The 576,716-nt window shown below is 42.6% G+C and overlaps 6 protein-coding genes, 3 non-coding genes and 2 pseudogenes across 34 annotated transcripts; 7 read left to right on the forward strand and 4 right to left on the reverse strand.

The window, feature by feature from the left end:
- Positions 1–13,269: 13,269 nt before the first annotated feature.
- On the forward strand, positions 13,270–66,684 carry BID (BH3 interacting domain death agonist). Of its 3 annotated transcripts, none has more exons than XM_047739576.1 (6): positions 13,270–13,362; positions 53,167–53,241; positions 57,669–57,879; positions 60,575–60,714; positions 64,138–64,350; positions 66,342–66,684. In XM_047739576.1, exons 2-6 carry the CDS (start codon positions 53,230–53,232, stop codon positions 66,351–66,353), a joined length of 588 nt encoding a protein of 195 aa, XP_047595532.1. In that variant the 5' UTR covers positions 13,270–13,362; positions 53,167–53,229; the 3' UTR covers positions 66,354–66,684. The 3 variants fall into 3 exon arrangements, with proteins under 3 accessions (XP_047595532.1, XP_047595531.1, XP_047595530.1); XM_047739575.1 differs by lacking the exon at positions 13,270–13,362 and adding an exon at positions 17,416–17,565; XM_047739574.1 differs by lacking the exon at positions 13,270–13,362 and adding an exon at positions 17,423–17,569.
- A 6,220-nt stretch (positions 66,685–72,904) lies between these two features.
- BCL2L13 (BCL2 like 13) lies at positions 72,905–158,835 on the reverse strand. 15 transcript variants are annotated; one of them, XM_047739568.1, is made up of 8 exons: positions 158,670–158,834; positions 147,510–147,696; positions 125,315–125,404; positions 121,735–121,891; positions 117,825–117,894; positions 110,333–110,476; positions 98,274–98,355; positions 75,155–75,286 (listed from the first exon to the last, which is right to left on the reverse strand). In XM_047739568.1, exons 2-7 carry the CDS (start codon positions 147,646–147,648, stop codon positions 98,275–98,277), a joined length of 681 nt encoding a protein of 226 aa, XP_047595524.1. In that variant the 5' UTR covers positions 147,649–147,696; positions 158,670–158,834; the 3' UTR covers positions 75,155–75,286; position 98,274. The 15 variants fall into 15 exon arrangements, 14 of the variants coding, with proteins under 14 accessions (XP_047595514.1, XP_047595516.1, XP_047595515.1 ...); XM_047739569.1 differs by having other exon boundaries at positions 110,341–110,476; positions 158,670–158,833; XM_047739558.1 differs by lacking the exon at positions 98,274–98,355 and having other exon boundaries at positions 72,905–75,286; positions 158,670–158,830.
- LOC125106268 (BCL2/adenovirus E1B 19 kDa protein-interacting protein 3-like) lies at positions 104,342–106,688 on the forward strand (annotated as a pseudogene).
- Positions 135,738–135,907, forward strand: LOC125106057 (40S ribosomal protein S29-like; annotated as a pseudogene).
- Positions 158,836–166,666: 7,831 nt separating the features above from the next.
- ATP6V1E1 (ATPase H+ transporting V1 subunit E1) lies at positions 166,667–208,151 on the forward strand. The gene is made up of 9 exons (XM_047741268.1): positions 166,667–166,873; positions 174,758–174,823; positions 181,327–181,436; positions 181,860–181,926; positions 199,237–199,326; positions 200,374–200,442; positions 203,045–203,139; positions 206,180–206,267; positions 207,558–208,151. Exons 1-9 carry the CDS (start codon positions 166,841–166,843, stop codon positions 207,618–207,620), a joined length of 681 nt encoding a protein of 226 aa, XP_047597224.1. The 5' UTR covers positions 166,667–166,840; the 3' UTR covers positions 207,621–208,151.
- On the forward strand, positions 178,343–178,545 carry LOC125108116 (small nucleolar RNA SNORA74). Its single transcript, XR_007129797.1, has one exon. It is a non-coding gene; the product is annotated as a small nucleolar RNA SNORA74 (small nucleolar RNA).
- On the reverse strand, positions 207,724–238,077 carry SLC25A18 (solute carrier family 25 member 18). Of its 3 annotated transcripts, none has more exons than XM_047741267.1 (10): positions 237,406–238,077; positions 222,170–222,300; positions 220,551–220,706; positions 220,262–220,317; positions 218,998–219,088; positions 214,370–214,488; positions 211,955–212,117; positions 210,986–211,140; positions 210,324–210,399; positions 207,724–209,021 (listed from the first exon to the last, which is right to left on the reverse strand). In XM_047741267.1, exons 2-10 carry the CDS (start codon positions 222,187–222,189, stop codon positions 208,925–208,927), a joined length of 933 nt encoding a protein of 310 aa, XP_047597223.1. In that variant the 5' UTR covers positions 222,190–222,300; positions 237,406–238,077; the 3' UTR covers positions 207,724–208,924. The 3 variants fall into 3 exon arrangements, with proteins under 3 accessions (XP_047597223.1, XP_047597222.1, XP_047597220.1); XM_047741266.1 differs by lacking the exon at positions 207,724–209,021 and adding an exon at positions 209,093–209,901 and having other exon boundaries at positions 220,551–220,703; positions 237,406–237,687; XM_047741264.1 differs by lacking the exon at positions 207,724–209,021 and adding an exon at positions 209,093–209,901 and having other exon boundaries at positions 237,406–237,685.
- A 2,037-nt stretch (positions 238,078–240,114) lies between these two features.
- Positions 240,115–420,261, reverse strand: LOC125107250 (cat eye syndrome critical region protein 2). Of its 5 annotated transcripts, none has more exons than XM_047742160.1 (19): positions 419,788–420,261; positions 309,389–309,483; positions 285,521–285,704; positions 284,200–284,339; positions 283,315–283,419; positions 281,019–281,068; positions 280,131–280,300; positions 274,440–274,523; positions 266,265–266,418; positions 262,201–262,330; positions 261,618–261,655; positions 261,439–261,530; positions 261,108–261,234; positions 259,106–259,410; positions 258,345–258,473; positions 257,325–258,171; positions 247,571–248,993; positions 246,059–246,170; positions 240,115–245,084 (listed from the first exon to the last, which is right to left on the reverse strand). In XM_047742160.1, exons 1-19 carry the CDS (start codon positions 419,911–419,913, stop codon positions 245,079–245,081), a joined length of 4,317 nt encoding a protein of 1,438 aa, XP_047598116.1. In that variant the 5' UTR covers positions 419,914–420,261; the 3' UTR covers positions 240,115–245,078. The 5 variants fall into 5 exon arrangements, with proteins under 5 accessions (XP_047598116.1, XP_047598117.1, XP_047598114.1 ...); XM_047742161.1 differs by having other exon boundaries at positions 257,490–258,171; positions 259,022–259,410; XM_047742158.1 differs by having other exon boundaries at positions 247,571–248,990; positions 259,022–259,410.
- LOC125108128 (U11 spliceosomal RNA) lies at positions 404,531–404,664 on the forward strand. The gene has a single exon (XR_007129808.1). It is a non-coding gene; the product is annotated as a U11 spliceosomal RNA (small nuclear RNA).
- A 32,961-nt stretch (positions 420,262–453,222) lies between the features above and the next one.
- On the reverse strand, positions 453,223–453,409 carry LOC125108156 (U2 spliceosomal RNA). The gene has a single exon (XR_007129828.1). It is a non-coding gene; the product is annotated as a U2 spliceosomal RNA (small nuclear RNA).
- An 81,567-nt stretch (positions 453,410–534,976) lies between these two features.
- Positions 534,977–569,658, forward strand: ADA2 (adenosine deaminase 2). Of its 4 annotated transcripts, none has more exons than XM_047742525.1 (12): positions 534,977–535,051; positions 535,661–535,836; positions 538,437–538,766; positions 539,717–539,942; positions 541,763–541,973; positions 552,053–552,180; positions 553,844–553,934; positions 555,082–555,190; positions 559,328–559,485; positions 560,063–560,265; positions 560,503–560,598; positions 569,605–569,658. In XM_047742525.1, the coding sequence occupies exons 3-12, from the start codon at positions 538,445–538,447 to the stop codon at positions 569,615–569,617; spliced, it is 1,557 nt and encodes a 518-aa protein (XP_047598481.1). In that variant the 5' UTR covers positions 534,977–535,051; positions 535,661–535,836; positions 538,437–538,444; the 3' UTR covers positions 569,618–569,658. The 4 variants fall into 4 exon arrangements, with proteins under 4 accessions (XP_047598481.1, XP_047598482.1, XP_047598480.1 ...); XM_047742526.1 differs by lacking the exon at positions 569,605–569,658 and adding an exon at positions 563,350–563,765; XM_047742524.1 differs by lacking the exons at positions 535,661–535,836; positions 569,605–569,658 and adding an exon at positions 567,222–567,535 and having other exon boundaries at positions 535,008–535,051.
- Positions 569,659–576,716: the final 7,058 nt, after the last annotated feature.

The following is a 576,716-nucleotide window of genomic DNA, read 5'->3' on the forward strand; positions in this document are numbered from 1 at the left end:
AGGGATTACTTTAAAATTTAAACAAAAAAAAAGTTGAAGCCAGTGAAGAACTTCTTGTATAAAGCAAGTGGAAGCAACAGAACTTTCAGGCCTCCTACCCCAAACTCCATACTTCCTTCTCCCTGGAGAGGAATTCTCCAAGGACCCTGTGGGAGAACAGAGACTCTCTGTGGATTGGGCCATGATAGCAGGAGCAGCTGCCTCCTCCTCTCCAGGGGGTGGTGGCTGAGAAGAATGCTGACAAGTCTCCAGCTGAGGTGAGGCCGTGCCCCTGGACCTGGCAACTGAGAAGGGCTTAAACATCAACAGATGTGTTTGGGCCTTCACGGGCCTAGGAACTGATCTTGACTTTGAGAGCCCATAACTGAGTTCAGCCGGGGAGAGTCTGCTGTAGTTTTCATCACAGCGAATAGTGTCTGCAGAGCCCCTCTGGGCAGCGCTATGGATATGCTTGGTCCCATAGATTTGGAGAGGTCTGCTGTTGAAAACATTTCCCATCCATTTTTCCCACCAAGCCAATACAGTGGTGTTCCCTGCCCCCTCCCTTTTCCCTTACGCTCCTCTAAAGGTGATCCCAAGAGTCTTATCCCCTTCTTTCCCCCACCTCCAACCAGGAGAAAGTTCTTGATTGGAGGCCATGTGGCTGTGTGAAACGAGCACTGGACCAGGAGTCAGTTCTGGTGTCTGGCTGAGCATGGCCACTGCCTAGCTGGTTGAACTTGGATGTGGCTCCCCAAACCTATTATCTACGCTTGTGAAACGAGAAACTCACCTTCACTCTCTGCCCCGTGAAGTGTTTGTGGGGCTGCGAAGAGATCGGAGATGCCGAGTGCTCAGAGCTTTGTGGGCCCTGTGCCTGTCCCTCTGTGGCTGCTGAGTCACAGTGGCACACCATTCACCGGAGCCACACGGAAGCGCTCCCCTCCACGTGTAACCCGGGCCCCCCACCACAAGCAGATGTGCTGGTGACCCAGGAGGTGGGGGAGGTGCTCCTAGCCTTGTGACAGGAGCCGGCTGGCAGCAGCTGCTCTAAGTCTGCTCTCCCGGAAGTGAGTGACGACAACTGAAGCTGAGTGTGGCATTGGCAGGAAAGGACATCACGGGGTTGGGTCGGATGCCAGAAAGCCAGCATAGGAATAAAGAACCAGAAACTTCTTGTGACGTGAGGCAGGTATCTCTTACCTTCGTGATTCCAAGCCCGGCTCCAGCTCCGGTGTGCTTGGATCCATCGCAGTGAGAGTCACGGCCCTCCTCTCAGACAACACCCGATTCCACATCCAGTGCTCACACGCTCTGCCACATGGCACTCTTCATCTGCATCTTTGAGCAGAATTCTGGACACTGATCTTCCCTCTTCCTCAACATCCCTCTCTCTGACAAACTGCCATGTAAAACGTTCAGACCAGTCATGGCCAGGCCCCTACTCCACTCTGGGGCCCCGACACCCTCCCATTGGCTTGGTGGGATTCAGCCAACAGTCAGTGAGCTAACTTCAGGAAGAGCAGCCGCAAGGCAAAGGAGAGTGTAAGGAGCACGTGACCTGGCCAGCCCTGGCGCTAAACGATGGAGGACCCAGCAGAGTCAGCCCACCTCCCCCAGGAAAATCCTGTCTGCCTCTTGCCCCTGGAGCCCATTCTGACCAGATCCAGACTCTGGAATGGGACATTCTGGGTTCTCTAGCCCCTTGGGCCTAAGGGCCTAAGTCAGCCCCCTTAAAGCCTGCTATGAGTCCCTAACTGGGAGCCTCAGTGGCAACGGTTGGTTGTTGACTCAAGAGAAAGGTCCAGGGGTAAGGCTGCTAAGGTAATACTGGAAATCCCAGACTGGTTGTTCAGCCCATTGCAGGCACTGAGTCGAAGCTGGATCAGAGCCAGCCTCTCACAGCTTCCGCTGGGCCGTATCTGCCAACACATACCAGGTGGGGCTGGGGTGGGGAAGCGCCTGACGTTTTCCAGTGCTGACAGTCCATGTGTACTAGACTGTGGGTATGAACACAAACTTGGCCCCACAGGCCGGGGTCCGGGAAGTAGCCACCTTTCCCCTCTCCTCCAGCAGTTGTTTGGTGTTCCTCCCTCTAGACCCTCCTGCCTTCCAAGCCCCATATCCTTTAGAGCCTAGACTCTGTGTTGGTGAGAAAGCACTTGGACACTTTCCCACCAGGCACGGGTCTGCAGCTCCTGTCCCCTGTATACACACATCCAAGGACAGGGGAGACATGCCTCGGTGGAAACCACTGTTCCCTGCCGCCTGGCACTTTCCTTCAGCTCCCCCTGGGTCTCACATGTTGGCCTCTCTTACAGCACCTTAACCCCACTCTCTGTCCCCACCTGTCAGCCCAGGGTCCAGCGTGGGTGGTGAGCCCCTGGCCTGACCTATGGTGGAGTCCCGAGTCGGGCACAGAGCAGAAGCTCTGAGCTACTTACTCACTTGGGTCTAGAAATAAGGAAATAAGCCAGCCATCATGTTCTTCTTGCCTCCATTAGCCGACTGTTGGTTTAGAAAGCCCTGGAGGGCTCAGGTGCACCCAGCCTCCAGTCCTATCCCAGAGTGGGGACTAATGGACAACTAGCTGTGTTCATGGTATGCTGAGCAGTGCCAGGGCACCTCCACCATCCCCGACGTCACACCCTCACCTCTCGTACACCACTCCAGACCTCTGCTATCAGATTCTCTTCCTGAGGTGAGGGCGATGGGGGTGTCTGGGATGGGAAGAGCCTTGACTTCATGGCTTCAGAGTCTGCTGGGTGCATCACAGCTGTGGGCTTTCATGAGCACTGGGAAAAGAGGAGGAAGTGGTATTTGTGGGCTTGTGGAACCCTGAGCCTCAGATTGGCACCTCTGGAGAGGCTAGGCTTGGGGTTGCTTGTGGGAAGTGGGCACCAGAAGGTAGAGCATGAGCCCATCTTGCCATCCAGACCCCCAATCCCATGTGGACTTGTCTCTGGGGGATGTCAAAGGTTCTGCCTCCTGCAGTTTGAGGGACAAGATCCCATCAAAGCAGGCACAAGAAATGATTCGGTCAACATGCACGTGCAACATGCCAGACACCAGGAATCAAATGCAACAAGGCAGCCACGGGCAAGTGCTCTCAGAGCTCAGTTGACAACGCCCAGGGGCACTGGCCTGCTACCCTCCTTCATCCCTTCAGTTTCCAGGGCCAGGCACCCGAGGTCTATTGAGAGCCGAGAGGCAATACTGAGCACCAACCCTGCTGGGAAATGAGAGATACCTAGAGAAAAAGTTCATTATCAAGTCCAGGTGTGTACAGAGCAAACCAGTGAGGGAGAGGCTGTGGAGGCAGCTCGGAAAGTGACAGAGGAAGGAAGGGGAAGGGGGTACAAGCAGGCAGTCCCTCTCCTCTCCTTCCTTCCTCTTCGTGCCCCTTCAGAAACCCCAGCAATAGAGCTCCTACTCCCTGAATCACATCCCTGATCCCCAGCCTCGGACTCCCAGCCAGGAGACTTCACCTGCACAGAGATGCTCCGGAGCCTCTGAAGGGACGGATGCCAAGTAACAGTGGCAATGGCAGCCATTTACTGAGACCTTCCTATTGTGCCAGACACCATGCCTGAGACTTTTTCACATTTCATATATTTAAAATGCAACTTTGAAATATGTGCTATCATTTTCTTTGATGCTTAGGAAATAGGAAATCAAGAAATTTGTCCTGGGGCCTCAGCTTTCTTGGGGGTAGCTGCTGGCCTCCTTGTTTGCAAACCCAGGAATGCCAACGACTTCACGCCAGATTTCTGTGTGTTCTGAGACCTTGCCTTGCTCATTCTGACTTAATGCCTAACACATAGCTCTTCCCCTTCCTTGCCATTTGACAGGCAATAATGAGAGCATAAACACAGTACCAGTCACTGTATTTAGAGGCATTATTATCCCCATTTTGTTGTTGAGCCTCAGAGCAATTAGGTATCATGCTAGGGCCCCAGATCTAGTAAAGAACAGAGCTGAGAAAGCAAACTGCAAAGGCTGAGCTCTTAACCACTATGCAAAAGACTTGCCAGCCTCCCTCTGAGCCTCCCTGGACAGTCTGCCCAGATCCCTCCAGTCCACATGCCGTCTCTACCCTCTAAATGCCCCAACACCTCTAGTCTGGGCCACATGCTGACTCTTCAATGCATCCATGTGTCTTGCAGAGTTCACTGCTGTCCCCTGTATCTCTGCTGTCCCCAGCCCAGCAAAGCTGATTACTAAACTAAGCTATGTTCCCTTCCAGCTTAGCAACTTTGTCTCTTCTCACTTTCCTCTTTCCAGCACTCTCCCCATCTAAACCTATCCTCTAGGATGGCTCATAAACTCTTTCATATGTTTACAAAGGATAAAAGTACATGGGCGCCTGGCTGGCTCCCTGGGTATACAGTGTGCGACTCTTGATCTTAAGGTCATGAGTTCGAGCCCCACATTGGGTGTAGATGTTGCTTAAAAATAAAATACTTGGGGCACCTGGGTGGCTCAGTTGGTTGAGAAGCTAACTCTTGGTTTTAGGTCAGGTCATGAATCTCAGGCTTGTGAGATTGAGCCCCAAGTTGGCCCCACACTCAGTGGAGAATCTACTTAAGTATTCTCCCTCTCCTTCTCCCTCTGCCCCTCCCCTGCACTAGCTTGCTAACTCGTTCACGCTCTCTCTCTTTCAAATGAATAAATAAATCTTTTAAAAAATAACAAAAAAATAAGGGGCACCTGGGTGGCTCAGTGGATTAAGCTTCTGCCTTTGGCTCAGGTCATGATCTCAGGGTCCTGGGATCAAGCCCCACATCAGGCGCCCTGCTCAGCGGGGAGCCTGCTCCCCCCCTCCTCTGCCTGCCTCTCTGCCTACTCGTGATCTCTGTCTGTCAAATAAATAAATAAAATCTTTAAAAAAATAAATAAATAAATAAAACCTTTAAAACAAAAAAGAGGGCACTTGGATGGCTCAGTCTGTTAAGTGTCTGCCTTCGGCTCAGGTCATGATCTCAGGGTCCTGGGGTCAAGTCCTGAATCTGGCTCCGGCTCAGGTGGAAGTCTGCTTCTCCCTCTCTCTTAGCCTCTCCCCTCTGCTTGTGTGCTGTTTCTCTCTCACTGGCTCACACTCTATCAAATAAATAAAATCTTCTTTTTAAAAAAAAGGAATAAAAACAGGGGCTCAGTCTGTTGGGCATCTGCCTTCAGCTTGGATCATGGTCCCAAGGTCCTGGGATTGAGCCCCAAGTAAGGCTCCCTGCTCCATGAGGAGTCTGCTTCTCCCTCTCCCTCTGCCTGCTGCTCCTCCTATTTATTCTCTCTCTCTGTCAAATAAATAGATAAAATCTTAAAAAAAAAAAAAACCAAAAACATATGAATAGTGAAAACAACTTTGAGAAAGAAGCATAGGAGGATTGCCTTAACTATAGTATGACCTAATGCAAAGCCATAATAGTAAAAACCATGGAGTGTGGCTAGAAGGACCAGCAGACTGATGGCATCCCAAAAGGAGCACTCAGAGGGACCATGGAAACTTGGGTTGTGATTAAGGAGGCCCCATGAATCAATAGGAAACATGAATTGTTTTGCAAAGGGTGTTTGGAAAGAAAATTGACTTACAATATAGAGAAAATGAAAAGTCTCCTGTGTAACACTACATATAAATATAAATTAGAATGAATCAAAGACATAAAACTGCAAATTTATAAGCTAGAAAAAAATGTAGGAGAAATCTTTGACCTATAGAGAAAGGACTTCTTTTTTTCCCACAGTTTTATTGAGATATAATTGTGGTGCCACAATATAACATTGTGGCGGTTTCACACTTGAAATAAGTGAATATATTCACATATGCATATATTGTGCAATGATCACTACACTAAATTTAGTTAACATCCATCACCTCACATAGTTACAACTTTTTTTTTAAGATTTTATTTATTATTCATTTGACAGAGATCACAAGTAGTCAGAGAGGCAGGCAGAGAGAGAGGAAGGGAAGCAAGCTCCCTGTTGAGCAAAGAACCCGACGCGGAGCTCGATCCCAGGATCCTGGGATCATGACCCGAGCTGAAGGCAGAGGCTTTAACCCACTGAGTCACCCAGGCACCCCCATAGTTACAACTTTTTAAAAAGATTTTATTTATTTATTTGAGAGACAGAGCAAGCATGATAGGGGGAGGGTCGGAGGGAGAATCAGACTCCCTGCTGAGCAGGGAGCCCAATGCGGGACTCAGTCCCAAGACTCCAGGATCATGACTTGAGCCGAAGGCAGACACTTCAGCAACTGAGCCACCTAGGCACCCAGTTACAATTTTTTTTGTTATGATGAGGACTAGATTTATTCCCCTAGCAACTTCCAAATATACAATACAATGTTGTTAACTAAAGTCCTCATGCTGTACCTGACATCCCCAGAACTTATTTATCTTGTAACTAGAAGTTGTACCTTTTGACATTCTTTGCCCACTTGACCCAACACTGACCCCCTGCCCCTGGAGGCCACCATCTATTCTGTTTCTGTGAGTTCAGCTTTGGGGTTTTTTAAGATTCCAGTTGTGAGATCATATGATATTTCTCTTTCTCTGTCTGATTTATCTCACTTAGCATAATAATCTCCAGGTCCATCCACGTTGTTGGAAACAGTAACATTTTCTTCTTTTTTATGGCTAATAGTTGTGTGTGTGTGTGTGTGTGTGACATTTTCTTTTTTTTTTTTTTTAAAGATTTTATTTATTTATTTGACAGAGAGAAATCACAAGTAGGCAGAGAGGCAGGCAGAGAGAGAGGAGGAAGCAGGCTCCCTGCTGAGCAGAAAGCCCGATGTGGGGCTCGAACCCAGGACCTGGGATCATGACCTGAGCCGAAGGCAGTGGCTTAACCCACTGAGCCACCCAGGCGCCCCAACATTTTCTTAATCCATTCATATGCCCATGGACGCTTCAAAGTTTTCATGTCCTGGCTATTGCATATGATGCTGCAGTGAACCCAGGGGTGCAGATATCTCTTTGTGATAGTGATTTCATTTCCTTCAAATAAATACCCAGAATTGGAATTGCTGGATCATATGATAACTCTATTTTTAATTTTTTCGAGGAACCTCCATACTGTTCCATATTCCCACCAACAGTGCGCAAGGGTTCCCTTTTTCCACGTTCTCAACAACATTTATCTCTTGTTTTTTTGATGATAGCCATTCTAACAGGTGGGAGATGATATTTCACTGTAGTTTTTATTTGTATTTCCCTGATGATTGGCAATGTTGAGCACCTTTTAATCTATCTCTTGGCCATTTGCATAACTTCTTTGGAAAAATGGCTGATAACTTCCTCTGCCTATTTTTTTTTTTTTATTTGACAGAGATCACAAGTAGACAGAGAGTCAGGCAGAGAGAGAGAGGAGGAGGCAGGTTCCCCGCTGAGCAGAGAGCCCGATGTGGGGCTCGATCCCAGGACACTGGGACCATGACCTGAGCTGAAGGCAGAGGCCTCAACCCACTGAGCCACCCAGGCGCCCCTCCTCTGCCTATTTTTAAATTGTATTCTTTGGGACGCCTGGGTGGCTCAGTCAGTTAAGCGGCTGCCTTCCTCTCGGGTCATGATCCCAGTGTCCTAGGACCGAGTCCCACATCGGGCTCCTTGCTCGGCAGGGAGCCTGCTTCTCCCTCTGCCTCTGCCTGCCACTCTGCCTGCCTGTGCGCTCTCTCTCTCTCTTCCTCTCTGACAAATAAATAAAAATAAAATCTTTTAAAAAAATGTATTCTTTATAGGTTTGTTTTTGTTTATTTGTTTGTTTTGCTATTGAGTTGTATGAATTCTTTATATATTTGGATATTAACCCCTTATCAGATATATGATTTGCAAATATTTTCTCTCATTCTGTAGGTTGCCTTTTCATTTTGTTGATGACTTCCTTTGCTGCGCAGAAGCTTTTCAGTTTGATGTAGTCCCACTTGCGTATTTTTTGCTTTTGTTGCCTTTGTTTTTGGTGTCAGACACAAAAAGTCATTGCCAGGATCAATGTGAAGGAGCTTATTCTTTATGTTTTCTTCCAATAATTTTATGGTTTCAAGTCTTAAATCCATTTTGAGTTGATTTCTGTGCATGGGGTAAGAGAGGGGTCCATTTTAATTCTCTTGTACGTGGAAATCCAGTTTTCCCTATATTTTTTATTCCCTACACTTTTTTTTAAAGATTTTATGTTTATTTATTTATCTCTCTCTCTCTCTCAATAAATAAGAGAGAGAGAGAGAGAGAGAGAAAACATGAGCGGGCAGGGGGGTGGCAGAGGGAGAAGCAGACTCCCCACCGAGCAGGGAGCTTGATGCCAGACTTGAAGCCAGGACGCTGAGATCACTACTTGAACTAAAGGCAGACGCTCAACTGACTGAACCACCCAGGCGCTCTTATTCCCCACACTTTTTAATTATCTTTTCCACATTGAGTATTCTTAGCTCCTTTGTTGAAAATTAATTGATCATTTATATGTGTATTTATTTCTGGGCTCACTATTCTGTTCCAATGATGTATGTATCTGTATTTATACAAATACCACACTGTTTTGATTACTGTAGCTTTGTAATATAGTTTGAAATCATTACACATGATGCTTCCAGCTTTGTTCTTCTTTCTCAAGATTGCTTTGGCTAATCTGGGTCTTTTGTAGATCCATACAGATTTTAGGATTGTTTTTTCTATTTCTATGAAAAATGTCATTGGAATTTTGATAGAGATTGCATTGAATTTGTAGATTGCTTTTGGGTAGTATGGCCATTTTTACAATACTAATTTTTCTAATCCATGACCATAGGCTATCTTTTCATTTATTTGTGCCTTCTTCAATGTTCTGTAGTTTCCAGTGTATCAATCTTCTAAACTCCTTGGTTAAATTTATTCCTAGGTGTTTTATCCCATGTTTTTACATTCTCAAAATGTAAAAGACAAAACTACAAATTTATAAAATAGAAAAAATATAGGAGACTGTCTTTGTGACCTGTGGAGAAAAGGATTTCTTAAATTATACTTCAAGAGCACAGATTATGAGGGAACAAATGGATGAATTTGAGAAGTGTGGTTAATGCAGGATACTATAGACAAAGTTAACAGGCCAAGAACAGATTGGAAGAAGATAATTTATAATGTCTAAGACCAATAAAGGTCTGGGAGCCCCTGGGTTGCTCAGTGACTTGGGCATCTGCCTTTGATCCTAGGGTCCTGGGATCAAGCCCCACGTCAGGCTCTCTGCTCTGCAGGGAGCCTTCTCCCTCTCTCTCTCTGCCTGCTGCTCCCCTGCTTGTGCTCTCTCTGTCTCAAATAAATAAAATATTTTTTAAACTATTCTTTTAAAGATTTTATTTATTTATTTAACAGGGAGAGAGAGAGAGCACAAGCAGGCAGAGCAGTAGGCAGAGGGAGAAGCGGGCTCCCTACAGAGCAGAGAGCCGGACACGGGGCTTGATCCCAGGACCCTGGGATCATGACCTGACCCGAAGGCAGATGTCCAACCAATTGAGCCACACAGGTGTCCCTCAAATAAATAAAATATTTTTTAAAAAATAAAAATAATAAAACCAATAAAGGTCTAGAATATCTGAGGAACTCCTGCAAACTAATAAGAAGAGGACAGGAACCACAATGGCTACATGGGCTAAGGAGCTAACCAGGTAAATGACCAAGGAGTGTGGCAGAGACAGTGGTGTCTGTTCCCAAGCCCCCATCGCCTCTCCTCTTCCTGGGCTTCCTGGCTTCGGCCTCTGAAGCTCTGTTGAGATCATGACAGGCACTCTCACAGGGGACGTGAATGGGAAGGCCATGTGGCCTCCGCTCTGAGTCCACTAGCAGTGAGCTCTGCACACTGGGCTTCTGCATCTACACAGCGAAGCACAGACCCTCGCTGGAAAGCTGCTTGGCTCCCAGCATCACCTCTGAGGAGAGTCTCCAAGGAGAACCACCTGACCTCTGTCAGACTGAGCATGAAATACACCTTTGCGATCTTAAGCTCTTGAGGTCTCCTATACACTATGGCTGTCATGGGGAAGTCCTCACCCTAGAACTCGCTGCTCCTTAGCTGTGGGGACAGCCGTTAGCTCACAACCTCCAGCTGCATGGCCTTTAGATGCTGCCACGGAGGCCAGGGGCTTCCTAAACAGGAATGAGTATGGTGGGACAGGGGGTTCTATCCATTTCTCCTCTAACAGGCATCCTTTGATCTGGATGGTAGCTACTGGCATGGCCACAACTCTCTCAGATCTGTTTCATGGTCCCTCTTGTTCTCCTTCTCCTCCTGTTTCCTTCTACAGGGCTCAGACCTGCTTCTGCTCAACCCTGCTTCTTCCTCTTATCCTCAGAGACATGAACTCCCCAGAAAACCTTCTTGCTGCCCCATTTCAGTATCTGCTCAGTAGAGGAGGCAGATAAATAATTCTATCCTGAGCAAGGATGCTCAAACTCATCGTTTCTCATGGAAATGCAAAAACATGGTAACAATGAGGTATTATTTTATATCTATTAGATTGGCAAAGTTAGCAACCTAGATCATGCTAAGTGTTGGTGAGGATGGAGGGAAACAGCAACAATGGGCCCTCCTGATGGGAATGTAGAGAAGAGTAAACACTGGGGAGAATGGCTGCTAGTACTTGGTCAATTTACCTGTACACCCACCCTATGACCAGTAACTCTGTTCTTGGGTAGCTGTCTCAGAGGGACCATATGTGAGGATGTTCACTGGAGTGTTATTCGTTATGACAGCAAGTTGGGAGCAATCTAGAGTTTTTATACATGGGGGAGCAGATGGGCAAAATGTGAGGGACGCCCCCAGTGGAGTACTCCGTGGCACTTGGAAGTAATACACATAGCAACACAGAGAATCCTGCAAATACAGTGCTGAGTGAGGAAGAAAATAAAATGAGAACTACCATAATATGTACAGAATAACAGTATACTCTTTTTTATGAGACTTTATACAAATAGATGTTAATATAATACATATATAATAAAAGCTGCCTCTGAAAGGCAGGTGAAAGAGATGGGAAAGGCAAAAAAAGAGAGAAAAAAATAAATGAGAAACAACACAGGAGAGGGGACTGATGATGACCATGTGCTAAGAATGAGGCAGCATGATTCATCCAAGGCAGTGCATTGGAGATTTTTTTAAAAAGAAGCATAAAAAGTATCCTTTATAAATAAATGTTCTTTAAAATTTAAATTCAATGTCATTAACACGTACTGTATTGTTAGTGTCAGAGATAGAATGTAGTGACTCATCAGTTACATATGACATCCAGTGCTCCTTCCATCACGTGCCCTCCTTCATGCCCATCACCCAGTTACCCTGTCCCCCACTCCCTTCCCCTCCAGCAGCCCTCCATTTGTTTTCTAGAGTTAAGAGTCTCTTATGGTTTGCCTCCCTCTCTGTCTTATTTTATTTTTCCTTCCCTTCCCCTATGCTCTTCTGTTTTCTTTCTTAAATTCCACACGTGAGTGAGAGTGTATGGTATTTGTCTTTCAAGCTTACATAATTGGTATTTCATCATCTGGAGATCTGCTTTGTTTGTTTGTTTGTTTGTTTAAGTAATCTCTGCACCCAAGGAGGGAACGTGGGGCTTGAACTCATGACCCCAAGATCAAGAGTCACTTGCGGGGCGCCTGGGTGGCTCAGTGGGTTAAAGCCTCTGCCTTCGGCTCAGGTCATGATCCCAGGGTCCTGGGATCGAGCCCCGCATCGGGCTCTCTGTTCAGCGGGAAGCCTGCTTCTCCCTCTCTCTCTCTGCCTGCCTCTCTGCCTACTTGTGATTTCTGTCTGTCAAATAAATAAATAAAATCTTTAAAAAAAAAAAAAAAAGTCACTTGCTACTGAGCCAGTCAGGCCCCCCTGGAGATCAGGATTTTAGCATTAATCAGAGCTGGGGGCAGGGGTGGGGGCGGGCCCGGGCTGGGGGAGGGGAAGCCAACAGGGCTTATCAAGTTGTGCCATAGGGAGAGTAGTTTGTCTTCCTTTCCGATTCCACATGAGATGGAGCAGATGTTATTTGGTTCATCTTCCCCAAAGCAATTTTCAGTCCCGAGTTGGCTTCACACAACAATACCTCAGGCATCAGGATGTCAGATAACCAGTAACCTCTATTTTCCAAACTCAGCTTTGAGCATGAAAGAGTGTGAAGGGGGCTCTAAAAGGAACTGTCACCAAGGCCCTCCCTCCCAGGGTTGTGGCTGCACACAGGCTCCTGCGGGTGTCTGAAGCTGGAGGGGTCCAGGCCTGCGTTTTCCTGTGAGTCTGGACCTAGACATGTGACTTGGGCCAGGGCCAGAGCCTGGGAAGTTCAGGCTATAGCAGAGTTCAGGGCCCAACAGTGTTCTGCCCTAGGCGGCTGTTACCTCAGCCTGTCAGAAACAGCCTGTGAGGGGGTTATGAAGGGAAGTGGGCCTGAGAAGGAGGGAAAGAGTTGGATTTTTCTAAAAAAGGGTAAGCTTTGCCCTTGATCTTGGAGCAGGATAATGATATAGTTTTGAATGTAGGGGTAAGGAAAAAGGGAGGTTTTCAAAAGAACTTTCATGCTAAAGAGGATATGGAGGATAGAAGATACCAGAGGCCTTGTTTTTCTCTCTAGTGAGGCATTACCATTAAGACAGTTGGCGGCTTCCTGGAGGAACTTTTTACTCTGCCTGCCTCAAGTATTTGTCAGTGGGCTGTGGGTTATAAGGACATTTAATTTTATCCACATTTAATTCTGGAAGTTAGGTTATTGATAAGAATGCTTTTTCCTGGGGCGCCTGGGTGGCTCAGTGTGTTAAGCCTCTACCTTCGGCTCAGGTCATGATCTCAGGGTCCTGGGATCGAGCCCTGCATTGAGCCCTGCATCGGGCTCTCTGCTCAGCAGGGAGCCTGCTTCCTCCTCTCTCTCTGCCTACCTCTCTGCCTACTTGTGATCTCTCTCTGTCAGATAAATAAATAAAATCTTTAAAAAAAAATGCTTTTTCCTTGTAAATAACTAAGACATTTATAAACTGAGGGAGACTCTGTCCTGCAGGACTGTGATCTCTATTAGTTAACCATTTGTTTGCCCTTCCCTTCGCTTTAGGGCAGCCAGAGGTGCCTGAGGAATCACACCTGTCCCACCTGCCCATGGGGGTGGGGGAGGGTTGCAGCTTGGGCTTTGTCCTCAGCTTGCCTTCTGCTCCCTCATCAGTAAGACAGGTCTAAGACCTCCCCAGGACCAGAAGAGGAAGATCACCTGGTAAGGAGCACAGGCAGTGAAAGGGAAAGAAACCCAGCTCCTTCTGACTGGGTACAAGTGACTCGTAGCTGGAAGTGGGTGTATGAGTTCCCTGGGGCTGCCGTAACAAGGTTCTGCAGACCTGGGGGCTTAACAGAAACCAGCTTTCTCCTGATTCTGGAGGCCGGAAGTCTAAGATCAAGGTATTGGCTGGGTTGGTTCTTCTGAGCCCTCTCTCCTCGGTTTGTAGACAGCTGCCATCTCTCTGTGTCTCCATATGGTCCCCCCTCTGTGGGCGTCCATGTCCTAATTTCTTCCCATAAGGATATCAGTCATATTGGATTAGGGCCTATACCACTGGCCTCGTTTAACCCTAACTACCTTTTTAAAGAGCCTGTCTCCAAAAACACTCACACTCTGAGGGACTAGGAGGTTAGAGCTTCAACATGGGAATTTGAGGACACAATTCAGCCCATAACAATGGGTTTCAGAAATAACCATTTCAAACAGCATTCCTTCAAGACGTCTTTGAAAATGTCATCCTCTTTCTGTGTAATAAAGGGAACTTAGGAAGGGGGTTGGGGGTTCGTACGTAGGAGGAGGGGCCCAGCAGCCGGAAGCAACAGTGAAAAACCTCAGGGAAAACGAAACTGAAGTCAGACTGCTTAGCTTCCTACACCCTTTCAGTCAAAACCTCACTGGGTGTTGTGTGTGGTTTGTTTGTTTGTTTTAAGTTTTATTTATCTTTTGAGAGCCAGGGAGAGAGCACAAGCAGGGGAGGGGCAAAGAGAGGGAAGGAAAGGCAAAAACAGGGGGAGCATCATTCTCTCTTGTTTATTTGTGAATTTACAGGTTCATTTTTTAATTAAGGTATCATTTTTTGTATGGTAAAATTCACCTGTTAGTGTGGAATTCTATGAATTTTGACAAAAGTATACAGTCGTGTAACAACCACCACAATGAGGACATAGAAATATTCCATCATTCCTGTCTTCCCTTAGAGTCCCTTCCCTTCCAGTGTCTGGCAGCCACTGCTATGTTTTCTGACCCTTTAGACTTGTCTTTGTGAGAAGCATCATATTCTCTTAATTACCAAACAATGCTGACAGACTTTATTTTTTTAAAAAAGACTTTATTTATTTATTTGACAGAGAGAGACACATCAAGAGAAGGAACAGAAGCAGGGGGAGTGGGAGAGGGTGAAGCAGGCTTCCTGCTGAGCAGGGGTGGCTCCATCCCAGGAACTTGGGATCATAACCAGAGCTGAAGGCAGACATCGAACGACTGAGCCACCCAGGTGCCCCAATGCTGACAGATTTTAAAGCCCAAAACATAACAGAAGCAGCAAATTAGAACTAGGGGATTGAAATAGAAGCTAGCCTGATTGCAAGAAGCTAAAAAGGAGACACAAAGAATTTGGGGGCTGATTGGCATAGATTCCCCCTGCAGGACAAAGTCAGTGACCCCCGCAGTGTTTAGGGTAAGACCCCCAACACCTCACCCAGCCTGCCCCCAAGCCTCCCTGCTGTTACCCTGTCCCTGCTGTGCAACAGCTACGTGGGGCTCCTTCCCACAGTGGCACGCCTACTGTAGATGCTTCCCGTGTGCACAGTGCTGTGCCTCCTTCTGTCACATCTGCTTCCCTTTTTTTGACACTCAGGCATCAGAGGACCTAGCTCATGAGCCACCCATCGCTCACCTGCCCTCGCCCTGTATAGTCTTCTACACAACACCTAATACCACCTGAGGTTTATCTTGTCGACATAGTTATTCCATTGTTGAGGACCCATGAGTACCAAGCACTGTTTTAGGGACCAAGGCAAGAGCATGAATAAAACAAGTCCCTGTCCTCCTTGTGGAGATTATTTCCCAGTGAGGGGAGACAGTCCAACACAAACAAATAACTATAGAATATTTCAGGTCGTGATAGGCGTTGGGGAGGAAAGGAAGCCAGGTCCAGGGAAAACACAGAGGCCACTGGGGCTGAGGCAGAATAATAAGGGGACAGTGGTAGGATTTGAGCTTAAAGAGGGTGCAGGTCATATAGGACTTTGTAGGCTATTGAAAAGGCTTTGGGAAACCATCGAGAACTTTAAAGTGACACCATCTGACCTTTTATAAGAGGAGGATGAATATAGGGAGCCCCTATTAGGAGGCTATTGCAATGATGGGGGAGAGGGTGGCATGGACCAGGGGGCTGGTGGTGCAGGGGTGAGCCACAGGGGTTCGTGGAGCTGCATGGATGTTCACAGGCTGCTGGTGGAAGTGCAACATGGTACAGCCACTTCAAAAAACTGGCTGTTGGTAGTAAAGTTGAACAGTCCTCCCCCTGTGACCCTGCAGTGCCGCCCCTGAGTATTATACTCAAGAGAAGTGAAAACATATGTACACAAAAAGATTTGAAGAAGAATGTTCATAGCAGCACTGCTATGGCCACCATATTTGGGGATGCATGGATCAGTGAGGAGACAAACATCTTCTGGAGAGGGAACACAGGAGTGCTGCCCAGAGCCAGAGCGGGGGTCTCACAGCATATGCTTGGGAAGGTGACTGGGGGCGTGGAAAAAATGAAATCATGTTTAGAGTCTGTTGAGGGAGACAGAGAAGTGTGTCATCCATTATTCAAAGTTTAGCTTTTAGAAGTGCTGATCAATCAAGAGAGTTGAGTAGTGTTGAGATGGGAAGGATTACTAGTTATTTGCATCTGTTTGAGCACCTCAAGAAGACATTTGAGCTTGGGAACTGCTCCTTGGGGAGCATTATCTAGCCTGGTTGGTCCACATACAGTACCAGAAACACATTTACAGTCCTAGAAATGTATTGGTGCCAGATGTGACTTATAGCTTGGGTTGGCCTGCCTCTGCTGCCTTAATGCAGAGTGTCTGTCCTGGGCGCGGCACACAGCCTCCGCCCCTTCTGACCCCAGCAGGCACTGTATCTACCTCATGTCTTTTGTACTCTGATCTCAGTCATCCTGTGCCCTCTTCAAAGAGGTCATTGTTGGAGGAAATATATTTATTGGAGTGAACCCGTTCTTGCTCAAAATTTCTCGATTGTCTACTTTGACACCTCCTCACAGCCTGGTTAAGCTGCACACAAAACCCAGAAATTTCATTTACAGGTAGGTGCAAGTTAAGGTTGGACATTCTTGAAGTGGGAATTGGTATGCTTCATCCTTCTTTTGTAGAATTGTGAAATTAACCTATTTTGCTTTGGCTGCCAGAAACCTCCCAGACCACCCATTTGCAAAATATTATTTGCTTTTTATACTCTAATCACTTGGAGATGTAGCTCTGATAAAGAAATAAACTTGAAATACAGATACTGTTGCTTAAATTTAACAAACCATTCCATGATGTGATTTTCATTATAATCGTTTTTAGTCATTGTAAAATTAATGCCGCCTTCCTTCTAGAACAATTGGAAAATACAAAAAAGTGAAAAGTAAAAAAAAAAACAAAACCCAAAACCACTGTGATTTTTATTATTTTAATATAAGCTTGTGATGATTTTTGGTTGTATTTCCTTCTAATCTTTTCCTTCTTTAAAATTCAGTTTCTAGGGACGCATGGATGGCTCAATCGGTTAAGCACCTGCCTTCAGTTCAGGTCGTTATCCCAGGGTCCTGGGTTTGAGCTCCATATGGGGCTCCCTCCCTGCTCAGCTGAGAACCTGCTTCTTCCCCTCCCCCTCCCGGTGCTTTTTCTTTCTCTCTCACGTGCTTTCTCTCTCTCTCAAATAATTAAATCTTAAAAAATAAAATTCAATTTATGCTACTCTGTTCAGGTGTAGCAACTTCCATGGTCTTATTTGTTTTCTCTTGATTTCCGTGAAGTTGTTTTCCTGATTGTTTCTCTTTTGTTGGAGTCACGTGTTTCTCCTCTGGCTGTGCAGTTGCGGGGCTCTCTGGACACAGGCACTGGGGAATGGCTTCGGAAGATTATTCCTGGAAATCACCACCCCAGGCTGTTCCAAGAACAGCTCGTGAGGATTCTGAAATCCCTTCCAAGCAAGGAACATTTGGAACAATTCCCTGCGTCGCCTGAATGGGCGACCAACCTCCCCAGATGGCCACCTTGATAGGGACTACGGTTTGTGGGTGGAAGTCCGCTGTATCCTCCGGGGCTCCGGCAGGTGGGGGTGGGGGTGTCGCGGCCGCTAGGCTGCTCCTGGTGGCTGGGCCCACCCACAGGAGCAGCCTGCTGTGCTGAGCCGGGAGTTTCCCGGTCGGCGCCGGCAACTGACGGGCCGGGGGCGGGGCTGGCCGCGGCGGGCGGGAAATAAAGGAAGTGCGAGCGCGGCGGCTGCGTACTCCGCGCGCCTCGGGGACTTTGCCTCCAGTCAGCCTAGCCCGGCTCCCGGCTCCCCTCGCTGCCGGTCTCTCGGCTTGCTGTCACGGCCGCTGGGTCGGTGAGTAGCCCCCAGCTGCCCGCGCGGCAGTCTGCGCTGAGCTGCAAGTTCAGGAGCTCCTGTCTGCCCGGCGCGGGGCTGGCTCAGCGCTCGCTGCCGGCCCCACCGTCCCAAACACAGCCCCGGACCGCCTATGCCTGTGGGGCCGGACGGCGGGCGGGGAGGCGCTGCTGCCAGGTGCCACCCAGCCCGGAGCACCCCGTGGGCCCCCAAGGCCGGCAGCCCGCGACCCCACGCTTGGAGCCTGCCGGCCCTCGGCGCCCGACGTCGAGGCAGCCTTTCACCCTGCCCCCCGTCCGCCTGGTCCGCTCCTTCGGTCTGTGCGGCCCACACACCGCCTGAAGGGCTCCCCCACTCGGAGGAAGGACACATGGGGACCCCGGGGAGCCGGAGCGGGCCGGCGCGCGGCTCCCGGATTCTCTTGGATAGGCTAGAGAAGGCTTTATAGTCCCCTCTCTGAGCGAGTCTAAGGGTTTGGCCGGCGGCTTGTGGGGCCTTGGCCGGGGTGCGGTGGAGGGGCTGGTGGGTGAGGACTTAAGACCTCCCCGGCCCGGGGATGGGTGGGCGGTTCGCAGTGCGATTTGCGGCTGCCAGGTCCAACCTCTGAGATGAGAAACCCGACGGGAAGGATCGGGTTCAGGTTACACATCTGTTTGTTCAGCACCAGGTCCGGAACCTAAATCCAGACGCAGACCTTGGTCTCTGGTCTCGGGCACTTTTCCCTGTTTTACCCCTGCCTCAGTGTGGCCAAAGAGCCTGTCTTAGAACTGTTAGAAATTACATGCATGTACTGGCTGGTGGTAGAAGTTAGTTTGTTGAATGACTTTGTAACCCCAGGGGACCCTGGGAGAGCCCTAAAGCCCTCAGCTACCAAGTGGCTGGTCTGGCAGGGGTTTTTCTGGAGTCAAGGAGGGACAGTGGTGGTGACAGTGAGGATGAGCTTGAGGAACACAGGTAAGGCCTTTTGGGATTGGATTGGTCTGGAAAGGATTGAGGAGCAGGAAACCCAGCACAGAGTGCACCCAGCTTTTCAGGCAACTACCTAATTCCACTGCCAAGCCTGCCTGCCCTTCCTGCAAATCTTATCTGGCTGCCCAAGCCTCACTTGGTGGCATCTCAGCTGGTCTCTTTCTATAGAAGGGAGCTGGGGGAAGCTGCTGAAGGATGTGGTTTGTCCACATTCCATCTCCACCCAACTGGGGCGAGTGGCAGGCTCTGAGTTGGGGAAGGCTGTCCTGGGCCTTAGTCTGTGCCATCTTTTTTTTTTTCTTTTTTTTTAAGATTTTATTTATTTATTTGACGGAGAGCTCGTGTGCAAGCACAGTCAGGGGGAGCGACAGAGGGAGAAGGAGAAGCAGGCTCCCCACAGAGCAGGGAGCCTAATGTGGGGCTCGATGATGCGGGGCTCAATCCCATGACCTGAACCGAAGGCAGACACTCAAAGGACTGAGCCACCTAGGCACCCCTGGTCTGTGCCATCTTGACCCAGACCTTGAACCGGGGCCCTGAGAGGCCACTGGAAGTCTTCAGTGACTGTTCCTGGTTTTGGAGCTAGAAGGAAAGTGGGAAGGGGACTTCTGGTTTTAAAAGTTTAGGTGGGGGACGCCTGGGTGGCTCAGTTGGTTAAGCTGCTGCCTTCAGCTCGGGTCATGATCCCAGAGTCCTGGGATTGAGTCCCACATCCGGCTCCTTGCTCAGCTGGGAGCCTGCTTCTCCCTCTCCCTCTGCCTGCTGCTCCCCCTGCTAGTGCTCTCTCTCTGTGTCAAATAAATAAATTTTAAAAATCGTAAAAAAGGGGCGCCTGGGTGGCTCAGTGGGTTGAAGCCTCTGCCTTCGGCTCAGGTCATGATTCCGGGGTCCTGGGATCGAGCCCCGCATTGGGCTTTCTGCTCGGCAGGGAGCCTGCTTCCTCCTCTCTCTCTGCTTGCCTCTCTGCCTACTTGTGATCTCTGTCTGTCTAATAAATAAATAAAATCTTTAAAAAAAAAATCGTAAAAAAAAAAAGTTTAGGTGGGCAGAGCTCTAGAGAGGCCTTGTTGGGAAGGGGGTAGGTGTCTAGCCTTTTACTGCTTCGGGGCATGTGTGTGTGTTCTGTCCCTCCCGCCCAGCGAGAGAAGAGGTGCAGGGTCGGCACCCTCAGGAGGCCTGGTGAAGGACTTCACAGGTGGGGTTTAAAGGCAGCCTTCTCACGGGCTTCTTTGAGTACTGAGGTGCCCAGTGCCCATGCTGTGCTGGGCATGGGGCAGTGTGGTTCATGAGGGACAAGGTGCTGTCTCATGGGAATGGAGACATAAACTGGCTACTGTCATACATCAGGATGCAGGCTTTGGTGTATTTGTTGCAAAGAGCTTTGGGAACATGGGGTGGATTGCTGTTAGCTTTGTCTGAAGAGGTTGGGCCATCTGAAGGGGACTCTGAAGAATAAATAGGATCTTGCCAGTTGAATAAGGTGGGAAAGTGCACTCAGGGCAGTGCAGGAATGCTGGGGTAGGGGTGCCTAGATGGGAAGGGGCATTGCATGCCCTCCTCTGAGGCCTTGCCTAGGGAAGCTCATAGCCTTAGCCAACCTGGGGAGACTCGTTGGAGGAACTGCTGGTTTTACTCATTGCAAATGAGAACGGCCTGTCAGGAGTGCTGAGGCCATATGGAGGAGCAAGTTGTTGGATGATGGAGCTTTCCAGGGCAGGAGTGTTGGCTTGCAGAAGGTCAGTGAATGACATTTGGGCTGTTTTCTTCTCTAGTGTAAGGGACTATGATAGGATGTTGCCATCATGATCAAGGACTGTGTGTTCCTTGGTGGGTAGTACCCAGCATGCTGGCTCTGGATTCTCAGCTTCTGAGAAAACTCACTCTAGAGCTGTGGCTGTTGGAAGTCCTTTCTGTGCTTGTACCTCTGGTGACCATTTATCAGTCTGGGGTTTTGGAGGGCAGTGCTGTTCTGGATGACCCCTGAGGCTAGCTACCCACCCTACTGGGACTCCTATGCATAGGATCCCATTAGCAGTACCTTGGCTGCCACACCTGGCTGGCCACCCCCAGGTGATACGTGTCCTTGCCCAAAGCCACTGAGGGGTCTGAAAAAGACAGCTAATTGAGGATGGTGATAACATATAGATAGAGTTCACTGTGGGCCTGATACACACTTGAATAACTTCATGTGTATTGGTTAGCTTATTTGGACATCACAGTAATCAGAAGCAAGGTTATCATCCTTACTCTTCAGTTGGGGAAACTGAGGCATGAAGTGATTAAGTAACTTGCCCAGGGTCACAGCCTAGGAAGTCAGACCCCAGAATCCCAGCTCTAAGTGTTACATTGCACTGCCTGGATTTACAGGCTACTCACTAACCCATTTTCCAAATTCAGCCCATCCACCTCCGCACCTCTACACCAGTTAGACGTGAAGGGGCAAGGAGCAGAGATAATGGCTTTGGCCTTTCTGTGGACTCCCCTCCCCTGCAGGCAGCTAGTGATGTGTGTGGGACAGGATGAAGCTTCAGGGAGCAGGGCCGTGGACCCGCTGGGTAGGATTTAGCCCCACAGGTTCCCCAGCCTCCCATCCCTGTGGCCCAGTCCTTTCCTTGCCTTCCCTCGCTCTTCTCTTCCTGCCTGCAGAGGTCAAAATGGGAGAGTTTCAGATGAAAGGCCGACTCCATGATCTGGATGAACCATAAAGCAACCTTCGAATGGAAATTGTGGTTGGCTTTTTGTGTCCAGAGTCCTAGAAGCCACCAACTTAGAAAATGAGGAAGTGGTTTGTTTTAAACTAACCTCTCCCCTTGGTAATCCTATCTGTTGGTGTTGGGTGTTGGAGACAGGTGCTAGATGGTGGAGTTTTTGAGCCCCTCTGAGTCATAGACCAGGTTTAAAAGGGGGCTGGTTGCATTCAGACACCCAGAGTGGTGGGACTGAAACTGCCCTGTGGGGCCTGGAAGACTGTCTGCCCTTGTGGAAGGATGTGGGAATGCCACCATAGGAAGAGTGGCATGCCTCCTGGGTCCAGGGTATCGGGATCACCATGGAGATCCTGGCAAAGCTTCGTGCTTGGGCTTCTGCCTGGTCTGAACGGGCTCTCAAGTCCGCGCTTAATAAGCTCCCGCCAAGCTGCTGGCTGTGAAGACCAGCAGGGCGGGTCAGCAGTTGCCTTACATGCTCCTGTGCTTAACAAAGTGCCTTTCTTCAGAGTTAGGAAAGTGAGTACTGTGTTCTGGTCTGGTGTGGGCCAGTCTTTGGAATGTGAATGTAGCCTAGTGTGGTGGGTGGGGGGTGTCTGAGCTTTTATCTGAGGCCAGCAATGATGATGCTGTTTTTCTGTCAGTGGGCATCTGTGTGTCTGTAGTTGGTTTCCTTTGCATAACGATCTCAATTCTCACTGGAATTCTGGGAAATGCTGCAGTTGTGAAACATCAGTGATGGGGTGTTTCTCACGTATATGCTCATATTTAGACAAATGTTCCAGTGGTCATGGCCCTGGGTCTAGGACTGGGCCATGTCCCAGGAGCTTGGGCTTGGATCTCCACACCCTCATGCACAGCCCTGCCCCCCCCAACACCCACTTCCCCACCAAGCTAGAATGAAGGGTAAGAATGTCACAAGGCTGGGAGTGCCCTTTTTACAAAAGGGAAAGTGAGGTCACATGGCAGGTTGAAAGCCAGCTGTGACCCGGGTCACGCACAGAGGTCACCAGAGAGGATCCCTCTGTGGTCTGGGAATGCATGAGCCTCTTTAATGCTGCCAGGCCCCAGGGACTTAGGGAGTTTGGGACTTTTCTGGGCTTTTCATTTGTCTTTCCAGGGAAAGCCAGCTGAAGTCAGGGGATTAGTGTTCAGTTAGGGCTTGGGAGATATGACAGCAGTAAGGGAGCAGAGGAGGAGGTAGTAGATGGGGGGTGGGGGAGAGGCCTGAGTCAGGAAGGCCTGTGCAACATGGTGTGGGGATCCCACTTGGGTGGGAGTAAGTACTGGAGAGTGACATGGAGCTCAGTAACTCTGGTCCTGTGAGCAGTAAACCAGGCCTGAGGTCACAGGCATATGTATGCCTCGGTTTGGGAGAAGGCCAGCTGGGTAAATGAGTCACAGCACCAGCAGCCCCTCTCAGCACTAGCGAGGGTGTTACTTATAATGGGTCACCATCTGGGAAGTCCGATCTGGATGGGAAGAGCTGGGAGGGGCTTCTGCACCAGCAGGCAGCTCCTTGGAGATAGAAAGGAGGAAGCCAACTCTGGGGAATCGTGAGCTGAGGGTGCTGACTTCTGGTGAGGGTGGGCACTGTGTTTGGGACTGTCCCTTCACCACCTTCTGGGCCCAGCCACCTCTGTATGTATGGTAGTGGGGGTGGGGAGGGAGCAGAGGACCAAGGTGAGGCTCAGCACCCCCCAGGGACCCTGGAAGGCAGGGTCTGCTATCATAGAGGAGGTAAAGTACCCTTGACTGGAACCTCTTCCAAACTTTCCAGCAGGTATGTCCCGCTCCCGTCCTGGAGAGAGGGTAGGGTTAGGGTTGTGAGGCCATTGGGTTGGTGGGCTGGCAGGCCCCTGGGTCTGGGTGACAGCAAGCCTTGAGGAAGATGCCTCTGTAGCCCATCATACTTTCGTTGTCCCCCAAATTCCCCACCGTTAGACCAGCTGGCCCCCAGGTGTCCATTGCTTCTCAAAAAGCCCAGTTTCTCCCTGGGTATCTCCTAGGAACCTTGGTAACATCCAACCTCCCACACTCTTTCCTGGCTGCCTGGGAAGCTGAGTCCAGGGCCATTGCTGGTCATGACATCTCACTGGGGTAGTGCTTATCCATGTGTAAAATGATTGTACTGACTATTTTCACGCCCTGCACCATTCCAAATACAGGATATCATCCCTTTGCCTAGATGAGGAAACGGAACCTGCTAGAACTTGGGAGGTGGGTGGGTTGTTATGAGTCCCCGCTGCACATACTTGCTGGCCCACAGTCCCTTTCTGCTCTGTTCAGCTGCCCTGCCTGCCAGCTTTGGCTGTGAAGGGCTGCATGATTTGGGGTCTGACATGGCTTTGGTAACATCCCTTTTCTTCCCCATGACAAAGCTCTCATAAGAAGGCAGTTAGGAGTGTAGAGGGGACCGGTGTATGACAAAGGCTGAGCTAGACATTTTAGAGTAGCCTCTGGGATGCCTGTCTTGCCCCCACCGAGTGTGCACAGATCTTTCCGAAGCCCGGGCCTAGGCAGAGGAGGGCAAGCAGGAGACTGTAGGATGGAGGCTTTTATCAGGATGGTGGACTTTTGCAGACCTGGGTAGAGCAGTGGACCTGTGTGAGAGGATGGCCTCAGGTACCTGGGAAAGAGTCTGCTGCCTTTTTAGAACATCCTTCCTCAGGCTGCCTTTTTTTTTTTTTTTTAACCACTTTATTGAGATATTTCACATACCATCATAGTCACCCATTTATTTATTTATTTATTTATTTATTTATAAAGATTTTATTTATTTATTTGACACAGAGAGAGATCACAAGTAAGCAGACAGGCAGGCAGAGAAAGAGGAGGAAGCAGGCTCCCTGCTGAGCAGAGAGCCTGATGCGGAGCTTGATCCCAGGACCCTGGGATCGTGACCTGAGCCAAAGGCAGAGGCTTTAACCCACTGAGCCACCCAGGCGCCCCCATAGTCACCCATTTAAAGTAGTTTTTATTATATTCACAGAGTTGTTTTAACCATCCCCACAATCTAATTTTATTTTATTTTTATTTTTTAAAGATTTTATTTATTTCACAGACAGAGATCACAAGTCAGAGATCACAAGTAGGCAGAGAGGCAGGCAGAGAGAGGGAAGCAGGCTCCCCGCCGAGCAGAGAGCCCGATGTGGGGCTTGATTCCAGGACCCCGGGATCATGACCTGAGCCGAAGGCAGAGGCCTTAACCACTAAGCCACCCAGGTGCCCCCACAATCTAATTTTAGAACATTTCAACAGCCCCAAAAGAAACTTCTTACACATTATTAATCCCACCCAAATCCCACTGTCTCCGAAGCTCTTGGCACCTAATTTACTCTCTGGTTATATGGATCTGTGCATTCTGAGAGGTTCTGATAAATGGAATCATATAAAATGTGGCCTTTTGTGCCCATCTCTTTCACTTTGCATGTTTTCACAGTCCATGCATGTTTTAACATGAATCAGACCTTCACTCCTTTTCACAGTCAGATAATATTCCACTGTCTTACAAGTACCATGTTTTGTTTATGGAGTCATTGATCATTTGGGTTATTTCTACTTTCTAACAATTATGGATAATTCTGCTATGAACATTTATGTACAAGTTTGTCTGTGGGCTTATGTTTTCATTTCTCTTAGGTGTATGCCTAGGAGTGGAATTGCTTGGTAACTGTGTTTTAATTGTTTGAGGAGCTGCCAAACTTTCTGAGAGAAGCTGCCTCATTTTACATTCCCACCAGCAACAGATGAGGCTTCCAGTTTCTCCACATTCTTTTTTTTTTTTTAAGATTTTATTTATTTATTTGACACAGAGAGATCACAAGTAGACAGAGAGGCAGGCAAAGAGAGAGAGGGAAGCAGGGTCCCTGCTGAGCAGAGAGCCCGATGCAAGACTCGATCTCAGGACCCTGAGATCATGACCTGAGCTGGAGGCAGCAGCTTAACCCACTGAGCCACCCCGGCGCCCCTCCACATTCTTGTTACCACTTGCTTTTATCCCTCTTTTAGTCTAGCCATTCTAGTGGGTTCACTGTGTGTGTGTTTTTTTTTTTTTAAGATTTTTATTTATTTATTTGACAGACCGAGACCACAGTAGGCAGAGAGGCGGGCAAAGGGAGAGGAGGAAGCAGGCTCCCCGCCTAGCAGAGAGCACTATGCGGAGCCCCATCCCAGGACCCCGGGATCGTGACCCAAGCAGAAGGCAGAGGCCCTAACCTACTGAGCCACCCAGTCGCCCCTCATTGTGGTTTTGATTAGTATTTTTGTAATGGCTAATCAGGTTGAGCATTTTTTCATGAGCTCATTGGCCATTTGTGTATCTTCTCTGGATCCTATTCAAATCTTTTGCCTAATTTTTAATCGGGTTGTCTTTTCATTGTTATAAGAATTCTTTATTGTCAGATTAATGATTTGCACATATTTTCCCCTACTCCATGGGCTGTCTTTCTTGATGGTACCTTTTTAAGCACAAGAGTTAGTTTTCTTTTCCTTTTTTTTTTTTTTTTTAAGATTTTATTTTTAAGTAGTCTCCACACCTAACGTGGTGCTTGGACATAAAACTCGAGGTCAAGAGTTGCATGCTCTACTGACTGAACCAACCAGTTCCTGAGAGTTAATTTTCAAGAAGTCCAGTTTATCTGTTTTTTTCTTACTTATTTTTTTTGGTGTCATGTTTTAGAAATCATTGTCTGACTCAAGGTCATGAAGTTTTATTCCTGTATTCTAAGAATTTTATAGTTTTAGCTCATGCATTGGTTCCATGATCTATTTTGAGTTAGTTTTTGTATATGACGTGAGGGTAGGGGCTTGTGGATACTCAGTTGGCCTAGCACCGTTTGTTGAAAAGACAACTTTTTACCGTGGACTTGCCCCCTTTGTCAACTGTCAATTAACCATAGGTCCAAACTGTCATTGCTGTTCCACTAATCTTATGTTTATCCTTTGCAATACCACACTGTCTTGATTACTCTAGCTTAGTAAGTTTTGAAATTGGGAAGTAACAATTTGAAATTGTTCTTCTTCAAGATTTCCTGTTCTGTGCCCCTTGCATTTCCATATGTATTATAGGAGCCATCTGTAACTTTCTGCAAAAAAATCCAGCTGGGAGTCAGAGAGGAATTGCACTGAATCTATAGGTGAAATGGGGGGGGGGGGGTAGTGCCATCTTAACCTTAATAATTCTCCCAATCTGTAAGCATTGTGTGAATTTTCATTTATTTAGCTCTTTACTTTCTTTCAACAGTATTTGTAGTTTTCAGCATACAGCTCTTATGCTACTTTTGTTAACTATTCCTAAGTGTTCTCTTTTTCTTGATGCTGTTATAAAGGTAATTGTTTTCTTAATTTCATTTTTGGAAGGCAGCTATGCTCACCACTATACCACCAACGCTCTTAATTTCATTTTTGGATTCTTGATTGCTAATCTATAGAAGTACAATCGATCTTGCAATCCTTATGTCCTACAGCCTTGCTGAACTCACTTATTAGTTCCAGTAGTTTTTGTTTTTTTTTTTTTTTTTTTTAAGATTTTATTTATTTATTTGACAGGGAGAGAGAGAGAGAGAGAGTACACACAAGCAGGCAGAGTGGCAGGCAGAGGCAGCGAGAGAAGCAGGCTCCCTGCCGAGCAAGGAGCTGGATGTGGGACTCGATTCCAGGACCCTGGGATCATGACCTGAGCCAAAGGCAGCAGCTTAACCAACTGAGCCACCCAGGCGTCCCCCAGTAGGTTTGTTTTCGTTTTTGTTTTTTTTAATGGACGTTGGCTCAGTGTGTTTTAAAGCTTTTTGTTGACTCTGGTGTGACAGGGTTGAAAACCATTGGGTTAGATCAGTAGTCCCCATGCCTCTGGGTTGGAGAGGTTAGGAAACAGAATCAGAGCACTTGAATTTCTAAGGAATTTTCCTCTGTGCCTGTGGAAAGAATGAGGGGCTGGGAGCTTAGACTCAACCTAAGCATAGAGGCAGAGGAACCAGTCTTCTCCACTCCAGCTTCCTCCATTCCTGGTAAACCCATTTGGGCCGGGTGAGTGAAAGTGTGCATTTTACAGAAATGTGTCCTTGGTGAGAGTGGCAACACCCTCCCTGCTGTGAGTTGTCAGAAAGAGCCAATGTGAAAACTGGTGAGAGTCAAAACCCAAAGGAAGAAGTCAGTGGCTTAGGGAAGCTGGTGAGGTCCTGTTGGGGACTGTGGAAAGGATGAAGTCTGGGTGGCTCTAGCCACCCAGGGTTGTCAGGACTGTCTTTCTGGCTCTGCCTTGATCCTATCCACCCCAGCAAACTGAACTTCACCCCACTTGAGGGGAAGGACGTTTTCCTTACAGCTCTAGACTTGGTTTTATTTTCATAAAAGCGGATGTGAGAACTGGCAGACACCTTAGAAATCCACATTGTCTAGAAACTGGTTGTATCCTCTTACTAGTCCCTTCATTAATTAGAAAGCTAGGGGCACCTGGGTGGCTCAGTCATTAAGCATCTGCCTTCGGCTCAGGTCATGATCCCAGGGTCCTGGGATCAAACCCTGCGTCTGGCTCCCTGCTCAGTGGGAAGCCTGCTTCTCCCTCTCCCTGGCTTGTGTTTACTTTCTGTCTCCCTCTCTGTCAAATAAATAAATAAAATCTTAAAAAAAAATTAGCTAAATGAAATCTTGGATATGGGTTCATGCTACCATTTTATATTTGTATGAAAGTCATAGTTTCACTTCTTTTTCTTTTAATTACATATTAGTGGTTTGGGAGGTCATCCACTGAAAAGTGGATGCCCAATGGATTCACATGGTCTTTTCTTAGCTACCAGAGGCACTAGCTAAGAAGGACTTGTTTCTTGACTTTGCCAACTGTGTGTGTGTCTCTCTTCCTCTCTCTCTCCCCTGACTTTATGTTGTGTTTTGATTTTTGGTTTGCACATGCAGATCAATTATCCCCATCACTGACAGGTGGCATCAGTGATCAAAAATTTGGCTTTGTGGTCTCACCATGTGCTGATCTTTATGGACAGATGGATTCTCTATTGAATGAGGGATGGCGGAGAGGCTGGGTTGTTGGACCTTACTGTGTCCTTAGTCTCTCACGTTCAGTTTGGTTCAGAATTTTGTGTCCACCAGGAAGAACAACTCTGACATCTGAGGCGGTATGTCTTTGTGTTTCTATGTTTACTCTCAACCTGGAGCTGATGTAGAATTGATGCCACAAGTTCTCTATGTGGGTAGTTCAGAAGGGCCTTTGCCTCTCATTGTGTAATTGTGAAACAAATTTCTTTAATTATTGGGGAGTTAGGCTGTAAAGTGTCTTAAGTTGGATCAACTTGTGGACGTAAACATCTACATAAATCAAGTATTAAAATTTCCAGAAAATAAGGAAATTGCACTCTTTTTTTAAAAAGATTTTTTATTTTATTTTTTTAGGTAATCTCTACCCCCAGTCTCTTACCCTACAATCCCAAGATCAAGAGTCTCGTGCCACACTGACTGAGCCAGTCAGGTGCCCTAAGGAAATTGCACTCCAAGTGACTGAAATGCACTAGACTTAAGAAAAATTCTTACAGAACAAATGTTTTTTTTTAGAGTGCAGATTTATATTAAGATAAGTTTTTGGCAAATGAGAATGAAGTAATAATTTGGTGTAAAAAAGGTGTCTTTTCTCTGATTTATTAGTATTAGATATAATACTGATTGTATTTAGTAACAACATACAGTAAATCAATAAAATAAATACAGTAAATTTTATTCTACCTTCCCGCCATGCCCAAACTTCTATAGGTAGACCATTACTCTTATGTAATATTTAAGGTTATAAAAAAATGTAAATTTGTTTTCAACTAAATTCAGTTAAATTCTGACAATGTTTTTATTTTAACAGTGTAGTATTCAAAGATAAAACTTAACCTAAAACCTGGGATAATATTAAATTGGCTTAGTTAATGGGTAGTAATTGTATGCATAGAATACTGAAAACATTGATTACTAGGTATAATTTTTTTTTTTAAGATTTTATTTATTTATTTGACAGACAGAGATCACAAGTAGGCAGAGAAGCAGGCAGAGAGAGAGGAGGAAGCAGGCTCCCCGCTGAGCAGAAAGCCTGATGCGGGGCGCGATCCCAGGACCCTGGGATCATGACCTGAGCGGAAAGCAGAGGCTTTAACCCACTGAGCCACCCAGGTGCCCCACTAGGTATAATTTTAAGCTTTTTTTTAAAAAATATACTGAAAAGCTTTACTGTGGCTAGTATTAATGAATGATGAATGTGTGAGAAAGTATAAAAGTTGTGTGTTTGTGGCTATAGAAAGTTGTGTTGTGTATTGTGTTCAGGAGTTGTCTGCTAAAATGTTCTAAAATATTTGTATATGACAGTTCTCAACCCCCTAGTTCTCTGGGAAGTATTAAGTAAAAGTTATACTTAATATGAATGGCATATGAATATGAATGGCAGATGAACACTTTGTGTATATGCTTTTAATTTTTAAGCAAAGGTTTTTTCTTTTCCCCTCAAAGCAGCATTTCTCAGACTTTTTGTTCTCTTGCTCTTTTACACATAAAAATTATTGAGGACCCCCAAAAGCTTTTGATTAAGTGGGGTTTCTTTATTATATTTTCCATGTTTGAAATTAAAACTGAAAAAATTTAAAAGTATTTATTCATTTGAAAATTTATCAGGTCATGAAGTCTTCTGCTCAGGTCATGGTCCCAGGGTCCTGGGTTTGAGCCCCACATCAGGCTCCCTGCTTATCAGGAAGCTAGCTTCTCCTTCTCCCACTCCCCCTGCTTGTGTTCCCTTTCTCGCTTTGTCTCTGTCAAATAAATAAAATAAAATAAATAATAAAACCTAAAAAAAAGAAAATATCAGTGCTTATTGCTTGTTAACATGAACTTTAAGAAATACTATAGTGGGCGCCTGGGTGGCTCAGTGGGTTAAACTGCTGCCTTCGGCTCAGGTCATGATCTCAGGGTCCTGGGATCAAGTCCCGTATCGGGCTCTCTGCTCAGCAGGGAGCCAGCTTCCCTCTCTCTCTCTCTCTCTCTCTGCCTGCCTCTCTGTCTACTTGTGCTCTCTCTCTGTCAAATAAATAAATAAAATCTTTAAAAAAAAACTTGTCTTTCCATTAACTTTATTTAAAAAAAAAATACTATAGTTTAAAAAATTAAAAAAATAAAAAACACTATAGTTTATAAAACACCACTTTTCATGAGAACAACATTGTTTCATGTTTTGTAAATCCATTAAATGACTGAGTTTGCAAAGAAGCTATGAAATATGTCATAGCTTTGGCAAAGTTTGCTTATTTTGATGGTTTTGCTTTCTTGATTTACTCATTGATGCCTTTACTGCCAAAATGAAAGATTATTCTTTACTTTCTGTGTAATCCAACTTGATAGCACAGATTCTGTAAAACAATAATTTTTGATACTTTATGGTTTTATTGATTGCTTGAAGGGGAAAAAACCCACAAAGAACAAAGGCTCATCACTCACGAAAGAACTAAGATTTTGTTAGTTTCACTAATAGACAACCAGCTCTGGTTTCTCAAGTGTCCCCTGATCCTAGTTTAAGTGTCCACTGATCCCTAGTTTAAATGCCAGGTGGCCTCTGACAACCGTTTTGGTGTTGCCTTCCAGAAATTGGACCCTAAATGTAGACAAAAAATTTTTTTCCGAACATCTGTTATTCTCAGCAGTCAGAGATTTCTCAGAGTGCCCCTGGAAAGCCACAAAGGTCATTCACCTAAAAAGAAATACTATAAAATTAATTAGATTTGTTTGAAGCGTCACTCCTGTGAGGGCTGCATGACAAAAGTAGCTGTCAGATCAGAGGAGGAGCTCGCTCAGGCTTTCCTTGCATACGTTTGTGCAGATAAAATGTTATGAATGCAAATATTTCAGAAAACGTTTGCTTTATGGGAAATGCCTTTCTGCCTAAAATATGTTTTTTTTTTTTAAAGATTTTATTTATTTGACAGACAGAGATCACAAGTAGGCAGAGAGGCAGGCAGAGAGAGAGGGGGAAGCAGGCTCCCCGCGGAGCAGAGAGCCCGATGTGGGGCTCGATCCCAGGACCCTGGGATCATGACCTGAGCTGAAGGCAGAGGCTTTAACCCACTGAGCCACCCAGGCGCCCCTGTTTTTTTTTTTTTTTAAAGATTTTATTGATTTATTTGACAGAGAGAGATCACAAGTAGGCGGAGAGGCAGGCAGAGAGAGAGAGAGGGAAGCAGGCCTCCTGCTGAGCAGAGAGCCCGATGTGGGACTCGATCCCAGGACCCTGAGATCATGACCCGAGCCGAAGGCAGCGGCTCAACCCACTGAGCCATCCAGGCGCCCCTAAAATATGTTTTTATTCTCAGGAGAAATGATGAAATTTGTTATAAAATAGTTATGTGCCATAACCCAAAAGAGAATCTGTCTCTCCTCCATTCTTTTTTTTTTTTTTTAAAGATTTTATTTATTTATTTGACAGACAGAGATCACAAGTAGGCAGAGAGGCAGGCAGAGAGAAAGGAAGAAGCAGGCTCCCTGTCAAGCAGACAGCCCGATGCGGGGCTCGATCCCAGGACCCTGGGATCATGACCTGAGCTGAAGGCAGAGGCTTTAACCCACTGAGCCACCCAGGCGCCCTTCTCCTCCATTCTTATATTACCACTTGGAGAAATGCCACCTGTACATAATCTTGGGGTTTCTGTGTGTGTTGTGTATGTGTGTGTATCTCCAACAAAGGACAGAATCAGCCTTGTGGAAAAGGATTATACCAAGTACCTTAAAATAGTAATACTTTAAAAAACAGGCTTTTGAGCTAGCACGGCTTCAGCAACTTCCAGGTGACACCAGTGCGTGGAGTCAGGATTTTCGGGCCACTTTTTCCTCTGGATACTGACTGACAGCTCCGTGGAAGTGGCCTGCTGGCCTCAGATGCTGCTGAGCATGATGTCTGTGGGACACAGCAAACCCATACGGGAAACGGTGCTATGGGGATTTGCTTGGAATACTGCTGAGGTTTCTATTTCCGTTTTCTAGGTACATGAGGAAACTCCTTAAGCTGTCCATACCGGTCTGTAACCCGTAACAACTTAGTAGACTCTGCTTTGGGAAACTGAAATGAAACATTTAAAAATGTTACCTAGTTCTCTGCTGCCCTCCTACCCGCCCCCACCTTACCCACCTACTCCTCTCCCCCATCCGGGAATTCCTGTGAAGTCTTCCTGTTTTGTGTGATGATATCTGCATAGGTTCACTATGAAGAATCTGTCCATTTTTTTTTTAAAGATTTTATTTATTTATTTGACAGAGAGAGATCACAAGTAGACAGAGAGGCAGGCAGAGAGAGAGAGAGAGAGGGAAGCAGGCTCCCTGCTGAACAGAGAGCCCGACGCGGGACTCGATCCCAGGACCCTGAGATCATGACCCGAGCCGAAGGCAGCGGCCCAGCCCACTGAGCCACCCAGGCGCCCAGAATCTGTCCATTTTTAAAAATCTGTGGTGGGGTGTCTGGTGGGCTCAGTCAGTAGACCATGCAACTCTTGGTCTTGGGGCTATAAGTTCAAGTCCCACACTGGGTGTAGAGATGACTCAAAATCTTTAAAAAAAATTTATAGTAAAACAGATATTACATAAAATTTACCATTTGAACCATTTTAAGTAGACAGTTCAGTGGCATTAATGAGGAATTAATAATTCTCTAAAACAACAGGAGTAATTCCTCAGGTAAGTGGAATTGTATAGTGTATTTGGCTTTCGTGTCTGGTTTATTTTATTCGTGTAATGTCTTCAGAGTTCATCCATGTGGGAGCCTGTGCCAGAATTTCATTCTTTTTTTGGTGCGTGGTAAAATACACATAACATAAAATTTACAGTTTTAGGGGCGCCTGGGTGGCTCAGTCGTCAAGCATCTGCCTTGGGCTCAGGTCATGATCCCAGAGTCCTGGGATCGAACCCTGCATCAGACTCCCCTGCTCAGTGGGAAGCCTGCTTCTCCCTCTCCCATTCCTCCTGCTTCGGTTCCCTCTCTTGCTGTGTCTCTCTCTGTCAAATAAATAAATAAAATCTTTTAAAAAATTTTTACAGTTTTAACCATTTTCTTTTTTTCTTTTTTTAATTTTTTTATTTTATTTTTTTTTTAAAGATTTTATTTATTTATTTGACAGAGATCACAAGTAGACAGAGAGGCAGGCAGAGAGAGAGAGGGAAGCAGGCTCCCTGCTGAGCAGAGAGCCCGCCCGATGTGGGACTCGATCCCAGGACCCTGAGATCATGACCTGAGCCGAAGGCAGCGGCTTAACCCACTGAGCCACCCAGGCGCGCCATTTTCTTTTTTTAAAAGGTTTTATTTATTTGTCAGAGAGAGCGAGTGCACAAGCATTGGGAATGGCAAGCAGAGGATGAGGGAGAAGCAGGCTCCCCGCTGAGCAAGGAGCCCAGTGCGGGACTCAATCCCAGGACTCTGGGATCCTGACCTGAGCCGAAGGCAGATGCTCAACCGACTGAGCCACCCAGGCGTCCCCCATTTTAACCATTTTCAAATGTGTAGTTCAGTGGCGTTAAGTACTTTTATATCGTGCAAACATCACTACCACCCATGTCCAGAATCTTTTCATCTTTCCAGCTGAAATTCTGTACCCCTTAAATAGTGATTCCCCACTTCCTCCTCCTAGCCCTTGGCAACCACCGTTCTACTTTCTGTGAATTTGACTACTCTAGGCACCTCATATAAGTGAAATTATTTAGTATCCGCCCTTTTGTATCTGGCTTATTTCACTTAGCATAATGTCCTCAAGGTTCATCCATGTTATGTCATGTGTCAGAGAGAGAGAGCATGAGCACAGGGGAGGGACAGAGTGGGTGGAAGAAGCAGACTCTTCACTGAGCAGGGAGCCCAGTGTGGGGCTGGATCCCAGGACTCGGGGATCATGACCTGAGCTGAAGGCAGACGCTTAACCAAAAGGGACACCCCCTTGTTCTTCCTTTTTGAAGCTGAATTAATATTCTACTTTATGGGTAGAACCGTGTTTTGTTGATCCATTCACCCATCTATGGACATTTGCCTGGCTTTTGTGAATAGTGCCACTAGAAATTGGGTGCAAATACTGTTTGAATCGCTTTTTCACTTTTTTTTGGTGTATATACCCAGAAGCAGAATAATTTAAATTAAATCCTATGGTAACTCTGTGTATAATTTTTTGAGAAACTGTTACCAAACTCAGACTGTGTACCAGATAGGATACACAGTACCTAATGTCTGAGATATTGGCTTTGAAGCAAAGTTTTATCATCAGACAGGCAATCCAAGGAGAAATCAGGGGATCATTTCCAAAGCGGAGTGACCCTGTTGAGACTAGGGACCGCTTATATATTCAAAAGAAAAGGAAGGGATTTCTTGAAACCATAAGAGGGTGGGGCTCAACAACCTGGAGGTAAGCATTCTTCAGAACAATGAGGCACTATCTGGGACCTGGTACATCAAGACAGATGTTACCATCTGGTCCCCATTAGGTTTAGTTTTATTTTATTCATTTATTTGTCAGAGAGAGCGTGAGCATGTGTGCACTGACTCAATCCCAGGATCCTGGGATCATGACCTAAGCCAAATCAGACTCATTTTTTTTTTTTTTAAGATTTTATTTATTTATTTGACAGACAGAGATCACAAGTAGTCAGAAAGGCAGACAGAGAGAGAGAGGAAGGGAAGCAGGCTCCCCGCAGAGAGCCCAACGCGGGGCTCGATCCCAGGACCCTGGGATCATGACCTGAGCTGAAGGCAGGCTTTAACCCACTGAGCCAAATCAGACTCTTAACCTACTGAGCCACCCAGGTGTCCCCCCCCCCCCCAGTTAGGTTTCTACAATGAACGAGTAAACAGGGAGTAGAGATAAAAAGGCAGTTAATGTTTGATCATGCATGGAACATAATTAGGGAACATAACAGAACGTGGAGCTGAGTTAATAATGTGATTAATAAAACTGTAGTTCTGTTTATGCTCTCAAAAGAGGTCCAGAAACCAGGGCGCCTGGGTGGCTCAGTGGGTTTTAAAGCCTCTGCCTTCGGCTCAGGTCATGATCCCAGGGTCCTGGGATCGAGCCCCGCGTTGGGCTCTCTGCTTGGCGGGGAGCCTGCTTCCTCCTCTCTGACTGCCTCTCTGCCTACTTGTGATCTCTGTCTGTCAAATAAATAAATAAAATCTTAAAAAAAAGAGGTCCAGAAACCAAGCATCTGGCCTCAAAACTGCCAAACTGTCTTTTTTTTTTAAACCGGGATGTAATTGGACAAGCTGATAAGTGTAACCATGTCCTTACTTGGAATGTCCTATTTCTGCAGGATGTGCATGCAGTCTGCTATGACCAACACTTTTCACTTTATGGAACCAGTGCCTGCAAAGCCTTGCCAGGAACCCTGCCCAGCCTCTGCCTCCTAGGGCCCTACCTGTACGGCAGGGGTGGGGGTGCACTAGGAAGGTCACTTGACAGGCCAGGGAATTTAAGATACTTGGTGGACCTGAATAAGAGAGGCAAGAGACTGACTATACAAATGGACTGTGGCCAGACCATACGTAAAAACAGAATCCACCTCCTGCAGCAACCTACCCGGGAAACTAACCCCTCCTTACATAATGACTAGCTCAAGAAGGCAGCCTGCTAGAAATCAGGTCTGTCTCTGGTGACAATCTAGAAAGCTAAAAATAACTTCTGTAATAATTGGCCCCTGCTGGCCTTCATTAATAACTGGTTTCCTACTCTTTGTCCCTGCTTCCAACTTAGGACATGCAGAAAAAGCCACATATGTACCCCTAACCAGTCATATACAGTGCCACCAGCCTCCAGTTGGGACACTCCTGAAGCCCCCTCCTTTTCTCACAGTAAATCTTTCCCAGTCCTCTGCCTGCCTTGAGAGTCTGCCAAATGCGAATGTCGGGATGAAAAACCTTTGTTCCCAAGTGGTTGGGCTTCCTTTATTTCCTTAGAGGAATTCACTCACATTGATAGGAACTGCCATGAAACCTGCTGCAATTGCTTAGGCTTGGTTTCCTGCCCTCAGGTCTCAAATAATAATGTGTTTAAAAGTCCAGTCCAAGATTCCTTATTCCTTACTGAAAGTCTCCGGTCCGAAGTTGATTTTTGTGGCCTTAGTAGTTCAATATTGCATGGCTCTAAATTTGCAAAAGAAACTTAGAGGTTTAAACTGGTTAATGAACACTCTTGCTGCACTGATGTAAATTACTAGGCTTATCTCTGAGAGCATCTTTGAGATGATTGTCATAGGCCGAAAACCGTCAGGAAAAATTTTGAAGGACTTTGAAATGCGAAATTAAAAAACCCAACCAGGATGTTCTGACTAGTACACCCTTTTATTTTCTTTGCCTTTTATTGTCTTTGAGTTATTTTACATCTTTGTAAGTTAAAGAAAACTGATACTAATGCAAATGATTGTTCATAGAAATGCAAATGAGCTGCCCAGTGGAATACCTTATGGATATTGACTAGCTTGGGGTGTGTTTTGTAAATTCATCTCCGCTTTCCCATTGCCTGTGGCTATGGATCTTTGATTCCTTTGAGTGGTTTTAACTTTTTTTTTTTTTTAAGATTTTATTTATTTATTTATTTATTTGAGAGAGGGAGGGGGAGAGGAAAAGAGCAGGGAGAGAGGGAGAAGCGGACTTCCTGCTGAGCAAGGAAGGGGGGAGCGGTGCAGGGCAGGGGGACTCTATCCTGGGACTCTGGGGTCATGACCCCAGCTGAAGGCAGGCAGTCGCTTAACCAACTGAGCCACCCAGGCACACTGAGTGGTTTTAACATTTTACTGTTTACCCCATTAAGTAAGTTAAATAAAATCTTTAATATGTGCTCATTTAAGAAGGAAAAGGAAAAGGAAATCCACCTTCTCTAAACCCATTTTTCTGAGGAAGACACACCAAGGCCCAGAAAAGTGAACTCCCTTCCCTGCCCCTGTCTTTTCTAGATAGCACTTTCTCTTCTGAATCCCCAGTCTGGAGAAAACATAAAAATATCTATATTTTTGTAGATATTTATATTTTATGGGGAAAACATAAAAACATATTTTCGTAGATATACAACTGACCTTTGAACAACTTGGGTTTGAATTCAGGTTCACTTATATGCAGATTTTTTTCCAAATATAAACTTGGGACATTGATAAATAGAGTGCAGTACTGTATCTTCCTGATGATTTTCTTTTTTTTTTTTTTTTTAAGATTTTATTTATTTATTTGACAGAGAGAAATCACAAGTAGGCAGAGAGGCAGGCAGAGAGAGAGGAGGAAGCAGGCTCCCTGCCGAGCAGAAAGCCCGATGCGGGGCTTGAACCCAGGACCTGGGATCATGACCTGAGCCGAAGGCAGTGGCTTAACTCACTGAGCCACCCAGGCGCCCCTCCTGATGATTTTCTTAATGACATTTTTTTTCTAGCTTACTTTAATGTTTAAAATTTTTAAAAGGTTTTATTTATTAATTTTAGAGCGCGAGAGAGCAGGGCAAGGAGCAGAGGGAGAAGAGAGAATCTCAGGCAGACTCCATGCTCAGCACAGAGCCTGATGTGGAGCTCAGTTTCAACCCTGAGATCGTGACCTGAGCTGAAATCAAGAGTTGGACGCTTAACCGACTGAGCCCCCCAGGCGCGCCTCTAGCTTACTTTATTATAGGAATACAACATATCCTACATTTAACATGCAAAGTGTATGTTAATCACTTGTTTATGTTATCAGGCTTCCAATCAACATTAGTAGTTGAGTTTTAGGGGAGTTAAAAGTTACACGTGGGGACGCCTGGGTGGCTCAGTGGGTTAAGCAGCTGCCTTCGGTTCAGGTCATGATCCCAGCGTCCTGGGATCGAGTCCCACATCGGGCTCCTTGCTCGTCAGGGAACCTGCTTCTTCCTCTGCCTCTGCCTGCCATTCTGTCTGCCTGTGCTCGCTCTCTCTCCCTCTCTCTCTCTGACAAATAAATAACATAAAATAAATAAAATAAATAAATAAAAGTTACACGTGCACTTTGACTACACATGCATCAGTGCCCCTAATCCCCATGTTGTTCAAGGGTCAACTGTATATAGAGCTTGGTCTATCTATAAAAATAGATCTATATCTTCCTAAATATTTAGCTGTAAGATATATATATATGGATATATATAGATACGGTGAAAATAAAGGACAACGTCACTAACATGGAGTCAGGGGGCCAGCAGCGGGCGCTCTAGTGCCCTACCACTCCTCCTTAAGCGCAGACCTAGCAGGAAGAGCGGGTGCCTTGTGAGCCCCCACTGCTGTACTGCCCCAGCGGGAGGACCAATAAGAGGACAAAGGAGCCCAGCCAAAGAGAGCCTGTCCTAATTCAGCCAGTGAGAAGCCACTATACTTGGAGCCCCAGTTTACCTCAGTGGACTTTTTGTTTATAGCAGCCCTCCAGGCTTCGCCCTTCCCTCTCCAAGTGTTTTCCTTGCTAAGGACTTGCCCATAGTTTTGCCTTAGCAGTTTAATTTTTTTAAGGTGAACATCTCACACACACAGTTGACCTTTGAACAACATGGGGGTAGAGGTGCTGATTCCCCCACTTCTAACCCCATGGTCAGAAATCTACATATCACTTTTTTAAAAAATTGTTTTTATTTATTTGACAGAGACACAGCTAGAGAAGGAACACAGCAGAGGGAGTGGGAGAGGGAGAAGCAGGCCCCCTGCGGAGCAGGGAGCCCGAGATGCAGGGCTCAGTCCTAGGAACCTGGGATCATGACCTGAGCTGAAGGGAGATGCTTAACGACTGAGCCACCCAGGGGCCCCAACATACCACTTTTTTTTTTTTTTAATTTGATAGAGATCACAAGTAGTCAGAGAGGCAGGCAGGAGGGAGAGGAGGAAGCAGGTTCCCCGCTAAGCGGAGAGCCCGATACAGGGCTCGATCCCAGGACGCTGGGATCATGACCTGAGCCAAAGGCAGAGGCTCTTAACCCACTGAGCCACTCAGGCGCCCCAACATACCACTTTTTTAAAAAAAGATTTTATTTGTTTATTTGGCAGACATACAGCGAGAGAGGGAACACAAGCAGGGGGAGAGGGAGCACCAGGCTCCCTGCCAGCCAGGGAGCCTGATATGGGGCTCAATCCCAGGACCCTGGGATCATGACCTGAGCTGAAGACAGATACTCAACCCACTGAACCACCCAGGCGCCCCTACATACCACTTTTGACACCTCAGAAACTTAACTGCTAATAGCCTACTGTTGACAAGAAGCCTTACTGATAACACGGTCAATTAACAGATATCTTTGTATATTCTATGTATTATACATTGTATATATATTTTTTTAAGATTTTATTTATTTGACAGAGACACAGTGAGAGAGCGAACACAGGCAGGGGGAGTGGAGTGTGAGAGGGAGAAACAGGCTTCCTGCTGAGCAGGGAGCCAATGCGGGACCCAGAACCCTGGGATCATGTCCTGAGCTGAAGGCAGACGCTTAATGACTGAGCCACCCAGGCAACCCTATACATTGTATTCTTATAATAAAGTAAGCTAGAATGGGGTGCTTGTGTGGCTCAGATGGTTAGGCATCTGCCTTGGGCTCAGGTCAGGATCTCCAGGTCCTGGGATCAAGCCCCACAGTCAGTCAGTAGATTGGTCAGTTGGTCATCTCCTGCCTTAGCAAGGAGTCTGCTTCTCCCTCTGCCTCTCCCTTCTGCTCGTGCTCTCTCTCTGTCTCTCGAATAAAAAAAATATTTAAAAAAAAAAGTAAGCTAGAGAGAGAAACGTTATTGAGAAAATACATTTACAGTACTGTACTGTAAAAAATCTGCGTGCAAGTGGACCACAAAGTTTAAACCCATTTTCAAGGGTCTATGGTATAAAGAGATATCTTTTCGCATGCATCTTTTTTTTTCTTTTAACATTTTATTTATTTGAGAGAGAGTGTGTGAGAGAAAGCACAAGTGGTAGAGAGGGAGAAGCAGGCTGCCCATCAAGCAGGGAGCCTGACGTGGGGCTCAGTCCCAGGACCCTGAGATCTGATCTGAACCAAAGGCAGACACTTAACTGACTGAGCCACCCAGGTGCCCCCCACCATGGTTCATTTTTTTACCGTTGTTCCTCGAGCTGCATGCACCATGCCTGCCCATTGAACGAGCTCAACCTGGGTTACTGAGTGATGAGAGCCATATTCACAGTCACGCAGCTGGTCCTGTGATGGGCTGGGGTCATGCAGAGTTGGGTTCTTCCAGCATAATTGTAGCATGCCCCCCTGTGCAACGTTGAGTGACCTTGAAGTCTGCTTGGTGGTTGGTGAGGAGTTCAGTGTGGCGGGGTGGATATAGGTGAATCTGTGTTGGGAAGGAGAGGCCTGACCTGCCAAGGTTTTGTGCTCATAAAATCTTTGTCCTTTTGGGGCATTTGTATATACTTGCTCCTGTATTGCTTTGGCCTAGGCCGCCCAAGTTGACTGACTTTATGGGATGGTGTTAGGCTGTTTTTGGTGAACTTTGGGGTTTTCAGTTATTACAGGGACATTTGACATCCAGGGTGAGGCTCTCGGGCCTCAGGAAAGGGGATTGGAGTCTGAGTAGACACATACCAGGTATCCACAGTCTGCTTATGTTACTTATGGAACACAGGCCCAGAGGTGGGCACTAGCTTGCCTCACATCCCCAGCTTGGGCAGCTCTGCAGGTGCTGAGGTGTTCCCTGCCCTCACTGGGCACCCTCCAGTCTGAGCCTTGACTCTGAAAATTGGGGTAGATGTGGCGCCTTCTTTACAGGGATGTCATGAAGAATAGAGAGGAACCACAAGCAGAGGTGAGCCTGGCCCTGTGGCTGGTGTATTTGGCTGTTGTCAGTACATGGTGGTTGTTGGGGTCTTGTTATGAGGAATAATATCTGCCTTCCCTGCACCTCAGGATCCTAGACTGATAAGGGTTGGGGAGAGAGGGTAGAAACCAGTCGTGCAGAATCTCAAGTCCCAGGCTGCGTCCATCACAGGTGTCTCGGGACTGGTGAAATCCTGGCTGTGAACATGCTAGGTAACTGGCGAGCCTTGTTCAGAGGGAAGCCAGTGGCTTACTGGTTCCCGTTCCCATCTACCTCGCCATTTTCCCACTGAATCTCAGGAGAGGACATCGGTTCTTGTCTGCTTGAGTTCTCCTCAACTTTGTCTAGGAATTGGGGTTCGGGGATAGAACCATTGTTGCCATGGAGCCATTGAGGTTTTCCCTGGGTCTTCACTTCTGTATGCCTGGTCCTGCTCACAGCTGGTGGTTGACTCATTGAGTTTCTTCTTGAGGAACCAAGCAGTGAAGCCAGAGGTAGACCAGATGCAGGCAGATACTCTGCCCTGAAGGTTTATGCATCCCCCCAGCTCTGCTTAGCCAGGCGTGGGAGTGCTACCCCTTTTCCTAAAGACCTCCATTGGGCCACACGTCCCTGGGGTACTGTGTCAGTGACCCTGAGGCCTATGTTTCCTGGGCACAGCCCAGCTGAGCTACAAGTCCCTGTTGTTCCTGACCACTGTGGTGCCTGTGCACATGCTCAATTTTCACATCTATCTCCTTTGATTCTGGACTTAGTAGGAAAACACTACACCTGGGTATTCATCACAGTCCTGTTTTTAATGGTGAAAAAGTGGAAACTATAAATGTTCAATAATAAGGCATTAATTGTATTTGAGGGTGTTTGTACAGTAGAACAGGGTTTTCAGCCTCTGCACTGCTGACACTTTGGGTTAGAGAATTCTTCATTCTGGGGCCTGCCCTGTTGCTCTGTAGGATGTTGAGCGACATCCCATTGGATGCCAGTAGCACACTCCCCAGACAACCAGAGATGTCTCCAGACACTGCCGCACGTTCCTTGGGGAGGCGAAGTCATCACTGTTTGAGAACAAACCTCTGCAAAATAAAACATGTTTTGAAAAATACCTATTGAAGTGGAAATATAATCACAATTTGAACGAAGAAGACAGTCTACCTGAGGATGTGGATGTGTGTATTTTTACCCTTAAAAACAAAACTGCCAGGGGCGCCTGGGTGGCTCAGTGGGTTAAAGCCTCTGCCTTCGGCTCAGGTCATGATCTCGGGGTCCTGGGATCGAGTTCTGCATCGGCCTCTCTGCTCAGCAGGGAGCCTGCTTCCCTCTCTCTCTCTCTCTCTGCCTGCCTGTCTACTGTGATCTCTGTCAAATAAATAAATTAATTAATTAATTAAGAAAAAAACCTGCCAGTTATTTTTACGGGCAAAAAAATAGGTTTATTGGGGCTCCTGGGTGGCTCAGTCGTTAAGCGCCCGCCTTTGGCTCAGGTCATGATCCAGGGTCCTGGGATGGAGCCCGGCATCGGCATCCGGCTCTCTGCTCATGGGAAGTCTGCTTCTTCCTCTCCCACTCCTCCTGCTTGTGTTTCCTTTCTCCCTTTGTCTCTCTATGTCAAATAATTGAATAAAATCTTTTTTAAAAACAGGTTTATTCATCAATAGCAAAGAATTGCAATTTGGGACAAGCTAGCCACACCAAAACCATAAGCAACTCCCCAGCGCAAAGGAGAGGAACACTCTTTTATGGAGGAAAGGGGACAGCTGGGAGGGCTGTTAGAAACAAAATTTTATTGGATGAAACTTGGGAGTTTGAAGTATAGTGACTTTCATTGGCTGGGCTGTTGGGGGAGCCTAACCTTCCTCCTGCTGCTGTAGTTAAGTAGTATCTGCTGGCAAGGTGCAAGAGCGCCCCCCGCTGGCTTCCCGACTCCATTCTAACCAAGGTTTCCTTTTATTAATTTTCACATTTTCCCCCCTTTTTTTTTTTTTTTTTAAGATTTTATTTATTTATTTGTCATAGAGAGAGAAGCGAGAGTGAGCACAGGCAGACAGAGTGGCAGGCAGAGGCAGAGGGAGAAGCAGGCTCCCTGCCAAGCAAGGAGCCCGATGCGGGACTCGATCCCAGGACGCTGGGATCATGACCTGAGCCGAAGGCAGCTGCTTAACCAACTGCGCCACCCAGGCGTCCCAACATTTTCCCCTTTTGATCAAGATCTTTTTTGAAAGCATTGCTGATCAAGAGTCAGGTTTTCCATATGTAGTGGTTTTGTTCCTCAGTGCCAAGAAGGACCTTCCCTGGTTGTCATGTCCTTCTTGGGAGGGAAAGTGCATAGCAGTTGGAAACCACTTAAGGCAGCATTTGATAGCAAGGAGGGTTAGGAGGGAGAACTCTCTGGCACTTCCCACCTATAGCCTATTTATAAAAATTTAAGCATTGGAGATCATCTTGAAGCACTGAGCCAGCATCGTGTGATTGGGTACATTGTTTTTAGAAAGTCTGACAGACAACAAAATACAAAACCTAAAATAATTCAATTTTAATTTTTGTTGAAGAAGTTACATGAATTCCAAATTGTATGATGGTTCTAAGCCAGGACTCTAACACTGAAAATAGCCAGCTGAAATATTTATTGGCCCTTAATTCCGACATGGGGGAGAAACGTTCTTCCTGCAAAGGCATGCCTCCTGGAAATCTCTGCTTGTGAAGGGACCAGGAAAGGTACTACAGGATACTGCAAGAGCACACTGAAAGATGTAACAGAGCACTCTTGGGAAGATTCAGGTGTGGGTGTAAAAATGCAGCCATAGCTGCTGGACTTTTTGCAGAACAGCAAAACTTAAAGTGAGGTTTTAAGTCAGTATTGTTATATCTCAAAGAGCTGTTTGGAATCAAATGTTTCATTGATGATATAGCCTGTGAAGTTGCAAGTTCAGAGACCATAAATTTGGATAGGAGTCCAGAATAAGTTAATAGGTTAGATGAAAGAAGGCTTTTGTGGGGTGCCTGGGTGGCTCAGTAGGTTAAGCCTCTGCCTTCAGCTTGGGTCATGATCTCAGGGTCCTGGGATGGAGCTCTGCATTGGGCTCTCTGCTCAGCAGGGAGACTGCTTCCCCCCGTCTCTCTGCCTGCCTCTGCCTACTTGTGATATCTCTCTCTGTCAAATAAATAAATACATCTTAAAAAAAGAAAAAGGCTTTTATGAATTCTGAGTCTTCTTAATCCTTCAGAAAAAGTAAGTGAGAAAGGAGTCCAGAATCATGAGGAGGTTGTTTCCAAAGGCCATAATCAAAAGAAGAGGTTTCCTCCTTTTGCAGGAGCTTGGGAGATGGAGATAAGGACATCATCTTTCCATGAAAGAGAGAAGCAGTAGTGAGAAAAAGACTGTATAGGCCTGCTCTAGACCTCCTGGAAAGCTGTCTCACCCGGTAGTGTCTGCTTCAGTTCCAGGCCTTTCTGTCCAGGTCAGCAGGCAGTGTGCAGGTTCAGCCAGGGTCTGGTGCTTTCTGTAGATGTGTTATGTGAATCCAGGAGTCCTTCCCCTGGAGTTTGATGGCTTCAGAGTTGACTAGCAGTCTCTGATAAGGTTGAGTCTTTCTGGAGGTGTCTTTTCCAAAAGACAAAATCTCCATGTTGCAGGATGTGATGCTTAAGGTTGTTGTCTCCTGGGAGTGCACTATGAGAAGACTGCTCTACCAAAGTGTGCTTATTTTTAATAGAAGCAATTAGGCCTTTATAATTTTTTAATTAACATATAATGTATTATTTGCCCTAGGGGTACAGGTCTATGAATCATCAGGCTTACGAATTTCACAGCCCTCACCATAACACATACCCTCCCCAATGTCCCTCACCCAGCCACTATTAGGCCTTTACAATTTTGAAGTAGGTCTCCTTGTATCAATTGTGGGTCAGAGGAGGCAGGTGCCAAGTGCACTGGATGTCCTGTGAGTATCTCAAAGGGTGCCAGTCTTAGGATTTCCCATAAGATAGATCTGAGATTTGGAAGGACTGGTGGCAGTGCTTTCTGCCAAGGTATTTGGAGGGTCTTTATGCATTTTGCCAACTGAGTTCTAATACTGCTGCTAGTGTATCTGACTAACCCTGAGGATTAAGGGAGGTATGGACAATGAAAGTACAAAACCAGTCAAACAGCACAGACTTGTCCAAGTTTGATCAGTAAATGGGTTCCCTGTTCACTCTGAAGTTTGAAAGGGTTCCTCAGATAGGGATAATTTTTTTTTTAAGATTTATTTCATTTTTGGGGCACCTGGGTGGCTCAGTGGGTTAAAGCCTCTGCCTTCGGCTCAGGTCATGATCCCAGGGTCCTGGGATCGAGCCCCACATCAGGCTCTCTGCTCAGCAGGGAGTCTGCTTCCCTTCCTCTCTCTGCCTGCCTCTCTGCCTACCTGTGATCTCTGTCTGTCAAATAAATAAATAAAATCTTAAAAAAAAAAAGATTTATTTCATTTTTTTAGAGAAAGAGCACTAGCAGAGGGAGGGGCAGAGGAAGAGAATCTCAAGCAGGCTCCATGCCGAGGGTGGAGCCTATTGTGGGGCTCAATCCCATGACCCTGAGATCACGATCTGAGCAGAAACCAAAAATCAGACAGTTAACGGACTGCACCACCCAGGCACCAGGGATAATCTTTTCTAACAGAATTTTAGCCACAGGAGAAGCATTTGCCAGTGTAAAAGGGAAAGCTTTGGTCAGAGAGAAAACATACCAAGTTATGACTAACTTTTTATTTTCAACATCCATGTTATGAGGAAACTATATAAAAGTCCATTTATCTGAACAGCTTTCCCTGGATTGTACTTTGGATGGGTGGGACAAGTGAGGTGGACAGTTTTTGTGGCCTTATTAATATTTCCCCACTAGTACTGCTTCATGAATGCTGTCGTTTTGTCAGTAGATCAACAGTGTAATGCATGTACAGTGATAAACAGCAGGAATTTTAGAACTTCTGGTAAGGCTGGGTTGTTATGGGTCCAAGCCAGAGTTCTCTTTTTATCAAACCACTGAACAATTATTATATTTCCATATTGTTTTCTCCTCTCTGGGGTCAGTTGGGTATCTCTGGTCAGTTTTAACAAGTTATCATTGGTGAGAATATCCCTTTGGAACATGACAGAGGTTTGGCTACTGGTTCCCTTGAAAGCATGGTGTGTGTGTGTGTTTGTGTGTGTGTGTGAGAGAGAGAGAGAGAGAGAGAAAGAGAAACTGTTGGCAGAGTGCTTTCCTTTGAGTTCTAGGGAGTTGAGTCTGGAATGCCCCGGAATCCTTAATAGCCAGAGGAGCCAGTAACAAAGTAGGGCATCCAGTAAATTATGGACATAGGAGCCTTTTTTTTTTTTTAAATTTTATTTTTTATAAACATATATTTTTATCCCTAGGGGTACACGTCTGCGAATCGCCAGGTTTACACACTTCACAGCACTCACCATAGCACATACCCTCCCCAATATCCATAACCCCACCCCCCTCTCCCAACCCCCCTCCCCCCATCAACCCTCAGTTTGTTTTGTGAGATTAAGAGTAACTTATGGTTTGTCTCCCTCCCAATCCCATCTTGTTTCATTTACTCTTCTCCTACCCCCTTAACCCCCCATGTTGCATCTCCTCTCCCTCATATCAGGGAGATCATAGGAGCCTTTTTAAATTGTATCCCAAATGGCAAGGACACATTGTTGTTTTCGTAATACTCCAAGGTCATGAGCTACACCTAAAGTATACGGACTGTTGGTATAAACATTTGCAGTTTTCCCCTGAGCTAAGGTACGCTTGAGTAAAGGTGTGTAACTCAGCCTGTGGGGCTGCCACGGCCGGGGGGTGGGGGTGACAGTGCTGCTCTATGCCTTCAGAAGGAGTTGCTTGCGGTAGCATACCCTGAATGGTATTTACCATTTCCTCTTTATCAATGGGAATACTAAGAATGCCCTGGATAAATCAATTCCAGTGGGAAAAAAAATCTGCTTTTAGTGGAAATGTATGTCAGTAGCATATGGGAGTTAGGGACAGCAGGATGCCCTGGGATAACAGTGTTATTTCATTGCTCAGAGGTCCTGGACTAACTTCCATCCTTGGCCACTGGGTTTTCTCACAGGTAAAACTGGGGCATTCCAGGGACTAATGTAGGAAGCAATGAGGCTTACATTACATACTCTTCTGTTTTGGGCTTAATACCTGGAAGTGCTTGGGTGTCTTTGTTTATATGTTGTTGATTAATGCTAAGGAGAAGTTTTGAGGAATCTCTTTGAATCTTGATGGGAGGTGCACTGTGGAATCTGCCAATGATCGACTGAAGATTTTGCCCATAAAGAGAAAAGCAACTGATCCGACAGGAGTAAATGATCAGTGTCTCCAGACACAGCTATAGTGCCATCAGAGAAGGAACAAATAAAAGATGTCAAAGGCTCATCTGATTTTTCTGGTTGGCTGTTTTGTTTTGTTTTTTTTTTAAGATTTTATTTATTTATTTGACAGAGAGAGATCACAAGTAGACAGAGAGGCAGGCAGAGAGAGAGAGAGAGAGGGAAGCAGGCTCCCTGCTGAGCAGAGAGCCCGATGCGGGACTCGATCCCAGGACCCTGAGATCATGACCTGAGCCGAAGGCAGTGGCTTAACCCACTGAGCCACCCAGGCGCCCCTGGTTGGCTGTTTTGATTACTACTAACAAATTCTAGAATTATTTATCCCTTTTGGGAGAAAGAAATTCCAGCCTGATACTTTTCTAAAAAAAAAAAAAAATCTCACCCCAGCAAATGAATAGCGGTGGAAGAACAGAGAAAAAGTTGTGTATCTCTGAAGGGGTCTAGACAAAGGGAATAGGTTCAGAGACAGGAACGTGTTGAGGTTTATGAGAGACCCCTACTATTTGAGCTGTTTAGTGCTCTGCAGCGGGGGCCGCATCATAGCAGGGGGGCTGAGCACCGAAGAGTATGGCTCTGGTGTCAGTATGGACACACAGAGATTAAGTCCTGATCTGGAGAGTGGTTTCTGCAAGCCAGTTCAGAGGGAGGATTGGGAAGAGCCCCTATAGTTTCTTGGAGCCTCATCATTGGGAAGTGCGATCCTGGAAAGGCTGGCTGTGGGGTTAAAGGCTCCTGAAGTGCTCAAGTTTGTAACGTTATTTATTGCAGTGCCCCGGCTCTTTGCAATAATAATAGCAGAGACTAGGAGGTCTTGGGTTTGTTTAGGAGCCTTCATTTGCCAAAGTTGAAAATTAAGAATTTTAGCGGTTTTTTAGGTGACTTACCTGGATGCGAGCCAGCTGCTGCTGTGGCAAATGAACTAAATCTGGAGTGGACATAGTTTCACATTCCGTCCTGGTCCTTTTTAACTTAAAGGAGAATAACTAGCCCATTATCAAACAGAAATAAATGCTACCCAGGTGGATCACATCTAAAGACCAGAACCTTGTTTAAAAACATTTTGGAGTTAATTGTAATAGTCATGAGCAGGTTCATCAGGCTTTATTTGCAAACCTGAATTTTATTCCAACCAGCAGGCTTAGGAAAAGCTACTGTAATTGCCAATGAACATTTCCCAATGAGTGTTCTAGAACCTTGCCCAAAATTAGGGATTTGGTTATCTAAATCCCCTTCAGGATGTTCCATTGGGCTAGTTTCTTCCAGTGTTTGGCCTGGCCCTCACCAAGGAGCATGTGGACTAATTGATAAAAATTTGAGAAACCAGGTTGGTAAGTTTGAGTATGTTAAATTCTTTAGCAACCTACTGGGCCCTCAGTTACTTTAAGAAACACTCTAACTATGGTTGGCAGTTTGGCCTTAGTCCAAGAAACATAAGAAACTTGGGGTTTATTGAGATCCTAAGAAGACTAATCTTTAAAGGGGCAAGGTTTAATAGGTTTAAGAGAGGAGAGAGTGGCAAGAGGTTTGGAGCTAAAGTAAGTGAAGTCTGGTAGAAAGAATAGAGGAAAATGGCATGGGAGCTGGGGCCTGAGGACAGGTGGCTGCCTCCTGTCTGGAAATAAGGGTGGGGGTGGGCGTGGGTGGGAGCTCCAGAAGCAGTTTTGACTTCTTTCAACTGTTTGCCTCAGTTAATTTCAAAATAGTATTTTGCAAAGAGGCAAACCTAGAATCCTGACATTTGGGAGCCTCAAGGTACCAATTAAAATAGACATCTGTGGCACCTGGGTGGCTCAGTGGGTTAAAGCCTCTCCCTTCGGCTCAGGTCATGATCCCAGAGTCCTGGGATAGAGCCCCGCATCAGGCTCTCTGCTCAGTTGGGAGCCTGCTTCCTCCTCCTCTCTCTCTCCGCCTGCCTCTCTGCATACTTGTGATCTGTCTGTCAAATAAATAAATAGAATCTTAAAAAAAAAATAGACATCCCCTTCAGTTTTTTACCCCTTTTAGGGTCTACAGCTTCCTAATTTAGAGTAAAACAAGTTTGGGGAGAAAAACTTCCTCATGGTCATTGACATTCTAAATTACTTTTAGTTAAGTCGGTCCACTAGTTAGAAATGTACATGAGAAGGAAATGTAGTTTTTATTTTTTATTTTTGGAGGGGAATGTAGTTTTTAAGCAGAAAAACCTGGCCAGGGTCTCAGAAGAAGGGCATTTGTATGACTGGAATCCCATTTCTTAGGTGTTTTTTGTTTCTCTAGAGCAAAAAGAAAAGTTCCTCAAAAGCAAAGTTTCAATAGGAATAGCCTGGTCCCAAAGCAGTCAGACTGAAAGCCATCACAATTCCAAAAGAACAATCAGTTCCTAAAAATGGAGTCAGACCAAAGGCCAAACAAGTACTCTCAGAAAGGACAGGACCTTAAAACAGGTTCCAAGTTTAAAGCCTGGAAAGGTCAAGCATAAAAAGCGCAGAACTCAAAATCCAGGAGAAAACTTACCCTTCAAAGACAGGGTCAGAAACCAGCAAGCCCGACTGACTCTGGATCCCAGCACCTGCTCACTGCCCAGCCTTGCAGCTGTTGGGGGTCCCACTTCTGATCACCAAATACTGTTAACCTGAGAAATAAAACTGCCACTGATTTCACCAGCAGCAGTGGGCTTTTCTTCCCGAATAGCAGAGAATTGTAATTCAGGACGAGCAAGTTAGGCAAAACCATAGGAAGTTCACAGAACAAGGACTGCTGGGAGGTTAAAAGCAAGAAGCCCATTGCAGTAAACCGGGAGTTCTGAGTATAGTGGCCTCTCATTGGCTGACTTTAAGAGTCTGTCATTGGCTGGGTTGTTGCTGGGGCAGGAGGAAAACCTTTCTTGCTCCTGCTGGGGTCCTGAGGTAGTAAAGTACTGTCAGGATTGTAGGGTATAGTTCTTCCTGTTGGGTCCGAAATTCATGAGCAGGCGTAGTGCAGGAGAGCGCCCCCTCTGGCCATGACTCCATTCTAAGCAAGGTGTCCTTTTATTCTCATTGTATCAAAGTCTGGAGGAAATCAAAGGGTTAATGTGAATTATTTCCCTTTTCTTAAAAAAAAAATTATTTGGGGCGCCTGGGTAGCTCAGTGGGTTAGGGCCTCTGCTTTCGGCTCAGGTCATGATCCCAGGGTCCTGGGATCCAGCCCCGCATCGGGCTCTCTGCTCAGCAGGAGGCCTGCTTCTCTTCCTCTCTCTGCCTGACTCTCTGCCTACTTGTGATCTCTGTCTGTCAAATAAATAAAATCTTTAAAAAAAAATTATTTATTTTAGAAAGAGAGCAAGCATGGGCATGAATGGGAGGAGGACAGAGGGAGAGAATCTTCAAGCGGATTCCCTTTTGAACCGGGAGCTAGCCGCAGGGGCTCCATCTCACAACCCTGAAATCATGACCTCAGGGGAAGCCCCGAGTTGGACACTTAACTGATGGAGCCACCCAGGAGCCCCACGTGTGAATTAGTTCTTGAGAGAACAAGCTGGAGGCCAGGGTTCTGTTCACAGCACCTTTGTATTGGCAGTGACTTGTGGACATGGTTTGGCTTCTGTGGCCCTTTTCCTGGGGGCGTGTTCTGTTTTATACTTTGTCCTGATTCTGATAATGGCTCCAGCTCTTGCCCTGTGGAGGGCCTGTAGATGGCCCATAACGTAGCATCCTTGTTGGTTCCCAGTTCAAATACATGTGAGTCCTTTGCTCTTTTTTTTTTTTTTAAAGATTTTATTTATTTATTTGACAGAGAAATCACAAGTAAGCAGAAGGGCAGGCAGAGAGAGAGGAGGAAGCAGGCTCCCCGCTGAGCAGAAAGCCCGATGTGGGGCTCGAACCCAGGACCTGGGATCATGACCTGAGCCGAAGGCAGCGGCTTAACCCACTGAGCCACCCAGGCGCCCTGAGTCCTTTGCTCTTGACACCCCCAGGCCATACCCAGCCATGGGGGTGGGCTCTTCCAGATTTCGCAGTGTGAGGGTTGGGGTGCAGCCTCTAGCTTTGCATGACCCCCAAAGGCTGACAGGAGCACCTGAGACCAGGAGATGGGCACATCTGAGAATAATTGTGTTCTACAAATGTGCGTGGCTGCCTGGTGTAGAAAGGCATGACTTCCATCGGTGCTGGTCTTGGCCTCCTTTTCACTTGCATGTGGGAGCCTCAACTTTGCTTCCTACAGAGGAGTTGGTTGTCTGTTCTTGTTTTTTTTTTTTTTTTTTTAAGATTTTATTTATTTATTTGACAGAGAGAAATCACAAGTAGGCAGAGAGGCAAGCAGAGAGAGAGGAGGAAGCAGGCTCCCCGCCGAGCGGAAAGCCTGACGTGGGGCTCGAACCCAGGACCTGGGACCATGACCGGAGCCGAAGGCAGCGGCCCAACCCACTGAGCCACCCAGGCGCCCCTGTTCTTGTTTTTTGTTTTTTTTTTTTTAATCTCCTCTACATTTAAGAACCAAGATAAAATTGCCAGATTTGGCTGCTTTTTACCCCACAAAATGACCGTTTCATTTGGTTCAACCTAATATTATATGTAAACACATACATACACAGGGAGATACATTTTAAGGTGGTATTATATTGTTGATACTGTTCTATAGAAACCATTGTTCAGGATCTCTCCTGAAGTTATGTATATTCCACTTCTTGGGCATAATCTCTTTGAACTCAATCCCCAGTTGCCTTTTGTCCAATCAGTTGTTTATGAGGGTTATTGTGTTTGGAATAAATGCCATAGAGGAGATTTAATCTTTTGTGTAATTGTCAAATATATATTCTCTTTCTTTCTTTCTTTCTTGGCCACCAAATGCTAAGAAGACATTTTATTTTCAAAGCTTCTTTTTCTTTACATTTTACAAGAGTTCTTTCTATATGAATGCCACTGAAACCATGTGGCCTGTGGGGAGAAGTGGTCTGCCTGGCTGTCTCTTACTCCCCACACCTTATTCTTCCATCCAGATAAGCCAGGATCAACCCAGTACACTACCTGCTTCTCAGCATGGTTGTGTGGAACAGAAGAGATAATGTGAAGGCTCTGAGAATGGTTGTACGCTAAAGGAAGGCTTGTGTAGTAGTTGTATTAGTGGTCATAGTAATCACAAGAGAGTCCCTGAAAGCTTCTAGGTATACTTTATTAGCTAACTTTCTTCTCTCCTTTTAAAAATATTTTATTTATTTATTTGCAAGAGTGTGCAGTTGGGGGGGGGTAGGGAGGGGCGGAGGGAAACCTAAGCAGACACCGCACTGAGTCAGAGCCAACTTGGGGTTCAACCTCATGACCCTGAAATTACAACCTGAGCTGAAAACAAGAGTCAGACACTTAACCAACTGTGCCACCCAGGTGCCCCAGCTAACTTTATTCTTGTAGGAAAAGCGCTAATATAAGTATTTGCTTAGAAAGAATTCATGAACTAGACTGCCCTATTTGCCTGATCAATGAGGTCTTGTGATCAGTGAGCTCTGAGTGGGAAAGCTGAACTCTGAGGTTGGAGGACTGACCCTGGAGAGCTCTCAGTGCCTTGGCAAGTCTCCATACTGAGGAAAATTTCACAGTCTGCTCACTCGGTTGCTGCCCAGGCTCCATGCTGAGAAAGGAGCATCCTGGGTGAGTATGGCTGGGATGGGCAAGGTGTGAGCTTGGCTTCTGTGGCTGGAGTGCGCCTTAGAGCCAGGGCCCAGGATGGCGCCCTTAATTCTCTCCTGAGGGTCCCGGAGGGGGTGTCCCTGCAGGAACAGCTGCCTACTCTGTGTGTATGTGTGTTCTCTTCCAGGCTGCTGACTTGGGACACCCACAAAGCCAGAAGCAAGTCGGAGCCTGCCAGACCACCTGTGCCATGGATTCTAAGGTCAGCTCTTGGGCTTCTCCTGGTGGAATGCTTTGGGAGGGGGAGTGAGTGTGGGAGCGAATGTGACCGGGGCCAGCTTGTTTGTCGTGTGTGTGCTGTCAGTGTGGACCCTGCTGACCCCTTCTCTGACAGTGCTGCGGGGAGGAGCCTCACATTCACAACTTACTGGAGCACAGTAAAGAAGAAGAAGGACCTTGTCTCCTCGTCCTCTTCCCTCTACCTTGTGCCTGGTTGCTCACTGGAAGGGCAAGGCAACTTTCTGATTCAGGACCATTTGGAAGCTCTAGAGTTCTTGGAAGCAATCCTCCCAAGGTCATATTGGCCATTCCCCTGGCTTCAGCAGGATGGTACCTAATTGCGTTCTCTGTACTCCCCTTTTAACTAGCTGGAAGAGAAAATCATGGCCTATCCAGTCAAAAGCTCTCTATTCATCTACTTCCTATATAGTTTTTCTATTTCCCTTCTTTGCCAACTTCTGTAGAGGCCCTCAGCCCCAGGGGCTCCTCTGTGTCCACGCTGTGTGCAGCAGCCTTTGTCCTCACCCGCTATTGGGGGAGGTATCTGCAAAAAGTCTAAGGATGGTAAATTGGTGGCCCACCGTTTCTGAATTCATAGCAACGCCTAGCCCCTGGCAGGTACTTGAGGTGTAGTTGGATGCTCTCCTGAAGAGCGGAGACCGCAGGCTTCTCAGCTGGGTATCCGGAGTGTCCGAGACATGGCAGGCTCAGCAGAGGTGGTAGCTGCTTGGCCAAAAGATTTCAGCAGCTCCTTTTGTCCAGATAAAGGTCTATTTCGGTATCCAGAATTCCCTTCCATTCGGCGCCTTTCCTGTCCATTCTTGTCTTCTCCGTGTATGTATATACGTATAAGGTTTCCTTTAGTTTTTCTTGTAGGGCAGGTCTACTGCTGTACTGTGGTCGATCTTACTTATTTAATTTTTTTTAAGTAGGCCTCACAGGGCTTGAACTCATGACCCTGAGAGCAAGACCTGAGCTGAGATCAAGAGTCAGTCACCAGGTGCCCCTATTTATTTATTTCTTTTAAGTAAATCCTACGCCTAAGTGGGGCTCGAACTCAGGATGCCGAGATCAAGAGCCGCGTGCTCTACCTGCTGAGTCAGCTGGGCGCCCCCATTCTTGTCCCTTTCAACTTGGCAACTGTTGTGTCCTTTCCTGTACTGCGGAGGTGTCTGCATTAGAACAGCATTGCTATGTCCTGCTGTGTGGCTCTTGAACTTCCACGAGTGCTTTTGTCCACCTTGTCCATCTCTCCTGAAAACCCTCCAGTGGAGGAAGGGGGATAGAATTACTCCCAGTGTTTTCTCTTTTTCAAGGTGAGAAAACAAAGATGTACAAGTTGCCCAGTGTCCCATGGAGCTGGGGTTCACAGTGAAACCCTGAGCAATTTCCTCTTACATTTCAGAGTTTGGCCCCCATCACAGTTTTCATCCTGTTGTAGATTTTTCTAACTTTTTTCTTTGGAGGTTTTTCTAGTTTTTAAAAAATTGTGGCAGAATACATAGCATAAATTTTACCATTTTAACCTTTTTTAAAAAGATTTTATTTATTTATTTGACAGACAGAGATCACAAGTAGGCAGAGAGGCAGGCAGAGAGAGAGGAGGAAGCAGGCTCCCTGCTGAGCAGAGAGCCCGATGCGGGGCTCCATCCCAGGACCCTGAGATCATGACCTGAGCCGAAGGCAGAGGCTTTAACCCACTGAGCCACCCAGGTGCCCCCATTTTAACCTGTTTTAAGAACACAGTTCACCAGCATGAAGCACATTAATGTTGTGGTGACACCATCACCACCATCCACCTCCAGAACTTTTCACCTGTTCAGCTGAAATTCTGTCCCTTTTAAATACTAACTTCCATCCTGCTGTCCCCGTTTGTGGCAGCTCCCTCCACTCTCTGTGAATCTGACTACTCTCAGTCCCTCAGAGAAGTGGAGTCGGGCAATATTTGTCCTATTGTGTGTCTGACTTACTGCACTGAACACCATGTCTTGTGTTGGTTTTGGTTTTTTTTTTTTTTTTTTAAACTGTTACGGTACCATTCATCCACATTTTAGCACTTTTTTAAAAATTTTTTTAAATTTTAAAAAGATTTTATTTATTTATTTGTTTATTTGACAGAGAGGAGAGAGCACAAGCAGGGGGAGCAGCAGAAGGAGAGGGAGAAGTAGGGTCACTGCCGAGGAAGGAGCCCAATCCAGGACCCTGGGATCATGACCTGAGCCGAAGGTGGACGCTCAACCGACTGAGCCACCGAGGCGCCCCCATTTTAGCATTCTTCTTTGATTTTTTTCCTTTATATTTAGAGAAACAAGATAAGTGCAATTGGTTTAGTTTTTTTTGTTTTTTTTAACTGTTTGTATGGTGCTGTTTTTACCAGGTTTAGGCACCTGGATTGTTCTAGTTTGTTAAAACACATTGGACAGCTTTCCATTTTTTTTCCTCTACTCTGAAACTGATTTTATAGCATGAGATTTACTTTTGCATATCTCCCTTTTTTTTTTTTAAAGATTTATTTATTTGAGAGCATGAGTGGGAACGGACAGAAGAGGGAGAGACTCTCAAGCAGACTCCCCACTGAGTGTGGAGCCCAACATGGGGCTTCATCCCATGACCCTGAGGTTCATGATTTGAGACAGAACCAAAAGCCGGTTGCTTAACTGAGCCACCTCGGTGTCCCTTGATCATTTGTCTTAACATGCTTTTTCCTGTGATTTAGAAGGATAGATGGCTATCAAATCTTATGTCTTTCGAGACATCCATTTCAACTTTTATCACTAGAAGATCAGAAAGAGTCACAGTTGGGCACCTGGGTAGCACAGTAAGTTGAGCATCCAACTCAGCTCGGGTGGGGAGATCCAGCCTCATGTCAGGCCCCACGCTCAGTGTGGAGTCTGCTTGAGATTCTCTCTTCCTCTTCCTCCGGCCCTCCTGCTCATTTGTTCATTCATTCTCTCTTTCTCTCTCTCTCTTAAATGAATACATAAATCTTTTTTTTTTTTTAAGGTCCCAGTTTCAAATTTGATTTCTCACAAGCTCTGTTTGTCTTTGGAATTAATACTATTAGCTCTAAGCCCACCAGGTTTAGTACAGCCTATTCTTGACCTGTGCCTATCTAACAGTGTCTATCAAGCTGCTTTTCAGTGGGGACTGAGCATTCACAATCCAGCCCCAGCCCTCCTTTCTTCTCTCCAGGCCAAGACTTCTCCTTCAGGTAGAAATGAAGGTGTTCTTGAGTTTCTGAGCTGTCTTGTGCCTCCTGGCCTCAACGTACCAAATTTAAGCATCTGATATAGTAGAGCTTTTATATGATATTTCCCCCCCTTTTAAGAAATAATTCTGGAGAAGGAAAGGCTGAATCACAATACATAAGCACCTTGTTTTATGTATTTCATTTTTTTAAAACAATCTGCCCTCTAAAAACTGTCCTAAAAGTTTTCTGAAATTTTTTAATGAAAATTTTTCAGGACTTAGAAGACAAATAAATGTTACCAGCACCTTCATCTTCTTCTACTGAGCTTCTCTTATAGCCAAGTATGTGCCTGTTACATTTTCCTGGGTGATCTCAGTATCCCCAGCCTTCTGGATGATTCCCTCGCTCATCCTAGGTCTTTGCTTGCTCCAAGCACAGCTGGCTGCTGGGGTAGAAGCACTCACCTTTGTTTGCCAAGAACACTGTCCCAGGACAGTCAGTACCCCAGAAACGACCCTCCTGGCTCCCAGAGCGCAGATGCTGAGCCGAGCTCCCACAGCAAGTGGTGCTAGCAGATGAGGGGCTGAGCCCCTTGTGTGAGAGCAGGAGCCATCCCCATACATCTAGATTGTGGTGAAGGGCCATATCCTCCTGAAGCAAACCAAGCCTGCCCAAAGGGAGGCATTATCTATAGTCATTACTGCCCAGGATTTATGGAAAATGGGCTGTCACACGATGCATCTTAGCCCACAAAGGAGACTGTGAAAAATAAAGAACTTCTAATTGCTGCTTGCGTAGCTGATAGGGTGGGCTGAAGGTGCTAAAAGATGCATGGGAGTTAGCCAAAGCATGCAGGTGTAAGGATGGCATCCAATTGCTATTTGCTGACTTCCCTAAAACAGCCTTTGGACCTTCTTCCTCCCAAAGCAAGCTTACCCCAGCTCAGTGTTTTCAGGATGTCATGTAAATGTCTGCAGAAGTAGAACTTTTTCTTTGGCACCTACGGGGGCACTGCTTAAAGCAAGCACTGACTGCAGACTTGGCCTCTGCCCACTGGGTCTCACTGCCTGTCGGGCCCACGGGGTCATTCGGACATCGTGGCCCAGTAAGCTATTTCAGGCCCAGCTGTCCCCAGAGCTCCTGCCAAGCTCAGCTGCAGGCAAGGCCTCTGGGCCTGGCCCGGGTTCCCACACATCTTCCTGACTCCCTTTTTATCTTAGGTCAGCAATGGTTCAGGCCTCCAGGATGAGCGCATCACGAACTTGCTGGTGTTTGGCTTCCTCCAAAGCTACTCCGACTCTAATTTCCACAAAGAGTTGGAGGTCCTGGGCCGGGAACTGCCCGTGCCAGCTCACCTGCAGGAGGAGCAAGACGATGGGCTGCAGACAGACGGCAACCGCTGCGGCCACTTCCTGGCAAGTGAGGAGAGAGGTAGGCATCTGGCGCAGCGGCCTCTGCCCCAGATCTTGGCTTGCTGTCTCCAGGAACCTGCAGGGAACCCAAGTTTTGGAAGGGAGCTTGGGGCGGTCTCCCATCTTGTGTCAGTCCCTCATAGATGTTTGTGTCATATGGTGGCTTGGTCTGGACCTGAAGACGCCAGTGACGCAGGCCTGACTTTCTACCTAGTTGATTTCCAGACTTCACCTCTCCTCACCCTCATCCCTGTGCTATCCCTTCCAAGTGTACTTTTTACCCTTCTCTGCCATTGGTGCAGCCTCCACAGATGGAGGCCATCCTGAGGTGAAGGCTGAGGGAGCAGGGCTGGGAAGCATGTTCAGAATCAGCCTCTCCTGGATTCTGAGCACATTAGAATTCCATGAGGAATATTTTCATAATGCATAGTCCTTGGGCCTGACTCCAGCTGCCCGAACCAGTGTGCTCTAGGGTGGTAAGACTCCCAGGTGTCTATGAGGTATATGCCCTGGTAAGAATCACTGCCCTAAAAGCCTAAGGTGACTCGTGAAGACCTGGACCCAGGCCTCCCAACCTAGCAGAGAGCGGAGTCAAATCCTTCTTCCTGCCGCCCAGCCTTCTCCCAGCATAGGAAATTGCACTGCCCTCTGGTGGCCATGGGGCAGACCGACAGCTGATTCAGCCTTTGGACCTCCAGCTCTATCTTAACTTGGGTGGATGGGATATGGCCTGAGTTACCCACGAGCCAGGACTTTCTGTGCCAAAGACTTTCTGTGGTTTAGAACCCAGGCAAGTTTAGGGGTGGCCCTAGACTTGAGTTAGAGCAACTGGTCCTCTCTGGGAAGGCTTAGGGAGGGCATGGGGGCAGGAACAGCTTAGTTCTCAGAAGCTGCTGCAGGGCTAAATGCAACCAGAGGCTGCCACCTGGGCTGTCCTTTGCTCTTCCATACCATTCCTTGCCCTTAGACTGCAAAGCCTGGCTTCACTCAAAGGGCATTTGTAAAAGTGATTATGGGGCTGTATACCATCCGTCACCTCTGGTAGAAAACTGGCCTGTGAGTTAAGTACCTGACAAGATTTGGAAGCAAAAGGCAGAATAGAGGCTCTGTTTACCACAGTTCCCTTGGTGAATTCATTTACTCAGCTGAATACTTATTGAATTTGCCAGGACTCCTGAAGTTTGCTGGAACAAAGTAGAAAAGCTCAGAGAGGTCAGTGAGGCCGTGAGTGCAGCGGGAGCTCTGGAGAGTCAGGAGAGACTGCTTGGCCGGAACTGCGGTTGAGCTGGCCTGTGGAGGAAGGGGTACATTTTGGTTCTTTGGAAACTGGCAAGCGGCGATGGTAACAGCATCAGCAGACGCTTGCAGGCGGAAAGACTTGAAAGGTTGTGTGAATAGTTGGGTTTGGCTAATGTGTTTGGAAGGAATAGTACAAGTTAAGGTCCAGGGTGCTTTGAGGCTGGGCTGCAGCTTGTCACTTCAGCAGCTGCGAGCCTGTGAAGGAGTAGAGAAGTGATGTCCTAGCCATGCTCCATGGGTCATGGTGAAGACCAGTGAGGGGCAGGTGAAATGCTGAGGGCTCAGGGTCCCAGCTGGGGCCCCGACTCCCTCAGAGCCTCTTTCACTCCTGCACCTCCATGCCCAGCTTGCCGCAGCATATCATGGAGAGTGGGCAAGGGCCTGGCAGGCAGCGAGAGGGGGCTCGGAGCTTGCCATCATGACCCAGGCGAGAGCTGGCAGAGAACCCATACCCGAGTGGGGGCGCTGGTGACAGAGGACGGACAGGGGTGTCTGTGCTCTGAGATAAGACGGGACACCTGCTTGCATCACGTGATGTGATAGCTGCAAGCACTGCAGAGGCTGAGATGTCCGTCCTGGGTAAATGAGAAGCCAGAGGGAAGATGCAGACACAGAGGAAATAGATTTCATGGGAGAAATAACCACAGCTGGCATTTATTGAGAACTTACTAGGAGCTAGGTACAGGATACGTTCATTGACTCATTAATTTGTGCAGTTTATTGAGCACCTCCTGTGTGCCTTGCCTTGTTTTCAGTGCTGTGTATTTGATAGTAAACAAAACATTTAAGAATCAGAGCTCTTAGGAAGTTTACCTTCTGGCAAGGGAGTCAGACCAAGAACATAGATAAATGGTGTAGTAGTGAATGCTGAGGGAGGGAAAGAAGGGGGGAGGGCAGATGGCAGGGCAAGCGGGGTTGGTCTCAGACAGAGAGAAGGAGCTGCTCTTTTTGGCAGATGAGCGGCTCTAACTCGGGTTGGCGGCAGAGCCTCGGCCCTAATGGAGGCTGACACCTGTTATATGATGGGGCAGAGAACTGGCAGCCAGGAAGGGTGCCGTCAGATTCATGCCTCAGCCTCCCATGGTCACAGATGCCCTGGTATCACTGTCCTTTTCACAAGCAAATGTTGACTCTGTGTGCAGGGAGGGGCCTGCTTCTCCAGTCTTTCTGCTCACTTAGGCCCTTTCCTGGCCCCAGCACCCTGCCCCGGCTGCCCTCAGGTGCAGGTTCCAGGTCTTCACACTGCAGCTCTTCTAGAATAGACCACATGCTCAGCAAGCCCACTGCGAGCCCCAGGCTCGCTGTCTTCCAAAGCAGAATCCCTTTCTATTTCTGGTACGGGGTGGAGTGGGAGGGGTCAGACAGGGCCGTTGTCTGAATCCGCTGTGTCTCTGTGCCCCTGCCTGAACATTTAGATTCTCAGGGTCAAGAGGAAATCATTCAGGATATCGCCAGGCAGCTCGCCAAAATAGGGGACGATATGGATCGCAGCATCCACCCAGGACTGGTGAATAACCTGGCAACACAGTTCACGAATAGGAGACTGTCGGAAGAAGTAAGTGAGAAAATCCACCACTGCCTTTTCTGGGTTAGTCAGGAAGTATGAGAACTTTTTTCAGTGGTCAGGTTTTTTAAAATTTTAATTCCAGTGTAGTTAACATAGACTTATATTAGTTTCAGGCATACAATATAGTGATTCGATAGTTCTATGTATGACTCAGTGAACATCAAGATAAGGGTGCTCTTAATCTCCTTCACCTATTTCACCCATCCCCCACCCACTTCCCCTGGTTGGTAACCAGTGGTTTGTTCTCTATAGTAAGAATCTGTTTTTCAGTTTGTCTCTTTTTCCCCTTTGTTTGTTTTGCTTCTTAAATTCTACATATAAGCCAAATCATGCGGTATTTGTTTTTCTTGACTGGGTTACTTCACAGCGTAATACTCTGTAGCTCCATCCATGTTTTTGCAAATATCAAGCATTCATTCTTTTTTGTGGCTGAATAATATTCCATGGTATATATACCACATCTTTTAAAAAAAAATTTATTGACATATAATGTATTATTTGCTTCAGGAGTACAGGTCTGTGAATCATCGGTCTTACACAATTCATAGCACTCACCATAGCACATACCCTCCGCAATGTCCATCACCCAGCCACCCTCTCCCTACCTTCCCACCCCCAGCACCCCTCTGTTTGTTTCCCGAGATTGAGTCTCATGGTTTGTCTCCCTTCCCCGTCACTTCTTGTCTTACTTTTTCTCTCCCTACCCCCACGATCCCCTGCCCTGCCTCTCAAATTCCTCATATTGGAGAGATCATATAATTGTCTTTCTCTGATTGACTTATTTCACTTAGCATAATAACCTCTAGTTCCATCCACGTCGTTGCACACGTCAAGATTTGGGGGGTTTTGATGGCTACATAGTATTCCACTGTATATATATACCACATCTTCTTTTTTTTTTTTAGATTTTATTTATTTGACAGACAGAGATCACAAGTAGGCAGAGAGGCAGGCAGAGAGAGAGGAGGAAGCAGGCTCCCTGCTGAGCAGAGAGCCCGACGCAGGGCTCGATCCCAAGACCCTGAGATCATGACCTGAGCCGAAGGCAGAGGCTTAACCCTCTGAGCCACCCAGGCGCCCCTATATACCACATCTTCTTTATCCATTCATCTGTTGATGGACATCTAGGTTCTTTCCATAGTTTGGCTATTGTGGACATTGCTGCTATAAACTTTCAGGTGCACGTGTCCCTTTGGATCTCTACATTTGTATTTTTAGGGTAAATACCCAGTAGTGCAATTGCTGGGCTGTAGGGTAGCTCTATTTTCAACTTTTTGAGGAACCTCCATCCTGTTTTCCAGAGTGGCTGCACCAGATTGCATTCCCACCAACAGCATAGGAGGGTTCCTCTTTCTCCACATCCTCGCCAATACCTGTCGTTTCCTTACTGGTTAATTTTAGCCATTCTGACTGGTGTGAGGTGGTATCTCACTGTATACCACATTTTCTTTATCCATTTACCAATTGATGGACACTTGGGCTGCTTCTATAATCTGGCTATTATAGATAATGCTGCTATAAAAATCCCTTCGATTAGTGTTTTTGTATTCTTTGGGTAAGTATCCAGTAGTGCAATTACTGGGGCACAGGGTAGCTCTATTTTTAATTTTTTGAGGAACCTCCATACTGTTTTCCAGAGTGGCTGCACCAGTTTGCGTTCCCACCAACTGTGCACAAGAGTTCCTTTTTCTCTGTATCCTCATCAACACCTGTTGTTTCCTTTGTTGCTGATTTTAGTCATTCTGGCAGGTGTGAGGTGATAATCTCATTGTAGTTTTGATTTACATTTCCCTGATGATAAGTGATGTTGAGCGTCTTTTCATGTGTCTGTTGGCCATCTGTAGGTCTTCTTTGGAAAAAATGTCTGTTTATGTCTTCTGCCCTTTTTTAATTGGATTCTTTGTTTTTTAGGGTTGTATAAGTTCTATATATATTTTGGATACTAACCCTATATCAGATATCTCATTTGCAAATATCTTCTCCCATTCAGTAGGTTGTCTTTTAATGTTCAGTTGTTAATTAAACCATCAAGGTCTGTCCTCGCTCTCCTCTCAGACAGACCAGTGTCCAGTGAGGTGTCTCAATTCATGACTGCCTACAAAACAACTGGAAATAGAATCATAGCGTGGGGGGCGCCTGGGTGGCTCAGTGGGTTAAGCCGCTGCCTTCGGCTCAGGTCATGATCCCAGGTCCTGGGTTCGAGCCCCGCATCGGGCTTTCTGCTCAGCAGGGAGCCTGCTTCCTCCTCTCTCTCTGCCTGCCTCTCTGCCTACTTGTGATTTCTCTCTGTCAAATGAATAAATAAAATCTTAAAAAAAAAAAAAAGAATCATAGCGTGGTTAATTGTCTTTCAGAAGAATCAACTTACTTGACATTTAGGAAACTTGAACCTTAAGTCAGAGTCAAGCAGATTAACAAATCTAAGCAGATTAACAAAATGTATATGACTCTTCCACAAATAACTTATTCTTTCTTCGGTTTCAGAGAGTTGAATAACAATGTAAGTAGAGAATGTCAAGACACAAGAAAAGTGACATTTTATTTAGCCTGCTACTCTTAACTTGATGGTTATAATCAATACACAGATACTAACAGAGCTTCCAACCCTTGCTGGGTCCCATAAAGTACTCTGCCTTTCCTAAAGAAACGTAGTGGGAGAGAGAACTGTTCCAAGGCTATTAAATCTATGTCTACAGGAGTTCAGAGGAGAGAAGGGTTCCATCCTTTGACTACCAGCTGAAAGTGCAAATGCTCCTCACTACACAGAAATGTATTTGTCCTCCAAGTTTCAGTCAGCCAGGTCAGCCTCTGCCTGCAAGCAGGTCTTCACTCCAGGGATCTCTCCTCTGGAGTTCTTCAGCAGCTGTCATAGACTTGGTAATGTTCTGCCTTAGGCCCTCTCCCACAGTGTTAACTGAACTTTGCATCTGAGTTGATGAGCTTGAAGGTCCTTTAGGGTCTAATGGTCTATGGGCCGCCCCTGCCACCTAGGCTAGGTGAGAATGGCACATTTAGGCCCTTTCATCCCCTTCCCTGAGTTAGGTCTGCACCAGTAAGATAGGTCTAAAACATCTTGGTAGTTAACTAATTCTTGACTTTAAGTGCCTTAGAGGTAGGGAAGAACTTGGGCTTCTTCAGTTCCATTGTCTAAATTTTACACACATGCCCCACAAAAATGAATTTGGTGAATGAGTGTCCAGCTGCAGGGAGTGTGCCCAGTCTCCCTTTTTCATTGTCTCTCAAAATTAAATCATTTCTCATTCTCTTCTCCAACCTCCTCAGCTGTTTAATACGTTCCTCCCTGTGAAATGAAAGCATGCTTCTTACTACTTAACATTGGAGGACTGTTTTCCTCTCATAGGCAGATATTAGTAAACTTGGTGCTGTGTGACCCTGTTTTCATCCCTGCAGGACAGAAGGCAGTGCCTCGCTGCTGCGCTGGAGCGGGTCATGCAGACTTACCCTACAGACATGGAGGACGAGAAGACCATGCTGATACTGGCCATGTTCTTGGCCAAAAAGGTGGCCGATCACACACCATCCTTGCTCCGTGAAGTCTTTCGCACAACAGTGAACTTTATTAACCAGAACCTGTTCACCTACGTGAGGAACTTAGTCAGAAATGTAAGAACCAGTGATGTCAGCTCGTTGGGATTTCACTAAATCCTCTTGGTTTCTGCCTGGTCCCTCTAAGGTTTGGAAACCCAACAGAACTCTGCTACAGGGCTCCTATCATCCTTTCTCCCTCTGTTCTGGTGACCAAACCACAAGAAAGGCTTCAGGATCTTCTTGCTTAGGTAGAAAGGCTTGGTTTTGCTTCTGTGAGAAAGTTGTGTTGTAGAGGGTGGTAATGAGCACCTAATGCCCTTTTGAGCTTCATCAATGTTATTTTTAAGACAAGCTACTATCAGAACATACTTCATAGGTATACTATGCTATGCTATTGCTCGAATCAGAATAGGATGGTATAGGTGGGAATGGAGCATGAAAGGTGTATCCTCAGCTGAGCTGAGCTGCTCATCTGCTCTCACCTTGTCACAAACATTAAGTATAATTTACTTTTTTAAAAAAAGATTTTATTTATTTGAGAGAGAGAGCACAAGCTGGGAGGGAGGGGCAGAGGGAGAAGCAGGCTCCCCGATGAGCAGAGAGCCTGAGGCTCGATCCCAGGATCCTGGGATTTTGACCTGAGCCACCAGGTGCCCATAATTTACATTACCAAACAGGATGTTGGGGAGAGACCAAAATAGTCAAAGGGGAGAAAAACTAGCTAAAATCTTCTCCATAAAACCTGTCCAAGGGGGCGCCTGGGTGGCTCAGTGGGTTAAGCCACTGCCTTCGGCTCAGGTCATGATCTCAGGGTCCTGGGATCGAGTCCCGCATCGGGTTCTCTGCTCGGCAGAGATCCTGCTTCCCTCTCTCTCTCTCTGCCTGCCTCTCCATCTACTTGTGATCTCTCTCTGTCAAATAAATAAATAAAATCTTTAAAAAAAAAAAAAAAAACCTGTCCAAGATATTAAAAATAAGTTATGATGCTGCCCAAGAAGGGCCAATTCTTAAAGTTTGTTGCTTCACTTTAACTGGAAATTAAGTAGATGTATCTTACTGTAAATTTGAAAATAATAGTGAATGTTTGGGATTTTGTGTGTCAGAAATATAACCCAGGTATCTAACCCTGTTAATATTTACTGATCAGTCTCAACGCCTTTTTTGTATCTGCCATGGCCTTCATACATGCCAGCATTTTTCTAAGCTTTTTTTTTTTTTTTTTTTTTTTTTTTGAGAGAGAGACTGCACACAAGTTGCGGGGAGGAGTGGAGGGAGAGGAAGACTAGTAAGCAGGCTCCATACCCAGTGCAGAGCCTGATGCAGGGCTCAATCTCATGGCCTGAGCCAAAATCAAGAGTTGGAAACAAGGGACTAAGCCACCCAGGTGCCCCTATGCCAGCATTTTAAAACAGGAGAATGAATATAAATCTTCACTCAAGTATATTAAGTCAAGCTGAATTATTAGAAGAAGGTAAGCCTGAGAAAGTTCCTGGACAGCTTTCAACAACAACCATCTAAAGGGGGAAAAAGTGAGCAAGATGTCATGGCAATCTGTATTAACAACTTACCAAATACTGAAGGGATAAGGGGCCCCTGGGTGATTCAGTCAGTTAAGCGCCTGCCTTCAGCTCTGGTCACGATCCCATCCCGGGGTCCTGGGACAGAGCCCCGCATCAGGCTCCCTGCTCAACGGGGAGTCCTCTGCCCCTCCCCCAATTCGTTCTCTCTCTCTCTCTCAAAAAAAAAAAAAAAAATCCTAAAACTACTGAAGGAATGAAACAATCTCCATTCCTCAGAACCACTAAGGTGCTTCTTGGTACTGTAAGTGACTCAACAGATGTGAAGATCCAGATCTCAGCATCTGGGAAGGCTGTTTCTGTGGTTGTTCCCATCTAGCAAGGAGGAGGATAAGGGCTCGAAGGATGACAGGACTCCAGAGACTCCACAGAATGTGTACAAAACTCAGCTTCACTTCTGTTGATTATGGCTCCAGAGTCCTTAAGAACTGAATCCTGGTTTGTGAATTAGACTGCTTAATTCTGGCTTTTTTTCCTTTCCTGCTGTAGGAGATGGACTGAATGGACACCTCTGCCGAAGCAAGACTGGTTAAAACTTGATATGATGACAACAAAGCAGCTCCCTCCAGCCAAGATGGAGCTATAGCCACTTAAACAAAGTTCTTAGAGAAGATACTCATGAGATAATATTTATTTCTATTTTAAAGATGTTTTAAGCTTGTGATCCATTTAGACATCTTTACATTAACATACTTGAATGGAAATATTGCACATTGTTGAATGAGTTTCATACCATCTTCTAAATCCACTACACATTGTGCATTTATCTCATTTCAGTTGTACTGTTCTTCACTTGAAAATTAAATTTAAGAACCGATTGTAAGACAGAAGAAAAAAAACACAATTTTTTTGTTGTTGTTGTTAAAAAAAAAACCCAACTTTACTGTTTGTTAAAGTGGAACCTTGGGACATGGTCTTACAGCAGGCAAGATTGGGTTTGAGGAGAGCAAGGACTGGAGACGGATGCATATACCCTCACAAATGAAAAATTCTTCTCAAAGTAGGAACATCGTAATACTAAGGAAATAACAATCTTCCCATTTAAAAACCAACCACTGTTGTTACCACGCATATGACCCTTTGGGGAAGCATATGAACAAGAGTAATTAGGTACTGAGAAATACTTTATTACCAAAAACACTTTTCTGTTCCTTGAGAGTTTAATCAGAGGGGAAAATGAGGGGCGCCTGGGTGGCTCAGTTGGGGAAGCAGCTGCCTTTGGCTCAGGTCATGATCTTGGGGTCCTGGGATCAAGTCTCACGTTGCACTTCCTGCTCAGCAGGGAGTCTCCTCCCTCTCCCTCTGTTCTCTCAAATAAAATCTTAAAAAAGATAAGAAAAAATGACTGCACTGTTCAGCATTAAATGCATACCACACTAGGGCTGGGTCGCAACCTGGTTATCTACAATGTGTAGCAAATACTAAAAGCTACGCAGTATGAAGGTCACCATTTGGAAATCAATCTTCTAATAACACTGTTACGAATGTTTTGGAGTGAAAAAAATTTTTTTTTAAGGATTCATAGTATGAGGGAAATCACACATACATACTCATCCATACATGTATCAAAGTGTTCAGATTCTCACTAGGGAGAGATACTTTCTTCCAAAAGGAACAACTTAAATACCAAGAGTCAATGCTAAGGGAAAAGGGCTCTAAAACAAATCATCCCAGACTTTCTCGTAGTACAACTTTTCATAACACCTTCACCTGCCATTGTTTTTGCTTAAATTAATAATAGGCCACCACTTAATACAGTTTATACACACTTCTTGGTGTATTTTTTTTTTCCAGGACAAGTTAGAGTTTTTCAGCCCATAAAGCAAAATTATCACCTCTTGTCCCCAAGCTGGCATTATGAAGAGTCCATTGTATCAAAAACAAGTGGTCCAGTCTTGGGCACATCTCAGCCACAATGACTCAGGCATATCCTGGAAGTTGGTGGATTTTACACTGGGGAAATAATCCTCTTGGATAGAAAATTTTGAGATGTTTCATCCTGTTTTTTTAAAATATTTGAATTAAGTGATGGACATTCCTTGGTTAAAGAGAAACAACTTTCTTCTCCAGGAGATGCTTGGTGTATTTGAAAATCAGATGGACTATTCAGAAGGTCCAATCATTCCTGATCTCACCAGACAGGATCCAGAACTGCGGAGATGCTCAGGGCTGCCTTAAAGGGTCACAGCACCAAAGCCTACTACTATTTCCCAGCAATTTCATTGCTCACTGGGAACCTGAATAGGGAGTGTCCTTTGGATGTTACGATCATGTTTTCAGAACCCGAGGGCAAAGCAAATAAGTGGGTACTTATGAAGACCACACGATTATCTGAATTGATCCCTCCGAAGTCAGGGCATAAGGTTACCATATGAATAGAAAGAGGAGTCCATCAGTTATCTTCAGATCTCACTTTATTTCAACTTCCAATGTGTTCTCCCCAACACACTGTCTAACAAAGCACAATTCATAGATCTGAATTTTGTTCCTTTCCCCTGATGAAGAGTTGACTGGCCAAAAGGCCAGGAGGGAAAAGGAGCCAGAATAACCCACATAAATGGAGCAAACCAGAGCTGTGAATGAGAAGAGCTAATGGAAATTCATACAGAAAAAGGAAATATGTGTACTTATGTGAAATGCTTATGTTAATTACCAAAATTACCATTTAATTCTAATAATTTTGAGGAGATGAGAGCATTAGAACCAATAATACATTGAACTCAGTCAAGGAATGAGGTAGGAAGAGGCACTTTTAATATGAAGAAAAAGAGAAATGGAAGATTGGGTAGGATAGCAGGAAAAACACAGGTCTAGGAAAAAAAATTCTATCTTTTCCTTTGGTGCTGGCCAAGGACCAATCTATGTAATAGGATTATCTAGCTAGAAATCAGGAACCAGGTTATTCCGGACTCTAATAGGGAAGATTGTACTTCAACTTCCTTTTATTCCTGGAACATAGTAAAATGTCAGAACTTTTGTTCATAATAGTACACCGATTAGCCAATTTCTCCTAGTGGTGCAAAGAGCACTCACTGAGCAAGATTACTATAAAATTTACCCTAAGAAGCTTAGAAGGGGGCAGGGATCACCTTAAGCCAGCTGTTGCTTTTTAACTTATTACAAGGCCTTGCAAATATCCCTGAGAACATTTCCAACCTGAGCTTACGACTGAAGCAACTGCCTGGCCAGAGCTATTGCAATGTAAACATAAACATGTAGAGAACCCTACTGGTTTCAGTTCACAGGAACATGGCAAGCCAGGCAGAGGCTAAATAGTCTTCTGTAAATAAAAGGAAGACACGCTATATTATTTTTAGTTAAATGACTGTTTCCACTCTATGGAGCTGTGTATATGAGGTAACTAAGAAATAGTGGCTAAATTTTAAGAAATGGGTGTTCTATACCCAAGGCTACTATTAACTTTACATTCCCTAGTGTGCTGTGGAACAGAACAGAAGATTTTTCATTGGAAAGTCCCCTACTGTCAGCTTCTGAGCAAGATGTGCCTGAGGTGGTGCCTGGCCAGCTCTCTCAAGCTGCTGACCTCTTGGGTGTTGAGAGCCCAAGCAATGCCCAGAGGTATCTCCCACTTCACAATTCCTGGCATAGGCAGGAGAAAAGGAAAAGAAGGAACAGATGAAGAGAGAGAAAGTGTCAAGGTGCTGCCTTCAAATCACTGGAAGATTCCCATGTCAGACTGGTTTACCCTTGTTGATGAGCAGAAAGATGTACTATCTGACATGTTAGCTGAAAAAGCTAACGAAAGATCTGTATCAGCAGTAACTACTAATTCTGTAGCCAGAAGACATCTCCTTCAGTATTTAAGGGGAAAATACCTGGTATAATTAGAAGTTGGGAATAACCCTGGACATAAACTTCGAACATGCTCAGTACTTAGGACTAAGCCATATGTTAACCATTGTACAAATCAAGAAAAGTCTCCCTTCAGTCTGGTGCGGTTGGCTGCCCTAGTGCAGTGTATGACTGGCACAACCATTTGTCAGGAGCCTACCAACCCTGCTTGACAGGGTCACAAAAATGGTAAAAAACAAGAAAAGCACTAGACTTGGAGTCAGAAATAATTCACACCCTCACCTTTGCCTCTCCTATGCTAGAAGACCTTTGAAAAGTCATTAAACTCTGAGGTTTCCTCACTCTGTAAACTGGGGATAAGGAATATGAATAGAATTCCAACTGTGAAGATGGACTAAGGTATGTGAGGGCGCTCCAGAGCAACCCCTGGCAAACTAAGTGTTCAACTATTTGTTAAAATGACCCACACTTTTTAAGGAAAAGGATAATACAGAAAAAATAGGTATCCTAAACTCAAACCCAACTCACAGCTGAACCTCCTAAATGATGAATGGTAAAACAGGAGGTGATCACTAACGCCAGATCTCATTCCTCCATTTAAGAAAACTTCCCATACTGTGTTGCCGAGTAGGGTAGCTCCCCCTTATCCTCGGTGGTGGATGCCTGAAACTGCAGGTCGTCCTGATCCCTATACATGATTTTTCCTACACGTCCATCCCTGTGGTAAAGTTTAATTTATAAATTAGGCACAGTAGAGAGTAAAACAACAAAATAGAACAATTATAATAATATACTGTAATGAGTTATGCGAATGTAGTCTCTGTCCCTCAGAGTATCTTACTGCACTGATACTCACTCTTGTCCTGGCGTAAGATGTTAAGGGGCCTATGTGATGAGATGAAGGGAGATGAATGACCAGGCACTGTGACGAGGCATTAGGCTACTACTGACCTTCTGAGGATACATCAGAAAGAGGATCGTCTGCTTCCGGACCGTATCGCCCGCATGTAACCGAGCCACGGGAAATGAAGCTGCAGACAAGGGGACTACTGTCATGCCTGTGAAGAAATTAGGTCAGAGGCCAGAAACTGTTTCTATAAGTAACCAAATAGTCAACAGGCTCTCTATGAAACATGATCACCACCTCAAGTTCTTTGATAAATTTGTGCAAAAAGACCTCAGAAATTAAAAGAAAGGACAAAATCTTACCTAGAATACCTTTTCATTTCTATAAAGCATCTCTTAAAATAATTTCAAAATTCTGTATGACACTTGTCCACATCATGCCTTTAGGGAAAAAAGGCAAGGAGCATTACTTTGTATTATTATTAGAGAGAATTAGCACAAAGGCTGTGGACATTAATTTCCACAAGAAATTAATGGTAGCTGTGGTTAAAAAAACCCCATCTCTGGGCTGTTAATTCCCCCCAGGACAAACCCAGGGAGCAGCTGCATTTGACAGCAGAGATGGTACAGAAATGCAAGCAACAGAAGGTATCAGAAGTGGTCAGTGTATGAACTAGATGGCTTTTCCATTTCAGTTGCTTTTCGGTTTCTAGAAAGCTTGCTAGAGAACAGTGATGATTGCAAGAGTCCCCCTAAGGCACACTGTAGATACTGATTTCTTTGGGCCCAGAATTATTATTTTAATACAGAGAGGATAAAATAGCATTCTTAAATTCTGGTATTTTTTCTCAAAAAAATCTTCACTGGCTTTTTGCCAAGTTTTCAGAAGTCATTACATTCAATAAAGCAATTAAGAATTCTAGAGGACTTAACACACACTTTTTCTGAGTAGTTCAAAGAATGAGGAACGATAAATGATTTTTTAATTCCACTTTTGAGCTCCGTAAATAAGCAAGTTGGATTTATTCTGAATCTGCCTTTTACATTAGATTCAGATGTAATATAAGTTAGGAGGGGGAGAAGAAATGGCCTACGACCAACCCCACCAAAAAGAGGGAAATGGGAGGTTGAGAATTTTTTTTTTTCATAGCAAAAAATGGGAGCTGCTGTAAGAAGCAGTCCTTATCAGGGTATTTCCCTAACACTGCCAGAGGCAGAGGATAAGGAAGTGAAGAAGGAATGGGGACGTGTCCTATTACTCAGGAAACGACATTGATCTACTCTAGAGAAAGCCACTGGAAAAGAGTATTAACCAGTAGCCAGGAAGATACAATGGACCAGATCACTTTGGGTTAATATTCAACAGATGGGGAGACAATCGGGGCGTGGCAGCATCCTGTCACACATCTTAGCTCCTTTTGTGGAGAACACACACACAAACATCCTTAGCCACAGATCACCTTTTAGTAGCTCCCAAATAAACCTGGCTTCTACTAGTACTTTAATGTGTCTGAGGGTTTGAGGATGGGTTTGAGGGTCCAGAGTTTAAAAGTGTGAACACTGGAAGGAAAACATTTTATTATGAAAGAGAAAAAAAAAAATCAAGATAACTCACCAGTTTGCTCTTACCCTATGCAAACACAAAAGTAGCAATTAGAGGGGCGCCTGGGTGGCTCAGTGGGTTAAAGCCTCTGCCTTCGGCTCAGGTCATGATCTCAGGGTCCTGGGATCGAGCCCCGCATCGGGCTCTCTGCTTGGCAGGGAGCCTGCTTCCCCCCTCTCTCTCTGCCTGCTTCTCTGCCTACTTGTGATCTCTCTCTCTCTCTGTGTCAAATAAATAAATAAAATCTTTAAGAAAAAAAAAAAAGTAGCAATTAGAATACAGAGTAACCCAATGTCAGAGCCAACTGTCAGAGTCCAAGGAAAACCATCTTTCCTAAATTAATTGCATTCCCCCCCCACCTCTAGCTACTCTAATCAAAGTGCATCAAAACCCTTAAGAATATCACTCCTTAAGACATGAAAACTCAGAATATAAAGACACACTGCAGGGGTGCCTGGGTGGCTCAGTGGGTTAAAGCCTCTGCCTTCGGCTCAGGTCACGATCCCAGGGTCCTGGGATCGAGCCCTGCATCGGGCTCTCTGCTCAGCAGGGAGCCTGCTTCCCCCCCTCTCTCTGCCTGCCTCTCTGCCTACTTGTGATCTCTCTTTCTGTGTGTCAAATAAACAAATAAAATCTAAAAAAAAAAAAAAAAGACACACTGCATAATAAAGCTGAACAGACAAACACACTTCAGACCTTTCCTCAACCAACTTTGACATAATATTGCTTTAAGGAGAAGATTTCATTTTAGAGTATAAATTTAAAAAAGAAAGCACATTTAAAACATAAGTTTTGGTGATCAGGATAGTAAAGTAATTTTATTACAAATTTCAGGATCTAAAAAGTAATTTGTTACATTTACTAAGATAAATCTGAGATGACCTGTACCAAGCGTGTGTGTCCTGCATAGTGACACTGATCCTCCCGCATGAAAAGACACAGTCCCACCCTCCTTTAGGGATGGAATCGGCCAGATGCAAGAAAGTTATGCTGATTCTCAACTATCACATACTGATTAGAATCATTTTGGTTTATCACTCTGGCATTTGGACCGTAAAGAGTTCAGGGAAGAAGTCTTATTCTTGAACTGTGAAAGCCAAACTAGAATCTCAAGGGTAGCCTCAAGAAATTCAAGCTTCTCTTTTGCTACTTTTTATTTCAGTAGTATTTAGGGAGACTTTCTGTATTTAATAAGAGTTATCATTCAATTGGTCTGTAAGACCAAGTACAAAATCTTTATCACAGAGCACAAGAGACCGCAGAGAAGCTAGCTGACCAGTAAGAAGACTGAGGCCAGATAAAGGGAAAACACAGAGCCCAGAGTATAGACTGTAACCATCCAGCAACAGAGATGCTGCCAGCAAGTAACCATAAGCTCCATATGGTGGCCGTATTTAAAAGGGCCAGAAGAGACCTCGATAGGCCATCTAAGTCATCCTGCTTGTAAATCCGACAAATACTGCTCTCTCACCAGTTACTTGCCCTTGCATTCAGGCAGGGAACCCTAGGTCTCTTTTATATTTGTGTTTTTTAAGATGACTAAAGGCAACATCTTTACAAGGTAGAGCTGTAGGAAGCATCAGGGACTTAGTGGGCCCGGAGCAAGCACTCTCCCATGGGGCCTTGTAAAGAACCTGGGGGTGAAGAGGAGCAGTGCAGTACCTGAGAGGCAGCTGAGACATAAGGGGAGAGCACCCTCCCGCTACAGGACTAAGAAGGTGGGGAAGAAAAGAAGAGCCACAAAGGAATGGCTGCAAAACACAGCAGGTTCATCAGGAAAGATGAAATTCCAAGGGCAGGAACAAGTCAGCAGCTGAAGAGCCCACAGCCAAGCCCTCTTGCCTGGGAACTTCTATCCCAGATTCTCCAAAATTAACCGTTTCCCTGTAGAGGTGTGGCTCTTCACGGGAACAATTTTGCCCCCAGGGGACATTTGGCAATGTCAGGAAACATTTCTGGTTATCACAACTGGGGGAAGGGTGCTACTTGCATTTAGTGGGTAGAGGCCAGGGACGCTGCTAAACATCCTACAGCGCACAGGACAGCCTCCTACAACAAGGAATTAATCACGATGTCATTAATGCCAAGGCTGAGAAACCCTGTTCTAGAGGGAGTGCTTGACATGTAAGATGCCGAATTTCGCAGAAGTCAAGGCCCTTGGAGCTTACAGTCAGACAAATGTGATTGCCCTCTACCTGAAGCCCTACTGTGCGGATCCATCACTGCCTTGTTGAGCAGAAGTCCCCCATTACCCCAGAGTGTTCCACAAATGTCCAAATCAGCTGTTGGCGGTTCAAATTCAGTCAGTACAGCTAAAACCTTACATCTTTTATGTCTTCTTTCTTTTCCGAAAAATCTGCTATTTCTTTCTCAGAGCCAGTGCTACCCCCACTGCCACAGCCAGGATGGCAATGGCGGCGGCCCCTCCAAACAGCAGTATAGATTTGCCCTCAAACAGGGGGCTGGCCTTCTCTTCAGCAGGGGAGGGGCCTTCTTGAAGACCCTCTCTCCTTACACGCTTCTCCTCTTCACTCAGCAGTGTTGCTGTGGGTTCCAGGGTGGGGATCACCTCAGCTTCCCGTTCAACAGATTCAACCATTGCTGCTTCTGTCTTCATTAAGCTCTCTTCTTCGAGTTCCACGAACAAAGATGTAGCAGGGCTGACTTTCTCCACTGTCATCCCTTCTGTGTCAGGCTCCCTCATCTCCAGCAAGGAAGTGGCAGTGATATGTGGAAGCAAGGGAGCTGGTGCTTCGGGGAGCACCTCCTGCAGCTCCTTGGTTGGCAAGATGACGGGTGCCACGGCAGCCTCTTCCACGCCTTCAGGAATTTCTTCTTTCTCCACATGCACAATGTCAGAATTAGAAGAGTTGTTCTCACTCTTCTCTCCAGCCCCATTGCTATCTAAGCTTTTGACTTCTTCAGGATCCATTGCAATCTGCTGCCAGGACTCAGGACCTAGGGACACTGGGAGGCTTTCTGTGTGCCAACTCTGGCTGGCTGACAGTGAAACAGGTAAGCTCTCTGACTGCCAGGAAGTGGTCACAGTAGGAGACTCTGGAGGACTGACTTGTCCAGAGTTGTCACTGGGCAGGATATAAATGTCATTGCTATCTTCTCCAACAATTCCAGGGTACTCCTCCTCCTCGGATTCAAGGTTAAAGACAGTGCCCTAGAAAAGAAGGAGGAGAGTCAATACAAAGAATGGTAAATACATTTAAATAAATGTGTATCTGACATGCCTAGGTGGCTCAGTCAGTTAAGCAGCTGCCTTCGGCCAAAGTCATGATCCCGGGTTCTGTGATCAAGTTCCACGTCAGGCTCCCTGCTCAGTGGGGAGCCTGCTTTTCTCTCTGTTGCTCCCCCTGCTTGTGCTCTCTCTCTCTCTCTCTGATTGATAAATGCACATATATAAGTGTCTGACTCTTGGTTTCAGTTCAGGTCATGATCTCATGGTGGTGGGCTTGGTCCCATTGGGCATCGGGCTCCACACTCAGCGCAGAGTCTGCTTGAGATTCTGTCCTTCTCCCTTGGGCCCTCCTGCTTGTGCGTGCACTCTCTCTCTCTCTCTCTAAAATAAATAAGCATTTTAAAAAATAAAACAAATATAAATCTGGAAAAAAATTCTTTCCTAAACTGAAGTTCTAGAAATAAATAAAAAATAAAATAAAGTTTCTGATTGAAGCATTTACCTACAGACCACTGCAGAGGAAGAATTTTTAACAACATGGTCCTTGGACCAGTTTCCTTGAAGCTAAAAAACCAAAATTTGATTTTTATATTTAACTCGATGTATATATATTTGAAGTGAGAATGCAAAACAGCACAGAAAAGAAAGGCAAGAATCTTGCTCTCAAGGAACTGATCATTTAGGCAATGCTATCCTACGGTACAAGTGCTAATAAGAGTTGAGATGGGGGGAAAAAAAAGAGTTGAGATGGGAAGATGCGGACTTCTTTTGGTGAGGACTGTAGCAGGCAGGGAAATGACAGAGCTTCCTGGAACATTTTAGGTATCTGAAGGACGGGTCAGGTTCCATGGTGAAAGCCATGTACAAGACACACCACCAGTAAAAGCACAGAAATATAAAAGAGGGGAACAGTAAGTAACCCAGTTTAAGTAGTGCACAGTGTACATGAAGAATAGAAAGTTCAGCTGGGAAAGGGACCCTGGGAAACCTGACAGGTAAGAAATATGGACTCGATTTCATAGGAAATGGTTAGTCGATGGAGTCTTTCAGCTCCACAAGGACAGCTCCACTTTAAAATTATGTGAGCAGTGGCCAGAGGGAAGCCAGAAATGCAGGACTCGTCCTTCTCTCTCTAGGAAGACTCTTCATGCCAAAGTAATAAAAATAAATAATGCCAGTCCTGGTTTTCACATTTAGCAGTTTAGTTTAATAGGACCCAGCAAGTGCTTATTGCCTCTTAGGCACCAGGTTAGGCACCAGCGTTACAAGAATGAGATGAGACTCGATTTTTGTTCTTAAAAAATTCACTGTCTAGATTTGAAAACTAACCTATGAATAACGAATTTCAATAGGATACAGAAAGCTTTAAGACAGGTATATGCACAGGACGGTAGGGGAACCCAGAGGTTACAATGTGATTAGGAAGGCATGAAGAGGGGCGCCTGGCTGGCTCAGTCAGTAAAGTATGTGAATCTTGATCTTGAGGTCATGAGTTCAAGCCACAACCTGGGTGTGGAAACTATGTTTAAAAAAATAAGTAAAATATAAATAAATAAATAAAAAAGGCAGGAAGAGAACCAACGGACTTCAACGTTCATAAAGACCTAATGAAAGCTTTACAGAATGTCTGGATGACACTCAGACATGCTACAGAGAGTCTGAATAGGATTATGTAAGGCAAGTTAATTCCTATTTTATTTTGATTATAGCTGCTATTCATATGAAGTAGAATAATTTCATTAGTCAATCAAGACTAAAAACTTCTTGCATAGGGGCGCCTGGGTGGCTCAGTGGGTTAAGGCTCTGCCTTTGGCTCAGGTCATGGTCCCAAGGTCCTGGGATTGAGCCCCGCATTGGGTTCTCTGCTCAGCGGGGAGCCTGCTTCCCTCTCTCTCTGCTTGCCTCTCTGCCTACTTGTGATCTCTGTCTGTCAAATAAATAAATAAAATCTTTAAAAAAAATTTAAAAAAAGATATTCCCAAATCTTGGGCTTCCATTATGGCACGACAACAATTAAATAAATAAATAAAGTAAAAAAGAAATTGGTGTTCGTTTAAAAAAATTTTATACTCTTTTTTTAGTATTGATATTTACATTCATAAAACTTACATAACCTAACACTGACCATTTTTAGGCGCACAATTCAATGGTTTTTAGTATATTCACAACGTATGCGAACACCACCACTCTTTAATTCCTGAACATTTCCATCATCTCAAAGAGTAAGCTTCTGCCCCCCACCCACTCTCAACCCCTTCCTCCTTCCCCTGGGAAGTTCGTATAAATGCAATCACGCAGTACACGGCCCTTTGTGTCTCGGCTCTTTCGCTGCACGTAATGTTTTCAAGGCTCGTCCACGTGGTAGTGTGTCTCGGCTCTTCTTTCTTTCTAAGGCTTTGCAGTATTTTGTTGTAGGGATAGACCACATTTTGCTTATTAATTCATCAGTTGGTTGACATTTGGGTTGTTTCTCAAATGTTCTGGTGATTGTGAATATCCACATAAAAGTTTTTGTTTGACCATCTACTTTCAGTTCTTTTGAGGATAGAGCTAGAAGTGAAATATAATATAATTCTATATTCATATAATTCTATGTTTAATTTATTGAGGAACTGCCAAACTATTTCCTAAAGCAACTGTACCACTTTATATTCCTCCCAGGAATGTAGAGGAATTCCAATTTCTCCACATCCTAACACCTGTTACTGTCTTTTTTTTTTTTTTTTTTTAAATTAAAACCATCCAACGGGGATGTGAAGTGATATCTCATTTTGGTCTTGATTTGCATTTCACTAATGACCAATGATACTGAACATCTTTTCATGAGCTTATTAGCCATTTATCTTCTTTGGAACAATGTCTATTTAAATCTTTTGCCCATTTAAAAATTTTATTGTTGGGGCACCTGGGTGGCTCATTTTGTTAAGCATCTGATTCCTGGTTTCGGCTCAGGTCACGAACTCAGGGTTGTGGGATTGGGCCCCTGTGCTTCGTGCGGAGTCGGCTTGAGATTCTTTCCCACTCCCCTTTCCTCTCCTTTTGCTCCTTCCCCTGCTCTCTACCTAAAATAAATAAAATATTAAAAAGAAAAAAAAATTCGGGGCGCCTGGGAGGCTCAGTGGGTTAAGCCTCTGCCTTCAGCTCAGGTCATAGTCTCAGGGTCCTGGGATCGGGCCCTGCATCAGGTTCTCTGCTCAGCAAGGAGCCTGCTTCCCTCTCTCTTTCTGCCTGCCTCTCTGCCTACTTGTGATCTCTGTCCGTCAAAGAAATAAAATAAAAATCTTTAAGAATTTAAAAAAATAAAAATTCTATTATCTTTTTATTATTGACTGTTAAGACTTTTATTCTTTTTTAACAATATTTTTCAGCATACTTTTTTTTAGATTTTGTTTATTTATTTGACAGAGATCACAAGTAGGCAGAGAGAGAGGGGAAGCAGGCTCCCTGCTGAGCAGAGAGCCTGGCACCCCCCCAGGACTTTTATTCTTAAACAAGACTACTACTGGGGCACCTGGGTGGCTCTGTCATTAACCATCTGCCTGCAGCTTAGGTCATGATCCCAGGGTCCTGGGATCAAGCCCCGCATCGGGCTCCCTGCTTGGCAGGAAGCCTGCTTCCGCCTCTCCCTCTGCTTCTGTTCCCTCTCTCGCTGTGTCTCTCTGTGTCAAATAAATAAAATCTTTAAAAAAAAAAAAAAGGGCACCTGGGTGGCTCAGTGGGTTAAAGCCTCTGCCTTCGGCTCAGGTCATGATCCTGGGTCCTGGGATGGAGCCCCGCATCGGGCTCTCTGCTCAGCGGGGAGCCTGCTTCCTCCTCTCTCTCTCTGCCTGCCTCTCTGCCTACTTGTGATCTCTGTCAAATAAATAAATAAATAAATCTTAAAATCTTTAAAAAAACAAAAACAAAAAACAAGACTACTACTTAGTTGGATATTAAAATAACCAATTGTTTGGGGGCAAGGATACTTGTAAAAAAGGTTGAGGTTAAAGGAAACAGAGGGGGTAAAGTACTAAAGTAACTACAAGTCTATGCCAGTTAATAATCTTTTTTTTTTTTTTTAAGATGTTATTTATTTATTTGTCAGGGACAGAGGGAGAGAGAGCAAGTGAGCACAGGCAGACAGAGAGGCAGGCAGAGGCAGAGGGAGAAGCAGTTTCCCTGCCGAGCAAGGAGCCCGATGTGGGACTCGATCCCGGGACACTGGGATCATGACCTGAGCCGAAGGCAGCCGCTTAACCAACTGAGCCACCCAGGCGTCCCATCCAGTTAATAATCTTATTTTTTATTTCATTTTGTATTTTTAAGATTTTATTTATTTATTTTTTGCGGGGAGAGAGAGCAAGCTTGTGTAGGTGGGGTGCGGGCGGAGCAGAGGGAGAGAGAGAATCTTAAGCAGGCTCCACGCCCAGCCTGCCCAATGCAGGGCTTGATCTCACCATCCTGACATCATGACCTGAGCCAAAATCAAGAGTCAGATGTTCAGCTGACTGAGCCACCAGGTGCCCCTTATTTTTTTGTTTTTAAAAAGATCTGCCATTAGTATTATTTCCTCAAATGGGCTCCTCTCCCAGGCTTCAAATTGCACATAAATGAGACCTTCAAGGCTATAATATTATGGGATTTGATCTCTTTTAAACTCTCATCTCTTCATCAGTTACAATGGTACTATAAGATCACTCAACAGTTCTGGGACTTGGTCACTAATGCATGATTATAGAGTCACTTCACAACCAAACACAGTGCATAAGGACTGCACACCCATCAACAGCTGAAATCATTAATTACAGATAGCCAGAAGATAACACTTATCCTACTGAAGACGACAAACTACAAACAGCACTTCTCCATCATTTCTCTATCTTATCCCAATTTTAAGTTTTTATTTTATAAACATATATTTTTATCCCCAGGGGTACAGGTCTGCGAATCGCCAGGTTTACACACTTCACAGCACTCACCATAGCACATACCCTCCCCAATATCCATAACCCCACCCCCCCTCCCCCCATCAACCCTCAGTTTGTTTTGTGAGGTTAAGAGTCACTTATGGTTTCTCTCCCTCCCAATCCCATCTTGTTTCATTTATTCTTCTCCTACCCCCTTAACCCCCCATGTTGCATCTCCTCTCCCTCATATCAGGAAGATCATATGGTAGTTGTCTTTCTCCGATTGACTTATTTTGCTAAGCATGATACCCTCTAGTTCCATCCACGTCGTCGCAAATGGCAAGATTTCATTTCTTTTGATGACTGCATAGTATTCCATTGTGTATATATACCACATCTTCTTTATCCATTCGTCTGTTGATGGACATCTAGGTTCTTTCCATAGTTTGGCTATTGTAGACATTGCTGCTATAAACATTCGGGTGCACGTGCCCCTTCGGATCACTACGTTTGTATCTTTAGGGTAAATACCCAGCAGTGCAATTGCTGGGTCATAGGGTAGTTCTATTTTCAACATTTTGAGGAACCTCCATGCTGTTTTCCAGAGTGGTTGCACCAGCTTGCATTCCCACCAACAGTGTAGGAGGGTTCCCCTTTCTCCGCATCCTCGCCAGCATCTGTCATTTCCTGACTTGTTCATTTTAGCCATTCTGACTGGTGTGAGGTGATATCTCATTGTGGTTTTGATTTGTATTTCCCTGATGCCGAGTGATGTGGAGCACTTTTTCATGTGTCTGTTGGCCATCTGGATGTCTTCTTTGCAGAAATGTCTGTTCGTGTCCTCTGCCCATTTCTTGGACTATTTGTTCTTTGGGTGTTGAGTTTGCTAACTTCTTTATAGATTTTGGACACTAGCCCTTTATCTGATATGTCCTTTGCAAATATCTTCTCCCATTCTGTCAGTTGTCTTTTGGTTTTGTTCACTGTTTCCTTTGCTGTGCAAAAGCTTTTGATCTTGATAAAATCCCAATAGTTCATTTTTGCCCTTGCTTCCCTTGCCTTTGGTGATGTTCCTAGGAAGATGTTGCTGCGGCTGAGGTCGAAGAGGTTGCTGCCTGTGTTCTCCTCGAGGATTTTGATGGATTCCTTTCTCACATTGAGATCCTTCATCCATTTTGAGTTTATTTTCGTGTGTGGTGTAAGGAAATGATCCAATTTCATTTTTCTGCATGTGGCTGTCCAATTTTCCCAACACCATTTATTGAAGAGGCTGTCTTTGTTCCATTGGACATTCTTTCCTGCTTTGTCGAAGATGAGTTGACCATAGGGTTGAGGGTCCATTTCTGGGCTCTCTATTCTGTTCCATTGATCTATGTGTTTGTTTTTGTGCCAGTACCATGCTGTCTTGATGATGACAGCTTTGTAATAGAGCTTGAAGTCCGGAATTGTGATGCCACCAACTTTGGCTTTCTTTTTCAATATTCCTTTGGCTATTCGAGGTCTTTTCTGGTTCCATATAAATTTTAGGATTATTTGTTCCATTTCTTTGAAAAAAAAAATGGATGGTACTTTGACAGGAATTGCATTAAATGTGTAGATTGCTTTAGGTAGCATAGACATTTTCACAATATTTATTCTTCCAATCCAGGAGCATGGAACATTTTTCCATTTCTTTGTGTCTTCCTCAATTTCTTTCATGAGTACTTTATAGTTTTCTGTGTATAGATTCTTAGTCTCTTTGGTTAGGTTTATTCCTAGGTATCTTATAGTTTTGGGTGCAATTGTAAATGGGATGGACTCCTTAATTTCTCTTTCTTCTGTCTTGTTGTTGGTGTAGAGAAATGCAACTGATTTCTGTGCACTGATTTTATATCCTGACACTTTACTGAATTCCTGTACAAGTTCTAGCAGTTTTGGAGTGGAGTCTTTTGGGTTTTCCACATATAGTATCATATCATCTGTGAAGAGTGATAGTTTGACTTCTTCTTTGCCGATTTGGATGCCTTTAATTTCCTTTTGTTGTCTGATCGCTGAGGCTAGGACTTCTAGTACCATGTTGAATAGCAGTGGTGATAACGGACATCCCTGCCGTGTTCCTGACCTTAGCGGAAAAGCTTTCAGTTTTTCTCCATTGAGAATGATATTTGCGGTGGGTTTTTCATAGATGGCTTTGATAATATTGAGGTATGTGCCCTCTATCCCTACACTTTGAAGAGTTTTGATCAGGAAGGGATGCTGTACTTTGTCAAATGCTTTTTCAGCATCTATGGAGAGTATCATATGGTTCTTGTCCTTTCTTTTATTAATGTGTTGTATCACATTGATTGATTTGCAGATGTTGAACCAACCTTGCAGCCCTGGAATAAATCCCACTTGGTCGTGGTGAATAATCCTTTTAATGTACTGTTGAATCCTACTGGCTAGTATTTTGGCGAGAATTTTGGCATCTGTGTTCATCAAGGATATTGGTCTGTAGTTCTCTTTTTTGATGGGATCCTTGTCTGGTTTTGGGATCAAGGTGATGCTGGCCTCATAAAATGAGTTTGGAAGTTTTCCTTCCATTTCTATTTTTTGGAACAGTTTCAGGAGAATAGGAATTAGTTCTACTTTAAATGTTTGGTTGGGGCGGCTGGGTGGCTCAGTGGGTTAAGCCGCTGCCTTCGGCTCGGGTCATGATCTCAGGGTCCTGGGATCGAGCCCCGCATCGGGCTCTCTGCTCGGCGGGGAGCCTGCTTCCTCCTCTCTCTCTGCCTGCCTCTCTACCCACTTTGCGATCTCTATCTGCCAAATAAATTAAAAAAAAAAAAAATCTTAAAAAAAAAAAAAATGTTTGGTAGAATTCCCCTGGTAAGCCATCTGGACCCGGGCTTTTGTTTGGAGATTTTTGATGACTGTTTCAATCTCCTTACTGGTTATGGGTCTGTTCAGGCTTTCCATTTCTTCCTGGTTCAGTTGTGGTAGTTTATATGTCTCTAGGAATGCATCCATTTCTTCCAGATTGTCAAATTTGTTGGCATAGAGTTGCTCATAGTATGTACTTATAATTGTCTGTATTTCTTTGGTGTTTGTTGTAATCTCTCCTCTTTCATTCATGATTTTATTTATTTGGGTCCTCTCTCTTTTCTTTTGGATAAGTCTGGCCAGGGGTTTATCAATCTTATTAATTCTTTCAAAGAACCAGCTCCTAGTTTCGTTGATTTGTTCTATTGTTTTTTTGGTTTCTATTTCATTGATTTCTGCTCTGATCTTTATGATTTCTCATGCGTTTAGGGTTTCTTTCTTGTTCTTTCTCCAGCTCCTTTAGGTGTAGGGTTAGGTTGTGTACCTGAGACCTTTCTTGTTTCTTGAGAAAGGCTTGTACCGCTATATATTTTCCTCTCAGGACTGCCTTTGTTGTGTCCCACAGATTCTGAACTGTTGTGTTTTCATTATCATTTGTTTCCATAAATTTTTTCAATTCTTCTTTAATTTCCTGGTTGACCCATTCATTCTTTAGAAGGATGCTGTTTAGTCTCCATGTATTTGGGTTCTTTCAAAATTTCCTCTTGTTATTGAGTTCTAGCCTTAGAGCACTGTGGTCTGAAAATATGCAGGGAATGATCCCAATCTTTTGATACCGGTTGAGACTTGATGTAGGACCAAGAATGTGATCTATTCTGGAGAATGTTCCATGTGCACTAGAGAAGAATGTATATTCTGTTGCTTTGGGATGAAATGTTCTGAATATATCTGTGATGTCCATCTGGTCCAGTGTGTCATTTAAGGCCTTGATTTCCTTGTTGATCTTTTGCTTGGATGATCTGTCCATTTCAGTGAGGGGAGTGTTAAAATCCCCTACTATTATTGTGTTCTTGTCGATGTGTTTCTTTGATTTTGTTATTAATTGGTTTATATAGTTGGCTGCTCCCACGTTAGGGGCATAGATATTTAAAATTGTTAGATCTTCTTGTTGGACAGTTCCTTTGAGTATGATATAGTGTCCTTCCTCATCTCTTATTATAGTCTTTGGCTTAAAATCTAATTGATCTGATATAAGGATTGCCACTCCTACTTTCTTCTGATGTCCATTAGCATGGTAAATTCTTTTCCACCCCCTCACTTTAAACCTGGAGGTGTCTTCGGGTTTAAGATGAGTTTCTTGTAGGCAACATATAGATGGGTTTTGTTTTTTTATCCATTCTGATACCCTGTGTCTTTTGATTGGGGCATTTAGCCCATTAACATTCAGGGTAAGTATTGAGAGATATGAATTTAGTGCCATTGTATTGCCTGTAAGGTGACTGTTATTGTATATTGTCTCTGTTTCTTTCTGATCTACTACTTTTAGGGTCTCTCTTTGCTTAGAGGACCCCTTTCAATATTTCCTGTAGAGTTTGTTTGGTATTTGCAAATTCTTTCAGTTTTTGTTTGTCCTGGAAGCTTTTAATCTCTCCTTCTATTTTCAATGATAGCCTAGCTGGATATAGTATTCTTGGCTGCATGTTTTTCTCATTTATTTATTTTTTTTAAAGATTTTATTTATTTATTTGACAGAGAGAGATCACAAGCAGGCACAGAGGCAGGCACAGAGAGAGGAGGAAGCAGGCTTCCTGCTGAGCAGAGAGCCGGATGCGGGGCTCGATCCCAGGACCCTGAGATCATGACCTGAGCCGAAGGCAGCGGCTTAACCCACTGAGCCACCCAGGCGCCCCTGTTTTTCTCATTTAGTGCTCTGAATATATCATGCCAGCTCTTTCTGGCCTGCCAGGTCTCTGTGGATAAGTCTGCTGCCAATCTAATATTTTTACCATTGTACGTAACCAACTTCTTTTCCCGGGCTGCTTTCAGGATCTTTTCTTTGTCACTAAGACTTGTAAATTTTACTATTAGGTGACGGGGTGTGGACCTATTCTTATTGATTTTGAGGGGGGTTCTCTGGCACCTCCTGGATTTTGATGCTTGTTCCCTTTGCCATATTGGGGAAATTCTCTCCAATAATTCTCTCCAACATACCTTCTGCTCCCCTCTCTGTTTCCTCTTCTTCTGGAATCCCAATTATTCTAATGTTGTTTCGTCATATGGTGTCACTTATCTCTCGAATTCTCCCCTCGTGGTCCAGTAGCTGTTTGTCCCTCTTTTGTTCAGCTTCTTTATTCTGTCATTTGGTCTTCTATATCGCTAATTCTTTCTTCTGCCTCATTTATCCTAGCAGTGAGAGCCTCCATTTTTGATTGCACCTCATTAATAGCTTTTTTTATTTCAACTTGGTTAGATTTTAGTTCTTTTATTTCTCCAGAAAGAGCTTTTATATCTCCTGAGAGGGTTGCTTTAATATCTTCCATGCCTTTTTCAAGCCCGGCTAGAACCTTGAGAATCATCATTCTGAACTCTATATCTGACATATTACCAATGTCTGTATTGATTAGGTCCCTAGCCTTTGGTACTGCTTCTTGTTCTTTTTTTTTGTTGTGAATTTTTCCGCCTTGTCATTTTGTCCAGATAAGAGTATATGAAGGAGCAAGTAAAATACTAAAAGGGTGGCAACAACCCCAGGAAAATATGCTTTAGCCAAATCAGAAGAGATCCCAAATCGTGAGGGGGGAGAAAGGGGATAAAAAGGGGTTCAGAAAGAAAAAAAAAAAACTATTAAAAAAAGAAAGCCAATAAAGAAAAAATATTAAAAGGAAAAAAAAAAAATATATATATATATATATTAGATAAACTATTTAAAAAACGTTAAAAAAGAAAACGGTAAAAGTTAAAAAAAATTAGCAGAAGAAGAGAAAAAAAATTGAAAAAGAAAAAAAAATTAAATTAACTGCAAGGCTAAAGAATCATGGGGAGAAAGCCATGAGTTCCATGCTTTGCTTTCTTCTCCTCTGGAATTCCGCCGCTCTCCTTGGTATAGAAACTGCACTCCTTGGTAGGTGAACTTGGTCCTGGCTGGGTTTCTCGTTGATCTTCTGGGGGAGGGGCCTGTTGTAGTGATTCTCAAGCGTCTTTGCCCCAGGCGGAGTTGCACCACCCTTACCCGGGGCCGGCTGAGTAATCCACTCGGGTTTGCTGGGTTTGCTTTTGGGAGCTTTTGTTCCCTGAGCGCTTTCCGTAGAGTTCTGGAAGACGGGAATGAAGATGGCGGCCTCCTGGACTCCGGCCCGGAGGAGCCGAGAGCCCGGGGCCCCACTCCTCAGTGCGCCCTCAGAGAACAGCGCCCAATTACTCCCGTCACCCTGCCTCTGGCCGCGCTCCGAGCTGACCGAGCCTGCGACCGGTTCAAGGTAACCCCGAGCTGAGAGCTCACTCCTCGGCTCTGTCTCTGTAGCCGGCTTCCCTGTTCTAATACCGGTAAGCTCTGTGACACTCAGACTCCCCCGATCCTTCTGTGACCCTGCGGGACCTGAGGCCACGCTGACCCCGCCTGGGCTTCACCCTGGTTAAGCCTCTGGAGCGATGTCCCTCAGCGGAACAGACTTTTAATCCCGATTTTGTGCTCCGTTGCTCCGCCGCTCGCCGGGAGCCGGCCCCTCCCCCCGCGGTCTATCTTCCCGTCGCTTTGGATTCACTTCTCCGCCAGTCCTACCTTTCAGATAGTGGTTGATTTTCTGTTTCTAGAATTGCTGTTCTTCTTCTCTTCAATCTCCCGTTGGATTTGTAGGTGTTTGCAATCTTTAGATAAGCTATTTAGCTGATCTCCCGCTACCTGAAGTAGTCTCAGCCTGCTACTTCTCCGCCATCTTGACTCCTCTCCCTTAAGTTTTTTTTTTTTTTTTTTTAAAGATTTTATTTATTTATCAGAGAGAGAGAGGGAGAGAGAGCAAGCACAGGCAGACAGAATGGCAGGCAGAGGCAGAGGGAGAAGCAGGCTCCCTGACGAGCAAGGAGCCCGACGTGGGACTCGATCCCAGGACGCTGGGATCATGACCTGAGCCGAAGGCAGCTGCTTAACCCACTGAGCCACCCAGGCGTCCCCCTTAAGTTTTTATTTTAGCTAAGCATCTACCTCATCATCATCCTCTCCTTCTGTTTCATCAGGAAATACTAAATATATCTCAAAATATTCTTACTATATCTTAATATAGCAAAATATAGTTTTCCCCTCCTCTCAACATTTTCTGCTACTACTCTAAAATAAGCAATCATGGGGCGCCTGGGTGGCTCAGTGGGTTAAGCCGCTGCCTTCGGCTCAGGTCATGATCCCAGGTCCTGGGTTCAAGCCCCACATCGGGCTTTCTGCTCAGCAGGGAGCCTGCTTCCTCCTCTCTCTCTGCCTGCCTCTCTGCCTACTTGTGATTTCTCTCTGTCAAATAAGTAAATAAAATCTTTAAAAAAAAAAAAAATAAATAAATAAAATAAGCAATCATTATCTTTCACCAAAACTAATGCCAAAGATCCTGTCTCCTTGATGTTACAATCCAATTTGGAGACCAAAAAAATATTTCACCGGTCAGCTAAGCCAAAATCCTGGGAGTCCTACTGGATTTCTCCTATTTTTGAAAGTAGTTTGCTTCTTATTGCTCTTTAGATGTCAGTGATAAAACACTAAAATCTCTGCCTCCTGCCAAGAGTTTAAAATATAGTTTAAAACCTAGAGAAGGAGGGGTACCTAGTTGGCATGGTCAGTGGATAATGTGACCCTTGATCTTGGGGTTCTAAGTTTGAGACCCACACTGGGTGTGGAGATTAGTTAAAAATAAAATCTTTAGGGGCGCCTGGATGGCTTAGTTGTTAAGTGTCTGCCTTCAGCTCAGGGCATGGTCCAAGGGTCCTGAGATCAAGCTCCGCATCAGGCTCCCTGTTCTGTGGGAAGCCTACTTCTCCCTCTCCCATTCCCCCTGCTTGTGTTCCGTCTCTCACTCTGTCTCTCTCTGTCAAATAAATAAATAACATCTTTAAAATAAATAAAATAAAATAAAGATAAAATAAAATCTTTTTTAAAAAATGAAATAAAATTAAAAAATATATAGTAAATTGTGTGTATCTGTCTTACATCCCTACTAAGTCCCTAGAGATTAAAGTATGTTTTTAAACATCTTCATTATACTGATTTTATTCTCAGCCCTATGCCAAGTGCCTTATAGAATCCCACACATATTATATTAATAGAATTATATATATTATATTAATAGAGTAATATTAATTTGGGGGGAACTTAGACAAGCCGATCCAGCTTATGAATCTGAGATCTTTTCCACAGAGGAACAGCTGTCATTTCTCTTTGTGCAGGACTGCTGCCTTGGAATCACAAAGACAGAACATAACATGTCTCATAACCTACTGTTCTAGACCTGCAAGCCTCTCTGAAGAGGAAACACATCTGTTAGCCAACTTTTTCTACTAAACACAGAGAAGACAGACACCCAGTGGAGGTCTGAGCAGGATCAAACAAGTTCAGGACTGTTTTTTGACTGTTTTTTTCATAACCAAAACTCAGTTTAGGATATATCACAAATGGGGGCGTCTGGGTGGCTCAGTGGGTTAAAGCCTCTGCCTTCAGCTCAGGTCATGATCTCAGGGTCCTGGGATCAAGCCCCGCATCAGGCTCTCTGCTCAGTAGGGAGCCTGCTTCTTCCTCTCTCTCTGCCACCTCTCTGCCTACTTGTGATCTCTGTCTGTCAAATAAATAAATAAATAAAATCTTAAAAAAAAAAAGGATATATCACAAATGGCTCAAATGCAAAAGATTGGAACATAACAAATAAACAAAGTCTTGCCTTTCTTAGTCACGGTCAGTCCAAATCACATAAGCCTGATCCCACAACACATCCAACCAACGCCCTGCTGCTTTCCAACATAAGTCTCTCACACTTCTTCAAGATGTGACTATACTTCTTCAAGAAGCATTTCCTGATTGAGCTCTACAACCATCATTCCCTTTCTTGGTATTCTACACTACTCACTAAAAAATTTGTAATTCACCATGGCTTTCGTGATATTTATTTCGAAAACTTAAACAACTGGCTTCTTTATTCTTTAGTTGTGTTTAACTAATAAACATATAATCAGCTATCTAATAAAGTTTAAGAATTTTAAGATTAAAATTTGTTTCAAGGGGTCTAAAATCTAGTTGGGGAGATTAGGTAACACAGCAGCCCTCAAACTCTGCTGCCTAATTAGAGACACCTGTGATTTTTTTTCCACCTGTGATTTTTTTAAGTCTACCTATGCTAAAGTTATAACCCATGACAATCAAATTAGAATCTTTGAAGGTGGGACCCAGGTTTATTTTTGTTTTGTTTTTAAAGATTTATTTATTTATTTATTTGACAGATGGAGATCACAAGTAGGCAGAGAGGCAGGCAGAGAGAGGGGGAAGCAGGCTCCCTACTGAGCAGAGAGCCTGATGCAGGGCTCGATCCCGGGATCCTGAGACCATGACCGGAGCCGAAGGAGGAGCTTAACCCACTGAGTCACCCAGGCGCCCCGGGACCCAGGTATTGTATCTTGCGAAACAAAAATGGGTATAATGGCTGTAATCAATTTGGCTCCCTCAATATCCTACCCAAAGCCCAATCATACTCTAGCACAATGAAAAGGAAGAAGTAAGATGATTAAGACTACAGAGTGGCTATAGGAACATTCTGAGTTTGCTGATTCTTGATGAACCACCAATAACAGAGAGTGACAGTAGTTAACACAATGAAAATAGCTACCCAGGGAACAATTTCTGTAACCTTTTTGGAGGAGTATACCTGGAGGCCCAAGAGTAAGGAAGACCCAATCACCAAAGCCAGATCAACAGCTAAACTCAGTTTTCCTGTGAAATTGTACTTACCTAGATCTTTGCCAGAACACAATTCTAATTAGTTACACAAATCCTCTAACACCTTGTTACAAAGGGATTTCTCTTTGCCACATCATTTATAGATTCAAGAGTTTATCTGCATCTCTTCAAGGAGCTTCATTGTGAAGACAGAAATAATGGCTCATATAAAGAATAATTTTACAGGGAGGGAAAAAAGGCAGTGAAAGAAGAGTAGTGATAGCATAAGGTAGCACGATGTACATAATTGCCCCTTACTGACTTGACTTTAGGACACTTGTTTCATTTATTTGCTTTCTCAAAATATCCACATGAGAAACTAAATATGGCTCAGCAACTTTGTAATCCTCTATCTTCAAACCTTGCAAAGTAGCTTAAAAAAAAAAAAAAGGGAAATGAGGCCCTACTTAAGATTACATTCTTTTTCTTCATTATTGAAACTCAACATCTAAAAACTTCTTTTTGTTAAGTGAAGAGGAAGAAGCTGGAAAAGTGTTAACAGAATTATGCCATTGAATGAACCGATCACGGTCTCTGACCCCAGAAGCAAGTAAAACTACCCTATTTGCTCAAAGAAAGTGTATTTCAGAGTTATGCAAAATAGTCAAAGAATGTCAGTTACTTCATTACAAGTAACTTCAAACCGTGTGTTTTTGTTAGCCTTCCCCCAATACTGTCAAATTTTCATATAAAAAAACAAACAGTGCTCCTAACTACCCTCACCTCCCAACTGAGTCATTAAGAGGTAAGGAATTTAACTTCTCATGCTGTTTATTCTTAGTCTTAGAATCACATCTGCTCTCACTCTTTTCACACTCTACAAGTTTTGTAATCTGTTTCCATGCCACTTCAAGAGACGTACAGTACAGCTGGACTCACAGAGCCGCCTTACAACTACAGAGCTCTTCAAACAGAAGGGTTATCCAAGGGTCAGAGCAGTCTGAAGTGCTCACTGATAAGAATTCTCAACAAGTCACTTATCTGCACTTCTAAAAACAGAAACTCTAATAGCAAGAACTGATTAAAAAAGAAACAACAAAAACAAAAGAACCATAAAACCAAAGGTAAAAATTTTAATTCTCAGAAAGGAGACCTTTGCTGCTTTTTCTTTAGGGCTGCAAACCAAAACAAATGAAACAGAAATTTCAAAAATTCCATCATGAAGAAATAAGGGAAAACTTAACAAACTGAAATAGAATTAACCGTAAAATGACATTTTGCTTTATTTTTAACAGCTTAAAGCTAACAAAAGGGTTATGAACACTCTTTGTTCCCTTTCTCAACTTTGCCAAATTACAACTTTGGAATAATAAATGGCTCAGAAGTCAATTCAGATTTAATTGCTTTTTTCCTTGCTGTCATGGCCTTCCCTGCCTTACAACTTATTTCTTACTTGGAACATCACATTTTAATGAAGATACACCAAAAATTTTGTGCTCTTATGTAAGAAGCATTAAAGAAAGAATAGATGCCCACTGAGACTTTTACTCCTGGGACCAATTCATATAAAGCAAAAATATAAAAATAGAGGTCTCTCTCTCAATTACTGCTATTAGTGAAGAGCAGGCTTTCACTAAAAGATAAAGAGCTTTTTTATTTTTTTATTTTTTTTTAAAGATTTTATTTATTTATTTGACAGAGAAATCACAAGTAGATGGAGAGGCAGGCAGAGAGAGAGAGAGAGGGAAGCAGGCTCCCTGCTGAGCAGAGAGCCCGATGCGGGACTCGATCCCAGGACCCTGAGATCATGACCTGAGCCGAAGGCAGCGGCTTAACCCACTGAGCCACCCAGGCGCCCTAAAGAGCTTTTTTAGATAATATCTTGGGTATTTGGGATTTGTGCTAAATCTTAGGATTTAGCACATTAGGGGTGCATGGGTGGCTCAGTTGGTTAGGTGTCTGCCTTCAGCTCAGGTCATGGTCCCAGGGTCCTGAATAGAGTTCCACATCAGGCTCCTTGCTCAGCAGAAGTCTGCTTCTCCCTTTCCCTTTGCCTGCTGCTCCCTCTGCTTTTGCTCTCTCTCTCTGCCAAATGGATAAGTAAAATCTTAAAAAAAAAAAATTTAGTACCTTAGGGGGAATAACATCTACAAGTAGTATTAGAGCCGGTCCAACAATCTAAAATCATTTTTAGCACAAAATATTTGTTGTTGGAAATATCTTTGTAGTCCCATTGATATAAAAAACACAAAGGAGTAACTTCCAGGACTCAAAAAAACATAAAACTAATTTAGACCAACTATCAGAGTTTAAGTATGCACGAACAATCAGAGAACTATATCTTTCTTTGAAAACAAAAATAAAAACAAAACCAGAGAAAGCCCAGAGAGATTAAGTAACTTGCCCCAGGGTCTCTGAGCCTGTTATGAGAACTTGCTTGTGTGATGAGCTCAGGGTGTTATACATAACTAGTAATGTTATACATAACTAGAATCACTGAACACTACAGCCACTACAGTGGCTAACTGAACATAATTTTAAAAATTTTAAAAATTTTAAAAAAAGAGAGACAAGTATGTAAACAACAACAAAAAAGAATAAACTACTGAGGAAAAAAAAAAAGAACTGCTTGTCAGTAACATGCATTAACTTGCACGCACTCCTACCACGTGTCCTTTTGAAGATTTTACTGATACTGACCTACTTAAACCTCACAAGGCTATGGGGTAAGCCTTATTATTATTTCCATTTTACAAACCAGGAAACTGAATCAACCAAAGAGGATTATCGTTCAAAGTCACTGAACTGGATTTAAGCTCAGGCAGTTTACCTACCAGGACCATGCTTTTATCAACTACATGAAACGAACTCTTAGGCTGTAGTCTCCTGATTACCTTACAGATGTTTTCCCCTGAGATTACGGCAAGAAGTAAATAGAGAAGGTTATTCTTGGTGTTTTCTTGAAGCAAGTACACAAAGTACACAAAGATATGTGCATGAAACCTTTCCAATAAAAAGGGAAAGAGAAGAAACTGAAATAGACAAGGGGAGTATTTTTAAATAAATGTAAGATAAAATATAATGTAACATTGGTTTTGGTGGTAGGAACAAAGTAAAAGGAGCTTGCAGATCATTAAAAGAACCATTTCAAAAATGTGCAGTGGCTGCTTTATTCTGCCTGTATTGACTGCATTTTGCTTCCTTTTTTTGGGTTCACATTGTTACAAATTATTCCGCCACTTCAAGCAGTATTTTACCTACAGGGTCATAGCTGCTGACAAACTGAGCTCCTTACAGACTTAACTTTTCCATCTGAAGATGCTTTGGCAGAACTCCAAAGACATATTCCCTGGTAAATTCATCTAGGGACTCACCTGCCCTAAGATGTACCAACAAACCATCAACGGTTACTTTTTGGCCATTATACAGTATCTATCCCTCAAGTAGTCCCCTTAAAAAATAGAAACAGTAATTATTCTTCTACATTCAGTCAAGCAGTATGCCATATGCCTCTCAGATCACTATTAAATTAAAATGAGAAAAATGCAAAGTGGGAAAGATATTCCCAGTAATTTTCCATCTATTCTAATAACCAAGACCCACAAAAAATATATTTTGGAAACACAGTGCAGTGAATACTCACACCTGCAAGTAAAATACATGGGTTTGATGAAACAGTACTTAACCTCATTACACTAAAATTAGTTCAGTTACAAAACCCACTTAGTGATTTTTAGATCACAAATTATGTGTTACCTCCCAGAGTATAAAAACTCTGTCTTCTGGGAACTTTTAGGTTAGAAACTGTTAGAACAGTCTTCAAATATCCTTGATTATAAACAAAAATACTTTCTCTGTCTTTCTATTCCTAAAATAGAAATAGGAAGCTTTAAGTCAAAGAGAAAAAAGGCAAAAATTAATTTTATTCAAACTACTTAAATATTAAATATTATGGTAGACATCAGATGACATTTTCACCAGTAAGCTTTTATGTAATTTAAAACTAAATCTTTCAGAGTAAGTATCTAGTTTAGTACATGACATAGGAGAAAATAAAAGAGAAGCCTTACCACGGTGGACTTGTACTGCCCTTTTCAGGAGACAGACTTACTTCTAACGTAGGAACACAATCCCAGGAAATGAAAGACAGTGAGAAAGCGGAGGGAGGGAACAAGGATGAGTCAGGGAAAATCATATTATGCCAACTAGTCTGTGCCCTAAGTGTGCTGCAGGGCAATGAAAAATCAGAATCAAAGCGCAAAGGAATCTTCAGACTCAGGAAGAGGAAAAAAATATACACTCTTAAAGACATATCTAAAAACCTGACATTTGTAAAAATGTAGCATTTTCACAAAATACTTTTATATCATTATTTTTGTGAGACAGAACTATTCTTCCCATTTTGTAATTGATAAAACTAAGGCTCAGAGAAGTTAAATGAATTTCTCCCAAACACAAGGCTAATATTTGGCAGAGCTGGGGGCCACAAATTAACCCTGTGATTTCCAATCTTTATTAACTCGCCACTCTCTGGCAGGGTTAAAAAAATAAGGTAAAAAGAGGGGCGCCTGGGTGGCTCAGTGGGTTAAGCCACTGCCTTCGGCTCAGGTCATGATCCCAGGTCCTGGGTTCGAGCCCCACATCGGGCTTTCTGCTCAGCGGGGAGCCTGCTTCCTCCTCTCTCTCTGCCTGCCTCTCTGCTTACTTGTGATTTCTCTCTGTCAAATAAATAAATAAAAATCTTAAAAAAAAAAATAAGGTAAAAAGAGAAAAAACCCAAAAGCCTTTTCTTATAATTCTAATGCCACATAAACAAAAATAAAAAATTATAATCTGGGGCGCCCGGGTGGCTCAGTCGTTAAGGGTCTGCCTTCGGCTCAGGTCATGATCCCAGGGTCCTGGGATCCAGCCCCAAGTTGGGCTCCCTGCTTAGTGGGAGTCCTGCTTCTCCCTCTCCCACTCCCCTTGTTTGTATTCCTTCTCTCACTCTCTCTCTCTCTAATAAATAAATAAAATCTTAAAAAAAAAAAAAAAGATGTGTTCCTAATTGAACTTTTATTTCTAACTGCACCCCAATTAATCACTCCCTCCTTTGTCTTCCTACTACACTTTGAACATACCTACCCCACAAGATATAACATGTTACACATATAACATGTTATACACATGTTATACAATGTTTTACATTTCTATCTCCTCAATCAGTTCTGAGCTCTGAAGTAGGGCCTATATTTTATTTAACTTTTGTATACTTATAATCTAGCATGATGCCTACCATAACATATGCAAACAAGCAAGGTTTACTGCACATTAAAAATTAATCCCTGAAGGCCTTAAACATGACAGAAATTAACTAATCTTCACAAACTCCTTGTAAAATGGGCAGACACTATTAATGACTTCCTTAGAACTGGAGTTTAGGGGTCCCTGGGTGGCTCAGGGGTTAAGCCTCTGCCTTTGGCTTGGGTCATGATCTCAGGGTCCTAGGATCGAGCCCCGCATCGGGCTCTCTGCTCAGTGAGAAGCCTACTTCCCCCTCTCTCTCTGCCTGCCTCTCTGCCTGCTTGTGATCTCTGTCTGCCAAATAAATAAATAAAATCTTTTAAAAAATGATTAAAAAAAAAGAAACTAGAGTTTATAAATAATCTGAAGAATATTCAGGAAAATGATTCATCTAAGGCCATACAATTAGACAGTAATAAACACTTCTAGGCCATTCTCCTTTTCAAGAAAAACCAAGAGAAAGAACATGAATTGGTGATGCCTATTGAGTACTGTGCCATGGAACAGGAGCCCTAGCTTCTAGATTCCATACAGACATTTCACAGGAATTATAGAAATATGTTTCACCCTCACGTGATGGTGAGCGTCAGTGAGAAGGAATGATCAGAAGTAGACTGAGACTCCTTCACGTCTAACGTATGGAAACTGTAACCATATGACTTATGTCCAAGTCTGGGGAATAATGTCTGTGGATAAAGTAACTAAAACCAAAATAAGATCCTTGTAAAGTCTCAGCTTGAGGTCATTTTAATTTCTGGTTTCTGGAAAGCACTTAAGAAGCTTGGAAGTTTGGGGCGCCTGGGTGGCTCAGTCATTAAGTGTCTGCCTTCGGTTCAGGTTATGATCCCAGGGTCCTGGGACTGAGCCCTGAATCGGGCTCTCTGCTCGGAGGGAAGCCTGCTTCTCCTTCTCCCACACCCCCTGCTTGTGCTCCCTCTGTCAAATAAATAAATAAAATCCAAAAAAAAAAAAAAAGAAAAGAAAGTTGGAAGGTGCCATTCCATCCTAACAACAAGCAATAAGGCTAAACAAACTGAGAAATCGGTAACTTCTTAGATCTCTAAGAGAAATGAGGTCACAGGGCCAAATGCTGCCCCTAAGACTGAAGTGACCAACAGGCAATAGAGGGGATCATAACTTACTGGAGCAGAAACTCCTAAGCAGTCACCTCCCCAGGAACCCGTGCCCAGGGAGGAGAACTGGAACTGAAACTGACGAACTGCTGGAGGCTCAGTGTGGACAAAACTGAGAGAGAAAACCTGAGAGTGACTTCCACACGTACAGAGCTTGAAGTCACCACGTTACCCTAACAAGTAAAAAGCTAAACAAACTGAAAAATCCACAACTACTCTAGGATCTGTAAGAGAGAGGTAATGGCCCAGGGCAAACCACTGCCCCCAAGACTGGAGAGAAAGACAGGTGAACACGGGGTCACAGCTTACCGGAGTGGAAATCACGCTAGGGACGAGCACTGATGGACAGCTGGAGGCTCAGCGTGGCCAACACAAAGTTAAACTCCAGGGGACTCAGTCATAGGAAGACCCTTACAATTCTGTGAGATTTACCTCTAGGAGCTCAACCAGGTGCTCTTAATAAATACCAAAGAAAATTCCCCTCATGCTTCTGACAGGGGGAGGAAAATGAACCATTTTGAAATACAATAGGTCACTCCGTTTTTCTTAACAAGGACTGCCCTTAAGAGAAACTAATCAGAGCCTAGCCAACACAAAGTTAGAGAAATACCCAACTCAGCCCACTCAAGCCATCTCATCCCACCTAACAAGGAAAGGAAAAACTGAGAAACACTTCAGAGTGCAGAGGCCATAGTTCAGTAAAAAGACTGACCTAATCATAGGGCTATAAAATCCCTCCCCTTCCCCCAAGGCTTCTTTACAGCAGTTCCTTTGACCCAGTGCACCAGGTCCGGCTATCAAGAAAAAATTACAAGGCAAGCCAAAAGGCAAAAGAACAAATTTGAAGAGATGGAGCAAGCATCAGAACCAGACACTGCAGATGTTGAAATTATCACAAGAATTTAAATCAATTATGATTAATAAGCAAAGGACTCTCATGGATAAAGCAGAAAGCATGCAAGAACAGATGGGCAATGTAAGCAGACAGAGAAATACTGGAAAAGAACCATAAGATCGAAAAGATCTTTAACGGAAATGAAGAATACCTTTGATGGGCCTATATAATATTAGACTAGACATGGGTAAGGGAAGAATCTCTGAGCCTGAGTATATAAAAGCAAAGACAACAAAGACAGGATAAAAAGAACAGGGTATCCAAGGACCGTGGAACAACTACAGTAACTGTAACATATACGTAACTGGAATACAAAAAGAAAAAGAGATAGGAACAGAAGAAATATTTAAAACAATAATGACTGAGAGCCTCTTCAAGTTAATATCAGACACCAAAAACAGTTTCAGGAAGCTCAAAGAATGTCAAGTAGAAAAAATGTAAAAACAAAACAAAACAAAAACCCTGCACCTAGGCATATCATTTTCAAACTATAGAAAGTCAAAGATAGAAAATTTTAAGACAAGCCAGAGTTAAAAACATTTTCCCTATAGAAGTACAAAGAAAAGAATTATATTGAACTTTTCCTCAGAAACCACGCAAGCAATAACAGAGTGAACTCAAATATTTCAAGTGTTGAGAGAAAAAAACCCACCAACTTAGCATTCTGTGCATGTGCAATTATCCCTCAGAAATGAAGGACACGTAAAAATCTCAGATAAGCAAAAATTGAGGAAACGTGTTGTTAGTAAACTTGTCTTTGCTTGCAATGTTAAAAGAGGCTCATTAGAAGGAAAACAATGTTAAGTCAGAAACTTGGATCTCCATTAGGAGAGGAAAAGCATCAGAAGAGTAAGTCAAGGTAAGGTAAAAATGTTTATTTTTCTTATTCTTAATTGATAAGAATTACCAATTATCAATTGGGAACAGTTTGTTCAAAAAAAATAATAGCAACTCAATCATGTATGCTTACATATATAGCATATATATGCATATACATACAGACACACATATGCATGCTTAGATTAGGGAAATGACAGCAGTGATACAGAGATGAGAAGGACTTAAGATTATTTTGTTATGATACTGTACTCACATTACTCATGAAGCAGCATAGTGTTATTTGAAAGTGAACTTGGACTAGTTGTAAATGTATATTGCAAACTCTGGGGCAAGCACTAAAAAAAGTAAAAAGAGAAATGTAATGGATATGTTAAGAAAGTAGAGAAGATGGAATCATGCAACATGCTTAATTAAAACCACAAAAGGCAGAAAAAGAGTGGAAGACAAAAAGAGGAACAAAGAATATGGGCAACAAGCAGAAAACAGTTTTAACAAATATGGTAGATATTAATTCAATTATTAATAATCCCTTTGAGGGGCGCCTGGGTGGCTCAGTGGGTTGAAGTCTCTGCCTTCGGCTCGGGTCATGATCCCAGGGTCCTGGGATCCAGCCCCACGTGGGGCTCTCTGCTCAGCGGGGAGCCTGATTCCCCTCCTCTCTCTCTCTGCCTGCCTCTCTGCCTACTTGTGATCTCTGTCAAATAAATAAATAAAATCTTAAAAAAAAAAAAAAAAACCCTTTGATAATCTAAAAGCACCAATTAAAAGACAGAATTTATCAGACTGGATCAAAAAATAAGACTCAACTATATGTTGTTTATAAGAAACTCCAAATATAGGGGCGCCTGGGTGGCTCAGTGGGTTAAGCCACTGCCTTTGGCTCGGGTCATGATCTCAGGGTCCTGGGATCGAGTCCCGCATCGGGCTCTCTGCTCAGCAGGGAGCCTGCTTCCCCCCCCCGCCTGCCTCTCTGTCTACTTGTGATCTCTCTCTGTCAAATCAATAAATAAAATCTTTAAAAAAAAAAACACTCCAAATATAAAGACACAAACATATTAAAAGTAAATGGCTAGAGAAAAATACACCACGATAACACTAATCAAAAGAAAATAGGGACCCCTGGCTGGCTCAGTAGGTAGAGTATGTAATTCTTGATCTCACGGTTGTTAAGTTTGAGCCCCACACTGGGTAGAGAGATTACTTAAAAAATAAAATCTTAAAAAAAAAAAAAAAAGTGGGAGTAGCTCTATTAATTTCAAACAGAGCAGACTTCAGAGCAAGAAAAGTTATCAGAAATAAAGAGGGGCAGGGGCCTGGGTGGCTCAGCTATTAAGTGTCTGCCTTTTGCTCAGGTCATGATCCCAGGGTCCTGGGATTGAGCCCCACATTGGGCTCCCTACTTGGCGGTAAACTGTTCTCCCCCTCCCACTCCCCGTTTACATTCCCTCTCTTGCAGTCTCTGTAAAAAAAAAGGGGGGGGGGCGCCTGGGTGGCTCAGTGGGTTAAAGCCTCTGCCTTTGGCTCAGGTAATGATCCCAGGGTCCTGGGATTGAGCCCCACATCCGGCTCTCTATTCAGCAGGGAGCCTGCTTCCTCCCTTATCTCTCTCTGCCTGCCTCTCTGCCTACTTGTGATATCTCTCTCTGTCAAATAAATAAAATCTTAAAAAAAAAATCTTAAGGGGCGCCTGGGTGGCTCAGTGGGTTAAGCCGCTGCCTTCGGCTCAGGTCATGATCTCAGGGTCCTGGGATCGAGCCCCGCATCGGGCTCTCTGCTCGGCAGGGAGCCTGCTTCCTCCTCTCTCTCTACCTGCCTCTCTGCCTGCTTGTGATCTCTCTCTGTCAAATAAATAAATAAAATCTTTAAAAAAAAAAAAAACTTAAAAAAAAAAAAGAGGGGTATTACATAATGATAAAAGGTTTAACATCCAAAAAGACACTTTAAGGTATATACATTAATGTGTATTTAATGTGTATTTAACAAGAGAGTGTTAAATTACAGGAGGCAAAAACTGATAGAAATACAAGGAGACATAAATGAATCCACTGTTATAATTGGAGACTTCAACACCCTTCCATTAGAAATGAATAGCTCCAACCAGCAGAAAGTCACTAATTACACAGCTAAATTCAACTATACCATCAATCAATTGGATATAATGGGCATCTATAAACTACCTCATCCAATAATAGCAGAGTACACATTCTTCCGAAACTCACATGCAATACTCACCTAGACCACATTCTGGCACATGAAACACAACCTTTACAAATTTAAAAGAATAGAGATCTTACAATGTCTGGTTTCTGACCACAATGGAGTACAAATAAAAATCAGTAACAAAGACAGCTAGGAAATTCCAAAATACTTAGTTATTAAATAGTATACTTCTGAATAATACAAGGGTCAGAGAATAAATCTCAAGACAAATTTTTAGAATATTGTGAACTAAATGAAAATGAAAACACAACTTACTAAATTTTGTACAAAGCAGAAAGAGCAGTGCTTAGAAGGAAATTTATAGCATTAAATACTAAATGCATATATCAGAAAAGAAGAAAGATCTAAAATCAATCATCAGGGGCACCTGGGTGGCTCAGTGGGTTAAAGCCTCTGCCTTCAGCTCCAGTCATGATCCTAGGGTCCTGGGATCGAGCCCCACATTGGGCTCTCTGCTAAGCAGGGAACCTGCTTTTCCCTCTCTCTGTCTCTGCCTGCTTCTCTGCCTACTTGTGATCTCTGTCAAATAAATTTTTAAAAATAAATAAATAAATAAAAATAAAATCAATCATCAAAGCTTCCAACTTAGGAAATTAGAAAAGAGGAAATTAAGTCCAAAGTAAACAGAAGAAAAAAATAATAAGGATAGAAATCAATGAAATTGGATATGGGAAATCATTAGAGGAAATCAGTAAAACCAAAAGCTAATTCTTTGAGAAGATCAATAAATTCAATAAGAAGAAAAGAAAAAACATAAATTACAGTATCAGAAATGAAAGATAGGACATCACTACAGATCCCATGGAATTAAAAGGATAATAAAGGAACTGTGTTCCATAACCACAGATTTGACAACCTAGATGAAAGGGACCCATTCTATAAAAGACATAATCTGCCAAAACTCACACAAGAAAAAACAATTATAAACTGAATAGGCCTATATCTATTAAAGAAATTGAATCAATAATCAATAACCTTCCAAAACAGTACAGGAATACCTGGGTGGCTCAGTCAGTTAAGCATCTGACTCTTGATCTCAGCTCAGGTACTGATCTCAGGGTCATGAGTTCAAGCCCCGCAAAAAAACAAAGAAACAAAAAAAAAACAGAAATTAGAGAAAAGCACCAGGCCCAGACAGGTTCTCTGGTGAATTATATAAAACATTTAAGAAAGAAATTATACCGGGGCGCCTGGGTGGCTCAGTGGGTTAAAGCCTCTGCCTTCGGCTCAGGTCATGATCTCAGGGTCCTGGGATCGAGCCCCGCATCGGGCTCTCTGCTCCGCAGGGAGCCTGCTTCCTCCCCTCTCTCTCTGCCTGCCTCTCTGCCTACTTGTGATCTCTCTCTCTCTCTGTCAAATAAATAAAATCTTAAAAAAAAAAAAAAAAAGAAAGAAAGAAATTATACCAATTCTCTACAATCTCTTTGAGATGACAGAACAAAGGAAATACGTCCTAACTCATTATATGAGGCCAGCATTATACTAATTCTAAAATCAGACATATATTATAAGAAAACTACAGACTAATATCGCTTATGAACATAGAGGCAAAATCCTCAACACAACATTACTAAATAGAGCCCAAAGATGTTATATTGAATTATATGGCATGACCAAATACAATTTATCCCAGATATACAAGGTTGGTTCAACATTCAAAAACCAATTAATGTAATCCCCCACATCAATAGGCTACAGACAAAAAAAAAAAAAAAAGATTATTATCAACAGATGCAGAAAAACTCCGACAAAATTTAATATCATGATAAAAACTTTCAGTAAATTAGGACTGAAAGGGAACTTCAACTTGACAAAGAGTTATCTACAAAAAAAAATACAGCTAACAAGTTTAATGGTTAGAACTATAAGGTCCCATTAAGATGAGGAACAAGGCAAGGATGTAATTTCTCATCACTGCTTTTCAAAAATGTACTGGAAGTCCTGGCTAATGCAGTCAGACAAGGAAATAAAATGTATACAGACTGGGAAGGAATTGTTAAAAAGAAGGCAACAGGCCCCAAATGGATTCACTTGAGCTAAACCCATGTCACCAACCAAGACTTAATGGCTAACCTAACTGCAATTTCAACCTCCTTCAGGAATGTGATCCTAACCAGTTAGTCTGGAATTTCCTAGTCAACACTGGTGAGGATATTCACGCAATAGATTCCTTTCATCCCCCTAAAAGAGGTGACCTTGCCTGAAATAATCCTTTCTTTTGTTTATGATTTCCTTGTCCCACTTCTTTCTACCTTTAAAAACTTCTCCTTTTCTGGGGGACCTGGGTGGCTCAGTGGGTTAAGGCCTCTGCCTTCAGCTCGGGTCATGATCCTGGGGTCCTGGGATCGAGCCCCACATTGGGCTCTCTGCTCGGTGGGGAGCCTGCTTCCTTCTCTCTCTCTGCCTGCCTCTCTGCCTACTTGTGATCTCTGTCCGTCAAATAAATAAATTAAAAAAAAATCTTAAAAATAAAACAAAACAAAACAAAAACTTCTCCTTTTCTGCAGCTTTTTGGAGCTCCTTCCTATTTGCTAGATGGGATGCTGCATGACTCATGAATCACTGAAGAAAGCCAATAGATCCTTGAATTTACTCTGTTGAATTTTTGTTATTTTACGTAAGAAATAAAACTGTCTTGTTCACAGATGACATGATCATCTACATTATGAAAATCTGAAAAAAATCCACAAAAATAGTCCTAAAACTAATAAGGAATGATAGCAAGATTGCAGAATACTAGGTTAATATACAAAGTCAATCGTTTTCCTATATACTAGAAATAAACAAGTGGAGCTTGAAATTAAAGATCTAATATTATTTACATAAGCATCCCCAAAAATGAAACGCTTAGGCATGAATATAACAAAATAGGTACAAGATCTATATGAGGGAAATTATAAAACTCTGATGAATGAAATAAAAAAAAGAACTAAATAAATGGAGATATTCCATGTTCATGGATATAAAGACTCAATAAGGTTAGGATGTAAATTCTTCCCAACTTCATCTATGATTCAGTGAAATCCCAATCAAAATCTCAGCAAATATTAACAAACTGATTCTGAAGTTTATATGGAGAAGCAAAAGACCAAAAACAGCCAACACAATACTGAACAACAAAGCTGGAGGGCTGACACTACCTGACTTCAAGACTTACTATAGGGGCGCCTGGGTGGCTCAGTGGGTTAAGCCGCTGCCTTCGGCTCAGGTCATGATCCCAGGTCCTGGGTTCAAGCCCCACATCAGGCTTTCTGCTCAGCAGGGAGCCTGCTTCCTCCTCTCTCTCTGCCTGCCTCTCTGCCTACTTGTGATTTCTCTCTGTCAAATAAATAAATAAAATCTTTAAAAAATAAAAAAAAAAAGACTTACTATAAAGCTGAGTATTCAAGACAGTGTGGTTTTGGTGAAAGAAAAAATAGATCAGTGGAACAGAAGAGAGAGCCCAGAAACAGACACAGACACATGTAAATATAGTCAATTTATCTTTGAGAAAGGAGCAAAGGCAATTATCCATTGTTTAATGGATAAAAAGTTTTTTCAAACAATGGTGCTGGGACAACTGGACAGGCACATGCACAAAACCAAAGCTAGACATAGACCTTACACCTTAAATAAGTTAACCCAAAATGGATCATAGACCTGAGTGTAAAATACAAACTATAGAACTCCTAGAAAATAACTTACGAGAAAACCTAGATGACCTTGGCCTTGGTGATGACTTTTTAGATATAACATTAAGACACAGTCAATGAAAGAAATGGCTGATAAGCTGGAATTTAAGATTATAAATGTCTGTCTATGACAATATTGAAAGAATGCAAAGACAAGCCACAGACTTGGAGAAAACAATTTCAAAAGATACATCTAATAAAGGATTATTATCCAAAATATACAAAGAACTCTTAAATAAGAAAACAATCAATCTGATTTTAAAAATGGGCCAAACACCTTAACAGATACCTCACCAAAGAAGTACAGATGGCAAATTAGCATACGAAAAGATATTCCATATCATATGTCATCAGAGAAATGCAAATTAAAACAATGAGCTACCACTACACATCTAGTAAAATAGCCAAAATCTAACACAAACACCACCAAATGCTGGTAAGTCTAAGGAGCAAAAGGAACTCTTATTCATTGCCGGTGGGGATGCAAAATGGTACAGCCACTTTGGAAGATAGCTTGGAAATGTCTTACAAGACTAAGCATACTCTTACCAGACCGCACTCCTTGGTTTTTATACAAAGAAGTTTAAAGCTCATGTCCACACAAAAACCTGCACATGGATGATTCTAACAGATTTATTCCTAATTGTCAAAACTTGGAAGCAACTGAGATCTCCCTCCATAGGTGAATGGGTAAATAAATGGTGGTACATCCAGACAAAGGAGTGCTAAAAATTTAGTGCTAAAAATGAGATGAGCTATCAAGCCATAAAAAGACATAGAGGAAACTTAAATGCATATTACTAAGAAAAAGAAGCCAATATGAAAAGGCTATAGATCGCACTGCCCCAACTATATATGTATATATCCCAACATATAAATATGACATTCTGGAAAAGGAAAAACTATGGAGACAGTAAAAAGATCAATGGTTGCCAGGGGTGAGGCAGGACAGAGGATCAAACATGTGGAACACAAGATTTTTAGGAAAGTGAAACTACTCTGTGTAATACTATAGTGATGGATATTTGCCATCATAAATTTGCCCAAATTACAGAATATACACCAAAAGTAAACTGTAACTATGGTCTTTGGGTGACAATGATGTATCCACAGAGGTTCATCGGTTGTAACAAATGTACAGATCTGATGGGAGATGCTGATAATGGGGAAGGCCATCCATGTGTGCAGGCGGGTAGTACACGAGAAATCTCTATACCTTTCTTTAACATTTCTATGAACGTAAAACTGCTCTACAGTCTATTAAAAAAAAAATCCACACCAGTCACAGTACTTATAAGCCTCAATAAAGTACTTTTCTCAATACCAGTACAGTGGAAAAATCATCTCAAATATAGTTAAGGCAAAAATGATCACAAAACATAAATCCTAGAAAAAACTATCTACAGAAATCCAAAAGGCATTTATCCCAGCCATTTCTTTTTCTAATTCAGAGAACAAAATATTATTTTCGTCTCTGCAAATCTATATGCCCAAACCCTTCCTCCAACATAATATAGCTGTCATCCCTCCTCCTTTCCTGTAGGTTTTCAAAACTAGCTCCACTTTGACAGGTAGGCAGTTTGCTTCACCCTGACCTTGTGTTCAGGTGGCTGAAGACAAACACTTTACTCCGGAAGTCATACTATAGACTTTATGTAACAGACATGCACCATCATGCAGCCCAATCATTCTTCTCTACAAGAATGACCATAATGGTTTTAAGACCTGTCAATGGAATGTTTAACACAAAGTGCCTTAAAGATGATTCATCTTGACACTTTGTATCATAGGAGACATTTTCACCAATTAGTCAAAAAAGGAATCTCTTGGTTTTAAACACATGAAAAAACACAGGGCTTAAACCTAACAATGTGAAATACAGATTGGGCATTCAAAATTAGAGATTAAAAACACATTAAAAAATTTAAATATCAATAAACTACTTATTCATTATTACTGCTCTTTTCTTTAGCAAACACATTTCAGTTGAATAAAAGAACTACTTTCTCTGTAACAAAGTATAATAACCAACAAACATCAACGTACTGTGTCATAATAAAACTGAAAATCAAGAAAGGAATGAATTACATTCCCTGTATTTAATTCTTCCCTTGTTGGAAAGCACCATTTAGGTGAGCAAGATTCCTGGGTGGAGCTACCACGAACAGCAGCAATGGCAATGATAATGGCAGTGGGGAAAATGGGGGGCTGGCCCAAGTGCCTTCCTCGCCCTCTATCTACACTGGAGACATGAAGAGATTCTTTTGAGTGCAAACATGAATCAGGACAGAGTAGTAGTTCAAGGGGAAGTCCTTACGTGACAGTCCTTCCCCACAGAAAGATGGGGAGATTATATATCTAATGAAGAAATGTACAGGAGCAAAGACCATAGGTCTCAGTCAGAAGTTAGAAAAGTTGATGCTCTGAAGGAAAGTACAGCCTATATGTCTGACTGGTTCATAAGGCCTGAAACCATTCCCCCAGGGAGTTCTACTTCAGTTTTCATTCTGTTTCTCTGAGCATGAGGAAAAGCGAAACCAGGAAGAACGGGGCTTTTTTCCCCCTTCAGACTCTTTTCATTCTATATCTCCTCCTTTCTTATGCTTGGCTTTGGGTCTAGGCATCTATATTGAAAATGACTGAGCACACTCTCTGCCAGCACCTACCGAGGGAAAGAAAAGCTCCTTAAAAAGTATGAGATATGTGAAGTGGTGTATTATCACAGCAGTTTACTTGAACACCCAAGCCCAATTCGAGTCAGATGTTCAACCAACTGAGCCACCGAGGCACCCCTAAAAAATTTTTTAAATTCCAGTATACTTAACATATAGTGTTATATTAGTTTAAGGTGTACAATACAGCGATTTAATTTTATATAGTACTCAGTACTCATAAGTGTACTCTTAATCCTCTTCACCTATTTCATGCCCCTCCCCCACATACTGAAATTTTTTAAAAGACTTTATTTGTGGGAGAGCAAGAGAGAGAGTGAGAGCTAGCATGAGCATGGGGAGAGGCAGAAGGAAAAGGAGAAGCAGGCTCCCTGCTGAGCAAGAACCCAATGTGGGACTTGATCTCAGGACCCTGGGATCAGGACCTGAGCCAAAGGCAGACACCCAGACTACTGAGCCACCCGGTGCCCCCATACGAAAATTTTTATAGATAAAATCATATAATGCCTGAATTTTGCTTCAAAATAATATTAAGAAGGGACAGGATTAGGGCGTGAATAAAGCATAAGTGGTAATGAGTTAGTGATTATTAGGGCTAAGTGATGGCAGTCATTATGCTATCTTATCTATTTTTGTGGACATTTAAAATTCTCCAAAATAAAATGCTTAAAAATGGATGCCTGGGTGGCTCAGTTGGTTAAGCAACTGCCTTTGGCTCAGGTCATGATCCTGGAGTTCCGGGATCGAGTCCCATATTGGGCACCCTACTCAGCAGGAAGTCTGATTCTCCCTCTGACCTCTCCCCTTTCACACTCTTTCACATTCTCTCTCTCAAATAAATAAATAAAATCTTTTTAAAAAAATGTTTAAAAGTACGTAGTAGGAGAGAATTAAGATACAAAAATCCATTGCACTCTCCTCCAAAAGAGTAAAAATAAAAGGGTATAATGAGTATCTCTATACCAACAACTCTGAAAATTCAGGGATAATATCCAGGAAAATTATCAAAAGTTGAAAAGAAAAGGGTGCCTGGGTGAATCAGTTAGTTAAGTGTCCAACTCTTGATTTCAGCTCAGGTCTCAAACTTAGGGTGGTGAGCTGAAGCCCCATGTTGGGGCCCACACTGGGCATGGAGCCTTCTTAAAAAAATAATTAATAAAGTTGACAGGAAAATCAGAAAACTTCCCTCAGAGAAAACACCAGGCTATTTTACATGCATGTTATAGAAAGCAAAACACACTAATTTAAACTTCATATAAACTATTCCAGAGTATAAAAAAAAAGGAAACACTCTTCCCACTCTGGATTCTTTTATGAAGCCAACATACCCTTACAACTGAAACCAAACAAGAAAAATTACAGGCCAACCTCACTCACTGAGACTGATACAACTAAATGATACAACTAAATGCTCTAATTAAGGACACTCATTTTAACATCAGGAAAAAGACAAGGATGCCTTCTAATGGATGCCTTCCATTAATATTGTACCAGAAGATCCTGATTAGTGAATAAATGTGTTAAAAAGGTAGTTACTGAGGAAAATTTTTACATTATTCACAGACAGTATGATTTTCTATGTAGAAAACCCAAAGCAGGGGCACCTGGATGGCTCAGTCAGTTGAGCAACCAACTCCTGGTTTCATCTCAGGTCATAATCTCATGGGCCATGAAACTGAGCCCTCTGTCAGGCTCAGCACTCAGGGGGTAGTCTTCTGGAATATTATCTCCCTCTGCTCACTCATATGCGTGCGCATTTCTCTCTAATACATTAAAAAAAAAAAATCTTTAAAGATGAGGGGCACCTAGGTGGCTTAGTCAGTTAAGCATCCAACTCTTGGTTTTGGCTCAGGTCATGATTTTAAGATCAAGCCCCCAATCGGGCCCTTAGTTGGTAAGGGAGAGTCTCTGTCTCTGAGGCCCACCTTCTTTCAGGATCATGCTCTCTCTCTCTCTCAAATAAATAAATTAGTAAATAAAATCTTTTTTTTTTAAAGATTTTATTTATTCACTTGACAGAGATCACAAGTAGAGATCTTTAAATCTTCAAAGGCAAGCAGAGAGAGAGAGAGAAGAGGAAGCAGGCTCCCCGCTGAGCAGAGAACCCGATGTGGGGCTCGATCCTAGGACCCTGAGATCATGACCTGAGCCGAAGGCAGAGGTTTAACCCACTGAGCCACCCTGGCACCCCAGTAAATAAAATTTAAAAAAATAATAATTAAAAAAAAAAACAGAGATAAATAATCCAGATAATAAGAGGGTTTAACAAATTTGCTGGATATGAAATCAATATGGAGAAGTCAATTTGATGAGGGTACCATAGTTGTGTAAGATGTTAACACCAGGAAAAACTGGGTGAACAGTATGCAAGAACTCTTTATGACATTTTTGTAAATCTAAACTTATTAAAATAATTTTAATAAATGATTTAAAAAATTAAGAAGTCTGATAATATTAAGTATTGGTGAAGATGAAGAGCAACAAAAATTTTTATATAATGCTGACAGAGTGTAAGTTGGAAAAAACCACTTTGGAAAACACTTTGGCATTATCTTGGACCCAGAAATTCTACTCCCAAGTATATAACCAGAGAAACTTACACATATATGTATAAAACTGTTCGTAACACCAATGTTTGTAATAGCAAAAAGCTGAAAATGTCTACTGATAAGATTATAGAGAAATAAATTGTTACTTATCAATATAACAGAATATCAAACACAAACCAATACATTAAACCAGATCACTAGATGATTTAGAGGGTAGAAATGGGTTTGGAAAGATGGGGGAAATCTGAGATATTACAATCACTTGTGGCCCTTCAAAAGGCAACAGTACATAAACAGACTTCTATCTGTAGTATCAAAATTTCATGGGGGAGGAAGGAGATGATTAGGATAAAAATATCTAAAAAGGATCCTAAAAAGTAAATAAATAAAAGGGATCCTTAGGGAACTGATAATTAAAAAAAAATTGAGAAACAATGACTAAGGACAGTCTCAAGAATACAACACTGAGTGAAAGAAAGCAAATTTAGAAAAATACATACAATATATTATTTACATAAAGTTCAAAACACACAAAATAATATACTTGTTTAGAGATACATATGTATATATGATTAAACTATAATTTTTAAAAATTCAGAATAGGAGTTATCCTTGTGAAGTAGATGGAATCTGGAATCTAGGAGGGCATATAAAAAATTCAAAAGTATTGGGGCGCCTGGGTGGCTCAGTGGGTTAAGCCGCTGCCTTCGGCTCAGGTCATGATCCCAGGTCCTGGGTTCGAGCCCCACATTGGGCTTTCTGCTCAGCGGGGAGCCTGCTTCCTCCTCTCTCTCTCTGCCTACTTGTGATTTCTCTCTGTCAAATAAATAAATAAAATCTTAAAAAAAAAAAAAATTCAAAAGTATTGTATGTGTTCTTTTCTTCAACTGGGATGGCAAATACATAGGCACTCATTTTATTATTCCTCATCCCTTATTATTTAAATATTATTTGTTAGTATAAAATGTTTCATAATTAGAAGTACTTAAAAAAACTATTTAAAAATATCACCTATCAATTTACTATAAGTAACATCTTAATAGCGAAACCATATGAATAGTTTGCCACTGATCATCATGCAATGTTAAATATTAAATTATAATATTCACATTAAACCTATGTTGCTAAAAACCACAATGAGAAGTCTGACCTTTTTTTAAAGATTTAAAACAAACAAACAAAACACGTAACAGCTCATACCCAGCCACCTTGCTGAATGATGTACTCTGCTGCATAGTCCTCCAGATACGTCACACCAAACTGTAGCAATGCACTCAGAGGCTCTTGACCACGTCTTGTCAACTCCAAAAGCATTTGTTGTAGCAAAATCAGAGGCACCAAAATCTTCAATGCAAAGATGACAGAGTAAAAAACAAACTGAAATTCTTATAATTCATTTTGTATGTTCAACTACTAAAAAATTATGACTCAGATGCATCATTATGGAATCTCATTTTTACTATAAAAAAGAAATAAGGGGCGCCTGGGTGGCTCAGTGGGTTAAGGCCTCTGCCTTCAGCTCAGGTCATGATCCCAGGGTCCTGGGATCGAGCCCCACGTAGGGCTCTCTGCTCCGGAGGGAACCTGCTTCCTCCCCTCTCTCTCTCTGCCTGCCTCTCTGCCTACTTGTGATCTCTGTCAAATAAATAAAATCTTTAAAAAAATAAATAAAACACAGACCCCTTACTACAATGTCTGTGAATGATGCCTGTAGATTTTATACCAGGGAGTGGTAGAAATAATTATTTTATGAAAATAATTGGGCTCATTTGTATGTGTGTATATGAAACATGCAGAGAAGATTCACTGAAGTATTATTTATAATAGCACAAACAACCCACCAGGGACTGGTTATATAAATTTTGGCAAAATATCATGTAGTTGTTAAAAAGAACTAGATTGTTCATTGCCCAATCACCAAGACTTATTTTCAGTGAGAAAAGTGACAGGACAGTGTATATAATAATGGCACAATTGTGCTTGAAATACACATACACACATACATATACATATACAAATATTTGTATAATCCCTATACTATCTCTGGAAAAATATACAAGAAACTGGTAATAGTGGTAACCTAGGAAGAGAACGAAGTAATGGCGATAGGGTGGGAAAACAGTTTTCAATGTATACATTTCTGTACTTATTGTATTTTGTACCATGTTTTTTTAATTTTATTTTTTATTAATTATTTTTATTAACATATATTATTTGCCCCAGGGGTACAGGTCTGTGAATCAGCAGGCCTGCACATTTCACAGCACTCACCATAGCACATACCCTCCCCAATGTCCATAACCCATCCACTCTACCATGTGCTTTTATTATCTATTTGAAAATAAGAACTTTCAAAATTATCAGCTATCTCATAAAAGTCATCAAAAACCTAAATGGGGGGGGCACCTGTCTGGCTCAGTTTGTTAAGTGTCTGACTTCCTCTCAGGTCATGATCTCAGGTCCTCTGATGGAGCTCCTCTTGGGCTCCCAGCTCAGCAGGGAGCCTGCTTGTCCCTCTCCCTCTGTTCCTCCCCCTGCTTGTGCTCTTTCTCTCAAATAAATAAATAAAATCTAAAAACAAAACAAAAACCCTAGAGAGGTATTATTATCATTCCTAATAACCTTGTGGCTTAATATTTAAAACTGTCAAAATTTATGACAGGCATATGAGAGTCCCTTGCCTTCCAAAAACAAATGCACATTGGAAAGAGCTAAGCATTTTCAATTAACCATCTGCATGCAATCTCTTTAGTCTAAAACATCAAGAGGGCTCCACATGCCTGGAAAAGGAATGCAAAAGGAAATGAATTGTTACTGAATTGCCAAGGTAATAACAAAGGCATTACAAAATATTTCTGCAGAAGAGGACAAACAGAAAAGACAATGGTTTATAATCTTATTAATATTCTTTGGCTTTTAAGTAAAAGCAGTCCTGAGGGAATCTACATCAAAGTCTGAAAGAAAGAATGCAACAAACACATCTTCCTTTTTTGATATTGTAAAAGAACTCCAGCCCAAAATTTATTTAAAAACCCCTTCCTAACACTAACGGAGGGGTCTAGGGCTATAAAGAAGAATCTATTAGGTTTTCTTCACAATTAGAAAACCTGTCATACTATTAAAAACAAAACAAAACAAAACCCCACCTCCAAAGCCTATTGTTCATCTAGCTCCAGTACTGAGTCTTAGCAGGAACAGTCAGGTACAGCTTGTTGATCAGTCCTGCTGACTCAGATCATAGTAACTTCAGAGGCCTGAGATGTTCTGTACTTCAAAACATTCTAATTTTCTATAATAATGTACTAATATGCAATATTTTAAAGTTATTCCTATTTAAGCTCTTAGGGAAAGGAGTTACAAACACTTTACACTTGCTATATAAAATAATACTTATTTTTATTTGTTCCAAATTTATCTTTCATGTATCAAAAAAGTAGATGCCCTAGTTTTACTATATAATCATCTAGAGATAAATCTGTAATCCTCTTTCACTACTGTCTTGAGTCCTTAATCATATTCCCTCTCATTCACTCTACTCTTTAGGCTGAAATTTACTAATCTTTTAGTCTGTTCTTCATCTGGCAATTCCTTCACTGCTTTGATCATTGAGATTACCCCTTCCCAGATCTCCATCCCAATTTTATCCATCTTGAAATGCAGTAACCAGAGTACAGAAACTTCACTGTACAGGACTAACAAATTCTAACTGTAATATTCTTGATGATATATGCTCTCTTTTACCTACTTGACATCCTATCTTCAGGGACCTACATGATGATTCCCAGGCCCACTATCTTTTAAATATAATTTAGACTGTCTTAATATAGTTAAAAAAAAAACACTTGCTCTCTAATTTTTGTGATCACACAAAAAACCTCAGAAGTTATTTCTACAACCGAGTCCATCAACTTGGCAGTGTACTACCCACAAGAAACTATCACCTTATACCTGATATTTTTTTTTGCACTCCCCCTCCCACAGTACTGAAAAAACAAACAAACAAAAAACAAAAAACCTGGATCCCCAAGAAGGTCCCACTATTCATATCTCTAAAGGCTAAGAAGGAATCAAATAGTCTTACTCTTTGAATTCCTGTAAGTCATTTCCTTACTGGATAATAGTAATCCCCACAACACCATACAAATTATTTTTCTCTCCAATAACTTCCAAAAAGGAATGCTAAGATAATTTTGGCCATCAAAAAGGAATACCATTCACAGTCTCACCATAGGTACCATGCTAACAATATTATCTTATAATTAAAGAAAGTATAGCTTACTGGGTACAGAAATGAAGTATATTAATTTATAGCTCCAAGGGTCTCTTCCAACAGATATTTATAATGATAAAAAACATATTTTGACCCATCAATTTACTATTTAGCAACCAATTTATAACTTAGCAACTCTAGTAAATATCATATCCCACAAATTTTACCTGTATTGATTGATTAGGTTTGAATGTTTGACCTATCTGCTTCAAAACAAAATTTAAGTGACAACCAGGCATTATGTAACACCCAGTGTGATGCAACAGGAAATAAGAAACATCACCAATAAGTACTCTTGCCAAAAAGATTAAACCCGAGTATGATTAGGCTTCTGAATTTACCTACTAATGGAAAGGAAATATAGATACAGAGGAATATGTTACGTGACATCTCAGTGATATAGTCAATAAAATCAGAAAGCAGGAAATTTTACAGAAGAAATAACTTGTAAGCAAGGAAAAAACGAGAGAGAGAGAGAAAGCCCACATATTAAAAGAGCTTTAGACACATATTACATGATTGCATTTATATGAAATGTCCAGAATAGGGAAATTTAAAGAGCCTGAGTAATGTCACTAGGGGCTGGGAGGGACAGAAAATGGAGTGACTACTAAAAATTGTGGGGTTTCTTTATGGGAAGATAAAAATGTTCTGGAATTAGACAATGGAAATGGCTGCATAACTATGTGAATGTACTAAAAAACCACTGAACTGTATACTTTAGGAAAGTAAATATAAATTTTATGGTATGGACTATATTTCAATTTTTTTTTTTAAAGTAAAGACAAGACTTATCAGCCAAATGCAATGCACGGACTTTGTCTGGATCATGGTTTAAACAAATCATCTTAGAAAACTACCTTTGTGAGAAAAATCTGAATACTAAACAGATTATGCGATGACAGAATTACTGTTAATTACTGTTAACATTCTGAGGTATAAGTATAATAGTGGTATTATCAGTTGGTTAAAAAGGATACTTCAAAAAAAAGGGCTTACATCATCCTTGGAAATACACACTAATCCATTTATGAATCAAATGATGTCTATGGCCTACTTCAAAATAATAAAAATAGATGAAAGAAGACTAGCCATATATTGATCATTATTGAAGCTGAATGACAAGATACATGAGATTTGCTATACTATCCGCTGTGCTTTTTTGTATGCTTGAAATTTCAATAAAGATTTAAAAATATTAGTGATTTAGTATGTCACTAAAAATTAACAAAGGCAAATAATTCATTTATTTTTGCTATTGTTTTTCTAAAGTTTATTTGTTACACTATGAACAGCATGTATTAACACTACAGCTGGCTCTCTTTTTATAGTTACAATATTTACTTTATTATTATTATTTTTTAAAGATTTTATTTATTATTTATTTATTTGTCAGAGAGAGGGGGAATATAAGCAGGCAGAGGCGGAGAGAGAAGCAGGCTCCCCGTTGAGCAAGGAGCCTGATGCAGGACTCGATCCCAGGACCCCGGGATCGTGACCTGAGCCGAAGGCAGCGGCTTAACCTACTGAGCCACCCAGGCATCCCTACTTTATTATTATTTTAAAAAAGATTTTATTTTAGGTAGTCTCTAAAATAAAATGGGGCCCAACATGGGGCCCAAACCCACAACCCTGAGATCAAGAGTCACATGTTCTACTGACTGAGCCAGCCAGGCACACTTAAAAACAGTATTTATTTTAACAAAAAGGATATAAAGAAGGTGAGGAAAAGAAGATAGTAAGATGTAAGCATGGTGTGTCTCTGCACACCATTTACAGTACCAGGACACCATCAAAATAATTGTTTCTATCAGGGTCAAAAAAAGACAGTGATCATTAATGTGTCATGAGCAGTTATGGAACTCTGCAGATAATGTAATTATAGTTAGCAGTCCAATGGCATGCACAGTGCCTTCAATTAGTGTATTTAAGCATAATTATATTTCTGGTAGGGTCTACATCCCCAAGAAAAGGCAAAGTTGAGCATTTCATGGCTTTTTCTCTTTGATCATTATTTTCTACTTTTCTTCTCAGGAGAGAATTACATAGGAAAAGACAATATCCATGTAGGGGCGGGGGAAGAAGGAAAAGACCCTGTAATTTAGAGATAATTACTATGTATTATTTAATGTTTTGGCACATATTTCAATTATTTTTCTAGGCATATACATACCTATACTTATACACGGACTTTTTAACTTCTTTTTTTAAAGGATCATACTATTAATACAGGATTGTGACTAGATTTTTCCTCCACTTCTTTTGATATGGAGTATTCTACCAAGATGCTTTTAGAATCCCTATACATATAAACAGATACTCAGTTTATCCCTAACATGGCATGCTCTGTGGACATTTTTCTTCCTCTTCTCTCTGATGCGTGTTTCATTTAAGCCTCATTTACCTACCAGACAGCCATATTATTTTCAGCCCTAGAGGACTCAGTAGGAGAGTAATACTGGATTCAACAGAGCAAGTAATAAATCTAACTGGCAGGCCTCATTTATATGAGGCATTTATTTAAGCCACAGCGTTGGCCTTTGGTTCAGTTGAGGGACTAAAATGAAGCAGACAATGGAAAAATCAGATGGGTGAAGAGAGATAGTGAAGTCTAGGGTTTAGTCGGATTTTTTTTAGGACAACCGTAGGATCGAGGGGAGGAGAACATACAAGAGTTGATTATTAACAGTCACTGGACAAAGTGAAAGGAAGAAAACATAAAATACGGGAAGAAGGCGAGTAACATTAGGTACTTAAACATGTGTTGTTTGACATACTAAGAAATATATCATAACCACGCTCACTCTTATTTATAAAATAAATAAGTGTATTTTAAATATCTAAGGGCTTTTTTTAATTCCAAAAAAGGAAATTAAACAAACTTTTAAAATAAGTTATTTACAGCTAAATAACATAGTAAAACCCCATAACAGTGACTATTTTGGAACAAATTCTCAGACCTTAAATCTAACTTAATATCCACTATATACTGAGTGCTTATTATGATGCCAGGCAATGTGCTAAATAAGCATTTAACCTACATTATATCATTTAAATCTAGTAAAATTTTTGAGGTTAGTATTAGATCCATTTCATATATGTGAAAATGAAGATTTAGAAGAGCACTTGGCTGCCTCAGTTGGAAGAGTGTGCTACTTCTGATCTCGGGGTCATGAGTTAGAGCCCCATGTTGGGTGTAGAGATTACTTAAACAAAACTTAAAAAAGAAAAGAAAATTTAGATTTAGAGAGCTTAATAAACTGTCCAAAGATATGCATCTAGTCTGTGGCAAAGCTGATACTTGAAACAAGTCCAATTACAAAGCCTATGATGCTAATTATTATGCTATAATGCTTCCAAGACCTGTATTATAAAGTGACTAAAAACAATATATATCACTTAGGTATGTAAATCACATGGTCTGGCTCACACTATTAACAGTTTTGAATAGAGGGCAAGGGGTGGGGGATGGTTTAAACAGGTGACGTGGATTAGGGAGTGCACTTGTGATGAGTACTGAGTGATGTGTGGAATTGTTGGATAAAATGAAAACTTAAAAAAAATCAATTCAGAGTAGAGGTGGCTATTCATAAAAATGATTCTACTGAATTTTTTTCATTTCTAGCACAAGATCACTAAGGGCCACACTTCTTCCTCATATTGAGGGGAGCCCCACTATACTGCATTTCCTTAGACTTTCTGCCTTTTCAAGGTGATAAATGGATAATACAGTCTGAGATCATGGCTAAGCGGTATGGTACAGCGGAAAAAAACACTAAAGCTGGAATCAGAAGATCTGAGATCTCAGCTCTAGTGTTGGTTCCAATATTTCCTAGTCAAAGGGTCCTGGAGAAGTCACTTAACTTTTTTCTCTGATTATTCACCTGATTTAACTAAATACATAACAAAACAAAAGCTAATAAAATCCATTCTGTCTTCTGTAAAGGATGGTTGTAATGATCCAATGAGATGTGACATTCAGATACCTTGCAAACTATAAAACACAAATGGTATTACTCATTTAAGAGAACTAGAAGAACAAAAAAAAAGGGGAGGGACAGGAAGAAGCGGTCTCGCAAATGAAGCTCTTACTCTTTTTCACCCCAAGACAGACACACAGGGTAACAAAAAACCATCTGGAGATAGTGTCATGTCTAATACAGAGAACTGAAGAAATGATAGAAAATTCAAGAACAGATAGGAAGGAAGAATGGCATGCTATGGGACACATATTTTTGGGCCAACCAGTCTCACAGTGTTAATCAAAAAACCGCTTTACTCAAAAACACCCATTAACACAATTGGATTTATGCATTAAATAATGAGCTCTAACAGTTTTCTCTTATATGATGTTAACAATTTCTCCTACACTTTAATCAACACACTAAAATCTTGTAAGAGAAAAGATAATTTGGTTAATACCTTATTCCAGCCGCTGGCATGAACTGTGGTCTCCAGTGTACATTCCCGATATGCCTGATATGTCACTGGCCTGTAGAGATTTTTTTTTAAAAGTCTGGGTCACAAAGAAGGAAAATTCTAGATTTCCAGATGAATAAATATACAGTCACTATTCTGTGTTGAATTTTCTCTAAAGTACCAAAAAATATTCAGTATACTGTTTTGTATGAGACATGGCTTTTAGCAGTTGGTATGCATTTACTTTAAGCATTCCCTATTGGCGGAGAGGCATGCTATCAGCTTGGGAAAACAGCTAATAACATAACAAGATAATAACAAGTAATAACACTTTAAAAATAATTGTTTGAAACTTATCCAAGAGGATTTCCATGTTGCAGATAAGCACACATTTGGGTTATTAAAGTAAGATAAAATAGTAACAAAAATGATCTCATCAGTGAAAGCACAATTTTAACTTTTTAAAAGGCAAAAAACCTCAAACACCTCAAAATCAAACATGTCACTGAAAGACCTCTCAAACTGAGGATATAAGGAGTTGTACTAAACAAGGCCAGTAAACGGAGCTCTATTTTTGACTTGGCGTCTTATGACATGAAATCCTGGAGGGCAGAGATAAGCCTTTCTGATTACTTCCACGTTAAGTTCTAGTCATACCAGAACTGAAATCACAGTGATGACAACACTCAGTAATTTACTGATAGACTTTAGGTACTATGTACAAGACTTGGTTTCATTTACAAATTAACAACCACCAACAAAAAAAAATACTTTGTACCAAGTAGCATATCACATTTAATAAAATTTACCCCTCACTTCTGTTGGCAAACTAATCACATATACATAAAAAAGGAAAGAATTCTTGCTTTTATAGGATTTTAAAATCCATTCCAAAGGCATGTTGTCATCTGACTCTGGTCTGTGATTTCCTCAGCCTATGAAATTTAATAATGGAGGACAGCTACAACTTATCAGTAGCCTACTGTTCAGTTTTATATTATTATATATTTATATTTTACATTACATACTATCCTTTTATACATTAGGAAACTGAAGTTCAGGAAAGCTAAGAAACTATCCCAAATGCGCACAGCTGGCAAGCAGCAATACAGGAATTCACACCCAACTAGATCTGGGTCCAAAGGCCACACTACTCCTATTTTAAATTAGGATTTGAAACATGCCACAATAATGTCTCAATGCCACATGTGGTTAATGGTCATCTGAAATGCGGCTAGTGATATGCTGAAAGCACAATATACACACTAGATTTCTAAGACTTAGTAAGGGAAAAAAAATGTAAAATAGCTTAGTGATATCTTTATATTGAATACCTGTTAAAACTGTAATATTTTGAATATACTGGGTTGAATAAAATAGATTAAAAATACGGTTGCTAGGAAATTTTAAATTGCATTTCATGACTTGCATTTTATCTGTTGTACAGTGCTGGTCTACATACTTCAGAAACCAGTTCTGTTGACACAGGTATCTTTCTTTCACACAAGTCAATATAAAATCAATACCACAGTTATGCTGAAAGGAGGTTAAGATATATGGATGACCTTTTTAGGAATATGTGTACTACCTTACTGATATTATATTACCATTAAAGTAAGCTTAGAATTTTTTAGAAGCCTTGGGCTTAAGTAGTACATAGTTATAAAACTTGAACTTCAGATACTATATAGTCTACCTACCTATATTCTCCCTGAAGTTTACTTGCGTCTATCAGTCCCTTCACTTCCTTTCCTGAACTGTTTGATGCTGCTGTGGGTCACAGTAGTCCTTATTGGTAGTCTGTCTATCAGGCTAAAGTACGTTAGCATCCTTCAGAATGAAACATGATTTGAATCATTATATGTACACACATACATGCACATAAAAGATCCAGCAGACTAAAATAAAACATTCAAAGGAAATCTAAAACATAGAAAAGCAACTAGCTGAAAAATCGGTTCTATCTAATGAGCTATCTGAACAGAGCAAAGAAGAAAAAGGGGCAGAGGGAACCTTTTCACACTGCTGGTGCTTGGCTATCCGATGAGTTCAGGATTAATTTCCCACCTGAACAAAATTGAAAGATTAGGTGGTATTTTCCATCTTACAAATTATTCCTATTAACCTGTATATAATACTTCTAGTTCATCATCAGTTAGATACTTTTAAGGTATTAGTAATAAAGCTTAACAACTTTCAAAAGTAGATTACTGAAAAAAAATTTATTCATAAAGAGGCCTGACTCTGATCTACAACCAGAGGTACCAGTTTAAAAAATAATTATGTCAGGAGTGCCTGGCTGTTTCAGTCCGTGGCGTGTGTGACTCTTGATCTCAGGGTTGTGAGTTTGAGTCCCACCCTGGGTGTAGAAATTACTTAAAAACGAAATCTTTAAATAAATACATAAAAATAAAAATAAGAAGTAGTCAGTATTCAGGGTTTGGAGGGTAAAAACACCAAGTATTCACCTAACTATATATTTTTTAATATAATTTACTTTACAGTGAGAAGCTATCAATTTTTCCTGCAGATTATGAAAAGGATGCCAAGAAAGTATTTTACCTATATGATACTGTTCTTCAGAGAGCTTATAATACCCCAGTAAAGTTAAAGTTAATAGATGGGGAAATTTCAATATAGAATGAAATGGTTAGCCACAAATAGTTTTTATCAAAGTTACAGGCAGAATTTTTTGTCTTCTACTTCTCTTATTTTACTCCCAATCCCAATAGCTTTTACAAGCTTTTTTGGTTTTGGCAAAACAGTACGTTTCTTTAAATCTTACATGAAACCTCAATTTAAAAAATGTATGAAAATATAGCTATTCTGGTTTAAGAAGCGTTAGCAAAGGCCTAACAAACCCCACCCATTCACCCTGTCCCTCACATTCTCAGGGCCCCTAAACTCCAGAGAACACTCTTTGAAGTCACCACTGTACAACCAAATTTCCTAAGTTTTATTTTCTGACACCCATAATCTTCTGTTCACATCTTTTAAAATTTTTCTATATATAAAGTTAAGAAAGTCCAAATATGATTTCATTTCAGTGTCTTATACATAACTTGGATTTTTTACATTTGCTATTGGCAGAAACAAAATGAATTCTCCTTAAACTCCCAACTGCTTCCTTCTAATAAATGGCAACATACAACCTTTGGTTATGTGAAAGTAAGGAATTACCTTACTACATCAGTAATCTGGCATCTCAATTTTGACCCTTTTAGTGAAGCAACAGTCTTCATCCTGTTTCACGTGTCATTCTTCATTAAAACAATTTTTTTCTAATTCGTATCAATTCTTTAATGATTCTCAGCAAAGAATTAAAGGAAAAATTTTTAAGATGTACAATAAATGACTTGGTTCTATTTTAATGTACTTTCACTGCAAGCTTCTTGCCTTGAGCTTTAACAGTCAAAACCATAGTTAGCAGAGAAGTTCCCACTCTAAGAATGTGGCAACAGTGTCATGGACAGATATACAACCGCAAAGTTTAGCAACATTTGGGATACCTAAAATACTGATACGATGTTAACCCTACATTACAATGCATAAAACCCTAACCATTATATTTATGTTGGCCCCCAGACAGAATCGTAGAGAAAAGTGGTCAGGACAAGTGAAATAGCTCATATTTACACTTACAAAGCAGTGAAAGCATCTGCTGAAACCTGACAGTTCAGGAAGTAAACATAAATGATCAAATCCATGTTAGAAAAGTTAAGTCACCCCTTTGATGTAAAAGTTGTCACTCAAAACACAAACAGATGCCTCAGGAAAGCAAAGACAGAAAAATGGAAGTGAGAAAAGAAGTAACACCGTTCACCTAAAACAAAGCCTTAACCAATCCAGTGCTACATGAGAGATCCAGAGACTATTTTAGAGAAGCATGTTCCCCTCAGCAATGGTAACTCACTGGCTGAGGAGCATTTGCAACGCCTTTTGTAGAGGTTCCTTCAGTTCCTGTAAGACCTTTTCCCCAAGATGAGCCAAGCAGTCTTCCACGGAGCTTTCTGGGTTAGCAGGGCTGAACACAGGAGAAGTATGACGGTCAAAGCCTGTGCTGGTGAATGCTGAAGACAGGGTAAAAACAAAACAAAACAAAACAAAAAAAACCCTATTTTAATAAATAATACCAAAGTTGTGCTGCAGGCATGCTTGGTTGGCTCAGTTGGAAGAGCTTGGGATCAGGAGTTCGAGCCCCACATTAGGTGCAGAAATTACTATAAAAAAACAAACAAACAAAAACCTAAAAACCCAAAAATTTAAAATTTGAGGAAAAAAAAGTTGTGCTATAAAAACTCAAGGGATTGGGGCGCCTGGGTGGCTCAGGGTTAAAGCCTCTGCCTTCAGCTCAGGTCATGGTCTCAGGTCCTGGGTTCAAGCCCCACATCGGGCTCTCTACTCAGCAGGGAGCCTGCTTTCCCCTCTCTGCCTGTCTCTCTGCCTATTTGTGAGCTCTCTCTCTGTCAAATAAATAAATAAAATCTTTAAAAAAAAAAACAAAACCTCTTTAAGACGACTACTACTGGAAACAAGCTAATGGTTATAAGCCACTTAAAAAGGTCAATCATTATGCAATATTAATCTTTCCAGAACACAAGGCTTAATATTTAGAGATTTTTTTTAAAGGAAAGATTTTTACAGAAAATCTTAGTTTTACAAGAAAAAAGACTAAACTGACTGCTAAAACACAGAAGCCAAGGAGCACCTGGGTGGCTCAGTCAGTTAAATGTCCAACTCTTAATTTCAGCTCAGGTCATAATCTCAGGGTTGTGAATTCCAGCCCCATGACAGGCTCCAATCTCAGAAAGGAATATGCTTAAGACTCTCTCTGCCTCCCTCTGCCCCAATACCCACTTTCGTGTGCCCATGTTCTCTCCCTCTCAAATAAATTGAATCTTTAAAAAAAATACACAGGAGCACCTGGGCTCAGTTGGTTGGGTATCTACCTTCAGTTCATGATCCCAGGGTCCTGGGGTTGAGCCCTATGACAGGCTCCCTGCTCAGTGGGGAGTCTGCTTCTCCCTTTCCTCTGCCCCTCCCCCCGACTTGTGTTCGCTCTCATGCACACTCTCTATCAAATAAATAAATTTCTAAAAATTACACAAGCCAATTTAGTATGTTAACATACCAGTTTCATGCAAGAATGATAAATGGAGGGCACCTGGGTAGCTCAGTGGGTTAAGCCTCTGCCTTTGGCTCAGGTCATGATCTCAAGGTCTCTCTCTCTGTAAAATAACTAAAATCTTAAAAAAAAAAAAAAGAATGATAAATGGAAAGCAACTTCTAGCTCTATCATCCCACTCTTAGTATTTTGGGGTTTTTTTTTGTTTTTTTTTTTTAGTATTTTGTTTTTAAGATTTCATTTTTACCTTTATAAATATGACACTTTTTTAAAGATTTTTATTTATTTATTAGACAGACAGAGATCACAAGTAGGCAGAGAGGCAGGCAGAGAGAGAGGGGGAAGCAGGCTCCCTGCTGTGCAGAGAGCCCAACACAGGGCTCCATCCCAGGACCCTGAGATCATGACCTGAGTCGAAGGCAAAAGCTTAACCCAATGAACCACCCAGGCACCCCTATAAATATGACACTTTTTTTTTTCCCAAAGATTTTATTTATTTATTTGACAGACAGAGACCACAGGTAGGCAGAGAGGCAGGCAGAGAGAGGAGGAAGCAGGCTCCCTGCCGCGAGCAGAGAGCCCGATGTGGGACTCGATCCCAGGACTCCGGGATCATGACCTGAACCGAAGGCAGAGGCTTTAACCCACTGAGCCACCCAGGTGCCCCAAATATGACACTTCTTAAGCTAGATTCTAATCAGTTTATTCCACCTGATGGGATGAGTCGATTACTCTCATTATTTTTTTTAAAGATTTTATTTATTTGACAGACAGAGATCACAAGTAGGCAGAGAGAGAGGGTGAAGCAGGCTCCCTGCTGAACAAAGAGCCTGAAGCGGGGCTCAATCCCAGAACCCTGGGATCATGACCTGAGCTGAAGGCAGAGGCTTTAACCCACTGAGCCACCCAGGCACCCCTCCTTATTTTTTTTAAAAGCTTTTTATTTAAGGGGCACCTCAGTGGCTCAGTTGGTTAAACACCTGCCTTCAGCTCAGGTCTTGATCTCAGGGTCCTAGAATCCAACCCTGCACTGGGCTCCCTGCACAGCGCGAGTCTGGCTTCTCCATCTCCCTCTCCCTCTGCCTGCCCACCCCTCCCAGTTCATGTGCACATACACTCTTTCTCTTTCTCTCAAATAAATAAATAAATATTTTTAAAAATAGTTTTTTAATTCCAGTATAGTTAACATACAGTGTTATATTAGTTCCACATGTACAATATAGTGATTCAACAATTCTGTATCTTTCATTCCCTTTTTTATTTATTTATTTATTTTTTAAAAGATTTTGTTTATTTGACAGACAGAAATCACAAGTAGGTAGAAAGGCAGGCAGAGAGAGGGGAGGGGAAGCAGGCTTCTCACTGAGCAGAGAGCCCGATGCGGGGCTCGATTCCCAGGACCCTGGGATCATGACCTGAGCTGAAGGCAGAGGCTTTAATTTAATCCACTGAGCCACCCAGGTGCCCCTCATTCCCTTTTTTATTTTTTATTTTCATTCCCTTTTTTAAATGAAACTTTGCATTCAACATTCCTGCGCATGGATATTTTATTTTTATTTTTTAAAGATTTTATTTCTTTATTTGAGAGACAGAGAAAGAGAGAACACAAGTGGTGGGGAGGGGCAGAGGGAAAAAGAGAAAAGCAGACTGTCAAGCAGGAAGCCTGATACAGGGCTTGATCCCAGGGCTCAGAGACCATGACCCAAGCTGAAGACAGACGCTTAATCGACTGAGCCATCAGGCGCCCCATGGATAAAGTTTAAAACTATGAAGGTGATGCGAGTATAAAATGTTGCACATGAAAGAAGCAATCACAGCTTCTCTCTTCTCAGCTCAAACTACCAACTTCTCATCTGCTTCCTTACTCCATGTTATACTGCCATGCTCTAACTGGGGGAAGAACAGGCAGAATCATTGTTGTTCCAAGGTACAAATGGGACACAGGGCACAGAATCCCAGTAAAGCAAGCAGCTAGCACCCACCCACCACAAAATTACATGTATATTACTCTTACAACTATCTATAGCATACATACATGCAAAAATGGAAACTTACTTACAATTTCCCCTTTAATGTTATTAATTTTAAAAACACCAATACAAATCAAATGACATTAAATGGAAAGTACCTGCACATGATTGTTTGGCCTATTACTTAACACCAGGAAAAGGCTGTCAGGTATGGTTTGGAAACATTTATAAACCTATTGCCCAGGAAAGAAAAAGATACCTTCTCTTTTCGCCCTTATAATCCTATACCAATGAAGCTGTGTAATGTTGAGAATGCTCTACTGTAAAATATCAAACCAAAGAGTAAACTACACCAAACGGAGTCCATTAATTACCTAGGAAAATAAGAATAAACAGACCTTCAGAAATTTCTTTGTCCAGGGATTCTAGCTCTTCTTCGATTTCGGTTTTAACTTTTAATAAAACTTCCTGATCCAGAGGTTGTGAAGCTATGAGAGAGAGAGAAGCCATTAGAATATAGGTAGTATTTTAACTATTTAAGTCAGAAAATACAAATCAAAACTCATTATCAAGGCTACTCGGCTCAGAGATACTTAAAGATGAGAAATTGAAGCTTGGGTAGGTTAGACCACCACAACGGAGGAGCTGTGAATTGAACTCAGATTCTGAATATAAAACCTGAAATTTTTATAAAATATAAAATCTGAATATCAAATCATTAATCCAGGGGTGCCTGGGTGGCTCAGTTGGTTGGCTGTCTGCCTTCAGCTCAGGTTGTGGTCCCAGGGTCCTGGTATTGAGCCTGGAGCTGGGCTCCCTGCTCAGCAGGGTCTGCTTCTCCCTCTCCCTCTGCCCCTCCCCTCCACTCATGCATGTTCTCTCTCTCTCAAATAAATAAACGAAATGTTTTTTAAAAAAAAAATCATTAATCCAGGTTGTGTCCTCCTCATCTTCTAATTGGGAAGCTAGGAAGGAAATATCTCAGAAACATTTTTGACATAATAATAGAAAAAGAAACCTGAAAAGTTGTTTCAATAAGTGATAAATGTCTTCAAAAATTGATATTCATGGTCCCTTATCTTCACATCTGCATGCAAACTGCAGCTCAAGGCCTATTATCCTTGAAAGATTTATATCTTCCAACTTAAGAGAACTATGAGTATACCAAAAATACTGACCACAAGTGATTATTATGCAGTAAAAGGAAAGGAAGGTCTTGGTCTGTGGCACAGAATGGAGAACAACTGGGAAGAGCAGCTCCAAAGGAGAAGATGAGACAAGATACTTTAAAATCTACTAATTTCCCCTGCCTCAACATTTCATCTAAAATACTGACTCCAAATATGACACCCTACACGTCTCACATTCAGAATCTATTTACAGACACATTTCCAGTGCTTTTTCAATGGTTTATATCACTGTTTTCTACCACTGATAAGTTTTAGAAAGAGATGGATTTATTATTTGCGTATTTCCATTTTCTGCAAGCAAATAAATGCAGAATTAAAAGATGAGCTTATTAATTTAGACCAAGTAACTTGATTTTTTTAAGACTTTATTTTTTTTTAATTTTATTAATTTTATTTTTTATAAACATATAATATATTTTTATCCCCAGGGGTACAGGTCTGTGAATCACCAGGGTTACACACTTCACAGCACTCACCATAGCACATACCCTCCCCAGTGTCCATAATCCCACCCCCCTCCCAACCCCCCTCCCCCCATCAACCCTCAGTTTGTTTTGTGAGATTAAGAGTCACTTATGGTTTGCCTCCTTCCCAATTCCATCTTGTTTCATATACTCTTCTCCTACCCCCTTAACCCCCCATGTTGCATCTCCTCTCCCTCATATCAGGAAGATCATATGATAGTTGTCTTTCTCCGATTGACTTATTTTGCTAAGCATGATACCCTCTAGTTCCATCCACGTCGTCGCAAATGGCAAGATTTCATTTCTTTTGATGGCTGCATAGTATTCCATTGTGTATATATACCACATCTTCTTTATCCATTCGTCTGTTGATGGACATCTAGGTTCTTTCCATAGTTTGGCTATTGTAGACATTGCTGCTATAAACATTCGGGTGCACGTGCCCCTTCGGATCACTACGTTTGTATCTTTAGGGTAAATACCCAGCAGTGCAATTGCTGGGTCATAGGGTAGTTCTATTTTCAACATTTTGAGGAACCTCCATGCTGTTTTCCAGAGTGGTTGCACCAGCTTGCATTCCCACCCACAGTGTAGGAGGGTTCCCCTTTCTCCGCATCCTCGCCAGCATCTGTCATTTCCTGACTTGTTCATTTTAGCCATTCTGACTGGTGTGAGGTGATATCTCATTGTGGTTTTGATTTGTATTTCCCTGATGCCGAGTGATGTGGAGCACTTTTTCATGTGTCTGTTGGCCATCTGGATGTCTTCTTTGCAGAAATGTCTGTTCATGTCCTCTGCCCATTTCTTGATTGGATTATTTGTTCTTTGGGTGTTGAGTTTGCTAAGTTCTTTATAGATTTTGGACACTAGCCCTTTATCTGATATGTCATTTGCAAATATCTTCTCCCATTCTGTCAGTTGTCTTTTGGTTTTGTTAACTGTTTCCTTTGCTGTGCAAAAGCTTTTGATCTTGATAAAATCCCAATAGTTCATTTTTGCCCTTGCTTCCTTTGCTTTGAACGATGTTCCTAGGAAGATGTTGCTTAAGACTTTATTTTTAGGGACGCCTGGGTGGCTCAGTTGGTTAAGCAGCTGCCATCGGCTCAGGTCATGATCCCAGCGTCCTGGGATCGAGTCCCACATCGGGTTCCTTGCTCGGCGGGGAGCCTGCTTCTCCCTCTGCCTCTGCCTGCCATTCTGTCTGCCTGTGCTTGCTCTCTCTCCCTCTCTCTCTGATAAATAAATTAAAAAAAAATCTTTAAGAAAAAAAAAAGGGGGGGCGCCTGGGTGGCTCAGTGGGTTAAGCCGCTGCCTTCGGCTCAGGTCATGATCTCAGAGTCCTGGGATCGAGCCCCGCGTCGGGCTCTCTGCTCAGCAGGGAGCCTGCTTCCTCCTCTCTCTCTGCCTGCCTCTCTGCCTGCTTGTGATCTCTCTGTCAAATAAATAAATAAAATCTTAAAAAAAAAAAAAAAAAAGACTTTATTTTTAAATAATCTCTACACCTGACATGGGGCTCAAATTCACAACCCCAAGATTGAGTCCCATGTTCTACCAACTGAGCCAGCCAGCACCCCTAGATGAAGAAAGTTGATTATTATAGCATCTCTATGTCTTTAAAAATACCTCTGAAAAACAAAAGGCTGAATATTTCAACATTTCACAGATTTTTTAAGATTTATTTATTTTACAGACAAAGATCACAAGTAGGCAGAAAGGCAGCAGAGAGAGAGAGGAAAGCAAGCTCCCTGCTGAGCAGAGGGCCCGACGTGGGGCTCGATCCCAGGACCCTGGAATCATGACCTGAGCCGAAGGCAGAGGCTTTAACCCACTGAGCCACCCGGGTGCCCCACATAAATTTTCCATCTTATCTAAGTGTGTAGTTCAGCTGTATTACTTACATTCATAATATGCTACATCACCACCATCCATCCCTAGAATTTTCTCCACCTTTTTAAAGGATTTATTCTTTTTTTTTTTTTTAAAGATTTTATTTATTTATTTGACAGAGAGAGAGATCACAAGTAGACGGAGAGGCAGGCAGAGAGAGAGAGAGGGAACCAGGCTTCCTGCTGAGCAGAGAGCCCGATGCGGGACTCGATCCCAGGACCCCGAGATCATGACCTGAGCCGAAGGCAGCAGCTTAACCCACTGAGCCACCCAGGCGCCCCTTAAGGATTTATTCTTTATAATTATTTGAGAGAGAGAGAGAGAGAACAAGCTCAGGGGAGGAGCAGAGGGAGAGGAGTAGAATACTCAGGCAGATTCCCCACTAAACACTGAGCCTGACACAGGGCTCAATCCCAGGACCCTATCTAAACTAAGATCATGAGCTAAGCTGAAACCAAGAGTTGGACACTTAATCAACTGAGCCACCCAGGGACCCCAAGAACTTTCTACATCTTGAAAAATGAAACTCTACACCCATTAAACAATAACTCCCCATTTCTTCCTTCCCCCTGCCCCAGCCCAGCTTCTGGCAACCACCATTCTACTTTCTGTTTCTCCAATTTGACTACTTTTAAGTACTTTATATGTGGAATCATACAGTATTTGTCTTTGGAGACTGGCTTATTTTGCTTACAGACAGACTTCTAATAAATCTCAAGTACTGTAATTGTAACAGGGTTTCCTTTTATTTTATTTCTTTTAAGATTTTATTTATTTATTTGAGAGAAAGAGAGACACAGCACAAGTGAGGGGAGGAACAGAGGGAGAAGGACAAGCAGACTAAGCTGAGTGCACAGCCCGACACAGGGCTCGATCCCACGACCCTGAGATCATGACCTGATGATCCAAAATCAAGAGTAAGGGCGTCTGGGTGGGTCAGTCATTAAGTGTCTGCCTTCGGCTCAGGTCATGATCCTGGGGTCCTGGGATCAAGCCCCACACCAGGCTCCTTGCCTCGTGGGAAACCTGCTTCTCCCTCTCCCACTCCCCCTTCTTGTGTTCCCTCTCTCGCTGTGTCTCTCTGTCAAATAAATAAATAAAATCTTTGAAAAAAAAAAATCAGGAATCATGCACTCAAAGAACTGTACCACCAAGGCGCCTCTAATACGGTTTCCTTTCAGAGATAATTAAAAAAAAAAAAAGAAAAAAGAAAAATACACACACACACACACACACACATTCTGACAGCTCTGAAACAGCACTGATTAATGTAACTATACTAGGTAAATTGACCCCCAAAATATATTGTGACATTATTAAAACAAGGCAAACACAGACTGGGAAATTAATTTCAGGTCAATCTTATTTCTTTCAATGAAATTATCTCTCTCCCTTCCGGCTTCCTGGAAGGAAGATTTATAAAGTGGAAGATAAGCTTTGGATTCAAGCATTCCAGCTCATCACTACATGTGACCTTAGGAAAATAATCTTCTTGAGCCTTTCCTCTTATGTAAATGGGAAAATAAAACCTACCTCAAAAGAATGTTGTAAAGGCTAATAAGATAAGCCCCGTTACATCGAAAATGCTCAATAGACAGTAGCTCTCACTCACCAGTCCTTTTGGTTCCCTAAAATGTTGTTACTATTTGACAGTGATCTTTCCCCAAATCTTGTCTCTGTAAACACAATCAGTTCATCATAGATTTCTAATCAATGATGCTTACACAGAATCTGTTTTCAGTACTATAAGAGTTTGAGTCAGCAGAACCAATCTTCTGATAGCCTACATAATGCCAAGTAATGTGAAACACAGGGTTATTATCTTATATTGTATATGGCTTAATATCAATTGATCTAAAAGTTATCTTTTTTCCCCTGAACACATATCCAACAAAGTTAATTTACATTAAAAAATTCAGAAGGAAGGTGAGATGCCTGGGTGGCTCAGATTGTTAAGCATCTGCCTTCCGCTGAGGTCATGATCCCAGGGTCCTGGGATCAAGTCCCACATCAGCCTCCCTGCTTAGCGGAGGGTCTGCTTCTCCCTCTCCCTCTGTCTCTCCCCCGCTTGTGCTCTCTCTCTCTCTCAAATGAATAAATACAATCTTAAAAAAAAAAATTCAGAAGGAAGGTTAAGTTTTTAAAATGTGAGGGCACATTTCACAATAAATTCATCTGGGAAGTTTTACTAAGAAGTTACCCTCCTGAATATAAGAAATTCCACGGTTTTCTGTTTTCCGGGTGTGACTGGTCTCTTGCCTTCAAACTTTTCCCAAGCTAAAATAATCTCTTACATTCAACAACGTAAGAATTTTGATCAGTCATTGAATTACAGTGAATGAGAGTGTTTTTAAGAGAAATCTTTCTTTTGGGGGTGCCTGGGTGGCTCAGTGGGTTAAAGCCTCTGCCTTTGGCTCAGGTCATGGTCCCAGAGTTCCGGGATCAAGCCCCGCATCAGACTCTCTGCTCGGAGGGGAGCCTGCTTCCTCCTCTTTCTCTGCTTGCCTCTCGCCTACTTGTGATCTCTGTTTGTCAAATAAATAAATGAAATTTTTAAAAACTAAATAAATAAATAAAACAATCAACAATCTGAGGCCCCTTAAATTTGACTTGTAGTCAGTGAAAAGATAAAAAAAAAAAAAAAGAGAGAGAGAGAGAGAGAGAGAAAGAAAGAAATCCTTCTTTTACCTGCTTGTGATCCTTCAATCATACTTCCAAGACAGAAGTAGGATAACAACCATGCTGAGGAAGTTTTGGTTAGCCCTTTAAGTTCCGTAAAAACATTTCAAACTTAACATCTGCTAGTTTGTTCTTCACTTGCCCTTAACTGGAAATGTAGAGCACCTAAACGTTTTGGACTCTTGCTAGAGAATACAACCTGTTGAATCTTTTCTTCTGATAGAGATTTATTTATTATCTATTTATTATTTATTATATATTAAATCTCTATTTTTTTTAAAAGATTTTATTTATTTATTTATTTTTTAAAGGTTTTATTTATTCACTTGACAGAGAGAAATCACAAGTAGGCAGAGAGGCAGGCAGAGAGAGAGGAGGAAGCAGGCTCCCCGCTGAGCAGAGAGCCCGACGCAGGGCTCGAACCCAGGACCTGGGATCATGACCCGAGCCGAAGGCAGCGGCTTAACCCACTGAGCCACCCAGGCGCCCCTTAAATCTCTATTTATTAATAGAGACTTATTTATTTATTTGGGGAGGAAGGAGCAGAGGTAGAGAGAGAATCTCAAGCAGACTCCCCACTGAGCGCAGAGCACCACCCAGGGCTCAATCTCACAACCTGAGCCAAAATGAAGTCAGCCCTTCAACCACTCAGCCACCCAGGTGCCCCAAATCTGTTTTTTAGTTGACATGAGAGGTAATCCCTCCATTCCTCTACATTCTAGATTTTATCCTCATAGTAAGCTGGATCATCAGAGAAGTGCATACATATAATCTAGGACCCCATATAGTGTTAATTAGTTGTTTTAACTCGGCTGCACTTTGGTGCCATTTCCTTAGCTTTTAGCCAGAATCACATTAAGAGACAGTGTTTTGAAAGCTAATACCATGTTTGATATTCACAACATCTTCTTCTACATTTCTCTGTGCCCTACATAATAAAGCTCCAAGTGAAAGAAATATCTTTTAAAGAATAATGTTCCACTTAAAAGAAACTAGTATAGCTTCTACTTATGGGGGAAAAAAAATCTGGAACTAAGTATATCTTCACTTGTTTTTGGCTTTTGCCTCAGAACCAAATAAACTGCTCAAAGCCAGTATTACCATATGGGACCTTAGGGACTAAGGATCTACTATTCCCACTGGAAATGTATAGTTTTCCTACTTTGATTTTATTTACTAGAATATTTTTATTTAATCAGTTCATTTAGATTTTTCCATTATGTGTTATTATAAGCCACATTAAGTTATATGTGGTAAGGAATTTTTAAAAAATTCATTCGTATTCTTGCTCTGTATGGACTCACTGCCAACTTCTTCACTAATAAAAAGGACATATTACCAAAATAAAGAAATAAATAAATAAAAATTTAAAAAAAAAAAGGACATATTACAACTACATTTTTACCTAACCTGGACTGCCCTTCCTTTTCCTGATTATTCAAATTCTGTCCATCACTTCAAGGACCAATTTAAGTCTCTCTACTACTCCACAGTATCTTCTTCACTACTACTGTATCACTGCTCTTTGAACATTCATATCATTCCTTCTGTGCCACTGAGTTTAACACTGAAGTATATCCTGTCTTATATTGTTCAATGATTTTATAATTTATTATCATTCTGACCATACTATTAACTATTGGAGCTACTCCCTTTGTCCTAGACTTGTGTCAAGCATGGACTAAACAAGTACTCAAATACTTGTTAGTGATAGCTCTCGCTGTCACTATGATGAAGACTCAAATGACTACAATGTATAGATATACATGTATAGATGACAACATTGCTGGTGAGAGAGGACACTTAAGGGGGGGAAAACAATAAAATTAAAGTTACTCATACATCACGGAATTTTAAGAAGTTATCAGTCTATTTTGAGGCTCGGTCAAATGACAAAAAGTGAGAAGTCATTTTACATAAGACAGTAAGAGTACAAACCAAAAACATACAGAATAGTAACTAGACTATTTATTGTGATAGAATTGTGATAGAGAATATTATAATAGAGGAATGGAAAGAATAAGACTTCAACTATTATCTCTATGCTTATGGGAGTTTTAGTCAGTGCCTGAATCACTCAATTTTAGATTTGGGAGGATCTGTAAAATAAAGGCCATCTAGTCCATCCTCCTTGTTACATGAAGAATATGGGACTTACAGAAGTTGAAATGATTCAGCCAGGCTCAAATAAATTATAGAAAAATAAGATTAGAAAGTAGATCTTCTGGGGGCTCCTGGCTGGCTCGGTCCATAGAGCATGTGACTCTTGATCTTGAGGTTGTATGCTGGATAAAGAGATTACTTAAAAATCTCTAAGAAAGTAGATGTTTTGAAAAATAAAATTATTACTGAATTCTAAAACACAGTAGTTTTTTATAAACAGTGAAAAATAAGGAATACACACATGTCTTACCTGCCATCTGTCTCTTTTTGGAAAATCTACATACCTAAAACATATACACACCCACACACCCAACACCACGACAGAAACACCACACCACCACAAATACTACCACCATGCCCCAAAGTAAATGACAATAATGTCTTGGTTACCATATGCCTCACCCACTAGATTAAAGAAAAGCAGCTGATTAAAGGAGAGTCTATTCTCATGAGACTAATGTGATGCTGATTACACAGGACAAGTTGTCATACTTGATAATAAGCCATGTGGAAAACCTAAACCAGAAAAAGTCTACTGCTGTCAGGACACAAAAGGCTATTTATTTAGCTAACCATTGACATAGACAGATTCAGTGATTTTCATTTAATCAACCCCCCCGAACCCAGACTTTCAAAAGCAAAGAGCTACACAGTAGACCAATGCAGCATAAATCCTCCACTATAAACCCAGAGAAAAATGATTCAAAGATAAACAGACTTTAGCACACCAAATCCCACCCACTTCAGTGTCAAACCAAGAGTCAAGTGAGTCAGCAATCATCATATTCCAGCCTGAAATACACTCAGGGCTTTCAAAATGAGTATCAGGATCAACAAGTTTAGAACAGTTGTCTGCGGGGCACCTGGGTGGGTCAGTGGGTTAAAGCCTCTGCCTTCGGCTCAGGTCGTGATCCCAGGGTCCTGGGATTGAGCCCCGCATCGGGCTCTCTGCTCAGCAGGGAGCCTGCTTCCCCCTCTCTCTCTCTCTCTGCCTGCCTCTCTGCCTACTTGTAATCTGTCAAATAAATAAAATCTTAAAAAAAAAAAAAAAAAAAAAAGAACAGCTGTCTGGGCAGAGCAAATACTTTCTAAATCTATGGGTCTCCAAACTGAACACACATTAAAATTACTGAGCAAATATATTACAAATACAGATTCCCAAACCCCATCATGGAACATCTGGTTTAACAGGTCTAGGGTAGGGCTCCATGATTTTTTTTTTTTAAAGATTTTTATTTATTTGACAGATAGAGATCACAAGTAGGCAGAGGCAGGCAGAGAGAGAGAGAGAGAGAGAGAGGAGGAAACAGGCTCCCTGGTGAGCAAAGAGCCCGATGTGGGGCTCGATCCCAGGACCCCAGGATCATGACCTGAGCCGTAGACAGAGGCTTTAACCCACTGAGCCACCCAGGCCCCCTCCATGATTTTTTTTAAAAGATTAAAAAAATCAAGTCTTTTTTTCTTTTTAACTAATCTCTATACCCAACCATGGAGCAGGAACTTACAACCCAAAGATGGAATCGCATGCTCTACCAACTGAACCAGCCAGGTGCACCCATGATCTTTTTTTTTTCAAGATTTTATTTATTGGGGATGCCTGGGTGACTTAGTCCGTTAAGTGGCTGCCTTCGGCTCAGGTCATGATCCCAGCATCCTGGGACTGAGTCCCATATCGGGCTCCTTGCTCTGTGGGGAGCCTGCTTCTCCCTCTGCCTCTGCCTGCCACTCTGCCTGCCTGTACTCTCTCTATCTCTCTGACAAATAAATAAATAAAATCTTAAAAAAAAAAAAAACTTTATAAAGATTTTATTTATTTGAGAGAGAGAGAGTGACAGCAATTGAGAGAGAAAGCACGAGCATGGGGAGGGGCAGAGGGAGAGAGAGAAGCACACTCCCCGTCAAGCAGGGAGCCCGATGTGGAGGAGGATCCCAGGACCCCATGATCATGGGGGAAGGCATGAGGGGAAGGCAGACGCCCAGTTGACGGAGCCATCCAAGTGGCCTCCCATGATCTTTTTAAAATAAGCATTCAGGCAGTTAGTCTTGACAAACACTGCTCTAGAAAACCCAGATAAGGGGCACATGAGTGGCTCTGTCAGTTAAGCATCTGCCTTCAGCTCAGGTAATGATCTCAGGATCCTGGAATCCAGACCAGCAACGGGTTCCGGCTTGGTGGGGAGTCCGCTTCTCCTTCTGACCAACCCCACATTCATGCTCTCTCTCTCTCGCTCTCTCTCTCTCAAATACATAAATAAAATCTTTAAAAAAAAGAAAACCCAAATAGTCATAATCAAATTAAAAACATCTACTGAACATACAGATAACATTGTTCAATCATTTACTCAATAGCAAAAACAAAAAACCCAAATGATACCATAGTAGACAGACTTTTAAAAGTACAAAATAGTCTTTTGCCTCATTGCATCTGAGAGAGCAAGATGGGTCACTAGCAGCTCTACTGGCGCCATCCCAGGAAATTTGGCCAGCATTCTCATTCTTGCTGCATCTGTCCAAACCTGCACGGTCTGATCCAGAAATCTGGCCTTAATATGTGCCCCAGTGTTTCCAGCAGTAGGGGAAGGATAAAGGCTTTATTAAGCTGGATTAAGTGAATTTCCTTGAATGGGTTATCCAAGAGACCTACCTTAACTGCAGAAATCCAACATACATATCTTCATGCTAACTCACTGCACATAAAAATACGAATTACAAAAAATGCACAAAAAATTACGAATGTTTAAAAAATAAAAGTACAAAATAGCCAATTATGATGGTAGTTTTCAGACTCAGTGCTCCTACACCCCAAGGTATCCTGTACATGGGGAGACAGATTTGAGAGATGACAGATTTGAAGGAAAAGAATGCAGGGAAATTTCATCATGCACCCACTCAAAGTCTGGTTTCAAGATCAAATATCTGTTCCTAATAGAAAAGCTGAGAAAAGAATGAAACAGTACACATCTCCAGAAATAATGAGCTCTGAATCAAAATCTGGGATGGGGTTATAAGAATCTGTCTTAAAAAGTTGATTTGAGGGGCACCTGAGTGGCTCAGTGGGTTAAGCCTCTGCCTTTGGCTCAGGTCATGATCTCGGGGTCCTGGGATCAAGCCCCGCATCCCGCTCTCTGCTCAGCGGGAAGCCCGCTTCCCCCTCTCTCTCTGCCTGCCTCTCAGCCTACTTGTGATCTCTCTGTCAAACAAATAAATAAATTCTTTAAAAAAAATGGGGCGCCTGGGTGGCTCAGTGGGTTAAGCCACTGCCTTCGGCTCGGGTCATGATCTCGGGGTCCTGGGATCGAGCCCCGCATTGGGCTCTCTGCTCAGCAGGGAGCCTGCTTCCTCCTCTCTCTCTGCCTGCCTCTCTGCCTGCTTGTGATCTCTCTCTGTCAAATAAATAAATAAAATCTTTAAAAAAAAAAAAAGTTGATTTGAGATGTTAATACCCTCCAAATTGATCTAGAGATTCAATGTAATCCCTATCAAAATTCCAACTGCAGGGTGCCTGGCTGGCTCAGGCCACAGAGCATAAGACTCTTGACTCTGAGTTCGAACCCCACTTTGAGTGGAAAGATTACTTAAAAATAATTTTATTTATTTATTTATTTATTTATTTTTTAAAAAGATTATTTATTTATTTATTTATTTGACAGAGAGAGAGAGAGAGAGAGACAGTGGGATCATGACCTGAGTGGAAGGCAGACGCTTAATGACTAACCCATCTAGGCACCCCTTAAAAATTATAATCTTAAAAAAAAAAATTCCAACTGCCTTTTTTTCAGAAATGGATGAAACAATCCTAAAATTCATACAGAATTGCAAGAGACTCAAAATAGTCAAAGCAATTTTAAAAAAGAAGAACAAAGTAGAAGGACTCAAACTTTATAATTTCAAGACTTACTACAAAACTAGAATAACATAATTATGGAATAAAGACAGACTAATAAACCAATGGAATCTAACTGAGAGGCCGGATATAAATCCATACATTTAAGGTCAACTGATTTTTTTTTAAAAGATTTTATTTATTTGAGAGAGAGAGAAAGAGCATGAGACAGGGAGAGTCAGAGGGAGAAGCAGACTCCCTGCTGAGCAGGGAGTCCAATGTGGAACTTGATCCTGGGACTCCAAAGGCAGTTGTCTAACAAAATGAGCCACCCAGGTGCCCCTAAGGTAAGTGATTTTTGAGAAGGGGACCAAGACCCTTCAACAGGGGAATGAAGAAATTTTTCAACAAATGGTGCTGGGATAACTGCATATTCCCATGCAAAATAATGACTCTATATGCCTACTTCATAGCATATACAAAAATTAGTTCAAATGGATCAAAGAGGGGCGCCTGGGTGGCTCAGTGGGTTGAGGCCTCTGCCTTCAGCTCAGGTCATGATCTCAGGGTCCTGGGATAGAGCCCCGCATCAGGCTCTCTGCTCAGTGGGGAGCCTGCTTCCTCCTCTCTTTCTCTCTCTCTGCCTGCCTCTCTGACTACTTGTAATCTCTACCAAATAAATAAATAAAATCTTAAAAAAAAAAAACAAAAAACAAATGGATCAAAGACCTAAATTTTTTTTAAGATTTTTAAAAAATAATCTCTATACCCAACACAAGACTTGAACCCACAACCCAAGATCAAGAGTTGCACACTCACCAACCAAGCCAGCCAGGCACCCCAAACACAGATCTAAGTTTAAAAGTTAAAACTATAAAACTCTTAAAAAGGAAACATAGGTGAAAATCTGCATGACTCTGGGTAAAGTAATGGCTTCTTAGGTGAAAATGTGCATGACTTCTGGATTAAGTAAGTGATGGCTTCTTAGATATGACACCAAAAACATAAGAAATCAAAGAAAACACAGAAAAACTGGACTTCATAAAAATTAAAAATGTTTGTACATCAAAGTACACTATCAATACAAACAACAGAATGGAAGAGAGTATCTGAAATCATGTGTCTGATAAAGGTCTGGTATCTAAAATATACAAAGAATGCTTAAGGGCACCTGGGTGCCTCAGTCAGTGAAGCATCTGCCTTTGGCTCAGGTCACGATCCCAGAGTCCTGGGATGTAGCCCTGTGTCTGGCTCCGAGCAGAGAGCCTGATTCTCTCTCTCCCTCCTGCTCCCACCCACCTTGTACTCTCTCTCTCGATCTGTGTCAAATAAAATAAATAAAATCTTAAAAATATATAAAAATAAAGAATTCTTATAGCTCAACAACAGACAGAAAACCCAATCAAAAAAGGGCAAAGGCGGGGCGCCTGGGTGGCTCAGTGGGTTAAGCCGCTGCCTTCGGCTCAGGTCATGATCTCAGGGTCCTGGGATCGAGCCCCGCATCGGGCTCTCTGCTCAGCAGGAAGCCTGCTTCCTCCTCTCTCTCTGCCTGCCTCTCTGCCTGCTTGTGATCTCTCTCTCTCTGTCAAAATAAATAAATAAATAAAATCTTAAAAAAAAAAAAAGGGGCAAAGGATAAGAACAGACATTTCTCCAAAGATATACAAATGACCAATAAGCACATGAAAAGGAGTTCATTAGCCATTAGGGAAATGCAAATTAAAACCATAGTGAGATACCACCACACACCCAAGAGAGCAGCTATAATCAAACCACTATGGAAAACAGCTTGGTAGTTTGTTACAAAACTGAAGATACTCTTACCATATGATCTAGCAATCATGCTCCTCGGTAGTTATCCAAATGAGATGAAAACTTCTATCTACACAGAAACTGGCACATGAATGCTTAAAACAACCTTATTCATGTCTGCCGAACTTGGGAGCAATCATGATGTTCTTCAATAGGCACATGGAGAAACAAACTATGGTACATCCATAAAGTGGAATATTACTCAACAATGAAAGAAATGAGCTGTCACAGTGAGACACCACACTTCACATCCATCTGGATGGCTATTACGAAACAAAAACAACACCAAAAAACAGAGAACATATATTGGTGAGGATGCAGAGAAACTGGAACCCTTGTGTATTACTGACAGGAATATAAAATGATGCAGCTACTGTGGAAAAGAGTAAGGCAGTTGTTCAAAAACTTAAACGTAGAATTACCATGTGATCCAGCAAATCTACACCTGAGTATATACCCATAAGAACTGAAACCAGAGACTCAAACAGATGTAACACCAACGTTTACAGCAGCCGTTATTCACAATAGCCAAAAGGGAGAAATAACCCAAATGTCCATCAGCAGATGAATGGATAAGCAAAATGTGTGATATGCATACATTAGACTATTATTCAGCCTTAAAAAAGGAATGAGGGGCACCTGGCTCACTCACTCAGTAGAGCATGTGACTCTTAATCTCAGGGTCATGAGTTTAAGCCCCATGCTGGGCACAGAGATTACTTAAAAAAAAAAAAAAAAGGAATGAAATTCCATCCATCCTATAGAATGGATGAATCCTGGTATCTAAGTGAAATAAGTCAGACCCAAAAGAACAAATATTATTTGGCTCCACTCAAATGAGATGCCTAGGAGAGTTAAAATCAGAGAGACAGAAAGTAGAATAGTGGTTGCCTAGGGCTGAAGGGAAGAGAAAAACGTGGGGAGTGACTGCTTAATTGCTAAGTGAATAACAAACCAGTAAGTAGCACAGGTGCCGTGGGGTGGCTCAGTCATTAAGCATCTGCCTTCGGCTCAGGTCATGATCCCAGGGTCATGGGATCGAGCCCCACATGAAGGCTCCCTGCTCAACGGAAAGCCTGCTTCTCCCTCTTCCACTCCCCCTACTTGTGTTCCCTCTCTCACTGTCCCCCCCCCCTCTCTGTCAAATAAATACATAAATAAAATCTTTAAAAAACGAAAAGCTGAGTAACAAACCAGTAGCACAGGTACATGTATTTGATAGTCACATTCCTAAGAGATGAACTTACTTTCCTTTCTAACTTAAGAAAGAAATGTCTTATTAACAAATCCATATTAATTACTTCAGCAATAAGGTGCTCTGTGTTAGTAAGTGCAAAATTGTACATAACAGAAGTTATTATTTAACATCAAATATGCAAGTCAGCAAGATTTCTACTAGTCATAATATGTAATCCAGAACAGGGTTTACTATATTCAGCACAAACTAACACTGTCTGGAAGAGTTGGCTGGTTCTGGAAAAGTATAGAGCTAACTATCTATGGAAAAGTCTATAATCAGCACATGACTTGGGAAAAAATGAAAAACATTCAATGTGACAAAAATCTTGTGTCATGAATCGGGTCACCTCCCTTAACCTCTCCTTCTCATGCTTACTGCTTCATGAACTTGAAACAAAACCCTACCCACATTACACCAATGGATGCTACCACATATCCTATTTATAATAACATGGCATGAGAATGAGTTCTACATCACATTTTAGATAACAAATGGGATAGCAAAGCAGCAAAGACAGCAGTAAGAACCTAATTTTTCCCTCTAAGAAGTTAGTCTTTTTTTTTTTTTTAAGATTTTATTTATTTATTTCAGAGAGAGAGAAAGAGATCACAAATAGGCAGAGAGGCAGGCAGAGCGAGGGGGAAGCAGGCTCCCTGCTGAGCAGACAGCCCGATGTGGGACTCGATCCCAGGACCTTGGGATCATGACCTGAGCTGAAGGCAGAGGCTTTAACCCACTGAGCCACCCAGGTGCCCAGAAGTTAGTCTTTCTTTTTAAATGCCACAACCTAGAAGGGACACAAATCACACCACTCATATTTCATTGGCTAGGACCAGACACATGGCCCTGTCTAAATGCAATTTTCCCATGCTCCCAACAAGGAGGTAAGAATTAGGTACAGGTGAACATTAGTAATTGCTATCACAGGAGTCTACCATTCTAGAGTGCCTCAGTTTGAGGAATAAGCATGGCTTGTTTAAAATACTGGACAGTAGAGGGGTCTGGGTAGTTCAGTTGTTTTAAGTGTCCAACTCTTTTTTTTTTTTTTAAAGATTTTATTTATTTATTGGACAGAGAACACAAGTAGGCAGAGAAGCAGGCAGCGAGAGAGGAGGAAGCAGGCTCCCTTCTGAGCAGAGAGCCCGATGCAGGGCTCGATCCCAGGACCCTGGGATCATGACCTGAGCTGAAGGCAGAGGCTTTAACCTTCTGAGCCACCCAGGCGCCCCTTAAGTGTCCAACTCTTGATTTTGGCTCAGGTCATGATCTCAGGGTCATGAGATCGAGACCTCTGTCAGCTCTGTGCTGCTCTGGGCATGGAGCCGGCTTAAGATTCTCTCTTCCTGGTTAAGATCCCCTCTGCCCCTCCCTCTTCGCTCTCAAGCTCTCTCCAAAAATTAAAATAAAGATAAAAATTAAAATAAAATACAAAACAGTAAGAGATGTCAGGGTGCCTGGGTGGCTCAGAGCATAGTTGAGCTCTGCCTTCAGAGCATGGTTGAGTGTCTGCCTTCAGCTCAGGTCATGATCCTGGAGTCCTGGGATCAAGTCCCACATTGGGCTCCCTGCTCAGTGGGGAACCTGCTACTCCCTCTGCCGCTGCTCTCCCCACTGCTTGTGCTCTCTCACTCTCTGTCAAATAAATAAATAAAATCTTAAAAACAAAACAAAACAGTAAGAGACATCAGATGCTATAACTACTGGGACCAGAGCAAAGAAACCAATGAAAGTTTTATAAAGCAGCCTTAGGGGAATGGAAAAACTGCGGGTTTCCAATGTAAAAGGCAATGTTAGGATGCTCAATATGCTTGCAGCAGTCAAAATGCAGGATGGAGGAGACATAAAATGAAGGAGAAAAATTAGGAGACACTTGCAGTAATTTGAGGCAGGACCTGTAGGATAATGGGAGAATCCTCACAAAATTGGGACAGTTGGTAATAGCTGACAAAGAGGATAAGAGGGGCCCCTGCTGGCTTAGTCAGTAGAGCCTGTGACTCTTGATTTTGGGGTTGTGAGTTCAAGCCCCAGGTGGAGTGTAGAGATTATTAAAAGAAGAAAAAGAAAAAGAAAGAGGGCAGGAAGCAGAGAAAAGGGCTAAAGAATGACTTCTATGTTTCAAGCCTGGGTAGCAGGTGGTATTGTGAACAAATTATTATAAACATAGGGGCTGGCTTAGAAGGGAAAATAAATACCTGACTTCTAGACCTGGGTGTCTAATACTGCACTAATCACTAGTCACATCAGCTTTTTAAAGTTTAAATAGAAATAAAGTTAAAAATTCAGTTCCTTACTCACACTAGTCATACTTCAAGTATTCAACTATCTCCTGTGACTTGTGACTACTACAATATTGGACAGAAAAGATAGAGAACATGTTCATCACTGCACAAAGTTCTATTACATAGTATTTTTCTAAACCTCAGGCTATAACTAACCGAAGAAGATTTTGGCAAAGTAAATGAAACTGGAAACTGAAAAGGAAAAGTTGTAAGGAATTTGCAAGCTCACTGAAGGGACTGTCATGTGCCCATTCCAAAGAAGGCTGATGAACACCCTGAATGTTCTAAGCAGGAGACTACAGAGATTTACTTACTGACATGGACAGATGTTCAAATATGTTGTTAATTTTTATTTATTTAAGAGAGAAGGAGAGTAAGGGAAAGCACAGAGGGAAAGTGACAGGGAGAAGTAAAATCCCCACTGAACAGAGAACCTGACATGGGGCTGGATCCCAGGACCCCGAGATCATGACCTGAGCTGAAGACAGATGCTTAACCAACTGAGTCACCCAGGCACCCCTAAATATGTTGTTAATTTTTAAAATGTTACCAAATGGCATATGTACCACCTCATTTTTATAAACCATAAATTCAAATTTGTATGTTCCTATATAAATGGAAAAAAGGTTAACATTTCATCATTTTAATTACTGGATTATAGAATTTTTCTTCTTTTTTTACTTTTCTAAATACTTTCATATATATTAAAAACATTATAATAGGGGCGCCTGGGTGGCTCAGTGGGTTAAGCCGCTGCCTTCGGCTCAGGTCATGATCTCAGGGTCCTGGGATCGAGTCCCGCATCGGGCTCTCTGCTCAGCAGGGAGTCTGCTTCCCTCTCTCTCTCTCTCTCTCTCTGCCTGCCTCTCTGTCTACTTGTGATCTCTGTCAAATAAATAAATAAAATCTTAAAAAAAAAAAAAGCATTATAATAAAAAAAGAAATATGATTAAAGAATAGAAGTGGGGGCACCTGTGTGGCTCAGTGGGTTAAGCCTCTGCCTTCGGCTCAGTGGGTTAAGCCTCTGCCTTCAGCTCAGGTCATGATCTCAGGGTCCTGGGATCGAGCCCCGCATCGGGCTCTCTGCTCAGTGGGGGAGCCTGCTTCCCCCTCTCTCTCTGCCTGCCTCTCTGCCTACTTGTGATCTCTGTCTGTCAAATGAATAAATAAAATCTTTAAAAAAAAAAAAAAAAGAATAGAAGTGACAAGGACATAGACCTGGGCTTAATATAAACAATTACAGCATTTAGTTTTATGCATAAACAGATTGTGCTCCTTGATAGTAATGAGAAAAATGAAGTACCCTGTACTGATAGCAGGTGTCAGCAAACTATAACCCGTGGCCACATCTGGCCCACTGCATGTTTTTCTAATAGCCCATGAGCCAAGAATGATTTTTACATTTTTTTTTTTTTAAAGATTTTATTTATTTATTTGACAGAGAGAGATCACAAGTAGGCAGAGAGGCAGGCAGAGAGAGAGGAAGGGAAGCAGGCTTCCCGCTGAGCAGCGAGCCCGATGCGGGACTCGATCCCAGGACCCTGGGATCATGACCCGAGCTGAAGGCAGCGGCCCAACCCACTGAGCCACCCAGGCGCCCTGATTTTTACATTTTTAAATGACTGAAAAAAAATAAAAATATTACTATTTCGTGACATAAAAATAATAGGAAATTCAGTCTCCATAAATGAAATGTCACTGGAATATAGCCCCACTCACTTATGTCTACAACGGCAGAAACCCATGGTTCGACAGAGCCTGTGTGTGGTGCTTTCATAGCTTCACGCTGTTGCCTAGCCTACCGCATACTGCAGTGGCGCAAGTATAACCCCACGGCATTTCAACTGCCACCCATATCGCTATACCACAACCTTTATTTACCTGCATATACTCATCATGTCAAAACAAGAGAAAAGCGGACTTTGAATATCCTGCTTTTAAGGATTATTCTCTTACAAATTAGATGACAAAGTATTCTACTTATTATGCAATGACATTATAGCTATGCCAGAAGCACGCAGTATACACTGATACTACCAGACTCATCAGAGTACTTCCAACTCACGGGAAAGCAAGTCAGAAAAATTAGAAAATTTAAAATAGAACTTCTTATCATAGAATTTCTTCATAAAAACAAAAAATGAAAATGAGGCTGCAACTGAAGTTTCTACATGGCTCAGCTGTCAGTCAAGTAAGGAAAGCCATTTCCTGATGTCAAGTTAATTAAAATGTATTCACCTAAAGCCATTAAAGAGATGTGTCATAAAAAAAAGTTTCAGATTATTAGTCTTTTGGAGAGAATAGCTGCTCAACGAGTTGAGGACAATGGGAACAACATCAGTAGTCAACTGAATATAAGGCAAATAATTCTGAGTGGTTTTCTTTGGCTCTTGATGCACTGACAGTTGTGTGAAACTGCTCAGCTGTTGTTTATTCAAGGAGTCCATGATGAGTGTGAAGTGACTAAAGAACCGGATGCCTACACAGAATAATTACGGGTGAGAAGATTTTCCAAAAAATTGAGAAAGCACTAATTCACTATAACCCAAAGTGGAATCTGCTAAGATGTGTTGCCAATAATGGCAAAATACATGTGGAGCATAAAAAGCCTTCTTCTTTTGACAAAATTAGTTTGACAGAGACCGTGAAAATGTAAAGTATTCAAGACTTATGGTTATTCACAGAAGTATTCATCAGTACATACTCTGGAAAATATCTGAATCTATCTCATAATAAGGAACCAAGAGTTTTTGGGTTTTTTTTTTTAAGATTTTATTTATTTATTTGAGAGAGAGAGGGAGGAGGGACAGAGGGAGAGAGAGCAGACCCCTGCTAAATAGGGAGCCCAATATGGAACTCGATCTCAGGATCCTGGGATCAATCATGACCTAAGCCGAAGGCAAACACTTAACCAACTGAGCCACCCACGTACCCCAGGAACCAGGAGTTTTAAAAGTGAAGTTCATTTGCTGTCATTAACTTAATTACTGGCAGTTCCATGAATTTTTGTCAGAAATAGAAGCTGAGGGGCACCTGCATGGCTCAGTTGTTAAGCTTCTGCCTTTGGCTCAGGTCATGATCCCAGGGTCCTGGGCTTCAGCCCTGCATGCTCAGAGGAAAGCCTGCTTCTCCCGCTCCCACTTCCCCTGCCTGTGTTCCCTCTCTCGCTGTGTCTGTCAAATAAGTAAATGAAATATTAAAAAAAAAGAAAGAAAGAAATAGAAGCTGAGGGTGCCTGGGTGGGTCAGTCGGTTAAGCGTCCACCTTCAGCTCAGGTCATGATCCCAGGGTCAGTCGGGAGCCTGCTTCTCCCTCTGCTTGCCATTCTCTGTGCTTGTGCTCTCTCTTTTTCTCTCTCTTTCTCCCTCTATCAAATAAGTAATATCTAAAAAAAAAAAAAAAAAGTTGACTATCTTTTTTTTTTTTTTTTTAAGATTTTATTTATTTGACAGAGAGAAAGCACAAACAGGCTAAGTGGCAGGCTGAGGCAGAGGGAAAGGGAGAAGGCTCCCCACTGAGCAGAGAGCCCAACATGGGGCTCAATCCCAGGACCCTGGGATCATGACCTAAGCCCACCACCCAGCCCAGGGTGGTGGGCTTGAGCCCTGCATCATCAGGCTCCTTGCTCAGCAGGGAGCCTGCTTCTCCCTCTCTCTCTGCCTGCCACTCCCCCTGCTTGTGTTCACTCTCGCTCTCTTTCAAATAAATACATAAAATCTTTAAAAATATATAAATTAATAATAATAAATAATTAGTATCTCTTATGAGTTTTTAAAGTTATTTTGCAGAAGTACCTCAGTCTGTTAAGCATCTGCCTTTGGCTCAGGCCATGATCTCTGGGTCCTGGGATCAAACTCCAAATCAGGCTCCTTGCTCAGCGGGGAGTCTGCCTCTCCCTCTGCCTCCTGCTCACCCTGCTTATGCTCTGACAAATAAACAAAATCTTTAAAAAATAATAACAAAATAAAACAATTACATAATTCTAATCTGTTTGTTAAGCATGAAATTTTTTTAAAAGATTCTATTTGTGGGGCACCTGGGTGGCTCAGTGGTTAAAGCCTCTGCCTTCGGCTCAGGTCATGATCGTGGGTCCTGGGATCGAGCCCCGCATCAGGCTCTCTGCTCAGCAGGGACCCCGCTTCCTCCTCTCTCTCTCTCTCTCTCTCTGCCAGCTTCTCTGCCTACTTGTGGTCTCTGTCAAATAAATAAATAAAATCTTAAAAAAAAAATTTATTTATTTGAGAGAAAAAGAGAGCTTGTGCACAAGTGGCGGGGAGGGGGAAAGGGAGAAGCAATCTCCCCTCAGAGCAGGGAGCTCAATGCAGAGTTCGATCCCAGGACCCACAGATCATGACCTGAGCCAAAGGCAGATGCTTAACAGACTGAGCCACCCAAGAGCCCCAAAGATAAAATTTCTAAAGAAAGATAGAATTCTGTTTATTTACGTGTACTTAATACATTTTTTTTACATGTACCATCAATAATCATTTAAATTACCACACTTTTTTTTTTTTTTTTTTTAAGATTTTATTTAAGCAGGGGGAGCAGCAGGCAGACAGAGAAACAGGCTCCCCACTGGGCAGGGAGCCCAATGCAGGACTCAAACCTAGGACCCTAGGAGCTTAAGGCAGATGCTTAACCAACTGACCCACCCAGGCATCCCAAATTGCCACAATTTTTTTATTTTTCTTAAGATTTTATTTATTTGACAGAGAGAGACACAGTGAGAGAGGGAACACAAGCACGGGGAGTGGGAGAAGCAGGTTTCCCGCTGAGCAGGGAGCCCGTTGTGGGGCTCAATCCCAGGACCCTGGGATCATGACCTGGGCCGAACAGACACTAAACGACTGAGCCATCCAGGAGCCCCAAATTACCACACTCTTAAAAAGCATTAAAATTCTTTTCTGGGAATGGATCAGGGGGTGGGAAAGGATGGGATGACTGGTTATTCCTTAAAAGATTATTAGTATTATTTAATCTCATGATCACAGATACAAATTATTTAGATATATGTATTTTTACATGTGAAGTAATGACTACTACTTAATATAATCACCTGAGCCAAAGACAATACCTTGGGATGAGGAAAGATGTTGCTCTTGTATCTTCTCCTGAGAGAGGAGTCCCAAGTAGCTGAGAACAACATACTTTGTTTCATAGTGAAATCCTAGAGGCACAGTAGTAGAGGACGCCATTGAGTTGGCTGGCAGAGCTCCAAAAGTCTACTTACAGATGTGTAAAACCTAAAAACATAAAAGTATTTTTTCAGTTTAAAGTTCGTTACATACCAGTACATTTCCCCATTGACTACAATTATTCAACTAAATACCAAAATAAATACTTGACTTTCCTTCCCAGTAATTTTTAAAAATTGAAACTTTAGTTTACTTACAAGTCAGAATTAATTCAGATTTCAGATCAAAAGCAAATTTCCCTTTCTAGCTCTCCTTAGTTTCTCTGTTTTCACCTATGTGGCAAAAACAGTGGCTATGCCCCCACCTTTCCCTCTACTCCAATATATATTCTCTTATTTCTTTTAATAATAAAGCCTCCTAGGGCACCTGACTGGCTCAGTCCGTAGAGCATACGACTCTTGATCTCGGGGCTGAGTTCAAGGCCCACGCTGGGTATGTAGATTACTTAAAAATAAAATATAAATAAATAAATAAATAAATAAAACCTCCTAAATTCTAGCTAGGTCAATAGCCACACAACTGCAAACCATATCTGCCAGTCCCTTAGCAGCTTAATGAGCCAAATGATTAGCCCGAGTCAGAGGAATACGAGCAGAAGTTACGTGTGCAATCTGTGGATCTCTCCCTAAAGATCTTCTCTTTCTTCCTTGCTATGGTTTGGAACGTGAATATGGCAGACAACCAGTTCTGACATGCAAACAAGATCACTTTAAGGGATGGTAAGGTAACAAGAGAGAAGGTACTGGGCCCCTGAATGACCACGTGCAGCAGAGCTGCCCTGCCAGCCATGACCTCTGGACTGACATTTAAGGCACTTCATTCTGAAATCTCTTCATTAGGCATCCTAACTTGTACCCTAATTAATATAACTACAACTTTTACCTCTTCCCATGGACTGAGTAGCTGTTTTACCTATCATGTGCCTTAACAGTTGTTTCACATAAAAAATTCTTATTAAAGAGTTTCCAGGGGCGCCTGGGTGGCTCAGTGGGTTAAGCCGCTGCCTTCGGCTCAGGTCATGATCCCAGGTCCTGGGTTCGAGCCCCACATCGGGCTTTCTGCTCAGCAGGGAGCCTGCTTCCTCCTCTCTCTCTGCCTGCCTCTCTGCTTACTTGTGATTTCTGTCAAATAAATAAATAAAAAAAATCTTTAAAAAAAAAAAGAGTTTCCAAATAACTGAGTTTTTTACTTAAACAATGATACCAATAGCTTTAAGATCTCAGGAAATATCCAGGAAGAGAAAAACAGGTTCAGATAACTAGCAACACGAAAAGGAGACAAGCAATGTTGACAAAATTTAAGATGTACAAGCAAACTAAGAGAAATGTCTAAAAGTGATAAACGATAATAAAATACACGTAGAATTTAAAATACACAACCGAAAACAGTGGCTATACAAAGAGACAGAAATGAAGAGTAACATAAAACTATGCTTTGAGGAGTGCCAGGGTGGATCAGTAGTTAAGCGTCTGCCTTTGGCTCAGGTCATGATCCCAGCGTCCTGGGATCGAGTCCCACATCAGGCTCCCTGCTTAGCAGGGAGTCTGCTTTTCCCTCTGACCCTCCCCCTTCTCATGCTCTCTCTCTCAAATAAATTTTTTTAAAAATCTTAAAAAAAAAAAATAGTACATTAAATAAAACAGTGGGCCTTAGACTGCCCTGTTAAAAGTTTATCAACTTCAGAAGGCATTTCAAAATTATTAATACATACTAAAACGTGTCACAGCTTACATCACAGGAATAAAAGGCACACCCACTGTGTAACTACAGGGTGCTTTACTCTTAAAAAGCTCAAAATAGGGGTGCCTGCGTTGCTTAGTCATTGGGCATCTGCCTTCGGCTCGGGTCATGATCCCAGCGTCCTGGGATCGAGCCCCCCATCAGGCTCCCTGCTCAGCAGAGAGCCTGCTCCTTCTCTCTCTCCCTCTGCTGCTCCCCCTCCTTGTGCTGTCTCTTTCTTTCTGTCAAATAAATAAATAAATAAAACCTAAAAAAAAAAGAAAACCTCAAAATAGTTGTTACATTTACAGTCACCATTTAATAGTGACAGAATTTCAAATTTACAAATATAAAAAGGGATATCCACACAGGAAAAATAAGTTTTCTGAGGCCTATCTGGTCAGGTACTAGCTAGCAGTGGCGTTGTAATGAACCTTCGCTTTTTTTTTTTTGCCTGCCTGCCATCTGAACCCAATTTCCTTTACAGGGAGCATCCAACATTGTGTCAATATCGATAGGAAACAGAAATCTCCCACCTCCACTATAAAAGCTAAAATTTTCAGCTAGATTTTTTCTTTCCTTTTCTCCTGTTCTGTGGCATGTAGCCAAGTGAGAGACTCCTACTAGGATCTAGAATGTGGAAAGACACTTAAAAGATAATTCATGGAGAAGTTTGTGGTACTAGGTCAGCAGATGCAAAGGTGCAGATCGGATTGCAGTGTCCTAACTCTTCTATTCCTTGGCCTGATCCCAGCTCAGTCTACGGCCAAATTTCCCTTGGTTCCTGCCTGTTTCCCAAACCTAATTTTCCAGCTTCTCATCCATTCTGTGAGCTACCCAATGCCCTTTTCGTAAGTTCCGTTTGTGCTTAAATAAGCTAGAATGACTTTCTGTTGTTGGCAACCAAGAGCTAACTGGAACAAGGGCCAAGACTGGAACCTAATTTTCTTAAAAGTTGGGAGACAGTTCCCCAACAACTGTAACACACTACTTTCATATGAAGATTACTAGACTCAATTTATAAGTTTAAAAAAATCTTTAAAGACCTCATATCAACCTAGTAATTGTATCTACTGAAACAGAAGGTGGGCAACCTAGGTGGCTTGGTGGGTTAAGCCTTTGCCTTCAGCTCAGATCATGGTCTCAGCGTCCTGGGGATCGAGCCCCACATCGGGCTCCCTGCTCAGCAGGAAGCCTGCTTCCCCCTCTCTGCCTGCCTCTCGCCTACTTGTGATCTCTGTCAAATAAATAAATAAAAATTAAAAAAAAAAAAAAAACAACAGAAGGCAATGCCTTCTGGTAATTTTGTGCTGTTCATTCAACTCAGATTTCTTAAGATACAAGGTACTACAAACATTAGGCACAAAGACCACAATTAAGATAAAGCACTGGCCTTCTGGAGTTTTTGACCAAGTAGAGACAAACAAAAATATGCAAATTAATCAGAACAATAAAGTTCTATGACACAAGTCAGTATCCAAAGAGTAGGAAAGGGCAATCCATAAGAGGAAGCAGGAAAGTCTCTCTGGGGAAGAGAAAAAGCAAAAATCAGGAAAGACTTTATAAAGTAAAATCTGAACCAATCCTGGAACATGAAGAGGTATTCACTAATTGAACCAGCTTAGGGGAATGAGACAGGGATGCACTTTAAATATGAAGAAGACCAGTAAAAAGCACAAAAGCACTCTTGAAACAGCATGGAACATAAATACTAAGAAATTTGACACGGCTGAATCCTAAGACATAAGGGTGATGAGGCTCAGCAGGAGCAAGCAGCGGTCAACACTTGGAGTGCTTTATATACCATGAGATTCTGGGAAGCTTAGGTTTTATGCTATATGCAAGGAATTATTTTAACCATGTTCATAAATGAACCCCCTAAAACTACCTGCAAATTCTCTGTGCATCAGCATTTTTTTCTGGACAGAAAAATCATTCCATTTCTTTCATTAGATCCTCAAATTAGATCACGACGTAAGACAGGCTAAAAACTACTAAAGAAAACTACCAGGAACTATCGAAAGATTTCAAGCAAGAAAAGTGTATCAACAGATTATATTCTAGAAAAATCATCCTGGAGGCGATATGGAAGAATAAGAATAGAGACTGGAGGCAAGGACACAGGGGAATATTGGAAAAATCTAAACAAGAGATGTATGAAGGCATAAATTAGAGCAAGAACACCAGAAAGAAGGGGATGAAAAGGTAAAATATTAAAAGCCTCAAAGATTTGTTAACTCAGTAAGAGTACTCAAGACAGCTGTAGGGAAAGTGATGTTATTCCTATTTCTCAAAAGATAATATAGGAAGAGCTATTTTAGGAGACGATAACAGGTTCACTTTGGGGCATACTGAATTTAGTACCTAGGAGCTGTCCAGGTGAAGATGTACAGCAAGTAACTGGACATTCTTATACTGAGAGCTCTCAACTAGAGATACAAAACTGTGCTCTGCACAGATACAAGCCGATGAAATTATCTAAGGAGACTGAATGGGGAGAGTTAGTGACTTCCAATGGATAGGAGTGTCAAAATTTGGGGTAGGAGTGAGAAAGGGGATAACAACAGAGAGCTTCACTCTGGAAAGGGAAACATTACCTACTGTTTTCAGTTCAAAGTATAGAAAATAAAGCTCAGCAGATCTTCAATCTTCTTTGTTTTCTCTTCAATCTTCTCTGTATCAATAACTCAGCGCACAGATGGGAGGGAAGAATAAATGCACCCATCATTCCCTACCCCAAGCACCACCACCAGAACAGGAGCCAGATAATTTTTTATTTTTTTATTTTTTTTAAGATTTTTTTTTTTTATTTATTCATTTGACAGTCAGAGATCACAAGTAGGCAGAGAGGCAGGCAGAGAGAGAAGGGGGAAGCAGGCTCCCGGTGGAGCAGAGAGCCCAATGCGGGGCTCGATCCCAGGACTCTGGGATCATGACCTGAGCCGAAGGCAGAGGCTTTAACCCACTGAGCCACCCAGGTGCCCCAGATAATTTTTTATTTATCAAAAGGAGACACATTTTAAAAAATATCTGTCAAGAAATACCAGTTTCATCTGAAAGAGAAACACCAACAGAATTCAGAGCAAAACTAATATTTCAGGGGTTGTCCAAAAATGAGAAGTTGGCAGAGGTGACCTCCAAGTCTGGATTGGGACAGTCAGAAAGGAAGAAAAACAGGAAAGAGTGTGTTTACAGAAGTCAGGGGAGGAATTTCAACAAGAAGGTAGTAAAGAAATATTGAAATATAGTAACACACCAAAAAGAATGAAAATGTCAGCGTAACGATCGCTGACCAGACAGTTCTATTTGTGGCCAGGGGCAATAGCAAAAAGGCAGGGAGTCGAAGGCTGAATGGTAAGTGAAAAGGGAGAGATCGGGGTTTTAGTCTATTCTTTAAAAGAAACAGCCTGGTTGGATGGGAAGAAAACAATAGAGGCCAGCGAGAGATAAGTTTGAGAGTTCATTTGTTTTGTTTTTGTGCACAACAAAAGAGTCTTAAGCATGTTTACACTCAGTGGAGAAGAAGCCAATGAGGTGTAATAAGTACAGAAAGCAAGAGATAAATTATGAAGTGAAGTTCGGAGAGGGGAGAACAGAGCAAATGATTAACAAAATTTCGGCTTTACCAAGTCTCAGAATTTTTGGGTAACTGGAATAAAGAAGTAGTCATATTTTGAATAATGCTTTAAATAAAAAATTGATGTTCTCAAATGTTATATTCAAATGCCTGTATTTATCAAAAAACTGAATCTGAAGACAATTTAGTCATATTCCAACCCAAATGCCATAGAAAAAGCATAGTTCACTGAACTTCCAAATTTGATTTTTAGCCTAGTGCTCTTAAGATTTTCTTACAAATCCCAATTGCCTAACCATAAATGCAATCTTAATCATGGATTTCATAATTTCCCATCCTCCACACTCACTTTACTATTTACACTGAAGTCGTCAGCTCTAGTATACAGGTTAACATCCATACAACCATATATTTGGTGGATGATTATATTCTATTCAATCGTTTTAACATTTTTCAATGATTCACACAAATGGAGAAGATGATAATACAAATTCCAATCATTTAACTTAAGTATACATTTTTTTAGGCTTTAAATGTGCATTGGATAAACTAGTTATAAACATACCAGACCTAAATATGATAGACTTATAGTATTAAATATCTATCCAACTTCTAATTTAGCTTGAGCTTCCTTCCAGGTGTAGAGCAACAAAGCAGCTCATTCACACCTGTGATTTGGTGGTAGGGCAGACAGACCCTAGGAACACTATTACACAATTAGTGTGTGCGTGTATTAAATTATAGAACAAAAGCATTGAAAATATGCAAAATGTAAACTGCACAGCACGACTACAGGGTCATGGACTCTTAAGTGTACTCTGGGAAGAGAGAGCATGCACTTCCTTTGCAACATTCTGTAGTGCAGAGTCAGCATACTGCACAATGAGCTCTTGCATTTTGAACAAATATAAATATATTACATCTGCCTGAGGCCTCTATTTCTGAAGCACTCTTTCATGTGTTGTCATAGTAATCCTCTATGCTAGAAGGAAAAGGTTAACAGTCTCAATTTTATTGATGGAGAAACAAGAATAGATAATTTGCACAAAATCACACAACTAGTTAATAGTGCAATCACTTGGTTAGGTATGTCGTCTTCAGTTCTGAACTCTTAGCCTTTAACTGCATACACTCGACGCATATTTACTTATGTCAGGCAATGTGCTGGGTGAGAAGAATGCAGAGGCGAAAAAACGAACAATAACAGCAGGAAGAAATGGTAGACGAACAAGGTGTTTTTTTCAAACAGACTACTGAAAGGAGCAAATCTGTCAATTTTAAGAATGGGGCCAGGGCAAAAAGGGAAAAGACAAATCAGATGAAAGGTAAATATGATCTAAGATCACCACTCAGAGCTTTCCTGTAAGCAGGGCACAACACTCAGGTCCCCCCTTATCAACAGAGTGCACTTCATATGTAAGACATCTCAAGCTTCTTTTTAAATGATAAGAAGGACATAGTTACTTTTACTCTAAATTTTGTCTAGTAGACTCTTTTGGAATTCAAATTAGGTATAAGTGCTCTTGGTATCCAGAAACTTAAATATAGTTTTAAATATAAAAACAACTGGGGATGGGACTACTGGGTGGCTCAGTTCGTTAAGCATTTGACTATAGCTCAGGTCACGATCCCGGGGTCCTGGGATGGAGTCCCACATCGGGCTCCCTGCTCTGTGGGGAGCCTGTTTCTCCCTCTCCCTCTGCCTCTCTGTCTCTCACCAATCAATCAATAAAGCCTTAAAAAAAAAAAAAAAAAAAAAACTACTGGGGTGCCTGGCTGGCTCAGTCAGTGATATATGCAACTCTTGATCTTGGTGTTGCCATGAGTTCAAACCCTGTGTCAGGCATAGAGCTTATTTTAAAATAATAAAAATTTAGAAAATAAGTAAATAAATATAAAAACTGTATTTTGCACAAATCTAACAAGCCACTGAATACATCTGTGTTACCCAGTTGTTTCTTTCTCTACCTTATTACCTTTAATATGCTCCTCTATTAAGTTACAAGTAGTTGTCAGCCAAATGGACAGCCTGAGGAAGCTTAGGGTAACTTAATCCTATGTTTATACATGCATTTGATGACATCTCCAAAACCAGGCACAAATAAAACATCCATGATCCTTCAGTAACAAATGTAACATCCACAATGTGCAATAAATAGATTGCTTTATTTTTTTTAAACCAGATTTCTATCATGAATACCAGTGGAAATTCCAGGATGCCAGCACTGATAGTACTATAGGAATTAAAGCACATTTTATGAACAATAACCAGAAGGTAGGCAGCACTATTAAATTCTACTTTAAATTCTTATGAAAAGCAACTCTGCAGCAACGTTAAGAGTTTTTTATAGTTGTTTCCCAAACTTGTCTGATCATAATCACCTTGGATGCTTGTGGAAAACAGAAATTTCTAATACCCACTTCAGCCATGCTATTTAGAATACCATACCTAAACTGTATTCCTTAACCCCACAGAGCCAAAACAGAAAAACATTACAACTTGTTTTAATAATTCAAGAAGCTTTGTTTTTAGACCATTTCCATCCACTAAAACTATAAAGTAATAAAACTGTTATATACTCCCATAATAAAAATGAACAGATCTATAATCCCAGTTTAAAAAAAGAAAAATAAAAATCCACAGATAACTCAATCACAAATCAAAATTCAAGAATTTCAAACATAAACAAAGTTTTGGGGTTACCAGGCTGCTACTCTTAACACTCACTGGTGGTTTGAGTATGGAATTTGTTTCAAGTTCCACAAATTACATTAAGTCCAGTAACTTACATTTTTTTAAGATCCATACTTTATTAGTCCATATAGAATTCTAGGACTTTCTCTAAAATAAGAGAAGTAAAATTAAGTAATCCCAACAAAAACTGTGAAATTTAAATTCACCCCACCCAGCTGCAAAATGCAACTGGGCAAGGGTGTCATTTTTAAAACTCAGCAGACACAAAATATTCTAGTATAGACAGTCCCTTTCATACTGAAACATGCTTAATTGAAATACTCTAGTTCAATCTTGTTTTAAGAGCTGCCCCAAAATGTTTTCACTCAGCAGCTGGCATTCAAAGATAAAGTACTTAGAAAGGAATGCCTCACCCTCACCCTCTCCCCACAGGCAGTGTCTGACTTTCACAATAATTGAGCTACCCACGTAGTGTAAACAGCTTTGTAAAAGGGAGACATAAAATTCAGTTGCTTTGTCCCACTCCCAAGTATATGCCAGAGACATGAAAACACATGTCTACACAAAAATTGGCACACTAATAGTTATCGCAGCGTAATATTCAACAGCCATATAGTGGAAATAACTAGCTGCCCATTAACTAATGAATAAAGAAAGCTGGTATATCCATACTATGGCATATTGTGGCCACATAAAAAGAAAGACTGAGGGAATGCCTTAGGCAGCTGCCTTCGACTCAGGTCCTGATCCCAGGGTTCTGGGATCAAGCCCCACATCAGGCTCCCTGCTCAGCGGGAAGCCTGCTTCTCCCTCTTCCACTCCCCCTGCTTGTGTTCCCTTTCTCTGCCAAATAAATAAATAAAATCTTAAAAAAACAAAAAACAAAAAACTGATACATGCTACATCATGCAAAGTAAACGAAGCCAGTCACAAAAGACCACATATTGCATAATTCTGTTTATATGAAATATCCAGAACTGGTCAATCTACAGAGACAGAAAGTCAGTCAGTGGTTGCCTAGGTAGGAGAGGGGAAGGTTTCTTTTGCGGGTGATGAAAACTGTGGTGGTGGTTGGGAATTCTGTGAATATACTAAAACCATTAAAAAAAAAATTAAATCCTGCAATTGGTGAGTTGCATGTTAGTTATATCTTAAGGCTTAAAAAGTCAGCTACTCTGAAAATAGCCCCCTTCCTTCAATGTTGTAATCTACATTAAGTAAGAAATTTTGGTGAGCATTTATTTGGAGTAAGATATAAATCAAAACGAAACTGAAAAACTGGTAAAAAGTAGGACAGTAAGACTGACTGTTTAAAACTTCTGTTTTCTATGTCTAAAATATTTTATAAGAGAAATATATTTTAAAGCAATGATTATGGTTGTAAATTACTTGTCCTAAAAGTTTAGTGTATGAGATATTTAATACTGATGAACTGATGTGCTAGAAAGCACCTTTTCTTTACAAAATTGGTTGGACTCAACTTTATACATCCTTCAACTAAATTCAACTACTGGGGTACAGGCCTCCATGAGAAAATGAATCATTAAGAAATATGGGGCGCCTGGGTGGCTCAGTGGGTTAAGCCGCTGCCTTCCGCTCAGGTCATGATCCCAGGTCTTGGGTTCGAGCCCCACATCGGGCTTTCTGCTCAGCAGGGAGCCTGCTTCCTCCTCTCTCTCTGCCTGCCTCTCTGCCTACTTGTGATTTCTCTCTGTCAAATAAATAAATAAAATCCTAAAAAAAAAAAAAAAAGAAATATATATATATATATATATATATATATATATATAGTGAAAATAGTACCTGGCTAATCAGAGTAAAAGGAATTTCAAACACCTATTGGCCTATTATCAAATAAAGAGTATTTCCTAAAGGCTTAGTTTCAATTTGCAGGTGCAAATATGCACTGTGCATTTATCCAACTATGTATATGAGGTATAAATAGTTTACTACCTACAAAAACGTTTGCTTAATTTTCTGGGAGATAAAAAAAGAAAGTACTAGAAGGGTGTGGCAACTCATCCAAGGTCACAACAAGTCAGGGCTGAGATCAACATTCTGGTTTATACCAAGCCTCCAGAGAAAATCTTAACAATTTCGCAAACGACTTTATGTTTGTTTTGTTTCACATCATAAAGCAAAAAAGGGGGAGGTTTACGTCGGTTCAGTTAAAAAATTCTAAATAGAGACAGTGAGATAGCTATCTTAAATAAACAAATAAATACTGGTGCGGGGAGTGGTTAAGACAAAAATCCCAGCGGGAGCGTGTGAACAATTGGACAGATCCACCCGATTTTCAACTCAGGTCAAAGCCTCAACTCAAAAAGTCTAGGAGTTTCCCCTCATAGCTAGTTATGAAGGAAAGAAACTTGGAATCTCCCTGGAATAGCGAGAGGATAAAAATCAAACGAAGAAACTCCTTAGTGTGAACTGTATTGCCTCCAAGAATAAGGCAGCAGATTTTTCTGAAAAAATAAATAATAGTAATGACGGGTGTCAGAACAGCAGTGAATAAAGAATAACAAATTTCTAACAATTTGTGAGAAAAAGCAACTAGGACTAGCAGAGGTACTCTAATCATTTTAAACGAATCGCATGAAACCTTTCCCTTAACCAAAAAGTCCAGGATCCCCAGCCTGCTCCTAAAAATGGACACGGGTTTTCCACGTGAAGGTCTTTGTGGGGAAGACCGGCGGTGCAGAGCAAGGGCCGAGTTCCTCTGAGCCTCTGGCAGCCCTCTCGGGAAGCCCCGCTCAACAAGCGTCCGCGGGGGGACCACGCGGCACAGGTCCGGTTACAAAGAAATGAACCCCTCAAACTTTGAGAACCCTCGGGCGAAGGAGCGCCGGTACACACACACACACACACACTCACTGTCACACACTCACTGACTCTCACTCACGCGTCGTCGGAACCACTGGGGAGGCGGTGGTTCGGCACAGTCTCTGGACAACTTCCTGCCCAGTGAAAACCGCCTGAGGAGCTGGATAAGGACCCAACTCTGCCTGCCCAGAACCCCACTCCCCTCACCTGGCCCTGGCCCCTTGCCCAAGAAGAGATGGAAGGGGAGGCGGCGGCGGCAGTCGTTTCCGACAGGGTCCCCCAGCGGCGGTGGCTGCTTCGACCCGCGGCCCTAATCTACCGCCGCCGCCATGTTGGAAGGTGAGGTCACCCCCGGCGCGCTTCCGTCACCGCCAGCGTCAGGGCGGGCCTGGGCCTCCTAGAAGCGCCGGAAGAGGGGTGGCTGTGTTCTCCTGAGCGGAAGCATGGATCATAGAGGCCGGGAGGTCTCTTCGCGCAGACATGACGCGGAAGAGCCGACCTCTCTTAATCCCCTCTTACCGGGAGTGGCTCACATCTATGATTCGCGGGGAGGGCGTGGGTTGCGGACGTATTTGATTACCGGAGGAAGGGAGATGGGATTCTGAGAAGTCAAGCTTGTGGGGAGAGAAGCTGGTGGTTCCCGCGGAAGGGAACATGGCTGCTTGCACAAAATGTGCTGTGGATGTATTGAACAAATATTGGGGTTTAAGTGTGTGCCAGCGAACGGGGTAGCGAAGTATCAGGAGAGTTCAAGGAAGCTGCCGAGTTCGCAGTCATTTGTCGACTTAAAAAGGTTATTGAAAGTTCGGAACATTTTCTAGCAGTTGAGGGTGAGGTGGGGGTTAAGAGCTCATTCTAGGCGGAGGGCCCTGCCTGAGCACAGGCACTGGAACGGTAAAGGAAGTCTTTAGTAGTACCCATTTTGTTCACAGCACCTGCCTAGCACAGTGCCTAGAACTGGATGTCTGCTAGTGGATGTTTGTTTACTTGAATCTAAGCGTCCTTTGGGAGAGTCACTGAATGTATCTTGTTAAGAAGTTGTATCTAGGGGCGCCTGGGTGGCTCAGTGGGTTAAAGCCTCTGCCTTCGGCTCAGGTCGTGATCCCAGAGTTCTGGGATGGAGCCCCGCATCGGGCTCTCTGCTCGGCGAGGAGCCTGCTTCCCTTCCTCTCTGCCTGCTTGTGATCTCTGTCTGTCAAATAAATAAATAAAATCTTAAAAAAAAAAAGTTGTATCTAAACCATGCTTTAGAGAAACTGAATTGTCTGTAATGTATATGAGATAAATTGAAAGGTGAAGATGATGAGTTGGAAGACTGTTGGAAGGAGCCAGATCAGAAGTGATAAAAACCTGATGAGGAGTGACTGCTAATGGGTACAAAGTTTTTTGGGGGAGGTGATGAAAATGTTATAATTGATTTTGATAAAAGTCGAACACCCTGTGAATATGCTTTTAAATCATTTAAGTGTATGCTTTAGGGACGCCTGGGTGGCTCAGTTGGTTGGACGACTGCTTTTGGCTCAGGTCATGATCCCAGAGTGCCACGATCGAGTCCCGCATCGGGCTCCCAACTCCACGGCGAGTCTGCTTCTCCCTCCCTCGCTCATGCTCTCTCTTACTGCCTCTCTTTCAAATAAATAAATAAAATCTTTTTTTTTTAAAGTGTATGCTTTAAATGGGTGAGTTGTATGGTATGTGAGTTATATCTCAATAAAGCTGTGGAAAAAAGTGCTGAAAACCTGAACTGATATGAGGTTGGGTGGGAGTGGAAGCAAAAAGGTTGGAGATGGCGTTACAAGAGCTTTAAGCCTGAGCTACTGAGAGAAGAGTAGTGCCATTAATAGAGAAATCGGGGGGGGGGGGGGGGGGGGGGGGGCGCCTGGGTGGCTCAGTGGGTTAAGCCGCTGCCTTCCGCTCAGGTCATGATCCCAGGTCCTGGGTTCCAGCCCCACATCGGGCTTTCTGCTCAGCAGGGAGCCTGCTTCCTCCTCTCTCTCTGCCTGCCTCTCTGCCTACTTGTGATTTCTCTCTGTCAAATAAATAAATAAAATCTTAAAAAAAAAGAGAAATCGGACAGAGATTTTGCAAATAAAGGCTCAGTGAGCTAATAAACCTATTAATTACCTAGTAGTACCTAATAACCTGTTGATAGTTAAATTTCCTCAATTGGCCAAGTAGTGACATATAGTTTTTGTTGTTGTTGTTGTTGTGTTTAAGTAGGCTCTATGCGCAACATGGGGTGTGAACTCAGGACCCTGAGATCAAGAATTGCATGCTTCACTGACTGAACCAGCCTGTTTTTTAAACCAGGATCAAGCATTTGGTCGTTACATCTTTTGTTAGTCTCCTAGTTTTTTTTAATAACGTTGACTTTTTCAAGCATGTTCACACAATGGAAATTATTCAGCAATAAAACAAAAAGGAATAACTGGTATTGTGAAAATTAATCAAAGGAAACATCATTTAAAATAGAGTCATTGGGTGCCTGGCTGACTCTGTTGGAAGAGCATGCAGCTCTCAATCTCAGGGTTATGAGTTGGAGCCCCAGGTTGGTGTAGAAATTGCAAAAAACAAACGAAAAAAACCTTTGAAAATAAATAGGCAGATAAAATAGAGTCAGAAGCCAGAAGGGGGAGCTCTCATGCCCTAGCAATATGTCAACTGCAGATCCAATAGGAAGTGGGTGGAGGATTGGACTCCTGAGGCATGGCTCGCTAAGTCCTTGGAGAATGCCTCTCTTGATATCCAGGTTGTCATTTCCATTCCCTCGTGGGGTATGGAGGTTACTTAAAATATAAAATTTTATTAAGAATTAAAAATAAGGGGTGCCTGGGTGGCTCACTTGGTTAAGCCTCTGACTTCGGCTCAGTCGTGATCTCAGGGTCCTGGGATCGAGCCCCGAATCAGTCTCTCTGCTCAGTGGGGAGCCTGCTTTCCCCCCTCTCTCTCTGCCTGCCTCTCTGCCTTCTTGTGATCTCTGTCAAATACATAAATAGAATCTTTTTTTTAAAGATTTTATTTATTTGAGAGAGGGAGAATGCAAGTGAGCACAAGCAGGGGTTGGGGGGAAGGGCAGAGGGAGAGGGAGAAGTAGGCTCCCCCCCTGAGGAGGAAGCCCCACATGGGGCTTGATCTCAGGCCTCCAGGATCATGACCTGAGCTGAAGGCAGGTGCCCAACTGACTGAGCTACCCAGGTCCTTTAGTCTATGCAGTTCATTGTATGTACATTTTTTTTTAATTTTAAGATTTTAAAAAAGATTTTATTTATTTATTTGACAGAGAGAGAGAAAGAGAGAGAGAGAGAGCCAGAGAGGGAACACAAGCAGGGTGCGTGGGAGAGGGAGAAGCAGGCTTCCAGCAGGGAGCCTGATGTGGGCTTGATCCTAGGACCCTGGGATCATGACCTGAGCCAAGGGCAGATGGTTAAAGACTGAGCCACCCAGGCACTTCTAATTTTAAGATTTTATTTATTTGTCAGAAAAAGAGAGAGCAGGCAGAGGGAGAAGCAGGCTCCCTGCTGAGCAGCGAGCCCAATGAAGGACTCCATCCCAGGACCTCGGAATTATGACTCAACTGACTGAGACACCCAGGTGTCCCATATGTAAATTTTTTTTAAAAGTTACATAAAAAAATTCTCTGTGGTTATGTTAACCAATCAGGTATGTGATTAAGTTAATTTCTTTCAAATTGTTTTCAGTTTTAATATTTCCTTTTGTATTTTATTTTTTGAATGCATACTATAAGGATAAAACAGAGGTCAATGGAGCAGAATAGGAAGTCCAGAATGGACAATTGATTTTTGACAGACGTGTCAAGACAATTTAATGGGGAAAGGAATAGTCTTTTCAGCAAATGGTGTAAAATAATATAATCCTTTTACAGAAATTATTTTACTTTAACCACACAGCAGTTTATGGGTTTGGGGACTTTTTTTTTTTTGACAGATCCTCTAAATTATACAGAATCCTAGCGTGAAGCCTGATGTGATTATAAAATCTAAAGCCAAAAAAAATTATAAATAAAATCTAAACTCTAGACACAAGTCATTTAATTCATTCTCCTTCATCAGTTAGTTACTGAAGCCCTACTATGTACCAGGCAATGTGCTAGATGCCAGCAAAAGAAAGTGGTAAGTAGGTCAGACACGGTCTCTGTTGTGAAACCAACATTTTCATTGGAAAACCAGGCAAAAACCAAAAAAAAAGAGAAAAAAAAAACCAAATAATTAAACATTATGGCATGTCCTAAGGTTAACAAGGGGCTGGGAGAGAAAGGAAGGCGAAAGATTGCTTATCAAAAGCACTCGCAGGGCGCCTGGGTGGCTCAGTGGGTTAAAGCCTCTGCCTTCAGCTCAGGTCATGATCCTGGGGTCCTGGGATTGAGTCCCGCATCGGGGCTAGGCAGGGAGCCTGCTTCCTCTTCTCTCTCTGCCTGCCTCTCTGCCTACTTGTGATCTCTGTCTGTCAAATAAATAAATAAAACCTGTAAAAAGGAAAAAAGAAAAAGAAAAGAAAAGCACTCTCTAAGGAGGTGATATTTTAAGTTGAGACCTTAAAGAATGAAAAGCTAAGTGATGGTGTTTGAAAAGAATTCAGGCAAAGAGCTTGGTGTTTTCCAGGAACTGAAAAGTAAAGCTATAGGGTGGTGAGCAAAGGGAAGAAGAGTAATGAGGTCAGACAAGTAAGCTAAGGACAGATCGGGCAGCACTCACACAAACCATGTGAGGTGTGAAGTGTTCAAAAGCAGACGGAAGCCATTTGAGGATTATAAATTATCTAGCCTCTGGCTAGATGCCAGCTGGGTTTTAAACCACTCTTTCTGTTGTGTGGAAAATTGGTTGTAAAAGGGTAGGAAGTGCAAGCACCTAAGTCAGAGTTTCACTATTTTCTGGTCTCATTTGTTTTTCTTCTTGAGATTAATTCTTCAAGTGGCGCCTGGTTGGCTCAGTCAGTAGAGCGTGTGAATCTTGGACTCAGCATTGTGAGTTGGAGCCCCACATTTGGTATAGAAATTACTTAAAATCTTAAACAAAAACAAAAACAACCCACCCAATTCTTCAGCATTCAAAGACACAGATGATTTACATTTTTTAAAATTTATTTTTAGTAAAATAAAGCCCGAGGGCCTTGAACCCCCGACCCTAAGATTGTTTAACTGACTGAGCCACCCAAGGAACCCCCACCCCCAGCTGCAACATCCCACCCCCAACCACAATCCACCCCCCACCGCACCCCACCTTACCCTCTTCAGGCAAAGAAGTTCAAGCCTTAGTTTATTCTGCTGATTCAATTTCTGAAGCCACAGACTGAAGTGTCAGCTTGGGAGCAGGTGAAGCAATCTACACAGAAAACATCTCTTTGTGACTAACCTGACAGGAATCTAGGACAGTGATTTTGTGAAGCCATAAGTAAATAGGCGCATCTAGGAGTGGGATTTTTGGAATTTATCTGAAAAACTGTTTTAATAAAGCTTCTTCACAAGACCTAAAATAATATAGGAGGAAATTGGATTTGGAAAACTACTAACTAGTTAATCTTTTATTGTACTTATAATAAGTTTTTCTCTCCAGAGACTGTCTCTATGAAGTTTATCATATTCTTATCAGACAGGACCTGGCCCATTCCTTGGTGAATCAGCAAAATAACTGCAGAAACCAGTTGTAAAGAGCATTAACATAGGGGAGGGGACAGCTGCACAAAAAGTAATGTTAATTATATCTGTAACACCATTTATTTTGCTTTAGAAATGAAGTCTTAAGGGGTGCTTGGGTGGCTCAGTGGGTTAAAGCCTCTGCTTTCTGCTCGGGTCATGATCTCAGGGTCCTGGGATCAAGCCCCGCATTGGGCTCTCTGTTCAGCAGGGAACCTGCTTCCCCCTTTCTGTCTGCCTGTCTCTCTGCCTGCTTGTGATCTCTGCCTGTCAAAATAAGTAAATATTTTTTATTTATTTTATTATTTTTTAAAGATTTTATTTATCTATTCGACAGAGAGAGATCACAAGCAGGCAGAGAGGCAGTCAGAGAGAGAGGAGGAAGCAGGCTCCCCGCGCAGAGAGCCCAACGCGGGGCTCGATCTCAGGACCCCGAGATCACGACCCGAGCCGAAGGCAGCGGCCCAACCCACTGAGCCACCCAGGCGCCCCAGTAAATATTTTTAAAAAAATGAAGTCTTAAAGCAAATGTTGCAAATGTTAATTGTTAATTCTGGGTGGTAGTACATGGTACATGAATATTTAAATTATTCTTTGTACTTTTCTATATTTTTTATTCTCTCAAAGTAATAATAAATAAATCATAAAAATCAGCACACTGTTTTCCAGAAACCAAAAGCACATTGATCTGGACAGTGCTATGTCTCTTCCAGACATTAATTTCACAATGATTAGACATGTGGCATTAGATTGCTGCTCCTACTCCCCCAGTTATTTGCAGAACACTGTAAAAATAAATGGGAGGAAGAATTATAATCCAAATGAGTGACCTAGGGATGCTAGAAGGAGGCATCCTGGAACTCTGTCTTCTGGAACGGCAAAAAATGAAGTTATCAATGCAGAAACTAACAAGATGAGAGAAATAAGCCTATCAACTTGTTTAGTTCAGTCGATAAGAATAGTGATCAAGGGGCACCTGGGTGGCTCAGTTGGTTGGGCATCTGTCTTCAGCTCTGGTCATGATCTCAGGGTCCTGGGATCAAGCCCCGAATCAGGCGGGGCTCAGCGGGGAGCCTGCTTCCCCCTCTCTCTGCCTGACTCTCTGCCTACTTGTGATCTCTCTTTCTCTATCAAATAAATAAATAAAATCTTAAAAAAAATGTCACTCTCAGGAAAGACAAAGTCTGAGGAACCATCCCGTATTAAAGGAGACTAAAAGGGGCATCTGGATGGCACAGCTGATTAAGCATCAGACTTTTGGTTTTGGCTCAGGTCATGATCTCCCGGTTGTGGGATTGAGCGCCGGAGTTTTGCACTCAATGAGGAGTCTGTTTAAGACTCTCTCTCCCTCTGCTTCTCCCCACTGCTCAAGCTCTCTCTCTCTCTCCCTCTCTCAAACAAATAAATCTTGGGGGGGGGAAAAGACTATAGAAAAGACATGACAATTACTACAACAGGTGACCCTGTACTGGGTTCAGGATGAGAAAAAAATTTCTACAAATGTTATCAGTAGGGCATATGGCAAAATCTGATTATAATCTTGTTTAATTTCCTGTATTTGATTAATGAAAAGTGATACAGCCAAATAGCAAAATGTTAACAATTGGTGAATCTAGGTGAATGCAGTTTATTGCACTATTCTTACAGCTCATTATATTTGAAATTTCTTCAAAATAAAAAGTTGGCAATAAAAATACATGTACCCTGACGCCTGGGTCGCTCAGTCCATTAAGCGTCTGTCTTCAGCTCAGGTCATGATCCCAGAGTCCTGGGATCCAGTCTGGCTTGGGGCTCCTTGCTCAGCGGGGAGCCTGCTTCTCCCTGTGCCTGCTGCCTGCTCTGCTCTGCTGCTCTCCCTGCTTGTGGGCGCTCTGACAAATTAATTAACTAATTAATTTTTTTAAAAAGGAAAGGTTGAGTAACTGTCACACCCAGGAAATTTAGGGGACATGACAATTAAATAAAACGCAGTATCCTAGATGGGATCCTGGAAAAGAAAATGAGCATTAGGTTAAAACTAAGGAAACTTGACTAATTATGGACTTAAGTCAATATTATTTATTTAATTATCAATATTATTTAATTAATTTTAACAAATGTGCCATACGAATATATTAATGATACGGGAATCTGTGTGTGCCGGGGAGAAAGATACATGAAAACTCTCTGCTCTATCTGCTTAATTTTTCTGTAAATCTGTAACTGTTCTAAAAATAAAATCTCTTAATAAATAAAATATTGGTGAATTTGTTTTCATTAAGGCCAGGAAAGCAAAAAAAAAAAAAATTGATTGGAAGTAAATAATTAAATTTTTAAAAATATGCAAGGGCTCTAAGGCTAGAAAAATACACAGAATTCGGCTAATTTCAGACGCTTGAATTCCCGAACCTTCACTCCTACTGAGGAATACATCGCTGAGGAAAACAACTCAGAAATCACGAGCCAGCTGTGAAACGGATTGGAACTGTGCTGGGAACAGGCCGCCAGAGCCGGCGCCCGGACACGGGGCGGGTCCAGGCCGAGACTTCCCCGGACTCGTTCTCTTCCCACTGGCTGAGAAAGGTCACATGGCTGGCTGCGCGGTCACCTGACAGGAACCGGAAGTAGGAGTTATAAAGCGAAGGAAGTCGATAGCCCCACTGCATTTTCTTTCTTCCTTTTCGTTCCGCTGCCCCCTTCCAGTGTAAGCTAGAGCCAGTGGGGCCTCCGGCCTAGCCCAGCTTTCGTTATGGCCCTCAGCGATGCTGACGTGCAAAAGCAGGTGAGGACTTGCGGTTGGGTCTGGCGAACTCGTAGCGCGGGTCCGGGGGTGGCGAACTGGAACCTGGCGGCTCAGGGAGGACGCCGGCCTAGGGCGGCCCAGATACCCGAGGAGGGTCCCCCAAGTCTCGGGGGCTTAGTGGGCTCTCTGCAGGAGAGGGATTTGACCCACAGCTCCTCTGTCTTCACTGGGGTTTTGTGCGCCGCTGCCATGAATGTGCTGGCTTTTTGGTTCGCACCTCGGCCTTCCCTATTTTCTCAGGGTACTAGCTGTGGCTGTTAGAGCTGAGAATTGAAAATAGGGTTGAGATGCAAAACGAGTGCAAGGATTGGGAACCTTGTTTTCACCTGTTTTTTTTAACCTTGAGGGAAGGGTTTACAGTACGATAGAGAATGCTGACGGGAGAGAGTTGCTTTCAATGTTGTTTTGAGGTCATTCATTGAATTCATTGTTAATCTTCATTTTGGAAGAAATTGTAATGGTTGGTCTCTCACTAGTGTGTACGTTAATGTTTATTAATAATCAGAATATCTTTCGTACATTTATGAACCGCAGCGCCAGTGTTTGGCATAAAGAAAGTCAAGGTTAATGGAAAAAAATACGGAAAGCGTAGACCTACATCATTTTTGCAAGTGTATCAGTCCTGGGGAGCTTTGGGGTTTTTGTTTCTTTGTTTTTTGTTTAATGTGCCATACCTTCAAGCTGTAGTCATTAATAAAGTTAGAACTCAAAAGACTCCCAGGATAATATATTGGCATTGATAGGCCTGTAACAAACATGGGAAAAAGTGGTTTCCATTTGCCCTGCCACAGATACTCTGAAACTAGGGTCCTTGAATTTAGTAGTTATATTGCCAATAGATTTTTCAGAGAAGGAATCTTTACGTAGTTTAGAGAACTAAGTCTATTTCTTTTTGAAGTACTAGGAAAATTTTCTGACTAAAGCTAGCTCCCTGGCTTATGAATCTTCTTAAATGAGCAATGGAATGTTTTTTTCCCTGGATATTTCTATTTCCTAGAAAATGAGTTGGCGGGGTGCCTGGGTGGCTGAGTGGGTTAAACCTCTGCTTTTGGCTCAGGTCATGATCTCAGGGTCCTGGGATGGAGCCCCCCATCGCATTGGGCTCTCTGCTCAGCAGGGAGCCTGCTTTCCCCTCTCTCTCTGCCTGCCTCTCTGCCTACTTGTGATCTCTCTCTGTGTCAAATAAATAAAATCTTTAAAAAAATTAAAAAAGAAAAAAAAATGAGTTGGCATTTTATTCTTAATCTGATGTGCATAAGAAAAGTGGAGTGTTTGTTCATCGGTGGTCTTGTGCTAATAATCACAGAGGGGAAATCGTGTGACAAAAATAGCATCTATGGAGAAGATTAAGAAATCTTACAGTAGTCTTACAAAACAATGGGGATTTTATGTTTATCACCGCTGCTTCTGATTTTTACTATAGGAAAAACTTGGTGCAGTGGAAAAAGTACAGTGTTCTCCACATCTTCTAGTAGAGTCACAGTTAAAATGCTGATTCTCTTTTTCCGCTTGTTCCTTCATCATCCCTCTTACCCGTTTGTTACAATATATTGAAGAATAGGGCTTCCCCAGGAAAAATATAAAGTGGTGTATTTCCTTGGAATCTAAACCAAAACCATTTTTCTTTCTATAAAATTTGAAAGATGAAGGAATCTGTGGTCTCTGCCCATCTACACTACACATAAGCTCTGAAAGGGCAGTGTGTTTTTGTTCCCTGTATACTCAGCAGTGAATAGACAAGGTACAAGCGCATAAGTGCTTATAAATTGTGGATTCCTTGACTTCTTCCCATTGTATTAAAATATTTATATTTGCCTTTTTGTCTGGGGAGTATGGTTATTTACTTTAGCCAGTATTTGAAGGAATCTGATTTCAAAAAACTTAAAATCCAGTAGGGTTAGCAGGAAGATGAAAAGTATCTTTTATTTATTTATTTATTTTTTAAGATTTTATTTATTTGACAGAGAGATCACAAGCAGGCAGAGAGGCAGGCAGAGAGAGAGGAGGAAGCAGACTCCCTGCTGAGCAGAGAGCCGGATGCGGGGCTCGATCCCAGGACTCCGAGATCATGACCTGAGCCGAAGGCAGCGGCTTAACCCACTGAGCCACCCAGGCGCCCCGAAAAGTATCTTTTAAAGGCCAGATTTTTCTGCCTTAGGGTTGGAGTTAAATGTCCTGAAGAGTTAACTATTTTTCTTATTGGAACTCTTGAAGACGGAATATGATCATGTTGGCTGTAAACAGGCTTCTCTGACCTGGGTTAAAATGACTGTTTTGCTTTAGGCTGTGCTGATCTAGTCAAATCCAGTAGTAGAGGGTCCAGCATGAGTGATAAAGGCAGATAATGCAGGTTTGAATCAGTGTTCACCTGTACAGGCCCAGTGTGCCTTGTAGCATTTATAAACACCTGTTTTGGTTACTGTATTTACTTTTAAAATTCCAAACTGAGTTCAGTAAGGCTTCACACTGAACTTGTGGAGATACCATTCCTTTTTTTTTTTTTTTTTTTTAATGTTCCAAAGATACTTCTTTTTAAAAATTTATTTATTAGAGAGAAAGAGTGTGCGCGCGCACATGAGAGGGGAGAAGGTCAGAGGGAGAACCAGACTCCCCATGGAGCTGGGAGGCTGATGGGGGACTTGATCTCCGGACTCTAGGATCATGACCTGAGCTGAAGGCAGTTGCTTAACCAACTGAGCCACCCAGGTACTCCTGGAGATACCGTTCCTTACCATGAACACACACACTCAATTGGGGGGGGGATGCTAATCCTTTTAGCAAGGTCACAGTGATTTTCTATACAAGATGCCTCTGGATTAGGTACCCCAAATATTTCAAGGCCTGAGATTTCATAAGTATTGTATTACCTATGAAATAGATTTTGATTATCATAATTATTTTGGGTCCTCAAGCATAGGGTAGTTGCTAAGAATTTTGACAAAAAAGAAATCTCTTTCAAACCATCCTGTTTTTTTTTTAAGACTTTGATGCCACGAGGTTTTATTATTAATGTTTTTTTATTTTTAAAAATATTTATTAGAGAGTATATGCATGTGAGAGAGCACAAGTTGGGGTGGGGGCAGAGGGGGAGGGAGAAGTAGACTCCCTGCTGAGCAGACACGAGGCTCCTCCCAAGACCTTGGGATTATGACCTGAGCGGAAGGCAGACACTTAACCAACTGAGCCACCAAAGTGCCCCATCAATGCCCTTTTTATTTTATTTAAGATTTTTATTCATTTGATAGAGAGCACAAGGAAGGGGAGTGGAAGAGGGAGAAGCAGACACCCCGCTGAGCAGGAAACCGCCCCCCCCCCATGCAGGGTTGATCCCACCTGAACCAAAGGCTGACACTTAACTGATTGAGCCACCCAGGTACCCCTATCAATGCCCTTTTAAAGAAAAATGTATAAAACACATAACAAAACTTACTCATCTTAACCATTTTTAACTGTACAGTTCAGTAGTGTTAAGTATGTTCACATTATTTTAAAACATCCTAACTCACTTTTGTACACCTGTGTGTACATTAGATTTATGATATCTTTGTAGTATGTGGAGAAGTGGGAATTGTTTCCAGATTGTTAAACTCTAGAAAGTACTTGGACTATCTCAGGAGGCTTAAAATACCAACAGGTTGTCATTCATTCACAAATGTTTCTTGAACACCCCCTTTAGGGGCAGTCGGTCCATGTTCTGGTGTTATGGTGATGTAAAAAATAAGATCTCAGGGGCGCCTGGGTGGCTCAGTAAGTTAAGCCTCTCTGCCTTCGGCTCCGGTCATGATCTCAGGGTTCTGGGATCGAGCCCCACATCGGGCTCTCTGCTCAGCAGGGAGCCTGCTCCCCCCTCCCCTGCCTGCCTCTGTGCCTACTTGTGTTCTCTCTCTGTCAAATAAATAAAATCTTTAAAAAAAAGTAAGATCTCAGTACTCATGAAGCTTACCTTAAGTGGAAGAATTAATAAACACAGTGAATTAGGGACTCCTGGGTGGTTCAGTCAGTTAAGCATCTGACTTTTGATTTTGGCTCAAGTCATCATCTCAGGGTCGTGAGATAGAGTCCTGCTTAGGGCTCCAAGCTCAGCTCAGAATCAGCTTGAGATTCTCTCTTTCCCTCTGCCCCCTCCCCCTTCATGTTCACTCTTTTTCTCTCAAATAAAGTTTGTTTTTTTTTTTAAAGATTTATTTATTTATTTATTTGACAGACAGTAGTAGGCAAGTAGGCAGAGAGAGAGAGGGAGAAGCAGGCTCCCCGCTGAGCAGAGAGCCCGATGCGGGGCTCGATCCCAGGACCCTGGGATCATGACCTGAGCCGAAGGCAGAGGCTTTAACCCACTGAGCCACCCAGGCACCCCAATCATCACTGCTTTTATTTTATTTTTTAAAAAAAGACTTTATTTGGGGCGCCTGGGTGGCTCAGTGGGTTAAAGCCTCTGCCTTCGGCTCAGGTCATGATCCCAGGGTCCTGGGATCGAGCCCCGCATCGGGCTCTCTGCTCAGCGGGGAGCCTGCTTCTCCCTCTCTCTCTCTGCCTGCCTCTCTGCCTACTTGTGATAAATAAAATCTTTAAAAAAAAAAAAACAGTGATGAATAACCTAGAGATTATTGGTATTTTTAAAAATCATCTTCCTTTTTTTTAATTTGTCATTTCTTTCAGATAGGGCCCTTATGAAATGAAACAACCAGAGAGTTTGGTTAGCTATAGTATTTGTATATTCACATGGGTGTATTTTACATCTTCCACTAAAGGTCATACTTCATTTGCTGGTCTAAAAACAAACAAACAAAAAAAAACCACTTCATTTATGAGTCCAAATTGGATCACTGTCCCTAGGCCCCAGAAGACTTCAGTGGACTTTATTCTCTGATTGTAGCCAGAGAAGCCTTTTAACAACTACCTTGCCTTATAGTCAAATAAAATAAATAAAATCTTAAAAAAAAAGTTTAGGAAGAGGAAGTGCAGGGTACCCTAGGTGCACATTGGTGAGAAGTTCAGAAGAGATTTTCCAAAGGAGGTGACAGTTAAGCAAGCTGAATCCCAAGAAGTTAGCCAGGTGAAGGGAGGGAGAAGAGTATTCTAAGTGGAAGGAGCAGCATGTTTGAAATCTTGGAAATGAGGAAGAGAGTGGTGAACTCAAGGAACAGAAAAACTGAAATAAGTTTAGTAGACAGGAACCAAGAGTCTGAAGAGTGGCAAATGGTGAAGATAATGTTTCATATGATGTTGGCAAGGTGAGCATTGACCAGATCACGTACCTTCTAAAATCTTTGCGCTTTATCATAAAGTGGGGGGGTGTGTGATACATGATGAAACAGGCATTTTTATTTTTATTTTTTTATTTTTATTTTTTTTTTAATATTTATTTATTTGACAGAGAGAGATCACAAGCAGGCAGAGAGGCAGGTAGAGAGAGAGGAGGAAGCAGGCTCCCTGCTGAGCAGAGAGCCCGATTCGGGACTCCATCCCAGGACCCTGAGATCATGACCTGAGCTGAAGGCAGCGGCTTAACCCACTGAGCCACCCAAGCGCCCCTTATTTTTATTTTTTTGAAGATTTTATTTATATGAGAGAGAGAGAGAATGCATGAGCAGCAGATAGGGGCCAAGGGAGAGGGGGAAACAGATTCCCTGCTGAGAAGGAAGCCCAATGCAGGACTCCCATCGCAGGACTTTGGGATCATGACCTGGGCCAAAGGCAGATGCTTAACAGACTGAGCACCCCCAGATTCCTGAAACAGGCATTTTTTTTTTTAAAGATTTTATTTATTTTATTTATTTGACAGAGAGAGAGATCACAAGTGGAGAGGCAGGCAGAGAGAGAGGAGGAAGCAGGCTCCCTACCAAGCAGAGAGCCCGATGCGGCTCAATCCCAGGACCCCGAGATCATGACCTGAGCCGAAGGCAGAGGCTTAACCCACTGAGCCACACAGGCACCCCTGAAACAGGCATTTTATTTTATTTTTTAAAAGATTTTATTTATTGGGCGCCTGGGTGGCTCAGTGGGTTAAGCCGCTGCCTTCGGCTCAGGTCATGATCTCAGGATCCTGGGATCGAGTCCCGCATCGGGCTCTCTGCTCAGCAAGAAGCCTGCTTCCCTCTCTCTCTCTGCCTGCCTCTCTGTCTACTTGTGATCTCTCTCTGTCAAATAAATAAATAAAATCTTTAAAAAAAAAAAAAAAAAGATTTTATTTATTTATTTTCAGAGAGAGCAAGAAAGAGACCATGAGAGGGGAGAGGTCAGAGGGAGAAGCAGACTCCCTGCTGAGCAGGGAGCCCGATGTGGGACTCGATTCTGGGACTCCAGAATCATGACCTGAGCCTAAGGCAGTTGTTGCTTAACCAACTGAGCCACCCAAGTGCCCCTGAAACAGGCATTTTAAAGGATCTTTCTGGTTGTCACGTAGAGTTGATTAGAAAGGAAACAAGGCTGAGGGCAGGGAGACACATTTGGAAGCTGTTGTAATAATTTAGTTGAGAGGGGCGCCTGGGTGGCTCAGTGGGTTGAGCCGCTGCCTTCAGCTCAGGTCATGATCTCAGGGTCCTGGGATCGAGTCCCGCGTCGGGCTCTCTGCTCAGCGGGAAGCCTGCTTCCCTCTCTCTCTCTCTCTCTCTCTGCCTTCCTCTCCGTCTACTTGTGATCTCTCTCTGTCAAATAAGTAAATAAAATCTTAAAAAAAAAAATTTAGTTGAGAGATGGTGGTAGCAAAGACTAGGAGACTAGGATAGTGGCTATGAAGGTGGAGAAATGTGGACAAATTAAAGAACTCTCAGGAGAGAGAATTGATAGCACTTGGTGGTTGATTGGGTGGGAGGACTGAGGTACAAGGAAGGGTCAAAGTCAGATGTTGGTACTAATCCTCAAGCTAGAAATCAAAGTGGGCAGAGGGGAAGTGATTAGCAGTTCATTGTTTATTTTTTTATAAAGATGTTATTTATTTGACAGAATGTGAGAAAAAGAACACAAGCAGGGGGAGTTGGAGAGGGAGACACAAGCTTCCCACCGAGCATGGAGCCCAGTGTGGTGCTCTTGACCTGAGCCCAAGGCAGACGCCTAACAACAGAGCCACCAGGCGCCCTTAGCGGTTCATTACTGAGTGTGTTGGATTTAGGTTGCTGTGAGTAGGCTGTCTAAAAAAGAGCAGTCCAGGAGGCAGAGGAAGAAGAGGGTGGTCTGGAAGGAGGACAAGGAAGTCCTGGAAGCAAAGGGAAGAGATTGTTCTTGTTCAAGAAGGGAGGGTTGACCAGCATATCAAGAGATGCTGAAAGATTGATTAAGGCCAAGATTTAAGGGCTAGGAGATTATTGCCATTTTATGAGAGTAATTCCAGTGAAGTGGAGGGGGTAGAAGTCAGATTGAAGTATGGTGAGAGTAGGAGGTAAGAAAGTTGAAAAGTGTGGAGCACCTGGCTGACTCTGTAGAGCGTGCAACTCTTGATCTTGGACTTGTGAGTTTGAGCTCCATGTTGTGTGTAGAGATGACTTAAAAATAAAAACTTAAAAATCTTAAAGTTTAAAAGGTAAATATAGATTCGTTTAATTATAGATGGAGAAGAGGAAAAGAAGATGCGGGCTGAAAGGAGTATGAGGTAAAGGAGGATATATATTCAGTCCTCCCTCCCCCATAGACTCCACATTCCTCGAGAGTAGGATAATGTTCTATGATATTGAATATTGTGTCTGGTCCATTTGCTAGAGTGAATTCGTACTGTAAGATATTATCTTATATATCTCATTTGTCTTTGTACAGAATGCCTGGCACATAACATGCATTCAATAAGCAATTGATTGTTAAATGAATCAGAAAAGATATATGTATTTTTTTGTTATAGTTAGAAATAAAATAACCTTTCCTTCTTCCTTCTAGATTAAGCACATGATGGCTTTTATTGAACAAGAAGCCAATGAGAAAGCAGAGGAAATTGATGCAAAGGTGAGATTCCATTTTCTAGATTTAGGAAGTTCTCAAAATTTCATAGTGTGGCTTTGCTAGGCGGTAATTAGTAAAATTATGTAACAACACATAGCATAGGACTGCTAAGAATGTGTCGTGTCTTTAATGTTAAAAATAAATTTTCCTGGGCAACCTTCTTGGGTCACCTCCCTCTTTGGGAACTTTGTACTATCGCTCAATAAACTTAGAAAATAAATGAATTAAATAAATATATAAATTTTCCTTTCTAAACATTCTGATTGCCAATAAGTGTCCTGAAATTTTATGGTAGGGAGTAGAAAGTAATGGATAAATTTTCTCATGGAATGTGGAATCCAGACATTTAGCATCTGTGGCTAATTATCATAGTTGATTAGGGGAGGTTATAGTATTTTTATGTTGTTATTTTTCTTTTTAATTAATTTGTGCTTGTTGCCAAAAAAAAAAAAGTTTGGAAGTGTATAAGGTATAAAATGAAAGCCCCTGTCCATTACAAAGGTGATACTTGGTCTGCATTTTGAAATTTTATAAATATTTCCAGTTTACTTTGTTTATACACAGTATATCAAGTTGTTCTTTTCCCTAGGTATAATCATAATGGGCCAGAACATATTGTTTAATGCATTATTTTCATTATCTTTTTTTTTTTTAACTCAACTTTGTTTCTTTCTCCCTCCCTTCCTTCCTTCCTTCCTCTCTTTCTTTCTTTCTTTTTTTCTTTCAACATTTCTTTGTTTGAGAGAGTGAGAGCAAGTGTGAGCAAGGGGAGAGGCAGATGGGGAGGGAGAAGCAGACTCCCTGCTAAGCAGGGAGCCTGCTGCGGGGCTCCATCCCAGGGCCCTGAGATCATGACTCAGCTGAATGCAGACGGACTATGAGCCACCCAGGCGCCCCTTTGTTTTTTTATTTTTATTTTTTTTTTTAAGATTTCATTTATTTGACAGACTGTGAGAGAGGGACCATAAGCAGGGGGAGTGGGAGAGGGAAAGCAGGCCTCCCGCAGAGCATGGAACCTGATGTGGGGCTCGATCTGAGGATCCTGGCATCATGACCTGAGCCGAAGGCAAACACTTAATTACTGAGCTACCCAGGTGCTCCTAGGCGCTCCTTTATTATCTTTTTTATTCATTCTACTGTAGTTATATTTGTTATTTATCAGTACAGCCTTAAAATTGTGTGTGTTTGGTACTCTAGGACTAAAATTCTGTGAAATTTTGAACTGTTTAAGTAATTTATCATTTAAGGGGGTGCCTGGCTGGCTCAGTCGGTAAAAGTATGCAACTTTTGTTCTCAGGGTTGGGAGTTTGACCCCCATGTTGGGTGTAGAGATTTCCTCTCTCCCTAACCTCCCTCTCCTTCCTTCCTTTCTTCCTCTCTTTCAGTAGACAAATACTTTTTTTTTTTTTTAAATTTTTTTTTTTTTAAGATTTTTTTTTATTTATTTGACAGAGAGAAATCACAAGTAGGCAGAGAGGCAGGCAGAGAGAGAGGAGGAAGCAGGCTCCCTGCTGAGCAGAAAGCCCGATGTGGGGCTCGAACCCAGGACCTGGGATCATGACCTGAGCCGAAGGCAGCGGCTTAACCCACTGAGCCACCCAGGCGCCCCAATACTTTTGTTTTTAAAACAAACTAAAGAACTGTGAAGCTAAATGACTGGCCTGGGATCACACAGCTGGTACTTGCAGAAATCCCTAGCTCAGCACTTCCTAGTTAGGCTGATACCTGAGTTATAATCTGTTAATGGCATCCAAAAGCCTTTGTAGCTTAAGTGTTTTTTTTTTGTTTTGTTTTGTTTTGTTTTTTAATAAAAAGAAAGGCCATCAGGTGAGAGTATGGAAGCAAGAACTTCATAGTTCCCTCAGTGACCTCAGAAGACAAGGAAAAGAGAGAAAAGTCATTTTTAAAAACCTACACTGAGAGGGGCACCTGGGTGGCTGAGTGTCTGCTTTTGGCTCGGGTTGTGGTCTCGGGGTCCTGGAATCGAGCCCCACATCGGCGGGTTCCCTGCTCAGAGGGGAGCCTGCTTCTTCCTCTCCCCCTGCTTGTGTGTGCTCACTCTCTCAAGTGAATAAAATCTTAAAAATATATACGTAAATTAAAAAAAAAAAACAAACAAACCTGTGCTGACAAGCCACGGTTATCTTGAAGATGGTGCCCTGGGAAGCAGGTGGTGCTGCCGGTGCCAAGTGGGACAGAATGAGGTTGGTGTCTCATGAGGTGTGGGAGTAGGGTCCTTTGTCCTGGCAGGTGCTGCAGGAGTGACATTGCTTTCAAGCTCCTCTCTTTGTGTTGCATCCAGAGGAGCCGTCAGGCACATGGTGGTCCCCCAGGAGCAGGTCCCAGGCATTCTGGCAGCTCAGACAGAGGCTGCTGGGGTTGTGGAAATGAGCACAGTCATCAGTACTATCAACATTTGCCCCCAAGAACTCTGAGAGCTCTGGCACGGCATGCCCCCATTCACAGTGCTCCTGAGCTCCAGCATAAAGATTCTTTAAAAAGAAAATCCTAAAAAAAAAAGTGTCACTTAAGGAAGAAAAGACTATTTTCTCTACCACTACTATATAACAGCTGATAGAGTATTGTTTTATTTTGTTTGGTGGTTGTAGGAGCACTTCGGTTTCTTGTATGACCAGATCCCTGTTTCCCTCTGGGGAAAATGTAGAAATTCTATTTCAGTTGATAAATGCATTACTGTTTGAAATATGTTATCTTGGGATACTTGAGTGGCTTAGTCGATTAAGCATCTGCTTTGGGCTCAGGTCATGATCCCAGCGTCCTGGAATCGAGCCCTGCATCAGGCTCCCTACTCGGGGAGTCTTCTCCCTCTGTCTGCCACTCCCCCTGCTTGTGCTATCTCTCATTCTCTCTCACTCTTTCTGGCCACTAAGTAAATTTAAAAAAAAAAAAAAAAGTCTTACCTAGTACAACACAATCATCTTTATTTCCCATAATAGGTATAGAAAAAGCTGTTAGGCATTTCTTTTTTTTTTTTTTTAAAGATTTTATTTATTTAGTTGACAGAGAGATCACAAGCAGGCAGAGAGGCAGGCAGAGAGAGAGGAGGAAGCAGGCTCCCTGCTGAGCAGAGAGCCTGATGTGGGGCTCGATCCCAGGACCCTGAGATCATGACCTGAGCTGAAGGCAGAGGCTTAACCCACTGAGCCACCCAGGTGCCCCTATTAGGCATTTCTTTTCATTTATTTATTTGAGAGATAGAGCACCAAAGAGGGAGATACAGAGGAAGAGGTAGAAGCAGACTCCCTGCCTAGCAGAAAGCCCAATGTGGGGCTTGATGCCAGGACCCTAAGATCATGACTTGAGCCAAAGTCAGTCAGATGCTTAACTGACTGAGGCACCCAGGCATTTCTTTTAGAACGTGAAATCTCGAGTACCAGTGCCAGCCATTAAACATTCAAGTGGACCACTCTAGCTAACTTTCCAAAATCATTTCATACTACTTAAAAACCATATACATCTGATACACTGGTAAGATCACCTTTTTAAAAAAATAACCACTCTTCCAGCAGTAGTCAGCTGTCCAGATAGACCATTCCTGTGATGGTGTTACACTGCTGGCAGAGGGCTGTCCTGTTGTCTTCCTCCAGGGCCTTTGGTCACTCTTCTGGTGGTGCCTGCTGTTGGTACAAGGCAGAACTGTGCTTCCTTGAGAGTGTGCTGAGTGTTCACTCTGGCTTCTTAGTTCTAGTCTGGGAGCAGACACAGTATGCTTTTCTCTGCGTCTTCTAGTTAAATGGCCTTTTCCTTCTCTTTGAGTATTTCCCTTTAATTCTACAATATTTCACACTTTGCTCTCCTAAGTATATTTGCTATCCTAAGTATATTCTCCCTCCAAAAAACTTAGGGCACCTGGTGGCTCAGCTGGCTAAGTGACTGCCTTAGGTTCAGGTCATGATCCTGGAGTTCCGGGATCGAGTCCCACATCAGGCTCCCAGCTCCATGAGTCTGCTTCTCCCTCTGACTTTCTCCCCTCTCATGCTCTCTCTCTCTTACTCTCTCCCTCAGATAAATAAATAAAATCTTAAAAAAAAAAAAAATTAGTCGTAGGGGTGCCTGGGTGGCTCAGTCGTTAAGTGTCTGCCTTCAGCTCAGGTCATGATCCCAGGGTCCTGGGGTCAAGCCCCGCATCAAGCTCCTTGCTCTGTGGAAAGCCTGCTTCTCCCTCTCCCACTCCCCCTGCTTGTGTTCCCTCTCTGGCTGTCTCTCTCTCTGTCAAATAAATCTTAAAAAAACAAAAAACAACAGACTTCGTTGTAAGCTAGTTTGTCTATTAAAATGGTATTTTGTTTAATGTAAACTTCTTTGTAAATTATATTCTAGGTTGTCAAAGTCTATGTTTAGTATATTTATATTTAATAAGATTTTAATATATTTAATAAGAATTTTTCTTACTGAGTGCCCAAAAATGTTGGATGTTTAACCTTCATTTATATTTATATAAAGTAAAAGCCATGCTTACTGAATTCTGGCAGAGTATTAAGGATTTTGAACGTGGTGACTAGTCAGGGGGCACTTTGGGCTAATACTCTAGGTTTCTGGCTTTTTCTGTAGCACATTTGGTGCCATCGTCGAGAAAACAAGAGTTGCAGAAGATGACTTTTTTTTTTTAAAGATTATTTATTTATTTGTCAGAGAGAGAGGGAGAGAGAGCGAGCACAGGCAGACAGAATGGCAGGCAGAGGCAGAGGGAGAAGCAGGCTCCCTGACGAGCAAGGAGCCCGATGCGGGACTCGATCCCAGGACGCTGGGATCATGACCTGAGCCGAAGGCAGCTGCTTAACCAACTGAGCCACCCAGGCGTCCCAGAAGATGACTTTTTAACACAGTAACAGCTGGCACCGTGACAGGCATGTTATATGTATGTGCAGGTGGTGTTCAAGGGGTAGTGCGAGGGGCTCTAGCAGGACTAATGCTTACTCACTTCTGCGCACTGTATAACTGGGAACACATGAAAGGCTCCTTGCTCCAACAGTCACTCTGAAGATCTTGACAACTTATGAGTGGAGGACACTTTGGTAGCCATCCAGATCATTTACACATCAGCCTGAGTTATTCTCTCTTCCTACAATTAGTTTGAAAAATTGGAGATTCCAGTTTGCTGTGATAAAGATTCATGGATGGGGGTGCCTGGCTGGCTGGCTCAGTCAGTAGAGCGTGTGACTGTTGATCTCAGGGTCATGAGTTCCTGCCTCATGATGAACATAGAGCTACTTAAAAAAAAAAAAGATTCATGGATGGTTGACCAGGACTGTCACTCCTTCCAGCCATTGAGTTAAAGCCCAAACCCTCTGGTAGCTGAGTAATGTGGTTCTCCCCTACCCTACCCTCAGAACTTACTCTCAGTATTCAGGTCAGTATTGTTTTCTTACTCTATCACCACATTTGTTTATTTAATGCACTGAAACTGTAATATTGTTTTGTATTCCTAGTAAAATAGAAAAAAATTAAAAAATTAAAAAAATTAAAGAGTAACTGTTCAATAATTTATACATAAAACAAACAACTTACATTTATATAACTTAAATTTTTAAAAGCACTGTTAGATTTATCTTACTTATTTGTCCTATGAGGAAAGAATACTGATTTATTTATATATTTTTAAAGGGAGGTGGGGTGGGAGAGGCAGAAGGAGAGACAGAATCCCAAGCCGACTGTACGCCCAGCCTAGAGCCCAGCATGGGACTCAGTCTTACAACCCTGAGATCATGACCTGAACTGAAAGCAAGAGCGAGACACTTAGCCAACCCAGGCACCCGAAGAATACTATTATAATTCTTTTACTTCATAAGGGTGCACCAAGACTGAGATTACTTGACCATATTTTTTAAGGCAGTAACCCAGATCTTCTAAACTCTAAATTCTGTAGTCAGATGGATTAAATTTAGAATACATAATGATTTTTTACTTTTTTTTTAAGATTTTATTTATTTGACAGAGAGAGACATGGCAAGAGAGGGAACACAAGCAGGGGGAGTGGGAGAGGGGGAAGCAGGCTCCCCACAGAGTAGGGAGCCCCATTGGGATCATAACCTGAGCAGAAGGCAGATGCTTAATGACTGAGCCACTCAGGCGTCTCTAGGATTTGTAATGATTTTTTTCACATACAGAATCTTCTATTTGAATATATCCTTTGTAACTCTGTGACTGGGTACTATTAGCTTTTTTATTTTATTTTTTTTTTTAAGTAAGCTCCACACCCAGCTTGGGGCTTAAACTCATGACCCTGAGATCGAGAGTGGTATGCTCTACCAACTAAGCCAGCCAGGCGCCCCTGGGTACTATTATCCTAGGTCAGATTTTTGGTTTTCTTGTTCATCATTTATGATGAAAATCACTGGTTATGATTTTGAGCAAATTAGAAATTTTGAAGACAAGTCAAATAAGCTTACTATTTTTGATATGGAATACAGTGCTGCTGGTTACCAGCTGCTTAAAATAAAACTCAAAAATCTGGTGTAATGAATTAACTATTGTTTCCTTGATAGGCCGAGGAAGAGTTCAACATTGAGAAAGGTCGTCTTGTGCAAACCCAAAGACTGAAGATTATGGAATACTACGAGAAGAAAGAAAAGCAGATTGAGCAGCAGAAGAAAATGTAAGTAGATCCTGGTCACAGTATTAGGTAAGGAAGCTTTAAAAAGTCAGTGGGACAAGAGGACAGAGCAGGTGCTTTGGAGTCAGGCAGGTAGGGGCTCTAGTGTTAATTGGACCACTTAACATACTTGTATGACCTTGAGCAAGTTGAGTAATTTCTTTTTCTTAATTTATGAAAATGGAAGCATGGCAGGATTATTGAAAGAAAGTTGCAATAACTGATATGAAAGTGCTTGCCACTTGGTAAGCTCTCAATAAATACTTCGAAAATAAGTTGGTAGAATCTACTACATGTATTTCAGTGGGGTTCTCTAGGGTATATACAAAGGGAAGTATTTGTACACACAAAGGAAGCTGTATATTTCTTTCTCTGCAGTTTTTTTTCTTATGCTCTACTGATAACTATTTTCCATACCTTTTGCAGTCAGATGTCTAATTTGATGAATCAAGCAAGGCTCAAAGTCCTCAGAGCAAGAGATGATCTTATTACAGTGAGTAATTTGCCCCTATTATAAGATTATAAAATGTTTATTCACTTACCTATTACAGAGAATTCACTAGTTAGCATGAGCTAACTAATTAAGGAGTTGAATGATTTTTAGAGAGAAAACATTTGGTCGGCAAATCATTATACTAGGTATTGTAATAAATACAAAGTGAAGGGCACCTGGGTGGCTCAGTCGTTTGAGCGTCCAACTCTTGATTTTGGCTCAGTCCAAGGTTTTCAGGGTCATGAGATTGAGTCCTAAGTTGGGCTCTGCCCTTAGCAAGAAGTCTTGGAATTCTCTGTCTCTCCCTCTGCCCTACCACCATGCACATGTGCACGAGTGCTCTCTTGTTCTCTCTTTCTCTCTAATAAGTAATCTTTTTTAAGAAGATTAAAAAAAAAAAAAAAAGAAGGCTCCTGGGTGCTCAGTCATTAAGCGTCTGCCTTCAGCTCAGGTCCTGATCCCGGGGTCCTGGGATCGAGCCCCACATGGGGCTCCCTGCTTGGCAGGAAGCCTGCTTCTTCCTCTCCCACTCCACTTGCCTGTGTTCCCTGCTGTGTCTGCCTCTGTCAGATAAATAAATAAAATCATAAAAAAAAAAAGTGAATGAGATATTGCCGTGTCTTCAAGGACCCTTTGATCCAACAGAGCATATAGACTCATAAGTCAAGCAGCAAATGGTGGGTGGACAATATAGTATGTGAGGGTTATAGGGACTAATAAAATTAGAAAGGTAGGATGGAATTAAGATAGGGCCATGAGTGCAAGGCTAAAGAGCTTCACCTGTTTTCAGTAAAAAACTATTGAAGTTTTTATTTTATAAGAATTACCATAAATAGGGTTCATGGTATGAGTATGTAGGCTGAATTTAAGAGGGAAGAGGTTAGACACAGAAGAACCATTTGGGAAGTGCTGTCTCCTAAGGAAGAAGACAGAAACCTACAGAATCATACCATTTAGTTGAGGAAGTTTAAAGGTATTCACATTAGCCTGGCTGGCTCAGTGGCTAGAACATGCAACTCTTGGTCTCGGGGTTGTGAGCTTGAGCCCCAATTGGGTGTGGAGCTTAGTTAAAAAAACGTTGTGTTCACATGAAGGCATTTGAATTATATTTTAGGAACCAACCAGGATGCCTGCTGTTTTCACTGTTCTTCATTGTTATAGTGGAGGCCCTAGATTCCTTTAAGATGGAGAAATAATTATATACAAATTGCGAAGGAATAAAGAATTATTTTTTGATTTTTTGCAGATATGATTTCCCACACATAAGATACAACATCTGAAAAACAGAACTAGTAATTAGTTCAAAATGGTGACTGGTGGGGCGCTTGCATGGCTCAGTTGATTAAGCATCTGCCTTTGGCTCAGATCATGATCCCAGGATCCTGGGATTGAGCTCCACATTGGACTCTTTGCTCAGTGGGAAGCCTGCGTCTCCCTTTCCCTCTGTCTGCTGCTCCCCCTGCTTGTGCGCTCTCTCTCTCTCTCTGTCAAATACATAAATAAAATCTTTGAAAAAAAAAAACAAACCCAAAATGGTGACTGGCAACAAAGAGACTATATAGAAATTAAGTTTTTCTGGATACCAATAATAACCAATTAGCATGTAGAATTAAAAATAGATTCTTTTATAATGGTTACAAAAGTGATTAAATTATTATGAATAAATGTTCGTAAATAAGACCTATGAGACATATTACATTCGTAATGTAATATGTCCATATTATGGACATTATTACGTTCATAAGACGTTCTTATGTCTTATATATATGTCTTATATATATATATGTCTTATATATAAGACATAAGAACGATGTCTTACGTTCATAAGACATATGAAAAAGCTATAAAATTAGAAGTATAAAACTCATAAATGGGGGCGCCTGGGTGGCTCAGTGGGTTAAAGCCTCTGCCTTCGGCTCAGGTCATGATCCCAGGGTCCTGGGATCGAGCCCCGCATCGGCCTCTCTGCTCAGCAGGGAGCCTGCTTCCTCCTCTCTCTCTGCCTGCCTCTCTGCCTACTTGTGATCTCTGTCAAATAAATAAATAAAATCTTAAAAAAAAAAAAGTTAAAAAAAACTAATAAATGGGAAGCATACCATTTCCTTAGAAGATTAAAGAAACACTAATATTATAAGCTGTCAATTCTTTTTTTTTTTTTTTTTAAAGAGATCATGACCTGAGATCATGACCTGAGCAGAAGGCAGAGGCTTAACCCACTGAGCCACCCAGGCGCCCCTAAGCTGTCAATTCTTTTTTTTTTTTTTTTTTTTTAATTTTTTTATTTTTTTCAGCATAACAATATTCATTATTTTTGCACCACACCCAGTGCTCCATGCAATCCATGCCCTCTACAATACCCACCACCTGGTGCCCCCAACCTCCCACCCCCCACCCCTTCAAAATTCTCAGATCGTTTTTCAGAGTCCATAGTCTCTCATGGTTCACCTCCCCTTCCAATTTCCCTCAACTCCCTTCTCCTCTCCATCTCCCCTTGTCCTCCATGTTATTTGTTATGCAACACAAATAAGTGAAACCATATGATAATTGACTCTCTCTCTAAGCTGTCAATTCTTAAGAGATGAATCTGGCGTGGCAGCAGCGAGAATGAACTTGGTGTATCAGTGTTGACACATTTTGCAGGGAGACTTTTCACACATTGACTAATGATTGACTTCTCCTCTTCCAAGTCCAGTGCTAAATATTGAATTTCGGACCTAACTAGGAGAATGGTGGTTCTGTTAATGAAATGGGAAGTTAGGAGGACAGACTCCTAACTTGGACATTCTTTAAGAGGCCGAGAAGCCTCCAGTTGTAAATGTCTGTCAGGATGGAAAGTAAAGGCCTGAAATTCAGGACAACAGAGATCACTTATTATCATAATTTATAATACTTCATATTGGAATGCTTTGATCTCAGGATCCTGGAATCCAGCCCTGTTAGGTTCCTTGCTCAGTGGGGAGTCTGCTTCTCTCTCTACCCCTCCCCCAGTTTATGCATGCAGAGTCTCTCAAATAAAAATCTTTTTTTTTTTTTAAAGATATTATTTATTTATTTGTCAGAGAGAGAGAATGCACACAAGCAGGGGGAGCGGCAGGCAGAGGGAGAAGCAGACTCCCTGCTTAACAGGGAGCCCAGTACAGGACTTGATCCCAGGACCCAGAGATCATGATCTGAGCAGAAGGCAGACGCTCAACCAACTGAGCCATCCAGGTGTCCTATAAATAAAAATCTTTAAAAAAAAAAAAAAGTAAAATATATAAATTCTAGCAATGTGGGAAAATAGGCAATCTGTTGCTACGTTATCTTCCCACATGGGAATGAGTAGTTCATCCTTTATAAAATACAAAAGGAAGACTGGACAGCTTTTTGTGGAAATGTTGACTACAAAATATCTCAGGACTGTTACCTAGGTCTTCCCTTAAATGTTGAGTTTCAGTAATCAGTGGTTGATTTCCTTCCACGGGATTCAGATTTCTTTAGCAACCTGATAGATTGACATAGTTTATAAGTTGCACTTAGAATAATAACCACCTTTCTGGAGAAGAACTTGGGTTTAAGAGTGTTTCAGCTTTGGAGTGCCTGGGTGGCTCAGTCAGTTAAGCATCTGACTCTTAATTTCAGGTCAGGTCATGATCTCAGGATCATGAAATCAAGCCCCATGTGGGGCTCTGCACTGGGCATGGAACCTGCTTGGGATTCTCTCTTCCTTTTCCTTTGCCCCTTCCTCCTCCCTCTTGGGGGGGGCGGGGGGCGGGTAATCTTTCAGCTTTGCCATGCTAGTTTGAGTAAATTATTGTTTCTGACCCTCAGTTTCCTCTTTGGTATGTATTAATTATGATACTTGGTTCAGAGGGCTGGGTTTTTTGTTTCTTTTTTTTATAGTGTTATAATTATTTAAAAATCAAATTTATTTTTGGGCTTCATGCTGGGCATGGAGCCTACTTAAAAAAAAATTATTTTTACACAAGTATTATATGCACAGTTTTAAGAATCAGATCCTTAAAGGTTTATGCCAACAAATGTCAGTTTCTTGGTCTAATTGAAACACAGCTCTTATGAGGATTGAATGCGAGAACGTGTTTAATTCCTCTAGCTTAACACTGTCATATGGTGTTTATTTAAGAAGTGTTACTTCCCTTTCCCCACCTCATCTCCTCCAGGTGGTAACCCTTCTTTTAATAGGTCTCGATAGTTGAAATACTCTCCTGGCCTCTTGGTGCCTTTGCTCAGAAAGTCCCTGGACCATAAGTTGCTACTGCATTTTTGATAAATGCCCAGAGTAAAAAATGACAACTGTGACAACTACTGGGTAGATGTTGTTTGTACAATTCAAGAGTTTAGAGACCTGTAACTTAAACATCTCAGCAGCATTTCTCAGGATAAACCCCACTGGTTATAGTAATAGTGTTTAGTGTTATCATTTGACCAGTTAGTAGGTTTTGCATTTGCTCTATTTTTATGCTGCCTTTTTTGAAGATTAGTGATTATTAAAAGTGGAAAAGATCCTGAGAAATGTCATCTCTAATGTACTATAGAAATGTTTTTGATATTATATTCTCTAATGGTATACTTGTCTCAGATGGCAAAAGGTTTTTTTTTTTTTTTTTTAAAGATTTTCTTTATTTGAGAGAGAGAGTAAGAGAGAGCATGAGAGGGGAGAAGGTCAGAGGGAGAAGCAGACTCCCCGTGGAGCTGGGAGGAGGATGTGGGACTTGATCCCGCAACTCTGGGATCATGACCTGAGCTGGAGGCAGTTGCTTAACCAACTGAGCCACCCAGGTGCCTGCAAACAGGTTTTATAACCCAAAGTAAACATCCCAGTGTTTTAGTAGATCTGACTTCACTTCAAATTAAAATCATTATTTTTTCTTGTCCTTACTGTTTGACCTGATTTTTTCTTTTTTTTTTTTTTTTTTAAGATTTAAAAAATTTTTTTGTCAGAGCACAGGTGGAGGGGAGGGGCAGGGGGAGAGGGAGAAGCAGACTCCACACTGAGCAGGGAAACTATCGCAGGGCTCGATCCCAGGACCCCAAGATCATGACCTGAGCCGAAGGCAGGCAGACAACTGATTGAGCCAGCCAGCCAAGCACCCCTGATTTTTTCTTTTTAAAAAAATTTTTTTAAAGATTTTATTTTTAGGGGCACCTGGGTGGCTCAGTTGCTTAAGCATCTGCCTTTGGCTTAGGTCATGATCCCAGGGTCCTGGATTGGGCTCCTTCCTCAGCAGTGACCCTGCTTCTCCCTCTCCTTCTGCTGCTTCCCCTGCTTGTGCTCTCTTGCTTTCTGTCAAATAAATAAATAAAATCTTCAGAAAATTTTTTTTGCTTTTATTTTTGAATAATATCTATATCCAGTCTGGGTGGGACTCAGGCTTATAACCCTGAGATCAAGTTGCATGCTCTACCAGCTGAGCCATTCAGGTGCCCTTGACCTGATTTTTCCACCTACATAGTTATATTTCATTTTATTGTATTTTATTATTTTTTTTTAAAGATTTTATTTAAGAAAGCACGCACAAGCAGAGGGGAGGGGCAGAGAGAGAAGCAGGCTCCCTGTGGAGAAGGGAGCCCGATGTGGGACTAGATCCCAAGCCCCTGGGATCATGACCTGAGCTGAAGGCAGATGCTTAACCAACTGACCCATCCAGGCGCCCCTATATTTTATTATTTTTCTAACTTTTTTAAAATAAGATTTATGTCCAATGTGGGACTTGAACTTTAGACACCAAGATTAAGAGTCGCATATTCTACTGGCTGAGCCAGCCAGCCCCCCTGGTTTTTTTTTAGCTCTTAAAAAATTTAATTTAGGGGCGCCTGGGTGGCTCAGTGGGTTAAAGCCTCTGCCTTCGGCTCAGGTCATGATCTCGGGGTCCTGGGATCGAGCCCCTCATCGGGCTCTCTGCTCAGCGGGGAGCCTGCTTCCTCCTCTCTCTCTGCCTGCCTCTCTGCCTACTTGAGATTTCTGTCTGTCAAATAAATAAATAAAATCTTTAAAAAATATTTTAATTTAAAATTTTTATTGGGGTGATCTGTGTGGCTAGTCAGTTAAGCATCTGCCTTCAGTTCAGGTCATAATCCCGGGATCTGGGATCTAGCCCTGCATGGGGCTCCCTGCTTAGCAGGGAGTCTGCTTTTCCCTCTCCTTCTGCCCATCCCCCAGCTTGTGCAAACCCACACAAGCACTGTCTCTCAAATAAATAAATAAAATCTTTTTTAAAAAACCCAAATTTTTATTAAATATACTCTTGTAAGCTGCTTTATGTCTTTTTTAAAAATTTTATTTATTTATTCGACAGAGATCACAAGTAGGCAGAGAGGCAGGCACAGAGAGAGGATGGGAATTCGGCTCCCTGCTGAGCAGAGAGCCCGATGCGGGGCTCGATCCCAGGACCCTGGGATCATGACCTGAGCTGAAGGCAGAGGCTTTAACCCACTGAGCCACCCAGGCACCCCTGCTTTATATCCTTTTAAAAATTTTTTTGGGGGGATGCCTGGGTGGCTCAGTGGGTTAAGCATCTGCCTTCAGCTCAGGTCATGATCCCAGGGCCCTGCGATAGAGTCCCACATCGGGCTCCCTGCTTAACAGGGAGTCTGCTTTTCCCTCTGCCTGAAGCTCTCCCTGCTTGTGGGCACTCACACTCTTTCTCTCTCTCTGAAAAATAAAAATATTTTTTAAATATATAAAAAATAATTTTTTTTATTTTATAAAAATTTTACTTTTTAAAGATTTTATTTATATAATTTTGCAAGGGAGATAGAGAGAGGGAGGGAGAAAACACAAGAGCAGGGATGAGGGAGGCAGGCAGAGGGAGAAGCAGACTCCCTACAGACCAGGGAGCCACATAAGGAGCTCGATCCCAGGACTCTGGGATCATGACCTGAGCTGAAGGCAGATGCTTAACTGGCTGAGCCACGCAGGTGCCCTAAATCCTTTTAAATGTAAAGAACTACAAGTTTGGCTTTTAGAAGGAAATTTAAGGTGTCATGAATAGGAAACTTAATATTTTTACATCAGTTATTTACTTAATGGCAAGCATGATTCTAATTACTAGAGATATAATAAAATGGAGTCCTTGCCTTTGTGAAACTTAATATCCTAGTAGGCTAAGTATGAATTCTGGTTTAAAAAAAAAATTGGGGTGTTTATTTTGTTTTTTTTCCTACTTCTCTGTATTTTCCACTCTTCAGTACTAGTGCTTCCTAACTTTTTTCACCCTCTAGAATATTCACATGATTATTTTATACTGAATAACCTCTTATACACAGTGATTTTCAAATTTTGAGTGAGAGGATATAGAGAGAAAGCACAGTTGTATGGAATGAACACATTTTGTAATTGGAAAAGAGCCAACTTCAAATCATTTTTCAAAATATAGTTATAATACCAGGGGGTACCTGGATGGCTCAGTCAGTTAACTGTCTCACTCTTCATTTCAGCTCAGGTCATGATCTCCGGATTGTGAGGTTGAGCCCCACGTTGGGCTCCCTCTCCTTCTCTCCCTCCCCACCCTCTCTCTCTCTCCCTCCCCCTCTCACAAAAAAACCCCAAAACCCAAAACACAGTTATCCACTGTTTTCTTTAAGAGATGGGTTAGGGGAAGAGGTTTACATTTTATAACTTTGAAACATAAAGCAGCAGTTTCAGGTCATATTACACATATCTTCCCCAAATTTTGTAGACCCTTCAGTAGCCAAAGAGTTTGTCTGTTTATTTCTGAAATTGTCACAAAATTCTCTTTCAGTACTAGCATAATCTTTTAGTTTTCACTGTTCTGTTTTCATTTTATAATTTCATAATTTATAATTTTACAATTTAGCTGGGTTGCCTTCGTAAGTTTTTGCATTTCAAATACACTTACACTTGGCTTATATCCTGCCGGGCTCCATAGTGGTCTGCGTCTAACTGGATGGAGACAAGAGGGTGTATCTGTGCTATAGCTTCTTGAGCGTGAACCTTAAAAAGAATATGGAACTTACCCTTTGGCCGGCTCTGTAATTTTAATGAGCATAAAAATTACTTGGAAGACCTTGTTAAAATGGGGATTCCCAACCCTATTTCCAGAGAATTTTATGTTCCAGTCAGGAATCAGCTTATATACGCAGCCCAGAGTAACTTTGATTTGGTGGTCTGAGAGCCACACTAAGAAATACTGCTTTAGGGTGCCTGGGTGGCTCAGTGGGTTGAGCTGCTGCCTTCGGCTCGGGTCATGGTCTCAGGGTCCTGGGATCGAGTCCCGCATCGGGCTCTCTGCTCAGCAGGGAGCCTGCTTCCCTCTCTCTCTCTCTCTCTGCCTGCCTCTCCATCTACTTGTGATCTCTCTGTCAAATAAATAAAATCTTTAAAAAAAAAAAAAAAGAAATACTGCTTTAGGCTTAGATTTGTGTTACAGAAGACGAACTGGTGACATCAGGCTTTTTGCTCGGCAGGGAGCCTGCTTCTCCCTCTACCCACTGTTCCCCTGCTTGTGCTCATTCTCTCTCATACACACACAAATAAATAAAAAATCTTTAAAAAAATTTATATTTAAGTAATCTCTACATCCAGTGTGGCATTCAAATGCATAACCTTGAGATCAGGAGTCACACGCTCCACCGGCTGAGCCAGCCAAGTGCCCCAGAAAGGTTGGAACCTCTTATATGGACAGCACACAGGTCCCAGGTAGAGCTGTGGGTATGGATGAGATCACCAAGGTTGTGGATGTCAGATTACAGGGCCAAGTAAACAAACTGAGAAGACATATGTGCTTACATACATACATGTGTGTAAGTGTATACACACATATATAGGTATTTTTTTAAATTAAGTATGCTGTACCCCCAGCATGGGGCTTGAACTCCCAACCCCACGATCAAGAATTGCATGCTCTACCAGTGGAGCCAGCCAGGTGTCCCAAGAATGCAGTATATTTAATAGACAGGAAATAAGAAATTGCTAAGGAAACATGAGGGAAAAGTAGTCATGTCAGTTGAAGCAGCAGCTAAGGGAACAAGGGAACAGAATACTTGAACAAAATGATAATCTAAAATGGCATCTAAAGCTTCTAAGAATCAGCGTAGGAAGAGCAAAGAGATTCGGCAATGGGGGTGTCATTTCTGACTTTGCCAGAGCGCTTTCATTGGATTAATGAAGGCAGAAACCCAGATTGTAAGGGCCTGAAAGATGAGAAATGTGGTGTGAGGAGCTGAAGGCAGGGTGCGAGGCCTCTTAAGCAGTGGAGCTGTTGGCGTTCTGATCTCTTTCTGGAACGCATGTGAAGTCCCAAGTCTTCTGGAGCATGCAGCTTGAGTTCAGCGTACAGCTGAGCTTTTATTTTTTTAATTTATAATGAGAATTGTGTGAAAATAAACATTGTATGATCTCAGCATCCTAAAGATGCTTATTTCCTTAGGCCTTTGCCAAGTCTAACTCCTCGCCATCAAGTACTTTACAGCGGAGCAGATACAGTAAGAGGTCTGGAGGGGTGAGGAAGCAGACTGATACAGCAGACAGGGTTATGTATACATCAGGGCCACACACATACTTTAAAGGGTTTTGCTATTTTAAAACATTTTATTTCTAGTTTTATCCACAGAGTAGGAAATTATGTTAGGGAAGTTGTCAAGCAGTTGGATAGAAAGGGATATTGACAAATGATAGAAGGAAGGGAAAAAAGAAAACCAGGGTAAAAATGAAATTGGCAGGCTATTTTACTACCAAATTTAGTTCCTTTTTTCTGCTATTTATCTTTTTGCCTTGCCTTCCCTGATGTTTTCTAGGTTTAAGAGCACAAGCTTTGGAATCCCTGTGAAATTTGAATTTCTGTTTCCTGGTATCAGCTGTTTGGTGGGCAGATTTTTTTTAGCCCCTTCTAATCTTCTGTTTCCTATAAAATGGAAAAAACATAACCCGAAGCTTATACAAAATTAGATAATCTAGGTAAAGTGGCTAGTATAATGCCTAACACAGAACAGATCTTTATTAACACTTCCTTAAACTTCACAACTTATTTAAAAGTTACTAGAAGAAATAATATACTAACATTTAAATTCTGATCCATCAATCCTGAAGTAGAGTTCTGGTGTTGTGGCTAAAGAGAGATGAAATACTTGTCTTCGAGGGAGGCCAGCTGACTCTTCAAATTAGGCAGGACTAGGGAGACAGGACTTTGAGGTTGACATCTTTTTTTTTTTTTTTTTAAATTTTATGTAATGCATTTCTGTTTGTTTCTTTCTTTTATTTATTTATTTATTTATTTATTTATTTATTTATTTGACAGAGAGAGAGAGAGAGAGACACAGTGAGAGAGGGAACACAAGCAGAGGGAGTGGGAGAGGGACAAGCAGGTTTCCCATGGAGCAGGGAGTTGATCCCAGTTGATCCCAGGACTCTGGGATCATACCTGAGCCGAAGGCAGACACTTAACGACTGAGCTGCCCAGGCGCCCGATGTTGACATCTTAATCAGGTTTCGGTTTACTACTTTCCAGGACTAGAATCCTAATATTTTCAGAATCCTTAGAGGCAGTTAGGTTGAAGTGGGCAGATAGGCCCTTCCGAAACCTGATACTGATAGGTGAGCTGGCCCGAGAACTGCAGTAAGACCTACATCTCTCCCTGGGAAAGCGGCGTGGGGAGCTGGATGGTAATCAGAGAGGTCGAACTTAGAATCTAAGATATTAGTGGTTTGTAACATTGTTGATTGTAATTTACCTTTTTTGCCTATGATGACTTACTAAGGGGATGGGAATACTTAAGGGACAGTACAATTTGTATCAGTTTTTAGCCTTCTTAGCTGGAGTTTGGTGTATTTCGACTTCCCTACATCCTTGATTGGAGTTGTAGGTGGTGGTAAAACTCCTCCTTTACCAGTTTCCAGATTTTGACAGTGGGTTACTTTTACAGATGGCTAGTAATGCTCTTTACAAGTTGACTTTCTTTAGTTTCATTCTCTTAGAGCAGACCAGCCCCCATAGTCCATTCCTCTTTGCTTAACCATTGTTTGATTAGTCCATTCCCCCATGAAGAGAAAAATGCTGGAGGGATTCCTTGTTGGGGAGGGGCTGAGATTTCTTTCAGCCAAATGTCTCATGCAGTATATGCTTTAAATCTTTGTGCCCATAAACTTCCCAGATTGTAAAGCCTTAAATGACTTCTTAACCAGGCTGTTAGGATTTAATTAATAACACTTCTAGGGGTTAGGTTGTTCTGATAGACACCTAAAATTAGAGGTTGATTTTTGAGCATCTTTTTTTTTTTTTTTAAATTTATTTATTTTTAGAGAGAGAGTGTGTGTATGCAAGTGGGGGATTGGCAGAGGGCGAGGGAGAGAGAATTTGCAGCAGACTTCCTGCTGAGTGGGGAGCCCAAGGGCTCAATCCCATGACCCTGGGCTCTCCACCCCAGCCGAAATCAAGAGTTAGTTGCTGAATCAGCTGAACCACCCATGCAACCCTAATTGGCTTTTAATAGTTCGCTATGTCCATACAGAAATTTTATTTTATTTATTTTTTATTTTTTTATTATTTTTTTAAGATTTTATTTATTTATTTGACAGAGAGAGATCACAAGCAGGCAGAGAGGCAGGCAGAGAGACAGGAGGAAGCAGGCTCCCTGCTGAGCAGACTCCATCCCAGGACTCGGAGATCATGACCTGAGCCGAAGGCAGCGGCTTAACCCACTGAGCCACCCAGGCGCCCTATTTTTTATTTTTTTAAAGATGTTTTTTTATTTGAGAGAGAGAGAAAGCATGAGTGAGGAGGGGACAGAGGGAGAAACAGACTCCCTGCTGAGCAGGGAACCAGATTCAGGACTCGATCCCAGGACTCTGGGATCATGACCTGAACTGAAGGCAGACGCTTAACCAGTTGAGCCACCCAGGCGCCCCCATAAATTTTCTCCTTTCCTTCCATTCTTCTCTCTTTCCTCCCTCCCTCCCCCTTTCTCTCCTTTTCTTTTCTTTTTTCTTTTCTTAACCCACTCTTTCTTTCTTTCAGATTTTATTAATTTATTTAACAGAGAGAGATACAGCGAGAGCGGGGTAATGGGAGAGGGAGAAGCAGGCTCCCCACTGAGCAGGGAGCTCCATGCGGGGCTTGATCCCAGGACCTGAACTGAAGGCAGTCACTTAACAACTGAGCCACGCAGGCGCCCCCAGAAATTTTATTTCTAAAAAATGCTCTTTTGGGGCCCCAGTGTGGCTCAGTCTTTTAAGTGTCGGACTCTTGGTTTCAGGTCAGGTCATGATCTCACAGTCCTGAGATCTAGCCCCACCTGTGCATGGAGCCTGTTTGAGATTCTCTCTCTCCCCTCCCTCTTCTCTCCCCACCCCCTTGTTCACATGCGTGTGTCTGCACTCTCTGTCTAAATAAATAAACTCTCAGGGCATCATGTTCTTTTCTTTTTTTTTTTTTAAGACTTTATTTATTTGACAGAGAGATAGAACACAAGTAGGCAAAGCAGCAGGCAGAGGGAGAGGCAGAAGCGGGCTCTCAGCTGAGCAGGGAGCCCAACGAGGGGCTCAATCCCAGGACCCTGGGATCATGACCTGAGCCGAAGGCAGACACTTAACTGACTGAGTCACTCAGGCGCCCCACGCAGGGCACCATGTTCTACCCAGTTTCTTTTTAACACCCCAAAATAAATTTTCCCACTCCCCCCCCCTTTTTTTTTAAAGATTTTATTTGTTTATTTGACAGATAGAGATCACAGGTAGGCAGAGAGGCAGGCAGAGAGAGAGAGAGGAGGAAGCAGGCTCCCTGCTTGAGCAGAGAGCCCGATGCGGGGCTTGATCCCAGGACCCTGGGATCATGACCTGAGCCGAAGACAGAGGCTTTAACCCACTGAGGCACCCAGGCGCCCCCCCTTTTTTTTTAAGATTTCTTTTTTAAAGTAACCTCTACACCAAATGTGGGGCTCAAACTCAATTGCAAAATCAAGAGTCCCATGCTATGCCGGTTGAGCCAGCCACATGCCTCTCCATTTTTTAAAAATATATACTCTTCCTGGGGTGCCTTGGTGGGCCCACTCAGTTGGGTGCTTGACTCTTGGTTTTGGGCTACGGCCTTTATTGCCAGGGTCTTGAGATTGAGCTCCACGTGGAGCCCCCGAGTTGGGCTCTGCACTCAGCATGGAGTCTGCTTAAGACTGTCTCTGCCTCTGCCGCTCCCTGCTATGCATACTCTCTCCCTCTCTCTCTCCCTGTGGCTCCTAAATAAACCTTAAAAATATGTGTATGTGTGTGTACACACCTTTATTTTAAAGAATGTTTTTCACATTATTAACATTTCTTTCATTGGGCTAACTCAGAATTATAACCCTGTCTTCAGACTCGGGATCTTTGTGAGGAGATGAATTACTGTTTAAATATTTCTTGCTGTGGAGCACCTGGGTGGCTCAGTCAGTTGACTGTCTTCGGGTCAGGTCATGATTCTTGGGTACTGGGATCGAGCCCCAAATTGGGCTCCTTGCTCCTCAGGGAGTCTGCTTCTCCGTCTGCCTGCTACTCCCCCTGCTTGTGCTCTCTCTTTCTGTCTCTGACAAATAAATAGATAAAATCTTTGAAAAAAATATATTTCTTGCTTTGATGCTTTATGCTGCTTTGTGAAGAGTATATTTGAGAATGTCTGTTGCTGTGGGGAGATTTTGAGGCTGCTACTTTCTCTTGAGCACTCAGGGACTAGAAACATCTTAAAGCTAATCAAACTCAATTTAGTGGAAACAGTAATGGCCCTACAGTTTTGTTTTTTTTTTTTTTTAAGATTTTATTTATTTATTTGACAGAGAGCACAAGTAGGCAGAGTCAGGCAGAGAGAGAGGAAGGGAAGCAGGCTCCCTACTGAGCAGAGAGCCCAACGGGGCTTGATCCCAGGACCCTGGGATCATGACCTGAGCCGAAGGCAGAGGCTTTAACCCACTGAGTCACCCAGGCGCCCCACCCTACAGTTTCTGTAGCAGATTCCTTTTTTAGGGGTTATCAGAGGAATGCCTCTGTCAGCTAAGGGCTTTAAAGCAGAAGCTGACTGAGGATCAGTAAATGGAAATAAAGCCAACCTGAGATGATCCCACAATGGGAAAAATGTTAAAAAAAAAAAAAAAAGTGACCATCATCTAATGATTACACATTTAGAAGAATAAAAATTATGTCTTTTTGGACATTTTGTTAACTTTTTTTTTTTTAAAGATTTTATTTTTAAGTAATCTCAACACCCAACGTGGGGCTTAACTCACAACCCCAAGATCAAAAGTCCGAAGCTCTACCAACTGAGCCAGCCAGGTGTCTTTGTTGTTAACTTTAAATGTATTTGGTTTTCATCAGTAAAATGAAAACAGAAACCTGCTGAGTGTGGAGCCTGAGGTGGGGTGGGGCTCGACCTGAGCAGAAACTGAGAGCCCAGCACTGGGTACTTAACCCACTGAGCCACGCAGGCTCCCCATAAGGATTTTTTTTTGGACAGATGTTGAGTTCAGTGAAGATAATCTTAAGGTATATAATAATACGTGAAGTAGAATATTTTTTAAACCATTTTATTTGCTTTTAAAAAGCATTTTAACTAGTTTCATTACAGTCTCTTAATGACATGGATTCTCAGAACACCTTCCTGTAGTTGTTGGGGGTGGTCAGCTACAGATTAGAAATATTCTACAGTAGAACATGATCATACTATTTAAAATTTTTCTTACCTTATTTATTAGTATGTTAGAAACCGTTTTTGTGTGAAAGTGTGTGTGTTTGGACTTTTATTCGTTGTCTAATGTCAGAATTGACAGAGTCAGTCTGTAGGGGTGGAGGGCCAGCATTCTTACATACCTGCTTTTGTAGCCTTGGAATCTATTTCACTTTTTATTAAAAAAAAAATTTTTTTTCGGGGCACCTGGGTGGCTCAGTGGGTTAAGCCTCTGTTAGCTCAGGTCATGATCTCAGGGTCCTGGGATCGAGCCCCATATCGGGCTCTCTGCTCGGCGGGAAGCCTCCTTTACCACCCCCCCACCGTCCGCTTGCCTCTATGTCTACTTGTGATTTCTCTTTCTCTCTTAAATAAATAAATAAATAAATAAATAAATAAATAAATAAATAAATAAATAAATTTTAAAATTGGCCCTAAAGTGAGTAATTCTGATTTTTTAAAAAAAATCTTGGTCTAGGGCGCCTGGGTGGGTCAGTGGGTTAAAGCCTCTGCCTTCAGCTCAGGTCATGATTCCGGAGTCCTGGGATCGAGCCCCGAATCAGGCTCTCTGGTCGGCAGGGAGCCTACTTCCCTTCCTCTCTGCCTGCCTCTCTGCCTGCTTGTGATCTCTGTCTGTCAGATAAATAAAATCTTAAAAAAAAAAAAAAATAATCTTGGTCTAATTGCACTTAGTAGACATCAAATGAAATAAATGTTTGCTTGACATTAGATGCATGAGTGAGAGTCTGGGTGCCTCACCTCTGCACAAATTGTGAAGTGAGAGCTCACTTCAGGTGTCTTGCAGGGCAGTGGGTTTCAGAGGTGCTGGCGATCAAGGGTAATTCTCAGAACCAGATAAAGGGCTTTTCAGCATAGAAGGCTACTTATTCCTCTGCACGTTCTCTCCCCAAATTCTGACTGACCTCTAGGTGAGCATGTGTCTCTCCTTCCTCGTTAAAGTATCAAGAAACAGCTTTCAGAAATCATAATAAGTAGAATAGGCCATGTAGAACAAATAGTCGCCTTTTTAAAGACTTGACTTCTCTTTTCACCGGTAAGCCAATAAATGCTTATTACTTAGTGAGTAATTTCCACTGTGTTCTCTCAACCATAAGTGATTTGTTTCCTGGTAATCCCTTTAAATTTTTATTTTAGTTTTTTTTTTTTTTCTTTTACAGATTTTATTTATTTGACAGAGGTCACAAGTAGGCAAAGAGGCAGGCAGAAAGAGAGAGGGAAACAGGCTCCTGAGACCTGAGACCTTAACCCACTGAGCCACCCAAACGCCCCTAGTTATTTTTATTATAGAAGGTCAATGTTTATTTATTTATTTATTTTAAAGATTTTATTTATTTATTTGACAGACAGAGATCACATGTAGGCAGAGAGGCAGGCAGAGAGAGAGAGGAGGAAGCAGGCTCTCCACTGAGCAGAGAGCCCGATGCGGGGCTCGATCCAAGGACCCTGAGATCATGACCTGAGCCGAAGGCAGAGGCTTTAACCCACTGAGACACCCAGGTGCCCCAGAAGGTCAATGTTTATTATAGACAAATTGGAAACTACAAACTAGCATAAAGAAAATTGAAATCAGGGGCACCTGGGTGGCTCAGTCAGGTTAAGCATCTGCCTTCCTCTCTCTCTGCCTGTCTCTCTGCCTACTTATGATCTCTGTCTGTCAAATAGGTTATGGGGATTAAGAAGTGCGCTTGTGATGAGCACCGGCTGATGTATGGAAGCGTTGAATCACCACATTGTGTGCCCAAAACTAATATACTATATGTTAACTAACTGGAATTTAAATAAAAATTTTAGGGGTACTTGGGTAGCTCAGTCAGTTAAGCATCTGATTCTTATTTTCAGCTCAGGTCATGACTCAGGGATGTGGGCTTGAGCCCCATGTCGAGTTCTACACTCAGCAAGGAGGCTGCTGATCTGTCTCCCTCTTCTACTTCCCCTGCTCTTTCTCTCTCGAATAGTAAATAAATAGAATCTTTTAAAAAAACTTAAAAGGAAAATTGAAATCATTGATAATCTAGCCTTGTATCTAGAACATACAACCAGGTACCAAGTGCTCCTGGATTTTTTACATACTTTGCTCTCTATCCAGATATTGTTTTTTTCCTAATAAAAAAATGGAATCAACTTGCACCAGTCTTTGTTTTTAAATATTTATTTGAGAGAGAAATGATGAGTGAGGGTAGGGGCAGAGGGAGAAGCAGACTCTCCACTGAGCATGGAGCTAGACGTGGGGCTTGATCCCAGGACACTGAGATCATGACGTGAGCTAAGGCAGACGCTTAACCAGCTGAGCCATCCAGGTGTCTCTGCACAACAGTCTTAATATTAATAGCTTGCTTTTTAAATCTGTATCCTGTAGCTTTTTCCATGTTAGTCAGTTTTGTAGTTTTCTGAACTGATTGATAATCTGGGCTACTCTGCTTGAGCATGAACTTCCTGGGAGCTGTGATGTTGCTTCCTGCTTCCTTGTATGAGGGTATAGTGATTAACACAGCATCTGGTTTATCATTTATCTTGGAATGTGTGTTGAATGAAAACAGTAATATAATGTGAAGCAAATGGGCATGGGCCAGGACCATCCTCGCGGTGAGTTCGGAGCTGACTGCCCTGACTACCTGTGGATAACTTTTTTCTTTTCTACTCTTCGTAGGACCTACTAAATGAAGCAAAACAGAGACTCAGCAAAGTGGTAAAAGATACAACCAGGTACCAAGTGTTGCTGGATGGACTGGTCCTCCAGGTAATTTATAGGTTCGACCTACCACTAGTAGCCAGAGTTCTTACAAAATTGACAAGATGTATTAGAGAGCAGCTCTGGTTTTTTGTTGTTATTGTTTGTTTTGTTTTGTTTTCCTATTTTGTCATCTTAGCTTTCTTCCTTGCTCTCTTCCTTCTCATGCATGAGGGGACAGTAATACTGGTTGGATCAGACTTTTCCTACCCTTTTATATAGTCTTATAAGTCCTTTAGAACTCAGTGGTCAAATTTGCTTGCAACCTCCAGCTTTAAACTTCCCTAATTTGGGGTACCTAAGCGGTTAGTCATTAAGCATCTGCCTTCAGCTCGGGTCATGATCCCAGGATCCTGGGATCAAGCGTGCATCGGGCTCCCTGCTCAGAGGGAAGCCTGATTCTCCCTCTCCTACTCTGCCTGCTTGTATTCCCTCTCTCACTGTATCTCTCTCTATCAAATAAATAAATAAAATCTTTAAAAAAAAATAAAAAAAAATAAACTTCCTTAATTTGAGGGGTGCCTGGGTGGCTCAGTTGGTTGAGTGTCCAACTTTTGATTTTTGGCTCAGGTCATGATCTCAGGGTAGTGAGATCAAGCCCCACATCAGTTTCTGCACTGGGCATGGAACCTACTTAAGATTCTCTCTCTCTCCCTCCCTTCTCTGTCTCACTGTGTCCCTCTTGAAGAACAAAACTTCTCTAATTTGATTTCACCTTTAAAATACTTGCTTTAGATTTTGGGTTCAGACCAAACACAATATACATTTTAAATGTTGGCAGCTTGCTTGTGAATTCTTATTTTACTTAGGTTAATTACAATAACATTTGGCTTCCACTTAGTTGATGTGAGAGAAGATTCCCGTATCAATTTTGTTTCTACCACTGGAGCCTTAGGTGTGTTTATCTGGTTTGTGATATTGAAAGCTTCTTTCCATGTTCTCATAGTGTGTATTCTGTCTATTTACAAACTACATGAAAGAATTATAAAAATATTTTATTTTGCTTCGGATTTTATAAATTGCATTTCTTGACAATTGCATCTGATTGTCTTACAGGGTTTGTACCAATTGTTGGAGCCCCGAATGATTGTTCGTTGCAGGAAGCAGGATTTCCCTCTGGTAAAGGTAAAGAGCTTAAAGAAGAAACCCATTTTTTAAAAAAATCAAAATGTTAGGGATGAAATGCATGCTTTAATAGAGGATAGCTCAGCCATAGAAATTAGAGGTATCTTAACACATTATAGATAGTAACTTAAGTGTACCTAAGCCTCTAATTTCTTTTCGTAAAGAAGATCAAGTTGCCCCTTCTGAGTTAGTACCTTCCTGCCTTTCTGGGAGCTCTGTAACACCATAATCTTCTGAAGATTCAGCAATAAAAGCAGCACACAGTATTGGAGCAAAGTTAGGCCATGCCATTTGAAAGTGACAGACTACTCCCAGAGTATGTATTCCTATAGTTGGGAGAAGAGTAGGGGTACAAGACAAAAGGGTTGCAGCAGTGAAAACATAGCTGCAGTTCCAGAGGCAAATGCCGAGGTGTTCCTTCATGTCCTGGCTGAGGGAGAAGCTGCCCCCCTTCTGGGGGACGGCCATTGGCTCCCTGGAGAGTCCAGACAGGCTGTAGAATTAGATGGGTGCTCTAGAATGAAGGACCCAGGAATCTGAATGAACTCCCCAGCTCTGATTCTGTGTCATCCAGTCGCTCTTCAGGTTAAAATTCTTCCTTGCAGGGCACCTGGCTGGCTCAGTCAGGAGAGCATGTGACTCTTGATCGTGGTGTTGTGAGTTTGAGCTCCATGTTGGCTGTAGAGAGTACTTAAATAAAAAACTTAAAAAAAATATGGGGCACCTGGGTGGCTCAGTGGGTTAAGCCTCTTCCTTTGGCTCAGGTCATGATCTCAGGGTCCTGGGATCGAGCCCCGCATCGGGCTCTCTGCTCGGCGGGGAGCCTGCTTCCCCCTCTCTCTCTGCCTGCCTCTCTGCCTACTTGTGATCTCTCTCTCTCTCTCTAAAACAAACAAACAAAAAATAACTTTAAAAAAATAATAATGAAATAAAATTCTTCATGCAGCTTGCTTTCGGAGAAGGATTGGGTGCTTAGTCCCTTAGCAATTACATTTCTTACTGTAAATTAATATACTTAGAATACATAATGTATTCGTACTCTTACTATAATTTTTCTCCCAAGTAACTTGTCATCTAGGAAAGAAAACATGCCAGCTGGGAAATACAAATGCTCATTCCCTTCACCTTGCACTGGAAATTAATAAATTGTGATACTCGTTTATGAACCATTTCAGTAACTTGGATCCATGTCTGTGTTGACAGCCTCATTTATGATCCTATGAAACAGAGAGCTACACATACTGGAAAGCTCCCCAAGGTGATGAGCATTCTGTGGAGGCGGGTCTGAGTTGCCAACTAAAGTTCCTTCAAGAAAATGTTATTTAGGGGCGCCTGGGTGGCTCAGTGGGTTAAGCCGCTGCCTTCGGCTCAGGTCATGATCCCAGGTCCTGGGTTCAAGCCCCACATCGGGCTCTCTGCAGGGAGCCTGCTTCCTCCTCTCTCTCTGCCTGCCTCTCTGCTTACTTGTGATTTCTCTCTGTCAAATAAATTAAAAAAAAAAAAAAAAATCTTAAAAAAAAAAAAAAAAGAAAATGTTATTTACATGTGTACTCATGCATAGTATTATTTAGATAGGACTTTCCACTAATTATATTTTATCACTCTGATTATACTATAGCATTTTTTTTCTAGTGTGCTCATTTGTTTTTAAAATTGTAAACTGTATATAGTACAGAGTACAAACTTGACCATTTTTTTTTTTTCAAGATTTTATTTATTTATTTGACAGAGATCACAAGTAGGCAGAGAGGCAGGCGGAGAGAGAGGAGGAAGCAGGCTCCCCGCCAAGCAGAGAGCCCGATGTGGGGCTCGATCCCAGGACCCCGGGACCATGACCTGAGCCGAAGGCAGAGGCTTTAACCCACTGAGCCACCCAGGCGCCCCCAAACTTGACCATTTTAGGTGTAGAGTGGCCTTAAGTAAATGCACATTGTGCAGTCGTGACCCCATCCCTCTCCAGAACATGTTCACTTTCCTGGACTGAAATTCTGTCCCCATTAAATACTAACTCCCCATTCCCTCGATCCCTGACAGCCACCACCCTCCTTCCTCTCCCTCTGAATTTGCCTGCACTGGGTACCTCGTACTGCTGGAATCCTACAACATCTGTCCTTCTGTGACGGGCTTATTTCACCTCGCGTGATGTCTTCAAGGTTCCTCATGTGGTAGCAGTGGTCCGAATTTCCTCCTTTTTAAGGCTGAATTGTATGCATATGAATTGTGTGCATATTTTTGCTTATCTGTTAGACACTTAGGTTGTTTCTACCGGCTTTTTGGCTGTTGTGAATGATGCTGCCATGAACATGGTTGTCCTGTTAGCCATTCAGGTCTCTGGTTTCACTTTTGGGCATATACCCAGAGGTAGAATTCTACCTGGATTGCTGGATCATATAGTAATTCAGTGTTTAATTTTTTTTGAGGAACTGCCATACCACTTCCACAATAGCTGCACCATTTTACATTTCCATCAACAATGCATCTATTCTTTTACTTGATAAATAGATAGGAATATGCCTTGCTTGTATAGTTGGCCGATTTTTTTGTATACTTGCTCCATAGTTTTCTGCTAAAACCTTGCACCGTTTTCTGTTTTTTTTTCCAGGCTGCAGTGCAGAAAGCGATTCCAATGTATAAAATTGCCACCAAAAAAGACGTTGATGTCCAAATTGATCAGGAGGCCTACCTGCCTGAGGAAATGTAAGGAGTGTTCCTGCCCTTAACGTCTAAGCTGCTTTCACTGTGAAAATGGCCTTTGTGCTGGGTCTTGTTCAAAGTGTTCTCTGAGGCACCCTTTACCACAAGAGTAAAGGTGTGGCCGTGTGCCACTTGTGAGTCTTGCTGTTTTTTCTTTCAGTACTTTGTTCTCTCTTATTAACCAACTAGACGTGCTCTAAAAGTCTAAAAGGAGCTAACTTCCTGTGGTCACTTAGTTTATTCTGCAGAGAGGAAGCACTAATTCTCTGCCCAGGACTCAAAGCTGAGTCCAGATCTCCATGTTAGATGCTGAGGATGATAATTGCTACCTCTAAATTTCTAAGAAATAAGGCAGGTGGTCATGTAGGATAGTGACTGCTATATAGACAGATAGAACCCAATAGTTAGGTTCCTCAGGTACAGAATTGCAAATACCAGTGGTACTTGTGCTGCGTGGAAATGACAGGACATTTCTTCAGCATCCCTGATAAGCTTGGTGCGGCTGAGCCAGGCAATAGGAGCTCCTGATAGGTCAGAGCCAATGTCCTTTCCTCGATTGTGCTTGTGGGTCTAATGCCACATAGGCACAAATAGACTAACATTGCAGAAAGTCCTTGGGATCTGCAAACCTAGTTGAAAAAGCACCAGACCTAGGTTTGAGTCCCGAGTTGGCCTTCTGTGAGCTATGGGATCTGGAGACTGAATTCCATCATTTGTTACATGGAAATGGTACTTTTTTGTTTCATGAAGTGAGGAAAAGAGAGGAGATTGTACATGTTAAAATGTTTTATAGGGGGTCGGGGTGGATAAGTCTTAAACAGCTGCCTTCGGGTCAGGTCATGGTCCCAGGGTCCTGGGATTAAGCCAGGCATCTTGCTCCCTGCTCAGCGGGAAGCCTGCTTTTCTCTCTCCCACTCCCCTTGCTTGTGTTCCCTCTCTTTCTGCGTCTCTCTGTCAAATAAATAAAATCTAAAAAAAAAAAAACCTTTATAAACTGAGAAGTTAGATAAGTTAGTGTAAAAAGCTTCAATATTAAATCTCACAGAACCTTGATTTCCGGGCCTCTAAATTGGGAGAATAGCACCTGTTTCACAGAATTCTTAGAAGCTTAAATGAGGTCCTGTTTATACAGCATTTAACACGGTGCCTGGTACCCGCAGTATACATCTTTATTGAGCTGTCAGATAATCATTGTTGTGATGATCAGGCAGATGGGACAGAAAGCACTTAGTTCAGGGTCTGTCTGGTAACTAATGCATTTCAGTCCTGAAATCTTTGGGGCCAGATGTTTTGAATCCCAGTGTTTAGAAAAGCAATAAAGAACATACACCACATGTGCCATCATATCCCCAGCAAGGTCTGAGGCGTCATCCCCCACACACCCTGTGATCATATATGCTAATATTTCTAAATGGGAACACTCACACTGCAAGGGATAAGTACCTAAAGATTTGCTAGGCATTTGCTGCCGGATGACTAGAGGTCATCTAGCTTTTGGAGAAACACAAATTAGACTTCAGTTCTGCTAGCTTATTGAATTTCAGAATTGTAGAGAAGGAATGGTGAGCTGATTCCAGTGCTCATTTAAAGTAGAATTTTAAATATTGTTTTATTCAATCAACTCGTTTTATTCAGTCTATTTAAACGTGTTTTCTTGTTTGTCAAATAGCAAGGATACCGACCAAGACTCATAGGGTTACTGGGAAGATTGAAGTCATGGGCAGCCCTGGGCTTTACACTCAGTGAGTGCCTGGCCCTCAGGCGACATCCTCCCACAGTGGTGGTCTTTTCTGCCCTCGCTCCCTCCATGAGAACAAAGAATTGTGGCACGAACAGTGGGGTCAGGATTTCAGCAGAGCCAACAACGTCCTTATGAAGGATATAGTCTGTTTAGAGAAATGAAGACAGATGAAACAAAGAAATGCCAGGGGGAGGGAGTAGAGAGTAAGAAGATAGTATTAACTTCATTGTCCATTAAAGTTTTCTGAAGACAATTTGCCAAACCTTTTCCCAGTCTTTGTCACATAACCTTATTTCAAGAAATATCTGGAGACACCTGGGTGGCACAGTCATTTGAACATCTGCCTTCCGCTCAGGAAGGAACCTGCTTCTCCCTCTCCCCTGCTTGTGCTCTGTCAAATAAACAAAATCTTAAAAAAAAAAAAAGATTTTATTTACTTAGTTGCTAGAGAGAGAGTACAAACAGGGGGAGTGGCAGGCAGAGGGAGAAGGAGACTCCCCGCTGAGCAGGGAGCCTGATGTGGGGCTCGATCCCAGGACTCTGGGATCATGACCTGAGCCAAAGGCAGCGGGTTAACTGACTGAGCCACCCAGGCACCCTAAATAAAATCTTTATTAAAAAAACAACGCCAAAGACAAAAAACAACAACAAAAAAAACCCATGTCTTTAAAAAAAAAAAAAAGAAGAAGAAGAAAAATATTTGACAAAATTCTAATGTACGAAAGAATTTCATTCCCCGGGGACTCCTTGTAATAGAATTTGACCTATCTGCCTTAAGCCTCTAAGTGCTAGAAACTTTGGAGAAAGGAACAACAGAAGTGAGGTGTGGCTAGAGGCAGGACTCCCTAAGGGCCAGTTTGGTGCAAGATTACAGTGGTCCCTTTCATCTGATACACAGTACAGTTAGAATATGGCCTTATCAGGACCCCTGGTAATTAGCAGGATTGGGTCTTAGGAAATATTCAGATGAGGATGCGATTGATTTGCAAGCTGAGACAAAATCCTTCCCCATTTCATTTTGTTGGGGAGGGCTGTTAGAATTAACTTAGGTGGCTAGAACATAGAATCAGATTGGTACATAGCAGTCACTTGGTAAATGACCGTTATTATCAACCTCCATGCCTTAAATCCTCAGAAGCTTTCTGAATTAATTTTAAGCTCTTTGCATGTGTCTATTGGTCCCTTACAGTATTTAGACACACCCCATGCAACAAAACACCTTTCTTAGGAAAGAAAGTAAATGTACCATGTGTCTGTTTTCCTCAAATCTATAAAAATTGTTACTTCCTGTGTTCTTTGTAGAGCTGGTGGAGTTGAGATCTATAATGGGGATCGTAAAATAAAAGTTTCCAATACTCTAGAAAGCCGGCTGGATCTCATAGCCCAGCAGGTGAGTGTGGCAATACATCTTATTAATTGGTCTGTTGTTACTTTGAAATGATGCAGAGAACATATGTGCATTTGGGGTTTGTCATTCTTTCTACACTTTGTGGCATTTTCTTGAATGGGCAGTAGGCAGGTGACATTTACTGAGGTGACACCATTTACATGAGTGGATTTGGGGTTGAATGAGGGTTTTGTTTATTTAGGATTCTGATGTACACATTTTACTGCTGCCTGGGTCCTTTCTCCAGTAAGAATGGCAGGAACTAAAGTAAATGTTGTTTAAAGGACTTGCCAGAGGGCTGCTGGCTCTTCAGGTGTTTCCAGGTTGGTACAGATAATCTCTAGGGAGTAAGAATTCAGGTGCCTCAGAATGCTGGGCCTCTTTTCAGCAGCGGTAGTCTGCTGCTGTGGCTGCTAGCTCGTCTTAGAGGAGAGCACTTTGACCTTGAGTATTATCTTCTGATAACTTAAACCCTACAGCTGTATTCACCATTAGAGTAGCCGCTATCCACACATGAATGAAGTAAAATTAAGTAAAATTAAAAACTGAGTCCCATGGTTGCACTAGGCACAATTCAGATGCACAGTAACCACACGTGGCTAGTGGTCTCTATTTGGACAACACAGCCTGTGAAGTTTGAGATTAAATCCTCTAAGGATTTTTCAGTTGCTGTAATGAATGAGTGCCTCAGCACAAACTTGCATTATGTGTTTTCTGTCTGGCACATACTAGGCACTCAGTGACTGTTTGCTGAAAGAAAGTAGATGATCCAGAATATTATGAGGTAATACTGTTAAGGGATCATCTCTTCCCCCTGCAGCACAGCTAACAGAAGCCTTAAACAATAATGCCTTTAGTTTTTTTTCTTTGTCCCCTTTAAGCAGTCAGTCAGTCATAATCACAAATTTGTGACCAGGGTAAGTTTCCCACCAAGGGTTCTGAAGAAAGGTACAGACTTGCTGCTTAGCTTTGTGTTCTCCTTCCCAGCCATGTAGGGGTCGCTGACCCTGCCACTTGCAGTTACGATGTGCCTCTTTGGGGCACCTGGGTGGCTCAGTGGGTTAAGTGTCTGACTCGTGACTTTGGCTCAGGTCATGATCTCAGGGTGGTGCGATTCAGCTGTTCAGTGGGGAGTTTGCTTGAGATTCTCTCTCTCTCTCTCTCTCCCCCCACCCACATACACACACTCTCTCTAAACTAAATAAGTAAAATCTTTAAAAAAAAAAAAGTGCCGAGCTTTCCAAATTTTCCATTTGACAGCGTTTACTTACTAAAGATCTTCTTTCTTCACAGATGATGCCAGAAGTACGGGGCGCCTTATTTGGTGCAAATGCCAACAGGAAGTTTTTGGACTAAACCTTTTGTCAAGGTGGAGTTCATCCACTGCTTTCCTGCCATGTGGAAGTTTCTGATATTTGAAGAAACAAGATATCTGTGTGACTTCCTCTTCGCTCTTCTAATATTCTGTATTTATCAGTGGATCCTCTCTGTAGCTAATGCCCTTGGCCTAATTGTTAACATGAGAGAAAGTTTCACTTATTATGATCAGGAAACCTCCTTAGCTTATCTAAAAGCATGACTTTCATTTGCTTTTGTAGCATGAAGGTGAGGGTATCAGATGGTGGTCACTGGAGCTTCACCGAGTCTCTGCTTTTCTCTCATCTTCTGCTGTCAGTTCTCGAGCCTAGAGGGTGAGGTGTGTGGTGTTTTCTGACATTCGGTCTCTGCTCTTTAGGCTGCAGATGCGTGGGGAGCATGCATTCCTGCCCGCAATAGTAGCTTCACTGTTAACCTGTTTGGGCCTAGAAGTGCTCCTTATCTGTAAATGTGATTTAAAATCTAAGCCATGAGTAGGTCTTATTTATTAAAACAAAATGTTTACATGGATTTCATGGTGACTCATTATGCAAGGTGCTACAAGTTTTATGATTTTCGAGGGAAAAGTTCTTCCCAAAGTATCTGGAAAGGAAGCATTCTCCTAATCCCTAAAGTTGCTGGTTGACAGCTGTCACTACTTGAAACCGTTAACTCTTTCTGTCCTCTGGCACTTCCTGCTCATTTTTACCAGACTCTTATCCAGAAGCGTTCCTTCCAGCCATTTAAAATCTTTCAGATGTACCACACACACAGGTGTGTTCACTATTACCTGTCCTCTGGAGGGTTTGACAGCTTTATTGAGGAAATCGTTTTATTAGCTTTGGCAGAGTCGGAAAAGCATCTGTGGGCTTACTGGGGGAGAAGGGTTACTGTGTGTCAGTCCTAAACTCTTTCACAAAGGTCCTTTTCTCTCCTCCTCCGGTTTCCCCCCATGACCACTAAGAACTGCCCGGGGCCTTGCAATGGGGTAGAGGTGGGGGTCTAATGGGTCTGTCTCTGCAGTCCGCACTCGTGCATGGTCCTCCCAGTAGAGAACTCGGCTACTGAGCCTGATCGTTTTTCATTAATGTCAGTGATTTTTTGAGACGAGGTGGGGACTAACATAAGTGCCAACTCCTGGCACAGGCATTGTTTACTGAGGACCTGAAGCCCCCGTGTTGCCGGCATCTCTCCGCAGCAGCCCTCTGGGGAAAGAATTAAGGCACATGGGGACTGTCACAGCGAACCCAAACCCGTTCCGCAAGGCGATGCAGTTATGCAGTGATGGAATCAAGACTGAAAACTCAGTGTGACCCAGCTGCTCTCCCCCAGCCTCCGAAGCAGTCATCTGAAGAGCCCGTGGAGGGACTGCTGTAGTACTCATTGGGATGTAGCCCACTTCTGAAATGGACAGGGACAATAGAGGGCAGGCCATTCACTGCAGCCCGTCTGCTTCTCCCACTATTGACAAGTTGAGATCTGAATCCATTTTATTTAAAACCATGTTCCATGGACAGGGTGGGAGAGCTGTGCCCTGGAGGGAGGACCTGCCAGGGTGGGGCAGCTGCCCTGCCTTTGGCCTCTGTGGCTTGGTTAGTCAGCCTAATCCTGCAGCCATCACGATTTGAAAAGATCTGCTTGGTTTCCAACTCTGTGCTGACTTTGAGGGCTTTCATGGTCCCCTTGAACTTCTGATCCTCCCCTTTCCCAAAATCAGTGCTAGAACTAACCATAAGTTATTTAATTCAGAATTAACACTAAATCCTCAAACTGACTCAAGTGTATGGAGTTTGAGTGTGAAGTAGAAAAGGAAAATGTAGAAAGGACCCTCCTATCTTTATTATGTGTTAAGGGTCTGCAGTTAATCCAACCCACACAAGTCCGGTTTCTCTTGTTGAAAAGTAGGTGGTTAGGGGCTGCTGGAGCTTGCTGGTAGTTGTAGCCCCAAAGAAAAGAAGGCAGATGTGAAGGGAGAAAGGGACCGTACCCAGCTTGCTTATTAGAATAAGAGTGTTTCTTCGGAGATTGAGGTAGCACTACAAGTTAGAGGACAAAATACAACCTGGATGGGCCATCTTGCTCGTCCCCATCTAGCTGAAGTTGAATGGAGATGGCAGGGGACTTGGGCTTCAGCTATCTCTACTCGAAACACTTTAAGATCCGCTCCCCAATACCAATGAAGTAGACCCCTTGGGCAATCCCAAAGAGAGGGGCTATGACAAGGGCCCGGCAGCCTGCTCCCTTCATGAGGGCAGATGGTCCCTCCTGAATCCAGAGTTTCCTGCAGAGAGAGAAGAGCCCCGTGAGCTGATTGGCAGGTGTGCACTGTGAATGGCCCCCTCTGATGGTTGTACATCTTCCCCTGGAGAGTAGGTGTCATTTTCCACAGCGGGCTCCCCTGGGTGTAGCAGCCTGGTCCCAGCCACCATGTGAGCACAGTTGGGTTACTGAGAAGCTGGGTCCGGGCCATGGGAAATCGGCTCAGTCTGACTAGACTCTGGGAGAAATGTTGTAGTGCGAAGGAGGAGAATGCTCCCAGTACGTTCTATTTTGTTGAGAGGTGAAGGGAAGGAACACGTATCAAAGAAAGCCAGAGCTCAGCCTAGTACAGTGATGAAATTGCCCTCTAGGTGGGGTGTAGGTAGACCGCAAGGCAGGGGGACCATCCCAGCCCCAGCCTCTGCAGGGCTGCAGCCTTCTCACCTGGCACAGTCAGTGATCCCGCTGTAGCTGTCCTCGCCCAGGCCTTTTTTGAGGGTTTGGATTCGCGTTTTCAAAACTAAAAGTGAAAATAAGTAGTGAACGTTTGGCTTTTGGCCCCCTCCTGCCAACATGAAGCGGTTTCCCATTGAGAGCCAGCATACACAATACTGAATCCTAAGGCCAATGCTGCCATTGTGTGATCTGTAGTAGAAGATCCTCCGCTCTTTGGGCCTCATTTATGAAATAAAATAATTAGAATGACACGATCCTTCAGGTTACTCATACTATAGAAAGGTCCACCTGGTGTGAGAGCAGCCGGGAGTAGCCCTGAAGATAGGAGAAGCGTGGTCTGACACTGTTAAACTCCTGTCTTTCGCTTCCGCTTCGAAAACTCGACTGGGGGATGAAAAGCTGATGAAATCAGCACCTAGAAGGTGAGTGTGTTTGTCAGGGATAAGAAGGGAGTGAAGGTCTCCTTGGCTCCACTTTATCTGGGGAGACCCTTGCTGAGTTTCTGCCGGTGGCCATAGGTTGTGATCCAAGAGTTCTCAGGTTGGAGCTGTTTATATACAAAAAGTAGCTGACTGCTTATCCTCTAGACGAATGTGCGGCTGTCTAACTTGTAAAGTGGGGCAGCCCTTGAAGACCCCCAACACACTTACCGTCCAGAGGTGTTACTGTGACGGCGGCTACAGAACCTGCAACACAGCCTGACACGAAGGAATGCGCGAAGGAAGCCTTCCCCGTGCTCTCGTTGAACCCGAGGTTGTTAAGGTTGGCGAACAGTGGAAAGTAGATGATGGAGAAGGGGATGTCTCTGCCGGAGAGCAAGAGCAGTGAGCTGCCTGCTGCTCAGGCAGGAAGCCTTTCCCTAAGCCCAGGGCCCGGCTGATGGTCAGAGACAAGCCCGCAGTTACCTCTTCCTTCCCTGGCCCCTGTGATAATGTGGAGCGATAGAGGTGGAAGGGGAACCATGGGTCAGCCTGCCCGCCCCATCCTCCCAGCACATCACTCTGCCCTCCCAGCACCTGCAGGGCTCCGCGAGGACCGGGCCACAGATACAGGGACCAGGAGCACACTCTGGGAGAATGCATGGACAGGCTGAGGTAAGCGTGAGCTGAGAGAGTGGTTGGTGAGGAGCTCTGTAAGCTACGTGTTAAGGGGGTGGGGTGGGCAGGAAGGTGAAGTTCATTTATCTGTTGCCCAGTGGTAGGAGAAAACTAGCCCTTTTCCTGGCACACTTCTGATCAACTCTAAGGATTTTGGTCAACTAGCAAGGTAAAATGAGGGGTCTCTCCCCATTTACTTATTAACGATCCGAAATCCTTTGTCCATAGGACATTTCTTAGGTGCTTGTGGGCCACAGAACATCTCATACTCGTGCGGTCTGGTTACTGGAGAAGGGCCTCAAATTAGTCTTCCAGGCGCCCATCCTGTGCAATTATGCTCAGTTCTCAGCAAACTACCTCCAGGTTTCCAAATAGGAAGCCTGGAGGTAGCTTGCTCTCTGGGCATTGAACTTCCAGGAAGAATGCAGCAACAGATTGGGGCCGAGGTCCCGCTGGCCTTCCGTGCCCTCTCCCTCCTCCCCGGGTCCCTTCTGGGTCCCAAGTTCAGGAAGAAAGCCTCACCTGAGGAGAGTGGCACCCAGACCCTTGTAGAGACCAGCCAGGCCCTGGGTGCGGAGTAGCTCCCAGGCAATAAGGGTGGCGGATGGGCGCTTGTGGGTGGAAGCCGAACCCGTACTATAGGACCTGGAGGAGGAAGGGGCTGAGGCCGAGCCCTGACGAGCTGCTGAAAGGGAGAGGACAGACCCCATCACAAGCCAGGCCCCAGCAGGGAGTGTACCTCCTGCCTCCTCACCCTGGGACAGCACAGAGGTGAGGCTCACAACCCTACTGGAGTTCTGAGGATAGTCCGATTTTATTTTAAGATTTTATTTTTAATGAAAATATCTACATCTAACGTGAGGCTCGAGCTCATGACCCTGAGGTCGAGAGTCGCACACTCCACTACCAAGACGGGTGCCCTGGATTACCTTCATTTTAGAACATTCATTTTTTGGCTCCAAGGAAATCTTTCTAAGATTGGTGTCATCTCCTGCGTCGTCCCCACTGCACGGGGCACTTCCCAAGAGCCACGGCCTGCCCAGCCTCCTCCGTAGGGAGTTAGAGCAGCACCTGTTCCAGCCCCAATTCCTTATCCTCCTGCCAAAGCTGTGCTTTAGATCTGGCTTCCGTTTCTAAACCATCTCTGAGCCTATTTACATAGTATCATCCTGCTGGCGCTTTGGGACCTCAGAGTCCCACTTCCTTCTGCCTCATGTGTAAAGCAGCAAATTCTTTTTGTCCAAAATCTATCTCCCTCAGGCCTCCAGAGGTGCCTCCCCACTCGAGTAGTCCAAGATCAGGTGAACACGGCCTTTACACCCTTCGCCATTTTATAGAATTTGATTCTTCGTTTTAGTTGAATAATTCAGAGCCCATAACTGGATGAGTTCAACATCTAAGAAATAGAAGGGAAATGGTTTTCTCCTGAGCATTGCAAGTACAGCATTTCAACCATGGGTGAGTCCCATCCCACCCGTGACCACAGGATTCAATGCGCTGAAATTGTGCGACTGTTCGTTTTCTTAATTCTCCCGTTGGAGCAGCTTTGTCTAGCCTCTGCACCCGTGCTCCAAGGAAGCGGTTTCTGGTCCCAGTTTCGTCTGACAGCCAGCAGGTGACACCTCACACTGAGGCACCACTGACTGCACATCTGCTCCTGGGGCAGCGAGCTGGGTGCAGTCTCAGACAAGGAGCATGAAGGAGGAGGTTCATCGGTGAGCCCAATATTCCCTGTTGTCCATTCACTCCTAGCCTGTCCTTCTCTTGAAGTGGTTTGGAAAACTGACACTCTCATCCAAGTTGAAAACTGAGAGTTTCAGAGCTTTTACTCTTTGTAGATCAAAACACGGGCTTTCCAGCGCCCAAACTTTATTCTTGCTGCAGTTTCATGAGCTTTAGGCTAGTCTGCTCCAACCTAGAAAGCTGGTTGGATCCAGCACAGCATGTGTGCACAGTGGGTTTGAGGAGGGGAAGAGCACCCACATTTATTGAGGGCCTTACCAGGTGCTAGGCTGGGCAGCTCACGTGCCCCCTTCTTTAATGCAGGCACGGCGGTTCACCCAGAGGAGAAGCCCTCCATCCCGCCTCACTGTGCATGGCCTTTCCTCCGCTGGACAGCGAACCCTGGTTCTTAATCTATGCTTTGGTACTTACTTATGCCACTTGGTATTTTTGAGAGGACCAGGATCTTGGAAAGGGACAAAATTCACTTCCAAGAAAACAAAAGAATAGGAATGGTTCTCTTATTCCTTATGATGCCTTCCCACCAAAGATCAGCTTCTATAGCATAATATAATAGAGCAGAACATGAGGTCTACTGACTGAAGTGTTTGTGATCAGGCTGTTGATCCTTCTTAAAATCTTTAGGAAGTCAAGCCTAAAGGTCATGGTGATCTGATAAGAGGTATTAGGTTACCTTCTGAACCAAGTTTCTCAGTTCTACTGTTTGTTTTAGAATTAGAAGTGTTGAGGGGCGCCTGGGTGGCTCAGTGTGTTAAGCCTCTGCCTTCGGCTCAGGTCATGATCTCAGGGTCCTGGGATCGAGTCCCGCATCGGGCTCTTTGCTCAGCGGGGAGCCTGCTTCCCCCTCTCTCTTTGCCTCTCTGCCTACTTGTGGTCTCTGTCAGATAAATAAATAAAATCTTCAGAATTAGAAATGTTGAAATCTTGAATGGTAGCCATTAGCTAAAGACATCTAGGGGCACCTGGGCAGGTCAGTCAGTAGAGCACGCGACTCTCGATGATCTCAGTGTTATGAGTTTGAGCCCCACGTTACTTAAAAAAATTTTAAAATCTTAAAAAAAAAAAAAAAAAGACCTCTACTGACCTGGAAAGCTGATTGAGTCACACAGTCTAGCCAATGAGTGCAGAATGTGGGGAAATCTATTCTGATCACAGCCCTTTGCTAATCCCACGTGGAATCAGGATAGGCCTCACCCAAGCGTCCAGCATCCTGCAGCTGAATCTTGAGCATTTCCATGGGACAGGTAACCACCACCTGGCATATTCCAGCTCCGCATCCAGCTAGCATCTCCATCTTCAGATTCCGCTGCATCCTGTGGGACCGTGAGTCGGGCTCCTTCAGTGACAGGCCAGCCTGGCCACCCATCCTTGCCCATCTGCCCAAGACCCTTTGTAGATGAGACTTTCTCTGCGTGGTACTCAGCCTTGTTCTGATCAGCTGCCACTCACCCAGCTGGGTAAATCATCACCTGGCCCTCGAACACAGTCTCCTTAAAACATGAAAGTAAATTTAAAATGGGCTGCCAGGGAGGTAGCACCTGCACAGAGGTTGAAATGAGTGCACTGAAACTACCCATTGCATGGATGTGATTGTCCCCAGTCCCTGAAGCAATATCATCAGGGTAGTGGGAGGTACAGATAGTACTAGAAAGTGTTTGGGGGTTCATTTTTAAAGATTTAAAAAAAATTTTTTTTTTTAAATTTATTCATTTGACGGACAGAGATCACAAGCAGGCTGAGAAGCAGGCAGAGAGAGAGGGGGAAGCAGGCTCCCAGCAGAGCAGAGAGCCTGACGCAGGGCTCGATCCCAGGACCTTAGGACCATGACCTGAGCTGAGGGCAGAGGCTTTAACCCACTGAGCCACCCAGGCCCTGGGGGTTCATTTTTAAAAATTCATCAGCAGAGGGGCACCTGGGTGGCTCAGTGGGTTAAAGCCTCTGCCTTCGGCTCGGGTCGTGATCCCAGGGTCCTGGGATTGAGCCCCGCATTGGGCTCTCTGCTCAGCGGGGAGCCTGCTTCCTTGTCTCTCCCTCTGCCTGCCTCTCTGCCTACTTGTGATCTCTGTCAAATAAATAAATAAACTCTTAAAAAAAATTCATCAGCATAGTAACAGACACATAGATCAATGGAACAGAATTGAAAACCCAGGGGCACCTGGGTGGCTCAGTGTGTTAAAGCCTCTGCCTTCGGCTCAGGTCATGATCCCAGGGTTGTGGGATTGAGTCCCGCATCGGGCTCTGTGCTTGGCAGGGAGCCTGCTTCCTCCTCTCTCTCTGCCTGCTTCTCTGACTACTTGTGATCTCCGTCTGTCAAATGAATAAATAAAATAATATAAAGAACTGAAAACCCAGAAATACAGTCTTTGCATATCCAGTGGCCAAGAGAGTACTCCGTGGAGAAATCACATTCTCAATAGATTGTGTTGACAAAAATCAGATATTCTCACGTAAAAGAATAAAACTGGACCTCTCTCTTACACCACTCACCAAAATTAACTCAAAATGAATTAAAGACTTATGTAAGACCTGAAATCATAAAACTCCTAGAAGAAAACACAGGGGAAAGCTCATTAATGTGGGTGACCTAAAGCACAAGAACACGAACAAAAACAGACAAGTGCAGCCACTTCAACCCTTGAAAGCTCATGCAGAGTGAAGGAAACCATCAACAAAATGAAAAGACAGCCTATGGAATGGGAAAAAAATACTGGTACATCACATATCGGACAGGGGGATAATATCCAAATATATAAAGAACTCATGGGGCACCTGGGTGGCTCAGTGGGTTAAGCCGCTGCCTTCGGCTCAGGTCATGATCTCAGAGTCCTGGGATCGAGCCCCGCATCGGGCTCTCTGCTCAGCGGGGAGCCTGCTTCCTCCTCTCTCTCTGCCTGCCTCTCTGCCTGCTTGTGATCTCTCTGTCAAATAAATAAAAATAAAATCTTTGAAAAAAAAAAAAAACTCATGCAACTCGATAATAAAAAAATAATAATAAATAATTCAGTTAAAAAATAGAAAAATATTTGAGGGGTGCCTGGGTGGCTCAGTGGGTTAAAGCCTCTGCCTTCAGCTCAGGTCATGATCCCAGGGTCCTGGGATCGAGCCCCACATTGGGCTGTCTGCTCAGCGGGGAGCCTGCTTCCTCCTCTCTCTCTGCCTGCCTTTCTGCCTACTTGTGATCTCTCTCTGTCAAATAAGTAAATAAATAAAATAAAATTTAAAAAAAAAAAGAAAAAGAAAAATATTCAAATGTCCAACAGGTATATAAAAGATGCTCAGCATCACCAATCGTTAGGGAAATGCACATCAAAACCACAATGAGGTATCACCTCACACCTGTTAGAATAGCTAATATCAAAAAGACAGATGATAAGGGGCACCTGGGTGGCGCAGTCGGTGAAGTACCTGATTCTTGATTTCGGATCAGGTCATGATCTCAAGGTCACTTGGGAGTCTGCTGAAGAGTATCTCTTTGCCTCTCTGTCTTTCCCCTACACACTGCTGTGTCTCTCAAATAAATAAACACATCTTAAAAAAAAAAAGTCAGGGGCGCCTGGGTGCCTCTGTGATCTTTCACTCTCTCAAATAAATAACATCTTTATTTTATTTATTTTTTTTTTAAAGATTTTATTTATTTGACAGAGAGAGATCACAAGCAGGCAGAACATCAGGCAGAGAGAGAGGAGGAAGCAGGCTCCCCGCCGAGCAGAGAGCCTGATGTGGGGCTCGATCCCAGGACCCTGGGATCACGACCCAAGCCGAAGGCAGAGGCCCCAACCCACTGAGCCACCCAGGTGCCCCAATAAATAACATCTTTAAAAAAATAAATGTCTGGTAGAATTCCGCTGGGAAGCCATCTGGCCCAGGAATTTTTTTTTTTTTAAGGTTTTTATTTATTCATTTGAGAGAGAGAGAGAGAGCACAAGCCAGGGGAAAGGTCAGAGGGAGAAGCAGATTCCCTGCCCAGAAGAAAGCTTGACTTGGGACTCAATCCCAGAACCTGGGAATCATGACCTGAGCTGGAGGCAGACACTTAGTTGAACCACCCAGGTACCCTGGGAGGGCCAGGACTGACTGACTGACTGACTTAATTAATTAATTAATTTTAAGATTTTATTTATTCATTTGAGACAGAGACAGAGACAGAAAGCACAAGCAGTGGAAGAGGCAGAGGGAGAAGCAGACTCTTTGCCGAGCAGGGAGGGAGCCCGATGTGGGGCTCGATCCCAGGATCTGGAGATCATGACCCGAGCCAAAGGCAGACGCTTAACCATCTGAGCCACCCAGATGCCCCGCTGCCTTTTTTTAAAATACCGGACCAGGGCTTAAAAAAAAAAAAAAAATGATAACTGCTGGCAAGGATATAGCATAGGGAGAAGACTGTGCACTGTCAGTGGGAATGCAAGCTGGTAGAGCCACTATGGGAAACAGTATGGTGGTTCCTCAAAAAATTACAAACAGAATAGCTCAGTGATTCCATTTCTGGGTATACATCCGGCGGGTAGATGCATCACTATGAGTCACTGCATTGGCGAGCTAGCTGCACTCCCACGTCCACTGCACTACCATTCACAACAGCCAAGATTTGAAAAAAACCTGTGTGTTTGTGGACAGATGGATACAGAAAATGCAGTGTATATACAATACAGTATTATTCGGCCATAAAAAAGAAGGCAAAGCTGCCATTTGAGACATGGATGGACTTCAAGGGCATTATGCTAAATGAAATAAGTCAAACTCAGAAAAAGAGATCCAATTTGTGGCTATCAGAGGACAGGAAGGTGAAGGCGCTCCATAGGCACAAACTTGCAGTTAAGAGCTAAGAAGTAGGGGCGCCTGGGTGGCTCAGTGGGTTAGGCCGCTGCCTTCAGCTCGGGTCATGATCTCAGGGTCCTGGGATCGAGTCCCGCATCGGGCTCTCTGCTCGGCGGGGAGCCTGCTTCCCTCTCTCTCTCTCTCTCTCTCTGCCTCTCCATCTACTTGTGATCTGTCAAATAAATAAATAAAATCTTTAAAAAAAAAAAAAAAGAGCTAAGAAGTACAGGGATGACGCAGCAAGACGACTATGGTTAACCCGCTCTACAGTGTGCTTGACAGCGGCTAAGGGACAGATCCTAAAAGTTCTCATCTTAAGGGAAAAAAACAACTTTTTTGGGTAGCTATAGGAAGTAATGGATGTTAACCAAACTTACTGTAGTCAACATTTCACAGTATATGTCTATCAAATCATTATACAGTGTATTTAATGTATACACATTATAATGTAGTGTATGATTATACAGTGTACAGGGTGCAAACTTACAGAGTTGTACTGCAGTTATAGCTCAATAAAAATGGAAAAAATGTTCATCAACTAGCTGATGAATATATGTATAGTCTATAATGGTCTGTCTATTGTCTAGAACTTTCAAATTACACCAGCTCATTTTCTCCTTTCACTTTCCTTTTTTTTTTTTTTTTAAGATTTTATTTATTTACTTGACAGAGAAAGAGAGAGAATGAGAACACACACAGGGGAACAGCAGGCAGAAGCAGAGGAATTATGGAGCAGGGAGTCCAATGTGGGGCTTGATCCCAGGACCCTGGGATCATGACCTGAGCTGAAGGCAGATGCTTCAGCTAACTGAACTGACTGAACCATCCAGGCAAGCCCTCCTTTAATTTTCCCACTTGCCAAAACATACACTAAATTTCTGCCATTTGTGTGCACGTACTCTCATCATGCAGACAGATAACCGATACGTTCCTTTCCGTTACCGTCCCCCCAAACTATAAACATGCAGTGAAGGATTTCCACCCCACAGCCCCCCACCCGGCCATACCCATCCTCCATTAGCAGCTGCCGGAAGAAGTCATTGGCAGCCAGCTTGATGGCCTTCTCTGGAGTGACCAAGGTTAAGTTCACTGCAGCTCCTGGAAGTAAAAACGAGGACAAGCTAAGGCCATCTCCAAGGGAAGACTTCTTGGGGCTCCTGGCTGGTGCAGTCAGTGGAGCATGCAATGCTTGATCTCAGGGTTGTGAGTTCAAAACCCATGTTGGGTGTAGAGATTACTTAAAAATAAATTACTTAAAAAAAAAAAAAGTCACAATCCTCTGAGTCTGTCACTCATATAGACAACCTACTATCACACCTAGCCAGGCAGGTTTCTGGGAACAATTGGGGTTTTGTTGGGGAGGATGTTGAAGAGGGTTCCTCTGTCTATTTTATAGAAACATGAAAGTTTTTTTCATCTCCTGACTTTGACCCTCTTCCCTCCACATTTCCCTTTTGGATACATGTGTTTCCTTTATGGGCTCATTGGTGCAGTTATTAGGAAGTCGTTTTCATCCTTGAGAGTGCTGCACATCTCGATGATAAATGAACAGCTCCCCAAATCAAGCCCCAGTAATAAGGTTCTAGGGGACAGGGGTCACTTTCCATAAAGTGTGCTTTACTAGCCCAGTCCCACTGGCAGTTTTGTTGAGTCACATCAGTTTTTATTTTATTTCTCAGGGGTACTACAATATCAACTCCTTCTTAACTCCAAATTTGTATCCATTTCCCAAGCCCTAATCATGGTGATGCGGCCCTGGGTAGGGTCACTACAGCGGACAGGGACAGCAAGAGCTTGTATCAGGGAAAAGGTACCCAGTAACACCCTATCAGGAACTTAAAATCCTTTCCATCTCTTCCCCCATCAGCCTTTTCCCCTTCTGCTTTCAGTAGCTGATGCCCTGACAGCCCTGAACGGGGGCGGAGGGGTCGGGGAGACCACTTGCTTCCAGCAACACACAGTGAGACAGCAGTGGTGCCTGGATGGAAACAGGGGCTCCTAGGCTCCTCAGTGTGCTCACTGGTACCCCCCCACCCCCGCTCCAAACCTTACCATAACTGCCTTTGTCTCCACCAAGGAACATATGTGAAAAGCAAATGTGGCTTAGGATCACCTGGCAGCCCAGGCCACCCCTACCCCCACCCCGCCACCCTCCAGAGCTCGCTGGGCAGAAATGTTCTCTAAAGCCACAGGGTCTGGTGCCCTGGGCTGCGCACTCTGTTCTCATTTGGGCCAAGCCAGGCCTCCCCCAGGGGTGCATGATAAGCCCACCTCGGTACATCCCCAAGAAGCCGTCTGCCCTGGCAGTTTTCATCAGGCAGTCTATCCTAGAAGCAGAAGCCAGAAAAGGAAGTCAGCGGGGAGCTTGACGCTGCTCCATCAGTCCCCCTTCGCCTAATAAGGTGCCCTAATCCTGCTGGGCACATCCCCCACCCCACTCCACTCCACCCCACAATGCACGCAACTCCCTAAATAAAGAGACTGGAAGGAATGAGTCCCCATATCCCTCCCCAGGAGTCCCACTCTCCCTACTCACTCCATTCCCCTCACCAATACCTACATTCCTTTGTAGATGTCTTTTCCATGCTGGTTCTGCAGCCTAGTCTTGGCCAAGTCAATGGGGAACACACAGGTGACCCCAACAAGCCCTGCCACACCTCCATTGATGAGTTTTGCTGTGACACTAGGCCGTGAGGAGGAGGGAGGCACGGAACTACTGAAGGAGGCAGAGAGACACAGGAGCTCAGAGGGAGGCACACAACCAGGACAGGTGGGGGTGGGGGTGGGGGACAGGAAGGGAAGGATGGGAGAGCAGGAACAGAAGGAAGAAAGGGTAGAACAGCAGCTCCTCTGGGAGCCTCAGCTCCATACCAGAGACCCTTCTCCTCAGCCTCCCACACAACAGAAGCACCTCTCATAGCCAACCTGGGGCTCCCTCCCCCAGGTCCATTTACAGAGACAGGTGAGGGCCCAGGGGCCAGGAGTGTCTGACCGCCCCCTCCAGGGGCACTCACCAGGGCTGAGGCATCTTGTCCTAACTCCACCCAGGGAAATGCTCCTCAAGCTAGGATGCTGCAAAGGCTTTTGGGAAGGAGGCCCAGAGTGCAAACTCTGCCCCCTAGGGCCCCACCAGGGTGCAGGAAGTCCTCAGCTCCTCTCAGAGCCAGCTCTCAGAGCTTCCACCAAGAGCCTGTTCTCCGGCTGGTCCCCACCTTTAGAGCCACATGTGGAGAAGTTTTCCAACAGACTGCAATTTTATTTTAGGCTTAATGTCAGTCAGGACAGCATTTGAATCCCCACTATGCTGTTTACTTAAACAAGTTACCTCGCTTCTCTGATCCTTTGTTTTTCCCTCTGTAAAACTGGCCTCAAGGGATTTTGTGAGGATTAAGTAAGTTAATGCACCTAGTAAATGACAGCTATTATTTATAATAAGAGAAAACACGTTTTTGACAATGAGGGCTTCTAGTCAGCACAAGATCACCAGGGCTGAAGTATTGAGACTATCTGATTCTAGCCAAAAGTCAAGTCACACTGGGACGCCTGGGTGGCTCAGTTGGTTGGGCAGCTGCCTTCGGCTCAGGTCATGATCCCAGCGTCCTGGGATCGAGTCCCACATCAGGCTCCTTGCTCATCAGGGAGCCTGCTTCTCCCTCTGCCTCTGCCTGCCATTCTGTCTGCCTGTGCTTGCTCTCTCTCCCTCTCTCTCTCTGACAAATAAATAAATAAAATCTTAAAAAAAAAAAAAAAGTCAAGTCACACTTTACATAACGTGAGCCTCTCATCCTGGAATTTTGGAAGACTGAAGATAAAAAATAAAGCTTCCTCAGTCTCCTTGAAACCTAGTAATTTTTTTCTTTTCTTTCAGGCCAGGGGTGGACTGTGAGCAAAATATTTGCAGGTAGATTATCTGGAAGCAGTAAGATAATAGATTCTCTCACACCTGAACCCTGATAAGCAAACAACTTTGTGAAAACAAATAGAATTGTGACTGAAATTTCACAATCTGAGAAGATGCAGTTCAAACAATTACAAATTTTACATACATATTTTGTATACTGTGGGAAAATGAGTCTCACTTGCTCCTCCCCTGGACTCAGGCATCGGGAAGAGAAGCTGAATGATGTGTTGTTACCACAGAAACCCAGCCCAGAGAGTCGGCTGGCTTGTCCAGTTTACCTCAAATCCTTTGTGGACATTCTGCTGGGGGCCAAGGACTGCTGGTGGGTCCCGGGACACAGGCAGTGGGCTCCTCACGGGAGATGGCTGGCTGAAGCAGATGTGGGGTCTGTACCCTTGACTCTGGCCCACCGCAGCAGAATGGATAGAACACGGGTGTCAGTGGAGACCGGCCTGCGCCACCTTCCTGGCAAGCCTCGGTGGGCTGGCTTCCTCCTCTACAAGGTGGTCAGAACAACATTCGCCTCACGAATATATGTCCCACATAAGTGCTGGGACAGAACATTATTGATATACTGATGCTGCCAACTTGCTCTGTTCCTTTTCCTTCCCAGACCTTTTGGACTTTGGGGATCGAGATCAGAAGAAAGGTGATGAGAGAGAAGGGCAGCCAGCCCAAACTAAGGCTCAGGGAGAGGAGCTCTGGGGCATCCAAAAGAAGCCTGTGGGAGTGGTGGTGAGGGAAGCTGATGGGTACCAAAGAGGAGTTTTTAAAAATTTTATTATTTTTTTTTAGATTTTATTTATTTATTTGACAGACAGAGATCACAAGTAAGCAGAGGCAGGCGGGGGTGGGGTGGGGAGGGGAAGCAGGCTCCCCGCTGAGCAGAGAGCCTGATGCGGGGCTCCATCCCAGGACCCTGAGATCATCAACCTGAGCCGAAGGCAGAGGCTTTAACCCACTGAGCCACCCAGGCACCACCCAAAGAGGATTTTAAGAAGAGTTGCTGTGGACTAGGAATCTCTCTCATGGTGTCCACGAACTATAATAAAACACCTGAAATGTTCTGAAGTTACATTTGGCTCTTAAAATGTGTTTTCTAAACTTAATATGATCCTGTTGAAAGACTAAGTAAGCTGCTTTAAGTCTCTGGACTTATTTGTAATTGATACACATGGAAAGCACCAGGGAAGATGTCATGAAGTCGAAGCTATAATCATAATAATAATGACAGCTTCTGGGGAGGGGTCCTGCTTGACCCCAAGGGGACAGGGTCAGGAAGAGTACTCCTGAGGCTCCAATGGAGCCAGGCTTGAGCTCTGAGATGCTTCTTACTTCCAGGCTCCCTTCAAACTGCTGTAGGGTTCCCTTCCTCTTCCAGGCTCCTCACAAATCCCTGAGGCTGCCAACAATTTTCTGTTGTCTCCAAGTATTTTGTTTTAAGGAAGAAAAGAGAGAGATCATTCTTTCTCTTGGTGTATATTGCTCCATCAGAAAAAAATTATTGAGTGCCAGGCACTGACTGTTCTAGGTCTGAGGATGTAGTAGTGAACTAAAGGTCACAATCCTAGTTCTCAGGGGTTCTCTCTCTTTTTTTTTTTTTTAAGATTTTTTATTTATTCATTTGAGAGAGAGATTGAGAGAGAAAAAGAGAGAGATTGAGAGTGCACAAGCAGAGGGGAGGGTCAGAGGGAGAGGGAGGAGCAGATTCCCCATTGAGCAAGGGGGGAGCAGAACTTGATCCCAGGACTCTGAGATCATGACCAGAGTTGAAGGCAGATGCTTAACTGACTGAGCCACCCAGGTGTCCCTCAGGGGCTTAAATTCTAAAGGAGGAAAGAGACAATAAATGAAATAAGAATAAGTAAACCCTAAGAAAACCAGATGGTTTTTTTTCTGGAGGAAAAAAAAATTTAGAAGGCAAGGAAGATAGGAACTGTCAGTGGGGTGGGAGTTTGATGGCTTGACCAAAAAAGTATTCAGTGACTTGACGATTCAAAGGAGGTGAGAGAGTGAGCCATGCAGGTATCTGGGAAAGAACACTCAGGGCAGAGCAAGTTCAAAGGCCCTGAAATCCAGAGGGAGGCTGGTGACGGGAAGGAACAGCAGGATGGCCAGTGAAGTGTGAATAAGGCGAGGGTAATGAAGACAAAGTCGTAGAGATAACGGGTGGGAGCATGACCCTGGAAGGCCTCAGAAGGTCTTTGGCTTTATTCTGAATGAAAAGAGAAACAACTGGAGAGTTGTTTTTTTTTTTTTTAAGATTTTATTTATTTATTTGACAGACAGAGATCACAAGTAGGCAGAGAGGCAGGCAGAGAGAGGGCAGGGAGGGGGAAGCAGGTTCCCTGCCCGATGCTGGCTGCGGGGCTCGATCCCAGGACTGTGGGATCATGACCGGGGCCGAAGGCAGAGGCTTAACCCACATAGCCACCCAGGCGCCTGCAACTGGGGAGTTTTGAGCAGAGAAATTACATGCTCTTGACAGGACCATTTGGCGGGTGTGTTCAGAATAGAGAGCAGAGGGTCCAAGATAAAAGCGGAAAGACTAATTAAATTACTGCAGGAATCTAGGCAAGAGGTCACAGCTGCTGGTCGGGGGTGGGGTGGGTGGGAGAGTGGTTTAATTATCGTTGTATATTGGGGCACCTGGGTGGCTCAGTTGGTTAAGTGGCTGCCTTAGGCTTAGGTCATGTCCCGGGGTCCTGGGATCGAGTGCTGCTTTGGGTTCCCTGCTTGGCAGGAGGTGGTAGTTGTGGGGGCCTGCTTCTCCCTCTCCCTCTGCCCCTGCTCATTCTCGCTATCTTTCTCAAACAAATAATGGATGTGTGCTGAAGGCCAGGCCCCCAGGATTGCCTGATGAGCCAGTTGTGAGACACAAAAGTAGTTAAGTTGTTGGTCTGAGAAACTGGAAGAATGGTTTTATAACACAGTGTATGGACCTAGAATAGGTAAAACTTGGATCTGTTTGAGAAATAGGAAGCTGATCTGCAGAGAAAGAAACAGAAAAGTGAAGCAAGCACATCTGGAAGAGAAAGAGAAGACGGAGATCATCCTAATGTTTTAAATCCCAGTTTCCAGTTCACCCCTGAAATGTCGGTCACATGCCCATCTTTGGATTCTGTGACACACTCAACTGTCTTGTCAACCAATTAGGTCATTATTGCTTAACTTGCTAGAATGTGTATCTGATACACACACCCAAGAGACTTAATTATCCCCAAAACTAGCAAAGAGAGGGAAGATTTGCAAATTACAGACTCTAAAGCATGGGCTCAGCTGAGAGAAAGCAGGGCCCAGGACTGAGGGGGTTGGCGGGCCTGGGGAGGAGCCCCCCCCCCTTCATCTCTGGAGGCTCCAACTATGTCCTCCGAGAGCTGGAGCTTTGGGGTACTTAGGGGAAAATGTCAGGAAATTCGCATGTACTCACTGGTCTTTGAGACACTTAGTAAGTTGTTAGGAGAGAGAGGTTATAATTCTAGGTAGCCACCTTAAAAATGAACAGGAAACAACAGGACAAGTATGAAACCCTGTCAGTCTGAAACCAGAGACTCAAATATTTGAGAATCTTGCAGCCATATTCCCTGCATTTTCTAGAACTAAATTACTAGTTTATAAATTGTGGTTTGCTGGCTTTTGGAGCAGGGGTATTTAAGAGAAGCCAGAGAAATTAGGGACACCCCAATCCCAGGGCCACTTGCCTTTCCATGCGGCAGGAGGGATAATGGGATGTGATAATGTCTCCAACCTCCAACGTCTCCAAACTTTACGCCTATTGGTATGTGATGAGCGTGCGAGTAATGGGGACCAGCCTCGCCCACCCAGCCTGACAGTGGGCCAGGCCACTGGAAATCCCAGGCCCACAGTTCCTTAGAACAGACTTAGTATTCAAAGGCTAGGCCTTGACAAGATTTCTGGCACCAGTGAACGCATTAGAAAACCAAGTCAACAAAGAGGAAACTGACAGCCAGCAAAGGTTTTAAAGGAGTCCTCACCACAAAAACCCCACGCTTGGCAATAGGGTCCATGTTTGCTCAATCCCTAAGGCAATCCATAGGCCCAAGTATTAGTCATTTTACAAATACTTGTGGAGGGCCCAGTGTGCGCCAGTCACAGTTCTAGGCAGCAGGGATATAGTTGAAAACAGTAACAAGGTTCCTGCTTCCTCAGAGTTTAGGGTTCTCCTGGTTCCAGCCCTGATGGGAATAGACTTGCGGAGTGATACAGTGCACCCTCCCACCAGCGCCCTCCTTGGCACTGTTCTCTTCATCTGGGACCTGAAGGATCCTTGGGTTGGCAAGGGAAATTCTTCCAGCAAGCCAGACCCTGAGGCAGCCATGTACCTGATCAAGGAGCTCCCTACATTGTCAAAGAATTTAGCAAACAAATGGATATTCATTAAATTATCTAGCCTTTTTAAAAAATTTTATTTATTTTTTAGTAATCTCTCACCCAGTGTGGGGCTCGAACTTGGGACCCCAAGGTCAGAGTCACGGGCTCCTCTGAGCCAGCCAGGTGTCCCTAAATTAGTCTTCTCACTTGAGGAGTGCTTTATGTATTAGACTACTGAACAATATATAGTATTTCTCCCTTTTTTTTTTTTTAAAGATTCTATTCATTTATTTGTCAGAGAGCGAGTAAGCAGGGGGACCAGCAGGCAGAGGGAGAAGCAGGCTCCCCCTGAGCAGGGAGCCCAAGGTGGCACTCGACCTCAGGACCCTGGGATCATGACCTGAGCCAAAGGCAGCCACTTAACTGACTGAGCCACTCAGGTGTCCCTCCTTTCTTTTAAAAATAGAATTTAGAAAAGTAGAGTATTTGGGGAGTGTTGGGGAAGTAATACTAATTATTTAAGTACTGGGACACAAAATTATAAGGATCTACATCTGTAACTCTCTGTGACCAAGGTGGGAAAGGACTGTTTTTAAAAAAAAGGGGAGGGGCGCCTGGGTGGCTCAGTGGGTTGGGCTCTGGTCATGATCCTTTGGCTCTGGTCATGATCCCAGGGTCCTGGGATTGAGCCCCGCGTGGGGCTCTCTGCTCGGGGGGAGCCTGCTTTCCCGTCTATCTCTGCCTGCCTCTCTGTCTACTTGTGATCTCTCTTTCTGTGTCAAATAAATAAATAAATAAAATCTTAAAAAAAAAAAAAAAGTCTTTAACTGGGTAACAGAGGCTCCCTGTGGTTGCTTCTGGATGCAGTACCTGGTCATGACTTTGAGTTATCACATTGGGAAGATAAATGCATTTATAATTTGACACATGATTATTGAACCCTATTAGAAGTAGGAAATTTAGGGGGGCCTGGCTGACTCAGTTGGTAGAGCATGTGACTCTTGATCTTGGAGTTACAAGTTCAAGCCCCAAGTTGGGGATAGAGATTACATAAAAAAATAAAATCTTAAAAAAAAAAAAGCAGGAAATCTGGATAGATGGGAAAAGATATGTGTTTGCATGTCCTTAGGCATCAGAGGATAGAATGTAATGCTACACATGTTGGATGTCTCCATTACCCCATTTCCAGGAACCCCCCTCCTCCCTCACCAGTCACTGGTGGGGACTGCCATAATTCTAAAATATGACAATATCCTCCCGGGAAATGTTGATTATCTGAGGATGGGCCCCTAAGTAAAGCTAGGTCATTCAGTCTCCTCCACAGGTATTTTAGGAAAGAGAGAGATTGTATAGCCTCTTTCAAGTTTTTGTCTGTAACATACAACCCTTGGGACCTATCGGCAGTCATGTTTACTACTGTCATGTGGTTTGGGAAACAGGGAGATAATTTTGTAGCAAGAGGTGAATAAAGCAGAACCACAGGAGAGAGAGCAGGGGGTTCTGGTGGGTCTGAAACCCTGATGATTAGTGACCCATTTCCTTCCTGACCTTAGGAACCGAAGGGGTATTCCACTATAGCTCTAATGAATTGTTGAACTTGTCTTTCTGTTGTTGTTTCAGGGATTTTTTATTTGTTTGTTATGAATTGACTTCTTGTCGTAAGCAAATTAGAATTTGTTTTTGTAATTGGGTAGCCAAAGAGTTCTCAGTAAATGAAACTTTTAAAGAACTCTCAAATTCCATTCCATTGCAATTGAGCTGCTTAGACAGTGAATACTGTAAGCATTCAGAGATGCACAAGGTCATTTTGGGCTGGCTTGGAGAAGGATCTAGAAGTAGACTTAAAAAAAATAGGGCAAGTTTATAAGGAGAAGAGGAAGAGGAGGTGGCCTGGATGGGAACACTGTGTGAGCACAGGGGGCCAAGCAAAGGGCTGAGGGACAGTGACTGCCCTGGCTCGCTCACCAGAAGAGCAGAAAAGGGCTGCAAAAGTAGGTTAGGCCAGTTGTGGAGAGCCCTGTGCTTCCCTGATAGTTTGTGTCTCCCAAATTAAGTATCTTTTCACATATCTGATCCTATAGGCAGTAAGTAAACACTGAATGCTTTAAAGGGGGAAACTACCATGTCGAATGTTGTATGAGGAGAGTAATTCAGGAAGAGGGGGTTGAGAAAAGGAAAATTCCTGTGAGAGACCAGTTAGGTGGCATCATGGCAAAGGAATGAAGTAGAGAGAAAAGGATAAGGGAGATGGAGGGTGCAAAGGACAAGGGATAGCTGGGAGAGGAATTTTTTTTTTAAGATTTTATTTATTTATTTGACATAGAGCGAGGGAGAGAGCAGGAGCAGGGGAACAGAGAGAGAGGGAGAAGCAGACTCCCCGCTGAGCAGGGAGCCCAATTCTGGGCTCGATCCTAGGACCCCAGGATCATGACCTGAGCAGAAGGCAGAGGCTTGACTGAGTCACCCAGGCGTCCCTGGGAGAAAACTTTTTAAAGAAAAAAGGGCCTAAGGGACGCCTGGGTGGCTCAGTGGGTTAAGCCGCTGCCTTCGGCTCAGGTCATGATCTCAGGGTCCTGGGATCGAGCCCTGCATCAGGCTCCTTGTTTGGTGGGGAGCCTGCTTCTCTCTGCCTCTGCCTGTCACTCTGCCTGCTTGTGCTCTCACTCTCTCTCTCTCTGACAAATAAATTAAAAAAAAAAAAAGAAAAGAAAAAAGGGCCTAGTTGGGGCAACTGTCCAGGGCTGAAGAACCATGGAGCTGGGGGAAGTCTGAGACCTGAGGCACTGAGGAACTGAAAGACAGGCCAGGAGAGGAAGCGGCCCAGAGGGAGGGAGAGGCACTTGGAGAGTAGCCAAGACTCTGGGAACTGTGTCCTCCTGCTCTGTGGGAAGTCGGTGAGAAGGCGCCCCTCACTTGGCAGGCAGACACCATTCTGCTAGTGAGTGGCACCAGACTAGTCTTTGACCCCTTAGATGCCCAATTCTGGGAGCATCTCTGCTGTGTGTGTGTGTGTGTGTGTGTGTGTGTGTGTGTGTGTGTGTGTACACAATGAGATGGTTTGTCCCTTCCCCACCACACTGCAGGCTCTGTTTTGCAAACAAGAAGCTGGCTAAGGATGGTCCTAGGCAACAGGTCGTGTTGGGGCTGGGAGGGAGTCCGGTGGCAGAGCCCAGACGCCTATCTTACCCTGTCTCATTTAGGGATCCTGTGCCTAACAGCATAACTGGGACCCATCCTGTGCGCTTCCCTAGGAGATAGCTAATTAACAGATGCTCAGGCGGTGATCAGTTTTTTTTTTGTTGTTGTTAATAATGAACCATTATTCTATTTCTTAAAGAATTTAAAGTACTAGAAAAGAATTAGAAAATTTGGGAAGCACAGAAAACTGCAAGGTAATTTTTTTTTTTTTTTTAAAGTAAGCTCTACATCCTGAGCTTGAACTCAAGACCCTGAGATCAAGAATTTCATGCTCTACCGATGAGCCAGCCAAGCACCCCTAAAGTAATTATTACATTGTTTCCCAGGATCATGTTTTGAATGAGGCTGTCCAGAGACACAACTATTCAGAGGGATGATTCTAGGTGGTGAGCTGCAGGGACCAGAGCAGGCCAGGGTTCACTGAGCTCCTGATTATACCGCTTTTCATTCTTCCCACGTTAAAACATTCTATTACCTTGACTTCTGTGGACTCCTTGGTTCTCTCCAGTGGCTCCCCAGCCTCCCATGACCAGTGTCCTTGCTCACTGATGCCCACAGAGTTCTGCCAAGGTTCTCAACTCCTTCCATTCCACACAGCTGTCCTGAAAGTCCATCTCCTCCTAGGCTTTGGTCATTGTCTACTTGCTCATGACTAATGGACTTGCAGCTCAGGCTCTCTGCCCCTCGCCCCTCGGCATCATCATAATCAGCTCCTGGGCCATCCCCGTCTCATGCAGAATGGTAATACCTCTTTTGACTCGTGTCCACCCATCTAAGCCTGCTTTTCCTCCTCCTGGTTCCCTAGCTCTGAACGCTGCATTGTCAGCCATTCAATTATTCAGGCCAAGAACAAGTGCCATCTTTGATTCATCCCTTCCCTCTTATTCCCCTACCACTAATCAGTCACTGTGTTCTGGCAGTTTTTCCTCCTAAATTCGGTGCTACTCAAGGTGTTGATTCAGTGCTGGTCTGTGACAAGTACAGAAATTGAGAGTAAAGGCTTAGAAATTTTTATGATATCTTAAGGAATTCCATATTTTAGAATTTACTAAGAAATATGTGAGCTTATATTTTATCATTTTTAAAAAATTCTATTTTTCTAGCAATTCATTTTTATTGCATTTTACAAAATTATTTGTCCATAATGGACGGGGTAACTAGGCCCTTCATCATGGGTAGAAAAAAGCTGTCGTAAGTCTCTTGTGGGCCCACCAGCTACTGCTTGATCACAAGGGTGTCACCCACTGCCTGGAGCACCTCTCCATTTTGCCCCCAGCCTTCAGCCTTGCTTCCCTCAAATGCAAGCTCTACAAATAATGGCCAAGTAAGTGATGCCTGGGGGGCTCAGTCCGTTGGGCGTCTGCCTTCAGCTCGGGTCATGGTCCCAAGGTCCTGGGATAGAGCCCCACATGGGCTCCCTGCTCAGTGGGGAGCCTGCTTCTCCCTCTCCCTCTGCCTGACGCTCCCCCTGGTTGTGCTCTCTCTCTCTCCCTCTGTCAAATAAATAAATAAAATGTTAAAAACAACAACAACAACAACAAAACATGGGCAAGTAAGCAAGCAAAAGTTCAAGTCTGGTCACAATTGCCAGTCTGCCTTTTAAGCACTTCCCCGCCTAAAGGGCACTGCTAACTTCCCACCGCTCTTAGGATAGTTTCCCTAGCCCTTTCCTTGACCTGGTCCCTACTTTCATACTTGACTGTGTTTTCCAACCCCCCACCCCAACCCCAATCTACTCTCCCTGCCAGCCATTGGGAACTTTCGCTTCTCAGAACACGTCACGGTCTCTTGCGTCTGAGCTTTGCACATATTGTCCTGGTGACTAGGACACTCTTTCCCCATCTCTACCTGGTGAATTACAAATTGTTTTTGGGCTTCAGCTTCTCCCACAAGCCCCTCTTAAGTCCCTCAAATCTTGGCTAGGAGTCCTCTGCTATGATCCCATTTAATACCCAGTTACGGCACTGCAGTATAGTGGTTTGTCTGCTGAACTCCACCTCTCATCAGAGTGGTAAGTTACTGGGAGAGGCAAGGCAGGCTTAGGGTTTTACCTAAGCAAAGAGGCATTCAACAGAGATGCTGGAATCAATGAACCACGAGGAGGACTATTGCCTTTAACTCTGCAGTCAGTCTTGTCACAAGACAGTCAGTTCTGCTTTTCAGCTGCCCTCATTTTGTCATGCTGTGGGAAGACACTCAAGCAAGTGGACCATTCTCTATCTCCTCTCAGCAGGGCAAGTGAGAGTTCTTCAGGGCTGAGCCCCTTACACTAGCAGTGCCAAGGAAATGACTTGCCTCTGAAATTAGATGTTGCCTGGGCTGACCTATTGTCAGGGGGTGGCCACTTCCTTTTGCCCACCTCCTTCCTACTCTGTGCAGCAAATGAAACAAGACCCTTTGCCACTGGGTGCTCTGACCTGTTTCCCAACTATTTGCTTGAAGTGGATCTTTCCCTACCAACTCTAAGCTTGATATAGATAAGACAAACACTTACCTCTTTCCGTGAGGAAACTTCTCCTTTTTCTGGATGCCAAGAAACAGGCCCAATCACTGATGAGCTGCAGGAAGGGCTGGTTTACAATCCTCTTTTGTTAGTGGCTTGCCCTCCTCATGCCCACACAGCCCTTTCACCCGGGCAGGAGGGGAAGGCAGGTGGTCACAAAACCATCCTCCTCTATTCCAGTCCCCAGCCCCTCTCCCTCCTCCCACACCTGCAGATTGGGTTTGAATGGAACCCCAAAGAGGCCACTATGCAGCCTAGCCAAGCCCAGTCCTACCTTCCTGGGTGGCGAGCAGATGGCTGTTTACTTGGTTGTAGAATGACTGGGACAAAACTTCAGGCTGGAAAGGGTGTAGTCAGGCAGTCTGGGAGTGGGGGTGAGGGGATATTCCACCCACTCAGAGACCTGGACGTCTGGGAGGAGCACAAACAATGGAAAATCGATGCAATGCAAACACTTCTGTCAGACTTTTGGGGCCAGAAGCTAACCTCTGCGTCTCAGATTCCCCCACTTTTGCAGTTGCAGGTGATGGCCTGCTCCAGTGCTTCTGTGTTTTCGGTGGTCTACTGTGTGCTCCGCTGGGGGCGTTGCAGTGAGAATGGGGCACACTCCCCACCCTCACGTCTGTCACAGCTGAGCTGGGAGCTCAGGGATGCAGCTGAGGAGTGCTTCCAGCTTGGAGAGCTGGAAAGGCTTCCGGAAGTAGGCACTGGTTAAAATTGAAACCCAGCTGCTCTTTAATGGCGAACTGTCTAATTTGGGGAAAGGGAAGATGAGACAGTGTGGGGAAAATAAAGCTGGCAACATGTTGGGTCCCAAAGGTACAGGACCTTGTTGTTTGGACAAGGATTTGGGAGAGATGAAGAATCAGCATGGGACAGACTTTGATGTCACAGACCCAGGGTCAAATTCCAGCTTCCAAGTTAATAACTACCTCACATTAGGCAAATTATTTAACTTAGTGCCTTTCTTCATCAAAGGGGAATTGAGACAACCACTTCATAGGACTGCTATGAGGCAGTAGAGCATCGTGGTTAAGAATCGGCTTTGGAATAAGACTACCTTTGGACTGGTTTGAATTCCAGTCTACCACTTACTTGCTGCGTGACCTTTAACAAATTACTTCTCTGTGCCTGCATCCTCATCTGTGAAATGAGACTCAGACTTAGATGTAGAGCAGTTAGTACATTTAGCACTTAACATCTGACACATAAAAGGTGTTCACTAGGGGCGCCTGGGTGGCTCAGTGGGTTAAACCTCTGCCTTTGGCTCAGGTCATGATCCCAAGGTCCTGGGATTGAGCCCTGCATTGGGCTCTCTGCTTGGCAGGGAACCTGCTTCTCCCTCTCTCTCTGCCTGCCTCCCTGTCTACTTGTGATCTCTGTCAAATAAATACATAAAATCTTTTAAAAAAAAAACAACGGTGTTCACTAAATGATAACTTTTTTCCCTCCTTTTTCCTGGTGGGCAATGGAAAGCTGATCTAGGACGTGGAGGAGGGGCCCATTGGGGACGGTTCAGGCTTATGGCAGCGCCAAGGGGTCTGGACAGGCCAGATTACAATAATCCAGGCAAGAAATAAAATGAGAATCTTCTTGCAGGAAGGAAGAGATGTGAGTGATTCTTGTGAAGAACTGAAGGGCCTGGCAGTGGCTTAAACATGCCAGGGACAAATAGTGTTTGAAACATGGATCAGCAGGAAAAGATATATATTGCTCCCACTAGGAACATCTGGAGTGGGTAGGTAAGAAGAGAGTGTAGAAGAAAAGTTTGTCTGGCTGTTGAGTTTAAAGTGGCAGCCACAAAGCAGGGGATGGCAATATGTACAAAAAAGAGTGCTACCACCTAACACCTGCTAGGATGGGACTATCAAAACAGAGAAAACATGGGGGCAAGGATGTGGAGAAATTCAAACTCTTGAGCACTGTTGATGAGAATGTAAAATGGAACAGCAACTGCAGAAATTGGTAAGGCAGTTTCTCAGAGTTAAAAATAGAATTACTGTATGATCCAGCAATTTCATTTCTGGGCACCCACCCAGAATTGAAAGCAGTGTCTCCAACACGTATCTGCACACTCATGTCCATTGCAACATTGTTCGCAATAGCCCAAAAGGGAAACAACTCAAATGTCCTCTGATGGACGAATGGATAAACAAAATGTGGTCTATACACACACACCATAGAATGCTCTTTAGCCTCAAAAAGGAATAAAATTCTGCTACATGCTACAACATGGATGAACCCTGAAAATATGCTAAGTGAAATAAGCCAGACAAAGAAGGACAAATACCGTGTGATTCCACTTATCTCAGATACCTGAAATAGTTAAAATTCATAGACACAAAAAGAAAAGAGATTCCTAGGGGTTTGGAGAGAAGGGAGATGGGGAGATAGTTTAATGGGGAAAAAAAAATCTTCACTATGGGATAAAAAAAGTTCTGGAAAAAAAAATTCTGGAGATGGATGGTAGTAATGGTTGCATAACGAGTGATGTACTTAATGCAACTGAAGTGTACACTAAAAAATGGTTAAAATAGTCTATGTGTACTTTGTCACAATTAAAAGGAAAAGAGAGAGGTGAACCATGAAGCCAGGGTATTATACTTAAACATAAATGGATGACATTGGAGGGATAGGGAAAGATGTTAGTTTTAATGTTTATTATAATAAAATGGTTAAGAAAGGATGTTAAAAATAAGCAGAGTATAGGAAATGAAACTGCCAGTCATTTGGGTAAAAAAAATTTGTAACAGTGGCAAATAAAAATCCCGGAACAATGGCAGCAGGGACACATGGTGTCCATGTCCAATAGGAACTTGGAAAGGGCAGCCAGAGCATGGCAAAAAATCTGACTCGAAGTTGGAAGTCGACTGCAGAGAGGGACAACTGAAGTTGCAGGTGATGATAGTAATCATCCAGAGGAAGGCGCATGAAGAGGAGGAGAACGGAGGCAAGTCTTAGGAAGGACACCTACACGAAGGGAGAAAACGTAACTGGGAGGACAGGCTGTGGAGACATGGGTGAACATGGGTCATGGTACCTGTGAGAACCAGTTCCAGAGGGGCTGAAGCCATGCAGAGGATGTAAGGGCGGCGAAAGGGATCTGGCGGAGGCTCCAAGACTAAGTCAGTAGTTCTAGAAATGTGGGGAGGAAGCCACATTGCCATAAAGACAAAAATGTCCGGATGTATTGGTAAAGAGTTTGGATGAAGGTATGGGGCGCCTGGCTGGCTCAGTCAGACCAGCATGCAACTCTTGATCTTGGGGTCCTGAGTTTGAGCCCCACTTTGGGTGTAGATGTTACTGAAAAAATAAACAAAGAAAAGTCTGGATGAAGGCGAAGAAAAATAAATAGCTGACATTTAAATAGAGGAAACTGGAACATTTATAGGGAGGGAAGAGAGGAGGAGAGTCTAATGGCATGTGGATGTAGGCAGGAGAGGTTGGAATGCAAAGCACAAGGGAAAGTCAGCTTTGGTGAGGGGACATGACTGGCAGGAAAGAAAAAAAGTGAAGATCTGGAAAAGCACAAAGTTAGAGGACCATGTGAGGTGGTCTCTCTAAGTAACAAGGTTGGTCAGGAGTGTTGGAAGGCAAGGATGGGTTTGAGGCCTTACAGCTCTCAAACAGCAGTGGGCTTGTTAAACATGCAGAATTGCGGGACCCAGCCCAGGGCCAGTAGCCAGAATCTGATCTTAACAAGATTCTCCATGTGTTAAAGTCTGCAAGCCACTGCTTTTGTAGAGTGCCTTGCAATGGTGGGTTTAAAATATATCTTTTATTTTTTAAAAAAGATTTTATGTATTTATTTGAGGTAGAGAGAGAGCGAGCCAGCAAGCATGTGCAGGGGTAGGAGCCGGACAGAGGAAGAAGCAGGTTCCCCAGTGAGCAGGAAGCCCAATGTGGGACTTGATCGTAGGACCCTGGGATCAAGACCTGAGCGTAAAGTAGTTGCTGAACAGACTGAGCCACCCAGGAGCGCTGAGAATGACTTACAATGTTGACTCTACCACAGAATTACCAGGAAAGCTTTGAAAAATTCTGATGCCCAGGCTGTAACCCAGACCAATGAAAAACTCTGAGGTAGTGTTCAAGCATCTGATTTTTTTTTTTTTTTTACGCCCAGGTGTTTTATTTTGCCTTGTTTTTTGAAAGATTTTAAGTAATCTCTATACCGAACATAGGGCTTGAACTCACAACTTGGAGATCAAGAGTTGCATGCTCCACCAACTGAGCCAGCAGGGACCCCAAAGGCCCAGGATTTTAAATCCCTAAATGGGCAGCCTAGATTGGCGACCATTGGTTAAGAGCATTGCAAAGCCAAACATAAACTCACTAAAATTTGTTAAGTAAATCAAAACAGCAGCTGTGGGAGAGGTCGCAGGGAATACACAGGAGACTGTTTAACAGCAGGGAGGGGCTTGACGTGAGTGCAGTGGTTGGATAGGTCTGGAGCCCCCCAACCACCCAATGCTGCAGATGAGCCAGAGGATGCGGACACTGGGAGTGAGGTCTGATCTGGAACGGAAGCCAGGGGTCATGGAGGGCAGGGCCAGGGTGGGGGCAGGGGGAACAATGAGGGAATTTCTCCAGTTTGCAGCCATTCTTGTTCTGCAGTCCTTTCCCAGGGTCGGATTAGAGGAACATCCATAACCTTTATCCGAGTTCACCAGCAGGGTGTGGGATGAATGCGACAGCCTGCTGGGATGAGGTGTGGCTAAGGATGGAAGTGTAAACCCCAGGACCTTTGCCATAAGTCAGTGTTATTAAACTTCAGTTTGCATCACGCCCTCCAGAGGGCTGATTACGACAGACAGCCCAGATGCACCCTCAGTCAGCATAAGCCAGAACTTGCATTTCTAACAAATTCCCAGGTGAGGCTGGCGGTCCAGAGTCTAGCCTCAGAACCAGCATAATAGATTACGTGCCCACAGGAAGATAGTGGAGACTCACTAAGGAAGGCTGAGGTAGTGGGGCCAGCCCCAAGCACGCTCATTTCCGCAGACCTATGCGGTCTGTAGGGAACGTTCTCTTCGAACTACACCAGAGAGCAGGATTGGGGGTAATCTGCCCTGTCTTCAGTACAGCGTACCCTAGTGGGAGCAGAACCATGGCAAGAGGAAAGAGAGGAATTCAAGCTGCAGCAAGGGTTCAGAGAAGACCATGGAGAGAGACTGCTGAATGGAAGGCCCCAGCTGACAAAAAGCCGGCTCTGTGGGCCTGGCCTGTGCCGCCAGGCCTGCCCAAATTATGGCTGACAGCACCCAGCCCTCCTGCAGTGACTACCTTGCAAAAAGGGAAGAAAAATCTTTCTACTACTTTAAGCAGTATGTTCTTTTTAACCCTCTACTGTAGTCCAATTCTTCTGAATGGTTTTTCTCCTTTTACTATGAACTCAGTGGCAGCAGCTATTTTTTCCTCTTTCCCACTATTAGTAATTAGGCAACGTAACTAGGCACACAGCTGGTATTTAATACTTACTGAGAACTTGCGAACGAGTCAGTCAATCTTCATCTTAGTTCTTGGGGCACACACAGACCAGGCTTCACTTGAAAGTCTCTGCCTTCCTACTGCAGACTCAACTCCTCCCAAAGCGAAAACCTTGAATCCAATCCAAGGAACTGACTCCACCGCTATAAAAAATTCTATCTAGTGTTTAACTGGGTAGAATAGAGCTACTCCTTCCTTGTCATTCGCTGTCCAGAATGAGGTTCAAATCCAAGATTCTAGGAGCAGGTAGTGCTTTTCCAAACCTGCAGACTTCTCAAAGGGATCTGAATTTATATGCAGGTCATGGAAGCAGAAGGGGGTTGGGATTTCAGTGCACAATTGCCAAATCTGGGGATTTTCCAGCTGCCTTGGTGGGTAGTTCACACTGAAGGTTTTTGCTATAACTGCCCAAGGAATTAGAGGAGTGAGCATTGGTAGCAGAAAGGGGACTAAAACAGACGTGCAGATGTCCTCCTTTAAAAAAACCCAAGGGAAAACCATGAGGCCAGGGAAACAGATCTGCAGGGCCCATCTACAGAGAACCCAAACCTCATTCCCAGTTGGCCTAGAATCCAGCCCCCCAGGAGAAAAGGTCCAATAGCATTTCTTTCAAAGGCAAGCCTTGCATAACATTTAATGACACAGGCCATTCACCTCACCAGGAAGATTACAGGGTGAAGGTCGACCTCCAGGAGTCCAACCCTGGGTTATTCTCTCAGTTCTTTTCTAATACCACTCTCACAGGATGTAGATAATGGCAAAACTGAACCCCCAGAGGGACTACTTGTTTATAAAATCAAGATCCCTTTCCTTCCTCAATGACAGGAATCGGTTCAGAGACAGAAGACTTTAATGTTTAAGAGAAGCGCTACAGATGTTTCCCAAATGTCAAAAAGAAAAGTTCCACAGTTTTGAGACTAATCCTCATTGACAATTTGTGACTTCCTTCCTTTTCCCTAAATCTTGCCCTGCCAGCTTTCTCTTTATGTAGCAATTTGAAGCAAGTGGCTGAGTAGGGGGATTGTTGTGTGAGCTGTTACCTGTGAGGCCTAACAAATGTTCACGTCAAATGGTTCCAAAAAAAGAGCTGGGTTAACAGCACCCGCCATACCAAGTTTTAAACAGGTTTGATCTGTGAAAGATACTTTGTTTTGGTCCCAAGGAGATAAATCGGGGAATGCCCTAAAGGGCGCTCAGCTAAGACCGAAGTTCCTACTACAAAATAAATCAAACCCGATCATTAGCTGAAACAGTCCCAAAATGCTGGCCTTTGTTTAGTGAGGAATTCATGTCACAGCAGGAGGGGTTGCAGCTGGGAATCCAGAAGTCAGGAATCAATCTCTTCATGCATTTTAAGGATGTTATACTAATACACACAGTGGGCAGAGCTGATGCTGAACAGGCCGGTGTCACAACTGGCATGACAATGAAGGGAGCCAGGCCAGAACAGAGGCCCCGTGGCCCAGGGCCTACCAGTGCAGAAAGAGGCACTGAAACACCATCTCACCAGCAGCCGATCAAATCTGGGGTTTACTAATATTTTCACTTGGAGTTGATTTTTTAATAAATATATTAGTCAATAATAATATATCAACAGGGACACTTCAGGGGCAACTGGGTGGCTCAGTCACTGAAGCATCTGATTCTGATTTCGGATCAGGTCATGATCTCATGGGTTGTGAGAGTGAGCTCTGTGCTCAGTGGGGAGTCTGCTTGAGATTCTTTCTTTCCCTTTCCCTCTGCCCTGTTCCCTACTAGCCAGCTCTCCCTCTCAAATAAATAAATCTTTAAAAAAAAAAAAAAAAATAGGGACAATCTAATACCAAACAACTGGAGGCCAAGAGGGATCTGTCACATTCCCAGAAAGTGATAAACCTACATGAACAGAGATTTGGAAATTGGTACTATTTGTGGTAGAATTTTTACAGAAGGGGATTATTTTCATAAGGCCAAATAAGCATAAAAAGGCCAGAAATTTTGGTGTCTTAGAACTACAACCAACTGATCGTAAGATAGCTACTTTGTCTTTTTTTCAAGTAAGCCCTACCACCTGAAGTGGGGCTCAAACCCACCACCCCAAGATCAAGAGAGTCACATGTTCCATGACTGAGCCAGTGAGGTGCCCCAAGATGGCCACTTTATCCATTCTCTTTCTCCCCTGTAACAAAAACCTTCCTAGGAACAGGAAATAAAAACTAAATAAATGAGGCAGGCAGAAAGCAGCTGCTTACGTAGCCTCGTAGCTCCCACTTCTGGCCACGTGTAATTCACACAAGGCCCCAGGCTCCAGCTGCCTGGTGTCCCCTTATAATAAGCTGAATTTTTTACCTCCTGGACCCTAGTCCATCCGAGATTTTGGAAGGAGAGAAAAAGTAGTGTATGCAGTGTGTAAAGGTATGTAACCAAGTGCTAGGGGTGTGTGGGTGGTACTGGGACGGGGCCAGCTGGGAGTACTTCATCCTAGACCTTTGTGGAACTGCCAGCCAGTTTTAGTACTGCTCTGAGGTTCCAGGCAAAGCACAGCCCAGCCTCACCTGCACAGGGCCCACCCCCACTGCCTGCCCCTACACCGCCCACCCGCCCTGAGGGGAAATGGGCTGGCATGTTTTAGGTGGTGGTGCTGGGGCCTAGTTCAAACCTTTGTCCCAAAGATAAAAGTGACACATGGACACACACAACTCACACATATCAGAGCCTTACTATTTTAAGAATGTACTTTATACAAAATAACCAGTTCATATGGAAATAAATCTACAGACCTCTGAGGATCAAAAAGCTTTTTAAAAAGTTCTTTTAAAAAATTATCCAAACACACAATATTGAACTAACTATTGAGGTAAGTGTCGCTCTCAGTGAAACAGGGAATCAGCAGACCACGACAAAATATACACAATATAAAAATAAATAGCATTCCCCTTTCCAGTACTGGCCAGGAAAGTTCACACGGCTTTTGCAGCAGGAGCAAAGAATCCCTGACACTGTGTGCCGCAGGCTGGTGGAGACTGGCCTGGGCTCCCAGGAGCTGTGTGCAAGGCAGGAGAGTGAGGTACCTGAGTCCCAGCTAGGGAAAAAGGGTCACACGAAGGATACTGAACGGGGTTCAGCATTTCAATAACTTACTCAACATCCACACCCCCTGTTCCCAACCCCATCCCACCCTTTCAAAAACACATGCAGGACAATTAGTTGGTTATCAGGCGTTTCTACTTAAAAGTTCAGTCAGTCCCCTGGTACACAGTGAGAGACAAAGACGAGCCGGGGAGACAGCCCCTCTAAATTTCTGGTTAGCAAAGACCTACAAAGCAGAGACACGTAAACACCCAACCTGGAGACAAAGCTTGTGTCACAGCTTCATATAAGAGATGACATGCAGAAATGTTCACTCAAGTTCTGTTTTCCCAAATGAAAAGCAGGGCAAGGCTTGGTGTCCTAAGGCTCCATATTACAGAGTCCAACCCACCAAAAAAGGAAAAAGGATTTCTTATCATGCAGCAAATCTCAATCACATTCTTAGTTCCTAGACAGTTATGTGAGCCCAGGAATAAAAGCCCCTGCCTGCTCAACCCAAATTCCCAGTATTCTCACTGGAGTGTTGAACAGAAAGCTATTAGCCAGGAATGCATTCCAGAACCCCCCCCCCCCCCTGCCCCGAGGTGGAACAATCATTAAACTCACACACACACACACACACACACACACACACACAGCTGACTTCCTCACTGGAGGTCCATGCAGAAGCTGGCAGGGGTGAGCGGACTGACAGTCACAAGGTGGGGGCGCTAGCAATAATGCTCAAAAACTCTAAGCCTTCATTTCTTTGAGAGCATGTCAGCATTCTGACACTATGTAACTGTCCTTGTCTTGGGACTGCTCAGGTCAGACTTGCTGTGAAATTTCAGATTAGGTAGGTCTTAAGAGCAGTATATTATTTATAGATTTGAATTTTCATTAAAGGAAAAAAGGGGAAGGAAAATCCAACCAAGTGGTATGGCTCGAGAGCTTGTTTCTGACATTGGTGATGACCACAACACTGGGATTTCGCATGTTCTGGACAGCACTTTGCATCCTCTTTGACTCTAGGAGTTACCATAAATGATAATACAGCAGACACGTGCCATGGGGTAATGACACCAATTACTAATGAGAAGCATTTCCAAGGTCTGAGCGCTAGGCCCGGGTGAATCGACACTGAAAGCTGTGGTCTGAGTGAACGAAGGTGCACACACCCCCTACAGATCTTCAGGTTTTCAATGAACATAAACATGAAGAGGAGCATGACAGTTTTGTCTTCTGAGAGCTTGGGCTCAGCAGGAATAAAAGATTCATGACTAAGAAGCTCATGTGCACTGACTGAACCAAACCAATGTGATTAAGGAGAGGAAGAGTGGCTTTCATTTTATTTTTAGAAGGTGGGATGGAAGAAGTTATATGAACAAGAATCTTCACATTTTGCCCTTACTCTTCACATGAATCTACCATAATAAATTTCAACCAACAACTACTTTTTAAAAGAACAGACTCTGAGGGAAAAACAAACAACAAACCCAAACCAGAAACCTTTCAAAAAGCTTTACTTTTCTTTCTGGGTTGTTTATTCCTCCTGGGTCTTAGGGAAAAAGATCCTAACTTATTAACAACGCTAATAAAGGCTAGCCAGGACTGTTCAATCAGACAGGTGTGCGAGTTTCCTCATTTCCCGTGGAGCCCAGTTCCCCGCTCCTGGGGACTCCTGAGAACTCCTGAGAGCTGACCTGAGGACACCATGTGAGAGTCCTCCTAGTCCGACAGCGGACCATTTTTAGGACCTCCTCACACACTACTTTCTAGTTATAACATATCACACACCACCACCCCCTCATGGAGAAGAGGGCAAATGGATCTGCATCTGTTTAAGACACTTGGGAAGAGAAGTGCCAGAGGAGAAAGATAGGAGAGAAGAATAAGTCCCGCTTAGGGGAGGAGTGCTCAGCAGGTCCCAGCAGCTCCATGGTCACATGTGCTCCTGCAGTCTTGCAGCTCCTGACTGCTGGTACCTGTAATGCACGACCCAGCTCCCACATGGGGCACAACCAGGTTGGCAAGTCTGCTGTTGCCCTTGCTCCCAGTGTTATGATACAGTAGTTCAATTCTTGATATTGTTCTTCCTTAACATTTTCTCACCTCTCTATATACTAAGAAGGCAGGCTCAGGATAAAAGAATTGACTGATTTCTTCCTATATTGTTCACAGCTTTTCTCTAGCAACAGGTAACGGGGGTAAGGGGCTGGGAGAGGAGAAAAGGTTACCTCGAATGGGGGCGGGGGGGGGATGGGCACAGATCAGCCCAACTATTGCTTATGGTCCACTCCTCCCCACACCCCAGGGTCCTCTAGCACAAAGCAATGCCTCCAACCTCAGCACCAGGGGAACAGGCCCTGTGGCTACTTGTGTCAGGCAGCAGCCAAAGGCCTCTCTCTCACACCAACGTTCACATGAGAAGATGAAGGCTGTTGGCGGCAGAACGCTCCGGGTCTAGACCGACTCTAACTAGACCTGAGCCAGCTATCAAGACCAGTTGGTCTTTCTCTCCTCCCTGCTTCTACACAGACACAAAAACAGGAGGAGTAATGCATCGGCCATGTGAACTAATCCTATGCTCAAGAGCTGAACCATGTTCTTCCTACAGGGACAGCACTGACCTCTTCATGCTTCCAAACCAGATCATGCCAGTGACCGCTTTCTAACCAGAATTAGGACCAAATGAGAACACAGCCTCAAAACTCATTCCACTTAAACGCACATCAAATTTAAAACTGGAGTCTATTACAGAAAAAAATCTATGTTTTTGCACATCACATCTTAAAGGCTCCTGTGTTCCCTACGCAACTCTCAATCCTGCCTGAGCCATGAGCCACAGTGCCAGCTCAATAATCATTCCCTTATTTGTATGAGTTTCCTTTACACTGGAGCTGGTGTCTTGGGTTCCATCTCTATAACATGGATGTTTGCAATTTGTTTCTTTTCCTAAATAGCATAGCACAGCAAACTTTAAAAATGATAGTTCCATGTTTCATCAAGGATGCTGGAATTGGAGGGAAAGATTCTAATGGCCCCTCACAAGGCTGAATTTGTAAGAAACTAGGGCAGATTAATATTATATGGGAGCTTTTCTACTATCCCAAAGGCATGCTTAAAAATATGCTATTCTTTACAAAAACCTGTTAACTTCAGGGAATTTTTCCTTAGGGTTTTTTTTTTCTTCCCCCCCCTTTGTGGGATATTCGAAGTTTAAAACATAGGAGTCCTAACTTTGGTGGCATCTCAGCTAAAATCAAATACAGAATGCTAAACAAGAACAATCCAGTGTAATTCACTTCTAAAACCATAACAAAGTAATTTAATACTGTAGAATTGTTTCCTATCACAGATATGACAAATGATTTCCAAGGACTTGTTCCTGAAAGCTATTTTAAATCACCATGACTTATTTTACTATGATTCACTTAACATGAATTAAAACTATATATACGGAGATATTCCTAAATTCAAACTGTAAATCTATAGAATACATTTTTCCTATTCAAAACTGTGCAATTTCTTTATTGATACTAACATATACAAACCTGAGTAGTCACTTCCACAAACTGTGATTCGTGCCAGAAAGCTTTGTGTGATGTCTACCAGATCACAGGCCCAGCAGGTCTGTGAAGAGGATGATTCATTTTATATTCTAATAAGCAAAACACTCTAGTGATCCCAATTCCTGATACTGGTTTACAGCTATCCGGTAGGGCTGGTGGCAAATCAGGAAGGGCAATGCTCTCTGAAATCCAGGCTCCGGGCCACTGGATGAGAGGCAGACTGTCTTCTAGGCTGACGCTTCTGGGAGGCCGTGCGTGAGCACTCCACCTCCAAACCGAGACACTCAACAGTTAGGGGGCAGTGCAACGGTACCCTCTCCGGCTGATTGGAAAGAAGGCCTTTAACGAACAAAGGACGGCTAGTTCCTGAAAAAACAGTGACGATTTACAAGAGTAAACTTTTTCTACCCTCTTCTCCAGCTCCCGAAAGTATTCAGTGTGACATGATTGTAAACAGATAAGGATCACTCTAGTGCTGCGTGCCCACCACAGTTAGGACTTCATTTCTTCCACATCCCCACCCACCCTTCCCACTTATGTACAATACATTCACCACCAACAACAAAAATTATTTTTAAAAGGCAACATGAAAATTCTGTAAACTGGACCCAGCTCCAAACACATTAATACTACGAGTAGTCCCTTCCCCAAATATATACCTGAGTTTAGCTGCTCATGAAAGTTCAGAAGCACCACTCCATTCTTAAGTGTGACCCCCTCCCCCAAGTTTAAGATGATTTTCCCTGAACGAGAGTCTCAGGACTTAGAACAGCCATCACTAATTTCAGTTCATTTGTTCTTGACCATCAGCCATACGAGAGATTCCCCAACCAAGGACCTTTACAAGCTGGTGTTAGTCTAAGGAGTATGCTTCTAAGGCTCCAGGAAAGGCTCCAGCTCTTGGACGGCGAGATGGGATGCCCTGTGAAGGGGTGTGGCAGGGTAACAGGAATAGAGATGGGCAGGGATCGTTTCCCTAAATTCTCCATGTTCCAGTCTTCATGTGCAGCTTTCTGTTTCCTTGGGGTTTATTTCCTCCTTGGACTAGCTCTGAGAGACAATTAAAGACAATTAAGCAAAATTAACAATTGTGTTGTTTAAAGTAATTCAATAAGCCAAAGAGCTGTACATGTTCCTCTCCATCAGGGAAAGTGGCTTGGTCTTGTTTTAGCCATCACAGTTTACTTCCAGAGGGTGGGCTATCAGGCTCCAGACCTCTGCACGCAGACCCCCAACCTCAGCTCTCAGGAGCAGTAGGACTCCCCCCATACTAGGGGATGAAACTGATGTTGCTGATGACAATCACTTCACAGTGGTCAAGGAAGAGGGGGAAGTGAGACAGTGCGTGGAGAGAGCCGGAACGCAGTGATTTGCACACAAGAAGCACTTGAAGGGAGCTACTTTTAAAAACCTGAGTGCGGGGGCACCTGGGTGGCTCGGTGGGTTGGGGCCTCTGCCTTCAGCTCAGGTCATGATCCCGGGATCCTGGGATCGAGCCCCGCATCGGGCTCTCTGCTCAGCAGGGAGCCTGCTTCCTCCTCTCTCTCTGTCTGCCTCTCTGCCTACTTTGTGATCTCTGTCTGTCAAATGAATAAATGGAATCTTAAAAAAAAAAAAAACAAAAAAACCTGAGTGTGTCATTTCTCTGATGAAATAGGTGGAAAGAGATAAAAAATATGAAGCTATCATATCAAAATAAATGCTAGTGGCCAATTTGGAAAAATGAGGCTTGAACAATCCCCAAACAGCTGGTTAACACAACAAGAGAAACACATGGAAACAATATAGAAGCTACTTCTGAGGTCATCTTCTCGTTTTTTCCCCACTGTGGAATCCATTGGGAGCACCCGGCCCGAGTGGCCCTTTCTCCTTGGCTGGCAGTAGGACATGATGCACTTTCCAGTTCAAGGTCCTCTATTAACAGGACACCTTAAAAGATTTTCTCAGAGTCACAATAAACTCACAATGAACATTTCCTACTCCCTGGAATCACAACATAAGTTCTAAGTTTCGATAATTTTTACCTGATCGAGAGGAAGTGTGGGGGGTTTATGTGGTGGTAGCTCTTCCTGGGACGCTGCTGGTGCTGGGGTCTTTGGGAACGAGGACTGTGACTGGCCTGGATGCATTTGCATTCTATAGCCACAAGAAAAGAGCAGTTAAGAATTAATGAAGACATACTAATCAGAAAGGAAAGAGTTACTTCAATTACGAAAATCTCAGGCAGATACTGCCTTTTTAGGAATCAATTATGGAATCGATAGGAGAAGAAAGCGACAATTTGTGCCTCCAGGTGTGATGCAGTCAGTACATGATACCACCTAGGAGGGCTCTTGACATGGGTTTAACTGGACTCCAAACAGGAGGGAACAATGAAAAGAATCCAAAATCTGGGACATCACACATGAGAACTAGCCTCAAATCTTTGAAAAGCAAAATGGAACAAAACAAAGACAGAATCCACGTTGTAAATTAAGAGACTAAATAGAGCAACCAAATGTAAAAACGTTGACCTTACATGTATCTTGGCTGGCGGAGGGGAGATAAAACAAACACAACTATAAAAGACATTTTGGGGACAACTGGAGAAATTAAATAAGGACTCTACATTAAAACACTATCAGTGCTATTTTCTGCGGGTAGAGTAACAGTTTGATATTGTGCTCCAGGAGAATGTCATTATCCCTAGCAAATGCATGGTCATGAAGTCTGCAACTTACTTCCCAATGGTTTAAAAGAAAAGACAAAGAAATAAAACAAACATATTTAGTGAGGTATAAAATTAATATAGCAAAATGTTAAATGTGGAAGAGGTCTTGGAGGTAAGCTTAGGCTGGCACTAAAAGGGGCACATTAGAGTTTAAGTTGGATGGTACTGGTTTTGAGATTAGGCTTCATAACCTTAATGTCAACAACTTCATTTAAACTTCTTTTATATATTACTAATTTGAAAATCTCCTAATTTTCAACCAGCACAGCTCAGATCACCTCACTGAGTCTTAAAAACATTATTTGGAAAATTCTCAAGGAGACTGTATTTGACTTGTTTTAATTCTGGATAAACCTGTTTCTTTATTCAGTGTTAGGGGGAGAAGTGAGAGGTAAGGGATAAAACCTGAACATTACAGATAACCTCCCTCAACCTCAAGGTTTGAGAGAGACCTATTTTATCTTGACCAGAGCATCTGAACTTAGCAGCAATGCGGACACCTCTGCCTATGGCTCTCCAACTGTGGCTCTGACGTTTCCAGTCTCAAAACTAACTGAACAGTCATTTACATGCCAGTTCACTTTCATGAGGGAAAAAAAATGCCAAAGATAAAATTGGACTCTAAGCCAGCAACATTTCTATTAAGTCTCCAGTTATCAAGGATTCCCACGCTTTCCTTGGACCCAGACCACTAAAGGTTATCACCTTCATTTCTAAGGCCATTTTTCTTTCTAAAACTGACATCTATTCTTTTCTCAGGAAAAAACCAAAACAAAACAACCCAACAAAAAACAAAAACCAAGGAAACCATTTAATGTACTCTTACCCTGATGGTCTGTACATTTCCTGGAAAGGTCCCCTTATTCCACTTCCAGTGCCAATTTGTTCCATCATTACAGCTTGAAAGTGACCCAGGCCCTCTTCTTGGCAGCGATAGATGGGGCCTTCCTGAGAGAGGCCGTTGGGCTGGGCAGCCACTGGATGGTGAGGCGGGTGAGCAGTCACGGGGGAAGAGTAAGCCCTGGGCTGGAAATGACTGGCGGGCCTCTGAGGTGTGTAAGGAGGCCCCGTCTGTAGCATCATGCCATGAGGCTGGAAAGTTGATGAACCAAATCCCATCCCTGAACTCAGAGGTGGAGGAGGAGTTCCATAAAGATACTCGCTTGCTGACAATGAGCTCTGCCGCTTGGTAGCTGCATTATGGTTGTCCAGGTCTAAAAACTCTTTGGGACTCTCTGGCCTCTCCATAGATTCATCCAGCTTGTCTTCCTCTGGACCAGGATTCTGCCCATCAGTTGAGACTACTTTAGCAGCCACCGCATCCATTTGGGTTGGGGAAGTTAAGGCAGCATTCAGTGTCTCACAGCCTTGCAGATTAGCCAAGGTGCTCTTATCTGAGAAGAGGGGCCTTGGTGGGGGGGCTGGATTAGGTGGGAGCCCACTTGGACTTCCTGGGGGATGAAGATGTCTCTGCCAGTCAGAAAAGCCCTGTGGACATGGATAATAAGGAGTTCGCTGATAGTGATGGTAGGAAGGCTGAGGTGGTGACTGGTAGGAATACCTCATTCCTTGGGGGGGGCGATACCGGGGAAAGACTCCAGAATGAGGGTTGTTAGACTGAAAGCCCCTAGGGGGGAAATGCTGAGGATGGGACACTGAGGGTTTACTTCCCATCACAGGGCCCAAACTTTGCAGGCCTGGACTGATGTGGTAATGTGTAGCTGAATTTGGGTATTCCAGGCCAGACATGTACAAGGGGGAAAACTGGCTTACAGCGCCTCCCATCAGATTGGGGTCTGTGTTGGGAGGTGTGGCTGGGTTCTGCCTTGTACATGGCATGGTTTCCGGTAGTGTTTTGCCTCTGGGGCAGAGTGGCTTTTCTGAACCACTACCACCAAGGCCTTTCCCTTCTGAGCCACAAGGGGATGCCTCAACAATCAGTCCGTTTTCGGGGAGAGCCCCTCTCTCTGCCAGAGTGGAGAGGTCTCGCATACACCCCTGGGAGGCTGGGCTGGTAGAGCCACTCTCCGTGGGCCATGTGTTCTTGCTCTTTGTTGCCTTCCAGTTGTCGCCAGATTCTGAGGAGTCGCTTTTGAGCTCTGGGCCCTCTGTTTCCCTTTCTTGTGGTGAGCTCTGCCTGGTACAGTCGGTCTGCAAGGGAGGTGTAGGGTGAGGTAGCTGTTTGAGGTACATCCCCTCTGAAGCACCCATGTTTGGTGGTTTCTCCTCAAGCCCAGGCAAGGGATCTGCTGTAATAAAAATGTAGAACAAAATAGTAATTCAGTAGCTGAAATGACAATACTGATGGGGATGGTAGTGAAAAGAACATGAAGGCAGTCAGGGACAGATGGGGCTGAGGTGGATATATGGCAGTTCAAGCATCAGCTAAAAATTTTGAATCCTTGAAAGGATTCATGATGTTGAGGCCTTTGCAAACTCCTCCTTATAGACCAAGAAGTAAGACCTAGCACCTCTATAGCTACTCATAAAGTCTGCCAAAGAATGGAGATGTCCCTACCTCTCTCTTGCTGTGCTCTGTGAGCGTGAGGTAATTCAGGTACATGCATGTCCTTTATGGAGATACAATAAGAACCAGAACATGATGGATCTATATCAAGAGGGCTGCATCCTGACGTCTGCCCCATCAGAACGTACGTTCCACAGCAGCACGGACTCTGTTTCCTTCCCCACCACTCTTAGTACTTGTACACAACAGAAATTTACTACACACAAATAAATTAATTTACTAGACTCAAATGCTTAATTACAAACTCAGGATTCTTTAGATTGCTATTGTGTCAGACCAGAAATATGGTATTATTTTTTATAATTTTTCAGGTATAACAGAGTTGTTGCTCAGGTGTGATCTAAATACAATTCTAAAAACGGATGTAAAAACAGATAATAAAGACAAGATTAAAGATTCATACATTACAACTTTTAAAGACCCACTAAAATCTCAGTCAACTAATGAACTAGTGCTGGTTGAAAAATCAAAGGTAAAAGTTATACAATTTAAATCTACACTTCTCATTATTTTATCAACATAAAACATGGAAACAAATAGACTTATTCACAGTTTCATCAGAGGGTGAATTCCAGACCCCATCTGAAATCAGTATTAGACTGATTAGCTAGAGCTGGTGGTCACAAAACAGGCCTTCCCTCAAAACGAACACTTTTAAAAAGTAAGTCTGAGGGGCACTGGGTGGCTCAGCTGGTAAAGCATCTGCCCTTGGCTTAGTTCCTGATCCCAGGGTCCTGGGGTTGAGTCCCAAATCGGGTTCCCTGCTGTGGGGAGCCTGCTTCTCATTCTCTCTCTCAAATGAATAAATTTTAAAAAATAAATAAATAAAAGGAAGACTAGGTTGGGGAAGATGGCAGGGTAGGAGGATCCTAAGCTCATCTCCTCTCATGGATACAACCAGATAACTAGGTAACACCCATATTAGTATAAATAACCCAGGAAAAGACTTGAAAACTGTCAAAACGGACTCTCCACAGCTAAATGTAGAGCAGAGGCCACATCACAGAGGGTGTGAAGGACAGAGATGTTGTCAGGAGCCAAGTGGATCTTTGGGACTGTCCTCTGTGCACCAGCACAGAGAAGAGGGCAGAGGAGATCCCAAACCAGGAACCCCAGGCATGGGGGACCTGAATGGGTAAAATCAATCCCTGTAACATTCGGCTTTGAAAACCAGAGGGGCCCAAGAATCTGGGGGCTTATTAACACCTTATTAAAACTCAGTGGGGGGGCCGCCTGTGTGGCTCAGTGGGTTAAAGCCTCTGCCTTCAGCTCAGGTCATGATCTCAGGGTCCTGGGATCAAACCCCAGGTCGGGCTCTCTGCCTGGCAGGGAGCCTGCTTCCTCCTCTCTCTCTGCCTGCCTCTCTGCCTACTTGTGATCTTTGTCTGTCAAATAAATAAATAAAATCTAAAAAAAAAAACCAAAAACAAAAAACAAAAAACCCAAAAAACTCAAGGGGCTCAGCTCTGCGAGAGCCAGGATGGTAGAGTCCCTGCCCTTAAAGAGACAATACAACAGTGCCACTGAGATTAAGCATAGAAGCAGCAGTGTGAAAAATACCTGACATATGTGGAAAGGAGATTTATTTACTAATGAGTGTATATTGGAGGGGCAGGGATCTTTGGGAGACCTCTTTAAGAACAAAAGAGGTGGCCAACACCATTTTCCTCCTCTGCTCCCAGCATAGATAGATGGGACACCTGCAGGAACCAGTGCAGGGCTAACACTGGTTACATAGCATAACAGTTTGCCCCTCCCCAACGTTCTCCTACAGAAATACCCCCTCCATCCAAGCCTGGGCAGCTGCAGTGCTCTTCTGCAGTGGACGGATGCAGAGCTTCCTGGCACTCCATGGGCCTGTTCCCGCATTTTCCTGTTGACCTGGCACCTCCAATATGCCCTTGGCTGGAGCCCACCCAAAGCGGTGTCGCAAGCCCGGAGAAGTGCAAGCAGCCAGGAAAAGGACCAGCACCCCTCCAGAGAGACTCCTTCCCTGGAGAGAGGGCAGACAGCTATTTTGACTGAAAGCCACCCCCACCAATGAAAGCTGCTCAGAGGACAACACAGGGAAAGCACCCAGCAGTTTGGTGCTACCTCACCTGTGGCAAATGCCTGGTCTGACTCAACTCAAGCCCAAGGTGGCACCAGACTGGCCCACTAACAACACAGGGATCAAACCCTGCCCACAAAAGGCAAACAGAGCCACTGCACATGACTGGACTGAAGGCAAATGTGGCTCAGTCACAATAGCAGGATGCACACAACACACACAGGAGAAACCCCTGAAGCGCCAGGTTCTGAACAGGGGATTGCACTGCAGGGCACTATAGTACCTCTTCTTCACAAGGCCATTACTTCTAAGAGCTGAGGACACAGCTAATTTTCCTAACACACAGAAACAGACACAGAGAGTCAGATAAAATGAAGAGATGAGGAGTATGTCCCAAAGGAAAGATCAGGACAAAAATCACAGCAAGAGAACGAAATGAAATGGAAGTAAGTAATATGCCTGATAGAGAATTTAAAGTAATGGTCACAGAGATCTTCACTGGACCTGAGAAAGGAGTGGAGGACCTCAAAGAGACCCTCAAGAAAGATAGAAAACAAAAAAGAACAAATCAGAGATAAAGAACACAATAATTGAAATGAAAAATACACTACAGTGGATTAACAGTACACTAGAGGAAGAAGAAAGAATCAGAAACTTGCAAGACAGAATGCGATTAAACTGAATAGGTGAAAAAAAAAAAAGAAAACAGACTTAGAGAACTCAGTGACAACCATCACATGTAATAATAATGACATTATATGGATCCAGGGAAGAAGGGGGGAATAAAATTATTTTGAAGAAATAATAGCTGAAAACTTCCCGAATCTGGGAAGGAAACAAAAATCCAGATCCAGGAGGCACAGAGATGCCCCAACAAAATCAACTCAAGGAGGTCAACATGAAAACACACAGGAATTAAAAAGATAAAAATGTAGTGAGAAAGTTTTTTAAAGTAAGAAAGACAAAAAGAAAATAGTTATATAAAAGAGAAACCCTGTAAGACCATAAGCTCAATTTTCAGCAGAAACTTTACAGGCTAGAAGGGAATGAGAGGATAGTGCTAAAAGTGCTGAAAGAAAAAAAAACACCAGCAGCAAAGAATTCTAGAGTTTCCCTGACAAAGAAAAGTTTGTCACCACTACACCACTACACCAAACCTATCAGAAATGTTAAAGGGAACTCTGAGTGGAAAGGAAAGACCATAAGCAGGAATAAGAAAAGTAGGAAGCACAAAAGCAGTAAAATGATCTACAAAAATCAGTCAAGTGATTCATAAAATAAAAGGATATGAAGTATGACTCCATATGCCTAAAACCTGGGGGAGTTGCGGAGGCATGGTGGCAATAAAGAACAGGTTCAAACTTAAGTGACCATCAGTTTAATACAGACTGCTATATGTAGAAGATGGTATATATATAACCTAATAGAAACCACAGATCAAAAACCAGTAATTGATATGCAACAAATACAGAGAAAGGAATCCAAGTATACTTGGATTCACTAGAGAACACCAGCAAACCATGACAGAAGATAGCAAGAGAAGAAAGGAACAGAGAACTACAAATATATCCATGAAAAAAGTAATAATATCAGTATGTACATACCGATCAATAACTACTCTAAATGTAAATGGACTAAATGTTACAATCAAAAGATACAGGGTGATGGAATGGATAAAAAAAAAAAAAAGACCCTTCTATATGGTGCCTATGAGAGACTCATTTCAGAGTGAAAAACATATGCGGACTGAAAGAAAAGGGATGGAGAATTTATCATGCAAATGGATGTCAAAAGAAACCTGATAGCAATATTTAAATCAGACAAATAGATTTTGTATTTTTTGAAGATTTTTATTTATTTATTTGACAGAGAGACAGCAAGAGAGGGAATACAAGCAGGGGGAGAGGGAGAGGGAGAAGCAGGCTTCCCGCTGAGCAGGGAGCCTGATGTGGGGCTTGATCCCAGGACCCTGGGATCATGACCTGAACCTAAGGCAGCTGCTTAATGACTAAGCCACCCAGGTACCTGACAAAAAAAACTTTACATAAAGACTGTAAAAAGAAAAAAAGAAGGACACTACAAAATCATAAAAGGAAGATTCAACAAGAAGATGTAGCAATAGTAAATATTTATGTACCAAACATGGGAGTACCCAAATTCATAAAGTAACTAATAGCAAACATATAGGAAGTAATTGATAGGAATACAGTAATAGCAGGGGAATTTCACACCCCACTTATATCAATGGACAGATCATGCAAACAGAAAATCAACAAGGAAGGAGTAGCTTTTATTTTGTTTTTTAGAGTTGGGGAGAGGCAGAGGGACGAAGAATTTTGGGTCTTTTTTTTTTTTTTTTTTTAAAGATTTTATTTATTTGAGAGAGAGAAAACAGAAACGAGTGGGGACAGAGGCTGAAGGGCAGGGAGAAGCAGACTCCTTGATGAGCAGAGAGCCTGATGCTGGGCTTGATCCCAGGAACCTGCAATCTTGACGAGTTAGAGGCTTAATTGACTGACCTACCAGGTGCTCCTTGACAGAGAAAATCTTAAGAAGGCACCATACCCAGCAGTGAGCCTAACACCAGGCTCAATCTCACTACTTGAGCTAAAATCAAGAGTCAGATGCTTAATTGACTTAGTCACCCAGGTGTCTGGCCAGTGGCTTTTTGAATGACATACCATCTGGATCTAACAGATACATTCTAAACATTCCATCCTAAAACATCAAAATACATACTCCTTTCAAGTGCATATGGAACATTCTCCAGAGGAGATCAAATGGTAGGTCACAAAACAAATCTCAACAAATTTGAAAAGACTGAAGTCATACCATGCATCTTTTCTGATCATAACGTTATCAAACTAGAAATCTACCACAAAAAGAAATCTGGAAAGAACAAAAGTACACGGAGGTTGGGACACCTGGGTGGCTCAGTTGGTTAAGGGTCTGCCTTCAGCTTGGGTCATGATCCCAGGGTTCTGGGATCAAGTCCCACACTGGGCTCCCTGCTCAGCTGGGAGCCTGCCTCTCCTCCTGTCCCTCCCCACACTCATCCTCTCTCTCTCAAATAAACAAATAAAATCTTAAAAAAAAAAAAAAAAAAAAAAAAAGAACAGATATTGTTAAGATGTCCACGTCACCCAAAGCAATCTATAAATTCAATACAATCTCTGTTTCAACACCAACAGCATTTTTCACAGAACTAGAATTAAAATTTGTATGGAACCACAAAAGACCCCAAATAGGCAAAGCAGTCAGGACAAAGAAAAACAAAGGTGGACTTGTCCCAGTCCCAGATATCAAGCTATACTACAAAGTGGTCATAACCAAAACAGAATCATAGTGGCACAAAAAAAGACACATAGATCAGGGGAACAAAACAGCCCAGAAATGAACCCACCATTATACGGTGAATTAATCCTTCACAAAGGAGGCAAGGATATGCAATGTGAAAAAGTCTCTTCAACAAACGGTGCTCAGAGAACTGAATAACCACTTACAAAAGAGGATAGACAGGTCTCCAGAGGCAATGGAAACAAAAGCAAAAATGAAGTACTGGGACTACCTGAAAACAGAAAGATTCTGCAGAGCAAAGAAAATAATCAATAAAACTAAAAGGAAATAGGGGAAGACATTTGCAAATGACATCTGATAAAGGGTTAGTATCCAAAATATATAAAGAACTGGTAGAACTCAACACCCCAAACCCAAATAATCCAATTAAAAATGGGCAGAAGACATGAACATGCATTTCTTCAAACAAGACATTTAGATAGCCAAAGGACACATGAAAAGATGCTCAACATCACTTATCATAAAGGAAATGCAAATTGAAACCACTTCATACCCATCAGAATGGCTAAAATAAAAAAAAAAAACCTAAGAAACTAAAAATGTTGGTGAGGATGTAGAGAAAAATGAACCCTTGGACACTGTGGGTGGGAATGCAAAGTGGTGCAGCCACTCTGGAAAAGAGTATGGATGTAACTCAAAAAAATAAAAATAGAATTAGCATTAATTCCACTACTGGGTATTTATCCAAAGAATATGAAACACTAATTTGAAAAGGTTTATATGCATCCCTATGTTTACTGTAGCTCTATCTACAATAGTCAAGATATGGAAGCCTGTGTCTACTGAAAGAGATGGATGAAAAGGTGGTATGTATACACAATGGAATATTACTCAGCCACAAAAATAATGAATATTGCTATTTGCATCAATGTGGATGAAAGGTATAGTGCTAAGTTGAAATAAATCAGAGAAAGACAAATACCATATGATTTCAGTCATATGTGAAATTTCAAAAACAAAACAAATGAACAAAGAAAAAGAGAGACAAATCAAAAAACAGACTCTTAACTACAGAGAACAAACTGATTGTTACCAGAGGGTAGGCAGTGGAAAGATGGGTGAAATAGGTGATGGAGATTAAGAGCACACTTATCACGAGGAGTACTGAGTAATGTATTGAAGTGCTGAATCACAGTAACTCTGTATGTTAACTATAGTGGAATTATAGTTTTTAAAAAAAGTATTAGTATATAGCTAAATAAATAAAAACTAAATCTGAGTTCTAGGCCTATCATCAATTTTAGGTGAACTATTCATATCTGATAAAAGATAAGTCTTCCTTTTTTAAAATGATTTTATTTACTGAGAGAGAGTATGAGTGCAAGTGGGGGGAGGGGCAGATGGAGAGATTCTAAAGCAGAGTCCATGCTGGGCACAGAGCCTGACACAGGGCTTGACCTCAAAACCCTGAGATCATGACCTGACCCTAAATCATGAGTCAGATGCTTAAGTGACTGAGCCACCCACATGCCCCTCTCTCTCTAGTCATATATTGAAAAAAATAATATACATGGTGGACATCTATCCTAGAAACAAGCACTCATTACAAATAGTATTCCTTTCATCTGCTCAATTTTCAGGTTAATCTCTCACCCTTTTTAAAGATTTTATTTGCTTATTTGAGAGACAACAAGAGAGTGAGAGAGAGAGCACGAGCAGCGGGGAGGAGCAAAGGGAGAAGCAGACTCCCAATGAGCAGGGAGTACGACATGGGGCTCGATCCCAGGACCTGGGGATCATGACCTGAGCCTAAGCTATTTCTAAGAAATCCCTTCAAACTTTGCTTCTTAGTAGCTATAAACATGTGTCCCAGGAATAGAAGAATGGAAATAATTAGACTTTAAATACTGAAAACTTATCCTATAATGATAATGTTTAAGAAGGTCATTTTTTAAATTAATTTTTTAATTTTTTAATAAACATATAATGTATTTTTATCCCTAGGGGTACAAGTCTGTGAATCGCCAGGTTTACACATTTCACAGCACTCACCATAGCACATACCCTCCCCAATGTCCATAACCCCCTCCTGACCCCCCTCCCAAGAGGGTCATTTTTAAAGGCACTTTGATGATGTAGTGGTTGAGAGCATGGATGCTGGATCCAGTGGGTCTGGATACAAATCTCAGCTCCATCCCTTACTAGTGAGTTGAAGGCAAATAGCTTTGTGCCTCGGATTTTCCATCTGTGTAAACAAGTGTAATATAACAGCAGCAAGGGGCGCCTGGGTGGCTCAGTAGGTTAAGCCTCTGCCTTCGGCTCGGGTCATGGTCTCAGGGTCTTCAGATTGAGCCCTACATTGGGCTCTGCTCAGCGGGGAGCCTGCCTCCCCCCCTTCTCTCTGTCTGCCTCTCTGCCTACTTGCAATCTCTCTCTGTTAAAAAAAAAAAAATGCAGCAAACTCAAAGCGCGTTCTGAGAACTGATTTACTCTATCTACAAGTCTCAAGAAGACTGCACAGTACAGTAAGGACTACATCACTACCAGAAATCCTTTCAGATCTCTGGACGAATACTATGATTTACTCAACCCTGAATGAGTAGTTCAAGAAGATAGAAAGAAGTTTGACGGTCTTGGTAAAAAAGATTCCTCATGAATTAATGGTTTAAATGTTAGACATCAGACAAAAATGATGGTGTAAATTACCTCGGTCATTCTCAGGCTCTTGTGTTTCACTGCTATCCTGTGTCCTCCCAGGGTTCCCCAAGATAGGCTTGGGGGCTGACACACTTACTGATGTCGAGTGAGCTACCTGTGAAAAAGGGCCAGATAAATGGGGGGGTGTAGGCTGCCGGGGGTGGTAAGGCACACCTGGTGGGCAAACTCGGGAAGAGAGCTGCTGCATGGCAATCATCTCTGGGCTGTCCATCATGGAGTCCCCTCCTTGCACCCCCCGCAGAGCATGGGAGGGTGCTCCAAAAAGAGAACTTGGTGTTGGGGCTGGAGGTGGCTGTAACCGATGTCCACCAGATTTACAGGGTGGTCGCATATACCCTGAAGAAGCAACTCCATGAGGTAGAAAACTTGATTGTTCAGTCCACTGGTTTGGGGGAAGAGCAGGTCTCATCACTCGGGAATCCATCATATGACCAAGAGCTCGAGGCTGGTGAGAGGGTCCTGGCCCCATGGGGGGCTTCTCATCTGTGCCCAAGGGTCCTGTGTTTGTAGCACCATGGTTTCCATTCCAGACAGCGGTGTGTACTCGATTCAGGTACTTGTACGATCGGTACATGTGGCTGGGAGGAATTTCTGAGCTTTCAGGAAAGTCTGGGGGTCGGGCTGGAGCCCCACCATGCCTGGGAGGAATAAATCCTGACTGGAATTGAGTCGGGGGATAAATATTTCCATCCTGACTAGTGCCACCCATCTGTCTAAGCTGCAAGGATCCAGAATGTGATCCCACATTACTGAGGTGTGTCAGCCCCCCACACACTTGCTTCTCTTCTGGAGTGCCTAGCCTGGGTCCTCGGTGGTTGTTAATTCCAACTGGAGGCTGCCAACAAGAAAACAGAAGGAGGCAGAGGTTAGATCCACAGAATAAAGTGCTTAATCTACAATAACAGACTCTAAATAATGGAAGATAATGAATTAAATTTAACCTGGCAAGAGACTGTATTTCTGAAGTATATCTGTGAAGCATTTGTGTATTCTGAGTAGGCTGCTTACCTGCATGGCAAAAGGCTGATGCTGCTGCATAGGTTCTCCAGGGTGTGGTTCTGGGACCCTAGAGGAGACATATAAATTGGCAGGATCTGATCCTCGAAGAGGGCCAAATGTTCCTGGTACTGCTGGCCTCTGGAGAGCGTTGAGTAAAGGCAGGAGGAGAGGGAAAAAAAGAGGAAGCACAGAAGATATTAGGTAGAAAACAAGGCCGTTCCTGCAGAATGCTAGCATATAAGCTCACCCAGATTGGGACTAGTTCTGGGGCCCAAAGCTATCTCTCACTGCAGGACAGAAAACAAACTGGTGTCTCTTAATCTCTTTTTCCTTAGTGCCTCTTGCCAAGAGCCTTGTAAGCCAATTTTTCCCCAACTGCCCCCTCCACATGAAATTTTAACTGCACAGATATGCTGTATATTTTATGTACTATGTGTATTTCTGTGCTTTGTACAGGAAAAGTTTTTAAAATCCCCACTTCTACCTACCTTGTGAGTGCATCAGACTGACTAAAAGAAGATTTAAAATAAGAGGAAGAATGAATAAAGAAAGGACAGGTGAGGAGAGACAAAATCATCCACATATGGAAAAATTACTTTGGAAAAGAAACTAATTAACAAGGCTTCACTTCTGTTTGAATTCACGAACTAGGGGAAACTACTGTTGAATTTTAAGCTATTCCTTACCATCTGGTTTAAAAGGGGTGCCTGGTTAGGCATCCCACCATAATGTAGGGGACGAGAAAAGCCTCGGCCATTTGAGGTGCCCACCTCCCGAGGGAGTTGTGTGGAACTGCTGCTTTGATTATCCCCAGAAGAGGAAGTTCTGCGGGCAGGCGGCAAGGACTTTCCTCCATTCTCCACTGGCTGCTGTTTCTTGCTGGGCCCTTCAGAGTCCCTGGAGCGGGTCCAAACATGGCTTCCACCGCTTCGTCCAGCCCGGCTCCGCCTCTTCTCCCGCTTTTCATCCTCTCTGATCCAAAATTCTTCATCTGTGTCTCCATCTTCACCAGGAAAATGCTTCATCATTGCCCGATGAAAACATCTCTCTAAATTATCAGACATCTTGGTATATTCTATGGGAAGATACAAGGATTGACTTCCAGATAGAGCTTTTGTAGGACATAAAAGACAATTCTCTTATCAACAAACAATAAAAGATACCTTTTGGGTAAACTCTGGAGCTTAATTCAACTCAAGTGATATTAGGTTGTACAGCTACAGACACAAGATGAAGATACTGTTTTTGCCTTAATAGGCTCTAGGCTGTACGGCTGGAATCAGATTCTTAACTTAAACCAAGACAGATTTAATTCTTCAAGGCTAAATCACAGCATTATTAAACACAGTCACTGAAGCTACTAAGTTTTATCTTTTTTTTTTAAAGACTTATTTATTTGAGAGGGAGAGTGAAACTAGGGGGAGGGAGCGGGAGAGAGAGAATCTTAAGCGGACTCTGCTGAATGCAGGGCTGCATGCATGATTTCTTAACTTAAACCAAGACAGATTTAATTCTTCAAGGCTAAATCACAGCATTATTAAACACAGTCACTGAAGCTACTAAGTTTTATCTTTTTTTTTTTTTTTTTAGATTTTATTTATTTATTTGAGAGAGAGACAGTGAGAGAGAGCATGAGCTAGGAGAAGGTCAGAGGGAGAAGCAGACTCCCCATGGAGCTGAGAGCCTGATGTGGGACTCGATCCCGGGATTCTGGGATCATGACCTGAGCCGAAGGCAGTCGTCCAACCAACTGAGCCACCCAGGCGTCCCAGTTTTATCTTTTTTTTTTAAAGACTTATTTATTTGAGAGGGAGAGTGAAACTAGGGGGAGGGAGCGGGAGAGAGAGAATCTTAAGCGGACTCTGCTGAATGCAGGGCTGCATGCATGATCTCTTGATCTCATGACCCCCCCCTTTTAAAAGATTTTATTTATTTGACAGAGATCACAAGCAGGCAGAGAGGCAGGCAGAGAGAGAGGAGGAAGCAGGCTCCCTGGTGACCCCTTAGATGATAACCCTAACCCTGACCCAGAATCCAGAGTCAGGTCCTTAACTGACAGAGACATCCATGTGTCCCAAAGCTGCTTAGTTTTTAAGCTAAAGCATTTGAGCTACTGTATAAAAGAGTACACGTTTCTACACTTGGAGCCATACATTCTTTGTAATTGGAGATCTACTCTGTGGACTTCTCAAGATGATTTAAGAATCCAGGGTCAGGGGACGCCTGGGTGGCTCAGTGGGTTAAAGCCTCTGCCTTCAGCTCAGGTCATGATCCCGGGGTCCTGGGATCGAGCCCCACTTCGGGCTCTCTGCTTGGTGGGGAGTCTGCTTCCTCCTCTCCCTCTCTCTGTCTGCCTTTCTGCCTGCTTGTGATCTCTGTCTGTCAAGTAAATAAAAAAATCTTAAAGAAAAAAAAAAAAGAATCTAGGGTCAGTCTGGTCAGTAGTTAGCAGTCTCTGTTTAAGGAAGTGCAGTACAATCTAAATCCAGCCTGGTCTCTACAATAATGAAAAATAACCTGAGCCCAGTTAGCCACTAGATACATTCATTTGTCACACAGGATAGACGTGGTTTTGGCACATGTTGTGTAAGTAGTCAGAGTGGCCAATCCCATGGCTTTAAATGTACATTTTGTTTACAGTCTCAGTGAAAGGTCAAAATATTTCTAAAAGAGATGCACTTCTGTTTTTGTGCATTTCTAAAAAAGGAGGTATTCTGTTCTTGGTTGAAATGGATAGTAAGTGTATCCATAGCAAACTCCTTCTCCACTTACCACTACTTTCCCCATTATATTTTCGACAATTCCTGAACATAGTCTTCATGTCATTTACAAATTCCTCCTTGGTACAGTATAAACCTCCGTTCAGTTTCTTCTCCATGCTTGAGATATCCATGGGGACCTAAAATAAGACACATTAAATTACAACATGTTGGAGGAAAAAACACCTCCTAGTCCTTATGAGGCAAGGGAATCATACCACTATGAGATGCTCAGGAGCCCAGCATATACCCAGCAACCCTGATTCTCAAGGAACAACAGGTGAGCTTTAAACAAAACCAGCAACAAAAATCAAGAAAGAAACAAACACCATGGTAGCCTCTACCTTAATAATCTGGTAATAGTTTGGGGCATATGATTCATCCACAGGTTCTAAAAAGGGCCAGGAATCCTTGTGAGCCTTTACCACATCTAGAACTGAAAGCCAAAGAAGAGAACTTAATTAACGCACTCACACAGGAGTACTTCTATCAGAGATAATAATAGTTGAGAATGGGAACTGACCTTTATACATGGCAGTGAAATCATCATCCAACTCAAAGCTGTGAATCACAAAATAAGAAAGAATAACTTTGACCACCTTCTCCTTAGCTCTCTTAATTCAGTCACAGACACAGAGCTGATTATACCAAGGTTTGGAATAGTTTCAATAAACTGTCTTTAACGTTAGTCTGTAACACTGATAATCTCTAGAAAATAATTATGAAGATGAAGGTTAGCAAGCCTAAGGGGAGAAGCATTTTCAATCGTCTGTAAAATGATGGAACTGATTTAGATAATCCACAACTTAATTTCTGATTCTATAATGTTGTTTATTTAGAAGCACATTATTTCCAGGGTTTTATTTTACCCTAATGAATATTTTTGTAATCTAAATAATAATAATATATCTATATTTTAAAGAATAATAAAATAGGCATAGAGAATAATAATAAAGGCATAGAGAAGAGTGAGAAGCTCATGAACACTGAATATTACCTGCCACACAGGGTTGTTTTAAGAATTCAATGAGAGAAGTGCTTAGCACAATGCCATAGTGCTTCACCAATGTTGCTGGTTACTACTGTTAGTATCATTAAATACTCACAGGTCTTTAGTCTTTTTTTCTTCTCTCATGGGGGAACTAGGGTCCAGATGGGAAAGTTCTGGGGGGAGCTCCTTCCCTTGGGCCAGCAGCCATGCCCTTTCTTCCCTGAGCTTTCTCCTCTTTGCTCGATCTACAATGAACACAGGGCATTATGGTACAAGTGAGGTTAAGCACTCTTTAGATGATAACATGTTTGTTAACCATTTTAGAGAAGAAAGAAATAAAGATCACCTGTATCATAAGATTATTTTTGTTTCTTTGGCCATCCTCTTGGTATTAAGGATGATTCTATAGATGGAATACATTATGAAAAAATATAAATTTGTGGGGAGCCTGGGTGTCTCAGTCATTAAGAGTCTGTCTTCAGTTCAGGTCATGATCCCAGGGTCCTGGGATCGAGCCCCACGTCATGCTCCCTGCTCAGCGGGAAGCCTGTGTCTCCCTCTCTCACTCCCCCTGCTTATGTTCACTTTCTCACTGTCTCTCTCTCTCTGTTAAATAAATAAATTAAATCTTTAAAAAATTATATATATATATAAACTTGTGGAACCCATTTCCTTTATGCATACTGAGCTCAAGGGCTGGGAAGGGATGAGGGTGGTCTGGGATGGAGAGGGAGAAAAGAGCAAGTCTGAAGAAAAATAGAATTAGAAGAAAAAGGAAAAAAAAATACAAGACTGAATGAAGATATCCTTCTCTGAATACCTGAGGCCTTTCCAATCTTTCTCTCAGAAAAACAACATCTGCTTTTTTAAGGACCAGACTCTCAATCCTAACATACATGGGATTTTATATGCGTATCTAAGCTTGCAAGGTTTGGTATTTACAAAGGCATCCTTGCACACCAATTGTCTTTGCTCTTCAATATACCCCACCACTGGCAGCTGGCCCTTACCAAGCAAGGGGTAATCATAAATTTGGCTGGGAACAAGGGAAAGATGCCAGCTGGAATTGGCAAGGAGCTGGAAGACAGGGATGATTTTTTTCTGGCTCATAGCCATAGCCATGAGAAACACACTTGGCATTCCACTACTAGCCTGATGGGACATTCAGTGCCAGCAGGGAACCGGAAGGTCAGGAGTAAAGAAAAGAGGCAGGGAGATAAAGAGCACTGTCAGACAGAAAGACATAAAAATGGAAGGGAGAAGCCAGGACACCTCTTCTATTTTCTTCCCTGAGGGACAGGCTCCACATATGTCCCCTGCTAGGAGCATGACATGACCCTGCTAACTATTCTCCGTCTAGTTCTGTTTGACTTGTGTTATTTTTACATTATTCACTTATAAACTTAAATCTATTTCTACTTTAATTAGTCAAATGCTATCAATGACTTACAATATTGTTTTTTTTAAAAAATGATTTCAGGATTAAAGAAAAGTATAACTAAATTAATGAATATCCATGAACCTAACAAACTGGCAGATTTTAACATTTTTGCTTTATTAACTTTAGTACAGTAGTTCTGTCTAGTTGGTTGCGATTTTTGCAACTTATAAATAGTATTATAGTACAAGTCTTTTGACATGCCTTCTTGTGCACATGTGTGAGTTCTCTGGGACGCCCACCCAGCAGTGGAACTGCCACAGTGCTTTCCAAAGGGGTACAGCTATTCTTTCACTAGTGGTGTGAGTTACACTCACTTAGTATGATAAAACTAGCAATTCTGCCAAATTGGGAAGTACTGATAAAGAATTTTGATGCTTTCATTTGCATTTTCCTGACTGGAGTGATACTAAACATATTTCCATGTTTACTGACCATTTAGCATCCTCTTGTGTGAATTTCTTGCTTATATACTTTGCCCTTTTCCTTTGGATTATTCCATTTCTAATGGATTTAGAGAAGTGCTTTAAAGAATCTGGAGAATATGTCTTTGTTGGTTATGTGTTAAAATTATCTTCTACGTTGACTTGTCTTTCCATTTTGATTACGGTGTTTATGTTATATGTAAGTTTTAAACAATTCATGTACTCAAACATATCAATCTCCCTCCCTTTGTAGCTTGTGCCTTTTGTACTTAACACATTATCAGTGCAGAGTATGCTCAAATTTCTATCTTCCTCTCCCTATGCTCCTCCCACCCAATAAATACAAATCCTAGGGGGGAAAAAAATCCATTATTGCTTCTGCCTTTTTTACTTACCTTCCAAAAATTCAGGAAAAATTTATTCCTGTAACTATTTTACAGTCTATAAAAACTCCCTCTACGTTTTCCCCATGATAACTATCATTTGTGAGCTTGCTGTGTGCTAGGGACTACCCGTTTTTATTTAACCTTTCTAACAAGGTGTGCATAGCCCTAAGTGATCTGATCCCTGGTTACCTCTACGAACTCATTTCCTGCCCGTTTTCCCCTTACTTTGCTTACTTTGGTCCATACTGGCCTCCCCCTGCATATTCCTTCCTCAGGGCCTGTGCACCTGCTATTTCCTCTCCATTCCCCCATCAGATGTTCATATGTTCATATGTTCACTTTATTATGAAATGTCACATATTCAGAAAGGGCTTTCTTGACAAGCTTATCTAAATGCCACCCATATCACGTCACTCTTTATCTCTAAACCTATTTTTCTTCCCATCTTTCACCACCAGCTGTGATTCTACAGTATTTGTTTCTTCTGTCTTCCCACCACTGGAATTTAAGCCCCATGAAAGGATTAGTTTCTTTTGTTTAATATCTATATTCCTAGAACAAAGCCTGGCACAGAATGGGTGCTCAAAAAATATTTGTTGACTTAAAGAACAATCTATAACACAGGTATTATTAATCTTCAAGGTAGAGAAACTAAACCATAAAAATAAATTTTGAATCTGTCAGTCTAAAAGTCAAATGAGAACAGTGCAGCAAATAAAAACCAGACTGAGAATACAGAATCCCCTTAAAAACTACAAAAATTAAAGCCATAGTTACTGTCCTGAGGATTTAAATCTAGCATTGGAAATGAAAGCCATGAAACACTTTATAAGTAGGATATACTACATATTGTCACACAGGCTAAATTTGTAGATTAAATGCACTAAGGGTTTTATAATGAAGAAGTGATCACAGTAGGAATGGGTTACCCTATGAAGAAACAGAAGGCATCACTTAGGAATGGGAGGCAAAAAAGCACTCAATAAGGCAGAATCCTTTAAGTTTTACAGCCAAAATTTATTTAAATTTTGCACTGAGACACTGCATTAAAAAGTCAAATTCAGGTTATGTGGTTTTATTCAATTTAAAACTTCAGGGGTGCCTGGGTGGCTCAGTGGGTTAAGCCGCTGCCTTCGGCTCAGGTCATGATCTCAGGTTCCTGGGATCGAGTCCCACATCGGGCTCTCTGCTCAGCAGGGAGCCTGCTTCCCCGTTCCTCTCTCTCTGCCTGCCTCTCTTCCTACTTGTGATCTCTCTCTGTCAAATAAATAAATAAAAATCTTAAAAAAAAAATTTAAAACTTCAGTAAATTTACTTAAAGAAATAAATACTGGTCTGTATTCAACTAAGCAGATGATCTGTTACCATATGATTTATTTATCAGGTTTAGCTTATAAACACAACTGCTATCTGATACATCTAGGGACAGTTATTATCCTTTGTACTAACTGCAAAGGAAAGAAAAATCTCATTACACCAAGACCAAAACCTAGACCCAAGTCTGAGAAAAATGATTTGCCCTAATAAAATTAATGGTAGTACTCTTGATACGTATAGTGCCATACTTAAAAAATTTTTTAAGATTTTTCTTTAGCACATTTCAATTGTGGTTAAAATTATTTCTATGAAACATGTCATTAATACCTCAATATTTTTTTTCCATTTCACATGCAGGATGTACACAGATGAGGGCAATAAGTAGTAAGACTGACAGGAACACCAAGAATAACAAATACAGGTGCTATAGAAGGACTGCATATACAATGAGATTGGATCCAGCAGAATACACAAGAAAGAGTGCAATTAACAAGTTATTTAAACAGAAATTGCCAGTAGCAGCTTAGATGTCGGAGAGAACCTAGTTTGATTTGGCTTTGGCCAGAGGAGGGCTATTCTCATACCACATGTACTGCTCAGAGAGCCCACATACCTTCTACGGCCTTGACCTTTTCCTCCAGCTCTCGTTTTCTCTCTTCCTTTAACATCTGCTCCTGCTCCTTCTTCTGCACTGCGAGAAGAATTTGACGTTCTTCTTCCTCCTCTTTGCGCTTCTGTTTTTCTATTCTGCTAAGCACAGGGGTCTCCTGTAAAGAGCCAATTAAATGTATAGAGTCAATACACAAGAATGTAAGATCAGTTTTTTGCTCTAAGATCCAATTTTTACTGAATTCAATCTATTCAACAAATAGTATTGGATAGGTAGGGAGTTTATATCATAACCTCAAGTCGATTTTATCATCTATAGAATAAAAGTATGGGAATATATAACTAACATTAAAACAATGGCAATTTGAAATAAGCTAAGAAGTTTTGGTCCCTATGATTTACATAATTTGTAGTCTTTGGGAGGTAATCCTATGAATATGTTGGACCAGAGAAGAGAAACTGAGGAAGTTGAGACACCGCTATTATAGATTTAATATTTAATAAAAGTGACATCTTAAAAAGTACTCTCATCTCAATAAATTTTAAAATGATACAAGAACCCAGGGTCACAATTCCAATGTGCAAGACTTTGAAACCTTAACATTTATACTTTACAAATAAAACAATGAATAAAACTGGGAGTTTGGTGGGAGGGGCCACGTTTTGCCTTAAGATACAGAAAAGAAAAAGGCAACTGCATAGAAATTTGTAAAATTATTCAAGACTGGCTAGCATTCTCCCTTGTTTTCCCACACAAATGACATTAACATAAAGATTTCAGTTGGTCACTGGGAAAGTGACTGCCCAAGAAATCTAACCAAAGATAAAGGACAACAGGACCATTACTATCATAACCTATTATTTTACTCTGCATACTTTCCAATATAACTGGTTCTGAGCCATTCTGTAAACCAGAATTGTGAAGCTAGGGCTGAAATTACTTATTTTCATTTCTTCCCTTGACTTTTGTGCTGATGTGAAAGCCACCTGACCTTTCAAATTCTATGAGCCTGAGTTTAAAAGTTTGTTACTACAAGGTAAAAACCTGAAATGAGATGAAAATGAAAAACAAACAAATAAAAAACACAAACCCAAAACACCCAAATAAACCATTAAACAAAAAACCATTATCACACATCTAACACTGTAAAACTAAAGAAAGTTCCCTAAGATCTTTATCCTACAAGCAGGGCAGGCAGTTTCGATATGCTAGATACTGTTTCTGAAATGGGGAGGCTACTGACATTAAGGAAAATTCTTCTAAAGAATGTATCTCTAGATTTGCCTCCTAAATACTAGTCAAGTATCTTCTCTCCATCACACAAGTAACCCCAACCCACAAATCCTTCATTATTCCAACTTTTTGGCAACACCTTTACTCAGCTCACAAGTTATGATGGAACTATGTAATAAACCAAAACAAACTGCCTTTGCCCCTTTCAGTTGTATAATGACTCCCAGCAGGATACGGGGAGGAGACAGAGGAAAGGTAGGCCTGGTCAAAGGTATTATTTCATCTGAATAAAATCGGAGTGTTTTCTACATATATGTCAGATGCAATCAAAAAAGAGAGAAAAAAACAGGTGTACAGGCCATAAGTCATTTACACATACATAGTAAGATAATGTACGTATATTTTGCCCCTCCCTCCAAAGGACAGCAGGTAAGAACATGTGGAATATTCTTCTTTCAACCAGTACAAGGGGATATTAAGTAGAGTCAACATTTTAATAAGGACTAAAGAAATTCAAGCTAATAACTTATAAATGGAAGTATTAAGTCACCAGAGTCATCTGTAAATAAACATGGGTGGTGTTTCATGTTTGAAGTCAATGGAAGGGGGGAAAGGAAAAAAAAAAGATAATTAAATAAATCTTAAGAATATCTATATAATTATTATTGCAACAAATATGACAATTTATTCTTTTTTTTAAAATTTTATTTATTTATTTGACACAGAGAGAGAGAGAGAGAGATCACAAGTAGGTAGAGAGGCAGTCAGAGAGGCACAGGGGGAAGCAGGCTCCCTGCTGAGCAGAGAGACTGATGCAGGGCTCCATCCCAGGACCCTGAGACCATGACCAGAGCCCAAGGCAGAGGCTTAACCTACTGAGCCACTCAGGCACCTGGACAATTTATTATTCTTAATATGTAAAGGTATCTTACAAATCAATTAACAATAGGGGCGCCTGGTCGGCTCAGTCAGTTAAGTGTCAGCTTAGGTCTTGATCTCAGGGTTGTGCTCCTGTGTTGGGTTCCCTGCTGGGCGTGAAGCCTGCATATGATTCTCCCTTTCCTTCTGTTCCCACCCCCCCATTTACACATGCTCACTCTCTCAAAACAAACAAACAAAACCAAAAAACAAAACAACAAAAACCAAAACCAACACAAATCAGTTAATAATAGCCACCCACAAAAGACTGAACATGAATACAAAATTCACAGAAGATAAAAACCACTGTTAATGAAACAGATGGGATCAAGGGAGACAAACCATAACAGACTCTTAATCTCATAAAACAAACTGAGGGTTGCGGGGTGGGGAGGGTGGGGAGGGGTGGGGGGGTAGGGAGAGGGTGGTGGGATTATGGACATTGGGGAAGGTATGTGCTATGGTGAGTGCTGTGAAGTGTGTAAACCTGGCGATTCACAGACCTGTACCCCTGGGGCTAATACATTGTATGTTTATAAAAAAATAAAAAAAATATTAAAACAAAAACAAAACCCATTGTTAATGTTCAAAAACAAAAGTAAAATACCCTTTTCACTTACAAACTAGAGAAAGATATGAAGTAATACATTTGTAAAGATGTGGTAAAAATGAATGCTATCAATTGGTTGCAGCACAGGTCCCCTGGAGGACAGAGAGAGAGAAAGAGTGAGAGCGAGAGCGAGAGTGTGTGTATAATATATATATAACCCTAAATAGAGTAATTACACTTCTATGATTTTATTGTAAAAATGAAATAGAAAGGCAAAGATACTTCTCTAAGTAGGTTCGAGTCAAATTATTTAAAATGGTGAAAATTTACAAATACACTAAATGTTTAATAATAGGTAAAATTATATAGTCATCATTATAAAACTAATAGAAGTCATTATTTTTTTAAAAGATTTATTTATTTTAGAAATACGGGGGGGGGGGGGGTTGTGAGTGTGCAAGCAAGTAGGAGGCGCAGATGGAGAGGGAGACAGAATCTCAGACCCCCACTGAGCACGGAGCCTGACCACAAAGAGATGGCGACCTGAGCCAAAACCAAGACCTGGATGCTCAACCAAATGATCCACCCAGGGGCCCCAACAGAAGTTGTAGTTCTGAGGAATTTTAATGAAATATGAAAATGCTCACAATGTTAAATGAAAAACACAGATGAAAAAATAATATTCAATAAGATGCCAGTTTTGTAATAAATGCATAGAGAGAGGGCCTGAAGCAAATAGGTAAAAATGGAGTAAGGATTTGTGAGTTGGGAGATTACTGTGTCTTCCACTGTATTCTAATATAGTCCCCCAAGTTTTCTATAAGAGCACATAAATTCTTCGGAACTTAGAACAGTTTCTTCCCAAGTTAAACTGGAGAAATGAACTAATATGGCATATTCTAAAATGATCTAGTTTTTTTTTTTTTTAAAGATTTTATTTACTTATTTGACAGGCAGAGATCAGAGATCACAAGTAGGCAGAGAGGCAGGCAGAGAGCAAGGGAGGAAGCAGGCTCCCTGCTGAGCAGAGAGGCCTATGTGGGGCTCAATCCCAGGACTCTGAGATCACGACCTGAACTGAATGCAGAGGACTTAATCCACTGAGCCACCCAGGTGCCCCTAAATTGATCTAGTTTTTATTAACTTTTTACATCCTCTGCTATATGTTCCCTGTTAAAAGTCTAAAATTAAAATATGATGTGTGAGCCTGGTGGTGGGTATTAAGGAGGGCACAAACTGCATGGAGCACTGGGTGTGGTACATAAACAACGAATCTTGGAACACTGAAAAAATAAAATAAAATAAAATAAAATAAAAATGTTAAAGTACCCAAAGGTTAGAACCTGCTGATTTTTAGGATGAAGTACTAAAAATTGATTACAAATAGTTTATTTTAGTAACAATGAAGCAGGAATCTTAAAGTTTAAGATAACTATAGATGTAAAAATTGCTGTAAAATCAGAGGCCCAACGCCATTAAAAAATATGTAAAACTTACTCTCATATAGTTTTTTGTTAAAACTTCACGTGAGATTCAAATAAAATTAACAACTTTGAAGTGTGTAACTCAGTGGCATTTGGTACATTCACAGTGTTGTGTAACCACCACCTACACTAGGTTGCAAAACATTTTTAGCACCCCAAAAGAAACTGCTGAACCCATTAACCAGCCAGTCCTTACTCCCCACTCCTCTAGCTCCTGGCAACCACCAATCTCCTCTCTGTGTGGACTTACTTGCTCTGGATACTTCACATAAATGGAGTCCTATAATATCTATTTAGTTGCTTTTTTCTCCCCCCAATACATTAATATTAACATTAAGATACAGTAATTGACTAACTTAAATTTACAGCATCTTAAAAAAACTAATCAATAGCAAAAAACCAATCTCGTTAAAAAAAAAATGGGCAGAGGACCAGAACAGACATTTTTCCAAAGACACACAGATGGTCAACAGGTACATGAAACGGTGCTCCACATTTCTAATCATCAGCGAAATGTAAACCAAAACCACAGTGAGAGGATATTGCTTCACACCAGTTAGATTGGGTATCATTAAAAAGACAAGAAATAACAAGTGTTGGCAAGGATGTGGACAAAAGGAAAACTTCATGCACTGTTGGTGGGAATGTAAATTGGTGTGTGGTTCTCTTTCATCATGTGTTATAATTTCAGCTGATTTTATCTGATGTGAATTCTCTAAATTGCATCAGATACATCTGGAAAAAAAAAAAGTCCACGCAGTGCATCAAGAGAGTGTTTCAAGTTACTATTCTCATTTCCAGCAGTACAACACCTTAGGTAAAGCCAGTGTCAAAGAACATATTATCACTAAAAGACAGGATTCACTGCCTGAGACACTTTTGGTGGTGTGTTAAACTTCAATAGTTTAAAGAACAAGTACAACCAAATGAACAAAAACAAAACAAAAAACTGAAGATAAAAAAATTCTTACACTGTTTGGCACTGCAATTTTTTTTCTTGCTGTAAAACGGGTGATATCTAAATCTTTTATAGATTAAGAAAGAGACCTGCTAGAATCAAGGAGGGTTTTTAATGAGAAGCTAATTAGAAACACTACTTTAGAAATCCTCTGAAGTATTATAAATAGAATCTGGTTGAAGTGGTGTCCAGGACTCCCCTTCCATGCTCCCTCCTCACCCAGGGCAGGTCACCAGACACCCTGGCACCCCTGCCAATGTTAGTAGCAAACTTGAGACTATACAACCACAAAGAGCTCCTTAGCAGCAGTAATGTCCAGAGTCTCCTGACAAAAATAGCCAATGCAGCCCTAATCCCGAGGTTCAAAAAGACTACCTACCTCCCTTCCCTCGTATTTTCCCCAGGAGTCACAATTAAAAGACTTTTTGAGGCAAAAAGGTTGGACCCCTGAGTGACCAATATACGTCAGGTACCCTGCCTATAAGGCTTTAATGGCCTGAAGATTTTCTGCTGCTTAAACAAATGCACAAAGCTCGTGCTGTATCTAAATTTTCTCTGGGATAACTGGGTATTAGAGTAGATACTCACGATCTCTGCAATACCATGGTTAGTTCTATCTAAAAATAAAGACAACAGAAAAAAAAAGAGAAACGCTGCTAAGAATAACGAAAAGGAGAAATTCTGGTGTCTGCGGCTAAGCTCTGCTTACAGCCATGAAGAACCTTTTGGTCTGTATTCAGATTACTATGCAGTTGAAATGGACACTAAGGCATTAAAGACTCAGTCCAGGGGAATGAACAGAAAATAGGAAAGAGAACTTTAAAGGAGGTGTTAACTGTCACGGTACTGAAGAAAAGTAGAGAGGATACAACCAAACAAAAGGAACTAGAAAACCATTTGAGAACTATGGCTGGATACCAATTACCAATAACTGTTATAGGAAACAAGAGACTGGGGAGACTAAAGTTAGTCATTACAGAATTGTCAATCCAAAGGTAATTAAGTGTTGGGCAAATTTATCTACTGGTAAGAACACACCTATTGGCTGAAAAAGAGAAATAAATGATAAATGCAAATGTATTTAAGTAAATAAAAACCTATAAACTAATTTTTTCTTTTCTTCAGGCTCAAGGTAGAATACACTGAACAATAAGATCCCTGTAATAAAGAGTCATGCTGTCACTTCAATTTTAGAGTCATGAAAACATCACTCCAAGGCACTAAGAAGGCACCATACTTCCTAAGATCACTAAACTATGTAAGAGTCAATGAAACATGAGGCTAAAAGGATTAAAAGGTTGAAAAGTATAGAGAATATGAGAACTGGCCAGCACGGAGTCTGGACTTGAAAGGGAGATAAACAGCAATAAATAAAACCTCTGGCAAAGGAGGAGTCAGGAAATGGAGGTCTTCAAAGACTGAGGGCCCTGAGCACGAGGTGCCTTCTAGAATCTTCACAGAATGGGAAGACGGATCTGGAGAGATTGTAGTGAGGCACTTCCACTGTCACCACCTCTCGCTTCTTCCTGGCTCCTTCCTTCAGTTCCCTCTCCTACCTGATTTCCAGCATCCAATATGGCACCACCTGCAATCCAGTTCCATAGGCCTCACTCCATTACAATCTTGCCCATTTTTCAATCTTAGTAAATCTAAGTATCAATTCTGCCCCTTCCTCCAAGTGTGTTGCTAATGTCATTTAACTACTCTAAACTAGTTACAAAATGAAAACACCCAAAATGAAAATATAAAATGAAAATGCTAGAAAACCCATTTTATAATACATTAGTTGTTGACCCAAATATTGTGTCTTCATTAGATCTCCACTCTCACCTGATGCCCTATTTACCTTAAGAGGACAGAGGAACATCCCACGTGAACACCTAATATTTTCCTGTCCCATCAAAAGTTTGTGTCTTTAACTTCGGAGAAATGGAAGCAACTTCACTCCCTAGCAAGGCCCTGTCTCTTAGGCACATCATCTTACAAGACTCAGCCACATGCATTCCCTTTCTCATTCACGGACATTGCTCAGGTCTATGTTACATCTCCAACTATAAAAAAAGAAACTGCCACAAGCTCTCCTCGATCCTGCTTCCTCTTTACTTTTTCATGATTTGCTTTCTTTCATTGTCATATTTCTCAAAACCACAACAGGATAATCTATGAGAACTTTTATTTACTACTCATCCTCTTGCAACCTGACTCTCACACCAACCATCTCTAATGACCTCTTCTGCCACAACCCTGCCCCATCCTCTCTTCCATTTTAGACCCACATTTCCAACAGCAGGGACTCTACTGCACTTTCCTGCTGCAAGTATACTGCTCACTAACTGATTTCTTACTTTCCAGTTTTTCCTTAAAAATCATTTATCATCGTATAACCAGAGAGGTACCTTCCTAAAACAAAGATCTAATGACATAAACTCACCCCCTACTGCCTGTTTATTGAAGATAAGCTTGATAGTCAGGGAACTCCAAAATCGGATTATTTCAGCATCTTATTCCACTATATATTACAACATATCTTATATACCAGACACAAATCCAAATATACACTGTTCTTTGACCATATGATATATTAACCTGGCTCTGTGCTTTGTTTATATTACTCTTGTATATTACTCTTCCACCACCAAAATCTTAGCCATCCTGCAAGGTTCGGGAGAAATATAGCTCTGCTTGTACCAACTCCCCTTTCTTTGCAAACCACTAGTATCTTCCATCTTTGCACTCATGAAGGTCTACTACATATATATCTATTATAGTATTTATCCTTCTCATTTATACTAGATTTAACATGGATATGCTTATCGTCCCAGGAGATTAACTGTAAGATCCAAAAGAGCAAAACCTCATGTTGTACTTTTTAATCCTTTCCCTTTCTAAAAATGCATCTTACATATAAGAATGCTCCATAAAGTTCTGGGATTTAAAAATTGAGGCAGAGTTAAATTAAAAAGTAGGAAAAAAAGGAATACCTGAAATAAAATGGAGCATCCTTTTGAACAATGAGAACTCCTCTCTACACTCACCTCTCTCTTGATGGATTTGACGGACAGGTGGTGAGACATCCACCTAGGTTGCAACTCTGCCTTTGTGCGCTGTGGACGCTTTCCCTACAGTTAGAAGTGAGGAAAAGAAAGGAAAAGACAGATTAGGGTGTTCTCAGCTACTGCTGCTGCTGCCAGAAGAGTGGCCTTTAAGGCACAGAGGTGATGGCTTTACCGAAGATGAGAGCCAAAGGCATCCTTTGGACAGTCAGTAAAAATGACTATTCCACTCCACAAGTAACAAGCCAGTTTATTCTCTTAAAAAAAAAAATAAAACAAAAACCCCCTGATAGACACGAAGGGTCTCCTCTGCCAATCTTTAACATTGGCAGGAAACTCCCTTAACTGTTTAAACATTTAAAAAAAAATGTTTTGTTTCAAATTATTAAGGGAAAGCCATGTTTTACCACCTTCTGATGAAGGGATGGGCTCTGAGAGAGGGCATTATGAGCAGCTGGAGGTAGAACTCCCTTTAAAAGGCAGTTCAGTGGCAGTAGTGAGAAGTGAGAGGAGCTGCCCAGACTGAGAACCAAATAGCAAGACAGAAGTGGGGAGAAAGACTCAGTGACTAGCAATCAGAGAGTTTGCCTGAGAAAATTTAAGAGCTTGAAGGCAATCACTATAGGACATTTCAAGAAAGGGTATTTTTTTTTGTTTTTGTTTTGTTTTTCCACGAAAGGAGTTTTACAAATTATCCAAGAGCAATTATTTAAGGTCAGTGTAAGTTTTGGAATTTTTGTGGAATAAGCCCCACAGCTTCACCACTGTGACCTGTATGGAGGTGGTCAGCAAAGGATTTGCTGTTGAGTAATTCTGTGCCTTCAGTACCAGTATCAGCAATACCCAGGCTTGGTTTTGGCACCACTCAATCCAAAGTCTTGAGACTTGAAGAATCAGTGAGGTAAAGACACAAAGCACAGAACAAACAAACAAACAAAGGCAACAACAAAATGGTGTGGTTTATACAACATAAAAACACTGCAAATCAACTGTGGTAGATTTAAAGAGAAGCTTTAGAAAGCACTCATGTTAGATTGACTTAGGCCTCCGTACAAACGCAAGCAATCCAACTGTCACAGTCTTTTTCACAAAAGCTACCACAGTAATTTCCTCAAATACGTCTATAAGCAACTCCTTTATGAACTTCATGTCCCCAAGAGGAAGAGCTCTTCAATTTTAAACAAATGTGAAAATTTACCATGGAACTCTCCAAAGTATTGTGGCAATTTACCATACGAGCAGTGAGAAAGGCCAATACCAACTTGACCCCAAACTTCACCAAATCAGACAAAAGTTACTAATGTGCAAAGTGGTATTCTTGCTATAGAAGGTGCATTTGTTTCCCTACAACTTTACTAAATACTCCTGTGCGAATTATCTGTACTCTTAGTCAATTCATTTGTTAAAGATCTAGTATTTGTAAGCCATCTAAATAATACAGTTTATAACATTAGCAACAAATACTTTTACTAGCTTACATCCTCGTTTGAAAAAACTTAACTTTTATATGGTCAGAACAGGTTTTCTGATTCTTTTATTATTTCAATGTTTAGGGGACTATTGCTACCTCTCAAGACTTATTTTTTCTGTTTTAACTTTCTTTGGACTTACATTTACTTTGGTAAGAAATATGGATGTAGTTTTCTACTGAGGTTATCAATTATCTACAGCCATAGTGTGAAGGACCAAGTACCTGTTGGTAACTAAGTACTGTGCCAGGTATACTGACAAGGTTTCTTTTGTTTAATTCCCATAAAAACTTCTGTGAAGTAAGAGCTTTCATTTTACTAATAAAAAGAAATTCAGAAAGGCACCTGGGTGACTCAGTTGGTTGTGTCGACTCCTGAGTTCAGCTCAGGTCATGATCTCAGAGTTGGGAGACTGAGTCCCCAGTAGGGCTCCCTGCTCAGCCAGAGCCTGCTTGTGCCTCTCCTTCTGCCCCTCCCCCCAACACACTCTCTCTAAACAAGTAAATCTTTCTCTTTTTAAAGAAATATTTAGGGGCGCCTGGGTGGCTCAGTGGGTTAAGCCGCTGCCTTCGGCTCAGGTCATGATCTCAGGGTCCTGGGATCAAGTCCCGCATCAGGCTCTCTGATCAGCAGGGAGCCTGCTTCCCTCTCCCTCTCTCTGCCTGCCTTTCCGTCTACTTGTGATCTCTCTCTGTCAAATAAATAAATAAAACCTAAAAAAAAAAAAAAATTTATGCTCATATTTTACTGGTTTCATAATATTTAATTCTGTAATTACTGTAACAAGTAAAACAGACACAAAGAAGTTTGTAAAAACATTACAACTTACTACTGATGAACATGTACCTTAAATGTTCTATGCCAAGTTCAGCAAAGACTGTGAAGAGCTAATACGTTTGTACTGCCTTAAGCACATCATTTATGATAAGCTGGTCTATTGAAATGAAGGTCCTGTCAGAATGCTTCCAATATACTGACTTAAGAAATAATACACAGGGCTAGTCCTCCAACTGCTCCTACCACTTCTACCTTATAATACTTGTAATAATACCTGAAATTTTGGAGGGAAAATTTTATTATCTTGGGATTTGGCTAAGGTTACAATAAATCTCAATTTATCCTGGTGAGTACTGACATCTAAACTTACTCTTTCCTTGCAGGAACAGAGAGATCTTAACATATTTATATGACATATAAAAATATGTATCTACTAACAGTTTTTTGCTTTTTCTTTCTTATCTGCTCTGCACAACTCGAGTTAGTTTTACAGAATGGAAAATTTGTTTTGCTACTACTGTAAATGGGATTATTTTCAGTGATCTTTAAATGTCAGTATGCAGAAGAATCACCTCAAGAGTTTTGCGACCACATATTAACAGGTAAGACTTCTAACAATTCTGACAGTTTGGGAGTGGTACACTGGCAAGAATCTGAGCTTTTAAAGTAAGTGCGCAAAGTGATTCTGAAGCAGGCAATCTAGTTACACAGCACTATTACTGACTTCTAACTGTTAGACTTCTCAGCAGATTCATCATAATTCTTCCAGGTAAAATATCAGTGTATTTGAAGTATTAGAAAATATTCTAATATCTTGCCTCTTACTCTTGTTGGCTGCATCTTTACTTTGGATAAAACTTCCAAGACAACGTTATCAGTAGTATGAGCTTAGGTTTAACTGTGATGGGTTATGAATTATTCTTTTGGCTTTTACTTGTTAGCATTAAGGACTTGACATTTACTTTACCAAATGAAGAAGGTATGTTTGTTTATGTGAGAACAGGAAGCTAAGATATCTGTATCTGAATGAGAAAGGGGAGCTACCTGTTTCTGTCTTCATTTTGGATACGTTTGGAAGTTCTTTCTTCTTAAAGGATTAGAAAATTTACCTACGAATAAATCCAAATGATTCTGAAGCTCTTGATGGGATCCTTTTGTGACAACTCTTTCCTCCTAATTACTGGTCTGTTAGGATTTCTACTGCACAATTTAGATTATCTTATTTTTATAATCAATACCTCATTTCAACGAGGTCTGCAAATTTAAAGCACTATACACCTTTGAAAATACCAAATCTGGGGCATCTGGGTGGCTCAGGCGGTTAGGTGACTGCCTTGGCTCAGGTCATGGTCCTAGGGTCTCAGGAATCAAGCCCCATGTTGGGCTCCCTACTCATCGGGGGAGTCTGCTTCTCCCACTCCCTCTGCCCCTGCTCTTGTGTGTACTTTCTCTGTTTCTCTCACTTTCAAATAAATAAATAACATTTAAAAAAGAAAAACAAAAACAAAATACCAAATCTTCTATAATTATTATTATTTGGCTTGTAATTTCATTTTCTTCAGAATTATGCTTAAGGTGTACCTTATTTTTAAATTTATTCTCTTGCAAAGAATCAAACCCTGGGGGCGCCTGGGTGGCTCAGTGGGTTAAGCCTCTGTCTTCGGCTCAGGTCATGATCTCTAGGTCCTGGGATCGAGCCCCGCATCAGGCTTTCTGCTTGGCAGGGAGCCTGCTTCCTCCTCTCTCTCTCTGCCTGCCTCTCTGCCTACTTGTGATCTCTGTCTGTCAAATAAATAAAATCTTTAAAAAAAAAAAAAAAAGAATCAAACCCTGAATTTTTTTTGCATCAAAACCATCAGTTTTATGCTAATAAGTCCCCCCGCCCCCCGGCCACCTAGTTCACCTATTCAAAAAACTCTTAGGTTGAATACCACGGTAAAAAAGTAGGGGCACATGGGTGGCTCAGTTGGTTAAGTGTCAAACTCTTGATTTCAGCTCAGGTCATGATCTCAGGGTCCTGGGATGGAGCCCTACATCAGGCTCCATACTCAGGGGGGAGCCTGCTTGGGACTTTTTCTCCCTGTCCCTTTGCTCTCCTCCCCACACTTGGGCACAGTCACTCTCTAAAATAAATCAATCAATCTTTAGGTTTAAGCAGATTGGGCATATGTCTTATAGATGATTTAATGTACCATATTAGTTGTATCAATAAAGTCATATACCATGTTATGCAAGTTAATTATAAAAACCGTCTCTATAAAATAGTTACTTTAAGAAAATCAGATTATGTGCTTTGATTCCTGGAAAAACTGACATGGTGGGTTGCAGATCACAAAAACTCGAGTATAATTATAGTATATGGAATTACTGCTAATGGGGAAATGCAGATTGTTTTTTTGCTCATCCATGGAAATGTAGTTCTTGAAGCACTATTTATAAGAGCCTACTATTAGAGCATGGTGACTTTCTACAATTTGTCCTTTCAAAGCATCAACCTACTTAAAAGTTGTAAGTATCACTGGATTCGCAACAAATCAATAAAGCTCTTATTTTGTTTCTCCATGGAGGTACTGCAGCAATTGATACTTTCTCTATAGATCTCATTGACAGGTGGTCAAATTTTTCTGTTTCTACTAACATGTACATCAGAAGTATTAGAATTATTGAAATGAAATAAGCAAGTGAATGAAAATTGAGCCTCCACCAAAGAAAAGACATTATATCAGGTGTTGTGGGGTTTCAAATGGTAAGACATGGTGCCTAATCCAAAAAGGCTTAAACAACTCAAAATGGAATTAAGTAATGAGAAAACATGTTAAGGAAGAAAATCTTAAAATTGGGAGAAACAGGATAGCTTGTGGAGAGCAGTATTCAAATGGGTTAGGAAGTAGAGAGGGAAAGATGCTCAAAAAAGGCATGCACAAGTGCGTATACAGGTAAAATATAGAACATGTGGTTTATGAAACTATCACCTGGAGAAAGCAGCACACAGAGCTCACATATGGAGCTGGCACTGGGACTAGAGAGACAAATAGTCTTCAGAGCTTGCTGCTTAGTGTGAGAGAGGACATCCCCCCCCCCACCGCCCCACTCCCAAAGGCTGCATATACAGAGAAGTATGCCAGGCTGATAGGAGACATACCTGGGGGGTCCCGGACCATTTCCTGGGGAATGCTGTGGGAGAAGGAAGGCTGGTTCCAGACTATGAAAAGCCATTTTAAGTGCTAGGGAGTGGGGGAGACAGAAGATTTCATGGGTAAGGAGAATATCCACAGTGAAGGAGAGTGCGTAGGATGAGGTCCCATTTTAATACTCCAGATGAGAGTGAAGGCTTGTACCATTTCCAGGAGACAGCAGAAATACACTCAAAAGCTCTAATGAATCATCCTTAAATAATGCAGAGGAGAGGGATCAACCGTTTGCATACCTTCTGGGCAATCATATTGCAGATCTCAGGCAGGAAGTCCTCACTGAGGAGCTTATAGAGCTGCCGTTCTCGAAGGGAGGTCCTCTCCCGAAAACTCTCAGTGACCTGTCTCCATTCTTCTTCTGTTTGGCACAGGAGCCACCAAGTGCCTTGACCTGGCCCTTGGGACCCTAGCAATGAAAAGGATGGGTTCATTAGATAAATCTCACTAGGACCTTTTTTCTTACTTACTCTCAATTTCATTTCTACCCTGGGTCATGGTGAAAATGAAGGAATCCAAAAAAAGGATTTTAAGGTTCATAATATATAATTTTGATTTTCCTGTTACTAACACCATTTACACCTAAAAATTAAGAATGCCTAATAGCAATACAACTATAACTACTGTGACCTTTGTAATTACAGATTTTAATATCCTAGAAATGCTTAAATACACTTACTTTTCAAATGATTTTGATTTGCACTTCTGTGGAGTCTTCCTTGTCTCATTTCTGTTGACATACTGTAATGTGATACTACCTCCCTCCCAGTTTTATGCAATTTGGATTACAGAACTGAAATCTAGGTGAGGAAACCAATACACTCCCTTGAACAGCACTTTACATTAGAAAGATAACTCTTTGAGAAGCTGCTCATTCATCCAAGGGTTTGGTGTCCATTCCACTGTGCCAAGGTCAGAGGGCACAAGGGAAGATCCCCAGTTATCAATGAGACGGAGAGAGGGGCACAGGTGAAGTGTGACCAAGAAAGAACTGAACAAGGCTAACAAGAAGACAATACTGCATTCATCTTAACTGCTTTGTAGGACTCTGGAAAGTGAACTGCCATCATGATATAAATCGATCATGTTTACTTAATCTTTTCTGAACTATTAACGAAAGTCATTACCATTTCTTGTCTGTGGTTCAGATGCCAAGGAGTTTTCTTCTTGTTTTTCACTGAAACACGAGATAAGGAGGCACCAATTAAAACAAAGACATGTTCAAATTTGTTCTGTGCTCTCCCCCCCAACCAAGTCAGACCCAATTAATATAATACATGGAGGGTGTTTGTTTCAAGGGGATGATGTTTGGAGGAGGAATGACTCTACTGAGTAAAGCAAAATCAGGAGGTATAATGGTATAGAGAGGGAACCCAATTAAATGCTAACTTCCTATGTAACAGGAAAATATTAGGTTTCATAACAGCTTTTTGGAAACCAAATAGAGGAGTTAAGTATTAACAGTTAAATACCCCTACTTCCCCCCAAACTATGGGACTCTAATGTCCTCCTCCCCGATAAAGGCTATAATGAATTTAAGCCATACTTAATTTAACCTCCTATAAAGTAGCAGCTAAGAACACAGACTCTAATGTCAGACTGCCCCTATTGAGACCTGCCTCTTACCATGTGACCTCGGAAAGTTAATTAACTTCCCTGTAAATGGGCTATAAATAATGCCTACCTATAGGGATGTTGAAGATTAAATTATTAAATACAAAAGTGTTCAGCACACTAGTGTTAAGCATCATTGCTGTTCGTATCGCTGAATCATGTAGGTGATCTGGACTTCTGTTTGTTTTCAATGATCTATAGCAGTACTGTTCCACAGAATGGCTCTGTGAGAATGAAAATGTCCTCACTGTCGCTGTCCAACATCACAGCTATGAACCACAGGTGGCTACTAAGTACTTGAAATGTGGTTGGTATGGCTGAGGAACTGAATGTTAAGTTTTATTTAATTAAAAAATATATAAATACTCTACTGGATACAGAGCTCTACAGAATAAAATCACCAGTAGAGGGTAGTACAAGTCCACATATGCTGAAAATGATTTTATATTCCAACACTAAGGTACCTTAATTGTTAGTACTTAACAGGGAAGTGGAAATGGGTCTAAAAAAACCAGCTTTCTAAATCTGTAAGAAAATGGAGATTGCTAACAAAATCCTGCAACAGATGTCATGTGCACAGAACATGATTATAGGACACTTCTCACAAAATGGATAGGAGGAAAGCCATACTCTGTAATCAAATTTTTGGAAAGTTAAGTGAACACTAATTCTTAGATTTAAAAGAAAAAAAAATCCTGACTCATGTATTTATAATCCAATTCCTAGAAACCAATACTTCTTAGTAATTAATAAGCAACAATAAGTAATCTGGCCTACTTCAAGCATTTAGATTTAGTAGTTCTACAATTTAGAGGGAAGAAGCGGTTTGTGCTCTGTTACTAGAAATTTTAAGAATATGACCTAACTTCCAGAAGGTATATTTATACACTGTAAGCCAGATCTTCAAAATAAATAAATAAATAAATAAATAAATTTATTTTTAAAAGATTTTATTTATTTGACAGAGACACACAGTGAGAGAGGGAACACAGCAGGGGGAGTGGGAGAGGGAGATGCAGGCTTCCCACTGAGCAGGAAGCCCAATGCGGGGCTCCATCCCAGGACCCTGGGACCATGACCTGAGACAAAGGCAGACGCTTAACAACCCAGGCGCCCCTCAAAATTCTTGTATTGAGATTCATGTAGTGGAATTTCCTAAAAGATCATGCATAATGTATAAAATAAAATTTCTCAAATGTAAAAGAATCTTCTTCCTTGCTGAAGTTAAGTATAAAATAAAGAGTATAAAATGTTTAAGATATTACCTATTCTTTACCGTAGGAAATTTTATTCTAAATTCTAAATACAATAAAGCAAATGTGCTACTAAATTCTGCTCATAGGGAAAGAATTAACTCTTAAACTTATATGTGATATATAATCCTATTAAAATGCTGATTATTAGTGAGTGTTAATCAGAATTAACTTGCTCTGTACTCCAATGGAAAAAAATGTGTGATACAACCAATTTTGAAAGTTAATATATATTGAGCACTTTCTGTGGGTCATCACAGTTTTCAGTCTGTTACACTGACACATTCATTATCCTGTTCAATCTAATCCTTATTATTAGTAGTATCCCTATTGTTCCCATAAAAGAATAGGCTTAGAGAGAGTAGGTCATGCAGATAGGGCTTCCTGAGTGCACATTTAGTAATTTCATGAGGATTCAGACCCCAGTCTCTATCATCTAAGTCCCATATCCTTCCCATGGCACAAGGGAAAATCAGGGATGAAAGAACAAGTGAAATTAAGGTGCCTTGTAAGCATGCAGGTTTATGAGTGGCACAGACCAACATGAATGTCTTACTTCACTAAAATTTCCTCCTGTAGTTTCTTCCGTTTTGGGGGTCTTCCTCTTCTTTTTCCTGTTTTCCCAGGAACAGCAGAGACATTTTTTTGTCCTTCACTTTCCCTAAGAAATAGTATATTAAATGAAAATGTTTTTTAATAGAATTTATGCATTACATATGTTTTATAAATTAACAACTACAGTTTTTCTGGTCATGAGTTCATTATAAAGGATTAAATGCACTGGTTATAGGGAAAGAGCAGAATGACTTCCTGTCTTCTCTTATTAGCATAAGAAAAACCAACATTTTACAATATTAAAATCTGAGTATAAACTAACACACTTCCCTAATAGTTAATGAAAATGAATGAAGCCAAAATAAAGTAAGACAGCATCATCATCCTGGGACACTGTGGAACCAAGGTCTCCTCAGTTAGAAGGCTCACATTTCAGGCATTCTTTAAGGGCCTTCTAGTCCTATACTGATGCAGCAGATCATTAATTCTAGTAGAAAAAAGGAGTCCTCAAGAACTGATTACAAAAGGACAACTGCCGCCGTGAGTGACTACACAGCTGGTGACTTACTGTAGACAATGGTCCGTGCTACGGGCAAAAAGGACTCCTCAGGTACCTCAAATCAAGCACCTAATTTCCAAACAACAAGATCTTTCATCACTCTGATAGCAGAGGCTGCGTTATGAATTATTTTTTATTTTTGTATGAAATAACTCCTTGCCAACTCTTTTTTTTTTATTTAATTTTTTTATTTTTTTCACTCCTTGCCAACTCTTGACAGGCATGCTGTTATTATCTAATTCCTTCGTAAGAAAAAAAATCTGTGCTGCAAAATTCTGATATATTTTTGTAGAGTAGCTATCACAACCCTGACCTCAAAGATTGTACCTGCTCAACGAGAGTTCTCCATTGGATTTTCCTTGCACCGGGTCCTCCTTATACATTCGTGTTCCATAGAAATACCAATAGAGTGCCCCTGAATTGTCTTCACCCAATGGTTCCACACGGAGACTGTCTGCATCCAAACCCTTGGTAGAAGAATAGGGAAAAGAGGTTTGGGGAAATAGGAAACAAAACAAAACAAAACAGGAGAAAAATAAATGAGGATTCAAAATTTATAGTCCTATGTACCTCATATTTTAAAATGCCTAAGCATCTTAGGCAGCATTCAATCAGGGCACATGAAACACAGAGAAAATGGGAAGATGGTACTTTCCTTGAAGAGCAGGATATGGAAATATTTCAAATACTTCCCATCCCCATCATTGCCCATATTTCACCAACAAAACAAAACAGGAAACAAAAAGGAGTTTTGAGGAACATATTACATATTTGGTTTGGACTTATGTGTGCATCAACAAAAGGAAAAGACAATACAACGGAGTAGAATCCAATGTTGTAAAAGCTTTGCCCCACGTGAATCTCTGTTACAGCACCATCGTAACCTTCAGTAAACTCTTATTCTAGCTGAGATCCAGCAATACAGCTCCCAAATTTACTGCAGGGTCTGACCTATTTTGGTCTTCCCACTGTTATTCAAGAACTTGAATTCTCAGCAAAGACTGTGCTTAAATTGCACAATGATTTTATACCGTGTCCATGAGAGGGCTGGACTGAGAAGCTGTCAACACATTTCATCATTTCTGACTGAACAGGATTAGACACTGACCTCCCTATGAGTAAAAAGCAATAGTCCACATCATCCCTCTGAAACAGACTTCTAAAAGAGACAACAGTAGAATCAGAGGGAAGATATCTACATCTTCCTTCTCCAACACATATTTTGTAATGCATTGAGTATGTACATAGGTATATACAGGGATAACCTTCACTCACACGTCGGATGAAGTCATTATAGTTTACAATAAATATTTCAATTATGCTAAATCCAATTTTAGACCTTAGGAAATAAAATTCAGTGGCTTAGTTGCAATTTTGGCCCATGACTGGGAGAATAAATAGGTACCTCTAACTGTTCCTTTGTCAGCTGGAACTCAGCCATGTAAAGAAAGAAAACCAAACTAGAAATTAAACCAAGATAACACACAATCATCTATCTAAATGTATGGCTTGGAATCCTTTGGCTACAGTGGTCATTGTATACATTTTTATTGTCAATGAATTCTGGCTTTTCTTATTATCTTCAGATTTTATATCCTGATTGCTGGCCTTTTGTTTGCTCTAGGAAAAGGGCTTATTTGTTAAGCACCTTGAGAAGATCGAAGACATCATCTGCATCTAGCCGATAATCACAGAGGCGGTGCAGGATTTCCACACGAGTACGAAGGGGCAGGTCTTGGAAACTGGCTTCTCTCAAAGGGTTAGGCTTCCCTTCTTCAAGCTCCCAGCGGTAGTTGATAATGTCCTCTAGGTAGCTGTGGAATGTCTGAGGCCTAAACAAATGGCCCCAAACACAAAAATACATTAATATAAAACACAGGGGATGAGTGGGAAAAGTGGAAAGAACTGGTAGTTTAACAGCTGACAAATCTTAAACAGAAAGCAGGAAATAAAAAAGCAATAATAGAAAGGGTCTGAAAGCCCCTATTGAAGTTCAATGCTATTGTACTATCTACTTGGACCAAATGCTGTCAAATACCAAAGATGATAAATATGTTAAGAGGGTTTCTCACAGAATAGATCGCTTTACTTTAAACCACAAACAGCATATTCTGGTCAATATGTAAAATAACCAATGGTATAGATTGTGAAACTAAGGCAAGTCTTACCTTTGCTCATGCAATTAAAGAGACTATACAGTTTGAATGGACAGCAGTTCAAAACTAGGTCCACAATGTTTGCCCAGCCTAATTAATTATATTTCAAGTTAAGAATTAGAGGTCAAAAAAAGTTGTCTAGATTACAAGCAGCTACTTCAATATGCAACTATAATCTTACATTCTGTTACATAATCTTTAAGATTTGTTAAAAAAATACTGTATTCTTGGGGCACCTGGGTGGCTCAGTGGGTTAAGCCTCTGCCTTTGGCTCAGGTCATGGTCTCAGGGTCTTGGGATCGAGCCCCAAGTTGGGCTCTCTGCTCAGCGGGGAGCCTGCTTCCCCCCACTTTCTGCCTGCCTCTCTGCCTATTTGTATAGCTCTCTCTGTCAAAAACAAAACAAAACAAAACAAAACAAAAACTGTATTCTAAATTTTGAAGATTTTTTTCTACAGGGAACATTTAAGACAGTTTGACGGCAACCTAAATTTTTCCTGATTAGTTTGACAGGCAATTTTATAACTTCATTTTGAGTAGTACCCAAATGTGCCTTGTATACAATATAATAAAGAGCTGTTTAGTTGTTAGATGATTATTCTCCCTCAACTTTTTTTTTTTTTGGAAGTTTTTATTTATTTATTTGAGAGAGTGAGCAATTGAGAGAAAGAGCATGAGCAGGGGAGGAGCAGAAGGAGAGGGAGAAGCAGACTCCCCACTGAGCAGGAAGCCCAATGTGGGGGCTTGATCCCTGGACTCCAGAAACATGACCTGAGACAAAGGTAGACAGTTAACTGACTGAGCCACTCAGGTGCCCCCCCCCATTAATGAATCTGGGTATAATCTCACCTATTCGTGACTTAAATTTTTTTTCCCTCACTAAGCAAGGAGCTCTAAAGAAGCTACATGTTAATGTAATTTTAAAAAGAGGCATGTACCATGCTGAATGACAATCTGTGGTAGTTACACTTGCAGAAGAAGTCAGAGGAAATATTCATGGCAAAAAAATCAAAGAGCCTTATGCAAACAATAAATTAAACATTTTGATTTTCAAAGAGAGAAGAAACTACTTCCTTACTACTGATCCTTCAACTGGGGGAAATGTGAACATGCTAGTTTACCAAGACGCAGCATAATGTCTCTAATATCAAGGCTCTCAGGCACCTGATTTGACTGCAGTATCTATATTCAAAGTCTGAGCACGGGCATGTGAATACCTGGCTTGAACCAGGTAGGGTATGCACCGGCTTCCTCTCTCTACTGCCTACAAAGCTGGGAAGCTGGTGCTGCCCCTTCAGGAGGGAGGAGCTGGGCAAAGAACATGCCAAACTGGGAGTCAAAACCAGTGTGACAATGGTGAATTTGAAAATAAAATGGGGTGTATTTTTTAAATTGCTTTTTAGTAGCAAGGAGTATGAAGACAATAACTCTTTGGTAATACATGCCTTTACCACATGCATGCTACACTCTGCTACACTTTCTAAAGCACACCAAATACCCCAAGTAACAAGGCATGTTTTTCCTGCAGTAAAATAAAATATGTAATCTATAATATTGAGACAATTTTCAGAATGGGAGCTTCGCTGGGGGATGTGGCAGGAGGCAGGCTGGGTCAGGCTAGGGATAGGGAAAGTTCTAATTCTAGTGTGAGGCAAAGGAAGCACCAGCATACCAGTCCTGCAACACTGAATGTGTATAAACAGTGTTGTTCTTTGTGCCTACAATCTGTCTGAAAGCCTCTACTTGTCTCAAAGTGCATGTTTGAGATTCCTTTCCAATAGCCCTATTATCCTACTCGGTTTCAATTACATGGCTTTTGCTAAAGGTTTTCTTAAGACATCTCCATACTACCTTACCAAGAGATACTTGAGGGCTTAGAATTCAAGATAATTCATTTTCCTTGTAAACCTCCTCATATAAATCTATATCCCTTTCTTCAAACATCAGAAATTCAAAGAGGGGAAAAAACTTCTAAGAGCATTTGAAACAAAAAGGCTGCAGGAAGCCAAAAATCAGGCTAACACTTTCTACTTGGTGGTTCTTAATCTTCTATATGACATAACACTCTTGGAATATTATGCCTCCATCAGAAAGGATGAATACCCAACTTTTGTATCCATATGAAGGAAACTGGAGGAGATTATGCTGAATGAAGTAAGTCGAGCAGGGAGAGTCAATTATCATATGGTTTCACTTACTTGTGGAGCATAAGGAATAACATGCAAGACATTAGGAGTAGGAAAGGAAAATGAATGGGGGAAATCGGAGTGGGGGACAAACCATGAGACTGGACTCTGAGAAACAAACAGGGTTTTGGAGGGGAGGGGTGCAGGGGGTTAGCTGAGCCTGGTGGTAGGTATTAAGGAAGGCACATACTACATGGAGAACTGGGTATGGTACACAAACAGTGAATCTGAGAACACTGAAAAAATAAAATTAAAAAAAAAAAAATCTGATGAGGACCATATACTCTCTCACCCGAAAAATGAGCACACACACAATTCTGTATGCACTTTCAGATTTTGCTACTCAAAGGAAGCAAAGGGCACTATGCTGTTGAAGACTACTGGAACATTCCTGACTTACTCATCTATACAGCTCAGTGCAATTCTCTCTTAATGACTAAAATACCTCTCATCTTTCCGAAATTATTTTGAATTATAATAAAATGTCTCAATAGAATATAGTTAACAGAAAGATCAAACTAACCAAAGGTTATGAACACATACAGGTTCACTTTGTTTCTTGTCTGAAAAAGTTCCAAATGCTTTAAAATTTAAAATTAAATGAAAAAAAAATTAAAATTAAATATTTTCCTTATCATAACTTGTGCGGGAGAGAGAGAGAATATGTGATTATCACCTTTCAAACTCCCAAAATTAGCTATTTCTCTTTTTTTTAAGATTTTATTTATTTATTTGACAGACAGAGATCACAGGTAGGCAGAGAGAGGAAGGGAAGCAGGCTCCCTGCTGAGCAGAGAGCCTGATGCGGGGCTTGATCCCAGGACCCTAGGATCATGACTTGAGCTGAAGGCAGAGGCTTTAACCCACTGAGCCACGCAGGTGCCCCCAAAATTAGCTATTTCTCAGAACTCAAGCACTATGCTTCTGAGAGTACATGCTTCTGCAGGTGGGACGAATGTTGACAAGGGTGGCAGGACCTCAGTAAAGTACGTAACACAAGTCTCAGCTGGCTGGAGCTGGCAGAACTCTTGACCACGTATCTTGTATTAACTGATCTCCAACCTACACTAAGTGATCACAGATGAAAAGAGGACTCTTGGGGCACCTGGGTGGCTCAGTCATTAATGGTCTGCCTTGGGCTCAAGTCATGATCCCAGAGACCTGGGATCGAGTCCTATGTTGGTCTCCCTGCTCAGCAGGAAGCCTGCTTCTCCCTCTCCCACTCTTCCTGCTTGTGTTTCTTCTCCTTCTTTCTCTGTCAAATAAATAAATAAAATCTCTTTTTACAATTCTTAAAAAAAAAAAAAAAAAAAAAAAGATTTGAAAATCTTTTAAAAAAAGATTTTCTTTGGGGCGCCTGGGTGGCTCAGTGGTTAAAAAGCCTCTGCCTTCGGCTCAGGTCATGATCCCAGGGTCTTGGGATCGAGCCCCGCATCAGGCTCTCTGCTCAGCAGGGAGCCTGCCTCCTCCTCCTCCTCTCTCTCTCTGCCTGCCTTTCTGCCTACTTGTGATCTGTCTGTCAAATAAATAAAAATCTTTAAAAAAAAAAAAAAAAAAGATTTTCTTTGACAGAGAGAGAGAGCACAAGTAGGCAGAGCGGCAGGCAGAGGGAGAGGGAGAAGCAGGCTCCCTGCTGAGCAGGGAGCCAGATGAGGGACTTGATCCCAGGACCCTGGGATCATGACTTGAGCTTAAGGCAGCTGCTTAACCAACTGAGCCACCCAGGCAACCAAGAAATAAAATCTTAGAAAGGAGAAAAAAAAAAAAAAAAAAAAAAAGAAAGAAAGAAAAGAAAAAGAAGAAGGAAAAGAGGACTCAAGTTCTTTGAGGCCTGTGTTGGTTCTTTGAGACATGAAAGGCAATCTGTAGTCTTTACATGCAGGGGAACAATTTAGACAGTCATCAGGGGTAGCACAATGGAGACCTAAATGAAAACAACAACAACAACAAAACAAAAAAAACCATTCCTTCCACTGCCTACAGCTCTCTGTGAAGTAGATAAAATATGTGTGAACAGTTAAGCTACATGAGTACATGAGCACTGGAGTGAGAGAAAGATTTTGGTTCCAAGTGAAGCAAGAACTAAAAGGCTTTATAAGAGTATCTGATAAAGTGTTTATTCTTAAAGATCATAAAAAGACCCAGAACAAAAAAATTTAAATAACTACTCTTCTCTAGGGCCATGTAATGGCTGCTGTACTCAACATATCCTAAAATCTTATTGAAAGCTGCAATCAGTTAAAAATCAGGGTAATATTAAATTAAAGGAAAATAGGACTAAAATACAAAATGTATCTCTTAGAAGAGAAACATATATATAATATAGATTTTATAAGACGTTTATGAATGCTTATTTCGGGTAACAGAAAAGCACTAAAAGTCAACCTGAAATCAAAATGTAACCATCCTTAAAAAAGATGAAATACGTTTTTGAATGGAAGCCACATGGGAACCTAAATACTACTGGTATTAATTGGGAAAACTGAAGTGTCACGTGTAAGTTGTGAAAAGGTACAAGAAGAATTCTGCATAGCTGGGGCACCTGAATGGCTTTATTGGTTAAGCAGCCAACTCTTGATTTCAGCTCAGGGCACGAGCTCAGGGTTGTGAGATCGAGACCTATGTGGGGCTCAGTGCTCAGCAGGGATCTGTTGGGAGATTCTCTCCCTTTCCCTCTGACCCTACCGGGCTAGTGCACACATGTTCTCTCTTTTTCAAATAAATATATCTTTTAAAAAATCTGAATAGCTTCTGATAATTTAAGGATTAAAATCTGTTAGCTCTAGAGCCACTAAAATATGCACAAACACAAAACCAACAGAGGAAATGAAGAAAAGTACTAACAAAAATAATAAAAAAAGAAAGCACTTAAGGGCCAAAAGAGGAACAAAAATCAGAACAAGATGCTCAACATCATCAGTCACTTGAAAATACAAACCAAACCCACAATGAGATATCACCTCACACCCACAAGGACAGCAAAAATTAAAAGACAGATAATAATAAGCCTGTGATGTGGAGAAATTGGAACCCCCATACACTGTTGGTGGGAGAGGGAAATGCTGTAGCTACCTCAGAAAAGTATGGCAAGCTACTCAAAAAATTAACAGAACTACTATATGACTCAACTATTCCACTTCTAGGTATATACTTAAGAGAAATGAAAACAGACATCCATACAAAAATATGTACACAAATGTGCATATACAGCAGCATAATTTACATGAGCCAAAAAGCTCAAACAATGCAAATGTCTATAAACTGATGGATAAAATATTTTTCAGCCTAAAAAGGAACGAAGTAGTTGATTCATGCTACAACACAGATAGCCCTGAAAACATTATGCTAAGTCAAAGCCAGACACAAAAAAGCAAATAGTGTATGACTACCCTTATAACAGATACCTAAAACAGGAAAAAATCTGCCTAGTATTAGAGGTTGGAGGAGATGGGGAGTGATAACCAACAGATATTAGGCATCTTTTGGGAGTGTTAAAAATGCTCTGGAATTAGTGGTGATGATTACAGAGTTTTGTGAATATACTAAAAACCAATAAATTGTACACTTAAAAAAAAAAAAAACGCCCAGAAGAATAAGTTAGAAAGCAATCGCACCAACTGCATTAACTATAAATGGATGAAACGTCCCAACTAAAAGTCAGAAATTCTCAGACTGAGTGAAAAAAAGCAAGACCAACTATAGGTTATCATCTGTAAGATACTATTTAACCATAAAAATACAAACAATAGGAGAGAAAATTAGGCAGAATGATAGGTATTAGGAGAATGAACATTAATAACAAAGTAGTTTGAAGAAGACAAAAGACCAATTCACCACGAATACATAACAAGACTACATGTATGTATCTTACAACAGTACCTCAAAATTCACGGAACAAAAAATGACAGAAGGAAAGGGAGAACAGACAAATCCACAAGTATAGGCAAATATTTTTAACATCTTTCTAATTAATATGCCAAGTAGACAAAAGAACCATTGAGGACAGAGATCTCAAAAATACTACAACATGACCTAACCGATATTTACAGAATACTATACATAAAAACTGCAATATATTCTTCTCAAGTGTGTATGAAATGCTCACTATGATAAACCAGATGCTGGGACATACAATAAGTTTCAATAATGTTAAGCGATTGAAATCTCATGGAGTAGATTATCAGAACACATGTAAATTAGGAATAAAAACACTAAGATATCCAGAAATTAAACAACACACACTTTTATAACCCAAGGATCATGGAAGAAATATGAAAATAAAGTAGAACATGTTTCAAATGATAATGAAACTACAGTATATCAAAGCAGCCAAGCACTGCTTAGAAGGAAAGTTACAGTTTTAAATACCTAAACTGAAAGGGTAAAAAGTCTCAAAAATAGTACTGTGACTAAAGAAAAGAAGAGCAAACTATAAAGTAAACAGAAGAAAATAATAAAAACAAGAAATCCATAAAGTAGAAAACAAGTGAACAGTAGGTCAAGTAAAAAGTTGATTCCTTAACAAATGTTTGAAAAGTTTGAAAAGTTTGAAAAGCCTGCAGAAAGAATGAAGAGGGAGAAACAACAAATTATGTATCAGGAATGAGAAGTGGAGCTATCGCTGCAAATCACACACATTAAAAGGAGAAGAGAACACTATGAACAGCATTATGGGAAAAATTTTACAACTTAGTTAGAGTAGACAAATTCCTTGAAAAATGCCAAATAACTTACAAAAAAGGACTTAAGAAATAGAATACCTAGACAGACTTCATCTATTCAAGAAAGTGAATCAATAATAATCAAAAGCTGGCACAAAGAAAACTACAAACTCAAAGGCTTTCAGTGGTCAATTCTTTCAAATATTCGAAGAAACATTTTTATTTTATTTTACTTGTCAGAGAGAGAGTGAGACAGAGAGAGTGAGCACAAACAGGGGGCATGGCAGTAGAGATAGAAGCAGGCAGGGAGTCTGATGCAGGACTGGATCCCAGAACCCTGAGAACATGACATGAGCTGAAGGCAAATGTTTAAGTAACTGAGCCACCCAGGCGTCCCTCAAGGAATATTTTTGAAAGAAATCACACAAACTGTTTCAGAAAACAGGGGAGAACACATCTCAATCCTTGCACCAAAATCTGACAGATACAGAACATAAAACTAGACCATTATTCCTCATGAACATACATGCAAAAATCCTCAATAAATTATCAAGCAAATCACATTCAGCAGTATACAAAGAAAGCAACACTTCCTATTTAATGGTGAAAGACTGAACACTTTCCCCCTATAATTAAAAGAATATATATTGAGGGACACATGGTGGCTCAGTCAGTTAGGCATCTGCCTTTGGCTCAAGTCATGATCCCATGGCCCTGGACTGAGCCCTGTCTCTGGCTCCCTGCTCAGCATGGGGGAAGTTGCTTCTTTCTCTCCCTCTGCTTCTCCCTCAGCTTGTGTTTTCTCTCTTTCACTGTTTCAAGTAAACAAATAAAATTTAAAAAAGTTTGTTTTAATTATTTATTTGAAAGAGAGGGCACAAGAGTGGGGTGAGGGCCAGAGGGAGAAGGAGACTCCCTGCTCAGCAGGGAGCCCGAAGCTGGGCTTGATCCTGACATTCCAGGATCATGACCTGAGCCAAAGGCAGACACCTAACCAGCTGAGCCACTCAGATGCCCCAATAAAGAAAATCTTGGGTGGGCGGGGAGAATATTTACTGGGTCTTTGCCAGTAGAGTAAGACAAATATAAGGGACATAGAATGGAGTGGAGGAAGCAAAGTTGTTTTTAACTGTAGACTACATAAAAATCATCAGAAAGCTACAACAAAACCAGTAAAACTAAACAGTGAATTCAGGAAGATTGTAAAAACATGGTTGGGGCACCTGGGTGGTGAGCGGGTTAGGTGTCCAACCCTTGGTTTCGGCTCAGGTCATTATCTCATGGGTGGTAATGGGCACCTGGGTGGCTCCGTAAGTTAACCATCTGCCTCTGGCTCAGGTCATGATGCTGGGGTCCTGGGATAAAGCCCCAGGTCAGGCTCTCTGCTCAGCAGGAGTCTGCCTCTCCCTCTCCTCCCTGCTTATGTTCTCTGTCTCAAATAAATAAATAAAATAGTCTTTAAAGGTATTTTATTTATTTATTTGACAGACAGAGAGCACAAGTAGGCAGAGAGGCAAGCAGAGAGAGAAGTGGGGAAGCAGGCTCCCCACTAAACAGAGAGCCTGATGTGGGGCTTGATCCCAGGACCCTGAGACCATGACCTGAGCCGAAGGCACAGGCTTTAACCCACTGAGCCACCCAGGCACCCCATCAAATAAATAAATAAAATCTTAAAAAAAAAAAAAAAAATCTCATGGATGGTGAGATCAAGCCCTGCAGCGGGCTCCATGTTTAGCAGAGAGACTGCCCGAGATTCTCTCTGTGCCTCTCTCCCCAGTCTCTTTCTAAAATAAGTAAATCTTATAAAAACATGGTCAATATACAAAAATCAACAGCATTATATGCATACTAGAAAAAAAATAGGAAAAAAAATTTGAGAGGCACTGGATGGCTTAGTTGGTTAAGCGACCAACTATTTCTTTTGGCTCAGGTCTTGATCTCATGGATGGAGACACAAGCGCCATGTTGGGCTCTGCACTGAATGCAAAGTATGCTTTAAGTTTCTCTTCCTCTGCCCCTTCCAACTCTGGTACCATGCACATATGTGCCCAGGCGCACTTGCTCTCAATAAACAAATGCACACAAAAGATAAAAATTTTAATGTAATTCCACTTACAGTATCATCAAAAATATCAACTACTTAGAAGCAAATGGAAAGCCGCTTCAAAGTTTTCAATGTGAAAACTAAAAAAAATTATTGAAATTAAAGAAAATAAACAAATAATGAAACATATATATCATGATTAAGGACAGGGAAATTCAATGTTGCTCAAAATGTCTACTGTCCTAGCAGGATGCTTCCTCCCCTCTCCGCCACCAAAATGTTGTTTTAAAATTTATATGGAGGGGCGCCTGGGTGGCTCAGTGGGTTAAGGCCTCTGCCTTCGGCTCGGGTCGTGGTCCTGGGGTCCTGGGATCAAGCCCCACGTGGGCTCTCTGCTCAGCAGAGAGCCTGCTTCCCCCTCTCTCTCTGCCTGCCTCTCTGCCTACTTGTGATCTCTGTCTGTCAAATAAATAAATAAAATCTTAAAAAATAAATAAATAAAATTTATATGGAAATGCACACGAACTTAGAATAGTAAAAACAATGAAAAAAAAAATTTCTGCCCAAAGTTGGAAAATTTACTAATACCAGACAATCTGGTATTTGTGTAAATATAAGACATACAGATCAATGGAATAGGGCAGAGTCCAGAAAGGTACCGAATATATACGATATCCATATGGAAAAAAAAAAAGAACACTGACCTTCTACTTCACACCCAGTATAAATATTAATTCAAAATGCATCATAAGGCCAACTGCTAAAACTGAAATAACATCTAGAAGAAAACTTTCTTGACATTATGGTAGGTCCTGATGTTGTTAGTAGGAATATAAATGACTCACAACTACTTAGAAAATAGTCTGGCAGTTTCTTTACTCTTAAAATTCCCAAGAAAAGTGAAAACATATGCCCACAAAAACATCTGTATGCAAATGTTCATAGCTGCTTTACGCATGACAGAAGCAAAATGTAAGTCCATCAACTAGTGGACATATAAATTGTGACATATTTCTCCAGTGGAATAAAATTCAGATTTCCTCTCCCCATAATGGAACAAACTACTGATACAAACAGCAGTATCGATGACTATCACACATTATGCTGACTGAAAGAAACAGGACACCAGAGGACAGCCATATAAAATTCCCAAATAAGGCAAAACTTACAGTGATAAAAATCAGATCACTGACTGCCTGGGGTACAATGTGGAGGGGTGGGGATATATTTAATGGCAAAGTGCACCTTCTGTAGAGATGAAAATGTCCTATTATCTTGAATAGGATGGTAACAACATGGTGTACTCTCTGTCCAAAAAAAAGCCTGTACCCTTGAATTGTACAAGTTTTATTGTATCTATATCTAAATTGCATCTTAATAAAGATGAGTTTACATTGACTCATTTCACAGAAGTACTGTAATTTTCAAAAAGATAAATAATATTTCTACAGAAGGGAGATGGGACCCCCAAGTACTAAATGGTTAAGAGTCTTTAAAGAATCTATTATAGAATCTTAGGTATATAATTAATGCTGAGAAGTAAAGTTTATGATTGTTATTGAGTTTCTATTTTGAATATTTTATTTATTTATTCGACAGAGATCACAAGTAGGCAGAAAGGCAGGCAGAGAGAGAGGAGGAAGCAGGCTCCCTGCTGAGCAGAGAGCCCGATGTGGGGCTCGATCCCAGGATGCTGGGATCATGACCTGAGCCGAAGGCAGAGGCTTTGACCCACTGAGCCACCCAGGCACCCCATGAGTATCTATCTTGAGTGGGAGCCACAAGACAGCGAAACAAAGACCACACTGAAGCACAGTTTAGTCTAGGTAATCAAAAGAGCACTCTCGTAAAAGTGATAATAGGGAAAAAAGATCTTTTGGTGTCAACTATCATCATAATGATCATTTAATGGAGGACATTTTTATAGGGCTTACTTAAACCATTGCTCAAGACATTGTTTGATGCAATCCTATCTTCACTTTGACAGCTAAGAGCAAACCAGACGTTCCTGATTTCCAGTCCCAGGCTCAATTAGGTCAGGGTACTTCTCAATGAAGAAAAAGAAATGCTACAGAGAGCAACCAGCTGATGAATCCCATTTAAGTGCCTACAGGATTTTTATTGATAGAGGTCCATAAAACCAACTCCTAGAATTGTAATTCCAGGGAGATAACAGGAGGAAAAGTACGGAGTGTTTCAACAGCAATAAAAAGTATGTTACTAACACAAAGTCTGTTACTCTCCTTTTTTTTTTTTTTTAAAGATTTCATTTATTTATTTGACATACAGAGATCACAAGCAGGCAGAGAGACAGTCACAGAGAGAGGAGGAAGCAGGCTCCCTGCTGAGCAGAGATGCTGATGTGGGGCTTGATCCCAGGACCCTGGGATCATGATCTGAGTCGAAGGCAGAGGCTTTAACCCACTGAGCCACCCAGGCGTCCCTGTTTCTCTCCTTTTAAGTTTATATACTGAGTGGGGAAATCAGCAAAGAAACTGCAAAGACAAAACAAAATAAACAAGAACCCATGTGTCTGCCATCAAGCTTAAAAAACAGAAAATTAGTCATTCCCTAGGTTAGTGGAACTTTAAGGATGGTACTGGACCAGCATCATCTAGAACCTATAAAGAATGTAAATTCTCAGCCCCATCTCAACCTATGGAATTAGACAGAATTACACAGCAGTAGGACCAGCAATCTGTCTTTAAACAAGCTGTCTGGTTGATTCTGATATTCCTTAAGGTTGAGACTCACTCCCTTAGATGTTATCATTTACACTTAACCCTAACTATGGTAGTCTCCCTTCCTACCAGGTAGAATCACTTTCTTGAACTGTGGTAATCAGTGCCTTGATTTTCTCTCTTTCTTTTTTTAAATGAGAGAGAATGTGCTAGCACAAGTTGAGGGGAGGGAGGGACAGAGTGAGAGGGAGAAGTAGACTCCCTTTTGAGCAAAGAACTTGACACAGGGCTGGATCTCAGGACCCTGAGATCATGGGCTGAGCCAAAACCAAGAGTTGGCTCCTTAACCCACTAAGCCACCCGGGCACCCTTCCCTTCATTTTCTTTATAAATTTCCCCACATATATTTATCCTCATTTAATTTCCTTGTTTTACATTTACAGAAACATATCACTGGTCCAATGCTTCTGTGAATTGCTTTATGTGCTCAACAATTTTTTCTGGCCTATTTATCCATGGTTATGTAGATAGCTGTGATATGGCTGACCCTTAGCTCCTAGAGGCCACTGCAGTCCCCAGCCAAGGGAGCTTTCCCAACATGGTTGCTTACTTCATCAAAGCAATTCTACAGCATCTGAAACGGAGTCGGAGTCCTATACAGTATAAAACAATCAGGGGAGTGATACCCCATCAGTGTTCCCAAATTTTACTGGTTAGGAACAGATCCTACAACAGTAGCCCAATGCTACATCACTCACCTCATTTCCTCATGTAGGCATCTCATCATCTCACATCATCCTAAGAAAGGTGCATACGGTACAGTGAGACATTCTGCATCGTGTTGTGTGTGCATATTCATGTTAACTTTAATCACAGCAGACTGTTACAATTGCTCTATTTTATTGTTACTGGGATCAGTCTTTTACTGTGCTTATTTAAGTATTTATTTAAATTTCAGTTTTTACTATGCCTAATTTATAAATTAAACTTTGTCATACACATGGTTCAACAGGTTCAATACTATCAACAGTTTCACGCATCCACTGGGGGTCTTGGAACATATCCTTTGCAGAGGAGGAAGGGTGACATGACCACTCTTCCTTGGTAATAAAACGAACAAATTCCTGAAAAACTTGAACTGCTATTTTATTCTAAACATCTCCCAGGCACAACAAATTCCTAAACAATATAAATAATACCAAGCCAAACCAAAGATTTGCACTGAATCCCACCGTGCTACCCGGACACTGTTTAGACATATGTGAGAGCAAATATCACAACAGCACACAATGGGGCATGTGTGGAAAAGAGGCTCCTATGACTTAGACACAGCTTTGCTGCTTAAGTTTCCTCACAAGTTAAAAAAAACAAATTGTACAAATGATAAAGTTCCTTTTACTTCAAAGACATTGATTCTGCATTGCAGATTAGTTTGAGATTTGAGCCCACAGATGTAAGTCAGGTGGTTGTGAACCTGGGTGAGAAAATAATTAACTTTTAACTAGCCTCTACCTGAAATTTTACATTCTGTTCAATTATGAAGGTAGGGGGGAAAACAGTAGCATTTTTTTTTTTTTTTTTTGTGAAAAGAAAATATTTTCACATCACATGACAGGTACCATAAATATCTCAATATAACCATTTAGAATCACGAATAGTTAAAAGATTAAGATACTAATCTTTTTTTTTGTTTGTTTTTGGATTTTGTTTATTTATTTGACAGAGAGAGAGACATCACAAGTAGGTAGACAGGCAGGCAGAGAGAGAGAAGGGGAAGCAGGATGTGGGGCTCGATCCCAGGACCCTGAGACCATGACCTGAGCTGAAGGCAGAGGCTTAACTCACTGAGCCTCCCAGGCACCCCAAGATTAAGATACTAATGTTAAGAAACAAAGTCTGTTGCTAGAGCATGTTAATGAATTAATAAAAAACACATTACTGTATCAAAAATTTGTTTTATTAAAATTTTACTAACCATATTTCAGTATAATTGGTCAAGCTGTAATCCTATGTCTTTTGCGGTTTCAAATCATATTCTCAGATGAGGTCAGGTCCACAGACTTTATTAGAATGCTAAAAAAGCATACAGCTCAAAAATAGTTAAAATTCCTTATTTTAGACGAAAACCTCTTTCTTTAACATTTTTCTTTTAAATCGTTTATAGCATAGGGCTGTGGGTAAGAGCTGGAGACCTAGGATTACATTGCTAGGGACAAATCTGTGCTATATCAATTACCATCTGTGTAAACGTAGACAAGTTATTTAACCTCTCTGTGCCTCAAATTCCTCATCCTCATTAGATGGATGAGAAAGGAATTTATATTAGACATTATAAGGATTAAATAAGAGTTACTCAAAAACATTTACAGCAGTGCCTAGGATAGTAAGGATAAGCAGACAAGTATTCTTTCCTATATATAAGGGGACAAAAAACTCAGTTTGGAGAGCACAATTAAGAACAAATTGCGGGGGGACGTTTGCGGTGGGCCTGGTTGGCTCAGTTGGTTAAGCGTCTGCCTTTGGCTCCGGTCTTGATCTCAGGATCCTGGGATCCAGCCCCACATTGGGCTCCCTGTTCAGCAGGGAGCTTGCTTCTCCCTCTCCCTCTGCCTGCCACTCCCTCTGCTAGTACACTCTCTGTCAAATAAATAACTAAAATCTTTTAAAAAAGAACAAATGGGGTTTTATGTGCCATTTAAAGGTTAGACTGAGTTAGTGCAAACTAGAATAGTACTCTTTTTAAAAAAGTGTTCTAAAAACAGGGGCTGGCAAACTATGAATTGTGGCCCTGAATGTCTTTTTTGTTGTTGTTTTTTTAAACAGCCTGTAAACTAAAAATTTAAAAAAATTTCTTTTTTCTTTAAATGACGGGGGGGGGGGGGGGGTGTCCAAACAACACTATTTTATTACTTGTGAAAATGTTATTAAATACAAATTTCAATGTACATAAAGTTCTAAAAAAAAATCCACAGGCATGATCAGCTATCAAAGTATTAATTGCTTTTGCACTAAGATGATGGAGTAGTTCTAACAGATCATATCATTTACACAAAGCATAAAATACTTATTCTCTATGCTTTTATAAAAAAAGTTTGCTGACCCCAGTTTCAAAATGTGCAGACCAAAGTAGGTAAGAGATGGAAAGCTGCTTGAATCAAAGTCTACCTTCCACCCAGCATATTCAGAAACTATGAGAATGTTTTTACATACACTGATATAATAAATTGATATTAGTGACTCCAGACTATTCTAAGGCTTCTCATAGATTATTTCATTTACTCTTCATGATAACTTTAGTGGGAACTTTTATCATCCTGAGATGAGGCAAGTTATGCACAAAGAAATTAAATAACTGTCTTAGCTCTCTACAATAGGTAAATCTCAGAACCAGAAAAGGCAAGCATTCAATGGTCCAAATTTCTCTCTTTTTATAGGATGAGATGATTCAGAAAGCATGCATCCACTTTAGCTCCAAGTGGATACCACTTGTGGGACAAAATGACTACCACCTTGGACAATTCCTTTCAATGGAAAAAGTAAAATCCATTATAGTGGTCTTTCTTGTCTGGGTGCTCATTATACAGATGTGTTCAGAAGGGGACTATTCAGTGAACTGTATAACTAGAGAACATAAAATTTTCTGTGTGTCTATTGTATACCAATAATAACAAGCTTTCTTAAAATTTTTTATTTACTTGATAGAGAGAGAAAGAGAGAGCATGAACAGGTGGGAAGAGCAGAGGGAGGGAAAGAGGCAGATTCCTCATTGAGTAGACAGCCTGATGCAGAGCTCCATTCCACACCCTGGGATCATGTCCTGAGCAGAAGGCAGACACCCAACTAAGCCACCCACACACCTCAATAACAACAAGTTTTTAAAAGGCTGAAGTGAGAGCAACACTCTAGAACAAGTAATTCTGAATCTCAGGACTGCCAGTTCCCAAATTTATTTGGCCATCCAGAAATATTTTTATTTCACCTGTAGTTTAAAAACAAACAAAAAATTACTGATTATGTTTTCCACAATACTCCACCATCTAAAGGTAAGTTTAGCAGAATGTGGTTTGAAAAATGCTGGAAAACTGCTTGCCTCGCTGCCCCAGTGCACAATAGCGGTTCTGCTTTTTAAGGAAGAACTCTTCATCACTACTGGTAGGACTGTACTACCACACCCTGTACCAAAGTGAGAACACTAAGCTCCCTGGGCTCTTCTTCCTTCTATCCACCTGAGACTCTTTTTCATATTTTCCTTCAATAGCAGGAAAGTCAAAGAAGGGGCACCTGGGTGGCTCAGTGGTTAAGCCTCTGCCTTCAGCTCAGATCATGATCTCAGGGTCCTGGGATTGAGTCCCACATCGGGCTCTCTGCTCTGCAGGGAGCCTGCTTCCTCCTCTCTCTCTCTCTGCTTGCCTGTCTGCCCACTTGTGATCTCTCTCTGTCAGATAAATAAAATCTTAAAAAAAAAAAAAATAAATAAAAAAGAAAAGTCAAAGAAGTAGCTGCTGGCAATAGGGAAGGGGAAAAACTGCTTTCTTGCTCATTACAACAAGTATTTGAAATTTTATGATATTCAAAGAGGTCTATTTTTTTTTTTAAAGAAATTAATCCCTCACTTCAAAATAAATCAGTTAGGAGTAACTGACACAATGTTGTGATAAGGAGGAAATCTATTTATAAAAGCTGCTATAATTCAGCACTGTGGAAGGGAAGCATGCAATGCTTGCACTTGTCCCAAATACTGGCCTCTGTGCAATCTACAAAGGTCGAAATTGTGGACAGGACACAGAAGGAATAGATGACAGAAGGAAACTGGACATTTGCATGTGACTGCTGAGCCAACACAACTTTGATGAGAAAAATACTTCTGAAATATATAAATGCTATTTTTACCTCTAGGTATACTTAAGTGGAAAACAAGACCTAGTCAGTACAGCTCAGCCTGTATGCCATCTCTCAGAAGGGGGTGGGGATGACCAATCTATACTGTATTTTATCATTAAAAAAAAACCAAACCTGTATTTTTGAAACTTTATTAAGTTTTTAATTTAAATTCCAGTATAGTTAACGTATAGTATAATAGTTTCAGGTGTAAAATACAGAGATTCAACAACTCTATACATGACTGAGGACTCATCAATATAAATGTACTCCCAACACCCTTTACCTATTTCACCCACTCCTAACCTACCTCCCGGCTCTAGAAACCATCAGTTTGTTCTCCATAGTTCAGTGTGCTTCTTGGTTTGTTTCTAAATTTTCTGTTTATTTTGTTGCTTAAATTCCACAGATAAGTGAGATCAAATGGTATCTGTCCTTCTCTGACGGACTTACTTAACATTATACTCTGGATTCATCCATGTCATTGCAAATGGCAAGACTTCATTCTTTTCTCCCCCCACTGAGGCATTTTACTTGCACGTTTGTTATTATATCCCTAGAAAAAGAACACCAGGATTTTCCCTCTTGTGTGTTTTCATCTTGCTTCTGCATGGTCCATGATGGCAGCTGAGATTGTCAGTACAGTGAAACCAAACTGGGGTGGAGGGGTGGGGGAGGGTGGGAGCAGGTTATTCTGCTGTTTTTCTAGGGCTTGCAGTTGTACATTAAATCTGGGGCTGATCACTCCACAAAATGTTTAACCTGCCTGTGAAGTTCACAATAATTTCCCCAGATCCGTGATCATCAATGATTTCAAATTCACCAACATAACATGCTTCATCATCATCGTGAGAAACTGGATGATGACTTTGGAGCATGGACTCGTTTCAGCATTGTTAAGGCTCTTGAGAGCATCTGCCAGGACATTCATGCACAACATTATGGTGGCATAGGAAGATGGCAGAAAGAGGGGTTTCATTCCTTTTTTATGGCTGAGTAATATTCCATTGTAGGTATATACACATCTCCTTTATTCGTTCACCGATTGATGAACACCTGGGCTGCTTCTGACATTTAGCTATTGTAGTGTTTATATCCTTTCCCATTAGTGTTTTTGTATTCTTTGGGTAAATACCCACTAGTGTGATTATTACATCATAGCATAGTTCTAATCTAATTTTTTGAGGAACCTCCATACTGTTTTCCAGAGTGGCTGCATCAGTCCTTATTCCCACCAACAGTGCATGAAGGTTCCTTTTTCCCTACATCCTAACACTTGATTATTGAAAAAATCCTTTTTATACTGTAAAAATTCCATAATTTTATATTAAGAAGAAAAAACACAAAAGGGTCTGGGTTACAGGCCTAAAATTCAGATTCTAATACTCAATCTCCTGTTCCTTCGATTCTTTGTACTTAATCTTGCTCATGCGGGAATTTTTCACCTTCTAACTAGCTACATGATCTGGTAAGTAAATTGGTATGTTTCCTTCCCTATAAAATGGCACCTTATTAATCTAAGAGATGACCTCATACCATCTCTTCTTTGCCTCACAATGAAAAAAAAAAAGAAATGAACACAAGTGAATGATGGGAAAAGTTGGCATCTATTTTAAAAATATTCTGCAGAATATCCATTATTTTCATACTAATTACTTCTATAGGAAACGTTATCAAAGTACATACTTTTTCTGTAATTTATGGTTGAAACGAATAGTAAATATGAGAGGAGTAAAATTAAATGAGGAACAAGTTGGTTACAGCCATTTACCCCCATTTGCAATGGGGAAAATCAAAACCTCTCATTGATAATATATGACTCTTATATTTTTATATAATTAATATATATATCATTCAAATACACACATATACTTATAGGATCCATTAAAACCAAATTATGATTATCCAAAAATGAATTAATTGTTCTGATTCACAAGAAAAAATCTATAAAAAGTACCTATACAATTTATGAAATATTAATAATTAAGTAAATGTTAATAAATGCAAACATAAATCTTACCATTATTATTTAGTTCTGTTTTGGGAGACACAGTCAATACAATAAAAGCATGTATAGCTGGCAGTCTTTAAGAAGCCCAACATGATTTCTGCCTCCTGGTATTCATACCCTTGTACAATCCCCTCCTTTAAGTATGACAGATGGTCTATACCTTGCTTTTAATCAACAGAATATGGCAAAGGATCTCATTCCCATGATTATATCATATAAGATCCTCTCCTGGCAGACAAGAGCTATTTTCCTGCCGGCCCTGAAGACACAAACAGCTAAGCAATAAGAGGCCATGTGGCTGGCAAAGGAATTGTGGGTGACCTGGGGGAGCAGATAGCAGCTCCCAGTCAACAGCCAGAAAGAAAATTAGGACCTCAGTCCTACAACCACACAGAGATGACTCTGTCATCAACCTGAATGAATTTGGGCTGCACCCCAGTTAAGCCTCCAGATTAGAACACAGCCTAGATGACAGGCTGATTATAGACCTGCAAGAAACTGAGCAGAGGATCCAGATGAGCCACATGTACACTCCTGACCTATAAAACTGTGAGATAATAAATGGATTTTTTAAGCTACTAAGTTTGGAGAAATTTGTTATGCATCAACAGAAAACAAATGAATGGATACTTGCCCCAGTCAAGCCTTGAGAGGACTGTAGTCCTTAGTCAAGGTCCTGGGTACTCTGATTGTAGTCTCTAAGTAAAACTGTTAGATGCACCCAGCTAAGCTGCAGCCAGATTCTTTTTTTTTTTTTTTTTTTTTTTTAAGGTTTTACTTATTATTTGTCTGGGGGCGGGGGCGGGGGAAGTGCACAAGCAGAGGGCAGCAGCAGGCAGAGGGAGAAGCAGGCTTCCTGCTGGGCAGGGAGTCTGATGTAGAACTCTATCCCAGGACCCCAGGATCATGACCTGAGCTGAAGGCCCATACTTAACCAACTGAGCCACCCAGGCGCCCCGCTAAAGCCAGATTCTTTAAAAAAATAAAATAAAATAAAAAATAAAATAAAATTTTTTTTTTAATTTACAAAGATCACAAGAGATCTTGTGATCAGGCGGTGGTGGGCGGAGAGGCAGGCGGTGGTGGGGGGGTGGGGAGCAGGCTCCCCGCTGAGCAGAGAACCCGATATGGGGCTCATGGAGCTCTATCCCAGGACTCTGAGATCATGACCTGAGCTGAAGGCAGAGGCCCAACCCACTGAGCCACCCAGGCGCCCCCTGAAGCCAGATCCTTAACAGAAATTATAATATAATAATTTTTTGTTGTTTTAAGTTGTTAAGTTTTAGAGTATTGTTACATAGCCGTGGATAACTAGTACAGCATGAAACAGACAATAATACAAATACCAAAAGGAAAGAGGGATGATAATCCTAGAAAATGAGAAGAATATCAAATTAAAAAATAATCAAGATCAATAAACTGTGTAGACTCAAGATCTATACAATCTATACAGAAGAATATATTTCCAAAGTACTTATGAGTGGGATTCAACTCCTAATAGTGACAAAAATTAAAATAGCCAAGAATGATTCTGACCTAAATGAATCAAACTATACATTTTTATTGAGTAATAAAAAGAGCTTGAATAAAAAAAATCTCAATATTGCGAAGAGGTCAACGCTGCCTAAATTTATCCATAGGTTCATTTGACTCTAATCAAAATAAGGGAATATCTTATCCATGTGATGGGGTAACATAATTATTTTCTGGAAGAATGAGGAAGGAAGATTAAGACAAATTTTAAATAGAAGGATTAATGAGCAGGACTATCCTTAAAACCTTCAAATACAGTATAAAGGAATAATCACTCAAATATTATTAGTGGTTGTGTTCCAGACAATATCCCTACTGTTTTGTATACACAATGTTACTTCAACCTTATGATAATCCAACAAGTAGAGATACTAACAATAAAATACTTTATAGATGAAAAACCTCAGGCACAGTGTCACAAAGCTAATGAATGTATTAGGGAGACATAGTGTGGTATCAGAGCCAAAAGAGACTGATAGGTACAATCGGAACCAAGTAGTTTCCAGCATAAGTAAAAAAAGAGCAAAAAGATGTATCACATGCCAACAGGAATGGGAAGATTTATTCCATAAATGATACAACTTTAGCTATTTAAATCTTCGACCACAGACTGTCCCCTCTATCTCCACTGTCACACACTGAAGATTGTAGATCCACAAGAGACAGGAAACTGTTTTATCCTACCAACACCCAGGGGCTGGCAAGTTATGGGCAATGTTCAGGGCTGACAAAGGTAAAGGAGCACTCTTGTGCAAGAGTGAAAGAGAAGAAACTGGAGAAGTCAGCCTTACAAATTTTAAATGGACATTTCTTTTCCCTGATCTTCAACATACCAGTAAAATGACCCAAGTATATTAACAAGAAGGTCACATACACAAAGATTACCAATGTGCCCAATAAACCTAAGATATTGAACATGTGAAGAACGATCAATGAAATTGCAAGTTAAAACAACTTTATACCTTCAGACTGGTCAAGATTAGAGACACCATGTCTCGTTACTTGCACCAACATAACAGTCCTTCACTCTGTCTATACCTCTCCTTTCTCCCCTGATTACTTTATTAGCCCCTAGTTTGTCTTCCTACTTTCCCTCTTGCCCAGGATGCTTACTTAAATACACAATCTGAGGACTCCCCTCCTCTCCTGGCTTTTATGTTGATACCCCCCAATTCTTACCTCAGCCTACAAACCTTATTAGGCTCCCAAGTCCTATTGTGTTTACTGAATTCCTTGAACTAAAATGTGTGCCGGAGACAGGTTTTTAAAAAAAAAAAAAAAAAAAAAGACAGGTAAGGTAGGCTATGTGAACATGACCGATGATGAGTGACAATCAGTCTCTGCAAGGGAGAGTAATCAGGAATGCTAAGTACTGAGGGAGACCAGACCCTACATGCCCTCTAGCCGATGGTTGTCTTCGTGGGTAGTAGCACACCAGTGGATATTTTCTAAAAGCTATAAATTGGGATATGAAGTGTGAAATCTCATTTTAGGTGTTGGCAACAAATCAAAATCTAACCTTCAGGGACCAAGACTGTACCACTCAGATCATGTTTCTGAACAACATGGGACCTTCTACTCTATAATCTCTAGGCTCAGCTCTAAGGTTATCACTCCTTATACCTGGATGTCTTTGGTGGTTTCCCTTATTCATTCATTCATTCATTCATTCATTCACTTATTTATTGTGCTTTATAAAATATAAGCACTGGCCCAAGGAAGCCCAAATACGAATGCTCAGTTCACATTTTCTCATCTAAGGTTATATGCTCTGTTGACACTCTATTTTTACTTTAGAACACTTATCACAGTAAGTGGTAAGTAGTATCATATTAAAGTGATAAGATATGTAATTCTTAGTGGGCCTTCCTCACCCCCACCTAGTACCTGTAAATGCCATGAAGGTCTAGAGAGTGTCTGACTGTTCCACCAGTACCTGCTACCCAGCAAAGAGTGGGCAAGGTCCAGATGGAAGTTCAGGCAGATACCCTCATGCTGTGAAGACTCAGGGCCCAAATGAAGCAACCTCTGTGGTGGGCAGCCTGGCAAATTTATTTAAAAAATCTTAAATGGACATTTCTTCTAAGTGATCACCATTCCAGAAATTTAAACTAAGGAGATTATTCACTAGGTGTACAAATCTTTATGTCTAAGGCAATGCATTATAGCCTGTTTACAACAGTTAAAAGCTAGACCAAATGTCCAGCTACCAAATTGGATTCTTTGACAATTACGTTTAAAGGAAAGATGGTTTAAGAAAAATAATGCAAGATATGAAAATGTAAGTTTGTATCACAGTGTGACTACAACTGTGCTTAAAAACCATATCCCAGTAAAAGAATGGAAGAACTTAATTATCATGCTCAAGCAGTAAAACAATAGATGGATTTTCCACCTTTTGTCTATTCTTTGTCTAGCATAACTATCTGGGTATTCTCGGACAAAAAGTCATTATATTAACACAGTGAGTCCAGGAACAATACCTCTCCCCCAAGGAATTCAAACTTCTACCCCGAAGAAAATGGTGTCTCATCAATCTCTTACTCATCTTCTAACGGCAAGTTTATTGCACATTACTATTGGGCCTAGCTTCCCAGCCCTAAGAGATACTAAGAGCAGAAGTATTTGGGATAGCATATTTAACTGTATGAAAAATACAAACCTTCACACCCCAAACCCCTGCCCTGCCCGGCACTGGAGGGCTGAAAACTAGAAAACCATTTATCTCAGCTTTTTAAGAGCTGGCTCTAAAAAGTTCCGCCCTGCGTAGAAATGTAGTAGCAAAGAAAATGTATTATCAAGTTAGGGTCAAAACAAGGAATGAGGCCCTATCAGGAAGATCCTTTATTTGTCTACACAGATAAAATTGTGCTCCAAACGTCTATACATGTTGAATGTACCAGAGAGCTGTTTACTTGGCAGTTGTGGTGTGAGTGAGCCTAGAAGCTGCATATTAAAAATTATGCTACTGGTTATGTGAACAATAGAAGATACTCAAGTGGTAGAAATGCTGCAAAATCTAGCTATGATTTGTTAGGCAACATTTTACCAATACTGCAAGAGGTTGTAATTTCTGTAAAAATCAACAAGAAAGGTATATACTGAGAAGAAATTCTACACTTGATTATGTTAACTGGCGGCTCCAGGAGTAAGGGATATAGATTTGTCAGAGTGAAATAAACTCAGGGATTATAATAAAATTAAAACTGAACTCCAGAATAAGCCAAACACAGAGCTGGGGAATCCATATGTAAATACCACTGGCAAATGATCAGTGATGGTTTGTTACAGGAGACAGGAAAATTCAGTGCACCTGGTTAATTAGTTCTTTCTACATGAAATGCGTAGTAAAATCAGGATTACTCACGTGATATCCCTTCGTTGATAGCAGCCCTGAAGCAGGCAGGCGATCAGGTCACTGATAAACTCTACATCATCTCTGTGAAGAGCTGCTTCTAACTCCTACAGAGCAGGAAGAGGAGAGAGAGACTGAGATCAAACACAGATTTCTTAAAATCCACCTTTCCCAGCTTCCTATCACCCACACCATCAACATCAGTGTAGCCAAACTGCTTGCAATGGATAAACTCTGCCTTTCTAATCCCAGTTACTGCTAGAAGAGCAACCAGTTCAACTTCTTGTTTTTCTAAGAAAAACTTTTGTTTTCCCCACTGCTCTATTCTATTTTTCTGCACACCAGAAGAAACATACATATATCTCTTTTTATAAGTCACTGCTAGCTACATAATTATCAAAGAGCTTAACTTACATAAATATGTTATAATGCCTTCTACTTTAATGGCAAGAGAATAAAGTAGCAAATAACATGATTGATTAGAAAGTATTCTTCATTCCTCTACAGTTTTAACAGGTAAACCACCCGCAACTGCTTTAAAGAACCACTCTATTTATTGAAAAAAAGCACTGGTGGTGAGCAATATAGCTAGCAATTCTTATTTTGAGGATGTTACACCTAAGTGACTAATGATAGGAGATTGCTAGAACTGAGATTAATCTTACATCATCCAGAGAGAAGTGAGGTAATGTCTATGTTAATGGTTTAATCCTAGGTGAGATGTATTTGTTTTCCTTGGGATTCAAGCAGACAATGCCAAAGATTTAGCTCATATTTAGCACAGTATTCTGAAAAAAGCCAAGTTGAGAAGGAGCTACTGGGACAAAAAGTGACAGTGGGAAATTTTAGGAGATCCTATTTCTTTTTTCAATCTCCCATTCTAAACCAGTATTTTCTAAGATGATGGAATCTTTTCCAAGTCATCAACTCTTGAGATATAAAGTCTGCCCACACTGTTTCAACCAGGATGCTATCTTCTGCATGTAAGCCATTTTCCAAGGGTCTGCTCTGCTTATTGTTTGAGTGGTTCATAACTGGATCTATAAACACAGAAAAACCAAACTTTGAAAGCTCGTATTAATGGTTCTAAAAGCATGAGGTGTGCATAAGAAACAATTTCTGACCTAAACACCAATGACACAGCAGTGCATCCTTAACAGAGGAGCCTGCTGCTACTATAAAAATATTAAAGTTTTTCTAGTGATAGTAAAAAACTAATTCTGTAAAATAATTTTGTAAGTTATTTTATTTTATTTTAAAGATTTTATTTATTTATTTGACAGAGAGAGATCACAAGTAGCAGAGAGGTAGGCAGAGAGAGAGAGAGAGAGGAGGAAGCAGGCTCCCTGCTGAACGGAGAGCCTGATGCGGGGGCTTGATCCCAGGACCCCGGGACCATAACCTGAGCCGAAGGCAGAGGCTTTAACCCACTGAGCCACCCAGGTGCCCCTGTAAGTTATTTTAATGGTTCCATTTGTTATTTTTTAAAACTCCAGAGTTGGTAAGCACTCACTCTAAAACCTGTTCAAAAATAGAGGCGCCTTGGCGGTGTGATCGGTGAGGTGTCATTGATTTGGACTCCAATAGGGATCTCAAGGTCGTGAGATGGCAGTGTGGCAGTGGGCTCTGTGCTCAGCAGGCAGTCTGCTTGTATTTCTCTTCCTCTGTCCGCTCCCCACCCCCTGCCCGCCTAACCTTGCACACTCTCTCTCTAAAATAAATAAATCTTAGGGGTGCCTGGGTGGCTCAGTCGTTAAGCGTGTTGCCTTTGGCTGAGAGCCCTGCACTGGGCTCCCTACTCAGCAGGAAGCCTGCTTCTCCCTCTCCCACTCCCCCTTGCTTGTGTTCCCTCTCTCACTGTGTCTCTGTCAAATAAATAAATGAAATCTTAAAATCAATCAATCTTAAAAGAATAATAAAACCTTCATAGGACAAAATACTGCTAAGCATACTAACTGACACAAATGAGCAAAATATAAATTACCCTCAGGTAGTTCACCTGAAAAGGTTCATACTGCCTTAAACGCCCAGGTGATGAAGCTCAAAATCCAAAGGGTAGGCTGAGGCTTGCAAACATTCTGCCTACCTTAACTACAAACTTGGGAATTAGAACACATCTTAGCAATAGTTCTTATTCTTCTATTAGTTTATTAATTCCTTTTGGCAGACTTCTTTTCTACATTTTAGTTAGTGATTATCCAGAAAAACAAGAAACTCTACCAACCAGAGATAACAAGGACCTGAACTATAATTAGCCAGAATTCATTCATTCAACCAATATTTACTGGGTACCCACACTACCTAAGATAATATAGTAGTTCCTAAAGGCTGAGGAGCTTAGTTTAGTTTGGAGAGATAAGAGTACAAAAAAAGATAGCCAAACCAACTAATCAGCACTGTTAGGTACAGAAAAGGTGCTATGCGGCAACGGGGATTGAGAAGAAAGGACTCCTCCTGGCTGTGGAAAGCCTGAGAGACTGCGTGAAGATGGTGGCACACGAGATAGGAAAATTGTGGCAATGGGGGGAGAACCAGGGCATAACAAGGTGCAGGAACAATGGGAGCAAGAGCACGGAGAGGATAAGAGCTTCAGTTTAACTCTTCTGTGGATACTATGAGGGGAGTAATGTGAGCTAAGATCAATAGCCGATATGAATACTGACCTAATGAGTTTGTCTCTGGAAGACAATGGAGATTCACTATAATTATTTTTACTGAGGAGAGGCACAGTGGTACCAACCTAGCTGCTGTGTATATAAGAGGAATTCTGGTGGTAGAGGGTGTGAGGTGGGGTTAAAAGCAAGAGCTGGGGAGAAGGATTCTGAAGAAGGACTCACCAGAGGAGAGAAATAGTAGCAATGGGGAAACATGAATTCCAGATGGGACAGAAGTAAATGTGATGCAAAGTAAGGGAAGGTTTGAATGGTTCATATTTTAAGCTTGGTCAGTGGCAAGACTCCAAAGCAAACTCCAATTATAACAGAAGGTGAACCCTTAGCACAAAGTCCCAGACCATCTTGTTTGATAGAGGAGCCATACTTACTGAATGGTGGCACTGGAAGGTATATTACAGATCGCAGTATTTCAGCATTCTCAATTTAAGGATAAATAAACTAGGCCCAGGAAGGTTAACTGACTTTTGTTGTACTCAGCCAAATAATGCCAGGACCAAGTGAAACTCAGACCACCCCGTCCACGGCCCTTCCCACAGAGTAAGCTGCTTCCTACTGGCCCATGTGTTCTAGGCTAGAAAGAGTGATGGCTTTAACATCTATAAAAACCCACCTCCATCACTCCCAACCAAGCCCTCCAATGTACCATTCTTCCTAAACATAAAGAAATTCCTTCCCTCCTCCCTTCTGCCAAGCCGTATTGTAGGTCCTTTACATGAAAAACTTGCATCTATAACATCTTCCTAGCCGATGGCTAGGAAGCTGATGCCCCCCCCTGCCCCCGCCCTGGGTGGCTTAGCCAGGTTAAACATCTGCCTTTGGCTCAGGTCATGATCCCAGGGTTCTGGGATGGAGTCTCACATTGGGTTCCCTGCTCGGCAGGGAGCCTGCTTCTGCTCTCTCTCTGACAAATAAATAATAAAATCTTCAAAAAATAAAATCTTCCTGACTTCTATTTTGCTCGTTCCTCCAGCAACTCCTTCAACACTGTGTATGTCCACATTCTGTTACACACTCCTGCTGGGGTTCCGTCCTCCTCATAAGTGTAAATTAAAGAGCACCATGTGACTCTTGATTAAAGGTACTAGAGCCAGATGCTTCCTAGTGTTTTTAAAGGACAGAAGTGCCAAATTAAACTACACAAAGGCCACAAGTGAAGAGATAAGAAATGGGAAGGCTTTACCAAGGACAAAGAGAAGTTCACCACATATCTCTGTGGAGGTATGCCAGGATTCCTAGAAGCCCCACGATACATGTGGATCACTTTTATTCCGTAGTAATTAATTTAAAACATTAATTTTATAAAACAGTCATATTACAGAGCAAAGTGTAAAATCTACATTAATTTTTATGCTGAGACTCCTCCCGCCCCGCCAAAAAAAAGAAAAGTGAAAGAAAAAAAATGTCACTCACACAGGAACAGTTAAAGCTCTACTATGAATACCCTTTCTTTTGCATCTCCTGATTCCCACCCACAGACATTCCCTTGTGGCTTAGGTGGAAATGCTTGAAACGAATGTCTCCCTTTCTATCAGGGTAACTTTCATTACAGTAAGGTTCTAGTTGTCCAGTTTAAACCTATGATCTTATCTTCTGAAGAGGCAACAATAAAATATAGCAATATTTAGCTGGCAGATGCACAGGCAGGCAGGCACAGCATGTGGAAGTTCATGGCATTTGTAGAGTACAAAGGCCTCTCCCCAAAACGGAGAGGGTGGTTAGAGAATCGAAGACTGGACAGGCCTGTTCCTTAAGGATCTTCACACGAAAGACTGTGGATTTACTTCCATATGCATTCAAGTCTGGAGAAGGAGAGTGGAATGATCAGATCTCCATCTCAGAAAAACAGTTCTGAGAGCCGAATGCAGAACAACCAGGAGGGGTAGCAGAGGTGAGGACCAGGGAGGCAGTGTCAGTATCACCTGGAAGCTTGCACCTCAGGAACGTGACAGATTTACAGACACCAGAATCTGCATTTTAACAAGAGCCCCATGATTCATATGCTTATACAGTCCGGGAGGTGCTCTGGAAGATAAAAGGTTAGAGTCTGAGGTAAATAAAACAGCAACTGTGGGAATAGAGAAAGGGAGGATTTGTGAACATGTGGAAGATGAATAAATGCTGGTTTAATGAATGAAAGACAGAAATGTAACTACCAAATGAAATAAAGCCATATACCTAAATGCTCTAAAACATAAAAGAAACATCAAAAACAAATTTCTGACATAAGGATGGAATTAAATCCTTATACTATAACCCTAAACACACTCAAATGATTTATCTCAAGAACAGGTAAAGCCCCTTGTTTACCTAAACACCCTAGCATTAATGAATCATCATAATCAAATCATGCAGATAAAGTGTGGTTATCAGTATCTATGGAATTTAGAGTTTCTTCCTCAAGCTCTGAAACCCAAAACTCTGAAGAATTAAATGTAGTTCAGATATCCAGGTAAACCACTAAACAAACTACCCTATATACAGGATTAGTCTTCACTGGTGGGAAGAGTGGGTTATTTGGTCCTTAGAGAAAAATGTCATTTCTGGCAATAAATCTATTTAGAATGTGAGGACATAACATGAAATTTCTAGTTAAAGTGTTCTCCAAACAATATCAACTGCCGACATCCTTTTATTACTGCTCCCCGAGAGTCATGAAATAGAATTATAAGTTAGAGTAAAGCAAGATGTTCAAGGACCAAATAAAAACAGACCTACAAAAGTTAAGACTGATGTGGCCAAAAGATGTCCTTCAACCCACATTCTACTTACATTAGATTATGAGTTTTCAAGTTTGAAGTTACTAACATCTTGCTAACCAGTTGGCAGTTAGCAGAAATCCAAATTCGGAAGTCAACCTACAACTAGTAAGTTTAAGAACTGTTTACCTTAAAATACATGCCCAATAGTTGAATTATTAACTTGTATAACAAATATATATTTTCTTCAGTAAGTCTAAGGTAAGTTTTTATTCCCTAACTGCATTTTAAAATTTCCCATAGGTGTTGGGAGGCAGAAGACTGGATGGGAGAGCGATATCAATAATGATGTTCTAACGGATGCTATTTTCAGAGGTGGTATCACTTTTAAATGAATAATGTGAAACATTCAGAGACCAATGATAAGAATGTGTCATGAACCAAAAACAATTATTAATAAAATCTGTGACTCTGAAATTTAAAAAAGAAAAAGAAGAAAAGACAAAACTGTTTCACTGTATTTTCTGCCTGCCTCAGTAACCAGGCTTCATTGGTGATTCAACCATAGTTTTCTTAACATTATCAGCAGAAACTAGGGAATTATCTTAATTTGAAAAAAAATATTAAATGCTCTTGTTCAATACTCAACTGTGATGGACAGGCTAAAGAGAACTGGTAAAAAAAACTTCTCCCCAGTGAACCTAAGTTGCTTTTCTTCACACAACCACAATCTAATGAGTTAGCAACTGGGGAAGTGGTTACACAGAAAGGTACAATATCAGGGATATTGGATCAGCTCTTTCAAAGAGAACTGAGCAGGCTTGAATTGCTCCTCAAATGACACAAGTATTGAAAGGAACTCTATTATTTCCAAATAAAATTCAACACCTTACGCTTGCCTCCCATTGTACCCCTGGCATATAGTAAAATTTGTACATCAGTAAGAAAATGGGCCTCAAAATATAAAACTGCTTTTCAAATGTATTTCTATGACATTATGCTTCATAAATCAGGGGCTATCTAGATAACCCACCAAAAAATAGGGAGGGCCATGGTAACTTGTAAATTGACAAAATTATCAGTTAACTTTTCCCCTCTAGCTCAGCAGAACTTAAAAATTCAGAATCAGTAAAGATTAGGATGAAGAATAGGTGATAAACCCCCTGGAGAGCAAAGCTCTCCACCCCCCCTCCCTTTAGTTACTGCTGATCCCAGCAGAGGGTACCAGCTACAAACCAAGGCACACGAATACTGCCCTCAGTTTTCACCCCATGGTGAAATAAAGATTAAGAATGTTGTGGAAAGATAGCAAAGAGGAAAGGTAACAGGAACGCAGTTTTCTGTTTCTCTTCTGCTGAAGAGAAGAACTGGCTTATCAGTTAAAGAATTTTCACTTTAATGGGTATAGTTTCACATTTGCAGGAAGAACAAGTTCTGGGGCTCTGTTTCACAACAATGTGAACATACTTAACACTACTGAACTGTGCCCTTAAAAATGGTTAAGATGATGAATTTTATGTTTCTTACCACAGTTTAGGAAAAAATTGTCCCATAAAAAGTATCTACCACCAAGGATTTTTTAATGATTACATGAGGCAATACTTATAAAAGCCAGTGGAGACTGGTGCACAGTCAATATTCTACAACATTCTAATTACAATTGTTTCATCTTCCTTACAATGAAAGTATGTGGAAAGTATGTGGAAAAAAGCGAAGACTGAAGAGATAGAAAATTTTCAAAATTCAGAGGTTTCTGAACAATAGAAATTAAAATCCTTTTAATACATGGCCTACCATATTCATAAGCCAATAAAAGCTAATAGTTCTTCAAGGAACTATTTGGAAACCCAGGTTATTCAAAGCTTTACTACTTAGGCCTTCAAACCCAGAGCTTAGAGTAAGTCTTAGAAGTAAGGCAATAAGGAATACCCTTCTAAAATCCCCCCTCCCCACCCCACCCCTGCACTTTCTCTCCTCCTCTTTTGTATTTCCTTTTCATTGTGGGCACTGAGCTGTGAGCATAGAAATCTGAACTTTGCCAAGATGCTCTGGGACAGAAGAGGAAGGGGTGGGTGGGGTGGGGGTAGGGAGGAGAAAACTCGGCAAATCAGCATAGAGAAGGGAGACCCAGTCCTACTGCTCCTCTGTAGCTTCAGAGAGTAGCTGGAGGGAGTAACAGGATTTGTCCTCTTTGCAGCTGGCGTCACAGCTCATTAGGGACAAGTCTGTTTAATATCTTTCCACCTCCTCCACTCTCAACAACAGGCAGTGGCTGTTCGGAAAAGAACTCAGGACCTAGCAAGGGGAATAGTTCCAAACTTTGACTGGCAATGAGGGAGACATGGGGCCTTTAGCATATGTCATGGGAAAACATTTATTTACAATTCTTTACAAAGTCCCACCTGCCTAGTAAACAAAGATAATTTCCAGACTGGAGACAGTCAAATGACACAGAAAGAATATTACTAATTCCTTTGTTGTGTAACAACACCTTTTCTTAAATAACACTGGCGGTAGCTTTTTATTGTTTGACATGCTTCTAATCTCCAGAAATTTTCTTTAATCTTTTGCTAAAGAAGGTGGTATAGAGAGACAAACCTTCTTTTTTTCAACTTCCAAGTAAGGATCAAGATCACAAATTTGTACTACTGCCATTCAGGCATAATAATTCCTTTGAGTTTATGTTAAGGAGGGGAAAAAGGCCTCAAGATAAAAGAATCATATATGCTGTATTTAATTTTGGAAGGTTACAAATCTTCCTGATTTGCACAAGGACTAACTGCAATGTAGTGACTCAGTAAAAGATCGGGGCTTCTGTATAGGACCCAGAACCTCGCTAGCACAAAAGAGATACAAAGCAGGCCTTCCTGAAGGACTACCCCAGCTGCTTTCCAAGAGAGAACGCCTGGAGTGTGAGCTTAGAATACATGAAGAAATAAGCACACCAGCCTCCAGAAGGCACCTCTGACTTTGGCAGCTGATGCTTTCTAACTTGGTATCAATTAATTTAATCCCAAAGGCCTGCCCCCATGCCAATTTAGACGGTAAAGTATAAATCAGCTCGAGTGGGTATAATGGTGAGGGACCTGAAACTGGCTATTATAATACTTTCAGTTGGCCAAGCGATTTATCCCAGGAGTCCCCAAAGGCCAGCAGGTCTGTATTGCTGCTTTGCTGCAACCACACCATTCCTCTCAACCATCCGAGAAACAGCTGTGTCACTGGCAATGCCGCTGGGCAAGAGAAAGGAAATCAAAACAGCTTCTCCCCTCAAATGACTGCTACCTTAGGCTAACTAGAAAATAACTAATTATACCAATAAATGTGTACCTCTAGAAGAACATGATTTTCTGCAAACACGTAAATTATCAAAACTGGCTCCAGCAGCTTAAAGAAAAGGCTCAGAAGTTTCACAGATATTCTCCCCCAACAAAACGCCCATTACTATATAAATAATTCCTGAGCACTGAAAAAGTTGGAAAGCTTCTCGGTATGGTCTATGAGGCTGGAATACTGGACAAGCATAGCCACGCAGACAAGAAATCTGGAAAAGGAGGTTCACAGACAACCTAAGATATCAGGTCAAGTAGTCTAGACTTCATCACTTAGAACAAGGCTTTCCAACTAGGGTATGTGTGTTCCTGAGGCTCCACAGCACGTGGCCAGAATAGAGAAAACTATCAGTTTTAAAATGGCACAGCTTCTAGAAAGTCAGTTTTACTCTTATTTCTTTGTTTGTTTTCATTGTTTTACTTGTTATTGAGAAGATATTTTTAACATAAACATTTGCATGAATTTAAGATGGGACTTCACTGGAGAATTTATGCTTGGAGTAACTTACGACCATAGCTCTATGTCCGTGAAATTAAACAGTCCTCTTTCTCTGTCATTAGAAGATCACTACTGGATTAGTTCAGAGTTATTTTAGGGGAGCCATTAAAGAACAGGGAATGCTTTTGTCGGGGGATGGAGTGTGGGGATCAAACTTGGAAGGTTATCTAGATGTGGTTTATTAGTAAGAGAGATTAGTGGGTGAAAAGCTTACTGATCTAGTCCAGGGAAGAAGGATGGGGCCAACACTAGAAAGATGTACAGGAGGTGACAGGAGAGGATTTCAGAAGCAGAGTGAGTAAGATTTTGCAACTAAATGTATGCGGCTAAAAAAAAGACAAAGCAATTTTAGGTTAACAAGTTCTAAACTCTCCCACCCCTGAAAAAACATTATGGTATTTTAAATTGGTAAACAGAATTAAGGACAATAAAGGCTGAAAAGTGACCGAAGAATGGGGGCAGTGGGGAGAAATAGCAAAGACTTAATATTCAAAATAAGGTCCTAGAAGCTTTAAAGTGGGCAATAACTTTGTAATGTCCTAAATCTTGTTGTTCGTATCTGACTGTATCCTAGTCTCCTATGTGAGAATGGCAAAAAAGTACATACACAGAAAATTTATAACTTTAATGTGTGCAGGGAAGTAGGGGTCCCTCTGAATTCAATCAGTTCAACATATTATGGACATATGACAGTGGGATGTCACATACTGGAAAGGCATCCCTAGCATCTGAAGACATGGTACGTGCCAGGCTCTATGTTAAGTGCTGGGGATGCAAAGAGGAAAGTAAGAACCCTACCTTCCAAATAGCATAAAATCTAGAAGCAGCTTTGGGAGGGTGGGGTGTGATGACTGGCAGAGCAGAGTGCTGTGGAGATAAGCAAGCAAAATGCTGCTGCAGAGATTAGCAAAGACTGAAAGATGAGCAGGACGCAGCCAGTGTACACGAGGGTAGGAGGAACAGTGAAGTTCTCTGTAAAATGCAGGTTACCTCTAAGAATGAAATGCTAAAAATGAAAACTTAATAAAGACCTGTGCCCAAACCACTGGTACTGCCTAGTGCCTCCACAGAGTAAGCAGTCGCAGAATGTTCACAGAGATAACGGAAAGAAATTAGTTACTGGGAGCAACTAGTCTAGAACATGAATGTGTGTGGGATGCCTGGGTGGCTCAGTTGATTAAGCATCTGCCTTCAGCTTAGGTCATGATCCCGGGGTCTCTTGTCTGGGGCTCCTTGCTCAGTGGGAAGCCTGCTTCTGCCTCTGCCTGCTACATTCTCTGACAAATACAGAAATATAGAAATATAAAAAAAAAAAAAAAAAAAAAAGATGAACGTGTGACTGAAGAGTTTCAGAAACACCTGAAAACCAATCAAGAAATCTGGAAAGGCAGGACAAAACTAGGAATGATGAGGGTGTGATTAAAACTTAAAAAATACAAATAATACATTATATGCTAATAAAAACAAAAACAAAAAAAAACCCTAAGAAAACTTGAAATCTTGTAGGGAAAAAAAAAAAGGATGTTACAACCAAAAGGGTTGTATCTAAAGGGTTGTATCTATAGGGTATCTATAGGGTTCCATCTATAATGGAAAAGATGTCCCAAGGTGAAGAATTTGGCGGTGTTTATCTAGCCCAACCCTGAGGGACAGACACTGATGATACTTGTTTGTGGGGCAGGTCTATTTCATCAGGTGTCTAAGAAATATCCCCTCAAGACTAACTCATTCTCAAGGGCACCTGGATGGTTCAGTCATAAAGCATCTGTCTTCGGTTCAGGTCATGGTTCCAGGGTCCTGGGATCGAGCCCTGCATAGGCTCCCTGCTCAGGGGGAGCCTGCTTCTCCCACTACCCCTTCTTGTATTGCCTCTCTTGCTGTGTCTCTCTCTGTCAAATAAATAAATAAAATCTTATATAAAAAAAAAGACTAATTCATTCTCTTTTGATTCTCAGCTCCTTGATTAGCAATAGCAAGTGGGTCTTGGTATTAGAAGGGTGGTATATGTCCAATGGCAGGTGTAAATATAATGACCATGGTAAGATACCTACAGAATTTTAAATAAACAAAATGCCATTCTGCAACTGGGGGCCTACTCAAATTGTTAAATTTTTGAACCTACAAAACTGAGGATCAGAACTGGTCATCTGAAAGCACTTACAATAGAGCAAGATATAGATTACATAGGAATGAGTGCACAGATTATGTTTAGAAAGGGAATACCTTAGAAGTCAAGTTGGCTAACAGTATGATTTTGCTGGGATGAGGCAAAGACTTTTCAGCAAAATTATCTCCAAAAAAAATTTATCTTGAATGCAAATACTAACCAAGTTTCTTCTATTAAAAGACACTCATTTTACTTTTGGGTAATAGAAATTAGGGAAGAGACAGGAGCCTGAAACAACCTCAATCAATGGCAGTTTGGATACTTACAGAGGTCATTTGATTGAATGTATTTTATAAGGAGGCAGAAAACCTTTACAATAATTCAGTAATGCTCCGGGGGCATGCTTTCAATTGCAAGTGTTAAGTGTAGTTATAAAAATCACTTTAAATAGAAATACATGTGTTTATGTTATAATCATCATGAGCAACTACAGAGCAACTGAAAAACCAAACTTTCCTACTATTAAGTGAGTACGTATTGTGACTTGGGATAAAATTTTCAGAAAACATATCAAAAGCTGATTCCGAAACATTAAGATAGAAGCAAGGCTAAATACTGTACTTTTGAGTTCTTTAGAAGTGGTTCTTTCTTTTAAAGTTCTTATTATTTATTATCCCAGTGAGCAGGGAGCCGGCCTTGGGGATTGATCCCAGGACCCTGAGATCATGATCTGAGCAGACACTTAAACAACTGAGCCACCCAGGTACCCCTCAAGAGTGTTTCAAATGATGATGAATTATTTCTGGAAATAACAATAGAAAAGGCCATTATTTCTAAATTTAAAGATTCACATGTTTATATAAAACCCGTAAGATAAATTTTCCAAATAGAACTTTGACTGTTTCACTGCTGTTATTAAAAATTTTATAAACAATATGATTATGATTAAGTCAATACCCAAAGTTTCACTGAATCATCTAACTGGGAAATGGGGTACTGCTTAGGTTGAAACACCTATGGCAAGTTATACATGTTAATACTACTATGAAAGTGACTGAACCAGAATCATTACTCATGCTCTTTCCATCCATCTATACCAAAGGGAATCACATCTCTCATAAAGGAAGAGACCGTGAAAGTCTACAAAAGGGAACAGGCATGGAAAATAATATTTTACAATGACCTATCTTTTCTAAAACATTGCCTAACTGGTTCATTATACTACTTATTCAACTTCTAAGCAGATAAGAATTACTACCTACACCCCATCCTATTAGCCACCTCCTAACCAATATCCCATTACAACCAAGTATGAATACATATCCTTCTAGTTCATTGGGCCCCAATCTAAAAGGCATCTTTATAACTTCCAGATGTATCCTCCTCATCCTCCACAGAAGAACTGTTGTCTTGTAAGTGATCAAGCTGCATAATAAAACAAACAATCCAATGTTTTCCAATTAGGTTTTATCAACGTCTGTAGTAGGAAATGTGAACTTTATGGCAGGAAGGAGTTGAAAGGTAACAAGAAAAAACTGGTAAGTGTCCTTGAGTATTAGGTAGAAGAGTTTCTTTCATTAAAGAATTTGATACAAACAATCTGGAGGATAGAGGAATAATACAGGTAGATTATGGATATAAAAAGGAAAAGAGAGAACAAAAATATAGGATTACCAAGTGGTTCTAACAAGAATATTAAATACGGGGCCCCTGGGTGGCTCAGAGGGTTAAAGCCTCTGCCTTCGGCTCAGGTCATGATCCCAGGGTTCTGGGATCGAGCCCCACATCGGGCTCTCTCCTTGGCAGGGAGCCTGCTTCCTCCTCTCTCTCTCTGCCTACTTGTGATCTCTGTTGGGGGGGGGGGGATATTAAATACACTGCAGAATATTACAAATGCTCATGGCATTTATATGGACAAGAGACTGGTAGGTCCAGGACAGACCAGGACATTAAAAAACAGAGTAAGACAAAAAACTATTGAGAAGCACTGGTTCACACACTGACATAAGACTTTTATTCCTCCAAAGTGTAATGAGCCTAAAATACATGTGATTACTGCCAAAATTAACTAAAATTGGACTATGGTAAAAAGGAGTCACAGAGTGAAGATACTCTCCATCAAAACTCAACTTTTCAAGTACACTGCAGCAGAGAGTTAACCAACTGCAGCATATTCACTTCTCTAACAACTTAAGACTTGGGAATTTTAAGGGACGCCTGGGTGGCTCAGTCGGATAAGCATCCAACTCTTGATTTCAGCTCAGGTTGTGATCTCAGGGTTGTAAAACTGAGCCCCAAAACTCTCTATGCAAAATATTATCACCAACATTTGTGGTGCAAACAAATCTTCATTCCCAACGTTCTACTGTTACCAAATCAAATCTAATGAATGGATTCTCAGCCCTCATTATACTGGATCTAAGAGCAGCATTTAAATTCGCTGATTATTTCCTCCATCTTATTAAAACTTTTTTCTCGTCTTCAAAATACTCCCTTCACTGGTATTCTTCCTTTTCAATCTTTGCTGATTTCCCCCTTTCTTGTCATATTCTAAATGTTGGCGAATCCATCTGGGGCTCGGCCTGTGAACCTCTTCTCTTCACTGTCATTTTGGCCTACATCCACTGCCTTCATGAGTTCAACCAACCATGACTTTACGTACCACCTATTATGTTAATCACTCTCATTTGTACTTCCATTCTGCTCTCCTAAGAATCCCCAAATTGGCTTATCCAACTTTGTACCTGTACCTAACCTCACCACCGAGAAGCAAACTGCCATAAGGAACTTAACATAAAAACTGAATCTTTGTTTCACCTCCTTAAACCTGCTTCTACTGACATTCCCAACCACAGTAAATGGAGTCGTCTTCTTAGTTGTTCCAGTTTTGGAAACTTTGTCATCCTTGACTCTTCTCTTTTCTCTCATTTCACATCCAATCCAATAACAAAATTTGTTGATTCTGCCTTCAACTCAGATTTAACTCTTCTTCATATAGCCTTCTGCCTTCAACTCTTCTCACTACCTTCTCCAGCTACCCTCTAAGCATCAATTCAACAGCCAACAAGCTCAACTACCAGCTTCTTTCCTTATGTGTTCATAATAGCCAGTGAGTTCACTAAACTTGAGTTGTAACATGTCACTTCTGTGCAAAAGCCTTCCTCAGAATAAAATCCAAAGTTCATACTAAGGCCTTCACAACGTTCCCTAGTAATACCTTCCTCCTGACCCTCTATCATTTCTTCCTGCTCTCATTCTTGCTCCCTCCCCTCAGCACACCAGCCTCTTAAGAGCTCCTCATAGATCCTTAGAATGCTCCTGCCTCAGGCCTTTGCACCTGGCTCCCTGACTGTACGACTGCTACCGCTAATATCTACATGTCTTACCCTCTTCCTTCCTGCACATTCTCAGCATTCTCTAGACCATTTATTATGCTTTATTTTTCTAATTCACTTACCACCTATTATATGCATTTATTATCTTTCTTCCACTGCTACTATGTAAGTCCCTTGAGGAACTTTGTGCCCATTTCCCCAAAACTGTTACCAGCCCGTAATACTTAGAAATATTTTTTGGAAGATGTTACCAGTATCCACAAGCCAAGATTCTAAACTTAAGGCTATAACCCAGTAAAAGAAGCCTTAAATTCTGGCTTTTATAAGGGATAATAACTAAAGATATGAATATTGAGAAGCATGTTATGAAAATAAGACATCTGAACATTTTACAATTACTCTGAAGTTTGATCTGAAGTCATTTAACAATTACCTAGCTCTGTCAAAACTATTACTCCAAAAATCAAATTTATAAGTATTCACTAGTCTCCCTCTTCCAACACAGACTGATCTACCATGCTGCCATATTAAATTTGCTTCAACTCAATTACTGTCATATCACTTGTTTAGAAGCCTCCCGACAATTCACCAAATTGAGCATGCACTCTAAGTCCCAAGCTTATCATTCAAAAAGATTCTGAAAGGATCTCAATAATACGTTTTCTTTTTAAAGATTTATTTATTTATTTGAGAGCAAGCAGGCGAGCACAATAGGAGAGGGAGTGGGAGAAGCAGACCCACTGCCAAGCAGAGAGCTTGACACAGGGCTTGATGCTAGGACACTGAGATCATGACCCAAGCCGAAAGCAGACGCTTACCTGACTTAGCCACCCAGGCGCCCCAATATACCTATATTTCAATATTCTCCCATTAAGCTAGATAAGTTTTGGAGAACTAGTTAAGTGTTTCAGAACACTTCTTACTTACCAGATGTATCCAGAAATTACTTGGATGGTGTATTAAGTACAGTCCTGTTTCAGGCAGTTAAGCACAAGGCCATTTATTCTTTGTGCTAAATAAATACCTGTTATATTTCAGAAATGACAGGCACTTCCCAATCTTTACTCCTGTCGTTTTTTTGTATGTTAGAGTAAATGTCTTTCCTTTGGGGCTACCCAATCTAGTCACAGGGGACAAACATGGCAAACATCTGGAAGGAAGGTTGCTTTTCTGCAGACTCTAGTACACAGAGGCTTGCCTGTGAGAAAGTCTGGCCTGAGTTATAAGTCTGCCGAAGTCCCTAACAGATTTCTACCGATTGGAGATTGCTAATTGCTTTCACCTGGACAAACTGGTCTACTGATAAGGCCCCAAACTCCTGTACAAAGGAGTTTCAAGATAGAGAGGCTATCTCTCTCAAAAATATGGTAAATTAAAATGAGACTTCTGACCAAAACAGAAAGTATGGAAGTACGGGAGAGGTGGAGAGTACAGGAAGTATGCTATATTTATTTTTCTGCTATGAGTGCTTAAAAAGGAAAGGGGATTGAAAAATACTATCTCAACACAGAATATTTAAAAGACGAACAAGGAAATCATGTTTATTCAAAAACTCAACATTGTTTTAGATTGGTGAGTGAGAATCAAAAGTAATGTCAGGAAGTTACCTGGCAAAATAAGTTGCTTTGGAAGAAAAGAATAAACTCTGAATCAACATAGAAAAGCTTTCCTCACTCATGCAGGATTAACTAAGACCTGCATGAACACAATTTTCTGCTTCTGCAGCTAAGCTACAAAGGGTATGGCGCAGCAGCTCCACTACTGAAACCAGTGGGGAAAGTCCATCATTGTTAATAGGTGTTTCTCTGATGTCAGGAATTAGGGAAGCAACAAACAGGTCTCCAGAATGGGGCAAAAAATATTTAGAATGTGAAAAAATATTTAGCTAAGACTAAACCTAACCTGTTAACCAGATCCTGCTAGTTTTTGTATTGATGAAAGAATGCTAATACCAGAAAAGACTTAGAAATGATGACATACTAGACAGAAATATTTGGTGCAAATGTGAGAGGCTTTTTCCCCCAAATGAAGTTATGGTTTCGGGGAGAGAAACATGGGATGTGAAATATAGGTGTAGCAATGCAGACAGTGTTTAAGACAGTGATTGAACTATCAGGCCACAGATTAAGATACTAGAAGTAGTGGGCATATGACTAGAGACCAAGAGACGCTCCATAAAATCTTAAGACTATCTCTGTCCAGACTTGTCAACCTAAAGCTTTAAAGTTAAATGAAAGGGGGCAAAAACTCACTGGGCAAGAAACCGAAGCCCCAAAATCAAAACACCTGATTGGGGAATACATGAATCATGCATGAACAACCTTCACTCCCTCTCAAGGGTCCAAAATGAGGGAAGAAGAAACATCAGAGGAGACTCTATGTTACAAGTATAAACAGGTCAGTGTTATAAATGAGGGGCTACTGAGGACACTAGATTGCCTTCTGAGCGGGGGGAAGCGGGAGTGTCTAAAACATAAACGAGTCTATAAAATAAATGCACGCTGACCTAAGTGACTTTGGAAATGAGTGGGATCTGTAAGATTAAAAGGCAAAAGACACTGCATGGAAGCACTATATTCTAGCTGATAAAGCTGTTTCCCATGAGGCTATGGGTTAACAATTCTTACACTTCTACATATGGATACTAGAATTGAACAATTAAACAAATGAACAGCAAATGGTGGGAACTGGGTTTCTCATTGTCAGAGTGGGAATTTACAGGTAAGCAAGGAAAGAAGCCAGAATAATCCCTGGAATAATGGCTTAGAGTTGGAGACTTCAATGTGAACTAATGTTTAGTCTTACTATAGAGATGGCTACATACCTAAATATTTATACATGTATGTATATGCACAGGTTAGTATACCCACACTGATCTCCTTGCTCTGTCAGCTGAGTGGGCCCAGAGCAAAAATAACCCAGTGGCAAAGAGCATATCTAATACTCAAATCTTGATTTTTTTTTAATATATATTTTTAAAAGATTTTATTTATTTATTTGACAGAGAGAGAGATCACAAGTAGGCAGAGAGGCAGGCAGAGAGAGGGGGAAGCAGGCTCCCTGCTGTGCAGAGAGCCCGATTCGGGGCTCGATATCATGACCTGAGCTGAAGGCAGAGCCTTAACCCTCTGAGCCACTCAGGCGCCCCTCAAATCTTGATTTCTAATACCCTTTTCCAACAAAAGAAATCAGAGTTCCCTGGATAAATGATAGGTTTTAGAACTGGGGTAGGAAATATACACAATGAGCCTAAACCAAACCAAACCAAACCAAAACCACCTCCAGCCAATGGAAAGAGCTTCCAGTGACCATTGCCACAATTTGAACAGCAAATTAATGAATCATAGTAGTATAAAAATAGATAAAATATATATGGGGTTCAAACTGATATAAATTTTAAAAATAATAAATGAACCAAATAAAAACCTGTATTGCTAGGGTATAATCTGTGGTTTAATGGAGTATAACATAGAGGAGGAAAAGTTATTCCCTTCTTTCCCCACTTGAGTGTATGAGAAGGCTGAATTTGAAGGGAGAAATGAGCAAGCAGAGTAATAGGGGTGGGGTGAGAACACAGCTTATAGAAAGAACATCTAAGGAGCAGTTCTTGGCAAGGCATGGGATACTGGGTATACAGCATGCAAACTATCCCGACAGGCAAGAACAATCTGGGGTGAAAGAGGGACTGATTTACCTGTGAACTGGTCCATGCACCTTCCTTGTATTAAATACGGAAATTATAAAGACACTGGGTCCTAGTGGCACAGGGTTTTCTTCCTTTGGGGAAAATCTCTTTCCTCATTGGTTTGTATTTGTGCCCCCAGATAAATACAGCCTGAGAAACAACTGAATAGCACACACTAAGTTGTTATTAGTGTAAATACAAGTGATCCTTCATAAGGGCAACTTCAACAATTGTACATGCTCTGCTTAATGAAAGTGTGAGATGCTTCTCAAGAATTCGCTTCAAGAAAAGAGTTCATTAGGTTGCATGTTTGGAAAACCCATACCAGAAGTTAGGTTTCCTACACTGAAGACTGAAAAGTGTGGAGGGTGCACATAGGACTTTAGTCCTGAAGATTATTAAGAGACTGAAAAGTCACTCTCAAGAGGCAGCTAGCTATAGGAACTCCCCTCTACTGCCACACTGGATGCTGCTTGATTAAGGAGTAGTTTAATTAAGCCAATTAGATGTTAATAAAAAAGGGGGGTGGGGAGAGGCAGCTATCATTTTTTTTTAAAGTAGGCTCCATACCCACTGTGGAGCCCAACAAAGGGCTCAAACTCATGACCCTGAGATCAAGAACTGGGACTAGATCAAGGGTCGGACATTTGAACTACCCAGGCACTCCAGCAACTATAATTATTGTGACTGTATGCGGTTTCCTTTTCTCTTTTCCCTAACTCCTCCATTTTCCCCCTGAATTTTTGGTAAGAAACTACATTCTTGCTCTGAATTCTTTTTCTAAAATATAAGCTCTAGACTGATGATGACCCTGGGGATTTTTAGGGGTCTAAAATCCACTCTAAGATCTACTCTGCTGGATCTTACCAATATTGGCAATATTCAACAGAAAAGTAAAATGAAAACTATACTTTTTAGAATCTGTGCTTAATTACTGTAAATTCTAGCCTGTCATATGACAAGGTTTAATGTAAAACCATCATCAGACCCCACTCCTTAGTGTAGGGAAACATGTTTTTTTTTTTTTAAGCAATAGCAATTATATTTTTAATAAAGATTATACATTTATTTGAGAGCGAGCGAGCACGCACGTGCATGAGCCCACGCGCATGAGCAGGGGAGGGGCCGAGGGAGAAGCACATTCTCTGCTGAGCAGGGAGCTGTAGTGGGGTTTGATCCCAGCACCCTGGGCTCCTGACCTGAGCTGGAGGCAGATGCTTAACTGAGTCACCCAGGGGCCCCAGGGAAACTTGTTTCTAAGACAGATAAAATGGTTAAGTCTAGTTAGCAACCCTGGTCAGATGATTCATCTTGTATACTAGATAACTAGCTATATCTTGTATACTAGATAACAGAGAAGTAATCATGCGTAAGGTGAGAGAGGGTTATTCTCTTTCTACTTTCTTCATGTTTACATTGGTTTCTTTTAAGATTGATGGATGGTAATACATAATTTATGATATTTTCACAAGGCTCCAAGTCACTATTATTCAAATACACTAGCTTTATCCAAAATTAAGAGCTTCTGAGAAGTGAGATGTTTTGTTCCTTTGAAAGGTGTTTTAAAACTAAGTACCAAAATTGGATTAGTCAGATAAAGAACAATATACCATAAACACAAGAAATCTGCTCCTTAATAAAACATATGCAAACTACTGTATCTTTTAAACGTGCTTTCAATGAGTATCTGGTAATAATAACCCTGTAGCTTTAATTCTGTGCATGATCAGAATGTGCCTAAGCACTAAGTAGGCTTTTCCGTTTTTCATAAGCTTCTTACTCTGAAATAATTATAGATCTATAGAAAGTTGCAAAAAAACTATACAGGGAGGTCCTGTGTATTCCTAACCCAGTTTCTTCCAATGGTAACATCTTGCATAACTACGTAAAATCAATCCAAACCAGGAAATAGACATTGGTACTTCAGGCACTACAATCAGTTCTTCAGTTTTATATGCATTCATTTGTGTATACAAATGTCCACACATAGTTCATGCCCTTTTCTCACTGCACAGTATTCCACAGTATTAGCTGACTTAACCACTTGACTGCTGAAGAACACTGGAATTACTTCCAGATGGAAGACTATAATAAAACTGCTCCATATGTTCATGTACAAATTTTCTCTGAAATAAATGTCCAAGAGTGCAATAATTGGGTCACACAGCAAATACATGTTTATACTCATTTTAAAGAAGTGTTTGTTGAGCACTCATGTGCAAACCACTTTTCTAGCTGATGAGGACAGAAGGAACAAAATCCCTGCCCTCATGGAACTTATGCTTCAGTGACTATGTCCTGGCCAAAAACAGGCTGCAGATTAAACACAAAAAAATTACAAAACTACAGAATTTTACAAATGAAATGGGAATACAAATGAATTACCCAAATATCACATGTAAGGAAAGAAAACTGGGCTAGATTCCAAGACCCAACAAGTATAAAAGGGGCTGGACAAAGCAAACAAGATCAAACTAAAAAAAAAAAAAAAAAAAAAAAAAAAAAAAAAAAATATTTATTTATTTATTTTTGAGAGAGAGAGAGAGAGAGCGGGAGCGAGCAAGAGAGCGAGCACCTGAGCACAAGTAGGCAGGAGGGGCAGAGGGAGAAGCAGACTCCCCGCTGAGCAGGGAGCCCAATGCAGGGCTTGATCCCAACCTGAACAAAAAGCAGACACAAAACCAACTGTGCCACCCAGGTGCCCCAAGATCAAACCAAAAATCAGTAATTATAAATTCTAATTAAATAACTCAATCAGATAGGGAGCAAATGGTATTACAATAAACACATAAACTTCTATGAACTGTTATATTACTCTTATCCCAACATTACATTAGAAAAATTCTTGCTTATTTGTTTTTTATGTGGAAAAGTAACACTTAAAATCTGCTTTCCATATTGTGATAACAGCATGGGTCTCAGATGTAGAAGAGTAAAATGTTATCTGTATCACAGCGGTATTTTTCTTAGTATTTATTGTAAGAGAAGAAAATCATTCAGCTCAAATCCATATTGCTGTTACTAATAAATGGACTTCTACCCCACAGCTAAGACAGAACGAGCTAGTTATCATTAGCTGAAGATATTACTTTGGAAAGTTGTTATTTTGGTTTTAACATGGGACATTTCAAAAACTTTCCTAAGGAAAACAGGAATTTCTCTATGTTTTTTGATGCACAAGTGCCGTATTTTCTGGAACTATAAAAGAGAAATTTGTAGTTTTCACTGGGAACAACCAATTATGAACACAACTAACTTGAAGGGCTCCTTGCAGATCAAAACTCAATCTGCACTATTTTACCTTAAGTTTTAAATATCAAAATATTAGGATATTGAAAAAATAAAACACTTTAAAAAAAGCAAATTGATTCCAACGAATTTAATGTTCTATAATGCCATGGTTCGCCACTTAGGAGAATTTGAAAAAGAGAAGAGTAACTAGAATGGTCAGATAATACAGCCTATTATAAAACCATAATAAAAGTGTGATTTTAAAAAGTATCACATTGGCATTAGATAAAATGGAAGAGAGTGGAAAATCTAAAAGCAAACTCAGCTAAAAATCTAAAAGCAAACTCAGCTATACATATGAATTTAGAGTTAAAGTGGTATCTTTATCCATGCTAAATGTTAGACAACTCAATGCAGTGCAATAACTGGTTAAAAATTTAGGGGGAAGGGTTTTGATTTCTACCATATATCATGGGGATTAAAGAGTTAAATACCTAAAATACAAACCATGAAAACTAGAAGGAAATATGGGTAATCACATGCATCATAAGGTAATGTAGGGAAATGCAATAAGATCGCTGAGCGATCCTAACACCTCACCCAAATTAGTGGTGACAAATTGAAGCAAGACCAGTTAAGTACGGTTAAATATATATATATATTTGTTGTTGTACGGTTATATATATATATATATATATATATATATATATATTTGTTGTTGTTGTTCAGTCACATTCAGTTTTGCAGCAAATCCAGAGTCCATATACAGAGTAAGAAGAGTTGGTTTTAACCAAGACTGGACAGAAGTGTCAGAGAAATAAACAAAAAAAACTTGTGGCATGCTGATTCTAACATGCACCCATTCCTCCCAAATTACCCCTGCCTCCTGGTACTTCAAAGCCCTGTATCACACTCTTCTTGAATGTGAACAGCACTTGTGACTTGCTCCTAATCAACAAAGCAATGGTCACAAAATGATACTTCTGTGACTACATTCACATTGTTCTGTCTGTCTTGTTGAGTGACTCTCTCTCTAGATGACCTGGATAAAGCAAGCAGCCATGGTGGAAGGCTCATGAGGTGGAGAACTGAGGGGCAGCTTCCAGCCAGCAAAAAACCGAGGCCTTCAGGGAGTTTGGCTGGCTCAGGTGGTAGAACGTCCAACTCTTGCTCTTGGGGTTGTAAGTTCGAGCCCCATGTTAGGCACAGAGTTAACCTAAAAAGGTGAAAAATCAGTGCACGTAAATCCTGGGGAGATGAAGATTGACAGGGTAAGCTGGTAATGGTCAGAGTTGGAGATTTTACCATTGCTGGCAAATGACCAGGTCAAGGCTTTTTCTCACTGTGTCCTACTTAGAAGTACTAATACATACTGTTGTACAGCTTTCTCAGGGACTACAGACCTATTTTTTCCTGCTGACTCAGGCCTACCCAGGTGTGTGGTGCTGGAGGGTCCATTTCTCAGTCCAACTGTTCGTTCACAAGATCCCATATGATAAGCTCTGGCCTGGGGGATGAACATGTAAATGAATGGCTAAAGCAGAAAAAAGTTCAATGGAAGAGTGGAAGGCTAGGAACAGAGAATCTAGAATATTACACGTAGTATGACATAACCAAGATTTAGATCAGGAATATCAGAGCATGACCATGAACTAAAACTTGGAGTAACAAGCAGGTTTATAACAAGGAAGGTATATAGAGGACTGTGACAAGAAAAATAAGCAGTGATCATGAGGGGCACCTGGGTGGCTCAGTCGGTTAAGAGGCTGACTCATGTTTTTGGCTCAGGTCAACAATCTCAGGGTTTTGAGATTGAGCCCTGTGTCAGGCTCTGCACTGGGCATAGAGCCTGCTTGGGACTCTCCCCCTCTCTCTCTCTGCCCTCTCCCCAACTCTTTCCCTCTCTTTAAAACAAACAAACAAACAAAAAACCTTTGTTTAAAAAAAAAAGCCAGTGATCATGGAATTAAAAACTTGGGGGGTTTTAAGGAGGAAGAAGGTAGAAAGGTCTGGAAGTGGCAATTGAGGAACATTCAAGTAGGATACCAACCCTAGTTCTAGGCTTAGGGGTAAGAGAACTAGAGTAGTGATGAAAACAGCCACCACTGTGACCTACAAGGAAGCAGTGTCCTCATGAGAGAACTAGTTTCAGAACTAAAAGTGTTGGAAACATTCGAAAGAAACTAATGATACAAGAAATCTTGTTTACGACTGATTATGAGCTATGGAGGGCACTATGGATGTTAAAGCACTTAGGAAGGATGTAAATCCTATTTCTTCACTGAAAAAGTTACTATGGAAAATAGCTGAACTAAAGCGTATGCTTAGTGACATAGTTGGTTTATATTCCAGTACAAGCTCCTTATCTTACTCTAGACAGGGACCATGCTTTGAGCAGTATTAGCCTAGGAGATGAGGGATGGCCTAGGAATCTTACAGTGACTGACACAAACATGAATAAAAGGTCAAACAGACCAGTTCAAATAAGCCAACTGTACAGAGAGCAAGAGAGTTTCTCCTCCTTTCTCCTTTCTCCTCCTTTCTCCTCCCAGTGTAGTACAGAAGACAGGAAAAAAGAGAGGACTATTCAGCATCCTTGGCTCTCTAAATGTCAGTAGCACTCACCAGTTGTTAAAACCAAATCATGTTCCCCAAGGGACAGCAGTACCATAGGCTTTTGAGAAATACTACCCTAGACGCCAAGGGTGTGGGGATCATCTTTCCTCTGCATTTAAGGATATACAGGTGAGTATAAAAAATTAAACATCAATAGAAAAGATCACCTTTAGCATGGAGATATTATAGAACTATAAATGACGAGGGGAATGGATAATATAACTAATTTTATTAAAGATAAATCATCAACATAGAGCTACAGGTAACAACTTATTTTTTTATTTTTTCAAAGATTTTATTTATATATATGAGAGAGGAAAAGAGAGAAAGAGATGAGCAGGCATAGGGGGAGGGAGAAGCAGACTCCCCACTGAGCAGGAAACCTGATGTGGGGCTCAATCTCAGGACATCTTGACCTGCTATGACCCAGGACATCATGACCCTGACATCATGACCTGAACCAAAGACAGACGCTTAACTGAATGAGCCACTCAGGCACCCCAGGTTACCATTTTTTAAAAATTTGTTATTTTTAAATTTAAACCACTGGGTGGCTCAGTTGGTTAAACACATGATGTCGGCCCTGGGATCAAGCCCCATGTAGTTGGGTTACCTACTCAGTGGGGAATCTGCTTCTCTCTCTCCTTCTGTGCTTTAAGCCACTCATGTACTCTCTCAAATAAATAAAATCTTTTTTTTTTTTTTTTTTTTTTTTAAGATTTCATTCATTCGAGACACAAAGCATGAAAAGGAGAGAGAGGCAGAGGGGAAAGCAGACTCCCGCTGAGAAGGGAGCTGAATGCAGGGCTCAATCCCAGGACCCTGGGATCATGACCTGAGCTGAAGGCAGGCACTTAACCATGTGAGCCACCCAGACACCCCTCAAATAAATAAAATCTTTAAAAATGTTTCTGGTATTTTCCAAAATTTAAAAACTAATCATAAATCATTCTGGACCAGCTATCTATTGCAGTTTAACACATTACCATAAAACTTAGTAGCTTAATGTAACAAGAAACATAAATTATCTCACACAGTTCTAAGGGATCAGGAATTTGGGGCAGTCTCGCATGGACTATTCTAGCTTAGTGTCCTTCATAAGCTTGTCATCAGCTGTTGGCTAGGGTTTCAGTCATCTGAAGGACTGACTGGGGCTGGGAAACCTGCATTTCCGAGGTGACTGGTAGGTTGATGGCAGGTGCTGGCTACAGTCAGTTCCTCTTCACAGGAGTCTCTCCACAAAGCTGCTTGAGCATTCTCATACTACGTGATCATCACTCACACCACATGACTCCAGAAACCAAGGAATAAGTCATAATGTCCTTTATTTCCTAGCCTCAGAAGTCCTTTCTGCAGAATTTTATATGTTATATAGATGGTCTTGATTTGGAGTGGGAGGGTTCAAGGACCATTGGGGAACATCTTGGTGCCTAGCTATTATGTATTTTTCTAAACAGAAGCTATTAAAAGCCACTAATAGTAATTTTGTCTCTCAAATCCAGCAGCAACAATGAATTTTCTGCCTCCCTGCTGAAATCACAGCTCAGCTCTGCTCAGATGGCTTGCAAACAAAGGGGAGGAAAGGGCCAATTTTCAGAAATTTCATAAGTTGCAGGTATCAATACTTTTCTTGTAGTTGATAAAAGTAGCCCTAGCCCCCCCCCACAAAAACAGTAAAAAAGAAAAATTAAACAAGTATATTATTATGCAAGTATATTACCTGTAGACAATATTTTCAGCATTCTTATTCTTCAAACTAAAAAGAAGCTAGGAATTCACTGAAATTCTTAATAACCTAGCAATAAGAGAGTTTGGCCTTTTCTTAGAGTATAAATTTAATTATAAACTTCCTATTTTTTTCCATTTAAAAAGTGCTTCACATATTGGTACAAAATATCAAAAGTATAGTGTTTCAATTGATGACAGTATTAGCAAACGCATATTGTGCTCTTACTATAGAGCAAACATGGTACTCAACTCTACATGCATTATCTCAACTTGTCCACTTCAGAAATAAGATAAAAGAAAAGAGAGATATCCTCCTGAGGTCACAGTGCTATTAAGTAGCAAAGTCAGAACTTAACAAGCCTGATGCCTGGTACCTACATGGGTGTACATAATGCCAACCCCTTATTTGTTCAGATTAGAGAACACCAGATAGATTTCTTAGATAGGCTCAGCTTCCACAATTCTGAGAATATAAAATTTCATGTAGACCAAAAAAGTTACCAAAATTTAGATTCATACCAAGCAAATGTTTCTAAAACCAAAATATAGTTCTTATGCCAGTCATGTCATTATCCTTTCTAGGAAGGAGAATGTAGAGTTGATGTATCTGGGTTTTTTAAAATAATTTTTAAAAAAGATTTTATTTATTTCTTTGACAGAGACAGATCACAAGTAGGCAGAGAGGCAGGCAGAGAGAGGAGGAAGCGGGGTCCCTGCTGAGCAGAGAGTCTGATGGGGGACTCCATCCCAGGACCCTGAGATCATGACCTGAGCTGAAGACAGAGGCTTTAACCCACTGAGCTACCCAGGCGCCCGATGTATCTGTTTTTTTATACAATAAACTATTCTAAATGAAAATCTGGATGATAGAGTACTTTTATGTAACAAGCATTCTCCCAAATAGTTCCAACTCTTTTTAAGATAAACTGGCAACATTTATTAAATTTTCATATGTACATATCGCTTTCATAAATATGTTCATACGTATTTTTACAATTTGCATGAAAAGACCTAAATATGCACCAAGAGCAAAATAATGGCATATCCATACAATGTACTATAAAATGTATTGTATGGAGATATTGGGAAGATTTCTATATTTAGTCTTTCAATAAACATTTGTGTCTACTCCACTTCATATACAGGAAACTGACATGGTGGCAAAAGGAAGAGACTACTCTGCTTTCATAAAACTAATGAACAACTGGAGTTTAAGACCAAAGATATAATTTTAGGAACCTTCAGAGAATAAGGTGTTTTTAAAGCTCTGAGAAAGGATGAGGGAGTGAAACACAAAAGAGATCCCTCACCACACCCTTGTAAATTCTTTTAAAAACTTAAGAATTTATATTCAACTTCCTATACAATAACCAATGTCTAAAAACATCTCAAATTTTATGTTTCCCAAAACAATACAGATAGCATCCGTCCCACAAGTATTCCTCCTCGAGTCTTGCTCATCTCAGGAAAGGCTACTTTAACCTCCATTCTCTCAGACGCTCAGGACAAAATCTTAAGTATCATCCTCAAACCTTCTCTCTCACATTCCACATCCAAACCACCAGGAATTTGTTGTCTTTAACTTTGAAAGATCAAACACCTCATCGATTCTCACTACCTCTATCTACCCACCTAGTTTTCTTCTTCCCCTCCCTCTTAGGCCTGAGATTTATACAAGGATCCTTATACCAGAGAGATAACCCTGGTACAGGCCAACCTGTATCCTTAAACTGAACATGTCTCTCTGGTGTAAGGGATCCATTTAAATGACTGCCATCATGGTCAGAATAAAATTCAAACTTACGTCCAAAAGGATCTCAGAAGATTGTGGCCCTCCCACAATTTCAGGTCTTAACTCCAACTATTACACCCCTTGGCTTACATCAGGCCCACCAGACTCACCTGTTCACTAACATTCCAAGCTTGCACCTGGCCTTATGGCCTTCGTGCTTGTTTCCTCATCCCCAAATCCTCCATTTTCTCCAGGTGTTTGCATTACCAACTCTCCCTCTTCCAGAAGGGATGGACTGCCACACTGTTATGTACATGAAGGGTAGGACCTCTACTTTATTGCTGTATCCATACTACGTATTTTTATGGAAATAAACAGGGTAACATGAGAATAACTGAAAAAGTCTCGATGAGATGACAGTCTGAAACCTAAGGCACGTGAAGCAGCCGGCATTTAAAAAAAGTATTACGAAGAGCTTTCCAGGCAAATGAAACCATAGCTGAAAAGCTCTAACTTTTAACAGTCTGAGGGAGTCCTGTGAGGAAGGAGTGAAGTCCAATGAAATGCCGTTTGATGGAAAAGGCAGGGGAGAGATCATGTAGGGCCTTATAACTAAGACAGGAAGTCTCTATCTTCTCTGACAAGAAATGGGAATTTTAAGCTGAAAAATGACAGGTTCTGAATGTGTTTTAAAACCACTCAGGCTGGGGGCGCCTGGGTGGCTCAGTGGGTTAAAGGTTAAAGCCTCTGCCTTCGGCTTGGGTCATGATCCCAGGGTCCTGGGATCGAGCCCCGCATCGGGCTCTCTGCTCAGCGGGGAGCCTGCTTCCTCCTCTCTCTCTCTCTGCCTGCCTCTCTGACTACTTGTGATCTCTGTCAAATTAAAAAAAAAAAAAAACAAAACACTCAGGCTGCTGGTGATACATGGATTAGATGGTACAAAGAAAAGCAAGGAGGTCTGTTAGAAGGAACTATAATAACCCAGTTATGGTATGATGGTTTGGACTAAAGTCATAGCAGGGCAAGCGATGAACAGAAGCGGACAGATTCCAGATTTTTTTTTTTAAAGATGTATTTATCTGAGAAAGAGAGCTCAAGCAAGGGATGGGGAGGGGCAGAGGGAGAGGGAAAGAGAGAGTCCCAAGCAGCCTGCATGGTGAGCATGGAGCGTGATGCAGGGCTCGATCTCATCACCCTGAAATCATGACCTGAGCCAAAACAATGAATCAGATGCTTAACTGACTGTGCCACCCAGGTGACCTCAGACTCCAGATTTACACTGATAGCAAAATCAAAAGAACTACTGTTAGGTAGAAAGGTATGAAGCAAAGGAAAAGCAAGAAGTGAAAAAGACTCAGGATTGTGGTGTGAGCAAAATTCCAGTGAATAATGATGCGATTTATTATAATAGATTAAATTGAATTAGAGATTGGGGAAATCAAGCTGACAGCAGGTAATTTACTAGAGAGAAGGAAATATATGCATACAGATGATAGTTATATATGCACTAAGTATTTCTGGAAAGATACATATGACCAGTGGCTTAACGAGGAAATTTCTCATTGTATATAGGCTTTTGTACTGTTTCAATGTTTTAAGATAGTCATTACTGTAATGCTTTTTATTAAAAACTCACTTTTTCAGCTTTGAGGTGTAACTGACAGAACTGTAAGATATTTAAAGTATACAATGTGATGATTTAATACACATATACACTGTGAAAGGATTTCCCCCACTGAGTCAATGAACACACCCATTCCTGCATTTGGTGGTAAGAACACTTAAGTTCTACTCTTGACAAATTTCAATCATACAACATAGTGTTATCAGCTATAGTCACTGTTACACATCATATCCTCAGAACTTATTTATCTTATAACTAAACATGTATGCCCTTTTTTTTTTTTTAAGATTTTATTTATTTATTTGACAGAGAGATCACAAGCAGGCAGAGAGGCAGGCAGAGAGAGAGGAGGAAGCAGGCTCCCCGCTGAGCAGAGAGCCCGATGCGGGGCTCGATCCCAGGACCCTGAGATCATGACCTGAGCCGAAGGCAGCGGCTTAACCCACTGAGCCACCCAGGGGCCCCCATGTATGCCCTTTTAACCCTCCTTATTCTCTCCATCTCTCAGCAGCTGTTTTTTTTTTTTTTTTTTTTTAAGATTTTTATTTATTTATTTGACAGAGATCACAAGCAGGCAGAGAGGCAGGCAGAGAGAGAGAGAGAGAGAGGAGGAAGCAGGCTCCCCGCTGAGCAGAGAGCCCGATGCGGGGCTGGATCCCAGGACCCTGGGATCATGACCCAAGCCGAAGGCAGAGGCTTTAACTTTTAACCCACTGAGCCACCCAGGCGCCCCTCAGCAGCTGCTTTTTTATTGGGTTTTGGTGAGTTCAACTTTTTTTTTTTTTTTTTTTTTTAAAGATTCCACATACAAGTGATACCATGCAGTATTTGTCTTTCTCTGTCTGGTTTATTTCATAATGCCCTCCAGGTTCATTCACTTTGTTCCAAATGACAGGATTTTCTTTTTCTTAAAGGCTGAACTGTGTTACAGTGTGTGTGTGTGTGTGTGTGTGTGTGTGTGTGTGTGAAAGAGAGAGAGAGAGAGAAATCCATTTTCTTGATCCATTCATCCATTGACAGATACTTGGGTTGTTTTCTACCTTGGCTATTGTAATAATGCAAGAAACATGGGAACACAGGCATCCTTTTGAGATAATGCTTTTGTTTCCTCTAGATATATCTAGATACTCAGGAGTGGGACTCCTGGATCACATGGTAGCTCTATTTTTAATTTCTTAAGGAATTTCTACCGTTTCTCATAGAGGCTGAATCAGTTTACATTCCCATCAATAGTGCACCAGGGTTCTCTTTCCACTACATCCTCCCTGGTACCTGTTATTCCTTGTCTCTGTTAACAGCCATCCTAACAGGGGTGAGGTCACTCCTCACTGTGTTTTACATTTACCTGATGATTAGTGACACTGAGCATGTTTTCATGTATCATGAAAATGGCCATTTTTAAATGCTTTTAAAAAAGATTTTATTCATTTGAGAGAGAGTGAGAGCAAGAAAGAGGGAGCATAGAGGGGAAAGCAAACTCCCCAGTGAGCAGAGTGCTTGTCCAGGGACGTAATCCCAGGACCCTGAGATCATGACCTGAGCTGAAGGCAAACATTTAACTGACTGAGCCACCCAGGTGCCACCCACCTATTTTTAAAGATTTATTTATTTGAGAGGGAGAAAGAGTGTGCATGCTGGGGGTGGGAGAGGGGGGGCACACTCCTGGCTCAATACAGAGCCTATGCTCACAGGACCTTGATTCCATGACCTTGAGATCACGACCTGAGCCAAAACCAAGAGTCAGACACCTAACCAACTGAGCCACCTAGGCACCCCATCCATTTTTATGTCTTTGGAAAAATATCTATTCAGGTCTGTTGCCCATTTTTTTAATTACTTAGGATTTTTTGCTATTAAGTTGTACTAGTTCTTTATATATTCTATATATTAACCACTCATCAAATAATGAAGTTTATATTTTCTCCCATTCAACAGGCTACCTTTTCATTTTGTTAATGATTTCCTTGCTGAGCAGAGCTTTTTAGTGTGATATAGTCCCACATATATATTTTTGCTTTTGTTGTCTTTCCAAATCCAAAAGAGCACTGCCAAGGCTGACATCAAGGAGCCTGCCTCTTCCATTTTCTTTTTAGGAGTTTTATAGCTTTAGGTCTTATGTTTAATCCATTTTTGGTTGATTTTTGTGTATGGTTAAAGATTGGTGTCCAGTTTCATTCTTTTCTTCCTTATGCCAATACAGTTTTCCCAAAATGATTTACTGAAGAAACTATCCTATCTCCTATGGTACATGCTAAGCTCCTTTGGTGAAAATAAATTAACCATATATGTGCGGACTTATTTTGGGGCTCTATATTCTGTTCCATTGATCTATGTGTCTATTTTTATGCCAATTCCAAACTCTTTTGACTATCATAAGCTTTATACTATAGTTCAAATCAGTCAGTATGATGCCTTCAGCTTTGTTCTTCTATCTCAAAATTGCTTTCGCTATTTTGTGGTTCCATACAACTTTTAGGACTGTTTGTTCAATTCCCGTGAAAAATGCCATTGGAATTTTGACAGGGATTGTACTGAATTTATATTTTCCTTTGGCTGGTATGGACATTTTAACAATATTAAATCCATGGGCATGGACTATCTTCCCATTTATTTGTGTCTTCTTCAGTTTCTTCTATCAGTGTCTTGTATTTTCAGTGTATACATCTTTCACTTCCTTGGTTAAATTTATTCTGATGTATCTTTTTTTTTTTTTAAATGCTATTGTAAGTGGGATTGTTTTCCTAATGTACAGAAATGCAGGGGCACCTGAGTGGCTCAGTTGGTTAAGTGTCTGCCTTCAGCTCAAGCCATGATCTCAGGATCCTGGTATCAAGCCCCTTGTCAGGCTCTCTTGCTTCTTCCTCTCCCGCTTCCACCCTCTGGAGAGCCCCCCACCCCTTCATTCTGTCTCTCCCTCTCTCTTACATAAATGAATAAAATCTTAAAAAAAAAAAAAGAAAAAGAAAAGAAAGAAATGCAACTGATTTTTGTACCCTGAGCTTTACTCAATTCATTTATTAGTTCTAACAGTTTTTCGGAGGTGGCCTTGGGGTTTTCTATTATTTGGTATCATGTCGTCTGAATACAGAGATAATTACTTCTTCCTTTCCGATTTGGATAGCTTTTCTTTCTCTTGCCTAACTGCTCTGGCTAGGACTTCTATTACTATGTTGAATTTTTTTTTTCCAAAACTGAATTTAAATATATATACATATTTTAAGATTTTATTTACTTGAGAGAGATCATGCACAAGTGAGGGTGGGGAGCAGACCCCTAGTGAGTTGGGAACCCCAGGTGGGGCTCCATCCCAGGGTCCCTGAGATCTGGACCTCAGCCAAAGGAAGCCTCTTAACCAACCGAGCCACCAGGTGCCTTTGGATATATTTTAATAAAAAAAAAAAAAAAAAAAACGTTATGTATTTTAAAAAAAAAACCCATTCCTTTCTACAAAGAATCTAAAATGCTTGTATATACATTTAAAACTTAAAACTATACAAATTCCATGTGAGAAAACAATAGGAAATAGGGCCACTAAGTCAGCAAGCTCAAAGAACCCTGCTTCCTTTGTGCTCATTTCTTTTTTTTTTTAAAGATTTTATTTATTTATTTGACAGAGAGAGATCACAAGTAGACAGAGAGGCAGGCAGAGAGAGAGAGAGAGAGAGGGAAGCAGGCTCCCCGCTGAGCAGAGAGCCCGATGCAGGCCTCGATCCCAGGACCCTGAGATCATGACCTGAGCCGAAGGCAGCGGCTTAACCCACTGAGCCACCCAGGTGCCCCTTTGTGCTCATTTCTTAAAAGTGGATTAATGCTTCTCACAACAAGTCCCAGCATTTGAAGGTAACCATCAATTTATTCATGTTCATTAACCCTGCATGGTACTGAAAATGCAGTACTGAGACACGATCCTTGTCTTCAAGGAACCTTGTCTAATAGCAATGTGGCTGTGTACATGAAATGAAGTACCACTGAGAGCACCATGGTGACTGCTGTCACCGTTCAGTCACTAGAGTGACTGATCCTACAGGGAAGGAAAACCTACCAAGACCACTGGCAACTGTCCAGACAAAAGATGCTTACGTCCTGAACAAGGAAAAGATCAAATGTTAGAAAATAAGAATGGGTTACTAACTAAATGTGGGTGACTGTGAAAAATGGAGAACTAAGGAAAATTCCTAACATTCTGTCTTAACTAGATAGATGGTGGTGCCAGTTCATTGCAAGGGAACAGGTAGAACAGGTAGAAGAGTAGAACAGTAGGGGCGCCTGGGTGGCTCAGTGGGTTAAGCCGCTGCCTTCGGCTCAGGTCATGATCCCAGGTCCTGGGTTCAAGCCCCATTTTGGGCTTTCTGCTCAGCAGGGAGCCTGCTTCCTCCTCTCTCTCTGCCTGCCTCTCTGCCTACTTGTGATTTCTCTCTGTCAAATAAATAAATAAAATCTTAAAAAAAAAAAAAAAAGAGTAGAACAGTAGGTTTCATGAATTCACTGGCTGAAGTCTGAAGTACCTGAGGAACCAGCAGGGTAAGGGCAGCTGTAAGGAGTGTAGAGCGCAAGAGAGGAGTTTGTCTTCAAACAGTAAGTACTCTTTTGTTACACTTTCAGAGATTTTACCGCCAAAGATAGGAAAGAGAATGTATTAACATTTAAATGCTGAGTGAAAGAAAAGGAATTTGAAAGGGAGAAAAGGCAGGCTGAAGTGATGTTAGTAGAGGAAGCCAGCCAGGATGGATGGACTTAAAAGTTTTACAGAGTTCAAAACCAGGAAAAGCAACTGATTTGGCATGAGGAGTCAAGGGTCTGAGGAAAGAGTTGACTCATGCTGCATAAAGGAAGATAGCAATGGATGCGGGCAAATCATCAACATTAGAATTACTTGGTTCCTAAGTATAAATATTAGTATTAATAACGCCAACTGTCCCTTATTGAAAACCTACTATGTACAAGGCACTTGTTTGGACCTTTACACTATATCATTTAATCCTCAGCAAGACTATGAGATAGGAAACCTTATTAGCTATATTTTATAGTTGCAAAATAGATATTCATCAGGACAAACCAAAGGTCACACAGCTAGCAAACGGAGAAACTGACCACTGTTTGACAACAAAGTTACCTTCCATTATACCACTTCCTTAAATGCATCATACACAATTATACTAATTACATTTATAAAAATTTAGTAAGAAGTTGGATACTGCATTAACTAGTTATATAATCTAACTTGATTTTTCGTACTAGTACACCTCAAGTGTTTACTCGCCAAAAGTAGTCATGTCTAACCAGTTTTCGTAGTCATGAATATGTACTAGCTCTTTTGACCTGATTACATAAAGCAAAAGTGTAATTATGAATTGATTTAATATGAAAATAAAGTTTCAACCAAAATATAAATGTTTTCGCACAACCTACTCATTGCCTTGTCTTTGAATGCCAGGAAATAATTTATAAGAATAGTATAAATCAACACCCTAAAATTAAAACTCTCAGAAAATAAGTTATCCAGAATGCCCTGAAAGTGTTAGGATATAATTTTTCCGATAATGGATCTGTATCTGTTCTCTAGTTGCACACGTGACTAATTAATCACTTGAAATGTGGCTACTGTGATGGAGGCACTAATTTTAAAACTGTATTTGATTTTAAGTAATGTAAATTTACCCAGCCACATGTGGCTAGTAGCTACTATACTGAATAGTATAGCTCTGGAACAATGGTTCTCAATCTTGCCTGTGCAATAAAACCACACAGGAGAACATTCTAAAATCGAATGCTTATCATTAGCCTATTTTTTCCTTAAGGTCTCCAGAAATGAGATCCAAATAAAAAAATATTTTTAAACTTGGGTAATTTTTATTTTTTACTTATTTTTTTAAAGATTTTATTTATGGGCGCCTGGGTGGCTCAGTGGGTTAAAGCCTCTGCCTTTGGCTCAGGTAATGATCCCAGGGTCCTGGGATGGAGCCCCACATCAGGCTCTCTGCTCAACAGGGAGCTTGCTTCCCTTCCTCTCTCTCTGCCTGCCTCTCTGCCTACTTGTGATTTCTCTCTGTCAAATAAATAAATAAAATCTTTAAAAAAAAAAAAAGATTTTATTTATTTACTTGACAGAGATCACAAGTAGGCAGAGAGGCAGGCAGAGAGAGAGGAAGGGAAGCAAGCTCCCTGTTGAGCAGAGAGCCTGATGTGGGGCTCCATCCCAGGACCCTGGGATCATTACCTGAGCCAAAGGCAGAGGCTTTAACCCACTGAGCCACCCAGGTGCACCATATTTTTTTATTTATAACATATAATGTATTATTTGCCCCAGGTGTACAGGTCTATGAATCATCAGAATTATACATTTCATAGAACTCACCATAGTACATACCCACCCCAATGTCCATGACCCAGCCACCCTATCCCTAACCCCCTACCGCCAAGCAACCCTCAGTTTGTTTTGTGAGATTAAGAGTCTCTTACAGTTTGTCTCCCTCCCAATCCCATCTTGTTTCATTTTTTCCTTCCCTACTGCCCATAACCCCCTGTCCTGCCTCTCAAATTCCTCATATCAGAGAGATCATACGATTATTGTCTTTCTCTGATTGACTTATTTTGCTCAGGATAATACCCTCTAGTTCCATCCACGTTGTTGCAAATGGCAAGATTTTATTTCTTTTGATGGCTGCATAGTATTCCATTGTATATATATACCACATCTTTATCCATTCATCTGTTGATGGACATCTAGGTTCTTTTGACAGTTTGGCTACTGTGGACATTGCTGCTATAAACATTTGGGTGCATGAGCCCCTTCAGATCACTACATTTGTACCCTTAGGGTAAATACAAACTTGGGTAATTTTTAAATGTAGCCGAAGTAGGGCACCTGGGTGGCTCAGTTGTTAAGACTCTGCCTTCGGCTCGGGTCATGATAACAGAGTCCTGGGATTGAGTTCAACATCGGGCTTCCTGCTCTGTGGGAAGCCCGCTTTTCCCTCTCCCACTCCCCCTGCTTATGCTCCCTCTCTCACTGTGTCTCTGTCAAATAAATAAAATCTTAAAACAAACAAACAAACAAAAACAGCCAAAGTAGAAACCCACTGCTCTAGAAGTTCTTAAACTTGAGTGCACACAGAAATTACCGGGAAACTTCTTAAAATGCAGATTGTGCGGTATCTGGGTGGCCCAGTCGGTTAAGTACGCCGTTTCTGATTTTGATTTTGGCTCAGGTCGTGAGATCGGAGCCCCTCCCACCCCCACCACTGAGTTGGCTCCCCTGCTTGGGATTCTCTCTGCCCCTCCTCTCTCACTCTCTCTAAAATAAATAAATAAATTTTTAAAAATCACTTTTTCGGGCGCCTGGGTGGCTCAGTGGGTTAAGCCACTGCCTTCGGCTCAGGTCATGATCTCAGGGTCCTGGGATCGAGTCCCGCATCGGGCTCTCTGCTCAGCAGGGAACCTGCTTCCCTCTCTCTCTCTGCCTGCCTCTCTGTCTACTTGTGATCTCTGTCAAATAAATAAATAAAATCTTTAAAAAAAATCACTTTTTCAACAAGAATCCTGACATAATCTTTTTCATTTTAGTAAGGATAATTAGGTATATTTACTGAATATTCTTTCAGTGTAGCTATCAGGTTACTGTCTGTATCATCTTCCTAGGAAGTACTGCTACTAACCTGACATTATTAATACAGTAAATTCAAGTGCCTCCTTACTCGAAGTTTTCACTAACTAATTTTGTGTAGAAGGATAAATTTCTCTTCCTAGTTAGACTATTTCAGAGAGTAGTTCTAAGCAGAGTTTAGAGGACATTATTACTATTTCTCATAGTATATAGCTTCTCTGGGAAATCTTACGGGTAGTGATGGTGGTAGTTCAAAGCTATTTTTAGGTACTCCTTACCAGCCTGACAACCTGAAAGACTTGCTTGTTCATGTATCACCTGGTAGTTTAGATGCCAGCTAAGAAATTAACACTATTTGTATTAGCCAGCAACAATTTCACTGCCCTCAACCAACTATGGAAGTAAACTGAGGAGGAACCACCACTGGGGCTTGAAGGAGAGAATGGTAACACAGGAATGAACTGGACTAAGTTCCATGGGAGAGGATCTCTTCAGAGGCAGGGGTGGTGCACTGTCGGTCCTTATAAGAACACCAGGAAAGTGTGTGTATGCGTGCTTGTGTATGCAAGCCAATGTTTTAGTAGATCGTAAGAGAAGCAGATGAATTACCTAAACCACCTTACCTTTAGTCATCAAATCTGACTTCTTTACATTATGGTTTTTTGTTCTCTTTTATTCCACATTTCAAAATGCTTTTCTAGTCTGTATCTTTGTGCCTCAATGGACTTAAGCATTTACTTATGTAATCAGCTTGTCAGCAAAGAGCCTCTTATTTAGGGTGCACCTAAATGGCACCAGGGGATGAGCAGGAACCCTAAAAAGGTGAAGCAGGCTAAACTAGGAAGACAATGGGATAAATGGGAAGTCAAGCAGAATCTCTGAAGGAACAGAGATGCAGAGAACTGCTAGGTAGAGCTGTGGCTCTGGGCGAAGACCTCCTTCACTGCTAAGCTAGGAAATGGAGCTGCTGAAAAGTCACTTCACCAATGATTTTTCCCCCTTCTCTTCTTCTGGGTCATAATTAGAAATACAGAACACCTGGGTTTTAATATGATCTTTCCTCCCCACTGGTACCTCTCTACCATCTGGGCTAAGGCTCTCAGGGAATCTTTGTAAGATTCCTGTTGGTTAAAGCGACTTTTCCCTTTCTTTCTTTCTGAATCTTCCAAGATTAATTTCAGAAATAATAAACCATTTAAAATAGGATTACAGGAGCATCAGGATTGGTCAGTCAGTAAGCATTCAACTCTTGATCTCAGGGTTGTGAGTTTGAGCCCCACAGTGGGTGCAGAGACTACTTAAAAATAAAATCTTTTCAAACAAACAAACAAACAAACAAACAAATAGGATAACAACTGCTAACAAGTTACAGCCAAGCAGAAATTTTTTAAAAGATTTTATTTATTTGAGGTAGAGAAAGTGCTGGAGCGGGATGAAAGACAGAGGGAGAAACAGGCTTCCCACTGAGCAGGGAGGCAGATGCGGGGCTCAATCCAGACAGCCTGGGATTCTGACCTGAGAGGAGGGCAGACACTTAAGGGACTGAGCCACCCAGTGCCCTAAGCAGAATTTTAAAAGGAAATTACCCAGTGAAATACTAACAAATGGTAAAACTCAGCATGTAAAAACTAACCTAAAAGCATACAGATTCTAACTTAATGTCCAACTTTCTACCTGCTCTTTTTTTCATGTATTAGAGATACCAGGATTAATAGAATGGCTGGTGCGAGGCTTTGTTTTTTAAAAAAGCAAGCTAGATTAGAGCTCAGAGGCAGAGAGTATTAAAAAAAGTACATAACACTAAGCAAGACTGGACAGCAATTAAATGTAGCCCAATTAAGGAATGCAAAAGAGGTTCTTTAATAGGAAAAAAGGAATTTCTCAAGTTAAAACACATAAACACACAAACACACCCCTGAAGAAAATATCAGCAAAATCCTAGAAGCAACTATGATACATTAAGTCATTAAGCAAAAATGTTAATGATTCTATGGAATCAAGTAAACTGCTGTTATTATTAGTATTTTAAACACACTCTAACTTCTATAAGCAAATTCATATATGAAGACATGACTATCCTATGCAAAGACTAATATCAGGTACTTACCACATGATATTAAAATCTCTTATCTAAAGTTTTACATCAATATAGTACCAGCCCAAGAACAGACAAAGATCAATGGAATTAATAGATATGTATGCACATCATGGTAGTATTTCAAATCAGTAGAAAAAGATTCATAAATGGTCTGGCACAATTGGTTAACTGTCTGGAAAATGTTAGGTTCCTATTTTATACCACATATCAGAACAAAATTCCTATGGATTAAAGAAATTAAATAAAATCATAAAAACTAGTAACGCTAAAATGAAAAAGGTCTTTTTCTAAGCCTTCCATCCAAAGAAATCTTGAAATGCCTGCTGCTAAACTGTAAGTCAAAAAACCACTAAGTAAAACATTACATGAGAGGACAAATGGTTATCTGATATATATAAAGGAGCTCTTTAAACCCAATATGAAAAAAATCCCATACCCAAAAGAAAAATACCTAGGACAGTCATTTAAAAAGGTGCTATGGGGGGCACCTGGGTGGCTCAGATGGTTATGTCTGCCTGCGGCTTAGGTCAGGATCCCAGGGTCCTGGGATCAAGCCCTGGATTGGGCTTCCTGCTCAGAGGAGAGCCTGCTTCCTCTTCTGCTACCCCTCCCCCTCTTCTGCTACCCCTACTTGTGCTCTCACTCTATCGAATAAATAAATAAAATATCTAAGAAAAAAAGATGCTATGATAAACATTGTTGCTACTCATCATTACAAGTATTAATTTCAGAAAAAAGTAGTTGTTTTTCTTTATTAAATGGCAAGATAGCAGCTATTATTTAGTTTCCCCCACATTTCTGAAATAAGAAAATGTTACTTTTATGAACAAAAATTATTAACATGAATACTGAGGTAGATTGCCTTAATATACTGAAAAGAAGACTGGAAGTATTATCAAAAAGTTTGGGTTTAGGGGCGCCTGGGTGGCTCAGTGGGTTAAGCCGCTGCCTTCGGCTCAGGTCATGATCTCAGGGTCCTGGGATCGAGTCCCACATCGGGCTCTCTGCTCGGCAGGAAGCCTGCTTCCCTCTCTCTCTCTCTCTGCCTGCCTCTCCGTCTGCTTGTGATCTCTCTCTGTCAAATAAATTTAAAAAAAAAAAAAAAATCTTAAAAAAAAAAAAAAAGTTTGGGTTTATCACCAAGTACTGTAGCGACCAGTGCTGTGACTTTATTAAGTCAGTTTTTCCTTTCTTATATATGTTATCATCCAAAGTCATGTCATTTAATTATCACTCTTCTTTTTAGAATGCTCATGACACCCACAAAGACAGCAATTAAACAATGTTTTAGAAAAATATACGTCAATTTGTGGCCTACGAACCTGATTCACCTTTCATGGGGTGCTTATTAAAAATGCAAATTTTAAAAAATGCAATAAAGATAAAAGAGAAGAAATGCAAACTGAAAGTGTCCTACTGGATATCTCATGTGAGGCCCAGTGACAAGTACTTTTAAGAAACTTCCCTCACCAGTGTTCACAAGAACAAAGTAGACAGCATTAAAGGGGGACCAAGTTCTGAAATTTTACATAGAACTCATTCAACTATAACATACTCTGAGGAGTTCTTTTTCCAACAGTCTTCCCTCCTGTGTACAGTTTTAAAGAGATCAGAGGAGTTTGATTCTAGGTAGAAGATTGCTCACTGAAACTAAGGCCAAAAGACCGGTCATCCTCTGTCTGCAGAAAAATAGGTTTAGAGCATCTCATCCTCTGTCTGCAGAAAAACAGGTTTAGAGCATCTAAAGTTTTCCTTTCCTTTTACTAGACAAAGCATAACATGTTTAATCACTACAGATGGTCTAATGTGATATCCTTTTAGAACTTTTATTTTATACTTAAATATATTCTATAAAGTTCTTACCTCAAGGTGAAATGCCAGTCACACCTCTGTAGTTTTGTTTCCTAAACCACTGTAATCAAACAATTATCCATCATCTATCCTCATCTTTTTTCCATGTACAATTAATTCTTCAACCTAGAAACAGATCATCTAGTATGACTGAAAAATAACCCATTCACAGAGCAGGGACTGAGGAATCTATCTAGCTTATCCTTTGGCAACATCCTCAAAAACAAGAACATTCACTCATTCAGAAAAGAGGGGGTGGTCACAGACTAAGACATAGGGACACCTTTAACCCTGGGTGAATCTCCCCAGGCAAATCTCCAAAAGAAAGATTTCATCGGTTTCAAGAAAGGATATATTTCTACTACAAATAGTGGTAATTGGTTTAAAATAACCATACCACAGCACAATCATTATTTAATGAATTAAAATAAAATTCAGTGGCTTTATGTATCAGGATTATATCTAAGTACACTATCATACTTGTGCTTACCACCACATTCCTCATCTTTTGCCAGCAGGAAATACCTAACTCATTGAGACTCCCAACAACAGCCAATACTTGTTCTCTCAATGCACACCACTTTCATGTTTTGACTTGATAACCTTCTGAATAACAATGGAAATAGAAACAGAATTATCAACAGATATGAGATATTAATTTCTTGGACACAGACTTGATGAATAAATATGTCAGAAAACAAAGGGAAAGCCTACAATAATCATGTAATTGTCATGTTGGGTGAGGTTATTTTTTCAAGGCTTATAGCAGAGCATGGCCAAAAAAGACAAGAAATGCATGAAAACCTACCCACTAAATCTTCTAACCACCGAAATTAATGTTTGAGGAATAAGAGAGGGTACAGCCACCCCTGGCTTCTTAATCCCAGACTCAGGGGGAAGTGGTAAAGATGGTAAAGAGATGTTATTATTCCACTCCTATTAAATCTGTTGAGAGCTGAAATAAAACTTCTCTTATTTTTCTTACAAATCTGCTATATAACGTTTCCTTTCACTGATCTTAAGTTACATTCTGTATAGGATCAGGTACCAAGTGAATAATCAACAAAGAAGGTCAAAGAAATCAGGAGACAAAGATTATCAGCATGGTATATATTGCAAAGTATAAGAACAGATCTGGATTCAATTCAAATGTCAGCTCCATCAATTGCTACTTGTATAACCTAGAGTCTTCATTTCTCTAAAGTACTTTCAGTCTTTTACTTGAAGTTTTTGTACAATAAAAACAGGGGGGAAAAGACTTCAACTTTTTTTAGCCAAGAGAGCAAATAGGACAAGAAATCAAAGATGCACAATAAAGGTGAGAATACCTTACGACATCAAGTTTGGGAGCTAGCAAGCCCATTGACAAACTGCTAGAGTTGTAAAGCCTGAATAACAGTGTCTGTTTTTCCTTTAAAAATAAATGTTGGGGGCGCCTGGGTGGCTCAGTGGGTTAAGACTCTGCCTTCAGCTCAGGTCATGATCTCAGGGTCCTGGAATCAAGCCCCACATCGGGCTCTCTGCTCACCAGGGAGCCTGCTTCCTCCTCTCTCTCTCTCTCTCTCTCTCTGCCTGCCTCTCTGCCTACTTGTGATCTGTCTGTCAAATAAATGAATAATATCTTTAAAAAAATAAATAAATAAAAATAAAAGTAAATGTTGTAGAGACACCTGGGTGGCTCAGTTGGTTAAGTGTCTGACTTTGGCCATGAACTCGGGGTCCTGTGATGAAGCCCCTTGGGGGGGGGGGGGACTCTATGCTGCTTCTCCCTTTCTTAAATAAAATCTTAAAAAAAATAAATTTAAAGATGTTGTAAATAAATATATCCATTTATAGGCATAAAAACACAGTTTACATAAATTCAAAAAGCAATCACACTATTCATTCTGGGAACTTTTTCCTTTCTTCTCAATCTTCTACATCAATAACTGATGTGTCCATGTTAACAATCAAGTACATATTCCTTTTTGTTTTTCTCAATGCACATATAATCACATACATGATTTATACATATGCATGGAGATATACACATAAATATGAGAATTAGTTTTATTTTAATAGATTGACATTACCCATATTTCTCTGCATATTGCTTTTTTCATTATCTTGTGAAAATCCTCCCAAGTCAAGTGATATCACTACAATTCATTCTTTTTTTTAATTCCCAATTCATTCTTTTAAAGGCTACCTAATAGTCCATGGTGTGGAGATAACATATTCTATTCATCTACTCCCTAAGGGGCTCTTGTTTTGCTTTCCATTTTTTGCCACATAAAACCATGCAAACTGAACTTCCATGGGCACAGGCCCTTGGTGTTGTTTGCATTTATGACCTAAAATTCCAGGAGTGGAAAAGACAAAGTTTTCCTTTAAGATTAAGAACAAGGCGGGGCGCCTGGGTGGCTCAGTGGGTTAAGCCGCTGCCTTCGGCTCAGGTCATGATCCCAGGTCCTGGGTTCAAGCCCCACATCGGGCTTTCTGCTCAGCAAGGAGCCTGCTTCCTCCTCTCTCTCTGCCTGCCTCTCTGCCTGCTTGTGATTTCTCTCTGTCAAATAAATAAATAAAAAATCTTAAAAAAAAAAAAAAAAGAACAAGGCAAGGATGTCTACTTTCACCGCTTCTTTTTTTTTACTATTTTTTTTTATTTTAAAGATTTTTATTTATTTATTTGACAGAGAGAGAGCACAAGCAGGCAGAGAGGCAGGCAGAGAGAGAGGAGGAAGCAGGCTCCCTGCTGAGCAGAGAGCCCAATGCGGGGCTCGATCCCAGGACCCTGAGACCAGGACCTGAGCCGAAGGCAGCGGCTTAACCCACTGAGCCACCCAGGCGCCCCTACTTTCACCACTTCTATTCAACACAGTACAGGAAGGTCTAGCCATAGCAATTACACAAAAACAAACAAAAGGCATTCATTCAAATTGTAAAGGAAGAAGAAATTATTTGTTTAAGATACATGAACTTCTAGGTAGAAAACTCTAAACACTGGGGTGCCTGGGTAGCTCAGGTGATCAGGCATCTGCCTTGGGCTCATGATTCCAGGGTCCTGGGAAAGAGCCCCATGCTGGGCTCATCGCTTAGCACAATGTATTCTTGTCCCTCTCCCTCCTCCCAACTTGGGTATGGTCTCTCTCTCAAATAAATACATAAATAAAAATAAATAAATCTTTTTTAAAATCCCCATTATGTTTTTCTGCTGAAAGAGGAAAACCCTAAATTAATCCTAAAAATCTTAAAGTTCATATGGAATCTCAGGGGATCCCAAAGAGACAAAACAATCTTGAAAAAGAACAAACCTGGAGGACTCGAACTTCCTTTTTTTTTTTTTTTAAAGATTTTATTTATTTATTTGAGAGACAGTGAGAGAGAGCATGAGCGAGGAGAAGGTCAGAGGGAGAAGCAGACTCCCCATGGAGCTGGGAGCCCGATGTGGGACTCGATCCCGGGACCCCGGGATCATGACCTGAGCCGAAGGCAGTCGTCCAACCAACTGAGCCACCCAGGAGTCCCTCGAACTTCCTTATATCAAAATTTACTACAAAGCTACAGTAATCAAAAACACTGTAGTACTAGTCTAAAGAAAGACATTATATGATTATCTGAATAGATGCAGAAAAAGCATTTGACAAACTACAACATCCATTTATGATTTAAAAACTCTCAACAACGTAGGATTAGAAGAACTATCCCTCAAAAACATAATAAAAGCCATATATGAAAAACCCAGAGCTAACATCATACCTTCGTGAAAAACAACTTTTCCTCTAAGATCAGGAACAGGACAAGGATATCCACCACTCTCACTACTTTTATTCACCCTAGTACTAGAAGTCCTAGTCCCAGCAGTCCCAGCAGTCAGATGAGAAAGGCATCGGAATTGGTAAAGAAGAAGTAACATTTTCACTACTATTTGTGGAGTACATGATACTACCATACAGAAAACATGAGACTCCACCCCAAAACTGCCAAAACTAATTTATAGCTTCAGTAACGTCTCAAAATACATAATTATATACAGAAATCTGTTAAATTCTATACACTAATAATGAAGCAGCAGAAAAAGAAATTAAGGAAAAAAAATCCCATCTACAATTACACAAAAATAATAAAGTACCTTGGAATAAATTTAACTAAGGAGGTGAAAGACCTATACCCTGAAAACTATAAAACATGTGATAAAAGAAAATGAGGATGATACAAACAAAAAGATATCCCATGTTCACTAACTGGAGAACCAATAATGTTAACATTTACATACCACCCAAAGCAATCTATAGATTTAATACAATTCCTATCAAAACACTAACATTTGGGGCGCCTGGGTGGCTCAGTGGGTTAAGCCGCTGCCTTTGGCTCAGGTCATGATCTCAGGGTCCTGGGATCGAGCCCCGCATCGGGCTCTCTGCTCAGCGGGGAGCCTGCTTCCTCCTCTCTCTCTGCCAGCCTCTCTGCCTGCTTGTGATCTCTGTCTGTCAAATAAATAAATAAATAAAATCTTTAAAAAAAAAAAAACCACTAACATTTTTCACAGAACCAGAACAAATAATAACATTTTTATGGAAACACAAAAGATCCTGAAGAGTCAAGCATCTTGACAATGAAGAACAAAACTGGAGGTATCACAATCTCGGATTTCAAGACAGACTGCAAAGCTGTAGTAACCAAAACAGTATGGTACTGGCACAAAAGCAGACACATAGATCAATGGGACAAAAGAGAGAGCCCACAAATAAACCCACACTAACATGGTCAATTAATCTATGACAAATGGGCAAGAATACACAAGGGGAAAAAGGCAGTCTCTGCTGGGAAAACTAGATAGCTACATGCAAAAAAGAATGAACCTAGGGGCACCTGGGTGGCTCAGTGGGTTAAGCCTCTGCCTTCGGCTCAGGTCATGATCTCAGGGTCCTGGGATCGAGTCCCGCATCGGGCTCTCTGCTCAGCAGGGAGCCTGCTTCTCTCTGTCTCTTTGCCTGCCTCTCTGTCTACTTGTGATCTCTGTCAAATAAATAAATAAAATATTAAAAAAAAAAAGAATGAACCTAGACCACTTCTGATACCTTACACAAAAATAAACTCAAAACAGACTGAAGATCTAAATGTGAGACCTGCAACCATAAAAATCCTGGAAGAAAAACATAGGCAGTGTTTTCTTTAACATCTGTTATAGAAATATTTTTCTAGCTAGGTCTCCTCAGACAAGGAAAACAAAAGAACAATTAAACTACTGGGACTACACCAAAATCAAAAGCTTTTGCAGAGCAAAGGAAACCATCAACAAAACCAAAAGTCAACCTACTGAATGGGAGAAGAAATTAGCAAATGACAACATCCGATAAGAGGTTAATATCCAAAATATATAAAGAGAGCTTACACAAATCAACACCAAAAAAACAAATAATCTGTTTGAAAAATGGGTAGGGGATCGGGGCGCCTGGGTGGCTCAGTGGGTTAAGCCGCTGCCTTCGGCTCAGGTCATGATCTCGGGGTCCTGGGATCAAGTCCCGCATCGGGCTCTCTGCTCGACAGGGAGCCTGCTTCCCTCTCTCTCTCTCTCTCTCTCGCCTGCCTGCCTGCCTCTCTGTCTACTTGTGATCTCTCTCTGTCAAAATAAATAATAAATAAAATCTTAAAAAAAAAAAAAAAGAAAAATGGGTAGGGGATCTGAGCAAACATTTTTCCAAAGAAGACATCCAGACAGCCAACAGACATATGACAAGATGCAAGATGCTCAACATCACTTATCATCAGGGAAATGCAAATCAAAACCACAGTGAGATATCACCTCACACCTGTCAGAATGGCTAAAATCAAAAACACAAGAAATAACAAATGTTGGTGGAGATGCAAACTGGTACAACAACCGTGGAAAACAGTAGGAAGGTTCCTCAAAAAATTACGAATAGAATTACTCATATAATCCAGTAATTCCATTACAGGATATCTACCCAAAGAAAATAAAAATATGTTTATTATGTTTATTGCAACATTATCTACAACAGCCAAGATATGGAAGTAACCTAAGTGTCCATCCATAGATGAATGTTTAAAGTTGTAGTATGTATATACATGGAATGCTACTTAACCATAAAAAAAATGGACCTAGAGGATACAATGCTAAGTGAAGTGAGACAAATACCTTATGATGTCACTCTTATGTAGAAGAAAAAAAAAAAAAAGATAACAACAAAAAGAGTCTTAAATACAGAGAACTAGTGGTTGCCAAAGAAGAGGTGGGGCGGGCAGGGGGTAGAATGAAGGGGATTAAGACTACACTTATTGTGATGAGACATGAGTAACGTATAGAATTGATGAATTATTTGTACACCTGAATCTAACATAACATTGTATGTTAATTACACTTAAAAAAAAAAAAAAAAAAAGATGGATATATAGACCAAAGGAATAGAACCAAGAATCCAGAAATAAATCTGCATTCAGTCAAGGGGGCCAAGACCACTCAGTAAGAAAAGGGCAGTCTGGGGCACCTGGGTGGCTCAGTGGGTTAAGCCTCTGCCTTCAACTCAGGTCATGATCTCAGGGTCCTGGGAATGAGGGTTCCCCCCACCCTGCCCCTGCTGACTGCCTCTCTGCCTACTTGTGATCTCTGTGTCAAATGAATAAAATCTTTAAAAAATAAAAATAAAAATTAAAGAAAAGGACAGTCTTTTCAACCAATGGTGCTGGGAAAACTGGATAACCACATGTAAAACAATGAACTTGAACCCTTACTTCACACCATTTAAAAATTAACTAAAAATGGATCAAAGATCTGGATGTAAAACCTAAAAGTATAAAACTCTTGAATGTAAATAGGGCAAAAATCTTCATAACAATGGTTTCTTGCATATAACATAAGGTACAGGCAACAAAAGAAAAAATAAACATGGACTTCATGAAAACCTAAAACTTTTATGGATCAAAGACACTGATCAACAGAGTAAAAAAAGTCAACCCACAAATGGGAGAAAATATTTGTAAATCATATATCTGACATGGGGTTAGTATCCAGAATATATATAGAACTCCTACAACTCAACCAACAAAAACCCAAGAATCTATTTTCAAAATGGGCAAAAAGAAGGGTGCCTGGCAGGCTCAGTTGGTAGAACATGTGACTCTGGATCCTGGGGTTGTGAGTCTGAGCCCACTTTGGGTGTAGAGATTCCCTAAAAATAAAATCTTTACAAATAAATAAACAGGCAAAAGACCTGAATAGACATTTCTTCAAAAAAAGATATACAAATAGTCAATAAGCACATGAAAAACTGCCTAATAGCACTAATCATTAGAAAAATGCAAATAAAAAAAAAACTACAATGAGATATCACCTCATAACCATTAAGATAACTCCTGCTAAAAAAAAAAAAAAAGAAAAAAGAAAAAGAATGAACACATTGGTAAAGATATGAAGAAAACAGAACCCTTGTACATCCTTGATCAGAATATCATATGAAAGAGACACCAAGAAATATAATGTGGCCCGTCCTCAAAAAGTTAGAAACAGAACCACCGTATGATCCAACAATTCCACTTCTGGGTATATACTCCAAAGACCTGAAAGCAGGGTCTCGATAAGATAGTTGTACACCCACATTCGTAGTGGCATTATTCACCATAGCTAAAATGAGGAAGCAACCCAAGTTGCCATTAATGGATGAGTGGATAAGCAAAATGTGAAATATACATACAACAGAATGTCACTGAGCCTTAAAAGGGAAGGAAATAATGACATATGCTACAACATGGATGAAACATGAGATCACTGTGCTAAGTGAAATAAGCCAGTCACAAAAAGACAAAGACTGTATGATTCCACTTATAGGAGGTACTTACCAGAGTCAAAATCTTAAAAGCAGAATGGTAGCTCTCAGGGGCTGAGGGGCTGGGGGGCTGGGGGCAGAGGGGAAGATGGAAAGTTACTGTTTAACAGGTATAGAGTTTCAAAATTACAAGATAATAAGAGTATTCTTGAGATAGATATGGTAGTGATGACTGCACACTATTATGAATGTATCTAATACCAATGCTATCTAGTATATATCCTATAGTCAATACTTTTAATACCAATGAACTGGGGGCACCTGGGTGGCTCAGTGGATTAAGCCTCTGCCTTTGGCTCGGGTCATGGTCTCAGGGTCCTGAGATCGAGCCCCGCATCAGGCTCCCTGCTCAGCAGGAAGCCTGCTCCCGCCCCCCCTCTGCCTGACTCTCTGCCTACTTGTGATCTGTCAAATAAATAAATAAAATCTTAAAAAAAAAAACAACCAATGAACTGTATTGGTAATACCAATGAACTATATAGTATATATACTAAAAAATGGTTAAGATGATACACTTTAGGGGTGCCTGGATGGCTCAGCTGGTTAAGGCATCTGCTTTCAGCTCAGGTCATGGTCCCAGGGTCCTGGGCTCCCTGCTCAGCGGAGGTCTGCTCTCCCTCTGCCCCTCACCCTGCTCATTCTCTCTCTCTCTCTCACTTGTGCTTCAACAATAAAATATTTTTTGATAAATTTTATGTTATATTTTTCCACAATAATAAAAGTAGAAAAAATAAAATAAAACCACAATGAAAAAGTACCACAGACACATACACACCATCCTAAGAGCTGCGTTTCTGGAACAAAGAAAGTATAATATTTATGTAGTTTTAATATTAGTAGATGTCAGTATATTTTTCAAAAAGGCAGCATCAATCTCATTTTCCACTGACAATGTATAAGACTCAATGCTAATCTTCCAATACAGTACTTTCCCCTTACTTAAGGGGTATACATTTCAAGCTCCCCAGTGGATACCTAAAACTAGAGTACCGAACCCTATATATACTATATTTTTCCTATACAAACAGGCCTATAATGTTTAATTTAGAAATTAGGCACAGTAAACAACTGATAAAAAATAAAATGGAAAAAATGGAAAAATTTTAACAATATACTGTAGTTAAGTTACCTGAATGGGGTCTCTTGTTCTCGCTTAAAATATCGTACTGTGCTGTACTCACCCTTCTTGTGATGATGTGAAATGATAAAATGCCTACATGATGACATGGAGAGAAGCGAATTACGTAGGCATTGTGACAAAGCATTAGGCTACTACCACACTCCTTTAAAAAAAAAAAAAAATTTACTTAAGTAATCCCTATACCCAACATGGGGCTTGAATTCATGACCCCAAGATCAAGAGATGCATGCTCTTCTGACTGAGCCAGCTGGGCACCAACCTTCTGAAGGTAGGAGGATCATCCACTTCTGGACATCTGATTTGACTGTGTGTAACTGAAACCACAGAAGGTTAAAGTGCAGATAAGGGAAGGCTACTTTAATAGATATTACCATCCTTCTAAGTTTTGCCAGTCAGATGAGCATCTTTTTAAGATATCTGCTGGCCATTTAAATTTGTTCTTCTATGACTTGTCTCTTCATATCCTTTGCTCATTATTCCCTCAGGATGTATGTGTATTAAAAGTACTGACTCCCTGGGGTGCCTAGGTGGCTCAGTTGGTTAAGCACCTGCCTTCCGCTCAGGTCATGATCCCAGGGTCCTAGGGTTGAGCCCCATATCAGGCTCCCAGCTCAGCAGGCAGCTCTGCCTGCTTGTGCACTCTCTCTCTGTCAAAAAAATGAATAAAATCCTTTAAAAAATTGTTTTAAAAAAAAAGTATTGATTCCTTGTAATCTACTTTGTCCATTTTTTCCCCTTAAATCTCATGAAATATATTTAAAAAAATTTTTATGATGGGGGCACCTGGGTGGCTCAGTCAGCTGAGCATCCTGCTCTTGGTCTTGGCTCAGTTCATGACCACATGGGTCCTGGGATCACCTTGCTGCAGGCTCAATTACTGGGGAGAGTCTGCTCAGAGATTCTCTCCCTCTGCTGCTGCCACACACCTGCTGTGCATGTGTGCTCTCTCAAGTAAATGGATTAATCTTTTTAAAAAGTCTTTCTTAACAATCTACTGTTTGTTCTTTTATAGCCTGGAATGGAGGATGGCAAACTATGGTCTGCTCCTTGTTACTATAAAAACTTATTGAAACACAGCCTTACACAACTACACAAAGTCAAGTAATTGTAACAAAAAGTGGCCCTTTACAGACCAAAACTCACTAATGCTTGCCATAGAACGAAGAGAAGAAAATGAAGTGCCTATGTTTCACTCCATAGAATATAAGCTCCAAGACGATCTTTTGTATTTTATTTACTGCTATACTATACTGTCTAGAACAGTATCTGGCAAAGAGTACATATTAAATTTTCAGAATATAAGGCCTCCATGCTTTCATATTCTTAACTTGAAATATAGCTAAATATTAGTGATATTTGAATAGTACTATTACATATAAAAACTTTTTATCAGTAATGTATGATTTTATAGTTTTATTGTGGAAATCAATGAGAAATAATACACTACGGTTTCACAGCTGAAAAATATTCTAATAAGAATAACTCCTACGGGAAATCATTTGGACTCACTTTGATGTTAAGTCATAGTACTCAAGACAATTTACCGTTCATTATAAACTATTTTTCAGATGACAAGTCTAATCAAAGTGACTACATTTGCAACATAAAATACCTAAAGAGAAGGGGCAACATTTCTCCTACTAAACTTGACGATTATAGTGTATAGTGACACTATACAACTTTGGGTTCTAGCCTCGGCTTGTCTACAGCAAATAGGCTCATTGCAGAATTCACGCTTTTTAATGCATGTCATCTGGGTTATTTTTTCTTATTGTTTTGCTTCCAGGAGTAACTTTACAATGCATTGTGAGGCTATTACATGTTTTATTCAGCTTGGTAAAGAAAAGAAAAAAATTTAAACCCAAAATATAACATATAATCCTTTCAACATTTCTGTTCATGTTTAAGTTTATAGTAAATTGCTGAGAAAATATTCCAGAATCAATAAAAAAAATTCTCATAAGCCTCATAACATTACAGTCTGACTACTATTACCCACAAAATAAACACTGTTCATTTAAGCTATTAAGTTACTGTAAGCAACATCCATCTTTCAAATTCACGGTAACTGGTTAACATTCACACTACAATCATATGTCTATTATTTTTCCTTTTACTTTTTAAGATACTTTTGATAACCTGCATAACTCCTAGTAACAAGCATCACCTTGCATTAAAGTTTGACAAACTTTAAAATCTTATTCCTACACTTTTTAGACATTTATAATGATAGTGAAGTGTGATGTCAGAAAAAAGGACACCTTGATAAGTTACAGCATTTCCATAAAGGTGTCTCATAAAAACAGGTACTCCACTTACTAAATCTATCTCTAGTAATCTACCACTTGGAAAGAGGCAGTGTAGTAATGAAGGAAGAACAGAAAATGGACAAGGAACAACAAAGAAAAGAAAAGAGACTAAAAATCTATTTCCATAGCTTCAGTGACTGGGATTATTAAAAAAAAAAAAAAAAAAAAAAAAAAGGTGGGGGGAAAAAAAGCCTCTCAGGATTACATACATGTCCAGAAAGTGTATGTGTGTGATTACAGTTGCAGTAAGCTGGAATTTAAAATAAAAGATTGAAGTAGCAGCAAGTAGATGAAAGGGGGCCCCTTTAACATTTGCTCCTGGAGTCCAGCAACTCTCAGCAGTTGGCTGGAGACTAAGCTGGACGATCCTGTGGAGCTCCAACAAAGGGACGAAACAAACTCGAGTCCCCAGGGCCCCCCTCCCGACAACGCGTGAAACAACTTGATAAATGATTGCTGTGTCAGGGGACGAAGAGATGGAGACGTCTGGGAGCAGAAGGGGGAATGTATCTAAATTAGAAGGCCAAGGGAGACAGAATGGCAGACGGGAACAAGACCACCTTATAACACAAACATCCAACCAGAGAACCTAGAAGCAAATACCACAAAACCCAGCAGAATCTCCAAGAACTGAAGTCACAAGCGTCTAAGAGACTGTTCACAATCTAAACCCTCCCAAGTCACTAGGATTGTAAGGGGACAGTTTTCACCTTCATACAGCCCATTTTCTACCCTCAAGTCCAAGCTTAAAAAAGCACTGCTCTCATGTTACTTCATTCATTCTGGGATGACATGAAATACAAACTCCACTTCCCCCACCCCCAGTCTATGCCTAAAGGATACAGACTCAGACCTGAAAGCCAGAAGCCGAAGTGCCCAAAGTTTAGCTCAATCTAAGGAAACATTAATTACCCTAAAACAAAAACAGGAGGAGTTCACATCTGGGGCCCAACACTTAAATTCTCCTCCTTCCCCTCCTCTGGAGTGTGCGCACAGCTATTTACACAACCTCTTTCTGACCGAGGGCTGATACTGGTCCCACAGGACATCCCTGTTTGGGGAAAACTCAGTGGTGACAAACTCAGTCAACAATGAGTAGGCATAGAAGGCATCTCAATTTGGAAAAAGGATTGTGAGAATCAGTAGCGATACAAATATAGGTTTTTCAAAATCAGTTACCCAAAGAGTAATTAATTAACTCAAAAGGGACATTATTCAAAAAGCACATAGCTTACACATCTGATGAAAGACCATTAAACACGTTTACTAAAACACATGTCAAAGGTAGGAACAAACAAGCAGCATGTAATGAATTCTTAAATGACTCAAGTCTTAAGCCACTCCAACTTTTTATGTGATAAACTAGAAATAGGTTACGTTGGTATACTCAAAGTACTGTACATTATATCATTGTATATAAAGCTTTACCTAAAGCCTGAAATCAGCTCTGATTGTAATTAAGCATAATTAAAATTAACTGCAAATTGTATTCTAAGAAAGTGAAGAAGTTGGGGAATTCAACTTTTCTAATGCCCTTGGAGGATTCATATTCTAAGGCCCAAAACAGAGTATTTTAGGACATCTGACATAATAATTAATGGTCAGAGAGACACTGTATAATCTACAGAGATAGGACAACCGTGAGAAAATAATCATTTAAGTGGGTTAAGCTGGAAGGTCTTGTTCCTATAAGTTTAATTTTTCTTGGGGGGTAGGGCAGGTAAAAGGAGCTCCAGTGAGCCTATTCTAGGCTAAATATATTTACTGCCTGTTTAGAATTTTCACTGGATTAAACAAAAATGGATGTTCTGTGATCAATCCCACTTGTTAATTCCTCCAAAACCTGCCTGTGTCAGGACGCCTAACTCTAATTGGGGTCCTTGGGCTTCCTAAATTTAGAGGAGAAGAGAAGGTACTACACCATGAATCTCACTCTGTGATAAACCAATTTTAACGAACAATTCACAGAACTATGCTCTTGAAGTTACACAGCCTCTCCAAATTCTACCTTGCTTTACAATCTTACTGCCAAGGTCTGGGTCTGGGTCTTATAAACAAGTAAATCCCTATCTGGGACTATCTTAATCTTCATCACAGAATTTGAAAAGATTTATGGGTCAAAATTCATCTGATATATGAGACTGCAAACTCACAGCACCCAGAAATGTTTGTTCTGCCCTGTAGTTTTGTTTTTATTCATTTGACTGTGTAATGTTAAAAAAAAATTCAGGAGAGTTTACCTAAAAGTCTGGATACCTCACTTCTGTTGAAAAATGAGATGTGGTTCTGATTCATAGCCCTTCATGACAAGATTCAGCTGGAGCTAATGAGTGGGGCTGCCCTCCTTTACAATGGACATGTACCCTCAGTTCATCAACTGTACGTCAGGCCGACCCCCTCACTAAATAATGGTCTGGCCCTGTAGGTATCTGTGTTTTGACGTCCAGTTCTACAACTTCAATAAATGACAATTTAGTCTATACGTGGACAATGCCTGTATGTGTTCTTTTCCAGGTTAAACATTCATAGTTCTTTTTTCCCCGTCAGTTCCAGATAATGCTCATCTCCTCTCCTCTTTAAGTCCCCCTTGACTTGACACTATTCTTTCACCTAAAACACCCAGGACTTAAGAAATATTCTTCTATTAGTTAAGAAAAGAGGACTAACATTGTCTTTATTCTGAAGCGGTAGGTAAAGGATCCCATCACCCTAAATGGCTACAAAAGATACTGATAATACATAAACAAGTAAAATATAAACAAGCCAGGAAAACAAGAAACAGTGACAGCTTAGCCAGGGGGGAAAAAAGTCCTAATCCATGGTTAGGAAATATTTATTTTCAGGCTGTTGGAATAGGTGATTGTTCATAAAACAAAGTTAGACCAGTATTTGCCCCTGAAAATCTTCTACCACCACCATTTAATGCAGTGTCCCATGCTACCAGCCCAACCCCTGGGGGCGGGGGGGGGGGGGGGGGGGGGGAAAGGCAGGGGATGCCTTAGGCTACTTGGATCACATTCTCTAGGACCCAACCCCAATCATATTATCAGGGGTGAGGCTTCAGAAGCTCCTTTTTTTTTTTTTTTTTTAAAGATTTTATTCATTCAAGAGAGGAGAGACAGAGCACAAGCAGGGGGAGGGGGAGAAGGAGAAGCAGGCTCCGTGCTGAGCAGGAAGCCCAACGTAGGGCTAGATCCCAGGACCTGGGATCATGAACTCAGCCCTAGGCAGACAAACTGACTGAGACACCCAGGTACCCCAGAAGCTGCATTTTAAACAAGCAATCTAGTAGTTGCTAAACACACTCAAGTTTAAAAAATAAATTCTACTATAGCGGCCTAGAAAGGGGAGTCAGGCTCAGCGTTTACATACCATAATCATTCTGGACCCTTCCCTATCTCTCTGACTTACATGGCTCTTCCTCTGTGCTCTCCCACTCACCTTGAATATAACTCCTTTAACGAAAACAATAATCACTCCATGTATATTAATATATAAGACTTCCTCCAAGAAAAGCAAAAGGTCTTTCCATTTTTGTCCTCCTGGATAGCAGAATGCCTAGCACACAGAAGGCACTCATTTTATTCAAAGAAGAAAGTTGTTCCACTTCAGTGCCTTATTCAAACACTGTACAGTGTGGTCCAACTAAAGATCTCTAATGATCAAATATTCTAGCATCTATTTTAAGCAGTAGGAAAGTGTTTCTTAACCTGTTCTTCATTACCACCCCCTTACATTAAGAAACACTTAGGTAGTATTTTCCTAATCACCCAAATCATAAAATTTTAGTTTCATAGATATATTATGTATCGGTTTTTGTACTGTGGCCCATTGGAGGGTCACACTATAACCACTGTAATAGCTAAGTTCTTTTTTTCACTCCATACCCAAAAGAAATAATTTTCAATGTCTTGGGGGAAATATCACCCCCTTGAGAATGATTTAATAGTGTTTGGATATTAACAGTGACAAAGCAGGGCACCTGGGTGGCTCAGTGGGAGGAACATGTGACTCTCAATCTCAGGGTCGATCTTAGGGTCGTGAGTTTGAGTCCCACATTTAGAGATTGCTTAAACAAACTTTAAAAAATTACAGTGCAATCGCAAGGGGAGAGAATCAGTCTAATGCTTATCAACAGCTAATTTAAACTTCTCTGACCAAATCACTGCATGATTCGAATTGATATGGGTTACTGACAAAGTTTAAAATATCTTCATGATGGGCGCCTGGGTGGCTCAGTGGGTTGGGCCGCTGCCTTCGGCTCGGGTCATGATCCCAGGTCCTGGGTTCGAGCCCCGCGTCGGTCTTTCTGCTCGGCAGGGAGCCTGCTTCCTCCTCTCTCTCTGCCTGCCTCTCTGCTTACTTGTGATTTCTCTCTGTCAAATAAATAAATAAAATCTTTTTAAAAAAAAATAAAATAAAATATCTTCATGAATTCCAAATATAAAATTTCCTCAAATATAAATATAAAATATAAATTTTCCTGAGGAAAATACTAATAGCATTCCTATTCCACTGACTGTTACTGAAATAAACTACTTGGGAAAAGTGTCTCTAAAGATTTTTAAGATACAGCAATACTGGGCCTTCGCACACATACTTACTTTAACCGGTAGTGATATCATTTGTATGAGGTCAAAGAATTAACCGGCCAGTTAGCCAATGACATAGGTGTTCCACTCCAAAGTCAGCACAGCACTCTGGCAATCAGAAGTACCAGAAAAACACTATGCAGTGTGTGTCACATTTACAGACGTCATTACGGGATCTGTCATTGAGGCCAATTTGAAAAGGTCTAGGAAAGATGTAACAAAAATATTAAAAAAAAAAATCAAGTGTTGGTGAGGATATGGACAGCCTGGAACCCTCATATACTGTTGGTGGGAATATTAAATAAATAAATTTAAATTTATTTATTATTATTTATTATTTATTATTGTTTATTAATATTAAATAAATATTAAATAAATAAATAAAAATTAAATCATTTAATTTGATCATTAAATATTAAATTAAATATTAAATTAATATTAAATATTAAACCACTTCGGAAAAGTCTGGGAGTTCTTCAAAATGAAACGAAATGAAAACCAATGTTTATACAAAACATAGGTTTATATGTTATACATACCTTATGTATGAATTATAAGGTAAGCAGCATTACTTCTAACAGCCAAAAGTGGGAACAACCTAAATGTCTATCAACTGATGAATGGACATACAAAATGTCATTAAGTCCACACAATGGAATATACCTGGAAATCAAAGAATGAAGTACGAATACTCGTACAACAAGGACAAATCTTAAAAACATTACGCTACGTGAAAGAAGTCAGTTATAGAGGGTTGTATTTTGAATGATTCCACTTATAGAAAATGTCCAGACCAGGCAAACCCAGAGACAGAAGGCAGATTCCTGGTTTCCAGATAATGGGGTGGGGAGGAGGGAAAAGTAGTAACTACCAAAGGTTTGGGCTTTTTTAAAGGAGTGACGAAAAATATTCTAAAATTGATTGTGGTGATTAATGGTTGCAAATCTCTGAGAATATACTAAAACCACTGAATCATATACCTTCAATGGGTAATTGCACAGGGTATGAATATCTCAGTGAACTGTTACAGAGCAGGAGGAGTAGCGTGGAAGGCTGTCTTTGAAAAAATATCAGGAAATGAGTTGTGGTTGTGTCTGTGGTTGTTTTTCACTTTGAAGTAACGCTCCAATGATACCATTCAAATGGATATGTGGTTTTTAATGCTCATATTTTAATTTATTGAGTTCAAGTTGAACAGTAGTATATAAAAGCAAAGCGCTGATGGCAGTTATTCAAAATCTATATACAAATAATTTCATGAACTACCTTTAGAGATGAACAAATTCAAACAAAGGCTAGGATGTTTTAAAAGATGTTCTAGACCGTATTTACCTGAGAACAGGAAACATGTCTGTATCAGGCACTACGTTTGATACTTTAAATATACACTATTTGCAATCTTCCCAACAAACCTTGCAAGGTAGGTATTATAGTCTTCATTTAAAGTAGCTTAAGAAACCAAATATCCTCAAGACCAGAACAGTTCAATTAATTAATAAACTAAGCTTCAGTTTCCTGATCTGTGAAAGAAATAACAATGCTATCTACATCAGAGTTGCTATAAAAACTGAAATAAGGTATATTAAGAGCCTGACATTAAACAGTCACTCAAATTTGTTTCTTTTACCCCAACATCACCAAAAAGAGATCTAGCATTCAGAAAGCTAGCAACATGTGTAATAATGATCAGGGTTATGATCAATACTCGAACATCATCAATTATTGTCATGTTTATCAGGGTTCTCTTTAAGTTGCTATAAGCACTTAACTGTGCAATATTAGCAACAAACCATGCAAGCAAAGCATTTACAAATAAAGGTCACTGTATTAGTCAAATAAATTAAGAGGCAATATGGCATATATTTAATGATGTTTGTGATCATAATTCTGCTAAATAATAATTACAGTGGGTAGTAATGGTGTATTAACTATTACAACTTATACAGGCCAAGTAATTGTTTCCAGGGTCATTTGAGAGTCAAGCAGTGAGCTGTTTTTAAAACCAGCAAAAGACCCGGTAGCCACAAGCCATAGGAATGATACAAGCTTGCTCTTCTCCCCACTGTATGTTTTCAAAGAAGCCTTGGCTGGATGTTGAGAAACAAGTCAGGCTGCGCAAAGTACAATTTAGGTTTAGGGCGGAACACTTCTTTCTCTAGCATTAAAATCTGACAGGCAGCCTAGACTAGAGAGGAAGCTGGCGGGAGAGGAAATCCATCACAGCTTGAGAGACAGGAGCATTGGGTGAGGGGAGCAGGGGGAGTGGGTTAGAGATAACAGAGTGTGATGAACTACAAAAGCTGATGGAAGATAAACTGGCTGAGAGAACACTGTAGAGAATTAGGGGGCAAAATAAGAGTGACACACAGAATGATGGCCAAAGGACACGGGGAAAGAGCAGCAGGGATAAGGGAGCAGGAAGGTTAGTCCACTTCCTGCAGACGCACAACTGCAATGTTTATCAGGAACCCGTGTTCACCATTTTGCTAAACAAACAGAAGCACAAATTATGTAGTTTGTCATGTACCGCCAAACTGCTCTTTAATAGAGCAGGACTATGAAAGTTAAAATGCAGATAAAATGTCAAGAACCATAGCAGTATCTAGTTTGACATAAAGTGAAGAGCCAGAAGCAATCTTTTAAAAAGCTAACACAGAACCCCTAACACCCAAACCTAAGTGTGGAGCTACATAAGGGAGCAAAGACACACAGCTCAACAGAAATGAGATTAATCATGGTACTACACTGCAGCCCAGGCATTAGGATGCACAATTACTGGGACTGAATAAAATATATCCCCATACACTATCTGAGGCTGGGAAGCACATAAAAGAATACAGACTGTATGATTCTATTTATTTTCTAAGACAGACAAATCTCATCTGTAGTGACAGAAATCAGATCAGTGATTGCATAGGGGAGGGTATGCGCATGAGTGTATAGGGGCAAATATGACTCAAAGGAGCATGAATGACTCTGGAGGAATGAAAATGATCTCTATTTTCTTTGAGGTGGTGGTTATACAGATGTATACTGTTGCCGAAACTCAACTGTATACTTAAAATCTGTGTAATGTATGTAAATTATACTTCAATAAAGTTTTTTTTTTTTTAAGGCTGGGAAGTATAACACTATCAAAATTTCTTCTCAAAATGCATAAATTAAAAGTTTAGGCCATAACGTGATAAACTGGAGTGAACTCTGCAACATACAGAAATCTCAGCTACCCCAAAGCTCTGCTTCCATGGAAATACCAGAGAGCCACAATTTTACCTTTCACTCTAAGCAAAGAGTATAACAAACACATTCTGAATCTTTATTTTTTGCAAGACTTGACCAGCGAATTCATCAATAATACTGCTTTCACTAATTACAACTTACTAAATTACTATAAAAACATCCATTCCATAGAAATAAAAAAGATTAAGTTACTGCCTCTCTAAGAAGCAAGTAAATTACAGAAAATATCCCATTTTTTTTGAGATTTTTAAAAAAGATTTTATTTTTTTTGACACACAGAGATCACAAGTAAGCAGAGAGGCAGGCAGAGAGAGAGGGGGAAGCAGGCTCCCTGCTGAGCAGAGAACCCGATGTGGGTCTCAATCCTAGGACCCTGGGATCATGACCTGAGCTGAAGGCAGAGGCTTAACCCACAGAGCCACCCAGGCACCCAGAAAATGTTCCATTTTATAAAGTAAAACTGAATTATCAAGAGATGACCTCTGGGCACCTGGCTGGCTCAGTCAGTAGAGCATGCAGATCTTGACCTCTGGGTTGTGAGTTCAAGCCTCATGTTGGGTGTAGAGATCACTTAAAAAAATAAAATTTTAAGGGCACCTGGGTGGCTCAGTCAGGTAAGCATCTGCCTTCAGCTCAAGTCATGATCCTGGGATCCTGGGATGGAGCCCTACGTCGGGCTTCCTGCTGTGCAGGGAGCCTGCTTCTCCTTCTCCCACTCCCCCTGCTTGTGCTCCATCTCTGGCTCTCTCTCTCTCTCAAATAAATAAATAAAATCTTAAAAAAAAAAAAAAAAAAAAAAGGAGGTGACCCTCAAAGAAAATACAATGCCAGTCAGTGGCTGTTGTTAGGTCTATATTTAATTTTACCTAAATACTATTTCTATTAAAACTCATGCAACACAAACTTGTTGAATGCATTTAATAAAGCACATCAAAAATTAAGTCTCTTCTCAATAATTAGCAAGAGGAAAACACTCACCAAACTGCTAGCTCTGTGATAAAGTTATTTTAAATTCTTTTTTTTTTTAAAGATTTTATTCATTTGTTTGACAGACAGAGACCACAAGTAGGCAGAGAGGCAGAGAGAGAGGGGGAAGCAGGCTGCCTGCTGAGCAGAGAGCCCAATGTGGGGCTCGATCCCAGGACCCTGAGATCATGACCCAAGCCGAAGGCAGAGGCTTAACCCACTGAGCCACCCAGGCGCCCCAAGTTATTTTAAATTCTTAAAGAATGTTATTCTGTTGTGAGAGAACACATCTGACAGCTATGCAAATGTGACATATGTATTTTAAAACTTTAAAAAGATTCATACCTTTCATACTTTTAGGAAATTTATTAATATGGAAATCATAAATGTGCACATAATATACATTGGTACTTTAGTTTTTAGAGAAAGGCATTGAAACAACCTAATGATGCAAACTGTAGAGCAGTAACTGCAGAAGTCACATTCCATTCACAGGACGACCAAAATTGGAATCCAAGCAGCACATGCTCTTAACTAACTGGCTCATACTATACTGGCTTTACTTATTTTATCATTCAGAGCATTAATAGAGAGGGGAATTTATCAATATTTAAAAGCCAAAGAAATAAAAACAAAAAATGGCAAGGGACAATAAAGGTCTAGGAAGAGAAAACAATTAAAAGGATACGTAGGTATTATACTTCCTGATTCAAAATTTTTAAAAATCCTAAATTCAGTATCAGTAATCATTTTGAAGCAGTACTAAAATAAAAATCACTATTCCTTTTACTGTATCTCTTTTATTTGACTCCACACTTAGGTGACACCATACTTAGATGCCTAGATGCAAGTGGGTTTTTTGTTTTGGTTGTGGGTTTAAGATTTTATTTACTTGAGAGAGAGAGAACACAAGAGAGCACAAGTGGAAGTTTGGACAGAAAAGGGGAGAAGACTCCTTGCTGAGCAGGGAGCCCCATCTGAGGCTCCATCCCATGACGCTGGGATCATGACCTGAGCCAAAGATAGACGCTTAACTGACTGAGCCACCCAGATGCCCCTGCAAGTGTTTTCCTATGAAATTAATTACTATTAAGGGAGCCATAATCCAAGCTATTTCAGTAAATACGGAACCCAACTCCCTAGCACTAACTGCTGGCTTTATAACATCACCATTTCAACTTCTCCAACACAGAATGGGAAGCATCTGGAACATTAAAAGCAAACGTAAAAACAGTTTTTCCCCCAAAATCATCATATATTGGAAAACTTGGACCTCTGAAAGTAAGTGATGAGGCCTCAAATCTCCAGTGAATCCTACACATGAGATGGATGGTAGATGAAGGATTCTGGTTGAAAGATTAAAAGCTTCAAATCATTTGCAGAATAAAGCAAAGAACAATTAAATAAATGAAATAGCGAAGACTAACATTCTCAAATTCCAAGTTCTGACTCACTTAGAACACAGCCTTCTATCTCCTGAAAATATGCTGCCAGGTATATTTACTTCCCAAGAATAACGAAGGCCTAAAGCAAAAGTCAGAGTAAGTGCTAATTCCACCACAGCCTAGCCTCAGATTTTTCAGACTGCTGGCAGCTATTCCACATTACCTTAAGAAAATGTGGTGGGGGGGCGCCTGGGTGGCTCAGTGGGTTAAGCCGCTGCCTTCGGCTCAGGTCGTGATCTCAGAGTCCAGGGATCGAGCCCCACATCAGGCTCTCTGCTCAGTAGGGAGCCTGCTTCCTCCTCTCTCTCTGCCTGCCTCTCTGCCTGCTTGTGATCTCTCTGTCAAATAAATAAATAAAATCTTAAAAAAAAAAAAGAAAAGAAAAGAAAAGAAAATGTGGTGGGGCGCCTGGGTGGCTCAGTGGGTTAAAGCCTCTGCTTTCGGCTCAGGTCATGATCACAGGGTCCTGGGATCGAGCCCCGCATCGGGTTCTCTGCTCAGTGGGGAGCCTGCTTCCTCCTCTTTCTCTGCCTGCCTCTCTGCCTACTTGTGATCTCTGTCTGTCAAATAAATAAATAAAATCTTAGAAAAAAAAAAAAGAAAGAAAATGTGGTGTGTATTATTTAGGAAGGAAGGAAGGAAATGTGGTGTGTACACAAACACACAAAGGAGTATTAGCCAGTCATGAAAAAAAAATGGAACCTTGTCATTTGCAGTGACATGGATGGAGCTAGTAAAATGCTAAGCAAAATAAGTCAGACAGAAAAACAGCATATGATTTCAGTCATATGTGGAATTTAAGTATCAAAACAAGGGCGCCTGGGTGGCTCAGTTGGTTAAGAATCTACCTTCAGCTCAGGTCATGATCTCAGCGTGCTGGGATCAACCATGCATCAGCAAAGTCTGCTTTTCTCCCTCAGTGATCTCTCTCACTTTCGCTCTCTCAAATAAAATAAAAATCTTAAAAAAAAAACAACAAAAAAACTAACAAAGAAAAAGAGAAACAAACTGAAGAACAGACCCTTAACTTTAGAGAACAAACTGATGGTGACCAAAGGAGAGGTGGGCAGGGGAATGGGCTAGAGAGGTGACGGGTAGTGTGGAGGGCACTCGCTGCGATGAGCACCAGTTGACATATGAAGTATGGAATGACTACACTGTACACCTGAAACTAATGTAACACTGCACAGTAACTAACTCGAATTAAAAACTAAACAGAATGGAAGGAAGGAAGGCCCACAAATATAGGCAGAAGTATGAATTCTTCAACGCTGCAGGAATGATTGGTAGAAAAGAATTTACTAAGCAAATTAACATGGAAGTCGTGCTGCATTCTAACAGGGACTGCAGACACTGAAAGGGATCTAGCAAATCTGAAATGTTTCTTTTCCTACTTAAAGTAAATAAACTTTAGCTTTACGTATAAAAATTAGTATTAGGCAATGCAGATGACCTATCCTGAAATTCTGAATGGTCATATTTCTGTTTTCATCTTGTTCAAGTCACTTTATTTGCACTATTTTCTGGTGGTATCACTAAGATTAACCCATACCACCATTATTATATCTTTGCTATTGTTTTGGGACCATCATAAATTATATACAAAATGAAAAGTGAAACTACTTTGAGATAATCACAACCAAATGTAATATTTGACTTTCAAACTGCATTGGATAAAATGGTAAATGTATCAAAAATGGTAAGAAGTACTCTTTCATTCAGTTAAGATGTACTACAACTTGGGGCACCTGGCTGGCTCAGTGGTACAGTATGCAACTCTTGATCTCAGGGGTGTGAGTTTGAGCTCCACACTGGGCACAGAGCTTACTTTGGGGAAAAAAAAAAAAAGAAAAAAAAAAAAAAAGAAATAAAAAAAGATGTACTACAGCTGGTTAGCATGATCAGCAAGCCAAACGGCTCTAATAAATGCACTCTACCAATCCACATAGTATAATAAAAATCTCTTTGTATTGCCTAATGGTTAGCACATAGATGTCATACCACCAGGAGTTTCTGGAATACAAAATGTTCAATTTCCAGATTTTTTTACATTTGGATATATTATAAATCCCATTGTTAACCAAGAGTTCAGATACACTTGGCCACTAAATTATCTCATTTCAACTACAGCCCCAGATATTTCACACATGGTACTAAATGGTAATACTCCTGTATACCACCACATTTTAAGGAGAAGACAAGACAATCTGACCCATCTTCTCTAATGTACAAACACTTCACCTTCTCTTCTCTCTAGAACTGACTGCAGATATTGTATAGTACCTTACATCTTTTTATATGGACTTATTTCCTAGGGTGAATTAAAATCTTATGTTGAGTGCCTGGAGTTTCACAGCACTGAAGTAACAAGAGAAACTAGGATTTTATAAAACTGGGTACTATAAATTACTACACTGGAGTCATCCAGAAAACATTGTGGTCTATCAGCATTTCTCTGGAGAAACATATAAAACATATTTCTTAAAAATTTTATTTATTTTAAAGAGAAACCACATGCACACAAGTGGGTGGGGAGGGGTATAGAGGGAGGGAGAAGCAGACTCCCGCTCAGCGGGGAACTGGAGTGGGGAAGGCTCAATCCCAGGACCTCAAGACTATGATAAGACAAAGTCAGACCCTTAACCAACTCAGCCACCCAGGTGCCCCAACACATAAAATATTAAAGAAACTATGGGCTATGTCATACTACCACTGCTCTAATGAATTATATCCAAAATAACAGTCATGTACCAATTTACATCTGAGTAACTGTTAATTATAAAAATCTTTTTTTTTTTTTTTAAGACTGTTTATTTGACAGAAAGAGAGCACAAGCAGGGGGAACGGCAGAGGGAAAAGGAAAAGCAGACACCTCCTGCTAAGCAGGGAGCTAGCCCAATGCAGGGCTCGATCCCAGCACCCTGGGATCATGATCTGAGCCAAAGGCAGATGCTTAACCAACTGAGCCACCCAAGCACCACAGTTGTAAAAGTCCTTAATTTAAAATATGTAGCAGGGCGCCTGGGTGGCTCAGTGGGTTAAAGTCTCTGCCTTCAGCTCAGGTCATGATCCCAGGGTCTTGGGATCGAGTCCCGCATCGGGCTCTCTGCTCAGCAGGGAGCCTGCTTCTCCGTCTCTCTCTGACTGCCTCTCTGCCTACTTGTGATCTCTGTCTGTCAAATAAATAAAGAAAATATTTTAAAAAAAATGTAGCAGAAAGCAGTTCACCCAATGTTCCTAAATTTAGTAGCATATTAAATGGGGAAAAAAAAAAGGGCCAAAAGGGCAGGGCAGAATGCTGAATAAAGAAGGGAAGAAAACAATACTAAAGCCAATTACTTGGACTAAAAGCTAAATAAATGTCTGTTAATAAGATTCCATAGTAAAAAGAAAATAATTCTCACTTATTCAAATATTTAGGGTGCCCACTGCTAGGCACTGTAGACACCAACACAAATGGCTTCTATGTGAACTAAGTCATTGTCTTAAACACATTTCCAACTTCCAAATAAGAGACAATTAAAAAAAAAAATTTAACACTGCGTAGAGGCAACGCTTACTTTGTAATCCACAGCTCAGGAATTAACTGTTGGTTAGAAATAGATGCCTCAAACATGGAAGCACTTCCCGCTAGGTATGTTAACTAAGAAAGGTGAAAGGTACATTATACTCAGAGTCTGGCCCACACAAGCTATAATCCATGCCAACAATTCTTCTCCCATCCTAGAAAGCTTGTGAAAGTAGTCCAAGAATAACCTTTTATCTACTCAAATTAATTTTTTACGTGTATCATTTGTCAATTACGGTAATTCACAATCAGTACAAATTACTTGTAATACACGTCGAAATTCTGTCATCACTGAGAACCTCTGTCTTCCTAGAGATCTAGAATGATTCTAGAATCCATCTTCCAAATCCGTATGAAATCTGGACTAGGCTTAAACCATACATCTAGCTTACAGAACTACCTGGATGTCCAAAATGGCAGACTGACAACCAAATGAAAAGCTGGACTTAAGGTCCTGCAACAAAGAAGATCCTCTGACACCAAATATTTTGCTTTTCCTGCTGCTCAGAGCCATGGATCTGAAAAATGCTAAAGGAGTAAACATGCTAAGCAAGTACAGGAGTAGCAAGCTTGACTAAATGGGGCAATCACAACCAAGACAGGCCAATATATTATTAAGAACAATTACAAGCAAAAACAGATACCATGGCCTTCAAAGTGTGACTAGATCTTAAAGGGTATTTGCCTGGAAACAAAGAAATCTTGCAAAAGAATAACTCATCTCCTCTGCTGCTATGTGTATACAACTTCTCACTATTTTCCTTCACACTCTAGCTCCCAAGGTCAAAACTATAAACTTGCTTTTTTGTTTTTCCCACAAGAATAATTTTCTGATTCTGATCCCTTTACAGAAGGAGTTCCACAATCATCACAGATATCCCTCCTCTTAAACCAGCCTTAAAACTAACTAGAAAGTCAGCAAAAGATCTAAGGCTCAGCAAAAGGTGTATTTTCAACAAGGTCAAAGGAAGGTCTGTGTGCCCCAAGAGAAGGTGTGGAGGCTGAGAGAGACATCTCCACCTCAGAGCAGTTGTTTAAGGGCTATCCGGCACTTCCCGAAGAAACTCTAACAATGGTAATCGCAAGTCAAACTGGAGCCTATCTGCAAAAAGAAAATATTCTCCTCAAAATAAAGACTGTAAATGCACACACAAATAGTTTGGCTATCCATAATGCCATGAGAAAGGGAGGCAGCTCTTGATGGGGTCTCCTGAGAGGGTGGATATGGCTCTACCATCTCTGGTACCAAGGAAGTCCACTGTCTTCTCATAAAGACATAGCATACCAGAAATGGAGATTCAAATCATGTTTGATCTTCATGAGTCACTTCAAAGAGCTTTAATAGTGAGGGACTCTCAAACACAATTTTCCAGTCTCCTAAGTCCTAATTTACCTTAAGCAGAACCTCCAGAAAAAAGGATTCTCCCACCTTTTCTCTGACTCCACAACTCTATCAGTTACTTTTGCGCTGAAGGTTGGAAAGAATTGAAATAACCCTCATATCCCTCCACTGATGTGAAAATTAGTAAATTAGTAAAAATTAGTAAATACAGAATTTTGAACTGGACGCCAGAGATTTCTTCAGTGCTAAGAATGGGATTTAAGTCAAACCCAACCCTGCTTTAGGCACATATGTGCATACGCACAAAAAAAAACCAGAAGTAGCTGAAGAGTGTGAAGGGTGGAGTGGAAATGGAAAGGAAACCTAGAAAGAATGAAGTATAGCTCTAAGAAATACTGGAATGACTTTATTAATTGGACTTAATCACATTACTAAGACTCAGTCAGTGGAGGGGTGCCTGGGTTGCTCAGTTAGCTAAGCATCTGCCTTTGGCTCAGTTCATGATCCCAGGGTCCTGGAATGGAGCTCCGCACTAGGCTCTCTGCTCAGCAGAGAGGTCTCTGCTTTTCCCTCTACCTCTGCCCCTCCTCCTGCTCATGCACTTACACGCGCTCTCTCTCTCTAATAAACAAAATCTTAAAAAAAAAGTTCACTGGTAACAAATGCCTACTACCTAATTTGGGGAAGCAGACTGAATAAAAAGATTACACTTCTCCAATCATAGCTAGTTATAATAAACAGATAAGAATACCAGAAATGGGGGGCGCCTGGGTGGCTCAGAGGGTTGAGCCTCTGCCTTTGGCTCAGGTCATGATCTCGGGGTCCTGGGATGGAGCCCTGCATCGGGCTCTCTGCTCAGCAGGGAGCCTGCTTCCTCCTCTCTCTGCCTACTTGTGATCTCTCTCTGTCAAATAAATAAATAAAATCTTAAAAAAAAAAAAAAAAGAATACCAGAAATGGGGTACCTGGGTAGCTCAGTCGGTTAAGTGTCTGACTCTTGGTTTCCGCTACGGTCATGATCTCATGGTCATGACACTGAGCCCCACTCAGGCTCCTTGCTCAGCACTGAGTCTACTGGAGATTCTCTCTCCCTCTAGTTCTCCCAGCTCATGCAGGCATGTGTATTTGCACACATTCTCTCTCTAAAATAAATTTAAAAAATTTTTTAAATGGCAGAACTACAACCACAGTTATAGATCATTTATCGGACATGCAGAAGAAATGAGGCAAGTTATCAGAATATTAGCCATGACAACCAAAAACATCACTTTATGGGGGGAAAAAAAACAATACAACTGTACATAAACTTGAGCACAGAAATTCCACTATAAATTTTATCCTAAGGAAAAGTCATATACACACATATACAAAGATGTCATCGTGGCACTGCTTAAAACTGGGAAAAACCTAGGCACCCAACATTAGGGGGTGATTAAATAAATGATGGCATAACCACATCTGATGATGACAGTATTACAAATCTGCATGTAACATAAAGAATGGTCGTTACTTTTATTTACTCATTTTTAAATTGAAGTATAGCTGACACACAATGTTACGTTACTTTTAGGTACACAATACACTGATTCAACAACTCTATCATTATGCTGTGCTCACAAGTATAGCTATGACCTGTCACATACAGGTCATACATAGCTACTATGATACCAGTTACATCATCATCATACATTACTTTTAAAAGGACATAGAACATTATTCTCATATAATAATGTTATATTTAAAAACTTATGTGTCTACATATATAGAAACCTACATAAGCTCAAAAGAACTATAATTTTTTTTCTTCTTTTTGCTAATCTCAATTTTCTAAAATTTTTACAATAAACTTTTTGGCAAAAAAGGTACTATTTTAAAGTCTGACATTTACTTAAGTTTTCTTTTTGATAAAAATTTAAAATAGGAACCAAGGTGCCAATGGTCTGGCTTTTACTAGATGAATGGAAAGAGAACACCTCTATCAGGACCTGTGTAATCCAAGTCTTCAATACTTCGTATCTTGTCTCTGTAGCTAACATTTCCAAGTCTATTCAACCTGACAATTACTTTCAACAAAACCCAGATTTTACATCCTAAGTCCATTACATCACATTCTTGTACTCAAGGGAGGCCCAGATGGATCTTTCACACTGGATTGGGCAGCAGGGACTGATGGCCTCGTTCCAAAGTGTGAAGCCACCATCTGTAGCCTTCTGTTAATCCTCTCCATCTCATCTGTCCCATCCCCGATTCTTGTTATATACCCATTGCACAAGTAATCAAGATCTGCCCTCCAGGTGTCTCTTTACATAAGTCTGGTAGAAATATAATATTAAATTAACTCTCAAAGCAATACCTTCACATTATTCCCTTAATCCAAAAATATTTTTCTGTGCCTTGTCCTAAATCCTCCTATGGAAGATACTAAGAGTATAATACAAAGAACCTGAGAGTTCAACTGATAAAACAGAACTCATAAATACAAAACAATGTGAAAATGTTTAAGTCTTGCCCTATTATTAAGTGCTAGGCGTGGCTATCTTGGTTCTAACCCCAACTCAACCCACTACCTCATTGTATGGACCTTTGAAAATATACTCATCTGTAAAACTATGAGTTTAAATTATCTCTCACATTCTTTCCAGCTCTTACCTTCTGTAGCTGTAGAAACAATAGATTGGGAAAAGGAAAGATAAATGTGGGCTTCCAGAATGTGTTACAAATTACCTATAAGCAGACAAGGAACATTAAAAACCAAGTGATTCTGGCACAGAAAAAAAAATCTTCAGTCAATAAGAAACCTGTTCTCATTACATAAGCAGGGTGATCAGAAAGTAAACAAAGTATATACTCTTCCCCTCCCATCCCAGAAATCCTGAAGGCTATTGTTAGTAAAGGGGGAACAACAGCTTAGAAAAACATTAAAATATTTACTCAATGTCTACTATGTGTAAAGAAGCTCTTTACTAGGCCCAGTTAAAAATACAAAGATGCATAAAACAGTCCCTACTCTTAGGAAGTTTATTTCTTTAATTCATTCAGTAAACATTTACTGAGCACCTACTATATACACAGACAATTCCAGGTACCGGGGATTCAAGAGTAAAGAGGAAAGATAAGATCCTTGTGCAAATGAACTCACAATTTTAGCAGGAAACAGTCAGTCAATAACGTACACAAAAAAACATTAACTGCATGCAGAAAAAGAAAACTGAAAAAAGCAGTATGACAGAAAGTGACAGGAGGAGATACAGGGGTACTACTTTTAATCAGTTGATCACAAACAACAGAATGTTACAGTTACTGAAGCTTGGTGATGAGAATTATTCTCTCTACAATATTTACTTTCAATTTCTAAAACAAGCCATATGAAAGTGAGAAAGTGTCTCACTGAGATGACACCTGAGCTAAGATTTGGAAACTAGTAATAGGGCATGTTCCCCCATGCCTTCCGGAGAGAGAAAACAGCTGGTGCAAAGGGCCTAAGCATCTCAAAGCCCTTATGAGGAAAAAAAAAAAAAAAAAGCTGATGGGACTAGAGCATGCACTAGAGGGAGAATGGCTCAAGGCAAGGCTGTGAAAGCAGAAAGACGTGGGGAACCTCCTAAGCAATGGTAAGGAAGCTACTGGAGGATTCTACACAGGAATGAGAATACAGGATATACCTGATTTTGGTTGTAAGTTCGGTGCTAAATCAGGTAACCCAAAACATATTTGTTCAATAATTCAATGAACTTAAATTTGAGGCCTCTTTACCTCTCTAATCACCTTATTTAAAGCTGAAACTGAAATTAGTTTCTAATTTCAAGCATGTCAATCCAGGGACACTTAATTCAGTACCTGGAAACAGTGGTCAGAAGCATCCTGGATGAGAAAGAAATTATGGAGGGCTGAAAATTCTGTCACCGATGTCCAACAAAAATTCTGATCAAACAAAATGTGGGCTAGAATTTCAGACTTTAAAGATCTCATTTAGGGATGCCTGGGTGGCTGCTGGTTAAGTGGCTGCCTTTGGCTCGGATCATGATTCTGGGGTTCGGAGATGGGGCCCCACATCCGGCTCCTTGTGCAGTGGAGGGCCTGTTTCTTTCTCGCCCTCTGCCTGCTGCTCTGCTTACTTGTGCTCTCTCTCTGTCAAATAAATATATAAACTCTTTTAAAAAATATATTTAAATATCTCATTTAAAGAAGAATGGCATTCTGGCTACTTTGACAGCTGTCACGTAAAGAGGAAACTGAGGCTTAAAGACAGATGAACGACTTGCCCAAATCATACACATAAGAGGAAAAACAGGGAAGATGGAATATGAAGTCCACTTCTTGATTTCTTGTCCAATGTTCTTTTCAAAGCACCATAAAAAAGCAAACATAAGGGGCGCCTGGGTGGCTCAGTGGGTTAAGCCTCTGCCTTCGGCTCAGGTCATGATCCCAGGGTTCTGGGATCGAGCCCCACATCGGGCTCTCTGCCCAGCAGGGAGCCTGCTTCTCCCTCTCTGCCTGCCTGCCTCTCTGCCTACTTCTGCCTACTTGTGATTTCTCTCTGTCAAATAAATAAATAAAAAATCTTTAAAAAAAGCAAACATAAAAGTAACTTAGAACCTATAAAGACAGAAAATAAAGTAGTGGTGGCTACCAGAGGCTGGGGGCAGAAGGAAACAAAAAGTGACTTTTTAATGGGTATAAGATTTCCTTTCAGAGTGACAAAAATGCCTTGGAACTAGACAGAGGTAATAGATGCACAACATATTAAATTTACTAAATGCCATTTACCTCTTCATTGGGGAGCCTGCATCTCCCCCTACTCCCCACTTGTGCCGTCACTATCTCAGTCTCTCTCTCAAATAAGTAAGTAAAATAAAAATGAACTTGGAAAGAACAAACATGACTTTTTAACAAAAAGAGGTGATTACCAACAGCTGGTGCCAAGACTGTGTAGTCATTAGAGTTTTGGAGACCCATGTTCTAATCAAAACTCAAAATAAGGTGGATTAAACCAGGGTTTCTTAAGCTTGGCAGCAATGACACTTTGAGCCAGATGATTATTTTGTTCTGGGGAGCTGTCCTGCATTGTACGATATCTGGCAATATTCCTGGGCTCGACCACTGGACACCAGTGGCCACCCTGCCCCAAGTTTTGACACCTAAAAATGTCTCCAGATACTGCCCTAGTCCTCTAAGGGGTACAGGGCCCTCTGCAGAGAGCACTGTTAGACAAGTGCTTAGCTTTTCTGTATCTTAATGTCCCCAAACATTAGTTTGCCCATCTGCAAAGAAAGACAGAAGTAGTCAATATCTTACTCAAGGTTTCTTCCAATTCTGAAATTCTAGTCCACATTTTAAAAAAAATTTTTGAAAAGATTTTTATTTATCTGACACAGAGACACAGCAAGGGAGGGAACAGAAGCAGGGAGAATGGAAGAGGGAAAGGCAGGCTTCCTGCTGAGCAGGGAGCCTGATGTGGGGGCTGGTTCCCCGACCCTGGGATCACGATCTGAGCCGAAGGCAGATGCTTATGACTGAGCCACCCAGGCACCCCTCTAGTCCACATTTTGTTCATCATCTATGATTTATAATCCAGTGTAGCCTTCTCTTTTACCAACCTTATTCTGTTTTACCAGACTGTTCCAAAGATATGAAATGACCAAGGAAATGCCTTTACACTGAAATTTCCTCAAAGACCGTAAACTTGGCTTTGAAGAGGGTTCATCCCAAATTTCTACCCAAAAGAAGTACTGGTATAAAAGCTTTTCCATTAAGACCCAAGAACACTGTTAATAAATGAATACTCAAGTTTTCAGAGGACTATAGTTTCTGAACCTATATTTTTGTTCATTTGTACTTGATATGCCTCCTAAATAAGTTACCCCCCCCTTTTAAAAAGATTTATTTACTTGAAAGAGAGAGAGTGTGAGAATGTAGGAATAGGGGAGGGACAGAGAGAGATGGAGAAGGAGACTCCCCGCTGAGCAGAGAGCCCAGTGTGGGGCTTGATCCCGGGACTCCAGTATCATGACCTGAGCTGTAGGACAATATCTAACTGACCAAGCCACACAGGCGCCCCTAAGTTACTTCCCTTGAACTTGACTGAAACATCTACTTCTTCATCCTACCAGAGTTTTCAAAGATTTTAGGTTTCTTCATTTTCAGACTACCCCAGGCTTACTGGGCAATAAAGGGTTAATTTAATTGGTTCTGTATATGCTCAAAGAATTACAAACAACGTCATTTAATTATTGAGCAGCCAATTGGGTAATCTCTGTGGCTGATTAGTGCACTAATGAAATAATGTCTTCCAGTACAAAGCTGTCATTCCAATCAGGAAAGGGCTCTGCAGCTAGGAGAAGGGGCTGACAGCATTTCCAAGGACTTATGCTATGAATTTGGGGAAAGGGAAATGAGCCCATTTCATATTTCGCTCCTTTTGTATTAAAAGATTTTAAAAAGTTCCTGTATTGACATTATAGAACACTTCAATCAACAACAGCAGAATACACATTCTTCTTAAGTGCACACAGAACATTTAGTAAGAGAAACCACATTCTGGGCCATAAAACAAGTCTCCATAAATATAAAGGATGCTAGTCATAGAAACCCAAACTGGAGTTAAACCAGATATCAACAGAAAGCACTGAAAAAAAATCTCAAATATCTGAAACTAAATAACATACTTCTAAATAAACCATTCAGGAAGAAATCAAAATGGAAACAATGAAAGTCAGAATGCTTTTCCCTAAAATGAGGAACAAGACCAAGGTGTCTGCTCTGGCTACTTCTATTACATTTTATTGGAAGTTCTAGACAGTGCAATAAGGCAAGAAAAAGAAATGAGAGGTATTCAGATCAGAAAAAAGAAGACTTACCTTATTCACAGGTAAAATGATCAGCTATATAAAAAATCCCAATGGGATCTACAAAAAAGCTGCTAAAAGAGGTGAGTTTAGAAAGGCTATAGGATGTTAGGAGTGCTTGGCTGGCTCAGTTGCTGGAGTGTGCATCTAATGATCTTGGGGCTTGGGATACAGAGATTACCTACAACACTGGGTATGGAGATTACTTAAAAATTACTTAAAGAGGGGCACCTGGGTGGCTCGGTGGGTTAAGCCTCTGCTTTCGGCTCGGGTCATGATCCTAGAGTCCTGGGATCGAGCCCCGCGTCGGGCTCTCTGCTCAGTGGAGAGCCTGCTTCCTCCTCTCTCTCTCTCTGCCTGCTTCTCTGCCTACTTGTGATCTCTGTCAAATAAATAAATAAAATCTTAAAAAAAAAAATTACTTAAAGATAAATTTTTAAAGAGGCGTGCCTGGGTGGCTCAGTCAGTTAAGCGTCTGCCTTAGGCTCAGGTGATCCCAGGGTCCTGGGATCCAGCCCCGCATCAGGCTCCCTGCTCCACAGGAATTCTTCCTCTGCCACTGTCCCTGCTTGTGTTCCTCTCTCACTGTCTCTCTCTCTGTGTCAAATAAATAAATAAATAATCTTTTTTTTTTTTTTAGTTGTTAAAGGAAGTTTACAGAATATAAAACCAATATACAAAACTCAGTAGTATTTTTATATATTAGCAAAGAACAATATAAAAATATACAAAAGCATAAAAAGGTATGACACATTTCAATATAAAATCTACCAAAAGATGAAAGAGACCTAATAATGAAAAATATTGTTTTTCTTTGAGAAATTAAAGAAAACCTAAACAAATGGAGAGAGATACATTTCATGGGCCAGAAGACTAAATACTATTACTGCTTCCACTTTCCACAAACTGATACATAAATTCAACACAATTCCAGTCAAAACTGAGGCAGGCTTTTTTTAACAGAAACTGATTAACTAATTCTCAAATTCATATGTAAATGAAAAGGATATAAAATAGCCAAAACAACTGAAAATGAACAGCAGAGTCAAAGCTACTAATGTTACTTATTAGAAAGCTAGTTACTATACCTTACCTTATTACAAAGCTATAGACAGTGTTGTTTTGGTCTACAAACTGAATGATAATATAGAGAGTCCAGAAATGAGTTCACATATATATATGCAACTGATTTTTCAGAAAAGTACAAAGACAGTTCAGTGGGTAAAGGATAGCCTTTTCAACAGTGCTAGAATACATGCACACACACACAAAAAAACAAAAACAAAAAATAAAAAAAACTCCCTCCAAAAACAAAAATCTCACACCATATGTAAAAAAATCAACTCAAAATCGTTCACAGACCTAAATATAAAATTTAAAACAATAAAACTTCTAAAAGGAAACAAGAGAAAACCTTATGACCCTGAATAAGGATGATTTCTTGCAGGGGCACCTGGGTGGCTCATATGGTTAAGCATCTGCCTTTGGTTCAGGTTCAGGTCACCATCTCCAGGTCCTGGGATCGAGCCTGCACGTCCGGCTCTCAGTTCAGTGTGGAGTCACTTCTCCCTTTCCCTCTGCCTCTGCCTCTCCCCCGCTTGTGCTCTCTCTCCCTCTCAAATGAATAAATAAAATCTTTTAAAAGAGGGGCGCCTGGGTGGCTCAGTGGGTTAAGCCGCTGCCTTCGGCTCAGGTCATGATCTCAGGGTCCTGGGATCGAGTCCCACATCGGGATCTCTGCTCAGCGGGGAGCCTGCTTCCCTCTCTCTCTCTGCCTGCCTCTCTGTCTACTTGTGATCTCTCTCTGTCAAATAAATAAATAAAATCTTTAAAAAAAAAATCTTTTAAAAGATAAATAAAAATGAAAGCACAACTATAAAAGAATAAATTGATCAATTAGAATTCATCAAAATTTTAAATTCTGAAAAGAAAACCTTCAGATGGAGAGAAAATGTATATAAAAATCCTATTTCTGATGGACTTATATCCACAATATATAAATAACTTAAAAAACTACTGAGCTTTTTAAATGGGCAAGAGATCTTAGAATTTTCATAAAAATATGTGAAGCTATTTTAATGTAAAAAGTTGCTGGACATCATTAGCATTAGAGAGATATAAATCAAAGCCACAATGAAATACAACTTCACACCTACTAGTTTGTGTAAAATCAAAATGACAGACAGTAACAAGTACTGATGATAACATGGAGAAACTGGAACTCATACATTGTTGAGAATACAAATTGGTGCAGCCACTTTAGTAAACAAGTTTGGCAGTTTATTAAAAAGTTACACATAACCCTAAAGAAAAGAAAATATATGACCACACAAACACCTATTAGCAAATACGCACAGCTATTATTCCTAACAGCCAAAAAGTGGAAATAACCAAATGTCCACCATCAGATAAACGGATCCATACAATGGAATCCTATTCAGCCATAAAGTATTAAAAAATGAAAAAATGAGGACTTATTTAAAGGGCACAGGAGTCAACCTAAAAAAACTTCCAATGGTCAAACGAAGAACAATTTGATCAAGGAAAAAAAAAATAGTATTAAATTAAAATCCACAGAATAAAACGAATACCCATGAGTCTATACTGATGACAATAACAGACTATGCAGACATAATAACTAAATGTAATGTGGTATGCAGGACTTAAACCTGAATCAAAAAGACACTTGAGGAATACCACTGGTGTCAGAATAAGTAGTTAATAATATTGTAACAAGTTAGTATCTTAGTTTTGACAAATATGTACCATGGTTGTATAGGATTAAACACCAGGAAGTTGGGTAAAGAGGGTCAGGGGTCAGCAAGCTAGAGCCCACAGGTCAACTTCAATCTGCCAACTGTTTTTATAAATAATGTTTTATTGGAACACAGCCATGCTCATTTACTTACTGTCTATGGCTATCCTGGAGGAGTTGAATACTTCCAAGAAAGATCGCCTGGTTTATGAAGCCTAAACTATTTACAATCTGGTTCTTTACAGGAAAAGTGTGCTGACCCCTAATTCATATGAACTCTCTGAACTGTCATGACAACTTTTCTGTAAATCTAAAACAATTCTAAAATTAAGTTTTGTTTTTTTTTTAAGATTATTTATTGGTTTATTTCAGAGAGAGAGACACAGCAAGAGAGGGAACACAAGCGGGGGGAGTGGGAGAGGGAGAAGCAGACTTCCCACTAAGCAGGGATCCCAACACAGGACCCTGGGATCATGACCCAAGCCGAAGGCAGTCGCTTAATGACTGAGCCACCCAGGTGCCCCAAGTTTTGTTTTGTTTTGGTTTGGTTTTTTAAGTTAAAAGTTCACCTACCACATTATCTAGCCATTCTACTTCTAGGCATTTACCCAAGAAAAATGAAAGCACTTATCCAAAAAATGGCACACAAATGTTAGTCAAAGGTGAACTGGATAAACAAATTATGGTATATCCACAAAGTCTACAATACTCAGCAATAAAAAGAAATAAGCTGTTGACACATTCTACAACATGGATGACTCTCTAACGAATCGCGCTGAGTGGATGAAGACCAACTCTAAACATACATACTGTATGATTCCATGTATATCAAACATCGGGAAATTCAAACTAATGTCCAGTGACAGGAAACAGATCTAGTGCTACCTGGGAAGAAAGCAGTAGAAAGGCACTGTAAAAAAAAAAAAAAGAAAGGCACTGTAAGTAAGGATTACAAAGGATCACAAGGAAACTCTTGGGGATCATGTATGGTCACTACTTTCATTGTGATGATGATGTGCAAGTGTCTACATGTCATAACTTATCAAACTGTACATATGTATATACATGCAATTTACTATATGTCAATTATACATCAATAAAGTGGTATTTTTAATAAATAAATTAAACTAATAAAATATTCTTCTGGTCTTCCTATCTCAAGCAGTGGTTAAGGAGAAACAGACCAATCCATCAACAAAATCTCTTTAGCTGCCAAATTCTGTAATATTTCATATCTAATAAATAGCATATTTAGAGAAAAGGGAGTTTTCTTGTTTTTATTTTTTCTTAAAGATTCATTTATTTATTTGAGAGAGAGAGAGCACACAAGCAGGCTCTATGACGAGGATGAAGCAGGACAGGGGACTCGTTCCCAGGAGCCTGACGTCATGACCTCAGCCAAAACCAAGAGTTGGAACACTTAACCAACTGAGCCACCCAGGCACCCCTGGTGAAGAGGAGGGTGAACAGTCACACTTGTTCTAGAAGTCTAAAGACAATCTTGCAAGAACAAGACACTCCTGGGGTTTTGCCAACAAATGCTGAATAGGCAAATGAGATTATAATCACCTACAAAACAAACTTCCTCCCCCTACCATCTGCCTTTAGAACACAACTGTTCTGTTTTTGTTTTTAAGATTTTATTTATTTGACGGAGAGAGACACAGCAAGAGAGGGAACACAAGCCAGGGGAACAGGGGGAACACAGGCAGGGGGAATGGGAGAGGGAGAAGAAGCAGGCTTCCTGCTGAGTAGGGAGCCCGATGAGGGGCTCTACCCCAGGACCCTAGGATCATGATATGATCTAAGACAAAGGCAGACGCTTAAAAACTGAGCCACCCAGGTGCCTCAACAACCACTTTTCTATCTCTGGCCTTCTCAGACTCCCTGTCCATACCCAGGAGAAAAGAAAATGGCAGCCAGCATAGAGTCAGAATGCAACTAGTTTTTGTTTATTGTTTTTTAGAATTTTATTTATTTATATGACAGAAATGGAGAGAGAGAGGACAAGCAGGGGAAGTGGGAGAGGGAGAAGCAGACTCCCCGCTGAGCAGAAAGCTCAGATGCAGGGTTCCATCCCAGGACTCTGGGATCATGACCTGAGCCAAAGTGGCTTAACCAACTGAGCCGCTCAGGTGCTCCCACAACTAGCTTTTATCCTAGAGAATAAAAAGAACTAAGAGTTGGGAGTTGGTACAGGCGTACCTCAGAGACATAGCAGGTTCAATCCCAGGCCCTCACAATTAAAGCATATACCACAATTAGGTGAGTCAGGTGAATTTTTTGATTTCGGGTACATGAAAAAGTTACGTTTACACCATACCCGAGTCTATTAAGTATACAACATTATGTCCTAAAAAACAACGTATATACTGTAATTTTAAAATATTTTATTGCTAAAAGATGTTAACTATCATCTGAGATTTCAGCAAGTTGTCACCTTTTCACTGGTGGAGGGTCTTGTCTCCATGATGGCTGCTGACTGATCAGGGTGGTAGCTGAAGGCTGAGGCAGCTGTGGCAATTTCTTAAAATAAAACAATAGTGAGGTCTGCCACATCAATGAACTCTCCGTTTCACAAGCTTATTTCTCTGTAGTTTAAGATGCTGTATGATAGCATTTTACCCACAGAACTTCTTTTGAAATTAGATCCTGCTGCTTTATCAAATAAGTTTATGAAATATTCTAAATCCTTGGTTGTCATTTCAACAATCTTCATGGCATCTTCACCAGAAGTAGATTCCATCTTAAGAAATCACTTTCTTGGGGCCCCTGGGTGGCTCAGTCATTAGCATCTGCCTTCAGCTCAGGTCATGATCCCAGGATCCTGGGACTGAGCCCCGCATCCGGCTCCCTGTTCAGTGGGAAGCCTGCTTCTCCCTCTCCCACTCCCCCTGCTTGTGTTCCCTCTCTCACTGTGTCTTTCTCTGTCAAATAAAGAAATAAAATCTTATAAAAGAAAGAAAGAAACCATTTTCTGTATTCATCCATAAGAAGCAACTTCTTACCGATTCCAGTTTATCCTGCAGCAATTCAGTCCCATCTTCAGGCTCCACTTCTAACTCTCGTTCTCCTGCTATTTCTACCACTACCTGCAGCTCTTCGTCCACTTAAGTCTTGAACCCCTCAGAGTCATCCATGAGAGTTGGAGTCAACTTTTTCCAAACTCCTGTTCATGTTGATATTCTGACCTCTTCTTATGAATCACAGATGTTCTTAACGGCATCTAGAATGGTGAATCCTTTCCAGAAGGTTTTTAACTTATTTTGGCTAGGCACATGAGAGGAACCGCTGTGTAGGGCAGCTATAGCCTTATGAAATATATTTCTTGGGGCACCTGGGTGGCTCAGTTGGTTAAGTGACTGCCTTCGGCTCAGGTCATGATCCCAAAGCCCTGAGATCAAGTACCACATCTGGCTGCCCTGGCTCTGCGAGGAGCCCACTTTCCCCTCTCCCTCTGCCTGCCACTCCCCATGCTTGTACTCTCTCTGTCAAATAAAATCTTTAAAAAAAAAAAAAAAAAAAGAAAAAGAAAAGAAACATATTTCTTAAATAAGAAGACTTAAAAGCTGAATTACTCCTTCATCCTCAGGCTGCAGAATGGATGTTGTATTAGCAGGCAGAAAAACAACACACCATCAGAGCTCTTAGACCACTGAGCAGCCCTATTTGAAAGGAATCTTTTTCCTGAGCAATATATCTCAACAGTGGGCTTCAAATATTTAGTAGACCACGTTGTACACAGGTGTGCTCTCATCCAGGGTTTGTTGTTCCATTTATAGAGCACAAGTAGAAAAGATATAGCATAATCTTAAGGGCCCTGGAACTTTGGGGATAGTAAATGAGCACCGGCTTCAAAACTTAAAAGTCACCAGCTTCATTAGCCCCTAACAAGAGTCAGCCTGTCCTTTGAAGCTTTGAGGCCAGGTACTGACTCCTCCTCTCCAGCTATCAAAGTCCTCCATGGCATCTTCCCAGAGAAGCCTATTTTGTCTGCACTGAGAAGCCACACTTGTTAATGATCTCAGCTAGATAAGATTCTGGACAACCTGCTGCAGCCTCTATGTTGCCCTTGCTCCTTTACCTTGCATTTTTATATAATGGAGATGGCTTCTTTCCATAAACCTTATAAACCAACCTCTGCAGTCTTCACACTCTTCTCCAGCTTCCTCAACTCAGCCTTCACATGGAACTGAAAGGTTAGGGCCGTGCCCAGGATGAGGCCTTGGCTTGAGGGAATGTTGTGGCTGATTTGATCCTCCAGCCAGACACGAAAATGTTCTCCCCATCACCAACAGGACTATTCTGCTTTCTTATCATTCATGTGTTCACTGGAGTAAGCACTTTTAATTTCTTTCAAGAACATTTCCTTTGCATTCAGAAACTGACTGTCTGGTACAAGAAGAGGCCTCGTTTTCATCCTATTTTGGCTTCAATTTCAATAGCCTTTCCTCACTAAACTTTATCATTTCTAGCTTTTGATTTTATATTTTTTTAATATTATTTATTTAAAAGAAAAAGAGTGCGTACAAGAGAGCACAAGCAGGGGGGTGGGGCAGAGGGAGAAGGAGATTGCCACCAAGCAGGGAGGGAGCCCAATGCTGGGCTCTGTCCCAGGACCCTAGGATCATGACCTGAGCCGAAGCAGACCATAACCCACTGAGCCACCAAGGTATTCTAGCTCTTTATTTTAAGTGAAAGACGTAAGATTCTTCCTTTTGCTTGAAACCTTAGAGTCCATGGTAGGGTCAGTAATTGGCCTAACTTCAATATTGTATCTCAAGAAACAGGGAGGCCTGAGGAGAGGTAGAGATGAGGGACCAACCAGTTAGCGGAGCAGTCAGAACACACACAATATTTATCCATTAAGTTTGCCATCTTACATGGGCACAGTTCACAGAACCTCAAAACAATTACAAAAGAAACATCTAAGATCACTGACCACAGATCACCATAACAAATAAAATAATGAAAAAGTCTGAAATATTGCAAAAATTACCAAAATATGACATAGAGACACAAAGTGAGCAAACAGTTTTGGGGAAATGGAGTTGCCCTGCTTAATCCATGACTACCACAAACCTTAAATTTCATAAAACACAGGATCTGCAAAGTGCAATAAAACAAGGTATGCCTGTAGTCTCTAGCTTCTTTCACCTCAATCAGCTCCTCACAAGCACCTATGCCACTAAGTTACTCTCCATGTTACTGTCCATCAGACACCACTCCTTACCTACTCCATCACACCTCAATAATGGTTACCTGTCATGAAGCTCTCTACTTCCCACTTAACTTTCTTTACTTTTTTTATATACAAAACCCCCCTTTCTCAGTCACTCAATCTGAGTTTGACAGAAAAATTAAGGATAATCCTAAAGATTTCTTTGAAATTATGTTCAAGGGGTAAAGATCTGGATTTTTCCATCTCCAAAGAGAGTAACACTTTTATGAAAAACTATATAAATCAAACACTATCTGATACCCAAGTCACTCTATAGCGTATTTATTTTAGACATCATCCCTGTACTATGAAATCACAGACACTGTTAATGCCTTCAGGAAGTTTAAAGGAAAATGAGGAAGTTCAGACAAATGGGCAAACCAAATCTGAATTTTATATTTTTAAAAAAATAGTATGTTACAGCTTAATATAAAATGTATCCAACTATGACCTGTTAACTTGAGAATTACAATAAACCTAATAATGAAAAAATAATTACCACATGGGCATTAGCATGCCAGCGTTTAATGTGAGGCCCCAAATTTGAAGACATGCTGGAAGAATGTATTTCTTAAAATTTTTAATTCAGAGAGGATGAAATTATATGAAAATTCACTTATTTCAGTAAAATCCAGAATTTTCCACTCATCATATGCTCATTCTTAAGTGCACTTATGCTGATCCTCCTACCCCAAATCATCACTTACCTCCTCCATCATCCAAACCCTAAGCATCCTTCAGAAACCCCTTCTTAATAGAAGACCTGGGCCTTAGAACCACAGAATGTTAGAGCTAAGTGACAACTTGCCTCATCTGAAGATGAGAAAACTGAGTTCCATATCAAAAAAGAGAGCTGCCAAGGTCACAAAGCTAAAACTGAGAGGCCCAGGATCCAAATCTGGTTTTCTACCTCTTGAGCCTTTTTAAGGCCTCCATGTTTTCTGAACTGGACCAGCTCAGATCTCTGGGCCCTGTGCTCATACTTTAATGTGCACAGAAATCACCTGGAAACATCATTAAATGCAGAGTTTGATTCAGCACATGACAGGTGAGGTCTGAGATGCTGCATTTCTAACAAGTTCCCAGATGATGCTGAAGCTGCTGGTCTGGGGATCACAGATGGGGAACAGTCTGATAGCATTTGATTCAATCCTATCCGATTTAGGCTTATTATTTACTATGTTAATTTATGACTCCCAAATCTCTTTAAATCTCCCTAAGCCCCACTTTTCTCATTAAAATATTGCTTGGTGAGGACCAAATGAGATAAATCACATATTAATCATAAGTCTTGACGCTTACTCAATGTTTGGGTAAATAATGGCTAATTTGAGTACAACTTTTCAGTCAGCACTATATGGGTATTTTACGTGTTTTACATTTAATTCTCACATTAACTCAATGGTAGCTACTCTCATCCCCATTTTTAAAGATAAGGAAACTGGGTGTTAGAGCATTTAAGTAGCTCATAAAATATACAAGTACTGAGTTTGGCTACAGGAAACAAACCCAGTCAGCTTCCACACTGTGTATTCTTCACATCATTTACTGAAAAATTTATTTATTGAAAATAAATGTTAACCATCCTCGATGTTAACTATCACTTTTCCCCAGCCAAGAACTCTCTCAACTCCAAATGCCCACTCATAATGTGTCCTATCCCACATAAACCTCAAACCAATATGTCCCACACTTACTACCTTCACCCCAGGCTCAATCCTCTTTCCATTCCCCCCATCTCAATGAAGAGTAACAACACATAGCCAGTCACCAAGCCAGAACCCTGGGACTCACACGAGAGAAAGGATTCATTAATTTTGTCAGACCAAATGTTCCCTTCTTTATAATATAAATTCTGTAACACCCCCCTCTTGTTATCCTGATGTGAAATTCATAGGTAATAAAACCTTCCAACATCCATACATATAAACAATATATTACCCAACTGTAATCAAAGGGAAATGTAAGATGAAATACATAATAAAACATATTTCAAAATGTAAATGTTTGACATGACCTCACTAGAAGCAATAACAGATGTTCTTTCTCTTTTTCTTTCTTTTTTTTTTTTAAAGTAAGCTCTATGCTCAATTGGTGCTCAAAATGATGACCCCAAGATCAAGAACCTCATGCTCTACCAACTGAACCAGCCAGGTGCCCCAAATGTCTGTTCTTTAACAGAGACCTAAAAATACAAATGTAGACCCAGACCGACACAGTGTTCTAGTATGAGCAACTCAAAGATGGCCAATGATCAACAAAATGATGCGGATATAGAATCTTTCAAAATGGTAAAAAACTCTAAGCAGTGTTTCAAACAAAACAGTAGATCTCTTGATTCACACAACAGTCACATTCTTAAAACTTTCAGTATATGTTAAAATACTGCAAAAACTACTTTGTGTTTATACATAAAACAGAAATTTGGATTTAGATTCAAATGCAAAATATTTCCCCACTTACATGATAGTTCTTAAGATGGGATGAATTCTTCATTATTGGCAATGTCTTGTGTTAACATCCAGCATGCCTGCCCCCATCCACTAAATGCCAGCACTGTCTTCCAATCTCTGTGACCAAAAATGGCTCCATAAATTCTCAAAACACTCCTGAGGGATGATACAGCCCTGTGGGTGGTACAACTGAGCTAGATTATTCCTCCCTTATAAGCCACTGCCAACCATGTCTAGTGAATTGTCTCCTTTTCTCACATACAGACTCTCTTCAATCTGTTATCCTTTGTCTAGTTCAGGTCCTGTCATTTCTCACCCAGGCTATTATAACAGCCTTCGAACTCGTCTTTCTGGTTCCCGTCCGCTCTACTAACAGTGAAGTGAACTTCCTACTCTCTGAAGATTATTTATCCATTCAATCAACAAATATTTATTGCACACTGATTATACACCAGACCCGTTCTAAATACTCAATCACATCACTCTCCCCTGCCCATACCTTTACAGCATCACCTACACAGATTTTCAAACATTGCTTCACTTTTATCTGTTTCATATATTGAGTTTCTGCATAAAGGAAATTTATGCAGAATCTTTGTTAAATCTTTGTTAAAAGGAAATCTGATTCAGAGCTTTGACAAAGTGATTCATAGCTTTAAAAGAAGGCTGAAGCCTCTAACCTTCAGGATAAAATCTAATCAAATACTCTTCATAGCTAATCATCACCTCATTACTGACATAGTCTCATCTCTAGCTACGCCCATCAACCTTGCAAATACACTCCTGCAACACCTGATATTCCCCAGTCTTTCTGGTACACTCACTCTCTTCCATGTTCCCACAGATGCTATTATCTCTGCCAAGTGACCTTTTCTTTCCACCTATCCAACTGCTGATTCATATTTAGCCCTCCAGGCTATGTTCAAGCCATGAAACCTTCCCCATTCCCCTAGACAGGCCTCACTGTATCTTCCACTGTAGTCTGCACACATCCTTTAAAAAAAAAAAAAATCTTTTGTACTACTATGTAGCACCACCATTTAAACATCTATCTCTATAATTTTTTCATTGATCTCCTAAAGTTTACAGGCAGTGACCATGTCTTTTCACCACATTTCTAGCACTGCTTAGTACACAAAACTATCCTCTCGGGGATAACCTTATGGAGGAGGAAAAAAACCTAGTAATGTCATTCACCCAAAAAGATAAATTTCCTGGGGCACCTGGGTGGCTCAATGAGTTAAGTGTCTGCCTTCAGCTTGGGTCATGATCCTAGGGTCCTAGGATCGAGCCCTGCATCGGGTTCCCCCCTCTCTCTCTCACTCCCCCTACTCATGCTCTGTCAAATTAATAAATATTTTAAGGATGAATTTACTTAAACAAGTAGTCAAAATAAGTATCACTCATAGTAAACCACTTGAAATTATAGAGCTTCCCATGTAAAAAGTAAGTAACCACCACCACCTACAAAGTAGTTTTACCAAAAATGTTTAACTTGAATCTATATAATTTTGAGGATACAGAAAAATCCAAAATGTGTAATATTCTATAAGACAACTGACCCAGACTCTTCAAGGAATTATAAAAAGCCAAGACTATTCTAGATAAAAAGAAATTAAATAACATCAAAGTGCAAAATATAAAACCTCGAACAGATCCTTGACAAAAAACCAACATAACGATGAAGACTATTTTTGTGATGTGGTATTAGATAATACTACAAAACTCATATAAAAGGGACACCTGGGTGGCTCAGTCGTCAAGCAGCTGCCTTCAGCTCAGATCATGCATGATCCCAGTATCCTGGGATAGAGCCCCGCATCAGTGTTAGTGAAATGTCATGATGTGTGAAGGACAAAAATTGAGTATCTGTGTTTATATACAAATGTATATATACACACGCACACACACACATATACAAAGAAAGAGAAGATAAACAGGGGGCACCTGGGTGGCTCAGTGGGTTAAAGCCTCTACCTTCAGCTCAGGTCACAATCCCAGAGTCCTGGGATTGAGCCCCGCATCAGGCTCTCTGCTCAGCAGGGAGCCTGCTTCCCTTCCTCTCTCTCTGCCTGCCTCTGCCTACTTGTGATCTCTGTCAAATGAATAAATAAAATCTTAAAAAAAAAGAAGAAGAAGAAGAAGAAAAAGATAAACAGATGTGGTAAAATGACAACTACTAAATCTCAATGAAGAATATGTGGTTGTTGTACCATGCTTTCAAATTTTCTGTAGGTTTGAAATCTGTAAGTAAAATAAAAACTAAGTAAAAAAAAATTCATATAATCAAATGATCTACGAAGTATCAAAGTAACTGATCTATTAGTTCCTCTTCTCCACTTAACAGATTTTTAAATATCATTCAGGCACACCGTAAACAGTTTTAGATCAAGTGGTCAATCCATATACTGCAAAAATCCAGTCACCCAATGAATAAAGGCTGTAAAGGCTGTAAAGCCAGGGAAAGTCTGCAGCTTACTATTCTCCATATCCAGAGCTCTCTAGGGCTGCGAGGCCTCTGCTTGCAATTTACTGTTTGTCTGCTTCAAGCTTCTGCTTCTCTTCTATATTATGTTCATGTGGTTACAAGAAGGCAGAACATAAACAACCTGGACAATCAGAAAGACTAGTCCTTTCATCTAGTTCTGCCATTAACTAGCCAAGTAATCTTGGGCAAGGCAGACTAAATTTGCTTGGCCTGCATAATTTAGATGAGGAATGATCACTAAAGTGCTTTCTAGCTCTGAAATTTTCTTTTTTTAAAGATTTTATTTATTCTTTTATCTCAAAGAGAGTACAAACAAGGGCAGAGGGAGAAGCAGGTCACCACTGAGCAGAGAGGCTGATGTGGGACTCAATCCTAGGACCCCTAGATCATGGCCTGAGCCAAACGCAGATGCTTCACTGACAAACACCCGGTGCCCCTAAAATCTTTTGAGTTTATGAATCCAGTCTTACTTTCTTAATTGAATTTTTCATTAATTATAGTTTCATATGCAGGTCTAAGAAATAAGAGAGGTATTTGTGGGGTTTTTAAAAGATTTTTTTTTAAGTAATCTCTACACCTAATGTGGGGGTTCAAACCTATAACCCCATATCAAAAGTCCTATTCTCAGGGCGCCTGGGTGGCTCAGTGGGTTAAAGCCTTTGCCTTCGGCTCAGGTCATGATCTCGGGGTCCCAGGATAGAGTCCCACATCAGGCTCTCTGCTCAGCAGGGAGCCTGCTTCCCCCTCTCTCTGTCTCTGCCTGCCTCTCTGCCTATTTGTGGTCTCTGTCTGTCAAATAAATAAATAAGATCTTAAAAAAAAAAGTCCTATTCTCCATTGACTGAAGCAACCAGGTGACCCCAGAAAGATATGTGTTTAATTTGCTCAGTTCCCCCAAAAGTAACAATTTGCAAAACTGTAACATTATAACCAAGATATTGACACTGATATCATCTACCAATCTTACCCACATTTCCCCAGTTTCTACTTGTACTAATTTACATATAAGTGTGCATTTGTAACTTTTTATCCCATTAATCTACAAAGTAAGCCATTAAATCCTAGAGGAATCAAAGATAAATGAAAAACTAATTGTGTTGGCTTTTCAAATTATCCTGTACCAGAACGCCTGGGTGACTCAGCTGGTTAAGCATCTGCCTTCATGGGGCACCTGGGTGGCTCTGTGGGTTAAAGCCTCTGCCTTCGGCTCTGGTCATGATCTCAGGGTCCTGGGATTGGGCCCCTCATCGGGCTCTCTGCTCAGCAGGGAGCCTGCTTCCTCCTCTCCCTCTGCCTGCCTCTCTGCCTACTTGAGATCTCTGTCAAATAAATAAATAAATAACATCTTTAAAAAAAAAAAAAAAGGCATCTGCCTTCAGCTCAGGTCATGATCCCGGGGTCTTGGGACAGAGTCCCATTTCGGCTCCCTGCTCAGCAGGAAGCCTGCTTCTCCCTCTCCCTCTCTCCCACTCCCCCTGCTTGTGTTCCCTCTCTCTCGCTGGGTCTCTGTCAAACAAGCAAATAAAATATTTTTAAATAAATAAATAAAGGAATGAATAAAATAAAATTTCCTGTTCTTCAAAAGACTGTTAAGGGAATGAAAAGAAAAGCTGCAGACTGGGAGAAAATATTTGCTCAGTATATCCATCTGATGAAGAACTTATACTGCTAGAAGGGTTGGGAGATGAGCAAAATAGGTGAAAGGGATTAAGAAGTCACAAGGATGAAAAGTACAGCACACTGGATATAGTTAAAATACTGTAATAATGTCTTACGGTGACCACACTTAGAGGGGAGAACACTGATTAATGTACAGAATTGTCAAATCAGTATGTTGTACACCTGAAGTTATTATAACATTGCAGGCCAACTATATTCCAATAATAAAAATAATTTTTAAAAAGAACATACTGAAAATAAATGAAAGACTCACAAAACTCACTATTAAGAGAACCCAATTTTTTTTTTAAGATTTTATTTATTTATTTGACAGAAATCACAAATAGGCAGAGAGGCAGGCAGAGAGAGAGGGAGAAGCAGGCTCTCTGCTGAGTAGAGGGCCCGATGCAGGCAGGGCTCAATCCCAGAACCCGGAGATCACGACCTGAGCTGAAGGCAGAGGCCTTAACCCACTGAGCCACCCAGGCGCCCCAAGAGAACCCAATTTTTTAATTGGGCATAAGATTTTAAGATATTTCTCTAAGTCTATGCATGGCAAATAAGCATATGAAAAGATACTCAGTATAATTAGTCATTAGGTAAATGTAAAATCAAACCACAATGAAACACCATCACACCTATTAGGACAGATTAAAAAACAATATTGACAGTAACAAACACTGAATACAGAGGAACTGAAATAGTGCTGGTGGGAATACCAGAACTACAAAAGTGTTTTCAGAAGGTAAACATACACTTACCATATGACTCAATAATCCTATTTCTACCTATGCACACAAATATCTGTATGTGAATTCTTAAGCAACTTTATTCATGACCACCAAAACTAGAATCAATTCAAACATTCTTCCACTGGTGAATGAATAAACAAATCAGATTATCTCCCCAAAACGGAACATTATTTGGCAACAAAAAATAATGAAGTGCTGGTAACATACAACAATGTGAATTAATCTTACACACATTATGCCAAGTAAAAGACACCAGACAACAGACTCTATACTGTAGGATGCCACTGATATGATACACCCAAAATTATAGGGATAGAAAATGATATGTGATCACCAAAGGCTAGAGGGAAGCTTAAGGAAAGGAAAGGAGCTTAAGGAAAATTTCCTGGGTGATGTAGTTATTCCATATCTTGATTGTGGCAGTGGTTATACAACTATGAAAAGTCACAGAAATGCATGCAAAGGTGAAAGGGGGAGGATTTTAATATACCTACATTATACATCAATCAAAAAATTAAAAAAGTAATCTGTTTGGAAAATAATTTGTTTTGTTTTGTTTTTATTTTTTTTATTTTTTTTTTAAAGATTTTATTTATTTATTTGACAGAGAGAGATCACAAGTAGACGGAGAGGCAGGCAGAGAGAGAGAGAGAGAGGGAAGCAGGCTCCCTGCTGAGCAGAGAGCCCGATGCGGGGCTCGATCCCAGGACCCTGAGATCATGACCTGAGCCGAAGGCAGCGGCTTAACCCACTGAGCCACCCAGGCGCCCCAATAATTTGGTTTTTTGGGGGGCGCCTGGGTAGCTCAGTGGGGTAAGCCTCTGCCTTCAGCTCAGGTCACGACCTCAGGGTCCTGGGATCAAACCCCATATCGGGCTCTCTCTGCTCAGCAGGGAGCTGGCTTCCCCCTCCCCTTCTGTCTGCCTCTGCCTACTTGTGATCTCTCTGTCAAATAAATAAATAAAATCTTAAAAAAAAAAATTTGGTTTTTTAAATAAAGTTAAACATACACTTACGTATGCACCAGCAATTTTATTACTAGGTATTTACTCAAGAGAATTAAAAACATGTCCACACAAAGACATGTATGTGAATATACTTAACACTTTCACTCATGAATTGCCAAAACCTGGAAACAACCTAAACGTCCATCAGTAGAAAAATGGATAAACTGAGGTACAGCTACATGATGGAATACTATTTAGCAATTAAAAAAACTAACCACTGCATCTTAAGAATCATGCTCACTCCAAGAAGCACAATAGAAAAGAACACAAACTGATGATTATTTATATGAAATTCTAGAAGAGGCAAACTAATCTATAGTAACAGAAAGCAGATCAGTAACTGTCTGACACCAGAGTGGAGGTGGGGGTCAATTGCCCAAGGCTACAAGAAAAAATCTGGAGATGATAAAAATGTTCTGCATCTTGACTGAAACAGTGGTAGTTACAAGATGGATACATTTATCAAAACTCAAACTACAGACTTAGAAAGGATGCCTTTTATTGTATTCAAATTCTAATTCAGTAAGATTGATTTAAAAATTTTGTCAATAACCAATCTGAATATAAAACAATCCCTTTCACAATAGCATAAAAAATACCCCAAAGATATTTCCACATAGATTTAACAAAAGAAGCACAAAACTTAAACTTGGAAAACTACAAACATTGGTCAAATAAATATATAAGTAATAGGGAAAGCATCCCATATTCATGGATTAGAAGACTTAATATCGATAATATGGTAATACCCCCCAAACTGATCTACTTATTCAAAGCAATACCTATTAGACTCTGATATCCCTATCCCTGCTGATGTCTTAGTAGAAACTGACCTAAAGGGACCCAAGCACAGCCAAAATGATCCTGAAAGAGAACAAAGGAAGAGGACTCACAGTTCCAGATTTCAACTCAAAGCATTATGAATTAAGATAGTGTAGTATGGGCACAAGGAGACATACAGTTCAGTGAAACACAATTAGAGTTTAGAAATAAACCCACATGTCCATGATCAACTTATTTTCAACAAGGGTGTCATGGCTATTCCACAGGGAAAGGATAGTCTTTTCAACAAACCATGCTAGGACAACTGGATAGCCACATGAGAAAGAATGAAGTTGGACCCTTAACCTCACATCATATATAAAAAGTAATACAAATTGGATCAATGACCTAAATATTATAATATACTACAGATTATAAAACTCTTAGAAGAAAGCATAGAGGAAAAAGTTCATGACCTTGGATTTGGCATAGGATTCTTATATATGACACCAATAGCACGATTTTCAACCTTCTGTTCTTCAAAGGACATCGTCAAGAAAGTGAAAAGGCAACCCACAAATGGGAGAAAATATCTGCATCTCACAGAACTAATAAAGAACTTCTATCTAAGATATATAAAGAACTCCAGGGCTCCTGGCTGGCTCAGTCAGCAGAGCATGCAACTCCTGGTCTCAGGGTCATGAGTCTGAGCCCCATGTTAGGAACAGAGGGAGTTTAAGTTATTAAAAAAAAAAAAAAAAAAAAAAAAAAAAGGGACAGAGCCCAAGGTGGGGCTTGTACTCATAAACCTGAGATAAAGACCTGAGCTGAGATCAAGTCAGACACTTAACTGACCAAGCCATCCAGGTGCCCCAACAACCCAATTTTAAAACGGGTAAAGGATCTGAATTGATATTTCTCCAAGAAAGATATTTAAATGGCCAATAAGCAAATAAAAGGATGCTCAACAGCATTAGTCATCAGGAAATGCGAAACAAGACCACACTGAGACTACATCATACTAACTAGATGGTAGACTAGAGTCCAATAACAAGATAATGAGTGTTGGCAAGGATGTGGAGCAACTGGAACCTTCACACATTGCTGGTGGGAACAGAAAATGATGCATCCTCTTTGATAGGCAGTTTCTCAAATGATCAAATACATGTACCACATGACTCAGCAATTCCACTCCTGGGTATATACCTCCCCCCCAAATGAAGACATATGATCACACAAAAACTTGTATACCACTGTTCATAGCAGCATATTCATAACTGCCAAAAGGTAGAAGTAACATAAATACCCACTAACAAGTAAATAGAATATAATATCTTCATACAATGGAATACTATTATTCAGCTATAAAAAGGAATGAACTACTGATACTTGCTACAACACTGATGAGACTTGAAAAAATTTGCTAAGTGGAAAAAACAGGTAACATTAGACCACATACCATATGATTCCATTCATCATGAAAACTAAGAAAAAGGGTGTCTATAGAAATCTACTGATAAGTGGTTGCTTAAGGCTGAGGAAGGGGGTAGACAGGAAGGTAGAAGTGGGATAGCAAAGGGAGGTTCTTTTTGAGGTTAAGAAAATGTTCTAAAATTGACTGGGGTGATAACAGCACCCGTCTGTAAACATAGTAAAAGCCACTATATTTTACACTTCAAATGGGTAAATTATGTGGTATTAATTATATCTAAATAAAGCTATTCAGTTGTATGTTCAGTAATCACATAAGCACAATACATTGATTTTTTTTATTAACAATTTTACTACCTTATAATTGACTTCAAAATAAATACGGAAGGGGCACCTGGGTGGTTCAGTCACTTAAGCGCCTGACTCTTGATATTGGCTCAGGTCACGATCTCAGGGTTGTGAGATCCACCCAGCATCTGACTCTGCACTGGGCATAGAGCCTGCTTAAGATTCTTTCTCCCTCTGTCCCGCCCCATCACCTCCCCACATTCATACTCTCTCTCTAAAAAGGGGGGGAAATCACAAACACATCTTTATTTCATTCCTTTCTCCCAAATGATTCTCAGTTATAATTCAAAAATCGAAATTGAGAAAATAATTTAATAATAATAATAATTTGTTGAAATCTACTGTGCCAGGCCCTCATATGCCTTAGATCATTCAAATCTCATAATAACCCTAAGGAATAAGTGTAGAACTTGCCAATAAAGAAATAGGCTCAAATAGGTTAAGTAGCTAGCTGTGCAGACCTTGAGCACAGCCTGGACTGGAGCCAGTGTTATTCCAATAAACTGCCTCTCTTTTTCTTAGGATTTCACCTAATACACTTTCAGCTTGAAATTTACATCATTTTAACAAATTTTCTTTTAAAAACTATTCCCTTAACAGCCAAACACAATGTGTGAACCAGGATAAAGGCAGGGATGACATATGTAAAAGTCATTGTGGGGATAAATGAAGATATTTGAATGTGGACTGTTTACTAGATACGATTATAGAATTGTTAATTTTGTTAAATGTGAACACACAAGGGGCACCTGGGTGGCTCAGTAGGTTAAGTGTTTGCCTTTGGCTCAGGTCATGATCCTGGGATCCTGGGATCAAGGGGTGCTGGACTCCCTGCTCTGCAGGGAATCTGCTTCTGCCTCTCCCCAACCCCGAATGGCACTTTCTCTTTCAGTCTTGCTCTCTCAGATACAGGGGTGAAATCTTTTAAAAAAATAAATAAAAATAAATAAATATGAACACACTACTGTGAGCATGCAGAAAAAGGTCCCTATTCTTCAAAAGTATACGCCAAAGTATTTTCTTGATAAAGTATCATCACCATGCCAACTTAAAACATAAAGCTGATGTGGTAAAATGTTAACAACTGGTGAATCTAGAGTAAACAGTGTGCAGGGGTTCACTTGTACTTACTTTTCTGAACTTCCCTCGAGATTGAAACTTTTCGAAGTAAAAAGAAAAAGCGAGATCTGAAGCTTTAAAAGACTATTTCATTCTGAATACTGTTATATCATTGTACACTCACTTTAGAAAATTCCCAAGAGAAAAAACATTTTATAAAATTGTATTCTTACCAGACACTAAAAACGGTTTTGAATCAAACACTTAGAATCCATGAATGAAAACTGAATGCCAACTTAATGTAAAAGGAATGATGGAGGGGTGCCTGGCTGGCTCAGTTGATAGAACATGAGACTCTTTGTATCAGGATATTGGGTTCATACTCCACATTGAGTGTACCACTTAACTTTATTTTTATTTATTTGAGGGAGAGAGCTCTCGTATGCGTGAGAGAGAGCACAAGGGGTGAGGGAAGGGCAGAGAGTAGTAGACTCCCTGCTAAACAGGGAACCCTACAACACAGGATCCTGGGATCATGAGCTGAAGGCAGACACTTAACCTACTGAGCCACCAGGTACCCTGTACCACTTACTTTAAAAAAAAAAAAAAAGGAATGATGGTTTTCAAAACACCTATTTGGCAGCTATGATGTAATCAATGAACCAAAGAATCCTGCATGGATTAAAATTACTAATGGGTGAAATTCTAATGAAAAACAGGATGTTTACATAGTATTCCCCACCAGGTACGTATTAATTACAAGGGAAAAACAGTAACTTCACAGTGGTGACACCTGGCAGATACCATCTTGAACCAAGTGATCAAAATAATAACAACCAGCAACAATAATGGGACCAAATGGCATCACCGTAACTCCTGATATGATGCACAAAGGACATCACACGCAGTTCCTCAGCATTCCTGCCAAAACCAGAGTACCTGAATCTAATCATGAGGGTACATTCAATGAACCCAAATTGAGCAGCAATCAATAAAATGTACTCTTCCCAGAAGGCCAAGCTTAAAACCCATTTCAGATTAAAGGAGCCTAAAGAAACCCAATAACTAAATACTATGCATGATTCTAGATTAAAAACCTGAACCACAAAAATAATTTCTAAAATAATACTATATTAAAAAAGGGCTTCTGTCGTGAGTGGCACACGTAGGGCAGCTCCATTGCTCTACGTGCGGAATCGACATCAAGAGATTTCGGAAGCATAATTTTTTGGTACTTGGGCAGCTGGTGATCGTTGGTCCCGGCGCCCTTATTTCAAGTAATTAAAGGTTAGATATCTGAAAAAAAAAAAAAAATAAATAAAATAAAATAAAATAAAATAAAATAATACTATATTAAACATGTGTAATAATATATGAATTATATATATTAATATTATTGGGTAATAGCTGATATATTACCTATAGATCTTATTTAGTATTAATTTCCTGATTCTGATAACTATACTATGATGTATATGAGAGAATGTGAAAGGGTATCAAGTCTGCACATTACTCTTAGAAAGTAAAGGGGATAAATTATTATATAGGTAGAAAGAGTGGATGAACAGATGAATGAATGAAAGGATAATGGATAGAGGAGGAATGGTGGGGAGAAGAGGGAGGTAATGATAGAGCAAATGGGGAACACAGGCCAAGGGGCTCAGGAATTCTTTGTACAAGTCATATATACCTTTTCTGTAAGTTTGACATTATTTAAATATTAAAGAATGTTTAAAAAGTGCCAGCCAGTTGTTAGAGGAGAATGAGAAAACAAAAGTAAATAATTCTTAAAAGATACTCTTTTAAGTATGTCTAAAAGACATACTCTGCATATAATTTAAGTAATAAGAGAAAAAATTGACTTCTCTCACTTCTAAAATGTCATCTTCCTAGGGTGCCTGGTGGGCTCAATAGGTAGAGCATGTGACTCTTGGTCTCAGGGTTTTGAGTTTGAGGCCCATGCTGAGTTTAGGAATTACTTAAAAAATAAATTTAGAAACGGTCTAATGTCATTTTTCCTAACTCTGTGCTCTCTACTGTTTTGCTTAAGACTCCTTTTTAATGCCTGATATTAACAAAAACATATTTTTCACCTACCTTCCAACAGGTCCCTAAAGAATGTGCACTGGCTATCAGTTTTCCTCTCTCATCAACACTACTGCTCAGTTCCTTTACCAATAAAGGTCTTGACATTTTACTGAAGTCAAACTTTCCAGGTTCAGTTCTGGGTTCTGCCACCTGCTGACTATGTGACCTTGGGCAAATCAGTTCAGGTCTGTGTGCCTCTGTTTCTTCATCTATAGGGTGAGATAAAGGTAATGTCTACCTTATGGGGAGTTCAAAACATAAATACAACACGATAGCAAAAAAAATGCACAATCTGATTTTAAAATGGCCAGGGGATATGAGTAGACATTTTTCTAAAGACACACAAAATGGCCAACAGGTACTTGAAAAGATGCGCAACATCACTAATCATCAGGGAAATGCAAATCAAAACTATAAGATGTTAACCTGATACCTGTTAGAATGGCTTTCATCAAAAAGACAACAAAAAACAAGAATTAGCAAGGATATGGAAAAAAGAAAACCTTTTTGCACTGTTGGTTATAATGTAAATTGGTCTAGCTACTACATAGTAAAACAGGATGGAGGTTCCTCAAATGGAACTACCGCATGATCCAGCAATTCTACTTCTGAGTCTATCCAAAGGAAATGAAAACACTACCTTGAAAAAAATATCTGCATCCCATGTTTACTGCAGCATTATTCACAACAGTCATGGCATAGAAGCAATCTAAGGATCCATCAATGAATGAATAGATAAAGAAAATGTGGTATACACAAAAATGAGAATATTATTCTGAAATTAAAAAAAAAAAGAAGGATCTTGCCATTTCCAAGAACATGAATAGAACTTGAGGGCATTATGCTCAATGAAATAAGTCAGACAAAGAAAGACAAATAGTGTATGATCTTATTTATGTGTGAAATCTTAAAAAAAGATAAAAACACAGATTAATAATGTTTAATAATTATTAAATCAATAATTTATAATAAATTTAATTTAAATTTAATTTAATCATAAATTTAACTTAGTTATGAGTTAAATTTAAATGATATTACTATTAATTTAATAATTATTATTAATAACTAATAATAATCTATCCACCAAACTCACGGATACAGAGAATGCATTGGTGGCTGCTAGAGGCAGAGTAGGGGTTGGGCAATATGGTAGTCAAAAGGTACAAATTTCCAGTTATAAAATAAATAAGTCCTGGGGATGTTATGTATGGCAGTGACCACAATATACAATACTGTACTGTATATCTGAAGGTTGGTATGAGAGTAGGTCTTTTTTTTAAATAGGCTCCATGCCCAATGTGGGGCTTGAACTCACAACCCTGAGATCGAGAGTTCCATGCTCTATTGACTAAGTCAGCCAGGCCCCCCTAAGAGAGTTGGTCTTTTAAAGTTCTCATCACGGGGTGCCTGGGGTGGCTCAGTCATTAAGCGGCTGCCTTAGGCTCAGGTCATGATCCCGGGGTCCTGGGATAGAGCCCTGCATCAGCTCCCTGCTCAGCGGGAAGTCTGTGCCCCTCTCCCACTCTCCCTGCTTGTGTTCCCTCTCTCACTGTGTGTCTCTCTCTCTGTCAATTAAATAAATAAAAAATCTTTAAAAAAATAAATAATAAAATTCTCATCACTAGAAAAAATATCTGTAACTATATGCGATGATGGATATTAACCAGACTTACTGTGATAATCACATCACAGTATAGACAGTATCAAATCATTATGTTGTATACCTGAAACTAATAACGTTATATGTCCACCATACCTCAATTTTAAAAAAGATATAAGCTGATGCATTAGAAACACGTGAAGCCTGCCTAGAGCACCCACTGCCAGCACCAAATTAATAAAATAGAAGATTTAAAAAATGAATGAAGAAAACTCAAAACTTATGACTTCCAATAGAAGGTAATAACAAAAGTCTAAACATTAGAAACACTAATCTGGGGCACGTGGCTAGCTCAGTCAGAAGTGCTTATGACTCTTGATCTCAGGTTCATGAGTTTGAGCCCCAAGCTGGGTGTGGAGATTATTTAAAAATAAAAAACAGCATTATATGTTAATTTTAAAAAATAAAAAAATATAAAACAAAAATTAAAAAAACAAAAACAAAAACACTAATCTTGGGGAAAAAGTTTCTGTTCATGTTTGTAATGACAGAAAACAACTAAAAATAACCTCAATGCCCCACAGAAAATTGGCTAAATGGATGAGAGTGCCAATACTTTGAAGCTATTAAAAGTCATAACGTAGAGATGAAAGGGCATATATCATGTAATATTGTTAACTAAGTAAAACAGGATCCTGTTGGGTATGTAAAAGTATGAGCCTACCTTTATAAATATTTAATGTATGCACATAAAGAGAAATAAGGAAGGTGTTAGGTTCTTTGGGGGGCAAGGAATGCAGACTCCCTCAGATGCTTGGAGGTTCCTACAGGATATATGCCAAGGGACTAGAGCTGGAACCTTCCCATTAATTCCTCTAATGCTGAGTGTTTGGCAGTTTCTGCTGCCTCATAAGCACAATTTTTTTGGCTTTTATCATGGCTTCTCACAGTGACCTTTCAGCTTCTTTTCCACACTAACTCGATAATCCTTACATTTCCTAGGTTACACTCTCAAGAATGGGAATTTGATTGACCCAGTTCATCTTTTCTTGCAAGATGTGTTAGATTACTAGCCAGGATATAGATTTACTCAACCCAGGAAGAGGGAGAAGTGGTAAGGGGCTACTAGAACTGCCAGATATCCTCCAAAAGGTTCTGTAGAGCCAACGGGGAGATAAGACAAATAAGCAAAAAATGCCTTCTGTTCTTCTGTAACTTCCATTGGACATGGGGAATGTGTTAGCAGAATACTTATCATTAATACCTGTCTTATTTGTAAATATATGCCCATTACAAAAGGATCACAGAGTTGCATTAAGTAGCAGTCTTACAGATCATTAAATACTTAACAACAGAAAAACTAAAAACTGAAGTATTCCAAACAATCAAGAGTTAATCAAGAGTAAATCTAAAATTCTAAAGATTAAAAGCATACATTTCTGTGTCTGGATTTTCAGTTTACTAAACAGGAAGCTAAAGCACTGAGCAACTAACAGTCTTGGGGTAACTAGCAGCCCCCTCCCAGTAATTGGAGGGAGAAAGGAAGGATTGCTGGTATAAAACACGGAGTAGAATTTGGAAACAGGCTGGCTTTTCTTTAAATAAACAAACAAAAACTATACTATTAATTGACTCCCTCCGTACAACATTAATGTTAACCATGTAAGAACTAAGATTTCTTTTTGGATTATTCTTGAAAAATCTTTTTAAGTTCCTTCTTTTCCATCATTTTCTTAAGCTTCCTAGAGAACTCTCTTCCTCTCTCATTCCAGGAGAATGCAGCTTTAGCCTCGCTCTTTCTCTTTCAAAGAGGCTTCTCTGAAGACATCTCAGACCTCTTCAAATCACCAACTCAATAGCTGTTTTCAATTGTAATTTTCTTGTACTTCTCTGCATCACTCAGCAATGCAGACCTGGGAGCTGCAGAATCCATCCTGTGACCATGAGAGCACCACTGCCAACTGCTGAACTGTACTCGTCAGAGCTGCCATATCTGCCAGAAACCACATTCCTCCAGACTATGTTCCAGGCTGGTCCAAAGTGTTTTATGCTGCTATTAGTATGACATGCTTTACTTGCAGCCAAAAACATCCTTAACTGATTCAACCTTCTTTATGAATCCAACATTATTAATCATCTAGTCCTACCCATTCTTCAATAACGCCAGTGATGAATGTCCTTTCCTATTACCACTACCTTCAGCATTTCACTCATTTCCACTCCAATACTTAAACTAGTCTTTCTTCCTTCACTCTGTTCTATCCCAGCTTCCAAGACCAGATTTAATCTAAAATCTTTAGTACACAGGACATTCTCAATCTAAAATTTTGTTGTCATTCTTGTCTTAAAGTTCAACGTCTGAATAAAAATGTTTAACACCAGTGAGCCTGGCATTCAAGGCTTGCTGCAATGTCTGCCTTACTATTTCTCAACCTCATTTTTTATTAGCCCTCTCTAAGAAAAGAACTCTCTGATCTAAGTAGATTTTTCTGACTTACTCAGTATGAACCTCCAAAGCCTGCCTTCTCTGGAAAGCACTTTGTTCATGATTACTGCCTGCCCCTGAATTCCTACAGAGTTCATACATTCTATAACTCGTCTGGCACATAACATATGTTTTCCACTATCACTGCTACCCACCCACTTTTTTTTTTTTTAAACATACTGTAATTCCGGAGGGCAGCAGAATAGCAATCTTGTCACGTACCTCTGAAACCTGAATATTAATAACAAAAACACAACACAGACTGATTGGGATTTGAGATTTTCCTTTTCCTTTTAATTCCGATATTACTTGAAAGAGTTGCAAATTACAGAAATCCACGTACAGTTATGATGGGCTCCATCACTGAAAGTGATGAAAATTTAGTGTTAGGAGGACATAAGTATCCTCCCCATCAATTAGAACATTCCACTCCCAATCCCCAAAGTCCTATAAAGAGGCCTGCTTTAACAACACAATGGCAAAAGAGGTGAGAGAAGTCTTTCAGAAGCAATGTGGGGGGAAAATAATAAATCTGTGTAGGATACTAAACCAAATCAATATCAGTCTAAGAATGGGGGGGGGGAAAGTTAGACCCTTTAATTATGCCAACAGGTGAAATTTTTCTTTAAATCACCTTTCCCCCATATAAGTGTCTCCTGAACAAAGAACTTCAGGACACTGATTATAAAAATTGTCTCCCACACCTAAAAGAATCTGCAAACACAACCTTTCAGGAAGACAGAGGAGACACAATAGGGAATGAGGGAGAGAAAAGATTTGCTAAAGAAGTAGATCTGTTAATTTAACACATTTTCTATCAAGCAAATCAACTGTCCTTAGGCCCATTGTTGCTGAAACAATGAACACTCAGGGAAGAGGTGTTCATCAAAAGGAACTGGTCAGGAGAAAAAACACTATTATAGCCAACCAGACTGCTTAACAGCATTCACAATTACAAGAACTCATTCCATTCCTAGGAATTATTAATTGGAGGTGATTTAAAGGTTCAACATTAAAAACATGAAGTGGTTAGGGCAATTGTAACCCTAACACTTCCTCTATTTTCATGTATTTTTAGAGGTTATGGGGGGGGAGGGACACAGAAGGATGCACACAGTCTGCTATGACAACCATTCACACATTTAATTCAGGTGGCCACATGCCTCAGTGACATATTGCCAAGTCAGGCAGTTACTCTAGCAAACCCACCCTTGGGAAAAAGTAGAACACTGCTCCTAAAGAGTCTGGGCTGTAGAATCAAAGCTAACAGCCTACCATTATAGTATGAAACTTACAAGAACATGACATCGCTTAAAGCCAATCCAATCATAAAGGTCACATGAGGTCAGGGACTTTAAACAGGAGAACAAAATACTGTATTTCATATATTTTTACACAAGCCATATTCCATTTTAAAGGGGTGTGTGAGTAATGAAGTGCTGAACAGAGCACCAAACAGAATTATTCTGAGGGGTCATTCGCCCTCCTGAAGGAGAAAACTGCCTTTGGCTGCAAAAGTGACTGACTTCACCTCAACCTATTTATACAGATTCTGGAATTTAATACCCTGATTCAGGCCAGAAATTCCACTTTCCTTCACCACAGCCCAAAATGAACCTAGGACGACAGCAGTAGATTAGCACAACAATGGAGTAGGGGAGAAAAAACATGTGGTCAGGCCTTAGGTCCCAGTCAAGAAAGATAAAGAACAAAAAATAAGATGCTGGATCCCTGCGGGGACCAAACACCACAAGATGGCAAGCAGGGATGCTGAGATGGACACTCGACATAAAAGATACCTTTGGAGGCCACAGACAATGATACCATCTCCCTTGAAGTTCTACAGTATCTTTCTTCCTAGACTTTTACCTCTAAGTCACCATCCATCACAATACAATTTTTGTTCCAAACCAAAACGAAAACCTACTTGATCCATAAACTGTTTCGCCATACTTGCCTACAAGGAAAATGCAGTGGGAGAAATCATGAAAAATACTTAGAGCAACCTCAAGAAAGGTTCTGTGATGGGTGTGTTTTAAGGCAAAAATTCTGATGGAGTAATAAACTTTGTATAACGACATACCTTTATGTCTCAGATATGTAAGCATACGCGTGTGCGCACATCCACTCCCTCAAGTTAGGGCTCACTGAACTTTCAACCTGGTCATAACTAACCACCCCCACTCTCCACAGTCCACCACTGTGCGAGGCTCAGGAGATTTGTCAAGAAGACCCTGTGCCCTGACGGGCAATGGCAGCTCAGAAGCCAGCCTGAGGCTAAATAGCCCAACACCCCTCTTCCCCAATAGTGCCAGGAAGCCAGGCCTTGCCTAAGGGAGGCCTTTCTTTCAGGGATCCAGTTAACCCCACAACACCCTCTCTATTGGTTTACTTCTCTCCTTAAATGACTCCCCAGGATAGAAAAATATTAAAACCTCTGCTTCCCAGTTTTCTGACATGTGCATTTACTACTGACATGCACATCTGCAAGCAACTTTAACTTCCTTCAGCTTTTATAAACCTAAAGCTTTGCATTTAAGAAAAAAAATTACTATTAGAAGGAAAAACTTATCTTCTTCACAGTGTACCTTTTATACAATGAACAACTGAAAAGTCTTCCCCACTTACACCTTACAGCAGTAAATCTCAAATGGAGGTGATCTTGGGCCCCCCCAGGAGATTATTTGGCAATGTCTGGAGATAATTTTATTTGTCATGACTGGGGATGCTACTGGCATGTAGAGGGTAGAGGCCAGAGATGCTTCTAGGCAGCTTAAAATGTGTATGACAGCTTTTCCACAACAAAGACTTATGTGATCCAAAATACCAATAATGCTGAGGCTAAGAAACCCCAAGCCTTAAAGAAACCCACAGAATTCTGAGCTCAATATTATTATCTAACAATTCTTAATTATAAGAATTACTCAAAGACCTTCCCCAAGTTTTTCAATATAAATTAATGTTAGAAGATAATGTAAAGAAGGTATAATAAAAGCACCTAAGGAACAGCATCTATTGAAATACGAAAATACAGAAAGACAACATGGCTTTCTAAAAAGACTCTAATACCAAATAAGAAGAAAGCCACATGCCTGAAGCTACACCTGGATCATTCAAATTTCAAAGTATGAATGATGTTAAATATAAGTGAAGAAACAGAAGTGAAGGGAATATAACATAACTCAAGACCTTCATCCTCCAGAATTCCTCACAATCTCAAAATACAAAACCTTAGAGTTCAGTTCGAGGACCTTGGAGGTAGTGAAAATATCAATCATCAAGTCCTAAAATCTACTTTCAAAGCAGTGTGTCTGCAGACAAGATTTCCACAGAAAGACAAGTTCATATAATCCATAAACACATCAAATATGGATTCGTAGCTTTGAAAATTAATTTGTAAAACATGGATCCTAATACAGGTCACAACCTTGACCCTGTAAGTGAGGGCGATGATTTTCTGAATCAATTAATAGTGCTAAGCATGCTGAGAACCATTCCTAGAACTTAAGACCTAGGAAAATCTAAGAATCATCTACTCTAAAATTCCCATTTTATGTATGGGGCATTTCAAACGTATGGAGCAAACCAAAAATCTGCCTAAGATTGTAAATCAAGTTAATGATAGAGGTGGGCCCACAATTCAGGTTTCTGACTTTCTACTTGATTCCTTTTGAAAGTATGTTCAATCACATCAATTAGATCTAAAACCATACAGTTAGAAGCTGCACAGTTCTGTCCCCTTGGCTCTGTCCACACTGAATTTTTACCTAAACCAGCTTTTGCACCTGCAGTGTTCCAGCATTCTGCTACTGCTCCTCACTGTTACTCCTAACACACAACAAGAACCCAGTGCAGAGCCTCTCCTGATCAAAGGGCAGACAGTCCGTTGCACCAAATGGTGCCAAGGTGTATTTTAGGGTATCCTAACTATGTTCCAGAAAATTAAGCAACACTGAACTGAACTTCCGTCATACAGCAAACCAGATGGTAACATGGGCTGTCCTTCAGAGATGAGAGGGTATTGCCCTTTCTAGGACTGTGGAAGCTCCCAACCACTGATGGTTCACATGGTTGGCAAAGGAAGCTTTCCCTTTCAAAACGTTGGTATAAACAGAAAGGGTGGGGGGGGGCAGCTTGGTGGCTCAGTTGGTTAAGTGACTGCCTTTGGCTTGGGTCATGATCCCGGAGTTCCCGGGCTGAGTCCCCCATTGAGCTCCCAGCTCCACAGGGAGTCTGCTTCTTCCTCTTACCTTCTTCCCTCTGATGCGCTCTCGCTCTCTCTCTCTCTCTAATAAAATAAATAAATAATCTTTAAAAAATTAAAAATAAACAGAAAGGGGATCAAGTATTCACTTTTGGGGAGAGAGAAATTTTTAAGTAATCTCCATGCCCAACGTGGAGCTGAACTCCCATCCCTGAGATCAAGAGTCACATGATGGGGCGCCTGGGTGGCTCAGTGGGTTAAGCCTCTGCCTTCAGCTCAGGTCATGATCCCAGGGTCCTGGGATTGAGCCACCCTGCTCTTCGGGAAGCCTACTTCTCCCTCTCCCACTCCCCCTGCTTGTGTTCCCTCTCTCACTCTGTCTCTGTCAAATAAATAAATAAAATCTTGGAAGAAAGAAAGAAAGAGTGAGAAGAAGGAAGAAAGAAGGAGGGAAGGAGGGTGGAGGGAGTGAGGGGAAAAGAAAAGAAAGGGAGGGAGGGAAGGAGGGAATCATGAACTTGACACTGTACTTAGTTCAGCAGAAGTATTAAAGGGGGGATGCCTGGGTGGCTCAGTTAAGAATCTGCCTTCACCTCAGGTCATGATCCAGGGTCTGGGGATCGAGTCCCACACTGGGCTCCTTGCTCAATCAGGAGCCTGCTTCCCCCTTGCCTGCTGCTTCCCCTACTTGTGCATATGCGCTCTCTCTCTAAGTAATAAATAAATAAAATCTGTTAAAAAAAAAGTTTTAGAAGGATCTTCTCTACCCCACATTATTAAAAATCAAAGATCTCAAGATTTGTACTATGGAGGCTTGGCCATTACTTATAGGCCTAGTCTTTTATTTTAGATAATGAAATCAGAATAGTATGATACAGTAGTAATGGCAAAGAATTTGTTATCAAAGCACCTAAGATCTGGGTGAGAGTCTACCTGGAAGCAACTCAGCCTCTATATTTCCAATCTCCTTATCTGTAAAATGAGGATTAATTCCTACCTTATAGTGATAGCTAAGGATTAAATGAGATACCACTTGGGGACAGCAGGTTGGCTCAGTTGGTAGGGCATCCAACTCTTGATCTTAGGGTCATGAGTTCAAGCCCCAGGTTGGGTGTAGAGCTTACTTTAAATAAATATAATCCATACAATCAATCAATCAATAAAATAAATGAGGTAACATTTGGAAAAATGTACCAAGTACTATGCAAGTGTCATTTATCATTAGGCTATTCCAACCTGTCAAGGTCACAGAGCTAGTTAGTGGAGCAATTAGAGTAAGAATTCAAGTTTCCTAACTCCTAGTCTAGTGCATTTTGTGTCATAAACTAGGCTTCTGGTTCCCCTATTCAAGGTTAACTCATTCTTTCATCTAGCTCAGGGCTTTTCAACCTTTGTGTGGTTGGGGACCTCTTTCAGAATTTGATGAAAGCAACAGGACCCTCTCCTCAAGCAAACTGCATATATGCACACCAACATTATTAAATCTCCTATAGCCCATCCACAGGCCCAGGCTCAAGAACTGCTGGTATGAAAGATGTACTAATAAGTTACTCTCAGCAATTCTTGTTTCTTATTTTCATGCTGAATAATTTATGCCTTGGGGGCGCCTGAATGGCTCAGTCAGTAGGGCATGGGGCTCTTGATCTCAGGGATATGAGTTCGAGCCCCATGTTGGGTGTAGAAAGTACTTAAAAAAAATTGAAAATTTTTAAAAAATAAAAATTTATGGCTTGGTGACCTTGATTAAGGGACTGGATCCAAGGAAACACCAAGGGTGCAATTCGGGAATCTGAATTAAAGATACTGGCCCCAGATCATCATGTTCATTAGGTGAGAGACTTTACCTATGAACAACCACAACCAGGAAGGAGAGCCAAGTAAGAAGCAGGTAAAGGATTCAGTACTCAACAGCACAAAGCTCAGGGAAAAGAGTAGGCACTGACAATCCGATTATTTTTACCACGTTGCTAATACACAAACCATCATGACCATTTTCAAAGAGCCACCTAGAGGCACCACAGTCTCTTCTCTAGAGGAAAATATTCCCAAAATGTTTGTGATGGGATTTCTGCCCACAACCCCATACCCATCATTAATAACTCCAGACCAGACTCTTCAAATGACTCCACACTCCCTTCCCTTACTTTGATCAAGACACTACATTTACTGTAAGGAGCACCTGGTAAGGAGGGGGAAAAAAAAATCAGCATTAAATCTTTGCAGAGGTCAATTCACCATTCTTCACTTCTCAAATTGGGAAAAAAACTTAACCAGCCTAACCCACTGGAATGTTAAACAATTATAAAATACTTTATTTAAATGAAATGTTTCTGAAATATTAACAGATAATCTTCTGACACGAAGGAATTAGGACTTTCTTTGGTAATCTCCCAGTTCGAAGTTAAGCACCTAGTTGACTAGGGGCTCTTAATAATACCAACCACTGAATTCAGTTTCATTAACCTCCTGTTGTCCAGCTATACTTCAATCTCCTCCTCTGAAAAATAAAAACAGTACCTAACCTAAGCCACAAATACATTGTGAGCATATTTGGGAATTTCTAAATATGTTAACAGTTAATAGCTTTTATCCGAGTAGAAGGATACAATGTTAACAGTTAATAGCTTTTATCTCTTAGTGGTGGAATTATGAGTGATTTTTAATTCTCTTACCTACATGGTGCTATAATTTTCAAGGTTTTATAACATCGGTATTATTTTTCAAACCAGAAATTCTAAACTTAAAGCATTATCTACACATTCACAGATTTTCCATCTGATGATTACAGAATCCCTAAAGAAATCCAGTACACTGAAGGTTGATCAACAGAGCAAAAAGTTTTCTTACGAGAAAAAATAAAACTATCCATGTTTTAGGGACCAGTTCCGTAAGTGGGAGATCTTGACCTTTTGCAGAACTACAGCATGAATCCTCCCAGCCCTTCACCTATCTAAGAGATTACTTCACTCTAGATAAATAGAAGCCAAGTCCTTGAGGATTCCACTTCCTAAATTTTCTATAAATCCATGAGTTCAGGCTGGTGATCAAGGATAAAACAAGATCTTTCCCCATAGCTGAAAACTGGTTTCCTAAAAAAGCTGATATACAACTTATACCACTTGGTATTATGCATCATTTTTACCCTTTAAAGTAGCAGTAAATTAAGATGGTAGGGCCTTTCCAGTTGGCCTCACAAATACAATTCAGCATCAGAATTGGTTTTTTGTTTGTTCTGTTTAAGGAGGGTCTTCCATTGTATCATACACTCTAATCAAGGGATTGTTTCTCAAACTGTCAGGACAATAAACTGTTATTTAAAAATCACCTAAGCAAAAAATAAATAATTAATTAATTAAAAAATATTTATTTATACTTGAACTAAAACTGATGTTTTCAGGGGCCCTGGGACTCCATCTAGGGGTTGTGAGTTTGATCCCCATGTTAGGTGTAGAGATTACATACATACATGAATCTGATGTTTTCATTGAGTTTCTGCACTGTCATGTGTCACATTTGTTAGAAGCCTAAAAAAGACTAATTTTAATTTCTGATAACTACTGAAAACTTTAAGTTACAATTTGCATTAACCATGTCAAAACAAACCACACTTGAGACGATTACAAGGGAAGAAGTTAAAAAGTCACTATCATCTGTTACCTACCTACTGAGCTTCTAGTAAAAACAGTATGGATAATTACAAAAATGTGCATATGGATTCCAAATATTCATTCATGTTGCAAGTATTTCAAAAGGATGCAGTTTAAAAACAGTAGTGTCACTTCCAAGAATCGCTCCAAACAAAAGAGATCATCTCAAAGAGCCCAAATTATTCACCTGTAACAATGATTTTTCACTTCTTTTGTTCATACAAATTTGACCTCTTTGATCAGCTTACATTTCCTTAGGAAATATACCAGCTAATACTTAGAAACCACAAGTTTATTTTTTAGAATATAAGTTATTTAAAGATTACTCTAGATATCTGTAACAATTTAAGGTAAAATTAGTTACCTCTATTTTTCCATCAACAAAATGGGAGTATACGGGTTTTGGAAGATGAATTTTTCCACAGTATTTTTAGAATGGGTCCTTAAGCTCTCAACTTGTAATTCAACATCACCTCAATTTTATTATCTTGCAAGGAAGAAAATGGGCTGGGGACAAGTTTACCATCACCCAAGATGGCATAGTCACAAGCAACACCTCCCACAACAGCCACCATTTTGAGCAGCAGGACAGAATTAAACTACTCACGATTTTATACCAACTAAAAGAAAACAGTATTACCAGAATAACCGTTAAACATCTCTTGAATTTAAGCATTCCCAAATAAAAACAGTTATCCTACTAACATTTTTAGTAAAGATCGTGCTTATTACAATTAGGTTCAAACTTTGAAAGCAATCGCTGTGGTGCTATCTAAAATGCCCAAGTTATTACATCTTCCTAAAAACAGAAGCCTACGATTTAATCACATTGCTTTACTCAGCTTCAGGACTAAGAATCGCCAAAAGCCAGAAGGTGGTTCTAGTTTATCCGCCTACATTCTTCCACCGTACTTCTTTCGATCTTTTTATTTTCCCAATTTCATTAACTCTGCAACAAGAGTTAAGTTTCAACACTTCATTCATACAAGAAGCAAATGATATTTCCGCAAACAACACTGAATCTAAAAACAAAGGTGAGGCAAAAATCCTAGGAATAAACGAACTAAAATCAATCCAAAAATGGCAGAAAGTAGGATAGGTGGGGGTGGGGAGGCAACAACAACGATTTGTTCCTCGAAAAGAGTAATTCTTATTTTGATTACTCCATTGGCGAACTCATTGGCAGAACTGAAAAGAAAAAAAACTGACCAACAGTTTCCCTTTACCTTTGTCCAAGGCAAAAGGTGGTAAGTCCACTACATATACATTGCCATAGGAGGGCAAGCAATTCAACCTGCCAACCAATCAAATATTTCATACCCCCTTCCAAAAATAAAAATAAAAGAAAGGAGGACGGATGCTTGTAGGGGCTGGGTACTCGTCCGGGCCGTCGTGTACATTCCATTCCTCACACTCCCGCCACCATCCCTGCTACTAGGACCCCCTGATTTTAGTCCGGTTATCACAAAGCCCCGGGTTTGAAAGCACCTTCGGCCTGGCCAGAAAAGCCATCCCTTTACAACACGCCCGCCCTGAGGGATAATGGTGGCGAAATCAACTCAAAGAGCTCCCGAGGTCCCCGCATAAAGAGGGCTGTATGTTCCGAGGAAGGGCGCTATTAAAGAATAACGGAGTCCTAAACTTTCCCTCCGCAGCCTCGGAGCCCCGAGCAAGGGCTGAGCGCCGGGCGGCTCCCCGGAGGAGAGCGCGCCCCCGAGCCCAGGCCCCCATCACCGCCGGCCCGAAGTTAACCCAAAGCGCCCCCGAGAGTCGCGGGCCTCCGGCAGTCTGCAAAGTCCGATTCCCCCTCCACGCGCCCGCCGAAGTGGGGGCGAGCCTCCCCACCGCACGACAGACCCCTCCCCCAACCGGCCGCAGGCCGCCCGGTCCGAGTTAATCCAGCCTGCACCCCGTCCCCGCCCGGAGCAGCTGGCTCGTCGCTTCAATGGCACCGGGCAGGGAGCGCGCGCACGCACTCTCCCCACACACTCAGCCTCCGGCCCGAGAAGTCCCGGGAGAGCCGGCCCGGTCCCACTCGTACAAAAGCGCACTCTCCCCCCGCCCTCCCACCGCCCGCTTCGCCTCGCCCCGGAAGGCGCGGGTGGGCACGGCGGCCACGAGCGAACGTCCCGAGCCCGGACGCCGGCACTTGGCGTCCCCTGCGGAGCCCGGCGCGGCCCCCGCCCGCGCTCCGGCCCTTGAGTGCCTCGTGCCCCCACCTCCGAGCCCTTCCCCTGGCTGCGGACTACCGGCCAAAGTCTCCGCGTGCCCCCCGCTCCCTCCCGCACGGTGCTCCCGGACTCCCGAGGGAGACTGGGGAGAAAGGGGCGCGGGGTGCGCCACCTCGCCCGCTCCTCGCGGCCACTCACCTCGATCTCAAAGTCGGGCAGGCGGAACGCGGTGCGAAAGAGCGAGCAGAAGTGCGCGATGGCCGGGACTTCCCACCAGGAGCGGAGCTCGCCCAGCCCGGCCGCGCCGCCCTCCTCCGGGCACATCTCCCAGGAGCGGCGGTGGCGGCGGCGGCCCCGAACCCCAAGCGCGCCTCGGCGGCCCCACGCTGCCCGCTCACCGCTTGCCCGCCTCGGACTCCCGCCGCGGCGCAGCGCCTCAGCGCCTCAGCTTCTCGGGCGGGGGTGGCGGCGGCGGCGGCGGCTGTTACTCCCGCTGCTGCCGCCGCTCGGCGAGCGCATGAGCTGAGGGCTGGCGACCCGGGCGGGGGGCGGTGGCTCGGGGGCCCGAGTTACTGAGGCGTCTGCTGCTCCGGCTGCCGACGGGGTCCGCGCGCGCGACCCATCCTGCGGCTGCGGCTACGGCCGCCCCCAGTACCATACAATATAATCATCTCACCGCTGGGGAAAACAGATGGGGCTGGGGGGGCGGGGGGAGGGGGCCGAACAGAGGGCCTGGGGGAGGGGCCGCCCACGAGGAGGGGGCGGGGCTGCCCTCACCACAACAACAACCCCCGCCCCCGCTCCCCACCCCCAGTCCGGACAGCTGCAATTGGAAGAGAGGGGGAGGGGAGAGGGAACTGAGCGCCCCAGAAAGAAGAGAAGTGTGGCTTGAAGGGAGCGAAGTATCCCCCAATTAACTGCCACCGACTAACTCCGCTTTCCAGGTGTTTGGGACTGAGGAGTTTACTGACTTGGACCAATGAGGACAATAAGGGTCTCTCCCACCCCCCACTTGGCCTTAGTGGTCGCGTCCTTTTAAAGGGCCCGCTGGGTGGTGCTTTCGGTAGGGGTAGATCCCGAAACACGCACGTGTGAGAGTTCAGTTATTATTGGTGCTGAGAGTAGCCCTGGAGAACCAGTGGGTTGTGGCCCCCAGAAATGTGAGGCCTGGTGAGATAAAGTGATTTCCACCTGTTCTCAAGCACTTTTATTCCATCCAAGAACGGTGTTCCAAGGAGCTCTAAAGTGGCTCTTCTCTCCAAGGAAAGAAGGTGGTGGGGCTGGTTAAGCTGGAACCAAGTAGGAAGGAGGCTGGAGCGCGGCGGGAAGGGTGGGGTAGGGGGAGGCACCAATCAGCAGCCTTGCGCGAAGAGCGACACCCCCACCCACCCACCCCAGGGAATGGACACGTGTGACCGCCCCAGAGAAGACGGGCTCGGAGCCCTGCAACTGCCCTGGCTGCAGAAAAGCTGCCTGGAACAGTGCGCACAATGTAGTTAGAAAGCTGGGGGGGATGGGAAACGGGAGATGGTCTGAGGAGTGTACTCTGGGAGGGGTGGAGATCTGCACGCCGGGCTGAGGGAATGTGCTCTGGGAGAGGAGTGTTGAGGTGTGTGCTTTAGAAATATTAAATTCTGTAGTACGTTACAATTCTGCTAAGTCCGAAGGAAGAATAAAACACCTCAAAACCAGACGAGCAGTGTGGGAAAACGACAGTGAATGCCCAGAGACTTGTACTGGTCATTGCAGTTAACGTTTTTAGTCATGGGTACTTCTCAATCTTTGAGGGCCTTAGCCGGGTTCTGTATCTGCCTCTGGGTTAGTAAACACTACCCCTGACGCTTCCCCTAAAGTACTCAAGTACTTACTAAGTGACAGGCACAGTTATAAAGTGTCCAGTGGCTAAACCAAAGATCCTCTTGTACCCTGAGCAGTGCAAAATCTGGAGAAAAATGATGAGCGGATTTATGTAGTAGATTTTGGAGTGGGCTGTCTGGAACACACCCCCCCACACACACTTTATTCTGGTCATTTTAATAACCTGTTGTGTTTTCATAAAGCAGCATTTAAGGGAAAAGAAAAGCCAAATTTTTAAAGTATATTTAAATGTATCTTTCATGAGTCAAAATACTTCTAACACTGGCTCCCCCACTGCCCCCTCCTGGCTTGGAAACGGGCCCCAAAGTTATGCAGTTTTGTTCTTTATTACCTGGAACTATTTAGTGATTTGAAATTCATCCTCCAATTCTACCACATGCTTTCTTTCATCTTTGACAAAAATGAACATATATCTAAATGCTCCCAAAGAGCAAAGGCTCCAGTTTTTTGTGTTTATAAAGCACAGCTCTTCTGTAGATATCCTATTAATAGATGAGATGTGAAAGGGGTGACAAGCCACTGTGGAATTAATCACATAAACTGAATTAGCTGTTTTCAGGACTTTCTCTTCCTGTCTTTCTTCATTTCCTCACAGGTCAGTTTGACTTTTCCCTCTCTCTTTTTAAAAACAGCTACCGTCTTGGTGTTCGTTTCTAATCCATTATATCCTGACTGTTCTTTCTCCAGTTTCTTTTTCCTAGTTCTCCCTCTGTCTTCTCATTTTTGCCTGTATCTTTTATCATTATTTAACCTTTTTTTTTTACCTTGCCTCTCGATTGTCCCTGCCAGCCAGCCAAGTAATAATAGTACCTAGAACGTGAACAGCACCAGGAAGCAGAAAGGTGAGAAGATGTGGTTACTCCAATAAGTTTGAGTACTGGTTACAACACCCCCCCCCCCACCCTCCCCGCCCCTTAGCTGGAAGGCTTCTCTATTGTCCTCTTCCCTCCCCCACACCACTGGCCAGTCCTGTTAATCAACAAAACTGTCCTGGAACTGGAGGTGCCCCCTGGTGGAGGTTAGAGAGTCGTCTATCTCTCTGAGCACCTTTTCCTTCTTCTGAGTTATTTTCCTCTGCACCGCCTTTTTTCCTTCTGAGGATCCGGCCTGAGTTCATATGGATCGGCACACCACCAACTTCAGACCGGTCTCTTCCTCCCTCCCTCCATCCCTCCCTCCATTCTCTTTAACACCTTTGGGCGCCTGGGTGGCTCAGTCCTTAAGTGTCTGCCTTCTGCTGTAGTAGTGATCCCAGGACCCTGGGATTGAGCCCTGTTTGGGGCTCCCAGGTCAGTGGGAAGCCTGCTTCTCCTCCCTCTCCCACTCCACTGCTTGTGTTGTCTCTCTCTACGTCAAATAAAATAAATCTTTAAAAATAATAAGATCTGTTTCTTTCTGTCCTTCTCTAACTCTAGTTGTGTGTCTGTAGTTTTTTGCTTGGTTCCTCCCCTCACGTGCTCTCCCCCAACCCCAGCTTTCACCAACAGTCTGAAACGAGTTCTGGCCCCAGAGCTAAGGAGTCTTAGTATGTCTCTGGTCTGGCTCAAAGTGTGGCCTCAGAGTTCCCTGAATTTGGACTCCAGATAGAGCCTCACATTTGGAGTTGATAGCCTGAGTCTTTGACCCTGTCTTGAATATTTGTCCCACCATTCCCTTGGGACTTCACTAGCTCAGATTTATTTCTTGGACCCACTTTTGGCCTAATCTCCTGGAGTGTGGATTAGGACCTCTGTACCTGTATGTTGGTCACTGGCCTTCTTTCATTTCTCCCTTAATTTCAGAATGGTATCTCTATCTCTCTCTGGCTTTTTCCAGCTTGGCCCATTCTTTCACCCCTGAAACACTGTTTGTATTGGCTTCCTTAAAAATACATACAGCTCAGGGGCGCCTGGGTGGCTCAGTGGGTTAAGCCACTGCCTTTGGCTCAGGTCATGATCCCAGGTCCTGGGTTCAAGCACCGCATCGGGCTTTCTGCTCGGCAGGGAGCCTGCTTCCTCCTCTCTGCCTACTTGTGATTTCTCTCTGTCAAATAAATAAATAAAATCTTAAAAAAAAAAAAATACATACAGCTCAAACTTTCTTTTTCCCTTTCTCTCTCCTGCCTCTTTTCCATTTGTGAGCCCTGCCATTAGCCTCAGATTACCTTGAAAGTGCCAAGGAGTAATTCTCTTTCATATTCGCCACAGCCTTCAGTTCCATATCCTCTCCTAATTAAATGTTTTCCATTTTAAAAACCCCACAATAATTAGTTTGGCTAATCTGTTTTGCTAATTCATTAATGCTGCAAAAAATATTTGTATTTCTCTTTGTAATTATGCATTAATTTCAGTTCTGGTGGAATTTTTATTGATTCCTGGAGGTTCATCTGAGAAACTAACCTCTGTTTTATAACACTGCTTCTTTGGGAAATACATTGCAAGTTCCAAATGATCAGCTAAAAACATTTATTTGAACCTTGGAAGAGATGTGACAAATAAAAATGTGTCTTCTCCCATAACCACAGATAACCAGGACTAGAATCCAGATCTTCTAATTAGTCATACAGTTTTCTCTCTACTAGGTCACACTGCTGGAATTGCCCTTTCTTTTCTTTTTACCTAACCAACTTTGACCTGGATCCTCCTTGTTTCAGTCCCAGAGTCCCAGACCAAGCACCTCACAAATCCTCACACACCCTCACATACAACCTTCCTTTCTCATTAGACAGCCGCCTTCCATAAAGTACCTATTCCCAAAGAGGGCTGTGAGTCAGGCATATTTTAAAATTTTAGACATTGTAGAAGGTAAATTCCATTAGTAGTCAAGAAATAAGGGTTCTCTCTTAGAGAAGTCTTAATCTCAGGGCGCCTGGGTTTCTTGGTTGATTAAGTGTCTGCCTTCAGCTCAGGTCATGATCTCAGGGCACATCTGGCTCCCTGCGCCTGGGATGGAGCCCTGCTCAGTAGGGAGCCTGCTTCTTCTCCCTCTCCCTCTGCTGTTCCCCCTGCTTTTGCTCTCTGGCATTCTCTGTTAAATAAATAAATAAAATATTTTTAAAGAAAGGAAAAGTCTCTTAATCTCTCTGTATTTCATCTGTAAGACTAAGGGCTTGAGCTAAATGGTCTCTTAAGTTCTGTGGCTTTGCCTTTAAAATAGAACCAAATTAATTTTCTTAAAATTTAAATTCAATCATAGCACTTACTTGCTCAAAATTCAGTGAGTCTCCCTTGAGCATGAGAGTTCCAATTCTGATAGATTCTTATTCAAGACCTGCCACAATTTGGCTTCAATCAGTCTGCTATTCCCACCCTCACCCCATCCAACTAATGACTTCTCCTGCCAAACTGGTTCACTCACCCACCTGGACTTGCTTGCCTCCTCCTTTTTGGTCATGCCTTTTCAGTTGCCTGGAAAGACAACTCAACCTCTCAGATCATGACCCACTCAAAAACGTACTTCCTGGGGTGCCTGGTGGCTCAGTTGTTTGAGTGGCTGGCTGCCTTTGGCTTGGGTCATGATCCCAGGGTCCTGGAATGGATCCTAGGATGGAATCCCACATTGGGCTCCCAGTTGGGTGCCAGCTTCGCCCTCTCCCATCGCCCCTCCCCCCTGCTCATGCACGCATGTGCTCGCTCTCTCTCAAATAAATAAAATCTTTTTAAAAAATAAAATAAAATAGGGATGTCTGGGTGCTCAGTCGATTGAGCATCTGTCTTCAGCTCAGGTCATGATCTCCAGGTTTTGGGATTGAGTCCTTGCATTGAGCCCCTGCATCGGGCTCCTTGCTCAGTGGGGAGCCTGCTTCTCCCTCTGCCTGCTGCTCCCCCTCCTTGTGCTCTCTCTCTGACAAATAAATAAAATCTTAAAATAAAATAAAATAAAATAAAATAAAAGCCTGTTGTGAATTCTGTTTTTCCCCTTCATCTCTTCCTTTGCCTTTGCGCTTTCTCCTCCTGGAACTCATTCACTTAGCATTAAAGATCATGTTTTTCTCAATGCACATCTCAGTCCAGCCTTTCTCCTGAGTTCCAGTGTCATTTCCCCAAATGTCAATTGCATGCTTCCCATTACCTTAAACTCAACATGTTGAAAGAAAGGAAAATAACAACAACAGCTAGCTCAGCATTTTTCTATCCACCTCATACACCTTCACTGGTTTTCTAATTTTAGAAATTTAGAATATAGAAAATTTCTAATTTTAATGGAAGAACTGTATTCCCAGACTCCTGGGTTCACTTTTTTTTTCCATGACACTTTTCTTCTCCCTTTTTTCTATCTAATAATTACTTTCTTATTGGTTCTTCCTTCATGATGTTTGTTGGATCCCTTTTCCTTTTGATAACCTCAGTTTCTATCCTAAGCCAGGTCCTATTCATCTCATTTTTTTAGAGGCTTCCTGGTTTTCTTTCATCTAGTTCCCCCTGACTCACTCTATCTTGACCAGTATAGTCAGATTTATCTTCTTAAAACAGTGCTTAAAATAGCAACAGTGTGAAGAAAGTGAATTTAATTTTAGTAATATAGTTTCTTAAACCCAGTATATCCAAAATGTTATGATTTCAAGATGTAATCAGTACAAAATATATCAGTGAAATATTTTACATTCATTTCTTTCATGCCAAGTCTTTGAAATCTGGTATGTACTTTACACTTAAATACGCATCTCAGTTAGGATTAGCCATATTTCAGTTCTCAATCTGCCACATGTGGCTAGTGGCTATCGTATTGGACCTTACGGATCTATAGTAACCAGAATGATCAGTACTCACTCCGACCCTCTAAATCATTGGTTCTTGGCCTCTCCAAACTCCGCCTCTCTGTATAGACTCTGGCCTACTGCAGTGTAGTTTCTTCCAACTTACCTCTTTCATGAATGCTTCATTTCACTGAGTAAATCTCAGCTCTTCCACAGGGAATAGCCCACAGGGCACCTTTATTTCTGTCCTCCACCTGCTCCCTTAGAGCAGTCTACAGATAATTGATCATAAATGAAGGTTTGTGAAATTAATGTATTGTGTATTACTAATAAGTTTGTAGAAAACATTGCTCTCTCTACATGTATTTTTTTAATTTTTAAAAGATTTTATTTATTTATTTGACAGAGAGAGAAATCACAAGTAGGCAGAGAGGCAGGCAGAGAGAGAAGAGGAAGCAGGCTCCCTGCAGAGCAAAAAGCCCAATGAGGGGCTCAATCCCAGGACCCTGAGATCATGACCCAAGCTGAAGGCAGAGGCTTAACCCACTGAGCCACATAGGTGCCCCTCTCTACATGTATTTTTTTTTTTTATTATAAAAGTCTGACGGAACAAAGATTATAATTTTTAAAGTGTCAGTATGCTTGCTATTACTATAGAGTCTAGTTAACCACCTAGTTTTAAGATTACTTTCAAGCCTTTCACATAAACCTAATTTTGTACTTCCACTTCATTTCTCCACTTCTAGTGATTTCTTTAATATTTGAGATTGTTTTTCCCAGTCCTAATTTTTCCCTTTCACTGCATCAGGCTTTTGGTTTCTGACTATTTTCATAATATTATCAAGTTTATTTTATGTGGCAACAAGTTAAATACTATACAAATGAAACTGCACGGGTATGTATTCATATTTTCCACTCCAGGCTAGGAACATTGCCCTGGGATATAAGGCACACATGAGCAATAAATGAACAAACGGCAAGTTATAAAGGGATTAAATAAAATTGCCCTTGATCATGTCAGTGATGCTACCATGGCTTATCTTTATGTTTCCTTCCTCTCTTGACAGCCTTCCAGGTCTGTCCCAACTCTCCTTCCTAGCTGTCATGGAACCTGTGGTTCTAGCCCTCGATTACCTTTGTCCGCCTTGGGAAGCTTGTCAGTGTTGGATATCCTGTAAAGCAGGTTTCAGAAGTGAGGCATGGAGGGAGGGGGTCCAAAAGGATAGGCAACTGGTTGGGGCAAAAGATGACAGAGACAACAAGAGATAATTTATTGAAAGAGAATGTTTGTATTTTAAAAAATGTGTTGAGGGGCACCTGGGTGGCTCAGTGGGTTAAAGCCTCTGTCTTCGGCTCAGGTCATGATTCCAGGGTCCTGGGATCGAGCCCCGCATCAGGCTCTCTGCTCGGTGGGGAGCCTGCTTCCCCCTCTCTCTCTGCCTGCCTCTGCCTACTTGTGATCTCTGTCAAATAAATAAATAAAATCTTTAAAAAAACCCAAACTTTCTTCTTAAAAAAGAAAATGTGTTGCAATAGGAAGCAAAGTCATTGTAAAGATTCACTATGGATAGAGAATCAGGGTGAGAAATTCTTGAGCTAACCAGAGCTTGTCATGATGAGCTCCAGGTGATGTGTGGAAGTGTTGAATCACTGAATCGTACACCTGAAACTAGTATTACACTGTATGTTAACTAACTGGAATTTAAATAAAAACTGAAAAAAGAAAAAGAAATTCTTTGGCTAACCATAGTGGGCTCTGTGTAAAGGTCTCCCCCCCAACTCACCCACTTTTCCCAGCAATTTCTCTCAGCATTTCCCTGGTTAATTACCCTCCCTAAAACCCAGACTGAAGTGGAAACACACTCAGAGTAACATGGTCCTCCTTTGTACCTGTCCACACCTTTCTTCAAAGCCCCTTAGGATGGAGACTCTCGTTACTGTGAACTGTGAGGCCCGCAGCGTCCATGTCCTTCCACAGCACCTGTAATAAGAGCTGTAAGGCTCCTGCCTGGACCAGGGCTATGTGAGCAGCTCTCTTTAATTTTGACTTTAAGACTGGTAATTTGTTATTGCCATGACACTGAGGTGTCAGGCTTGAAACCCCGCTGACCCTGGTTGAGAAAGGCTGCCTGCACTCTCAGAGGTGCAGCCCTGAGCATGGCGGCTGTGGCTCCCAGGTGCATTGCTTCTGTCTGCTCCTGCTGAAACTAGCTTGAACCAGAGCTGGAGCTAGCAAATACTGTTGTAATGCCACATGCAGCGGTAAAGGACATGGTTACAAATGTTAGTCCTTTCTACCACCGACCCCCTCTTTGATTCAGGACTCAGAACATCATCAGATTTTATCGCCTGCTAAAGAACTCTTAATTCTATTCTAGAAACTGTATCTAAGAATCAGCTCTCCTGTTGCCTCTGGTTGCTTAGTCCATGTTTATGCTGTTCGGTTCCAAAATTCCTCTCTGAATTCCTGGAGTGTCCATCCCTGGCCTATCTTATTGTGGCATCTCCCCTTGTTCTTGACACCAGGTCAAATAGCTTTGTAGCATCTCAATTCTCAGTGCCATTCAGAGGCTGGTGAATCTTAATGAGTTCTTCTCTTAATCTCTTTTCAAAGGGACTACAATCCTTAATTTCTTTAACTTTCTTTTTAATTATTTTAGCTCCTTGTGTCATTCCTTTGGCCTCAAACCATCCCTACTCTGTTTAAAGGTCACATTATTTTGGTTGACAAAGTGCCCAGGGTTGTGTACAATCTGGCTTCAAACTCCTTAGCTGGACCAGACTTGTCTCTCCAGTTTGATTCATTCAATATAGAAATATACATTTAGGTAGAAAACTCAGTTTCTGTCTTTAAGGGATCTCCAATGCAATTGACAGGATTATCCATGCTGTATAGACTGTAAGTATACTATATAATGTTAAAGTCATAAAAGGGTTTAAGAAAGAATACAATACATTTGGCTCCTTTTAGAGAGGAGTTCAGAGAAGAAAATATTTAGTATGAGATGGAGGGTTTGGGGAGGCTTCAGGAGGAAGATGGATCTTGAACCATCTTCATTCAGAACTTAAAATCTTGAGTGAAATTCTATTGAATTCAAAACCAATTAAAAAAGCAATTAAGTTAGAATAATTTTTTAACTTAAAGTGATATTTAGTAGAGAAAGTGGTATAGTGTAAAAGCAACAGAGTGTTTTAGGATTCAAAAGACCTGAGATTCTGGTTATAATTTTAGTACCTGTCATCTATGTGAGACTGGGTATCACATTGCATTTTCTCAAATAATAAATAATAATAGTACACAGCCCCACTCCATTTACCTCCATGATTGATATGTGGAGCAAAGGAGATAATTACATAAATTATAAACAGCCATATACATACAAAGAATTACTGATTTCATTATTTTTAAACCTACTCAGTTCAAAAGTGTTATATTTCCATAAAAATCTGAACTTTTTGCTTCTTCTGGACAGGTCCCAAGTGAGTTATTTTCTCTGTTGATTTATATTCCACACCCATATATTTAAGATGGAGGAGGGAAGGATATAAAATATGTATTTTACATTTAAACAAACATAATCTTTTTGAAGATGGGAGCTATGTCCTCACTGGGAAATGTCATTAGCACCAAGTATCTATTTTATTGTTTCACTGGTTTCATTGATTTGATTGTTAAATACCAATTAAAGCTGTAAAGTTGGGCTTGGAAAATAAAATAAGCTGAGAGGTCTTCCGTAATAGCAGTGAAAGGTCCCTCTGGTAGAGTATGCCTTAACCTTTTAGCTTAATTCATACAGAATTTTTTGAGTACCAATTGACTTTAAAAAGAAAATGCAAAGTAGAAGGGTAAATGTGCTTCAGGTGCCATCACTGTAGAAGCCATATATGTCCTTAATTTCTTGATATCAGTATATATATATATTTTTTTAATTTTATTTTTAACTAATCTCTACACCCAGCGTGGGGCTCAAACCTACAACCCCGAGATTGAGTTGCATGCTCTACTGACTGACATGACCGGGTGCCCCAATATGAGTTTATTTTATTTTATTTTTTTTTTAAGAATTTATTTATTTATTTGACAGACAGAGGTCACAAGTAGGCAGAGAAGCAGGCAGAGAGAGAGGAAGAAGCAGGCTCCCCGCAGAGCAGAGAGCCCGACGTGGGGCTAGATCCCAGGACCCTGAGATCATGACCTGAGCCGAAGGCAGAGGCTTTAACCCACTGAGCCACCCAGGCGCCCCATGAGTTTATTTTTTAAAAGCAGAACATGAAGGGGAACCTGGCTGGCGCAGCCAGAAGAGCATGTAATTCTTGGGGCACCAGAGAGTCTCAGTGGGTTAAGCAACTGCCTTCGGCTCAAGTCATGATCTCGGGGTCTTGGGATCCCTGCTCAGAGGGGAGTCTGCTTCTCCCTCTCCCTCTGCCCGCCCCCCCCGCGCCCACTTGTGCTCACATGTGCTCATTCTCTCACTCTCTCTGTCAAATAAGTAAATAAATAATAAAATATTTAAAATAAATAAATCTTTAAAAAAAGAAAAAAAGAAGAGCCTGTAACTCTTGATCTTGGGATTGTAAATTCAAGTCCCATGTTGGGTATAGAGATTATTTAAAAAAAAAAAAAAAACTTGGGACGCCTGAGTGGCTCAGTTGGTTAAGCGGCTGCCTTCGGCTCAGGTCATGATCCCAGCGTCCTGGAATCGAGTCCCACATTGGGCTCCTTGCTCAGCAGGAAGCCTGCTTCTCCCTCTGCCTCTGCCTGCCACTCTGTCTGCCTGTGCTCACTCTCTCTGACAAAAAAAAAAAAAAAAAAAAAAAAGACTCTAGAAAATAAATAATAAAAGCCGAACATGGAAATTAACTTTCCTTGCTTATCTTTATTTTTGAACTTAGAGCAAAGAGCAAACATTTTTTATAATCTAGAGTAACTTTCAATAACTATAGTAAACACTATTTTATTACAATATAAGATCAGATTACGACTTGTTTAAGCTAACCTCATTCTTTTATCAAGAAAAAACCCCAAAGTTTCTACATTTCATGAATAAAAATGTGAGATTAACTTTGTTTTCTAATTTGATTGCTCCAGGCACTCATTCAATAAATATTTATTGAGCAGCTATAATGCTTTAAGCATTGTTATTAGAGTTGAGGATCTAGAAATTCTTGTGAACTTCACATCTATTATGTTTATGGAATCATTTTTAAAGTTAATCAAGCCTCCTTCATCACCTCCTACCTCATTCAACAACAACTGAAACAGCCTGTAAGGTTGTTGCCCATGTATAGCTGAAAATGTGAAGGGTGGGAATGTGAGAAGCAGGGAAACCTGTTGGTGAACAAGGAAAACTATGGGAGCACCTTGTGATAACTGCAGGTGTTACTGCATGATTTGGTTATGATTAAGCTGTTAGGTTTAATCATACCAAAGAACAAGACATTCCTGGTAATAGTGCAGAGGCTGGCTTTAATTCTGTCCTATACCACTTGAATATTAGCTAATATGATGGCCTCAAAAAACATTATGGTATGTCCCTGCCAGACTAAACTATAGGAGTTAGCAAGCTTCTTAATTAATATAGAAAAGACAAATCTCTAGACACAATACTTAATGCTAAGTCTAGGAACTCTGAAAAGTTCTTTAACAGTTCTATCTCCCAAATTAGTCCTCTGACCTTTAGAGCACATACTGTGTGCCCATTGGAAACCCAACTTCCAATCAAGCTTTTAACTAAAGGCTGGATGGTGAGCCATAAAAAATAAATTGATATCCTCAATTCATTTGCCTGATCACTTCCTACTTACAGAGATGGGGGGAGGTGGTCACTACATCATCTGCCAGACAATTCCAGGTTTTTATCAATTCTAGTTACTCAAAAAAGTGAAATCTACCTCTCTGTAGATTTTACTCGATGATTCTTAATTCAGGAGCAAGATAAAAATACATTACTCTCTCTTCTACTTAAGAGAAGGCTCTAGTCATTGTCACTCTAGGACTTCTCTTTCCCCCAAATAAATACTCCCAGTTCATGTAGTCGGTATTTATTTGTTCATTTATTTAGAGCAGGACTCAGATCTGGATTGTTCATTATTGTATTCCTAGCACCTAGAGTAGTAAAGTAGTAAAGTAAAGCCTAGCTAGTGTAGTAAAGTAAAGCCAAACCAAACCAAAACAAAAATCATTTACGGAGGGCCTTTTCCTTGCCATGCATGGTGTTTGGCTCCAGATTTAGATTTATGAAGTTCAATAAACTAGGGTCTGTGCACTTTGGCAGTTAAAGTCTAGAGAGGAAGACAAACAAATAAATCAAGTATTACAGGTTTAAGTGTAGGCCCAGTGCAGTATTGAGCACACACAAAGGATATCCAAACTAAAGTGGGGCACCAGAGAATTCTTCCTGGACAAGAAGATCCCTCGGTGAAGGTTGAAGGATAGAGTGTCACTTGGATGGGTAGGGGGATGGGGAAGCAGAGAGATGCAGTGGCGTGAAATAGCCAAGTGGCTCAGCTGGAGTGAAGTGAAGCATTTTGGTAGGTTGTGGTAGGAGGTTAGAGGTGGAACTTGGGCCTTCAGTGCTAAGTTCAGAGTTGAAGCCTTCTGCTAAAACATTTGGAGAAGCTATTGAAATATCTTAAGTAAGAGAGTGACATAAATTGATTTTTATATTTAGACCATTAACAAATCATGGCTTGAGGAAGCAAAGAGAGCAAAGGGAGACTGAAGTCAAGAAGATTAGCTAGGAAACAGACTGAAGTCATGAATGCTGAATTCAGCAATTCAGGCCGAGAGCAATGAGATCCTAAGTAAAGCAGTAGGAGAACAACTGGAGAACAGGGACAACAGGGATGATACTGCAGAGTTAGAATCTGTAGGCTTTGGTGACTGATGTGCGTGGTGCTTGAGAAACAGGTGTCCTAGAAGACTTCGGTAGCTGAGCAAGGGATGACATGACTGCCTGAAATGAGGAACGTCTGTTTTGAGAGAAACTGGCACGAACAGGTTTGTGCATAGTAACCTTGAGGCGCTGTGGGCATTCACGGGTGGACATCCAGCAGGAGGCTGGATGGACAAGACCAGCAGAGAGGTTTTGGTAGGGATACAGCTGAGGGAGCCATCAGCATGAGGACAAGATTTTGGTGTGGTTTCCCTGAGGGGGCAAATGAAGGGAGAAGGGCAGAGGGCTTTTCTTATTCCTTACTCACATGATGTGGACTGAAGACTTCTTAAAGTCCCCTGAAAGCTCTTTACCAAGGTTCTTCCTGGAATGGTATATAACAAACAAACAAATACATAAGTGAGTTCCCTAATGCATGTATAAAGTGTTGCTCTCTTTGATCTATTAAGTGTGTTTATATGATGACAACCAAGCTGACATTAGCTTTTTGGCAGCTCGTCACATCATCGGTTCACACTGAGCTAACGGACAACTGAAACCTCCAGGTTTTTTAAGTACATTCTCAGGCCAAGGGCTCCTCCGACTGTTTTCCTGTAATTAATTTTTAGAACCTGATTATGCAATTTTACATTGACCTACTGGAGGATGACCTCCTCACCCTGCATTAAACAGGCCTCTTTCTGCTGTCAAAATAAAGGCACCTCATGTTAACATCATGTAGAGAATGTAAAGAAGTTTCAGAAAAATTTAAAAAAATTTTAATTGATGTATAGTTGACATACAATATTATATTAGTTTCAGGTGTGTAACAAAGTGATTCGACATTTATATACATTACGAAATGCTCACCACAGTAAGTATAGTCACCATCTGTCACCATACAAAGTTATTACAGTATCATTGACTATATTCCCTGCGCCGTACTTTTAGAAAAGCATTTTAAAACAGGACCTAGAGAAAGAAGTTAATGAGATTATGTTGCAGTGTTGTTGCTGGAGGAAAAAAAATTGTCATGTGTGCTAATTGGCTTTGCCACAAACAGTTATGATTTTCAGTCTCATCTGGGTCCTGATGATACTTAGGATCCTTTCCTGAGTCCCTAGTTAACCTTTCCTGGTCCTCTAACAGCTGTTCTAACCTGTTCCCGTTAGCCTGGTGATCCTAATCCAAGCCTGGTCTGGCTCTCTGTCTCATTGTCAGCAGATGCCCTCATCCACCACTCAGAAAAGAGAGGCATCAATGACCATCTCCCTGACTTCTCCGCTGACCTTGAATCATGCCCACATCTTCTGTTCCTCTTTCCCCTTCTCCTCTGTGCTGAGTCCATCCTTCTCACAGTCTTCGTGGCATGGATCTGATCCTGTCCCTTTCTCTGAGGCCTGGGAATGGGAGAGCTCAGTTATAGAAGGTAACATTCACAGAAGGGGGAAGTATATAAAAATGTCAATAGTGATTTTTCCCCTACTGGGAACTGGAGTGTTCTGTGATTTTTAAATACACAAATGTATGTTTTTCCACTTTAAAATTAATATATGATGGTATGTAAATTGTCTGAATAAAAGTTGTTTTTTAAAAAAGTAATAATATGTGGTCCCAGATCCATTATTCACAATCTTTCGCTTCTTGGGGTAATTTTTTTAAAAGATTTTATTTATTGGGCCACCTGAGTGGCTCAGTGGGTTAAGCCTCCGCCTTAGGCTCAGGTCATAGTCTCAGGGTCCTGAGATCAAGCCCCACATCAGGCTCTCTGCTCAGCGGGAAGGCTGGTTCCCCCTCTCTGCCTGCTGCTCTGCCTACTTGTGATCTCTCTCTCTCTGTCAAATAAATAAATAAAATCTTTTTTGGAAAAAGAGGGTCAGAGGGAGAAGCACACTCCCCACTGAGTAGAGAGCCAGATGTGAGACTTGTTTCTGGGACTCCAGGATGATGACCTGAGCTGAAGGCAGATGCTTAACCAACTGAGCCTGGGTGGCTCAGGCAAGTAGCTCAAGTTTCGTGGTAAGGATTGAATGAGTGAAGTATTCCTGATATACAGAAAAGGCTTTTTAAAAAGTAACTTTTAAAAAAGTAACTGGGTGGCTCAGTCAGCTAAGCGTCTGCCTTTGGCTCATGTCATGATCTCAGGGTCCTGGGATGAAGTCCCGCCTTGGGCTCCTTGCTCAGCTTCTCCCTCTGCCTGCTGTTCCCCTGCTTGTGCATGCACGTGCTCTCTCTCTCCCTCCCACTCTCTGACAAATAAATAAAGTTTTTAAAGAAAAAAAGGGGGGGTGCTCCTGGGTTGCTCATTTGGTTAGGCGATTCCCTTCAGCTTGGGTCATTATCCCAGGGTCCTGGGATCAAGCACCACATCAGGGTCTCTGCTCAGTGGGGTGTGGTGTCTGCTTCTCCCTCTCCCTCTGCCTGCCACTCCCCTTGCTTGGGTTCTCTCTCTCTGTCAAATAAATAAATAAAATCTTTTTAAAAAGGGGGGCACCTGGGTGCCTCTCCACTCCAACTGCCCCTTCCTTGTCCCACTCCCACCCTCCTGCCTGCTGCTTAGCTCTCCTCCATGGACACCTAGAATTGTATCTCAACTGGTTTCTTGGAGCCCTGGCTGACTCAGTCAGAAGCACATACAATGCTTGAACTCAGCATTGTGAGTTCGAATCCCATGTTGTGGAGAGATTATTTAAATAAATAAAACCTTAAAAAAAGTTTTCTGACTCCCCACTGCCTGCAGGATAAAGTCCAAACTCTTTAGTACTGCATGCATGGTTCTCTACAGCTGATGCAACCTACCTGTCCGGACTCTAACCTTCTCTAAGAGTCCTTCTCTTTGTTGTCCCTTGACACTACACACTTGCCTGCTTCTGTATGTCGCTGACCCTGATTCCTGGAATTCCGCTTTTTTCCCTGTACTTGGTGAGACTATCCCTCCAAGACTCATCCCCGAAGAGTCTTCCTCCAAGGCTCTTTGTGCTTTCCCCTGCCCCCACATTCCCACAGTACTTATCCCCTGTGCATGTCTCTCATTTTATTGTATGGTTGCCAAGTGTTTGTATTCATCCTCACTGAAACCTAGTGTACCCCAAGTGCATGTCATAATCTGTGTACCTCCAGCACCTAGATGTTGCCTGATGCATAGTATCTTCGTAGCTGAAGGAATGCCTGAGTGTGTGCTTGTCTTTCACTCAGCTAATCAACCAACTAATATTTTGAAGAATCTGCTATGCACCCATCATGTGCATCTTGTGCGAGGCACTGTGGAGCTGTCAAAAGACTTTAAAATTTTGAATTTTAATACCACGAAGATTTGTTTTGAGTGTTTATTATTTGCTGTGGGAATATCAAAGAAGTATAAGACATGGGTTCCAATCTCAAGAGAAACTCAATCTTTGTAGGGAGAGCCAACTTTGTTCCACGAAACACATGCGAATAATACAAGCAAATTCCTATTAGTTGTAGAGACAAGTGGAAGGGAAATGGGACTAAGCTAAGATTGGGGGTCTTGGTTGTTTTCCCCCATTTATCATTTACCAGCTGTATAACCCTAGATAGGTTACTTTATTATCTCCTTGAATCTGTTTTCTCGTTTGCTAAAATATATTATTTATTTATTTTTTTTATTACAAAGTTTCCTTCCAACTCTTTGATTCTGTAATTAAGTGCTATGGGATGACTGGAAAGGAAGCATTTATTGTGGTTTAGAGTTGTTGGAAGGAAAGCTCATGGTGAAGGTGAAATCGAAGCTGAACTTGAACTACAGGTGAGATTTTGGGTAGCCAGAGAAGAGGCAGAAAGGCATTTAAGATATGGGGAATAACATAAACAAAGGGACAGGCAGAGACAGGATTGAGCAAGCATGCTCGTGAGGTGGACTAGACCGGGTTCTCTGGTGGAGAATGTTTGTTGGAGAAGATTGAGAAACCGCTTGGGTAGGTTGCCTAGGGCCAGGAAGGACTTAGGACAGAGCTCTGGAATCAGTGCAGCTATTTTGGGATACTTGCAAAAGGCAGGGCAGAGGTAATAGGGACCAAGATTAGCTTTGCCCCAGTGAGAAGGCAGAGCAGTGGTTGAAGAGAAATTTCAAAGATAAAATCAGAAAGCTCCCTCGGCTATCCAGTCTGAAGGAAAGGGATGAGTCAAGGCACTTCTTATATTTTTAGCCAGAGAAAGTGAATAAACCAGGTTCTGACCCAAGCTCTAACACCTCTAGGTGGGGGGATAGCATGTCCCAGCAGCCTATTCTGTCTGCCTCCTCTGGTGATTTAACTCTTCTACACATGAAACTCCTGGGTATTTTTGTTATGAACAACTCAGGTGAAGTTTTTCTACTTAATAAAAAATTTTGTTGTACTTGGAAGTCCTTTGAGTCTATAATATGTTTTGAAACTTCCAAATTTTATCTTAATCAGGAAACTAGGAGCGTGTCTGGCAGGCTTAGTGCATAGAGCATGCAACTCTGGATCCTTGGGTCATGAATGCAAGCTCTGCATTGGACATAGAGTCTACTTAAAAAAGAAAACAGAGGGGTGCCTGGGCAGTTTGGTTGCTTAAGCAACTGATGTTGGCTCAGGTCATGATTTTTGGGTCTTGGGATCAAGCCCTGTGTCCAGCTCCTTGCTCAGCGAAGTCTTCCTCTCTCTCTCTGCCCCTCCCCCAACTTGTATAGGGAGAGGTGTGTGTGTGTGTGTGTGTGCACATGTGCACACACATGCTCTCTCAAATAAATGAATAAAATCTTAAAAAAAAAAAAGGAAAGGAAACTACAATGTCCTCCAGTCCCTTAAGAAATTAAAATAATATTACATCAGTGGTATCCAAATTTAAGGATCTGGAACAATATGAACATTATTTTATAAAGAGAGATTTTATTGAAATGATGATCCAAACATAGTTTGCTTCAGGAACGGGATCTGGGTGGCTAATTTTGTAAAGAAGTCATCTGATTTAGTCCAAATAAAATGCTTAAAATTAAAAGTCTAAATTAATGTACACTGAAGGAAGATATTTTGTTGTTTTTAAGTATTTATTAATCAACATGAATGAATGAATACATGTTGATTAAAATTTATTAATCAACATGAATGAATACATGTTGATTAATAAATATTTATTTATTTATTTATTTTTTAAAGATTTTTTTTTTTAATTTATTTGACAGAGAGAGATCACAAGCAGGCAGAGAGGCAGGTAGAGAGAGAGGAGGAAGCAGGCTCCCTGCCGAGCAGAGAGCCCGATGCGGGGCTCGATCCCAGAACCCTGAGATCATGACCTGAGCCGAAGGCAGCGGCTTAACCCACTGAGCCACCCAGGCGCCCCTGATTAATAAATATTTAAAAGAAACAAAATTTTTTTTTGTTAATAATACTCATTTGTCAAAAGTCATATTAAGAGGCTGTAAGCTGTGAAAAAAAAGATAAAGTTCCCTATCTTCAGGAAACTTCCAGTCCAGGAGAGGAGAGGAGAGGTGAGCAAACAATGACACAGTAATTTTATTAGTCTTGATTGCAGCAGGAGGCAGAGGCACGTTCAGATGGAATTCAGAAGAGCATGGTATGAAGAACTTTTTCAGAGAGGTAGACATGGTGAGGGGAATCAACAGGGGATGTAGAGGCATTCAGGAATGAGCAGTGGTGGGCAGCCATCCCCAACCCCAGCCTGAAGGTGCAGGAGATAGCGACAGAGTCAATGAAGCCCCAGAGAGGTACCACATCAGGGAAGGAGCAGAGTAAGAAACATTCCTGTCTCTCTCTGCTCCTACCTTCTGGTCCTTGGTGGTGCCTCTAAGGGATGGGAGCACAAGTGATGAGGTCTTCAGAGGTCAGCCTGTTGAGTCACTGAACAGGATAGAGAAGAGTCGGGGGAGGGTGTTAAGACAATTACCAGCCCAACAATGTCCTAGTCTGTAAGAGGATGGGAATCAGGAGAAGCAGGCCTCGGGGACCCACCAGCAAGAGACTGCATAGCCAAGATCTAGAACTTAGACCCAGAGCAGGAAACAGGGTCTTTGTAAGCAGAGACACAAGAAGGTGTGATGGTGCGTCTGTGACAGCTAGGTTCAGGAGGGAAGTTGGCCACAGGTAAACAACAACAACCACAATTACTTAAACAATGTAAAATATTTCTCAAAAAGAAAGCTAGTCCAGGGCTCATGGGTGGCTCAGTCAGGTTAAGCATCTGCCTTCGTCTCGGGTCATGATCTCAGGGCTCTCTGCTCAGCAGGGAGCCTGCTTCCCCTCCATCCCCTCTGCCTGCCTCTCTGCCTACTTGTGATCTCTCTCTCTTTCAAATAAATAAATAAAATCTTTAATAAATAAAATCTTTTAAAAAATGTATTTCTCAAAAAGAAAGCTAGTCCAGGGCATGTGGGTGGCTCAGTCGGTTAAGCGTCTGCCTTCAGCTCAGGTCATGATCCCAGGGTCCAGATATTGAGCCCCACATCGGGCTCCCTGCTCAGTGGGGGTCTCCTCTTCCCTCTGCCCCTCCTCCCTGCTTATGTTCTCTCTCCTTCTCTCTTTCTTGCTCGCTCGCTCAAATAAATAAATAAAATCTTTAAAGAAAAAAAAGGAAGCTAGTCCAAAGGAAGATAGGTACAGAGGTTTTACTATCATCAGGGACTCAGGTTCTTTCTGTGGACTCTACCATTCTCAACACAGAATTTCTCTCTCAGGATTCCCACAGCCATCACCTCTGTGTTCCAATCAGCAGGAAGAAGGGGTGAAAAATGCTTATGCTCCCTCCTTTTAAGTGCCCTGTTGGGAAGCTGCACATACCACATTGGCTTATACCTTATTGGCCAGAAATTAATCATGTGACCACACCCTGCAGGAGAGCTAGGGATGACATCTTTAGTCTTTTTTTTTTTTTTTAAATTTTAAGATTTTATTTATTTATTTGACAGAGAGAGAGATCACAAGTAGGCAGAGAGGCAAGGGGAAGCAGGCTCCCTGCTGAGCAGAGAGCCCAATGCGGGGCTCCATCCCAGGATCCTGAGATCATGACCCAAGCTGAAGGCAGAGGCTTAACCCACTGAGCCACCCAGGTGCCCTGACCTCTTTATTCTGAGTATTCCTGTGTCCAGCTAAAAGTCAGGGGTTTCATTTAAGGGAAGAAGAAGAGAATGAATATTGGAAAACAATTTGCAATCTCTGCCAAAGGAAGGGATAGAAGCATAGCGATTCCTAACAAGTGCCCTGCCTGAATAGTAAATGGTTGTAAATAAACTGGAAGATGTATTTTTCTATTATTTTGTTTATTTGAAAGAGAGAGAACAAGGGTGGGAGGGAAGAGGGACAAGCAGACTCCCCACTGAGCAAGACCAAGGGCAAATGTTTAACCGACTGAGCCACCCAGGCACCCCCTGGAAAACCTATTTAATAAAAACAGATAATTAGTTTTCTGTTCACAAAGCAACGAAGTGTTGTAAGAAAGCTTTAGAATTGGGAATTAGAAATGTTGACTTCTACTTCCCCATTTGTGATTCACTAAGCAAGGGACCTTAAGCAAATCAACTCACTCTCTGAATCCTGGTTTCCCCATGTGCAGAATGAGAGGGTTGGACTATATTCCTTTTAAAGGTTTCCCTTTCTATAGATGTTAGAAAGTTGTTTTCTGTATGTTGGTCCTAAGATTAGCAGAGGCTGAAAAATAAAAGTGTAGTTAGGTTAGGGTTAAGGATCTTAATGGTTGCTCTCTTAATTTTAATAAATTTAGAGGATATACATGTTCAGGGATTTTTTCTTGGCTATTTGTTCTTTAAATATTCTACATACATTCTATTCATATTTGGGGGAATGTATACATCCCAATGAAAATATGTTTGTATGTATTGTCAAGATATTACTCAAAGGAACATTTTGAAAATCATACTGAATTTTTCAGATACTACGTTGATAACTTAACAAAAGATCCCTCTTTAAAATGAATTGACAGGTCGGCTCAGTGGCTCATTTAGTTAAGCGACTGCCTTTGGCTCAGGTCATGATCCCAGAGTCCCACATGGGGCTCCCTTCTCAGTGGGAAGTCTGCTTCTCCCTCTGACCGTCCCCCATCTCATGCTCTCTCTCTCTCTCAAATAAATAAAATCCTTAAAAAATAATAATAAAATGAATTAACAAAAATGAAAGAACAGAGATTTGTAAGAGCATCTGTTGGATATTATTTTTAAACTGGATTCCTTCTTTGCAACCAGAGCAGATCTGAGGCAAACTTTCAAAGTGGGTAAGTATATTTCTGACACATCTCACTATTTTACTTTCTTTTAAACAATCTTCTCTATGCTCCAAGCCCTCAATATCCTCAAATTGTTCTATTTCCACCTTAGGTGAGAGAGACACTATATTAGGAGGCAATTCATACTATCATAGTAGCAACTTCTTGTATTACCCCTTCATTTCCATTTTAAAAGGGTAGCTCCTTGAAAGGATAATGCTTAACCCTCAAAATGAGTTTCTCTTCTATAGTGAATGGAATTGCAGGCTCCTTGACACCCAGAGGTATCTGAGGTTTGTCTGTCTGTCTGTCTGTTTGTAGAGGGAAGGGAGGTACTGGTATTCCTCAGATCCCACTATTCTGATCAACCCCTGTTGTCCAACAGAAACCCAGCATTTTCGAGACTTTGGGCCTAGATTAGGAATAGCTTGCTATTTTAGACTGAATGGTGTTTATTACAATATAGCAAGCTTTTGTACATATACTTTGCATATTACTATTTTTGTATCTCAATTATATCTGAAAGAATGAAATAGGTAATCAAAATGAAAAAGTCCATAAGGGATCAATCCTCTTTTTTTCTTTTCTTTTTTTTTTTTTAAAGACTTTATTTATTTAAAAAAATTATTTATTTATTTATTTATTTATTTGACAGAGAGAGCGAGAGAGAGCACAAGCAGGGGGAACAGTAGAGGGAGAGGGAGAAGCAGGCTCCTCACCAAGCAGGGAGCCCGATATGGGGCTTGATCCCAGGACCCTAAGATCATGACCTGAGATGAAGGCAGATGCTTAACCAACTGAGCCACCCAGATGCCCCTCAATCCTCTTTTCTGAAGGAGGAAAACAAAATTACATGGTTTTAGACAAATTTAAGAATAGATAACTTTACATTAGTAAATTTCTAATATGTAGAGAAGGCACACCGACCCACCCCCATACACAGAGAATTCGTTAACCAAGAATAAGAAGTATGTCACCAAGGGCACCAGGGTGGCTCAGTCGGTTAAGCATCCGTCTCGATTTCGGCTCAGGTCATGATCTCAGGGTCATGGGATTGAGCCCCATGTCGACGCCATGCTCAGTTCAGAGTCTGCTTGAGATTCTCATTCTCTCTCAGTCTCTCTCTCTACCCTTCCTTCTCTCTCTCGAATAAATAAAAAATAAATCTTTTTAAAAAAGAAGCATGGAGGCACCTGGGTGGGGGACCAGCTGCCCAGGACAACCAACCAGAGCTCACACACAAGACTCTGTGGCTGAGGGGCACCTGGGTGGCTCAGTGGGTTAAGCCGCTGCCTTCGGCTCGGGTCATGATCTCGGGGTCCTGGGATCGAGTCCCGCATCGGGCTCTCTGCTCAGCAGGGAGCCTGCTTCCCTCTCTCTCTCTCTCTGCCTGCCTCTCTGTCTACTTGTGATCTCTCTCTGTCAAATAAATAAAATCTAAAAAAAAAAAAAAAAAGACTCTGTGGCTGATAAACTTAGGAACTGGGCACAGGCAAGAAAGAAATGCCCCTTCTATTCCCTCACAGTTTGCAGGAGACTCCCTTTTTCTTCCCACTCTATTCCATATTTCTTACTAAAACCAGATCCAAAGGGGAAGCCTAAATTTTCATTTCAACTGATTTTCTGTTCCTAGGGCCCTTGACACCACAGGCTGAAACCTGACTTTCTGGTCCCTGGAGAGCAATCATCAAGCAGTAGAGAAGGTATGGTAGTAAACTTTAGGAATTTGCCTCTGCCAAAATTAGAATAGAACTGAAATTATGTCAAGTATTCGGGAATATCCTCCAGGGTATAAACAGTTAAATCCATCGGACCTAAAGCAATTTGATTCAGTTTAGTTTAGTTCAATTAATTCTCCTCAAAAAACATATAAGCACCCACGATGTGCAAAGAACTGTATTAATTTTAAGGAACACAGAGGTATATCAGTTATGGACACTGTCCTCAGATAGCTTGGAAAGTCAGTAGAAGACAGATATATAATTCAAATGAACTACAAAGGGTTCTCAGTACTAAGACAAGTAGGGGATATGATGTTTTTCCAATAAATGAATCTAGTAAGCAACAAGAAAGGCATTCCCCTAAGGATCAGAGGTTACTGCCAGTCAGCTTGGTTGCACGCTATTTGGAAATAATAGGATCTTCCCATCCCAGAGGGGTTTTATGGTCGGTGATGTGATCTAGAAACACATACCTTCGTATGTCCCTGATTGGAATTCACAGACCACCATCAGCACTCCCGAAGTCACTCGGACTCCTGCACTGTGTAGTCTAGAAACCAGTGTTTTCCAGGGAATCTAGACTGTTGCTGTGGAATAAAAATTCCGATTAAAGAAAAGCTCTAGGGCTCCTGGGTGGCTCAATCATTAAGCAACTGCCTTCGGCTCAGTCATGATCCCATGATCCTGGGATCAAGCCCCACTTCAGGTTCCCTGCTCAGTGGGAAGCCTGCTTCTCCCTCTCCTACTCCCCCTGCTTGTGTTCCCCGTCTCACTGTCTGTCAAATAAATAAATAAAGTATATATTTTTAAGATTTTATTTATTTAGGGGCGCCTGGGTGGCTCAGTGGGTTAAAGCTTCTGCCTTTGGCTCAGGTCACAATCCCAGAGTCCTGGGATTGAGCCCCACATCGGGCTCTCTGCTCAGCAGGGAGCCTGCTTCCCCCTCACTCTCTCCACCTGCCTCTCTGCCTGCTTGTGATCTCTGTCTGTCAAATAAATAAATAAAAATCTTAAAAAAAAAAAGATATTATTTATTTATTTATTTGACAGGGAGAGACACAGCGAGAGAGGGAACACAAGCAGGGGGAGTGAGAGAGGGAGAAGGAGGCTTCCCGCTGAGTAGGGAGCCTGATGTGGGGCTCGATCCCAGCACCCTGGGATCATGACTTGAGCTGAAGGCAGGCACCCAATGACTGAGCCACCCAGGTGCCCCCTAAATAAATAAAATCTTTAAAAAAAAATAGAATAGTTCTGAACTGGACAAGTTCTTCGGTGACAAGTGGCAGGCACGGGTGGTTCATATTGGAGGGTACAGTGGGGTCTCTCCCAGTGTGCAGGTTTTGGAGCAGCTTTTGCCCGGGGTCAAAACTTGGCTTCACCACTTCCCTACCTGCTCTGTCATTGGAGCAAGTCACTTAACCCATGATGAGTACCTCAAGTATCTTAAGGCCCATGATGAAAGGGGAGGAAAGAACTTTTTAAAATGTCCCTCTAGGGGTGCCTGGGTGGTTCAATGGTCAAATATCTGCCTTGGCTCAGGTCATGATTGCAGGGTCCTGGACTGAGTCCTGCATGGGGCTCCTGGCTCAACAGGGGAGTCTGCTTCTCATCTCCCTCTGACCCTCCCCTCTGCTTGTGCGCTCATTCTCTTTCTCTCAGATGAATAAATAAAATCTTTAAAAAAATAAAAAATAAATAAAATGCCTCCTACATGCTACATATATGAAGGGTGTTATGTTCCATTTTACATAAGAAGAAATTAAGGCTCAAAGAGGTTAAATAATTTTTTCAAGAATACACAACCAGCAGAATAGGCAAAACTACAGAGACAGAAAGTTGAGAGGTTGCCTAGGGTGGAGGTGGGGGGGTGAGGGGAGAAGTTTGGGGAAAAGGGGAGAGACTGCTAATGGGTATGAGATTTCTTTTTTTTTTTTTTAAAGATTTTATTTATTCATTTGACAGACAGAGATCACAAGTAGGCAGAGAGGCAGGTGGGGTGGGGGGTGGGAAGCAGGCTCCCCTCTGAGCAGAGAGCCCTTTGCGGGGCTTGATCCCAGGACCTTGAGATCATGACCTGAGCTGATGGCAGAAGCTTTAACCCGCTGAGCCACCCAGGCACCCTGGGTATGAGATTTCTTATAGGGATGATGAAAATGTTCTAAAATTACTTATGGTGATGGTTACACAACTCGGTGAATATAATAAAACCATTTAATTGTACACATTAAATACGTGAATTGTATGGTATGTAAATTATGTCTCGATAAAGTGGTTTAAAAAAAAAAAAAGAGTGCACAGCGAGAAAGCTTCAAAGTCTGGTTCAGACTTGGGCCCAGAGGATGACTCCAAGGCCAGCTCTTTTTACCACATCACACCATCTCTCACACAGACCTGGTGCTCGGATATTCTCCTTACATAGGCTGCTATGCACAAAAAATTTTCCTTAACTGCAGAGAAGGGAGGTGAAGGACTGTACTTAGATGCCTAAGGAGATGAAAGGGATGAATCATCATGCCTTCTTGCTTCTCAGGGTTTTCTTAGAAACAGGTAGGAGATTGGGCCCCACCCCAATCCTACCTCTGGAGTGGGGCTCAGCCTACAGTCGGTAAAGGCAGGTTCCCTGAGAGTCTCCCAGAAAACAGGAAGCAAGCATGGATGTGAGTTAGCTATTATTGTAAGCTCAGAACCTGTGTGCTGTCTGTTGACTCTGTTATTTTTGAGTTTCCCTTGTTTGTTTTCTTTTGGTCTTCCCTGAATTTTTAGGAAAGTTCCTTTGGCAAATTCCTGCAAGACCCGAACTATGTTAGGGAGAGAAAGGAAGAAGCCTTAGTGTTTACCCACTCTTGGACCGGAGGGAAAAAGGAGAAAGCTTGCTACCCTCATCTCAAGTCCTCGCAGACAACCCAGGGGACCAGGATCAGTGTGACCTGGACCTAGCCCCTTAGGTGTACCAATAAAGAGTGAAGTTTAGGTACACTGGGGACGCTTCTGGGGCCTCACCACCTTGCCTGCTCATGAAGAGGGAGGAGGCCCTCAGGCTGCTCCCTTCCGACGCAGGCAGCCTGGCAGAATGGTGGTCATCATTGTTGCACTGACAAATTCATTCCCTTAGCAGGGGAGAATGAATTAGAGTCCAGTTTTATTCAATTTATTTGCTTAAGGAGATGGAATTTGGAACTTAGTATTATGTGAAAACCAGAACTACTAATACCAGTACTTTAAACACTGTTTAGTTAGTATTATTTCGTTTATACCTTAAAAAAGGGGGGGAACCCTGGGTTGCTTCATCGGTTAAGAGTCTGTCTTTGGCTCAGGTTGTGATCCCAGGATCTGGGGATCGAGTCCCATGCTGGGCTCCCAGCTCAGCATGGAGTCTTCTCCCTCTGCCTGCTGCTCCTCCTGCTTGTGCTTGCTCTCTCTCACTCCTTCTCAATTTGATAAATAAATAAATAAAATCTTTAAAAAAAACCTCTTACAACAGGCATGTTTTTTCTTAAAAAAATTATTTATTTATTTATTTGAGAGAGAGAGAGAGAGTGCATGAGCAGAGGGGAGAGGCAGAGGGGGAGGGAGGAGGAGATGCCCCGATGAGCAAGGAGCCTCATGAGAGTCCCAGGACCTGAACTGAAAGCAGATGCTTAACCGACTGAGCCACCCAGGCGCCCCTCAACAGACATGTTCTTGAAAGAGTTGTGTAGGAGTCAGTCATATATTAAACATTTGAGAAAAAGATGCTGAAATGTACTGAAATGTTGCAATTAATTATTTTGATGAAAATAATCACCACTTAAAACTTTTTCTTTACATTTCTATTTTCCAAATGTTTCACAAATAAGCATGGCTTTCATAATAGGTAAATATTATTTGTAAGCTTAAAAATGAAAAGAATAGCTCTAGTTTTTGCATTGTCTATTTTTTTTTTTTTAGATTTAATTTATTAATTTGACGGAGAGAGAGAGAGATATCACAAGTAGGCAGAGGCAGGCAGAGGGGGAGGGGGAAGCAGGCTCCCCGCTGAGCAGAGAGCCTGATGCAGGGCCCGATCCCAGGACCCTGAGACCATGACCTGAGCCGAAGGCAGAGGCTTAACCCACTGAGCCACCCAGGTACCCCTGAATTGTCTACTTTTCTAATCTTTTTAAAGAAGCATGTATTTTTCTCATAATAAAAATTTTTAAAAATCACCCTAAACTGAAATCTTTTATAAACTTTAATTTTTTAAGATGAATTAAAGGTGAATTTAAGATATTAGATGTCCCTGTTCATCTCTATACAGCCTTGATATTCAACATTGATACAGTCAGTCAGTGCCATCCCGATTTCTGAGTGTGGCCAGCAAGGCTTGACCATCCTTTTGAGGCTGGAAACAAGTTAAGACTGGCAGCCCTTTGGTTTCTGGCGTTAGCCAATACGGAAGCCAGATCAATGTTGGTAGCTAATTGTAACATGGCCTTTCCACCTCTGGGAAAGTCCAACAGAGCAGGCCAGAGATGCCCTCTCCATGTTCTTTGAGCCAAGCAGGTTTGTTTGCTGCTTCTGTGACTCAGTGTTACAAAATGTTGCTTAAAGCCGAGCTCCTGTGTACAGCTCCCTCCGCTGTGGTCCTGTTTACTACACAGCCGTTGTTCATATGTTTTCCTCTTAGTCATCCTCTGGTGTCTTGCTCAGCGAATGGAATTGCGAAAGAGTTGCTCCTATGCAGGGAAACCAGTTATGTTCTTGCACCTTTTGCCCGGGATCTTGTCTTGTTCGTTAAGTAAGGATGACTCAAGAGTGAAGTTGGTGAAACTGTTAAGAAATTAGATATGAAGTCCAAGGAAGGCAGAAGTCATACAAACATAAAGCCTCATAAAACCTTATCGTAACAATGTAGGTCTTTAACATATTTTGAAATTATATGTCAGCTGTGGTGACGTCATGTATACTGTACCTGCTAGCTCCCCAGAAGGCACCACGGTCCTTGCTCAGGATGTGTAGTCTCAGATTTTTGCTGCATTCTTGGGCCTTAATTAAGCTGGATGACTGTTTTTCAGGTCTGAATTGCTTGCTAATATCCCTGGCTTTATGGAGGATTTTCCTAGCGTATCTCGTCATATCTTCTGTATATTTTATTGTTAGTCTGGTCTGACATCTCTTTTCTTTTTTTAAAGATCTTATTTATTTATTTGAGCAGGGAGCCCAAAGTGGGGCTCAGTCCCAGGAACCATGACCCTGGGATCATGACCTGAGCTGAAGACAAACATTTAACCAACTGAGCCATCCAGAGGCCCTTGGCCTGACTTTTCAGAACACTGCTAACATCCGTTGATTAGACACTGAAAGCTTGATTAAGTGTGGTATAATGGAAAGAATAGCAAAATGGGAAATAAGAAGCCAGGATTTTTGGCTCAATTTCTCCCCCAACACTTCATTATGAAAAATTTCAAACATTCAGAAAAAACTGTTGAAAGAATTGTACAGTGACCATGTATATACCTGTTACCTAAATATATACGTATTTTACAGTTAACATTTCGCTTTATTTGTTGTATCATTTACCTTTCCATCTAACCATATATCGATCGATGTTATTTTTTGATAAATTTCAAAGTAGGTTGCAGACATCAGTACACCTCACCTCTAAACGCTTCAACCTGCATATGAATAACTGGAGATCAATGGCTATTTATGATTCTTTTTATGGAGGCACAATTTGTATACAGTGAAATCAACAAACCTCAAGTGTTCTATCCCATGTGTTTTGACAAAGGACACGCCTGTAATCCAAACCGCTAACAAGAATATAGAATATTACCTTTACCCCAGAACGTTCCCTCAAGGCCTTTCTAGTCAATCTGAATGTCCACCTTCCCAGAAGCAACTACTATGCTGATTTCTTTTCAACACAGATAAATTCTGCCTATTCTAGAACTTCATTTAAATGGACGTAGACCCTATGTAATATTTGTGTAAGGCTTCTTTCATTCAGCACGATGTTTTTGAGATTCATTTATTCATTTATTCATTCATGTGTTTCAACATACTATAGTTTCTATATTCCTTTTCCTGTTGATGGACATATGCTTTCATTCCTCTTGGGATTATGAAAGAGGCATTGTACAATGCCCGTTAAAACTTTTTCCAATGTAATGATACCATTTTTTTTTAATATTTTATTTATTTATTTGACAGACAGAGATCACAAGGAGGCAGAGAGGCAGCAGAGAGAGAGAGAGGAAGAAGCAGGTTCCCTGCTAAGCAGAGAGCCTGATGCGGGGCTCGATCCCAGGACCCTGGGATCATGACCCGAGCCGAAGGCAGAGGCCTTAACCCACTGAGCCACCCAGGTGCACCGTAACAATACCCTTTAATACTCCACTGGCAGTATTCGAAAGCTCTAGTTGTTCCAAGTCCTCGTCAGCATTTGGTGTCAACTTTTTAAATTTGATATTTGATATTATTTGCATTTCCCTAATGATTAATGATTTTAAGCATCTTTTCCTATATTTGTCTTTTATATATCTTTCTTTGTGAATGTCCCTTCAAATATTTTGTCAAGTTTTTAATCGGGCTGTTCTATTGAGTCATAGGCATTCTTTATAAATTCTGGGTATAAGTCCTTTATATATATATAAAACATTTTGTTTTGAAAATAAGTTCAGGGGCACCTGAGTGGCTCAGTGGGTTAAAGCCTTTGCCTTCGGCTCGGGTCATGATCCCAGGATCCTGGGATCGAGCCCCGCATCAGGCTCTCTGTTCAGCAGGAAGCCTGCTTCCTCCCCCCTCTCTCTCTGTTTGCCTCTCCGCCTACTTGTGATCTCTGTCTGTCAAATAAATAAATTAAATCTTAAAAAAAAAAAAAGAAAAGAAGTTCAGACTTCCAAAATGTCACAAAAATGGCATTGAGAGTTCCTGTATGCGCTTTACCATATTCCCCATGTTAACAGTTTACCCTTCTTGCTTTACCAGTTATCCTCTCTCTATATATATACACACGTAGACATATATAAGTATTGATAGATACAAGTATAGATAGAGATATACATATATAAGTCCAGACAGATGGATAGATATAATAATTTCTGATACATTTGAAAGTAAATTATGGACATGATGTCTTTTCATATCTAAAATGTTCAGTGTGCATTTGCCTTTTTTTTTTTAAAGAACATTTTTTTATATAACAATAGTACAATGATCAAATTTAGGAAATTAATGTTGGCATAATACTATTACCTAAACTTTGACCCTACTCAAATTTTATCAATCATCCCATTAATGTCCTTTATTCTATCTGGGGTCACATATTTCATTCAGCTATGATGTCTCCTTAGTCTTCTGTAATCTGGAACAGTTTCTCAGTATTTCTTTGTTTTTTATAACCTCGACACTTTTCAAGAGTAGAGGCTAGGTATTTTATAGAATTTCCCTCATTTTGGGTTTGTTTGATGTTTAAATTGAGGTTATGCATTTTTTGGCAGGAATACCACAGAAGGAAGGTTGTGTCCTTCTCAGTGCATCCTATCAGGCAGTAAATGATGCCCATTTGCGCCATTACTGGTAATATTAACTTTGGTCATTCACTATGCCGTATTTCTCCACTAGGAAGTTACTATTTTTCCCTTTGTAACAAGTAGGTATCTATTAGGTATATGCTTTGCAGATTCTTTTCTCAGTATGTGGCTTGCTTCTTCTTTTTAAAAATGATTTTATTTATTTTTAGAGAGAAAGCGAAAGCGAGAGAGATCACAGAGGGAGAGGGAGAAGCAGACTCACCACTGAGTGGAGAGCCCAGTGTGGGACTCGCTCTCAGGACCCTGAAATCATGACCTGAGCCTAAGGCAGATGCTTAACTAACTGAGCCACCCAGGCATCCTGCTTATTCTTTTTTTTTTTTTTTAAGATTTTATTTATTTGTTTGACAGATAGAGATCACAGGTAGGCAGAGAGGCAGGCAGAGAGAGAGAGCCCGATGTGGGTCTCGATCCCAGGACCCTGGGACCATGACCTGAGCCGAAGGCAGAGGCTTTAACCCACTGAGCCACCCAGGCGCCCCTGCTTATTCTTTTCTTAACAGTATCTTTCGATGAGTAGAAGTTTTAAATTATGGTGAAGTTGAATTTGTCAATTTTTTATAGTTGTTGCTTTTTGTGTGTTAAGAAATATTTATCTAGCTTCAAGTCACTAAGATATCCTTTTGTTTTTTTCTAGAAGCTTTATGGTTTTTTTTTTTTAGATTTGTTTATTGGGGTGCCTTGTGGTTCTTAAAAAATCTTTTATTTATTTATTTGAGAGTCAGAGAGAGTATGAGGGAAGGGAGGGGCATAGTGAGAAGGAGAGAATCCTCAAGTAGACTGCTTGCTGAACACTGAGCCTGACTCTGGACTCGACCCGAGGACCCTGAGATCATGATATGAGACAAAATCAAGTCGGTCACTTAACCAACTGAGCAACCCAGGCGCTGCTATAGTTTTATTTTTTTATTTTTTTTAAAGATTTTATTTATTTATTTGACAGAGAGAGATCACAAGTAGATGGAGAGGCAGGCAGAGAGAGAGAGAGAGAGAGGGAAGCAGGATCTCTGCCGAGCAGAAAACCCAATGTGGGACTCGATCCCAGGACCCTGAGATCATGACCTGAGCCGAAGGCAGTGGCTTAACCCACTGAGCCACCCAGGCGCCCTATAGTTTTATTTTTTATATTTTGGTCACCAATCCAATTAGTCTTTGTGAATGGTGTGAGGTAGGGGGTCAGGTTCATTTTTTCTGCCTATGGATAGCTAGTTGTTCCAGCACCATTGGTTGAAAATGATTTCCTAATTGGATTGCTTTGGCACCTTCACTGAAAATCAGTAACTGCATACATGTAGGTCTAGTTTTGAACTCTCTATTTTCTTTCTTTGTTATATTTGATTACCCTTATGTCTAGGCCCCATTTTTTTGCCATTTATCTATTTATTTATTTATTATTAACATATAATGTATTATTTGCCCCAGGTGTACAGGTCTGTGAATCATCAGGCTTAAGCGTTTCACAGCACTCACCATAGCACATCCCTTCCCCAATGTACATCACCCAGCCACCCTATCCCTACTGCCCCCCCCAGCCCCCAGCAACCCTCAGTTTGTTTCATGAGATTAAGAGTCTCTTATGGTTTGTCTTCCTCCCAATCGCATCTTGTTTCATTCCTTCCCTCCCAACCCCCCACAACCCCCCACCCTGTCTCCCAGACTCCTCATATCAAAGAGATCATATGACAATTGTCCCTCTCTGACTGACTTATTTCTCTCAGCATAATACCCTCTAGTTCCAACCACGTCGTTGCAAATGGCAAGATTTCATTTATTTTGATGGCTGCGTAGTATTCCATTGTGTATATACACCACATCTTCTTTATCCATTCATCTGTTGATTGACATCTAGGTTCTTTCCATAGTTTGGCTATTGTAGACATTGCTGCTATAAACATCAGGGTGCAAATGCCCCTTTGGATCACTACATTTATATCTTTAAGGTAATACCCAGTAGTACAATTGCTGGGTTGTAGCGTAGCTCTATTTTCAACTTTTTGAGGAAACTCCGTACTGTTTTTCAGAGTATAGAGCCCACTTTAAAACTAATTTTATAACTGGTTGATTCAACATAATCTGTCTGGGCCTCATGTCCTCATTTACACAATGAATTATTATAGCTACCTGATTTGTGAGACCTCATATCTATAAAATCTAGTAGTCCTCAGTTCTTAGCATTGCACCATTCTATTTGTGCCAGTAATTTTTTTGTACTGATTCTACAGCTTGCTGGTTTTGAAAGAAGTTTTATCATGATAAGGATCTGTGTGAATTCCTTTCTTTCCCATAACTCTAGTGTCTCATTTCTGCATCATAATTTCAGAAAAGCAGTTTGCATTATTTAATGTTGTCTAGTAACAGACTGATGTTGTCTGAGTAACAGACCCTGCTGTGTCTGGTTTCTGTGTTAGAAATGTCTTATAAGCAGAGACATCTGCCAAAAGTTAGGACCAGCTATGACAATAGGGTACTCTATAAATAGGATAACTACATAATTTATCTTGCAAATGAGGGCACTTTTGAGATTGAAAGGGATAATAAACTTAGTTCCCCTTGAGCTAAGTTTAACACTCTTAAATATTAGTAATTATATTATATATTAACCATATATTTTATTATATATTAATTATATTTATGATACATTAATTACACTTTATTTATATAATCTGATTATATATAATTATAAGATTATACGATTATTATTATTATTTTGTCCTCGAGGGGAGGACATCATTCCTGGAAGTACTACAATTCCTGGTTGATATGTGGAGTGGACGGCACAAGCTCCTTTTTGGTCTCCCTTCTCCAAAAATCCATTTAATGTGCTGTCATTGGATAGTGGATATAAATATTAAGCTGATAAGAACAGATACTATACTTGATCTTCACCAAAGGCTAAGAAGCGATGAAACGGGTAATTATTTTTTTTAAGATTATTTATTTATTTATTTATTTGACAGAGAGAGACAGAGAGAGACAGGGAGAGGAAACAGAAGCAGGAGGAGTGGGAAAGAGAGAAGCAGGTTGCCTGCTGAGCAGAGAGCCCAATGTGGGGCTCAATCCCAGGACCCTGGGATCATGACCTGAGCTGAAGGAAGACACTTAATGACTGAGCCACCCAGGCGCCCCAAATGGGTAATTATTAATAACTGTTCCAGGTCAACAGCTGTAAACCAGGAGTGCCCTGGTATGTATAGAAGCCCTGTCAATAAAAATCTTAGAACTCCAAGTCATTCGTTTAATAGCCATTTTTCAAATGCCTAAGTGCCAAGCTATGTATTAGGTGCTGGAGAGTCTAAGACAAACTGTGATTCCTGCCCTAAGGAGCTTTCAGTATAATGAGGGAAGCAGACAGAAAAGCCCAACAACTACAGTGAGGTATTTAAGTTCCATGACAGATATTTGTCCAGGGTTCCTAAGAAGGCAGGCAGAAAAGATACTTGAGCTAAGTTTTTATTTTTATTTTTTAAATTTTTAAAAAGATTTATTTATTTATTTATTTGGCGGGATGGGGCAGAGGAAGAGAATCTTCAAGCAGATTCCCTGTGGAGCACAGAGGCTGCCTTGGGGCTCAGGGCTTCATCTCACAACCCTGAGATCATGACCTGAGCCGAAACTAAGTCAGATACTTAACCGACTGTGCCACCCAGTTGCCCCTTGAGCTAAGTTTCTAAACAACAAAATGTAACCAAAGGGTTTGTGGCAGGTGGCAGGGGGTATGTTGTAGAGGACTTTCGGGTACCAGATGGGCAACTGGGACAATGAAAATAACAGTATTTTTTTTTTTTTAAGATTTCATGTATTTATTTGACAGAGAAAGAGACACAGTGAGAGAGGGGACACAAGCAGGGGGAGTGAGAGAGGGAGAAGTAGGCTTCCCGCCAAGCAGGGACCTCAATGTGGGGTTCATTGGGGGCTCATTGGGGGTTCATGGGGAGCTTATAGGGGGAGTTCATTGTGGGACTCTGTGTGGGGCTTGATCCCAGGACCCTGGGATCATGACCTGAGCCAAAGGCAAGATGCTTAACAACTGAGCCACCCAGGCGCCCCTGATAATAACAGTATTAATGGCAAGTTAGATTTGCATAGCCTTTTAGAAAGATGTCAAAAATTGGGTTGCTTGTCTGGAGGAAAATAGAGAAGCAGCAGTGTCGACATAGCCAGAGGAAATGAGAATAGCAATCCATGAAAGAGATGAGCATTCAGCTCCTCATGCAATTTCCGTGGAGGCCAATCAGCAGCTGCTCCCCAGGGCTCTGTTCTCTACCCACTTCTCTTTCTGCGTTCCCCCTGGATGACCTCATCCACTCCCAAAGTTTTCAAAGGACAGTTCCTTGTTGAAGCCTCTTAAATGGGGATGCTCGTCTGGGTTTTCTGCTGAACCTCAGGTCTCAATATTCCCTGCTCATTGACTAACCTTCTCCCTCCCCAGATCTGCTCTTCTCCAGTGTTCTGTATTCTACACAATGACCTCTCTGCCACCTTATTGCTTACATATCAGAAACCTAGGAATCATCCGATAAATCCCCTTCTTAGCTCCATGTCCTTCTGATTCTCTGCTCCTTTCTATCTCCAGAACCCCTTCCCTCCATTCCCACCTTGGTTGTGGCTCTCATCACTTGCAATCTGTATTACTGCCAAGCCTCCTAACTCTTCTGCTTTTCACCAGTCTGGCCCCCTTCCAAACTATCCTCCCTCCTGCGGCCAAAGTGAGTTTCTAAAATGCACATCTAAGCGCCTCATTTCGTTGCTTGAAACCTTTCAGGGACTCCCCACATTGCTTCAAGATTCCATCCATCAGTCTGACCACGAAGGCCCTTGTCAGTCAGATCCATGACCATTCCTCCGGCCCTGAGGCACATGCCTCCTTCACCCAGCTCTCACTAGGCTGGCTGCTCAAAACTGTTCACACACCTCTGTGCTATGATGCTGGCTCTTTGCTTTCCCTTCTCACCCATCCTCCCTGCTCTGACTGGCCTTCAGAAGCCTCTCCTCTAAGTCTCTAGGACACAACTTTTCCAAAGCACATTTCCATGTCTGTCACCCCCACTCGATCAGTATTGCTTGGCCTGGGCACTATTGACACTTCAGACCACTTCATGGTCATGTCCCCAGACATTGTCAGATGTCCCCTGGAGAGGAAAACTGCCCCAGTTGAGCACTACTGTGTCCCAGACCGGGAGCTCCTTTAGGGCAAAAATCATGTCTTAGTTGATTTACATCCCTAGTGCTTCCCATGGTGCCTAAGAGGAAATGGATAGTCAACTAATATTTATATAATGAATGAAAGAAAGAGGAAATGAATGTCCTTCTCATTGATGTTGGTGGGACAGTTAAACAGTACAAGCTCCAGGGAAGACAACTTAGCAGTATCTATAACAATTACAAATTAAGACATCTGTGGATCCGGTAATTTTTCTTGGACGGATTTTACAGCTATACTCATACATGTGTAAAATGATAAATGTTCCACAGCATTTATTGAAGTTTTGTTTTAATGACAAAAAACTGGAAGCCTGGGGCGCCTGGGTGGCTCAGTGGGTTAAGCCGCTGCCTTCGGCTCAGGTCATGATCTCAGGGTCCTGGGATCGAGTCCCGCATCGGGCTCTCTGCTCAAGCAAGAGGCCTGCTTCCCTCTGTCTCTCTCTCTGCCTGCCTCTCTGTCTACTTGTGATCTCTCTCTGTCAAATAAATAAATAAAATCTTAAAAAAAAAAACAAAAAACTGGAAGCCTAGTGGTCCACTGGCGAGACACTCTAAATAAATCATGGTCCTTTATACAACAGAACATTATGCAACAGCAAATAGAATGAAAAACCCTACACGTACAGATATGGAAAGGCCTCCAAGATGCACTAGGAAATTTTAAACAGCAAAGTGGAGAATGGGCTATTTGTGTTAAAAGGGAGAATAAGAGTATATATTTGTACTTGTTTATATATGCAGGAAGAAAACTGTGGAAGGATATCCAAGATGCTCGTAATGTCTGTGTGTGGGCGGGGAGTGAGGTTGGGATCTGGGCAGTGGAAGGGCAAAGGCAGGAGGAAGATTTTTCACTATGTACCCATTTATTCTTTCTGATTTTTAAATCTTATTAATGTATTGCCTACTTGAAATAAATTTTTTTCAAATTTTTAAAAAAGATTTTATTTATTTATTTGACAGAGAGCGAGAGATCACAAGTAGGCAGAGAGGCGCGGGGGGGGGGGGGGGGGGGTCCTGAGCCACGGGTCCTGTCCTTGGCCTGAAGCTGACTCTTGAGAAAAGCCGAAAGGAAAGGTCTACCCAGCGTGAGAGCAGCCGTGCCAGCAGTTTCGACAGGCCTGCCATCCCCTCCTTGGGAGTCTCTGTCCCTTCTCTTGCCTTCCCTGCCTGTTGTGGGAAGGGGTCAAATAGTGCATTGATAAAAATGCACAAAGGCTTCAACGCAGACTCATAAGAAGCAGTTCTCTCCTTCTTTCATCCAGCAAAAACTCCTCGGTTAACTGGGTGGGCGAAAGAAACGCTATTCCCCATGGTCAGACGCGTGGGCAGGGAGGAAGCAATTCCAGCCAGACTTGAAAGGGACCCAGGTGCTCACCCTTGTTCAACTACAAAGAATCGTGCATTTATTAGGCTAAAACCATAGAAATTTGGGGAAGCTGCTTTGTGGCCAGCTCTGTGCTAAGCGCAGTTTGGAAGACAGTGAGATATATGGCAAACCCCGTGAGGCATAGCCTCCCACGTGGCTGGAACAGCAAGGCTTCCGGCCTAGACAAGAAGGGAACAGCATACAAAGAAGTCCAGTATGGACACACCAAAGGTGTGCTTGGGCCTGTGAAAGGTCCGCTAGGCCGGTTCTTTTGTATCTTACAGGGAGGGCTTCCTGTAGGTGAGGTACTCCTGATACCACTCTCTGAAGCAGCAGGTTACTGAGCTCCTAGGTAGGCCAGAACCTGGCCCCCGCACTGGGGATGTGGCTGGGAATGAGCCACACTCACCACCCTGGTCTGACTTCATTCTCATCCATGCACTTCTGTATTTCTTTCTTTTTTCTTTTCTTTTTGTTTTTTTTTTTTTAAGGATTTTATTTATTTATTTGACAGAGATCACAAGTAGGCAGAGAGGCAGGCAGAGAGAGAGAGAGAGGAGGAAGCAGGCTCCCCGCTGAGCAGAGAGCCCGATGTGGGGCTCGATCCCAGCACCCTGGGATCATGACCTGAGCCGAAGGCAGAGGCTTTAACCCACTGAGCCACCCAGGCGCCCCATGAAATAATTCTTTTTATAAGAAAGGCAGAAAATTGTAATTGAATTTATAGGTAATGAAGTATACAAAACTTGAACTAATCATTGGTTAATTCAACAGATACAATTTCATTATAATTATTATTGCTAAAAAGAATTCTATAATAAAATATAATAAAACCCTTTTCAGGGGTCCACGGCTGGCTCAGTTGGTAGAGCATACAGCCCTTGGGGTTGTGAGTTGGAGCCACCCAAAGTGAGATTACTTAAAATAAGAGATTACTTAAAAATAAAATCTTTAAGGGGTGCCTGGGTGGCTCAGTGGGTTAAGCCGCTGCCTTCGGCTCAGGTCGTGATCCCAGGTCCTGGGTTCAAGCCCCACATCGGGCTGTCTGCTCAGTGGGGAGCCTGCTTCCTCCTCTCTCTCTGCCTGCCTCTCTGCCTACTTGTGATTTCTCTCTGTCAAATAAAAAAAAAAAATTGTAAAAAAAAATAAATAAAATCTTTAAAACAAACAAAATAACCCCACTGTTTTCCAAATCTATGCTCATTCATGTCCCATGTGAAAATACTGGGTTCACCTAGTTATAATAAATTTCCCTCTAAAGAAAGCTTTTGTGCCACAAATGTTTTGTCTAGTCCAACATAACAGTCAATAGGTTGCTTTTTTTTCTTTTTCCCCAGCTATACTTTCAAGCAGCCATTCCCCGGGATTTCCTGCGAAACTACTTTGTGTTAGACACAGAAGTGGATATTCTGATGGATAGGAAATGAACAAGACACATTCCTTGATTTTGAGTAGTTTATAACCTAATCAGAGTGTACATATCCTTGTGTCTGGAGCCTTTTCTTGAGCCTTTGCTCAAATGTCAGCCCATACCATGACCCCACTTTCTAGAATAGTCACCATGGTCTCTCCATTCCCTTACACTCACTTATTTTCCTTCATCCCCACCTATGACCATCTGAAGCATTTGACTATTATTCATGTTGTCTAACTAGAAGAACACCTTCTCCAAAATAGGCTCTCAAATGAATAAATGAATGAGTTAGGAAGAAAGGAATGGCTGCAGCATTCCTTAATATAGGGTATGGTGTAAACAGTACATTGGGTCAAATAGGACATGTGGACTTGAAGAATCAGAGATACATATGAATTTGAGCTGGAGAAGGTTGAAAAGTCATAATGAAATATAGATCAGAGGTCTCACATTCTTTTTTTTTTTTTTTAGAAACAGACTTTTAAAAAGATTTTATTTATTCATATGAGAGAGAGAGAGTATGAACAGGGGGAGAAGCAGACTCCCTGCTGAGTCGGGAGCCTGATATGGGACTCGATCCTGGGATTCCAGGATTATGACCTGAGCTGAAGGAAGTTGCTCAACCAACTGAGCCACCCAGACGCCCTGAGGTCTCATATTCTTTACACTAGTCAAAAATCATCCTCTTTTCTTTTTTTAAAGATTTTATTTATTTATTTGACCGAGAGAGATCACAAGTAGGCAGAGAGGCAGGCAGAGAGAGAGAAAGGGAAGCAGGTTCCCCGCTGAGCAGAGTCCAATGCGGGACTTGATCTCAGAATCCTGGGATCATGACCTGAGCCAAAGGCAGAGGCTTAACCCACTGAGCTACCCAGGTACCCCATCATCTTTTTTTTTTTTTTGTCTTTCCTTTTTTTTTTTTTTTAAGTTTTTATTTGTTTATTTGAGAGAAAGTTCTCTAGAGAAAGCATGAGTCAAGGGGAGGGGAGAGGAGGGACAGAGGGAGAGGGTGAAGCATACTCCCTGCTGAGCAGGATTTGCTGCTGCCAGGACTCCTGCCAAAGGCAGATGAAGAACCAACTGAGTCACCCAGGTGCCCTGGTCAGAAATTATCCTTAAACAGCCCATAGAAGGCTGGGTGAGGTCTGCCCGACTGAAGGTATACTTGAATTCTGCACAAAGATAATTGACTAGGATCAAAAATACAAGCCAGCGCCCCAATATAAATTTACCTAAAAACTCAATAGTCCTCAATTGTCTTTGTAGGATAATGTTCTATTATTCTAATGGGAAATAGAACTCTCTGTGCTACTTAAGCCCTATTTAAATTCTCTTGATGGTAAGATCCCTTTCCCCACCTTTCTTTGGCCTTAGCCAAGAGAAGAGCTGAAGCTTTCATTAAGTTGCTCTGGCCTTTTATTAAAGGCTCGCTTGGTAGACATTTGGGGTTTGGCTTGCATTCTTCTCCAGCCACCTGAATGGCAGGTTGAATGGGCTTAATAGAGCTAAGATGATGACAGAGAGGGCTAGTGACTAACATATTCAACTCCTTGTTTCCAGAACAATCACCTGAGTGAAAACCTTCTTGTCATCCTTGATCAGCCTTGTCAAAGGGATTTGGGCCGGTATGAGTCCAGTGGAGAGTATGTGCTTGTACATACGTGATACTGTGAAATCAGAGCCTCTGTGTAGAATATCCCTTCCATGTCTTGCTTCATGGTAATGATTCTCATTCTCCATGATCTCTCATCAACATTGGCACTTTTGATTACCTTCTCCCTGAAACTCATATCTCCCTTGATTTCAGTGATAACCCTATAGCACTACTTTTTTTTTTTTTAAGATTTTATTTATTTATTTGACAGCAGAGATCACAAGTAGGCAGAGAGGCAGGCGGGGGTGGGCAGGAAGCAGGCACCCTGCTGAGCAGAGAGCCCAATGTGGGGCTCAATCCCACACCCTGAGATCATGACCTGAGCAGAAAGTAGAGGCTTAACCCACTGAGCCACCCAGGTGTCCCCCTATACCACTACTCTCAAGGCAAAACAAATTGAGGTTAAGAATTCGCACTAGGAGGGAGTGCCTGGGTGGCTCAGTTGGGTAAGCATCTGCCTTTAGTTCAAATTGTGATCTCAGAGTCCTGGAATGCTTCTCCCTCTTCCTCTGCCCTCCCCACCCCTCCCCTCGCTTCCTCTCTTCTCCCCTCTCCTCAGCTTATGCTCTCTTGGACTCATGCTCTCGAGTGCAAGAGTGATCTCCCTCTCTTTCAAAAAAATAAATAAAATCTTAAAAAAAAATAGGGGTGCTTTGGTGGCTCAGTTGTTGGGCGTCTGCCTTCGGCTCAGGTCATGATCCCGGGGTCGTGGGGTAGAGCCCTGCATCTGGCTCCCAGCTCAATGGGGAGCCTGCTTCTCCCTCTTCCACCTGTGTTCCCTCTTCCCCCCTGCCTATGTTCCCTCTCTCACTGTGTCTCTCTCTGTCAAATAAATATATAAAATCTTTAGAAAACAAAAAAACAAAACAAAACAAAAACAAAAAACAAGAACTCACACTGGGAGGGGCCTGGCTGGCTCAGTCAGTAGAACATGCAGCTCTTGATCTTGGGGTCTTGAGTTCGAGCCCCACGTTGGGCATAGAGAGTACTTGAAAAATAAAAAAATTTTTAAAAATTAAAAAATAAAGAAATAAAAGAACACTCGTACAGTCAGACTGGTGGGGTTTGACTCCAGGCTCTGTGCCTTGTTGGGTGAGCTCAGGCAAATTTCTTAAGCTCTCTGACTCTCAGTGACTTCAAGTGATAGTACTTAGATCATTAAGTTATTGTGAGAATTAAATGAGTGAGTTAATTTTAAACACTTAGAATTGTACCTGGAACATAATAAGCACTTAATTAGTTGTCATTACTTTATATTTGAATTCTCTCTGTCTCCTTCTCTGGCTCGTCTTCCAGTTCCCCGAATGTGATGGACTCAAATTTTGCCTACTTATCTTTTCTTCTCTACTTTTTGTTTGTTTGTTTAAGTATGTAGTCTTTCCTATGGGAAGGATTTTCTGGGAAGGACTTTTAAACTCTATGCTGGTTCTGATTTTCCTTCTGAACTCTAGCCAGGCTTCCAGTGCCTACCAGGTATTGACGTGGTTGTCTCAATAACACCCAAACCAACACTCCCAGATCCCAGCTCATCTCAGGAAAACATTTTCTTTTTTGTCTCCCCAGACTTCTATGTCCAAATAGTTAATGAGCCCTTTATAATCTTTTATTTATATCCCTTCCAGGGTGCCTGGGTGGCTCAGTCGGTTAAGTGTCTGCCTTCATTTCAGGTCATGGTCAGAGTGTCCTGGGATCGAGTTGGCATAAGGACTCCTGCTCAGGGGGCAGTCCGCTTCTCCCTCTGTCTCTCCCCACACTCGTGCTCTCCCTCTATCTCTCTCTCACTCTCTCACAAAAATAAATATCCCCTCCATTTCCAATGCAACCCCCTAATTTCAGCCTTTCTGACCCCATACCTGGGTTGTTCTAATTGCTTTAAGTTTCTTTTACCTACACATCACCATTAATTAATCACAGATTGTACAAAAAATGTCCCATGATTCTTCTACTCAGGAAACATTAGGACTTCTTTCTTGTCTAACATAAAGAATCCAAATCCATAATTTAGCATTTAAGGGTTTCCTGGCTCTGGCTCCCGACTGTCTCCCCCTTCTTCCCTTATGCCTTTGCACAGACCCCACGTTCTAGCCAACTTGACTTCTTTAGTCTCTGGGTCTTGACTCCCAACACTCAGCTTAAGATGGCTCTTCACCCAACTCCAGCTATTGAAATCCTAAACGCTACTATCCTTCAAAGCCATGTGTACATACCACTTCTTCCAGGAGGCCCTTCCTGACTGCTCAGTTCCCTTAAGCTCTTGCAGACTTTTGGCCATTTTTATTATACTTACCACATACTGCCTTGTAATTATTTATTTCCATGGCTTGACTCCCCGGATAGGTTGCAAACATTTTGTAGGCAGAGATCCTATTCTGTATATATCTTTGCATCAGACTTGCCTGGTTCAATACCTTTCATACAGTAGATTCTTTTTTTTTTTTCTCAAGATCTTATTTTTAAGTAATCTCTGCACCCAACATGGGGCTCGAATTCACAACCCTGAGACCAAGAGGTGCATGTTCCCCTGACTGAGCCAGCTAGGTGTCCCCATATAGCAGATTCTTAACCAATGTGAATGATTGAATAAAATCATAGGTCTGCTTGTATCTGTGTATCATTTTTTCCAAAAGATTTGGTAGTAACAACCGCTGCCACCAAGTCATAATCTAAACCAGAAAATACACTTTGGAGAATAATTAAATTTCCTTGGCTCGTTAAATCTCATAATTTGGGAAGTGGCTTCACTGATGTGGTCATTTTTCTGCTAAGCCTCAAACCCAGACCATCAGTTCATGAAGAGTCAACATGTGGAAATGTTTATCAGCCACTAACTGCCAGAGCAGAGTCATTTTGCTGCTGCCAACAAGCAATCCATCAGAGTATTTAGTTCTTCATACTCTGGGCCCAGAAACTCATATAGGAATTATGAGAAATATAAAAACAGTTTAAGATTTTATTATTTCATGGAGGCTTTTGATCTGATTATGAGACAAAATTGAAATAATTTAAAAATAAATAAGGCTAATGTGCCTAGTATTGGATATAAGTGTCATAGGAATTTAGAGAAAGGAAAAATAAAAATAATACTATTTACCACTTCAGTGCATAGTATTTGACAATTTATTATCATTTATTTCATATAAATTTTCCCCAAATATTATGAGCTACACATTAGTATTCTCATTTTACAAATGCAGAAACCAAGGTTAAGAGATTAGGTTAATTTGCCCAAGGTCTAGAAACATAGCTAGAAGATATTATCATTTACCAGCTGGGTTTCAAATCCACATACCACTGCTTCCATCTGGACTTTCTAAAACCCGCCTCTGAAACTGAGTTATTCTTCTACACCAAACCTCCGTGGTTCTTAAGCAATGTGATCCCAACTTCTATATATGGCACCTAGAGCCCTCCACAATGTGTCTATAATAACCTACTCCCCCAGCCTGATGGCCAAGTACACCTCACCTTGTACTCTGGTGTAAGGGGACCTCTCAGACTCTGCCTCATTTTATAAATCCCAATGTTTAGACCTCTGTGTCTTCGTTAAATATTTTTGGTTATAAGCAAATGCAGCCCACGAACAAACAAAAAAGGTGAAACTTCAGGTGCCTGGGTAGCTCAGTAAGAGCAAGCAACTCTTGATCTTGGGTTCTTAAGTTTGAGCCCACACTGGATTTAGGGATTACTAAAAAAATGAAAAAAGTTTTTAAAAAGATGGAAGTTTAATACAAGGATATGAAGAAATCTCATAAACTTCATAGCCCAACATCTAGTCAAGCTTCAAAGGGAATTGGAACCTGGACCTGGAAAATGCTGGTCGTCCCCATAGTCCTGTGGTCCTGTCTTCTCTTCTCTAAATATTTTTTTCTCGTTTCTCTTCTCCTGCAGGCTGGGCACATGGTAGAGGATTGCTGCCCTACATATCCAAGTTCAAAGTCTTCATTTGCAGGGATAGAGATTAACCAACACCAATGAACCTTGATTTCAAATTCACAAAGAAGAAAACTGAATGGCAACTTGAGTCAAGTGTCATCCAGGGCCAGGGAGGGTAGAGTCTAATTATACAAACATGGCTATTGCAACCCTTCCGTATGTGTGGGACACATGGCAGTGGGGAGGAACATTTCTTGAAAAACAAAAACAAAAACAGATCTACATTCTACCTTGCCCACCTCACCCTAAAAAATTCCCGACCTTCCATCTAATCCCAGATCAAATACCACTTTTTAAATATTTTTTCCTTAGAAAGCCTCATGCTATATATTTTGTCTAGCTGTATAACCTCTCACACAACAGTTGTTCAATAAATAGGGGTTACATTGAGTTAAGCTTGGGTGGTGGAAGAAGCATTTGTGGTAAGTGGTGTTTGGCTTGGACATTAAAGTAGGGACATAATTTTCATCAGTGGGGGAGGGGCCATTGTCGCCTGGGGAAATAATGAGCAAGAGTCCAGAAGAGGAAAAGCAGTGAAGAGACCACCCTGAATGGAGAATGGTGTGGGCCATGGGAATCACGTGTGAGAAGCTGACAGGAGGTTAGGCAGGGGAAATAATGCCTCAGGCAACCGAGAGGCAGTATAAGGACAGAAAACAGCTTGCTGAAAGGAGAAAGTGGCAAAGGAACATTAACCCGGCAGCACCCAGCAAAGGAGAAGAAAACAGCGCAGAGAAGGAAAGAGAAAGAAAAAGGAGAAGAGAGCAGAACCAACATAAGGCCAGCAGACCACTTGGAAGAGTGTGTCTGGGACTTGGGCACGAGCTCGAGAGGACCAGACCACGGCAGTGTCCATGGCTAGAAGAACAGGAAGGAAAAATCTGAAAGAGATTTCCAAGAAAGAAACTGCAGAACTAGGTCTCTCATATTCCTTGCCACTATTATGGATCTCATTTACACATGTCAACGGCACTGTAAGGTAGTCTCTTCTCCCCCTGGGCAAAAGTGAGGTAACTATGGTCACACAGGTAGTGAGTAGTAGAGACTGGATTTGAACCCATTCCTATCTGAGTCTAACACACCCACTTTTCCCACCATTACACACTATCTGGTTACACTTACTGCATTTTCTTTCTCTCTCTCTCTCTCTCTCTTTTTTAAAGACTTTTTATTTATTTATTTTATTTGCTTTTTTATTTTGTTTATTTATACAGACAGAGATCACAAGTAGGCAGAGACAGGCAGAGAGAGAGAAGGAAGCAGGCTCCCTGCTGAGCAGAGAGCCTGATATGGGGCTCAATCCCAGGACCCCCGAGATCATGACCTGAGCCGAAGGCAGAGGCTTTTTAACCCAGTGAGCCACCCAGGTGCCCCTTTACTGCATTTTCTTCACACTGTTGTCTTAAGCCAGAATGTCAGAGCACAGGGAATCTATGTCAAGCTCCTGAAACCTTACCTCTACCCTACAGAACAGTCTCCAGAAAATGGTCAGGATAGGTCTGCAAGGACCTATGGATGGAGGCAATTAGGTAAATTAGGTAAATTTTTCTTCTGTTTAAGATTTTATTTATTAAAAAAAAAAAGATTTTATTTATTTATTTGACAGAGAGAAAGACAGTGAGAGAAGGAACACAAGCAGGTAGAGTATGAGAGTGAAAAGCAGACTTCTCACAGAGCCGGGAGCCCGGTTTGGGCCTTGACCTCAGGATTCTGGGATCATGATGTGACCCGAAGGCAGATGCTTAATAACTGAAGCACACAGAGCCCCAGCAATTAGGTAAATTGCCTCACCTTTCTGGGCCTTGAATCCTTCATCCACGAAAGGGGCAAAATCATGTGCTGTCACTTCTAAGATTAGACTACAAGTCCAGCTCACATCCTCTCCAAACCTAATGAGCAATCCTGAGCCAGAATCACCACATAAGCCCTACCTGAATTCCTGATCCTTAGAACTGGGAGAAAATAAATCTGTATCATTCTATGCAGCTACGTTTTGGGTAATTCTTTACACAGCAATAGATAGCTGATATATCCCAGCGGACAAGATCGACAAGGAAGTGAGTCAATGGCAAGGTCTTGGTTTGTCAGCGCCCTGTCTCTTAGGGGTGCCTGGGTGGCTCAGTCAGTTAAGCAGTTAAGCAGCTGTTCATGATCTCAGGGTCCTAGGATCAAGCCCCACATCAGGCTCCCTGCTCAGCAGGGAACCTGCTTCTCCCTCTCCTTCTGCTGCTCCCCCAGCTTGTGCTCTCTCTTTCTGTCAAATAAATAAATAAAATCTTTAAAAATAAATAAATAAAAATAAAACAACTTAAAATACAAACAAACAAAATACACACTGGGTCACATACTTCCTGATCATTTTTATTATTATTTCCTTTCCTTACATATTAGAGTGTCACAGAGAAAAATTAACCCCCCCCCTTTTTTTAAAGATTTTATTTATTTGTCAGAGAGAGAGAGAGAGAGAGAGAGAGCGCACAATCAGGGGGAGCAGCAGGTAGAGCAGGCAAGGGAGAAGCAGGCTCCCGGCTGAGCAAAGAGCCCACATAGGACTCAGTCCCAGGACTCTGGGATCATGACCTGAGCCGAAGGCAGACGCTTAACCAACGGAGCCACCCAGGCACCCCCTAACCCTTTTTAATATACAAATCTTCCTGCCCTTTCTAATTAAAATTTTGAGCTTCTTAATAACAGACCCTATAGGTTAAAGTGTCCAAAATCATTTATCCGAGGCAGAAGCCAGTAAATTATTAGATGTCATCTTGTTTTTCTTCCAGACATTTCCCCTTTGAAGATGATACCAGAGTGTTATCTAAACAAGAAAGAAAGAAGAAGGAAAGAAAGAAAGAGCGAGCAAGCAATTGGCCAGGTTCCAGAGAGAAGATCAAATGGTAGGAACAGACAAGAGAACAACCTGCTGGGGGAGAGGAGACTTGTATCAGAATAAAGGGGGATTTCCTCTTCACTTTATCCTCCCTAGCTGTATGTAGTCTCTCCAGGGAGCATCCAGGGCTCACCGGCAGGGTGCTTTGAGGGCAAGGAAGCCATGCACTTAAAGGCTAGGACTCTAGACAGGCACTGGGAAGGCCCCTCAGTTACCAAGGTGCACTGTTGGCTCTTGGGCGATTCAGTAAGAGCTCTCCTTTGAACTGAATAGATCTAAAAATCAATTTAATCAAAATTGGCTTAAATCGGTGTATAAAGAGTTTTACTTGGGGATCTAACGTACAGCAATGGTGACTACAGCTGATAAGATTGAGCTGTGTACTTGCAGTTTGCTAAGAGAGTAGCTCTTCAGGGTTTTCACTGCACCCAAGGAACAGTAGCTATGTGACGTGATGGAGGTGTTAATCAGCCTGATTGTGATCTTCATTTCACATGTCTATGTATGGCAAACCCGAAATACACATGTATATTTGTCCATTAGACCTCAATAAAGCTGGGGGGCAAAGTCCTACAGACTTGGTAAATTATAGAATCAGAAGATTTTTAGATCTTGGGGCACCTGGGTGGCTCAGTCAGTTAAGTGGCTGCCTTCGGCTCAGGTCATGATCTCAGGGTCCTGGGATCGGGTCCCACGTCGAGCTCCCTGCTCAGCAAGGAGTCTACTTCTCCCTCTCTCTCTGCTTGCTCTCACTCTTGTAAATAAATAAAATCTTAAAAAGAAGAGGAAGAAGAAGAAGAAAAAGAAGAAGAAGAAGAAGATTTTTAGATCTGAAACTGATTTTTTTTTTAAAGATTTGACAGAGAGAGGATACACAGCCAGAGAGGGAACACAAGCAGGGAGAGTGGGAGAGGTAGAAGCAGACTCCCCACTGAGCAGGGAGCCCATGTGGGACTCAGACTCAGGACCCTGGGATCTTGACTGGAGCCAAAGGCAGATGCTTAACAACTGAGCCACCCCAGAGTCTCTGAAACTGATTTTTAAGGTATTTTGTCCAATCCCTTCATCTTATGAAAATGGAAAAATAGAGGTGAAATGACTCACCCAAGTTTGCTCAGCAGGTCGGGAAAAGGAGTCTAGGTCTCCTATCACAGGTAAGTTTTCTTGGTGAAGTTATTCCGTCTTCTAGCTACAATGGCCTGAGCTCTTTAGCAGACCTAACCTTCCTTTCTGATTGTTTTTTCTTTTTTTTTTAAGTTATGTGAGTTGTTTTTTTTTTAAGATTTTATTTATTTATTTCTCAGAGTGAGTGCAGGCAGACAGAGTGGCGGGCAGAGGCAGTGGGAGAAGCAGACTCCCCGCTGAGCAAGGAGCCAGGATGCAGTGGGACTTGATCCCAGGATGCTGGGATCATGACCTGAGCCAAAGGCAGCCGCGCAACCAACTGAGCCACCCAGGCATCCTTGATTGTTTTTTTCTTTTTTAAAAGATTTTATTTATTTATTTGACACAGAGAGAAATCACAAGTAGGCAGAGAGGCAGGCAGAGAGAGAAGGATATGCAGGTTTGCCGCTCAGCAGAGAGCCCAATGCGGGGCTCGATTCCAGGACCCTGGGATCATGACCCGAGCTGAAGGCAGAGGCCTTAACCCACTGAGCCACCCAGGCACCCCTGATTGTTTTTTTCTTAATGTAGGCTCCAGGTCCAGCATGGAGCCCAATGTGGGGCTTAAACTCACAACTCCAATATCAAGACCTGAGCTGAGATCAAGAGTCAGATGCTTAACCCACTGAGGCACCCAGACACCACTTAACCCTTCCTTTTTGAACCCTCAGTTACTAAGACACGGGAATCACCTTTTCCCAATCTAGAAAATGGGTGAGATTACTTCTGTCGTGCCAAGGTGTAATTTTTAATTTGCTAGGATGGAGGCAGGGAGAAGTAAGAGAACTGAAAATAGAGAGAGGATCCACTTCCAGTAAACAGTAGTGCCAGAGTCACTAACAAGTCACTGTGAAGCCTGCACCCCCACCCCGCACAGTGGTGGTACACCTGATATTCTGGTTTTTAGAGCTTGGCATAAGAGCATGGGGGAAATGACCTTGTCTAGTCTGTTGAGGCTGCTCTAACTAATTGATCACAGACTGGGTGGCTTATAAACAACAAAAATGTATTTCTTTTTTTTTTTTTTAAAGATTTTATTTATTTATTTGTCATAGAGAGAGAAGCGAGAGTGAGCACAGGCAGACAGAGTGGCAGGCAGAGGCAGAGGGAGAAGCAGGCTCGCTGCCAAGCAAGGAGCCCGATGCGGGACCCGATCCCAGGACGCTGGGATCATGACCTGAGCCGAAGGCAGCTGCCTAACCAACTGAGCCACCCAGGCGTCCCCAAAAATGTATTTCTCATAGCTCTGGAGTCTAGGGAGCCCAAGGCCAAGGTGCCAGTGGGTTCAGTAGGTGGTGAGAGTCCACTGCCCAGTTCAAAGACAGCTGTCTTCTCCCTGTGTCCTCACTTGGCAGGAAGGAGAGCGAGCTCTCCAGGGTCTCTTCTGTAAGGGCATGAACCTCATTCATGAGGGCTCCACCATCCTGACTCAATTACCTGTCCAAAGCCCCGCCTCCTGACACCATCGCATCTGAGGCTAGGATTCCAACACAGAAATTTCGGTGGGCTACATTCAGTTGATAACAGACTCTATCTTTAAAATCATACAAAATTCTCCCCACTTAATTTCAGTAGGCAAAATTATGTGCTAGTCCAAGGCACTGCTCCGAGCACTGCAGAAGCTGTAAAGATGAAAAGACAGGGTCCTTGCCCTCCAGGGTTTTCCAGTCCACTTACAGAGATAGCCTTGTCAGCAACATTCCAAAAAAGAAGATGAAAGTAAGGACCAAGCAGAGAGAAAAAGCAACGTGCCAAAGAAGCCTAAAGAAAGGGTTGACAGTCATTCCTGGGAAAGGCGTTTGCCAGGACCTTGAAGAATAAATAGGGTTGGGGTAGGCAGAAGCAGCCGAGGGATCAGCAGGAGCAAAGCCACGGAGGCATAACCTGCCCTCGAAGCCTAGGAGACTCCAGGAGGTAGCAAATGCCTTTTCAACACCACTGGCACCTTGATCTTGGACTTTCTAGCCTCTGGAGCTGTGAGAACTAATTTTTGTTGTTTATAAGCCACCCCGTCTGATCTGTTTGTTAGAGCAGCCTGAACAGACTAAGACTTTGTAACGTACGGATAATTAGAACAGTTGACCGGCACAGCCATTCCCAAGTAACTAAAGCTGCCCTTGTTCTGCCCTGACTTGAGAGGATAGGTTCCGGAAATGGGCAAAGCCGGAGAAGCCCAACTTTTGTGTGAACCCAGAGGCCATAGGATGATCATGACATCAAGCATACACACAGCTTCTAGAGAGATTCTCCAGTTCAAGTTTCTCCATGTCAAAGGTAAATGAGACTAGGGCCTCCCGGGTGCCTCTGTCGGTTAAGCATCTGACTTCGACTCAAGTAGTGATCTCAGGGTCCTGGGATCAAGCCCCAACTCCAGCTCCCTGCTCAGTGGGGAGTCCCCCCGCTCCCCCCCCCCTCCGCCTTTCCTCCTGCCCCTCCCCCTGCTCAGACTTACGTGCTCTCTCTCTCTCAAATAAATAAATGAAAATCTTAAAAAAAAAAAAAGTAAATGATACTGAAGAAGTAACCTAACCAGCAGATGATGAAATATCTCCTTTCTTTCCCCTAGCTTCAGAGAAGTTCCTTAAACCAGTAATTCCCAGATTTCTCCACCACAGGTTACCTACTTGCCATGCCTCATTGGCCCTGCCTTATATGGTAGGGAACTACATTTCCCAGGCTCCCTTGTCCTGTAGCCAATGTGAGGCACCACGGAAGCCTGGAGGGTGAGAAGAACAAAGAAGCCTGAGTGTTTTTCTTCCTACAAAGGCCCAATGTCCCACAAAGGCAGAGTCTCCTGCACGGCTCCATCCCTAGCTGGATATGTCTCCCTACATGGTCCCAGCATCCCACCCTGCCAAGTTCTCCTCCCTCCCAGCCAAACACCAGCAATCATCCCTGGCTTCAGGAGCCTGGGAACATCACGTGGTCTCTGCGTCCTTCTAACCCTAGCGGGGCAATGGTTTCTGCTAATCTCTCAACTGACTCGTTATCCCTTGTTTGACTCCTTGGTTCTTCCAACACTAGTAAGCAGTTTCTTGCACTGGAGTGTCTATTTTCCTGACAGGATGCAGATGATAGAGCAGAGAACATTGCTGCCAAGGGGCAATTTCTTTGCTCTACCATGGTGATATCAGTGATATCCCAGAATATATCTGTGTTTATTTTAATAAGAAAATAATGTTTCCCAGAAATCACACTGTGAATTTGAAGCTCCAGAAAGCTGCCTCACATTTGTTCTGTGGCATGATTTTTTCCTACTCCTTAGTGTTTCGATAGGGAGCTCCCCAAGTAGTCACTGACCATCTGTATAAGTCTGCTTAAGCTACCACAACTAAATACCACAGGTTGGGTGGCTTAAGTAACATAAAAATATTTCTCACAGTCCTGGAGCCTAAAAGTCCAAGATCAAGGCGCCAGCAGGGTTAGTTTCTGTGAGACCTCTCTTCTCAGCTTGCAGATGGCTACTTTCCCTCTGTGTATTCCATGGCCCTTTCTCTGAGTACATGCACTCCTGGTGTCCTTTCTCCCTAAGGACACAACTCCTTTGGCTTAGGGCCCCACTCTTACGACTTTATTTAACCTTAATTAATTAATTAGTTTAACCTTAATTACTTTTTTAAACGCCCCATCTCCAAATACAGTCACATCAGAGGCTTTAGGCTTCAACATGCGAATATTGGAATATTGGAAATTTCATGCCACAACACCATCCACATTGTAACCTTTTGGCAGAACTGCAAAGATTTCATGATTATTCCAGCATTTCCAGGATTTTCATAATTCCAGTAGACAGAGCCATTGTCTCCCAAAGGCCACTGCTAAAAATAAAATTGCTACCTAGGAGCCGAAGAATATCAAGTCTAGTGTTCTATTAGCCATTAGCAAATTACCACACCAAGAGAGTCTTCCTGGGAAGAGAAAGGTTCATGGGGGCAGGGGTGGGGAGAATGGGAGTGAGTGTGGAGCTGTTTGGGCAATAGATGGCAGGCTAGGTTGAGCTGGGGATGGGACAGTGAAATATTCTTTCCTCCTCTTACTTCTCTAATTTTTTTCTCTACCCTTATTTTATTTATTTATTTATTTTTTGCCTCAGTTAATTCCTGCTGTAAGGAGTAGTATACCTAAACAGGGAGAAAGCCTACTATTCCATATGGGGAAGGTCCCACGTCTGCTCGCTCTGGGCACATGGTCATTGCCACACATCTGGCTGGGTCCATCTCTTTCCACCCAACAAATAGTTATGGGCTAAGGGAGTGCTTATGTGCAGAAACAGCTGACTGGGGCAAGCACTGGTCCTGGCAGGACAATGAACAAGAGCGTACAGTCTTGTGGAGAAATTCAGCTCCCTCCTTAACCGTTCTAATAGGGTTCACTTTGCAGGTGGGGGTTGGGGTTCCTTTAATTCCGAAGCTTAGAAAGTCAACAGAAAGATATGTTGAAGCCCCACTAGGAAATTAACCATAGGCCCTTTTTTGGAAAAAGCAACCAAATTGAAAATAATAGAAAGTCAAAAAGACAATGTTACCTTCTCACTGGGATGTTATTTAAAACCCTTAACCGGGGCGACCAGGGCTATTTCTGGCCCAGTGAGTTTTGTTTGCCCCCGTCAGCTGCCCCTTCACCCGCGGGCCACTACCACTACCAGGCTGGTGACTTCTCAGGGTTGATATCGATTCCAGAGACATCGTTGCTTACGGATATTCTGCCTTCATCAATTATTTTTCTATTTCTAGCTGTTCCTGTTCCGAATTTCTCTTGCAGAAATGCTAGAGAAATCTGTCATGCAAATGTGTTTGGAGTGAAGCCTTGGAGTGTGAGTGGTTTTTATAGGCCCCCCAACTTTCCAGAGGATCTTCCCGAATCACATGGAGCTTCCCCCCCATTCCATAGTCTAGTTGTTACAGCAAGGGTCAAAGGCTGGGGGTTTTTTGCAACCAAATGTCTCCGCGTTTAACTGGTTTCGTGTGTGTCCTAAATGTTGGAGCCAGCTCACCTGAACTCTCATGGATTCACTAGCAGTAACCCCCAGGAGTGGACCGCTGGAGCCAGAGTCCCCCCGAGTGCCAAGTCTGAATTATACTCCCCATCTCTCCCTGACTTATTCTTTTTTTTTTTTTAATATTAAAGATTTTATTTATTTGACAGACAGAGATCACAAGTAGGCAGAGAGGCAGGCGGGGTGGGGAGTGGGGGGGAGCAGGCTCCCCACTGAGCAGAGAGCCGGATGCTGGGCTCATCCCAGCAGAGAGCCGGATGCTGAGCCTCGATCTTGGGCTCGAGATCATGACCTGAGCTGAAGACAGAGGCTTTAACCCACTGAGTCACCCAGGTGCCCCTCCCTGATTTATTTTTGAATTCTCATCTTTTATAGAATATTTTTCTTTAGAGATCACAAGCAGGCAGAGAGGCAGGCAGAGAGAGAGGGAAGCAGGCTCCCCGCTGAGCAGAGAGCCGGATGCTGGGCTCCATCCCAGGATCCCAAGATCATGACCTGAGCCCAAGGCAGAGGCTTTAACCCACTGAACCACCCAGGCACCCCTTTCTTTTGTATTTTTAAAAAAGATTTTGTTTATTTATTTGTCAGAGACAGAGAGACTGCACAAGCAGGGGGAACAGCAGGCAGAGCAGGGAATTAGGCTGCTCCCTGAGCAGAGGGAGCTGGATGTGGATGTTCGATCCCGGGACCCTGGGATCATGACCTGAGCCGAAGGCAGATGCTTAACCAACTGACCCACCCAGGGACCCCCTAAAGTTTTTTTTTTAAAGATTTTTATTTATTTATTTGACAGACAGAGATCACAAGTAAGCAGAGAGGCAGGCAGAGAGAGAGAGAGAGAGGAGGAAGTAGGCTCCCTGTTGAGCAGAGAGCCCAATATGGGGCTCGATCCCAGGACCCTGGGATCTTGACCTGAGCCGAAGGCAGAGGCTTTAACCCACTAAGCCACCCAGGCGCCCCAAGATTTTATTTTTAAGTAATCTCTACACCCAGTGTGGGGCTCAAACTCAACCGGAGATCAAGAGTCACACAATCCCCTGACTGAGCCAGCCAGATGTCCCAAGAATATTCTTGTATGGTATCTTTAGTCTAAGAGTTGTTATTCACCTCACCATCCATTTACTTTTGCTGACACCGGGTGAATAAAATTTTTAGAATTCAGTCCCTCAATTGGAAAAAAAAAAAAAAAAAGAGCTGAAAAACACCCACAGCAAGCGAGGCTGAGAGCCAAGGTGACCCACTTCAGTCCAATACCCCACTGGCCACTTGGCTGCTCAGCCTGGAGGTGGCAGGTGGTGTGATTTCACCTGGATACATACTGATTTTTCAAGTACAGTGAGGCATAGGAAACGTCCAGTGATCCTTGTTTCAGAAAATAAAACCAAACAAACCTAGGTGTGAACCTTAAAAAGCTTGTATTCAGCATGGTTTAAAATTTCCTTTTCACAAATTCCCTTTTAAAATTCCCTTTTACACACATGCATCTATGTGCTTATATATGACAGAAGTCAAATATATATGTATACATTTTGTGTCTTTACTTTTTCCTTTTTTGCAAAACTACAGTTAAAATTTTATATCCGGCTTCTTTGGTTATAAACTAACATGAGAGGGGAGAAAAGGAAGGGGAGAAGACAGGGGTGTTGGAAGGACAACTCACAGAATCAAAGGAAGAATTAAACCACCAGGCTTTGAAAGGACAGGAATTGGGCATTTGTGTGGACTTTAGGCTCTGGTGCCAACTTACCTTCAGCCCCTGTGTTTGTGCTCAATATTTAAATGTCAAGGAGCGAGTGTCTGACAGGCTTGGAATCTGTGAAGTGCCCATCTGCATGGTAGGAGTGGGAAAGGACCCCTGAGACTGACAGCCCCACTAAAATGAGATGAGATGGGGGTAGTGGAGTGGGACTGTTCCTTCAAAGAAAGGATGCTGGGCAAATAAAAAGAAAATCCCAGGGGTGCAGTACTGTGAGCAGATACAGTGGGAGTGAGGCGGAGAGGGTGGCCAGCCAAGGAGACCAGAGGAGGCCTGAACACAAGCTGACAGCTGCGAGTCGTTTGTAACTGAACTTGCCAGGCATGGAACAAACAGCCTCACCACTTTGTGGTGACCCTATGGGCCCCAGAAAGAAAGACAGTAGCTATCTTTGCTTCTGTCCCCTGGGGAGGAAGTTTGGTTCAGTGATTTCTTGTTGAGATTGGACAGCTTGAGGTTATGGCCCTGCCTCTGGCTGTGAGCAGGGATCAAGGTGACGGGTGGAATGGGGTAAAGATGAGGCCAGGCTTCCCCCTTGGTCATGAGCTGCTCAGAACAAACACACACCGCCGGCCCAGCAAGTCTCTGATTTCTCCAGCCTCTGACAGATGCCAAAGGACTTGAGGGTGACCAGAAGGGTCACCCAGGACCCAGAAGCCCCCTGTGACATTCACCTTAAAACTTAGAGATACTGGAGCCCCTGGGTGGTTCAGAGGGTTAAGCCTCTCTGCCTTCTGCTCAGGTCATGATCTCAGAGTCCTGGGATTGAGCCCCACATTGGGCTCTCTGCTCAGCCAGGAGCCTGCTTCCCCCCACCCCCTGCCTGCCTCTCTGCCTACTTGTGATCTCTGTCTAATAAATAAATAAAATCTTTAAAAAAACGAAAAACAAGAAACTTACAGATACTGAAAGTGTGTTGTCAACAGAGTAGCCAGGGGCCACTTGCCACTTGGCTAGAACAAGATATGCTGCTGGCTAAAATATGCTGTCGGGGTAATACACACACAATTGGAGCGCTATGAGAAAAAGACCATGAAATACCTGTTAATAATTTTTAAATATTTACTATATGTTGAGATGATACTGTTTTGGATATACTGAGTTTAAGAAAACATTAAAATTAATTTCACCTGGGGTGCCCAGGTGGCTCAGTCAGTTAAGCGTCTACCTTCAGTTCAGGTCATGATCTCCAGGTCCTGGGATCGAGCCCCATATCAGGCTCCCTGCTCACCGGGGAGTCTGCTTCTCCCTCTCCTTCTGCCTGCTGTTCCTCCTGCTTGTGCACATTCTCTCTCTCTGTCAAATAAATAAATAAAATCTTTAAAATAAATAAATAAAATTAATTTCACCTGATTCTTTTTTTTTTTAAGTGGCTAGTAGAAAACTTTAAATTGCACAAATGGGGGCGCCTGGCTGGCTCAGTCAATAAAGCATGAGATTCTTGCTGTTGGGGTGGTGGATCTCGAGGTGTGGAGATTACTAAAAAATAAAGTCTTTTAAAGAAAAATAAATGAATAAATTGCAAAGCAATTTCCACTCCACAGCACTGTATTCTAATATCCTAGCTCAGCTTAGTAATGCAGGCTGTTTTTTTAATTCATCTCTGTAGACTCCTTGCCCTGCACAGAGCAGGTGCTCAATAAATTTTTGTTGGGAAATGAATAAATTATTAAATTTATTCAAAGCAGGGTTTATGCCATATGTAGAGTTCTTTACTAGAGAGATAGTAAGAATTAATAACTCATAGAGTCAGTACTTATCTTTTGATCATTCAATGCTAGTGTGAGGGTTAATATTCTTCAGATATCAAGGCTAGAGACTGATAAACTTCTGTGCCCCTTATTTTCTTCTCCCTGTGGCCCTTTTTTTATTGTCCCTTTGAACTCACTCTGCTTCCACAAAAAGACAATCCAGGCAAGGTTTAGACAGCATAGCCGAAATGTGCGTTGAGTGGTAAATAAAGGTTTTTATTGAAACGGAAAGTCTCCATAAATGAGGCTGTTGAGTTATCAGGATGGATGGGTTGTTTCCAAATTGCTCTGAGGCCTGGGGAGAGTGATTCCATGAGCAGACCAAGGCCACATGGCTGTTCCTCATAGGGTTGGAATGAAACTCTCGGACTCTTATCTGAGATCATCTTCCACTTCACAGAGAAAAGAGAGGTTGTCTGGCTGGAACCCCTGCCACATGCCTCATTCAGAGAAAGAAGGGGTATCCTTACTCTTATTCAGAGCAAATCTTGCCTCCTGTGCCCCATGCCCAGCCCCTCCAACCCATCTGGGGCTCTTTCCTACACTTACCCTTCCCTGAAGTTTCCATTCTCCACTACGACTTTCCTATCACCATGCCCCAAGCCTCCCTGCCCTGAGAACGATTACCCTTCCTTCCTCAGGTGACCACCCACTCCGTCACGCCTCTCCTAACGCCCCGCATATCCTGACTTCATCCTCTGCTGATATGACTCTCAAGGCTCTCGTTTCACCTTGCCCTCTCTCCCGACCCTGATCTCCAACTTCCTAGTAGTCATTTCTACTTGCATATGCCACAGGGACCTAACTAACGTGCAACATGATAAAGACACTCCTAGAATTCTCCCTCAGACCCAGTGCCCTTCATCTGTACCCCTGTTTCATTGGCTCACAGATGCCTGATTAGATCCTTTTATTTCTCTTTCATTTTTGCGTGTACCCCTCTTCCCTCAGGCCCTTCTCTGCTGGCAGCTTTTCCTTTCTTTGGCCTCTTCCAGGATCCACTTATTTCTTGCACACTCAGGACGCTGAGTGCCAGGCATTGTGCTAGGCTCTGGGGCTGTCTTGGCAAACAAGACAGACAAGTTATGGGCCCTCGCAGGCTCTGCGGCTGAATAGAGGTCACGGATGAGTCAGCAGGCAACCTCAAGCCAGAGCCAGTGCTTTGCTGGGGGATGCCCAGAGCACTGCGAAGACTGAGGAGAGGTAGCTAACCTTCTCCAGGGAGGTCACTGAAGGCAATAGGAAGACAGTTAAGTTAGACCTGGAGGAATAATCTAGGGGGAGGAGAATTTAAGGATGTTGCAGGCATATGTGAAAGACCAGAGCCAAAAAGGGACAGCAGGACACACTGGTGAACGAAAGGCATTCTAGGACCCAAGCCTGAGCTCTGGGTGGGGAGCGGATCTGACAGAATTGTCTGCCAGGTTACATCAAGCTTCTTGGATGAGTTAAAGAGTTTGGAAGTCATTCCAAGAACAAACTTGAGCATTCAAAGGGTTTGGGGCAGGGAAAGGGTGTGATAGGATTGGTGTGTGAGAAAGGCCGCCCTGATCTGTCCTTTGTGTAGCAAACAGCAGGGAGGGAGGCCAGAGCAGAGAGGAGCTCCAGCTCGAGGTTGTTGTCTCCATCTAGGGAAGAGGCATTGGTGAATGGAGGCTCTAACTAGGACAAACAGCACACATCCCATTCATTTCTAATCTTGATTGACTTCTTGGGAACATGCTAGGTTGCAGGCACTAGAGGAGAGGCCAAGATGACTAAGCCTGTTTCCGTACTGAGGAAGCTCATTGTCTGGTAAGAAATAAATTATCACCTGTCAAGTAAATAAAGGATTGCAATGCAGTGTGATAGGTACTATGACAGAGGTAAGGCCAAATGGCTGTGGGAGTCAGAGGTGGGTGGCCCAGGAGGTAGCTTCCCACTGAGAGCCACAGTTCTTTCCCTCCAGGGGAGGTGAGTTTTTGTCTCTCCACCCTATAAGAGGGTGTTCTTACTTCCCTCAGGAGTGAAGTGTGGTTGAAACTAGGCCTTCGTTCCCCAGCTTTTGGGAGACTGGGCTCTGTGAGGAGCAGGGGCCCAGGCGACGCTCCCCGGGAAGGCCACCCCCGAGACTGCTGGGACGGGCTCCACAGAGACCAGACCAAGAAGCCAGTCCCAAGTCTAGAACTTCCCCGCTTTCACCCAGCATAAATTTGTTCAGAAAGTTTTCATCCCAAAGGATTTGTTAATGAGAGTTTTACTGGGATCATTTCTCTTTTCCCTACCCAGCTCCTATGCATTATTCAACCCACGTTCAAATTCTGCTCCACTGGTTCTCCCCCTTCAGTGCAGAGCCACACCTACGTCTTCACCAACCTCCAGAAAACCCATGTTCGTGAATTGGCCTCACCACAAACTGCTGTCTGCTCTCCTGGCCTGGAACACACTCACGGCAGGTGCCAAGGGAGCACGGAGCATGTGGATCAATCAGTCTTTCCCCCTCATTCCGGTCCTCAGGGACGTCTACCTCAGGATTGTCACAGCCGTATTCCCTCTGGCGCTTCCAATGTGGGTTTGTTCGCACAGATACAGTTTGCTTAATAGCAGTTACGGTCCCTTTTAATGGCATTGCTTCAATCTTCCCGTCATAGGGGGCTTTCAAAAATACAAATCTGACACCATTACCCACCTTGCTTAAAATCTTGCACGACTGCCTATCTCCCAAGAGATAGACCGAAGCCCCAAGCATGGCATACGAGGTTCTTGAAAAGAGGTTCCTTGCCAGCGTTTCTGGCCGTATCCCCTGCTTTCTACAAGACGGAGCTTTTCCATAATGGACTATGGCCTTGTCTTGGATGTTCTGCCTTGAAAGCTCTCCCCCATCACTTTGTCTGACTGACCTTTTATCTCCACCATTCAGCATTTTCCTTTCAGTGACTCCATTAGGGGGCCTCCCTTGACTCACTCACCCTGTCCCGTGAAAAATGATACTGTTAGGCATATACAACATATTGTTACTGTTTACATTTCTTTTCTCCATTAAATAGTAAACTCTCTGAGGACAGGAACAGAAAGATTTAGCTCAGTGCCTGGTTGAATGTGCTTCGGAGGGTCTCAAGAAACAGAAAGAGGGGCGCCTGGGTGGCTCAGTGGGTTAAAGCCTCTGCCTTCGGCTCAGGTCATGATCCCAGAGTCCTGAGATCGAGTCCCATGTCGGGCTCCCTGCACAGTGGGGAGCCTGCTTCTCCCTCTGCCCCTCCCCGACACTCGTGCTCTCTGTCACTCCCTCTCTCTCAAAAAAATAGATAAATAAAATATTTTAAAAATAAATAAATGAGAATAATTTATTATTTCATTGGACTCTTAGAAAAATCTTTTGTAGCTGGCAAAGAAACCTTTCCTTTCCCTTCTTGCAGACAGCAGCCATGGAGAAGGAGGGCTCTTGGCTAAGGACTTATAGCAGTCTTACCAGAGCCATAGTCTCCTGGCCTTTTTTTTTTTTTTTTTTTTTTTTTTTGTACAGCTAAGGGAGATGTATCTGGGATGCGTGGCCCAGCCCAGGGCCTGTGTCTTGTTACCAGATGGTCTGAAGGGGAGAGGGCGAGGAGGTGTGTGGGCGATGAAGGAAAGGAACTACACACTGCCTGGCATGATCACATGACTGGGCTGGCTCTGAGGAGAGAGGTGCCTTCTGACATTTAGGCAACGCCACTTCCTTGAAGGGCTTGTCCTCGAGCAGTGTAAGAGTGCATGCTAGATGCATCAGGAGCCTTGTCGGCAAGTGGGGGCAGGTGCCCGTACTCACAGTGAATGCAAGGTTGGAAAGGGGCCCCGGACCCAGAGGCTCACCTCGACCTTGGACCCCACTGCAAGACCTTGAGCTTTGCAGGAGATGAGGAGGACTTTCTGGGTTAAGTCACTGATCGTCCAGAACCCGTGATGCAGACCTGTTCTGCGGAGGAAAGGGCACATTCCCTCCTGGGATGGGATCGAGCCTCTGGTCAGGGGTGCGGTGTTCTACGAGGTGGGTTGGGCAGGTGGGGAGGTGGAACACACAGATATTTCAGCAAGGAGGAGCAGTCCTCGGGCTGGGGAGCCAGGCAAGACTGGCTGTGCCTATGAGGCTGCTCTCTTATTGTGAGTTGAGATTTAAAAAGCTTGAAAGCCATGGTTCTAAAAGCCCAGACGCTGAAGGGGCACAGGCGTGGAGGCAGAATCTCAGGTCACCCGTATAAGGTGGGCAAGGAGACACTCATTTTTGCAGATGAGACAGGAATCGTGAAGAAGGCAATTGCTGACCTAGCCTTGGCTTTGGGCTAAGCCATGTGCCAGGTACTTTCCTGAGTTACTTGGTCTGCTTCTCAGGCGGCTCTGTGTGGCTGCGGTGGGACCCTGCACTGAAAGCAGAAGAGCTTGGCCTCACAGGTGTCAAAGTGTTCTTGGCTAAAGCCTTTCAAGAGGGTATCAGGAAAATGACATACTGAGTGCAGGTGAGTGAATGGAATGTCTCGTGGTTATGTTTTAGGCATCCGTGGAGGAAGGCAGAAATGCCCAGCCTCTCAAATCACACTTCAAAGGTAACAATGAACCCTTAGAAGTAAAACCGGCCCCGCATGGCTGGTTTGTGTGGGAGACAATTCACGGGCTCTTTCTAGGCTGCACAGAAAGTACCGGGAACATTAACACGAGAGCAAGAGATTTCACTGAAGGTCACTTAGAAGTAGAGAACAAAGGAATAGCACTAAAAGGGTATCTTTACCCATAAATTTTTCCCAAATGGTGAGCAAGTGTTTACTGAGACCAATTACGTGGCTGCTTCCATGATAATGGGTGTGGGGGAGTTAAAACCTACAAACCTTGAGCATTTAAGGCGTTTAGAGCAGTGCACACGCACACGTACATGCATGTGCCCGCATGCTCATGCAGGCGTGGAAAGGTCTGGATGGAAACGGACGTGCGATGAAGTGACCAGCCGTCAGGATGAGGGTGTAAAGGCTGGGATGTTTCCAGGGGCAGATCTATAATGTTGAGGAGAAGCATGCAGACCGCCACAGGGTTTGCCAGCGGACAGAGTTTCATCTGGTTGTAGTTAGTGCAAGTCAGCTACGTTTCCACCTCCAACGTCTGCGATAAGGCTGGGAAACTCTGGGAAAACGCTCCCGTTTAGTGATAGCTGCAAAGAGGGGAATTAAATGAGTTTATTTATCTGGAAAATTCCACGATTTATGAGATATGAAGGAAGCAGTGTCTCCCAGTAATGTTAGGAGCCTGGGAGTGTTGACTTCTAGTTTTCTTCACTGGCTCTGTCCTTGACATAGAGGGTGACCTTAAGACCTCATTCCCTTCATTTCCTGCTACTGCCCTTGCAGCTCAATCGACCCTCTCCTTTGGGCTGACCTGCTCCCCACCTCCTGTGAGCTATGCTGTGTCCAGGGCTCCGCCTCTGCCCAACGCTGCCCTCCCCCTACACACACACACCCACGGGTGCGTGCACGCACGCGCGCGCACACACACACACAAAATGAGCAGTCCTCTCTCTCGCCACCCCGGCAAATGAGGCTGTTTTCCAAAGGCGAAGGAGAAGGACATTGTGGGTACTCAGCTGTCATTGAACCTGTGTTGGTTATCCTGGTGCCCCTTATTTTATTGTTCTGTATATGTGCCCCTGTCAATATCACATTTGGTTTTATCCACGTTGGACTGCAGCTGTCTAGAAGCTGGAGCAAATCTCGCTTCTGGCCTGGGCCCACAACCCACACGATGTCCTGTGCAATAAATATCAATTGGATTATTAATGAAATTTATTGCCTATTCTGTAAAGTGGTGACTACAATTGCCTACCCACGAATATAATACAATCAGAGAGTTTTGAGCAAACATAGCACCTAAAGCTGACATTGGGATTTTGTTTCCAAAATGAAAATACCTTTTTTTTTTTCCCTGATTAAAGTAACTACTATTGGATTAGATCAAAGTTAGTAGTTTTCCTAGAAAAGAAACACAGTTTCTTTGTGTTCTGGAGCCTGTTTTGAGTGCTGTTCTATACTCTATACAAAGGGCACACTTTATATTTTCTCTCTACTATATTTTTTCAACATGGTTTCAGGGAATATTTACACATTGTACATATTCTGTTCTTTAGTGATAATAAGTGCCATCTATTGAGCACAAAGTATGTGCCATGCATTTCACATTTATTGCCTCATTGATCCCTCCCAATAACTAGGGAGAGAAGTTTCTGGATGGTATGTTTTTGTGTCCCACGTGAATTTTTTTTTTTTAAGATTTTATTTATTTATTTGACAGAGAGAGAAAGAGTGCACACGACAGCACAAGCAGGGAGAGCTGCAGAGGAAGAGGGAGAAGCAGGCTCCCCGCTGAATGCGGCTCAATCCCAGGACCCTGGGATCATGACCTGAGCCAAAGGTAGACAGTTAATGACTGAGTCACCCAGGCGCCCCTTCCATGTGAATTCTTACCGAAAGGACTCCACATCACAGAAGGCTTTTAATCAGGTGGGTAGGATGACCACTAGGTGGATATGAGGAAGCTTCCTTTTCCATTACCCCAGGGTTTACACGTTGGAGCAAAAGGTCATCGTGGCAAGAAAATGAAGATCATGTATGGATGGTCTCAACAATGTGAACTTCTTACCCAGGCTGACCTGACCCCCACCACTGCTGTGAGCCCAATCTGCAGCACACCAAGCCTTTGTTATGGTCCTAGTCACTGGGGAGACCAGCTAGCTCCCTGGTGACCACTTTATTACATTGGACCCCATTGTCATAAAAAAGTACCTCTATTTTGTCCTTTATCAGAATAAACACCTCCTAAATTGTGTTTGCTTTCCTTGATTCTGCCAATAGAAAAATTGTGACGTTAGGGGCACCTGAATGTCTCAGTCAGTGGAGCATTGACTCTTGATCTCAGGGTTGTAAGTTCAAGTACCACATGGGTGTAGAGATTAAACATCTTAAAAATTGTGAAGATAGTGAATGCCTTAAACATCTCCATGGTGTCCCACAAACCTTGTTTTACAGTGAAAGAAAGAACTAGTACAGGGGTGCCTGGGTGGCTCGGTCCCGCATCGGGCTCTCTGCTCAGCAGGGAGCCTGCTTCCTCCCCTCTCTGCCTGCTTCTCTGCCTACTATGTGATCTCTGTCTGTCAATTAAATAAATAAAATATTTTAAAAAAAGGAAAGAAAGAACTAGTACAGTGCTGTCATAAGATTCTTATCATGTTCCCCATTGTCAAGAAGTCATAGAACAGTGGTGTACATGGGCCAGCAAAGACACAGCACTGTCAGAGACTGGTGTGCTCTGCTGCAGGCTGGAGCTTGTGCTCCAAACCAATGACCAGCACGAGGACTGGTCCCTCCCGCAGCCAAAATACACAGAGTGGGGCACCTGGCTGCCTCAGCTGGTACAGCATGTGACTCAGTCAGGGTCATGAGTTCAAGCCCCACACTGGGTGTAAAGATTACTTTTAAAAAATGCAAAATACACAGAGGTAAGAACCAGGAAATGAAAGTGGGCGGAATTATACCCAGTGACCCATTCACAAATTTTTTTGCTTCCTATCCCCATGTAATCTGTTCTTTGCTGGTTTAGAGGTTTTAGTGTCCATGGGAGGAAAGCTTCCACGGGAGACATATTGAAATACAAGCTCATACCGCTACCTGATGTTTTGTCTCCTATGTCATCAAGTGAACAGGAAAAAGGGGAAGTCGGAGTGTTGACCGGATCATTGATCCTTCCTTCAGGGAATGTAGGACTGCTGCTAGACATTGTAGATAGGGAGGAGGATGTCTTCCACCTTCTAGGAAGGATTAAGTAGGAAGAGGGCTGCATGTGGGTACTGGGCTATAGAAAGGGTACGTTATAGTGGACTTTGGTCATTGTTTTGGTTGTCCACTTCCAAATGTCCACCCCACTTATTAGCCTTTCCCAGTGAAGGAGTCCTAGTGGAATAAAGGATCCTGTCTTCCACCATGGAAGGCTGAAACAGCATTTCCTCTTCCCACAGGGAAGATAATTTGGTTTAGCTCAATTCTTGGAATCAGAGGGAGTGCCACAGAGATGTAGAAATGGTTATTGATAATTCACAGAAATGGAGCCAGGTGTCCCCTAGAGGCCTCCTAGTGTTTATCAGCCAGATTGTTTCTGAGGTGGGTCCTAGTAGGGTTCATAGGTATATGGACAGATTTGGGTTTTGCCCATTTTCCAAGCCTGGTTCTCCAGTTTTCTTGGAGACCACTTTTCAGTTAATTTCTTCTCTTCTTGAGTTATCCATAGGTGATTCTGTTGTTTTTAGTCAACAGCTCTGATGGGTATGGAGAGGAAGCAAGCTCAAACATGAATCTGCCTTTTGTGTCATAAGTCAGGCTATACGTGTCTTTTTTTCTTCCTTCCTGAGTGCTAAGTTTTCTTTACTTCACTTTTGAATAGATAGTGGATAGAATACATTCTCTCTCTCTCTCTCTCTCTTTTATTTTTAGATTTTATTTATTTATTTGAAAAGAGCGAGAGAGAGCACAAGCAGGGGGTGTGGCAGGCAGAAGAAGAGGAAGGAGACTCCCAGTTGAGCAGGGAGCCCGATGTGGGGCTCAATCCCAGGACCCTGAGATTATGACCTGAGTCGAAGGCAGAGGCTTAACCCACTGAGTCATCCAGGTGCTCCGAATAAATTCTCTAAAAATAAGAGCACAGGGGCGCCTGGGTGGCTCAGTGGGTTAAGCCTCTGCCTTCAGCTCAGGTCATGATCTCAGGGTCCTGGGATCCAGCCCCACATCGGGCTCTCAGCTCAGCAGGGAGCCTGTTTCCCCCTCTCTTTCTGCCTGCCTCTCTGCCTACTTGTGATCTCTCTGTCAAATAAATAAATAAAATCTTAAAAAAAAATAAGAGCACAGAAGAAGCAAAACCTCAAGGCATGATAAAGAAAACATATTGATAATAAGCAATTTAACACATGTTTAGTTACATCTTTCAAGAAACTGAGCTATAGATCTTAAATACCTAAAGACAATGGAAGAAACAATAAACAGAGAGAAAGGAAGGAATTATATAGGCTGAGAGCTGAAATTGTTTTACCTCATTAGAAAATGGAGCCAGACTTCGGTTTTTGGTTCCCCATGAAAGGAGCTTGGGAGTTGACATTTTATCCTAGCAATAAGTAAAAGCTTTAACAGACTGAAAAATCAACTATTTTTCTTGGATCTGTAAGAGAGGGGAGGGCACAAGGCAAACTGCTGCCCCCATGACTAGAAAGACAGACAGACAAATAGAGGAAGTCATGGCTTCCCAGAGCAAAACTCAAAGCAGAATCTTGAAACCAGTGCTGGGAGGAAAGCCTGAGCTATAACTGACAAATTTCTGGAGGTTCATGTGGACAAGTCAGAGAGTTAAAGACTCCAGGGGGACCCAGTAATGGGGGAGGTCCCTGACAATATTGTAAGATTTGCCTCTAGGAGCCTTCCAGATCCCCACAGTAAGGAAAGAAAATCCACTTAGTCTTTCAGAAGCGGGAGGAAGAAAGGAACCATCTTGAAATAGCCAGAACATTCTCTCCTTCTTATGGAGGCCTGCCTACAGGGGAAACTAGTTAACCTAAACCTAAACTGTTGTGGCATTATTAGAGCAACCTGGGGAAGAGAAATGCCCAACTTTAGCCCACTCTAGCCATCCTGTCCCACTCACGACGGTGGGGAGAAGCCCCAAGAATCTTGTGAAATTCACAGGGCAGGCACAGGCTCAATAGAAGACTGATGTAATCATAGAATTGTAGAATGTTTCCCCTCCTTCCATGCCTCACCAACACATTACTACAGGACTGTTTAGAGCAGTTCCTTTTACCCAGTATGTGTCCCACCATCAAGAAAAAATTACAAGGCGTACCCAAAAGCAAAAAAATACAATTTGGAGAGCAAGTATCAGAACCAGATATGGCAGGGATGTTGGAAGCATCAGATCAGGAATTTAAAACAACGATGATCAATATATTAAGAACTCTAGTGGATAAAGTAAGCAGAGAGATGGAAATCCTAAGGAAGAACCCTCCTCCCCACAAATGCTAGAGATAAAAACAACAGCAACACTGATGTTGAAGAGAAATGAAGAATCCCTGTGGCCAGGACTGAAAAAAAAATCTGTAAGTGAGGAGTTACAGTAATAGAATCCTTGAAAACCAAAAAGCAAAGAGAACAGACTGAAAAAGCAGAGCAGAATATCCAGGGACTCTATGGGACAACAACAAAAGGTGTACCAGAAGGGCCCACCAGAAGGAGAAGAAAGAGAGAGCGGAATAGAAGAAAGATTTGAAACAATAATGACTGAGAATATCTCCCAAATTAACGTCAGACACCAAATCACAGATCTAGGAAGCTCAAAATAGATGAAGCAGGATAAATGCCTAAAAAAACACACCTAGGCACATCCTTTTTAAATTACAGAAAATCAAAGATTAAAAAAAAGTCCTGAAAGAAGACAGAGGAAAAAAACATCTGACCGATAGAGGAACAAAGATGAGAATTCTGACTTCTCAGAAACCATGCAAATGAGAGTTGAGTGAAATATTTACGTGTTGTGAGAGGAAACAATCAACCTAGAATTCTGAACCCTGAGAAATGGAACCAAATTTTTCTTTTTAAAAAGATTCCTTTGAAGAAAGTTCTTTTTGCTTTTTCCCTTCTTCTGCCCCCGTGTGCCTCTTCTTCCCATCATCTTTTTTTTTAAGATTTTATTTTTGGGGCGCCTGGGTGGGTGGCTCAGTCGGTTAAGCATCACCCTTGATCATGACTTGGGTCATGATCTCAAGGTCATGGGATGGAGCTGTGCATTAGACTCCCTGCTCAGTGGGGAGTCTGCTTCTCCTCCTGCCCTTTCCCCCACTCATGCACTTGTGCACCTGCTCTCTCTCAAATAAACAAATAAAATCTTTTTTATTTTTAATCTATTTTAAAGTGATCTCTACACCCACTGTGGGGCTCTTCCTCATGACCCTGAGATCAAGAGTCATATGCTCCACTGGCTGAGCCAGCCAGGCACCCCTCCTTTCCATCATCTTAATCTCATTCTCTCTCCATTTGCTCTGTCATCATGCAAGTACTCTTCTAATTCCCTCTCTATCCCCTTTCCAATGGCAAGATCCTGGCTTCTCTGGCTAATAGATTTCAATAATATTCACCACGAGTGTGCATTATATTGATAAACTAGTGAGTGTCTGTTTCCTGAAGAAGTGCTATTTGGGGAGAAGCGAAAAGTTTGCCCTTTCCCAAACAATGTGCCTCTTTTGGGAACCATGCAAAGGCTGTTGGAGGAAGAACACCCTTCCCATCCTTTCCCCAGAATTAGATTGGATGGTAACCTCCATGTGTTCAGAAGAAAAAAAGTCATGTAATGGTAAGCAGGGGTTAGGAATGCTGGTGTCACGCTTGTTTGAAGGTTTCCCTGGAGCCCATGATCAAAGCTCAAAGGTGGGCACAGGGAAGATGGACAATGACAGGGGAAATGGAGGGGAAGGAGAAGGCAAAAGGGAGACACAGGAGATGCTGGAAGAAAAAAAAAAATGGGGCACTGGGGTGGCGCAATTGGTCAAGAGTTGGACTCTTGATTTTGGCTCAGGCTGTGATCTCAGGGTTGTGTGATCAAACCCCAAGTTGGGCTCTGCTCAGCGGGGAGTCTGGTTGAAATTTTTTTTCTCCCTCTGCCCCTCCTCCCCATGCTTGCTCACACTGTCTCTCTCTAAAATAAATAAATAGAGGCACCTGGGTAGCTCAATCAGTTAAGCTTCTATCTTTGGTTCAGGTCATCCCAGGGTTCTGGGATGGAGCTCCGCATGGGGCTCCCTGCTTAGCAAGAAGCCTGCTTCTCCCTCCCCCACTCCCCCTGCTTGTGTTCCTTCTCTTGCTGTCTCTCTGTCAAATAATAAGTAAAATCTTTAAAATATAAAATAAAATAAATAGGGACGCCTGGGTGGCTCAGTTGGTTGGACGACTGCCTTCGGCTCGGGTCGTGATCCCGGAGTCCCGGGATCGAGTCCCGCATCAGGCTCCCAGCTCCATGGGGAGTCTGCTTCTCCCTCTGACCTTCTCCTCGCTCATGCTCTCTCTCACTGTCTCTCTCTCAAATAAATAAATAAAATCTTAAAAAAAAATTAAAAAAAAATAAATAAAATCTTTAAAAAGAAGAAGAAGAAAAAGAAGGGACACCTGGGTGGCTCAGTCAGTTAAGTGTCAGTCTTCGGCCCATGTCATGATCCCAGGGTCCTAGGGTAAAGCCCCACATTGGGCTCCTTGCTCAGCAGGGAGTCTGCTTCTCCCTCTGCCTCTCTCCACTACTTGTGCTCTCTCTCTCTCTCAAATAAATAAATAAAGTCTTTAAAAAAAAAAAAAGAAAGAAAAAGGAAAACTTCTGCAGAACCTCCAAAGGAAAAAAGCCTTTAAAGAAACTGGTTTCTGGGCACCTGGAGGTCTCAACCAGTAGAACATGTGACTCTCAATCTCCGGATTGTAAATTGAAGCCCCATGTTGGGCATAGAGATTATTGAAAATTTAAAAAGTCTTGGGGTGTCTGGGTGGCTCAGTAAGTTAACCGTCTATCTTCAGCTCAAGTCATTTTCCCAGGGTCCTGGGACCTAGCCCTGCATGTAGGGAAGCGGGTGGTCCCTGCTTAGCAGGTAGTCTGTTTCTCCTTCTCCTCTGTCCCTTTCCCCCTGCTCTAGCTCTCTCTCTCTCTCAAATATATGAGTAAAATTTTTTTAAAAAATAAAAAAATATTTAAAAAATGATCTATCATGATAATGGCTTACATTGTAGAGTACTATGTAATTTATAAACTGTTTTCAATTATGCATTTTTATTTAATCACACATTTCCTACAAGGTTAGCATTATTATCTTCATTTCACAGTTTAGGAAGCAGAGGCTTAGAGGCTTTGCGACTCATCCAAGCTCTCCAGCCTCCTAAACTGGTGGATGATTCTGTCAGTCCGTCACACAGCACTGCCTCCCCGGGGTGTGCGGATGGCGCCGCAGGAATTTCTCACCTTGAAGAAAAAGAAGATGCATAGAGGAGGGACCCTGGACAGAAACAAAAAGGAAAGGGGGGTCTGTCCTCAAGTCCAGGGTGTCTGAAAGGAAATCTTTGCTCCTCTGGGTGACACTCACAAAGTGGGTTTCTGAATGGGTGTGTGCTGGTTGGTCTCCTAACTTTGGGTTTTTTTGCTAGTCCTGAAGATCGGTGGGATCAGGTAAATCCTAGACTTTGTTCTTCACAATTGAGAAATATGAAGACGGCATTTTTGAAAGTTTACTGAAACCTTCCCTTAACATGGAAAATCCAATGTTTTTGTAAAGTTTTTCTTAATTTATTTCATAAGTCATGTGTGTTTAAATCTGACCCTCCTCATATCTGTATTTCTCACACAATTCAATAAAGAAAGTATACTTGAAATTTTATCCACATTAGAATCCATCAGGGACTTGCTATGTTTTATTTTATCTTTTTAAAGATTCATTTATTTATTTGAGAAAGAGAGCACGAGCAGGGAGGGGACAGAGAGAGAGAGAGAGAGAGAGAGAGAGAACCTGAAGCAGACTCTCCACTGAGTATGGAGCCCGAGACAGGGCTCAATCCCACCACCCTGAGATCACAACCTGAGCAGAAACTATGAGTCAGATGCTCAACCAACTGAGCCACCCAGGCACCCCTTATTTTATCCTTCAGAGCATGCTGCTTCTTTTTTTTCTTTTTAAAGATTTTATTTGACAGACAGAGATCACAAGTAGGCAGAGAGGCAGGCAGAGAGAGGAGGAAGCAGGCTTCTTGCTGAGCAGAGAGCCCAATGTGGGGCTCAATCCCAGGACCCCAGGATCATGATCTGAGTCAAAGGCAGAGGCTTTAACCCACTGAGCCACCAAGGTGCCCCTGCTTCCTGGTTCTTCTTTTGTTTAAGTAATCGCTACACCCAATGTGGGGCTTGAACTCACAACACTGAGATTAAGAGTCACATGTTCTATCAATTGCGCCAGCCAGGCACCCCAATTGAGAGCTCCTGTGGTTTATTTTAAAGCAATTTTACAAATATGGTGTCTCAGTTATGTCTCACCACAACCCTGGGAGGTGGTGCATTTGTTCCCCATTAAACAGGTGAGAAAACTGAGGCTCATAGGGGGACAGCCACTTGCCCAAAGACACACAGCAAAGAAGTGGTTGAACTAGGACCTGAGATCAACGCTTAGATCTAGAAATCAGGGAGATTACAGCTCACATTTAGAAAGGCACCTCAGGAGGCATCTGGGTGGCTCAGGGGCTACCTTTGGCTCAGGTCCTGAGGTCCCAAGTCTCCCTGCTCAGTGGGGAGTCTGCTTCTCCATCTCCCTCTGCCCCCACCCCCGTCTTCTCAAATAAATATTTAAAAAACTGAAAAAGAAAAAAGAAAGGCACCTCACTGAATAGGTTAAGGGAGGTGGGAGGCAGAGAATATCTGCTTTGCTTTAGGGATGTTTTTATTAAATCCATTCTCGAGGCTGATAGCCCAGAGTAGGGGTAAAGATGGGAAGTAAGAGGATGCAGTTTTAGAGAATGTTCTTCAGAAACACTTCAGATCGGGGCACCTGGATGGCTCAGTCAGCTAAGCATCTAGCTTGGGCTCAGGGTCCTGGGATCAAGTCCTGTGTCGGGCACCTGCTGAGAGCCCGCTTCTCCCTCTGCCTGCCATTCCCCCCTGCTTGTGCACTCTCTTTCTCCCTTTCTGACAAATAAATAAATAAGTCTTAAAAAGAAAAGAAATGTGTTGAGGGCTGCCTAACTGTCTCAGTTGGAAGAGTGTGCGACTCCCGGGGTTGTGAGTTTGAGACCCACGTTAGGTGTAAAGATTACTCAAATTAAAAAAAACTTTGTTTAGGGGCACCTGGGTGGCTCAGTGGGTTAAAGCCTCTGCCTTCGGCTCAGGTCATGATCTCAGAGTCCTGGGATCGAGGGCTCTCTGCTCAGCAGGGAGCCTGCTTCCTTCCTCTCTCTCTCTGCCTGCCTCCCTGCCTACTTGTGGTCTCTGTCTGTCAAATAAATAAATAAAATCTTAAAAAAAAAACTTTATTTAAAAAAAATATATAGCTTGTTTATTTACTTGCCTGAGAGAAAGAACGTGCAGAAGCCCGGGGGGCGGGCGGTCAGAGGGATAAGCAGGCTCCCCGTTAAGCAAGGCAAATAAAAAGCTAAAAAAAAACCCAAAATGTGTTGAGATCAGAGAAGCGTCTTCTATCCTGAACCAGCCCCAAGCACCTGACCTATGCTAACTTATTAGGAGTCTTCTGTTTTGTGCTTCTATAACAAGGCAAGAGGAAGGAATGTCAAGGTCTTTGGAGTTAAAAAAGCTGCTATGCTCAGTTCTGCTCTGTATTTTGCAAAAGGACACATCTATGAACAGGTTTAAGTCACCATGCAAACAGCACTTTCCACAGAAATTCCTGTTTTGAGGATGGATTTCAGTTCACAGTTAAAAACGAACTCTAAGAAAGTAGTTTTTTGTGTGTTCTGTTTTTTTGTTTGTGGGTGTATTTAAACATCCTTTATTTGGAGAGATGGCAGCCAGACAGAGAGGTTCTGAAATTCTCACTTGCTAGTGAGATAAACATCAGTCATTGTCACCCCAGTCATCTGGATGGTGGGACAGATCTGGTGAAGGGCAGACCTCTCTGGAATTCAGCCTTACCCAGTGAGGGGATCTGTTGTGTCAAGGATATTTTAATTGGCTGTCTGAATTGTGTGGACTCATTAGGTAATTGCCAAGCTTCTCCTTCACTTTGTGCTACACAAACCTGGCGACTGAAGATGGCATTAGGGAGAGAGATGCTGGAAGCAGAGGCTGTTGGACGAGAGACTGAGACGGAGAGACCACGATGACAGGGCCAGGGAAGGGGGCAACACCTGGAGAGTGGGGTGGAAAACAAAAGGCGTGGAGATGAGAGAAAAAAAGGCAGCAGAGGGGAGAGCACAGGAGGGACTTAGGCTGGGGGGGGCACTGAACACTCCTGCAGAATTCAGGGTTCCCAGAAGACAGGGAGGAAGTATAAATGGACAAATGAGATTGGGACAGGCAGAGCAAAGCTTCAATAGAAGCAGAGAGGCACAGAGAGCGGCCCGCAAGGGAAGGCGGGCTGGAGGGGTTGAGGTAAGATATGACTCAGGTCCAAAGGGATCCTGGGGAAATGAAGGGCTGGGGTTTGGGGCCCAATTTAATCCTGCGGCGGGAGTGAGACGCACACAAGCTGGAAATGCCGAGCCTGGTCCATGGGAGACAGAGCAAGATATCAAGACAAAATGAGGGAAATGACTGCTCCCCACCTTGAACTAGGATAAGGATAAGCAGTGATGGGGACCGGGGGCCGGGGGCGGTTCTGGGCAAGGAGGCTCAGGTAATCTTAACAGTCTTAACAAATGGGCCATGATTCCAAAGACAGCACTTAACTAAAAGAAAAACAAAAACAGCATTATCAGTGGTGGATTTCTCATCTTGCCCTGCTGAAGAAAGTTCTCTAGAAAATAAAAATATCTGAAATCCAGCCCACCTTGTTAAGAAGTCACCCATATGCAACAGCAATAAAAGGGGGAGGGGCAAATACCCATCAATAAACAATCCTTTGTTTATCTCTTCGTTATAAGTTTGCACCATAAAAAAAAATCACTCCTATTTTCCCACCACCCTTAGTAGTCACCATTTTATACTCTGCTTTTATGAGTTTGGCTTTTTTAGATACAACACACAGGTGGATGTCATACAGCATTTATTTTTATCAGTTGATCCATTGTCAGGCACTTAGGTGGTTTCCATATCTCCACTATCGTCAATAAGGTAGCAATGAACATGGGAGGGCATGAAAATAAATATATAAGAAACAAGTAACACCCAAACTAAGTCATACTACCCAACAGATAACAACTAGAGATAAGGACAAATACGGAAAGATAAATGATAAACCAAGAGTATGACTCCAGCTGAGATGCATGCATGTCCAAGTGAGGTCACTGCGGGAAGCACCCCAAATTGTGAACAATGGCAATGCGCTGGGTGGGTGAGGTGGAGGGAGGGAAGGGAGAGAGACAGAAGGCCTCTCGACTTACTCCAAATACTTTGTTTACTTGGAAGGGAAAAAGTCATGAAAAGTTGTGATAAGGATGACCTGGAAGGAGAGACAGCAGAAACAGGAATCTCTCTACATTTGAAGGATCATCCACAAGAAGGGAGAGTGAAGGTATCTGGAACTGTCTGTGGGAATCTATATTAATCTTAAGGGGAAGAACCCGGTTGAGACTGGGAAGGGATGGGGCGCCGTTCTTTCTGCAGAGTGGGTAGAAACTAGAAATAACATGTTGTGACTGATAATAACAGCATGTTGGGACTTGTCTGGGGATCTCAAACACTTCTGAGGGACACATCTCTTATCCTTGGGAGACAGGCCGATAGCATCGGCCACGGGGAAATTAGGGGCTACTGGTCTGACCACCCAGTGAATCATTAGAAAGCCCAGAATCAAAACTCTGACTTGGAGCCTGCCGGGATTCTGGAACGTGCTGCCTCATACTGTCTTCGAGCTTTAGCTACAATAGCCACCTGCAAGCTGAGCCTGGCTGGCCTTCCTAACCTCTGCTCGCCTCAGCTGAGATGTCACTTCCTCAGAGATGCTTCCCTTGACTTGCTCCTACTCTCACAAGCTCTCCTTGACCCCCCACGGTGTGTCCTTCTATCTGTGGCTGGGTTGACACTTCCCCAGGTTGGCCAGCACAGCCGGAGCCGGGACCTGCCTCCTCCTCTTCGTTAACTGCCCCATCCCTGACACCAGTGTTTCCACAATCACTTCACTGTGGTTCTCTCTCCAACCTGGCATTTGAAACTTGGTGTTAAGTGGGTGGGGTAGCCAGGAAGGGGCTGGAACAAATCCCTGCATTTCCGAGGCAGGTCAGCCAGTGACGGCTAGAACCCGCAGCCCCTGTGGTATGTGTGATTTAGTGCCCTCCGCCTGGCATTTAGCTGTTCGGTGAGACAAACGCCTGCCCACACCCAAGACTCCAGGTGCTGTGTGGCAGGCCTGGCGCTTAGAGGCGGCACGGGGGCCGACCCAGATGGGAGGGAGGGACACAGGTGACTGTATCCATCAGCCACGTGGCCTTGCCAGGCTCCAGGGAGCCAGAGAACAAATGAGGGGTATTGCCAAGGAGGGTGAATGGCACCCTTCTTCCTGCTTCCCCGCCCTGTGGGAATGACTTGCTGAAAATCCCTCTCCGAGGCCCAGGGGAGTTTTCAGCTTTCCCCTGTTCTCTGGGAGGGAGGGTATAACCAAACTGCCGAGCTCTACTGGGGGCCCTCCCACCCTTTAAATAAGGAGAAACAATGGCAGCGAGCAGGTGTTTGCCCCCAAGCTGCTCTCCCACCCCTGCCTGTGTGTAGGAGTCAGCCAGAGGAAGAGGATGCCTCCCAGTGGGTGGAAAGAGGGGAGGGGTGGGGTGTCGACTGAATGAAAGAGAGCCAAGGCCTGAAAGGTGCCCCAGATGGTGCCCAAAGGGAGATCCCGTGTGCCAGAGCTGGGGGGCCTGGTTCTGTGGGCCAGCCGCCCCTCCCCCGCCCCCCCTGCTCCCTCTGGAGCTCTCCTTCACAGGACCCTTGTGACCCAAGCCCCAGGGTGGAAAGCCTCCCCCCCACCCGCCCTGATCCTTGCCCAGCGCAAAGGCCAGCCTACCCCTTCCTTCGCATGAGCCCCCACAGTCGGGTGCCTGGCCTGGGCCCTGCCCCCTTGGCCAGCCTGAATGACTCACTGACAATGCCAGCGCTCAGGGCCTTCTGGAGGGGAAGCCCACGCTGCGTCCCAGGGACTTCACTCGAGTTTTGTTCCCTAGAGTTGCAGGGCAGTTCTGCCTGACGGCATTTCTAGCATTTCTAGCATCCTGGGAAGCGGCTAAGTTGTTTCCTTTACCCTGACTACACTTACCTCAGATCGCAAACCCAGAGTGACAACACTGGAGATTTAGTCAGGGTTTAGTCAGGATTCCGAGGTTCTGTCTGCCTCTGACTGCTCGACCAGGAGCTTCCTTTGAGTTGATGGATTGCAAGTGAGAACCACTTTAGTGGTTCAGTCCCAAGTCAAGTCCCTCAGTCATGGACCTCTGAAACGGTGGATCCCCCAAACCAATGGATAGGAGTTCAGGGAGGCAGGGGTGCATTTCCTTGTGGGGGTCAAAAGCAGACAAAGATTCCCTTGGGGACCTGGGAGAACCTGGATCGCTGGGTTTTCCCTGTGTAAATAGACTGCTGCCCTCCTCTGGATAGAATTAGAGGGACCCCTTCCTCCTCAGCAGCCCCTACCCCATCCCTACTGTGGAACATTGTTATCTTTTCTTGGTGGAATGGGAAGCACTTTTCAAAGCTACTTGTGAACCTTCTCATCTCAGTGCTATTGGGCATCTGAGAGCTGAGATCACAGTGTCTTCCTCCAGGTGAGGGAAATGAGGTCACGGGTCAAGAAATGCACATTTTCTCAGAAAACACCGATTCCATGGAAGCAGCAAGGAACAAAACCATAAACCAGGGACTGTTGAACCAGATGGCTCCAGAGCTTAAAGGTCAGGGGTGGGTGTTTTCTGCAGGACAGGAGAGCCTCCCCAGACAGACACATTCTGGCAGGACAGTCTCACTCTAAGCCTTCAAAATCCCCTCTTGGAGAGTGATGATACGCCTGCTGGGACTGGGATTCAGGTCACCCTCCTCACTGTAGGATGGTGGCTTTCTGACATTTCCAGGCCCTACAGCAGCCTCAGACTTCCCAGATCCTATTGCCCATGATCTGCTCTGCCATTTGCTAGCTGTTACCCGCCCTCTCTGAGCCTCAGGTCACTCACTTGTATGCGGAAGCCCCAACAGGTAACTTATTAATTAAGTGAGAGCATGTAAGCATGAATGGCCCCAGCAGATCGGAGGAGCTCTAATATTAGTTTCCCCATTTTTAAAAGTTTCCCTTAAAGAAAAGCGGGGCTGGGGAGTCAATGGCTGCAGACTTCCTCCCCTGGATGGGAGGCAAAGCCCCCTGGCTGCAGTCTTGACATGGGGAACGCCAGCTCCTTCTTCCTGACCGTTTGCCTGTTTCTGCCATGAGGTTGTAGTAGATGGTCTCAACCTCGCAACAGGTCAAACAGTACTCTCAGTCTGTGGGGCTCAGGAAACGGAGGCTCAGAAAGATGAAACAGTTTATCCAAGATCACAGGATTCCAGAGGACGTAAGGCTGGACTTGAGACTGTCAGTCCCGTGCGGTAACCCCTAGACAGTGTCACCTGCCCCTCGCCCACCACTGTGGCAGAAAGGCTGACTCGATCCTGGGCTCCAGCTCCCAAGAGCCTTGGCGTTATCTTCCTGGGGAGGCCTGCCCGGCCACCCCAATGACCGACCTAAGAGGTTTAGGGTGAAGGTCAGGGGCTGGCCGAACACGGAGGCAGTGTCGGGCTCTGTCTAACTCTGATGGGGACTGGGCTGAAACACTCTATGTGGTCATTGGGGGAAGGGCGGCTGGCTCACTGAGGGGCGGGGAGGCACTTGCAAGCTTTTAGATCCCGTGCTGTTCCGTAAACAAGTGCAACCCTCAGCTCCCTGGAGGGCCAGGGGAGCAAATGTGCGCATCTCTGCCTCTTTCCCAGCAGCTGCTCTCGGGAGGACACAGGCCGGCCATCTCCACAGCCCTCCTCCGGGCCCTCCCCAGCCCCCAGCTCCAGCCTCAGGAAGTGGAGCTGCTGAGAATCTCTCCTCCAGCCCTGCCTCCCACCGAGAGTGTCCTCTGCGTGAGCATTTCCTGGCCTAATTAAGCTGGGTAATGAGTAGCTAAGAGGGAGGGGATAAAAGCCCTAGGCGGCTTAGAGCGGGGACAGTTTATGACAGGGGCGTCTGCAGCTGGTGACACTCTTAGGAAAGTTATTTCTCATAACCCTGGGAAGTTGCATGCTGTTGCCACAGCAGAGCGAGCCCCAAGGTAAGCGCAGGGAATTTTGTGACCAGAGGGGGACCGGCGAAGGGTCTTGAGAGGGAATGGGTGTGGCGGTGCCGCGGGTCTGAGGAAAGGACTGATCCCAGCTGCAGAGCAGTCCCCGAGCCACCCAGGCGAATGCCCTTGGCTTAGCCCCAGGCTGGGGTGTCCTTGGTGACCACGTGTGACTCCCCGGGCCTTGGGTTTTAGGTTTCATTTGAATGACAGGACTCTGCAGTGTGGGCAGTTTCCTAAGACTGTGTCCGGCTCAGAGTAAGGAAATCTGAGCCAGACACTGATCCCAGTTCCCTTTGGATCCTCTTTTAAGGTGCTCAAGATTGTGTCCTGGAAAATACCAAGTGTCCCAGCAGCCCTGGCCTGGAAGACAGGGGAAGGCTGACAGTGGCTGGCATTTAAGAGACCCTCAAAGGCCAAAAGTGGTCTGTTTCTACCCCCAGCCTTAGCCCCAAGAGCTCAGAACTCACCCCAACTCCACACCCACAGCCTACTACCAATTCACCTTTTGTTCTTAGTCTGTTTTGTTTTTTTAAATCACTTTACCCTCACTCAGAGTTGGCCAGCATCCCCCACCTACCCTACTCCCCTAAACCGCCACCCCCCCAACCCTCTACCCAACCCCTCTCCACCCCGCTCTGGCACGACGGGGTGGGAAGAGGGTTTGGGGGAAGGAAAGCTGAGTTAGGGCCCGAGTTCTGGAATGGGTTCCATCACGAAAGCCCCTGTGTGAACTTGGGACATTGTGACCTCTCAGCCATCATTTTCCCACCTGTAAAATGAGGGCTTTGCCTAAGCCTCCAGTAGGCTATGAGCCCACAACCTCCACTGGCCATGAGTGGCGGGAACGGCCAAAACTAGGTCACATTTTCCAAGCCTTTCAAATTACGGGACAAAAGTGCACTTTTACACTGAGGTATGACTTGCTCTGATTATCAGTAGAGAAGAGCTGTACCAGCAAAATGTTGCTGATGATGGAGGAGCTCAGTCTCCTGCACCCCAGAGTCGCTATTTTCATTTTCTAATTTTCTTTTTTTTTCTTTTTTTTTTTTTTTTCAAGTAGGCTCCATGCCCAACACGGGATTTGAACTCATGACCCCGAGATTGAGAGTCGAATGCTCTACCCACTGCGACAGTCCGGTGACCTTGACCCTTTCCCGTTTTCTAAAGAAGACCTGTTTCAGGCCACATCCTCAGAGTCTTGTTGGCTCCATTGCATTCTTGGTGGCCACAGCCCAGGGCCCATGGCCACAGGGAATTTACAGAGACCCTCATTTCTTCACTCTCTCCCCTCTGCTGGTCTCCTAATCTCATCTACCCCCTTGGCCTGCTTCTCTTTCTTTTTCATCCAGTTTTATTGAAATGTAATTGACATGTAATGTGGTATGAGTTTAAGATATACAGCATAATGATTTGCTATATGTATACATTGCAAAATGCTTCTTTTTCTAAACGAGAATAGTCAGATCACAAATAACCTGGTGTCTCCCATCTTTCCTTCTTCCTGTAGTTGTCCCTGGAGTGGAAGGAGACTTGGTGGCCAGATGCCTGACCAGGGAGGGTAGGCCTGAACTGCACCCCCACCTCCCACCCTGCAAGGAGGGCTAGGGATCTCAGAATGGGGTGGGGGGAACAGTCTCTGGATGTCAAAAGAAGGGAGAGCAATCCTGGAAGCTTCCACTCGGTGACCTGCCCACCCTCCCCTGGGTGGCCACGCCCAGAAACCTCTGCATCCTCCAGACACACGGCAGCTGGGCAGGCCCTGGGAGCCAGCCCACTCTGAATGTGTAATCCTTAAAAAGAGAAAGGGGAAAAGATCCTGTAATTTCTCAGGACACAGACCCCTGAAACCTGATACTCTTGTCAAGGGAGTCCTTTCACTGCGAGAGGCAGGGAGAGAAAGGGAGAGAGAGGAAGAAAGAGAAGGAGGAAGGAAGGATGGTGTGGGGGAGGCTAGGCCACTGAGCACAGCTGGAATGTGAATCTTCCTTGAGCCACCGGTCCTGTCCTTGGCCTGAAGCTGACTCTTGAGAAAAGCCGAAAGGAAAGGTCTACCCAGCGTGAGAGCAGCCGTGCCAGCAGTTTCGACAGGCCTGCCATCCCCTCCTTGGGAGTCTCTGTCCCTTCTCTTGCCTTCCCTGCCTGTTGTGGGAAGGGGTCAAATAGTGCATTGATAAAAATGCACAAAGGCTTCAACGCAGACTCATAAGAAGCAGTTCTCTCCTTCTTTCATCCAGCAAAAACTCCTCGGTTAACTGGGTGGGCGAAAGAAACGCTATTCCCCATGGTCAGACGCGTGGGCAGGGAGGAAGCAATTCCAGCCAGACTTGAAAGGGACCCAGGTGCTCACCCTTGTTCAACTACAAAGAATCGTGCATTTATTAGGCTAAAACCATAGAAATTTGGGGAAGCTGCTTTGTGGCCAGCTCTGTGCTAAGCGCAGTTTGGAAGACAGTGAGATATATGGCAAACCCCGTGAGGCATAGCCTCCCACGTGGCTGGAACAGCAAGGCTTCCGGCCTAGACAAGAAGGGAACAGCATACAAAGAAGTCCAGTATGGACACACCAAAGGTGTGCTTGGGCCTGTGAAAGGTCCGCTAGGCCGGTTCTTTTGTATCTTACAGGGAGGGCTTCCTGTAGGTGAGGTACTCCTGATACCACTCTCTGAAGCAGCAGGTTACTGAGCTCCTAGGTAGGCCAGAACCTGGCCCCCGCACTGGGGATGTGGCTGGGAATGAGCCACACTCACCACCCTGGTCTGACTTCATTCTCATCCATGCACTTCTGTATTTCTTTCTTTTTTCTTTTCTTTTTGTTTTTTTTTTAAGGATTTTATTTATTTATTTGACAGAGATCACAAGTAGGCAGAGAGGCAGGCAGAGAGAGAGAGAGAGAGAGAGAGAGAGAGGAGGAAGCAGGCTCCCCGCTGAGCAGAGAGCCCGATGTGGGGCTCGATCCCAGCACCCTGGGATCATGACCTGAGCCGAAGGCAGAGGCTTTAACCCACTGAGCCACCCAGGCGCCCCCCCCACCTTTTTTTTTTTAAGATTTTGTTTACTTATTTATTTGACAGACAGAGATCACAAGTAAGCAGAGAGGCAGGCAGATAGAGAGAGAAAGAGAGGAGGAAGCAGGCTCCCCGCTGAGCAGAGAGCCCGATGCAGGGCTTGATCCCAGGACCCTGGGATCATGACCTGAGCCGAAGGGAGAGGCTTTAACCCACTGAGCAACCCAGGCGCCCCGCACTTCTGTATTTCATCATTCATTCGTTGATGTGCCATCAGTGCTCAGAAAGCAATGAAGGCGGCTTATAATCAATGGCAGCATACCATAGAACCAAACCCCAGGTTGATGGTTGAGATCCAAGCTATAAAGGAAAGTGGGGCAAGAGAATAATGACAGCAGAAAACTTAGGTTCAGGCAAGTGTGTAACTGAGCCTAAAAATCAGCTCTGAGCCGCCCGGCGGTGGTGTCAAAAAGGGAGAGTGTACGTGACAAAGTGGAAGTGTTTCTTGTGCAGGTCCCTTCTCTGAGGAACCAGCATTCAGGCTTACTCACCACCCCATCGTATGCATACTCGGCCATGATCGGAAGCCTGTGGTGCCACCCAAGCACGGAGCATTTGGCTCCTTTTCACATGTGTTCTCTCATCTGGAATGTTCTGCCTCCTTCACCTGAGTGAAGACTTCTCTGTCACAGCCCTTGAAGGGCACGGTGGCTTGTCCTTGTTTCTTTCCCCACCGTCTGAGCTTCTCCAGGGCAGGAGCCCTGTCCTCATATCCAGATTCCCAGGCCTAGCACAGTGCCTGGTCTAGAGTATCCAACAATTATTTACTGTGAACATTTTTTTTTTAAGGTTTTATTTATTTATTTGACACAGAGAGAGAGAGAGAGCACAACAGGGGGAGCAGCAGGCAGAGGGAGAAGCAGGCTCCCCACAGGGCAGGGAGCCTGATGTGGGACTCAATCCCACGACCTATATAGGCTCATTACCTGAGCTGAAGGCAGATGCTTAACGGCTGAGCCACCCAGGCACTCCGATCTTTTTTTTTTTTTCCCACTAATTACATGCTAAGCACCATGCTAATTTTTTTTCTTTAATTGAGACTTTTATTTTATTTATTTATTTTTTAAAGATTTTTTATTTATTTATTTGACAGAGAGAGAGATCACAAGTAGATGGAGAGGCAGGCAGAGAGAGAGAGAGAGGGAAGCAGGCTTCTTGCTGAGCAGAGAGCCCGATGTGGGACTCGATCCCAGGACCCTGAGATCATGACCTGAGCCGAAGGCAGCGGCTTAACCCACTGAGCCACCCAGGCGCCCCTAATTGAGACTTTTAAAAAAATATTTTATTTATCTATTTGACACAGAGAGAGAGACATTGAGAGAGGGAACACAAGCAGGGGGAGTGGGAGTAGGCTTCTGACTGAGCAGGGAACCTGATGCAGGGCCTGATCCCAGGACCCTGGGATCACGACAGGTCTAAGGCAGACGCTTAACCACTGAGCCACCTAGGCGCCCCACCATGCTAATTTTCTTACCTGTATTTAACTCCTACAATTACCCTATGACATAGGGGCTATTATTGTGCCCATTCTACAGATGAAGAAGCAGAGATTAAGTAGACTTGCCTGTGGGCACAGAGTGTGGAGGCAGTCTTCTAACTCAGGTTGGCCTTACTTGGAAGCCATTGGAGAGTATGAGGCATTTTTCAGTCATGGCCTTTTATTGGAATTATTTTGATCTTGAATTAGATTAGAAAGAGGGAAAGTCTCTCTCCCACAGGGGCTAGCCCAGTGCTTTCCATATAGGAGGAAGCTGTGAAAGATTTTCTGGCAGCAACAGCTGGTAACAAAGACAAGTGGAGAATTACATGCTGGTTTGTGGTGCAGTAAGATTGAACTTTACTTCGCCCTAATTAGCCAGTTGGTTTAATCACATTTGTGGTGCTCGCAGGCCTTAGAAGTTACAGCTGGAAGGGACCTTAGCACTCATCAACTCTAACTCCCACATTTCACAGCCAGAGAAACAGTTGCAGAGACGAGATGGCTTGTCCAAGGGCACACATCTCATTAGTTACAAAGCAAGGGCAAGATCAGAACGGACTCCTACCACCCTGCCTCATTCTCCAATCTGATTCACAAATTCACCTCCTTTCTTCAAATCAGGTGAGCTGAAAATCCAACAGTGGGAAATTTCCTCCAGGACAGTGCCCCTGGTAGGAGGGGGAGGGGGAGGTCAGCCCCTCCTGCCCACCCTTTAACAGCCGCTGCTGCTCCCCCTCCCCCACCCCATCCACCATATTTGAGAGAGGGGCCACTCCTTGCCTTCTCCATGACTATGTCTTCCTTCTCAAGTTCTCTCTTGCTTAGAAGAAAGGGATCGGTGAGCACTGATCATTCTAACATGTACTGACTTCCTGCTATGCGCACAGCCTTGGTTCCGACTCCTAAGAGGAGACATGTGCTTGCTCCCAGCTCATTAGGGCGGTTCTTGGCCAGGGCCTGTTTTGCTCCCAGGGGACTCTTGGCAGTGTCTGGAGACAGTTTGATTATCATAACTGGGGGGAGGGGTGCCACTGGCATCTCGAGGGTAGAGGCCAGAGATGCTGCTGAAAATCCTATAATGCACAGGATGGGCCCCCACCACAAAGAATTCCTTGGTCCCAGATGTTGGTAGGGCCTCAGCTGGGAAACCCTGCTCTCCAAGGAGGAGGGAAAAACTGTCCACAGACATCCTCCTAGAGAAGTTTCACCTGCCTCCTCCCATCCCACACAGTGAGTGGGTCTACTTTGACCTCTTCAGAGTCACTGGGTTTGGTGCCTGCCATTTCCATTGTCCATTTTCCATTTGGTATTTCCATTTTGTCTCCTACAGAATATGAAAAAACAATTTTATCGAGCACCAAGTGGGGCCTCAGCAGAATGCTTGGTGTGTGAGCTGTGTTTGATTAACTTTGCCTTGTCATTTCACTTCACCTGAGAAGTATGGAGTAGTTGAATTTGTGGGGTATTACCAAAGAGACAAGCTCAGAGAGGTTATGGGACTTGCCCAAGGTCACACCGCCATTCACTGTTTGGGTTTTTTTTTTTTTTTTAAAGATGTTATTTATTAGAGAAAGGGAGAGAGAGAAATCACAGGAAGGGGGAACAGCAGAGGAAGAAGCAGGCTCTCCAAGAGCAGGGAGCCCAGTGCAGGGCTCTATCCCAGGACTCTGGGATCATGACCTGAGCCAAAGGCAGACATTTAACAAACTGAGCCACCCAGGCATCCCACCATTCACTTGTTTCAAACCCAGGTGCCAGCTATGCAGTCTTGTGCTGCTGCTACTTTCCGCAAAATAGCATTGAGCCTACAGACAGATTTGTAACACTTGGCAAATGGAAGCCAGATTTGTTTCCTCTGATCCACTCCCTGCTTGTCCACAAAATAGTACAGGAGACCTCTGAATTGTATGTCAAGTATACCTCAATTATAATCTTTTTTAAAAAAGAACTCTCGGGGCACCTGGGTGGCTCAGTGGGTTAAGCCTCTGCCTTCGGCTCAGGTCATGATCCCAGGGTCCTGGGATCCAGCCCCGAATAGGGCTCTCTGCTCAGCAGGGAGCCTGCTTCCCTTCCTCTCTCTCTCTGCTTTCCTCTCTCTCTCTGCCTGCCTCTCGGCCTACTTGTGATCTCTTTCTCTGTCAAATAAATAAATAAAATCTTTAAAAAAAATAAAAATAAAAATAAAAAAGAACTCTCAGGGGCACCTGGGTGGCTCAGTGGGTTAAGCCTCTGCCTTCGGCTCAGGTCATGATCCCAGGGTCCTGGGATCGAGCCCCACATCGGGCTCTCTGCTCTGCAGGGAGCCTGCTTCCACCTCTCTCTCTGTCTGCCTCTCTGCCTACTTGTGATCTCTGTCTGTCAAATAAATAAATAAAATCTTAAAAAAAAAAAAAAAGAACTCTCAGGAACTAGGGAAGCTTGGAGGTGAAGACAGGCTGGTCCACTCACTTCCCATTTTCAGTGGCTTAAGCTTCTGAGGACTCAGGTGAGCCAGCAGTTACCCAAATTTAAACTCTAAATTGCCAAGGAGTCCTCTGGGGGAGTCCTCACTACCCAGCTCCCAGCATAGCTCCCCTCCCTGGGAGGAGGCACTCTGGGGTTCCTCTCCTGTCTCCCCCACCCACTGAGGTCTTCAGTAATGGCTACCATGGGCACTGGGGACTTATTAAACAGCACCAACTCGGAGCTTCTGACTACTGAACCCAGTCTGTTGTGACAACCTTTATTTTGGTAATAAGAATACACCGTATGTGTGTATATGTGCGTGTGTGCGCACGCGCCGGTGCTTGTGAGCACAGGCAGGCTACCAGAAAGGTGGCCTTTATTCGAAATTTGGCTTCCTGGCCTCTTGGAGTGGTTTCCTGTTGCCCTCCATCCCAGGGATCTGCCTCCCTCGTGGCCTGGAATGGAGCTGGGCCCCTCCTGGCTTCTGCTCAGATGAACCCCTGGCTTCTAGCTCTCCCATGCCTGGCAGAGGGGCTCTGAGCCAAGTGGCCAGACCGTCACTGGCTCCAGGGCTGAGGATACCATAAACTCATTTTCCTTGGGGACACAGAGCTCCACGCATTACTTTCAGAAAGCACAACTGTTTTGTTTGAAATGGCTCTGGGAGGAGGGAGAGCCCAGGGCTCTGTACACATGTTCCTCCTTTGCCATTGGTGGGGAGCATGGGGGGGAGGGGGGCCATGCAGGGTGTGCTGAGGAAGCAGGCACAGGAGGGGAGAGGCGGCTGCAGCTGCTGTGGCTGGGAAGTTTGGCTTGGGGAGGAATGGAGGGAGAGAATGCTAGGAAGAAGGGGTGGGACTTGGGGACAGGGGCGGTGTCACGGGAGAGCAGGGAGCAGGTGGTGACTTGTTTATCTGCTCAGCTGTTTTGTGTCCAGGAGCCTGGGAGAGAGACAGAAGCAGCTGGGAGGAGAAAAAGCCACCCGGCCAGGGGCCCTCCTGGTCCTTCTGCCCTAGCCACAGGTTCTGAAACCAAAGCAAAACCCGGAGAGTGATTCACGGGGGGATAGCCTGCTGTCCCCCGACTCAGAAAGGTTTCTTTGGGGCCCATCTGAAAACCTCCGCAGTGCAAACACCCTGGCAATGCCCTCCCGGCCTCAGTGCCACAGTGACTATGGGTAGGCGTTCCTGCTGGGTTCCTCCGGGCACACACTCACATAAATGTTCCTGGGCCTCAGTGTGCTGTGCTCCCGTGTGTGACTTGGCACGGTCCTCGGGGGGCCAAACCAGCTAGCTCTTCGCCTTCATTGGACCAAGCCAATGAAAACCGTCCCTGGCTGGAACAGGATAGCCGAACCCACCCCTGCTCTGGTCTCCCCCGTGACTCCCTTCACTTTCAAGTCAGCCCAGTTTGGATTTCCCTCTTCAACTGCCCAAGACCTTATTGGTCCCCTTCGCGCCTCAGTGCTTGTCTCATTTGCATGCTAAATCGTTTGGCAGCCGGGCTGGGCTGCGCCCTTAATTTGCCTTGATGTCTTTTGACCTGGTTCGTAAACACACCACCCCTCTCGGAACGGGAGGGTCCGGAGCAAAGTCACGCTTTCGTTTATACTGCAGGTTCGGGAGTTTGCTTGGTCCGCCCCTTGGCTCTTTCTCCCTCTTATTATTTTCTTGTTGTTTGTTTGTTTAAATGAGAACATTTACGGGAACCTCCGTAGAGGACTCCCTTTCCCTCCTCCCCTGGAGGCGGGTCTGATGCCAGAGGACTTTCTCTGCCTCCGTTTTGGCGCACAAAGCCGGGGCATCTCTGTTGACAAAGGGCCTGCTTCCCTGGCACCGAGCCTGGTGACTGGGGATTGAGGACCGTGTAACGAAACGCAGATGCCTTTTGCCGATGTCTCCGATGCACTTGGTGGCCGCCGGCTCCCCGAAGCAGCCAAAAACAACAACTCAGGAAGACCACAAGCCCCAGCTTGCTGCTCTCTGAGCACAGTGCCCCTGGGAACTATGGTGCCCACAGGGTGGGAAGCGTGGCAGAGACCTGTGGGAGGACTGACATACAGAGTTGTGCAAGGCAGAATAGTGAGACCGTCTTGTGTGGTGGCAAAGCAGACAGACAGCTTCCTGGAAGAGGCTGGCCCGAGTGGGAAGGGCTGGGTGTGTGGGGTCAGCTTCTAACTTCTAGTTAGTACCCGCTTCGCTGCTAACCAGTGAGGTGGTGAAGGGCCAGGCACCTCCCTGCTCTGGGCCTTGCTGGGGAAAGTGTGGGGTTGGAGGCTCTGATTTCAATGTCCTTTTCTACTTTACAAACGGTTCTTGCTTTTAGAATGCTAATTTCTTTGCCTATAGCCCATTTCCTTCCGCAGAGGCCGGGTAACCCAATAAAATCACCCCTCCCTAGCGGTTAGTAACACAGCCAGCTCCAGTGACTGCTTGTTTTCCTGACCCCAGAGGCTCTGACCGTAGCCCCAGTTAAAACTTTCATCAGGAGGAAGCTCTGGAAGCTTCGCTCTTACAGGTCAGGAGTTCCAAAGGGCAGAAGAGCTAGGATACCATCGTTCAGCGCTTCCTGGGCACGTTGGCCCTTCCACACACCTCCTGCACCGTGTAAGCCTTTGCCCTCTGAGGGAAGTGCCCTGAGCACCACTGATAATAGTCACATCACTGCTCTTGGGCTTCAGATGTTTGTTCTGAGTGCTTAGTCTGTGACTGACATTGCTGGACCCGAGGAGTACCAAGGACGGAAATGATCTGGTTCTGATCCTATAATGTTGACTGACCTGTTGGGGGCCAGGGTTTATGTATGAGACTGTGAGAGGACAGTTCTGTCATACATCTCCCATGTCTCCCTACAACCTTAATGAACGTGGGGAAAGAAGGTGCCAGTCGAATTTCTTCCTTATGTTTAAGAAAACTGGCTATGAGAAATGTATCCAGGTAGATTATACTTAGAAAAGCTTTGTCAAGTGTGTTTGCAGTCCGAACAATAGTAATACCAGCTACTGTTTACTGGGTGTCTGATATATGGGCCATGAATGTTGGCAGATATTTTACATATATTATCTTATTGGGTTCTTTTATGAGAGAGGAGCTATTAAAATCTCCATTTTAGGGGCACCTGGGTGGCTCAGTTGGTTAAGCGACTGCCTTTGGCTTAGGTCATGATCCCAGGGTCCTGGGATAGAGCCCCGCATGGGGCTCTCTGCTCAGCAGGAAGCCTCCTTCTCACTCTCCCACTCCCCTGCTTGTGTTCCCTCTATTTCTGTGTGTCTCTCTCTCTGTGTCAGATAAACAAACAAAATCTTTAAAAAAATAAATAAAATCTCCATCTTAGGTGAGGAAATTTATGCTCAAAGATCAATACGTTTTTGGCAGAGTCAGTATTGAACGCCAAGGCCAGCACCAGCCTTTTAGAGAAATTTCAAGCAGTCTTGGCTGACTTGGCTGATTCTTTTTTTTTTTTTTTTAATATTTTATTTATTTATTTGAGAGAAAGTCAGTGAGAGAGAGCATGAGTGAGGAGAAGGTCAGAGGGAGAAGCAGACTCCCCATGGAGCTGGGAGCCTGATGCGGGACTCGATCCCATGACTCCAGGATCATGACCTGAACCGAAGGCAGTCACTTAACCAACTGAGCCACCCAGGCGCCTCGACTTGGCTGATTCTTTACTTGCAGATGGTATTTGCCCCAGCATTGGTGATGCAAATGCCCAATGCCCAGACCCCTGTGGTCCCCACTCCAGCCCTTTGCAGCCCAGCAGCATCAATCTGACTGCCGAACTTCTTGGGACCTGGCTTCTGAGGCTTTATGTTCCTCCATTCTGTGTGCCGCTGGTCGGGCTTGATGACCGTCTGCCTCCCAGGGATATCAATACAGGGCTCTCTGGCCAGTGCAGGGAGCCAGGCTTCTGCGGTTGACTTCGTTGCTTGCTTATCCCAATCAAATTTAAGAAATTTATGAGTACCTATTGTATGCAAAATCCTACAGTAATGGAGGTTTTGGTGGGGAGATAGATAAACCAGGCATGATTCTTCTCCTCAAGGAGCTTATAATCTCCAAAAATATTCTTCAAATCTGTATATTTTTAAAAGATTTTATTTATTTATTTATTTGACAGAGAGAGAGAGAGAGATATCACAAGTAGGCAGAGAGGCAGGCAGGGGTAAGGGTGAAAGCAGGCTCCCCGCTGAGCAGAGAGCCCGATGCGGGACTCGATCCCAAGACCCTGAGATCATGACCTGAGCTGAAGGCAGAGGCTTAACCCACTGAGCCATCCAGGTGCCCCCAAATCTGTATTTTTGGCTCACTTTTTCATATGAGTTACATGATAATTTTCTCAAGCTCTGTAGAGTTGTTTACTGGTGTTTTATGGAAAATATGCTAAGTCTGCCAATTGGGGAATATCAACCTCATTTTTGATCTTTAAAGATTTTATTTATTTGACGGACAGAGATCACAAGTAAGCAGAGAGGCAGGCAGAGAGAGAGGAGGAAGCAGGCTCCCTGCTGAGCAGAGAGCCCGATGTGGGGCTCCATCCCAGGACCCTGAGACCATGACCCGAGCCAAAGGCAGAGGCTTTAACCCACTGAGCCACCCAGGCGCCCCTCATTTTTGATCTTTAGAGCCAGGAATGACTTTCTACGCTGGTAAATGTTTCTAACTTCAGGGCCCAGCCTTGCTGCCCATTATCATACTATGCTATTTATTTTGTCCAGCTTTGTTGAGATGAAATTGACTCATAACATTGTGTAAGCCTAAAGTGTACAGTGTATTGATTGATAATTTAAATCTTACTGTACTATTTTTTTTTATCTTACTGTACTATTAACTGTTCCTTTTCCCACTGAGAGTGATGCCCGGGAGGGGCTTCCACTTTTCTGTATAGGGTTTCTCTCTCTCTCTCTCTCAGGGGCTGCCTGTATGGGAGACACATTTATCTTCACTCCAGGTCACCATTTAGGAATCCCACTTTGGTTGTCCAGCCCCAGAACCAGTTCTTCCTGGTCTGGTTCTAGGAGCCTCAGCAGTCTGAGCTCATTCAAGCCTCAGAGTCCAGGCTAGTAGGGGAGCCCAACAGCTGGACAGAATGGCAAGGGAAGGGACCAGGTGGGCAAAACTTCACCAACAGGGGCGCCTGGGTGGGTCAGTGGGTTAAAGCCTCTGCCTTCGGCTCGGGTCATGATCCCAGGGTCCTGGGATTGAGCCCCACATCGGCCTCTCTACTCAGCAGGGAGCCTGCTTCCCTTCCTCTCTCTCTCTGCCTACTTGTGATCTCTGTCTGTCAAATAAATAAATAAAGTCTTCAAAAAAAAAAAAACAAAACACTTCACCAACAGAGGCCATGGCTTCAGGTCTTCATACTATGGTCATCTTCATTTGGTCTGTAAACTTCTTGTTATGAAAGGTTTTTTTCCCCCATTTTTTAAAAGATTTTATTTAGGGGTACCTGGGTGGTATAGTCAGTTAAGTAGCTGCCTTTGGCTCAGCTCATGATCTCAGGGCCCTGGGATAAAGCCCCCTCATCGGACTCCCTGCTTGTTGGGAGCTTGCTCCTCCCTCTCCCTCTGCTGCTCCCCCTGCTTGTGATCTCTCTCTCTCTCTCATAAACAAAATCTTTAAAAAAAATAATAAAAATTGTACTTACTTGAGAGAGAGCCAGAGCATGAGGGGGGAGGGGCAGAGGGAGAGGGACAAACAGACTCCCCACTGAGCAGGGAGCCTGATGTGGGGCTCAATCCCAGGGTCCTGGGATCACAGACTGAGCCAAAATCAAGAGTCAGGTGCTCAACTGACCGAGTCACATTTTTATTATGTTTAACATACACACAGAAGAGTAGAAAGAATAGAACAAAGAATATTCATATATGTACCACCCAGATTCAAAAATGATTAAAATTTTGCCATATTTGCTCATTTATCACCTATCTACGGACCTCCCTATTATCTCTATGTCTCTGAATGCTTTTAAAGTAAATTATAAACAGTGACTTTTCTCCTTTAAGTACATCTCCAAAAAGTAAGGATATTGCCCTCTATTGTCACACTTAACAAAATGAAAATAATTATCTAATTTAATCTAATAAAAAGGCCATATTCAAATTTCCCCATTTGCTCCCAAATATCTTTGGAAGTTGGTTTTTTGAAATGAGGACACAATCAAGGCTCATGCATTTGCATTTTATTGTTAATTCCCTCAAATCTATTTTAATAAATTAATAAATAGATTTAATAAATAAATTATTAAATTTAATATTAATAACTTAATAAATTATTTAATAAACCTATTTTAACAACAACCATAATCACTTCACCTTTTATAGTTGTCGATTCTCAAAGAGACAGGTACGGACCTGTGTATTTTATATACTATTCCAGACCATGAATTTGTCTAATTATTTCCCCAGACTGTCATTTAACTTGTTCCATTATCTGTATATTTCCTGTAAACTGAAAGTTAGATCTAAAAGGTTTGCTTAGATTCTGGTTAAAACTTCTTGGCCAGAACACATCTTAGGTATTGCCTCTGGTTCTGTGTTAATGTGGAAGCTGTGGAAGCTGGTGGAAGCTGTCATCAGCAGGTTATTTCCAGGGTGGAGGAGGTGAGAAGGGGGCAGAGTGTGGGCTGGAAGGTTCCTGGGCCTTCCCTCAGCTGGTTACCATAACAAATCTCAGAATGTGTGTCAGGGTAGAAGGGCCATCCTTGACCAGCTGGGAGCCTGAGAGGCAGGCTCGGGCTCAGGCCTCGCTGTCAGAAAGGAGTTGTTCAGACCCATGAGCGGCAGCTCAAGGTCCTTCCCAGGAGCTCAGTGACAACTCTGGTCCCCTTTTTCTGGATTTGGGTGGCAGTGATGCAACATGCCAAAAGGAAAAAGGACAAACTTTGGAGGCAGAGTGAGCACTGCAATTTTTTAGCTTTTTGGTCTCAGGCAAGTCATTTGAACTCCTGGAACCTTGGTTTCCTCGTCCGTGAAATGGGCCCTATAATTATCCCACTTAACAGAGTAGTTTTAGGGATTAGCACTATGACAAGGGATACCTGGCACGCGGTGGGTGCTCGGTAGTTGGGAGCTACTGTCAGAGAATAGAGCTTTGGGTTTAGTCCGGGGCCCGGGGCCAGTACCTGGGGCTGCCCCCTCACCCTCCCACAATAGGGTGACTGAGTACTCTTCCCCCAGGTGCTGGGGTGGGGTGAGGCTTGAAGCAGCTGTAGCCCTATCTGACATAAGGGACTATTAATTCTCTAATTAAAACAAGCCAGTGGGTGGAGGTTGGTGGCAAACAAAGCCATTTCATAGGTCTTCAGGGCTGGCCACCAGTATGTGGTTTGCCGGATGACCCTCTTTGCTAGCTTCTTAATTTAATCCAGGATGGCTGCTGGAAGTCCATCTGCTGTGGCAAGGTCTGTGCCTTTGTCCTTTGTTTCCTTGGTTAACCTCAAAGTCTTTTGTTCTATGGTTTTTAGGTCATATCATTTGCGCATAAACTCTGGAGTTAAGATGAAGAAAAACTCAACCTCTGGATTTTGGTTCAGGTCATAATCTCAGGGTCATGGAATCAAACCCCACGTCGGCTCCGTGCTCAGCATGGAGTCTGCCTGAGTTTTTCTCCCTTTGCCCCTCCTGGGGCATGGGCATATACTCTCAATCTCTCTCAAATAAATAAATAATTCTTTCTTTAAAAAAAAAAAATTTATTTATTTATTTGACAGAGAGAGCACAAACAGGGAGAGGGGCAGAAGGAGAGGGAGAAGCAGGCTTCCCACTGAATGGGGAGCCCTACACAGGCTCTATCCCAGGATCCTGGGATTGTGACCTGAGCCCGAGGCAGGTGCTTAACTGAATGAACCACCCAGGCAACCCCCAATAAATAAATCTTTAAAAACAAAAAAACCCGTGCCAACATAAACTGGTTGAATGTAGTTTTCTACATGAGAAACCCACCCCAAAATATGGTTAATGAATTGAACAAATGATGGAAAGCAGGGAGGTGTCCTCGTTGGCAATAGGAGTTATGATTCAAATGTTATACTTTGGTCAGGATGCTTTTGGTTTCAAATAACAGAATGCATAGGTAGAAGTGGCCTTAGCAATAAGGACATATCTTGTCTCATGTAACCAGAAGTCCAGAAGGAAAGGTCTGGATGATGTGGCAGCTCAGCAACACCAGGGCTCTGTTTCAGCTTCTCTGTGATTCTCTCGGTTTTGCCCTCATGATCACAAGGTGGCTGTTGTAGCACCAAGTATTACATACCGTTGTGACAATAAACAAAGATGGCAAAAGAGGGGAATCTACTCCAAAAATCCCCAGCTGATGTCAATACCCCCTTCTGTCTCTGACTAGCGTGGGTTATATGCCTACTCCTAAGTCAGTCAAAGAAACCTGAGTCCCCAGAATGGATCAGGCCAGTCATATTTCACTCCCTAGGGCTGGGTGCACCTTCCCTGAAAACATCGCTGCTCTGAATGAAATGGTAAGGAGCAAAGAAAGAATTGGGGAGATAACTAGCAATGTCTACCTGAGTAACAACAGAAAGTCATCCTCAGATCTGCTCTGTCACAAGCTCCATGAGAAGTGTGTCTGCATTGAGTCTAGCAAATTTAAGCCAAAAAACAAGACTCGAGAAATGCCATCTTTATGTGCAAGGAGAGGTAGATTCCAAAGAGATAGCAAGAAAAGAAGCAAACTCTGAGCTTTCTTTGACCACATCAGGTACAAACCCTAATCAGAAGTTTCAAAATAAGACATGTGGCTTTGTTTTCAGAGAAGTTTGCTCCAGTAAAAAGAGCAGCTCCTTTTTGGTAAGAACCAAAAATTATCTGTGTCACAACAAAACAGCCACAACGGTTCTGCCATCTGCCAAGAGCTGTACAGACAGGTGCCTGGGGCTGCAGGGCAAACATTTGGGGCCATGGTTCTGGGGCCCCCTCCTGGGCCCCCTCTCTGATTTCATGAGGAACTAGCAAGTACATGTTTGTCTGAAAAGAGTAGGTAATAGTTTTGCCTTGTATAAAGGAAGGTCAAATTTTGCCCAATCTCCTGATTTTTCAAGAGGTTAAAATTTAGGGCGCTGGGTGGCTCAGTGGGTTAAAGCCTCTGCCTTTGGCTCAGGTCAGGGTCCTGGGATTGAGCCCCACATCGGGCTCTCTGCTTGGCGGGGAGCCTGCTTCCTCCTCTCCCTCTGCCTGCCCCTCTGCCTACTTGTGATCTCTGTCTGTCAAACAAATAAATAAAATCTTAAAAAAAAAAAAAGAGGTTAAAATTTAAAACTTTTATCCGAAATCATCTCATTTTAGAAAACTAACAAATTTTTTTTTAAATAATTTAAATCTGGTGGACCAAACACAACATCTGTGGGTCATATTTTGACCAGCAGGTAAATGAGCATAAAGGTTATGATTGGGGTAATGGAAATGTTCTAAAAGTATTGAAGATAATGCTTATACAGTTCAACTTGGTAGGTTTACTAAAAATCATTCAATTGGACAGTTGAAATAGATGAATTATGTAAAATATGCCTCAAGAAAGAATAATTTTTTATTTATTTTATTTTTTTATTTTTTAACAGACTGCAGACTGCTTATGAACTAGAGTATTTATTCCTAAGCCCTGCTTTTGGTTTTGTAAAGGCACCGCCCCTGCTGATCGCTGAGGATCAACAACCTCAGTTTACAAGGGAGGGAATAGAGCCTAGTAGTTACCATGTGGGCCATGGGGTCAAGTGAGTTCAATTCTACTCCCCCAACTACTAGCCAGGGGACTATAGGCAAGTTAATTCTCTAAGCTAGTTACCTTTCTGAGACTCATTTTCTCATCTCTACAATGGAACGGTAATAATACCTAGAAGATTGAGTGGAATAATACAATACATGTAAAACATCTGGCACAATGCCTTTTTTTTTTTTTTTTTAAGATTTTATTTATTCGACAAGAGGCACAGTGGGAGAGGGAACACAAGCAGGGGGAGTGGGAGAGGGAGAAGCAGGCCTCCCTCCAAGCAGGGAGCCTGACATGGGGCTTGATCCCAGGACCCTGGCCCAAGCAGAAGGCAGACGTCTAACGACTGAGCCACCCAGGTGCCCCACAATGTGAGTCTTGAAGAAATAATATATTTGTTTTTAGGAGTTCTCACCACAAAGCTTACCCTATGTATTTTGAACCCAGACTGTGGGTCTCTCCTTCTCCTTCCTGGGAGCTGGGTGATCCTCAAGGCTACTGCTGTTGAGTGAGGTAGACTGAGAACACCATTGCTGATGCTCCTTAGTGCCTGGAAGGAGGGCTCCCGCCACGCCTCAGAGGTTCAGAGCGCTCACAAGTTGTCAGCCCACATTTTTAGCATAAAGAGATGAGATTCGGGACTTCCCAGGGTTTCTAGGAGCTGTGTGCATGTCTGCAGGAGAGAGTAGTTTCCCCAGAGAAATTCAGGTCCAAGCTCCTTTTTCTTTAGGAATTCAAGGAGGGTAGATTCACATCTTTCTGTTCCTGTAGTTAAAGCCAGATTACCCCTGGCTTTACCGCAGTGAACTGCTGGTGTCCTTTGGTGGTCACACGGAAGAAACACAGAAGACATTGAATGAGGATGCTGTGACCCCCTATCCTCTGCTGGCTGTCAGTTTTTCTGTCTGTCTCCAGCTGTGGGCCGTGTGTGGGGCAGGCCGGATGGGGGTCCTGGCCATGCGGAAGCCTGAACTAGCCATCTCCCCTCACCCTGCAGACCTCCACTCCTCACCAACAAATGCTGCTTCTGAAAGGGCCACGGGATACTCCCTTTTCCCATGAAAGTGAGTTCTAATCTCCTTGGTGTTTTAGAGATATTCCCCACATATCACCGCAGGAAAGGTGCTTTGGCCCTTACTGGGGCCGGCCCACTGCCCCCTGTGGACTGCCCAACGTAGGGGCATCGAGGCCCCACCAGCAGAGCCCCCAGCATCCCTGAGAAACCTAGGAGGGGCCCATCTGCAAGCTAGGCACAGGCACCCTGGGGGCGAGCATACGGGGGTCTTTCGGACCCACCCATGGGGTTCAGGAGAGGTGAGGAGACCCTGCCTGCTCTCCCAGGCCAGTCTGGACCCTGGGCCCTTAAAATTTAGGGGAGAGAGAATCACTTCCCTGGGCTGTGTGTCCTTTGCCTCGCTGGGATTCTGTTTGTCTCCCTGATACTATAGGCTCCCCCTCCTGCCCATATGTGGTCCTCTGATGCCTGGTGCAGTCAGTGAGCAGCCCGGGCCTCCCACCCGAATCGGGCCTGCTTCCTGGCAGGCCAGCAGGCCCTCCGCCAGCACTGAGGGGTTGGGCTGTGCTGGGAAGGGGGCGCAGGGGCGAACCTCTGTGCCCGGTCCAGTCAAGCTGCCTCCATCAGGTATGTGTGCAGAGGTGGGGAACCCCTTTCCTCCTCTGCCCCCGAGGGGGAAGGTTTCAGTTCACACTGGGTGTTGGGGAATGTTGCGGGGTGGGGGGTGGGTGGGACGATGTCGAGCAGAGCAAGACTCATGCTGGAGGGGTGATTTTGGAAACTTAAAACTGCAGATCTGGAGGCATCTGCATGATGGAGGCGTGATAACTGCTGGCTTTTATGGTCTGGAGCCCAAACCTGCAGCAGGAATGACGGCCCAGGCTGGTGACCACTTCCCCGCTGCCGCGGTCTTCCCTGTTCTGAAGGCCCACAGTGTTGAGGTCTGTGCCACGCCAGTGAGAACTCGGCCGTGTGCTGCCCGGGGGTGTTCTGTGGCACCGACGGAGCTGGGGTCTGGCCTCCCCAGCAAGAGTTAGGGGCTCCTTCAGGACTGGGATGGGGCAGCTGGTACTACCCTGACCTCCAGCTTCTTCTTTTTTTTTTTTTTAACATTTAACCCACTGGGTTTTTGTTTATTTGTTTGTTTTTTAAAAGATTTTATTTATTTATTTGATAGAGATTGCAACTAGTCAGAGAGGCAGGCAGGGAGAGAGAGGAGGAAGCAGGCTCCCTGCTGAGCAGAAGCCTGATGTGGGGCTTAATCCCAGGACCCTGAGATCATAACCTGAGCCGAAGGCAGAGGCTTAACCCACTGAGCCACCCAGGCGCCCCCTGACCTCCAGCTTCTTGATGGCAGCAGATGACACCTGCTTTGCACCAGGGGCCTCTTCTCTCAGCTCTTACGGCTTTACCCTCACAATACTTGACCCAGGGAGGCCCTCAGTTCATGGTTCCTAGATGAACGAGTGATATTTTTTTCATTAATAAAGGACAAGAAAGACCTTTCTGAAAATTTGCAGGGGTGCTTAGAGGTGCTCTGCTGATAACACAGCTGTCTTCTCTTCACCGTTCCTTCCTTCACCTACGAAGATGGATTGTTCTTAGTATTTCTTATTCAGTAATGCCCTGGGATGACTTGCAGCCTTCTGAAATTCATACGTCCATGAAGATGGGACCTTTAAAGAAGTTAAAGGAGGGGCGCTTTGGTGGCTCAGTTGTTAAGTGTCTGCCTTCTGCTCAGGTCAGGATCCCAGGATCCCAGGGTCCTGTGTCCGGTTCCTTGCTCAGCCAGGAGCCTGCTTCTCCCTTGCCTGCTCTGCCTGCCGCTCCCCCTGCTGTGTTCCCTCTCTCTCCCTGTCTCACTCTTTCTGTCAAATAAATAAATAAAATCTTTTAAGAAAAAGATTTTATTTACTTATTTGAGAGGAGATAGAGAGAGAGAGGGCATGAGCAGGAGGGGCAGAGGGAGATGGAGAAAGACTGTCAAGCAGACGCCACCCTGAGCACTGAGCGTGGAGCCTGACATGGGGCTTGACCCCATCCCCCCAAGATCACCACCCCAGCCGAAACCCAGAGTCAGATGCTTTAACTGACTGCGCCACCCAGATGCCCCTGGTGTCCTCCTAAGAAAAAGAAATTTGGACACACAGGGGACACCAGAGGCACACACACACACACATACACACACACACACACACACACAGAGGAAAGGCCACCTGAGGACGCAGAGAGAGGCAGCCACCTGCAAGACACACTGAGAGCCTCAAGAGAAACCGGATCGGCTGCCACTTTGATCTTGGATGTGTGGCCTCCAGAACTATAAGGAAGTATATATCTGCCGTCCAAGCCCCCAGTCTGTGGTACTTTGTTGTGTTGTTTCAGGAGTCATAGCAAAGCAATACAAATAGAGAAGTTGAGACCCCCCCCAGAAGGGAAGTATCTTCTGTCACAGATTAAGTGCCCAAGCTTTCTGGAAATCCCCCACTGGTATGTATCACGTGTATGGGAGTTCCCAAAGGGGCACTATAGTCCAGCTGTACTGGGGTACAGCTTACACTGGGCTTACACTTTCTGATACACCAACAAAGAGGGTCCCTGTCTCTATCAAGAATTCTTTCCCTAGGGACTCCTGTGCAGCTCAGAGGGTTAATACACTCTCTCACTCTTTCTGTCAAATAAACAAATAAAATCTTAAAGAAAAAGAAAGATTTCTTTCCCTTAAAAAAAAAAAAATTCTTTTCCTGACCCTGGCCGTCTGAACTCTTTCCTACTCTCTCACACTCTGCCCCACATCATGTAAGCACCCCCGTGACAGGTGTCATTTCACATTGTATGGAAGAATAGGACACGAGTTGCGCATGGTTGAGATGACCCCCGAGAACATTCTCCCAGGGGTCGCCTCTTTGCCTAGGTGGACCACACTAGGCAGTCCGTTCATGGGCTCTCTGTATTAAGCTGTTGGGGCCATCGGGTAGAGGTAGGGGCGGAAGGAGGCGAGCTCCTAGGCACCTGCCAAGAAGCTGCATGTCGGGGTGGGCATACGGAGATGTGAGCCTGAACAATTCATGGGGAAAGACAAGGGAGACATAAATGGGCAGAAGACCAAAAGGCAGCTAATGAGTGGAGTCCTGATTGGCCCGTTTGGACAACAGCCTGTTTGTTGACGAGATCCAAGGGGAGGCCAGGGCCCCAGGGGCCTTGGGTGGGCAGACTCTCTCCACAACTCAGTCCCCAGAGTTCTCTCTTGTATGCCTCAAACTCTCCCCCTCTTTTCTCCTACTGGTGCCTAGAAAAGCTGCTTTTTCACCTGAGTTCCTATTTCCTGGGTCTGCTGTGGGTCATCCTCTGCCAGCTTCCCCCCCCACAAGATTTTATTTATTTGACAGAGAGAGAGCACAAACAGGGGGAACAGCAGAGGGAGAGGGAGAATCAGACTCCCTGCTGAGCAGGGAGCCCTATGTGGGGCTCGATCCCAGGACACTGAGATCATGACCTGAGTCGAAGGCAGACCCTTAACTGACTGAGCCACCCAGGCGTCCTCCTTTGCCGACTTTCGCCCAGTCACGTAGGATGTGAGCTAAGTACATGAGGACTCCTTTCAGGTTTTAAAAAACATTTTGCAGTGAGTAATTGCAGGCACCTCTTGGTTTATTTAGGTGTGCCTTACCTGTATTCTGGAATAGTGTTTTCTGGTAGGTCTTGAACTTACATAGAAGAAGAGCACTTTTTTTTTTTTAAGATTTATTTATTTATTTATTTGACAGACAGAGATCACAAGTAGGCAGGGAGGCAGGCAGAGAGAGAGGGAAGCAGGCTCCCCGCTGAGCAGAGAGCCCTATGCGGGGCTGGATCCCAGAACCCTGGGATCATGACCTGAGCCGAAGGCAGAGGCTTAACCCACTGAGCCACCCAGGTGCCCCAAAAAGAGCACTTTTGAGGATGGGATGGCCTGCTGCCCTCCCATGTGAACACGGTGCCCACCCACAGTGTGTTATTGGGCAGTACCTGCCAGCATCAGCTCAGAGCCGACGCTCCCTGAAAGGGCACCTGCCACTTCCCCTTATTACCCGCCCAGTTTGCCTAACCTAGCTGGGTCCTTAGCACTGCATTTGTGAAGAGTGTCTGTCAGTAAGCCCTGGAGACTTGGTGGCAACTTGGAGAACTGCTAGGATAAACCTAGGGACCTCTCTTTGCCTTCTGGAATGCCTCTACTCTCTCCCTGTACCAACTCTACCACTCATCCCAGTAATTTATAGGAAGGTGGTGTTATACAAGCTAGGAGGCACGATGGTTCTCAAACTTGAGCGTACATCAGAATCATCTGGGGGGCTTCTTAAAACGCAAATACCTGGGCACCATTGCCAGGGTTTCTGGTTGGTAAATCTGGGAAGAGTCTGAGGTTTTGCATTTCTGATAGTTTATAAGTGATGCTCATGACTGTAGCCCAGGGCCTGTACTTCGAGAACCCCAGGCTAGGATGATAGACGATGATATCTCTTTGGGTGTGTATAACTAAGTGTCTGATTTTGCCATGCTTTCCTCAACACTCTCTTGAGAAATGTGAGGAAAGCCTGGATCAGGGTCCTGAACAGAAATTGACAAAATAAGAACAATATTTTAAAAAATATTGAAGAGTCCTTTCGTTTCTGTTGCTAATGCAACAAATTACCACAAACATAGCAACCTAAGAGAGCACAAATTTATTTTCTCACAATTTCTGTAGGTCAGAAGTCCACATGGCTGAGTCCTCTGTTTATTTATTTTTATTTTAAAAAAATATTTTATTTATTTATTTGACAGAGAGAAAGAGAGCACAAGCAAGGGGAGCAGCAGGCAGAGGGACAGGGAGAAGCAGACTCCCTGCTGAGCAGAGAGCCCGACACGAGTTTCGATCCTAGGACCGTGGGACCATGACCTGCGCCAAAGGCAGATACTTAACTGACTGAGCCACCCAGGTGCCCCGAGTCTTCTGTTTAAAGTCTCCCAAGCCCAGGGGAGGAAATTGCATTTCAGGCCCTAAGTAGTCCCTTCTGACCTGGATGGTTAGAAACGGTGCCTTCTTTTGAGCCTTTGGGAGGCCTCCCACTTTGTCTCCTTTCATGTGTTCTCTGAGTTGTCTTCAGGTGTCTGGAGAAGCTTCATAAGCTGTTCCATCTTCACCTAAATAGAAAACTCAGCTTATAGCCGGCTTGGCCACTCAAGGTACACACCGTCTGCCTCTTGTAAGCCAATTTCCTACCCACTCAATTCCCCATCTCCATGAGCCGTCTCTGCTCCTCCCATTCTGTCTGGTGGAGGCCTCCGTGTCAGACAGAAAGGGCTGAAGTTTCTTTCCCAAGGGCTCCTCAGGGGTGCTCTGCACATCCATTCAGACTCTCTCTGGTGACTCATCAGCGATGAGTTCCCCAAAAACTTGACTCTTGCTGCTGTAAATGGCTCCCAGGGGAAGACACTGCACTAGCAGATTCCCACACCCATCTCTGCGGGAAAGGAGGAGGGCTGCTCCCAAAGCCAGGTTCAAGAGCTGCAGAAAAGCAGACCAAGGCAGAAAAAGCAGACGGGGGCACCTGGGTGGCTCAGTGGGTTAAAGCCTCTGCCTTCAGCTCAGGTCATGATCCCAGGGTCCTGGGATCCAGCCCCACATCGGGCTCTCTGCTCCGCGGGGAGCCTGCTTCCTCCTCTCTTTGCCTGCCTTTCTGCCTACTTGTGATCTCTGTCTGTCAAATAAATTAAAAAAAAAAAAAAGAAAAGAAAGAAAAGGACAAGCAGTGAGACTGATGCAGATCTACTTTAATCCATTGGAATGGACTTCCCTGTAATCTCTCTGACAGGGCAGGCCTTCTAGATGGAAGGTAATATGCACTGTTACCTCTCTGCTTCACGTAATAGACTACTTTCCTTTGCTGCCACTCAGTCTCCATCCTTCTTTCAGTTCCTTAAACTTTCTACCTCAGGACCTTTGCTCTACTCTTGGCCCACAATGCCTCTTCCTCTCACTTCTATCCCTCCTTCAGATTTATTTGAAATAAGCTTTCCTATAGGAAACAGCCTTGTACCCCCCCTGCTCTGGTTGGGTCTCCCTTCTCTGCTGTTCTTACCCTTCCATACCCTAAAAGTAATTATTTGCAGAATTAACTGACCATTTCTTAATGTTCTGTCTAGTGAGTATGGGGACCACACCCATTACATTGCCTGGCATACAGCTGACGCCAGTAAATTCTTGGTGAATGAATGAATGAGGAGGACAGAAGCAAATAATTAGTTAATCATTCCTTCACCGGTGATTGCTTAATGAATGCCAGGCACTGGGAGTATCAAACTAAAATTCAACATAGCCCCCTACAATCAGGAAATCCACAGTTGAGCATGTTCTGGGAGAGAAGAGTCAGATTTGAGCAAGGGCAGAAGTCCAGGTCACTAAGGCAGAGCACTTTCCATTTGCTTTGAGCTCCTGCCTCCGGATTCTGGGGTAGGACCTTCCTGGCCTACTTTTGCCCCAACTGACCACTTGGATTTCTGGACAAAGTCAAAATCTTCTTTGTCACCCTTAGTTACTGACCCCAGGAATCTGGTCCTCTTTCTCCACGCTGGCTTGCCCCTAGACTTTTGTATCAACTTTCCCAGGGTCTTGCATCCCCTTTCTCTACTTGGCCCTGGTGGGTTTTTTATCATGCACTGGGGCCCACCCAGGTGGCCCCTTCCCTCCAGCCTCAGTCAGCTCATCACCCTGACAAAAACTGCATTTAAAGATTCATTATTTCATTTGCATATAAAAGGTAATCCTTTCTGCCCCGGGGCAATTTGTTTCTTGTATTCCATCTTTAAAAATATTTAAGCCCCCCTCATATTTGCATTTTAACACAGACTCTGCAGGTCCCATGTCTGGAGGTGGAGTCACCCCAGATCTCTCCATTTGCGTTTGGAGGTAAGGGAATGCTGCCTGGGAGGGTGCTCTGACGTAGGACAATTCCAGATGCAAATTGATGTTCTTGGTTAGTTGGGGGTGGTGAGGGGTTGGCACATACAACCCCCAACCCTGGATCTTGAGCCCAGAGGGACTGACCCTACCCTAATCACCAGCATGACTGAGAGGCTGTGGGGAAGTGTTAGAGGGGCTTGGGTCAGTATTGAAAAGTAGGTCCTAATTGTGGGGATGTTCTTCTTCTTTTTTTTTTTTTTAAGATTATATTTGTTTGAGGGGCGCCTGGGTGGCTCAGTGGGTTAAAGCCTCTGCTTTGGGCTCAGGTCATGATCCCAGGGTCCTGGGATCAAGCCCCGAATCGGGCTCTCTGCTCAGCAGGGAGCTGGCTTCCTCCTTCCTCTCTGCCTGCCTCTTCTGCCTACTTGTGATCTCTGTCTGCCAAATACATAAATAAAACCTTGGGGGCACCTGGGAGGCTCAGTGGGTTAAGCCTCTGCCTTCGGCTCAGGTCATGATCTTGGGGTCCTGGGATTGAGCCCCGAATCGGGCTTTCTGTTCCGTGGGAAGCCTGTTTCCTCCTCTCTCTCTGCCTGTTTCTCTACCTACTTGTCATCTCTCTCTGTGTTAAATAAATAAATAAAATCTTAAAAAAAAAAAAAACTTCAAAACACACACACACGCAGACAACACCAAAAAAAAAGATATTTATTTGAGAGAGAGAGCACATGTGAGAGAGCTTAAACAGGGGGAGCAGCAGAGGGAGAGAAGCAGGCTCCATCCTGGGACTCCAGGATCATGAACAAAGCCAAAAGCAGATGCTTAACTGACTGAGCCACCTGAAGTGCCCTGGTGGAGGTACTGTAAACCCTATTTAGGGAATGTTTTGATGACTGACATGGCCCTTTTCTCCATCTTGACCACCTCCTCCATTTGAACTGGTTTCTAGGGTAACTTACCCTCAGCTTGGAACTTCTGGTCTATCACCATCCACAGACTGTTTTCCTGCAGGGGACCGAAGTTTCTCTCCATGAATTAGAGCTGCAAACACATTTTCACCTGCATCTGGAGAGGGCAGTAAGGAGAGGGTGTGGGCCTCAGAGGTCAGAGGCCCACACCTTATAGCTGGTTCCCTGGGCTCAGCCCGTGGCTGCCGTGTCTCTCCTTAGGGGAAACTGCAGGCCTGGAGGCATTCCTCTCGCTCTGTGCTCTGGAAGGAGAGGAACCGGGCATTGTCCTCTGAACTGCTGTGCCACATTGGAAGCACCGTCCCGAGAGAGTCCCCGAGGTTGGTGGTAAGCACAGGGGCTCTTGGAGATGGGTGGAGGAAACGTAATAATGTTCAAGGGAGGACGATGGAGATGGGGGCAGAGGAGAGGAAGTGCTCTTCTCCTGTTCTCTCTACTTTCCCTTTCTCTTCTCTCCGGTTCAGCAACCATCAGGCACCATTTAAATATGCCTTGAAATAAACCTTTATACTTGGAGCTCTGCTCCGCGTGCCTTTGCTGACTTCCGTCCCTGGTAAACCCGCACTGGGGAGCAGAAGAGTCTGGATGGGCCCCGTGTGGGATGAGGAAAGCACAAGGTCATGTCATTTCCTCCTTAGATATCTCTCTCCTCCTTCCTCCGGTTGTTGCTCGGGGTCACGTCAAATCTCACCTCCTTTATGGGGCTGTCACCAACTCCCCTCCCTGACTCCAAAAGAATTTGGGTCTTTTATGTGTGTAGATAGTGCCACAGATTGCTATTTAACTTTTCCACGTGGACCCGTCTTCCGAAATGCAGTGTTTTTTAGCTCTGGCTACACATGAGAACCACTAGGGAAGCTTTAAAAAAAAATGCCAGTACCCAAGTCTGCAGCCCAGGGATTATGGTTTAATTGGTCTGGGGGTGGGGCTTAGCTGTGTGAAGCCTGTAAAAGTTTTCCAGGTAATTCTAATGTGCGGTCTAGATTGAGAATTGGAGAGCTGGGCCCAGCCTTCTATAGGGCTTTCTTCTGTCTACATGAATGGAAGCATTGACCGTTGACCTTTGGAAAGCAAGTGGCCTGAGAACTGATACTGGCCCCTGGGCAGTCGTGGGGGGAAGGGCAAATAGAAGAGTCCAGTAGGAAGGTGGCGAGGGCACGTGTGGTGGGCGTGGTCAGCTCATTCTCCCGATGTGCGATGTATATGGATGGCCTCTTGGCTCCTCTTGGTGAAGAAGACTGAGGTCCATGTGTATTCCTTGTTCCAGAACCCCTCTGCCCTCCTAATGATCCTTCGTATGCCTTATTTATTTTTCACACACTTTCTGTTTTCTTCCCCTGGAGGGCTTTAAGCAAAGGGCAGGTGTAGTAAAGTGGTCCTCGCTCAGCCACTTACTGTGTGACCTGGATGGAGTTTTTTAAGTTCCCCAGACTTCAGGTTCCTTACCTGCCGAATGGGGATGAACGGCTTGCTCACCTCTTGAGGCTACCGTGAGCATCACAGGAAGCGATCCCTGTCCTAGGTCGAGCCACGCTACAGGCTCAGGGGATAGTGCTATCGCTGTTTTTTACCTGGTCCCACCTCTTGGTGGCTGCGGAACTGACTAGATGGGTTGCCTATTGAAGCCTCAGGGCCTCAGTGTCCCTTCCTCAATAGGGACAATAATAGGTCCTTCACAGGTTTGGAAGGCTCAGGAGGTAAAGGGCAGAGCACAAAAGAGGCAGTCAGGAAGCGGGTATCGTTGCCCTTCTCATGGTGCCTCTGTCTGTCTGTGTCTCCTTGTGCAGGTCCCTCCCATGATCCCCCGGAATAGTCATAGATTGGGAGGCTCTGGTTGGAGCTTTGGGGCTAAAGAGGAGGTGGAGAACAGGGATAAGGAAGTGCACTCTGGGGATAAAAGACCTGCTTAAATCAGAGTAACAGAGACCTGCAAGGAACAGCTCTGAGCCCCTGTTCCCAATGCTCCCTCAGTGACAAGAACGGAAGCCTGAAAGAGGTAAGGGATACTGTGTGGCTTCTTTCATCCACTTACTCACACTGAGCAAACACCAATGGTGTGGTTGTAATGTGCCAAGCACGTGCTTGGTGAGCCAGAGCCTCTGACTTCAGACAAGGTGCGTCCTCGTGGTAGAAACACACAGGTACCTAGAAGATTGCAATGGGTGTGAGTGCTGAGATCGGAGGCTGAGCATGGGAGGGACACCTGACCGGCCCCTGAACTTGGTTTTTGTCCTGGGGGAGGGTACCAGGACTTCTGAGAGTAAAAGCAGGGCAAGCCGAGATTGGAAAGTAGGAGTTGGCCAGGCGAAGGGGAAGGAAAACCTTTTCTTGGCTTGTTCAGGGAGTGGCGAAGAATTTGGTGTGACCAGCAGGAGACTGTCGGGAGAGCAATAAAACTAGCGAGCTGTTCTGGGAAACTTTCGGAGGGTTTTTAGAAGAGTGACATGAACTGATTTATTTTACTGACATCTCTCCTTCTGAGAGGAGAAAATCCCAAAGAGCTCATGCTGTACAGGTAGAGGAACAGAATGGAATCCTTGGAGGAGACAATACTCAGAGACGTGAGGGCACCGGCTGGCTCAGTCAGTGGAGTATGCAACTCTTGATCTCAGGTTGTGAGTTCAAGCCCCACATTGGGCATAGCACTTCCTTAAAAAAAAAAAAAAAAAAAAAAAAAAAAAAAAAAAAAAAAAAAGGTGGATGTCTGGGTTTCCAAAGCAGTTGGCTCTTTCCCTTCCATGTTTAAGGATAACACAGCCCCCCTCAGCCCAGGATGTACAGGAAGTCCTACGGTTGCCTGGTCAACAGATGGTAATGAAAGTCCTTCACCCCAAGAAGTCTAAGGTCCTTGTGTCTATAGCAGAGAAAATGCTGGCCAAAATCACACAGTCACACTAGAGGCCATTTCTTGTCTTTGGACTCAGAAACTACTTTGAAGGTAGCAAGACATGGGTATTGGCATGACTGACTCTCTGAACTAGCCAGAGCAAAGGACCAGAGTACAGGCTCACAAGATGTGACAGGTGTAAAAAAAAAAAAAAAAAAAAAAAAAAAAGATGTGACAGGTGTAATAAACAAAAAACTGCAACTCCACCCCCCAAAAATAGGAAAAGAAAAATAAGAAAACCGTAGAGAGGGCAAAGATAAATTCTGGTGCTTGCAAAGAGTGTGTTGGAGACTAGAAACAAAACAATGGAAGAGTAGGTGACTCTGAGACAAGACCTGATTCCTAGAGATACTTCAGTGTTTCACCAAAGATGGATAAAATGAAATACAAACAAACAAGATCAGCCAGCCCAGGCTTATCAATAGGCCATTGGCGTTTATCATTCCCTCCTAGGCTACCATGTGCGATTGTGCAGCATGAGCACTGCATAATTCTAGGGGGCACCACTTATATCACTGACATAGACTTATCTATTTATTACAGCAATTGTTCACAGACGGCACAGGCCATGCTGGTGAACGGCTGTGTTGACTGGCCCCCCCTTTACTAGATACTCTACTCTCATTTCCCTCTTCTCTATTACATCAAGATGAGAAGATCCACGTGTCTATTATATGCAACAAACACTCAGAATTTTCTTTTCCTCTCTACTTTCTTTCATGCAGTCATTCATTCATCATTCATTCATTCACATGTCCATTCCTGCCTGCTCACTTGCTTGCCGGCAGATGTTTTTGGGACATCTACTCTGAGCAGGGCACCGATATACCTACAGGACACAGCAGTAAACAACCCTTCAGAAAGCCCTCAAGCAGCTTCCAATCTAATGTGAAGATGCATATTAAACAATCATGGAAATCTGTAGATACGCAATTATAAATTGAGGTACATACTGCAGAAGAAAAGACAAGGATATAATGAAGAGCGTCCCAGAGGAACTCTATTTAGATGGCAGAGTGTTCACGGAAAGGTTCGCTGGGCAGAAGCATTTGCACTGGGGCCTGGTAGAGAAGGGGAGCGGCCATTCCAGGCAAAGGGAATCACCTTGAAAAGTCTGAGAAAAGCAAGGGTTCGCCACATGTGAAATGCTACAGGAAGGTTGGTCAGTGGGCAAAAGGGAGCAGGTCGGGAGAGGGTGGAGAGAGAGTCCCAGGACCAGATAGAACATGGCCCTAGTGGGTCAAGAAGAGGAGTTGGGGTAGATTTTGAAAGGTTTTCAGCAGGGAGGGACATGAGGGCCATGCTGAGATTTTGTGCTTTTAGAGCTAGAAAATAAATAGAAAGGGGACAAAAATGAAAGCTCTGGAAATAGAGCAGATGAGAGATGCTGGGGCCTCGTGTTGGGATGGTGGAGCTGGAAGACGTGGGTGACGGGGGACTGGGCAGGGACTGGTGAAGGTTTGGTAGGGGAGATGTGGCCAGCATCAGCCAACTCCTTATCTACGGGGGAATGGGGTCTTTGACAGAAGCAATTAAGTGGATGGAGGTGCCACATAATGAGGAAGGGAAAACTGGAAGACGATCGGGCTTTGTGGGGAGAGGAGGTAAAAAAGTCAGTATGAGTGAGTTTGGGTTTGAGAGGTCAGAGTTTGCTCAGTTACTCTTCACAACATCAAGAGACAGGACTTAAGGGCTTCTCTCTACGCGGTATCCCTTTCAGTGTTTGTATTCCAACAAGAAAGGTGGTAAAAATAAATATTTATTGAGCACCTACTATGTGCCAACATCCTGTAAAGTACTGGAAAGTCAGCAAGGAACAAGGTAACATGGAAGGAAGAGGAGTAAGTTCTGGGGAATGTGACATACAGCATAGTGACTAGTTAACAACAGTGTCTTATTTATTAAAGTTGTTAAGAGGTGAATCTTGGGTGTTCTTAACACACACACACACACCCTGAATGGTTACTATGTGAGATGATGGATGTGTTAACTAACCTTATTAGAGCAATTATTTCACAATACACGTATATATCAAGTCATCTTGTTGGATAAATTAAACGTACAAATGTCATTTGTCAGTTAATTTCAGGAAAGCTGGAAAAAAAGTAAGTACATTTAGAAACAAACAAACAAACAAACAAACAAACGCTGAAGGCAGTAGAACAGAGTGGGAAGAGCATGCTCCTTGGAGTCTGTGTGCCTGGCAGCAAATATTTCACTGAGTCTGGGCTGTGCTTCAGAATCTGTAAAATGGGCAGATGACTCACCTCGCAGAATTGTCCCGAGGACCACTGCTGCTAATGCATTTGAGCATAGTGTCTGGCGCACAGTAAGTGCTAAAGTAATGTTAACGATTTTTGAACGTATATTTACTAAGTGTTGCAATCTAATGAATGGAGAAGCTAGATGCTGAGCAAATAACTTTGGAGAGTGATGAATCGTTGGATCGCTCGGTTTTCCTTTTCAGAGTTTGCCTCATAGAATCTTGAAAACGGGTCTTCTGCAGGAATTCTCCAGTCCTCGGTGAGTGACGAACTGTTGAGCTCTGCTGGGGTGTAACGTCTGTGGTTTGTCTGTGTGCGACACCGCTCATTTCTCCACTCCACAAGGTCCCTGGACGGGCAGGCTCAGCAGCCAGAAAAAGAGGAAGAAGGCAGTTGGACTAGGGCCATGCACTCCCAGCCCTGGTTCAGGAGTCAGAATGTTCTAGACTCACGCCTCCCCTGAAGCCCCCACGCCAGCCATTCCGTGCTCACCAGAGGCTGTGCTCTTCAGGCCTTTCAGGTGAGTCATTTGGCATCTTCCTCCATACCCCTAATAACTGTTTCTACTGCTCCCCTTCTTGATTTATTCTGTTTTAGGAGTGAGTGGCAGGCTTCCTGCTCCAGAAGTTTTCTGGAGCTCTCTCAGCTCTCCCCCTACTTCTACCACCACACCCTCATTTTTCTATCCCTCCATCGTCCCAATGGATTTATATGATTTTGTCAGCTCTATGTTCAGGGCTGTCTTAGGGATCCTGTTTAGACACGGCTGAGCTGTGTGGTTCGCTGTGATAACTTTCCCCTGTCACCACAATTTGTGTTTTATGGAGTTAGTCACTGTTTTTTATTTTATTTATTTATTTTTTTACTTAGTTTTCTGTCTTTTCCCTTTAGTCATCCCCAGATTCTCTTCTCTGAAACTCCTCTTGTGTTGGATCTTGGTCTCCCGGGTCCCCTGAATTACTTTTTTCTGGTTCACGCTCTTGTTTTATTTTTATTTTTAAAAGATTTTATTTATTTATTTGACAAAGACACAGCGAGAGAGGGAACACAAGCAGGGGGAGTGGGAGAGGGAGAGGGAGAAGCAGGTTTCCCCCTGAGCAGGGAGCCCAACGTGGGGCTTGATCCCAGGACTCTGGGATCATGGCCTGAGCCGAAGGCAGGTGCTTAACCACTGAGCCACCCAGGCACCCCCAACCCTCTTGTTTTAGATGAGGTGGATTTCCTTACTCTGTCCCCAGTGTTCTGCACTCTCACCACCATGGCCTTGCCCTGGTTCATTTTCAGCTATTTTGTGGGCCTCCCAAGGACCCTTTGAGTCCAGATTCACATGTCTCTCTGATCTAAGATATTTTCTTGAATTATTTCTTTGGCATTTCTCCACTCTGTTTTCTGCTTCTGGAACATGATGTTTTCATACCTTTGATTTTTTTCAGCTGCTTATCCTTTAAAAAAAATCCTTTCCCGGGGTGCCTGGGTGGCTCAGTTGTTTAAGCATCTGCCTTTGGCTTGGGTCATGATCCCAGGGTCCCTGGATCAAGTCCCGTGTCAGGCCCCCTGCTCAGTGGGGGGGTCTGCTTCTCCTTCTCCCTTTCCCCCTCCACTCATGCTCTCACTTTCTCAAATAAATAAATTTTAAAAAATAATAATAATAAATAAATAAATCTTTTCCTTCCACTTTTTCTTTTCTTTGTCTTTTTGTTCTGCCTTCTGGAAGATGTTAATTTTATCATTCAACTTTTCTGTAGTTTTTCATTCTTACTCTCCATTATTTGTGCGGAATTGAGTTTTCACTCTTTGACTCTCCCTTCTTTATAACATCCTGTCCTTGTTTTATAGGTATGACCTCTTCTCTTACCTCTCCGACACTAATATATTAAATAGAGTTTTCTTCTCTCTCCCATTCTCTTTCCTCCAAGATATTTTTTGCTCTGTCATAAAATAGCATACCTCAAGTGTAGCAGCTCCTGGATGTCTGCTTATATTTAAGAGTAGGCTAGGTGGGGTAGGGGCGCCTGGTGGCTCAGTCGGTTAAGCCTCTGCCTTCAACTCAGGTCATGATCCCAGGGTCGGGACCCTCCTGAGCAGGGAACCTGCTTCTCCCTCTTCTCCCGCTTTGTTCTCTGTCACTGTCTCTTTCCCTCTCAAATGAGTGGAAAAAAAAAAGAGTGGGATAATAAAAGGATGCTACAAGCTCTGTGTATTTGGGGGAGGGGTGGTTGTTGGCCATTCCTTGTGCTATAAAGTGATCTGGGAAGTCCCAGTCTGTATCTATAGGGCTATTGTCAGGGGCTGGTGAAGGCCCCAGAGGAAGGCTTTTCCCTTTTCTTCACTGTGGGTATGAAGCTGGTTGCTGATGTCAGGGAGACTAGTAGGGGAAAAGTCTTGTTAAGTGTGTAAAATTTCAATATTATCTTCATTTTTAGTAGGGTACGCCTTCTTTAAGTAGGTTGGAAACTTTCTTTTCCCCCAAAGAAATCTGCAGCGCTCTTCTAAACAGAGGTGAGAATGAATGTCTGTAGCTCTAGGGATTTTGTCTTTGTGTTTAAATGGTCTAGTTTGGGAGATCCTGACTGGCTTAGTCGTGGGATGATCCCAGGGTTGATTTCAGCTCGGGTCATGATCCCAGGGTCGTGAGATTGAGCCCCACATGGGGCTCCATGCTGACCATGGAGCCTGTTTAAGATTCTCTCTCCCGGGCGCCTGGGTGGCTCAGTGGGTTAAAGCCTCTGCCTTCGGCTCAGGTCATGATCTCAGGGTCCTGGGATCAAGGCCCGCATTGGGCTCTCTGCTTAGCAGAGAGCCTGCTTCCTCCTCTCTCTCTGCCTGCCTCTCTGCCTACTTGTGATCTCTGTCTGTCAAATAAATAAATAAAATCTTAAAAAAAAAAAAAAAAGATTCTCTCTCTCTCTGCCTCTTCCACCTCTTGTGCACTCTCCCCCCCCCCCCCAAAAAGGTGAGAGAGATATTTTCATGTGTATTATTGTATTATTTAACATACACACACAAACTTACTTGGTAAAAATCTTAGTAGGAAGAACATGTTACTCTTCCCTTATTGGAGATAAAGGCATTAAGCTCATAGATGTTAAGAATTTTTTTGGTGGGGGGTGCCTGGGTGGCTCAGTAGGTTAAGCCTCTGCCTTTGGCTCAGGTCATGATCTCAGGGTCCTGGAATTGAGCCCCACATCAGGCTCTCTGCTCAGCAGGGAGCCTGTTTCCCCCCTCTCTCTGCCTGCCTCTCTACCTACTTGTGATCTCTCTGTCACATAAATAAGTAAAATCTTTAAAAAAAAAATTTTTTTTTCTGAAGTCATACAACAATTCCTTGAAAGAGCTAATTTTTTGCTTCCTGAAAAACTTTGACTATTTAAAGCACAAGCTCCCAGTATCTAGAAAAATCATCTTATGCCTGATAATATCTGTTTCTGTGTCCCATCTTTGGGAATTGGGCTCTCCTCCAGGGATCTGCCCTTCTGTCTTGAGGGGCACTCTCCCACACCAGTGGCTCTCCATCACCCTGAAGACCTCCTGTTTCCTTGCTGCCAGGGAAGGCTGTAGGTGGGAACTTGCAAGTCCAGCTGGGGACCTTGAGCAAGTTAGCAGCCTCCCTCCCGGTGTTTCAGTGCCCTGACTGGTCAAGGAGAGGTAGTAATTTATAAGATCACTGCAAGGATTAGATTAGTAAATATATGTAATTCTCAATAAACTTTAGCAATTAGTATTTCATTTTTCTAAACTCTGGGATCAGAGAACCTTATTTATCTTCTCTAGAAGTGGTATAACCAGCACTGTAAACCTTCCACTGTAGGTAACGCTCCTATAGTTTGCTGCAGGTTACATATAGCAATGACATATAATTCATAGTATTAAGGGGACAAAACAATGTTTTAAAGAAAATACCTCTCATGGGCACCTGGGTGGCTCAGTTGTTAAGCATGTGCCTTCGGCTCAGGTCATGATCCTAGGGTCCTGGGATCGAGCGCCACTCTGCGGAAAGCCTGCTTCTCTTTCTCCTGCTCCCTGTGCTTGTGTTCTCTCTCTCTCTGTCAAATAAATAAATAAAATCTTAAAAAAAAAAGAAAGAAAGAAAGAAAAGAAAATACCTCTCAAAAATTTGTGTAGGCATACACTATCTTTAATTCTAAAAACCTCTCCTTGTCTCCAGTTTTGGGGTCATAACCCGCCTGTCCTTTCAGATTTCATTCCATTTAGGTTAAGCTTTGAAATCACCAAAAGACGCTTGGGTCCCTTTTTTCTGCCCTGTAGATTTTTCAGATTCTGAAACAAGGCCAGTTCTGCTTCTGAAGGTTGTCTTCAATAAAGCATAAACAGCAGAGTCCTATTCCACATTTTATGATCTCTGCGCTTGGCAGAATTTTCTTCCAGAATGGCCTCACCCTTTTACACCAGGGCTTGCTGTCGTCAGATGGCACACCTCTTTTGCTACTCGTGCTTACTGCCACAGCCGCAAAGAGGCTGGTGGCTCAGAAAGGCCAAGAGGTTTGCAGGTCCCGCTAATGGGTCTCCTGGTTCAGTTCATTGTTTCTGATCCTGTGACCAGGCGTGTGGTCCCAGCCATTCCTGGCTCTGCTTCTGTCTCAGCAGCTGGGGCCTCCACTCCCCTGGTCCAAACAGCTTCTGCCTGAGGCAGTAACCCCAGCCTCAAGCCCCACAGCCGTCCCCTAGCTTTCTGCCCTTCCCCGCCAAGTCATGAGCCGGAGTCTCCAGAGCCAATCCTTTGAGATGTGAACATTAGCTCTTATATTTAACCAAAGGTTTTGGAAAGAAAAGCTTTATCTTAGCTTTGCTCTGCTATCTTAAAAAATCTTCTAGGGCGCCTGGGTGTCTCAGTTGGTTAGGCGATGTGATCTGGGATCACGTCATGATCCCAGATCCTAGGATCAAGTCCCCCATGGGGCTCCCTGCTTGGTGGGGAGCCTGCTTCTCCCTCTCCTTCTGCCCATCCCCCTGCTTGTGCGCTCTCTCTCTGTCAAATAAACAAATACAATCTTAAAAAAAACTTATAATGATTTATGTTCCAAATTGGTGATTTTTTTCCTTCCTATCCTTCCATAGGTCAGTTTGGTCTGTCTTTACCACTTGTTTGTTTCTTCTGATTTCATGGACTTGTAAACAAATTAATCTTGAACTTGTGATGAGGGAATTGCTAGTTCCTCTGTATTTTCACTTTTGGATTTCTTCTTGTTTATGAAGCAGATGACTTTTTTACTTTTTGGAGAAGATGACGGCCAGGGGCCCCAGGGTTCCAGACGTTTAGGAACAGCAGAAGTGGAAGTACTGAGGGTTTGTGGGTGTCTGTGAGGCAGAAGGCCTTGAGAGGGGGCTGGGAAGGAGGGGTACTCGGCAAGCCTGTGGAGCAGGCATGTGTTGCTGAAGTCACTGGTACAGTTTTACCCTTCTTTTTTTTTTTTTTAAGATTTTATTTATTTATTTGACAGACAAAGATCACAAGTAGGCAGAGAGGCAGGCAGAGAGAGGGGAGAAGCAGGCTCCCTGCCAAGCAGGGAGCCCCATGTGGGGCTCAATCCCAGGACCCTGAGATCATTACCTGAGCGGAAGGCAGAGGCATTAACCACTGAGCCACCCAGGTGCCCTCACCCTTCTATTTTAGCTTGACTTGGATGATATGTCACAAGAGTTATTTCTAACAGTAGTAACGGCTGCTATCTCTTGAGAACTTACTATGCACGGGACACTTAGCCTGCATTCTCACAGTGGACGGCGTGTAGTCCTTACTTTGATGACCTCCATTTTCAGATCAGGGCATTGAAGTATAGAGAGTTTAAATAACATGGCCAAGGCCACACAGCTGTGAAAGGCCAGGCCAGTGTGCAAACGTAGGCCTGACTCTGGCATCTGGGTGTCAGGGCTTGGGCCCAATCTGCTCTCTCTCCAGAAACTTCTGACTCTTGCCTTCTCACCCATCCTCCCCGCCTCCTTGCTCTTGCCTCACACCTCCCTACTTTCTCAACGGTCCTGCCCCCAGATCCCTGAATTGTTCCCCTAAAGTATTTACCTTCTTTTATATCTACCTTTTCACCCTGTGTCTAGAGGGTTGCCTCAGGATCCATGACCACATTTAGAGGAGAGCTATTCTCCGCAAAGTTTATGAGCAAATTTTGGAGTGCCTCCTTGTGGTGCTTGTTGTCTAAAACTATGCTCTGGACCCTACAAAGACACCTCAAACACAAATACACAGGTATCCTCCCCCCAAGCAAACAGAAGCCTACACACGCACATAAACTCACACAAACACACAGACACACACAGACATGCATATAACTGCCTCACAAACACATACATAACCTCCGCATGCATTAACCCACATGTATATTCACACAGATGTTTGTAACTCCCACACACATACACGTGACCACACACACATACACACACACAGATCACCGCACAAGCACGTAAGTGCGCACACAGACACACACACACGTAAAGGCATACTCTCAGGCCTCCTTGCTGCCTCAGCTCGGCCAGACCCTGTCTTCCTTGCCTCTCTCTGGAGGCCTGAGCAACGTGAGGCGGGAGGAAGTGAAACCTGCCCTGACAGGAAGTGAAAACAGGATGGTGAGCTTTTCTGGTGCTTGTGACACAGCTGTAGGGGGACTCAGCAAACAGTCTGCAGTTTCTGGAGCTGCTCTGAGGTACCTGGGATCCCCTGGGGTGGGGGTCTAGCTCATGAGGTTACGGTAGGGAGTGGGGACGCTGGCACTTGGGCTCTGTTTCCCAGCTGGCTGCCTTCCCTGCCCCTACTGCAAGTGGGCCTGTGCCTTCCAGAGGGGAGGAATGGCATAGCCTGGCCTCACAACAGGCTTTTGAAATGGTTGTGGACCCCAGGATGCTGACTCGGAGTCATAGAGGCACATGGTCTATTTCTTTGTTTTTACCCTGGGGACAAACTATAGTGTCTTCGTGCACCCTCTTTTAAAGGTAAAAGACACTTTTCATGAGGAGAGAGATGAAGTAAGTTTAGTGACAAGTGTTCTAGAGATGACTTTTCCTGATGCTCAGTCAGCTTTGGCCAGGACTGGTGTTAGATAAGCTTTTGTCTGTCAGGCCAGGAAAAGTCCTGGAATGCTGGGCCACACAACTGCTTCTGGGGTCTGTGGAGAGGACAGAGTTGGAGGCTGTGGAACTTAGTGACCTCTGCTACGTGTCAGTAAGGAAAGAGGGACAAGGGGCTGGGGCTGTTGATTGGAGGACGCAGCATGGATGGATGGGACGGTGACATAAATGTCATTCTTCTCTTTTAGCTGTTGGCAAACACCGGTCTGAAGAGAGATTCGAAGACTTCATGAAGTTGCAGGGGTTCTTCTAAAGTCCAAATCTCTGATTAGGATGGTATAGTCCCTGCCATAGCTGTGGTACAAGAGTAAATAGTATCCTGTTCCTTCTGAAAATTCCCTCTTGGTGTCTGGTGTAGCTTAGAGTAAGTGAATAGCCCTGGAAAGAATCTGGGATATATTGTATTTCAATGATTAGCAAGCTTTTCACCTTCATCATATCCCTGCAGCTCTATTTACTTAATATCTTTCTATTTAAAAAAAAGATTTTATTTATTTATTTGAGAGAAGGAGTGAGCCAGAGAGAGAGAGAAAGAGAGCACAGCAGGGGGAGTAGGAGAGGGAGAAGCAGACTTGCTGCTGAGGAGGGTATATATATATATACACATATATGTATATATATATATACCTATATTATATATTTATATTTTATTAATTATTATAGATATTAATTAATATATTATTTATATATTATATTTTATATGTTAATTGTTTAAGTAATCTTTATACCCAACATGGGGCTTAAACTCACAACCCTGAGATCAAGAGTCGCACACTCCTCTGACTCATGCAGGCACTCCATAATTCTTTTTTTTTTTTAAGATTTTATTTATTTAGGGGTGCCTGGGTGGCTCAGTGGGTTAGGGCCTCTGCCTTTGGCTCAGCTCATGATCCCAGGGTCCTGGAATCTAGCCCCGAATTGGGCTCTCTGCTCAGCGGGGAGCCTGCTTCCTCCTCTCTCTTTGCCTGCCTCTCTGCCTATTTGTGATCTCTGTCTGTCAAATAAATAAATAAAATCTTTTCTTTTTTAAAGAAAAGCCTTTTTTAAAGGCAGGCAGAGGGGTGGAAGCATGCTCCCTGCTGAGCAGAGAGCCTGATGCTGCGGGGCACAGGACCCTGGGATCATGACCTAAGCTGAAGGCAGAGGCTTAACCCACTGAGCCACCCAGGTGGCCTGGCACCCCATAATTCTTAAATGTAATTCACATAAATGACCCAGGTGGAGTGCCTGGCATGTGGAGACCCAATACAAGCAAGTTTCTTTCCTTCTCCCCTTAAATCCTTGCTCACTGCCAACCTGGACTAGCTACTCTCTAGAAGCTTTTTAGCAGCTTTTAGTGCTACCGTTCTGAAATATCACGACGACCTATCTTGGTGTGGCTATGGAGCAATTGCTTCTGCTTTGCTAGGAGCTCAACAACAAACCAGGTCATTAAACCAGAGTTAGGTCTTCTGTTCTGGCCCAATTTCTTCTACTACTTATTTACTTTTTTCTCCTATTTCTTCTTTTTTCTTCTGATATGTCTGTTCTTTGGGGTTGGGTTTCCTGAGTGAAAATCACCTCATTTGTTTCTTTCTTATTTTGTCCTAATTTTAAAAAGATCGTCTTCAATTCCATCTTATAATATTGCTAGGAAATTTTTAAAATTTCAGCTTTTGTATTTTTAAAAATATTTATTCACTTATTTATTTGAGAGAGAGAGAGTAAGAAAACATGGGGGGAGGAGCAGAGGGAGAGAATCTTTTTTTTTTAATGATTTAAAAAATTTTTTTGTCAGAGAGACAGTACAACAGCACAAGCAGGGGACTAACAAGCAGAGAGAGAAGCAGGCTGCCCCTGAGTGAGGAGTCTGATATAGGGTTTGATTCCAGACCCTGGAATCATAACCTGAGCTGAAGGCAGACGCTCAAATGACTGAGCCACCCAGGTGTCCCAGGAGAGAGAATCTTAAGCAGATTCCTTACTGAGCATGGAGCCTGATGTAGGGTTCATTCTCACAACCCTGAGACCACCACTGAGCCGAAAACAAGAGTCAGACACTTAACCAACTGTGCCACCCAGGAGCCCCTCAGCCTTTGTATTTTTAATTTCTAAAAGCTCTTTCTCATTCTGTTTATTTTTTAATTTAATTTTTTTCTTCTTCTTTTTTTTTTTTTTTTTTAGAGAGGGAGAGCACAGACAGGGGGAGCAGCAGAGGGAGAGGGAGAAGCAGACTCCCTACTGAGCAGGGAACCAGACAGGGGGCTGGATCCCCGGATGCTGGGATCATGACCTGAGCTGAAGGCAGATTGCTCAACCAACTGAGCCACTCAGGTGCCCCTAATTTTTTTCAAATTTTTAAGTAATCTCTATGCCCACTGTGGGGCTTGAACTCACAACCCCGAGATCAAGAGTTACATGCCCTACGGACTGAGCCAGCCAGCCATTATATAAAAGAAATTACATTTTTTATAATTCCCAGTAGTTGTTTTATGGGCATAGTATCTTTTCATATCCTTCTTAGGCTATTAAGTATGGTTCTTTTGAATTTTTCTTTTATTTCCTGCATTGTCTCTGTTTCCCTTTTTTTTGTTTGTTTGTTTGTTTGTTTTTTGAAGTTCCTTTATGATGCTGGAGGCGTTCTTTGTATGCCTTGTGAGCTCTTGCTCTCTGATGATATTTAAAAGTGAAACACTAAAAATCTGATTGCAGTATACTCCTCTATGTGTGAACATGTCTCACTAACTGAAACGTTCCACTTTGTTCAAGGAGGGCTCATGGTGACTTACGATTTGGGAAACCCCTTCAGGTCTGTACCTGGAGGTCTTTTCTCTGTGGGCTTAGAGAAGTATGTTGCCTTCTGGTTACCTGAGAACAGAGTGGGAGAAGGAAAATCAGAGTTTGACACTTAAATCTGTCGATTTGCACTGATCTACTCCCTTTTTAGCCCTGTTGGGTTTCCATCTGAGCAATTTCCTCTTTCAGGCATCCCAATGTCCACGGGTGGCCCATTGGGGTGGCCAGCCCTGCTCTCCCTGCTTTTGGTGGTGGCGATACCTTTTTTCTGCTCAGCCATATCCATAGATGAAGCACGAACCCAGCTGTTGATGAGAGAGAAGATGCTGCAGCTGGGGGGGCAGCTGGTGCTGACCGAGCAGGAGGAGCTGGCCAATGAGAGGCTCATGGCTCTCAAAAAGGCTGAGGTGGTGCAGGCCATGAAGATCCAGAATTTCCTTCCCAGCATGCACTTCTTCCAGGCCAAGAATCTCATCGAGAAAAGTCAGGTGTTTAGTATCCTGAAGAAGATGCCAAAAGGTAAAGGTTTGGAGGGGATGGTTTGCACATGCTGGGCAGGGAGGGGGAACTAAACTTGGAGCTAGCATTGTTATTGGAGCTGTTGTTGTTGTAAATGGAACAGGGAGGAGCACATGGCCGGCTCAGCCCGTAGAGCATGGAACTCTTGATCTCAGGATTGTGAGTTCAAGACCCACACTGGGTGTGGAGCCTACTTTAAAAAATAATGATAAATAAGATTAAAAAAATAAATAAATGGAGCAGTGAGAACCCCACTCAGCTACTCTGCACCTTTGTTCTTCCTTGGCAAACATCGAAGGTGGCTGCTGGTTTACCAAAAGCCCAGCTTCAGAGGGGACTCTGCCTCAGAGAGACAGTGGGGAGTGGGAGCTGGGCTTTACTGTCTTTCCTGACAAAGCAGATGCCTCCACCCACAAGGCAGTGTCTGGGCCATAAGACCTACTGCTCCGTTCATGTCTTTTATCTGCCTCTTCCGCCCTTTCTCAAAGGCTAAGGTAACAAACAGGGTATGGTATGAACGAGCATCTTGGATAAATGCATTTCTAGTATGGTATGTCTAGAGCATATTTACATTAATTTTTTAAAGATTTTATTTAGTTGAGGGTGCCTGGCTGGCTTAGATGGTTAAGCTTCTGCCTTTGGCTCAGGTCATGATCCCGGGGTCCTAGGATCGAGTCCCACATTGGGCTCTCTGCTCAGTGGGGAGCCTGCTTCTCCCTCTGCCTCTCTGTCTCTGTCTCTCATGAATAAATAAATAGTCTTTATTAAAGAAAAAGATTTTATTTAGTTGAGAGAAAGAGAGTATGTGTGCAGGAGAGACAGTGTGTGCGTGAGAGAACACAAGCAGCAGAGAGGGAGAAGCAGGCTGCCCATCAAGCAGGGAATACGATGCGGAGTTGGATCACTTCACCTCTTTTGCTTCACCCCACCCTGCCCTTCTTCCCTTCCAGGGGCTGCCTTACATGTCCATGACTTCGGCATCCTGAGCATGAACTGGCTGGTGAAAAATGTCACCTATAGGCCCCACTGCCATTTCTGTATCACCCCGAAGGGGGCCCTTTCATTCAAATTTGCTTATCCAACACCCCCTACCCCTATGCCAGCAGAGTGTTCAGAGTGGGTTTTGCTGGAGAAGTATCGAAAGGAGATGCAGAACGTCACTGAGTTTGACAACGGGTGAGTGTGGTTCCAAAAGAATGTGTCACGGGGCCTTAAGATGTAGTGGGTGGTGTGTGGGTGTGTCTTCCTTGGAACAAACCATTTTGCAAATCGGGCCTTAAAAAAAAATCAGGAAGCTCTTAATTTTATAAGATACTTTGCTTCACAAAAGCATTCAAATAGCAAGTTCCTGGTTCATTTAAAAATCTCATTTGAGGGGCACGTGGGTGGCTCAGTTGGTTAAAGCCTCTGCCTTCCACTCAGGTCATGATCTCAGTGTCCTGGGATTGAGCCCCACATTGGGCTCTCTGCTCAGCGGAGAGCCTGCTTCCTCCTCACTCTTTGCCTGCCTCTCTACCTACTTGTGATCTCAGTCTGTCGAATAAATAAATAAAATCTTTAAAAAAAAATCTTATTTGACCTGTAAGAGGTATTAACAGTAACACTATTATTGCATCAGATAAATTTTGCCTAGAAGCTTAATACCAGAAGGATGAAAAACTCCCAGCTCCTGGAATAATGACAGTGCATTGGTGGGTGAAACAGCTTGAAAATGTTTTGTAGCAACTTCCCAACACACTTGTAAAGTGATATTATAAGTAATAGCTGTTTTCAGCATAGAATCATCTATGCTGTGCTTTTATGAGCTTACTTCCCTTTATGATTAAGAAATGTGAAGCTCAAGGTTAAGGCCACACAGTTTAGTACATGGCTACTCAGGGGCAAAGCCTGGGTTGTGTAGTCCCCATATTTACATCCTACCTCCTATATTAGCTTGCCAGGGCTGCCGTAACAGAATACTACAGACCAGGTGCCTTAAACAACAGAAATTTCTTTCCTTTTTCTTTTTGTAAAATATTTTATTTATTTATTTATTTTTAAAGATTTTATTTATTTATTTGACAGAGATCACAGTAGGCAGAGAGAGAGGAAGGGAAGCAGGCTCCCTGCTGAGCTGAGAGCCCCATGCGGGGCGATCCCAGGACCCTGGGCAGAGGCTTTAACCCACTGAGCCACCCAGGTGCCGCTATTTATTTATTTGACAGAGATCACAAGTAGGCAGAGAGGCAGATGGGGGCCGGGGGTGGGGGGTTGGGGCAGAAGCAGGCTACCTGCTGAGCAGAAAGCTCAATGTAGGGCTCGAATGCAGGACCCCGAGATCATGATCTGAGCTGAAGGCAGAGGCTTAACCCACTGAGCCACCCAGATGCCCCCCAAAATTTATTTTCTCACTGGTCTGGACACTAGACGTTCAAGATCGAGATCCTGGCAGGTTTGATCTCTCCTGAGGCCTCTGTCCTTGGCTTGCAGACAGCGTGTCCTCACAGGGCCTTTCCCCTGTGTGTGTGAGGCCTGTCACTGGTGTCCTTGATGCCAGTCCTAGTCTATGGGGGCCCTACCCTTATGACCTCATTTAACCTTCATTACCACTGAAAAGGCCCTATCTCCAAATATAGTTACATTGAGGGTTAGGATCTCAACATACGGATTTTAGGGTGTATAATTCCATGCATAACACCCTGTCCCCCAAAGAGAGGTTGGTCTAGGATGTAAGTACAGTGGGGTCAGACTGGCTAAGCATGCAGAAGGGAGCAGGAGAGCCTGGTTAGTGGGAACATCCCACCTGACCTGGGTCCTGAGGAGCACAAAGTGGGTCTCAGGGAGGGGCTCCATGAGAGAATCCAGGGTGCTTCCCGTGGCCTCTCATCACTGTTCACTATGATGCATCTGGCTTTGCTTCTGGTGGGAGAAGCAAGGTGGGCAAGAATCCTGCAGGTGCTTGAAGGTGATGGCTTGAAACACGCCTCCTCAATTTACCGGCTTTGTGTCTTGGACAGACTGCTAAGGAATTTCACACTGATGACCGAGAACCCAGAGGTGGATTATGCAAACCAAAATATCGTCTGGTCCAAGTTTCAAAGCATCTTCTTCACGATCTCTGGCCTTGTCCACTATGCACCAGTGTTCAGAGACTATATCTTCCAGGCTCTGGAGGAGTTCTACCAGGACAATGTGCTCTACCTGGAGCTCAGAGCCATGCTGCTCCCGGTGAGCCCAACTCTTTGCTCTGCTCTGGCTTGCCTATCAAAATTTAGCTTCCCAGAGTCGCTCAAGACTACATTCTTGGTCCTGGGACAGCTGATGGGTCTGGCAAATGGATCACCCTGGTAGCACTGGGGAGAACAGATCACAGTGAGAGGGTTGCCGGCTGAGAGAGATGGGGACAGAGACTGGGAGAGTAGGGAAACAGCAGGTATGAGATAACAAGGCTGGGGGAACAGGAGCAATGAGGAGGACTCTAGAGGTCTTCCTGACTGACCATGTGGGGGTGAGGCTACATAGCCACTTGCTGGTGTTGAACTTGAGTTGAGTTGACTGGTGGTGACATTGATGGAGATAGGGGAAGTAAGAGGACAAGTAGGATGGGGAGGGAGAATAGAAATTTTGGTTTTGAACCTGTAGAATTGGAGGGGTCTATGAGATAGCCCTGTGAAGATGTCTGGGAAATGGTGGAATATATGACTGTGGAGCCCAGAGGAGAGTTCTAGCCTGGAAACAGATGTTTGACATTTGTCTGCAGAAAGGTAATTCTTCAAACTGTCAGAGGGTGAGTTTCCCACAGGAGCTGTGAGTTGAAAAGAGGAGTGGGTCAAGAAAGGGGCCCAACAAACAAAAATAGGATGGAAAGTTCATGAAGTGGGCTGAGAAGGAGCCATTGTAGAAGGAGAGAACGAGGATGGTCTCCACGTTAGGGGACACATCATCGAGGAGAGCAGACCCAGGTGATCAGATTCTCCTGGACCATTCTTTTGGGATGTCTGTTGGACAGAACTTCCCTGAAGACTATTTGTAGGAGGGATTTGGGTATTGTGGGAGTGGGCAGGATTTCTGAATGTTCCATTTGGTGCGCTCACCAAGAGTTTGAGCTGGTTAAATATTTTAAGTGGCTTGGGGAATGTGACCTTTGTGTAGTGCTCTCCCCTATATCATATCCTAACTAGTCTGCTTATTCTTTGAAGTATTTGTTGAGCATACCAACACCTTGGTGACTAACCTTCAAGTTTGTGGAAAGATCCATAGGGTGGCATCATTTTGGCTTTGTTACCATATTCCATGGTCTTTATAGGCTCAGAAATGTTATTGTTTGTACACTCAGAAGTGACAGAGCTCCAGAGGACCAAAACACATTGACCAAATTCATAAGAGACAGAAGAATAAACAAGAAAGTCAGAGTGCTGGTTTTCAGAGAAAACTATCAATTAGATTAGACTCGCTTCTTCTTCTTCTTTTTTTTTAAGATTTTATTTGTTTGTCAGAGAGAGAGAGAAAGAGTGAGAGAGATCACAAGTAGGCCGAGAGGCAGGCAGGCGCAGAGGGCAGGTTCCCTGCCGAACAAGGAGCCCTATATGGGACTCGATCCCAGGATGCTGGGATTATGACCTGAGCCGAAAGCAGCCGCTTAACCAACTGAGCCACCCAGGCATCCCTAGACTTGCTTCTTGACCAGCAAGTTCTCTCTCCTAGAGGGCAATTCTTAGCCTTTCCTGAAGCCAAGGTATAGCCAGAAGGATGTTGGTGAGCCGAGTGGGGAGCCCTATTGTCCCTGGGCTCTGAGAATTCAAGGGAGTCCGTAATAGCGTACTTAATCTTTGGAAAATCTGATGAAAATTATCACCCTTTTGCCAGGAGCGGGGAGAAAGTGCTACAATAAGTTGACTTTATTTATATAGTGTTTCCACATGTATCTGTATGTATCTATAAAACATTTTAGGAAACAATGCAATGTACAGAGATTCTGGTATTTTTGCATTCTAAAAAATTTTTAATTCTTGTTGGGACTCCTAAATTGATTTTACTCCCCCAGTTTGATCTAAAGTGTTCAAGGATCCTCTAATGAAGTATATGCCTGTCCCAAGAACCAGTAATTCCAGTTTGTGGGTCCAGGCTCCCTTTCCCTTCATCAGTGACTAAAGTTCCTCAAGGCTCAACTCTCAGGATGGACCCACCCTTCCCCTTAGATATGTTAATACACTCCTTGAGTTTAGCTCAAGGCCAGCCTGTGAGGGCTGGGAAGAGTTGGCACTTAGCTAAGTGCCTATCGCCCTTGGGATCTGACTGCATGTTTGGTAGTGAAAGCTCTGAGGACAGTTTTTGGGAAGTGGGAGTGGGGCTGACCTTTGTCCCTCAGTAGAGCTTTCCCCAGTTTTGTGAGCCAAGTAGATAAGACCTGGAGACAAAGGATCCTTTTGCAGGAAGCCAGGGTCTATCCATCTATAAAGAGAAGAATTTCTAAAAGAGATGAGCTGGCATAGGGCCTGGACTGTGTGGAGTAGAAGAAATTGCACCTCCCAGAACAATTTATTGCTAGGTTTGGGCCTGGAAAATCCTTTTCTCTCCAAGCATCCGCTCCACCCCCATCTAAGCCGTCCTCTCCTTTGGGTTCCACTGAAACTGGTTCTTAAGTCCGCCAACCCCTCCTTCACCACCGCCCCGACCCGGGACTGTGGCAGCCCACATCTCCCTCTTTGTCTCCTGGAAATGTGGATTTCCGGCGCCCAGCATCTGTTGCCCCATTATTTATGTCGGACTGTGAGATATTTCAGACTGGCACCATATCTTAGGTTGCCGAGAGGCACCAGTAGTGATAATGATGCTTGCTGATGATGGTCCTCAAACTTGGCTGTTCAGATGAATCATCTGGAGGTGCTCTTTAAAATTCACCTTTGGGCCCCAGCCTGCCAGGATTCTAATTCCGTACTCTTGAGTAGGGCAGGGAAGCCGCAAAATTAACTAGCGCTTCCCCTCCTCCCGATGATTCTAATGCAGATGGTCTGACCCAGACCACACTTGGAGCAAAGGCCGTCTTCGCCTTGACCTTTACAAAGCACTTGAGCTGCATAGCGAGCTTGCGTTTTATGGACGTGGAAACTGAGGCTCGGGAAGGTCAGAGAGCTCGGCCAAGATCGTGTTGGTGGTAAGGAGTGACTGGACAGAGGCCAGGGCGCTGGACTTTGTGAGCATTGAGGGACCCATGCTCCAGCTCAAAAGGAGCTGCTGGAGAGGGCATGCGGCTTCCAGTCTCGCCCTTCCGCAGGGGATAGAGAGCCCCTGGGATTGGCTGAGCGGAGGCTTCACCCAGAGCGGTGCTGGCCCCTGCTGGGGGGACCACTTCCTGTTGCGCAATCCTGGAGGCTTTCTCGGTGTGGAGCTTGGGGGAGGTAGCCCTTCGATCCTGTCAGAGCCCTGGGCGCCTTTGGGGGCGGAGGGCAGAGGAGGGAGGGGGAAATTGGAGAGGCTTTGGGTCTTGGTCGCTTAGAGGGCTGTGACTTTCATCTTGAGCTCGGTGGGGAAGCATTTAGGGGAAGATGCTGAGAAACTGGAGGGAAGGCAATAGTTTCCTGTCTCATCCCTCCCCTTTTTCGGCTGGGCTGTTTTCTCCTGACTCCGCGGAGGAGTGGGCTCTGGGGGCATTTCACGTGGGGACCCTGGCTAGCTCCTAACCTCTCCTCCCTCTCTGCCCACCCCCCACCATCCTAGAAGGTGGAAGGCTGCTGGGATTTGGGATTCTGGAGAGGCTGAGGGGGATGGGATTTGACCATTTGTTCTGCTCTGACCCTGGAACAAAGGCCTCTTGCAATAGAGTCTCTGCCTTAATGCCCCCCATTAGCCAGAGTAGGGGGAGTCGTCAGCACATTAACAACTAAAAACCGTCTGCACGGGAATCCTTTTGCTGAGCCGCACAACCTCCCCCTTCTAGCTTGTGGGGCTAATTCAGGGCCTGGGATGATGTTGATGGACTATCCTGGCTGCTCAGCCTCCTATTGTGTTACTAATGCTTGATAACAAAGGCTACTTGCCTCTAGCAACAGTTGCTAGGCGGGTCTTATCTCCTGGGCTCCAGTCCCTTCCCCCACTGCCAGAATCGGAGGCCCAGACTGGGCCCCGGCCAGGCTTCAGAGTGGAGCTGGTGTGAGACCCCAGAGGATTATCAACAGGAGATTGCCCTGCTGGCACTTCCTGACAGGTCTTAGGAGAGAGATGCGTCAGTGGCCTAGAGAACCCACGATGGTCGTTCCCAGACGTTTTCTTGGATGCTGTCCCTTGTACAACCAACATTACTCAGGCGGGCTTTGCCTACCCACTTCCGTCCCCACTCCGGGGTTTTTCCTGGATTCTTAGCAGATCCTCCATTGAAAATTTCCACCTGGCTTGTTGCTGAAGTGACATTACTGGTGCGACTCTGAGAATACTGACAAGCGAGGTTGGGGGGACCACCTTCACTGCTCCCCTTAATGATAGCACTTACCCTACTATGCTGTAATCAAGCATTTTCCTCTCTGTCAAGTCCACGAACACTGTAGATCTTAACCCTAGTTGTACATTGTACATTAGAATCACCTGGGGAGGTTAAAATAAAAATAACCAGTTTCGACCTCAGAGATTCTGATTTAATTAATCCGGGGTGAAACCCAGGCATCTCCCTCCCCCAGGTTCTAATGTGTCCCAGAGCTGAGACACCGAGACCCCTACCTGCCATTGGAGTATAAAGGTAAAGACAGGGGCTGCTCTGGTGACCGGAGACACTGAGGGTCAGCAAGGTTCTGAAATTCGGCAGACTCCTCAGCCCTCACCCCCACTCTGGAGTGGGACTGAGTTTCTTGACCTTTCTCAGCCTCAAAATCCTCACCTGTAAAGCGAGTACTACCTGATAGTGTGGTTTTGAAGATTAAAGGAGATGATGACATAAGGCTGTTGGCATTACCTGGCACATAATAGAAGCTCAGTTAATGCAGGTGAAATGCATGGTGCTCTAGTTGTGTTGAGAGTTAGAAATTCTGAGTCCTGGCTTCTGGTCTGATACAAACTAATTGTGTGACCTTGAGTAAATGTCCAATCTCACATTTCCCTTCGGTTCCTTCCAGCTTCAAAAATTCTATAATTCCATGATATTACAGACAATAAAATTTTGTAATCTTATATTGGCTTGTATAAATAGCCAACTTTATAGTTTCACAATTAAATTATAATGAACATGGGGTGCCTGGGTGGCTCAGTTGGTTAAGCAACTAACTTCGGCCCAGGTCATGATCCCAGAGTTCTGGGATTGAGCCTCCTGTCGGGCTCCCTGCTTATTGGGAAGCCTGCTTCCCCTTCTCCCTCTGCCACTTCCCCTGCTTATGCTCTCCTGCTCTCTCTCTGTCAAATAAATACATAAAATCTTTAAAAAATGAACTATAATGAAAATGGAGATAATAATCTACATTGAATCCAGTGTTTTCAACTCAAGGGGGCTTATTACATGGATATAGCAGCTTTGTATCACATGGTCTTAGGTCAATGACTCACACCACCTACTTGTACTTACTAATTGTTAAATTCTTAGATATCAATTAATCTTCCTAGGATAACTGCAGAGTTTTGAGTTGTTTTTCTGTATCTGGTGATAATAAGATTGGTAATAGTAACAACATTATTATTAATAATTATCTTTTTTGAAAATGTTTTCATTTATCTTTTTTTTTTTTTTTAAAGATTTTATTTATTTATTTGACAGAGAGAGATCACAAGCAGGCAGAGAGGCAGGCAGAGAGAGAGGAGGAAGCAGGCTCCCTGCCAAGCAGAGAGCCCGATGCAGGGCTCGATCCCAGGACCCTGAGATCATGACCTGAGCCGAAGGCAGCGGCTTAACCCACTGAGCCACCCAGGCGCCCCTGTTTTCATTTATCTTTTGAAGTCATCTCTACACCCAGTGGGGGGCTCGAAGAGTCAGGTGCTCTTCCGGCTGAGCCAGCCAGACGCCCTCATAGTTATCGTTTCTGAGTGTTCTACAAATATTAACTCATTTGATTCTTGCAGCGACCCTGGGAGGTATGATTTACTGGGGCAAAACATACCTCCACTGGGAGCCCCAACCCAGAAGGCTGCCCAGAGCCCCCTAACCAGGTGAGAACTTTCCTTGAGTGCTTGGCTTCACAGCCGTGTTCTAACCATTCTAACGGGTAGTGGAGTGGCTGTGAGGCTGGGAGGAGTTGCAGGTCTCCCCATGAAAAGGGTCTCTTGCTCCATGAAATGGGGTTGCTCGTGAGCATTCAGATCTTGCCCTGGGTGCTTCTGTAAAGCCCACAGTTTCTCAGCCAGAGGCCCAGGAGCACAAGGCCCTGGGCAGCCCCAGTGGTGATTTACTGAGTGAGACACCAAGAGATGAGGGCTCGGCATCTGTAGCCCCAGTGGCCAGATTCCATCTTCAAGTCTCTCCATGCTATGGGAACTGGCAGTGGGATTGGAACCCTGCAAGCAGGAGGCCCAGATTCTCCAGCAGTAAGTGCTGGAATGACAGAATTGATGGCTTGAAACTGTGGCCATATGCAAACTCCCATCATGCCTCTGGTGTGTCATTTGCATATCTGTACCTACTTGTTTCATATGTCAAGGATCTTCTTTTAGGCAGAATTGTCCTTTGTTTTTTCTTTCTTTCTTTTTTTTTTTTTTAAAGGTTCTTTTGTTTCCCTTCTGTTCTGCGAGCACGAGCACGACTCTGCCAACTCTAGACTCTACTGGCCACCCCTCCAATCTCCAACTATTCATCCCTTCTCTAAAATGTGCTGCCTGGGGTTTAGTACTTTTGGAACTCCAAGCAGAGAGTGCTTTTCCTAAGTTAATGCTTATTTGTGGAGCTCCTGCTCTGGTGCTGTGGGAGGGGAGGTGGAAAGATCCAAAGGACTTGGACCTGGATCCTCCCTGTCAGCGGTTTAGAATCCCTTGGGTGGGTCTGGGCAGGTGACTCAGTAATGACACAGCAGTCAAGGCATGGGGAAGAATTCTGTTCTGCCCTTCTGCAAATCACCTGGAGAATGCCAAGACAACTTTGAGTATCAATTCTGGGTTTGTTTAATGCATTGTTCTCAAAATTTGACGCTCAAAAATTTTGGAGGATCCCAAAGAACTTTTGTTTAGGATTATATCTACTCTTTGCTGTATAATCCAGCCTGTGTTAAAAATTAAAACTGAGAAAATTTCAAAACACAAGACTGCACAAGCACATAACCCATTATTTGTCAGAGAAATATTGTCATGTATGATACAACTTCCAGAAAATTCTACACACTCATGAGAGAATGAGAATGAAAAAGACAAATAATATCTTGAAACTTCTATGAAAAGAGTTTTTGATTTTGCAGATTGCCTAGAAAAGTCTACGGGACCCACAGGGGTTCCCTTACTACACTTTGAGTACTGCTGGGGTACAGGATATAGGTTCTTTCAGCATCAAAGATGTGAAGATTCTAATAGAGCACCTGGAAGTCTGTTGAAGCTTTTTTCCCCTTTTTTTTTTTTAAGATATTATTTATTTGACAGAGAGAGAGATCACAAGTAGGCAGAGAAAGAGGGGAAAGCAGACTCCCTGCTGAGAAGAGAGCCCAATGTGGGGCTTGATCCTAGAACCCTGAGATCATGACCTGAGCCAAAGGCAGAGGCTTAACTCACTGAGCCATCCAGGTGCCCCATGTTGAAGCTTTGATCAGTGGCAGGAAGAGTTCTCTTTTTTTTCTTTTTTTTTCTTTTTTTTTAAGATTTTATTTATTTGTCAGAGAGAGAGGAGAGCGAGCGAGCACAGGCAGACAGAATGGCAGGCAGAGGCAGAGGGAGAAGCAGGCTCCCCACCAAACAAGGAGCCCGATGTGGGACTCGATCCCAGGACGCTGGGATCATGACCTGAGCCGAAGGCAGCTGCTTAACCAACTGAGCCACCCAGGCGTCCCAGGAAGAGTTCTCTTTTAAAAAATCCTTGGTAAGGGGTGCCTGGGTAACTTAGTCGTTAGGCCTTCCGCTCCGGTCATGGTCCCGGAGTCCTGGGATCTAGCCCTGCATTGGGCTCCCTGCTCAACTAGAAGCCTGCTTCTCTCTCTTCCACTCCCCCTGCTTGTGTTCCCTCTCTCGCTGTGTCTCTGTCAAATAAATTAATAAAATCTTTAAAAAATAATAATAAAAAACTTGAGGAGAGGATGAAAGTAACTTTCCTTTATCCTCCTAAAGTTCTGTTTTGGGGGCTTGCAAATTAAACTGACAAAAGCCACATTAACAGGAGAAAAGTCATACACATTGTATTTGATGTTAATGTTTAATTTTTGTGTGCATGGAGGTCTTGTAGAAAAAGGTGAGACCCAAAGAAGTGGGTAGAACAGGTGCTTATACGTGATTTTAACCAGTGGTGATAAATTGTGGAGAAATGATAATACAAAGGAAAAGGGGTTTGGGTTTCTGGGGCAGTAAATTGTGGTGAGGGAAATATATGGGGGACACTCATAGAAGATAAGGGTTATAATAGTAAGGTTTGCTTATGCAGACTCCTCTAGGTACTGACCTTCTGTCTCCAGTGATAAGCCTTGTTCTTCTGGTATGGGAGATAGAAGGGGGAGCACCTTCACCAATAGTTTATGTCCTGCCTGTAGGCAGATAGGAGGAGGGCAAAGAGCTCTGTGTTTGCTGCTTAATTGCTTTCCACTCAAAGTAATCCTTATGCAAAAGGAGCGCATTTTAGGGTGGCATACTCTGATCCCCTTGGTAAAAATATTAATAGTAGTAACAGGCTATACTAGATACTGAGTTAGCAGTTTCTAAGATTCTGTCCTCTGGAAAGTTCTGGCAGCTCTAACCTTCAGTAAGCCTGAGAATGTCCACTCCGAGGCCAAGCAGTCAGGGAAGGCCCACCTGCCAATACCAAGCCCAGCTGGCTGAGGCAGCCTTGCGGGGGATTGCGTGAGAGGCCAGGCTTCACTGGGGCAACAGCAGAGGAAACCAAAGAGCCAAGGCCAATGGGGCCAAGAGGAGGGAGAAGAAAGAGCTGCCCATCCACCCCACTTCCCCCAAGCCGGGCTGCAAAAACAGGACCCCCAGAGGTGAAAAAGAGCCAAGAGGCTACTCTGTGGGCCTGGGGAGAAGAGGGTGCTGGGGAGGCTGCCCTAGGACAGAAGGTAACACCTTGGGGTACAGGTAGGAGGGAAAAGGGAGGCCCTGTGGGCCGGTGAGAGTGAGCAAGTGACTGGCTGGGCAATGAGAAGAGCTTCCTGGACACGACTAGCTCCAGGATATCAGACCCCAGGGAGGAAAAAGGACTTCTCTCCTGCAGGCAGTGGGAGAGCTCATGACTTCCATTCTGTCTCTCTGCCCGTTAGCCTCTGCTCCCTGACCCTGCAGGTCTGGCTCCCTGTAGGGCCACTGCTTCGCACACAGGCCTAGCAATGCTTCAGTGCCATCTCCCCCAGAAAGCGTCTCTGACCCTACCCAGTTCAAAGGAAGCCCCTTTCCTTCTGAGGTCCTGTAAACCTCTATTTAGCACTTAATTCTTCCTGCTTTATATCATAAATGTGAACAGAGCCTGTCTCCACTAAATCGGGAACTCCTTAAGGGCAGGCATCTTGTCTTACTACCCCTCCAGGACCTAGCCTGGTTCCTTGCCCATGGCAGGTTTTTAACTGATGTTCATGGAAATGACTTCTGGATATTACTTCTTCCCATCTTCCCTCGCTCCACAATCTCTTGGGAAAAAACTCCCACATCCTGTCCTGACCCTGAACTGCCATTCTTTGCAGGGGTGAGCTGACCCAGTGGCAGGGGAGGGCAGAGGGAGCTGCAGGGGACATGTCCACGCCAATGCACTCTGGCCTCTCTCAGTGGGTTTCGTGTGGCCCAACCTCCAAAGAGGGGACTTCTTTCCACCCATTCCTTCCCCTTTGCCTTACCCATGGTCCATTGCTGGCTCTTCTCACACTGCCCCTAACCATGTCCACCTCAGGGGACATCCCACCTAGGGATGGGAAAGTGGGGAGATGAAGTGGGTCCTTTCCCCCGCTGACCTGTTATTCATTCATTACACACATGCCTACCGAGCACCAGGCACTGTTCAGGGTGCGAGGACCCAGCAATGAATGAGACAGGCAGACAGCCTACTTTGTGGTGTTCAAGAGCATTATCCCAGATAGGACTAGGACTTCTGAGAAATGTCAGAGGCTGGTGAAGGCACTAGGCAAGGAAATTGCAAAGTCCAACGTGGTTTTAGAGATTATTGGCAATGGGAATGAAGTTTCGCTCACCTCTGATGTCTGATCATGACCATGCTTCCTTCCTAGGTATATGAACTGAATGGGACCATCCATAACCAGGAGTGGTCAGTGAGGACTTACAGAGAAGTGGCTTATATGTTTGCGAAAAAGCATCCTGGATTTATTGGAATCAAACTCATTTATTCAGATCGCAGGTGAGAGAGGACATGGGTGAAGTGCGGGGTTTGGGAGAATGGGATGCAAACAGAGCCACTAGGAAGGGAGGGGAGGAGAGCGGAAAAAAGAGGGAGGCTGGCATCAGAGACCTACACCCTGTGCCAAAGAGCCATGGACTCAGTGGGTACATTCATGCATGGGTGCAAACCTCTACCTCTAAAGTCACTTCTAGTTCGAATCTTTGCCACTGAGCTTAAATGAAGAACTATGGCAATTTTCCATATTAATTCTAGGCCCCGTGTTGGCCTGGGATATGTTTTGGCCTATATGTTTAGATAACTGGCTCATTTCCTTGTTTCAGTTTGCCTCTGGGGTTCTGCTTAATGTTATCCATGGGGGATGGCTGTGTGCAAGGCCTTGACTGGTGACCCAGCCCTGAGGGACCGCTATCTCAGAGTCTGTGTGTAGACACCCCACAGGAGCATGTATGTGGGACCTGGTAGCATGAACAAGGACCCACTTTTCCCCCAAGCAAGCACAGAAAGCTTTAAAACTGAATTTTCCTATTGATTATACTGAAGGACAGCTCTTTCTTCCTGTCAGAGGGCCACCAGTCTAAGGCCTGTGACTGTGCACCGGGCTGGAGATGCAGGGTTCTCAAATGCAGATCACATGGAATCAGGACTTGGGGAGGGGCAGCTCCTCCATTTGCTCAGCCTACCCTAGAGGCTGGGCTCTGGGGGGCAGTCAGACTCCTCCCCACTCCATTCCCGCTGAATCCCCTTCCCTCTTTGTGAGAGCTGGGAGTGGGGGCATGCATGAGCGGGAGCTAGTCATCTGGGATGGAGCTGGCAGGCTGGAGCCCCACTGCTTCCCCTCAGAGGCAACCTGGGAGCCAATGGCAGGAGGGTGTGAGGGCTGGGCTGCAGCTGATCAATCCTCTGTGTTCCCTTAGAGCTCTGCAGGAGAGGGAGTGAGCAATGTGGGGAAGGGGGCAGGAGAAATTTAGGCCCACAGAAATTTTGTCACTGAGGGACAAGTGAGCCAGCTGCTATGCAGAGACCTTTGTCCTGTCACAGAGATGTACCAGACTTTTCCCTTCAGTGCTTCTGTTGTCTTGTTGTTTGCCTCATCCTTTTCCTGGACTGGAACAAAGAGGGTGCGGAGAGAAGACAGAAGTTCGGTCATAGGGTTTCTGGAGTGCCCAGGGCCTTGCTGAATTAACTGGGGGCAAAGGACCTATCGTTGCCAGGTCCTGCTGACCTGACAGGGACTTGGTTCATCTGTTGCATTTCCTAGGTGCCCAGTGGACAGAGAGCCAGCCTCTGTACTGCACCCACTTCCAGGAGCCATCCTCTCAGGGATGCAGGGCAAGTTTTGGACGAGGCCTCTTTGCTTCATCCGAATGTAGATAATGAAGCATATCCCATGGGTCTTCCCTTTCAGACACTGTGGGTCATCCTGGAGCCAGCCAGAGTCCTCGATAGGGTTGGGTTTGGGTGAAGAGGTACCTCTCTCAGAGGTAGCCCCTGGCAGGAGTCACGATGGCCTAGTCAGGAGAGGGTCACATGGGCAATGGGGAATGGTTGCTGAGTACCCTGACCTGGCCCAGGTCCAAGCACTGGCAGAGCCACTCTGGGGTACACAGCAGCACCAATGCCAAGTCATGCTGTTGCCCCTGCTTCTCTCTCTCTCTCACAGATTCAAAAATGTGTCCTTCATCATGAAATCCGTCCAAACGGCTATGATGCTTCGGGCCACGTTCCCCAGGATGGTGGCAGGCTTTGACCTGGTAACGGACTGCACGACGAAGCTGTCTGAGAGCAGGGCCCAGCAGGGAGCTCTTTCCGAAGGCCTTGTCAGCTCCCACGGAAGCCCTCTGTAGAGGCACAGGCCTGGCCAGAGTTTAGCACTGACCTTCTCTGGGGGCCTGTAGTCACAAGAGAAGGGGTAGCAGAAAGGGCCAGAAGGCTGAAAGGGGGAGTTGCAGAATAAGGAGAATTCAAGGAGGTTGGGCAGTAATGGTGGGCTTGCTCCCATTCCCCTGCCCTCCGCCCTCTTTCTAGCCCATGTTGCCCACCCACAGCTGGCTCTTAAAACCATAGCACATGGCGGAGGAGTGTAGGGGGAAGCCTGGAAGCAGAGATGGGGCTAGCCCTTGGCAAAACTGTCCTCTGCCCCTCCACCAAATAAAGCCATCGCCAGGTTCTGCCAACCAGGGCACACTTCCCAGACGACAACCCATTAAATCTTGTTAGGGAAGGTCAACTAGTTTGAACGAACTGGCTGAAAGGTGCTCCTGACTCCCTCTTACAGAATCTGTACATTTTACCTGAGTCTGTGCTTAAGGTCCTGTTTTCAGACCATCCAGAGCTCAGGGGTGGATTTCAAAGACTGATTTTGTTTGGACCCGGGATGCCCTCCTGGAATCCCTGGGGGTTGCTCAAAGGGTCTGGCCTCTCCTGAAAGGGGCAGAAGGCCCTCTCATCTCACTTCTTCCCTCTGCATGCAGCACGGACAAAGGAGGCTGGGAAAGAGCACCTCTAGTATAGACCTTCCAGAACAGTCCCTACAAGGGCTGAAATGGACAAGCCCTAGAGGGAAATTAGGGTTGGAAGGGGGCTAGGTAGTTGTTCAAAGGGATCTACTCGTAAGTTCCAACTCTATTGCAAGCCTGCACTCCATTCTACTACATTGATTATCCGTATTTGGTTTATTGTAAAAATGTGTCCTTGTCTGCTCTCCCCACCCCCAACAAATTAAAATCAGCATTCCGAAGGAGATATGCTTGTTATCCTAAGGCGCACTTCCTCTTGGCACATAGCTACAAAGCCCTGGGGGTATGTGTGGTTTAGTTTGAGAAGCATAATTTTGTTGTAGTGACAGCTGAGGCATGGACCAAGCAGATGGCTCCATGTCCCCTCCTCTCTGTCCTGCAGGTGGGGCGTGAGGACACTGGCCGTACCTTGTATGACTACAGGAAGGCTTTGATGATACCCACCTTGCAGGGCATTAAACTGCCTTACTTTTTCCATGCTGGAGAGACAGGTGAGCCATCTGAAGACAAGCAGAACAGAGGAGGTGATGGATAGGAGGGCTCCTCCTCATTCAAGAGAACTGATGGAATTCTGAGGCAGTATTGGTATTGTTGGTAGTCCTTTTGTGGCACTTGTCCATTTCATATGTGTTATTTCACTTAATCCTAATGGCAACCCCTGGAGAAGGAATAACAATGATAATAACAGTGTCTTTACATACATTCTTTCTTTTTTTATTTTTAAAGATTTATTTATCAATTTATTTATTTGACAGACAGAGATCACAAGCAGGCAGAGAGGCAGGCAGAGGGAGAAGGAGGGGAAGCAGGCTCTCTGCTGAGCAGAGCCCCGATGCGGGGCTTGATCCCAGGATCCTGGGATCATGACCTGAACCGAAGGCAGAGGCTTTAACCCACTGAGCCACCCAGGTGCCCCTATTTCTTTTTTCTTTTCTTAAAGATTTTATTTATTTATTTGACAGACCAAGATCACAAGTAGGCAGAGAGGCAGGCACAGAGAGAGGCAAAAGCAGGCTCCCCGCTGAGCAGAGAAGCCAACACGGGGCTCGATCCCAGGACCCCAGGATCATGACCTGAGCCGAAGGCAGAGGCTTTAACCACTGAGCCACTTAGACATCCCTTCTTTTCTTTCTTTCTTTCTTTTTTTTTTTTTAAAGATTTTATTTATCTATTTGACAGAGAGAGTATGCAAGTAGGGAGAGCAGCAGGCAGAGGGGCAGGGAGAAGCAGTTCCCCTGAAGAGCAGGAAGCCCAATGCGGGGCTTGATCCCAGGACCCTGAGATCATGAACTGAGCCAAAGGCAGATGCTTAACCTACTGAGCCACCTAGGTGCCCCACATGTATTATTTCTAATTTTCACCCTGGTCCTGCTGGGAAGGTGTTTTTAATCCCTATTTTTATTTTATTTAAAAGATTTTTTATTTGGGTTGGAGAGGCAAAGGGAGAGGGAGAGAGAATCTCAAGCAGACTCCCCGCTGAATGCAGAGCTGGGCAGCAGGCTCCATCTCAAGACCCTGGGATCATGACCCTGAGATCATGACCTGAGCTGAAATCAAGAGTAGGGTGCTTATCCAACTGAGCCACACAGGCACCCTTCCCATTTTATAGGTGAAAAGCCCAAGTCTCCAAACACGGAGTGGTTGGTCCAAAGGCAAGGAGCTGGTCATTAGTGGAGTTTAAATTTGAGCCCTTTCTGATGATCTCCATTTTATAATGAGCAAATTGTGCTTAAGAAATCAATGCACCTGTCCAAAGTCACACAGGAGTCTAGAACCAGGCCTGCACTAGCAGCTAGGAGGCTCTGTCCACACTTCTCAGTGCTGAACAGGAAACCCCACCCAGCTCAAGCCAGCCCACTGCTATTATTTCTGAAATGCCATTAGCCTAGCCACAGCTTTGTTCCCCAAAGCTCACTCTACAGGCTCATGGGTCATCTCTGAGACCTTCCCATTTTACAGTCCTTAAAATATATAAACCCTAAGCAAAGGGAATCCCAGATCATGGCTGCAATTTCAGGTCAAAATGAAGACGTCAGGAGGAAAGCTTGCTGCTATGTCTCACCTGGTGTCCCTGAGTACCTTAGGCACCTGTCATCCTTAGATGTGAAGAGCAGTGGGGGCTTGAATTTCACAACCAGGCTCAACTTTTCGTTTATCACACCACCTCTCAGAGGAAGGGTCCGTGTGCATTAATCTCTTTTTCCCTGACATTTCAAGTCATTTTGGATCCAATTTAGATCAGAGTTGTAGGAGATTTGTAGAATTGTTTGTGGGGGATGCGATAAGGGCTAGGGGTTATTAACCGTGAAGAGCTTGTGGTCTAGTTGGGAAAACCATACTTACCTGTGTGAAATAATTTCAACAGTATGAAACACTGTACCAGGATCTAACCACATTCTAAGATGCACGGCCCTAAGAGAGGATTTTGCCAGGAGAAATACAGGGTATTAATACCCAAGAGTCATGTTCTTATTTTTAAAAAGGAAGAGGGGTGCCTGTGTGGCTCAGTTGGTTAAACATCTGCCTTCAGCTCAGGTCATGATCCCAGAGTCCTGGGATTGAGCCCCATGTTGGGCTCCCCACTCAGCGGAGCTTGCTTCTCCCTCTCCCTCTGCCACTCCCCCTATTCATGTGTTCTCTTTTTCTCTCAAATAAATAAAATCTTTCAAAAAATTAAATAAAATAAAACGTAAGCAATCTGGGGTGCCTGGGTGGCTCAGTCAGTTAAGCACTTGCCTTTGGCTCAGGTCATGATCCTGGAGTCCCAGGATCGAGTTCTGCATCAGGCTCGCTGCTCAGTGGGCAGGGAGTCTGCTTCTCCCTTTCCCTCTTTTCTTCCCCTGGCTTATCCTCACTCTCTCACTCACTCTCTCTCAAATAAATAAATAAAATATTTATAAAAAAGGATTTATTGGGGTGCTTGGGTGTCTCAGTGGGTTAAAGCCTCTGCCTTTGGCTCAGGTTCATGATCCCAGGGTCCTGGGATTGAGCCCCGCAACAGCAGGGAGCCTGTTTCCTTCTCTCTCTACCTGCCTCTCTGCCTACTTGTGATCTCTGTCAAATAAATAAATAAAATCTTTAAAAAAAAAGATTTATCTTTTGGACAGAGAGAGAGATAAAGTGAGAGAGGGAACACAAGCAGGGGGAGCGGGAGAGGGAGAAGCAGGCTTCCCACCAAGCAAGGAGCCCGATGTGGGGCTCAATCCCAGGACCCTGGGATCATGACCCAAGCCAAAGGCAGCCACTCAACAGCTGAGCCACCCAGGCACCCCATCAAATAAATAAATAAATAAAATCTTAAATAAATAAATAGGAAGAGCTGTTTGAAAAGAATGTTCTAGATAGGAAACCAGTGAAAATCTTCCCGAAACACATACCCTAACTAGCAGGGGGAATTCTGGGGTTTTATTCCTAACAGAAAAGTAGAATTTTCGGGGCGCCTGGGTGGCTCAGTGGGTTAAAGCCCCTGCCTTCGGCTCGTGTCATGATCCCAGAGTCCCGGGATCGAGCCCCGAATCAGGCTCTCTGCTCGGCAGGGAGCCTGCTTCCCCCTCTCTCGCTGCCTCTCTGCCTACTTGTGATCTCTGTCTGTGAAATAAATAAGTAAAATCTTAAAAAATAATAATAAAAAAAGAAAAGTAGAATTTTCATATTTTACATGTAGATCAGTTAGAATGCTTTTGGCTGACAGGAATGGAATATGCACATTTAATAGATTTCGCAACAAGGTCATCTATTTTGGATCATCTGTTTTGGACCCCAAGATCATAATCTGAGCCAAAGGTAATCACTTAACCGACTGAGCCACCCAGGTGCCCTAAAGTCACCTATTATTTTACATAATAAGTGACCTCTGCTTTCCTCTTCAAATCCAGGGGTTCACTGTACTTGGTTGTCAGATATCAAGTTACATTTAGGTGTAACCAATTCAGTGAAGCAAGAGTCAAGATATTTGCTCCAGAGCATCTCTTTTATCAGGGAAGAAGAGCTCTCCACCAATTACCACCAATTACCTTCCAGGCCAGCATTAGGACTATCCTAGCTGCAAGGGAAGCCAGCAGAGTCAGGACCTGTAATTTTCACCCTCCAAAGAAAGCCCTGCGAGCAAGGAAGATACAGTGGGTCTGGCTGGTATATAGGCAGTACCTGCCATCACCTTGCTGGTCGTTGTGATCTTGTAGTCAATGTTGCAGTTCATATTGGTGAAGATACAAATTGAGTAAGTACATACAAGTAATATCGAGTGTTTGCAACACATTATTGTAAAGATAATAAACAAAGTTCCCAGGAAATCGCTCTGGAAACAAACAAATGGAAAGAAAGAAGATTGACTGTGGAGTCAGACAGACCAAGGTTCGAAACCCAGTTTTACTACTTAATTGAGTACGCTCCTTCAATTTATAAAGCCTGTTTAAGTTTCAACTTCCTCATCTGTTACATACATACATAAAATAAAGGCTTTTATTACCTTTCGTTAGCATCGTTACCAGGAAAATTGTGTGTGTGTGCGCGCGCGCTTGTGCACGCACGTGTGTGTGTTCTTTTTCTTGCTTGGGGATCGGAAGTGTTTATCTGAGTGTGGTCTGTGGGCCAGATCCATTTGACTGAAAACTATTCCTTTCCCCCAGACTGGCAGGGTACTTCCATAGATAGAAATCTTCTGGATGCTCTAATACTGAACTCTACCAGGATTGGCCATGGATTTGCTTTGACCAAACACCCAGCAGTCTGGGCTGACTCCTGGAAGAAGAACATCCCCATAGAAGTTTGTCCCATCTCCAACCAGGTATGCATGACCCATGAGACCAACCCTCCAATCTCAGCCTCTGTTCTGATTTCCCAAACTCTTTCCTGTATAATTTCTTGCTCCTCAGCTCACCTGTTTTCAGTATTCCTCCACTGTCTCACTCCAATTAGTAAGTTATTTAGGAATCGTTCCTTGCTTAACCCGTTCCTAACAATGAGGCAGCAGTGAGGGTCCCCAGTGGGGTGGAAGTTTGGGCAAAGCTATAGACAAAGCTAAAGGGACAGTGAGGAAGCCTAGTGAAGTGGGAGGTGCCATAGGATACTGCTGTTTCCACAGTTGCTTGGGGTTCTTGTGCACCTATCTGTCTTCCTGTGTTCAGGAGAGCAGCTCTGAGCCAGACCAAGAGAGAGACCAAATGTTTGTGGTGGTAAAGAAACCTGGAAAAAATTAGGAAGATCACGAGGCCTGGCTCTATTTCTGTGTTGTGCCCAGAAGTCATTCCAGTGGTCAGGGATGATGAGGGTAAGAAAGGAGCTGGTTATCCTCAGGGTCTTGCCTCTCTTGGGACAACTCTTTTTATGGTCAAAGTTTGTCCTCCTTTGCCTCTTATTGGCAGGTTCTGAAACTGGTGTCTGACTTGAGAAATCACCCTGCTGCTGTTCTGATGGCCACTGGGTACCCCATGGTGATCAGCTCTGATGACCCAGCTGTCTTTGGTGCCAAAGGCTTATCCTATGATTTCTATGAGGCCTTCATGGGCATTGGGGGAATGGCAGCTGATCTGAGGACCCTTAAACAGCTGGCTATGAACTCTATCAAGTGAGTATCTTGTGTACTTCCTAGATCCCCAACTCGCTCTTCTGCCCTACGACTTGTGTTTATCTCTCTTAGAGTTTTGGGGAAGAAGTCTGGAAGGTTTTTTATGTTTTTTTCTACATTGCCTCTGTTTCCTTATTGCTCTTGGACTGGGGAGAAATGTGCTCTGCAAACATCTGAGACCCCCTCAGCTTTTCCCCAACCCTTTCTCTCCTGACCTGAGTGCCTTTTCTCTTGCAGGTTCAGCACCTTGTTGGATACTGAGAAAAAGGCTGCCATGAAAACCTGGGAGGAAAGATGGAATAAGTTTGTAGCCGACCTGGCTAGGAGGCCAAAGTGAGAAGATAGCCATTTATTACCCTGTTCCTCTGCTTCCCTCTGCAAGCTGTTTTCACCTTCTATCATTCATTCTTGAACCTACTCCAGTATAGTTTCTACCTCCATTTCTTTTTTATTTTATTTTATTTTATTTATTTGACAGAGGTGGGGGAACACAAGCAGAGGGAGTAGGAGAGGGAGAAGCAGGCTTCCCTCTGAGTGGGGAACCCGATGTGGGACTCGATCCCAGGACCCCGGGATCATGACCTGAGCCGAAGGCAGACACTTAATGACTGAGCCACCCAGGTGCCCCTCTCCCTCCATTTCTTTATCAAAACTGACTTGTCATCAATGGTCTCTACATTGCTTGACCTCTCAGAAACATTCGAACAGTCTACCAAACTCATCTTTTTGAAATATTCTTTTCTCTCAACCTCAGTGACATCAGCTCTTTTGATTTCTCCTTTCTCTCTGGCAGTTGCTCTCAGGGTCCCTTTTCCAGATGCTCTTCTCTCTCAGATCTCTGTGTTGCATTTCCTCGGGGCTTAGTTTTGCCTCTCCTCTGTTATGTCTCTGCTTCTCTCTTCTTCTCTCTCACTCTATAGTCTTTTCCTAGATAGTCTCATCCACTCCTTCACTTTTAAATACCATTTATTTGCTGATGATTCCCAATATATTTATTCACTTGGGAGGTTCACAAGAATCTCAGAAACCTACTGTGTGCAATTCTGAACTCACAATCTCTTCCCTTTCAACTTTTTCCTGGATTTTCTCATCTTGGTAAATGGGACCTCCTTCCATTCCACCCAGCTGCTCTATGTAGAATTTTTCAGTGAAATTCTTGATACTGCTCTCTCCACTTGGTCCCTACATCCAAATGTATCTTGAATCCTCCACGTCTCTCTATCTCTATTGCTATTGGCTGAGTTCAAGCCACTATCACTTCTTGTCTGAATTATAATAGCCTCTTAATTTATCTCTTCTTTTTTTTTGCCTTCTTCCTTTCAATTTTTGCAGAGCAATGACTTCTTTTTTTAAAGATTTTATTTATTTATTTGACAGAGATCACAGGTAGGGAGAGAGGCAGGCAGAGAGAGAGGAGGAAGCAGGCTCCCTGCTGAGCAGAAAGCCTGCCGCAGGCCCCATCCCAGGACTCTGGGATCATGACCTGAGCCAAAGGCAGAGGCTTTAACCCACTGAGCCACCCAGGTGCCGCCAGAGCAATGACTTTTTAAAAATTAAATCAGCTTACTCCATTGCTTATAAGTCAGTGCACTTATGAAAACTCAAATGTTTCAGCAGGGCACATAGCTTCCTTTTTAACCTGAATCCCTTTCAGCATCATCCTACTCCAGTCCCCCTGATTGTACCAGATTCTGGCCATACTGGTCCTTTGTTTCTCAAATATTCTGAACTCTATGCTGCATCCGAGTCTTCTCCCATTCTCTCTGCCTGGGATATTCTTTCTTTCCACTTTGTCTAACTGACTCCTGCTCATCCTTCAGGGTTCACCTTTAATGTCACTGTCTCAGAAAAGTTTTCTAGACCCCTAACATATTAATATCTCTCAGGGCACCTTGCTTTTCCTCTTCATGACTCTTACCGTAATTTGTAATTATATATTTCTGTGTTTATAGTCTCCCTCCCTTAGACTGTAAACTCTGTGTAGGTAGGTACTAATGATTGTTTCGTGCACACTGTGAACCCAGAGCCTAGCTCCATGCCCCAAACCTGGTCAGTACTCAATAAAAGATAAGTTGAATGAAATGGATATAACTTGTAGGTATTGAGCTGGTTGCTTAAGCAGGAGGGAACAAAGCAAAGGCTCCCCTAAGAAAAGACCTCATGTGATCAAATTCTGGCACCTGGCCTGGTCTTCAGGAGAAGGAAGGCAAGAAGCCAGCCTTGTCTTTACTTGACTAAAGGAGGTGAAGGAGGATCAAAGAATTCCTTAGATGTTGCAGGGGGATTCAAATGTCTTCTCATCCATCACCCATCACCTGCACCTGAGCTAAAAGGCAGCAGCCCTCTCTCTCTTCATGAGCGGTTCATTACTGTTTGGTTCACGATACTGGAAAGAGTCTTGCTGATTAGGGATCCTCAACCACAGGCTGGTACGCAGATGGTACAAGATGATCTTTAAGATCCGGTCTAATTCTGACAGTCTTTGATTTATTGCCTTAGCCAATCCCAGTAGATAGAATATAGGTCTCAACTCAGCTGACTTAAATTTAATAAATGGTGAAAGTGGAACGTAGCAGAATGGACTTCCGTAGCAAGTTGTCATGACTGCAGAGATCTCCCAGGAGTGTAAGGTCTCTGGCCTGGACTTGGTGTGATCTCTGATTTGGCAAATTAAATCAGCTACTATTCTTGTCTTCATGCCTGGTTCAAGAGGCTGAGTCCTAACAGTGAACTAGAAACGTCAACAGAACCAGATGCTAAGTTATGAAGATCTGGGAAACAGGTTGTAACCCCCTTGGAACTAAGTAATATTTCTGCCAGGAGTTGAGTCGTTAAATCTGATTTCACTTATTCCTCCTGTAGGACTTCCCAGAAGTTACCTTGACATATGTTTTTGGGGAAAACTTGTGTGTTAATTGAATTTTTGTAAATGAAATCATGCTGCACCTGGGGCCTTGCTACTTATTTAAAGGAAATCTGAAGCAAAGCCTTCTGTTAAACATATTTTGTAATTTGAATTATGTAGTCTTTATTTATTTATTTATTTATTGGAATAAGGTTAAATGGTTTTTCCTTCTTTGTCAGGTGAATTCTCTGGTCTGGAAAAACGTAATGGCCAGGGACACCAAGAGTCCCTGACATGCCAGGCTTATTGTATAAGTCCCTATTATTTGGCCCCTGATGAATGCCCCGGTCCAGCCCCATCCTGGAACTTTTCATCAGCTGGCATAGCTCCCAGGGAAGGGCAGGGAGACTTCTCAAACTGAGGGAATGTTGTTGGAGATGCAAATCATCCTGTTTCCCAGCAGGTGAGAATTTGGGATCCAGCCTTAGGGAAAACCATGGAACATTTTTCTTTCTATCTTGAAATAATGTGAAACCTTCAGAAAAGTCACAAGAATAGTACAAAGAACTCTAACATACTCCTTGTCTAGGCTCCCCAATTATTGACATTTACAACATTTGCTATACCCTTCTCTCTGCATATATATCTGTATCTCTTTTTTTTTAAATTAACATATAATGTATTATTTGTTTCAGGGGTACAGGTCTGTGATTCATCAGTCTTACACAATTCATAGCACTGTCCCCATAGCACATACCCTCCCCAGTGTCCATCATACAGCCATCCCCTCCCTCCTAATCCCCCTCCCCTCCAGCAGCCCTCAGTTTGTTTCCTGAGATTAAGTCTCTTATGGTTTGTCTCTGTATCTCTTTCAATGTCTGCATAATAGATCCTATTTTGTCTAGCCAGTTGAGACCTAAGATAGCATTATGACCCATTACTTGTAAACACTGCCGTGCACGTTTACCAAAGATGGTGTCATTCTCCTGTGTAATCACAGTATAACCACCCAAAATAGGAAATTAACATTGATAAGATAATACCATCCAGCCCAGGCCCTTCTGGGCATATTTCTTTTCTGGCCCAGAAAGATCTTCAAGACTGAACCCAGGATCACATATTACACTTAGTTATACTCTCTCTTGTCTCTCTACTCTGGGACAGTTCATCAGTCTTTCCTTGTCTTTTGTGACCTTGACATTTTTGAAGAGTACAAACAATTATTTGGTAGAGTGTGTCTCATTTCACATCTATATAATGTTTCCTTCTGAAGAGATTCCAATTTATACATTTTCAGGGGAAAGGCCTCAGAAGGGACGCTTTGTCCTTAGTGCATCACATGGGGCGGGGGTGGGAGGTGGGGGGGCACATGGATCAGGGCCTGCTGGAGGCCGTCTGCACCAGCAAGCAACAAATAGTGGCTAAAATTTCAGCCTATTGTGAAACCAATGGTGGTCTGAAATCGGTCTTTGTGGCATTTTTAATAACTTTTTTTTTTTTAAGATTTTATTTATTTGACAGAGAGAGAACACAAGCAGTGCGAGTGGGAGAGGGAGAAGCAGGCTCCCCACCAATCAGGGAACTTCATGTGGGGTTCCATCCCAGGACCCTGGGATCATGACCCGACCCAAAGGCAGACAATGACTGAGCCACCCAGGCTCCCCATAACTGTTTTGTTTTGTTTTTTTTTTTTTAATGTTAGCTCTATCTATCACTAGGGTCCATGGATTCTGATTCTATTCAATGGACTATACTCGAACACTATCATTTCTTTTAAGATGCTCACACTGTTCCAGCTTAACTCTGTTAAGCTGGGTCCTGTGACTGATAAATTCTTAAAAATTTTTGAGAACTTCCTTATTTTTTGACACAATTAAATATCCCAGGTTCATTTGTACTTTCCTCATCTCATACTGGACATGAGCTCTTCTCCAAAGAACTCTGGTTCCTTGGTTAGAAAACCTTGACCTGAGCATTAGATGTGCTGCTGTGTGTATACACATACATAAATGTAATTTATATATGTGCATATGTGACTGTAACTTCTATTGTTAAAAAGAAAACCACACTCCCAAAATGATGTCACTTAGGGTAAGTTACCAAACTGGGGCCTAATACCTAACCTAACTGCATTTTCAACCCCCCCCCCCCCCCCCCCCCCCCCCCCGCCACCCTGGAAATGTAAGTCTTAACTGGTCAGTCAGGAATTTTCTAATCAGTACCAGTAAGATAATCTACCACACAGGCCCTCTCCATCTCCCAAAGATGAGGTCATCCACCTAATAAGAGCCTATGCCCTTCACCCTAAGGAGAGATGACCTTGCCTGGACTTATATTTTCTTTTGCTAAAACTTCTTACCCCATCACCCCACTGTCTTTCCTTTTTTTTTTTTTTTTTAAGATTTAATTTATTTATTCGACAGAGACACAGACAGAGAGGGAACACAAGCAGGGGAAGCAGGAGAGGGAGAAGTAGGCTTCGGGCTGAGCAGGGAGCCTGATGTGGGGCTCCATCCCTGTATCCCAGGATCATGACCTAAGCCCAAGGCAGCTGCTTAACTACTGAGCCATTCAGGTGCCGTACCTTGCCCCCCACCCCGTCACCCCCTTTCCTATGAAAACCTTCCATTTTATAGGGCTCCTCTACTTGCTAGTTGGGATACTGCCTGATTCTCGGAATCACTTAATAAAGCCAATTAGATCTTTGTATTTACTCAGTTGGATTTTGTTTGTTAACCGTATATGTTAGAACATATATATTTACACATATACATTAATATCTATTTCCAAATTTATCTATGTATATTAAAAAACCATGAGTTTGCAGGGTACCTGCTTGACTCAGCTGGTGGAGCCTGTGACTCTTGATCTTGGGGTCGTGAATTCAAGCCCCATGTTGGACCTGGAGCTTACTTTAAAAAAGCAAACAAACATAAGTTTGCACCCGTATCTCCCATTCCCTTCAATACCATGGGTTTATTCCAGCCTCAGCTCTTCCCATATCTAACTCTGTTCCCCAGCTGTGAGAAACCTGGCTCCTGCTACCCCCTATGCATCTTCCTAGTTCCTGATTCCCCAGGCACGTGATCCCTCCTTACCTCCCACTAACACTGCTTCCGCTGGCCCTGCAGGTCCTTCTGGTTCATGGGAAGGGAGGGGATGAACACAGGGAAGGGAAGGGAAATGAGGGGAAGGGGAGAGGAGGGGAAGGGAGGGGAGGAAAGGGAAAAAGATTTGGAAGAAGGAGAGAAGCAGGCAGGCTTTGTAGAGTTTGAAGAGATCTCTAGAAGGGAACAGATTCACTGGTGGTACTGAAGCTCTCCTTTCAGGGCCTTGCATATGCATGGACCTCTTCTAAGAGAACCCATGGAGTAGTAATTTAAAATACTTTTTCTTAAAAAAATAAAAAATTAAAAAAAATACTTTTTCTTTTCTTTTTCTTTCTTTCTTTTTTTTTTTTTTTTAAAGATTTTATTTATTTATTTGACAGAGAGCGATCACAAGTAGGCAGAGAGGGAGGCAGAGAGAGAGGAGGAAGCAGGCTCCCTGCCAGGCAGAGAGCCTGATGTGGGGCTCAATCCCACAACCCTGGGGATCATGACCTGAGCCAAAGGCAGAGGCTTTAACCCACTGAGCCACCCAGGCACCCCAAAATACTTTTTCTTTAAGAGGGTCCTTCAAATATGTATAAGCCTCAGGGTTCCACAAAATCTGGATCTGGGTCTTGCTCTAGCTTAGCTCTTCATCTGGAAGAATCAGTTGGTTAAGTGTGCCTTTGGCTCGGGTCATAATCGCCAGGGCACTGGGATCGAGCCCCACGTCAGGTCCCTGCTCAGTGGAGAGCCTGCTTCTCCCTCTCCCTCTGTGATCTCTCTCGCAAACAAACAAACAAACAAACAATTTTTTTTTAAAGATTTTATTTATTTGACAGAGATCACAAGTAGACAGAGAGGCAGGCAGAGAGGAGGAAGCAGGCTCCCCGCTGAGCAGAGAGCCTGATGCTGTGCTCGATCCTAGGACCCTGGGATTGTGACCTGAGCCGAAAGCAGAGGCTTTTTAACCCACTGAGCCACCCAGGTGCCCCCAACAATTAAAAAAAAAAAAAAAAAAGGAAAACAAGGGGAATGTATGTTGGCTGATAAGACTAGCAAACTAGAGATAAGTGTTACAGGGTCTCCGCCTGGAAGGGATCCTGAAAGCTATGTAAATCATAGCCGCTTCTGGAAGAGCCACCCAAAGAATCAGGAAGATGTGCCTGCTTAATTTTTAAAGCTCACCAGAATAGGATTCTGTAAACTGCCTCAGCCACCCAGTCCAGAATCCCAGAATGTCCCTTTTCATAAGTTTGAGATTTTGTGTGACTGCTGGGATCCTTGCCTCTCCCAAGACTCCGTCATTGGAGGACTGGATATATAGAACTGTATCCACAGACCAACAGTAAGTTAGCATGCTGGCTTATAAATATTATTTCCCATACATAATATGTTCTTTACATAGCAGTTACCCTAAAAATGACTTAACCTTCTTGGTCCTTTCTTCTCTGTCCAGAAAGGGGGTAAATGGAGGGGGGTGGCTGGCAGAGCTGTTGGGGTATCTGGGAGCCCGGTGGGGACAGGGAGCAGTTTCCAGCTGGCTTTCCGGGGATGGGGGCCACATCTTGAGTACTCAATGCTTACATGTAATGGTGCGCAGGGTGGGGGACCAGAGCTGCTGAGTTTCGGGGTATCCCAGCTTTCAGCCAAAAACCTTTTCCTCCTCCACCTTCAGGGTGGCCTGGATCCAATCCAAAGGGACCTTGCCTGGGGACTGGCCAGAGATCATACGTAAGGCAGATGAGGTCTGTCCTGGTCCAGCCAGATCTTCCCAGGGCTAAGGCCCTTCTGGGGCAGGGAAGGGTAGAAGACTGGAATTTTTAGAGTCATAGCATACTGGAGCTGGGAGCGGCCTAAAGATCATCTTATCTAATTCTGTGTTAACAGAGGACTCACTTAAGGCCCAGAGAGGGTAAACAACTCTCTCAAGGTCACACAGTAGGTAACAGCAGGTTTCCAGAGTCTTAGGTGGGGGTTCATACTACAACACAGGGCTGTTCTCTCTTCTTGTCTGAAGCACCTCTCAGTAACAGGTTTCCAGAAACTCCTGGCAGGCCTAGGTCAGTTCTCGGCTCAGAGGATGGAGTTGGGCTACTGCAGCCTCCAACCCACTCTCAGACAAACTCTCCACCGTTCCGCTTGCTTGATGAGGACAGAACCATTAGCCCTACTGGGAGCAGTGATCTTCCTCCTGGGACAGGCTGACCCCACTTGTGACCCCTGGCTCTCCTTTGGCAGAGTTCCAGCCCCGGAAACCTGCTCAGTTTCCTGTCCCCCACCAGGAGGAATGGATCCTTGCAGTCTAGGGCCTTCTCTTTGTCCAGGGTTTGTCCAGGGTCCCTGGGAAGGCAGAACTCAGGTCCCGGGAATCTCCGCCAGCCCCCACCCCCACCGCCCCCCAGCTTGCAGACAGCTGTGGTCCTCGGAGTTCCCCATGACTGCCATTTAGTGGGAAATGGCCCGAGACAGAAGCATGTGGAAAGCAAATGGCGATTAGTGTGAGACTGAGGATGGTAAGAAGGACCTTTCCTGGCGGGAGCCTCATCCTCTACACCTGTGGCAAGGGGCAGGCGGACTGCGGCGTGCTGCTGACCCCTGGTGGCCACTCGCGGGACCACAGAAATGTCTCCCGCAGCTCCATTCTCTTTTTGGTTCCTTTATCCTCTGCTGTCGCCTCCTGTCACTGCTGGGAGTAACACTTAAGACAATAAGTAACATTTAATAATAATACTTTCTGATTGTAAAACATGCTTGTAGTAGCGAATCTGTAAACTCCAAAAAGTATAGATGAAACATAAATATTGGGGCACCTGACTGGCTCAGTCAGAGGAGTGTGGATCCTTGATTTCTGGGTTCTGGGTTTGATCCCCAAGTGGGGTGTAGAGATTACTTAAATAAATGAAACTATTTTTAAAAAGATTTTATTTATTTATTTGACAGAGAGAGAGGAGAGAGAGAGAGCACCAGCAGGCAGAGCAGCAGGCAGAGGGAGAGAGAGAAGCAGGTTCCCTGTGGAGCAAGGAGCCTGATGTGGGGCTGGATCTCAGGACCCTGAGATCATAACCTGAGCCAAAGGCAGCCACTTAACCCACTGAGCCACACAGGTAGCCCTACAGTTACTATTGCTCCATTCCCTACCCACAGTATAATAGTCCTCAAGGTCTCATTCCAGTTCCCTTCTTCTGCCTTACCTCTTGCCACTACCTTCCTCATATGCTTTGCTTTTAGCTGCCTCATCTTCCCCTCCTAGGTAGAAAGGTCTGCTCTTGACTTTGGGCCATCCTGTATGTACAAATTTAGAGCACATAGTATAGGATGAGGGGGTACTGCCATAATAATTTTTAAATTGTATTATATTTATTTATTTATTAAAAATATTTTATTTCTTTATTTGACAGAGAGAGAGAGAGAGTGAGCACAAGCAAGGGGAGCAGCAGAGTGAGAGGGAGAAGCAGGCTCTCCACTGATCAGGGAGCCCCAAGCGGGGCTCTATCCCAGGACCATGACCCGAGCCAAAGGCAGAGGCCCAACCAACTGAGCCTCCCAGGCGCCCCTAAATTTTATTGTATTTAAAATAAAAATTTTGAATAGGTATACAATCATATTTTTAAAAAGAAAAAAATATGTGAAAAGAACAGATTGGAAAGTCTTACGTCCATACCAACTTCACCCCATCCTCTTTCGCACCCCACCTATTTTTCCCACAATACTTAGTAGTTTCTCATGTTTCTTTGTGCAAAATAAACAAGTGCAAATATGAATGTTCTGTTTTCCCTTTTCTGATACAAAAGACAGCATATTATGCATACTGTTCTGGACTTTGCTTTTTTTATTTAACAGTATGCCCTGGGAATCTTTTCCATTTTGGGTTATAGAGAGTACTTCCTTTTTCTAACTCAGTGTTTCATTGTGGTAACATGCCATAGTTAACAAAGCCCCAACAAGTTGGCATCTGGATAGCTTTCAAATATCCTTTATTATAAACACTGTGCAATAGAGTAAGTACCTGTTTTATTTGATGAATGAAGAAGAGGCCAAGTACCAAGAGCCTTGCAGGCACTTCCCTGAGTTTATAGACTTGTGTCTTTCTGGATTCCTCCATGACGGCAGCTTAGGTGAGGCCCAGAGAAGGTGCTGTCATCACCCGTGCACTGGCTGATGGGAAGCAGGGTCTTGCTTTATAGGTCACAGGCCTGGTCCACGTAGATTAGAAATAGAAATGGAAAAAAGAAAAATGTGCCAATGAGATTTTTAAGGAACAATAAGGAATCACTTTCTTTACCTTTTCCTTTTCTCTTCTTTCTTTCCTCCTTCCTTCCTTTCTTCTTTCTTTCTCTTTAAGATTTATTTCTTTATTTGAGAGAGAGAATGCCAGTGGGGAGGGGCAGAGGGAGAGGGGGAGAGAATTTGGAGCAGCCTCCTCACTGAGCCCAGAGCCTGACATGGGGCTCGAGCTCAGGACCCTGAGATCATGACCTGAGCCAAAACCAAGAGTCCCACGCTCAACCGACTATGCTCCAATTTTCTTTTCTATCAGACACAATTTTCTGTAGTACATAAGGGACTTTTGCAACACTGTCTGTTCTGTAAAAGGGGTGGAGGGCTTGAGGAGTTGATGCCTTCTAGACTGTGAACTCTGGTAATGGCCTTTTCCTGAAACTCTTCCTTTGCTTCCTTCAATCATCTCCTAATGCTTGGAGCTCATCTAAGTTTCCAGACCTCATTCAGAAAAGCCCTGCCCTCCGTTACTCTTGAATAACTCACCTTGAGCTGAGAACAGAGTGCTGGTGCTCTAGCTCTAGTTCTGCCTCTATTCCCATCTCCTGTGTGTGTGTGTGTGTGTGTGTGTGTGTTTGCAAGCATTGTCACTAGAGGGGCTGGGCTGGGTGTTTTCTTAGGAACCTTTCTGGCTCTGATATTCTCTTCATTGCTCTTAAGGAAAAGTTAACACTATAGGGAGAAACCACAGTCTATATAGGAAGGCAATGGGAACAACGGATAAAGGGGAAGGAGATATCATCCTTTGAAAAATCAAACCCTGGGGTGCCTGGGTGGCTCAGTGGTTAAAGCCTCTGCCTTTGGCTCAGGTCATGATCCCAGGGTCCTGGGATCGAGCCCTGCACCGGGCTCTCTGTTCATCAGGGAGCCTGCTTCCCCCGCCCATGGCTCTCTGCCTACTTGTGATCTCTCTCTCTGTCAGATAAATAAATAAAATCTTTTAAAAAAAAGATTTTATTTATTTATTTGACAGAGAGAGAGACAGTGAGAGAAGGAACACAAGCAGGGGGAGTGGGAGAGGGAGAAGCAGGCTTCCCACAAGCAGGGAGCCCGATGCAGGGCTTGATCTCAGGACCCTGGGATCATGACCTGAGCCAAAGGCAGATGCTCAATGACTGAGCCACCCAGGCACCCCAATAAATAAAATCATAAAAAAAAAACCCCAAGCCCTGAGTTAATCTTGGAAAGAAACCTGGTGAGGGCAAGTTGGGCGACCATAGGACCTGGTGGTCTCAGAAGAAGGCCTACTCCTTCTCTTCTGCTCTACTTCAGGAGTCATATGGCAGAGACTGATGTTATCCCATGGTCTATGTTACCCCTTTATCCTTAGAAATAAAGATTTATTTTTTATTTTTTATTTTATTTTATTTTATTTTTTTTAAAGATTTTATTTATTTATTTGACAGAGAGAGATCACAAGTAGGCAGAGAGGCAGGCAGAGAGAGAGGAAGAAGCAGGCTCCCCACCGAGCAGAGAGCCCGATGCAGGGCTCAATCCCAGGACCCTGAGACCATGACCTGAGCCGAAGGCAGCGGCCCAACCCGCTGAGCCACCCAGGCGCCCCAAGATTTCTTTTTTAAATAAATAATAAATAAACTATTGGGACTACATAAAAATTAAAAAGCTTCTGCTGAGCAAAGAAAATTAGAATCAACAAAACTAAAGGCAACCTACTGAGTGGGAGAAGGTATTTGTAAATGACATATCTGATAAAGGCTTAGTATCCAAAATATTAAAGAACTTATACAACTCAACACCAAAACCCCAAATAATCCCATTAAAAATGGGCAGGAGATGTGAATCAACCTCCAGAAGAAGACATCCAGATGGCCAACAGACACATGAAAAGATGATCAATATTTCTTATCATCAGGGAAATGCAGATCAATACTACAATATCACCTCACACCTGTCAGAATGAGTAAAATTAACAACACAAGAAATAAGTGTTGGTAAGGATGTGGAGAAAAAGGAACCCTTGTGCACTGTTGGTGTGAATGCAAACTGGTGCAGCTACTGTGGAAAACAGTACAGAGAGGGACACCCAGGTGGCTCAGTTGGGTTAAGCATTTGCCTTTGGCTCAGGTCATGATGCTGACCTGATTAAAAAATATTTGTTTTATTTTTTTAAAAAAAGCTTTATTTATTTATTTATTTATTTATTTATTTATTTATTTATTTTTGAGAGCTTGAGAGATAGTGAGAAAGAGCACGAACAGGGTGGGAGGGAGAAGCAGGCTCCTGGCTGAGCCTGGAACTGGAGGTAGAGCTTGATCCCAGGGCTCTGTGATCATGACCTGAGCTGAAGGCAGACGCTTAACTGACTGAGCCACCCAACAATAGTTCATTTTTGTTCTTGTTTCCCTTGCCCCAGAAGACCTATCTAGAAAAATATTGCTTCTACTGATGTCAGAGAAATTACTGCCTACACTTTCTTCTAGGATTTTTATGGTTTCAGATCTTACATTTAGGTCTTTAATCCATTTTGAGTTGATTTTTGTATATAGTGTAAGAAAATGGTCCAGTTTTGGGGGAACTGGGTGGCTCAGTAGGTTAAATGTCTGCCTTTGACTCAGGTCATGATCCCAGTGTCCTGGGATTGAGCCCCACCAAGGAAGGGCTCTCCACTCAGTGGGGAGCCTACTTCTCCCTCTCCCTCTGCCTGCTGCTCTGCCTAGTTGTGGTCTCTGTCAAATAAATAAAATTTAAAAAAAGAAAGAAAATGGTCCATTTTCATTTTTTGCTTGTTGCTGTCCAGTTTCCCCAGCACCATTTGTTGAAGAGATTTTCTTTTTCCCGTTGGATATTCTTTCCTGCTTTATCAAAGATTAATTGACCATGTAATTGTGAGTTTATGTCTGGACTGTCTATTCTGTCCCATTGTGTCTACTTTTGTGCCAATACCATACTGTTTTGGTTACTGCAGCTTTGTAGTATATCTTGAAATCTGAGACTTTGATACTTCCTGGTTTATTCTCTTTCCAGATCGCTTTGGCTATTCAGGATCAGAGTCTAGGGATTAAGCTCTGCTTTGGGCTCCCTGCTCAACAGGGGTCTGCTTCTCCCTCTGTCCTTCATCCTGCTCATGCTCTCTCTTGCTCTCTTTCAAATAAGTAAATAAAATATATTTTAAAAAATTTTTATTTATTTGACAGAGAGAGCATAAGCAGAGGGAGAAGCAGCCAGAGGGAGAGGGAAAAGCAGACTTCCCACTGAGCAAGGACCCTGATACAGGGCTTGATCCCGGGACTCTGGGATGTGACCTGAGCCAAAAGGAGACACTCAACCGACTGAGCCACTCAGGCACAACCTTTGTGGAGTCTTTACTGTTTCCTATATATAGTATCATATCATCTGCATATAGCAAAAGTTTTACTTTTCTTCTTACCAATTTGGATACCTTTTATTTCTTTTTGTTATCTATTTGCTGTGGCTAGGACTTCCAGTACTACATTGAATGAAAGTGGTAAGTGGACATTCTTGTCTTATTCCTGATCTTAGGGGAAAATCTCTCATTTTTTCACATTGTGAATGATGTTCACTGTGGGTTTTTCATATATGGTTTTTTTATGTTGTGGTATGGTCCCTCTAAACCTACTTTGTTGAAAGTTTTTAGCATGAATAGATGTGGTACTTTGTCAAATGTTTTTTCTGCATCTCTTGAAATGTCATATGTTTTTTATCCTTTCTCTTATCAACATGAATGCACTTGCAAACATCAAACCACCCTCCCATCCCAAGAATAAATCCCACTCAACTGTGGTGAATGAGTTTTTTTTTTTTTTAAGATTTTATTTATTTATTTGACAGAGAGAAATCACAAGTAAGCAGAGAGGCAGGCAGAGAGAGAGGAGGAAGCAGGCTCCCTGCTGAGCAGAAAGCCCAATGTGGGGCTCGAACCCAGGACCTGGGATCATGACCTGAGCCGAAGGCAGCGGCTTAACCCACTGAGCCACCCAGGTGCCCGCGAATGAGTTTTTTAAAGTATTGTTGGATTCAATTTGCTAGTATTTTGTTGAGGAGTTTCACATCTATAGTCATCAGGGATATTGGCATGTAGTCCTGTCCTTTCCTTTCCTTTCCCTCCCCTTTCCCTTCTTTCTTTCTTTCTTTTTTTCTGTAGTGTCTCTATCTGATTTTGGTATCAGGATAATACTGGCCTCTTAGAATAAATTTGGAAGCTATCCTTCCTCTTCTATTTTTTGGAATATTTTGAGAAATCTGGCAAATATATTTATGGCCATTACTTTAAATCATCTATCAGGCATATTACCTTTGTTTCATTTAGCTCTCTTGTGATTTTTGTCCTGTTCTTTCCTTTGAGACATATTCCTCTGTTTCCTCATTTTATCTAACTCTCTGTGTCTGTTTCTCTGTGTTAGGAAATTCAGCTATGTCTTCTGCTCTTGGAAGTAGTGGCCTTGTGAAGAAGTCTTATGTTCATAAACTGGCACTTCAGGGGTGTTTCCTGTGTGTGTTGTGTGTACCCTGCTGTGTGGCTCAGATACATTTTTTTAAAAGATTTTATTTATTTATTTGACAGACAGAGATCACAAGTAGTCAGAGAGGCAGGCAGAGAGAGAGGAAGGGAAGCAGACTCCCTGCTGAGCAGAGAGCCCAATGTGGGGCTTAATCCCAGGACTCTGGAATCATGACCTGAGCTGAAGGCAGAGGCTTTAACCCACTGAGCCACCCAGGCGCCCCTGGCTCAGACACATTTGCCTTCAGTCCAGTCATCTGCTATGGCTCTGTTCACCTGTTGTGGGCAGGGTTTGGTCCCTGTGTTGTTAGTGGGCCAGTCCAGGGCCATCCTGGACTTGAGTTAGGTCAGACCAGACATTTGCCAGAGCTGCTGGTGTTCTCTCGGTGTTGTCCTCTGAGAAGCTTTCCTTGGTGGGCATGTCCTGCTAGATGTCAGACTAGATGTCTGCCCCAACCAGCTGCTGGGCTACAAACTGGTGTGTGTGTGTGGTTTTCTTCCTCCTCCCTCAGGTAGTGGTCATTTTGGGGTGGTGCTTGCCCTGTCGGGGCTGCTTGTACACTGCTGCGCTTGTGGTGCCACTTTGGACAGACTCCTGTCAAGGGTGTGTTGGAGGGGACGGCTCTGCAGGAGAATGTAGGGATCAGGCATGTGGTGTCAGTGAGGTCCTAGCCAGTCAGCTGCTGGAGGGGACCTGTAGCCGCTGAGGAAAACTCCTGCTTAGGCTAGGTTGGTGGGGGTGGGTCTGTAGAAGAGGATAGGGGTACGTTAGCAAGTTAGATAGAGAATGTTGGCCCTGCACTGGTTCCCACAGGTGTCCCTGTGTCTAGGCTGAGGTAGGGGAAGGAAATGGTGTCTGCCAGCTCTTTTATCCTGGGAGAGGTCTCCCAGCAATCCCTGCTCCTCCAGCACACACTCTGAGGTCAGTAAATATATCTTCCCATAAACTCCAGGCATTTTTCAAACTGCTGCTTCTATGCTGCCTCTCAGTGGGGCTGTTTGTTGTACTGTCTCTTAAGGGCAAGGGGTCTACCCTCCTGGCTCTTCTAGAGCCAAACCCATGGAGTTTTAGTGTTCAGGTGTTAAGCCCCCCTGAGTGTTTGGGCCCCTCTTGTTTTCAAGGACAAGGGTTATGAAGATTCATGTTCCCCATGTCGGCCCCCTGTGCCTGGGATGCCCGGCTTAGGGATCTGCTCCTCTTCCTTCGGTGCCTATTGCGTCCCTCCCTCCTGCAGATGGTCCCTGGGTCCATTTATCTCCTGACCGTGTCTCTACCCTTCTTATTCTCTTTCATGTGCCTTCTTCTCTGCTGTGGGGAGTATATTCTGCCAGCCTTCTTGTTGTTTTCTGGGTTATTTATGCTGATATGGATGTTATCTGGTTGTGTCCACTGAAGGAAGTGAGCCCAGGAGTATTCTTTAACATGTTCCTCTGGCCAGCGTATTTCCTGCAAATTGGTAGTTGGAATTAGAGTCTTTTTAAAGTAATTTCTACACGTAATGTGGGGCTTCAACCCCTGACCCCAAGATCAAGAGTCACATGCACTACTGACTGAGCCAGACAGGCACTCGAGAGTCAGAGACCCGTACTCAGAGTCTTTTTTTTTTTTTTAAGATTTTATTCATTTATTTGACAGAGAGAGATCACAAGTAGGCAGAGCGGCGGCAGGCAGAGAGAGAGGAGGAAGCAGGTTCCCCACTGAGCAGAGAGGAAAACCCCCCCCCCGATGTGGGGCTCAATCCCAGGACCCTGGGAT

Source organism: Lutra lutra, chromosome 8 (genome assembly GCF_902655055.1).
Source record: "Lutra lutra chromosome 8, mLutLut1.2, whole genome shotgun sequence".
In the NCBI taxonomy this organism is placed as follows: Eukaryota; Metazoa; Chordata; class Mammalia; order Carnivora; family Mustelidae; genus Lutra; species Lutra lutra.

What these genes read in the sequence shown, in the direction of transcription:
- BID (XM_047739576.1), top strand. An exon ending in CCTGGCAAGTGAGGAGAGAG is followed by an intron (nt 57,880 to 60,574) that starts GTAGGCATCTGG and finishes CTGAACATTTAG; the next exon opens with ATTCTCAGGGTCAAGAGGAA. An exon ending in ATAGGAGACTGTCGGAAGAA is followed by an intron (nt 60,715 to 64,137) that starts GTAAGTGAGAAA and finishes TCATCCCTGCAG; the next exon opens with GACAGAAGGCAGTGCCTCGC.
- BCL2L13 (XM_047739558.1), bottom strand. Translation starts at nt 147,648, where the DNA reads ATGGCGTCCTCTACTACTGTGCCTCTAGGATTTCACTATGAAACAAAG. An exon ending in ATGCCAGCGGCTGGAATAAG is followed by an intron (nt 110,477 to 117,824) that starts GTATTAACCAAA and finishes TTTGCATTGAAG; the next exon opens with ATTTTGGTGCCTCTGATTTT. An exon ending in TCATTCAGCAAGGTGGCTGG is followed by an intron (nt 75,287 to 110,332) that starts GTATGAGCTGTT and finishes CTTCTTTTCTAG; the next exon opens with GGCACTGTCTTTAACCTTGA.
- ATP6V1E1 (XM_047741268.1), top strand. Translation starts at nt 166,841, where the DNA reads ATGGCCCTCAGCGATGCTGACGTGCAAAAGCAG. An exon ending in CAGAGGAAATTGATGCAAAG is followed by an intron (nt 174,824 to 181,326) that starts GTGAGATTCCAT and finishes TTTCCTTGATAG; the next exon opens with GCCGAGGAAGAGTTCAACAT. An exon ending in GCCTACCTGCCTGAGGAAAT is followed by an intron (nt 203,140 to 206,179) that starts GTAAGGAGTGTT and finishes TGTTCTTTGTAG; the next exon opens with AGCTGGTGGAGTTGAGATCT.
- SLC25A18 (XM_047741264.1), bottom strand. Translation starts at nt 222,189, where the DNA reads ATGTCCACAAAGGATTTGAG. An exon ending in CTGGGTGCCACTCTCCTCAG is followed by an intron (nt 211,141 to 211,954) that starts GTGAGGCTTTCT and finishes GCTCTCCGGCAG; the next exon opens with AGACATCCCCTTCTCCATCA. An exon ending in CACAGTAACACCTCTGGACG is followed by an intron (nt 210,400 to 210,985) that starts GTAAGTGTGTTG and finishes TTTCACTTTTAG; the next exon opens with TTTTGAAAACGCGAATCCAA.
- LOC125107250 (XM_047742157.1), bottom strand. Translation starts at nt 419,913, where the DNA reads ATGTGCCCGGAGGAGGGCGGCGCGGCCGGGCTGGGCGAGCTCCGCTCC. An exon ending in CACCCCTTTTAAACCAGATG is followed by an intron (nt 258,474 to 259,021) that starts GTAAGGAATAGC and finishes AACGCTCTCCAG; the next exon opens with AGGCCAGCAGTACCAGGAAC. An exon ending in AGAGCCTGAGAATGACCGAG is followed by an intron (nt 248,994 to 257,324) that starts GTAATTTACACC and finishes TTTTTATTACAG; the next exon opens with CAGATCCCTTGCCTGGGCTT.
- ADA2 (XM_047742524.1), top strand. Translation starts at nt 538,445, where the DNA reads ATGTCCACGGGTGGCCCATTGGGGTGGCCAGCCCTGCTCTCCCTGCTT. An exon ending in TTTGTCCCATCTCCAACCAG is followed by an intron (nt 559,486 to 560,062) that starts GTATGCATGACC and finishes TCTTATTGGCAG; the next exon opens with GTTCTGAAACTGGTGTCTGA. An exon ending in CTGGCTATGAACTCTATCAA is followed by an intron (nt 560,266 to 560,502) that starts GTGAGTATCTTG and finishes TTTCTCTTGCAG; the next exon opens with GTTCAGCACCTTGTTGGATA.